A 576,716-nucleotide genomic window follows, 5' to 3' on the forward strand; every position below is an offset into this window, starting at 1 on the left:
CCCCGCACCCTTGTCCCACTCCAGCTTTGATTGTTTTGTGAAAGTTGGGAGTAACTATTAAGAAAATGCCAAAAGTCACTCATAACATTTTTGTGCAACTACAAGTTGTGCAAACATTGTGCGTGCCTTTGCAAAGCAATTTAAGCCAGAATTCAGGCGTAATGACTTTGATAAATTTGAGCCATTGTTTATCTGTTTAATGGATCGTTTTTATTATTTTTTTTATTTTATTAAAGAAGGATTTCACCTTGAGGTACAAAATACGTGATAACTTTATTCTATGGGTTGGTATGGTTGCATTGATACCACAGCCACTGCCCTCTGTCTAACTACTCAGATGAGGCAATCAATAATGACTGAGGTATCTAAGGTGGTGAAAAGGCTGGAAATGGAGTTATATCTGATCCAGTCAATTAGAGTGGGGTATCGGCTGCATCATACTGCAGCCATAAATAATTGTGCCTGTGCCATCTTAGCGAAGTACTAACATGCAAAATGTTTTTAATTCAAGGACTCCTATCAAAGTTTGTATCCTCTTATTATAATGCAGTCATCATACTGTATGGCACTATGTACTTACAATTGCTCTTTTTGCCTTTCTACATAGTTAATTCTTCTCTTTTCCATTAGGTCTATGACATTATGAGATTAAAAAACAGACTAGCTGAATCCTTATAAGCTCCATGTAGAAAAAGGAAGTCTCTTTTCCCTGCAAGACTCATCACTGCAAAAGTCTCTGGCAAGGGGGAGGGGAGAGCAGTAGGAGATAAAGAGAGGGTGATTCATGCACGAAAAAGAGACTTCCTGTTTCTACATAGAAAAGTGAAAAGAGAAAAATTAACTGAGCAGAAAGGTAAAATGAGCAATTGTAAGTACACAGTGCTATAGAATATGATGACTGCAATATATTAAGGGGATAAAAACTTAGATTACAGTGCTTCTTTAAGGGTTATCTTCCGTTCTCCAAACTTTCACCTCCATTCCTGTGATTGATCTACTGCATTATAGTGATAATTAAGTGAACATCTTAAATTACCGTGTGTATTCTAGTTATGTTGCTATTAGGAATTGGGCATATTTTTACATGAAAAAGTTGGTTCTATCAGTATCATTTCAGCATACAGTACATTAAATTTAAGAAAACCACATGAGAGAAGCAAAAGCAGGAAGCACAAATATATGTTGGCATATGAAGTGACGTTAGATATTTTGAAGCTGTGAACATTTACTTCTTCTCAGCAAGCTTCTGAAAATCCCAGCAGAATTCTTCTCCATTCCCACACAGTTCCTTTCCAACATAAATACAACAAATTGGCGGTTTCCCATCAACATAAAATCACAAATATGTGACTCTGAAAGGAAGTGAGTACATACCGCTGTAAATGTATAATCTACTCAATGGGGAATGCTACAACTTTAAGGAAGTGGAAGTTGACTCATGTCAACAGACAGAACATTCCTTCCTTAGACAATGCACTGCTGGATAGCTCCCAGGCAATTTTTCCTTTAGCTATGGATTATGGATGTAGAATCAACAGTATGCATTGATTTTTTTTTCACATATATTGGTTTTAATTATGCTTTAAAATGTTGTTTGTGGAACGTGCATAATCACAGGCATATCTAGTGGAGAGGTAACTCCTGCTGCAGCCATAGGGCCCATGAGAAGCTGTAGTATTCTATTAGTTTTTGAAACATGAGGCTGTTGCCCTCTTCTAAGAAGTGATTGTCAGCAAACCAGAGAAAAAAAGGCAAATTGATATAGTCACAACTTTCTTACTTAACCAAGAACAGGCCATTTTTCAGTTTTGTGCTTTCTTTTTTTCCTCTTCCTCCTTCAAGTGCCATAACTTTTCTGTTTTCTATACATATATATCCATAAGAGGGTTTATATTTTTGGTGAACACATTATAGTTTGGACTGATACTATTTATTGTACCATATAATGTACTGAAAAATGGGAAAAAATTACAAGTAAGGATGTAACGGTGAATAAAATGCAATGGCATTTTGGGTTTTGATTTTATGGTGTTTGAATATCATCAAAAAGTTTATTTATTTTAGTTCTGCAATACAAAAAGTGAATCTCATATGTTATATAGAGTCATTACAAACAGAGTGATCTATTTCAAGTGTTTATTTCTGTTAATGTTGATTATTATGGCTTGCAGCCAATGAAAACCCAAAAGTCATTATCTCAGTAAATTAAAATAATTAACAAAAAACACCTGCAAATGCTTCCTAAGTGTTTAGAAAGGTCCCTTAGTCTGTTTCAGTGGGCTCTCTGCAGACAAGCTTTTTGGAGATGAAAATGTAATTCTCCAGCAGGACTTGACACCTGTCCACACTGCAAAAAGTACCAATACCTGGTTTACAAACAGCAATATCACTGTGCTTGATTGGCCAGCAAACTCGCCTGACCTTAAACTATAGAGAATCTATGGGATATTGTCCAGAGGAAGATGAGAGACACCAGACCCTACAATGCAGATGAGCTGAAGGTTGCTATCGAAGCAACCTGGGCTTCCATAACACCTCAGCAGTGCCACAGGCTGATCACCTCCATGCCATGTCGCACTGATGCAGTAATTGATGCAAAAGGATCCCGACCAAGTATTGAGTGCATTTACTGAACATACATTTCAATAGGCCAACATTTCGGATTTTAAAATAATTTTCAAGCTGGTGTTATAAAGTATTCTAATTTACTGAGATAATGATTTTCGGGTTTTCAATGGCTGTAAGCCATAATCATCAACATTAACAGATTCAGAAATAAAAACTTGAAATCGATCACTCTGTTTGTAATGACTCTATATAATATATGAGTTTCACTTTTTTGTATTGAAGAACTGAAATAAATTAACTTTTTGATGATATTCTAACTTTATGAGAAGTAGCTGTATATACAGTCATGACCAAAAATGTTCGCACCCACCCTTGAAAGTGATCCAGAAAATGAAGTATTTCTCCTAGAAAATTGTTGCAATTACACGTTTTGTACGTTTATTTTCTTTGCATGAATTGGAACACCACAAAAAACTGAAAAAAGCAAATTTGGCATAATTTCATACAAAAACCCCAAAATGGGCTGGACAAAATTGTAGGCACCTTGCCAAAATTGTTGGTAAACATCTTTGTTTCAAACATGTGATGCTTATTTAAACTCACCTGTAGCAAGTAACAGGTGTGGGCAATATGAAAATCACACCTGAAACAAGATTAAAAGGGGAGAAGTTGACTCAATCTTTGCATTGTGTGCCTGTGTATGCAACACTAAGTATGGAGAACAGAAAGATGAGAAGACAACTGTCTGAGGAATTGAAAACCAAAATTGTTGAAAAATATCAATAAACTCAAGGTTAAAAGTCCATCTCCAGAAATCATGATAAGAGATGGGCAGACCCCTGGGTGTTCAGGTCCGGCGGGTTTGGCCGAACAGTTAGAAAAAGTTCAGATTCCAGAATAGTACCCATCTCGTGGCTGTGTGACAGTCACGACACATGCATGGAGAACCCAACAAACAGGCTCTCCATGCATGTGTCATGACTGTCACACAGCCGCGACACATGCAGCTCGCGGAGCTGAACAGCTGATCAGCCGGGGTGATCCAGAAAGCCATGTTCCCTCTGCAGCTTATTCGGTAAGTGCTATAGCTTGCCGAATAAGTCCTGACCCAATCAAATTCGCTCATCTCTATTTACCTGAAGTGCGTCGCTAAACCCCCCCATCGGTGACCCCGTCACATGATCGTTAGTCACCGATGGGTCAGCATGACAACCAGAGGTCTGAAGCTGACCTCTATGGTTGTTATTGTTGGATTGCTATGAGCACCACCCCATGGTTGGCGCTCATAGCAAGTGAGCATTTCTCCTACACACAGGTGATCTGATCAGCGCCTGTGTGTAGCAGAGGCGATCGAAGTACTGCAGTTTCTAGTCTCCCATGGAGACTATTCAAGCATGAAAAAAAGTAAAAAACAATGTTTTTAAAAATATATAAAAATTAAAAAAATAAAAGTTCAAGTCACCCTCCTTTCGCCCCATTCAAAATAAAACAATAAGCAAAAAAATCAATATACACATATTTGGTATCACCGATTTCAGAGTCGACCGATCTATCAATTTAAATGAAGAATTTACTCAATTGCTAAATCGCGTAAAAACGCCAACAATAATGGACGATTAAAAAATTGTATCTACACCAAAATGGTATCAGTAAAAATGACAGCTTGGTGTACAAAAAATAAGCCCTCACCCAGCCCCAGATCACAAAAAATGGAGATGCTACAGGTCTCCGAAAATGGCGCCATTTTTTTTCATTGGAACTTTTTTCACCACTTAAATAAGAAAGAACCTATACATGTTTAGTCTCTGTGAACTCATAATGACCCGGAGTATCATAATGACAAGTATGTTTTAATATTTAGTGAACATGATAAAAAATAAAAATAAAAATTAACTGTGGAATTGCATTTTTTTTTGCACTTTCACCACACTTGGAATTTTTTCCCCTTTGCAATACATGATATGTTAAAACCAATGGTACATTTCAATAGTACAATTTGTCCCGCAAAAATCAAGCCCTCACATGTCCATATTGACCAAAAAATAAAAAAGTTATGGCTCTAGGAAAAGGGGAGAAAACAACAGAAATTCAAAAACTGAAATTCCCCTGGGCGTTTAGGGGTTAAAGGATTTGTACAAAGTAGGGAATTTCATCTATTAGATTGAAAGTCCTTCTTGATCAATGGGTTTGAACTATTGTGACTACATTGATCTTGATCCACCTAATGAATAGTGTTGAGGCCAAGCATATGCACCTCTACTACATTCAGTCCCTATGAAATTGCCGCATCTTGGGGATTAGTTTCATACTTAGTACAAACCTTTTACAGACGTAAGTTACAAAATCACTAAGATCTTTTTGATTATCTACTATATAGTTGTCTAAGGGTCACTTCCGTCTGTCTGTCTGTCTGTCACGGATATTCATTGGTCGCGGCCTCTGTCCTGTCATAGAATTCAAGTCGCTGATTGGTCTCGCCAGCTGCCTGTCATGGCTGCCGCGACCAATCAGCGACAGCCACAGTCCGGCGGAAAAATGGCCGCTCCTTCCTCCCCGCAGTCAGTGCCCGCTCCGTACTCCCCTCCAGTCAGTCAGCGCTCACACAGGGTTAATGGCAGCGTTGACCGCGGTGTAACGCACTCGGTTAACGCTGCTATTAACCCTGTGTGAACAACTTTTTACTATTCATGCTGCCTATGCAGCATGAATAGTAAAAAGATCTAATGCTAAAAATAATAAAAAAATAAAAAATAGTTACATACTCACCCTCCGTTGGCCCCCGGATTGAAGCGGCCGGTTACCAATTCTCCTCGCGACGCCCCGCTCCATGCATTGCGGACTCGCGAGATGATGACGTGCGGTCTCACGAGACCGCTACGTCATCATCTCGCGAGACCGCAATGCACTCTTCAGACCGGAGCACGCGAGGAGCATCGGTAACCGGCCCCTTCGATCCGGGGGCTCCGGAAGGTGAGTATGTAACTATTTTTTATTTTAATTCTTTTTTTAGCAGGGATATGGTGCATACTACGTGACTGGCCAATATACTACATGACTGGCCAATATACTACGTGACTGGGCAGTATACTACGTGGCTCTGTGCTGCATACTACGTGACTGGGCAATATACTATGTGGCTGGGCAATATACTATGTGGCTGGGCAATATACTATGTGGCTGGGCAATATACTACGTGGCTGGGCAATTTACTACATGGTTGGGCAATATACTACGTGACTGGGCAGTATACTACGCAATATACTACGTGGCTGGGCAATATACTACGTGGTTGGGCAATATACTACGTCACTGGGCAATATACTGCGTGGCTGGGCAATATACTACGTGACTGGGCAATATACTACGTGGCTGGGCAATATTTTATGTGGCTGGGCAATTTACCACATGACTGGGCAATTTACTACGTGGTTGGGCAATATACTACGTGGGCTGTACAATATACTACGTGGACATGCATATTCTAGAATACCCGATGCATTAGAATCGGGCCACCATCTAGTGGTATATATGTTTTGTTGCACTTTATATGTGTTTTGTTTTTCTTGTCTGCCAGAAGAACCATGGTGCCCTGTATATTTGAAGTGATTGGATGAAGACATATGAGTTTTATGGTTGATGGAGGTATTGGCTAGGCTCAGGAAGAGTCTTGTGCTCACTAGTGGGCTGAGAGTAGTGATACTGACAGATGAGGAAGAGGTTTGACACCTTTCAATGACAGTGCCTATTTAACTCATGAGATGCTGGATTGGAGGCTTGTAGGTCTGAGCAGTGTTAGACTTGTACCTAGGTCATCTAGAGGAGGCAGCTTCTTACTTTGTGCTGAAGCAGCGGGAATGAAAGGAGGTGGCAGACATGAGATCAGGAAACCCTGTAAGAATGTTTTTGGAGCATGGCACACATGCCAATAGTCCAAATTTACATGGATTGTCATAATCTTTTGCAAAAAATCATACCCGATTTGGAACTGTCCCAGGAATTATAGATGCAAGTTATGTAGAAAATTGAGTGGCTCTATTTAATTTAGGAAAGTTACATTGGTATTGGGGAATGGGACTAAAATATCTGATAAACTCCTTATTACGTTTTTACAGATTCATTACTCTTATACCCAGCATAGTGGCTATTAGGTACCTGGACCCGTTAAAGCGCCATTCAGCCATGAAACGTCTGTTTTCCTGCAGGAACCCTGCTTCCCCCGACTCCATGTTTTAATGTGTGAACAGAATGAAGTCCAGTTAAGAACCTTTTGCGCATCGCAGTGCCACCTTCCTCGTCTTTGCCAGCAAACTACAGTCACGCTTCCTCTTGGTTGAGCACCTATTCGACATGAAGTGGGCCAGCTGCAAGCAAACTGTATGTTATCACAGCAAGAGGTATGGCGTTCGAATAGTGCCGGTCTTTATTTCTTTATGCACGTTACATTCAGTGGTTAGCGTTGTTGTCTTGCTTCATGTTTGTGTTTTTCTGCATGGTTCTCCAATTGCCTTCCATACTTCAAAAATGTCAAGGCGGTGTGATTTAGAATTTTCTGAAAAATACATCACACCATATGTAACTGGTAAAGATGAGAAAAAGGTTTGGGTTAAGTGGATATAGCATTTCAAATGGACACCTTTTGTTGGAATTCATTTCCATTGACAAATGCTCACAGATTACGGCAATTAATATGTTGCTATATCTGAAGGGTTTTTTTTATAGTGAGGCAACGTATGACAGTAAAATACAGTCTGGGAAAGTAGAGGTCAGCTAGGATTATTCTCATAAATTGTGTTCTTACATACTATATTATAGGTTACATTGCCTTGGTTATTTTCCAGAGAACATATCAAGAGATTGTAGATGACAACCGGTGATTATTGTCTAGTTGCTGTCTGTCTGAGAAGCTGATTTCTGTGCTTTCTATTTCTCTTTAGATTTGATTATCCGCTCAAAACGTGAGATCTCTTCGGAATAGAGAAACTGGTTTCTGTCACTGGGCACAGATAATGTGTCTCCAATTCTTGTCTTATTTTTTAGTTGATTTGTTAACTTTCTTAAACTACTGAAAGCATACACTGATGAGCCATAACTTTAAAACCACATGAATAACATTGATTTTCTTGTGACAATGGCATCTATCAGGGGGGTGGTATATAATAGGCAGAACATTTACTGATAGTGCTTGAACATGTTAGCCACCATTCATCAAGACCAGCCCTGCTCATGCCAGTCTAGACTGGGGGGATTTCTGGCGTCATCAGAATCTGATTCACTAAGAGGTGCATGCCTCTTATGCCTTGTTCACATTGTGTTAGTGCAGTCCGTTCAATGCATACGTTAAACGGACTGCACTAACGCAAGTGCTGACTTTGGCACAGCGTTAGCGCAGATGGAGCATCTGCTAGCTCCATCTGCGCTAGCAGTGACGGACCCGGAAACGCTGCAGCCTGCATCTCGGGTCCGTCACTCAATGACTGCACATCGCTAGCGCACACCCATTGTGGGCGTGCGCTAGCAATGCGTCTGACATTGCATTCAATGGCGGCGTTAACGGACTGCATTACACCGCGTTATGCCGTGGTGTAACGTAGTCCGTTTAATGGAGTCACTGAACGCAGTGTGAACCCAGCCTTAATGATTCAAGCGCATCTGAAAAACAAAGTGCCACTTCTCATAAACCTTACTCCAGTCAGAGACTTACAATGTTACCAATATTCGTAAACCAAAACCAAGAGTGGGTGAAAAACACAGAAATTGTGACGTGTTGCTATTATATTTTTCTTCTGATTGTTTGACTCTTGATTTTGGCTTATAAATACTGACGTAAATACTGAACAAAAAGCTACTGTGTTGTCTACGAGAAATCTTCTGTCAGACATCTCTGGTGACGGCTTATCTCAAAGAGAATAAGGCTACTTTCACACATCAGGCTTTTTGTGTCAGGCTAAATCCGGCTAATGTTGTAAAAAACGGATCCAACTTTTCTTGCAAAAAACTGACACGCTGGATCCGTTTTTTAGCTGGATCCGGTCTTCCTTAAAGCGCATGTATTTTTTGTCTTCCTGGTTGTGAGAGAGAGAGAGAGAGAGAGAGAGAGAGAGACAAGAACAGAAAATCTCCATGATTTGCATGGAAAATACTGTGAAAACCTTATCCGGATTCTTCTTTCACACCTCCGTTTCATCTGTTTTTGGCCGATTCCGTCACTATGCGGTTTTTCCGCCGGACAAAAATACGTTGCAGTAGACGTTTTGTCCGTCCGCCAGAAATGACTATTTGGAAGGATCCGGCAAAAAAACGGACGAAACGTGTGGCCATCAGGCACAATCTGGCGTTCATACAACTCTATGGGAAAAAAAACGGATACGGCATAAAAAAAACGGATCCATTTTTTTAAAAAATTGCCGGGTTGTGCCTGAAACAAAAAGCCTGATGTGTGAAAGTAGCCTAAAAAAATTGGCGGTATGAAATGTGACATGCTGCATCTTTATTTCCCAAGACATCATCTGTCCTGGGACAGCCATTCACATGTACATATTAGACATATTAGTCGTCCAAACCCCTTGATCTTGACTGGTTTGCCGAAATTATAGAAAAAATTATTTCTACCTCTGTCAAAAATAAATCTTAATAAAATTGTTGAAAATGTAATGTATGAATGTTTAAAGAGTTTACTGATCCCTAATAAATATATTTCATGGTTGTGACAATTTGTAAGATGAGTCAGAGACCCTATTAATTGGTATTTTCTAATTAAAAATTAAAATAATAAAAATAATGTATAGAAAGCACATACTTATCTTAAACAGTATAATAAATTATTTTCTGCACTTTTTTTTATTGCGCACTGTTATTTTACTGAAGATATTCTCCTCTAGTCTTCTGGCAAATAGCATTACAGGAAATCTGTTACAAGTAAAGTACAGTCCAATCTGCAGGCAGGATGCTATAGAGCAGGCAAAGCAGGGGAGATTTATATATCATCTTGTGTTTTTTTTCTGTCAATAAATGATTGACAGCAGGTCCCAGCACTCATGTGTTAAATAATTGCTTTTTTATTTCAATGCACAAATCCAATTAGACGTTTCAGCCTATCCCAGGCTTTTTCAATAGTCATAAAGAAAGGACCACCTGCTTCACTGAAAAGGGCATAAAGTTGATATATATATATATATATATATATATATATATATATATATATATATATATATTCATTTATCTCATTTAAAGATTTTTCTGTATTTTCATGACTAAGAAAATTGTACATTCACATTGAAGGCATCAGAACTATGAATTAACACATGTGGAATTATATACTTAACAAAAAAGTGTGAAACAGCTGAATATATGTCTTATATTCTAGGTTCTTCAAAGTAGCCACCTTTTGCTTTGATGACTGCTTTGCACACTCTTGGAATTCTCTTGATGAGCTTGAAAAGGTAGTCACCGGGAATGGTCTTCCAACAATCTTGAAGGAGTTCCCAGAGATGCTTAGCACCTGTTGGCCCTTTTGCCTTCACTCTGCGGTCCAGCTCACCCCAAACCATCTCGATTGGGTTCAGGTCTGGTGACTGTGGAGGCCAGGTCATCTGGCGTAGCACCCCATCACTCTCCTTCTTGTTCAAATAGCCCTTACACAGCCTGGAGGTGTGTTTGGGGTCATTGTCCTGTTGAAAAATAAATGATGGTCCAACTAAACGCAAACCGGATGGAATAGCATGCCGCTGCAAGATGCTGTGGTAGCCATGCTGGTTCATTATGCCTTCAATTTTGAATAAATCCCCAACAGTGTCACCAGCAAAGCACACCCACACCATCACACCTCCTCCTACATGCTTAACGGTGGAAACCAGGCATGTAGAGTCCATCCGTTCACCTTTTCTGCATCGCAGAAAGACACAGTGGTTGGAACCAAAGATCTCAAATTTGGACTCATCAGACGAAAGCACAGATTTCCACTGGTCTAATGTCCATTCCTTGTGTTCTTTAACCCAAACAAGTCTCTTCTGCTTGTTGCCTGTCCTCAGCAGTGGTTTTCTAGCAGCTATTTTACCATGAAGGCCTGCTGCACAAAGTCTGCTCTTAACCGTTGTTGTAGAGATGTGTCTGCTGCTAGAACTCTGTGTGGCATTGACCTGGTCGCTAACCTGAGCTGCTGTTAACCTGCGATTTCTGAGGCTGGTGACTCGGGTAAGCTTATCCTCAGAAGCAGAGGTGACTCTTGGTCTTCCTTTCCTGGGGCGGTCCTCATGTGAGCCAGTTTCTTTGTAGCGCTTGATGGTTTTTGCAACTGCACTTGGGGACACTTTCAAAGCTTTCCAAATTTTTCGGACTGACTGACCTTCATTAAAGTAATGATGGCCACTCTTTTTTCTTTACTTAGCTGCTCTTTTCTTGCCATAATACAAATTCTAAGAGTCTATTCAGTGTATCCACCAGACTTCTGCTCAACACAACTTATGGTCTCAACCCCATTTATAAGGCAAGAAATCCCACTTATTAACATGTGAAGTGAAGACCATTTCCGGTGACTACCTCATGAAGCTCATCAAGAGAATGCCAAGAGTGTGCAAAGCAGTCATCAAAGCAAAAGGTGGATAATTTGAAGAACCTAGACTATAAGACATATTTTCAGTTGTTTCACACTTTTTTGTAAGTATGTAATTCCACATGTGTTAATTCATAGTTTTGATGCCTTCAGTGTGAATTTACAATTTTCATAGTCATGAAAATACAGAAAAATCTTTAAATGAGAAGGTGTGTCCAAACTTTTGGTCTGTACTCTATCTATCTATCTATCTATCTATCTATCTATCTATCTATCTATCTATCTATCTATATACAGTGGGGCAAAAAAGTATTTAGTCAGTCAGCAATAGTGCAAGTTCCACCACTTAAAAAGATGAGAGGCGTCTGTAATTTACATCATAGGTAGACCTCAACTATGGGAGACAAACTGAGAAAAAAAAATCCAGAAAATCACATTGTCGGTTTTTTTAACAATTTATTTGCATATTATGGTGGAAAATAAGTATTTGGTCAGAAACAAACAATCAAGATTTCTGGCTCTCACAGACCTGTAACTTCTTCTTTAAGAGTCTCCTCTTTCCTCCACTCATTACCTGTAGTAATGGCACCTGTTTAAACTTGTTATCAGTATAAAAAGACACCTGTGCACACCCTCAAACAGTCTGACTCCAAACTCCACTATGGTGAAGACCAAAGAGCTGTCAAAGGACACCAGAAACAAAATTGTAGCCCTGCACCAGGCTGGGAAGACTGAATCTGCAATAGCCAACCAGCTTGGAGTGAAAAAATCAACAGTGGGAGCAATAATTAGAAAATGGAAGACATACAAGACCACTGATAATCTCCCTCGATCTGGGGCTCCACGCAAAATCCCACCCCGTGGGGTCAGAATGATCACAAGAACGGTGAGCAAAAATCCCATAACCACGCGGGGGGACCTAGTGAATGAACTGCAGAGAGCTGGGACCAATGTAACAAGGCCTACCATAAGTAACACACTACGCCACCATGGACTCAGATCCTGCAGTGCCAGACGTGTCCCACTGCTTAAGCCAGTACATGTCTGGGTCCGTCTGAAGTTTGCTAGAGAGTATTTGGATGATCCAAAGGAGTTTTGGGAGAATGTCCTATGGTCTGATGAAACCAAACTGGAACTGTTTGGTAGAAACACAACTTGTTGTGTTTGGAGGGAAAAGAATACTGAGTTGCATCCAACAAACACCATACCTACTGTAAAGCATGGTGGTGGAAACATCATGCTTTGGGGCTGTTTCTCTGCAAAGGGGCCAGGACGACTGATCCGGGTACATGAAAGAATGAATGGGGCCATGTATCGTGAGATTTTGAGTGCAAACCTCCTTCCATCAGCAAGGGCATTGAAGATGAAACGTGGCTGGGTCTTTCAACATGACAATGATCCAAAGCACACCGCCAGGGCAACGAAGGAGTGGCTTCGTAAGAAGCATTTCAAGGTCCTGGAGTGGCCTAGCCAGTCTCCAGATCTCAACCCTATAGAAAACCTTTGGAGGGAGTTGAAAGTCCGTGTTGCCAAGCGAAAAGCCAAAAACATCACTGCTCTAGAGGAGATCTGCATGGAGGAATGGGCCAACATACCAACAACAGTGTGTGGCAACCTTGTGAAGACTAACAGAAAACGTTTGACCTCTGTCATTGCCAACAAAGGATATATTACAAAGTATTGAGATGAAATTTTGTTTCTGACCAAATACTTATTTTCCACCATAATATGCAAATAAAATGTTAAAAAAAGAGACAATGTGATTTTCTGGATTTTTTTTTCTCAGTTTGTCTCCCATAGTTGAGGTCTACCTATGATGTAAATTACAGACGCCTCTCATCTTTTTAAGTGGTGGAACTTGCACTATTGCTGACTGACTAAATACTTTTTTGCCCCACTGTATATATATATATATATATATATATATATATACACCACATTCTAGATGTCACTGAATGAAATATTCCAGTTGGAATTCTTTATTCATTGCATAGTGTAATGCCTTGAGAATAATAAAACATAAAAAGGATCAATGTAAATCAATATTAATATCCCATGGAGGTCTGGATTTGTAATGATACTCAAAATCAAAGTGGAAAATCAAATTACAGACTGACCCAACTTCAGTAGAAATGCCTCAAGACAAGGAAATTATGCTCAGTAGTGTGTGTGTGGCCTCCACGTGCCTGTATAACCTCCCTACAACACCTGGGCATGCTCCTGAAGAGACGGCGGATGTCTCTTGAGGGATCTCCTTCAAGACCTGGTTTAAAACATCAGTGAACTCTTGGCCAGTCTGTGGTGCAACGTGCATTGGTGGATGGAATGTGATATGGTCTCCCAGATGTGCTTGATTGGATTCAGGTTTGGGGAACGGGCAGGCCAGTCCATAGCATCAATGCCTTCATCATACAGGAATTGCTGACATACTTCAGCCACATGAGGTCTAGCATTGTCATGCATCAGAAGGAACCCAGGGCCAACTGCAACAGTATATGGTCTCACAATTGGTCTGAGGATCTCATACCGGTACCTAATGGCAGTCAGGATACCTATGGTTAGCGCACGGATGGCTGTGTGGCCCTCCAAAGAAATGCCACCCCAATGCATTACTGACCCACTGCCAAACTAGTCATGCTGAAGAATGTTGCAGGCAGCAGATCACTCTCCATGGCGTCTCAAGACTGTCACGTCTGTGACATGTGCTCAGTGTGAACCTGCTTTCATTTGTGAAGAGCACAGGGCACCAGTGGTGAATTTGCCAATCCTGGTGTTCTGTGGCAAATGCAAAACGTCCTGCACAGTGTTGGGCTGTGAGCACAACCCCCATCTGTGGACATCGGGCACTCAGACCATCCTCATAGAGTTGGTTTTTAACCATTTGTGCAGACACATGCACATTTGTGACCTGCTGGAGGTCATTTTGCAGACCCTGGCAGTGCTCCTCCTGTTCCTCCTTGTACAAAGGCAGAGGTAGTGGTCCTGCTGCTAAGTTGTTGCCCTCCTACAGCCCCCTCCATGTCTCCTGGTGTACTGGCCTGTCTCCTGGTTGTTCCTACAGCCTCTGGACACTACGCAGACAGACACAGCAAACCTTCTTGCCACAGCTCGCATTGATGTGCCATCCTGGATAAGTAGCACTACCTGAGCTACTTGTGTGAGTTGTAGAGTCCGTCTCATGCTACCACAAGTGTGAAAGCACAACCAACATTCAAAAGTGACCAAAACATCAGCTAGGAAGCATTGGTACTGAGATGTGGTCTGTGGTCCCCACCTGCAGAACCACTCCTTTATTGAGTGAGTCTTGATAATTGCCAATAGTTTCCATCTGTTGTCTATTCCATTTGCACAACAGCATGTGAAATTGATTGTCAAACAGTGTTGCTTCCTAAGTGGACAGTTTGATTTCACAGAAGTTTGATTTACTTGTAGTTATATTCTGTTGTTTAAGTGTTCCCTTTATTTTTTTGAGCAGTGCATATATATATATATATATATATACAGTGGGGCAAAAAAGTTTTTAGTCAGTCAGCAATAGTGCAAGTTCCACCACTTAAAAAGATGAGAGGCGTCTGTAATTTACATCATAGGTAGACCTCAACTATGGGAGACAAACTGAGAAAAAAAAAATCCAGAAAATCACATTGTCTGTTTTTTTAACATTTTATTTGCATATTATGGTGGAAAATAAGTATTTGGTCAGAAACAAACAATCAAGATTTCTGGCTCTCACAGACCTGTAACTTCTTCTTTAAGAGTCTCCTCTTTCCTCCACTCATTACCTGTAGTAATGGCACCTGTTTAAAATTGTTATCAGTATAAAAAGACACCTGTGCACACCCTCAAACAGTCTGACTCCAAACTCCACTATGGTGAAGACCAAAGAGCTGTCAAAGGACACCAGAAACAAAATTGTAGCCCTGCACCAGGCTGGGAAGACTGAATCTGCAATAGCCAACCAGCTTGGAGTGAAGAAATCAACAGTGGGAGCAATAATTAGAAAATGGAAGACATACAAGACCACTGATAATCTCCCTCGATCTGGGGCTCCACGCAAAATCCCACCCCGTGGGGTCAGAATGATCACAAGAACGGTGAGCAAAAATCCCAGAACCAAGCGGGGGGACCTAGTGAATGAACTGCAGAGAGCTGGGACCAATGTAATAAGGCCTACCACCAGTAACACACTACGCCACCATGGACTCAGATCCTGCAGTGCCAGACGTGTCCCACTGCTTAAGCCAGTACATGTCCGGGCACGTCTGAAGTTTGCTAGAGAGCATTTGGATGATCCAGAGGAGTTTTGGGAGAATGTCCTATGGTCTGATGAAACCAAACTGGAACTGTTTGGTAGAAACACAACTTGTCGTGTTTGGAGGAAAAAGAATACTGAGTTGCATCCATCAAACACCATACCTACTGTAAAGCATGGTGGTGGAAACATCATGCTTTGGGGCTGTTTCTCTGCAAAGGGGCCAGGACGACTGATCCGGGTACATGAAAGAATGAATGGGGCCATGTATCGTGAGATTTTGAGTGCAAACCTCCTTCCATCAGCAAGGGCATTGAAGATGAAACGTGGCTGGGTCTTTCAACATGACAATGATCCAAAGCACACCGCCAGGGCAACGAAGGAGTGGCTTCGTAAGAAGCATTTCAAGGTCCTGGAGTGGCCTAGCCAGTCTCCAGATCTCAACCCTATAGAAAACCTTTGGAGGGAGTTGAAAGTCTGTGTTGCCAAGCAAAAAGCCAAAAACATCACTGCTCTAGAAGAGATCTGCATGGAGGAATGGGCCAACATACCAACAACAGTGTGTGGCAACCTTGTGAAGACTTACAGAAAATGTTTGACCTCTGTCATTGCCAACAAAGGATATATTACAAAGTATTGAGATGAAATTTTGTTTCTGACCAAATACTTATTTTCCACCATAATATGCAAATAAAATGTTAAAAAAAATAGACAATGTGATTTTCTGGATTTTTTTTTCTCAGTTTGTCTCCCATAGTTGAGGTCTACCTATGATCTAAATTACAGACGCCTCTCATCTTTTTAAGTGGTGGAACTTGCACTATTGCTGACTGACTAAATACTTTTTTGCCCCACTGTATATATATATATATATATATATATATATATATATATATCTAAATACAGTATATATATTTTAGTTGAAGTTACTGCCTCAGCATACCCTATCATTTTACATACCACATAAAATATTTACAGACATTGATATTTTTCCCATGTATTATATGCCTTTCAAATTTGTCTGCACATTAATTTCCCTTTTATTCCTCCGCTAATACTCTTATATATTGTGATGAGTGTTTTGTTTGCTGCTTTATAATTAAAAAAAACAATAATGTGATTAACAATACTTAGCAGCAAAGCACAGCGATTCAGGAATTATTCATAATTATAGAATATTTCCTGTGCCCATAATTGCATTCTTGCATTATTAAAACGTTCATGTTTTTCTGCTAATAAAGACACTTATTATTGTGAATATCAATACTATGCTGATTTGCAAAAAATTTACATGAGAAAAAGAATTGATTCCGACAAGCCTGCAGTGATCCTCAACCTACTGAACCTCCGCACAACCTGCTCTACCCTCTCCTAGTGTTTCATCACCCATCCCCTGCAGACGGTGAGCCCTCGCGGGCAGGGTCCTCCCTCCTTATGTACCTGTGTGCCTTGTTTTTTACTCTTGTTTAATGTATTTGTCTATATTTGCCCCGTATTCACATGTAAAGCGCCATGGAATAAATGGCGCTATAAAAATGTATAATAATAATAATAATTACACTAAACAGATAACCATGTCATCAAATGCATACAGTGATTTATGTATCTGGTGATGCCATACATCCCAATAAAAGAAAAACAGATTTCCAAACACATTTCAAGTTATTTAAAGTAAAACTCCAGATAATTATCATGCTATTTTACATTTAGCTTGCAAGACCTGGGGGGTAATTAATGGTACAAAGATTCTGTTTGGAGTTCTTTAAAATCACAGTGTATCAGCTAGAATGGGATATTATATTGATTTATGGTGAACCAATTTACAGGTTGTTGAATACTAACGTCCCCCAAATTCCAAAGATCAGCAGGATTGGCCAACAATCTAATCTGTAAGACTGGTTTTACACTTGCCGAGTTTTTTCGGCCCGTTTTTGCAGCCCCAATGCATTTCTATGGGGCTGCAAAAAATTTGTAGGAGCGCAGTGTGCCGTAAGGCCATGGAAAAATATCAAGCTTGCTCGATATATTTCACGGCTTATAGACACGGCCCCTATTGTAAAACAATGGGGCTGCAAAAACAACCGAAGGTTGTTTTTGTGGTGCGCCGTCACTTCTGGTTTTGCAGATTGCCGTTTTTTCTTTTTCTCAATACTTTTGCTCTAGTATTAGGACCCTGGAAAACGGCGATCTGCAAGTTTTTTGCAGTACGTTATTGCGGCAAACCTTCAAAATTGCGGCGATACGGCATGCAAAAAAGACCCGCAATAATGGGCCGCAAAAAACACGGTATGTGTAAAAGAAGCCTAAGGTGGCTTTCCAACTTTCCCGAAATAGATGATATTGGGGAAAGGAGTATTGGATTGGATATGTCCCCAGATGATCCCTTTGTTCTTCTTGAGATAAGCCACTGAGAGGGACTCTGGAGAGAGAGCTGACCGCGATCCACTGTGCAAGGGGGTTTTTGACATTGATGACCTACCTTTACAATCACTTCAATAGTCAATGAGCTGCAGCATGCAAGAACGGTCAATATAAAATGCATGGTGCTGTGGATCTCCAGAACCAAGCATGGTGTACTTTTGCTAACAGTCTTACCACAGTCTGGTAACAGCTGGTCGGAGGGGTTCCAGGTGTTGGCCAACTACTGATATAATATGAATAACATGTCCAAAGGATAGGTCATCATATCTTAGTCCTGGATAATCCCTTTAATCACATGCCATGATAGACTGAAGTTCAGGAACTTACCCTCATTTCACATCTTCAAGTTTTTTCACTGCCAGTAATAAGAATTAAAGATGTAGCCCACTACATTCTATAATTACCCCACCCAATTAAACCTTGTAAAGTAGTATTTTGCAAACACCTCTTGTTGACATCTGTGCTTTTGAGCGGCACTATCGCTAACAGCTCACTTGGCATCATGTGACTTCGGTGCAGCCGCCACTGACGTCCGCTCAAATCAAGCTCCAGATCTCCTGCATTCCAATGGACATGAGCCCTCCTGATTGACTGGGCTGTGGGCAGAGTTTAACTGCACATCACAGCCCAGTATCCAGCGTGCACTTTCCCTCTCTCATCTGCTTTCATTAGCCACAAGTGCGCTTTGGATACTGGGCTGTGATGTGCAGTATACTCTACCTAGAGGTCAGTCAGTCAGGAAGGGTGCGACTGGGTCACACCTGGGGGAATGCAGGAGATCCAGAACTTGACGGAACTTTACAAGAAACATACAATAATCTCTGGTAATGAATGTCTAACTGAGAGAGCAAGCATGTAAGTTGACAAAATCATTCAACCTTTTGTTCATACACTAAAAGATGCTAAAGATTCAGTGTGTAAATTAAAAATGTATCGGTTTCCAAAGATACACTTATAGCTTTAGATGTAGAGATGCTGTACGGTAGCATGAAACCCGATCTTGGCTTAGAGGCCATTTAATTTTTTCTTAAATCACAAGGTTCCCATCGCCGTGATTACAATTGTCCTTATAGTTTAGAGATTTGTATTAGAACACACATTATTTTTTGTTTAACCCCCTTCCCAACATGAGCCGTACTAGTACTGCTCTACGGGAACTGAGTTCCCGCAAACCGCAGTACTAATACGGCGGCACGATCGCGCGGTCTCACAGTGAGCACCGCGATGATCACGTGCTGGTGTCAGCTGTATGTGACAGCTGACACCCCGCAGCAATACCCACAATCGGCGCTAGCGCTGATCATGGGCATTTAACCCCTCTGATGTCCCACCCTGGGACAATGTTATAAAGTAAAAAATAAAAATAAAATGTATAAAAAAAAATAAAAAACCCCAAATAAAGAAAAAAATAAATAAATAAATATTTTCCAATAAATCCATTTATATATGTAAATTAAAAAAAAAACAATAAAAGTATACATATTTGGTAGCGCCATGTCCGTAACGACCCGCTCTATAAAACTATCCCACTAGTTAACCCCTTCAGTGAACACTGCAAAAAAAATAAATTAAAAATGAGGCAAAAAACAATGCTTTATCATCATACTGCTGAACAAAAAGTGCAATAAAATGTGATCAAAAAGACGGATATAAAAAACCATGGTACCGCTGAAAACGTCATCTTGTCCCGCAAAAAAAAAGCTGCCATACAGCATGATCAGCTGAAAAATAAAAAAGTTATAGTTCTCAGAATAAAGTGATGCAAAAACAATTATTTTTTCTATAAAATAGTTTTTATTGTGTAAAAGCACCAAAACATAAAAAAAAGAAATAACTGAGGTATCGCTGTAATCGTACTAACCCGAAGAATAAAGCTGCTTTATCAATTTTAAAAGAAATTCATGAATTGCTGGTTTTTGTTCATTCTGCCTTCCAAAAAACGGAATAAAAAACGATCAAAAAATGTCATGAGCCCGAAAATGGTAGCAATAAAACGTCAACTCGTCCCGCAAAAAAAAAGACCTCACATGACTCTGAGGGCCAAAATATGAATAAATTATAGCTCTCAAAATGTGATGATGCAAAAAACTATTTTTTACAATAAAAAGCGTCTCTTAGCATGTGACAGCTGCCAAACAAAAACCCGCTATAAAAGCCTGCTATAAATAGTAATTCAAACCCCCCTTTATCACCCCCTTAGTTAGGGAAGAATAATAAAATTAAAAAAAATTATTTATATCAATTTTCCCATTAGGGTTAGGGTTGGGGCTAAAGTTAGGGTTAGGGTTGGGGCTAAAATTAGGGTTAGGGTTGGGGCTAAAGTTAGGTTTGGTGCTAAAGTTAAGCTTAGGGTTGGGGCTAAAGTGAGGGTTAGGGTTGGGGCTAAAGTTAGGGTTTGGATTATGTTTACGGTTGGGATTAGGGTTGGGATAAGGGTTAGGTGTGTGTCAGGGTTAGGGGTGTGGTCAGGGTTAAGGTTAGGGTTGGGATTAGGGTTAGGGGTGTGTTTAAGTTAGGGGTGTGGTTAGGGTTATGGTTGGGATTAGGCTTAGGGGTGCGTTGGGGTTAGGGTTGGATTTAGAATTGGGGGGGTTTCCACTGTTTAGGCACATCAGGGACTCTTTAAACGCGACCTACAAGCGAACAGGAGTATACTCTCATATATAAGTGTACGTAAAAATGAAGCCCTGAGTCTAGAAGTAGTATCAAAAAAAGTGAAACATTTTTATTAGACAAGGCTCATTGTGGATACAGGGAATGGCTAAAAAGCCTGAATACACAAAAACATGACGAGAAAACAAGGAAAAACCACATAAAAACAAAAACAAAAAACAAAAAACAACAACTACCTGTGGAGGAACACCCCTAGAGATATTGGTGCTACGAGTGGGCATAGAGTGACTAGAAATGGCATCCCACCATTAAAGGACAAGTGTAAAGGGAGCCCATATAAGCCACTATTACAGCCCCTATGCTAGATATAATCACACTCGTGCAGCCAGCATCACCGTGACTTACCCATGTGGGAAGGGGGAACCTCAACAGGCAGCAGGAAGGGCCCCAACGCGCGTTTCGCGAAGTTGGCTTCCTCAGGGGACCATCCCCTGTATCCACAATGAGCCTTGTCTAATAAAAATGTTTCACATTTTTTGATACTACTTCTAGACTCAGGGCTTCATTTTTTACGTACACTTATATATGAGAGTATACTCCTGTTCGCTTGTAGGTTGTGCATATTTTGTGGAGTCGCGGCTGCGCTCTCATTTTGGTCCCGTCTCTATAGGACCATATACTCTCTATGTATATCCAGTATGTCAGTTCTTGTTAAACTCTTTAAACGCGACATGGCATCCGACCTCAATTCCAGACAATTCTCTGTTGAGAAAGTAAAACAGTGCTCCTTCCCTTCCGAGCTCTCCCGTGTGCCCAAACAGGGGTTTACCCCAACATATGGGGTATCAGCGTACTCAGGACAAATTGTACAACGACTTTTGGGGTCCAATTTCTCCTGTTACCCTTGAGAAAATACAAAACTGGGGGCTAAAAAATAATTTTTGTGGAAAAAAAAGGATTTTTTTATTTTCATGGCTCTGTGTTATAAACTGTAGTGAAACACTTGGGGGTTCAAGGTTCTCACAACACATCTAGATAAGTTCCTTGGGGGGTCTAGTTTCCAATATAGTGTCACTTGTGGGGGGTTTCTACTGTTTAAGTACATCAGGGGCTCTGCAATTGCAACGTGATGTCTACAGACCAATCCATCTAAGTCTGCATTCCAAACGGCGCTCCTTCCCTTCCGAGCTCTGCCGTGCACCTAAACAGTGGTTCCCCCCAACATATGGGGTATCAGCGTACTCAGGACAAATAGGACAACATCTCTTGGGGTCCAATTTCTCCTGTTACCCTTGGGAAAATAAAAATTTGGGGGCTAAAATATCATTTTCATGGAAAAAATATATTTTTTATTTTCACAGCTCTGCGTTATAAACTTTAGCGAGACACTTGGGGGTTCAAAGTTCTCACATTACATCTAGATAAGTTCCTTGGGGGGTATAGTTTCCAATATGGGGTCACTTGTGGGAGTCTCTACTGTTTAGGTATATCAGGGGCTCTGCAAGCGCAACATGGCACCCGCAGACCATTCCATCATAGTCTGCATTCCAAAACAGTGCTCCTTCCCTTCTGAGCTCTGCCATGCACCCAAACGGTGGTTCCCCCCCACATATGGGGTATCAGCGTACTCAGGACAAATTGTACAATGACTTTTGTGGTGCAATTTCTCCTGCTACTCTTGGTAAAATAAAACAAATTGGATCTGAAGTAAAAATTTGGTGAAAAAAAGTTAAATGTTCAATTTTTTTTAAACATTCCAAAAATTCCTGTAAATCACCTGAAGGGTTAATAAACTTTTTGAATGTGGTTTTGAGTACCTTGAGGGGTGCAGTTTTTAGAATGGTGTCACTTGTGGGCATTTTCTGTAATATAGGCCCCTCAAAGTCACTTCAAGTGTGAGGTGGTCCCTAAAAAAATGGTTTTGCAAATTTTTGTTGTAAAAATGAGAAATCGCTGGTCAAATTTTAACCCTTATAATTTCTAACAAAAAAAATATATTTCCAAAATTGTGCTAAAGCAGACATGTGGGTAATGTTATTTATTAACTATTTTGCATGGTATGACTCTCTAATTTAAGGGCATGAAAACTAAAAGTTTAAAAATTGCAAAATTTTCAAATTTTTTGCCAAATTTCCATTTTTTTCACAAATAAACGCAAGTCAAATTGAAGAAATTTTATCACTATCATAAAGTACAATATGTCACGAGAAAACATTCTCAGAATCACCAGTATCTGTTGAAGCATTTCAGAGTTATGACCTCATAAAGTGACAGTAGTCAGAATTGAAAAAAATGGCCTGGTCAGGAAGTTGAAAACAGGCTTCGGGGTAAAGGGGTTAATGTGGATATCTTCCACCAACTCAGGGTTACTGCTATAGGGACGGTTTGTGTCCCATCTTATGCTAATCTATTCCTGGGTTGATGGGAGGATAAGATTATGCTTAACGAGGATTTATCTTTTTACACCAGTTACGTATTACTTTGGGCACGTTATATAGATGACGTTTTAATTTTTTGTGAGGGACCAAAATCACTTTTTCTTGATTTTTTCCACATGTCCACATTCTAAACATCAATGAGCCTGGCCTCAAATTTACCTTTAAATTAACCTTAAATTTACGATATTAATGGTTGCTATATCAATTTTATGGATCTCACTATCTGGATCGATCCGAACAGAGATATCCAACAAAAATTTGAGGAAAATAAACTTCAACAGATAGTCTCCTCCACTGGGATAGCATTCACCCACTACCTCCAAAAAGAAGTATTCCAAGCGGGCAATATTTAAGAGCTAGAAGAAATTGCTCAAGGGAAGATAATTTTTTAGAGGAGTGCCCAGTAGAGTTGAGCGACTTACTTTTTTCGGATCGAGTCGGGTTTCGCGAAACCCAACTTTGTCAAAAGTCGGGTCGGGTGAAATAGGCCGATTATTGCGAAAAGTCGGGGGCCGACTGAAACGTGAAACCCAATGCAAGTCAATGGGGAATCAAAGTAGGCAGTGAGTGGAGGACAGGATAACACCTACAGTACCCATTTTAATGCCCAAAACATCAATTCTTATTACTTAAGCTTGTCAATCTTAATTTACTTTATAATAATAGTTAGACATTGGAAACTGGGGGTCATTTGGCTAAAGTTGTGGGGGGGTAGGGGTGGTTCAAGATTTTCGTGGGCCCAGGAAATGCGGAATACGTCACGACGGTGGAGCAGGGAGAGGTAATTATTTCAACTTTGCAAGTGCTGTGATCCTGAGCAAGCAGGGGGGCCCACTCGTTGGCACTGGCACAGGGCCCCTCATATTATTGCGGTGTGTTTGACGGCGGGTGGCGCCTCCCACTGGCAGAGACACTTTTGCGTACTATGAGTGGCCCTGTGCCAGTGACGTCGCCAACGAGTATGCCCCCCCACCTGATGAAGGAACCAGCACTTTCATCTGCACCTTCCTCTTTGTCCCCATGCAAGGTGGTATAGAATGCGGGAAGGGGAACCTGACTTTCAGCAGGGTCAGATTCTGGCTGTGTAGAGTGCAAGGGGAATGTAGTGGTCTGGGTCAATGTACCAGCAGACTCATCTAGCAGTGGCTGGGCAATGGACAGGATGAGGAGGAAACACAGATGTAGGCCCAAATAATAAGGTAGGCTGAATGCAGTTCAAAATTGGTAACAGGACTAAACAGGCGGCATTGCTTTGTTTAGTGGAGGACAACTGTAATGAGTGGCAGACACAGTTGATAGGCCCAAATAATAAAGTAGTCTAAATGCAGTTCAAAATTGGTAACAGGACTAAACAGGTGGCATTGCTTTGTTCAGTGGAGGACAACTGTAATGAGTGGCAGACACAGTTAGTAGGCCCAAATAATAAAGTAGGCTAAATGCAGTTCAAAATTGGTAACAGGACTAAACATGCGGCATTGCTTTGTTCAGTGGAGGACAACTGTAATGAGTGGCAGTCACAGTTAGTAGGCCCAAATAATAAAGTAGGCTAAATGCAGTTCAAAATTGGTAACAGGACTAAACATGCGGCATTGCTTTGTTCAGTGGAGGACAACTGTAATGAGTGGCACAGTTAGTAGGCCCAAATAATAAAGTAGGCTAAATGCAGTTCAAAATTTGTAACATGACTAAACAGGCGGCATTGCTTTGTTCAGTGGAGGACAACTGTAATGAGTGGCAGACACAGTTGATAGGCCCAAATAATAAAGTAGTCTAAATGCAGTTCAAAATTGGTAACAGGACTAAACAGGTGGCATTGCTTTGTTCAGTGGAGGACAACTGTAATGAGTGGCAGACACAGTTAGTAGGCCCAAATAATAAAGTAGGCTAAATGCAGTTCAAAATTGGTAACAGGACTAAACAGGCGGCATTGCTTTGTTCATTGGAGGACAACTGAAATGAGTGGCAGACACAGTTGATAGGCCCAAATAATAAAGTAGTCTAAATGCAGTTCAAAATTGGTAACAGGACTAAACAGGTGGCATTGCTTTGTTCAGTGGAGGACAACTGTAATGAGTGGCAGACACAGTTAGTAGGCCCAAATAATAAAGTAGGCTAAATGCTGTTCAAAATTGGTAACAGGATTAACAGGTGGCATAGCTAGGTACAGGGGTGGGCTCCTCTGCTGAGTAGCAGACAGTGGTAGTAGGCGCAAAGTATTAACTGGTCTAAATGGAGGCCAGGGCCCCAGTATATTTTAACTATCATGTATCATTTCAACAAATTTGTATAGGCAGTGCCATTGAAGGATTTAACAGCACAGACTACACAGTGGTGGAGCAGGGAGAGGTAAGTATTGCAAGTGGTAGAGCACTGTTCGAGCTGGGGGGGAACACTCTCTCATGGGCAGCGGTACTGGCACAGGGCCCCTCATATTACGACGGTGTGTCTGACGTTGGTTGTGCACCACCACGGTCAGAGACACTTCATTGTACTATTAGGGACCTTGTGCCTGTGCCGTTACCCAAAAGTGGGCACACCCACCTGTCCAGGCAAAAGGCACTCGCACGGGTGCTTGCGCCAAGTAGTGACCACGGCCCTGTGGGGGGAGTCAGCCCATTTAGGGAGGTATAAAAAGGGCCTATGGTGGACATTCACCAGCTGCAAATGGAGGAATTGGAGCAATCAGTAAGAGGAGGCCAAAAGCAAGACATTTTTCAGGCAAGCTACGTGTCAGCAGGGGAAGGTGGGGCAAAATAATTAGAAATCCATCATTGGTTCATTTTAATGAAGGTTAGATCATCAACATTTCGGGTAGCCAGACGAGTCCTTTTTTCAGTCAGTATTGAACCAGCAGCACTGAAGACTCTTTCTGGTAGCACACTAGCAGCAGGGCAAGCGAGCTCCTGTAATGCATATTCTGCCAATTCAGGCCAGGTGTCTATTTTAGATGCCCAGTAATCAAAGGGGAATGACCTATGAGGGAGAACATCGATAAGAGAGGAAAAGTAGTTCATAACCATACTGGACAAATGCTGTCTCCTGTCACTTTGAAGCGATGCAGTAGTACCTGTCGTGTCAGCGGTCATTGTGAAATCACTCCACAAACTGGTCATAAAACCCCTCTGTCCAATGCCATTTCGGATTTGTGCACCTCTAACACCTCTGCCATGTTGCCCCCTACGGCTCGTGTGAGAACCATCACCGCCGATGTGTGCTGGTAATGCCTGAACCAAACGATCTACAAGAATTGCTTGTTTGGTAGCCAATATTTGCTCAAGGTTCTCATGTGGCATGGTATTTTGTAATTTTCCTTTATATCGTGGATCCAGGAGGCAGGCCAACCAGTAATCATCATAGGTCATCATTTTGATAATGCGGGGGTCCCTTTTTAGGATACGCAAGGCATACTTGCGTATACTAAGCTTGAACCAGGGATTCAAGCTTCAGGAGGCTAATTTGCATATTCCAGGTGCCTTCTGGGAGAAGCGAAGTCTCCCTAAGCTAGAAGATCGTTGGGTACAGCCGGGACCAGCTGCTTCGAAAGCATCACCAAACCAGGGATTCAAGCTTCAGGAGGCTAATTTGCATATTCCAGGTGCCTTCTGGGAGAAGCAAAGTCTCCCTAAGCTAGAAGATCGTTGGGTACAGCCGGGACCAGCTGCTTCGAAAGCATCACCAAACCAGGGATTCAAGCTTCAGGAGGCTAATTTGCATATTCCAGGTGCCTTCTGGGAGAAGCGAAGTCTCCCTAAGCTAGAAGATCGTTGGGTACAGCCGGGACCAGCTGCTTCGAAAGCATCACCAAACCAGGGATTCAAGCTTCAGGAGGCTAATTTGCATATTCCAGGTGCCTTCTGGGAGAAGCGAAGTCTCCCTAAGCTAGAAGATCGTTGGGTACAGCCGGGACCAGCTGCTTCGAAAGCATCACCAAACCAGGGATTCAAGCTTCAGGAGGCTAATTTGCATATTCCAGGTGCCTTCTGGGAGAAGCGAAGTCTCCCTAAGCTAGAAGATCGTTGGGTACAGCCGGGACCAGCTGCTTCGAAAGCATCACCAAACCAGGGATTCAAGCTTCAGGAGGCTAATTTGCATATTCCAGGTGCCTTCTGGGAGAAGCGAGGTCTCCCTAAGCTAGAAGATCGTTGGGTACAGCCGGGACCAGCTGCTTCGAAAGCATCACCAAACCAGGGATTCAAGCTTCAGGAGGCTAATTTGCATATTCCAGGTGCCTTCTGGGAGAAGCGAAGTCTCCCTAAGCTAGAAGATCGTTGGGTACAGCCGGGACCAGCTGCTTCGAAAGCATCACCAAACCAGGGATTCAAGCTTCAGGAGGCTAATTTGCATATTCCAGGTGCCTTCTGGGAGAAGCGAAGTCTCCCTAAGCTAGAAGATCGTTGGGTACAGCCGGGACCAGCTGCTTCGAAAGCATCACCAAACCAGGGATTCAAGCTTCAGGAGGCTAATTTGCATATTCCAGGTGCCTTCTGGGAGAAGCGAAGTCTCCCTAAGCTAGAAGATCGTTGGGTACAGCCGGGACCAGCTGCTTCGAAAGCATCACCAAACCAGGGATTCAAGCTTCAGGAGGCTAATTTGCATATTCCAGGTGCCTTCTGGGAGAAGCGAAGTCTCCCTAAGCTAGAAGATCGTTGGGTACAGCCGGGACCAGCTGCTTCGAAAGCATCACCAAACCAGGGATTCAAGCTTCAGGAGGCTAATTTGCATATTCCAGGTGCCTTCTGGGAGAAGCGAAGTCTCCCTAAGCTAGAAGATCGTTGGGTACAGCCGGGACCAGCTGCTTCGAAAGCATCACCAAACCAGGGATTCAAGCTTCAGGAGGCTAATTTGCATATTCCAGGTGCCTTCTGGGAGAAGCGAAGTCTCCCTAAGCTAGAAGATCGTTGGGTACAGCCGGGACCAGCTGCTTCGAAAGCATCACCAAACCAGGGATTCAAGCTTCAGGAGGCTAATTTGCATATTCCAGGTGCCTTCTGAGAGAAGCGAAGTCTCCCTAAGCTAGAAGATCGTTGGGTACAGCCGGGACCAGCTGCTTCGAAAGCATCACCAAACCAGGGATTCAAGCTTCAGGAGGCTAATTTGCATATTCCAGGTGCCTTCTGGGAGAAGCGAAGTCTCCCTAAGCTAGAAGATCGTTGGGTACAGCCGGGACCAGCTGCTTCGAAAGCATCACCAAACCAGGGATTCAAGCTTCAGGAGGCTAATTTGCATATTCCAGGTGCCTTCTGGGAGAAGCGAAGTCTCCCTAAGCTAGAAGATCGTTGGGTACAGCCGGGACCAGCTGCTTCGAAAGCATCACCAAACCAGGGATTCAAGCTTCAGGAGGCTAATTTGCATATTCCAGGTGCCTTCTGGGAGAAGCGAAGTCTCCCTAAGCTAGAAGATCGTTGGGTACAGCCGGGACCAGCTGCTTCGAAAGCATCACCAAACCAGGGATTCAAGCTTCAGGAGGCTAATTTGCATATTCCAGGTGCCTTCTGGGAGAAGCGAAGTCTCCCTAAGCTAGAAGATCGTTGGGTACAGCCGGGACCAGCTGCTTCGAAAGCATCACCAAACCAGGGATTCAAGCTTCAGGAGGCTAATTTGCATATTCCAGGTGCCTTCTGGGAGAAGCGAAGTCTCCCTAAGCTAGAAGATCGTTGGGTACAGCCGGGACCAGCTGCTTCGAAAGCATCACCAAACCAGGGATTCAAGCTTCAGGAGGCTAATTTGCATATTCCAGGTGCCTTCTGGGAGAAGCGAAGTCTCCCTAAGCTAGAAGATCGTTGGGTACAGCCGGGACCAGCTGCTTCGAAAGCATCACCAAACCAGGGATTCAAGCTTCAGGAGGCTAATTTGCATATTCCAGGTGCCTTCTGGGAGAAGCGAAGTCTCCCTAAGCTAGAAGATCGTTGGGTACAGCCGGGACCAGCTGCTTCGAAAGCATCACCAAACCAGGGATTCAAGCTTCAGGAGGCTAATTTGCATATTCCAGGTGCCTTCTGGGAGAAGCGAAGTCTCCCTAAGCTAGAAGATCGTTGGGTACAGCCGGGACCAGCTGCTTCGAAAGCATCACCAAACCAGGGATTCAAGCTTCAGGAGGCTAATTTGCATATTCCAGGTGCCTTCTGGGAGAAGCGAAGTCTCCCTAAGCTAGAAGATCGTTGGGTACAGCCGGGACCAGCTGCTTCGAAAGCATCACCAAACCAGGGATTCAAGCTTCAGGAGGCTAATTTGCATATTCCAGGTGCCTTCTGGGAGAAGCGAAGTCTCCCTAAGCTAGAAGATCGTTGGGTACAGCCGGGACCAGCTGCTTCGAAAGCATCACCAAACCAGGGATTCAAGCTTCAGGAGGCTAATTTGCATATTCCAGGTGCCTTCTGGGAGAAGCGAAGTCTCCCTAAGCTAGAAGATCGTTGGGTACAGCCGGGACCAGCTGCTTCGAAAGCATCACCAAACCAGGGATTCAAGCTTCAGGAGGCTAATTTGCATATTCCAGGTGCCTTCTGGGAGAAGCGAAGTCTCCCTAAGCTAGAAGATCGTTGGGTACAGCCGGGACCAGCTGCTTCGAAAGCATCACCAAACCAGGGATTCAAGCTTCAGGAGGCTAATTTGCATATTCCAGGTGCCTTCTGGGAGAAGCGAAGTCTCCCTAAGCTAGAAGATCGTTGGGTACAGCCGGGACCAGCTGCTTCGAAAGCATCACCAAACCGCGCGCCTGTAGGACATTATTGCAAGAGAGCTTGGCTGAGTAGATTACACAAGAAGGAAAACACACAGCAAGTCAGCAGGATCTAGGAGCAACATGGCAGATGTGACAACCTACATGGTGAGCTGCAGCATGTGCTACATGTTCACAGATCGACCAGAAGAAGAATCCAATTTCACCTGTCAGAAGTGTAGACTAGTGGCCCTTTTAGAAGAAAAGGTGCGGGGTCTGGAAGAAAGAATAGCAACTTTGAAACTCATCAAAGAGAATGAAGACTTTCTAGACAGAACAGAAGCATCTCTACTGGTCACAGAAGGTGCAAAAAGTGTCAGTGAACCTCCAAAAGCAGATGAGTGGAAGCATGTGACCAAAAGAAGCAAGAAGACCATGGAGAAATCACCAACCACACAACTGAAGAACCGATATCAAATCTTTGTAGAGGATGAAGATGGCACACCTAAGAATGAAGCAATACCAGCAAGCAAAAAAGAAAAGGGCACACAGCAACAAGTGACAGCAAAAAGTACAGCCAAGAAGCAACGAAGAGTGGTGGTGGTGGGAGACTCACTACTGAGAGGCACCGAAGCAGCCATCTGCAGACCGGACATAACTGCAAGAGAAGTATGCTGCCTTCCAGGTGCGATGATCAAGGATGTGACCGATAGGATACCAAAGCTCTTCAGCTCCAAGGACGTCCACCCATTTCTTCTGATACATGTTGGCACCAATGACACGGCAAGGAAGGACCTACCGACAATCTGCAAGGACTTTGAAGAGTTGGGGAAGAAAGTAAAGGAACTGGATGCACAGGTAGTTTTTTCTTCTATCCTTCCAGTAGACGGGCATGGCACCAGGAGATGGAACAGGATCCTTGATGCAAACAACTGGCTAAGACGATGGTGCAGACAACAAGGATTTGGATTCCTGGACCACGGTGTGAATTACTGGTATGATGGACTCCTCGCCAGAGACGGACTACACCTCAACAAACCTGGGAAACACACATTCGCCAGAAGACTCGCTACACTCATCAGGAGGGCGTTAAACTAGAAGAAGAGGGGACGGGAAGAAAAACATTAGACTCGAACAAAGACGACCCAGGAAAACATACTCAGAAGGGAGGTAAGAACATTTCTAAAACAATCCACAGTGAGGAGATTGGAACAAAACAAAATCCTCTAAACTGCATGCTCGCAAACGCCAGAAGCCTGACAAACAAGATGGAAGAACTAGAAGCAGAAATATCTACAGGTAACTTTGACATAGTGGGAATAACCGAGACATGGTTAGATGAAAGCTATGACTGGGCAGTTAACTTACAGGGTTACAGTCTGTTTAGAAAGGATCGTAAAAATCGGAGAGGAGGAGGGGTTTGTCTCTATGTAAAGTCTTGTCTAAAGTCCACTTTAAGGGAGGATATTAGCGAAGGGAATGAGGATGTCGAGTCCATATGGGTTGAAATTCATGGAGGGAAAAATGGTAACAAAATTCTCATTGGGGTCTGTTACAAACCCCCAAATATAACAGAAAGCATGGAAAGTCTACTTCTAAAGCAGATAGATGAAGCTGCAACCCATAATGAGGTCCTGGTTATGGGGGACTTTAACTACCCGGATATTAACTGGGAAACAGAAACCTGTGAAACCCATAAAGGCAACAGGTTTCTGCTAATAACCAAGAAAAATTATCTTTCACAATTGGTGCAGAATCCAACCAGAGGAGCAGCACTTTTAGACCTAATACTATCTAATAGACCTGACAGAATAACAAATCTGCAGGTGGTTGGGCATTTAGGAAATAGCGACCACAATATTGTGCAGTTTCACCTGTCTTTCACTAGGGGGACTTGTCAGGGAGTCACAAAAACATTGAACTTTAGGAAGGCAAAGTTTGAACAGCTTAGAGATGCCCTTAATCTGGTAGACTGGGACAATATCCTCAGAAATGAGAATACAGATAATAAATGGGAAATGTTTAAGAACATCCTAAATAGGCAGTGTAAGCGGTTTATACCTTGTGGGAATAAAAGGACTAGAAATAGGAAAAACCCAATGTGGCTAAACAAAGAAGTAAGACAGGCAATTAACAGTAAAAAGAAAGCATTTGCACTACTAAAGCAGGATGGCACCATTGAAGCTCTAAAAAACTATAGGGAGAAAAATACTTTATCTAAAAAACTAATTAAAGCTGCCAAAAAGGAAACAGAGAAGCACATTGCTAAGGAGAGTAAAACTAATCCCAAACTGTTCTTCAACTATATCAATAGTAAAAGAATAAAAACTGAAAATGTAGGCCCCTTAAAAAATAGTGAGGAAAGAATGGTTGTAGATGACGAGGAAAAAGCTAACATATTAAACACCTTCTTCTCCACGGTATTCACGGTGGAAAATGAAATGCTAGGTGAAATCCCAAGAAACAATGAAAACCCTATATTAAGGGTCACCAATCTAACCCAAGAAGAGGTGCGAAACCGGCTAAATAAGATTAAAATAGATAAATCTCCAGGTCCGGATGGCATAGACCCACGAGTACTAAGAGAACTAAGTAATGTAATAGATAAACCATTATTTCTTATTTTTAGTGACTCTATAGCGACAGGGTCTGTTCCGCAGGACTGGCGCATAGCAAATGTGGTGCCAATATTCAAAAAGGGCTCTAAAAGTGAACCTGGAAATTATAGGCCAGTAAGTCTAACCTCTATTGTTGGTAAAATATTTGAAGGGTTTCTGAGGGATGTTATTCTGGATTATCTCAATGAGAATAACTGTTTAACTCCATATCAGCATGGGTTTATGAGAAATCGCTCCTGTCAAACCAATCTAATCAGTTTTTATGAAGAGGTAAGCTATAGACTGGACCACGGTGAGTCATTGGACGTGGTATATCTCGATTTTTCCAAAGCGTTTGATACCGTGCCGCACAAGAGGTTGGTACACAAAATGAGAATGCTTGGTCTGGGGGAAAATGTGTGTAAATGGGTTAGTAACTGGCTTAGTGATAGAAAGCAGAGGGTGGTTATAAATGGTATAGTCTCTAACTGGGTCGCTGTGACCAGTGGGGTACCGCAGGGGTCAGTATTGGGACCTGTTCTCTTCAACATATTCATTAATGATCTGGTAGAAGGTTTACACAGTAAAATATCGATATTTGCAGATGATACAAAACTATGTAAAGCAGTTAATACAAGAGAAGATAGTATTCTGCTACAGATGGATCTGGATAAGTTGGAAACTTGGGCTGAAAGGTGGCAGATGAGGTTTAACAATGATAAATGTAAGGTTATACACATGGGAAGAGGGAATCAATATCACCATTACACACTGAACGGGAAACCACTGGGTAAATCTGACAGGGAGAAGGACTTGGGGATCCTAGTTAATGATAAACTTACCTGGAGCAGCCAGTGCCAGGCAGCAGCTGCCAAGGCAAACAGGATCATGGGGTGCATTAAAAGAGGTCTGGATACACATGATGAGAGCATTATACTGCCTCTGTACAAATCCCTAGTTAGACCGCACATGGAGTACTGTGTCCAGTTTTGGGCACCGGTGCTTATGAAGGATATAATGGAACTAGAGAGAGTACAAAGGAGGGCAACAAAATTAATAAAGGGGATGGGAGAACTACAATACCCAGATAGATTAGCGAAATTAGGATTATTTAGTCTAGAAAAAAGACGACTGAGGGGCGATCTAATAACCATGTATAAGTATATAAGGGGACAATACAAATATCTCGCTGAGGATCTGTTTATACCAAGGAAGGTGACGGGCACAAGGGGGCATTCTTTGCGTCTGGAGGAGAGAAGGTTTTTCCACCAACATAGAAGAGGATTCTTTACTGTTAGGGCAGTGAGAATCTGGAATTGCTTGCCTGAGGAGGTGGTGATGGCGAACTCAGTCGAGGGGTTCAAGAGAGGCCTGGATGTCTTCCTGGAGCAGAACAATATTGTATCATACAATTATTAGGTTCTGTAGAAGGACGTAGATCTGGGTATTTATTATGATGGAATATAGGCTGAACTGGATGGACAAATGTCTTTTTTCGGCCTTACTAACTATGTTACTATGTTACTATGTATGTTACTTAGCCATGTGGGCCAATGTTCCAGGTGTCAATTCACTGCTTGTGCTTGGTTGAGGAGCACTTTCTTGCAAATCAACATCACTTTTGTCCCGCAAAAACCCTGTACCTGACCTTGCAATGCCACCAGTTTGTATTACCCCCTGAGAAGCATCCTCCTCCCATAAATATTCATCCCCATCATCCTCTTCCTCCTCCTCTTCATCCGCCACATCATCCAGGAGAGTTCCCTGAGCAGACAATGGCTGACTGTCATCAAGGCTTTCCTCCTCCTCGGCTGCAGACGCCAGCTCCTTAATGTGCGTCAAACTTTGCATCAGCAGACACATTATTGGGATGCTCATGCTTATGATGGCGTCGTCTGCACTTACCAGCCATGTGCATTCCTAAAATCACTGAAGGACTTGACAGAGGTCTTGTACCTTCGACCACTGCACACCAGACAACGCCATGTCTGCCATCCAAGTGCCTGCCCGTGTATGTGTATCCTCCCACAAATTAATGACAGCACGCCTCTGTTCGCATAGCCTCTGAACCATGTGCAACGTCGATTATTAGGCGGTGCTTGGGAAGATTCAGCGATCGCTGATGGTTCAGCATACGGCTGGAGTGTACGGGCGACCGGCGGATATGCGAGCGAAGTCTTCGCACCTTCAGGATCAGGGCTGGTAACTCCGGATAATTTTTGAAGAAGCACTGCACCACCAGGTTCAAGGTGTGAGCCAGGCAAGGTATGTGTTTAAGTTCTGAAAGGGCTATGGCAGCCATAAAATTCCTTCCGTTATCACTGACTACCTTGCCTGCCTCAAGATGTACGCTGCCCAGCCATGACTGAACTTGTTGCTGCAAGTACTCGGCCAGTACTTCCGCGGTGTATCTGTTGTCACCCAAACACTTCATTTGTAACACAGCCTGCTGACGCTTACCACTAGATGTTCAATAATGGGACACCTCGTGTGCAACACTGGCAGCTGCGGATGGAGTGGTCGTGCGACTGCGCTCTGTGATCGAGCTTTCGATTCAGGAGGAGGAGGAGGAGGGGTGGCGAACGCCTATAGCCAACTGTTTCCTAGACCGTGGGCTAGGCAGAACTGTCCCACTATGGCTGTACCATCTGGACCCTGCATCCACCACATTAACCCAGTGCGCCATGATGGACACGTAACGTCCCTGGCCATGCCTACTGGTCCATGCATCTGTTGTGAGGTGCACCTTTCCACTGACTGATTGCCTCAGTGCATGGACAATGCGGTCTTTGACATGCTGGTGGAGGGCTGGGATGGCTTTTCTCGCAAAGAAGTGCCGACTGGGTAGGTCATGGCGTGGTACTGCGTAGGCCATCAGGTCTTTGAAAGCTTTGCTTTCAACCAACCGGTAGGGCATCATCTCTAATGAGATTAGTCTAGCAATGTGGGCGTTCAAACCCTGTATATGCGGATGAGAGGATGAGTACTTTATTTTCCTAACGAGAGTCTCTTGTAGGGTGAGCTGGACTGGAGAGCTGCATATCTTGGAACTAGCGGTGGTGGTGGTGGACATGGCGGATTGAGATAGTGTTGGTGATGGTATTCTTGCAGTTGGCCTACATACAATCTTTCCTACCAATAACCTTGTGATTCCCTGACTGCTTTGGCCTTGCGATGATACCTCCACATTTGCTGCTGATGGTGTCCTAACCGTTGGACTTACAGTGAGGGAAGCAATGTAGCGTTGCTGACTACCTTCATTCTGAGCAGGTGCACCAATGGTACGGGATGTTTTGTAGTTAGTCCAGGCTTGCAAGTGCATGTTGGTTAAATGTCTAAGCATGCACTTTGTATTTAAATTTTGAAGATTCTTCCCTCTGCTAAAGGTCTTTGAGCATTTCTTACAGGTAAATTTTGACTGATCATTCGGATCTTGGTTAAAAAATTGCCACACTGCACTCTTCCTACTATGGAATACTTTTTCAGGCATTGCACGCTGTACTACTTTCACCGGATTGCCACGCTGTCCTAAAACTGTTTTTGTTTTTGACAAACGTTTTTGGCCTGATACGGGCCTGCCAGATGACAGCTGTTGTGATGTAGATGGCTGCTGCGGATCATCCTCCTCCGCTTCTGAGCTACTGGCAGTGGCACCCTCTTCCCCCAATGGCTGCCAATCTGGGTCAACAACTGGGTCATCTATCACCTCCTCTTCAGTGTCATGTGCACCTTCCTCTTTGTCACCGTGTAAGGTGCTATAGAGTTTGGGATGGGGTATAGTCACAGCAGGGTCAGATTCTGGCTCAGTACACTGTGAGGGCAATGTAGTGATCTTAGTCAACGGAACAGCATAATAATCTAGCTGTGGCTGTGCATCAGTGCACTCCATGTCCTATTCATCTTGTAATGGGTAGTTAACAATTTCCCTTTCTAACCCAGGCACGGTATGTGTAAAGAGCTCCATGGAGTAACCTGTAGTGTCGCCTGACGCATCCTTCACTTTTGGTTTGGGTGAAGGACACAAGGAAACGTCTTCTTCCTGATCGGGAGCATCCACTGACGACTCGCTGCTTTTATATTTGGAACTTTCTGAAGAGGAGGCGAAAGAGCTAGAGGCTGAGTCAGCAAGGAAAGCCAAAACTTTTTCCTGCTGCCCCGGCTTTAAAAGCTGTTTTCCTACTCCCAGATAAGGGAGCTTTCGAGGCCTTGTGTAGCCAGACGATGATGCTGGCTCAACACCTCCAGCCTTAGGTGCTATTGTGCTTTTGCTACTACCACCAGATGCACTACCACCACGACCACCACCATCAGTACCAGCTGGCAACCACTGCCCACGGGCTCCTCCACCAGACTTCCTAATTTTTTGGAAAATCTAACCAAAATAACAACCATTATATGGTACTGTAAAACAAGGTAGAAGGTGTATATAAACTTGTTGATAATTTAAATCTCCCTTTTTTGGGGGGGAGACTGAACCAAAACTCAGGCCCTGTGCATAAAACAACGCAATGTAAGTGGCAGAAAGTGGCTGGCTGATATACGACAAACTAACAAGACTGAAGTATATCCACTTTGTGAGAATTTGAATCTCCCTTTTTTGGGGGAGACTGAACCAAAACTCAGGCCCAGTGTATATAACAATGCAATCTAAGTGGCAGAAAGTGGCTGGCTGACATACGACAAACTAACAGGACTGAAGTATATCCACTTTGTGAGAATTTGAATCTCACTTTTTTGGGGGGAGCCTGAACCAAAACTCAGGCCCAGTGTATAAAACACATTGTAAGTGGCAGAAAGTGGCTGGAAGATATATGAAAAAATACAAGGACTGTAGTACAATTTCAATCTCCCTACAATGATCTCAGTAAAAGTATGGCAGCAATAAAAAGGACTGCTGCACACAAAAGTGTGGACAAATAAACAAGATAACTGTGCAGAAAGGAGCAACAGGATTTTTGCTTTTAAAAAAAGCAGTTGGTTTGCACAGCAGCGTGCAAACAGCAATACAGCTATTAGGGAGCCTTATAAAGCAGCCTAATAAGCTACAGAGATGATGCACAAAAATATAGCCTCCACTGTCCCTGCAAAAAAATGGTGGTGTTGGACAGTGGAAATCGCTACAGCACAAGCAGTTTGGGGGTTAATCTTCCCTCCCAATCTATATATCCCTTCTTCTGAGCAACCTCTCCCTATGCTAAGATCGGCAGAAGTAATATGGCGGCCGGCGTGCATGCCCCTTTATAGCCCCTGTGACGCCGCAGAAAGCAAGCCAATCACTGTCATGCCCTTCTCTAAGATGGAGGGGACCGAGATCTATGTCATCACGCTGCCCACACTCTGCGTCCTCCTTCATTGGCTGAAAAATGGCGCTGAAAGCGTCATACGAAATGCGACTTTTGCGCGCAGATCGACGACCTCATGGCCGATCCCACACTAGGATCAGGTCAGGTTTCATGAAACCCGACTTTGCCGAAAGTCGGTGATTTTTGAATTTGTCCGATCCGTTTCGCTCAAACCTAGTGCCCAGTTCAATAAAAATGTTTTAGGGATAGAGGTTATCCTATGAAACCTCTCAAAAAAGCTTTTCATTGGGCAGTGCATACTCCAAGAAATCAACTTCTCCAAAATAAAAAATTGGTTCCGTCTAATCAGAATGAAATGTTGATTCGCTGTATTGGTACATATGATCATGATGCTGTGGAGGTAAACAGAATACTCTCTAAGTATTGGGACCTCCTAAGAGAGGATAGAGATTTAAATTATAAGGTTTCACAATATGCTACCATCACACATCGAAGAGGCCTTAATTTAAAGAACCTAGCCACTTTCCATCAAGTAATGAATCTGATTGTGATTGCCTTAAAAATATGATAATGGGAAGTTACAAATGTGGCCATTGCAAGGTGTGCAAATTCATTCTAATAACAGTTTAATAGTCCAAAACAATCAGGGAAAATGTATGATATTAGGCTACGTTCACATTTGCGGCTTTGGACGCAGCGGCGTCGCCGCAAAACAACGCACGCGTCATGCTTCCCTATCTTTAACATTGGGGACGCATGTGCGTTCGTTTTCATGCGTTTCGGTGCGTTTTGCGACGCATGCGTCCTTTCGACGCACCAGGCAGTGCGTTGCAAATGCAACATGTTGCATTTTTTTTGCGTCCAAAATTTTTAAAAAACGCTTGCGTCGCACTTGCGTTGTATTTGCGACGTCGAAACTTTAAATCCTCCATTGAAGTGTATTGGCAACGCAGAAGACGCAAGTACTTGCGTTGTTGTGCGTTATAGGACGCATGCGTTCTGTGCTTTAAAAATAGAGAAACTGAAAAGACCCTATATATTAAAAAAGGGTTGAACGCATGCATCAAAAATGCATGCGTTCTACTTGCGTCTTTGGTGCGTCGTGCGTTGCGTCCACGACGCTGCGTCCAAAGCCGCAAATGTGAACGTAGCCTTAGAGACTTTTAAGCTGCATAACTTCAGGGATCGTTTATGCCACCAGATGCCCATGTTCTCTTCTCTTCTGTGGGCAAGAAAAGCCAGCAACTTAAAAGGCATGTATTACAACACATTGGTTCTATTAGAAATGGCTACAATATGCCAGTTTCACGCCATATGCGATTTCACCATAGCTCAGATCCTCTGACTATATGTTTTGGGGGCTAATAGCAGTTGCAGTGGTTAAAATATGTGATAATGGTGAAGATTTGCTAGTGGTGGGTGTAGCAGCTAAAGTAACTTAGTACTGGCTGAAATTCAATATCATTGGACAATTTCACATCCAAAATATCTATTATTTTGAGAAGGAACTAATAATAGATTATGTTAAATATCATAACTTGACTCCTTCTACTGCTTTTAACTTAAATTTAAGCAACTTTATATTGATGAAATGCTACTACTGTTCAATAGGGGTGAATTGCCGTATAAACCATCCTTAAATATATATTTTTTTGCTTGGTCCTTCTCTTGAAATTTATTAAAGATCTTTAAAAAATAGAATACTAATAAGTCTATGATCATTCAAAATATTGATAATTGGTACAGTAGATATCATCCTGTAATCCCATTAAGTTTTATACAACATTATTATTATTATTATTTATTTATATAGCATCCTTGATTCCATGGTGCTGTACATGAGATGGGGTTACATACAAGTTACAGATATCACTTACAGTAAACAAACTAACAATGACGGACTGATACAGAGGGGCGAGGACCCTGCCCTTGCGGGCTTACATTCTACAGGATTATGGGGAAGGAGACAGTAGGTTGAGGGTTGCAGGAGCTCCGGTGTTGGTGAGGCGGTAGCCTCGATAGTGATGAGGCGGCAGCGGTGTCAGTGCAGGCTGTAGGCTTTCCTGAAGAGATGAGTTTTCAGGTTCCGTCTGAAGGATCCGACTGTAGTTGATAGTCGGACGTGTTGGGGCAGAGAGTTCCAGAGGATGGGGGATATTCGGGAGAAGTCTTGGAGGCGATTGGATGAGGAGCGAATAAGTGTGGAGGAGAGAAGGAGGTCAACAACATGGACTATTATTGAACTTATGAACATTTAGTATATTGATAACATTTAGCTTAACCCCTTCATGACCCAGCCTATTTTGACCTTAAAGACCTTGCCGTTTTTTGCAATTCTGACCAGTGTCCCTTCATGAGGTAATAACTCAGGAACGCTTCAATGGATCCTAGCGGTTCTGAGATTGTTTTTTTGTGACATATTGGGCTTCATGTTAGTGGTAAATTTAGGTCAATAAATTCTGTGTTTATTTGTGATAAAAACGGAAATTTGGCGAAAATTTTGAAAATTTCGCAATTTTCACATTTTGAATTTTTATTCTGTTAAACCAGAGAGTTATGTGACACAAAATAGTTAATAAATAACATTTCCCACACGTCTACTTTACATCAGCACAATTTTGGAAACAAAATTTTTTTTTGCTAGGAAGTTATAAGGGTTAAAATTTGACCAGCGATTTCTCATTTTTACAACGAAATTTACAAAACCATTTTTTTTAGGGACCACCTCACATTTGAAGTCAGTTTGAGGGGTCTATATGGCTGAAAATACCCAAAAGTGACACCATTCTAAAAACTGCACCCCTCAAGGTGCACAAAACCACATTCAAGAAGTTTATTAACCCTTCAGGTGCTTCACAGCAGCAGAAGCAACATGGAAGGAAAAAATGAACATTTAACTTTTTAGTCACAAAAATGATTTTTCAGCAACAATTTTTTTATTTTCCCAATGGTAAAAGGAGAAACTGAACCACGTACGTTGTTGTCCAATTTGTCCTGAGTACACCGATACTTCACATGTGGGGGTAAACCACTGTTTGGGCACATGGTAAGGCTCGGAAGGGAAGGAGCGCCATTTGACTTTTTGAATGAAAAATTATCTCCATCGATAGCGGACACCATGTCGCGTTTGGAAAGACCCTGTGTGCTTAAACATTGGAGCTCCCCCACAAGTGACCCCATTTTGGAAACTGGACCCCCCAAGGAACTTATCTAGATGCCTAGTGAGCACTTTAAACCCTCAGGTGCTTCACAAATTGATCCGTAAAAATGAAAAAGTACTTTTTTTTCACAAAAAATTTATTTTCGCCTCAATTTTTTCATTTTCACATGGGCAATAGGATAAAATGGATCCTAAAATTTGTTGAGCAATTTCTCCCGAGTACGCCGATACCTCATATGTGGGGGTAAACCACTGTTTGGGCACACGGCAGGACTCGGAAGGGAAGGCGCGCCTTTTAACTTTTTGAATGGAAAATTAGCTCCAATTGTTAGCGGACACCATGTCGCATTTGGAGAGCCCCTGTGTGCCTATGCAATGGAGCTCCCCCACAAGTGACCCCATTTTGGAAACTAGACCCCCCAAGGAACTTATCTAGATGCATACTGAGCACTTTAAACCCCCAGGTGCTTCACAGAAGTTTATAATGCAGAGCCATGAAAATAAAAAATAATTTTTCTTTTCTCAAAAATGATTTTTTAGCCTGGAATTTCCTATTTTGCCAATGGTAATAGGAGAAATTGGACCACAAATGTTGTTGTCCAGTTTGTCCTGAGTATGCAGATACCCCATATGTGGGGGTAAACCACTGTTTGGGCGCACGGCAGGGCTCAGAAGGGAAGGCACGCCATTTGGCTTTTTAAATGGAAAATTATCTCCAATCATTAGCGGACACCATGTCGCGTTTGGAGAGCCCCTGTGTGCCTAAACATTGGAGATCCCCCACAAATTACCCCATTTTGGAAACTAGACCCCCAAAGGAACTAATCTAGATGTGTAGTGAGCACTTTGAACCCTCAAGTGCTTCACAGAAGTTTATAACGCAGAGCCATGAAAATAAAAAACAAAAATTATTTTCTCAAAAATGAATTTTAGCCCGCAATTTTTTATTTTCCCAAGGGTAACAGGAGAAATTTGACCCCAAAAGTTGTTGTCCAGTTTCTCCTGAGTACGCTGATACCCCATATGTGGGGGTAAACCACTGTTTAGGCACATGCTGGGGCTCGGAAGTGAAGTAGTGACGTTTTGAAATGCAGACTTTGATGGAATGCTCTGCGGGCGTCACGTTGCGTTTGCAGAGCCCCTGATGTGGCTAAACAGTAGAAACCCCCCACAAGTGACCCCATTTTGGAAACTAGACCCCGAAAGGAACTTATCTAGATGTGAGTTGAGCACTTTGAACCCCCAAGTGCTTCACAGAAGTTCATAACACAGAGCAGTGAAAATAATAAATACGTTTTCTTTCCTCAAAAATAATTTTTTAGCCCAGAATTTTTTATTTTCCCAAGGGTTACAGGAGAAATTGGACCACAAAAGTTGTTGTCCAGTTTCTCCTGAGTACGCTGATACCCCATGTGTGGGGGTAAACCACTGTTTGGGCACACGTGGGGGCTCAGAAGGGAAGTAGTGACGTTTGAAATGCAGACTTTGATGGAATGGTCTGCGGGCGTCACATTGCGTTTGCAGAGCCCCTGGTGTGCCTAAACAGTAGAAACCCCCCACAAGTGACCCCATTTTGGAAACTAGACCCCCAAAGGAACTTATCTAGATGTGTGGTGAGCACTTTCAACCCCCAAGTGCTTTACAGAAGTTTATAACGCAGAGCCGTGAAAATAATAAATACGTTTTCTTTCCTCAAAAATAATTTTTTAGCCCAGAATTTTTTATTTTCCCAAGGGTTACAGGAGAAATTGGACCGCAAAAGTTGTTGTCCAGTTTCTCCTGAGTACGCTGATGCCCCATGTGTGGGGGTAAACCACTGTTTGGGCACACGTGGGGGCTCAGAAGGGAAGTAGTGACTTTTGAAATGCAGACTTTGATGGAATGGTCTGCGGGCGTCACGTTGCGTTTGCAGAGCCCCTGGTGTGCCTAAACAGTAGAAACCCCCCACAAGTGACCCCATTTTGGAAACTAGACCCCCCAAGGAACTTATCTAGATATGTGGTGAGCACTTTGAACCCCCAAGTGCTTCACAGACGTTTACAACACAGAGCCGTGAAAATAAAAAATCATTTTTCTTTCCTCAAAAATGATGTTTTAGCAAGCAATTTTTTATTTTCTCAAGGGTAACAGGAGAAATTGGACCCCAGTAATTGTTGCGCAGTTTGTCCTGAGTATGCTGGTACCCCATATGTGGGGGTAAACCACTGTTTGGGCACACGTCGGGGTTCGGAAGTGAGGGAGCACCATTTGAATTTTTGAATACAAGATTGGCTGGAATCAATGGTGGCGCCATGTTGCGTTTGGAGACCCCCTGAAGTGCCTAAACAGTGGAAACCCCTCAATTCTACCTCCAACACACCCCTAACCCTTATCCCAACTGTAGCCGTAACCCTAATCACAACCCTAACCCCAACACACCCCTAACCACAACCCTAACCCCAACACACCCCTAACCCTAACCACAACCCTAATTCCAACCCAACTCTAAGGCTATGTGCCAACGTTGCGGATTCGTATGAGATTTTTCAGCATCATTTTTGAAAAATCCGCGGGTAAAAGGCACTGCGTTTTACCTGTGGATTTACCGTGGATTTCCAGTGTTTTTTGTGCGGATTTCACCTGCGGATTCCTATTGAGGAACAGGTGTAAAACGCTGCGGAATCCGCACAAAGAATTGGCATGCTGCGGAAAATACAACGCAGCGTTCCCGCGCGGTATTTTCTGCACCATGGGCACAGCGGATTTGGTTTTCCATATGTTTACATGGTACTGTAAACCCGATGGAACACTGCTGCGAATCCGCAGCGGCCAATCCGCACCGTGTGCACATAGCCTAATTCTAAAGGTATGTGCACACGCTGCGGAAAACGCTGCGGATCCGCAGCAGTTTCCCATGAGTGTACAGTTCAATGTGAACCTATGGGAACCAAAAATCGCTGTACACATGCTGCAGAAAAACTGCACGGAAACGCAGCGGTTTACATTCCGCAGCATGTCACTTCTTTCTGCGGATTCCGCAGCGGTTTTAGAACTGCTCCAATAGAAAATCGCAGTTGTAAAACCGCAGTGAAATGCGCAGAAAAACCGCGGTAAATCCACGATAAATCGGCAGCGGTTTAGCACTGTGGATTTTTCAAATCCGCTGCGGAAAAATCCGCATAGGACCAGAATACGTGTGCACATACCGAAACCCTAACCCTAGCCCTAACCCTACCCCTAACCCTAACCCTAGCCCTAACCCTACCCCTACCCCTAACCCTAGCCCTAGACCCTACCCCTACCCCTAACCCTACCCCTAACCCTACCCCTAACCCTACCCCTAACCCTAACCCTAGTTCTTACCCCAACCTTAGTGAAAAAAAAAAAAATTCTTTATTTTTTTTATTGTCCCTATCTATGGGGGTGACAAAGGGGGGGGTCATTTACTATTTTTTTTATTTTGATCACTGAGATAGGATATATCTCAGTGATCAAAATTCACTCTGGAACGAATCTGCCGGCCGGCAGATTCGGCGGGCGCACTGCACATGCGCCCGCCATTTTGGAAGATGGCGGCGCCCAGGAAAGAAGACGGACGGACCTCGGGCGGCCAGGTAAGTATAAGGGGGGGGAGATCAGGGCACGGGGGGGGCGTCGGAGCACGGGGGGGTGGATCGGATCATGGGGGGGGGTGGATCGGAACACGGGAGGGAGGATTGGAGCACGGGGAAGGATTGGAGCACGGGGAAGGATTGGAGCACGGGGTGAGGGATCGCTGTGCGGGGGGGGGTGGATCGGAGCACGGGGGGGGGTCGCTGTGTGCGGGGGGGGGGATCGGAGTGCGGGGGGGTTTGATTGCAGCACAGGGGGTGTGATTGGTGCACGGGGAAGCGGACAGGAGGACGGGGGAGCGGAGCACAGGACGGAGGGGAGCGGACCACAGATCGGGGGGCTGGGGGGGCGATCGGAGGGGTGGGGTGGGTGCACATAAGTGTTTCCAGCCATGGCCGATGATATTGCAGCATCGGCCATGGCTGGATTGTAATATTTCACCAGTTTTTTAGGTGAAATATTACAAATCGCTCTGATTGGCAGTTTCACTTTCAACAGCCAATCAGAGCGATCGTAGCCACGAGGGGGTGAAGCCACCCCCCCTGGGCTAAACTACCACTCCCCCTGTCCCTGCAGATCGGGTGAAATGGGAGTTAACCCTTTCACCCGGCCTGCAGGGACGCGATCTTTCCATGACGCATATGCTGCGTCATGGGTCGGAATGGCACCGACTTTCATGACGCAGCGTATGCGTCAAAGGTCGGGAAGGGGTTAAGGCCGGCGTCACACACAGCGTAAAACAATACGGTCCGTATATTACGGCCGTAATACGCTGAAAAGTCCCGAAAAAAGTGGTCCGTAGCTCCTCCGTAGGCAGGGTGTGTCAGCGTTTTTTGCGCATGGCATCCTCCGTATGTAATCCGTATGGCATCCGTACTGCGTGGTTTTCTCGCAGGCTAGCAAAACCAACATACCGCTATAGAAGTGATCCATGTGTCCCAAAAAGAAAAGAATATATATATATACTGTCTATATATATATATATATATATATATATATATGTGTGTGTGTCAGTAGACACATATATTAGAGAGAAAAGCCGGTAATTCAGTGCGGTGTACAGTAAAATCACACTGACAGCTTACAGTAGAATAGGTAGAATAAATGTGTACACGTAGAATAGGTATATATATATATATATATATATATATATATGTCAGTGAGACACATATATGTATATATATTAATATTTATTCCAGCGCTATACAGCTTGAAAGCCGGTAATTCAATTACCGGCTTTTTCTTTCTCCTTCCTAAAACCCGACATGATTTGAGACATGGTTTACATACAGTAAACCATGTCTTCTCTCCATTTTTTTTGCAGATTCCACACTACTAATGTCAGTAGTGTGTATCTGCAAAATTTGGCCGTTCTAGCTCTTAAAATAAAGGGTTAAATGGCGGAAAAAATTGGCGTGGGCTCCCGCGCAATTTTCTCCGCCAGAGTAGTAAAGCCAGTGACTGAGGGCAGATATTAATAGCCTGGAGAGGGTCCACGGTTATTGGCCCCCCCCTGGCTAAAAATATCTGCCCCCAGCCACCCCAGAAAAGGCACATCTGGAAGATGCGCCTATTCTGGCACTTGGCCACTCTCTTCCCATTCCCGTGTAGCGGTGGGATATGGGGTAATGAAGGGTTAATGCCACCTTGCTATTGTAAGGTGACATTAAGCCTAATTAATAATGGAGAGGCGTCAATTATGACACCTATCCATTATTAATCCAATTGTAGTGAAGGGTTAAATAAAACACAAACACATTATTTAAAATTATTTTAATGAAATAAAAACAATGGTTGTTGCAGTATTTTATTCAACGCCCAATCCAGTCACTGAAGACCCTCGTTCTGTGAGTAAAAAAACATAATAAACCAACAATATACTTACCCTCCGCAGATCTGTAACGTCCAACGATGTAAATCCTTCTGAAGGGGTTAAAACATTTTGCAGCAAGGAGCTGTGCTAATGCAGGCTGCTCCTCGCTGCAAAACCCCAGGGAATGAGGCTAAAAATAGATCAATGATCTATATTTAGCTTCATTTGCGGTGAGGCGCCCTCTGCTGGCTGTTCATAGATCGTGGGAAATTACCTAGAAAGCTCCCTGGCTTTCACACTACTAATGTCTGCTGGCTGTTCATAGATCGTGGGAAATTACCTAGAAAGCTCCCTGGCTTTCTAGGTAATTTCCCACGATCTATGAACAGCCAGCAGAGGGCGCCTCACCGCAAATAAAGCTAAATATAGATCATTGATCTATTTTTAGCCTCATTCCCTGGGGTTTTGCAGCGAGGAGCAGCCTGCATTAGCACAGCTCCTTGCTGCAAAATGTTTTAACCCCTTCAGAAGGATTTACATCGTTGGACGTTACAGATCTGCGGAGGGTAAGTATATTGTTGGTTTATTATGTTTTTTTACTCACAGAACGAGGGTCTTCAGTGACTGGATTGGGCGTTGAATAAAATACTGCAACAACCATTGTTTTTATTTCATTAAAATAATTTTAAATAATGTGTTTGTGTTTTATTTAACCCTTCACTACAATTGGATTAATAATGGATAGGTGTCATAATTGACGCCTCTCCATTATTAATTAGGCTTAATGTCACCTTACAATAGCAAGGTGGCATTAACCCTTCATTACCCCATATCCCACCGCTACACGGGAATGGGAAGAGAGTGGCCAAGTGCCAGAATAGGCGCATCTTCCAGATGTGCCTTTTCTGGGGTGGCTGGGGGCAGATATTTTTAGCCAGGGGGGGGCCAATAACCGTGGACCCTCTCCAGGCTATTAATATCTGCCCTCAGTCACTGGCTTTACTACTCTGGCGGAGAAAATTGCGCGGGAGCCCACGCCAATTTTTTCCGCCATTTAACCCTTTATTTTAAGAGCTAGAACGGCCAAATTTTGCAGATACACACTACTGACATTAGTAGTGTGGAATCTGCAAAAAAAATGGAGAGAAGACATGGTTTACTGTATGTAAACCATGTCTCAAATCATGTCGGGTTTTAGGAAGGAGAAAGAAAAAGCCGGTATTGGAATTACCGGCTTTCAAGCTGTATAGCGCTGGAATAAATATTAATATATATACATATATGTGTCTCACTGACATATATATATATATACCTATTCTATGTGTACACATTTATTCTACCTATTGGACTGTAAGCTGTCAGTGTGATTTTACTGTACACCGCACTGAATTGCCGGCTTTTCTCTCTAACAGCGCTGCGTATTTCTCGCAAGTCACACTGCTTGTCCGTGTGTAATCCGTATTTTTCACGCTTCCATAGACTTTCATTGGCGTATTTCTTGCGCAGTACGGTGACAAACGCAGCATGCTGCGATTTTGTACGGCCGTAGAAAGCCGTATAATACTGATCAGTAAAATACGGCAAATAGGAGCAGGGGCATAGAGAATAATTGTGCCGTATTTTTTGCGAGTTTTACGGACGTAGATTCTGCGCTCTTACGTCCGTAAAACTCGCAAGTGTGACGCCGGCCTAAGAGTGAGTTATAATAGTGATCATTAACTCTATAGACAAAATCATAAAAATATAATTCTTATCCCCTTCACGCCGCAGCGTCGCGACAAGATTGAGATTCCACCCGCTGCTGTTAGGGACAGATGTCAGCTGTTCAAAACAGCTGACATATGCCTGGAAATATGTGGGATGTGTCAGAGCCCACATCTAAGAGAGGGACAAGACATGCGCAGTACATGTACGGTATATGTCGTGAAGGGCTTAATATAAATGAAGCTAGAATTGGTTTGTAAATGAATCAATCTTGAAGTAGATCGCCTCGCTCACTTGATATTAAATGAATGGGGAAAATAGACATGAAAAAGAACCAATCATAAAGCAGAAAAGCAGATTGTTCTGCTCATGTGACATCAAGTGAGCCAATTAGAATCAGTTACTTCATTTGAATATATACAGTCACAAGCTCTAGCTTGATTGGACGAGCTGTGCGTTGACACGCCTGCTAGACACTCGCATCTGACTGGTAAGTTTAAGCGATGATGCGGTTACTCTTATGCCAAATGGTGAGGTGATACGTCAGCGATATGTGCTGGCAGAAAACACCACGCGCATTGGAGCACTAAGAGATGTGCTTTTTCCAACTGGCCAGAGTATCAATCGTAACCTATCAGTCTGAACCTTTTATAATGGTAAATAGTATACTATTGGCTGGTCACTTGTATTGGCTGTAACACAAATAACATTACTCCTTTACAATTTGCAAAATCTCATTGGTCCTCAAACTCTACAGAGGCTATATATGGGTGGCTTGAATGACCTACTGACTGTCAAGCCTATGTGCTATTCCCTGATGATGCCACTGACGGCGTGGGACAGAATGACTGAGAGGTGAGGAATATTGTTTTTTTAATTTTTGTTTTATTACAGGAGAATGAGGGCTTTGGTGGAATAGGCGTTACGTGAGTATAACTGTGTTTGTTATTTTTTTTTATAAAAATGGAAAACTGTGTTTTATTTTATTTCTAATAATAGACTTTATTCTGGCTGTGTCTTTATTTACCATACAACTATAGGATTAGCAATGGCAAGGTGTCTCATAGAAGCCTCTCCATTACTAAGCCGTAGGCTTGATGTCACCTGACAATACAAAGGTGACAACAACCTCACAAATATGAACTTCACTTGCCACCACTACATGGCAAGTAGTCAGAGCTGGGCAAAGTGCCATGATTGACGTATCTAATAGATGTGCATTTTCTGGGCGGCTGCGGGCTGCTATTTTTAGGCTAGGGGACCAATATCCAAGGCCCATTACCAGCCTGATAATACCAGCCCCTAGCTGTCTGCTTAAGCAAGGCTGGTTGTAAAAAATGGGAGAGACCCCACACCATTTTTTAAAATTATTTATTTAAATAATTTAAAAAAACAGCGTGTGGACCCTTCTACTCTTGATAGTCAGCCTTGTTGAAGCTGATAGCTGAAGGTTGCAGCACCCAGCTTTGAGTTTTGCCTGGCTGGTTATCAAAAATACAAGGGAACCCATGGCTTTTTTTATTATTTATTTACAGCGCAGGAGCCGGCTAATGAATACACCCATCAGCAGCTCCTAATCTCATTGTTACTAGCATAAGCAGGTGTTGGATGATATGTCCCATCAGCTGACACCAGTGACCGGAGGTAAACTTTATACTTCCGATCACAGCTTTGCGCTCACCCTGTGTTTTGACAGCTTGTGAACTGCGGCTCTCTGATTGGCGGTGAAATCCTCCCCGCCAATCAGAGAACTGCGGTTCCCATGCTGTCATGCACATGACAGCATGACAAACACCCGGTGTTCAGGCAGCCAGACCTCAACAGTAACACGGACTTCCTGGTGAAGTCTGTGTTCAGTGTCCATGCACAAACAGTAGGTGTTCGGTACGGACACAGAACTTTACTGTTTGGGTTCGCCCATCTCTAGCAATGACAGGCATGGGTGTAATCATCTGATCCTCGTTTGTCATGACAACCCATCGGTGACCCACAATGATGTCACAAGCATGTTGATGGATGGAGAAAATAATGCACATGTACATTAGTGCGTGTTAAATGCCGCTGTCAGAGAATGAGAGCAGCATTTATCAAATTAACAATTGCAGGCATAGCACTGCTCAATCTGCGATTGTTAGCTGCAGGTCCTGGCTGTAATACACTTCCATCACCTGCCAAGTATGGGGCGGGCTTACTGCGGTAGCCCGCTCCATACACCTGCTTCTGACATGCGTTGTACAATAAAGCAGATGTTGTGTAGGGGTTAATGTAAAGACTAAGCCCAACATAACATTTATTTCTTCTACTTTTGTGTCATTTTTTATCTATATCCTCCCCTCTGTGCATCTAACTTCAAATATCTAAATTAGTGTTCCTACTATTATCTCCTAAAACTACAGTTCCCATAAGCACTTTCTTCTCCTCAGGGCTGCACACCCCCTCCCTCTCTAAGTTATCAGTAAACTAATCTAAGTGTAGAATTCACTTTATTCCTCAGTGTAATCTCTATTCCTTTACAGGCCCTTGCCTCACTGATTTTATCTTCTGCCATCAACATCACTATAAGTGCCTGTGTGTTTTTACATCAATGTTAGGTGGTTCTTGGAAAACTACCGTATTTTTCAGATTATAAGAGGCTCCGGATTATAAGACGCACCCTAAATTTTGAGGAGAAAAATAGGGGAAAAAAAGTATTTTCAGTAAAATGGTGTCCGCTGCTTCAGCGGGGCTCTGCTGACATTTTGTGAAAGGCCAGAGCCCCCACAGTTTTGTGGTTTCCTCATATGTGGTGGACTCTGGGAAAATGGCCACTGGAAGGCGGCGCATGCGCTGATGGCGATCACGGCATCAAGATCTCAGGAGATGAGATCTCAGTGCCGAAATCTCATCTCCCAAGTTCTTGGTGCCAAGATCTCCATGTGCACATACGCCGCCCCATAGTGGCCATTTTCCCAGAGCCCACCGCACAGGAAGAAACCAAGGAACTGCGGGGGATCTGGCCTTTCATAAAATGTTGGCAGAGCCCCACTACGGCAGACACCCTGGGCAGCAGCGGGAACGGAGGACTCCCTGGGTAGCAGCAGCGGTGGACACCCCAGGGCAGCAGCAGTGGCTGGAACCCCCTCTTCCCAGCCTGCAGCAACAGTACTGGTAAGGTATGTACGCATTATAAGACGCACCCTCACTTCCCCCAAAATTTGGGGGGAAAAGTGCAACTTATAAAGCACAAAATACAATATTTAGTATTTGTATCCACATATGAAGTGTGAAGATTAATTTTGGAATTAAAACCAGATAGATGTATACAGACTGTGACCTGCTACTTGCCACATCGCACTCTAACAAGCATCTCTATCCCCTTCCCGACCCATGACGCCACGTAGGCGTCATGAAAGTCGGTGCCAATCCGACCCATGACGCCTATGTCGCGTCATGGAAAGATCGCGTCCCTGCAGATCTGGTGAAAGGGTTAACTCCCATTTCACCCGATCTGCAGGGACAGGGGGAGTGGTAGTTTAGCCCAGGGGGGGTGGCTTCACCCCCTCGTGGCTACGATCGCTCTGATTGGCTGTTGAAAGTGAAACTGCCAATCAGAGCGATTTGTAATATTTCACCTATTATAACGGGTGAAATATTACAATCCAGCCATGGCCGATGCTGAAATATCATCGGCCATGGCTGGAAATACTAATGTGCCCCCACCCCACCCCACCGATCACCCCCCCAGCCCTCCGATCTGTCCTTTACACTGCCCCGCTCCCCTCCGTCCTGTGCTCCGCTCCCCCCGTGCTCTTGTCCGCTCACCCCCGTGCTCCAATCACCCCCCCGTGCTCTAATCACCCCCCCTGCACTCCGATCCACCCACCGTGCTCCGTTCCACCCCCCCGTGCTCCGTTCCACCCCCCCGTGCTCCGTTCCACCCTCCCCGTACTCCGTTCCACCACTCCCGCGCTCCGATTCACCCCCCCATGCTCCGATCCCCTCCCCCCGTGCTCCCCCCCACCCCATCATACTTACCGATCCTGCCGGGGTCCGTCCGTCTTCTCCCCGGGCGCCGCCATCTTCCAAAATGGCGGGTGCATGCGCAGTGCGCCCGCCGAATCTGCCGGCCGGCAGATTCGTTCCAAAGTGCATTTTGATCACTGAGATATAATCTATCTGAGTGATCAAAATAAAAAAATAATAAATGACCCCCCCCCTTTGTCACCCCCATAGGTAGGGACAATAAAAAAATAAAGATTTTTTTTTCCACTAATGTTAGAATAGGGTTAGGGTTAGGGGTAGGGTTAGGGGTAGGGTTAGGGCTAGGGTTAGGGGTAGGGTTAGGGCTAGGGTTAGGGGTAGGGTTAGGGCTAGGGTTAGGGGTAGGGTTAGGGCTAGGGGTAGGGTTAGGGGTAGGGCTAGGGTTAGGGGTAGGGTTAGGGCTAGGGTTAGGGGTAGGGTTAGGGGCAGGGCTAGGGTTAGGGTTTCGGTATGTGCACACGTGTTCTGGTCCTCTGCGGATTTTTCCGCTGCGGATTTGATAAATCCACAGTGCTAAACCGCTGCGGATTTATGGCGGATTTTTTTCTGCGCATTTCACTGCAGTTTTACAACTGCGATTTTCTATTGGAGCAGTTGTAAAAACGCTGCGGAATCCGCACAAAGAAGTGACATGCTGCGGAATGTAAACCGCTGCGTTTCCGTGCAGTTTTTCCGCAGCATGTGTACAGCGATTTTTGTTTCCCATGGGTTTGCATTGAACTGTAAACTCATGGGAAACTGCTGCGGATCCGCAGTGTTTTCCGCAGCGTGTGCACATACCTTTAGAATTAGGCTATGTGCCCACACTGCGGATTGGCCGCTGCGGATTCGCAGCAGTGTTCCATCAGGTTTACAGTACCATGTAAACCTATGGAAAACCAAATCCGCTGTGCCCATGGTGCGGAAAATACCGCGCTGAAACGCTGTGTTGTATTTTCCGCAGCATGTCAATTCTTTGTGCGGATTCCGCAGCGTTTTACACCTGTTCCTCAATAGGAATCCGCAGGTGAAATCCGCACAAAAAACACTGGAAATCCGCGGAAAATCCGCAGGTAAAACGCAGTGCCTTTTACCCGCGGATTTTTCAAAAATGATGCTGAAAAATCTCACACGAATCCGCAACGTGGGCACAGCCTTAGGGTTAGGGTTGGAATTAGGGTTGTGATTAGGGGTGTGATTAGGGTTATGGCTACAGTTGGGATTAGGGTTAGGGGTGTGTTGGGGTTAGTGCTGGAGGTAGAATTGAGGGGTTTCCACTGTTTAGGCACATCAGGGGTCTCCAAACACAACATGGCGCCACCATTGATTCCAGCCAATCTCGTATTCAAAAAGTCAAATGGTGCTCCCTCAATTCTGAGCCCCGACGTGTGCCCAAACAGTGGTTTACCCCCACATATGGGGTACCAGCATACTCAGGATAAACTGTGCAACAATGACTAGGGTCCAATTTATCCTGTTACCCTTGTGAAAATAAAAAAATGCTTGCTAAAACATCATTTTTGAGGAAAGAAAAATGATTTTTTATTTTCACTGCTCCGCGTTGTAAACGTCTGTGAAGCACTTGGGGGTTCAAAGTGCTCCCCACATATCTAGATAAGTTCCTTGGGGGGTCTAGTTTCTAAAATGTGGTCACTTGTTGGGGGTTTCTACTGTTTAGGAACACCAGGGGCTCTGCAAACGCAACGTGACGCCCGCAGACCATTCCATCAAATTCTGCATTTCAAAAGTCACTACTTCCCTTCTGAGCCCCTACGTGTGCCCAAACAGTGGTTTACCTCCACACATGGGGTATCAGCGTACTCAGGAGAAACTGGGCAACAACTTTTGCGGTCCAATTTCTCCTGTAACCCTTGGGAAAATAAAAAAATCTGGGCTAAATAATTATTTTTGAGGAAAGAAAACGTATTTATTATTTTCACGGTTCTGCATTATAAACTTCTATGAAGCACTTGGGGGTTCAAAGTGCTCACCACACATCTAGATAAGTTCCTTTCGGGGTCTAGTTTCTAAAATGGGGTCACTTGTGGGGGGTTTCTACTGTTTAGCCACATCAGGGGCTCTGCAAACGCAACGTGACGCCCGCAGAGCATTCCATCAAAGTCTGCATTTCAAAACGTCACTACTTCAATTCCGAGCCCCGACATGTGCCCAAACAGTAGTTTACCACCACATATGGGGTATCACCGTACTCAGGAGAAACTGGAAAACAAATATTGGGGTCAAATTTCTCCTGTTACCCTTGGGAAAATTAAAAAATTCTGGGCTAAATAATTATTTTTGAGGAAAGAAAACGTATTTATTATTTTCACGGCTCTGCATTATAAACTTCTGTGAAGCACTTGGGGGTTCAAAGTGCTCACCACACATCTAGATAAGTTCCTTTCGGGGTCTAGTTTCCAAAATGGGGTCACTTGTGGGGGGTTTCTACTGTTAAGCCACATCAGGGGCTCTGCAAACGCAACGTGACGCCCACAGAGCATTCCATCAAAGTCTGCATTTCAAAACGTCACTACTTCACTTCCGAGCCCTGGCATGTGCCCAAAAAGTGGTTTACCCCCACATATGGGGTATCAGCATACTCAGGAGAAACTGGACAACAACTTTTGGGGTCAAATTTCTCCTGTTACCCTTGGGAAAATAAAAAATTGCAGGCTAAAAGATCATTTTTGAGGAAATAATTTTTTATTTTTATTTTCATGGCTCTGCGTTATAAACTTCTGTGAAGCACTTGGGGGTTCAAAGTCCTCACCACACATCTAGATTAGTTCCTTTGGGGGTCTAGTTTCCAAAATGGGGTCATTTCTGGGGGATCTCCAATGTTTAGGCATACAGGGGCTCTCCAAACGTGACATGGTGTCCGCTAATGATTGGAGCTAATTTTCCATTTAAAAAGCCAAATGGCGTGCCTTCCCTTCCGAGCCCTACCGTGCGCCTAAACAGTGGTTTACCCCCACATATGGGGTATCAGCGTACTCAGGACAAACTGGACAACAACATTTGGGGTCCAATTTCTCCTATTACCCTTGGCAAAATAGGAAATTCCAGGCTAAAAAAATAATTTTTGAGGAAAGAAAAATTATTTTTTATTTTCATGGCTCTGCGTTATAAACTTCTGTGAAGCACCTGGGGGTTTAAAGTGCTCAATATGCATCTAGATAAGTTCCTTGGGGGGTCTAGTTTCCAAAATGGGGTCACTTGTGGGGGATCTCCAATGTTTAGGCACACAGGGGCTCTCCAAACGCGACATGGTGTCCGCTAACAATTGGAGCTAATTTTCCATTCAAAAAGTCAAATGGCACGCCTTCCCTTCCGAGCCCTGCCGTGTGCCCAAACAGTGGTTTACCCCCACATATGAGGTATCGGCGTACTCGGAAGAAATTGCCCAACAAATTTTATGATCCATTTTATCCTATTGCCCATGTGAAAATGAAAAAATTGAGGCGAAAATAATTTTTTGTGTGAAAAAAAAGTACTTTTTCATTTTTACAGATCAATTTGTGAAGCACCTGAGGGTTTAAAGTGCTCACTAGGCATTTAGATAAGTTCCTTCGGGGGTCTAGTTTCCAAAATGGGGTCACTTGTGGGGGAGCTCCAATGTTTAGGCACACAGGGTCTCTCCAAACGCGACATGGTGTCCGCTAACGATGGAGATAATTTTTCATTCAAAAAGTCAAATGGCGCTACTTCCCTTCCGAGCCTTACCATGTGCCCAAACAGTGGTTTACCCCCACATGTGAGGTATTGGTGTACTCAGGAGAAATTGCCCAACAAATTTTAGGATCCATTTTATCCTTTTACCCATGTGAAAAAGAAAAAATTGAGGCTAAAAGAATTTTTTTGTGAAAAAAAAGTACTTTTTCATTTTTACGGATCAATTTGTGAAGCACCTGGGGGTTCAAAGTGCTCACTATGCATCTAGATAAGTTCCTTGGGGCATCTAATTTCCAAAATGGGGTCACTTGTGGGTGAGCTCAAATTTTTAGGCACACGGGGGCTCTCCAAACGTGACATGGTGTCCGCTAAAGAGTGGAGCCAATTTTTGATTCAAAAAGTCAAATGGCGCTCCTTCCCTTCCAAGCCCTGCCGTGCGCCCAAACAGTGGTTTACCCCCACATATGAGGTATCAGCGTACTCAGGACAAATTGGACAACAACTTTCGTGGTTCAGTTTCTCCTTTTACCATTGGGAAAATAAAAAAAATTGTTGCTAAAAGATAATTTTTGTGACTAAAAAGTTAAATGTTCATTTTTTCCTTCCATGTTGCTTCTGCTGCTGTGAAGCACCTGAAGGGTTAATAAACTTCTTGAATGTGGTTTTGAGTACCATGAGGGGTGCAGTTTTTAGAATGGTGTCACTTTTGGGTATTTTCAGCCATATAGACCCCTCAAACTGACTTCAAATGTGAGGTGGTCCCTAAAAAAATGGTTTTGTAAATTTCGTTGTAAAAATGAGAAATCGCTGGTCAAATTTTAACCCTTATAACTTCCTAGCAAAAAAAAATTTTGTTTCCAAAATTGTGCTGATGTAAAGTATACATGTGGGAAATGTTATTTATTAACTATTTTGTGTCACATAACTCTCTAGTTTAACAGAATAAAAATTCAAAATGTGAAAATTGCGAAATTTTCAAAATTTTCGCCAAATTTCCGTTTTTATCACAAATAAACGCAGAATTTATTGACCTAAATTTACCACTAACATGAAGCCCAATATGTCATTAAAAAACAATCTCAGAACCGCTAGGATCCGTTGAAGCGTTCCTGAGTTATTACCTCATAAAGGGACACTGGTCAGAATTGCAAAAAACGGCAAGGTCTTTAAGGTCAAAATAGGCTGGGTCATGAAGGGGCTATTCTTCCGACAGGTATGTTCATCCACCCAGCTGTCCTGCTGTCTATCTATGAAGTGCACATAGTACATCACCCAGCTTTGCACACAGACTTTCCTCTGCTCCTAGCATTCTCATGGTACGTCCATCCACCCAGCTCTCCTGCTCTCCTGCTGCCTGTCTATGAAGTGCACATAGTACATCACCCAGCTTTGCACACAGACTTTACTCTGCTCCTAGCATTCTCATGGTATGCCTTTCAGCTAACCCCAGCTCTACCCTAGTGTTATTTATGACCTTGTTTACTCAGTGCTTAATTGTATGCATCTGGTCCACTCTTAATTCTCTGACCAAGATGAACAGAGACCACTCCTCTCTGCTTCGCACCTGAACGCACTTAGTTTTACATATATTGCATAGCTCAAGTCTGCATAGACTTCAGTCTGCAGTGTGATTATTATAAGTGTGTCCTAGAAGTGTGAAGATTAATTTTAGAATTAAAACCAGAATTGAACCAGAAGGGAACTGAAGGTAACTGGCAAGTCACTGTAAACAATGCTTCTGCTTGTTTTCACTTTCACCCCTATAATCCTTCACTTTCTGCTAACTCCTCTGATCCCTACACCAAGTAAGGAACTGTTCATCTCCTCTTCAATCCTCCCCATCCACCTCACCTCCTCCTCAAAACTGTTCCTTATCATACAATCCTCTGTCTCCAACCACAGACAGCCCCCTCATGCCCTCTCCTGCTCCCACCAGCTAACACTTTCTCTGCTCCTTCTCACTGCTGGTGATATCTCTCCAAATCCTGGTCCTCCTCACCACATTCCCACAGTCATTTCTACCTCCCATCCATGCTCTATCACAACCTTCCGTAACCTCTCTAACCTTATACCCATTCACCCAGCCCCCGCTTCCCCATTCCCACTAACAGGAGCTCTGTGGAATACTCGCTCTGTCTGCAACAAGCTTCCCTACATCAATGATCTTTTTGTTACTACCAAACTTTCCTTCCTCGTCATCACCGAAACCTGGCTCACCCCTTCTGACACAGCCTCTCCTGCTGCACTTTCATATGGTGGCTTCCACCTTTCTCACACACCCCGCCCCAACAGCAAACATGGCAGAGGAGTTGGTTTTCTCCTGTCAGATGCCTGCTCCTTCACCCCAATCCCACTGCTACCCTTTGTTACCCTCCCTTCCTTTGAGGTGCACTCTATGCGCATCTACTTCCCCTCCAACCTCCAACTGGCTGTCATCTACCGCCCCCCAGGGCCAGTCACCACCTTCTTTGACCACTTGACCACCTGGCTACTTCATTTCCTTTCCGCGGACATCCCTACTATCATCATGGGTGACTTCAACATCCCCATTGACACTTCCCTCTCAGCTGCCACTAAACTTCTATCTCTCACTTCCTCCTTCGGCCTCACTCAATGGTCTTCTACAGCCACCCACAAAGATGGCCACACACTGGACCTCATCTTCACCTGCCTCTGCTCCCTATCTAACCTCTCTAACTCACCTCTTCCTCTCTCTAACCACAACCTTCTTACATTCTCTTCCCTCTCTACTCCATGTCTACAATCCCCACCCCACAAACTATCACACCCTCGCAGAAATCTTAAACACCTTGACCTACACTCATTCTCTGAATCCCTCCTCCCTCTCACAGATGTAAGTTCCTTACACAATGTGGATGACGCTGCCACTCTATATAACACCACAATAGCTGTAGCTTTGGAATCTGCTGCCCCACTTACACATACCAAAGCTCGCAAAATCAACAGACAGCCCTGGCACACCAGCCTGACCAAAGAACTGAGGCGAGCTTCCAGGGCTGCTGAGCGCAGATGGAAAAGATCCCACTCCAACGAGCACTTCATCGCATTCAAACAGTCCCTCACTACTTTCAAGACCACACTCACCACAGCTAAACAAACCTACTTCTCATTTCTCATATCCTCCCTGTCTCACAACCCTAAACAGTTATTCAACACCTTCAATTCTCTCCTCCGTCCCCCAGCACCTCCTCCCTCCCCACTCATCTCAGCTGAAGACTTTGCCTCATTTTCAAGCAGAAGATTGATAACATCAGAGACAGTTTTGGTCAACAATCCCCAGAGCCCTTCCTCCCGACTTCCCAGCCCTCCACCTCCAAAACCAACTTCTCCACCATTACAGAAGATCGACTCTCCACTCTACTCTCAAGATCACATCTCACCACCTGTGCACTTGACCCGATCCCAACCCATTTCATCCCAATCCTCACCACAGTCTTCATCCCAACCCTAACCCATCTCTTCAACCTATCACTAACAACTGGTGTTTTCCCTTCAAGCTTTAAACATGCCTCCATCACACCTATCCTCAAAAAGTCCTCTCTTGACCCATCCTCTGTATCTATCTAACGCCCTATATCACTTCTCCCCTATGCCTCCAAGCTACTGGAACAACACGTCTACCTTGAACTGTCCTCCCATCTCTCTTCTTGCTCCCTCTTAGACCACTTACAATCTGGCTTCCGGTCACACCACTCCACTGAAACTGCCCTAACTAAGGTCACCAATGACTTCTGAACTGCCAAGAGCAAGCGACTCTGTCCTCCTCCTCCTGGACCTGTCGGCTGCCTTTGACACAATGGACCATTCCCTATTATTACAGACCCTCTCATCCCTTGGCATCACAGACTTGGCCCTATCCTGGATCTCATCATACCTAACAGACCGGACATTCAGCGTCTCCCACTTACACACCACCTCCTCACCTCGCCCCCTATCTGTCGGAGTCCCACAAGGTTCAGTCTTATGGCCCCTGCTCTTCTCCATTTACACCTTCGGCCTGGGACAGCTCATAGAATCTCATGGCTTTCAGTATCTATGCTGATGACACACAGATCTACATCTCTGGACCAGATATCACCTCCCTACTAACCAGAATCCCTCAATGTCTGTCCACTATTTCATCCTTCTTCTCCGCTAGATTTCTGAAACTTAACATGGACAAAACAGAATTCATCTTCTTTCCCTCATCTCACGTGACCCCCCAATGAACCTATCCATTACAGTACATGGCTGCCCACTCTGTTGTGAATTCTGTGGTCAAGCTCACTCCTGTGGTCATGAGTGGTACTTCGGCTGGTTCTGTTCATGAGCTTCCTTTGGTGGATGTGAGTGGGGCTGCGGCTTCTGAGTTTCCTTCCTCAGGTGATGAGGTTAAGTCGTTAGGTGCTGCTCTATTTAATTCCACCTAGTTCTTTGTTCCTGGCCTCCAGTCAATGTTCCAGTTTTGGTCTTGCTCTCTCCTAGATCGTTCTTGTGGCCTGTCTGCCCTGCATAAGCTAAGTTCTGCTTGTGTTACTTTTGTTTGCTATTTTTTCTGTCCAGCTTGCTATATTGGTTTGTCTTGCTTGCTGGAAGCTCTGGGACGCAGAGGAAGCACCTCCGTACCGTTAGTCGGTGCGGAGGGTCTTTTTGCGCCCTCTGCGTGGTTGTTTGTAGGTTTTTGTGCTGACCGCAAAGCTATCTTTCCTATCCTCGGTCTATTTAGTAAGTCAGGCCTCACTTTGCTAAAATCTATTTCATCTCTGTGTTTGTGTTTTCATCTTTGCTCACAGTCATTATATGTGGGGGGCTGCCTTTTCCTTTGGGGAATTTCTCTGAGGCAAGGTAGGCTTATTTTTCTATCTTCAGGGCTAGCTAGTTTCTCAGGCTGTGCCCGAGGCGCCTAGGTCTGGTCAGGAGCGCTCCACGGCTACCTCTAGTGTGGTGTGATAGGATTAGGGATTGTGGTCAGCAGAGTTCCCGCGTCTCAGAGCACGTCCTATGTGATTAGCAACTATCAGGTCATTTTCTGTGCTCGTAACCACCAGGTCCATTGTGGTTCTGAATCACCTGTTCATAACACCACTCTCCCCTGTCGCACAAGCTCGCTGCCTCGGGGTAATCCTTGACGCTGATCTCTCCTTCAAACCACTTATCCAAGCACTTTCCACTCCCTGCCAACTTCAACTCAAAAATATTTCACGAATCCGTTCATTCCTAAACCAAGAATCTGCAAAAACCCTAGTCCATGCCCTCATCATCTCTCGCCTTGACTACTGCAACCTCTTGCTCTGTGGCCTCCCCTCGAACACTCTCGCACCCCTCCAATCTACTCTAAACTCTGCTGCCCGACTAATCCACCTGTCCCCCCGCTATTCCCCAGCTTCTCCCCTCTGTCAATCCCTTCACTGGCTCCCCATTGCCCAGAGACTCCAGTACAAAACCCTAACCATGATGTACAAAGCCATCCACAACCTGTCTCCTCCATAGATCTGTGACCTTGTACTTACCTACACGCAACCTCCAATCCTCACAAGACCTCCTTCTCTACTCCCCTCTTATCGCCTCTTCCCACAATCGTATACAAGATTTCTCTCGCGTATCACCCCTACTCTGGAACCCTCTACCACAACACATCAGACTCTCGCCTACCATCGAAACCTTCAAAAAGAGCCTGAAGACCTACCTCTTCCTACAAGCCTATAACCTGCAGTAACCACCGATCGACCAAACCACTGCGTGACCAGCTCTACCCTCGCCTACTGTATTCTCACCCATCCCTTGTAGATTGTGAGCCTTCGCGGGCAGGGTCCTCACTCGTCCTGTACCAGTTATGACTTGTATTGTTTAAGATTATTGTACTTGTTTTTATTATGTATACCCCTCCTTACATGTAAAGCGCCATGGAATAAATGGCGCTATAACAATAAATAATAATAACATATACATTTAGTCATTTTCTTGACTAACCATATTGTTATACCATACTCGCAGTGTCTTTATGTAAAATTACATTTGTACTTATTTGTTACTATTCGTATACTTTCAATACACTGTTGACAGCGTTATGCAGCACGTCTCCCTACCTAACCTTGACATACGTCACTTTTACTAAATACAGCTATGTTATGCGCACTTTTCCTTATATTTCTGTTTCTCCCACACATTTTATACTTGAAAAATGTAATATCATTTTTATTTTTTATACATTGTTCTATTTACTTTTTTTTTATCAGTTCTCTGTTGTTTTGCTCCCTTTAATGCTCAGATTCGTCTTTCTTCGGAATTCATATCCTAGACGTATACACACACATACTTCCTATATTTATACAAATACATAATTTATAACCTTGTGTACCTATGTGCATATATAGTCATCTAGTCTCCAGCGACTCCTCTTAATTTATGTAATTACATACTGTATGTACAAATCCTCTTATAAGTCGCGAGGGGTCACGTAAGAAGACATGTACTTTGGAGCTGAGCCCCTAATCTTTTAGGACCCTAGCAACACCTCTGGTCTCTAGTATAGTTTGTGTTATATATTCACCTACCACCGAGTTCTCTGGTATCATGCGCCGTACACTCCTTTTCTGAGTGATGTCACCGCTCTCCAGACTGGGCCACACTGCGCTCTATGTAACCTGGATGTGGCTTTCACAATGTAAGCATATGGAGCGTCAGAACAAAGCCCCATAGGTTTGCATTATAGAAGAGACTTCTGGCTCACACCGAGAGCGTAGAGTGAGCCGAAGAGTCTGAAGAGCGATGACAGGCGATTCCGACAGCTAAATAGGAAAGTGTTATTTACAGTTAGGGCAGTCAGACTGTGGAATGCCCAACCACAAGAACTAGTAATGGCAGAAACTACAACAGCTTTTGAAAAGGGCTGGATGATTTCCTCAATACACATAAAATTGTGGGTTAAATTTAATTTAGTGACAAAATGTACAATTGGTGGAGAACAGTTAAACTTGATGGACCTAGGTCTTTTTTTCAACCTGTCTATGTAACTATGTAGCTATGACATCACACAAAAGAGGAGCCGGACAGAGCTTGATCCCAGAGAAGACGGCAGTAGGGAAGTATATCACCCCACCACACTACAGTACATACACATTTAGTGAAAAAACAAAACTTCATGAGGGTGCTTCAAACATGTGCGACGTACGGTATTGGTATGCCAAATATTTCAGAAATATTCTATTACAAATGAACATTAATTAATTCAGAATTTGTATTTATTTTTTTAAATTAGGAACTGCATGGAAGAATGATGTCATGTGCTTGAGGGGCCTTCATCTTCTGCAGATGATTTTTGCTGGTCAGAAGGCCACAGGAAGATGTTAGAAATCTTTCCGCACAGGTATTATTTATTACGTGTATTTGCACGCCATCATATTCCACAGAAAATGCCCTATCAGTACGTCTTTGGAGTGTGGGAGCAAACCGGAGTACTCGGAGGAAACCCACGCAAACACGGGGAGAACATACAAACTCCTTGCAGTTGTTTTCCTTGGTGAACCCAGGATCCCAGTGCTGCAAAGCAACAGTGCTAACCACTGAGCCACCGTGCTGCCCAAGTACAGCTTTGATGATGGACTTGCTGTACTTTCTTCAGGGCACTAAATGTATGTGGTGCCCTAATGACAAATTGGAAAAATGCATCTTTTTCTGATGCTGCGAGCAGCCCTTGATAATCCACGCCGGCAGGATGATATAATCCGGCGGAAGATGGAACCTATGAGAAGAGGTATAAAACTAATGTAAGTAATGGGACTCTATATTACAAGATACTGATTTGGTGTCATTATGGCAGGATGGTAGAGAAATCTTATCTGTGCAGAGGAACAGGATCATTGTCAGTCATCATACATGTGAAAATCTCACTACTGACAGATAACATCTTCTCCCACATGAATTATTCTCACTGGCCAACATCAAACAACATAGACCTTGTTATCACACTTACGTCTTCTAGGTTCTCGCTCTTCTACTCTTTTGGCATTTTGCTCTTCTACCAGTTTTATTGCAGACTTATTTTTTTTCTCAACTAGAAATTCATATAAAAAGTTAAAAAAAAGTCAATGATCATTGTCAGTCATCATACATATGGAAATCGTACCACTGGGAGTTAACATCTCCTCCTCGTGAATTATTCTCAAATGCCGACATCAGACAACATAGGCCTTATTGTCACACTTACCTCTGCTAGGTTCTGTCTCTGCTACTATTTCTGGGTCTTGATCTTCTCCCAGTTTTAATGCAGATGCATTTTTTGTCTGAACTGTAAATTAATGTAAACATGTAAGAAAAACAAGTCAATAATAGGGTTGAGCGAAACGGGTCGGCCATTTTCAGAAGTTGCCGACTTTTGGCAAAGTCGGGTTTCATGAAACCCGACCCCTGAGTGGGGTCGGCCATGAGGTCGGCGATCTTCTGAATCTGGTATCGGAATTCCGATACCGAGTTCCGATATGTTTGCAATATCGGAAATCGGTATCGGAATCCATATTTAAGTGTAAAATAAAGAATTAAAATAAAAAATCTTGCTATACTTACTCTCTTACGCGCCCTGGTACTAACCGGCAGCCTTCCTTCCTTAGAATCAGCGCGTTAAGGACCTTAGATGACGTCGCGGCTTGTGATTGGTCGCGCGACCGCCCATGTGACCGCTCACGCGACCAATCACAAGCCGCGATGTCACCGAAGGTCCTTCAAGCGCTGATTCTTAGGAAGGAAGGCTGCCGGAAAGAAGCAGGGCGCGTCCGAGGGTGAGTATATACCTAATAGGAATATACTCACCCTCGGACGCGCCCTGCTTCTTTCCGGCAGCCTTCCTTCCTAAGAATCAGCGCTTGAAGGACCTTCGGTGACGTCACAGCTTGTGATTGGTCGCGTGAGCGGTCACATGGGCGGTCGCGCGACCAATCACAAGCCGCGACGTCATCTAAGGTCCTTCAGGCGCTGATTCTAAGGAAGGAAGGCTGCCGGTTAGTACCAGGGCGCATCAGAGGGTAAGTATAGCAATATTTTTTATTTTAATTCTTTATTTTACACTTAAATATGGATCCCAGGGCCTGAAGGAGAGTTTCCTTGGGAACCATAGTATCCTATTGCACTGCATTGGGTTTCGTGTTTCGGCCAACCCCGACTTTTCTATAGGATCGGCCAATTTTACTCGACCCGACTTTTGAGAAAGTCGGGTTTCGTGAAACCCGACCCGATCCTATAAAAGTAAAAGTCGCTCAACCCTAGTCAATAATCATTGTTAGTCATAGATTTGAAAATCCCACCATTGACATATAGTGATGAGCGAGTGTGCTAGTTACTTAAGTTTTCTAAGCATGCTCGGGTGTTCTCCCAGTATTTTGAGCATGCTCATGAATTAAGCTTTAGTCCCCACAGCTGCATGATTTCCTGCTGCTGGACAGCCTGAATACATGTGAGGATTGCCCGTTTTTTAGGAAATCCCACATGTATTCAGGCTGTCTAGCAGTCACAAATCATTCCGCTGCGGGGACTAAAACTTAATTTCCGAGCACGCCCAAACTACTCAGAGAACACCTGAGCATGCTCAGATAACTTGAGTAACGAGCACACTCTCTCATCACTATATATAATATATTATCCTTGTGAATTAATCTCAGTCACCGACATCAGACAACATAGACCCCTTACCTCTGCTAGGTTCTGTCTCTGGGACTATTTCTGGGTCTTGATCTTCTCCCAGTTTTAATGCAGATGTATTTTTTGTCTCAACTTTAAATTCATGTAAAAAAGTAAGAAAAACAAGTCAATAATCATTGTTAGTCATAAATGTGAAAATCCCACCATTGACATATACTATATCCTCCTCGTGAATTATTCTCTGTCGCCAACATCAGACAACATAGACCTTATTGTCACACTTACCTCTGCTAGGTTCAGTCTCTGGGACTATTTCTGGGTTATGCTCTTCTCCCAGTTTTACTGCAGATGTATTTGTCGTCTCAACTGGAAATTCATATAAAAAAGTAAGAAAAACAAGTCAATAATCATTGTTAGTCATAGATGTGAAAATCCCATCATTGACATATAATATATCCTCCTCGTGAATTATTCTCAGTCGCCGACATCAGACAACATAGACCTTATTGTCACACTTACCTCTGCTAGGTTCAGTCTCTGGGACTATTTCTGGGTTATGCTCTTCTCCCAGTTTTACTGCAGATGTATTTGTCGTCTCAACTGGAAATTCATATAAAAAAGTAAGAAAAACAAGTCAATAATCATTGTTAGTCATAGATGTGAAAATCCCATCATTGACATATAATATATCCTCCTCGTGAATTATTCTCAGTCGCTGACATCAGACAACATAGACCTTATTGTCACACTTACCTCTGCTAGGTTCAGTCTCTGGGACTATTTCTGGGTTATGCTCTTCTCCCAGTTTTACTGCAGATGTATTTGTCGTCTCAACTGGAAATTCATATAAAAAAGTAAGAAAAACAAGTCAATAATCATTGTTAGTCATAGATGTGAAAATCCCATCATTGACATATAATATATCCTCCTCGTGAATTATTCTCAGTCGTCGACATCAGACAACATAGACCTTATTGTCACACTTACCTCTGCTAGGTTCAGTCTCTGGGACTATTTCTGGGTTATGCTCTTCTCCCAGTTTTACTGCAGATGTATTTGTCATCTCAACTGGAAATTCATATAAAAAAGTAAGAAAAACAAGTCAATAATCATTGTTAGTCATAAATGTGAAAATCCCACCATTGACATATAATAGATCTTCCTCGTGAATTATTCTCAGTCGCCGACATCAGACAACAAGGACCTTATTGTCACACTTACCTCTGCTAGGTTCTGTCTCTGCAACTATTTCTGGGTCTTGATCTTCTCCCAGGTTTAATACAGATGTATTTTTTGTCTCAACTGGAAATTCATATAAAAAGTAAGAAAAACAAGTCAATAATCATTGTTAGTCATCGATGTGAAAATCCCACCATTGACATATAGTGATGAGCGAGTGTGCTCGTTACTCGAGTTTTCTAAGCATGCTCGGGTGTTCTCCCAGTATTTTGAGTGTGCTCATGAATTAAGCTTTAGTCCCCTCAGCTGCATGATTTGCAGCTGCTGGACAGCCTGAATACATGTGGGAATTGCCAGTTTTTTAGGAAATGCCACATGTATTCAGGCTGTCTAGCAGTCACAAATCATTCCGCTGTGGGGACTAAAACTTAATTTCCGAGCACGCCCAAACTACTCAGAGAACACCTGAGCATGCTCAGATAACTTGAGTAACGAGCACACTCTCTCATCACTATATATAATATATCCTCCTCATGAATTAATCTCAGTCGCCGATATCAGACAACATAGACCCCTTATTGTCACACTTACCTCTACTAAGTTCTGTCTCTGCTACTATTTCAAGGTTTTGCTCTTCTTCCAGTTTTACTGCAGATGTATTTGTCGTCTCAACTGGAAATTCATATAAAAAAGTAAGAAAAACAAGTCAATAATTATTGTTAGTCATCGATGTGAAAATTTCACCAGTGATAAGCGAGTGTGCTCATTACTCAAGTTTTCCGAGCATGCACAGGTGTTCTCTGAGTATTTTGGGCGTGCTTGGAAATTAAATTTAGGTCCCTGAAGCTGCATGATTTATGGCTGCTAGACAGCCTGAATACCTGTGGGGATTGCCCGTTTTTTCTGAAATCCCCACTTGTATTCAGGTTGTCTAGCAGTCTCAAATAATGCATCTGCGGGGACTAAAACTTAATTTCCGAGCATGACCAAACTACTCGGAGAACACCTAAGAACACTCGCACATCAATAATTATATGTCAATACTCGAGGAAGAGCCAAAGAACGCCGGCTCATGCACACTACAATATTTTGATCTGCATTCAACAGGGCAGAGGGAAGTGTGCCTGTGCAGGAACGTGATGGGGAAAACTGTGTGGATGACATGGGACGTATCATCCACGTGAAGCAGAGAAGGAAAACGACATCACAAGAAGAGAGGAGGCTCCGAATTAAGAACAGTGACGCCTATCAGCCTGGACTGCGCCATCGGTGAGTATAATAAAATATCTGTTTTGTTTTTTGCAGGGAGGCTTGGAGACTTATATACAGAAATTCCAGAATGCTGTAACACAGAGCTGAAAGGTGGTGGTCTTAGGTTTTATTGGAAAAATCTGGTGACAAGTTCCCTTCAAAATGACATTAGTTGCAGCACTGTTATCATATAGTCCATTACTTAAAACACCTGTGTCACAATAAGGGTACATATAGGGTTAGTTTGGGGCCTGATCGAGCCATGGGCACAGTATTCGTGATCAGTATCAGGCACCAGACTGTATGGCCCCTTATATGTTTTGCTGCGCAGCACAAAAGAGTGAGAATTTTATACATTAAAGTGTTGGATTTTTAATTATTTTAAAGGAACAAAAAAGCAGTGATTTTCTGAGCCCTCAGGTAACATTTACATTACACCTTTTGATCAGTGGCGACAACAAGATTTCCTATAGACCTGCACATACCTGACAATATGGGAGAGGGTGACTTGTTGTTTTCAGTAGTGAAACACTGATTATCACCATCATTTCTCGTAGGAGAAGATTCTTTCTGCCTGTTTGGTAGAAGAAAAATAAGTAAATTACAAGTAAAAGCAATTAAAAATAATCCTTTCTGTATGGGCAATTAGGACACTTGGACAAAATGGAGGGGATACCTTGCACAGGACTGCCTTCTGTCAGCAAGAAGGAAGAACAACTAGTAATAAAGGGCTTTAATGAAATGGAAATGAAAGGCTGGTCACAATAATCAGCTCTTATCACCAGCGTTATCACAAGCCAGACCCTACAGTGATGATCAATCGTGGGGTGGTGGGTTCTGGATTTAGTATTGTGTCATATGCATCTTGTATTTGGTATTCTGAAGATATGTCAGTACTATACCCCATAATAATAATCTACTCACACGTCTGAGTGTTTTGTGAAGGTCTCCAGAGAACAATCTGGAGATTGCTCATGATCTTCATTGCTCATCATCCTGGCATTGGTTGCATATAGCTAAAATACACAGAGTAAAATTAAATATGTATATATATAGTATTTTAATACTATTTTTAGTTATAATTTTGTGGATTTACTTATCACATTCTTACCTTAGAAAGTCTTTGAGAAGATGATACATAGTTTAGGCTTTCTGGCCATTTACGGACTTTACTTGTGTAGCCCTCATGTGAATCCCTATGTCTGGGTCTCCAAATGCCATCTACAAAGTACAAGTATTATCAGAGATTATAAATATAATGACAGACAGTCACCATATTATTACTAATAATGATGGGAACATATTGTCACATAAAATAAAAGACAAGACAAATGGCAGCTTTAACCAGATGACGTCTCATTCTACTTACTTTGAAAGTAGCGGGTGTCCTCCTCTGAACTAAGATCTGGCCTAAACCATGGCTTCGTATATTGAAGGTTCTCAAAATCTAACTTTCTCAGGAATGGATGACTCTTGACTTCATTTGCTCCTCCTGGAAACGGAAGACAAGAAAAAAGTGATCCAGACAATGTTAGGAAAACTGTACTTTTTATGTTAATCTAAACTGAAGACCTAGCAGAGCCAAAATATACTGTAAGTCATGGCATGAAGAATGGGGAATAGACAAGAAGGTAAAGCAGAGACCTCAGTGCTGATCCTCATGGAAATTATCTATTTGTCAGGTCACAGAGAAGTTATAAGTCATTATTAATACTACTATATACATTACCTGTCCCAAGTCTATGTGTTGGATCTTTTCTGAGCAGCTGAGTCATGAAGTCTTGAGCATCAGGATTATCAGTAGAAATTTTAATTTTCAAAGTGATGTCATCTGTTATATAAAAAGTAAATATTACAGAAAAGAAAGTCTCTACATTTACTATCATTTACATTTTTTTATCAAAAACAACAAGTAACTAAACCAAAGAATGAACCTAACAATTGAACCAAATTATTATGGCATTCAGATTATTTTACTTACCCCTGATGATACTGTTGAAAATATCTTTTTTGCATCTTCCATTAAATGGCACATGGCCGGTAAGAAATTCATATAATATGATCCCTATTGACCACCAGTCAATAGGCCTTCCATAGCCCTTCTGTAAGATGACTTCTGGGGCTACATAATGAAAGGTGCCAAACACCTGGAAACCAACAGAATAGTGAGAAGATGATCAAAGAAAATAACTGTGACAAATAATATCAGTGGAAAAGTTTTCTATGTGAGAAAATATCAGAGAAGCAGAAATAGATCAGATCTGTAAAGAATACATTTTTTATGGAAAGCTAACCTCATTATCACGGAACTCTCTGGTGATGTCTTTAGTTCGAACCTTGTAATTATCTGATGCTGGTCTCATGAGTCCGAGTTTTGAAAGCCCAAAATCGGTGACTTTGATATGTCCAGTTGATGATATCATGAGGCTGTGAAAGAAAAGATATTGTCAACCCTAAGTAATAACCGATAGACTGTATACCAAACTATAACTGTCTTTCCCTTTATTATACTGCTGTATTCACTTACTTTCCAGGCTTCAGGTCTCGGTGAACCACACCATAGCTGTGCAGATATTCCACGGCAAGAACCGTTTCTGCAATGTACATGCGGGCCAAGTCGAGGGGTAAAGGACCATAAAACCGTAGAAGACTGTAACAGTCTCCTCCTAAAGCAAAAAGCAAATATGACAGGTGAGGGTTTGTTAAAATTACACATGATGAGTGTGAATGAGAAATAAGTTGAGACATTGGGGCAGGGAGTCAATCATAGAGACACACTGTGTGATGTAGAGCGTATACTGTATACTGCAGAGTAGTCCTACACAAAAAGAGAGCTCAGATCTGCCCCCTGCTGGTAACCTCTTACATTGCACTTTAAATCTCTGACAGTGGCATTTACAGCAGGTGACCTGGAGGCGAGCTGCTCTATGCTCTCATCGCCCCCATTCCATGTGAGTGGTTTGCTATGGCTGCTGAGTGTCTGTGGAAGACTACTATCCTTGCCACTACAGTATTTCTCTGAAGGTCAGTGTGTAGCTTGGCTTCATAGGGGACCAATCTGTTCACCATATTCTGCAATACCCATATTGCAGTATATAGTAAATACGATTATATAATCGCAAGTTCAGGTCCCTTCTGGAGACTAAAAAAAAATTAATAATAAAAATATTTGGGAAAAGAAAATTAAATATAAAAATCACTGTTTCTCTAGTCAAAATAAATAATAAAAAAACAAATAAACTCAGATGGAATTGCAGTGTTTTTGTTGCCCCAACATCAGAAAAAATGGAATAGGAAGCAATGAAAACTATTATCTGTCAGAAAGATGTAATCCTCCTAAACTGTTCTTATGAGCATGTAGATTAATGAAATATAAATTCATTGGTAGCTTTATATATTTAAGCAGATATTGGCTGGATATAGATACAATGGATATGTCTTACCTGCTTCAAAGTCCATGACCATACACAGGTGTTGTTTAGTTGGGAAGGAACAAAACGTGGAGACAACAAAGGGACAATCGGAGAATATTGTGATATCTCTTTCCAGATAGGCCATTTTAAGATAGGATGGATCATCCATGTCACTCCTGCATTGTTTCTTCATGGCGAACACCTTGTTTGTGTCTTTATGACGCACTAGGTGGACGGCCCTGTAGAGGAGAAAAATCCATAATTTATACCAAATTCTTAGTAACAGTCTGTCTATTTGTCAAAAGATCTCCTGTACTAATAGTTAACAGTGATGAGTGAGTACGCTCGTTACTCGAGATTTCCGAGCATCCTCGGGTGTTCTCCGAGTAGTTTGGGTGTGCTTGGAGATTTAGTTTGTGTCACCGCAGCTGCATGATTTGTGGCTGCTGGACAGCCTGAATACATGTGGGGAATGCCTGTTTGTTAGGAAATCCCCACATGTATTCAGGCTGTCCAGCAGATGCAAATCATGCAGCTGAGGCAACACAAACTAAATCTCCGAGCACGCCCAAAATACTCGGAGAACACCCGAGCATGCTCGGAAAACTCAAATAAGGAGCATACTCGCTCATCACTAATAGTTTATACAAGATGTATGGCCGTCACTAGAAATCAATGTCTGGAAATACACAAAAGAATTCAGCACTAATGATCACTTATGGGAGGTTTTCATCCATATCACATCATAACTGAGCTGAATCGTGACAAAAAGAAGTGGACTAGTGACTAGATGTAGATTAGATCAAGTGCAAAGTGGTATCAATAACAACAGCTCGACTAACAAAAAACAAGTCCTTGCAAAGCTCTATCGGATGAAAAAATAAAACTGTTACAGATCTTGGACAACAGTAACATTTACACGTGGACTGGTATACAGGAATTTCCCCAAGGCAGGACATATAGTCAGAGTCATCATCACAAGGAGTTTGGGAAAAATGTAGATTATACATAAAGCTCACCCAAAAGATCCACTGCTGATCTCTTCGATCTGCGTATAGTCGCTCTTCCTTGGTTTTCTCATAGGGTTCAATGATCTGATAATGGCCTAGAAGAATAAGAAATGACAATGAGACATAAAAGTTGCAGGAAAATAAAAGCTGCAGATGCAGGAACTTCTCTTCATTATGTCCCTGCTGATTACACTGCAGCAGATGTAGAGGACATGATACAAGCAGGACACTCCTCAGACACTATTATATTATAGGGATATCCTCCATACACATATATCATTGTACTGGAGGGGATGGTAAAGGACATCACACAGAGGAGACATGAATATTAGGTCCGATCCTCATTAAGAATAGAGTTAACCCGCTGTCCTATGAGGTGTAACATGTGATGTGTAATTCATACCCCGTTATCGGATGATATACAGATGTTTTCTCTGATACTTACACTGGCAGATTCGGGGTTCTCTGGTGTCTCAGATATTCCACCATCAGCAGTTGCCGGCTCAGTTGTCTCTAATATAATGATAAAATAATGAGACATCAATATTAGATGATATCAGTACTTAATATATAACACATCGTTATAAGGAAGGAAAGACGAGTAAATGGGATAATACTAGTTATATGGATATTCTGCACATACTGTATATAATTATGGCACATCCATAGATAGATATATTGTACCATAAATGTGTGATTGTTCTGGATCTGACAATGACTTGAATGGGGACCCTGTGAGATTCTTTGTGCATTTTGGGGCTGAGAAGATTCCAGTAGAGAGAACCAGAGGGGTTTTCAAAATTGCTTGAGCCCTCTCCATTATAGTCAGAGCCATATTTGCCACTAGGCACTTGAAGGCACGTGCCTAGGGTGCCAGGATAAGGGGGGATGGCACCTAAGCAAGATTTTTTTTTTATTTTTTAGTCGGGGGTCGGTACCGCCCACCCAACCCAGTCTTCCGGTCATGTGTGCAGTGCAGTAGCATAGCTACCAGGGGGGGCACAGGGCACGGTGGCCCAAGGCCCCGTGCTCTGAGGGGGCCCACCCGGAGCTGCGCTACAGTAACTATGGGCATTCACAGCGCTCTCATACAGTTACATTCTGCAGCACAGCAGGGAGAATCAATCCCCGCTATGGAGCCCCTGAGCTGGTGGTGGGGTCCTGGTGCCAGCAGTGGGTCCAAGCCAATTATCGCAGAGTCAACTGTATCGGCATCCAGCCGATACAGCTGACTGCATTGATGAGAGAAGGAGTGTTGCGCTCCCTCTCCCATCATTTCCCTGTCAGCGTCTGACGCAGTCGCAGACACTGGCAGCGGGCGCGATGACGTCACTACCCAATGCCCGCTGTCAGGAGATGAGCGGGAGATCGGAGCAGTGCAGGAGCCAGTAGGAAGAAAGGTGAGTATTGCATTTATTTATTTATTTTGGGTTGCGTTACATTACAGTCTGCCTATGGGGGGTGCAGCCTTACATTACAGTCTGGCTATGGGGAGGTGCTGCCTTTCATTTCAGTCTGCCTATGGGGGTGCCTTCCATTACAGTCTGCTTATGGGGGGTGCTGCCTTTCATTACAGTCTGCCTATTGGGGTGCCTTCCATTACAGTCTGCCTATGTGGTGTGCTGCATTACATTGCAGTCTACCTATGGGAGGTGCTGCATTACATTACAGTATGCCTATGGGAATGCTGCCTTATATTACAGTCTGCCTATGGGAGGTGCTGCATTACATTACAGTCTGCCTATGGGAGGTGCTGCATTACATTACAGTCTGCCTATGGGGGTGCTGCATTACATTACAGTCTGCGTATGGGAGGTGCTGCATTACATTACAGCATGCCTATGGAGGGTTGTTGCCTTACATTGCAGCATGCCTATGGGGGGTGCATTGCATTACAGTCTGCGTATGGGGGTGCTGCCTTACATTACAGTCTGCCTATGGGCGTGCTGTCTTACATTACAGTCTGCCTATGGGGGGTGCTGCCTTGCATTACAGTCTGCATATGGGGGATGCTGCCTTACATTACAGTCTGCCTATGGAGGGTGCCTTACATTACAGTCTGCCTATGGGGGGTGCTGCTTTACATTACAATCTGTCTATGGGGGTGCCTTACATTACAGTCTGCCTATGGGGGTGCTGCCTTACATTACAGTCTGCCTATGGGGGTGCTGCCTTACATTACAATCTGCCTATGGAGAGTGCTGCCTTACATTACAGTCTGCCAATGGGGGTGCTGCCTTACATTACAGTCTGCCTATGGGGATGCTGTGTTACATTACCATCCACCTATGGGGGTGCTGCCTTACATTACAGTCTGCCTATGGGGGTGCTGCCTTAAATTACAGTCTGCCTATGGGGTTGCTACATTACATTACAGTCTGCCTATGGGGGGTGCCTTGCATTACAGTCTGCCTATGGGGGGTGCTGCCTTAAATTACAGTCTGCCTATGGGGTTGCTACATTACATTACAGTCTGCCTATAGGGGGTGCCTTGCATTACAGTCTGCCTATGGGGGGTGCTGCCTTACATTACAGTCTGCCTATGGGGGTTGTTGCCTTACATTACAGTCTGCATATGTAGGGTGCTGCCTTACATTACAGTCTGCATATGGGGTGCTGCCTTACATTACAGTCTGCCTATGGGGGGTGCTGCCTTACATTACAGTCTGCCTATGGGGGGTGCCTTGCATTACAGTCTGCCTATGGGGGGTGCTGCCTTACATTACAGTCCTATTTCCTATTCTAATGTATAATGTATAATGTTCTTCTGTCAACAAACTGTCATGTTAACTATGTAATTCCTTTATGTTTTTTATGATTTAAGTTGTGCTGCTGTGATACCATAATTTCCCACGGGATCAATAAAGTGTATCGTATCGTATCGTATCGTACAGTCTGCCTATAGAGGGTGATGCCTTACATTACAGTCTGCCTATGGGGGCTGTTGCCTTACATTACAGTCTGCATAATGGGGGTGCGGCCTTACATTACAGTCTGCCTATGGGGGTCCTGTCTTACATTACAGTCTGTCTATGGGGGGTGCTGCCTTACATTACAATCTGCCTATGGGGGCTGCTGCCTTACATTACAGTCTGTCTATAGGGGTGCCTTACATTCCAGTCTGCCTATGTCGGGTGCCTTGCATTACAGTCTGCCTATGGGGGGTGCCATACATTACAGTCTGCCTGGGGGTGCACTATATTACAGTCTGCCTATGGGGACTGCCTTATATTAGAGTCTGCCTGAGGGTGAATTATATTACAGTCTGCCTATAGGGGGCTGCATTATATTACAGTCTGCCCCTGGGGGGCGGCCTTATATTACAGTCAGCTTAGGGGGGCTGCATTATACTAAACACGCTGCCTATGGAGGTGCTGCATTATACTATAGAGTCTGCCTGTGGGGGGGCTGCATTATACTGCAGAGTCTGCCTATGGGGGAGTTGCATTATGCTGTAGAGTCTGCCTATAGCGGGGCTGCATTATACTGTAGAGTCTGTCTATGGGGGTGCTGCATTATACTATAGAGTCTGCCTATGGGGGGCTGCATTATACTGTATAGATTCTGCCTATGGGGGCTGCATTATACTATATTGGGGGCTATCTGGTGTATTATACTATATGGAGGCTATCTAAGGGGCCATCATACAGTGTGGGAGCCATCAAACAGTTTAGGGCAGGGGTGTCAAACTGCATTCCTCGAGGGCTGCAAACAGGTCATGTTTTCAGGATTTCCTTGTACTGCACAGGTGATAATTTAATCACCTACACAAATAGTGAGTTGGTGATTAAATTATCACCTGTGCAGTACAAGGAAATCCTGAAAACATGACCTGTTTGCAGCCCTCGAGGAATACAGTTTGACACCCCTGGTTTAGTGGATACTAAGGGGTCAGTATGTATACAGAGAGGGGGCATTATACTGTGTAGAAGAGAGCATCATACTGTGAATAGGGGAGCTGTACAGGGGGGAGACTCGGGACATTATTAAATGTAAAGTGGGCACTTACTGTTATAGGGGAACTCAGGTTACTGTGACTATCAAAGGGGCACACAGAGGGCAATATTACTTTATAAGGGACAAAATGTGGGCACTGTTTTCTAGGGGACTTGCACCCAGCATTACAATATTATAGAGGGTTGCTTTAGAATTTAGAAGGCACACAGAACCACACAATAGGTGCTGTAATAGGGACACATACGGCAGCAACGGCTCAGCATTGGGGTATCAGCAGGATGAGGCGTTTCTGTAAGTTGGGTATAGATGGTGATGGGGCTGAAATATGAACAGGCCGAGATTGACAATCTGCCCCACCAGGCATTTTCCCACTGGGCCGCAATGATAGCAGTCATATATATCTACTATATAATTGTCTAAGGGTCACTTCCGTCTTTCTGTCTGTCTGTCCTTCTTTCTGACACGGTTATTCATTCGCTGATTGGTCTTGCCACCTGCCTGTCATGGCTGCCGCGACCAATCAGCGATGGGCACAGATATTCATTGGTCGCGGCCTCTGTCTACCATGGAAATCCAAGTCGCTGATTGGTCACCGCAAAACAGCCACGACCAATCAGCGACGGGCACAGTCCGGAAGAAAATGGCCGCTCCTTACTCCCCGCAGTCAGTGCCTGTCGCCCGCATACTCCCCTCCGGTCATCGCTAACACAGGGTTAATGCCGGCGGTAACTGACAGCGTTATGCCGCGGGTAACGCACTCCGTTACCGCCGCTATTAACCCTGTGTGTCCCCAACTTTTTACTATTGATGCTGCCTATGCGGCATCAATAGTAAAAAATGTAATGTTAAAAATAATTTAAAAACCTGCTATATTCACCCTCCGTAGTCCGCTGAGCCGCTCCCGGCGGCCGCCATCTTCCGCTGCAGTTTCCGGTGGCAAAGATGGTGTGGCAGAAGGACCTGCCATGACGTCACGGTCATGTGACCGTGACGTCATCACAGGCCCTGCGCGCCCGCGCGACACGGACCTGCCATGATATCACGGTCATGTGACCGCGACGTCATCACAGGCCCTGCGCGCCTGCCCTAGAAAGACCTGCCATGACGTCATGGTCATGTGACCGCGACGTCATCACAGGTACTGCTCTCTGATACCAACTCTGGGACCGCAAGCTGCCGTGGACTGTAAGCGGCCTTCGGAAAGGTGAGTATATGTTTATTTTTTATTTTTTCACCTGCGACAAACCTGGCTGGGCAATATACTACGTAGCTGGGTAATATACTACGTGACTGGCCGATACACTACGTGGCTCTGTGCTGTATACTACTTCGCTGTGCAATATACTATGTGGCTCTGTGCTGTATACTACGTCACTGGGCAATATACTACATCACTGGGCAATATACTATGTAACTGGGCAATATACTATGTGGCTCTGTGCTGTATACTCTGTCACTCGGCAATATACTACGTCACTGGGCAATATACTACGTCGCTGGGCAATATACTACGTGGCTCTGTACTGTATACTACGTCGCCGTGCGATATACTAGGTCACTGGGCAATATACTACGTAACTGAGCAATATACTATGTGGCTGGGCAATATACTACGTGACTGGGCAATATACTACGTAACTGGCCAATATACTACGAGGCTGCACAATATACTACATCACTAGGCAATTTACTACGTGGTTGTGCAATATACTACGTGGCTGGGCAATATACTACGTGTTTGGGCAATATACTACGTGGTTGGGCAATATACTATGTGGTTGGGCAATATACTACGTGGCTGGGCAATATACTACGTTACTAGGCAATATACTACGTCACTGGGCAATATACTACGTGGCTGGGCAATATACTACGTGGCTGGGCAATATGCTATATAACTCCTTTTAGGAGAGTGAGGGGCACGACAAAGTAAAGCAAAATTCACTGATCGGGGTGAGGAGTGTTATAGTTTGTGGGCTGGTGGGGCTTGTGTGGCAGGGCTGCTTTTTTGTCCCAGTCCGGCCCTGAATATGAAAAGTGAAACATGTCTTTGTTGTATTCTCTGCAGATGAGTTCCGGCTGGAAGAAGCTGTCGCGTCGGTTTGGGCAAGATGGAAAATACGTGAAAAGTGAACGATTCCATCAGATAACGTCAGCTGTAAGTCACCAACTATAACTGTGCAGTAATCAATTATATGTTTTGTAGGACTGGTATTTACCACTGACCGTATGGCGGTAATATCCATGTTGGTCTTCATATAGAGATTATTTCAGTAACAGCGCGGTCATCTCCTACATTCACTATTAGGATGCGTCACCGAGTTGTAATCAGGTTTACCTGGTTAGGGGCCCACTCAGACGTTTCGCCCCCCCCGAACCAAAAACCTAGGTACACCTCCTAGGTGTACACCACCTAGGTGCAGTGTGTAGTGTGCGCACAGCCAGGGACAGAAATGACGTAACTGCAGGACTCCACACCTCACTGAGGAGCTTCCTATGGTGCGGCCAACAGGGGGCGATGTGACAACCGTTTCTCTGTGGCGCAAGTGACTGCCTCTCCTCCACCTCTCACTGCTGATCACTTCCGCTCTCCTTGCCCTCAGAGTCGGCGCCATATTGTCTGGCAGGAGAGCTCGGCCCCCACAGACGGATCAGATACTCTGCCATAGAAGAGGGCCGGTAAACACACGCGTGGGGTCTGATTAACCTCTGAGTTACCTTAGGTGTTTTGCATAGTTTGCATGTAAGTGAAAGGCGGGCGGGACGCAGCTATCAGGATTCTCGGCGGTGACGGGGCGTAGCACGCAGGCGCGCGAGGCTGGGCTGGTGCAGAGCATACATGGCCGCCTGGGTGTTCCACCTGCTGCTCTTGCTTCCCCTGTGTGCAGGGGGGTGAGAGGAGAAAAAATGGCTGCAGGCTGCTGTGGATGACAAGGCCATATGAGCAGCGCTGCCCTGACGGTGGGCTGCAGTAGGCATCATCTGCCCCTGGGGTGGGCTCACGGACGCCATGATCAGTATGTAGGTCCCAGTGGGAATCTGCTGCCATATCAGGATCCGATGTGTATGGGGTGGTATATGGGGAATAGTTTCCCATTGTGGGATATTGGCTGGAAATGGCCTGGATGTCTGAGTGGCTGGCTTCTGGGCATGAGTAAAGCACCACTTTAAATGGAACCTGTCGCCAGGTCCCGTGTGCCATTATATACTGCTCACTGGAATGCTGGTTCCCAATCCGTTCTGCAAGGCACAAAAAGATCTTTTATTATAGTCAGTGTGGTCTGATGGGCGTCTCTGGGCCTGATCTGACGCCTCCTTTCTTACGATCGCTGTAGCACTCATGCACTTCCTTTACCTATGAGTCATCAGCGCTCTTTGGCCTTTTGTTGCGCATGTGCACTACAGTGCGGAATGTGGGAAACACTGTGGATGACGTAGGACGCGTCATCCACATAAAGCAGGGAAGGAAGATGGTGGCAATCATGAAAGAGAGGGGTGCTGTGTATAGACCAGAGACGCCAATCGGACTGGACAGTGTTTACTGTGGGTATAATAAATACTTTTTTTGTGTGTCCTGCAGAACAGATTGGGGACATATATTAGACATATTAGAATGTTGTAAAAGAACGCTTAAAGATGCTTTCTGTACTCTATATGGGGAACATCTGGTGACAGGATCCCTTTAAAGGGAACCTGTCACATGATTCATGCTCTCCAAATCATTAGCCACATGAATCATTCTGGTTGCACAATTGTACCTAGGTATATTTTTCTCTGTAGGATTCCAGAGAGAACAATTTTAGGAGTTGGCCTGGGACCATAGGGAAACGCCTGACTAGTTCGGTGCGGCCCCCTGACCGGCTTCTTCCTGCAGCGCTCCATGTGATTGACAGGTCTCACGACATCTGTCAGATAGCTGGGGTGTAGAAAAGCCAACCGGAGAATGTGTGTGTGTGCGTGTGTGTGGCACACCGAACAGGACTCCTCCCTCGCTGGCATTCAAACTGTTTTCTTGCCGCACTGCTTAAGAGAGACATACCTGTCTGCAAATCACAGGCAGGCTCTCATTCATGCCTATGGTTGGGCAGAATGAATTTACTCACCGCGTCACTTTAACACATTGATGACCTATCCTAAGGATATGTCCTCAGTATTAAATCAGTATGGTGCAGCACCCCCACTGATAAGCCAATATCTGCTCTAATAGCGGGATGTAAACAGTGAGTGAAGCAGGAACACTGCATCTCATTCACTTTACAGGTTAACATAGTAACATAACATAGTTAGTAAGGCCAAAAAAAGACATTTGTCCATCCAGTTCAGCCTATATTCCATCATAATAAATCCCCAGATCTACGTCCTTCTACAGGTTACTTCACATTAGCTCCTATTCACTTCAATAGGAGTTAATTTCTAATATCTGCAAACGCCCCCTACATACAGAATGAAACTTGTGATGTGTTCATTTGGACCCAGCTGCCAACACATCATCACTGCTCAGTACGTAGTGAGCGGCAGCTGACACCACGCCCCGCAGTGACTGACAGCCAGCTCAGCAGTGCATCAGTGCAAAGCCAGCTGTCAGGGCAGGACATGGTTATAGCCACAGCTCGCTATGTTCTGAGCCGTGACTGAAAGCTTAAAGCAGCCAAGCTTTCAGTGTGGTGGCAGCATGGCTTCAGGACACCGTTAACCTGTAGATTAAACCCCTATTTGCAGGTTAATAGCATTTTTTCACATGACAGGTTCCCTTTAAGCTTTATTTATTAAAATCTATATTCTGGGAATTAAAACAAGTTCTGAAGTGGCTGTATCCCGAAGGCAAATCTTGGTCATATGCCTCTAATTAGGATCCCCCTGCATGAACAAGAATGGAGAGGCCTGAATTATGTTGGAGGTTTATCTGACTTACATCTATGGCACTACCTCTGTCAGACAGGGGCTGCCATTTAAAAAATGTCTGTAATCGGGCACTGTAGACTCAACATAGTTTTCTAATTAACCCCTTTATGTCCAATGATGGACATAGCATGTCATGAGCGGTTTCAGTTCCCACACCACGATGTGCCCGTCTCAACTTTGAACTGTCACTACGTGTAAGCACACAGCGCAGTGATAGTTCAGTGCAGACAGCTGAGGTGCAGAGACACACGCTGTCTGTCCCCTCACTCAGGGCGTGATCCCTCAGTCAATCTGCACTAATCTGCTCCTGCACTGATAACCAGGGGTGGTGCCCCTAGCTGTTAACCCCATAAATGAAGTCATCACAACCGATCACAACATTCAGGAGGGAGGCAGAGGGATGGGAGCTCCCTCTGCCTTCAGATCGGCACCCATGTGACATCATTGCTGGGGTCCGATCATTGCGGTGGTGACCCCAAGGTGACAAAGCTGCCGAAAACTATTTAGACCATGCTAAGAGCATGGTGTAAGAAGCTTTCTGCACAGGTATAATGCACTGCAATGCCGCACATGTCCGCAAGTCCCATAGGGAATGAATGAGTCCGAAAGCAGTGTTGCCGTAAGTGATCCGTTACGCGGCAGATGCGGAAAAACTGCCGGATCTGCCGCGAATGGTAAAAAGTAGCCTAAGTCACTGCTGACAATGTCTGCCTTAGTCATATTACTCACCAATGGGGAAGGCAGCACGAAATGTGCCTAGGGCAGCATAAACTCTAAATACGGCCCTGATTATAGTCTATAGGAGGTTGAGGAGCCGTCACCAGCTTCATACAGAGGATGAAGAGTAAATTTATATATTCTCTGGTGTCTCCATAATATTAATATGTAGGAATAGGAGATGATCAGCTTACCTTCAATCAGATCAGTTTTTAGCCCTGGCTCACTGGTATTGGGGTCAGCGATATTTCGTTGTTGCCCCTCTTTGGAGTCACCGTCTGGTGTTTCCTGATGGATATAATACGTACAATTAATATAGCTTTCACAAATACTTAATTACAGTACTCAAAAGACAGAATGGACTAAACCTGGATTTACATAAGTACGGTATTGTGTGGACTATTCAAGGCCGCTCCGTCCAGTAAATCCACATTAATATATAATCTACTATATAATTGTCTAAGGGTCACTTCCGTCTGTCCTTCTGTCTGTCACGGATATTCATTGGTCGCGACCTCTGTCTATCATGGAAATCCAAGTCGCTGATTTGTCGCCGCAAAACAGCCACGACCAATCAGCGACTGGCACAGTCCTGAAGAAAATGGCCGCTCCTTACTCCCCGCAGTCACTGCCCAGCGCCCGCATACTCCCCTTCGGTCACGGCTAACACAGGGTTAATGCCGGCGGTAACGGACCACGTTATGCCGCGGGAAACGCACTCCGTTACCGCCGCTATTAACCCTGTGTGTCCCCAACTTTTTACTATTGATGCTGCCTATGCGGCATCAATAGTAAAAAATGTAATGTTAAAAATAATAAAAAAACAAGAAAACCTGCTATACTCACCCTCCGTTGTCCACTGAGCCGCTCGCGCCAGTCGCCATCTTCCATTCCCGGCAATTCATTGCGAAATTACCCAGAAGACTTAGCGGCCTCGCGAGACCGCTAAGTCATCTGGGTAATTTCGCAATATATTCTGGGAACGGAAGATGGCGGCAGCTGTGCGCCTATCACCGGAGCTCCGCTGGACCCCAAGAGGTGAGTACATAACTCTTTTTTATTTTATTTTTTTTTAACAGGGATATGGTGCCCACACTGCTGTATACTACGTGGGCTGTGTTAGATAGATACTACGTGACTGGGCAGTATACTACATGACTGGGCAATATACTACGTGACTGTGCTGTATACTACGTGGCTCTGTGCTGTATACTATGTGGCTCTGTGCTGTATACTACGTGGCTCTGTGCTGTATACTACGTGGCTCTGTGCTGTATACTATGTGGCTCTGTGCTGTATACTACGTGGCTCTGTGCTGTATACTACGTGGCTCTGTGCTGTATACTATGTGGCTCTGTGCTGTATACTACGTCGCTGGACAATATACTACGTGACTGGGCAATATACTACGTGGCTGGGCAATATACTACGTCACTGGGCAATATACTACGTGGCTCGGCAATATACTACGTGTCTGTGCTGTATACTACGTGGGCTGTGCAATATACTACGTGGGCTGTGCAATGTACTACGTGGCTCTGTGCTGTATACTACATTGCTGTGCAATATACTACGTCGCTGGGCAATATACTATGTGGCTGCGCAATATACTATGTGGCTGGGCAATATACTACGTGACTGGGCAATATACTACGTGACTGGGCAATATACTACGTGGCTGGGCAATATACTACATGACTGGGCAATATACTACGTGGCTCTGTGCTGTATACTACGTCGTTGTGCAATATACTACATCGCTGGGCAATATACTACGTGGCTGGGCAATATGCTACGTGGCTGGGCAATATACTACGTGGGCTGTGCAATATACTACGTGGACATACATATTCTAGAATACCCGATGCGTTAGAATCGGGCCACCATCTATAATATAACGCTGGGAGCGTCACTCTGTCCGAAGCCTTTATAGACTGCGCAGGCGCAAGCGCCGGCGCAGTCTGGGCCTCACAGAGTGACGCTCCCGGGAGATCGCGGTGTGCGTTCACACTGAACGCACACTGCAATTTCCAACAGAGAAGCAGGGACCGCCAGGAGGGTGAGTATCGGCCATATTCACCTGTCCTGCGTTCCATCGCTGAGCGCCGCCATCTTCCCGGTCTTCGGCCTATAACCTTCAGTTCAGAGGGCGCGATGACGCGCCGCCCTCTGACTGAACAGTCACAGCCAGGAGACCGGGAAGATGGCGGTGCTCAGCGATGGAACGCAGGACAGGTGAATATAGTAAGTGCTGGGGGGCCTGAGCTGGCGGCGATACCGGCACCTGACCCCCACAGCGCGCCGGTGTCCCCGCCTGCTCAGGCCCCCGGATGGATGCAGCACATACCAGGATGGGGACACAGGATGGGGACGCAGGATGGGGACACAGGATGGGAACGCAGGATGGGGACGCAGCACATACCAGGATGGGGACGCAGGATGGGTGCAGCACATGACAGGATGGGGACGCAGGATGGGGACGCAGGATGGGAGCAGCGCATCACAGGATGGGGACGCAGGATGGGAGCAGCGCATCACAGGATGGGGACGCAGGATGGGAGCAGCGCATCACAGGATGGGGACGCAGGATGGGGACGCAGCACATACCAGGATGGGGACGCAGGATGGGTGCAGCACATGACAGGATGGGGACGCAGGATGGGGACGCAGGATGGGTGCAGCACATGACAGGATGGGGACGCAGGATGGGTGCAGCACATGACAGGATGGGGACGCAGGATGGGGACGCAGTATGGGTGCAGCACATACCAGGATGGGGACGCAGGATGGGTGCAGCACATGACAGAATGGGGGCGCAGGATGGAGCAGCACATGACAGAACGGGGGTGCAGGATGGGAGCAGCACATGACAGGATGGGGACGCAGGATGGGTGCAGCACATACCAGGATGGGGACGCAGGATGGGTGCAGCACATGACAGGATGGGTGCAGCACATACCAGGATGGGGACGCAGGATGGGTGCAGCACATGACAGGATGGGGACGCAGGATGGGGACGGAGGATGGAGCAGCACATGACAGGATGGGGACGCAGGATGGAGCAGCACATGACAGGATGGGGACGCAGGATGGAGCAGCACATACAAGGATGGAGACCATATACCAATATAAATGCTCGCCACCCGGGCGTAGAACGGGTTCAATAGCTAGTCTAGTATATATATAATATACTATATATATTTCTATATGTATATTAATATATATAACAGTTCTCCAATAACATCTATTACCAGAACTGCAGCATTTACAAGAAGGAAGATTGTGAAGATAAAGCGAGACAGATGTGATATGAAAGGTCCGCACCACTGAGTACAGCACAGACTGTGACCACAGAGGATGGAGCAGAGACCGGTGGCCATAAGATATCCTGCATCTGCCTGGAGCGGACAGGGAGGCTTCTAAAATGAGAAATGTGACAATCTGCTATATGACTAGTAATCTGGAGAAGATCAGACAAGATAGACATAAGATATAGAAGATGACGGATTCTTCACATGGAACCTGAAAACCCACCTCTTCAAAAAACTTACAACCTGTAATGACCACCCGGCCACCTCAACACCATCAACGCAGCCTCCCAACCTACTGTCTCCTCCCCCATAATCCTGTACAATGTAAGCCCTCAAGGGCAGGGTCCTATTCCCTCTGTACCAGTCTGTCATTATTAGTTTGTTTACTGTAAGTGATATTTGTATTTTGGTGTAACCTCGTCTAATATACAGCACCATGGAATTAATGGTGGTATATAAATAAATAAATAATAATATTAATAATAATGACGGATTCTTACCAGATGCTTCAGTGAGCGGGCCATATACTCTAGTACATACAGGAACTTTTGGGCCAATTGTTTAAAAAAGGCGAGATCTCCACTTTGGCATCTTTCTTCAGCCTATAAAAATGGAAATAAACAAAAAAGGAAAATCATGAGGGAAAGTAGAGAATATAGGACGCTATTTATGTCTCCATTTTACTCCTGAAATCTACAGCTACAATTAATACATATATGGACGACCTTTGACAGTCTTAGTGTAGGAATGAATGTGTCTCATGGATTTATGTCTTTTTACATCAACTAACGAACTTGCCCCTCAGACCATGTGGGGTCATCACAACGGAACCAGACCCCAATCAGAGAACAATAAAACATTCCTTATGTAAGAACTGATCCAATATTTATGGACATAACTGTTTATCACTCATGGTAATTCTGCTTCATGTCACCTGTCTTATCCATAGTTTTTTTTTTCTGTGCTATGTTGTGCATAAATATGTGATTCTTCAGAATTTATTTTAGCCTTTGCCTGATGAAGAGATCTGTGTAGTCTCAAAGCTTGCAATTTGTTACCATCTTTTCAATTAGCCATTAAAAGGTATCAACCACTGAGGACTCTCAATTCTAAATATTTTTCTATCTACTGGCTAACACGGTACCAAGATATATATCTTTCCTGTATCAGACATTTCTAACAAATCCAAGCGCAGTCAGTATATTACCAGCTTCGCAGCCAATCACTGACAACAATGACACCTGGGCAGTAATCACTTGGGTAAGTAGTGGCAGTGCATTATGATGTCATCATGGAATCTCATGGTGAATTGTTAACATTTCATCACCAGTGATGTCATCATGGAATCCGGGGATGGAATCTTAACTCATTTACAACTTTGAAACTATAGGTATGTCCAAGGTTGTGTCCCTGTCTTTTTTAGGCAGCACCAAAGCCCTCATCTCTACCCGCACATGACAGTTGATGTGATCAACTGTCATGTCCTGCAAATAGATGCAGATGGATTTCAGCTGTCAACCACTTAATGCCGCTGTCAATCACTGACAACGGCATGTAAAGGTACCATCACACTAGATGATATCGCTAGCGATCCGTGACGTTGCAGCGTCCTCGCTAGCGATATCGTCCAGTGTGACAGGCAGCAGCGATCAGGCCCCTGCTGTGATGTCGCTGGTCGGGGAAGAAAGTCCAGAACTTTATTTGGTCGCTGGACTCCCCGTAGACATCGCTGAATCGGCGTGTGTGACACCGATTCAGCGATGTCTTCACTGGTAACCAGGGTAAACATCGGGTAACTAAGCGCAGGGCCGTCTGTCCTCCAGCGCTGTGCTCTGCACTCCTCCTGTACTGGCTGTGAGCGTCGGTCAGCCGGAAAGCAGAGCGGTGACGTCACCGCTCTGCTTTCCGGCCGCTGTGCTCACACAGACAGTACAGGAGGAGTGCAGAGCACAGCGCTGCAGGACAGACGGCTGTAGGTAAGTATGTAGTGTTTGTTTTTTTTTACTTTTAGGATGGTAACCAGGGTAAACATCGGGTTACTAAGCGCGGCCCTGCGCTTAGTTACCCGATGTTTACCCTGGTTACCGGCATCGTTGGTCGCTGGAGAGCGGTCTGTGTGACAGCTCTCCAGCGACCAAACAGCGACGCTGCAGCGATCCGGATCGTTGTCGATATCGCTGCAGCGTCGCTAAGTGTGACGGTACCTTAACACGTGCTGACCGAAACCGTGTCACAAGTCTCGCCCATCAGCGCCCTTGTCACATGATTCTGGGGTTGCGATGGGTTGTCATGACAGGCGGGGATCCATTGATCATCTTTTGTGAATGCCGACTCATGGCCGGCATTCAGATTTTTTTTCTACCACTTAAGTAAAAAAATAACTTATACATGTTTGGTATCTGCATTCTCGTACTGACCTGTAGAATCATATTACCAGGTCAGTTTTACCATTTAGTGAACATGTTAAATAAATAAAATGTTGGAATTGCACTTTTATGCAATTTCACCGCAGTTGAAATATTTCCCGTTTTCAAGTACAATATGTGTAATCTATGGTGTCATTTAAAACTACAACTCGGCATGCAATAAACAAGCCCTCATAGGCTATATTGATGGTAAAAAATGTTATGGCTCCAAAATGAAGGATAGCAAAAAACTAAAGCAAAAAAAGGGAAATCGCAAGGTGGTGAAGGGGTTAAAGGAGCATCTCACCATAAAAGGAATTGCCTAGCAACATTCTAGTAACAATTAAGGTGGCAACATTATGGGCTGAGCATCAGAACCAGAATCAGGGAAAGATGTAAAACCATGGCTTTGCTCTTCTAATCAGGCTTTTATATCCGTCTTTACCCCCAAAATTATTTTAAACAGGTTTTGGATGCTAAATATTCTTTACATGTGTAAACATTTACTTTTTTTTTACATATTGTGACCAGGGTGGACTGGGAGTAAAATTCAGCCCTGGCATTTTAGAGCACACAGGCCCACGCTATCACCGCTCCCTTCCCCAGCTTCTATTTTATGAATATTATTCATTATTATTTTATGTGCTTTGCCCAGATTGTTACTTACCTGTTGTACTAATGTCCTGATGTTCATCTGTAAATGCTCAAGATATTCTGAGCTTATACGACCTCGTTGGTATTTGGTCAGGCAGTCGCTCACAAGCTTCATAACCAGCCGGTAAGTGAAGCTGAGGACGCCATCGGGTAGTGGTAGCACATTGTCAAGGGCATAGGTGGTAAGAATCTCCTTGAATAGTGCCAACACCTTACGTTTATCTGAAGAAATTCTAAACATTTCTAACAAATCCAAGCGCAGTCAGTATATCACCAGCTTCGCAGCCAATCACTGACAACAATGACACCTGGGCAGTAAGCACTTGGTTAAGTAGTGGCAGCGCATTATGATGTCATCATAACGGAATCTTGTGGGGTATTGTCATCAAGGAATCTGGTGATGCAATCTTAAAGGGACATCTCACCATAAAAGGAAGTTGCCTAGCAATAATTCACGTGGCAACACCATAGGCTGAGCATCAGTTTCAAACTCAGGCATGGAGGGAAGAACCATGGGTTTGGTCAGTGAGGCCGGCTTTTACATCTGTCTTTTCCCCCATAATATATGTTAAACAGAGTTTGACGCTAAATGTTCTTCACTTGTGTAATCATTTACTTTTTCTGGATATTGTGACTTTTGGATGGACTGGGACTAAAATGCAGTCCTGGTGTTCCAAGCCCATGCTGTCGCTCTTCCCCCCCTTTCCCTAGATTGAGGTCTCTAATACTAATTTTATCCAACCTGGAGGAAATCAATAATTTACTATTATCTATATTTCCAATATAAGATTTCATAATAATAATATTGCAATATATGATTAAGTTCTCACATTGAGTATTTTCACTGCATAAAAACGCATCTTCTTACAGTCCCAACAAAGTGGAGGGGATTTAGAGAAATCTCATGCCCACTGTGATTTTTTTATACTCTGTATAAAATGACCTGCTGTGCGTGGGTGTTTGAAATCCATAATATACAGGATCAATTTTTCTTGCAATTACGCTGAGATTTATATGCAGATTTTATCAATAGAATTGTATTAGATGAGGAAAATATGAGTCACACGCCTGGGCCGTGAGGTACCCGGTATCAGGTCCGGGGTTCACAGGGGAAAGTCACGGTGGCGGCCTGGTCCGTGGCCCTGGGTGCCCATGTAAAAGGGGAAATGAGATATAGTTTATGTTCATGACGCCACCTGTGGTATTCGGTCAGTGTGGACCGATGCTGCTTTAAGGGGTCCTCTGGGGTGATGTTATGGCAGCTAGATGGTATAACTTCCCACAGGTGAAGTATATCCCCAGGGCTCCCGGTGTGTAGATGGAAGATGGTGAATGGCGCAGTAAAGAACGAGGACACAGGTTTGTAGTCTCTTTACATGGTTTACTGAAGATTTCAGGCAGCCACAGTTCAGGGTTCCAGATCACAGGGCAGACAGGGTCCAGCCGGTTTGGAAGCGATTCCAGAGTCCCCTTTACCAGGAAGAGTTAAAAGCCTTCCTCTAGCACGGTGGTGTTGTAGTCTCTTACTGCCTATGGCTTCATATAAGGTCCTCATAGTTGTTCTCTCTGTCCCCCATACAGGATAGGACATAACCTGTATGACTGGTGACTTGAGCCTTTTTACAGAGACTCTAGCACGCTCAGGCTCTATAGGTGTCACCGTGCCTCCTGGTTATTAAGGCAGACAGGTAACTTGCAGTTCAGCTGTCCTGCCGGTCTCTGATGTAAGTCGTAGAGTCCTTACAACCTCGGTCCGGCTATTGGTTGTCTGCGCGTCAGAGGGAGTCAGCCTGCTCATAGCTGGTCTCCCTTGATGTTACTCTCCTGTGCTTCGCTCTCCTGCACGCTCACTGAACAATGTTCGGCTTTCTCTTTGTCTCTTTCCAGGAGCTGTGGTACTTCAGACCACACGGCCCCTTCAGACGTTCTGACCCTCTAGGTCCGTCTGCTCTCTTCTGTCTCTCTGACAATCTGAACTCCCTTTCCCTCCAAACCACAATGTATATAGGGGAGTCACCTAGTAAATAGGATCAAAAACTCCCCTTGTGGCCTGAGTGTGAACATGTTGCATGCATGGTGGTTACCTGATAAAAGATATCTTTCATCGCTTCCAAACGTAACATCACTCTCCACGTGAGGAAAGCAATGCTGCTGTGACGACCAGGACCCTGGGGCGCCACAAATTCATAGGTAAAAAACACAAAATGCATAAAATCCACACATGACTCTATCAATAAAGCTTTGTTAAAACTGAATACCAGGAAGTATAAAAAATAAAGCAGATTTATTTAACACATAACAGCAAATAAACAAAAAAACACAGAGTCAAAAACATACAAAAATGTTAAAGAAAAAACCAAAGTAGCTTATTAGGTGGAAAAATGCAGCAGAAAATCTGCAACATCAAAAACTCACCAACTTCTCATCATGGGAACTTAGCCTACCAAACAAATAGCACCAGAGCAGTTCAAAATATTACCAACATATACAGTAGTGATAATACCGCCATACAGATCATTACCTAAAACCAATGTACTAGTACTGATATCACCACCATAAAGTGTCCATATAATGGTACTATCAGTTTTACACAAGTGCACTTTATGTGTGTACTGTGCAGGGTCTCACCAGAGATATTCTTAATACTCGCAGTCGTTTATTTTTCTTTTCATTTTCCATTCGGCCAAAAAAAATGATCACTTTTTCAATCCATAACTCATCCCTACAAAATGTAACCCAGAGACTTCTTTGACTTACAGCTTTTACCCTCCATAGATTCCCCCATTCCTCTACACAGTGCCGATTTTAGGCAAAGTGGGGTCCTAGGCAAAAATTTAAAATGGGGCCTCAAATGCTAACATATTGCACATCACACAGAAGCATTTCTGTTGTATTTACATGTGCTGAGTTCAGGCCGCTAAACAAGTGTGACCGACAATATTGAAGTCGTTCGACGCTTGTGTCACGACCTCTTCACACCGTCTGAGAAAGAATGATGGGAACAGAACAATTACAATTATTATTAGATCAATCTGTCCTCATACAGTATCATGTTATCAGCAGCACATCTACAGTTTACATAGGGCGATGTGCTGGTGAGAACAATGATTTCTGTCCCGGCATAACCAATCCAATCATTCGATGAATATGCGGCAGGTGGGCCCCCCTGACCCATGGTCCCCATAGCAGCTGCGTGATGTGCCGCTATTAGCGTCACGCCACTGGTTGGGGGACCTTGAGGGAGTGGGGGCACTAGGCAACTGCCTGGTCTGCCTGCCGCTAATGCCAGCCCTGCCTGTACATACCATGTGGTGAAATATTAAGTAATCTAGACAGTAATAATGCCCCTCTGTGTCCTGTATGTTAATCCTAGCCTCTTTTTGTGTCCCCAACAATAAAAGTGCCTCCTCCATGCCCCTAAACAGTAATAATGTTCCCTCTGTACACACTTAATAAAGCAGATTTATTCAACACATGACATAGGAAATAAAAAACCACATAGCCAAAAAGATGCAAAAATGTAGTAAAAACGCAAGTAGCCTAATTGACCTAATAGGTGGAAAAATGCAGCAGAAAATCTGCAACATCAAAAACTTACCAACTACTCATCACGGGAACTTAGCCTACCAAACAAATAGCACCAGAACAGATCAAAATATTGCTAATAATAAATAATAATCTTTATTTTATATAGCGCTAACATATTCCGCAGCTCTTTACAGTTTTGCACACATTATCATCACTGTCCCCGATGGGGCTCACAATCTAGAATCCCTATCAGTATGTCTTTGGAATGTGGGAGGAAACCGGAGAGTCCGGAGGAAACCCACGCAAACACGGAGAGAACATACAAACTCTTTGCAGATGTTGTCCTGGGTGGGATTGGAACCCAGGACCCCAGCGGTGCAAGGCTGCAGTGCTAACCACTGCACCACCGTGCTGCCCCCCCACTAGCATATACAGTAGTGATAACACCGCCATATAGATCATTAGCTAATATCACCACCATACAGTGTCGATATAATGGTACTATCAGTTTTAGACAAGTGCACTGCAGACCATATATGTGTGTACTGTGCAGAGTCTCACCAAAGACGTTCTCAATAATCGCAGTCCTTCATTTTTCCTTTCATTTTCCATTCTGCCCAAAACAGCATGATCACTTCTTCAATCCATAACTCATCCCTGCAGAATGTAACACAGAGACTTCTTTGACTTACATCTTTTACCCTCCATAGATTCCCCCATTCCTGTACACAGGGACGGTTTTAGGCAAAGTGAGGTCATAGGCAAACATTTAAAATGGGGCCTCAAATGCTAACATATTGCACATCACACAGAAGCATTTCTGTTGTATTTATGTGCGCTGAGTTCAGGCCCCTAAACAAGTGTGATCAACAATATTGAAGTCGTTCGACGTTTGTTTCCCGACCTCTTCACACCGGCTGAGAAAGAATGATGGGAAAAGAACAATCACTATTAGATCAATCTGTCCCCATACAGTATCATGTTATCAGCAGCACATCTACAGTTTACACCGGCGATGTGCTGCTGATAACAGTGATTTCTGTCCCGGAGTAAAAAATCCAATCACTCAATGAATATGAAGCATTTTGCTTGTTTAGTATAATACACCCCATAGTCCTCCATTTATTAAAATACAATCCTCAGTACTCCATAAAGTATAATACACTCCTCAATCCTCTATATAGTATAATATACTCCTCATAGTGCTCCATATAGTATAATACACTCCTCAGTCCTCCACATAGAATAATACACTCCTCAGTCCTCCATATAGAATAATACACTCCTCAGTCCTACAAATAGTATAATACATGGCATATAGTCCTCCATATATTAAAATATGCGTGATGTGCCTCTATTAACGGCACGCCACTAGCTGGGGGCCCCTGGGGGAGGGGCGGCCCTAGGCAGTTGCCTGGTCTGCCTGCCGCTAATTCCATCCCTACCTGTATATACCATGTAGTGAAATAATAAGTAATCTAGACAGTAATAATGCCCCTCTGTGTCCTGTATGGTAATCCTAACCTCTATTTGTTCCCCCCACAGTAACAATGCCTCCTCCATGCCCCTACACAGTAATAATGCTCCCTCTGTACACACTTAGAGTGCTAATCTATTCTTGGGTTGGTGGGAGGATAAGATTATGCTTAACGAGGATTTATCTTTTTACACCAGTCACATATTACTTTGGGCACATTATATAGATGATGTTTTGATTTTTTTGTGAGGGACCAAAATCCTTTTTTCTTGATTTTGGCTACATGTCCACTTTCTAAACATAAATAAGCTGGGCCTCAAATTTACCTTTAAATTAACCTTAAATTTATGATATTAATGGTTGCTATATCAATTTGATGGATCTCATTATCTAGATCGATCGGAACGAAGATATCCAACAAAAAATTGCGGAAAATAAACTTCAACAGATTGTCTCCTCCACTGGGATAGCTTTCACCCACTACCTCCCAAAAGAAGTATTCCAAGCGGGCGATATTTAAGAGCTAGAAGAAATTGCTCAAGGGAAGAGGATTCTTTGGAGGAGTGTCCAGTTCTATAAAAATGTTTTAGGAATAAAGGTTATCCTATGAAACCTCTCAAAAAAGCTTTTCATTGGGCAGTGCATACTCCAAAGAATAGTAATGGGCGAGCACAAAAATGCTCGGGTGCTCGTTGCTCGGGTCGAGCAAATTAGAATACTTGGGTACTCGGCCAGAACAACAAGCACAATATAAGTCTATCGGAGACATGAGTACTTTTACCGTCTAAAAACGTCTGAAAATGATGGAAACACTGCTCAAATGACACAGGGACCTCATGGGGATCGCGCCTGGAAGTATTCCTGACTCCTAGTTCACAGCTTTAACCATTTTTTTCCTGAGATTCATGCCATTTTTCCCGTTGCCACAAAAGACACATTAAAATGAAACCTAAACTGGGTTTTGCTTGGAAATATGTCAAGGTACAACCTTTGCAGGATAATGACTTGTCTGTAAGGCCAAATATTTAACCCCAGACCGAAAATTTCCTCTCCCACTTACGCTTAGTTCAGACGCTGCGCTTTTGAAGCATTTTTCAACTGTAACATTTCTTTCAACCCCTACAAATGCTTTCACTTGGAAATATCATTGTAACATTTAACACCCCTCGCTGGCCATATGGTGTGTGACACATACACAGACCCATCTTGTTTCACGTACGAAGGAGGGACTCTTAAAGTCACAGAGCCTATTTTTACTGGTGCACCAGGCAGCATTAATCTTCTTAAAGGGCCATTATGAAACAGTGGGTCTCCTAAGCTGTTGTAGTCTATGCTGTGAGTGGATGTGCTGCCAAGAATTACGACGCACCACAATATCCCTTTCATAAGATGTCCAGTAGGGCCTCCTGAAAAAATGTTGCATTGAATGCATGGCCTGCCCTGTTACCAATTCATATGCCCCCCCCTTACGCCTTGGAACCCACATATTGTATGGGCCCATGAAAATCCACTTCACAATATGCATTTTGTGATCCATACTCCTTTGTTTTACACATTGGCGGCAAGGCCAGCCCTGCTTCATAGTCATATGCACCCCATTAGGCCTTGGAACCCATATACTGGATGGACCCAGGAAAATCCACTTCACAATATGCATTTTCTGATCCATACTCCTTTGTTTTATACATTGGCAGGAAGGCGAGCCCTGCTGCACAGTCAGTCATATGCACGCCATTAGGCCTTGGAACCCACATAGTGCATGTGCCCATGAAATTCCACTTCACAATAAGCATTTTGTACTCCCGTACTCCTTGGTTTTACACATTGGCAGGAAGTCGAGCCCTGCTGGATAGTCATATGCACGCCATTAGGCCTTGGAACCCACATAGTGGATGTGCCCATGAAATTCCACTTCACAATATGCATTTAGTGCTCCATACTCCTTTGTTTTATACATTGGCAGAAAGGCGAGCCCTGCTGCATAGTCAGTCATATGCACCCGATTAGGCTTTGGAACCCACATATTGGTGGGCCCATGAAAATCCACTTTACAATATGCATTTTGTACTCCCATACTCCTTCGTTTTATACATTGGCAGGAAGGTGAGCCCTGCTGCATAGTCAGTCATATGCACCCCATTAGGCCTTAGAACCCATATAGTGGATGTGCCCATGAAAATCCACTTCACAATATGCATTGTGTGGTCCATACTACTTTGTTTTATACATTGGCAGGAAATCGGGGCCTGTTGCATAGTCAGTCATATGCACCCATTGGGCCTTGGAACCCACATACTGGATGGGCCCAGGAAAATCCTCTTAACAATATGCATTTTGTGATCCATACTCCTTTGTTTAATACATTGGCAAAAAGGCGAGCCCTGCTGTTGTGAATTCTGTGGTCAAGCTCCCTCCTGTGGTCATGAGTGGTACTTTGGCTGGTTCTGTCTATGAGCTTCCTCTGGTGGATGTGAGTGGGGCTGCGGCTTCTGAGTTTCCTTCCTCAGGTGACGAGGTTAAGTCATAAGGTGCTGCTCTATTTAACTCCACCTAGTTCTTTGTTCCTGGCCTCCAGTCAATGTTCCAGTATTGGTCTTGCTCTCTCCTGGATCGTTCTTGTGGCCTGTCTGCCCTGCATAAGCTAAGTTTTGCTTGTGTTACTTTTGTTTGTTATATTTTCTGTCCAGCTTGCTTTATTGGTTTTTCTTGCTTGCTGGAAGCTCTGAGACGCAGAGGGAGCACCTCTGTACCGTTATTCGGTGCGGAGGGTCTTTTTGCCCCCTCTGCGTGGTTGTTTGTAGGTTTTTGTGCTGACCGCAAAGCTATCTTTCCTATCCTCGGTCTATTCAGTAAGTCGGGCCTCACTTTGCTAAAATCTATTTCATCTCTGTGTTTGCATTTTCATCTTTACTCACAGTCATTATATGTGGGGGGCTGCCTTTTCCTTTGGGGAATTTCTCTGAGGCAAGTAAGCTTATTTTTCTATCTTCAGGGCTAGCTAGTTTCTCAGGCTGTGCCCGAGGCGCCTGGGGTCTGGTCAGGAGCGCTCCACGGCTACTTCTAGTGTGGTATGATAGGTTTAGGGATTGCGGTCAGCAGAGTTCCCACGTCTCAGAGCTCGTCCTATGTTAGTAACTATCAGGTCACTTTGTGTGCTCTTAACCACTAGGTCCATTGTGGTTCTGAATCACCTGTTCATAACAGTACTGGAGGCCCAAAGTACTAATGCTTCTCAGTAGAGGGAAAAGAGAAGTTCTGAGACCATTTTTTTTCTCTGTACTGTGTTTTGTCTTTCTTTTCCCCTAGACATTTGGGTGGTTCAGGACACAGGTGTAGTGATGGACATTAAAGATCTGTCTTCTTGTGTGGATCATCTCACTGCAAGAGTACAAAATATTCAAGACTTTGTGGTTCAGAATTCTATGTTAGAACCAAGAATTCCTATTCCTGATTTGTTTTCTGGAGATAGAGCTAAGTTTCTAAGTTTTAAGAATAATTGTAAACTGTTTCTGGCTTTGAAACCCCGCTCCTCTGGTGATCCAGTTCAACAAGTTAAGATCATTATTTCTTTATTACGTGGCGACCCTCAGGACTGGGCATTTTCCTTTGCGCCAGGAGATCCTGCATTATATAATATTGATGCATTTTTTCTGGCGCTCGGATTGCTGTATGATGAACCTAATTCAGTGGATCAGGCAGAGAAAAATTTGCTGGCTCTGTGTCAGGGTCAGGATGAGGTAGAGATATATTGTCAGAAGTTTAGGAAGTGGTCTGTGCTCACTCAATGGAATGAATGTGCGCTGGCAGCAATTTTCAGAAAAGGTCTCTCTGAAGCCCTTAAGGATGTCATGGTGGGATTTCCTATGCCTGCTGGTCTGAATGAGTCTATGTCTTTGGCCATTCAGATCGGTCGACGCTTGCGTGAGCGTAAAACTGTGCACCATTTGGCGGTATTATCTGAGCATGGACCTGAGCCTATGCAGTGTGATAGGACTTTGACCAGAGCTGAACGGCAAGAACACAGACGTCAGAATGGGCTGTGTTTTTACTGTGGTGATTCCACTCATGCTATCTCCGATTGTCCTAAGCGCACTAAGCGGTTCGCTAGGTCTGCCACCATTGGTACTGTACAGTCGAAATTTCTTTTGTCCGTTACTTTGATCTGCTCTTTGTCATCCTATTCTGTCATGGCATTTGTGGATTCAGGCGCTGCCCTGAATTTGATGGACTTGGAGTATGCTAGGCGCTGTGGGTTTTTCTTGGAGCCCTTGCAGTGTCCTATTCCATTGAGAGGAATTGATACTACGCCTTTGGCCAAGAATAAGCCTCAGTACTGAACCCAGCTGACCATGTGCATGGCTCCTGCGCATCAGGAGGATATTCGCTTTTTGGTGTTGCATAATCTGCATGATGTGGTCGTGTTGGGGTTGCCATGGCTACAAGTCCATAACCCAGTATTGGATTGGAAATCAATGTCTGTGTCCAGCTGGGGTTGTCAGGGGGTACATGGTGATGTTCCATTTCTGTCTATTTCATCATCTACCCCTTCTGAGGTCCCAGAGTTCTTGTCGGATTACCGGGATGTATTTGATGAGCCCAAGTCCAGTGCCCTACCTCCTCATAGGGATTGTGATTGTGCTATCGATTTGATTCCTGGTAGTAAGTTTCCTAAAGGTCGACTGTTTAATTTGTCTGTGCCTGAGCACGCCGCTATGCGGAGTTATGTAAAAGAATCCTTGGAGAAGGGTCATATTCGCCCGTCGTCGTCGCCATTGGGAGCAGGGTTCTTTTTTGTGGCCAAGAAGGATGGTTCGCTGAGACCTTGTATTGATTACCGCCTTCTAAATAAAATCACGGTCAAATTTCAGTACCCCTTGCCGCTGCTGTCTGATTTGTTTGCTCGGATTAAGGGGGCTAGTTGGTTCACCAAGATAGATCTTCGTGGTGCGTATAATCTTGTGCGTATTAAACAGGGCGATGAATGGAAAACAGCATTTAATACGCCCGAGGGCCATTTTGAGTACCTGGTTATGCCATTCGGGCATTCTAATGCTCCATCAGTGTTTCAGTCCTTTATGCATGACATCTTCCGAGAGTACCTGGATAAATTCCTGATTGTATACTTGGATGATACTTTGGTCTTCTCGGATGATTGGGAGTCTCACGTGAAGCAGGTCAGAATGGTGTTCCAGGTCCTGCGTGCAAATTCTTTGTTTGTGAAGGGGTCAAAGTGTCTCTTTGGTGTTCAGAAGGTTTCATTTTTGGGTTTCATTTTTTCCCCTTCTACTATCGAGATGGACCCTGTTAAAGTTCAGGCCATTTATGATTGGACTCAGCCGACATCTCTGAAGAGTCTGCAAAAGTTCCTGGGCTTTGCTAATTTTTATCGTCGCTTCATCAATAATTTTTCTAGTATTGCTAAACCGTTGACTGATTTAACCAAGAAGGGTGCTGATGTGGTCAATTGGTCTCCTGCTGCTGTGGAAGCTTTTCAAGAGTTGAAGCGTCGTTTTTCTTCTGCCCCTGTGTTGTGCCAACCAGATGTTTCGCTCCCGTTCCAGGTCGAGGTTGATGCTTCTGAGATTGGAGCAGGGGCTGTTTTGTCGCAAAGAAGTTCTGATGGCTCGGTGATGAAACCATGCGCCTTCTTTTCCAGGAAGTTTTCACCTGCTGAGCATAATTATGATGTTGGCAATCGAGAGTTGCTGGCCATGAAGTGGGCATTCGAGGAGTGGCGTCATTGGCTTGAAGGAGCTAAGCATCGCGTGGTGGTCTTGACTGATCACAAGAACTTGACTTATCTCGAGTCTGCCAAACGGTTGAATCCTAGACAGGCTCGTTGGTCGCTGTTTTTCTCCCGTTTTGACTTTGTGGTTTCGTACCTTCCGGGCTCTAAAAATGTGAAGGCGGATGCCCTGTCTAGGAGTTTTGTGCCCGACTCTCCGGGTTTGTCTGAGCCGGCGGGTATTCTCAAAGAGGGGGTAATTTTGTCTGCCATCTCCCCTGATTTGCGGCGGGTGCTGCAAAAATTTCAGGCTAATAGACCTGACCGTTGCCCAGCGGAGAAACTGTTTGTCCCTGATAAATGGACGAGTAGAGTTATCTCTGAGGTTCATTGTTCGGTGTTGGCTGGTCATCCTGGAATCTTTGGTACCAGAGATTTGGTGGCTAGATCCTTTTGGTGGCCGTCTCTGTCGCGGGATGTGCGTTCTTTCGTGCAGTCCTGTGGGATTTGTGCTCGGGCTAAGCCCTGCTGTTCTCGTGCCAGTGGGTTGCTTTTGCCCTTGCCAGTCCCGAAGAGGCCCTGGACACATATCTCTATGGATTTTATTTCGGATCTCCCCGTCTCTCCGAAAATGTCGGTCATTTGGGTTGTTTGTGATCGCTTCTCTAAGATGGTCCATTTGGTACCCTTGTCTAAGTTGTCTTCCTCCTCTGATTTGGTGCCATTGTTCTTCCAACATGTGGTTCGTTTACATGGCATTCCGGAGAACATCATTTCTGACAGAGGTTCCCAGTTTGTTTCGAGGTTTTGGCGAGCCTTTTGTGCTAGGATGGGCATTGATTTGTCTTTTTCCTCGGCTTTCCATCCTCAGACAAATGGCCAGACTGAACGAACCAATCAGACCTTGGAAACATATCTGAGATGTTTTGTTTCTGCTGATCAGGATGATTGGGTGTCCTTTTTGCCTTTGGCTGAGTTCGCCCTTAATAATCGGGCCAGCTCGGCTACTTTGGTTTCGCTGTTTTTCTGCAATTCTGGTTTCCATCCTCGTTTCTCTTCAGGGCAGGTTGAGTCTTCTGACTGTCCTGGTGTGGATACTGTGGTGGATAGGTTGCAGCAGATTTGGACTCATGTGGTGGACAATTTGACATTGTCTCAGGAGAAGGCTCAACGTTTCGCTAACCGCAGGCGCTGTGTGGGTCCCCGACTTCGTGTTGGGGATTTGGTTTGGTTGTCATCTCGTTATATTCCTATGAAAGTTTCCTCTCCTAAGTTTAAGCCTCGTTTCATTGGTCCGTATAGGATTTCTGAGGTTCTTAATCCTGTGTCTTTTCGTTTGACCCTTCCAGCTTCTTTTTCCATCCATAACGTATTCCATAGGTCATTGTTGCGGAGATACGTGGCACCTGTGGTTCCATCCATTGATCCTCCTGCCCCGGTTTTGGTTGAGGGGGAGTTTGAGTATATAGTGGAGAAGATTTTGGATTCTCGTGTTTCGAGACGGAAACTCCAGTACCTGGTTAAGTGGAAGGGTTATGGTCAGGAAGATAATTCCTGGGTCTTTGCCTCTGATGTTCATGCTGCCGATCTGGTTCGTGCCTTTCATTTGGCTCATCCTGGTCGGCCTGGGGGCTCTGGTGAGGGTTCGGTGACCCCTCCTCAAGGGGGGGGGGGTACTGTTGTGAATTCTGTGGTCAAGCTCCCTCCTGTGGTCATGAGTGGTACTTCGGCTGGTTCTGTCTATGAGCTTCCTCTGGTGGATGTGAGTGGGGCTGCGGCTTCTGAGTTTCCTTCCTCAGGTGACGAGGTTAAGTCGTTAGGTGCTGCTCTATTTAACTCCACCTAGTTCTTTGTTCCTGGCCTCCAGTCAATGTTCCAGTATTGGTCTTGCTCTCTCCTGGATCGTTCTTGTGGCCTGTCTGCCCTGCATAAGCTAAGTTTTGCTTGTGTTACTTTTGTTTGTTATATTTTCTGTCCAGCTTGCTTTATTGGTTTTTCTTGCTTGCTGGAAGCTCTGAGACGCAGAGGGAGAACCTCCGTACCGTTAGTCGGTGCGGAGGGTCTTTTTGCCCCCTCTGCGTGGTTGTTTGTAGGTTTTTGTGCTGACCGCAAAGCTATCTTTCCTATCCTTGGTCTATTCAGTAAGTCGGGCCTCACTTTGCTAAAATCTATTTCATCTCTGTATTTGTATTTTCATCTTTACTCACAGTCATTATATGTGGGGGGCTGCCTTTTCCTTTGGGGAATTTCTCTGAGGCAAGGTAGGCTTATTTTTCTATCTTCAGGGCTAGCTAGTTTCTCAGGCTGTGCCCGAGGCGCCTAGGGTCTGGTCAGGAGCGCTCCACGGCTACTTCTAGTGTGGTATGATAGGATTAGGGATTGCGGTCAACAGAGTTCCCACGTCTCAGAGCTCGTCCTATGTTAGTAACTATCAGGTCACTTTGTGGGCTCTTAACCACTAGGTCCATTGTGGGTCTGAATCACCTGTTCATAACACCCTGCTGCATAGTCATAGTGGATGGGCCCATGAAAATCCACTTCACAATATGCATTTTGTACTCTATACTCCTTTGTTTTACACATTGGCAGGAAGGCAAGCCCTGCTGAATAGTCAGTCATATGCACGCCATTAGGCCTTGGAACCCACATACTGGATGGGCCCAGGAAAATCCACTTGACAATATGCATTTTGTGATCCATACTCCTTTGGTTTATACATTGGCATGAAGGCGAGCCCTACTGCATAGTCATATACAACCCATTAGGTCTTGGAACCCACACAGTGGATGTGCCCATGAAAATCCACTTCACAATATGCATTTTGTACTCCCGTACTCCTTGGTTTTACACATTGGCAGGAAGGCGAGCCCTGCTACATAGTCAGTCATATGCACCCAATTAGGCCTTGGAACCCACATAGTGGTTGTGCCCATGATAATCCGCTTCACAATATGCATTTAGTGCTCCATACTCTTATATAACAGAAACCGACACTAAGGACGTAACCAAGAGTAGGAAAATCCCTTCCATAGGACATGCCCATTGCACTCCAGCGGGGATTAACGGGGGCAAAACTCCACTATAAACCTATAAATTCCAGAGAGCATATTGCCCCATATCAAATGAATATTTGATCCTAATGCCTGTAGGATATTATTGCAAGAGAGCTTGGCTGAGTAGATTACACAAGAAGGAAAACACACAGCAAGTCAGCAGGATCTAGGAGCAACATGGCAGATGTGACAACCTACATGGTGAGCTGCAGCATGTGCTACATGTTCACAGACCGACCAGAAGAAGAATCAAATTTCACCTGTCAGAAGTGTAGACTAGTGGCCCTTTTAGAAGAAAAGGTGCGGGGTCTGGAAGAAAGAATAGCAACTTTGAAACTCATCAAAGAGAATGAAGACTTTCTAGACAGAACAGAAGCATCTCTACTGGTCACAGAAGGTGAAAAAAGTGTCAGAGAACCTCCAAAAGCAGATGAGTGGAAGCATGTGACCAAAAGAAGCAAGAAGACCATGGAGAAATCACCAACCACACAACTGAAGAACCGATATCAAATCTTTGTAGAGGATGAAGATGGCACACCTAAGGATGAAGCAATACCAGCAAGCAAAAAAGAAAAGGGCACACAGCAACAAGTGACAGCAAAAAGTACAGCCAAGAAGCAACGAAGAGTGGTGGTGGTGGGAGACTCACTACTGAGAGGCACAGAAGCAGCCATCTGCAGACCGGACATAACTGCAAGAGAAGTATGCTGCCTTCCAGGTGCGATGATCAAGGATGTGACCGATAGGATACCAAAGCTCTTCAGCTCCAAGGACGTCCACCCATTTCTTCTGATACATGTTGGCACCAATGACACGGCAAGGAAAGACCTACCGACAATCTGCAAAGACTTTGAAGAGTTGGGGAAGAAAGTAAAGGAACTGGATGCACAGGTAGTTTTTTCTTCTATCCTTCCAGTAGACGGGCATGGCACCAGGAGATGGAACAGGATCCTTGATGCAAACAACTGGCTAAGACGATGGTGCAGACAACAAGGATTCGGATTCCTGGACCACGGTGTGAATTACTGGTACGATGGACTCCTCGCCAGAGATGGACTACACCTCAACAAACCTGGGAAACACACATTCGCCAGAAGACTCGCTACACTCATCAGGAGGGCGTTAAACTAGAAGAAGAGGGGACGGGAAGAAAAACATTAGACTTGAACAAAGAAGACCCAGGAAAACATACTCAGATGGGAGGTAAGAACATTTCTAAAGCAATCCACAGCGAGGAGATTGGAACAAAACAAAATCCTCTAAACTGCATGCTCGCAAACGCCAGAAGCCTGACAAACAAGATGGAAGAACTAGAAGCAGAAATATCTACAGGTAACTTTGACATAGTGGGAATAACCGAGACATGGTTAGATGAAAGCTATGACTGGGCAGTTAACTTACAGGGTTACAGTCTGTTTAGAAAGGATCGTAAAAATCGGAGAGGAGGAGGGGTTTGTCTCTATGTAAAGTCTTGTCTAAAGTCCACTTTAAGGGAGGATATTAGCGAAGGAAATGAGGATGTCGAGTCCATATGGGTCGAAATTCATGGAGGGAAAAATGGTAACAAAATTCTCATTGGGGTCTGTTACAAACCCCCAAATATAACAGAAACCATGGAAAGTCTACTTCTAAAGCAGATAGATGAAGCTGCAACCCATAATGAGGTCCTGGTTATGGGGGACTTTAACTACCCGGATATTAACTGGGAAAGTGAAACCTGTGAAACCCATAAAGGCAACAGGTTTCTGCTAATAACCAAGAAAAATTATCTTTCACAATTGGTGCAGAATCCAACCAGAGGAGCAGCACTTTTAGACCTAATACTATCTAATAGACCTGACAGAATAACAAATCTGCAGGTGGTTGGGCATCTAGGAAATAGCGACCACAATATTGTACAGTTTCACCTGTCTTTCACTAGGGGGACTTGTCAGGGAGTCACAAAAACACTGAACTTTAGGAAGGCAAAGTTTGACCAGCTTAGAGATGCCCTTAATCTGGTAGACTGGGACAATATCCTCAGAAATAAGAATACAGATAATAAATGGGAAATGTTTAAGAACATCCTAAATAGGCACTGTAAGCAGTTTATACCTTGTGGGAATAAAAGGACTAGAAATAGGAAAAACCCAATGTGGCTAAACAAAGAAGTAAGACAGGCAATTAACAGTAAAAAGAAAGCATTTGCACTACTAAAGCAGGATGGCACCATTGAAGCTCTAAAAAACTATAGGGAGAAAAATACTTTATCTAAAAAACTAATTAAAGCTGCCAAAAAGGAAACAGAGAAGCACATTGCTAAGGAGAGTAAAACTAATCCCAAACTGTTCTTCAACTATATCAATAGTAAAAGAATAAAAACTGAAAATGTAGGCCCCTTAAAAAATAGTGAGGAAAGAATGGTTGTAGATGACGAGGAAAAAGCTAACATATTAAACACCTTCTTCTCCACGGTATTCACGGTGGAAAATGAAATGCTAGGTGAAATCCCAAGAAACAATGAAAACCCTATATTAAGGGTCACCAATCTAACCCAAGAAGAGGTGCGAAATCGGCTAAATAAGATTAAAATAGATAAATCTCCGGGTCCGGATGGCATACACCCACGAGTACTAAGGGAACTAAGTAATGTAATAGATAAACCATTATTTCTTATTTTTAGGGACTCTATAGCGACAGGATCTGTTCCGCAGGACTGGCGCATAGCAAATGTGGTGCCAATATTCAAAAAGGGCTCTAAAAGTGAACCTGGAAATTATAGGCCAGTAAGTCTAACCTCTATTGTTGGTAAAATATTTGAAGGGTTTCTGAGGGATGTTATTCTGGATTATCTCAATGAGAATAACTGTTTAACTCCATATCAGCATGGGTTTATGAGAAATCGCTCCTGTCAAACCAATCTAATCAGTTTTTATGAAGAGGTAAGCTATAGGCTGGACCACGGTGAGTCATTGGACGTGGTATATCTCGATTTTTCCAAAGCGTTTGATACCGTGCCGCACAAGAGGTTGGTACACAAAATGAGAATGCTTGGTCTGGGGGAAAATGTGTGTAAATGGGTTAGTAACTGGCTTAGTGATAGAAAGCAGAGGGTGGTTATAAATGGTATAGTCTCTAACTGGGTCGCTGTGACCAGTGGGGTACCGCAGGGGTCAGTATTGGGACCTGTTCTCTTCAACATATTCATTAATGATCTGGTAGAAGGTTTACACAGTAAAATATCGATATTTGCAGATGATACAAAACTATGTAAAGCAGTTAATACAAGAGAAGATAGTATTCTGCTACAGATGGATCTGGATAAGTTGGAAACTTGGGCTGAAAGGTGGCAGATGAGGTTTAACAATGATAAATGTAAGGTTATACACATGGGAAGAAGGAATCAATATCACCATTACACACTGAATGGGAAACCACTGGGTAAATCTGACAGGGAGAAGGACTTGGGGATCCTAGTTAATGATAAACTTACCTGGAGCAGCCAGTGCCAGGCAGCAGCTGCCAAGGCAAACAGGATCATGGGGTGCATTAAAAGAGGTCTGGATACACATGATGAGAGCATTATACTGCCTCTGTACAAATCCCTAGTTAGACCGCACATGGAGTACTGTGTCCAGTTTTGGGCACCGGTGCTCATGAAGGATATAATGGAACTAGAGAGAGTACGAAGGAGGGCAACAAAATTAATAAAGGGGATGGGAGAACTACAATACCCAGATAGATTAGCGAAATTAGGATTATTTAGTCTAGAAAAAAGACGACTGAGGGGCGATCTAATAACCATGTATAAGTATATAAGGGGACAATACAAATATCTCGCTGAGGATCTGTTTATACCAAGGAAGGTGACGGGCACAAGGGGGCATTCTTTGCGTCTGGAGGAGAGAAGGTTTTTCCACCAACATAGAAGAGGATTCTTTACTGTTAGGGCAGTGAGAATCTGGAATTGCTTGCCTGAGGAGGTGGTGATGGCGAACTCAGTCGAGGGGTTCAAGAGAGGCCTGGATGTCTTCCTGGGGCAGAACAATATTGTATCATACAATTATTAGGTTCTGTAGAAGGACGTAGATCTGGGGATTTATTATGATGGAATATAGGCTGAACTGGATGGACAAATGTCTTTTTTCGGCCTTACTAACTATGTTACTATGTTACTACTAATATGATATAATCAATAATAGATATAAAATCAATAAACTTTATTTGCACAAAAAATAATGAGTATGCAAAAAGGTAAAATGCATATATGAGGATAAGGTGTATGACATAAAAAGAACACGCACACTGGAATATGCACAAAAAGAAGTGCAGGCGCGACAATAGCACTGTGTAGGGTAACTACTAAGTACAAACCTGGGAAAAGGTGCACAAGAAAGTGTATGCACATGTACTAGACGGTAGTACCAGACAACAGGGTAACTAAAAACCTATGACCCTGTAATAGGGAGAAACCCTGTCCGTACCGGCATCCGCCCATAGTGCAAAGAGGTGTATATATGTGTGCTGGATAGGGACATCAGACAGCAGGGTTAATGCAACATATGTCCCTATAGTGAGGATAAACCCTAACCATACCGACCCCCGTCCATATTGCAACCTGCCCAGATACAATTCCACAATAAGGATATACCCCTAAGCCATGCCTAATGCTTACCCATATGTGCAGACTCCCAGTGTGAGATGTCCTACCGATGTCCGACCTATAGCCTTATTGATTATATCATATTCATTTGATATGGGGCAATATGCTCTCTGGAATTTATAGGTTTATAGTGGTCCATACTCCTATGTTTTATACATTTTCAGGAAGGTGAATCCTGCTGCATATTCAGTAATGTGGACCCCATTAGGCCGTGGAACCCATATACTGGACGGGCTCAGGAAAATTCACTTCACAATATGCATTGTGTGCTCCATACTCCTTTGTTTTATACATGGGCAGAAAAGCGAGCCCTGCTGCATAGTCATATGCACCCCATTAGGACTTGGAACCCACATACAGGATGTGCCCATGAAAATTAACTTCACAATATGCATTTTGTACTCCCGCACTCCTTGGTTTTACACATTGGCAGGAAGGCGAGCCCTGCTGCATAGTCAGTCATATGCACCCTATTATGCCTTGGAACCCACATAGTGGATGGGCACATGAAAATCCACTTTACAATATGCATTTTGTACTCCCGTATAGGGTTGAGCGAAACGGATCGGACAATTTAAAAAATCGCCGACTTTTGGCAAAGTCGGATTTCATGAAACCCAACCCGATCCCACTGTGGGATCGGCCATGAGGTCAGCGATCTTCACGCCAAAGTCACATTTTGTATGATGCATTCAGCGCCATTTCTCAGCCAATGAAGGAGCACGCAGAGTGTGGGCAGCGTGATGACATAGGTCTCGGTCCCCACCATCTTAGAGAAGGGCATGACAGTGATTGGCTTGCTTTCTGCGGCGTCACAGGGGTTATAAAGGGGCGTGCACGCCGACCGCCATCTTACTTCTGCCGATCTAAACATAGGGAGAGGTTGCTGCAGCTTCATCAGAAGAAGGGATATAGTTAGGGAGGGAAGATTAACCCTGAAACTGCTTCTGCTGTAGTGATTTCCACTGTCCAACACCACCTTTTCTTTGCAGGGACAGTGGAGTTTTTTTTTGGTGCATTGCTAGCTGCATTGCTGTTTGTACGCCGCTGTGCAAACCAACTGCTTTTTTAAAAGCAAAAATCCTGTTGCTCCTTTATGCACAGTTCTCTTGTTTCTTTGTCCACACTCTTTTGTGTGCAGCAGTCCTTTTTATTGCTGCCATACTTGTCCTTTGATCATTGTAGGGAGATTGAAATTGTACTACAGCCCTTGTATTTTTTTATATATCTGCCAGCCACGTTCTGCCACTGACATTGTGTAGTGTAATACACTGGGCCTGTTTTTTTCTGCATTCTCCCCCCCTAAAAAGGGAGTTTTAAATTGCCAACAAGTTTCTATACGTCAGTTCTGTTGGTCGTATATCTGCCAGCCACGTTCTGCCACTGACATTGTGTAGTGTTATACACTGGGCCTGTTTTTGGCTGCATTCTCCCCCCCAAAAAAGGGAGAGTTAAATTGCCAACAAGTTTCTATACGTCAGTTCTGTTGGTAACCACAGTCACATTAGAAGCTGCATTCAGCACAACAATCTACGATGTCATAGTGACAATAGTATGCAGGACTAGTGGTAAAATACAGTATCACCTATCGGACCATAGTATAACATAAACCTCCGCACAAATTCGTCAGGGACGAAGGTTGTGTTTTTTGAAACGCGCATTGGGGCGGACGCGCGCCCCCAGGAGTGACTATCTGCATTGTGGTGGGTAATTTGTGCGGCGGTTTATGTTATACTATGGTCTGATAGGTGATACTGTTTTTTACCACTAGCCCTGCATACTATTGTCACTATGACATCGTAGATTGTTGTGCTGAATGCAGCTTCTAATGTGACTGTGGTTTATGGCATTTAGATATTTTCCCCGGACCCCGCTTGCAGAGAAAATTCTTTACCACCAATTATTCTGTTTCCTATATCCTGTAGATACAGCTTATGGACAAATTAAGTATTAGTCATGATCATTAGTATTTTATAATAATTTTTTGTGGACTCATATCTCCTGAGCACGTGCCTCCTGCTATCTTTACAACACCCTCATTGATGCCGCTTGTTGTATATCACCTTTCTTACACTTGTTGTCTCTGTTTTTATTAATGATTAATAAAGTGATTACTTTTTGATACAGTATTCCTTGACCTAGTATCATCCTTTTCTGTGTTGCATAGTTCCACCATATGCAGCTCTCCAGTCCAGCTCAGCCTACAAGAGACTCTCGATAGGAAAAGAAAGTACTCTTCCTCTCATCCGCGTACACAGGGTTTGAGCAGCTACATTGCTCGACTAATCTCATTAGAGATGATGCCCTACTGGTTGGTTGAAAGCGAAGCTTTCAAAGCCCTGATGGCCTATGCAGTACCACGCTATAGGTGCTACATGTGTGCTACATGTTCACAGATCGACCAGAAGAAGAATCCAATTTCACCTGTCAGAAGTGTAGACTAGTGGCCCTTTTAGAAGAAAAGGTGCGGGGTCTGGAAGAAAGAATAGCAACTTTGAAACTCATCAAAGAGAATGAAGACTTTCTAGACAGAACAGAAGCATCTCTACTGGTCACAGAAGGTGCAAAAAGTGTCAGAGAACCTCCAAAAGCAGATGAGTGGAAGCACGTGACCAAAAGAAGCAAGAAGACCATGGAGAAATCACCAACCACACAACTGAAGAACCGATATCAAATCTTTGTAGAGGATGAAGATGGCACACCTAAGAATGAAGCAATACCAGCAAACAAAAAAGAAAAGGGCACACAGCAACAAGTGACAGCAAAAAGTACAGCCAAGAAGCAACGAAGAGTGGTGGTGGTGGGAGACTCACTACTGAGAGGCACCGAAGCAGCCATCTGCAGACCGGACATAACTGCAAGAGAAGTATGCTGCCTTCCAGGTGCGATGATCAAGGATGTGACCGATAGGATACCAAAGCTCTTCAGCTCCAAGGACGTCCACCCATTTCTTCTGATACATGTTGGCACCAATGACACGGCAAGGAAGGACCTACCGACAATCTGCAAGGACTTTGAAGAGTTGGGGAAGAAAGTAAAAGAACTGGATGCACAGGTAGTTTTTTCTTCTATCCTTCCAGTAGACGGGCATGGCACCAGGAGATGGAACAGGATCCTTGATGCAAACAACTGGCTAAGACGATGGTGCAGACAACAAGGATTTGGATTCCTGGACCACGGTGTGAATTACTGGTACGATGGACTCCTCGCCAGAGACGGACTACACCTCAACAAACCTGGGAAACACACATTCGCCAGAAGACTCGCTACACTCATCAGGAGGGCGTTAAACTAGAAGAAGAGGGGACGGGAAGAAAAACATTAGACTCGAACAAAGACGACCCAGGAAAACATACTCAGAAGGGAGGTAAGAACATTTCTAAAACAATCCACAGTGAAGAGATTGGAACAAAACAAAATCCTCTAAACTGCATGCTCGCAAACGCCAGAAGCCTGACAAACAAGATGGAAGAACTAGAAGCAGAAATATCTACAGGTAACTTTGACATAGTGGGAATAACCGAGACATGGTTAGATGAAAGCTATGACTGGGCAGTTAACTTACAGGGTTACAGTCTGTTTAGAAAGGATCGTAAAAATCGGAGAGGAGGAGGGGTTTGTCTCTATGTAAAGTCTTGTCTAAAGTCCACTTTAAGGGAGGATATTAGCGAAGGGAATGAGGATGTCGAGTCCATATGGGTTGAAATTCATGGAGGGAAAAATGGTAACAAAATTCTCATTGGGGTCTGTTACAAACCCCCAAATATAACAGAAACCATGGAAAGTCTACTTCTAAAGCAGATAGATGAAGCTGCAACCCATAATGAGGTCCTGGTTATGGGGGACTTTAACTACCCGGATATTAACTGGGAAACAGAAACCTGTGAAACCCATAAAGGCAACAGGTTTCTGCTAATAACCAAGAAAAATTATCTTTCACAATTGGTGCAGAATCCAACCAGAGGAGCAGCACTTTTAGACCTAATACTATCTAATAGACCTGACAGAATAACAAATCTGCAGGTGGTCGGGCATCTAGGAAACAGCGACCACAATATTGTACAGTTTCACCTGTCTTTCACTAGGGGGACTTGTCAGGGAGTCACAAAAACATTGAACTTTAGGAAGGCAAAGTTTGAACAGCTTAGAGATGCCCTTAATCTGGTAGACTGGGACAATATCCTCAGAAATGAGAATACAGATAATAAATGGGAAATGTTTAAGAACATCCTAAATAGGCAGTGTAAGCGGTTTATACCTTGTGGGAATAAAAGGACTAGAAATAGGAAAAACCCAATGTGGCTAAACAAAGAAGTAAGACAGGCAATTAACAGTAAAAAGAAAGCATTTGCACTACTAAAGCAGGATGGCACCATTGAAGCTCTAAAAAACTATAGGGAGAAAAATACTTTATCTAAAAAACTAATTAAAGCTGCCAAAAAGGAAACAGAGAAGCACATTGCTAAGGAGAGTAAAACTAATCCCAAACTGTTCTTCAACTATATCAATAGTAAAAGAATAAAAACTGAAAATGTAGGCCCCTTAAAAAATAGTGAGGAAAGAATGGTTGTAGATGACGAGGAAAAAGCTAACATATTAAACACCTTCTTCTCCACGGTATTCACGGTGGAAAATGAAATGCTAGGTGAAATCCCAAGAAACAATGAAAACCCTATATTAAGGGTCACCAATCTAACCCAAGAAGAGGTGCGAAACCGGCTAAATAAGATTAAAATAGATAAATCTCCGGGTCCGGATGGCATACACCCACGAGTACTAAGAGAACTAAGTAATGTAATAGATAAACCATTATTTCTTATTTTTAGGGACTCTATAGCGACAGGGTCTGTTCCGCAGGACTGGCGCATAGCAAATGTGGTGCCAATATTCAAAAAGGGCTCTAAAAGTGAACCTGGAAATTATAGGCCAGTAAGTCTAACCTCTATTGTTGGTAAAATATTTGAAGGGTTTCTGAGGGATGTTATTCTGGATTATCTCAATGAGAATAACTGTTTAACTCCATATCAGCATGGGTTTATGAGAAATCGCTCCTGTCAAACCAATCTAATCAGTTTTTATGAAGAGGTAAGCTATAGACTGGACCACGGTGAGTCATTGGACGTGGTATATCTCGATTTTTCCAAAGCGTTTGATACCGTGCCGCACAAGAGGTTGGTACACAAAATGAGAATGCTTGGTCTGGGGGAAAATGTGTGTAAATGGGTTAGTAACTGGCTTAGTGATAGAAAGCAGAGGGTGGTTATAAATGGTATAGTGTCTAACTGGGTCGCTGTGGCCAGTGGGGTACCGCAGGGGTCGGTATTGGGACCTGTTCTCTTCAACATATTCATTAATGATCTGGTAGAAGGTTTACACAGTAAAATATCGATATTTGCAGATGATACAAAACTATGTAAAGCAGTTAATACAAGAGAAGATAGTATTCTGCTACAGATGGATCTGGATAAGTTGGAAACTTGGGCTGAAAGGTGGCAGATGAGGTTTAACAATGATAAATGTAAGGTTATACACATGGGAAGAGGGAATCAATATCACCATTACACACTGAACGGGAAACCACTGGGTAAATCTGACAGGGAGAAGGACTTGGGGATCCTAGTTAATGATAAACTTACCTGGAGCAGCCAGTGCCAGGCAGCAGCTGCCAAGGCAAACAGGATCATGGGGTGCATTAAAAGAGGTCTGGATACACATGATGAGAGCATTATACTGCCTCTGTACAAATCCCTAGTTAGACCGCACATGGAGTACTGTGTCCAGTTTTGGGCACCGGTGCTCAGGAAGGATATAATGGAACTAGAGAGAGTACAAAGGAGGGCAACAAAATTAATAAAGGGGATGGGAGAACTACAATACCCAGATAGATTAGCGAAATTAGGATTATTTAGTCTAGAAAAAAGACGACTGAGGGGCGATCTAATAACCATGTATAAGTATATAAGGGGACAATACAAATATCTCGCTGAGGATCTGTTTATACCAAGGAAGGTGACGGGCACAAGGGGGCATTCTTTGCGTCTGGAGGAGAGAAGGTTTTTCCACCAACATAGAAGAGGATTCTTTACTGTTAGGGCAGTGAGAATCTGGAATTGCTTGCCTGAGGAGGTGGTGATGGCGAACTCAGTCGAGGGGTTCAAGAGAGGCCTGGATGTCTTCCTGGAGCAGAACAATATTGTATCATACAATTATTAGGTTCTGTAGAAGGACGTAGATCTGGGTATTTATTATGATGGAATATAGGCTGAACTGGATGGACAAATGTCTTTTTTCGGCCTTACTAACTATGTTACTATGCTATGACCTACCCAGTCGACACTTCTTTGTGAGAAAAGCCATCCCAGCCCTCCACCAGCATGTCAAAGACCGCATTGTCCATGCACTCAGGCAATCAGTCAGTAGAAAGGTGCACCTCACAACAGATGCATGGACCAGTAGGCATGGCCAGGGACACTACATGTCCATCATGGCACACTGGGTTAATGTAGTGGATGCAGGGTCCACAGGGGACAGCCATAGTGGGACAGTTCTGCCTAGCCCTTGGTCTAGGAAACAGTTGGCTGTAGGCCTTCGCCCCCCCTCCTCCTCCTCCTCCTCTAGAAGCAAAAGCTCGTCCACAAAGCGCAGTCACACGACCACTCCATCCGCTGCTGCCAGTGTTGCACCCGAGGTGTCCCATTATTGAACAGCTTGTGGTAAGTGTCAGCAGGCTGTGCTGCAAATGAAGTGTTTGGGCGACAACAGACACACCGCGGAAGTACTGGCTGAGTACTTGCAGCAAGAAACTGAGTCATGGCTGGGCAGTGTACATCTTGAGGCACGCAAGGTAGTCAGTGATAACGGAAGGAATTTTATGGCTGCCATAGCCCTTTCAGAACTGAAACACATACCTTGCCTGGCTCACACCTTGAACCTGGTGGTGCAGTGCTTCCTCAAAAATTACCCTGATTTACCAGCCCTGCTCCTGAAGGTGTGCAGACTTTGCTTGCACATCCGCCGGTCGCCCGTACACTCCAGCCGTATGCTGAACCATCAGTGATCACTGAATCTTCCCCAGCATCGCCTAATAATCGACGTTGCAACAAGGTGGAACTCCACACTGCACATGCTTCAGAGGTAGGGTTGAGTGAAACGGGTCGGTCATTTTCATAAGTCGCCGACTTTTGGCAAAGTCGGGTTTCATGAAACCCGACCCGATCCCTGTGTGGGGTCGGCCATGCGGTACGTGACTTTCGCGCCAAAGTCACGTTTCAATGATGCAAAAAGCACCATTTCTCAGCCAATGAAGGTGGACGCAGAGTGTGGGCAGCGTGATGACATAGGTCTCAGTCCCCACCATCTTAGAGAAGGGCATTACAGTGATTGGCTTGCTTTCTGCGGCGTCACAGGGGCAATAAAGGGGCGTTCCCGCCGACCGCCATCTTACTGCTGCTGATCTGAGCATAGGGAGAAGTTGCTGCCGCTTCGTTAGAAGCAGGGATAGCGTTAGGCAGGGTACATTAACCCTCAAACCGCTTGTGCTGTAGCGATTTCCACTGTCCAATACCACCTTTTGTTTGCAAGGATAGTGGAGGCTACATTTTTTTTCCTCAGCGCTGTAGCTCATTGGGCTGCCCTAGAAGGCTCCCTGATAGCTGCATTGCTGTTTGTACACCGCTGTGCAAACCAACTGCTTTTTTCAAAGCACAAATCCTATTGCTCCTTCCTTTCTGCACAGCTATCTTGTTTGTTTGTCCACACTTTTGACTTTTTTGTGCAGCAGTCCACTCCTTGTTATTGCTGCCTGCCATACTTTGCTGAGATTACTGCAGGGAGATAGTAATTGTAGGACAGTCCCTTTTTTTTTTGTTTCGTTATATCTCTTCAAGCCACTTTCTGCCACAGAAAACATACTCTAATACAGTGGCCCAGATTTATTCACAAGTCTCCCTGAAGAAAAAAAAAAAAAGGGTGCAGATTAAAATTGGCAAATCTGTATCAGTGGCAGTCCTGTGTGTGGCATCTGTGTCTCATTTTCTGGCACAGAAAACATACAGTCTAACAGTGGGCCTGATTTCTTGCCAATTCTCCCATAAATAAAAAAAAAATAGTGGGAGATTAAGATTGGCAATTTTGCCTCAGTGCCAGTGCTGTGTGTGGCATCTGTCTCTAATTTTGTGCCACATTAAACCTAGTGTGTAATACTGGGCCAGATTTCTTTTAAATTCTCCCTGAAAAAAAAAATAGTGGGAGATTAAGATTGGCATTTCTGCTTCAGTGCCACTCCTGTGTGTGCCACCTGTCTCAAATTTTGTACCACATTAAACCTAGTGTGTAATACTGGGCCAGATTTCTTTTAAATTCTCCCTGAAAAAAAAATAGTGGGAGATTAAGATTGGCATTTCTGCTTCAGTGCCAGTGCTGTGTGTGCCACCTGTCTCAAATTTTGTGCCACATTAAACCTAGTGTGTAATACTGGGCCAGATTTCTTTTAAATTCTCCCTGAAAAAAAAATAGTGGGAGATTAAGATTGGCATTTCTGCTTCAGTGCCAGTCCTGTGTGTGCCACCTGTCTCAAATTTTGTGCCACATTAAACCTAGTGTGTAATACTGGGCCAGATTTCTTTTCAATTCTCCCTGAAAAAATAAAAATAGTGGGAGATTAAGATTGGCAATTCTGCCTCATTGCCAGTGGTGTGTGTGCCACCTGTCTCAAATTTTGTGCCACAATAAACCTAGTGTGTAATACTGGGCCAGATTTCTTTTAAATTCTCTCTGAAAAAAAAAATTGTGGGAGATTAAGATTGGCATTTCTGCTTCAGTGCCAGTCCTGTGTGTGCCACCTGTCTCAAATTTTGTGCCACATTAAACCTAGTGTGTAATACTGGGCCAGAATTCTTTTAAATTCTCCCTGAAAAAATAAAAATAGTGGGAGATTAAGATTGGCATTTCTGCCTCATTGCCAGTGCTGTGTGTGCCACCTGTCTCAAATTTTGTGCCACATTAAACCTAGTGTGTAACACTGGGCCAGATTTTTTGACAATTCTCCCTGAAAAAACTAGTGTTGAGCGATACCTTCCGATATCGGAAAGTATCGGTATCGGATTGGATCGGCCGATATTCAAAAAATATCGGATATCGCCGATACCGATACCCGATCCCAATGCAAGTCAATGGGACCAAAATATCGGAATTAAAATAAACCCTTTCTTTCCTTGTAGGTTCATTCTACATGAAGGAAAACAACAAAGAATAATGCAGGATGTATTTGGGGAGGTGGCGGAGACATTAAAGTCATAGAGGTTTAGCCCAATCAAATAGAATAGCCTTATTTCTTTTTTTTTTTAAAGACGTTCGGAGTGACAAAGATATTGACTATGTAATTTTTTTTTTATTTTGTCAGATATTGATGTTTCACTATTCCACGCCCTTCCCCTTCTTTTTTTTTTTACTTTTCCCACACTTTCATCTTCATCATCATCAGCATCTTTGACATCAACTTCTTCTTCACCTTATTCATCTTCTTCTTCATATTCTACATTTTTTTTTATTACATTATTCATATTCATTGTCTTCAACTATTATTATTCTTCATATTCTACTTCTTCATCATATTCTCATTTGTGACAGGCATTCCCGTAGTTGTTATCTATAAAAGTTTGAAGACTACACCTTCCGTTCTGCCAGTTACAAAAGTTACATTTGTCCGCGTTCAGTTTGGCCTGCAGCATCAGGCTTTATCCAGGGGCACCACGAGGAGGAACGGACTCACCCCCATACACTGCTTAGTCTTCTTCTGCATATAATTTAGATAATATCTTTTGCTCTGATATTAAGTGTTATGCTTAATGTTCTTCTGCTCTTTGTTCTGCAGCCTCTTGTTCTTCTGCTTCTCGGTCTTCCATGTCGTCGTCTCCAGGGTCGTCGTCTCCAGGGTCGTCGTCTACGCCGTCGTCGTCTCCACCGTCGTCGTCGTCATCGGGGTGGTCTTCCGGGTCGTCGACTTTAGGGTCTTCAACTTGGAAATGTAGCAGAAGGTACAAGAAGGCTGAGAAAATGCCAAGAACCAGCTGATGGAACTGGAACTCGGATGGCTACCCGAAGGTTCAAGAGCCTATGGAACTACCGAGGACCAGCTGACGTTACTGGAACCCGGTTACTAAGCAGGAGGTACCCGTGCTAAAAAGTACTACCAAGGACCGCCTGACTTTGGCGGAACTCGGATACCCAGAAGGAGGCACCTAAGCCAAAGGCTCTGCCCGGAACCAGCTGACGTTACTGGAACCAGGATGGGGAGCAGAAGGTAAAAGAGCAAAAGACACTGCTGAGAACCAGCTGACGGTCCTGGAACCCGGATGGGTAGCCGAAGGTCCAAGAGCCAATGTAACTACCGAGGACTAGCTGACGTTACTGGAACCCGGTTACTAAGCAGGAGGTACCCGTGCCTGAAAGCACTACCAAGGACCACCTGACGGTGGAACTTGGATACCCAGAAGGAGGCACCTAAGCCAAAGGCTCTGCCCGGAACCAGCTGACGGTACTGAAACCAGGATGGGGAGCAGAAGGTACAAGAGCAAAAGACACTGCCGAGAACCAGCTGACGGTGCTGGAACCAGGATGTGGACCAGAAGGTCCACAGGAGAGGAGAGAACAGCTAGGCCGCGAGGCAGCCGCAGTTACCGAACCCCAACAGTCCTACAGGGGGAGCTTGGCCTACTGGCACTACAGAACCAGCCTTGACTACCAATTCACGCAGCCCACATAGGAAGCTCCTAAACTGGAGGCACCCTGGAGTTGGCTAACCCGACTACAACACGACGGGGCAAGCATAGGCATCTCAGTGAGCTTGACACTACCCGGAAACAGCTGACGGTGCTGGAACCAGGCTGGGCACAAGGGAGTACCCGTGACAAAAACACTGCCGAGAACCAGCTGGCGTTGCTGGAACCCGGATGCGTCGCCCCACTGTGCAAGAGCCAATGGCACGACCGAGGACCAGCTGACGGTGCTGGAACCTGGTTACTAAGCTATAGGTGCCCGCGCTTAAAAGCACTACCAAGGACCGCCTGACGTTGGCGGAACTCGGATACCCAGGAGGAGGCACCTAAGCCAAAGGCTCGGCCCGGAACCAGCTGACGGTGCTGGAACCAGGTGGTGGACCAGAAGGTCCACAGGAGAGGAGAGAACAGCTAGGCCGCGAGGCAGCCGCAGTTACCGAACCCCAACAGTCCTACAGGGGGAGCTTGGCCTACTGGCACTACAGAACCAGCCTTGACTACCAATTCACGCAGCCCACATAGGAAGCTCCTAAACTGGAAGCACCCTGGAGTTGGCTAACCCGACCACAACACGACGGGGCAAGCATAGGCGTCTCAGTGAGCTTGACACTACCCGGAAACAGCTGACGGTGCTGGAACCAGGCTGGGCACGAGGGAGTACCCGTGACAAAAACACTGCCGAGAACCAGCTGGCGGTGCTGGAACCCGGATGCGTCGCCCCACTGTGCAAGAGCCAATGGCACGACCGAGGACCAGCTGACGGTGCTGGAACCCGGTTACTAAGCTGTAGGTGCCCGCGCTTAAAAGCACTACCAAGGACCGCCTGACGTTGGCGGAACTCGGATACCCAGGAGGAGGCACCTAAGCCAAAGGCTCGGCCCAGAACCAGCTGACGGTTCTGGAACCAGGTGGTGGACCAGAAGGTCCACAGGAGAGGAGAGAACAGCTAGGCCGCGAGGCAGCTGCAGTTACCGAACCCCAACAGTCCTACAGGGGGAGCTTGGCCTACTGGCACTGCAGAACCAGCCTTGACTACCAATTCACGCAGCCCACATAGGAAGCTCCTAAACTGGAGGCACCCTGGAGTTGGCTAACCCGACCACAACACGACGGGGCAAGCATAGGCGTCTCAGTGAGCTTGACACTACCCGGAAACAGCTGACGGTGCTGGAACCAGGCTGGGCACGAGGGAGTACCCGTGACAAAAACACTGCCAAGAACCAGCTGGCGGTGCTGGAACCCGGCTGCGTTGCCCCAGTGTGCAAGAGCCAATGGCACGACCGAGGACCAGCTGACGGTGCTGGAACCCGGTTACTAAGCTGTAGGTGCCCGCACTTAAAAGCACTACCAAGGACCGCCTGACGTTGGCGGAACTCGGATACCCAGGAGGAGGCACCTAAGCCAAAGGCTCGGCCCGGAACCAGCTGACGGTGCTGGAACCAGGTGGTGGACCAGAAGGTCCACAGGAGAGGAGAGAACAGCTAGGCTGCGAGGCAGCCGCAGTTACCGAACCCCAACAGTCCTACAGGGGGAGCTTGGCCTACTGGCACTACAGAACCAGCCTTGACTACCAATTCACGCAGCCCACATAGGAAACTCCTAAACTGGAGGCACCCTGGAGTTGGCTAACCCGACCACAACACGACGGGGCAAGCATAGGCGTCTCAGTGAGCTTGACACTACCCGGAAACAGCTGACGGTGCTGGAACCAGGCTGGGCACAAGGGAGTACCGTGACAAAAACACTGCCGAGAACCAGCTGGCGGTGCTGGAACCCGGATGCGTCGCCCCAGTGTGCAAGAGCCAATGGCACGACCGAGGACCAGCTGACGGTGCTGGAACCCGGTTACTAAGCTGTAGGTGCCCGCGCTTAAAAGCACTACCAAGGACCGCCTGACGTTGGCGGAACTCGGATACCCAGGAGGAGGCACCTAAGCCAAAGGCTCGGCCCGGAACCAGCTGACGGTGCTGGAACCAGGTGGTGGACCAGAAGGTCCACAGGAGAGGAAAGAACAGCTAGGCCGCGAGGCAGCCGCAGTTACCGAACCCCAACAGTCCTACAGGGGGAGCTTGGCCTACTGGCACTACAGAACCAGCCTTGACAACCAATTCACGCAGCCCACATAGGAAGCTCCTAAACTGGAAGCACCCTGGAGTTGGCTAACCCGACCACAACACGACGGGGCAAGCATAGGCATCTCAGTGAGCTTGACACTACCCGGAAACAGCTGACGTTGCTGGAACAAGGATGCGTTGCCTATTAAAGATTGTCTTCCTACAGCCCCAACTAGCGGTGTTGGAGCAAAGGGTAAGCAGGGGGAGCAGAATGTAGGCCGAAGCCTGCACTGGAGGCAGCTTTGTGTCTGCGTTGCGTTTGCAGGACACTTTGCCGGCTACACAGTGGGGGAACAGCTGGCGTTGCTGAACCCCACTGACACAATGGCGGGTGTTTTTCTCTGTGCAGCTAGCACTTCCGGGCAAAAACTAGCGGTGTTAGAGCCCAGGGGCAGCAGGAGAAGGAGAGGAGCAGAGTGTAGGCCGAAGCCTAGTTGAACCAATTTCAAAGGTAACCTTTAACCCCCCCTCAGGTGTTACAAAGTACAAGAGCCACACCTTGTGCAGCATTAATGCTGCACAAGTCAAAGGTTACTCTATTAATTTGTCTACTTGCACATGCTGAATGAAAGACGTACACAATTTAGCCCATTCTACAGTCAAACTGTAGTGGAGGCGTGACTTGTATTTTTAAGGAGACGCAGCACAGGTGTCCCAAATAACGCTTTGGTGCTTGGCGCAGCTTCCTGAGTGTTGTTATTTGCTGTACAGGAGTCTGCGCTCTTGTGTTATCCCTTGGCAATACCCTGTTAGCGCTGCCCGTCTTATGACCTCATTTCATGTTGGCCGGTGCGGTTAACAATGGCCATAAATCCCAGACCCACAATGCCTTTTCATAAAGTCACACTTCGGTGCTGGGATTCGTGGCCTTGAGCAGTAAATATTTTCGCCGCTCACACACGTCCTTATACCTGCTTCAGACTGGGCGGCCTCTGCTGATCCCTTCTCGCATGCCGCGGCCATGAGGCCGCACAGTCTGAAGAAGGCGGAAGGAGATGATATGCTCGTGCCCATAAACCACACCCTCGCTATCAAAATAAATAAGACACCGAGGGGCGTTGTTTCGAGCAGGGCAGACGCACAGGCGCAGCCAGCTAACCATTGATGTCAAAAGACGGGCAGCGCTACAAAGGGTGGTGCTGCGTATCATTAGAAAGGAAAGTCACACCTCAGGGACAGTGGAATGGTCTCAATGAGACACATTTTGTACGTGTTGAGTTCCACGTGGGCAAGGAGAAAAAGTCAGCCACCTTGTACAAATGCAGCATTACTGCTGTACAAGGTGGCTGTTATACATAGAAACACCTTGGGATGGGTGGCAGGGTCCCTTTAATTTCAGTTCATGTGCCTGCGTGGTGTTTGCAGGTCACGTTGCCGGCTACACAGCAGGGGAACAGCTGGCGGTGCTGAACCCCACTGACACATTGGCTGGTGTTTTTCTCTGTGCAGCTAGCACTTCCGGGCCCAAAACTAGTGGTGTTAGAGCCCAGGGTCAGCAGGAGGAGGAGAGGAGCAGAGAGTAGGCTGAAGCCTGCACTGGTGGCAGCTTTTGTTCGGTTGTGCCAGCGTGGCTTGTGCTGGACACGGTGCCGACTACACAGCAGGGGAACAGCTGGCGGTGCTGAACCCCACTAACACATTGGCTGGTGTTTTTCTCTGTGCAGCTAGCACTTCCAGGCTACAACTGGCGGTGTTATAGCCCAGGGGCAGCAGGAGGAGGAGAGGAGCAGAGTGTAGGCCGAAGCCTAGTAGAACCAATTTCAAAGGTAACCTTTAACCCCCCCTCAGGTGTTGCAAGGTACAAGAGCCACACCTTGTGCAGCATTAATGCTGCACAAGTAAAAGGTTGCTCTATTAATTTTGCTCCTTGCACACGCTGAATAAAACACGTACACTATTTAGCCCATTATACTGTCAAACAGTAGTGGAGGCGTGACTTGTCTTTTTAAGGAGACGCAGCACAGGTGTCAAAATTTACACCTAGGTGCTGGGCGCAGATTCCTGAGCGTTGTTATTTGCTGTACAGGAGTCTGCGCTCTTGTTATCCCTTGGCCATGCGCTGTGAGCGCTGCCTGTCTTCTGACCTCATTTCATGTTGGCCGGTGCAGTTAGCGATGGCCATGAAACCCAGACCCGCAGTGTCTTTTCTTTAAGTCACACTACGGGGCTGGGATTCGTGACCTTGCGCAGTAAATTTTTCGCCTGTCACTCATGTCCTTACACCTGCATCAGACTGGGCGGCCTCAGCGGATCCCTTCTCGCATGCCGCGGCCATGAGGCCGCACAGTCTGAAGAAGGCGGAAGGAGATGAGTAAAGACAGGCGAAGATATGCACTGCTTGTGCCCATCAATCACACCCTCACAGTCAAAATAAGTAAGACAACGAGGAGCGTTGTTTCAGGCAGGGCGGACGCACAGGCGCAGCCAGCCAACCAATGATGTCAGAAGACGGTCAGCGCTACCAAGGGGGGTGCTGCGTGTCATTAAAAAGGAAAGTCACACCTCAGGGACATTGTAATGGTCTGTAATGAGACACATTTTGTACGTGTTTAATTCAACGTGGGCAAGGAGAAAAAAATCAGCCACCTTGTACAAATGCAGCAGTACTGCTATACAAGGTGGCTGTTATACATAGAAACACCTTGGGGTGGGTGGCAGGGTCCCTTTAATTTCAGTTCATGTGCCTGCGTGGCGTTTGCAGGTCACGTTGCCGGCTACACAGCAGGGGAACAGCTGGCGTTGCTGAACCCCACTGACACATTGGCGGGTGTTTTTCTCTGTGCAGCTAGCACTTCCGGGCCCAAAACTAGCGGTGTTAGAGCCCAGGGTCAGCAGGAGGAGGAGAGGAGCAGAGTGTAGGCCGAAGCCTGCACTGGTGGCAGCTTTTGTTCGGTTGTGCCAGCGTGGCTTGTGCTGGACACGTTGCCAACTACACAGCAGGGGAACAGCTGGCGGTGCTGAACCCCACTGACACATTGGTGGGTGTTTTTCTCTGTGCAGCTAGCAGTTCCGGGCAAAAACTGGCGGTGTTAGAGCCCAGGGTCAGCAGGAGGAGGAGAGGAGCGAGTGTAGGCCGAAGCCTAGTTGAACCAATTTCAAAGGTTACCTTAAACCCCCCTCAGGTGTTACAAAGTACAAGAGCCACACCTTGTGCAGCATTAATGCTGCACAAGTAAAAGGTTGCTCTATGAATTTTTCAACTTGCACACGCAGAATGAAACACGTAAACATTTCCGCCCATTCTACAGTCAAACTGTAGTGGAGGCGTGACTTGGCTTTTTAAGGAGACGCAGCACAGGTGTCCCAAATAACGCCTTGGTGCTTGGCGCAGCTTCCTGAGCGTTGTTATTTGCTGTACAGGAGTCTGCGCTCTTGCGTTATCCCTTGGCAATGCAAAGTAAGCGCTGCCCGTCTTATGACCTCATTTCATGTAGGCCGGTGCGGTTAGCGATGGCCATGAATCCCAGACACACAGTGTGTTTTCAAAAAATCACACTGCGGGGATGGGATTCATGGCCTTGTGCAGTAAATATGCTCGTCGCTCACACATGTCCTTACACCTGCTTCAGACTGGGCGGCCTCATCTGATCCCTTATCGCATGCCGCGGCCATGAGGCTGCCCAGTCTGAAGAAGGCGGAAGGAGATGAGTGAACACAGGCAAACATATGCACTGCACATGCCCATCAATCACACCCTCGCTGTCAAAAAAAATAAGACACCGAGGGGCGTTGTTTCGAGCAGGGCAGACGCACAGGCGCAGCCAGCTAACCAATGATGTCAAAAGACGGGCAGCGCTACCAAGGGTGGTGCTGCGTATCATTAGAAAGGAAAGTCACACCTCAGGGACAGTAGAATGGTCTCAATGAGACACATTTAGTACGTGTTTAATTCAACGTGGGCAAGGAGAAAAAGTCAGCCACCTTGTACAAGTGCAGCAGTACTGCTGTACAAGGTGGCTGTTATACATAGAAACACCTGGGGGGGTGGGGGCTGGTTCCCTTTAATTTCAGTTCAGGTGCCTGCATGGCGTTTGCAGGACACGTTGCCAGCTACACAGCAGGGGAACAGCTGGCGGTTCTGAACCCCACTGACACATTGACTGGTGTTTTTCTCTGTGCAGCTAGCACATCCGGGCAAAAACTGGCGGTGTTAGAGCCAAGGGTCAGCAGGAGGAGGAGAGGAGCAGAGTGTAGGCCGAAGCCTGCACTGGTGGCAGCTTTTGGTCTGTTGTGCCAGCGTGGCATGTGCTGGACACGATGCCGGCTACACAGCAGGGGAACAGCTGGCGGTGCTGAACCCCACTAACACATTGGCTGGTGTTTTTCTCTGTGCAGCTAGCAGTTCCGGGCAAAAACTGGCGGTGTTAGAGCCCAGCGTCAGCAGGAGGAGGAGAGGAGCAGAGTGTAGGCAGAAGCCTGCACTGGTGGCAGCTTTTGGTCTGTTGTGCCAGCGTGGCTTGTGCTGGACACGATGCTGGCTACACAGCAGGGGAACAGCTGGCGGTGCTGAACCCCACTGACACAATGGTGGGTGTTCTTCTCTGTGCAGCCAGCACTTCCGGGCCCCAACTGGCATAGTTAGAGCCCAGGGTCTGCAGGAGGAGCAGAATGTAGGCCGAAGCCTAATTGAACCAATTTCAAAGGTAACCTTTAACCCACCCTCAGGTGTTACAATGTTGAAGAGCCACACCTTGTGCAGCAGTAAAGCTCCACAAGTTAAAGGTTGCTCTTTAAGTTTTGCTCATTGCACATGCAGAATGAAAGACGTACACAATTTAGCCCATTGAACAGTAGAACTGTATTGGAGGCGTGACTTGTCTTTTTAAGGAGACGCAGCACAGGTGCACATAAATAACGCCTTGGTGCTGGGCGCAGCCTCCTGAGCATTGTTATTTGCTGTACAGGAGTCTGCGCTATTGTGATCCCTTGGCCATACGCTGTGAGCGCTGCCTGTCTTCTCACCTCATTTCATGTTGGCCGGTGCGGTTAGACATGGGCATGAATCCCAGACCCGCAGTGTCTTTTAATAAAGTCACACTGCAGAGCTGGGATTTGTGGCCTTGTGCAGTAAATATGTTCGCCGCTCACACATGTCCTTACACCTGCTTCAGACTGGGCGGCCTCAGCTGATCCCTTATTGCCTACCACGGCCATGAGGCCGCACAGTCTGAAGAAGGCGGAAGGAGATGAGTGAAGACAGGCGAACATATGCAGTGCACATGCCCATCAATCACACCCTTGCAGCCAAAATATATGAGACAACGAGGGGGGTTGTGTCGGGCAGGGCGGACGCACAGGCAGCCAACCAATGATGTCAGAAGACGGGCAGCACTACCAAGGGGGGTGCTGCGTGTCATTAAAAAGGAAAGTCACACCTCAGGGACATTGTAAGGTCTGTAATGAGACACATTTTGTACGTGTTTAATTCAAGTGGGCAAGGAGAAAAAATCAGCCACCTTGTACAAATGCAGCAGTACTGCTGTACAAGGTGGCTGTTATACATAGAAACACCTGGGGGGGGTGGGGGCAGGTTCCCTATAATTTCAGTTCAGGTGCCTGCATGGCGTTTGCAGGACACGTTGCCAGCTACACAGCAGGGGAACAGCTGGCGGTGCTGAACCCCACTGACACATTGACTGGTGTTTTTCTCTGTACAGCTAGCACGTCCGGGCAAAAACTGGCGGTGTTAGAGCCCAGGGTCAGCAGGAGGAGGAGAGGAGCAGAGTGTAGGCCGAAGCCTGCACTGGTGGCAGCTTTTGGTCTGTTGTGCCAGCGTGGCTTGTGCTGGACACGATGCCGGCTACACAGCAGGGGAACAGCTGGCGGTGCTGAACCCCACTAACACATTGGCTGGTGTTTTTCTCTGTGCAGCTAGCTCTTCCAGGCTACAACTGGCGGTGTTATAGCCCAGGGGCAGCAGGAGGAGGAGAGGAGCAGAGTGTAGGCAGAAGCCTGCACTGGTTACAGCTTTTGGTCTGTTGTGCCAGCGTGGCTTGTGCTGGACACGATGCCGGCTACACAGCAGGGGAACAGCTGGCGGTGCTGAACCCCACTGACACAATGGTGGGTGTTTTTCTCTGTGCAGCCAGCACTTCCGTGCCCCAACTGGCATAGTTAGAGCACAGGGTCTGCAGGAGGAGCAGAGTTTAGGCCGAAGCCTAATTGAACCAATTTCAAAGGTAACCTTTAACCCACCCTCAGGTGTTACAATGTTGAAGAGCCACACCTTGTGCAGCAGTAAAGCTCCACAAGTGAAAGGTTGCTCTTTAAGTTTTGCTCATTGCACACGCAGAATGAAAGACGTACACAATTTAGCCCATTGAACAGTAGAACTGTATTGGAGGCGTGACTTGTCTTTTTAAGGAGACGCAGCACAGGTGCACATACATAACGCCTTGGTGCTGGGCGCAGCCTCCTGAGCGTTGTTATTTGCTGTACAGGAGTCTGCGCTATTGTGATCCCTTGGCCATGCGCTGTGAGCGCTGCCTGTCTTCTCACCTCATTTCATGTTGGCCGGTGCGGTTAGCAATGGCCATGAATCCCAGACCCGCAGTGTGTTTTCAAAAATTCACACTGCGTGGCTGGGATTTGTGGCCTTGTGCAGTAAATATGTTTGCCGCTCACACATGTCCTTACACCTGCTTCAGACTGGGCGGCCTCAGCTGATCCCTTATCGCCTACCACAGCCATGAGGCCGCAGAGTCTGAAGAAGGCGGAAGGAGATGAGTTAAGACAGGCGAACATATGCACTGCACATGCCCATCAATCACACCCTCGCAGCGAAAATATATGAGACAACGAGGGGGGTTGTGTCGGGCAGGGCGGACGCACAGGCACAGGCAGCCAACCAATGATGTCAGAAGACGGGCAGCGCTACCAAGGGTGGTGCTGCGTACCATTAGAAAGGAAAGTCACACCTCAGGGACAGTGGAATGGTCTCAATGAGACACATTTTGTACGTGTTGAGTTCCACGTTGGCAAGGAGAAAAAGTCAGCCACCTTGTACAAATGCAGCATTACTGCTGTACAAGGTGGCTGTTATACATAGAAACACCTTGGGGTGGGTGGCAGGGTCCCTTTAATTTCAGTTCATGTGCCTGCGTGGCGTTTGCAGGTCACGTTGCTGGCTACACAGCAGGGGAACAGCTGGCGGTGCTGAACCCCACTAACACATTGGCTGGTGTTTTTCTCTGTGCAGCTAGCAGTTCCGGGCAAAAACTGGCGGTGTTAGAGCCCAGGGTCAGCAGGAGGCGGAGATTAGCTGAGTGTAGGCCGAAGCCTGCACTGGTGGCAGCTTTTGTTCTGTTGTGCCAGCGTGGCTTGTGCTGGACACGTTGCCGACTACACAGCAGGGGAACAGCTGGCGGTGCTGAACCCCACTGACACATCAGCTAGTGTTTTTTCTGTGTAGATAACACTTCCAGGTGGCAACTGACAGTGTTGAAACCCAGGGAATCAAAGAGGAGCAGAGTGTAGGCCGAAGCCTGCATTGGAGCAAGTTGAAAGGGAACCTTTAACCCCCCCCCCCCCCCCCCAGGCATTTGTTGCTGAAAGAGCCATCTTGTACAGCAGTAATACTGCACATGGAAAATGGTGGCTCCTAAAATTATGCTCCTTGCAAACGCTGAAGTACACACTCATATAATGTGTCCCTCACACCGTCAAACCGGCACGGAAGTGGGACTTTCCTTTGTAATGTGACACAGCACAGCCGTCATTCCAACCCCCTTGCTGCCGTGCGCCACCTCCTCAACGTTGTTTGGTTCTGTCACGGAGCCCGCGCTGTAATGTTATCCCTTGGCCATGCACAGTTAGCGGTGCCCGTCTTCTGACATCATTTAGGTGTCAGGCTGGCAGTGCCTGTGCGTCAAAGCTGCCCGAGATACAACCTCGCAGTGTCATCTAATGTAATCCCACTGCGGGCCAGGGATCCATGGGCATGCGCAGTGCATATCATCGCCTCTCACTCACCTCCTTCCTGCTTCTTCAGACTGTGCGGCGTCACGGCCGTGGCATGCTATTAGGGATCAGCTGACGCCGCCTAGTCTGAAGAAGCGTGAAGAAGGGGAGTGAGAGGCTAGTATATGCACTGCGCATGGCCATGGATACCAGGCCCACTGTGGGATCACATAAGACGACACTGCGAGGTGGCATTTCGGGCAGCGTGGACGCACAGGCGCAGCCAGGATGACAACAAATTATGTCAGAGGACGGGCAGCGCAAACTGTGCATGGCCAAGGGATAACATAACAGCGCAGGGTCCATGACGGAATCAAACAACGCTAAGGAGGCAGCGCACGGTGCCAAGGGGGTAGCAATGACGGCTGTGCTGCATCACATTACAAAGGAAAGTCCCACCTCCGGGACGGTTGGATGGTGTGAGGGGACACATTACATGAGTGTGTAGTTCAGCGTTTGCAAGGAGCATAATTTCAAGAGCGACCTTTTCCTTGTGCAGTATTAGTGCTGCACAAGGTGGCTCTTTCAGTAACAAACGCCTAGAGGGGGGACAGGTCCCCTTACATTTTAGTTGTGCCAGCGTGGCGGTCGCATGACACGTTGCCGGATACACAGCTGGGGATCAGCTGACGTTACTGAACCCCAATAACAGAGGAGCGACTGTTGACTGTGCAGACAGCACTTCCAGGCACCAACTGGCGGTGTTAGAGCCCAGGGACAGCAGGAGGAGCAGATTGGAGGTATTGCCACACACACAGCTGGGGATCAGCTGACGTTACTGAACCCCAATAACAGAGGAGCGACTGTTGACTGTGCAGACAGCACTTCCAGGCACCAACTGGCGGTGTTAGAGCCCAGGGACAGCAGGAGGAGCAGATTGGAGGTATTGCCGCACACACAGCTGGGGATCAGCTGACGTTACTGAACCCCAATAACAGAGGAGCGACTTTTGACTGTGCAGACAGCACTTCCAGGCACCAACTGGCGGTGTTAGAGCCCAGGGACAGCAGGAGGAGCAGATTGGAGGTATTGCCGCACGCACAGCTGGGGATCAGCTGACGTTACTGAACCCCAATAACAGAGGAGCGACTGTTGACTGTGCAGACAGCACTTCCAGGCACCAACTGGCGGTGTTAGAGCCCAGGGACAGCAGGAGGAGCAGAGGAACAGAGTGTAGGCCGAAGCCTGATTGGAGCAAGTTGAAAGGGAACCTTTAACCCCCCCCCAAGACGTTTGTAGCTGAAAGAGCCATCTTGTGCAGCACTAAGGATGCAAAAGGAAAAGGTTGCTCTTTTAATTATGCTCCTTGCAAGCACAGAAGTAAACACTAAAAATGTGTCACCTTATACCGTAAAACCGTCCCGGAGGTGGGAATTTCCTTCGTAATGGGACGCAGCACAGCTGTCATTCCTATCCCCTTGGTGCCGTGCGCTGCCTCCTCAGCGTTGTTTTAAGCTGTCACGGAGCCTGCGCTGTTCTGTTATCCCTTGGCCATGCCCAATTAGCGCTGCCTGTCTTCTGACATAATTTGGTGTCAGGCTGTCAGTGCCTGTGCGTCCACGCTGCTCCAGATCCCACCTCGCAGTGTCGTCTAATGTAATCCCACTGCGGGCCTTGGATCCATGGGCATGCACAGTGCATATCCTCGACTCTCACTCCCCTCCTTCCCTCTTCTTCAGACTGTGCGGCGTCACGGCCGTGGCATGCTATTAGGGATCAGCTGACGGCGCACAGTCTAAAGAAGGCGGAGGGAGATGGGCGAGAGCCCGAGGTGAAGATATGCACTGCGCATGCCCATGGATCCCAGGCTCGCAGTGTGATTCAATCAGAAGACACTGCGAGGCGGGTTCTCGGGCAGCGCGGGCGCACAGGCGCAGCCATCCTGACACCAAATTATGTCAGAAGACAGGCACCGCAAACTGGCCATGGCCAAGGGATAACAGAACAGCGCAGGCTCCGTGACAGCTTAAAACAACGCTGAGGAGGCAGCGCATGGCACCAAGGGGGTAGGAATGACGCCTGTGCTGCGTCACATTATGAAGGAAAGTCCCAGCTCCGGGACGGTATAACGGTATCAGTGAACACATTTTATAAGTGTTCAGTTCTGCGTGTGCAAGGAGCTAAAATAAAAGAGCTACCTTTTCCTTGTGCAACATTACTGCTGCACAAGATGGCTCTTTCAGTAACAAACGCCGAGGGGGGGGGGACAGGTTCCCTTACATTTAGGTTGTTGTGCCAGCGTGGCGGTCGCAGGACACATTGCCGGCTACACAGCTGGGGATCAGCTGACGTTACTGAAACCCAATAACACTGGGTCGTATGTTTTGACTGTGCAGCCTGCACTTTTGAGCCGCAACTGGCGGTGTTGGAGCCCAGGAATAGCAGTTCAGGTGGTAGAAAGATGAACACATCAGGAGACCTGGATGACACCCAATTACTTAATCAGGCAGAGGAGTGGCAAATTCCTGCGAGATCCAGGCCTGGTTCATTTTCAGGAAAGCCGGTCAACGTTATCGGAGGATAGTCGCATGCGACGGTCTGTTAGTACACCACCTGCGGCACTAAAGACACGTTCCGATAAGACACTAGCTGCAGGGCAAGCCAGCACCTCCAATGCATACTGGCTTAGCTCTGGCCATGTATCCAGCTTAGAGACCCAAAACTTGAACGGGGAAGAGCCGTCTGGGAGTACACTAAGAGGGCAAGCCATGTAGTCTGTCACCATCTGACGGAACCGTTGCCTCCTGCTGACTGGAGCCGCAGGTGATGGTGTAGACATTTGGGGCGGGCACACAAAAGTTTTCCACAGTTGTGCCATACTGGGCTTGCCTTGGGCAGAGGCACTGCTTCTGCTCCCTCTTTATGCAGAGCCTCCTCCTCCACTGCCTCGACGCACTGAGCTGCTTTGTAAAGCACTAGCAGCACTCCTCTCAGTTGGACTGGAGAAGATAATGGAATTCACCAGTGTGTCGTGGTACTCCCGCATTTTACGCTCCCGTGTCAACGCCGGGATGAGGTTTTGGACATTGTCACGGTAGCGAGGATCGAGGAGGGCGTACACCCAATAATCAGGCACGTTGAGAATGTGGTCGATGCGGCATTCGTCTCTCAGTCAATGCAACATGAAATCAACCATGTGCTGCAGACTGCCAACTGGCCCAGAAACGCTGTCCCCTGCTTGAGACATGATCTCTGCCCGCTGTTCATCACCCCACCCTCGCTGTACACACTGACCACTAGACAATGGTGTAACTCCCTCCTCTGGACGTAGCTCTTCCTCGTCCAATGACTCCTCCTCATCCTCCTCACAAAGGGTCCCCTGCCGACCCCTTTGTGAGGAACCACGTGGCGCTGACTGTCCAGAAGCTGATGGAAAAGGTGACTCCTCATCCTCCACCTCTTCCACATCGTCCCTTATCCCTTGCAGGGTTTCTTGAAGCAAGCAGATAAGGGGGACAGTCATGCTGACTAGTGCATCATCTGCACTTGCCATCCGCGTGGAATAATCGAAAGGACGCAAAACCTGGCAGACGTCCTTCATAGTGGCCCACTCTGTGGTTGTGAAGTCTGAGCGGCGCTGACTGCGACTTTTTTGCGCCTGATGCAGCTGGTACTCCATTACTGCTTGCTGCTGCTCACACAACCGCTCCAACATATGTAACGTGGAATTCCACCTGGTAGGTAGGTCACATATAATGCGATGTTCAGGAAGGCGAAACCGACGCTGCAGAGCAGCAATGCGGGATCTTGCCAAGCTGGAACGCCGCAAGTGAGCACACTCTAGGCGGGCCTTGTGCAGAAGTGCGGATAGTCCCTCAGAAACCTCTGCACAACCAAATTGAGCACATGTGCTAGACATGGGATGTGAGTGAGGTTGCCAAGGCCTAAAGCTGCCACCAGATTTCGGCCATTGTCACACACTACCATGCTTGGCTGGAGATTCGCTGGCACAAACCACACATCGCTCTCCTGCTTTAGGGCATTCCAGAGCTCCTGCGCTGTGTGGCTTCGATTCCCCAAAGAAACTAACTTCAAGACGGCCTGCTGACGTTTGGCCACGGCTGTGCTCATGTCAGTCGTAACAGGTAAACGTTCACGGGTCCATTTGGAGGTGGACTGTGACGGATCCTGCAGCGATGAATCTGAGGAACTGGTGTAAGAGGAGGAGTCAATGCGTACAGACTGGATTCCTGCAATCCTTGGAGTGGGCAGGACACGTCCTGCGCCACTCGCACGGTCTGTACCCGGCTCAACAACATTAACCCAATGGGCAGTGACGGAAAGGTATCGCCCCTGTCCATGTTGACTGGTCCACGCATCGGTGGTGAGGTGGACCTTGCTACTGACGGCGTTCAGTAGCGCGTGTTTTATTTGTCCCTCCACATGCTTGTGCAGGGCAGGGACAGCTTGCCTACTGAAGTAAAAGCGGCTGGGCACCTTGTACTGTGGGACTGCCAATGCCATCAAGTCACAGAAGCTGTCAGTCTCCACCAGCCTGAATGAGAGCATTTCCAGTGACAGAAGTTTGGCAATGCCTGCATTCAGAGCCTGTGCTCGGGGGTGGTTTGCCGAGAATGCCTGCCTTTTCTCCCATGCCTGTACTACCGATGGCTGTAGACTAGGCTGGGAGTGTGAGGATGACTGGGAATGTGGTACTGTGGGTGGAATTACACTAGGTCTCTGGACAACAGTGCCAGAGGTTCTTCCATGGCGATCCAAGGAGGAAGCCGAACCAGCTGTGCGTGAGCTGGAGGAAGAAGCAACACGAGCTGAAGAGGTGGTAGCTGCCGCTGTTGGTTGGCCTAGGTCTTCAGTGTGTTTTTGTAACTCCACCGCGTGCCTGGTCCGCACATGTTTCCACATATTTGTGGTATTGAGGTTGCTGAGACTTTTACCTCTTTTTACTTTCTGATGACACAGCTTGCATTTGACAAAACAAATGTCATCTGCGCTGTGGTCACCGCAGGCACTGACCCACCCGCCTCTTCAGAGTCAGAGAGACAAAGCTGTTGGGCATCACTGCACACTGCCTCTTCTTCCATTTCTCCAATACTGCTTGGCTGGCCCCCTGTTTCCAAGCCAAGAGATTCAGAGAACAGAAGTAGAGACGGCTCCTGTCCTGGGCTCTCTGACTGCCTGGCCAATTTGGCAGGTGGTGAAGAGACAGATGGCTGCTCTCCAGTGGTCTGTGCCTGAGAGGATGTGGCACTAATTGAAGTTGATGCGTTAGCTGCCATCCATCCGACAACGGCTTCAATTTGATCTTCACGCAGCAGCGGTGCACGGCGCTCTCCGACAAAGCTGCGGATGAAGGACTGTTCCCTGCTGAAACTGGGTGATGATGAGTCAACGGTGCCCGCAGCAGGCACAGAATCACCACGTCCTCTCCCTGCTCCTCTCCCTGCTCCACGCCCACGCCCACGACCCTTACTCCCTGCCCTCTTCATCTTGGTTGACAGATAAAGATAAGCAGAAAAGTACTAAGGCCTTAGTGTGCTTATTCCTGAAATGCTCCTCCTAACAGGTGTAAGAAACACTAATGTTGTAAAGTGTGGACTAGACTTTATTATTGATAAAATGTGGCCTACACAAGTGTTAAGTGGTGTTTGGTGAACTTTACTTTTTTTTTTTTGTGCAGATCGGGCTACAGAGCGAGTTTAACTCACACGGAGACCGTGCAGACAGCCGTAAACGGCGCTGCAAGGCCCAAAAACCCTCCTCTAGGTTATCCTATCTAGTGTTTTTCCACTATTTTGCTGGAGACGGGTGGAAAGACACTAATAGGAAATTGTTTACAAAATTTTCAACAGGCTGCACTAGTTGAAAAAAAAGGACAAGTTATTTAACAGTATGAGGCAGTGACAAACCATGAGCTGAATACAACGGGCTGTGGCTGCACACAGACTACAGGGCGAGCTGCGCTCACACGGAGACCGTGCAGACAGCCGTAAACAGCGCTGCAAGGCCCAAAAACCCTCCTCTAGGTTATCCTATCTAGTGTTTTTCCACTATTTAGCTGGAGACGGGTGGAAAGACACTAATAGGAATTTTTTAAATAATTTTTAAACAGGCTGCACTAGTTGAAAAAAAGGACAAGTTATTTAACAGTATGAGGCAGTGACAAACCATGAGCTGAATACAACGGGCTGTGGCTGCACACAGACTACAGGGTGAGCTGCGCTCACACGGAGTCCATGCAGACAGCCATAAACGGCGCTGCAAGGCCCAAAAACCCACCTCTAGGTTATCCTATCTAGTGTTTTTCCACTATTTAGCTGGAGACGGGTGGAAAGACACTAATAGGAATTTTTTAAATAATTTTTAAACAGGCTGCACTATTTGAAAAAAGGACAAGTTATTTTACAGTATGAGGCAGTGACAAACCCTGAGCTGAATACAACCAGCTATGGCTGCACACAGACTACAGGGCGAGCTGCGCTCACACGGAGACCGTGCAGACAGCCGTAAACGGCGCTGCAAGGCCCAAAAACCCCCCTCTAGGTTATCCAATCTAGTGTTTTTCCACTATTTTGCTGGAGACGGGTGGAAAGACACTAATAGGAAATTTTAGAAAAAATGTGCAGCAGGCTGCACTATGAGCAAAAAAGGACAATGGATAGAACTGTGTGAGGCAGTGTGAACCCCCCCTCAGCTGAATACAACCTGGTATATGGCTGCACACAGACTACAGAGTGAGCTGCACACACACACACACAGAGACCTTGCAGAACGCTGTTAAAACAGCGCTGCAAGGCAAGAGCAAGGTGAACTGAACAGTGAACACAGCGTTTGCTAAATTAGCCTTGGAAAAGCAAAATAAAGCAATTAGCTATCTCAACTGGCCCTCAGTTAGAACACAGCGTCCTGTCCCTAACTGAAATCACAGCAGAGTGAGCGCAAAATGGCGGCAGCGGTTTTTATAGTGCAGAGTGACATCATTTCAGCAGCCAATCACAGCCTTGCCAGTACTTACATGCCCACCATGCTAAACAGGATGTGCCCACACTTCCATTCATTCCTCATTGGCTGCTGCGTTCAGTTTGAATTCTGGGAACTTCCGATTCCGGTATCCGATACGCGGGAAGTATCAGAATTCGGTATCGGAATTCCGATACCGCAAGTATCGGCCGATACCCGATACTTGCGGTATCGGAATGCTAAACACTATAGATGACCCAGTTGTTGACCCCGATTGGCAGCCATTTGGGGAACAGGGTGCAGGCGGCAGTAGCTCTGAAGCGGAGGAGGAGGAGTCGAAGCAGGCATCAATATCGCAACAGGTTCCATCTGCCAGGCCCGTATCTGGCCAAAAACGCATGGCAAAACCAAAACCAGTTGTAGGATAGCGTGGCCATCCGGTTAAAGAAGCTCAGTCTGCAATGCCTGAAAAAGTATCCGATAGTAGAAAGAGTGCAGTCTGGCATTTTTTTTAAACAACATCCAAATGATCAGCGCAAAGTCATCTGTCAAAAATGTTCAACTACCTTAAGCAGAGGTCAGAATCTTAAAAGTCTAAATACAAGTTGCATGCATAGGCATTTAACCACCATGCATTTGCAAGCCTGGACTAACTACCAAACGTCCCTTAAGGTTGTAGCACCCTCGGCCAATGAAGCTAGTCAGCAACGCTGCATCCCTTCCCTCACTGTAAGCCCACCATTTCCCGCACCACCTGCAGTAAATGTGCAGGTTTCGTCGCCAGGCCAAAGCAGTCAGGGAATCACCAGTTTCATAGTAGGAAACACTGCATGTAGGGCACCAGCAAGAATACCATCTCCAACCCTCTCTCAGTCTGCCATGTCCACCGGCACCCCCGCTAGTTCCACGATCTGCAGCTCTCCAGTCCAGCTCACCCTACATGAGACTCTTGTTAGGAAAAGGAAGTACTCATCCTCGCATGCGCATACACATCATTAGAGATGATGCCCTACAGGTTAGTTGAAAGCGAAGCTTTCAAAGCCCTGATGGACTATGCTGTACCACGCTATGAGCTACCCAGTCGGCACTTCTTTTCGAGAAAAGCCATGCCAGCCCTCCACCAGCATGTAAAAGACCGCATCGTCCATGCACTCAGGCAATCTGTGAGTACAAAGGTGCACCTGACAACAGATGCATGGATCAGTAGGCATGGCCAGGGATGTTACGTGTCCATCACGGCACACTGGGTTAATGTGGTGGATGCAGGGTCCACAGGGGACAGCAATATTGGGACAGTTCTGCCTAGCCCACGGTCTAGGAAACAGTTGGCTGTAGGCGTTCGCCACCCCCCCCCTCCTCCTCCTCCTCGTCCTCCTGCAGAAGCGAGAGCTCGTCCACAGACCGCAGTCGCACAACCACTCCATCCGCAGCTGCCACTGTTGCACACGAGGTGTCCCATTATGGGACAGCTAGTGGCAAGTGTCAGCAGGCTGTATTGGCAATGAAGTGTTTGGGCGACAACAGACACACCGCGGAAGTTCTGTCCGAGTTCTTGCAGAAAGAAACTCAGTCATGGCTGGGCACTGTACATCTTGAGGCAGGCAAGGTAGTGAGTGATAACGAAAGGAATTTTATGGCTGCCATAGCCCTTTCCCAACTGAAACACATTCCTTGCCTGGCTCACACCTTAAACCTGGTGGTGCAGTGCTTCCTGAAAAGTTATCCGGGGTTACCCGACCTGCTCCTCAAAGTGCGCAGACTTTGCACGCATATCCGCCGTTCGCCCGTACACTCCAGCCATATGCAGAACCATCAGCGGTCTTTGAACCTTCCCCAGCATCGCCTAATCATCGACGTTGCAACAGGGTGGACCTCCACACTGCACATGCTTCAGAGACTGTGCGAACAGAGGCGTGCTGTTATGTATTTGTGGGAGGATACACATACATGGGCAGGCAGTTGGATGGCAGACATGGAGTTGTCAGGTGTGCAGTGGTCGAAGGTACAAGACCTGTGTCAAGTCCTTCAGTGTTTTGAGGAATGCACATGGCTAGTTAGTGCAGACAACGCCATAATAAGCATGAGCATCCCCCTAATGCGTCTGCTGATGCAAAGTTTGACGCACATAAAGGAACAGGCGTCTGCAGCTGAGGACGAGGGAAGCCTTGATGACAGTCAGCCATTGTCTGGTCAGGGCAATCTACAGGACGAGGTAGCGGGCGAAGAGGAGGAGGACGAGGCGGATGATGGGGATGAGTATTTTTTGAATGAGGAAGCTTCTCTGGGGCCAATAGAAACTGGTGGCGTTGCAAGGCCAGGTTCAGGTTTTTTGAGGAAGACAAGTGATGTAGATTTGCCTGAAACTGCCCCTCAACCCAGCACAACCGCAGATTTGACAACTGGAACTTTGGCTCACGTGGCGGATTATGCCTTACGTATCCTCAAAAGGGACCCACGCATTATTAAAATGATTACTGGTTGGCCTGCCTCCTTGATCCTCGCTATAAAGGCAAATTGCAAAATATCATGCCACATGAGAACTTCGAACAAATATTAGCAACCAAACAAGCAACTCTGGTAGACCGTTTGATTCAGGCATTCCCAGCACACAGCGCCGGTGATGGTTCTCACATGAGCTGCAGGGGGCAACAGGGCAGAGGTGTTAGAGGTGCACAAATCAGAAGTGGCATTGGACAGAGGGTTTTTTTGACCATGTTGTGGAGTGATTTCGCAATGACCGCAGACAGGACAGGTACTGCAGCATCAATTCAAAGTGACAGGAGACAACATTTGTCCAGTATGGTTACTAACTATTTTTCATCCCTTATTGATGTTCTCCCTCAACCGTCATTCCCATTTGATTACTGGGCATAAAAATAGACACCTGGCCTGAATTGGCAGAATATGCATTGCAGGAGCTTGCTTGCCCAGCAGCTAGTGTGCTATCAGAAAGAGTATTCAGTGCTGCTGGTTCAGTATTGACTGAAAAAAGGACTCGTCTGGCTACCCAAAATGTTGATGATCTAACCTTCATTAAAATGAACCACTCATGGATTTCGAATTATTTTGCCCCACTTTTCCCGGCTGACACCTAGCTTTCCTATAAAATGGTCTCGCTTGTGGACTGGTCTTACTGACTGTTCCAATATCTTAATTTGCAGCAGCTGTTTGTCCAGCATACGACATGTTTACACCTCCCTAAATGGGCTAACTCCCCCCACGGGGCCGTGGTCTCGCCACTTGGCGCAAGCACCCGTGAGAGTGCCGTTTGTCTGAAGAGGTGGGTGTGCCCGTTTTTGGTTGACGGCACTGCCACTGGGTCCCTCATAGTACAATAAAGTGTCTCTGGCGGTGGTGGCACGCAACCAACGTCAGACACACCGTTGTAACATGAGGGGCCCTGGGCCTGTACCGCCGGCCACAAGAGAGTCCCCCCCAGCTCAAACACTGTTCTACCACTTGCAAAATTATCTCTCACAGCTCCACCAATGTTTAGTCTATGCGCTGACATCCTTCAATGCCTGGCACTGACAATACCAATTTGTTGACATGTATGATGCTAGTAAAAATAGACAGGGTCAGTGTCCTATATTGACACCAGTAAATACTTAGCGCCAAAGTACTATGTCTGAAACACAGCAGAGGAGCCCACCCCTCTACCTAAGTATGCCACCCTTTTGTTTTTTGGTTTTGTTGTTTTGCGAGACATTAACATGTAATTATTTTTGGAAAGTACTAACTGTGTCAGACACTCCTTCCAATCATCCTCCGCTGACCACACCAATGCTGCCTGTGTACCCCTGCAAGATAATTCAAACTGCTTTGAGCCTATTTTTTAAAATTTTAGGCCTACTAAGTCTGTCTGCGGTCCCTCCTTCCATTTGTCCTCCGCTGAGCACACCAATGCCGACCGTGTACCCATGTAATTTTTTTCATCCTGCAGTGAGCCTACTTTGTGGTGTAAGGCCTACTAGCAGTGTCTGTCTGCGCCACTTAATACAGCTGTCCTCCTCCTTTAAAAAAAAAAAAGGCTGATTTTCAGCTTGTCAGAATTATAACACTGCATTGGGGCCACAAGTTTCGTCAAACTGAGTCTTCCGCTCCAAGGTGTTCTCCAGGGTGCCTCTCCCTAGCTTCTATCTTCAAGCTCTTGTTAAGTAGTTGTTGAAGCAACACTGCATTTGGCCCACAAGTTGGGTCTGGGTTGTAGGGACGGTGTCTGCCGCTCCAAGGTGTTCTCCAGGTTGCCTCTCCCTAGCTTCTATCTTGAAGCTCTTGTTAAGTAGTTGTTGAAACAACACTGCATTAGGCCTACAATTTGGGTCTGGGTTCTACAAACGGTGTCTTACGCTCCAAGGTGTTCTCCAGGTTGCCTTTTCCTAGCTTCTATCTTCAGGCTCTCGTTAAATTGTTTTTAATATAACACTGCATTTGACCTACTTGACCTACTGCATTTGACCTACTTGTTTTGTTGGCCCTACTAAAGGTGTCTGCCTCTCCTTGATGTTCTCCTACACTGAACAAACCAGTGCCGCCTGTTTACTTCTGTTACCAATTTTGAACTGCATTTAGCCTACTTACTGATTTGGGCCTACTCACTGTGTCAGCCTCTCATTATAGTTGTACTCCACTGAACAAAGCAATGCCCCCTGGTTAGTCCTGTTACCAATTTTGAACTGCATTTAGCCCACTTTATTCTTTGGGCCTTTATCTGTGTTTCCTCCTCATCCTGCCCATTGCCCAGCCAGTGATAGATGAGTCTGCTGGTACATTGACCCAGAACGCTACATTCCCCATGCACGCTACACAGCCAGAATGTGACCCTGCTGAAAGTCAGGTTCCCCTTCCCGCATACCATACCACCTTACACGGGGACAAAGAGGAAGGTGCAGATGAAAGTGCAGGTTCCTTCATCAGGTGGGGGGGAATACTCGTTGCCGACGTCACTTGCACAGGGCCCCTCATAGTACGCAAAAGTGTCGCTGCCGGTGGGAGGCGCCCCCGCGGTGCAAACACACCGCCGTACTTTGAGGGGCCCTGTGCCAGTGCCAATGCCAACGAGTGGGCCCCCCCTGCTTGCTCAGGATCACAGCACTTGCAAAGTTTAAATACTTACCTCTCCCTGCTCCACTGCCGTGACGTGGTCCAGATTTCCTGGGCCCACTAAATACTTGAACCAGCCCTACCCCCCACAACTTTAGCCAAATGACCCCCAATTTCAAATGCCTTACTATTATTATAAGGTAAATTAAGATTGACAAGCTTCAGTAACAAGAATGGATGTTTTTGCCATTAAAATGGGCACTGTAGGTGTTTTCCTGGCCTCCACTCACTGCCGACTATGCTCCCCCATTGACTTGCATTGGGTTTCGTGTTTCGGTCGATCCCCGACTTTTTGCGATAATCGGCCGATTCCACTCGACTCGACTTTTGAGATAGTCGGGTTTCGCGAAACCCGACTCGACCCTAAAAAACTAAAAGTCGCTCAACCCTATTCAGAGGCTGTGCGAACAGAGGCATGCTGTCATGTATTTGTGGCAGGATACACATACACGGGTAGGCAGTTGGATGGCAGACATGGAGTTGTATGGTGTGCAGTGGTTGAAGCTCCAAGACCTCTGTCAAGTCCTTCAGTGTTTTGAGGAATGCACACGGCTGGTCAGGGCAGATGACGCCATCATAAGCATGAGCATCCCACTAATGCGTCTGCTGATGCAAAGTTTGATGCACATCAAGGAGCAGGCGTCTGCGGCCGAGGAGGAGGGAAGCCTTGATGACAGTCAGCCATTGTCTGCTCAGGGAAGTCTCTGGGATGAGGTGGCGGATGAAGAGGAGGAGGAAGAGGAGGATGATGGGGATGAATATATATGGGACGAGGATGCTTCTCAGGGGGCAATAGAAACTGGTGGCATTGCAAGGTCAGGTACAGGGCTTTTGCGGGCCACAAGTGATGTAGATTTTCAAGAATGTGCTCCTCAACCCAGCACAAGCAGTGAATTGACACCTGGAACTTTGGCCCACATGGCAGAGTATGCCTTGCATATCCTAAAACGGGACCCCCGCATTATCAAAATGATGACCGATGACGATTACTGGTTGGCCTGCCTCCTAGATCCACGATACAAAGGCAAATTACAAAATATCATGCCACATGAGAACCTTGCGCAAATATTGGCTACCAAACAAGCAACTCTTGTAGACCGTTTGGTTCAGGCATTCCCAGCACACAGCGGCGGTGATGGTTCTCACACGAGCTGTTGGGGGCAACATGGCAGAGGTGTTAGAGGTGCACAAAGCCAAAGTGGCATTGGACAGAGGGGAATTATGACCAGGTTGTGGAGTGATTTCGCAATGACCGCAGACACGGCAGGTACTTGCTGCATCAATTCAAAGTGACAGGAGACAGCATTTGTCCAGTATGGTTACCAACAATTTTTCTGCCATTATCGATGTTCTCCCTCACAGGTCATTCCCCTTTGATTACTGGGCATCTAAACTAGACACCTGGCCTGAATTGGCAGAATATGCATTACAGGAGCTCGCTTGCCCAGGTGCTAGTGTGCTATCAGAAAGAATCTTCAGTGCTGCTGGTTCAATACTGACCGAAAAAAGGACACTTCTGGCTCCCCGAAATGTTGATGATCTATCCTTCATTAAAATGAACCAATCATGGATTTCAAATTATTTTGCACGACCTTCCCCTGCTGACACGTAGCTTGCCTGAAAAATGTCTTGCTTTTGGCCTCCTCTTACTGACTTCCCCAATTCCTCCATTTGCAGCTGCTGAATGTCTACCATAGGCCATTTTTATATCTCCCTAAATGGGCTGACTCCCCCCACAGGGCCGTGGTCACCATCTGGCGCAAACCCCAGTGCGAGTAACGTTTGCCTGGACAGGTGGGTGTGCCAAATCTTGGGCTACGGCACTGGCACAGGGTCCCACATAGTGCAATGAAGTATCTCTGACGGTGGTGGTGCACAACCAACGTCAGACACACCGTCGTAATATGATGGGCCATATGCCAGTACCGCCGCCCATGAGAGAGTGTTCCCCCCCAGCTCGAACTGTGCTCTACCACTTGCAAAACTTACCTCTCCCTGCCCCACCACTGTGTAGTCTGTGCTGTTAAATCCTTAAATGGCACTGCCATTACAAATTTGTTGCAATAATAGATGATAGTTAAATATACAGGGGCCCTGGCCTCCATTTAGACCCCTTAATGCTTTGCGCCAACTACCACTGTGTGCAAATCTGCAGAGGAGCCTACCCCTGTACCTCACTACGCCACCAGTTTATTTATGACCAATTCATTGGCTGACATTTAGCCAACTTTAGTATTTTGGCCTACTAACTGTCAGCCACTTATAACAGTTGTCCTCCACTGAACAAACCTATGCCACCTGTGTACTCCTGTTACCAATTTTGAACTGCATGTAGCCTACTTACTTATCTGTGCCTAGTAACTGTGTCAGCCTCTCATAACAGTTGTCCTCCCACACTGAACCAAGGTAGGCCGCCTGGTTAGTCCTGCTAGCAGTTTCAAACTGCAATTAGCCACCTTTTTTATGTTAGGCCTCTGTCTGTCTGTCTGTCTGCTCCACACATTACAACTGCCCCCCCTGAAACAAGCTGGGCCGCCTGGTTAGTCCTGCTAGCAGTTTCAAACTGCATTTAGCCACCTTTTTTTCTTAGGCCTCTGTCTGTCTGTCTGTCTGCTCCACACATTACAACTGCCCCCCCTGAAACAAGCTGGGCCGCCTGGTTAGTCCTGCTAGCAGTTTCAAACTGCATTTAGCCACCTTTTTTTCTTAGGCCTCTGTCTGTCTGTCTGTCTGATCCACACATTACAACTGTCCCCCCCTGAAACAAGCTAGGCCACCTGGTTAGTCCTGCTAGCAGCTTTGAACTGCATGAAGCCACCTTTTTTATGTTAGGCCTCTGTCTGTCTGTCTGCTCCACACATTACAACTGTCCCCCCCTGAAACAAGCTAGGCCGCCGGTATAGTCCTGCTAGCAGTTTTGAACTGCATGAAGCCACCATTTTTTATTTTAGGCCTCTGTCTGTCTGTCTGTCTGATCCACATATTACAACTGTCCCCCCCTGAAACAAGCTAGGCCACCTGGTTAGTCCTGCTAGCAGTTTCAAACTGCATTTAGTCACCTTTTTTTATGTTAGGCCTCTGTCTGTCTGCTCCACACATTACAACTGTCCCCTCCTGAAACAAGCTAGGCCGCCTGGTTAGTCCTGCTAGCAGTTTTGAACTGCATGAAGCCACCATTTTTTATTTTAGGCCTCTGTCTGTCTGTGTGTCTGATCCACACATTACAACTGTCCCCCCTGAAACAAGCTAGGCCGCCAAGTTAGTCCTGCTAGCAGTTTCAAACTGCATTTAGCCACCTTTTTTATGTAAGGCCTCTGTCTGTCTGTCTGATCCACATTTTACAACTGCCCCCCCTGAAACAAGCTAGGCCACCTGTTTAGTCCTGCTAGCAGTTTTGAACTGCATTTAGCCACCTTTTTATGGTAGGCCTCTGTCTGTCTGTCTGCTCCACACATTACAAAAGTCCCCCCCCTGAAACAAGCTAGGCCACCTGGATAGTCCTGCTAGCAGTTTTGAACTGCATGAAGCCACCATTTTTTATTTTAGGCCTCAGTCTGTCTGTCTGTCTGATCCACACATTACAACTGTCCCCCCCTGAAACAAGCTAGGCCACATGGTTAGTCCTGCTAGCAGTTTTGAGCTGCATGAAGCCACCTTTTTTTATTTTAGGCCTCTGTCTGTCTGTCTGATCCACACATTACAACTGTCCTCCCCTGAAACAAGTTAGGCCACCTGGTTAGTCCTTCTAGCAGTTTCGAACTGCATTTAGCCACCTTTTTCTATGTTAGGCCTCTGTCTGTCTGTCTGTCTGTCTGATCCACACATTACAACTGTCCCCCCCTGAAACAAGCTAGGCCACCTGGTTAGTCCTGTGTTATGATCTGGTGGGTTAGAAGCAACATGGAACGAGCTCTGAAGGAAGTGGTATCTGTACTGACCGCAGTCCCTACTCTCAACACAACACTAGAAGTAGCCGTGGAATGCTCCTAACTCTCCCTAGGCATCTCGTCACAGCCTAAGAACTAACTACCCCTAAAGAGAGAAGCAGGAAAACTATCTTGCCTCAGAGAAAATCCCCAAAGGATAGATTAGCCCCCCACAAATAATGACTGTGAGTGGAGACGGAAAAGACATACACAGAATGAAACCAGGATGAGCACAGGAGGCCAGTCTAGCTAGATAGATAGGACAGAATGGAATACTCTGCGGTCAGTATAAAACACTACAAAAATCCACGCAGAGATTACAAAAATCTCCACACCTGACTAAAGGTGTGGAGGGTAAATCTGCTTCCCAGAGCTTCCAGCAACACAGAGTTAAGGTACCTTCACACATAACGATATCGTTAACGATATCGTTGCTTTTTGTGAAGTAGCAACGATATCGTTAAAGAAATCGTTCTGTGTGACAGCGACCAACGATCAGGCCCCTGCTGGGAGATCGTTGGTCGCTGAGGAAAGTCCAGAACTTTATTTCGTCGCTGGATCTCCCGCTGACATCACTGGATCGGCGTGTGTGACACCGATCCAGCGATGTCTTCACTGGTAACCAGGGTAAACATCGGGTTACTAAGCGCAGGGCCGCGCTGTGAGCGTCGGTCAGCCGGAAAGCAGAGCGGTGACGTCACCGCTCTGCTTTCCGGCCGCTGTGCTCAGTCACTGCAGGAGGAGTGCAGAGAAGCAGAGCGCCGGGGACAGACAGCGGTAGGTAAGTATGTAGTGTTTGCTTTTTTTACTTTTACGCTGGTAACCAGGGTAAATATCGGGTTACTAAGCGTGGCCCTGCGCTTAGTAACCCGATGTTTACCCTGGTTACCGGCATCGTTGGTTGCTGGAGAACTGTCTGTGTGACAGCTCTCCAGCGACCAAACAGCGACGCTGCAGCGATCGACATCGTTGTCGGTATCGCTGCAGCGTCACTGAGTGTGAAGGTACCTTTAATTCATACTGATAAGCTGGACAAACATAGAAAGCACAGAATGGATAAGTCCACAATCTGTGGACAGAAAAGAGCAAGCAAGAACTTAGCTTTGCTGAACTGGTCAGGATAACAGGGAAATCCAAAGAGATGTGAATCCAACCAGGAACCATTTACAAGTGGCACTGGCTGAAGGAAAGAGCCAGGCATAAATAGCCGAGCAGAAAAGATAATCAGTAGAAGCAGCTGCTGACAGCTAAATCCAAGGAGCAGCCATACCACTTGAAACCACATTACAACTGTCCCCCCCTGAAACAAGCTAGGCCTGGTTAGTCCTGCTAGCAGTTTTAAACTGCATGAAGCCACCTTTTCTTTATTTTAGGCCTCTGCCTGTCTGTCTGTCTGTCTGCTCCACACATTACAACTGTCCCCCCCTGAAACAAGCTAGGCCGCCTGGTTAGTCCTGCTAGCAGTTTTGAACTGCATGAAGCCACCTTTTTTTATTTTAGGCCTCTGTCTGTCTGTCTGTCTGCTCCACACATTACAACTGCCCCCCCCTGAAACAAGCTAGGCCACCTGGTTAGTCGTGCTAAGCAGTTTTGAACTGCATGAAGCCACCTTTTTTTACTTTAGGCCTCTGTCAGTCTGTCTGTCTGTCTGCTCCACACATTACAACTGTCCCCCCCTGAAATAAGCTAGGCCGCCTGGTTAGTCCTGCTAGCAGTTTAGAACTGCATTTAGCCACCTTTTTTATGTTAGGCCTCTGTCTGTCTGTCTGTCTGTTCCACACATTAAAATTGTCCCCCCCTGAAACAAGCTAGGCCACCTGTTTAGTCCTGCTAGCAGTTTCGAACTGCATTTAGCCACCTTTTTTATTTTAGGCCTCTGTCCGTCTGTCTGTCAGACAGAGAACCCCTGGGAGATTACCTACACTGCATTGGCATCCCCAATTATGCAGGTATCAGCACACTGTACATGTACAGGTACCCCAGTTTTGGCATCTGTCTTAGTCATGTTACTCTGGTCTAATATAGTGATTTACACTCTGTAGTAAATCTAGTTTCACCCAGACCTTCTAGTGGCCACTTTTCAATGTTTGATGAAACTGAGATATCATGGACTCACCAGATGAGGGGCCATAATCCCCTAGAAAATAAAAGCCACAAGGATTTAGATCAAACCACCACAGGCAGTGTTTCAGTAAACCTTAATGATTTACAATGACAAACAGCAAACATATAGAGGCTTCGAACTGTTTGTGAAGTGAGTAAACAAACATTTATCAAGATTGTGTCACTATGAGCATTGTCTGTCACATCTGTAAATGTTTTACAAGACATGCAGCTATGCGATTTTTTGAATGCATTCGGTGTACAGTATTTCAATCTTATTTACAAATCGCCATTTGTATATTCGCCATTTGTACATTTGAGGCAGCCAAAGTTATGGCACTCAAGGAGAGAAACTAATATAGTGGACAAAGCTATATTTTTAATGAACTACTGAGCCAAACTAACAGCATTGCTTTATCAAATTTATATGAAGTGTTTTGTGTCCAATTTGAGCAACCAGGCATCACTAAAAGCAGCTTTTCAAGTGAGCTCTTTAAGGTACACAAAGGTGAAGTGTTTGCCATCAATGATGTGGTTTCTCCAATGTGGGGTACCTTTTTTAAAAATATACTATTACATCACAGCCCCCCTTGCCCAAACTTTACGGGCCTATAACAGTACAAAGCATGTTCACACAGGTCATGTCGTCGGAGATAAGAAAGAGACGTTGCAGGAGACAGAGTTAAGAATTAGGGCCAATGTAGGGGTGTGGGTCTCTGAGACTTGTAATACAGTGCATGATCTGCCAAACAATTCCCCAATGGGGGAACAGTTTTTAAAAATACACTAATGCCATCGCATGCCCCTAGCCCAAACTTCAACGGCCTATAACAGTACTGAGCATGTTCACCCTGGTGATCTAGTGGCAGGTACATTTTAGATTGCAGAAGACGAAGTTGAGCAGTAGGGCCATTGTAATGTCATGCCCAATTCCCCAATGTGGGATCCTTTTTTAAAAAAAATAAGAGTGCCATCACAGCCCCCTTGGCCAAAATGCACTGTACAGAGCACGTTCACCCTGGTGCTCTACTGGCAGGTACAGGACAGATTGCAGGCGACCGAGTTAAGAAGTAGGCCCAATGTAATGTCATGCCCAATTCCCCAATGTGTTGTCCTTTTTTAAAAAAAATAAGAGTGCCATCATAGCCCCCTTGGTCAAAATGCACAGTACAGACCACGTTCACCCTGGTGATATAGTGGTTCTGGATGAAGAGGATGAGGATAAGGAGGAGGATAAGAACAAACAGACCAAATCTGGAAGCGTATACCCACCAACACAACTGACGTATAGAAACTTTTTGGCAATTTAAAACTCCCTTTTTTGGGGGGGAGAATGCAGCAAAAAAACAGGCCCTGTGTATTACACTACACAAAGTAAGTAGCAGAACGTGGCTGGAAGATATACGACCAACAGAACTGACGTATAGAAACTTGTGGGCAATTTAAAACTCCCTTTTTTGGGGGGGACAATGCAGCAAAAAAACAGGCCCAATGCATTACACTACACAATGTAAGTGGCACAACGTGGCTGCCAGATATACGACAAACAGAACTGACGTATAGAAGCTTTTTGGCAATTTAAAACTCCCTTTTTTGGGGAGGAGAATGCAGCAAAAAACAGGCGTATTACACTACACAATGTAAGTGGCACAACGTGGCTGGCAGATATACGACAAACATAACTGATGTGTAGAAACATTTTGGCAATTTAAAACTCACTTTTTATGGGGGAGAATGCAGCAAAAAAACAGGCCCTGTGTATTACACTACACAATGTAAGTGTCAGAACGTGACTGGCAGATATACGACCAACAGAACTGATGTATAGAAACTTTTTGGCAATTTAAAACTCCCTTTTTAGAGGGGGGAGAATGCAGCAAAAAAAAACAGGCCCTGTGTATTACACTACACAATGTAAGTGGCACAACGTGGCTGGCAGATATATGACAAACAGAACTGACGTATAGAAACTTTTTGGCAATTTAAAACTCCCTTTTTTGAGGGGAGAATGAAGCAAAAAAGCAGGCCCTGTGTATTACACTACATAATGTCAGTGGCAGAACGTGGCGCTGGCAGATATATAAAAAAATACAAGGGCTGTAGTACAATTTCAATCTCCCTACAATGATCAAAGGACAAGTATGGCAGCCTAAAAAGGACTGCTGCACACAAAAGAGTGTGGACAAAGAAACAAGAGAACTGTGCATAAAGGAGCAACAGGATTTTTGCTTTAAAAAAAGCAGTTGGTTTGCACAGCGGCGTACAAACAGCAATGCAGCTATCAGGGAGCCTTATAGGGCAGCCTAATAAGCTACAGTGCTGATGCACAAAAAAAAATCCACTGTCCCTACAAAGAAAAGGTGGTGTTGGACAGTGGAAATTGCTACAGCACAAGCAGTTTCGGGGTTAATCTTCCCTCCCTAACTATATCCCTTCTTCTGATGAAGCTGCAGCAACCTCTCCCTATGCTAAGATCGGCAGAAGTAACATGGCGGTCAGCGTGCACGCCCCTTTATTTCCCCTGTGACGCCGCAGAAAGCAAGCCAATCACTGCCATGCCCTTCTCTAAGATGGTGGGGACCGAGACCTATGTCATCACGCTGCCCACACTCTGGGTGCTCCTTCATTGGCTGAGAAATGGCGCTTAAAGCGTCATACGAAATGCGACTTTGGCGAGCAGATCGCCGACCTCATGGTCGATCCCACAGTGGGATTGGGTCGGGTTTCACGAAACCCGACTTTGCCAAAAGTCGGCGATTTTTTAAATTGTCCGATCTGTTTCGCTCAACCCTAGTCCTACTATTATCTCCTAAAACTACAGTTCCCATAAGCACTTTCTTCTCCTCAGTGTTGCAGACCCCCTCCATCTCTGAGTTATCAGTAAACTAATCTAAGTGTAGAATTCGTCAGTGCAATCTCTGTTGCTGTACGGGCCCTTACTTACTGATTTTATCTTCTGCCATCAACATCACTGCCATCAAGTGCCTGTGTGTTTTTACATCAATGTTAGCTGGTTCTTGCAAAACTACCGTATTTTTTGGATTATAAGACGCACCCAAAATTTTGAGAAGAAAAATAGGGAAAAAAAAGTATTTTGAGTAAAATGGTGTCTGCTGCTGCAGCGGAGCTCTGCTGACATTTCGTGAAAGGCCAGAGCCCCCACAGTTCTGTGGTTTCCTCCTGTGCGGTGGACTCTGGGAAAATGGCCACTGGGAGGCGGCGCATGCGCAAATGGTGATCTTGGCATCAAGATCTCAGGAGATGAGATCTCAGTGCCGAAATCTCATCTCTGAAGATCTTGAGGACAAGATCTCCATCTGCGCATACGCCGCCCCCCTGGTGGCCATTTTCCGGGAGTCCACCACACAGGAGAAAACCACGGAACTGCCGGGGAATCTGTCCTTTCATGAAATGTCGGCAGAGCTTCCCCTGTGGCGGACATGCCGGGCAGCAGCAGCGGCGGCGGAGGACACCCCGGGGCATCAGCGGTGGCTGAACCCCCTCTTCCCAGCCTGCAGCAATGGTAGCAGTAAGGTATATACACATTATAAGATGCACCCCTATTTCCCCAAAAATTTTTTGGGAAAAAAGTGCATCTTATAATGTGTAAAACACAGTATTTAGTATTTGTATCCACATATACATTTAGTCACTTTCCTTACTAACCATATTGTTATACCATACTCGCAGTGTCTTTATATAAAATTACATTTGTACCTAATTGATACTATTCATATATTTTCAATATACTGTTGACAGCGTTATGCAGCACGTCTCCCTACCGAACCTTATTTAAAGAAAAACTGACCATCACATCCAAACATAGACTAAGTGTGAACAGGTGCTGAACCTAGAGTCACCAACTCATATACAGTCAAATAAATAAGGCAGCACAGTGCGGCGCTAAAACATGCAAACATGAAACATGAAAATTGAACTGCATTACTGCACTAGAAATATGAAAAAATGAGAGCGTTGAGCGCATAAATTGGCCAATTCATGTGTACCTGGTAGCCACATTAGGGCATCTCTCGTATACCAGGTCCTAATCTTTCCTTTCCTCGCTGAGAATAAACGTCTTCATCTGAATGGGTACCTGTGAAACCTCTTCTTAGACTAAATTTCTCTCTCTCTGTGGAGGGGTAATGGACCTGCTGCGATTAAAACACCTGTGGCTAAGAGGCGGAGTGCTCAGTCAGAAGGCTAGTGAATACAAATTTCAAAAAACTGACCGTCACATCCAAACATAGACTAAGTGTGAACAGGTGCTGAACCTCGAGTCACCAACTCATATACAGTCAAATAAATAAGGCAGCACACTGCGACGCCTGTTCACACTTAGTCTATGTTTGGATGTGACGGTCAGATTTTTGAAATTTGTATTCATTAGCTTTCTGACTGAGCACTCCGCCTCTTAGACACAGGTGTTTTAATCGCAGCAGGTCCATTACCCCTCCACAGAGAGAGAGAAATTTAGTCTAAGAAGAGGTTTCACAGGTACCCATTCAGATGAAGACGTTTATTCTCAGCGAGGAAAGGAAAGTTTAGGACCTGGTATACGAGAGATGCCCTAATGTGGCTACCAGGTACACATGAATTGGCCAATTTATGCCCTAAACGCTCTCATTTTGTCATATTTCTAGTGCAGTAATGCAGTTCAATTTTCATGTTTCATGTTTGCATGTTTTAGCGCTGCAGTGTGCTGCCTTATTTATCCCTACTTAACCTTGACATACGCCACTTTTACTAAATACAGCTATGTAATGCGCCCTTTTTCTTATATTTCTGTTTCTTCCTTACATTTTAAACTTGACAAATGTAATATAATTTTTATATTTTCCTACATTGTTCTATTGACTTTTTATCAATTCCCTGGTGTTTTGCTCCCTTTAATGCTCAGATTATTCTTTCTTCGGAATTCATATCCTAGACGTATGCGCACACATACTTCCTGTATTTATACATTTATATAATTTATAACCTTGTGTACCTATGTGCATATATATTCATCTAGTCTCCTGCGACTCCTCTTAATTTATGTAATTACAAACTGTATGTACAAATGATTACTACTATTATTATTATTATTTATTTATATAGCACCATTAATTCCATGGTGCTGTACATGAGAAAGGGGTTACATACAGGGTTTTAGATATTGTTTACAGTAAACAGGTTTACAGTGACAGACTGGTACAGAGGGGAGAGGACCCTGTCCGTGCTGACTTACATTCTATCCTCTTATAATCCTCTTATAAGTTGCGAGGGGTAACATAAGAAGACATGTATTTTGGAGCTGAGCCCCTAATCTTTTAGGACCCTAGCAACACCTCTGGTCTATAGTGTAGTGTGTGTTATATATTCACCTACCACCGAGTTCTCTGGTATCATGCGCCGTTCACTCCTCTTCTGAGTGATGTCACTGGGCCACACTGCGCTCTATGTAACCTTGATGTGGCTTTAACAATGTAAGCATATGGAGCGTCAGAACAAGGCCCCATAGGTTTGCATTATAGAAGAGACTTCTGGCTCACACCGAGAGCATAGAGTGAGCCAAAGAGTCTGAAGAGCGATGACAGGTGATTCCGACAGCTAAATAGGAAAGTGTTATTTACAGTTAGAGCAGTCAGACTGTGGAATGCCCAACCACAAGAACTAGTAATGACAGACATTACAACAGCTTTTGAAAAGGGCTGGATGATTTCCTCAATACACATAACATTGTGGGTTAAATTTAATTTAGTGACAAAATGTACAATTGGTGGAGAACAGTTAAACTTGATGGACCTAGGTCTTTTTTCAACCTGTGTATGTAACTATGTAGCTATGACATCACACAAAAGAGGAGCCGGACAGAGCTTGATCCCAGAGAAGAATGCAGTAGGGAAGTATATCACCCCACCACCACCACACTACAGTACATACACGTTTAGTGAAAAAACAAAACTTCATGAGGGTGCTTCAAACATGTGTGACGTACAGTATTGGTACGCCATATTCTATTACAAAGGAACATTAATTCATTCTGAATTTGTATTTATTTTTTTAAATTTGGAACTGCATGGAAGAATGATGTGATGTGCTTGAGGGGCCTTCATCTTCTGCAGATGATTATTGCTGGTCAGAAGGCCATAGGTAGATATTAGAAATCTTTCCGCACAGGTATTATTTATTACGTCTATTTGCACGCCATCATATTCCACAGAAAATTCCCTATCAGTATGTCTTTGGAGTGTGGGAGGAAACCGGAGTACCCGGAGGAAACCCACGCAAACACGCGGAGAACATACAAACTCCTTGCAGATGTTCTCCTTAGTGACATTTAAACCCAGGATCCCAGTGCTGCAAAGCAACAGTGCTAACCACTGAGCCACCGTGCTGCCCAAGTACAGCTTTGATGACGGACTTGCTGTACTTTCTTCAGGACACTAGATGGATATGGTGCCCTAAAGACAGATTGGAAAAATGCATTATCTTCTGAAGCTGCGAGCAGCCCTGGGTAATCCACGCCGGCAGGATGATATAATCTGGCGTAAGATAGAACCTATGAGAAGAGATTTTTATATAACTAATGTAAGTAATGGGAATCGTGAATTATTCTCAGTCGCCAACATCTCACAACATAGACCTTATTGTCACACTTACCTTTGCTAGGTTCTGTCTCTGCTACTATTTCAGGGTCTTGCTCTTCTCCCAGTTTTAATGCAGATGTATTTTTCATCTCAACTGGAAAAAAGTAAGAAAAACAAGTCAATAATCATTGTTAGTCATCGATGTGAAAATCCCACCATTGACATATAAGTGATGAGCGAGTGTGCTCCTTACTCAAGTTTTCCGAGCATGCTCGGGTGTTCTCTGAATATTTTGGGGGTGCTTGGAAATTAAATTTAGGTCCCTGAAGCTGCATTATTTGCGGCTGCTAGACAGCCTGAATACATGTCGGGATTGCCCATTTTTTCTGAAATCCCCATATGTATTCAGGCTGTCTAGCAGTTTCAAATCATGCAGCTGCAGGGACTAAAACTTAATTTCCGAGCACGCCCAAACTACTCGGAGAACACCCGAGAACACTCTCACATCAATAATTATATGTCAATACACGGGGAAGAGCCAAAGAATGCCGATTCATGCGCACTACAGTATTTTGATCTGCGTTTAGCAGAGCAGAGGGAAATGTGCCTGTGCAGGAACGTGATGGGGAACACTGGGTGGATGACATAGGACACATCATCCACATGAAGCAGAGAAGGAGAACGGCATTACAATAAGAGAGGAGGCTTCGGATTAAGAATCATAATGCCCATCAGTCCGGACTGTGACATCGGTGAGTATAATAAAATGTCTATTTTGTTTTCTGAAGGGTGGCTTGGAGACTTATATACAGAAATTCCAGAATGCTGTAACACAGAGCTGAAAGGTGGTGGTCTTAGATTGTATGGGAAAAATCTGGTGACAGGCTCCCTTCAATATGACATTAGTTGCAGCAGTGTTATCATATAGCCCATTACTTAAAACATCTGTGTCACATTAAGGGTAAATAGTAAATGTAGGGTTAGTTTGGGGCCTGATCGAGCCATGGGCACAGTATTCGTGATCAGTATCAGGCACCAGACTGTATGGCCCCTTATACCTTATAATGCGCAGCACAAAAGAGTGAGAATTTTATACATTAAAGTGTTGGATTGTTGATTATTTTAAAGGCACAAAAAAGCAGTGATTTTCTGAGCCCTCAGGTAACATTTACAGTACACCTTTTGATCAGTGGCGACAACAAGATTTCCTGTAGACCTGCACATACCTGACAATATGGGAGATGGTGACTTGTTGTTTTCAGTAGTGAAACACTGATTATCACCATCATTTCTCGTAGGAGAAGATTCTTTCTGCCTGTTTGGTAGAAGAAAAATGAGTAAATTACAAGCAAAAGCAATTAAAAATAATCTTTTCTGTATGGGCAATTAGGACACTTGTACCTTGCACAGGACTGCCTTCTGTCAGCAAGAATGAAGAATAACTAGTTATAAAGGGCTTTAATGAAATGGAAATGAAAGGCTGGTCACAATGATCAACTGTTATCACCAGAATTATCACAAGCCAGACCCTACAGTGATGATCAATCGTGGGGTGGTGGGTTCTGGATTACTATTGGGTTATATGCGTCTTGTATTTGGTATTCTGAAGATATGTCAGTACTAAACCCCATAATAATAATCTACTCACATGTCTAAGTGTTTTGTGCTGGTCTCTAGAGAACAACCTGGAGATGGCTTATGATCTTCATTTATAATCATCCTGGTATTGATTGCATACAGCTAAAATACACAGAGTAAAATTAAATATATATATATATATATATATATATATATATATATATATATATACTGTTTATATATATATATTATTTTAATTCTATTTTTAGTTATAATTTTGAGGATTTACTCATCACATACTTACCTTAGAAAGTCTTAGAGACGATGATACATAGTTTAGTCTTTCTGGCAAATCACTGATGTTACTTTTGTAACCCTCATCTGAATCCATATGTCTGGGTCTCCAAATGCCATCTACAAAGTATAAGTATTATGAGAGATTATTAATATAATCACAGACAGTCACCATATTATTACTAATAATGATGGGAACATACTGTCACATAAAATGAAAGACAAGACAAACGGCAGCTTTAACCAGATGACGTCTCATTCTACTTACTGTGAAAGTAGCGGGTGTCCTCCTCTGAACTAAGATTTGGCCTATACCATGTCTTCATATATTGAAGGTTCTCAAAATCTAACTTTCTCAGGAATGGATGACTCTTTACTTCATTTGCTCCTCCTGGAAATGGAAGACAAGAAAAAAGTGATCCAGACAATGTTAGGAAAACTGTACTTTTTATGTTAATCTAAACTGAACACATAGCAGAGCCAAAACATACTGTAAGTCATGGCATGAATAATGGGGAATAGCCAAGGAGGTAAAGCAGAGACCTCAGTGCTGATCCTCATTGAAATTATCTATTTGCCAGGTCACAGAGGAGTTATAAGTTATTATTAATACTACTATATACATTACCTGTCCCAAGTCTATGTTTTGGATTTTTTCTAAGCAGCTGAGTCATGAAGTCTTGAGCATCAGGATTATCAGTAGAATTTTGAATTTTCAAAGTGATGTCATCTGTTATATAAAAAGTAAATTTTCCAGAAAAGTCTCTACATTTACTATTATTTAAAAATTTTTTTTATCAAAAACAACAAGTAACTAAACCAGAATGAACCTCACAACTGAACCAAATTACTATGGCATCACACAGCATTCAGATTATTTTACTTACCCCTGATGATACTGTTGAAAATATCTTTTTTGCGTATTCCGTTAAATGGCACATGGCCAGTAAGAAATTCATATAAGATGATCCCTATTGACCACCAGTCAATAGGCCTTCCATAGCCCACCTTTAAGATGACTTCTGGGGCTAGATAACGAAAGGTGCCAGCCACCTGGAAACCAACCGAATAATGAGAAGATGATCAATGAAAATAACTGTGACAAATAATATCAGAGAAGCAGAAATAGATCAGATCTGTAAAGAATACGATTTTTATGTAAAACTAACCTCATTATCACGGAACTCTCTGGTGATGTCTTTAGTTCGAAACTTGTAATTATCTGATGCTGGTCTCATGAGTCCGAGTTTTGAAAGCCCAAAATCGGTGACTTTGATATGTCCAGTTGATGATATCATGAGGCTGTGAAAGAAAATATATTGTCAACCCTAAATAACCACCTATAGACTGTATACCAAACTATATCTGTCTCTCCTTTTATTATGCTGCTGTATTCACTTACTTTTTAGGCTTCAGGTCTCGGTGAACCACACCATAGCTGTGCAGATATTCCACAGCAAGAACCGTTTCTGCAATGTACATGCGGGCCAAGGCGAGGGGTAAAGGACCATAAAACTGTAGGAGACTGTTACAGTCTCCTCCTAGAGCAGAAAGCAAATATGACAGGTGAGGGTTTGTTACAATGTAAATTACACATGATGAGTGTGAATGAGAAATAAGCTGAGACATTGGGGCAGGGAGTCAATCATAGAGACACACTGTGTGATGTAGAGCGTATACTGTATACTGCAGAGTAGTCCTACACAAAAAGAGAGCTCAGATCTCAGTCTACCACCCTACCCGTGCCCTCCGCTCCGCTAATGACCTCAGGTTAGCATCCTCAATAATCAGAACCTCCCACTCCCGTCTCCAAGACTTTACACGTGCTGCGCCGATTCTTTGGAATGCACTACCTAGGTTAATACGATTAATCCCCAATCCCCACAGTTTCAAGCGTGCCCTAAAAACTCATTTGTTCAGACTGGCCTACCGCCTCAATGCATTAACCTAACGATCCCTGTGTGGCCTATTTATAATAAAAAAAAAAAAAAAAAGGTTCCTCGCATCATGTTCTCATACACTTTATGCAGTATTAGCCCTCTGTGTCTGTACTGCTACATACTTAGGCAGATAACTGGTTCATGCAGCTTTACTTGAACACCTGAGCCTTACACTATAGCTGGTCCGAATAACTAAAGCAATTGTTACCATCCACCTCTCGTGTCTCCCCTTTTCCCCATAGTTTGTAAGCTTGCGAGCAGGGCCCTCACTCCTCCTGGTATCTGTTTTGAACTGTATTTCTGTTATGCTGTAATGTTTATTGTCTGTACAAGTCCCCTCTATAATTTGTAAAGCGCTGCGGAATATGTTGGCGCTATATAAATAAAATTATTATTATTATTTATTATTATTATCTGCCCCCTGCTGGTAACCTCTTACATTGCCCTGTCAATCTCTGACAGTGGCATTTACAGCAGGTGACCTGGAGGCGAGCTACTCTATGCTCTCATCTCCCCCATTCCATGTGAGTGGTTTGCTATGGCTGCTGAGTGTCTGTGGAAGACTACTATCCTTGCCATTATGGTACTTCTGTGAAGGTCAGTGTGTAGCTTGGCTTCATAGGGGACCAATCTGTTCACCATATTCTGCAATACCCATATTGCAGTACATAGTAAATACAATTATATAATCACAAGTTCAGGTCCCTTATGGAGATTAAAAAATAATAATAAAAATATTTTGGGGAAAAAAAATTAAATATAAAAATCACTGTTTCTCCATTCAAAATAAATAATAAAAAAACAAATGAACTCAGATGCAATTGCAGTGTTTTTGTTGCCCCGACATCAGAACAAAATGTAATAAGAAGCAATGAAAACTATTATCTGTCAGAAAGATGTAATCTTCCTAAACTGTTCTTATGAGCATGTAGATTAATGAAATATAAATACATTGGTAGCTTTATGTATTTAAGCAATTATAGGCTGGATATTAGTGTTGAGTAGGGTTGAGCGACCTTCACTTTTATAGGATCGGGTCGGGTTTCACGAAACCCGACTTTTGGAAAAGTCGGGTCGAGTGAAATCGGCCGATCCTATAAAAAAGTCGGGGTCGGGGTCGGCCGAAACTCGAAACCCAATGCAGTGCATTGGGTTTCCATGGTTCCCAGGGTCTGAAGGAGCGGAAACTCTCCTTCAGGCCCTGGGATCCATATTTAAGTGTAAAATATAGAATTAAAATAAAAAATATTGCAATACTTACCCTCTGACGCGCCCTGGTACTAACCGGCAGCCTTCCTCCTTCGAATCCGCGCTTCTAGGACCTTGCCGTGACGTCGCGGTGACGTCGCGGCTTGTGATTGGCCGCGCGGCCGCCCATGTGACCGCTCGCGCGGCCAATCACAAGCCGCGACGTCACCCGCGACGTCACCGAAGGTCCTGGAAGGGCTGATTCTTAGGAAGGAAGGCTGTCGGAAGGAAGCAGGGCGCTTCCGAGGATGAGTATATACCTAATAGGAATATACTCACCCTCAGAAGCGCCCTGCTTCCTTCCGACAGCCTTCCTTCCTAAGAATCAGCCCTTCCAGGACCTTCGGTGACGTCGCGGGTGACGTCGCGGCTTGTGATTGGCCGCGCGAGCGGTCACATGGGCGGCCGCGCGGCCAATCACAAGCCGCGACGTCACCGCGACGTCACGGCAAGGTCCTAGAAGCGCGGATTCGAAGGAGGAAGGCTGCCGGTTAGTACCAGGGCGCGTCAGAGGGTAAGTATTGCAATATTTTTTATTTTAATTCTATATTTTACACTTTAATCTGAATTCCGATACCAATTCCCGATATCTTAAACATATCAGGAATCGGGATCGGAATTCCGATTCCAGATTCAAAAGATCGCCGACTTCATGGCCGACCCCCCACTGGGGTCGGGTCGGGTTTCATGAAACCCGACCTTGCCAAAAGTCGGCGACTTTTGAACAATTTCGACCCGTTTCGCTCAACCCTAGTGTTGAGCGATTCCGTCCGATACTTGAAAGTATCGGTATCGGATAGTATCGGCCAATACCCGAAAAGTCATGGAAGGCCCTAAACGCGCTCATTTTAAGCAAAGAAGGCTGCCGGTTACCAGCGGTGATGTCCAGGGGCCTCCGGAGAGGTAAGTATATCAATATTTTTTATTTTAATTCTTTATTTTACACATTAATATGGATCCGATACCGATTCCCGATACCACAAAAGTATCGGAACTCGGTATCGGAATTCCAATACCGCAAGTATCGGCCGATAGCCGATACTTGCAGTATCGGAATGCTCAACACTACTGGATTTAGATACAATTGATAGGTCTTACCTGCTTCAAAGTCCATGACCATACACAGGTGTTGTTTTGTTGGGAAGGAACAAAACGTGGAGACAACAAAGGGACAATCGGAGAATATTGCGATATCCCTTTCCAGATAGGCCCTTTTAAGATAGAATATATCATGCAGTTTACGCCTGGTTTGTTTCTTCATGGCGAATATCTTGTTTGTGTCTTTATGACGCACTAAGTGGATGGCCCTGTATAAGGAGAAAAATCCATAATTTATACAGAATTCTTACTAACAGTCTGTCTATATGTCAAAAGATCTTCTGTACTAATAGTTAACAGTGATGAGTGAGTATGCTCGTTACTCGAGATTTCCGAGCATGCTCGGGTGCTCTCCGAGTAGTTTGGGTGTGCTCGGAGATTTAGTTTGTGTCACCGCAGCTGCATGATTTGCGACTGCTGGACAGCCTGAATAAGTGTGGGGAATGCCTGTTTGTTAGGAAATCCCCACACGTATTCAGGCTGTCTAGCAGATGCAAATCATGCAGCTGCGATGACACAAACTAAATCTCCGAGCACGCCCCAAATATTTGGAGAACCTCCGAGCATGAGCATACTCGCTCATTACTAATAGTTAATACAAGATGTATGGCCGTCACTAAAAAATCAATGTCTGGAAATACACAAAATAACTCAGCATGAATGATCACTTATGGGAGGTTTTCATCCATATCACATCATAACTGAGCTAAATTGTGACAAACAGATGTGGACTAGTGACTAGATGTTGATTAGATCTAGTGCAAAGTGGTATCAATAACAACAGCTTGACTCACAAAAAACAAGTCCTTACAAAGCTCGATCGGATTAAAAACTAAAAATGTTACAGATCTTGGACAACAGTAACATTTAGACGTGGACTCATATACAGAGATTTCCCTAAGGCAGGACATATAGACAGAGGCATCATCATAAGGAGTTTGGGAAAAATGTAGATTATACATAAAGCTCACCCAAAAGATCCACTGCTGATCTCTTCGATCTGGGTATAGTCACTCTTACTTGGTTTTCTCATAGGGTTGAATGATCTGATAATGGCCTAGAAGAAGAAGAAATGACAATGAGAAATAAAAGTTGCAGGAAAAGAAAAGCTGCAGATGCAGGAACTTCTCTACATTATGTCCCCGCTGATTACACTGCAGCAGATGTAGAGGACATGATACAAGCAGGACGCTCCCCAGACACTATTATATTATAGGGATATCCTCCATACATGTACAGTACAGACCAAAAGTTTGGACACACCTCATTTAAAGATTTTTCTGTATTTTCATGACTATGAAAATTGTAAATTCACACTGAAGGCATCAAAACTATGAATTAACACATGTGGAATTATATACTTAACAAAAAAGTGTGAAACAACTGAACATATGTCTTATACTCTAGGTTCTTTAAAGTAGCCACCTTTTGCTTTGATGACTTCTTTGCACACTCTTGGCATTCTTTTGATGAGCTTCAAGAGGTAGTCACCGGGAATGGTTTTCACTTCACAGGTGTGCCCTGTCAGGTTTAATAAGTGGGATTTCTTGCATTATAAATGTGGTTGGGACCATCAATTAGGCCTGTCCCACACGTCCAGATAATTCCGGTACCGGAAAAATTGGTACCGGAGTTATCCGTGTCTGTGTGTCCGTGTGCTTACCTGGCACATCATTGTGGCACACGTGCGGCAGCTGTGTGCCGACTGGGTACCACACGCACTGTGCAGGAGATAACGCTAAAGTTAAGCGCTGTCCCCTGCTTTGGGTGCTGAATCCAGAATTCATTCCTTCTTCCCAGCAGCGTTCGCTGGAGAGACGGAATGAAAAAACAGGGTTTTTTTTGTTTTTTTTGTGTTTAAAATAAAGTTCCCGGTAATCTCCCCCTTCCCATCCCCTGTGCGCCCGCCCGCTGGCATTAAAATACTTACCCGGCTCCCTCAATGCTTCCATCCTCTCAGCGTCGCAGCTCTTCCTGTATGAGCGGTCACGTGGTGCCGCATATTACAGTGATGAATATGTGGCTCCACCCCTATGGAAGGTGGAGCCGCATATTCATCACTGTAATAAGCGACATCACGTGACTGCTCATACAGGAAGAGCTGCGACGCTGAGAGAATGGAAGCATCAAGGGAGCCGGGTAAGTATTTTAATGCCAGCGGGTGGGCGCACAGGGAGTGGGAGGGGGGAGATTACCGGGAACTTTATTTTAAACAAAAAAACAAAAAAAAAACATTGATTTTTCATTCCTTCTCTCCAGCGAACGCTGCTGGAGAGAAGAAATGAATGGGGCTTCAGCACCACAAGCTGGGGGACAGCGCTTACTGTAGCGCTGTCTCCTGCACGGCATACGGACTGCACATAGACAGCATCCGTGTGCGGTACGTGTTTTACACGGACCCATTGACTTTAATGGGTCCGTGTGATCCGTGCGCTCCCACGAACACTGACATGTCTCCGTGTTTTCCAAACGGACACACGGTCCGTGAAAACACGCTGACATGTGCAGAGACACATTGATTTTAATGTGTCTACGTGAGCCAGTGTCTCCGATACGTGAGGAAACTGTCACCTCACGTACCGGAGCCACTGACGTGTGAAACCGGCCTTATGTTGTGCAGAAGTCTGGTGGATACACAGCTGATAATCCTACTGAATAGACTGTTAGAATTTGTATTATGGCAAGAAAAAAGCAGCTAAGTAAAGGAAAACGAGTGGCCATCATTACTTTAAGAATTGAAGGTCAGTCAGTCTGAAAATTGGGAAAACTTTGAAAGTGTCCCCAAGTGCAGTGGCAAAAACCATCAAGCGCTACAAAGAAACTGGCTCACACGAGGACCGCCCCAGGAAAGGAAGACCAAGAGTCACCTCTGCTTCTGAGGATAAGTTTATCCGAGTCACCAGCCTCAGAAATCGCAGGTTAACAGCAGCTCAGATAAGAGACCAGGTCAATGCCACACAGAGTTCTAGCAGCAGACACATCTCTACAACAACTGTTAAGAGAAGACTTTGTGCAGCAGGCCTTCATGGTAAAATAGCTGCTAGGAAACCACTGCTAAGGACAGGAAACAAGCAGAAGAGACTTGTTTGGGCTAAAGAACACAAGTAATGGACATTAGACCAGTGGAAATCTGTGCTTTGATCTGATGAGTCCAAATTTGAGATCTTTGATTCCAACCACCGTGTCTTTGTGAGACGCAGAAAAAGTGAACGGATGGACTCTACATGCCTGTTTCCCACCATGAAGCATGGAGGAGGAGATGTGATGGTGTGGGGGTGCTTTGCTGGTGACACTGTTGGGGAGTTATTCAAAATTGAAGGCATACTGAACCAGCATGGCTACCACAGCATCTTGCAGCGGCATACTATTCCATCTGGTTTGTGTTTAGTTGGACAATTATTTATTTTTCAACAGGACAATGACCCCAAGCACACTTTCAGGCTGTGTAAGGGCTATTTGACCAAGAAGGAGAGTGATGGGGTGCTACGTCATTCCTGAACCCAATCGAGATGGTTTGGGGTGAGCTGGACCGCAGAGTGAAGGCAAAAGGGCCAAAAAGTGCTAAGATCTCTGGGAACTCCTTCAAGATTGTTGGAACACCATTTCCGGTGACTACCTCTTGAAGCTCATCAAGAGAATGCCAAGAGTGTGCAAAGCAGTCATCAAAGCAAAAGGTGGCTACTTTGAAGAACCTAGAATATAAGACAAATTTTCAGTTGTTTCACACTTTTTTGTTAAGTATATAATTCCACATGTGTTAATTCATAGTTTTGATGCCTTCAGTGTGAATTTACAATTTTTATAGTCATGAAAATACAGAAAAATCTTTAAATGAGAAGGTGAGTCCAAACTTTTGGTCTGTGCTGTATATCATTGTACTGGAGGGGATGGTACCGGACATCACACAGAGGAGACAGGAATAATAATAATAGGTCCAATCTACATTAAGAATAGAGTTAACCCGCTGTCCTATGGGGTGTGACATGGATATGTAATTCATACCCTGTGGTCTGATGATATACAGATGTTTTCTCTGATACTTACACTGGCAGATTCAGGGATCTCTGGTGTCTCAGATATTCCACCAGCAGCAGTTGCCGGCTCAGTTGTCCCTAATATAATGATAAAATAATGAGACATCATGTATTAGATGATATCAGAAGTTAATATATACAATAACACATCGCATCGTTATAAGGAAGGAAAGACAAGTAAATGGTATAATACTAGTTATATGGATATTCTGCACATACTGTATATAATTATGGCACATCCATAGATACATATACTCTACCATAAATGTGTGATTGTTCTGGATCTGACAATGACTTGCATGGGGGACCCTGTGAGATTCTTTGTGCATTTTGGGGCTGAGAAGATTCCAGAAAAGAGAACCAGAGGGGTTTTCAAAATTGCATGAGCCTTCTCCATTATAGTCAGGGCCGTATTTGGCACTAGGCACTTGAAGGCACATGCGTAGGGTGTCAGGATAATGGGGGATGGCACCTAAGCAAGATTTTTTTTTTATTTTTTAGTCGGGGGTCGGTACCGCCCACCCACCTCAGTCTTCCGGTCATGTGTGCAGTGCAGTAGCATAGCTACCGGGGGGCAGAGGGGGTGGTGGCCCCAGGCTCGCACTCTGAGGGGGCCCACCCAGAGCTACACTACAGTAACTGTATCGGCATGCACAGCTACAGTTACATTCTGCCGCAGAGCAGGGAGAATCGATCTCCCTATCCTGCCGCCTGGCCGATATTGGGCCCCTGAGCTGGTGGGAGGGTCCCAGTCCCAGCAGTGGGCCCCCGCCCATTATCGCCGAGTCAACTGTATCGGCATCCAGCCGATACAGCTGACCGCATTGATGAGAGAATGAGCGTTACGCTCCTCCCATTATCTCTCTGTCAGTGTCAGCGTTGATGCAGTCGCAGACACTGACAGTGGGCATGATGGCGTCACTACCCAGCGCCCGCTGTCAGGAGATGAGCGGGTGCTCAGAGCAGCGCAGGAGCCAGGAGGAAGAGAGGTGAGTATTGCATTTATTTATTCATATTTTTATGGGCTGCCTTACATTACAGTCTGCTTATGGGGGGTGCTGCCTTTCAATACAGTCTGCCTAAGGGGGGTACCTTCCATTACAGTCTGCCTATGGGGGGTGCTGCCTTATATTACAGTCTGCCTATGGGGATGCTGCCTTACATTAGAGTCTGCCTATGGGGAGTTGCTGCCTTACATTATAGTCTGCCTATGGAGGGGGGCTGCCTTACATTACAGTCTTCCTATGGGGTGTTGCCTTACATTTCAGTTTGCCTATGGGGATGCCTAGGGGGGGTTGCTGCCTTATATTACAGTCTGCCTATAGGGGTGCTGCTTTACATTTCAGTCTGCCTGTGGGGGTGCTGTCTTACATTACACTCTGCCTATGGGGGTTGTCTTGCATTACAGTTTGTGTATGGGGGTGCTGCCTTACATTACAGTCTGCCTATGGGGTGCTGTCTTACTTTACAGTCTGCCTATGGGGGTGCTGCCTTACATTACAGTCTGCCTATAAGGGGTGCTGCCTTACATTACAGTCTGCCTATGGGGGGGCTGCCTTATATTACAGTCTGCCTATGGGGGCGCCTTATATTACAGTCTGCCTATGGGGGGTGCTGCCTTACATTACAGTCTGCCTATGGGGGGTGCTGCCTTACATTACAGTCTACCTATGGGGGGTTGCTGCCTTATATTACAGTCTGCGAATGGGAAGGTGCTGCCTTTCATTACTGTCTGCCTATGAGGGGTGCCTTCCATTACAGTCTGCCTATGGGGGGTGCTGCCTTACATTACAGTCTGCCTATGGGGGGTTGCTGCCTTATATTCCAGTCTGCCTATGGGGGTGCCTTACATTCCAGTCTGCCTATGAGGGGGTGCCTTGCATTACAGTCTGCCTATGGGGGTGGCATATATTACACTCTGCCTGGGGGTGCACTATATTACAGTCTGCCAGTGAGGGACTGCCTTATATCAGAGTCTGCCCTTGGGGGGCGGCCTTATATTACAGTCAGCTTAGGGGGGCTGCATTATACTATAGAGTATGCCTGTGGAGGGGCTATATTACACTATAGAGTCTGCCTATGGGGGGGCTGCATTATACTGTAGAGTCTGCCTATGGGGTGCTACATTATACTATAGAGTCTGCCTATGGAGGGCTGCCTTATACTGTATAGAGTCTGCCTATGGGGGCTGCAGTATACTATATTGAGGACTATCTGGTGTATTATACTATATGGAGGCTATCTAGGGGGCCATCATACAGTGTTGGATACTAAGGGGTCAGTATGTATACAGAGAGGGGGCATTATACTGTGTAGAAGAGAGCATCATACTGTGTATAGGGGTGCTGTACAGAGGGAAGACTTGGGACATTATTAAATGTAAAGTAGGCACTTATTGTTATAGAGGAATTCAGGTTACGGTGACTGTCAAAGGGGCACACAGAGGGCTAAATTACTTTATATGGGACAAAATGTGGGCACTGTTTCCTAGGGCACTTGCACCCGGCATTACTATATTATAGAGGGTTGCTTTAGAATTTAGAAGGCACAGAGAACCACACAATAGGTGCTGTAATAGGGACACATACAGCAGCAGCGGCTCAGCATTAGGGTATCAGCAGGATGAGGCGTTTATGCAGGTTGGGTATAGATGGTGATGGGGCTGAAATATGAACAAACCTGGATTGATAATATGCAATGATAGCAGTCATAGTGGGCTGCAGACCGGCAGCATCCGCTGATCCAGCCTACGGCCACCGGCCCGTTTTTCCACTACTGGCCCTTTACATTTTTTCTGTTAAGGGCCGGCCCTGTGTGTGCACTATCTAGTTCATGTGTGCATGCGGCTGCCGACCTGGTCAGCGCTGGCAAGCAGGAGATGGTGCCCACAAGACCAAGTAAAAAATTTGAAATGGCCACCACCACCATCATCTCAAGTAAGTCGCGTACGTCATCATCTCGCGAGACCGCAATGCACTCTTCAGACCAGGAGCGTCGGTAACCGCTTCGATCCGGGGGAAGGTGAGTATATAACTATTTTTTATTTTAATTCTAATTGCGGGCTGTGCAATATACTACACGGGCTGTGCTATATACTACACGGGCTGTGCTATATACTACACGGGCTGTGCTATATACTACACGGGCTGTGCTATATACTACATGGGCTGTGCTATATACTACGTGGGCTGTGCAATATACTACGTGGGCTGTGCAATATACTACGCGGGCTGTGCAATATACTGCGTGGGCTGTGCTATATACTACGTGGGCTGTGCAATATACTATATGGGCTGTGCAATGTACTATGTGAGCTGTGCAATGTACTACGTGGGCTGTGCAATGTACTACGTGGGCTGTGCAATGTACTACGTGGGCTGTGAAATATACTGTGTGGGCTGTGCAATATACTGCATGCACTGTGCTATATACTGCGTGGGCTGTGCAATGTACTACATGGGCTGTGCAATGTACTACGTGGCCTATGTTATATACTATGTTGTGTTATATACTACGTTGTGTTATATACTACGTGGCCTGTGTTATACACTATGTGGCCAGTGTTATATACTGTATGCGTGGTACTGCGCGGGCTGTGCTATATACTACGTGGGCTGTGCAATATACTGCATGGGCTGTGCAATATACTGCGTGGGCTGTGCAATATACTGCATGGGCTGTGCTATATACTCCATGGGCTGTGATATATACTACGTGACTGTGCTATATACTACATGGATGTGCTATATACTACGTGGCTGTACAATATACTACGTGGCTGTGCTATTTACTATGTGGGCTGTTATATACTACGTGGCTGTGCTATATACTACGTGGCCGGCCGCGAACAATCAGCGACAGGCGCAGTGTATTCAATGTATTCTAAAATCTTCATAAATAAACTTAATACAGACATTGTATGTATACCACCAGTGGTGAAGTACTTAATGTGCACAATATACTAGAAGGCAGATAGCCCTAGAAGTAACAAAGTAATAGGCCTGAAACAAGAGGATACACCATATAAAATAAAGCCAAGGGAATTACCTGTGTTACCTCAGAGACACCCACCCCAACGCACGTTTTGACACCTATGTTACATTGGTGATACTGCGACTATACACACCAGTCACAGTATCACCTATATAATGTACATACAGCAAAATCAAAATTAGGGGTCTCGGCTAGTGTTGAGCATTCCGATGCCGCAAGTATCGGGTATCGGCCGATACTTGCGGTATCGGAATTCCGATACCGAGATCCGATACTTTTGTGGTATCGGGTATCGGTATCGGATACATAGAGATGTGTAAAATAAAGAATTAAAATAAAAAATATTGATATATTTACCTCTCCGGCGGCCCCTGGACTCAGCGCGGGTAACCGGCAGGCTTCGTTGTTCAAAATCAGCGCTTTTAGGACCTGAGAATCACGTCCCGGCTTCTGATTGGTCGCGGGCCGCCCATGTGACCGCCACGCGACCAATCACAAGCCGCTACGTCTTTGAAAGCCATTAACGCGCTCATTTTTAAAAATGAGCGCGTTAATAGCTTGCGGTGACGTCGCGGCTTGTGATTGGTCGCGGCCACGCGATGCTTAGCTCCTTCAAGCCAATGACGCCACTCCTGGAATGCCCACTTCATGGCCAGCAACTCTCGGTTGCCCACATCATAATTACGCTCAGCGGGCGAAAACTTCCTGGAAAAGAAAGCACATGGTTTCATCACTGAGCAATCAGAACCTCTCTGTGACAAAACCGCCGCCCATGTGACCGCCACGCGACCAATCACAAGCCGATACGTCTTTGAAAGCCATTAACGCGCTCATTTTTAAAAATGAGCGCGTTAATAGCTTGCGGTGACGTCGCGGCTTGTGATTGGTCGCGGCCACGCGATGCTTAGCTCCTTCAAGCCAATGACGCCACTCCTGGAATGCCCACTTCATGGCCAGCAACTCTCGGTTGCCCACATCATAATTACGCTCAGCGGGCGAAAACTTCCTGGAAAAGAAAGCACATGGTTTCATCACTGAGCAATCAGAACCTCTCTGTGACAAAACCGCCCCTGCTCCAATCTCAGAAGCATCAACCTCGACCTGGAACGGAAGAGAAACATCTGGCTGACACAACACAGGGGCAGAACAAAAACGACGCTTCAACTCCTGAAAAGCTTCCACAGCAGCAGAAGACCAATTGACCAAATCAGCACCCTTCTTGGTCAAATCGGTCAATGGTTTGGCAATGCTAGAAAAATTACAGATGAAGCGACGATAAAAATTAGCAAAGCCCAGGAATTTTTGCAGACTTTTCAGAGATGTCGGCTGAATCCAATCCTGGATGGCTTGGACCTTAACTGGATCCATCTCGATAGTAGAAGGGGAAAAGATGAATCCCAAAAATGAAACTTTCTGCACACCGAAGAGACACTTTGATCCCTTCACAAACAAAGAGTTAGCACGCAGGACCTGAAAAACCATTCTGACCTGCTTCACATGAGACTCCCAATCATCTGAGAAGATCAAAATGTCATCCAAGTAAACAATCAGGAATTTATCCAGGTACTCACGGAAGATGTCATGCATAAAGGATTGAAACACTGATGGAGCATTGGCAAGTCCGAACGGCATCACTAGGTACTCAAAATGACCCTCGGGCGTATTGAATGCAGTTTTCCATTCATCTCCTTGCCTGATTCTCACCAGATTATACGCACCACGAAGATCTATCTTAGTGAACCAACTAGCCCCCTTAATCCGAGCAAACAAGTCAGATAACAATGGCAAGGGATACTGAAATTTAACAGTGATCTTATTAAGAAGGCGGTAATCAATACACGGTCTCAGCGAACCATCCTTCTTAGCTACAAAGAAGAACCCTGCTCCCAGTGGTGATGACGATGGGCGAATATGTCCCTTCTCTAGGGATTCCTTCACATAACTGCGCATAGCGGCATGTTCGGCCACGGATAAATTAAATAATCGACCTTTAGGGAATTTACTACCAGGAATCAAATTGATAGCACAATCACAATCCCTATGCGGAGGTAGGGCATCGGACTTGGGCTCTTCAAATACATCCTGATAATCAGACAAGAACTCTGGGACCTCAGAAGGGGTGGATGACGAAATCGACAAAAATGGAACATCACCATGTACCCCCTGACAACCCCAGCTGGATACCGACATGGAATTCCAATCCAATACTGGATTATGGGTTTGTAGCCATGGCAACCCCAACACGACCACATCATGCAGATTATGCAACACCAGAAAGCGAATAACTTCCTGATGTGCAGGAGCCATGCACATGGTCAGCTGGGCCCAGTACTGAGGTTTATTCTTGGCCAAAGGTGTAGCATCAATTCCTCTCAATGGAATAGGACACCGCAAAGGCTCCAAGAAAAACCCACAACGTTTAGCATAATCCAAATCCATCAGATTTAGGGCAGCGCCTGAATCCACAAACGCCATGACAGAAAACGACGACAAAGAGCATATCAAGGTAATGGACAGAAGGAATTTGGACTGGGCAGTACCAATGACGGCAGACCTAGTGGACCGCTTAGTGCGCTTAGGACAATCAGAAATAGCATGAGTGGAATCACCACAGTAGAAACATAGCCCATTCAGACGTCTGTATTCCTGCCGTTCCACTCTGGTCATAGTCCTATCGCACTGCATAGGCTCAGGTTTAACCTCAGGCAATACCGCCAAATGGTGCACAGATTTACGCTCGCGCAAGCGTCTACCGATCTGAATGGCTAAAGACAAAGACTCATTCAAACCAGCAGGCATAGGAAATCCCACCATGATATCCTTAAGAGCCTCAGAGAGACCCTTTCTGAACAAAGCTGCCAGCGCAGATTCATTCCACTGAGTGAGTACTGACCATTTCCTAAATTTCTGACAATATACTTCTATATCATCCTGACCCTGGCACAAAGCCAGCAAATTTTTCTCAGCCTGATCCACTGAATTAGGCTCATCGTACAGTAATCCGAGTGCCAGGAAAAACGCATCGACACTACTCAATGCAGGGTCTCCTGGCGCAAGAGAAAATGCCCAGTCTTGAGGGTCGCCGCGCAAAAAAGAAATAATAATCAAAACCTGTTGAATAGGATTACCAGAAGAATGAGGTTTCAAGGCCAGAAATAGCTTACAATTATTTTTGAAACTTGGAAACTTAGTTCTATCTCCAAAAAACAAATCAGGAATAGGAATTCTTGGTTCTAACATAGATTTCTGATCAATAGTATCTTGAATCTTTTGTACATTTATAATGAGATTATCCATTGAAGAGCACAGACCCTGAAAATCCATGTCCACACCTGTGTCCAGAAACACCCAAATGTCTAGGGGAAAAAAAAAAAAGTGAACACAGAGCAGAGAAAAAAAAAAAAAATGATGTCAGAACTTTTTCTTTCCCTCTATTGAGAATCATTAGTTGGCTCCTAGTACTGTTATGTCTGCTAATGAAAGGTGTAATGAAGGCAATCCAGAGACACAGTGTGCCTAGTGATCAGAGCGCACACAGTGATCTGACAAATACCCAAAAACAAAAGAACGAGCTCTGAGACGTGGAAACTCTGTAGACTGCACACCTGATCCTATCCTAAACACAACTAAAAGTGGCTGTGGATTGCGCCTAACCACTACCTATGCAACTCGGCACAGCCTAAGAAACTAGCTAGCCTGAAGATAGAAAAATAGGCCTGACTTGCCCCCAGAGAAATACCCCAAAGGAAAAGGCAGCCCCCCACATATAATGACTGTGAGTAAGATGAAAAGACAAAACGTAGGGATGAAATAGATTCAGCAAAGTGGGGCCCGATATTCTTAGACAGAGCGAGGACAGTAAAGCGAACTTTGCAGTCTACAAAAAACCCTAAAGCAAAACCCACGCAAAGGGGGCAAAAAAGACCCACTGTGCCGGACTAACGGCACGGCGGTACACCCTTTGCGTCTCAGAGCTTCCAGCAAAACAAAAGACCAGCTGGACAGAAAAAAGGCAACAAAATAGCAAAAAAGCACTTAGCTATACAGAGCAGCAGGTCACAGGAACAATCAGGAGAAGCTCAGATCCAACACTGGAACATTGACTAGGAGCAAGGATAGCAGCATCAGGTGGAGTTAAGTAACGAAGCAGCTAATGAGCTCACCAGAACACCTGAGGAAGGAAGCTCAGAAGCTGCAGTACCACTTGTGACCACAGGAGTGAATTCAGCCACAGAATTCACAACAGGGGCCCATTATATATGGAGCATTATGTGGGGCCCATTCTGTTTGGAGCAATATATAGGGCCCATCATATGTATGGCGCATCATATGAAGCCCATTCTGTTTGAAGTTTGGAGCAATATACGCAGGGCCGTATTTAGAGTTTCTGCTGCCCTAGGCACTTTTAGTGCTGCCTCCCCCTTTGGTGAGTATGACACTATCGGCAGTGACTTTGGCAAAAATCGCTGATGTGAAAGTCGCCTTTTGCAGCAGATCCGACAGTTTTTCCGCATCTGCCGCGTAATGGATCACTTAGGGCAACACTGCGTTCGGCCTCATTCATTCCCTATGGGACTTACAGACATGTGCGGCTCTTGCGGTTTTGCCGCCATCCGGCAAATGCGGTACTTGCAGCAATGAGAAAAAACACTACTAGCAGTGTTTTATGTATCATCGTAAGTGCAAAACCGCAATTGCCGCACATGTTCGCAAGTAGCCATCATTACCTGTCCCTGCACCTTGCTAGCTCATCCCTATCCAACCCTCCCTGACCTAAAACTACACTATAAAGCTTCAGAAAAGCAATTTATTAACTGCCATATTCCTATGATAATGAGGGCTCTAGGCTACGGCGTAGACTGGGACGGGCAGTCTCCGGGTCTCCATCCTCTCTGTGCACACCCTCAGTCCCTGCCTCACTGCCTGTGCACAGACCACCCTCCACCGCACCCGGTAATCACCGCTCGCAGTAGCATACCAGCAGAGGTGTATCTAGGGTTTCTGGCACCCGGGAAAAGAATTCATTTTGGTGCCCCCCCTCCGCCAAGGACATATGTGATTTGCACACTCAGTCATGTGCCCACGAGCTCCTCTCCCTAATGCTCTCAATGTTCAGTGAAAAACTAAGAGAAGCAGAAGAGAAGCTCGATGTCGCAGGACCATAAGAGTATGTGTCCACGTTCAGGATTGCATCAGGATTTGGTCATGATTTTTCATCAGTATTTGTAGCCAAAACCAGGAGTGGAACAATTAGAGGAAAACTATAATAGAACCATATGCTCCACTTCTGTATTTATCACCCACTCCTGGTTTTGGCTACAAATACTGATGTAAAATACTGACCAAATCCTGATGCAATCCTGAACGTGGACACACACCCTAAGTCTGAAAAATCGCATATGAGTGACGTGTCCATGTGACGACTACTGGAACTTGCAGAGCTGAATCCTGACATCGCAGCTTCTGAATTCTCACAACGCATGCACTGCACTTTTAGGATTCTCCCTTGCCGGTGGACAGTCATGTCAGCACAAGTATGTGATTTGTAGACTTCTGACCACATTCTGACTAGATGTGCCCGGCCTCGCTCAGTTCATTTTCATTGACGGAGGTCACGCATGTCTAGTCAGCACGTGATCGCATTAATGTAAATCCCCAGCATGAGAGAATCCTGACAGCGTGCAGTGTGCACTGTGAGAATTCAGAAGTCTGCAGTCACAAAGAATGACTGCAGACTCATCACAAGCCTGGACATCCCCTTTAAAAGGGACTCTGTCACCTGAATTTGGAGGGAACAATTTTCAGCCATAGGGGTGGGGTTTTCGGGTGTTTGATTCACCCTTTCCTTACCCGCTGGCTGCATGCTGGCTGCAATATTGGATTGAAGCTCATTCTCTGTCCTCCATAGTACACGCCTGCGCAAGGCAAGATTGCAGATTGTGCAGGTACAGTATGTACTACGGAGGACAGAGAATGAGCTTCAATCCAATATTGCAGCCAGCATGCAGCCAGCGGGTATGGAAAGGGTGAATCAAACACCCGAAAACCCCACCCCTATGGCTGAAAATTGTTCCCTCCAAATTCAGGTGACAGTGTCCCTTTAAATCTCCTAACATATATAAAAACATGAGAGTCAGCATCACAAATAACATTTACATCCAGGTACCTGATAGATGACGTCGCCTCTGGAGCCGTTCTCCTTTTCTTCATCTTGTCCAGATCCCATGATGAGTTTTCTCATCCACAGCCGTCTCTGCAGACTTCCATCTTCGCCGCTCTTTTGCAGAAAGTCTCCACATGACGCCCTTAAAGATACAAGTGTCATTATAATGCTCCCAAATAAAAAATTGCCCCTCACTATATTGTCTGCACAAAGTATGACCCCCACACTGTCCCTCTTATGGTACATGCTCTTCACACTGTCCTCTCCTTTCTATACCAGTCCCCTCTTCACACTGTCCTCTCACACTGTGTCCCCCTTATAGGGCCCAGTATTTATACTCCATATTTATACTCCATCCTCCCACACTGCGTTCATGCCTCCCCCATCCTCCCACCCTGCGTTCATGGCTCCCCCATCCTTCTCCCCTGCAAGCATGGCTCCCCCATCCTCCCACTCTGCGTTCATGGCTCCCCATCCTTCTCCCCTGCGTTCATGGCTCCCCCATCCTTCTCCCCTGCGTTCATGGCTCCCCCATCCTCCCACTCTGCGTTCATGGCTCCCCCATCCTCCCACTCTGCGTTCATGGCTCCCCCATCCTCCCACTCTGCGTTCATGGCTCCCCCATCCTCCCACTCTGCGTTCATGGCTCCCCATCCTTCTCCCCTGCGTTCATGGCTCCCCATCCTTCTCCCCTGTATGCACGGCTCCCCATCCTTCTCCCCTGTATGCACGGCTCCCCATCCTTCTCCCCTGTGTGCACGGCTCCCCATCCTTCTCCCCTGTGTGCACGGCTCCCCATCCTTCTCCCCTGTGTACATGGCTCCCCATCCTTCTCCCCTGTGTGCACGGCTCCCCATCCTTCTCCCCTGTGTGCACGGCTCCCCATCCTTCTCCCCTGTGTGCACGGCTCCCCATCCTTCTCCCCTGTATGCATGGCTCCCCATCCTTCTCCCCTGTGTACATGGCTCCCCATCCTTCTCCCCTGTGTGCACGGCTCCCCATCCTTCTCCCCTGTGTGCACGGCTCCCCATCCTTCTCCCCTGTGTGCACGGCTCCCCATCCTTCTCCCCTGTGTGCACGGCTCCCCATCCTTCTCCCCTGTGTACATGGCTCCCCATCCTTCTCCCCTGTGTGCACGGCTCCCCATCCTTCTCCCCTGTATGCACGACTCCCCATCCTTCTCCCCTGTATGCACGGCTCCCCATCCTTCTCCCCTGTATGCACGGCTCCCCATCCTTCTCCCCTGTGTGCACGGCTCCCCATCCTTCTCCCCTGTATGCACGACTCCCCATCCTTCTCCCCTGTATGCACGGCTCCCCATCCTTCTCCCCTGTATGCATGGCTCCCCATCCTCCTCCCCTGTGTGCACGGCACCCCACTTTTTTCCCTGTCATACTTACCTCTCACCGGCGCGCAGCACAGAACTTCCTGGCATCTCAGCGTCTTCCTTCCTGTCTTCAGCGGTCACATGGTAGCGCTAATTAAGGGTGATGAATATGCGCATATTCATCACCCTTAATGATCGGTACCATGTGACCGCTGAAGACAGGACGGCGCTGAGACGCAGTTGCAGCCACCGCTGGAGGAAGGTGAGTATTACGTCTTCAGGGAGGGAGGGAAGGGGGCGGGAAGGAGGGAGGAGGGGGGGGGCGGGAAGGGGGGAGGGAGGAGGGGGGGCGGAAACTTGACCCCGGAGTTTTATAAAATAAAAAAAAAAAAAAAAAGGAAAAAACCTAGCTCAAGGGCGCCCCCCCGCATCCCGCCGCCCTAGGCACGTGCCCTCAAGTGCCTAGTGGCAAATACGGCCCTGAATATACGGGACCCACCATATACTGGAGCATTATATGGGGCCCATCATATTCTGTATGGAGGATTATATGGGACCTATTCTGTATGGAGCATTATATGGGGCTCGTTACAATGCATGGAGAAATATATAGGGATCAATAGGGTATGTGCACATGTATTCTTGAGGTCTGCGGATTTTTCCGCAGCGGATTTGTGAAAACCACAGGTAATAGGCACTGCGTTTTACCTGCGGATTTCCTGCGGAATTACCGCAGATTTACAGTGATTTTTGTGCGGATTCCACTGCAGTTTTACACCTGCGGTTTTCTATTATGGAGCAGGTGTAAAACCGCTGCGGATTCCGCACAAAGAATTGACATGCTGCGGAATGTAAACCGCTGCGTTTACACGCGTTTTTTTCCGCAGCATGTGCACTGCGGATAGCGTTTCCCATAGGTTTACATTGTACTGTAAACGCATGGGAAACTGCTGCGGACCCGCAGCTGCGGAAAAGCTGCGCATCTGCAGCAAAATCCGCAGCATGTGAACATAAAACATACTGATAAGCTGGGCAATTAATAAACTGCATGCTTAATCAAAGAGTGTTTAGATTCTTTTCAATATAAAACAACAACTTTTATTAACAAAAACAAATACAGACAAATACAAAAGTAAAAACAATGCCTCAGAACCAGAATGTATAATATTGCAGGTAGGCGTGAAACAAAATCTAATATAAGCTAGGAAGCAAATAGATAAGGTTTTTCAATAACAGAGCATGCTGAGAAAATACCTCCACCACATTCCAACTTATGAAAAATTTCAATGTTGAAATCAACAATTGATAATTGAAACAATGTCTACAAGATGAAAATTGGAGGCTCAAACCGCATGCCCTATTATAGAATTACCAAAATGTATACTAAACATAAGTGCTATCAAGTTAGTGCAGTAGACAAAAATATAGATTAAACAACCGTACATATGATGATAAGTGTGTTTAAACCAAACACATAATTTTATTGTACCGACATTGTTCAACAACAGAGCATGTTGAGAAAATACCTAACCTAATCGTCACTATACAGAGTTTTAATGTTGAAATCAACTATTGTTGATGTTACATCCACCCAAAAAATTGTAACAACTCCAATGAGACGAAGAGATAGAGGCTCCAAAGCCGCATGCTCAGTTGACTAACTGACACGAACAAGACTCGGTGCTACCAAAAACTGGTCTGCACTGAACCTGTATACTAATCTGATGTCACAGAATGTGACAGGTGCAGCAGAAAAAGTATACATGAACACAGCTGCCTAGCAATCTGGATGTCAACATGGTGTTAAATTACACCATAACTCTGCATGTATCTGTACATGTCAGTACACAGGATAACGATACATATCACCTATAAAGAGCGATGCTCCCCGCTGACCATCACACGTGGCACGCCGATTCCTGCCAAACCCCGACTCCAGGAGGAAGCTGTTGCGAAACGCGCGTCGGGGTTTGGCAGGAATCGGCGTGCCACGTGTGATGGTCAGCGGGGAGCATCGCTCTTTATAGGTGATATGTATCGTTAAGGTTTGTTATCCTGTGTACTGACATGTACAGATACATGCAGAGTTATGGTGTAATTTAACACCATGTTGACATCCAGATTGCTAGGCAGCTGTGTTCATGTATACTTTTTCTGCTGCACCTGTCACATTCTGTGACATCAGATTAGTATACAGGTTCAGTGCAGACCAGTTTTTGGTAGCACCGAGTCTTGTTCGTGTCAGTTAGTCAACTGAGCATGCGGCTTTGGAGCCTCTATCTCTTCGTCTCATTGGAGTTGTTACAATTTTTTGGGTGGATGTAACATCAACAATAGTTGATTTCAACATTAAAACTCTGTATAGTGACGATTAGGTTAGGTATTTTCTCAACATGCTCTGTTGTTGAACAATGTCGGTACAATAAAATTATGTGTTTGGTTTAAACACACTTATCATCATATGTACGGTTGTTTAATCTATATTTTTGTCTACTGCACTAACTTGATAGCACTTATGTTTAGTATACATTTTGGCAATTCTATAATAGGGCATGCGGTTTGAGCCTCCAATTTTCATCTTGTAGACATTGTTTCAATTATCAATTGTTGATTTCAACATTGAAATTTTTCATAAGTTGGAATGTGGTGGAGGTATTTTCTCAGCATGCTCTGTTATTGAAAAACCTTATCTATTTGCTTCCTAGCTTATATTAGATTTTGTTTCACGCCTACCTGCAATATTATACATTCTGGTTCTGAGGCATTGTTTTTACTTTTGTATTTGTCTGTATTTGTTTTTGTTAATAAAAGTTGTTTTATATTGAAAAGAATCTAAACAATCTTTGATTAAGCATGCAGTTTATTAATTGCCCAGCTTATCAGTATGTTTTATGATTGATTAGGGTGTTTCCCATCCCTTGGATAGGGAAATGGGACAGGGTTATATGTTGACAGCATGTGAACATAGCCTTATTCTGTATGGAGCAATATATGGGGCTCATTATTCTGTATGGAAAATTATATGGGGCTCATTATTTTGTATGGAGCAATATATGGGGCTCATTCTGTATGGAGCAATATATAGGGCTTATTATTCTGTATGGAGAAATAAGTGGGGCTCATTATTCTGTATGTAGCAATATATAGGTCTCATTATTCTGTATGGAGGATTGTATGGGGCTCATTATACTGTATGGAAAATTAAATGGGTCTCATACTGTATGGAGCAATATATGGGACTCATTATTCTGTATGGAGCATTATATGGGGCTCATTATTCTGTCTGGTTTCTGACCTATTGTGCAATAGATATCACTCATGTAATGTAAGAAGTGAAATCTTTGGCATTGTGCTATAGCTATATTTCTCTGTTGTATCTGTGCATCATGAATTGTGGTATGTGTTAAAGGGGCCCATTGAGACTCTTTCACCCAGAGCTCACATATCCTGGAGCCGACCCTGTATGCACTACACAGTACCACTTCTCCTGTCTTGATGTCGAAGAGGTGACATTGGACTTGGAAGGGTCAATATTGGTTTTAGTATTTTCAATATCACTATGTAAACAGTGAGTGAAGCAGGAACACCGCATCTCATTCACTTTATAGGTTACTTCACTTTAGCTCCTATTCACTTCAATAGGAGTTAATTTCTAATATCTGCAAACGCCCCCTACATACAGAATGAAACTTGTGATGTGTTCATTTGGACCCAGCTGCCAACACATCATCACTGCTCAGTACGTAGTGAGCGGCAGCTGACACCACGCCCCGCAGTGACTGACAGCCAGCTCAGCAGTGCATCAGTGCAAAGCCAGCTGTCAGGGCAGGACATGGTTATAGCCACAGCTCGATATGTTCTGAGCCGTGACTGAAAGCTTAAAGCTGCCAAGCTTTCAGTGTGGTGGCAGCATGGCTTCAGGACACCATTAACCTGTAGAATAACCCCCTATATGCAGGTTAATAGCATTTTTTTCACACAACAGGTTCCCTTTAAGCTTTATTTATTAAAATCTATATTCTGGGAAAGAAAATAAGTTCTGAAGGGGTTGTATCTGAAGGCAAATCTTGGTCATATGCCTCTAATTAGGATCCCCCTGCATGAACAAGAACGAAGAGGCCTGATTTACGTTGGAGGTTTATCTGACTTACATCTATGGCACTACCTCTGTCAGACAGGGGCTGCCATTTTAAAAATGTCTGTAATCGGGCACTGTAGACTCAACATAGTTTTCTAATTAACCCCTTTATGTCCAATGATGGACATAGCATGTCATGAGCGGTTTCAGTTCCCACACCACGATGTGCCCGTCTCAACTTTGAACTGTCACTACGTGTAAGCACACAGCGCAGTGATAGTTCAGTGCAGACAGCTGAGGTGCAGAGACACACGCTGTCTGTCCCCTCACTCAGGGCGTGATCCCTCAGTCAATCTGCACTAATCTGCTCCTGCACTGATAACCAGGGGTGGTGCCCCTAGCTGTTAACCCCATAAATGAAGTCATCACAACCGATCACAACATTCAGGAGGGAGGCAGAGGGATGGGAGCTCCCTCTGCCTTCAGATCGGCACCCATGTGACATCATTGCTGGGGTCCGATCATTGCGGTGGTGACCCCAAGGTGACAAAGCTGCCGAAAACTATTTAGACCATGCTAAGAGCATGGTGTAAGAAGCTTTCTGCACAGGTATAATGCACTGCAATGCCGCACATGTCCGCAAGTCCCATAGGAAATGAATGAGTCCGAAAGCAGTGTTGCCGTAAATGATCCGTTACGGTGCAGATGCAGAAAAACTGCCGGATCTGCCGCGAATGGTAAAAATCGCTGATGTGAAAGTAGCCTTAGTCACTGCTGATAGTGTCTGCCTTAGGGCTCATTTCCACTTGCGAGACATACAGTACGTCCGAGTCTCGCAGGTTAAAACCCTCTTCTGGCGCCGGCACTTGGGAGCGGAGCTCCATGTATTGCTGTGCGGCCGCACGCTCCGCTCTGGAGTGCCAGCGCCAGAAGAGGGTTTTAAGCTGCCAGACTCGGACGCATTGTATGTCTCGCAAGTGGAAATGAGCCCTTAGTCATACTCACCAATGGGGAAGGCAGCACGAAAAGTGCCTAGGGCAGCATAAACTCTAAATACGGCCCTGATTATAGTCTATAGGAGGTTGAGGAGCCGTCACCAGCTTCATACAGAGGATGAAGAGTAAATTTATATATTCTCTGGTGTCTCCATAATATTAATATGTGTGCAGGAATAGGAGATGATCAGCTTACCTTCGATCAGATCACTCTTTAGCCCTGGCTCACTGGTATTGGGGTCAGCGATATTTCGTTGTTGCCCCTTTTTGGAGTCACCGTCCGGTGTTTCCTGATGGATATAATATGTACAATTAATATAACTTTCACAAATACTTAATTACAGTACACAAAAGAGAATGGACTAAACCTGGATTTACATAAGGGCAGTATTGCGTGGACTATACAAGGCCGCTCCGTCCAGTAAATTCACATTAATGTATAATATATATATGATATACTGTATATATATATATTTATATATGTATATAAATATATATAACAGTTCTCCAATAACATCTATTACCAGAACAGCAGCATTTACAAGAAGGAAGATTGTGAAGATAAAGTGGGACAGATGTGATATGAAAGGTCCGCACCACTGAGTACAGCACAGACTGTGACCACAGAGGATGGAGCAGAGACCGGCGGCCATAACATATCCTGCATCTGCCTGGAGCGGATAGGGAGGCTTCTAAAATGAGAAATGTGACATTCTGCTATATGACTAGTAATCTGGAGAAGATCAGACAAGATAGAGATGAGATATAGAAGATTGGATCCTTCACACGGAACCTGAAAACCCATCTCTTCAAAAAACTTACAACCTGTAATGACCACCCGGCCAGGGCCGTATTTAGAGTTTCTGCTGCCCTAGGCACTCTTAGTGCTGCCTCCCCCATTGGTGAGTATGACACTATCCGCAGTGACTTTGGCAAGAATCGCTGTTGTGAAAGTCGCCTTTTGCAGCAGATCGGGCAGTTTTTCTGCATCTGCCACGTAATGGATCACTTACGGCAACATTGCGTTTGGTTTCATTCATTCCCTATGGGATTTGCGGCACTTGCTGTGATCTGGGAAATGCGGTACCATACCTCCCAACTTTTGAAGGGAAAAAGGTGTAAAGGTTGCGACGCACATAGTGCGCCACGGCAAATTTTAGGCCACGCCTCTGACCACACCCATTTCACAACTAATCACACCCATATCCAAGTCCCAACCACACCCATTTAGCAATGCTGATCACACTGTTTTATATACAATAATTAAAACCAAAAAAATATGGCCACGCAGTGCTCAATACTGTATAATGGCTACGCAGTGCTCCATATACTGTATAATGGCCCTACATGATGCTCCATACTGAATAATGGCCACACATGATGCTCCATACTGTATAATGGCCGCACATGATGCTCAATACTTTATAATGGCCCCACATGATGCTCCATACTGTATAATGACCACACATGATGCTCCATACTGTATAATGGCCCCACATGATGCTCCATACTGTATAATGACCGCACATGATGCTCAATACTTTATAATGGCCCCACATGATGCTCCATACTGTATAATGACCACACATGATGCTCCATACTGTATAATGGCCCCACATGATGCTCCATACTGTATAATGACCACACATGATGCTCCATACTGTATAATGGCCCCACATGATGCTCAATACTGTATAATGACAGCACATGATGCTCCATACTGTATAATGACTGCACATGATGCTCAATACTGTATAATGGCCACACATGATGCTCAATACTGTATAATGACCGCACATGATGCTCCATACTGTATAATGACCTCACATGATGCTCAATACTGTATAATGACCGCACATGATGCTCAATACTTTATAATGGCCCCACATGATGCTCAATACTGTATAATGACCGCACATGATGCTCCATACTGTATAATGACCTCACATGATGCCCAATACTGTATAATGACCGCACATGATGCTCCATACTGTATAATGACCGCACATGATGCTCAATACTGTATAATGGCCACAAATGATGCTCAATACTTTATAATGGCCCCACATGATGCTCAATACTGTATAATGACCGCACATGATGCTCCATACTGTATAATGGCCCCACATGATGCTCCATACTGTATAATGACCGCACATGATGCTCAATACTTTATAATGGCCCCACATGATGCTCCATACTGTATAATGACCACACATGATGCTCCATACTGTATAATGGCCCCACATGATGCTCCATACTGTATAATGACCACACATGATGCTCCATAGTGTATAATGGCCCCACATGATGCTCCATACTGTATAATGACTGCACATGATGCTCAATACTGTATAATGACAGCACATGATGCTCCATACTGTATAATGACTGCACATGATGCTCAATACTGTATAATGGCCACACATGATGCTCAATACTGTATAATGACCGCACATGATGCTCCATACTGTATAATGACCGCACATGATGCTCCATACTGTATAATGACCTCACATGATGCTCAATACTGTATAATGACCGCACATGATGCTCAATACTTTATAATGGCCCCACATGATGCTCAATACTGTATAATGACCGCACATGATGCTCCATACTGTATAATGACCTCACATGATGCTCAATACTGTATAATGACCGCACATGATGCTCCATACTGTATAATGACCGCACATGATGCTCAATACTGTATAATGGCCACAAATGATGCTCAAAACTTTATAATGGCCCCACATGATGCTCAATACTGTATAATGACCGCACATGATGCTCAATACTGTATAATGGCCATACATGATGCTCCATACTTTATAATGGCCCCACATGGTGCTCAATACTGTATAATGACCGCACAGGATGCTCCATACTGTATAATGACCTCACATGATGCCCCATACTGTATAATGACCTCACATGATGCTCCATACTGTATAATGACCGCACATGATGCTCAATACTGTATAATGACCTCACATGATGCTCCATATTGTATAATGGCCATGGCTCATATTCCCCCCCTCCTCCTGTGTGCATGGCTCATAATTCCCCCCCCCCTGTATGCATGGCTGATGGCTCATAATTCCCCCCCTCCCTCCCTATGCATGGCTGATGGCTCATAATTCCCCCCCTCCCTCCCTATGCATGGCTGGTGGCTCATAATTCCCCCCCCTCCCTCCCTATGCATGGCTGATGGCTCATTATTCCCCCCCTCCCTCCCTATGCATGGCTGATGGCTCATGGCTCATAATTCCCCCCTCCCTACCCCTCCCTCTGCATGGCTCATCTCTCCACCCCCTCCCCCGCTCCTTCTCCCGGGCCATCTTGCATGGCGCGGGTGGCTTACCATCCTCCCCCCGCCCCCCGTCCCCCATCCCCCGTCCCTCATACTCACCTGTCAGCTGCCTGTCCCACACGCCACACCGACATCCCTCCGGCTCTGTCCCGCCGCAGCGCCTTCTTCCTGAGTGAGCGGTCATGTGGTACCGCTAATTAAGGTCATGAATATGCGCATATTCATGACCTTAATTAGCGGTACCACGTGACCGCTCACTCAGGACGCGCTACAGACGCTGAGACCAGGCATCGCTGGAGCAGGTGAGTATCGTCTTCAAGGAGGGTGGGTGGGACTCAGAGGCGGGGGGACTCGGAGACTTGGAGGTGGGGGGACTCGGAGGTGGGGGGGACTCGGAGGTGGGGGGGCGGGGCCGTCGGTCGCATTTTTGACCCGGGACTTATTAAAAAAACAAACAACAAAAAACACCTTGCTCACGTGCCGCCCCCCGCAATGTCGCCGCCCTAGGCACGTGCCCTCGCGTGCCTAGTGGCAAATACGGCCCTGCACCCGGCCACCTCAACACCATCGGATCCACTGCAGCCTCCCAACCTACTTTCTCCTCCCCCATAATCCCCCTGATGAAGGAGTTAAATCCGAAACGCGCGTCGGGGTGCGCTACACAAGGACTCAGCTGACCCCATTAATTAGAGGTATTGTGTGTTTATCCCTGGCCTATTTTGCACATTTGTATGGTGGGCTTCTCTTTTGCTGGATTACTATCTGCAGCCACACTTGATATTTGTGTACTGATACCGGTGTGCAGGCTGTGGCCGGATTGATTATCTGTGTGCACACTATCATCAGGTGCATCCAGCTTACTTAGCAGGTTTACACACCTCGATTTATATAAGCACTTTGTAGAACCTTATGAGATGTGATCTCTATTATCTTAATGTGGGTTTTGCACATAGCACTTTTTTAATATATATATATATATATATATATATATATATATATATATATATATATATATATCACTCTTGTTCATTCAGTGATTTTTTTGCACACTTCCTCTTATATAAGCACCTTATGGAGTTTTATGAAAAGTGTTTTTTATTTTTTAGTTATTGATTTTGCACGTAGCACTTTTTATATATATATATATATATATATATATATATATATATATATATATATATATATATATATATATATATATATATATATCTCCATAACATTGTACTTATTTTTCTTATGGAGTGGCATTAACTGAGTAGTTTCACGTTATTTGGTCATACGCTCTTTTTGCGTTTTTTCAACTTTTATTCATTTTTTTAGCCACCTTTTATTTTGTATTTAAGAGGTCTTTATCATAAGCTGCTAGGGGTTACACCGACCTTATAATATAAGGATTCATTTGGGTCAGTCCTTTCCATCTTCCTTGTTTTTATCTTTTTATATATTTTTTTATATTAAATAATAAATATATATTTTTTTGTCCTGTTGTGCGCACATTGTCACTTTTATATAAACTGGATTATATGTATTTTGCCGTCTATATCAAATAAAGGTATTTTTTATCTACTTCCCCTCTGGTGTACTTTTCTGGTTCTCTTTATCTATATATCGGTTGTGGTTGCCCCTATTCCTCTGGTAGTGGTTCGGTTCACGTCTTCCACAGAACACTTGTCACTGATATGAATTAGTATTGGAGTTATTGCAAAATTGTGGCACGGATATTAGAAGCAGTGTCAGGTGTATCTGTGGCCTTTTCTAAACCATAATCCAGTACAATGTAAGCCCGCAAGGGCAGGGTCCTATTCCCTCTGTACCAGTCTGTCATTATTAGTTTGTTTACTGTAAGTGATATTTGTATTTTGATGTAACCCCGTCTAATATACAGCACCATGGAATTAATGGTGGTATATAAATAAATAAATAAATAAATAATAATATTAATACTAATGACGGATTCTTACCAGATGCTTCAGTGAGCGGGCCATATACTCTAGTACATACAGGAACTTTTGGGCCAATTGTTTAAAAAAGGCGAGATCTCCACTTTGGGATCTTTCTTCAGCCTATAAAAAAGGAAATAAACAAAAAAGGAAAATCATGAGGGAAAGTAGAGAATATAGGACGCTATTTAGGTCTCCATTTTACTCCTGCAATCTACAGCTACAATTAATACATATATGGATATTTCGTACAAGTGATAAATTATATTGCTCTTGGCCAAAATACACATTTCATGTAAATAAACTTGTATTTTATGAATATTATTCATTATTATTTTATACTAGATGGTGGCCCGATTCTAACGCATCGGGTATTCAAGAATATGCATGTCCACGTAGTATATTGCCCAGCCACGTAGTATATTGCCCAGTCACGTAGTATATTGCCCAGCTACGTAGTATATTGCCCAGTCACGTAGTATATTGCCCAGCCATGTAGTATATTGCCCAGTCACATAGTATATTGCCCAGTGACGTAGTATATTGCCCAGCTACGTAGTATATTGCCCAGCCACGTAGTATATTGCCCAGCCATGTAGTATATTGCCCAGTCACGTAGTATATTGCCCAGCCACGTAGTATATTGCCCAGTCACGTAGTATATTGCCCAGCCACGTAGTATATTGCCCAGCTACGTAGTATATTGCCCAGCCACGTAGTATATTACCCAGCCACGTAGTATATTGCCCAGTGACGTAGTATATTGCCCAGCCACGTAGTATATTGCCCAGCCATGTAGTATATTGACCAGCCACGTAGTATATTGCCCAGCTACGTAGTATATTGCCCAGCCACGTAGTATATTGCCCAGCCACGTAGTATACTGCCCAGCTACGTAGTATATTGCCCAGCCACGTAGTATATTGCCCAGCCACGTAGTATATTGCCCAGCCACGTAGTATATTGCCCAGTGATGTAGTATATTGCCCAGTGATGTAATATATTGCCCAGCCACGTAGTATATTGCCCAGTGACGTAGTATATTGCCCAGCCACGTAGTATATTGCCCAGCGACGTAGTATATTGCCCAGCCACGTAGTATATTGCCCAGCCACGTAGTATATTGCCCAGTGACATAGTATATTGCCCAGTGACGTAGTATACAGCACAGAGCCACGTTATATATTGCCCAGCCACGTAGTATATTGCCCAGCTACGTAGTATATTGCCCAGCCAGTTTTGTCACAGGTGAAAAAATAAAAAATAAACATATACTTACCTTTCTGAGGGAGCCCTTGTAGTCCATGGCAGCTTCCGGTCCCAGGGTTGGTGTTAGCGCAGGACGTGTGATGACATCATGGTCACATGACCGTAACATCATGGCAGGTCCTTGTCGCGCAGGCGCGCAGGGCCTGTGATGACGTTGCGGTCACATGATCGTGACGTCATGGCAGGTCCTTCTGCCACCAGAACCTGCAACGGAAGATGGCGGCAGGCACGAGCGGCTCAGCGGACTACGGAGGGTGAGTATAGCAGGTTTTTTTTATTATTATTTTTAACATTACATTTTTTACTATTGATGCCGCATAGGCAGCGTCAATAATAAAAAGTTAATAGTGGTGGTAACGGAGTGCGTTACCCGCAGCATAACGCGGTCCGTTACCGCCGGCATTAACCCTGTGTTAGCGGTGACCGGAGGGGTGTATGCGGGCGACAGGCACTGACTGCGGGGAGTAAGGAGCGGCCATTTTCTTCCGGACTGTGCCCGTCGCTGATTGGTCGCGGCAGCCATGACAGGCAACTGGCAAGACCAATCAGAGAATGAATATCCGTGACAGACAGACAGACAAAAGGACAGATGGAAGTCACCCTTAGACAATTATATAGTAGATGCTTTGCCCAGTTTGTCTGTTACTTACCTGTTGTACTAATGTCCTGATGTTCATCTGTAAATGCTCAAGATATTCTGAGCTTATACGACCTCGTTGGTATTTGGTCCGGCAGTCGCTCACTAAATTCATGACCAGCCGGTAAGTGAAGCTGAGGACGCCATCGGGTAGTGGTAGCACATTGTCAAGGGCATAGGTGGTAAGAATCTCCTTGAATAGTGCCAACACCTCACGTTTATCTGAAGAAATTCTAAACATTTCTAACAAATCCAAGCGCAGTCAGTATATCACCAGCTTCGCAGCCAATCACTGACAACAATGACACCTGGGCAGTAATCACTTGGTGAAGTAGTGGAGGTGCGTTATGATGTCATAATGGAATCACCATATAAGGGAGTTGCCTAGCATTAATTAACGTGGCAACACCATAGGCTGAGCATTAGTTTCAAACTCAGGCATGGAGGGAAGAACCATGGGTTTGATCAGTGAGGTCGACTTTTACATCTGTCTTTTCTCCCATAAAAAATGTTAAACAGAGATTGACGCTAAATGTTCTTCACTTGTGTAAACTTTCACTTTTTCTGGATATTGTGACTTGGGATGGACTGGGACTAAAATGCAGTCCTGGTGTTCCAAGCCCATGCTGTCGTACCCCCCCTCCCCCTTCCCTAGATTGAAGTCTCTAATACTAATTTTATCCTGCCTGGTGGAAATCAATAATTTACTATTATCTATATTTCCAATATAAGATTTCATAATAATAATATTGCAATATATGGTTACATTCTCACATAGAGTATTTTCACTTTATTAAAACGCATCTTGTTACAGTCCCAACAAAGTGGATGGGATTTAGAGAAATCTCATCCCCACTGTGATTTTTTATACTCTGTAGAAAATGACCTGCTGTGCGTGGGTGTTTGAAATCCACAATATACAGGGTCAATTTTTCTTGCGATTATGCTGAGATTTATATGCAGATTTTATCCACACATGACTCTATCAATAAAGCATTGTTAAGGCTGAGTACCAGGAAGTATAAAAAATAAAGCAGATTTATTTAACACAAAACAGCAGAAAGGCAACAAAAAAAACAAAACACACAGAGTCAAAAACATACAAAATTTAACCCCTTTACCCCCAAGGGTGGTTTGCACGTTAATGACCGGGCCAATTTTTACAATTCTGACCACTGTCCCTTTATGAGGTTATAACTCTGGAACGCTTCAACGGATCCCGGTGATTCTGACATTGTTTTCTCGTGACATATTGTGCTTCATGACTGTGGTAAAAATTCTTTGATAGTACCTGCGTTTATTTGTGAAAAAAACGGAAATTTGACGAAAATTATGAAAATTTCGCAATTTTCCAAATTTGAATTTTATGCAATTAAATCACAGAGATATGTCACACAAAATACTTAATAAGTAACATTTCCCACATGTCTACTTTACATCAGCACAATTTTGGAACCAAAACTTTTTTTTGTTAGGGAGTTATAAGGGTTAAAAGTTGACCAGCAATTTCTCATTTCTACAACACCATTTTTTTTAGGGACCACATCTCATTTGAAGTCATTTTGAGGGGTCTATATGATAGAAAATACCCAAGTGTGACACCATTCTAAAAACTACACCCCTCAAGATGATCAAAACCATATTCAAGAAGTTTATTAACCCTTCTGGTGCTTCACAGGAATTTTTGTTTAAATAAAAATGAACATTTAACTTTTTTTCACAAAAAATTTAATTCAGCTCCAATTTGTTTTATTTTACCAAGGGTAACAGGAGAAAATGGACCCCGAACATTGTTGTACAATTTGTCCTGAGTACGCCAATACCCCACATGTGGGGGTAAACCACTGTTTGGGCGCATGGCAGAGCTCGGAAGCGAAGGAGCGCCATTTGACTTTTCAATGCAAAATTGACTGGAATTGAGATGGGACGCCATGTTTCGTTTGGAGAGCCCCTGATGTGCCTAAACATTGAAACCCCCCACAAGTGACACCATTTTGGAAAGTAGACCCCCTAAGGAACTTATCTAGAGGTGTGGTGAGCACTTTGACCCACCAAGTGCTTCACAGAAGTTTATAATGTAGAACCGTAAAAATAAAAAATCATATTTTTTCACAAAAATTATCTTTTCGCCACCAATTTTTTATTTTCCCAAGGGTAAGAGAAGAAATTGGACCCCAAAAGTTGTTGTACAATTTGTCCTGAGTACGCTGATAGCCCATATGTGGGGGTAAACCACTGTTTGGGCGGATGGGAGAGCTCGGAAGGGAAGGAGCGCCGATTGACTTTTCAATGCAAAATTGACAGGAATTGAGATGGGACGCCATGTTGCGTTTGAAGAGCCACTGATGTGCCTAAACATTGAAACCCCCCACAAGTGACACCATTTTGGAAAGTAGACCCCCTAAGGAACTTATCTAGAGGTGTGGTGAGCACTTTGACCCACCAAGTGCTTCACAGAAGTTTATAATGCAGAGCCGTAAAAATAAAACAAAATTTTTTTCCCACAAAAATTATTTTTTTAGCCCCCAGTTTTGTATTTTCCCGAGGGTAACAGGAGAAATTGGACCCCAAAATTTGTTGCCCAATTTGTCCTGAGTGCGATGATACACCATATGTGGGGGGAACCACTGTTTGGGCACATGGGAGGGCTCGGAAGGGAAGGAGTGCCATTTGAATGCAGACTTAGATGGAATGGTCTGCAGGTGTCACATTGCGTTTGCAGAGCCCCTAATGTACCTAAACAGTAAAAACCCCCCACAAGTGACCATTTTGGAAAGTAGACCCCCTTAGGAACTTATCTAGATGTGTGCTGAGCCCTTTGACCCACCAAGGGCTTCACAGAAGTTTATAATGGAGAGCCGTAAAAATAAAACAAAAATTTTTTCCCACAAAAATTATTTTTTAGCCCCCAGTTTTGTATTTTCCCGAGGGTAACAGGAGAAATTGGACCCCACAATTTGTTGTCCAATTTGTCCTGAGTGCGCTGATACCCCATATGTGGGGGGGAACCACTGTTTGGGCGCATGGGAGGGCTCGGAAGGGAAGGAGCTCCATTTGGAATGAGGACTTAGATGGAATGGTCTGCAGGTGTCACATTGCATTTGCAGAGCCCCTAATGTACCTAAACAGTAGAAACCTCCCACAAGTGACACCTTTTTGGAAACTAGACTCCCTAAGGAACTCATCTAGATGTGTTGTGATAGCTTTGAACCCCCAAGTGCTTCACTACAGTTTGTAACGCAGAGCCGTGAAAATTAAAAAAAAAAATCTTTCCCCCCAAAATTATTTTTTAGCTCCCTGTTTTGTATTTTCCCGAGGGTAATTGGAGAAATTCGACCCCAAAAGTTGTTGTCCAATTTGTCCTGAGTACGCTGATACCCCGTATGTTGGGGGGAACCACCGTTTGAGCGCATGGCAGAGCTCGGAAGGGAAGGAGCGCCATTTGGAATGCAGACTTAGATGGAATGGTCTGCAGGCGTCACATTGCGTTTGCAGAACCCCTAATGTACCTAAACAGTAGAAACCCCCCATAAGTGACCCCATATTGGAAACTAGACCCCCCAGGGAACTAATCTAGATGTGTTGTGAGTAGGGTTGAGCGAAACGGGTCGAAAATATTCAAAAGTCGCCGACTTTTGGCAAGTTCGGGTCTCATGAAACCCGACCTGACCCCTGTGTGGGGTCGGCCATGAAGTCGGCGATCTTTTGAATCTAGAATCGGAATTCCGATACCGATTCCCGATATGTTAAAGATATCGGGAATTGGTATCGGAATTCAGATTTAAGTGTAAAATAAAGAATTAAAATAAAAAATATCGCAATACTTACCCTCTGACGCGCCCTGGTACTAACCGGGAACCTTCCTTCCTTAGAATCAGCCTTCCAGGACCTTGCGGTGACGTCGCGGTGATGTCGCGGCTTGTGATTGGCCGCGCGGCCGCCCATGTGACCGCTCGCGCGACCAATCACAAGCCGCGACGTCACCGCGACGTCACCGAAGGTCCTGGAAGGGCTGATTCTTAGGAAGGAAGGCTGCCGGAAAGAAGCAGGGCGCGTCCTAGGGTGAGTATATACCTAATAGGTATAACTCTGTCAGATCACCGATCTGATAGCAGTGCAGGCTGCTTCACAGTGCCTGCTCTGAGCGAGCAGGCTCTGTGAAGCCACCTCCCTCCCTGCAGGACCCGGATTCGCGGCCATCTTGGATCCAAGGCTCGAGCAGGGAGGGAGGTGAGGAGACCCTCGCAGCAACGTGATCGCATCGCGTTGCTGCGGGGGGCTCAGGGAAGCCCGCAGGGAGCCCCCTCCCTGCGCGATGCTTCCCTGCACCGCCGGCACATCGCGATCATCTTTTATCGCGGTGTGCCAGGGGTTAATGTGCCGGGGGCGGTCCGTGACCGCTCTTGGCACATAGTGCCGGATGTCAGCTGCGATAGGCAGCTGACACCCGGCCGCGATCGGCGGCGCTCCCCCCGTGAGCGCCGCCGATCGTGCTGGACGTACTATCCTGTCCATGGTCATAGGGGCCCACCCCACCTCGACGGGATAGTACGTCCCATGTCAGAAAGGGGTTAAAAAAAACCCGCAAGTAACCTAATTTACCTAATAAGTGGAAAAATGCAGCAGAAAATCTGCAACATCAAAAACTCACCAACTACTCATCACGGGAACTTAGCCTACCAAATAAATAGCACCAGAACAGATCAAAATATTACTAGCATATACAGTAGTGATAATACCGCCATATGGATCATTAGCTAAAACCAATGTACTAGTACTGATATCACCACCATACAGTGTCCATATAATGGTACTATCAGTTTTACACAAGTGCACTGCAGACCATATAAGTGTGTACTGTGCAGGGTCTCACCAGAGATGTTCTCAATACTCGCAGTCGTTTATTTTTCCTTTCATTTTCCATTCTGCCCAAAACAGCATGATCACTTCTTCAATCCATAACTCATCCCTGCAGAATGTGGCACAGAGACTTCTTTGACTTACAGCTTTTACCCTTCACAGATTCCCCTCATTCTTCTACACAGGGCCGGTTTTAGGCAAAGTGGGGCCCTAGGCAAAAGTTTAAAATGGGGCCCCAAATGCTAACATATTGCACATCACACAGAAGCATTTCTGTTGTATTTATGTGCGCTGAGTTCAGGCCCCTAAACAAGTGTGATCGACAATATTGAAGTCGTTCGACACTTGTGTCACGACCTCTTCACACCGGCTGAGAAAGAATGATAAGAACAGAACAATTACCGTATATACTCGAGTATAAGCCGACCCAAGTATAAGCCGACCCCCCTAATTTTGCCACAAAAAACTGGGAAAACTTATTGACTCGAGTATAAGCCTACGGTAGAAAATGCAGCATTTACCGGTGAATTTCAAAAATAAAAATAGATGCTCCATACCGTTCATTATTGCCCCATAGATGCTCCATATACAACTGTGCTATATAGAATGCTCTGCACCTTTGATTATGGCCCCATAGATGCTCCTTATAATGCTGTGCCCCATATATGCTCTGCACCTTTATGGCCCCATAGGTGCTCCTTATAATGCTGTGCCCCATATATGCTCTGCACCTTTATGGCCCCATAGGTGCTCCTTATAATGCTGTGCCCCATATATGCTCTGCACCTTTATGGCCCCATAGATGCTCCTTATAATGCTGTGCCCCTTATATGCTCTGCACCTTTATGGCCCCATAGGTGCTCCTTATAATGCTGTGCCCCATATATGCTCTGCACCTTTATGGCGCCATAGATGCTCCTTATAATGCTGTGCCCCATATATGCTCTGCACCTTTATGGCCCCATAGGTGCTCCTTATAATGCTGTGCCCCTTATATGCTCTGCACCTTTATGGCCCCATAGGTGCTCCTTATAATGCTGTGCCCCATATATGCTCTGCACCTTTATGGCCCCATAGATGCTCCTTATAATGCTGTGCCCCATATATGCTCTGCACCTTTATGGCCCCATAGGTGCTCCTTATAATGCTGTGCCCCTTATATGCTCTGCACCTTTATGGCCCCATAGGTGCTCCTTATAATGCTGTGCCCCTTATATGCTCTGCACCTTTATGGCCCCATAGATGCTCCTTATAATGCTGTGCCCCATATATGCTCTGCACCTTTATGGCCCCATAGGTGCTCCTTATAATGCTGTGCCCCTTATATGCTCTGCACCTTTATGGCCCCATAGGTGCTCCTTATAATGCTGTGCCCCTTATATGCTCTGCACCTTTATGGCCCCATAGATGCTCCTTATAATGCTGTGCCCCATATATGCTCTGCACCTTTATGGCCCCATAGGTGCTCCTTATAATGCTGTGCCCCTTATATGCTCTGCACCTTTATGGCCCCATAGGTGCTCCTTATAATGCTGTGCCCCATATATGCTCTGCACCTTTATGGCCCCATAGGTGCTCCTTAGAATGCTGCTGGTGCTGCCATAAAAAAAAAAAAAAATCACATACTCACCTCTCTTCTCAGGACGCCGGCGCTTTCAATAATTACCTGCTCCTCTGCGGCTCCGTCTCCAGCACTGACGCTCAGCAGAGGGCGCGCACTGACTACGTCACAGCGCCCTCTAACCTGAGCGTCATTGCTAGAGGACGCTGCAGACGGAGCCGGAGCGAGGAGCAGGTAATTATAGCGCTGCGCTCCCCTTACCTGCTGCGGCGCGGTCCCTGCAGTCCCTGGCTTCTCCGCCGCTGCAGCTTCTTCCTGTAATTGAGCGGTCACATGGCACCGATCATTACAGAAATGAATATGCGGCTCCTCCCCTATGGGAGGTGGAGCTGCCTATTCATTTCTGTAATGAGCGGTGCCATGTGACCGCTCAGTGCAGGAAGAATCTGCAGCGCCGGAGAAGCCAGGGACTGCAGGGACCGCGCTGGGAGCAGGTAAGTATAACTACACAGCCCCCGCTCCCCTTCGCCTGCTGACACCCGGGTATATGACTCGAGTATAAGCCGAGAGGGGGACTTTCAGCCCAAAAAAATGGGCTGAAAATCTCGGCTTATACTCGAGTATATACGGTACTATTAGATCTGTCCCCATACAGTATAATGTTATCAGCAGCACATCTACAGTTTACACAGGGCAATGTGCTGCTGAGAACAATTATTTTTGTTCCGGCATAACCAATCCAATCACTCGTTGAATATGTAGCATTTTGCTTGTTTAGTATAATACACCCCATAGTCCTCCATATAGTAAAATGGGCACCACAGCCCTCCATATTGTAAAATGCACACCCCATAGTCCTCTATATAATATAATGTGCCCCATAGTCCTCCATATAGTATAATACACTCCCCATAGTCCTCCATATACTAAAATACACTCCTCAGTCCTCTATATAGTATTATACACTTCCCATAGTCCTCCAAATAGTATAATACACGCCTCATAGTCCTCCATATAGTATAATGCACCACCATAGTTATCCACGTAGTACAATTCACTTCCCATAGTATAATGCACCCCATAGTTCTTCATATAGTATAATGTATTCCCTATAGTCCTCGATACAGTATAAAGCAGCCACCCCACAGAGTATAATGCAGCCCCTTGAGAGTATAATGCAGCCCCCTCAGAGTATAATGCAGTCACGCCATACAATATAACGTAACCCCCATGGCATATAATGTAGCCCCCTCATAGTATAATGCACCCCCGCTATAGAAAATATGGTAGCCCCCAGAGAATATAATGAATATAAAGAATATAATAGAATATAATGCAGCCCCCTTATATTGTATAATGTAGCTCCTCTACAGAATACAATGTAGCCCTCCACATGTAGTATAGTGCAGTCCTCCATAGAATATAATATAGCCCCCTCATAGAGTATAATGAAGCCCCCATACAATATAATCAAGCTCCCCCATAAAATATAATCAATGTAGCCCCCTCATATAGTATAATGTAGCCCCCTCATAGAGTATGATGCAATCACCCCTCATAGAATAAAATAAATATAATACATAGAATATAATGTAGCCCCCATAGAATATAATACAGCCCAGCTCCCCATAGAATATAATGTAGTCCCCCACAGAATATAATACAGCCCACCTCCCCATAGAATATAATGTAGCTCCCCACAGAATATAACACAGCCCCCTTCCCCCCTAGTGAATGACCCCGCAGTCCAGTACTCACTGATATATATTTAAAAAAACCAAACACAATCCTCACCTCTCCTCGTGCCCTGTGCTGCTCCAGGCTCTGCTCCGGTCTCAGATGCTGCACTGCCGGGGACAGGGACACAGCGGGTGCGCGATTAAGTGACATCATTGCGCACCCGCAGTGTCAGAGGCAGAGGGGAATGATGGGAGAGGGAGCGTCATCTGACACTCTCTCCTCCATCATTGCTTTGAACTTTTCCGGCGTCTATGACTGTACCGGCGGAGAAGAAGGATGAAATAGCAGACAGACATTGTGGGATTCTTGTTCGTAGAGTGGTGATATCTGGTCCAGAGAGGTAGATTTGTGTGTCATCAGCATAGAGGTGATACTGAAAGCCGTGAGATTCTATGAGCTGTCCCCGGCCGAAGGTGTAAATGCAGAAGAACAGGGGCTCTAGGACTGAACCTTGCGGGACTCTGACACATAGGGAGCGAGGTGAGGAGGTATTATTTTGAGATACAGCGTGTGAAATAAGTACTTTATTTTTCGTACTATAAGACTCACCGTACCATAAGATGCACCTAGGTTTCAGAGGAGGAAATGTGGAAAAAAAAACTGAAGCAAAAAATGTGGTCAATTCTGTACTTAAGATCACCTATCCTGGTAAATATGGTCCCCTCATCCCTATCCTGGTATGCATGGCCCTCATCCCCATCCTGGTATGCATGGCCCCATCCTTATTCTGGTATACATGGCCCGATCCTTATTCTTGCATGATTGGCCCCAACCCAGTCCTGGTATGCATGGTCCCATTCTTATTCTGATATGATTGATTGGCCCCATCCAGTTCCTGGTATGATTGATTGGCCCCATCCAGTTCCTGGTATGACTGATTGGCTCCATCAAGTTCCTTGTATGATTGATGAGCCCCATCCAGTTCCTGGTATGATTGATTGGCCCCATCCAGTTCCTGATATGATTGATTGCCACCATCCCACTCCTGGTATACATGGCCCCATTAGAAAAGATAAAAACAAAAACCATTACACATACCTTCCTCAGCTCCCTCGCAGTCGCAGCATCCTGCTCCGGTGCCATCAGCTGCTTAATGCTTGTAAGCAAGTGCATGGCAGGGACATCATGCGCTGCTCACAAGCAGAGCACAGCTGCTGGATTACTCAGTGGGAGCGTTCATAGCAGAGAGCGATGAGTATCCTTTCCTCTTCAGTAGCATGCAGTGTCAGCCAGCGGCTTCCTGTTGCTGCGATGGTCAAATGTGCCGATACTTAAGAGAAATTAATATTCATTCATTCAATCATACCAGGAAGAAATTAATATTCATTGCCCTCCACGCCCATGGGCGTGGAATGCAGTGCATATTTATTTCTCTTTAGCAGCGGGCACAGGAGCTAGACGGAGCCGCCGGCTCCTGCCTCTGTCACCCGCTGCAACTCCGATACCGCTCCGCCACCTCTCTACCACAGGCAGAGACAATAAATCCAGACTATAAAAAGTGCATCTTATAATCCAAAAAATAATGTAAATTCTCCTTTACTACTCCACAATGGCACTACAAAGCGGTGTTTAATGCCTGCCGCTGAGAGATCAGTGGTGAGAAACTCCAAATGCTGCTGTTGATACATATAACATAAGATAATCTTTTGCCATATGCATCAACAAAGTGACATTTGCAACTGAATGCTCTTCAACACTAGTGCAGTAGTACAACACAATCAAATTTTGGTCCTTTTCTGTTTGTGCAATAAGCCTTGCACTCTGCCCTCTATCTCGATGCTGCAAAAACATGAAATGATGATGATGCACAGCTGGATCTCCCTTTATGTGCTGATTTTAATAGTCCTCCTGGCTGTACTGGACCATGTGATATGCTTGCTGCAAGGCATTATGGGGATGCCTTTCTGTCTGTTTTTGCCATCATTAGACAGCTCTGTGACTTTTCAACAGTTTGCATATAGTACCAGGCTGTTTTTTCGGTACTATGAGTGTGACTCAAGTCACAAACTATTCGACTTTGTGGGAACCTACTAATTTTAGGAAATTTGACTCAAATTCGATTCAGTCAACTCATCGCTAATTTGAGTTCAAAAGAGCTTTTGCCTTTTTGATAAAATCTAATATTGTAATATAGTTATCTATTTAGGACAATAATCTTTTCTTAGGCAGCTCCCACAACATGTATCTGTTCACAAGGGTCCTGACTAGTGTTGAGCAATATCTTCCGATATCGGAAAGTATCGGTATCGGTTTGGATCGGCCGATATTCAAAAAATATCGGATATCGCCGATACCGATACCCGATCCCAATGCAAGTCAATGGGACCAAAATATCGGAATTAAAATAAACCCTTTCTTTCCTTGTAGGTTCATTCTACATGAAGGAAAACAACTAAAAATAATGTAGGATGTATGGGGGAGGTGGCGGAGACATTAAAGGCAATGAGGATTAGTCCAATCAAATAGAATAACATGATTTTTTTTTTTTTTAAAGACGTTCGGATTGAAAAAGATATTGACTATGTAAATTTTTTTTATTTTGTCAGATATTGATGTTTCACTATTCCACGACCTTCCCCTTCTTTTTTTTCCTTTTCCCACACTTTCATCTTCATCATCATCAGCATCTTTGACATCAACTTCTTCACCTTATTCATCTTCTTCTTCATCTTCTACCTATATTTTATTTTTTATTACATTCTTCATATTCATTTTCTTCAACTATTATTATTCTTCCTATTCTACATATTCTTTTTATTCCACTGTTATTATTCTTCCTATTCTACTTCTTCATCATATTCTCATTTGTGACAGGCATTCCCGTAGTTGTTATCTATAAAAGTTGGAAGATTACACCTTCCGTTCTGCCAGTCACAAAAGTTACATTTGTCCGCGTTCAGTTTGGCCTGCAGCATCAGGCTTTATCCAGGGGCACCACGAGGAGGAACGGACTCACCCCCATACACTGCTTAGTCTTCTTCTGCATATAATTTAGATAATATCTTTTGCTCTGATATTAAGTCTTATGCTTAATGTTCTTCTGCTCTTTGTTCTGCAGCCTCTTGTTCTTCTGCTTCTCGGTCTTCCATGTTGTCGTCTCCAGGGTCGTCGTCTCCAGTGTCGTCATCTCCGCCGTCGTCGTCTCAGCCGTCGTCGTCTCCGCCATCGTCGTCTCCGCCGTCGTCGTCGTCGTCATCGGGGTGGTCTTCCGGGTCGTCGTCATCGGGGTGGTCTTCCGGGTCGTCGACGTTAGGGTCTTCAACTTGGAAATGTAGCAGAAGGTACAAGAAGGCTGAGAAAATGCCAAGAACCAGCTGATGGAACTGGGACTCGGATGGCTACCCGAAGGTTCAAGAGCCTATGGAACTACCGAGGACCAGCTGACGTTACTGGAACCCGGTTACTAAGCAGGAGGTACCCGTGCTAAAAAGCACTACCAAGGACCGCCTGACGTTGGCGGAACTCGGATACCCAGAAGGAGGCACCTAAGCCAAAGGCTCTGCCCGGAACCAGCTGACGTTACTGGAACCAGGATGGGGAGCAGAAGGTACAAGAGCAAAAGACACTGCCGAGAACCAGCTGACGGTACTGGAACCCGGATGGGTAGCCGAAGGTCCAAGAGCCAATGGAACTACCGAGGACCAGCTGACGTTACTGGAACCCGGTTACTAAGCAGGAGGTACCCGTGCCTGAAAGCACTACCAAGGACCACCTGACGTTGGTGGAACTTGGATACCCAGAAGGAGGCACCTAAGCCAAAGGCTCTGCCCGGAACCAGCTGACGGTACTGGAACCAGGATGGGGAGCAGAAGGTACAAGAGCAAAAGACACTGCCGAGAACCAGCTGACGGTACTGGAACCCGGATGGGTAGCCGAAGGTCCAAGAGCCAATGGAACTACCGAGGACCAGCTGACGTTACTGGAACCCGGTTACTAAGCAGGAGGTACCCGTGCCTGAAAGCACTACCAAGGACCACCTGACGTTGGTGGAACTTGGATACCCAGAAGGAGGCACCTAAGCCAAAGGCTCTGCCCGGAACCAGCTGACGGTACTGGAACCAGGATGGGGAGCAGAAGGTACAAGAGCAAAAGACACTGCCGAGAACCAGCTGACGGTGCTGGAACCAGGTGGTGGACCCCAAGGCCCACAGGAGAGGAGAGAACAGCTAGGCCGCGAGGCAGCCACAGTTACCGAACCCCAACAGTCCTACAGGGGGAGCTGGGCCTACTGGCACTACAGAACCAGCCTTGACTACCAGTTCACGCAGCCCACATAGGAAGCTCCTAAACTGGAGGCACCCTGGAGTTGGCTAACCCGACCGCACCACGACGAGGCAAGCATAGGTGTCTCAGTGAGCTTGACACAACCCGGAAACAGCTGACGGTGCTGAAACCAGGCTTGGCACGAGGGAGTACCTGTGACAAGAACACTGCCGAGAACCAGCTGGCGGTGCTGGAACCCGGATGCGTTGCCCCAGTGTGCAAGAGCCAATGGCACGACCGAGGACCAGCTGACGGTGCTGGAACCCGGTTACTAAGCTGTAGGTGCCCGCGCTTAAAAGCACTACCAAGGACCGCCTGGCATTGGCGGAACTCGGATACCCAGGAGGAGGCACCTAAGCCAAAGGCTCGGCCCGGAACCAGCTGACGGTGCTGGAACCAGGTGGTGGACCCCAAGGCCCACAGGAGAGGAGAGAACAGCTAGGCCGCGAGGCAGCCGCAGTTACCGAACCCCAACAGTCCTACAGGGGGAGCTGGGCCTACTGGCACTACAGAACCAGCCTTGACTACCAGTTCACGCAGCCCACATAGGAAGCTCCTAAACTGGGGGCACCCTGGAGTTGGCTAACCCGACCGCACCACGACGAGGCAAGCATAGGTGTCTCAGTGAGCTTGACACAACCCGGAAACAGCTGACGGTGCTGAAACCAGGTTTGGCACGAGGGAGTACCTGTGACAAAAACACTGCCGAGAACCAGCTGGCGGTGCTGGAACCCGGACGCGTTGCCCCAGTGTGCAAGAGCCAATGGCACGACCGAGGACTAGCTGACGGTGCTGGAACCCGGTTACTAAGCTGTAGGTGCCCGCGCTTAAAAGCACTACCAAGGACCGCCTGGCGTTGGCGGAACTCGGATACCCAGGAGGAGGCACCTAAGCCAAAGGCTCGGCCCGGAACCAGCTGACGGTGCTGGAACCAGGTGGTGGACCCCAAGGCCCACAGGAGAGGAGAGAACAGCTAGGCCGCGAGGCAGCCGCAGTTACCGAACCCCAACAGTCCTACAGGGGGAGCTGGGCCTACTGGCACTACAGAACCAGCCTTGACTACCAGTTCACGCAGCCCACATAGGAAGCTCCTAAACTGGAGGCACCCTGGAGTTGGCTAACCCGACCGCACCACGACGAGGCAAGCATAGGTGTCTCAGTGAGCTTGACACAACCCGGAAACAGCTGACGGTGCTGAAACCAGGCTTGGCACGAGGGAGTACCTGTGACAAGAACACTGCCGAGAACCAGCTGGCGGTGCTGGAACCCGGATGCGTTGCCCCAGTGTGCAAGAGCCAATGGCACGACCGAGGACCAGCTGACGGTGCTGGAACCCGGTTACTAAGCTGTAGGTGCCCGCGCTTAAAAGCACTACCAAGGACCGCCTGGCGTTGGCGGAACTCGGATACCCAGGAGGAGGCACCTAAGCCAAAGGCTCGGCCCGGAACCAGCTGACGGTGCTGGAACCAGGTGGTGGACCCCAAGGCCCACAGGAGAGGAGAGAACAGCTAGGCCGCGAGGCAGCCGCAGTTACCGAACCCCAACAGTCCTACAGGGGGAGCTGGGCCTACTGGCACTACAGAACCAGCCTTGACTACCAGTTCACGCAGCCCACATTGGAAGCTCCTAAACTGGAGGCACCCTGGAGTTGGCTAACCCGACCGCACCACGACGAGGCAAGCATAGGTGTCTCAGTGAGCTTGACACAACCCGGAAACAGCTGACGGTGCTGAAACCAGGTTTGGCACGAGGGAGTACCTGTGACAAAAACACTGCCGAGAACCAGCTGGCGGTGCTGGAACCCGGATGCGTTGCCCCAGTGTGCAAGAGCCAATGGCACGACCGAGGACTAGCTGACGGTGCTGGAACCCGGTTACTAAGCTGTAGGTGCCCGCGCTTAAAAGCACTACCAAGGACCGCCTGGCGTTGGCGGAACTCGGATACCCAGGAGGAGGCACCTAAGCCAAAGGCTCGGCCCGGAACCAGCTGACGGTGCTGGAACCAGGTGGTGGACCCCAAGGCCCACAGGAGAGGAGAGAACAGCTAGGCCGCGAGGCAGCCGCAGTTACCGAACCCCAACAGTCCTACAGGGGGAGCTGGGCCTACTGGCACTACAGAACCAGCCTTGACTACCAGTTCACGCAGCCCACATAGGAAGCTCCTAAACTGGAGGCACCCTGGAGTTGGCTAACCCGACCGCACCACGACGAGGCAAGCATAGGTGTCTCAGTGAGCTTGACACAACCCGGAAACAGCTGACGGTGCTGAAACCAGGCTTGGCACGAGGGAGTACCTGTGACAAGAACACTGCCGAGAACCAGCTGGCGGTGCTGGAACCCGGATGCGTTGCCCCAGTGTGCAAGAGCCAATGGCACGACCGAGGACCAGCTGACGGTGCTGGAACCCGGTTACTAAGCTGTAGGTGCCCGCGCTTAAAAGCACTACCAAGGACCGCCTGGCGTTGGCGGAACTCGGATACCCAGGAGGAGGCACCTAAGCCAAAGGCTCGGCCCGGAACCAGCTGACGGTGCTGGAACCAGGTGGTGGACCCCAAGGCCCACAGGAGAGGAGAGAACAGCTAGGCCGCGAGGCAGCCGCAGTTACCGAACCCCAACAGTCCTACAGGGGGAGCTGGGCCTACTGGCACTACAGAACCAGCCTTGACTACCAGTTCACGCAGCCCACATTGGAAGCTCCTAAACTGGAGGCACCCTGGAGTTGGCTAACCCGACCGCACCACGACGAGGCAAGCATAGGTGTCTCAGTGAGCTTGACACAACCCGGAAACAGCTGACGGTGCTGAAACCAGGTTTGGCACGAGGGAGTACCTGTGACAAAAACACTGCCGAGAACCAGCTGGCGGTGCTGGAACCCGGATGCGTTGCCCCAGTGTGCAAGAGCCAATGGCACGACCGAGGACTAGCTGACGGTGCTGGAACCCGGTTACTAAGCTGTAGGTGCCCGCGCTTAAAAGCACTACCAAGGACCGCCTGGCGTTGGCGGAACTCGGATACCCAGGAGGAGGCACCTAAGCCAAAGGCTCGGCCCGGAACCAGCTGACGGTGCTGGAACCAGGTGGTGGACCCCAAGGCCCACAGGAGAGGAGAGAACAGCTAGGCCGCGAGGCAGCCGCAGTTACCGAACCCCAACAGTCCTACAGGGGGAGCTGGGCCTACTGGCACTACAGAACCAGCCTTGACTACCAGTTCACGCAGCCCACATAGGAAGCTCCTAAACTGGAGGCACCCTGGAGTTGGCTAACCCGACCGCACCACGACGAGGCAAGCATAGGTGTCTCAGTGAGCTTGACACAACCCGGAAACAGCTGACGGTGCTGAAACCAGGCTTGGCACGAGGGAGTACCTGTGACAAGAACACTGCCGAGAACCAGCTGGCGGTGCTGGAACCCGGATGCGTTGCCCCAGTGTGCAAGAGCCAATGGCACGACTGAGGACCAGCTGACGGTGCTGGAACCCGGTTACTAAGCTGTAGGTGCCAGCGCTTAAAAGCACTACCAAGGACCGCCTGGCGTTGGCGGAACTCGGATACCCAGGAGGAGGCACCTAAGCCAAAGGCTCGGCCCGGAACCAGCTGACGGTGCTGGAACCAGGTGGTGGACCCCAAGGCCCACAGGAGAGGAGAGAACAGCTAGGCCGCGAGGCAGCCGCAGTTACCGAACCCCAACAGTCCTACAGGGGGAGCTGGGCCTACTGGCACTACAGAACCAGCCTTGACTACCAGTTCACGCAGCCCACATAGGAAGCTCCTAAACTGGAGGCACCCTGGAGTTGGCTAACCCGACCGCACCACGACGAGGCAAGCATAGGTGTCTCAGTGAGCTTGACACAACCCGGAAACAGCTGACGGTGCTGAAACCAGGCTTGGCACGAGGGAGTACCTGTGACAAGAACACTGCCGAGAACCAGCTGGCGGTGCTGGAACCCAGATGCGTTGCCCCAGTGTGCAAGAGCCAATGGCACGACCGAGGACCAGCTGACGGTGCTGGAACCCGGTTACTAAGCTGTAGGTGCCCGCGCTTAAAAGCACTACCAAGGACCGCCTGGCGTTGGCGGAACTCGGATACCCAGGAGGAGGCACCTAAGCCAAAGGCTCGGCCCGGAACCAGCTGACGGTGCTGGAACCAGGTGGTGGACCCCAAGGCCCACAGGAGAGGAGAGAACAGCTAGGCCGCGAGGCAGCCGCAGTTACCGAACCCCAACAGTCCTACAGGGGGAGCTGGGCCTACTGGCACTACAGAACCAGCCTTGACTACCAGTTCACGCAGCCCACATAGGAAGCTCCTAAACTGGAGGCACCCTGGAGTTGGCTAACCCGACCGCACCACGACGAGGCAAGCATAGGTGTCTCAGTGAGCTTGACACAACCCGGAAACAGCTGACGGTGCTGAAACCAGGTTTGGCACGAGGGAGTACCTGTGACAAAAACACTGCCGAGAACCAGCTGGCGGTGCTGGAACCCGGATGCGTTGCCCCAGTGTGCAAGAGCCAATGGCACGACCGAGGACTAGCTGACGGTGCTGGAACCCGGTTACTAAGCTGTAGGTGCCCGCGCTTAAAAGCACTACCAAGGACCGCCTGGCGTTGGCGGAACTCGGATACCCAGGAGGAGGCACCTAAGCCAAAGGCTCGGCCCGGAACCAGCTGACGGTGCTGGAACCAGGTGGTGGACCCCAAGGCCCACAGGAGAGGAGAGAACAGCTAGGCCGCGAGGCAGCCGCAGTTACCGAACCCCAACAGTCCTACAGGGGGAGCTGGGCCTACTGGCACTACAGAACCAGCCTTGACTACCAGTTCACGCAGCCCACATAGGAAGCTCCTAAACTGGAGGCACCCTGGAGTTGGCTAACCCGACCGCACCACGACGAGGCAAGCATAGGTGTCTCAGTGAGCTTGACACAACCCGGAAACAGCTGACGGTGCTGAAACCAGGCTTGGCACGAGGGAGTACCTGTGACAAGAACACTGCCGAGAACCAGCTGGCGGTGCTGGAACCCGGATGCGTTGCCCCAGTGTGCAAGAGCCAATGGCACGACCGAGGACCAGCTGACGGTGCTGGAACCCGGTTACTAAGCTGTAGGTGCCCGCGCTTAAAAGCACTACCAAGGACCGCCTGGCGTTGGCGGAACTCGGATACCCAGGAGGAGGCACCTAAGCCAAAGGCTCGGCCCGGAACCAGCTGACGGTGCTGGAACCAGGTGGTGGACCCCAAGGCCCACAGGAGAGGAGAGAACAGCTAGGCCGCGAGGCAGCCGCAGTTACCGAACCCCAACAGTCCTACAGGGGGAGCTGGGCCTACTGGCACTACAGAACCAGCCTTGACTACCAGTTCACGCAGCCCACATAGGAAGCTCCTAAACTGGAGGCACCCTGGAGTTGGCTAACTCGACCGCACCACGACGGGGCAAGCATAGGCGTCTCAGTGAAGTTGACACAACCCGGAAACAGCTGACGGTGCTGAAACCAGGCTTGGCACGAGGGAGTACCTGTGACAAGAACACTGCCGAGAACCAGCTGGCGGTGCTGGAACCCGGATGCGTTGCCTTGCCTATTAAAGATTGTCTTCCTAGAGCCCCAACTAGCGGTGTTGGAGCAAAGGGTAAGCAGGGGGAGATGAGTGTAGGCCGAAGCCTGCACTGGAGGCAGCTTTGTGTCTGCGTTGCGTTTGCAGGACACTTTGCCGGCTACACACTGGGGGAACAGCTGGCGTTGCTGAACCCCACTAACACAATGGCGTGTGTTTTTCTCTGTGCAGCTAGCACTTGCGGGCAAAAACTAGCGATGTTAGAGCCCGTGTTGAAGCAGGAGGAGGAGGAGGAGAGGAGCAGAGTGTAGGCCGAAGCCTAGTTGAACCAATTTCAAAGGAAACCTTTAACCCCCCCCTCAGGTGTTACAAAGTACAAGAGACACACCTTGTGCAGTATTAATGCTGCACAAGTGAAAGGTTGCTCTATTAATTTGTCTACTTGCACACGCTGAATGAAAGACATACACAATTTACCCCATTCTACAGTCAAACTGTAGTGGATGCGTGACTTGGTTTTTTGATGAGACGCAGCACAGGTGTCCAAAATAACGCCTTGGTGCTTGGCGCAGCTTCCTGAGCGTTGTTATTTGCTGTACAGGAGTCTGCGCTCTTGTGTTATCCCTTGGCAATGCCCTGTTAGCGCTGCCCATCTTATGACATCATTTCATGTTGGCCGGTGCGGTTAACGATGGCCATAAATCCCAGACCCACAGTGTCTTTTCATAAAGCCACACTGCGGTGCTGGGATTCGTGGCCTTGAGCAGTAAATATTTTGGCCGTTCACACACGTCCTTACACCTGCTTCAGACTGGGCGGCCTCTGCTGATCCCTTCTCGCATGCCGCGGCCATGAGGCTGCACAGTCTGAAGAAGGCGGAAGGAGATGAGTTAAGACAGGCGAAGATATGCACTGCTCGTGCCCATCAATCACACCCTCGCAGTCAAACTAATTAAGACAACGAGGAGCATTTTATTCAGGCAGGGCGGACGAACAGGCGCAAGTAGCCAACCAATGATGTCAGAAGACGGGAAGCGCTACCAAGGGGGGTGCTGCGTATCATTAGAAAGGAAAGTCACACCTCAGGGACAGTGGAATGGTCTCAAAGAGACACATTTTGTACGTGTTGAGTTCCACGTGGGCAAGGAGAAAACATCAGCCACCTTGTACAAATGCAGCAGTACTGCTGTACAAGGTGGCTGTTATACATAGAAACACCTGTGGGTGGGGGGCAGGCTCCCTTCAATTTCAGTTCAAGTGCCTGCGTGGCGTTTGCAGGTCACGTTGCAAGCTACACAGCAGGGGAACAGCTGGCGTTGCTGAACCCCACTAACACATTGGCTGGTGTTTTTCTCTGTGCAGCTAGCATTTCCGGGCAAAAACTAGCGGTGTTTGAGCCCAGGGTCAGCAGGAGGAGGAGGAGAGGAGCAAAGTGTAGGCCGAAGCCTGCACTGGTGGCAGCTTTTGGTCGGTTGTGCCAGCGTGGCTTGTGCTGGACACGATGCCGGCTACACAGCGTGGGAATAGCTGGCGGTGCTGAACCCCACTAACACATTGGCTGGTGTTTTTCTCTGTGCAGCTAGCATTTCCGGGCAAAAACTAGCGGTGTTAGAGCCCAGGGTCAGCAGGAGGAGGAGGAGAGGAGCAAAGTGTAGGCCGAAGCCTGCACTGGTGGCAGCTTTTGGTCGGTTGTGCCAGCGTGGCTTGTGCTGGACACGATGCCGGCTACACAGCGGGGGAACAGCTGGCGTTGCTGAATCCCACTAACACATTGGCTGGTGTTTTTCTCTGTGCAGCTAGCATTTCCGGGCAAAAACTAGCGTTGTTAGAGCCCAGGGTCAACAGGAGGAGGAGAGGAGCAGAGTGTAGGCCGAAGCCTAGTTGAACCAATTTCAAAGGTTACCTTTAACCCCCCCTCAGGTGTTACAAAGTACAAGAGCCACTCCTTCTGCAGCATTAATGCTGCACAAGTAAAAGGTTGCTCTATTAATTTGTCTACTTGCACAAGCTGAATGCAACACGTAGACTATTTAGCCCATTATACTGTTAATCAGTAGTGGAGGCGTGACTTGTCTTTTTAAAGAAAAGCAGCACAGGTGTCGAAAACAACACCTTTTTGCATGGGCGCAGCTTCCTGAGTGTTGTTAGTTGCTGTACAGGAGTCTGCGCTCTTGTGATCCTTTGGCCATGCGCTGTGAGCGCTTCCTGTCTTATGACCTCATTTCATGTTGGCCGTTGCGGTTAGCGATGGACATGAATCCCAGACCCACAGTGTGTTTTTAAAAAATCACACTGCGGTGCTGGGATTCGTGCCCTGGTGCACTAAATATGTTTGCCGCTCACACATGTCCTTACACCTGCTTCAGACTGGGCGGCCTCATCTGATCCCTTATCGCCTGCCGCGGCCATGAGGACACCCAGTCTGAAGAAGGCGGAAGGAGATGAGTGAACACAGGCAAACATATGCACTGCACATGCCCATCAATCACACCCTCGCTGTCCAAAAAAATAAGACACCGAGGGGCGTTGTTTCCAGCAGGGGAGATGCACAGGCGCAGCCAGCTAACCAATGATGTCAAAAGACGGGCAGCGCTAACAAGGGTGGTGCTGCGTGTCATTACAAAGGAAAGTCACACCTCAGGGACATTGTAATGGTCTCTAATGAGACACATTTTGTACGTGTTGAGTTCCACGTGGGCAAGGAGAAAAAGTCAGCCACCTTGTACAAATGCAGCAGTACTGCTGTACAAGGTGGCTGTTATACATAGAAACACCTGGGGGGGTGGGGGGCAGGCTCCCTTCAATTTCAGTTCATGTGCCTGCGTGGCGTTTGCAGGTCACGTTGCAAGCTACACAGCAGGGGAACAGCTGGCGTTGCTGAACCCCACTGACACATTGACTGGTGTTTTTCTCTGTGCAGATTGCATGTCCGGGCAAAAACTAGCGGTGTTAGAGCCCAGGGTCAGCAGGAGGAGGAGGAGAGGAGCAAAGTGTAGGCCGAAGCCTGCACTGGTGGCAGCTTTTGGTCGGTTGTGCCAGCGTGGCTTGTGCTGGACACGATGCCGGCTACACAGCGGGGGAACAGCTGGCGGTGCTGAACCCCACTAACACATTGGCTGGTGTTTTTCTCTGTGCAGCTAGCATTTACGGGCAAAAACTAGCGGTGTTTGAGCCCAGGGTCAGCAGGAGGAGGAGGAGAGGAGCAAAGTGTAGGCCGAAGCCTGCACTGGTGGCAGCTTTTGGTCGGTTGTGCCAGCGTGGCTTGTGCTGGACACGATGCCGGCTACACAGCGGGGGAACAGCTGGCGGTGCTGAACCCCACTAACACATTGGCTGGTGTTTTTCTCTGTGCAGCTAGCATTTCCGGGCAAAAGCTAGCGGTGTTTGAGCCCAGGGTCAGCAGGAGGAGTAGAGGAGCAGAGTGTAGGCCGAAGCCTAGTTGAACCAATTTCAAAGGTTACCTTTAACCCCCCCTCAGGTGTTGCAAGGTACAAGAGCCACACCTTGAACAGCATTAATGATGCACAAGTCAAAGGTTGCTCTATTTAATTTTGCTCCTTGCACACGCTGAATTAAACACGTACACTATTTAGCCCATTATACTGTCAAACAGTAGTGGAGGCGTGACTACTAGTCTTTTTAAGGTGACGCAGCACAGGTGTACAAATTTACACCTAGGTGCTGTGCGCAGATTCCTTACCGTTGTTATTTGCAGTACAGGAAACTGCGCTCTTGTGTTATCCCTTGGCAATACCCTGTTAGTGCAGGCCGTCTCATGACCTCATTTCATGTTGGCCGGTGCGGTTAACGATGGCCATAAATCCCAGACCCACAGTGGCTTTTCCTAAAGTCACACTGCGGTGCTGGGATTCGTGGCCTTGTGCAGTAAATATGTTCGCCGCTCACACATGTCCTTACACCTGCTTCAGACTGGGCGGCCTCAGCTGATCCCTTATCGCATGCCGCGGCCATGAGGCCGCACAGTCAGAAGAAGGCGGAAGGAGGGGAGTGAAGACAGGGGAACATATGCACTGCTCGTGCCCATCAATCACACCCTCGCAGTCAAAATATATGAGACAACGGGGGGCGTTGTGTCGGGCAGGGGGGACGCACAGGCACAGCCAGCCAACCAATGATGTCAGGAGACGGGCAGCGCTAACAATGGGGTTGCTGCGTGTCATTAAAATGGAAAGTCACACCTCAGGGACATTGTAATGGTCTGTAATGAGACACATTTTGTACTTGTTGAGTTCCACGTGTGCAAGGAGAAAAAGTCAGCCACCTTGTACAAATGCAGCAGTACTGCTGTACAAGGTGGCTGTTATACATAGAAACACCTGGGGGGGTGGGGGGCAGGCTCCCTTCAATTTCAGTTCATGTGCCTACGTGGCGTTTGCAGGACACGTTGCCAGCTACACAGCAGGGGAACAGCTGGCGGTGCTGAACCCCACTAACACATTGGCTGGTGTTTTTCTCTGTGCAGCTAGCATGTCCGGGCAGAAACTGGCGTTGTTTGAGCCCAGGGTCAGCAGGAGGAGGAGAGGAGCAAAGTGTAGGCCGAAGCCTGCACTGGTGGCAGCTTTTGGTCAGTTGTGCCAGCGTGGCTTGTGCTGGACACGATGCCGACTACACAGCAGAGGAACAGCTGGCGGTGCTGAACCCCACTAACACATTGGCTGGTGTTTTTCTCTGTGCAGCTAGCATGTCCGGGCAGAAACTGGCGTTGTTTGAGCCCAGGGTCAGCAGGAGGAAGAGAGGAGCAAAGTGTAGGCCGAAGCCTGCACTGGTGGCAGCTTTTGTTCTGTTGTGCCAGCGTGGCTTGTGCTGGACACGTTGCCGACTACACAGCAGGGGAACAGCTGGCGTTGCTGAACCCCACTAACACATTGGCTGGTGTTTTTCTCTGTGCAGCTAGCATTTCCGGGCAAAAACTAGCGGTGTTTGAGCCCAGGGTCAGCAGGAGGAGTAGAGGAGCAGAGTGTAGGCCGAAGCCTAGTTGAACCAATTTCAAAGGTTACCTTTAACCCCCCCCTCAGGTGTTGCAAGGTACAAGAGCCACACCTTGAACAGCATTAATGATGCACAAGTCAAAGGTTGCTCTATTTAATTTTGCTCCTTGCACACGCTGAATTAAACACGTACACTATTTAGCCCATTATACTGTCAAACAGTAGTGGAGGCGTGACTACTAGTCTTTTTAAGGAGACGCAGCACAGGTGTACAAATTTACACCTAGGTGCTGTGCGCAGATTCCTTACCGTTGTTATTTGCAGTACAGGAAACTGCGCTCTTGTGTTATCCCTTGGCAATACCCTGTTAGTGCAGGCCGTCTCATGACCTCATTTCATGTTGGCCGGTGCGGTTAACGATGGCCATAAATCCCAGACCCACAGTGGCTTTTCCTAAAGTCACACTGCGGTGCTGGGATTCGTGGCCTTGTGCAGTAAATATGTTCGCCGCTCACACATGTCCTTACACCTGCTTCAGACTGGGCGGCCTCAGCTGATCCCTTATCGCATGCCGCGGCCATGAGGCCGCACAGTCAGAAGAAGGCGGAAGGAGGGGAGTGAAAACAGGGGAACATATGCACTGCTCGTGCCCATCAATCACACCCTCGCAGTCAAAATATATGAGACAACGGGGGGCGTTGTGTCGGGCAGGGGGGACGCACAGGCACAGCCAGCCAACCAATGATGTCAGGAGACGGGCAGCGCTAACAATGGGGGTGCTGCGTGTCATTAAAAAGGAAAGTCACACCTCAGGGACATTGTAATGGTCTGTAATGAGACACATTTTGTACTTGTTGAGTTCCACGTGTGCAAGGAGAAAAAGTCAGCCACCTTGTACAAATGCAGCAGTACTGCTGTACAAGGTGGCTGTTATCCATAGAAACACCTGGGGGGGTGGGGGGCAGGCTCCCTTCAATTTCAGTTCATGTTCCTGCGTGGCGTTTGCAGGAAACGTTGCCAGCTACACAGCAGGGGAACAGCTGGCAGTGCTGAACCCCACTAACACATTGGCTGGTGTTTTTCTCTGTGCAGCTAGCATGTCCGGGCAGAAACTGGCGTTGTTTGAGCCCAGGGTCAGCAGGAGGAGGAGAGGAGCAAAGTGTAGGCCGAAGCCTGCACTGGTGGCAGCTTTTGGTCAGTTGTGCCAGCGTGGCTTGTGCTGGACACGATGCCGACTACACAGCAGAGGAACAGCTGGCGGTGCTGAACCCCACTAACACATTGGCTGGTGTTTTTCTCTGTGCAGCTAGCATGTCCGGGCAGAAACTGGCGTTGTTTGAGCCCAGGGTCAGCAGGAGGAGGAGAGGAGCAAAGTGTAGGCCGAAGCCTGCACTGGTGGCAGCTTTTGTTCTGTTGTGCCAGCGTGGCTTGTGCTGGACACGTTGCCGACTACACAGCAGGGGAACAGCTGGCGTTGCTGAACCCCACTAACACATTGGCTGGTGTTTTTCTCTGTGCAGCTAGCATTTCCGGGCAAAAACTAGCGGTGTTTGAGCCCAGGGTCAGCAGGAGGAGTAGAGGAGCAGAGTGTAGGCCGAAGCTTAGTTGAACCAATTTCAAAGGTTACCTTTAACCCCCCTCAGGTGTTGCAAGGTACAAGAGCCACACCTTGTGCAGCATTAATGCTGCACAATTAAAAGGTTGCTCTATTTGTTTTGCTCCTTGCACACGCTGACTAAAACACGTACACTATTTAGCCCATTATACTGTCAAACAGTTGTGGAGGCGTGACTTGTCTTTTTAACGAGACGCAGCACAGGTGTCAAAATTTGCACCTAGGTACTGGGCGCAGATTCCTGAGCGTTGTTATTTGCTGTACAGGAGTCTGCGCTATTGTGATCCCTTGGCCATGCGCTGTGAGCGCTTCCTGTCTTCTGACCTCATTTCATGTCGGCCGTTGCGGTTAGCGATGGACATGAATCCCAGACCCACAGTGTGTTTTCAAAAAATCACACTGCGTGGCTGGGATTCGTGGCCTTGTGCAGTAAATAGGTTTGCCGCTTACACATGTCCTTACACCTGCTCCAGACTGGGCGGCCTCAGCTGATCCCTTATCGCCTACCACGGCCAGGAGGCCGCACAGTCTGAAGAAGGCGGAAGGAGATGAGTTAAGACAGGCGAACATATGCACTGCTCGTGCCCATAAACCACACCCTCGCTGACAAAATAAATATGACAATGAGGGGCGTTGTTTCTAGCAGGGCGGATGCACAGGCGCAGCCAGCTAACCATGATGACAAAAGACGGGAAACGCTACCAAGGGGGGTGCTGCGTATCATTACAAAGGAAAGTCACACCTCAGGGACAGTGGAATGGTCTCAATGAGACACATTTTGTACGTGTTGAGTTCCACGTGGGCAAGGAGAAAAAGTCAGCCACCTTGTACAAATGCAGCAGTACTGCTGTACTAGGTGGCTGTTATACATAGAAACACCTGGGGGGGTGGGGCCAGGTTCCCTTTAATTTCAGTTCCTGTGCCTGCATGGCGTTTGCAGGTCACGTTGCCGGCTACACAGCAGGGGAACAGCTGGCGTTGCTGAACCCCACTAACACATTGGCTGGTGTTTTTCTCTGTGCAGCTAGCACTTCCGGGCAAAAACTAGCGGTGTTTGAGCCCAGGGTCAGCAGGAGGAGGAGAGGAGCAGAGTGTAGGCCGAAGCCTGCACTGGTGGCAGCTTTTGTTCTGTTGTGCCAGCGTGGCTTGTGCTGGACACGTTGCCGACTACACAGCAGGGGAACAGCTGGCGGTGCTGAACCCCACTGACACATCACCTAGTGTTTTTTCTGTGTAGACAACACTTCCAGGTGGCAACTGACAGTGTTGAAACCCAGGGAATCAAAGAGGAGCAGAGTGTAGGCCGAAGCCTGCAGTGGAGCAAGTTGAAAGGGAACCTTTAACCCCCCCCCCCCAGGCATTTGTTGCTGAAAGAGCCATCTTGTACAGCAGTAATACTGCACATGGAAAATGGTGGCTCCGAAAATTATGCTCCTTGCAAACGCTGAAGTACACACTCATATAATGTGTCCCCTCACACCGTCAAACCATCCCGGAAGTGGGACTTTCCTTTGTAATGTGACACAGCACAGCCGTCATTCCAACCCCCTTGGTGCCGGGGGCCACCTCCTCAACGTTGTTTGGTTCTGTCACGGAGCCCGCGCTGTAATGTTATCCCTTGGCCATGCACAGTTAGCGGTGCCCGTCTTCTGACATCATGTAGGTGTCAGGCTGGCAGTGCCTGTGCGTCCAAGCTGCCCGAGATCCAACCTTGCAGTGTCATCTAATGTAGTCCCACTGCGGGCCAGGGATCCATGGGCATGCGCAGTGCATATCATTGCCTCTCACTCACCTCCTTCCTGCTTCTTCAGACTGTGCGGCGTCACGGCCGTGGCATGCTATTAGGGATCAGCTGACGCCGCCTAGTCTGAAGAAGCGTGAAGAAGGGGAGTGAGAGGCTAGTATATGCACTGCGCATGGCCATGGATACCAGGCCCACTGTGGGATCACATTAGACGACACTGCGAGGTGTGATTTCGGGCAGCGTGGACGCACAGGCGCAGCCAGGACGACAACAAATGATGTCAGAGGACGGGCAGCGCAAACTGTGCATGGCCAAGGGATAACATAACAGCGCAGGGTCCATGACGGAATCAAACAACGCTAAGGAGGCAGCGCACGGTGCCAAGGGGGTAGCAATGACGGCTGTGCTGCGTCACATTACAAAGGAAAGTCCCACCTCCGGGACGGTTGGACGGTGTGAGGGGACACATTACATGAGTGTGTAGTTCAGCGTTTGCAAGGAGCATAATTTCAAGAGCGACCTTTCCCTTGTGCAGTATTAGTGCTGCACATGGTGGCTCTTTCAGTAACAAACGCCTAGGGGGGGGGGACAGGTCCCCTTACATTTTAGTTGTGCCAGCGTGGCGGTCGCATGACACATTGCCGGATACACAGCTGGGGATCAGCTGACGTTACTGAACCCCAATAACAGAGGAGCGACTGTTGACTGTGCACACAGCACTTCCAGGCACCAACTGGCGGTGTTAGAGCCCAGGGACAGCAGGAGGAGCAGATTGGAGGTATTGCCGCACACACAGCTGGGGATCAGCTGACGTTACTGAACCCCAATAACAGAGGAGCGACTGTTGACTGTGCACACAGCACTTCCAGGCACCAACTGGCGGTGTTAGAGCCCAGGGACAGCAGGAGGAGCAGAGGAACAGAGTGTAGGCCGAAGCCTAATTGGAGCAAGTTGAAAGGAAACCTTTAACCCCCCCCCAAGACGTTTGTAGCTGAAAGAGCCATGTTGTGCAGCACTAAGGATGCAAAAGGAAAAGGTTGCTCTTTTAATTATGCTCCTTGCAAACACCGAAGTAAACACTAAAAATGTGTCCCTTTATACCGTTAAACCGTTCCGGAGGTGCGAATTTCCTTCGTAATGGGACACAGCACAGCTGTCATTCCTATCCCCTTGATGCCGTGCGCTGCCTCCTCAGCGTTGTTTTAAGCTGTCACGGAGCCTGCGCTGTTCTGTTAGCCCTTGGCCATGCCCAATTAGCGCTGCCTGTCTTCTGACATAATTTGGTGTCAGGCTGTCAGTGCCTGTGCGTCCACGCTGCTCCAGATCCCACCTCGCAGTCTCATCTAACGTAATCCCACTGCGGGCCTTGGAACCATGGGCATGCACAGTGCATAACCTCGACTCTCACTCCCCTCCTTCCCTCTTCTTCAGACTGTGCGGTGTCACGGCCGTGGCATGCTAGGGATCAGCTGACGGCGCACAGTCTAAAGAAGGCGGAGGGAAATGAGCGAGAGCCCGAGGGGAAGATATGCACTGCGCATGCCCATGGATCCCAGGCCCGCAGTGTGACTCAATCAGAAGACACTGCGAGGCGGGATCTCGGGCACCGCGGCCGCACAGGCGCAGCCAGCCTGACACCAAATTATGTCAGAAGACAGGCAGCGCAAATAGGGCATGCCCAAGGGATAACAGAACAGCGCAGGCTCCGTGACAGCTTAAAACAACGCTGAGGAGGCAGCGCTTGGCACCAAGGGGGTAGGAATGACGGCTGTGCTGCGTCACATTACGAAGGAAAGTCCCAGCTCCGGGACGGTATAACGGTATCAGTGAACACATTTTATAAGTGTTAAGTTCTGCGTGTGCAAAGAGCTAAAAAAAAAGAGCTACCTTTTCCTTGTGCAGCATTACTGCTGCACAAGATGGCTCTTTCAGTAACAAACGACGGGGGGGGGGACAGGTTCCCTTACATTTAGGTTGTTGTGCCAGCGTGGCGGTCGCAGGACACATTGCCGGCTACACAGCTGGGGATCAGCTGACGTTACTGAAACCCAATAACACTGGGTCGTATGTTTTTACTGTGCAGCCTGCACTTCTGAGCCGCAACTGGCGGTGTTGGAGCCCAGGAATAGCAGTTCAGGTGGTAGAAAGATGAACACACCAGGAGACCTGGATGATACCCAATTACTTAATCAGGCAGAGGAGTGGCAAATTCCTGCGAGATCCAGGCCTGGTTCATTTTCAGGAAAGTAAGCCGGTCAACGTTATCGGAGGATAGTCGCATGCGACGGTCTGTTAGTACACCACCTGCGGCACTAAAGACACGTTCCGATAAGACACTAGCCGCAGGGCAAGCCAGTACCTCCAATGCATACTGGCTTAGCTCTGGCCATGTATCCAGCTTAGAGACCCAAAACTTGAACGGGGAAGAGCCGTCTGGGAGTACAGTAAGAGGGCCATGTAGTCTGTCACCATCTGACGGAACCGTTGCCTCCTGCTGACTGGAGCCGCCGGTGATGGTGTAGACATTTGGGGCGGGCACACAAAAGTGTGCCAGAGTTGTGCCATACTGGGCTTGCCTTGGGCAGAGGCACTGCTTCTGCTCCCTCTTTGGGCAGAGCCTCCCCCACTGCCTCGACGCACTGAGCTGCTTTGTAAAGCACTAGCAGCACTCCTCTCAGTTGGACAGGAGAAGATGATGGAATTCACCAGTGTGTCGTGGTACTCCCGCAATTTACGCTCCCGGGTCAACGCAGGGATGAGGTTTTGGACGTTGTCCCGGTAGCGAGGATCGAGGAGGGTGAACACCCAATAATCAGGCATGTTGAGAATGTGGTCGATGCGGCGGTCGTTTCTCAGGCACTGCAGCATGAAATCCACCATGTGCTGCAGAGTGCCAACTGGCCCAGAAACGCTGTCCCCTGCTTGAGACATGATCTCTGCCCGCTCGTCATCACCCCACCCTCGCTGTACACACTGACCACTGGACAATTGTGTCGCTCCCTCCTCTGGACGGAGCTCTTCCTCGTCCATTGACTCCTCCTCATCCTCCTCACAAATTGGCCCCTGCGTACCCCTTTGTGAGGAACCACGTGGCGCTGACTCTCCAGAAGCTGATGGAAAAGGTGACTCCTCATCCTCCACCTCTTCCACCACATCATCCCTTAACCCTTGCAAAGTTTGCTGAAGCAGGCAGATAAGGGGGACAGTCATGCTGACTAGTGCATCATCTGCACTTGCCATCCGCGTGGAATAATCAAAAGGACGCAAAACCTGGCAGACGTCCTTCAGAGTGGCCCACTCTGTGGTTGTGAAGTCTGATCGGCGCTGACTGCGACTTCTTTGCGCCTGATGCAGCTGGTACTCCATAACTGCTTGCTGCTGCTCACACAACCGCTCCAACATATGTAACGTGGAATTCCACCGGGTAGGTAGGTCACATATGATGCGGTGTTCCGGAAGGCGGAATCTGCGCTGCAGAGCAGCAATGCGGGATCTGGCCAAGCTGGAACGCCGCAAGTGAGCACACTCTAGGCGGACCTTGTGCAGCAGGGCATCAAGATCCGGATAGTCCCTCAGAAAACTCTGCACAACCAAATTGAGCACATGTGCCAGACATGGGATGTGAGTGAGGTTGCCAAGGGCCAAAGCTGCCACCAGATTTCGGCCATTGTCACACACTACCATGCCTGGCTGGAGATTCGCTGGCAGTAACCACACATCGCTCTCCTGCTTGATGGCATTCCAGAGCTCCTGCGCTGTGTGGCTTCGATGCCCCAATGAAACTAGTTTCAAGACGGCCTGCTGACGTTTGGCCACGGCTGTGCTCATGTCGGTCATAGGTAAACGTTCACCGGTCCATGTGGGGGTGGACTGTGACGGATCCTGCAGAGAGGAATCAGAGGAACTGGTGTAAGAGGAGGAGTCGATGCGTACAGACTGGATTCCTGCAATCCTTGGAGTGGGCAGGACACGTCCTGCGCCACTCGCACGATCTGTACCTGGCTCAACAACATTAACCCAATGGGCAGTGAGGGAAACATATCGCCCCTGTCCATGCTGACTGGTCCACGCATCGGTGGTGAGGTGGACCTTGCTACTGACGGCGTTCAGTAGCGCATGTTTTATGTTTGCCTCAACATGCCTGTGCAGGGCAGGGACAGCCTGCCTGCTGAAGTAAAAGCGGCTGGGCACCTTGTACTGTGGGACTGCCAATGCCATCAAGTCACGGAAGCTGTCAGTCTCCACCAGCCTGAACGAGAGCATTTCCAGGGACAACAGTTTGGCAATGCCTGCATTCAGAGCCTGTGCTCGGGGGTGGTTGGCCGAGAATGCCCGCCTTTTCTCCCATGCCTGTACTACCGATGGCTGTAGAGTAGACTGGGAGTGTGAGGATGACTGGGAAGGTGGTGCTGTGGGTGGAATTACACAAGGTCTCTGGGAGGAAGCCAAACCAGCTGTGCGTGAGCTGGAGGAAGAGGCAACACGAGCTGAAGAGGTGGTAGCTGCCGCTGTTGGTTGGCCTACATCTTCAGTGTGTTTCTGTAACTCCACCGCGTGCCTGGTCCGCACATGTTTCCACATATTTGTGGTATTGAGGTTGCTGACATTTTTCCCTCTTTTTACTTTATGATGACACAGCTTGCATTTGACAAAACAAATGTCATCTGCAACTGTGTCAAAAAAGGACCAGGCACTGCAAGTCTTGGGAGCGCCCTTTTTGGCTTTGGAAAGAGACAGGCTCCTAACGGGTGCCAAAGTGGAGGCTACAGGCTCCGCAGTCTTCCCCCTCCCTCTCCCTCTTTGGCCCGTAAGAGGAAGCTCTTCCTCTGAGCTGCTCCCACCACCTTCCTGTTCCTCACGCCACGATGGGTCAAGGACCTCATCATCTCCACTACCCTCTGCCACCAACTGCTCCTCCTGGGTAGTCTCAGCAGCACAGTACGCACGAGAAAGCGGCACCTGAGTTTCATCATCAGATGCGTACTGTGCTGTGGTCACCGGAGGCACTGGCCCACCTGCCTCTTCAGAGTCAGAGAGAAAAAGGTGTTGGGCATCACTGCACACTGCCTCTTCTTCCATTTCTCCAATGCTGCTTGGCTGGCCCCCTGTTTCCAAGCCAAGAGATTCAGAGAACAGAAGTAGAGACGGCTCCTGTCCTGGGCTCTCTGACTGCCTGGCCAATTTGGCAGGTGGTGAAGAGACAGATGGCTGCTCTCCAGTGCTCTGTGCCTGAGAGGATGTGGCACTAACTGAAGTCGATGCCGAGGCGTTAGCTGCCATCCACCCGACAACGGCTTCAATTTGGTCTTCACGCAGCAGCGGTGCACGGCGCTCTCCGACAAAGCTGCGCATGAAGGACTGTTCCCTGCGAAACTGAGTGACGACGAGTCACCGGCGCCCGCAGCAGGCACAGAATCACCACGTCCTCTCCCTGCTCCTCTCCCTGCTCCGCGCCCACGCCCACGTGCCTTACTCCCTGCCCTCTTCATCTTGGTTGACAGATAAAGATAAGCAGAAAAGTACTAAGGCCTTAGTGTGCTTATTCCTGTAATGCTCCTCCTAACAGGTGTAAGAAACACTAATGTTGTAAATTGTGGACTAAACTTTATTATTTTTCAAATGTGGCCTACACAAGTGTTAAGTTGTGTTTGGTGAACTTAACTTTTTTTTTGGTGCAGATCGGGCTACAGAGCTAGTTTAAATCACACGGAGACCGTGCAGACAGCCGTAAACGGCGCTGCAAGGCCAAAAAACCCTCCTCTAGGTTATCCTATATAGTGTTTTTCCACTATTTAGCTGGATACAAGTGGAAAGACACTAATAGGAATTTTTTTTTTCAAATTTTAAACTGGCTGCACTATTTGAAAAAAAGGAAATTGTTTTTCAAGGTATGAGGCAGTAACGCACCCTGAGCTGAATCCAACCGGCTATGGCTGCACACAGACTACAGGGCGAGCTGCGCTCACACAGAGACCGTGCAGGCAGCAGTAAACGGCGCTGCAAGGCCCCAAAAAAACCCTCTAGGTTATCCTATGTAGTGTTTTTCCACAATTGAGCTGGAGACTGGTGGAAAGACACTAATAGGAATTTTTTTTTTTTTCAAATTTTAAACAGGCTGCACTATTTGAAAAAAAGGAAAATTTTTCTCAAGGTATGAGCCAGTAACGAACCCTGAGCTGAATCCAACCGGCTATGGCTGCACACAGACTACAGGGCGAGCTGGGCTCACACGGAGACCGTGCAGACAGCCGTAAACGGCGCTGCAAGGCCAAAAAACCCTCCTCTAGGTTATCCTATATAGTGTTTTTCCACTATTTAGCTGGATACGAGTGGAAAAACACTTATAGGATTTTTTTTGTCAAATTTTAAACAGGCTGCACTATTTGAAAAAAAAGGAAAATTTTTCGCAAGGTATGAGCCAGTAACGAACCCTGAGCTGAATCCAACCGGCTATAGCTGCACACAGACTACAGGGCGAGCTGGGCTCACACGGAGACCGTGCAGACAGCTGTAAACGGCGCTGCAAGGCCAAAAAACCCTCCTCTAGGTTATCCTATATAGTGTTTTTCCACTATTTAGCTGGATACGAGTGGAAAGACACTAATAGGAATTTTTTTTTTCCAAATTTTAAAAAGGCTGCACTATTTGAAAAAAAGGAAAATTTTTCTCAAGGTATGAGCCAGTAACGAACCCTGAGCTGAATCCAACCGGCTATGGCTGCACACAGACTACAGGGCGAGCTGGGCTCACACGGAGACCGTGCAGACAGCCGTAAACGGCGCTGCAAGGCCCAAAAACCCCCCTCTAGGTTATCCTATGTAGTGTTTTTCCACAATAGAGCTGGAGACTGGTGGAAAAACACTAATAGGAAATTTGAGAAAAAATGTGCAGCAGGCTGCACTAAGAGCAAAAAAGAACAACTGTGTGAGGCAGTGTGAACCCCCCTGAGCTGAATACAACCGGGTATATGGCTGCACACAGACTACAGAGTGAGCTGCACACACACACAGAGACCTTGCAGAACGCTGTTAAAACAGCGCTGCAAGGCAAGAGCAAGGTGAACAGTGAAGAACACACAGCGTTTTGCTAAATTAGCCTTTGGAAAGGAAAATAAAGCAATTAGCAAGCTCAACTGGCCCTCAGTTAGAACACAGCGTCCTGTCCCTAACTGAAATCACAGCAGAGTGAGCGCAAAATGGCGGCAGCGCTTTTTTATAGTGCAGAGTGACATCATTTCAGCAGCCAATCCCAGCCTTGCCAGTACTTACAGTGGGGCAAAAAAGTATTTAGTCAGTCAGCAATAGTGCAAGTTCCACCGCTTAAAAAGATGAGAGGCATCTGTAATTTACATCATAGGTAGACCTCAACTATGGGAGACAAACTGAGAAAAAAAATCCAGAAAATCACATTGTCTGTTTTTTTATCATTTTTTTTGCATATTATGGTGGAAAATAAGTATTTGGTCAGAAACAAACAATCAAGATTTCTGGCTCTCACAGACCTGTAACTTCTTCTTTAAGAGTCTCCTCTTTCCTCCACTCATTACCTGTAGTAATGGCACCTGTTTAAACTTGTTATCAGTATAAAAAGACACCTGTGCACACCCTCAAACAGTCTGACTCCAAACTCCACTATGGTGAAGACCAAAGAGCTGTCAAAGGATACCAGAAACAAAATTGTAGCCCTGCACCAGGCTGGGAAGACTGAATCTGCAATAGCCAACCAGCTTGGAGTGAAGAAATCAACAGTGGGAGCAATAATTAGAAAATGGAAGACATACAAGACCACTGATAATCTCCCTCGATCTGGGGCTCCACGCAAAATCCCACCCCGTGGGGTCAGAATGATCACAAGAACGGTGAGCAAAAATCCCAGAACCACTAGGGGGGACCTAGTGAATGAACTGCAGAGAGCTGGGACCAATGTAACAAGGCCTACCATAAGTAACACACTACGCCACCATGGACTCAGATCCTGCAGTGCCAGACGTGTCCCACTGCTTAAGCCAGTACATGTCCGGGCCCGTCTGAAGTTTGCTAGAGAGCATTTGGATGATCCAGAGGAGTTTTGGGAGAATGTCCTATGGTCTGATGAAACCAAACTGGAACTGTTTGGTAGAAACACAACTTGTCGTGTTTGGAGGAAAAAGAATACTGAGTTGCATCCATCAAACACCATACCTACTGTAAAGCATGGTGGTGGAAACATCATGCTTTGGGGCTGTTTCTCTGCAAAGGGGCCAGGACGACTGATCTGGGTACATGAAAGAATGAATGGGGCCATGTATCGTGAGATTTTGAGTGCAAACCTCCTTCCATCAGCAAGGGCATTGAAGATGAAACGTGGCTGGGTCTTTCAACATGACAATGATCCAAAGCACACCACCAGGGCAACGAAGGAGTGGCTTCGTAAGAAGCATTTCAAGGTCCTGGAGTGGCCTAGCCAGTCTCCAGATCTCAACCCTATAGAAAACCTTTGGAGGGAGTTGAAAGTCCGTGTTGCCAAGCGAAAAGCCAAAAACATCACTGCTCTAGAGGAGATCTCCATGGAGGAATGGGCCAACATACCAACAACAGTGTGTGGCAACCTTGTGAAGACTTACAGAAAACGTTTGACCTCTGTCATTGCCAACAAAGGATATATTACAAAGTATTGAGATGAAATTTTGTTTCTGACCAAATACTTATTTTCCACCATAATATGCAAATAAAATGTTAAAAAAACAGACAATGTGATTTTCTGGATTTTTTTTTCTCAGTTTGTCTCCCATAGTTGAGGTTTACCTATGATGTAAATTACAGACGCCTCTCATCTTTTTAAGTGGTGGAACTTGCACTATTGCTGACTGACTAAATACTTTTTTGCCCCACTGTACATGCCCACCATGCTAAACAGGATGTGCCCACACTTTCATTCATTCCTCATTGGCTGCTGCGTTCAATTTGAATTCTGGGAACTTCCGATTCCGGTATCCGATACGCGGGAAGTATCGGAATTCAGTATCGGAATTCCGATACCGCAAATATCGGCCGATACCCGATACTTGCGGTATCGGAATGCTCAACACTAGTCCTGACGCTTTAATCCCTAAGAGTGCATTCACATTTTCTGCAGAGAAATGTGTTATTACTTAGAAATAAGACATTGAAGTCAATAGGTGATGATGTAAAACAGAACAATGTATACTCTTTGCCATCACACACTAATCTGACTAAAAATTCTAACCTCTTATCTTTGACATCCATTTGCCTTGAGTAGACAGTTCCTTTAACTGAAAAAGATACTCATCTTACCACTGGTGCATCATGATGACATTGTATCCAACTTTTGTGAACATCCTTAGGATCAGGTGTGAGTTAGCCTTATTGTGGAAAAAAAAATTATGAAGATTTATTTATATACTGAAATACTTGATGTGAAAAACAGATTTCCTTTTATTAAGTGGAGGTTTCTTATGTTTGTGTGTGTATGATTCAGACTATTCAATCACTTTGCACAGGATTGTTTTTGAACTTTAACATAAAAGGGGTGGAAGCAACGTTAACAGCAAAGCGCTGAGGTCTGATTTTTGCAAATGCCAGTTATGACTCAAGGAATGTGAGCACTTCAATCATCAGACATCATTTAATAAAGTCTGTAACTTCTCCAGCAAATATACATTGTACTCACATCATATTATTATATTTACTAAGCAAACATTATGAAAATATGGCATTTTATGCCAAGATCATTAACCCCTTTCCAACCTTAGACGTATAGTTACGTCTAAGGAGGGCGCCTCCTGTTTGCCGCGGGATCCGGCGATGAGACCACTTTTCCAGCACATGTCAGCTGATTTAAACAGCTGACATGTGCCCCTAACAGCCAAGGGTGGAATCGCGATCTCTGTCAATCTCTGACAGCGGCATTTAACATGCTCGTTCCGGAAGCACATCAATAATCCCATCCAGCAGATCCCTGTAGTTGTCATTGCCAGATTGCTATGAAGCCCTTCTCTGTGTAGCACAATCAATCGGATGATCACAGCTTCTAGTCTCCCATGGAGATTATGGAAGCAAGTAAAAATTAAAACAAATGTTTTTAAAAATATTTAAAAAATAAAAAAATATAAAAGTTCAAATCACCCCTCATTCTAAATATAGCAATAAAAAATACACATATTTGGTAATTCATAATCAGCTGATCTAACAATATAACAAAACAAATTATTCCACTTGGTAAAGAGCATAACAAGAAAATAATCAAAACGCCAGAATAACATTTTTTTCTGTTGTTGCAACATTGCATTAAAATGCAATAACGGACGGTCAAAAGATTGTGTATACACCAAAATGGTTTAAATAAAAATGTCAGCTCTGCGCGCAAAAATTAAGCCCTCACCCAGCCCCAGATCACGAAAAATGGAGACGCTACAGGTCTGGGAAAATGGCACCACTTAAATAAAAAAGAACCTATACGTGTGTGGTATCTACGAACTTGTAATGACCTGGAGAATCATAATGGCAGGTCAGCTTTAGTATTTAGTGAACATTGTAAAATAGCAAAACTAAAAACAATTTTGGAATTGCACTTTTTTTTCAATTTCACAGCACTTTAATTTTTTCCTGTTTTCCAGTAAACTATATGGCAAAACGAATAGTGTCGTTCAAAAGTACAACTCGTCTCGCAAAAAGTAAGCCCTCAGATAGCCATATTGACTGAAAAATGAAAAGTTATGGCTCTGGGAAGAGACATGTATCTTTTAAATATTTTTTACAGATTACAAAATTAGAAATCATTATCATCAGAGGCAGGATTAAGGTACCGTCACACATAGCGACGCTGCAGCGATACCGACAACGATCCGGATCGCTGCAGCGTCGCTGTTTGGTCGCTGGAGAGCTGTCACACAGACCGCTCTCCAGCGACCAACGATCCCGAGGTCCCCGGTAACCAGGGTAAACATCGGGTAACTAAGCGCAGGGCCGCGCTTAGTAACCCGATGTTTACCCTGGTTACCATCCTAAAAAGTAAAAAAACAAACGCTACATACTTACCTTCTGCTGTCTGTCCTCGGCGCTCTGCTTCTCTGGTCTGGCTGTGAGCGCCGGGCAGCCAGAAAGCAGAGCGGTGACGTCACCGCTCTGCTTTCCGGCTGACCGACGCTCACAGCCAGAGCAGGAGGAGAGCAGAGCACAGCGCTGGAGGACAGACGGCTGTAGGTAAGTATGTAGTGTTTGTTTTTTTACTTTTAGGATGGTAACCAGGGTAAACATCGGGTTACTAAGCGCGGCCCTGCGCTTAGTTACCCGATGTTTACCCTGGTTACCAGCAAAGACATTGCTGAATCGGTGTCACACACGCCGATTCAGCGATGTCTACGGGGAGTCCAGCGACGAAATAAAGTTCTGGACTTTCTTCCCCGACCAGCGATCTCCCAGCAGGGGCCTGATCGCTGCTGCCTGTCACACTGGACGATATCGCTAGCGAGGACGCTGCAACGTCACGGATCGCTAGCGATATCGTCTAGTGTGACGGTACCTTTAGAATGAAAGGTAACACCTCTAAACACAGCTGATAACACAGGGTCACCATTGACAATAGGCGATGTCACAGCTGACCCTACTACACTTCCATTCATAACGACCTTTGCACATTCTTTTGATTTTCATTTTTCATAATGATTGTGATATTTATAAAAAAGAATTTTTAAACACCCCCCCAAATACATTTGACATAATAGTCTTATTTAAACAATAAGACAACATTTTCCAATGACACACTCCCTCTAGAGCACATTTACACAGACCGATATCGGCAAATGAGCATTCATAACAATTCTTTTTCCAATCAAGCGCTTATGTACACAAGCTGCCATCAGCCAACATATGAGAAAAACACTTGTTTGTTTTCTCTTTGGATAGTTTATCCGCTGATTGGCTAAATTTCATTGTTGGCCGCACGCCGCCCCATATGATGTGATGCTAGCAATGTGCATGCTTTATGGGGACCGAAAGATTATATTATGATCAATTTTTTCTCATACAGTTTGTTATCCCTAAATCTAAAACATCTTTACATGGTATAGCAGCTGCACGAGAGATTGTACCGCTGATAGAGAAGGGAGTCAGCTGTCAGATATAGACAGATTCCTCACAGAGAAAGCAGAGTGTTCATTACCACCTCTGCCTTCCCAATAGGATGCACAGTGCTAAACTAGCATTATGTATACAATATAGGAACTATCAATGTCTCTTCCTCCTCTGGACCAAGTGATCATATCATTGCTTAGTCTAGAGAAGTGTTTCCCAAACTCCAGTCCTCAGAGGCCCAAAACACGTTATGTTGTCAGGATCTCCTTATCATTGCACAGGTGATTGAATTATTATTAATTCTTCAGAAACTGCCACATGTTCTCTCATTTGTGCGATACTAAGGAAATCCTGACAATATGATGTGTTAGGGGACCGTGAGCAGGGGCGCACCTATAATGAGGCAAGTTGAGCACTTCGCCACAGGTGGCATCATCAAGATGGGGCAGCAGCGTGGCAACACCCCCTGCAGTCAGATGTGCTGGGTACTAGCCATGAGCATGAGGCTGTGTCACCAGCAGGAGGTGGTGGGGATGCCAGCCACTGTGCTGCCTCCTCACACACTCACTTGCCCGGTTATTAGACAAGTACTGGGGTGGGGAGGGGCCTTAGCAGCCTCACTCAGGGAAGACTAGCTACTTGTGATTGGAGCACAGCCTGTGGGCAGGGACTGTGCCTACTTGCCTACAACAGAGAGCTGCTTGGTTTCCTGGGTGTGCGGAGCTCAGGTGCTCAGTGTCTGCTCTGCTGTGGGGTGAGGCGGTGCTCAGGAAGTGATGGAGGCTCCAGGCAGCAGGTCTTCTCATACTATGGGCTCCACTGCCCTGCAGCTGCTCAGCAATGCCCTGCACATACCCCTGGAGTAGGTGAGAGGAGCTGCTGTCCCCTGTTCTCTGGTACCTCCCCCTGTTCTCTAGTGCCTCCCCCTGTTCTCTCATGCCCCCCTCTGTTCTCTCGTGCCCCCTCTGTTCTCTTGTGCCCCCCCTCTGTTCTCTCTTGCCGCCCTCTGGTCTCTCATGCCCCCCCCTCTGTTCTCCTGTGCCCTCGCTATTATGCTCTTGTCACTGTCACTAGAATATAGCAGGGTAAATCCCAAATCATAAATTGCTTCCTTAATATGCCAATGGTACCAGTCACCCCTGGCTGCCCACTGTGTGCCCTCTTTGGTGTACACCAGGTAAGCACAGGAGCCCCAGGGCACAGGCAGCAGGAGACTGTGACCATGAAGGTAAATAGAAGACGATGTGTTATATTTATATTGTATCCTGCCTGGCATTAAAGGGGTTGTCTGACATGGGGAAAATATATATACAGTACATACTAGTTTATTTAAAATAAATCCTATACAGAGAGATATTGCCCTCCTGTCTCCCCCAGGAATCCAGCCACAGACCGCTCTGGTGGTCGACAGCGGCACTGGAAGTGATGATTGCACCATCTGTAACAGAACAGATAAAACCTGTGATTGACTGCAGCGGGCAGGTGACAGTCAGACGCTTCTTTGATGGGGTGCCTGTGCCAGTCACCTCACAGCTGTGGGCTTTAATTTTCTCTTATTTTGCCAAAATTTCAGAAGAGTAAGGGATGTTCTTAAAAGATAAAATAAAAATAAAATAAAAACCCCTATTACTTAGTGATCCTCATTCATGCCCGTGTTCCCCCTTGGTACCAAAAGTTATGTTGACCTGTGCATTATTTCATGACCGCTGCAGCCAATCACTGGCCTCACAGTCATTTGCTGTACTTAATAGTACGACCACTGCAGCCTGTGATTAGTGGGGGTTCAATGGTGACGGCCCCTGCAATCATTATTATTTATAGTACATCTGAATACAGATCTACAGTACATAGCAATTAAAGGGGTGTTCAGGGCTGTAGACACATTTCTGCACTCTATGTAACTTCAGACTGCTGAATGCACACCCAGTGCAGGTGGGTAGTCACGTATCAACTAGATTCTCAACCTCCTCTCAATGTTCCATTGTTCATTGGTCAGACTTGCAGTCTATTGACCACCCACTCGGGCTCTGAATGCAGGGGGATTGACAAATCAAATCAGTCAATAGTGGTGCATGCTATATGTAGAATAGTAGTGCTCGAATGAAAAAAAAATACATATAAAGAGGTAACCTTCGGCACTACAATAAAGTCACAAGTATAATAAAGTTTCAAATAATTCGTAATTTAATGAACAGCCGACATGATAGGAAAACAGACATCAATCCATCTGAGGTTTCAGCAGCACCATTGCCTTTATCAAGGAAGTCTGTACGTGAGTTATGTCAGAAGATTTCCAGTGTTCAGGGTGACCTCACCGCATGCAATCACCGGAAGCATGCCGGCATCTTGATGGCACAGCATATTGGCAGTTCTTACCTATCGATAGTGGCATGATTCTTACCTTGAAAGTTGGAATTCTTCTGACTTTCCTGAGAACAGGAACTTTGAAGTGCCCCCTGCTGAATGGAGCAGAGGTTGATCGTGTGCAAGACTGGCCTGATGAGAGCGCCGGAGATAGCGGAGTACCGCACTCGGCTAATCTTTGACACTCCCATTAGAATGGATAGTGTGCATGATCAACCTCAGCTCCGTTCATCCAGGGGGTCTTCAGAGCTTCAGTTCTTGTGATTGCAGAGTCCCATAGTGGTCGGACCCCTAGCGATCAGAATCGTATCCCCTAGTTTGTGGATAATGAATGACTTGAGAGTAGGCCTTTAAAGGAGCTGGCCACTAATAGGATGAGCCCTTTCTCTTTCTGAATGTTTGCCTCCATTGAACTCTAAACACCTATACTCCCCTCCAGTGCTGGCGCAGTTCCAGTGGTGTTTGCACTCACTATCTTGGGGCTCACGTGAGGTTGTTACGTCACGTGAGCCCGGCACCCAATCGGTTTCACTATCCTCACCTTCAGATAAATCGAACATTGATAGGAAGTTAGAGCGGTTGCATCCCTGACTTCCTGTTGATGTCTGGAAGCAAGCACAATGACGCTAGCGCTGAATGGGTGCCGAGCTCATGTGACACAACAACCTCATGTGAGCCCCGGGAACGCAAGTACCGACACCGCTGGAACAGCGTGGACGCCGGAGGAGAGTATAAGTGTTTTTTAGTTTAGCATTGCAAACATTCAGATTGAGAAGGGGCTGTCCTGGTGGTAGTGAACAACCCCTTTAAGTTGTAACCTTAATACAAAATAGAAGACGACAGGCAGACAGACCTAGACCCACATGCATTCCAGAGTGGGTGTACTGGAAAGAATCCAGCAAAACAACTTCTCTACTCTTGCAGGCCTTGGCTAACAGAAAGGGACAAAAATCTCTAAATGGGTCTACCTAAAAATAACATTTATCACTATGATAAATATGTTTTCTGGAAAATCGCCTGTAATTTTCCATGAATGAAAACAATATCAGAGCTGACGTTTCTTTGTTGTAAAAGGAGCTGTCATGGCTCATGCCAAATCTAAATACACATATTTCTCAAAATTTTGCATTGTGTATTTCTCTGTAATTTCTTCTAGAAATTTATGATTACTGGACTTATAATATGCGGTATTGAACTAGGACAATATAATAGGCTTGTTCACACTCATAATCTGAGTACGAAGCATGATGAATAGACACGCAGCAGGTCTCCGGACCCAAATTCCGCAGTCTTCAAGATATACATCTATAATAAAACGCTGGGAGCGTCACTCTGTCCGAAGCCTTTATAGACTGCACAAGCGCAAGCACCGGCGCAGTCTGGGCCTCACAGAGTGACGCTCCCGGGAGATCGCAGTATGCGTTAACACTGGACGCACACCGCGATCTCCAACAGAGAAGCAGGGACCGCCAGGAGGGTGAGTATCGGCTATATTCACCTGTCCTCCGTTCCACCGCTGCGCGCCGCCATCTTCCCAGTCCTCGGCCTGTGACCTTCAGTTCAGAGGGCGCGATGACGCGCAGCGGTGGAACGGAGAACAGGTGAATATAGTAAGTGCTGGGGGGCCTGAGCTGGCGGCGATACCGGCACCTGACCCCCACAGCGCGCCGGTGTCCCCGCCTGCTCAGGCCCCCCAGGCACTCGGCGCCAAGCGACGATAGGTGAGTATATATTTTTTTTTTATATATATTGCAGCAGCATACGGGGGCATATAGAATGGAGCATGTTAAGGGGGCCATCAACCATAATGGAGCAGTGTACGGGTCATATAGAATGGAGCATGTTAAAGGGGCCATCAACCATAATGGAGCAGTGTATGGGGGCATAGAGTATGGAGCATCTTATGGGGCCATAAACCATAATTGAGCAGTGTACAGGGGCATATAGTATTGAGCATCTTATGGGGGCCATAAACCTTTATGGAACAGCGTACGGGGCATACACTATGGAGCATCTTATGGGGGCCATAAACCATAATGGAGCAGTGTACGGGGGCATATACCATGGAGCATCTTATGGGGGCCATAAACCTTTATGGAACAGCGTACGGGGCATACACTATGGAGCATCTTATGGGGGCCATAAACCATAATGGAGCAGTGTACGGGGGCATATACTATGGAGCATCTTATGGGGGCCATAAACCTTTATGGAATAGCGTACGGGGCATACACTATGGAGCATCTTATGGGGGCCATAAACCTTTATGGAGCAGTGTATGGGGGCATATACTATGGAGCATCTTATGGGGGCCATCAACCTTTATGGAGCAGTGTACGGGGCATATACTATGGAGCATTTTATGGGGGCCATAAACCTTTATGGAGCAGCGTATGGGGCATATGGATGGGAGCAGCAAATTAAAGAACGGTGGCACAGGATGGGAGCAGCACATGACAGAACGGGGGCGCAGGATGGGAGCAGCACATGACAGAATAGGGCAACACATGACAGAACGGGGGTGCAGGATGGGAGCAGCACATGACAGAACGGGGGCGCAGGATGGGAGCAGAACATGACAGAACGGGGGCGCAGGATGGGAGCAGAACATGACAGAACGGGGGCGCAGGATGGAAGCAGCACAAGACAGAACGGGGGCGCCGGATGGGAGCAACACATGACAGGATGGGGCGCAGGATGGGAGCAGCAAATGACAGGATGGGGACGCAGGATGGGTGCAGCACATGACAGGATGGGGATGCAGGATGGGTGCAGCACATGACAGGATGGGGACGCAGGATGGGTGCAGCACATGACAGGATGAGGACGCAGGATGGGTGCAGCACATGACAGGATGGGGACGCAGGATGGAGCAGCACATGACAGGATGGGGACGCAGGATGGAGCAGCACATACCAGGATGGAGACCATATACCAATATAAATGCTCGCCACCCGGGCGTAGAACGGGTTCAATAGCTAGTATATAATGTCGAGTTCAGGTCAGGATACCTGGCAGCAAGTTTTTAAGGCCCAGCTGTTGATTTCAGAAACCATGGAGTTAGTAGTATTCTTAAAATCCTTTATTTCTACTACAGAACTTTAACAAGTGTAAAGATCGATGTTTCAAATGTGTTCCTATTTAAAAGTGTAGGTATTTTACATATGCGTCAGGTTAGGCTAGTAAAGAGTAAGTCAGATTTATTTGTAGTGATTTCACTATGGAGTCGGGGGGCACCGTTTTGCAGTTCGCCTCAGGCAGCAGGGAGGCTAGGTTCACCCCTGGCTGTGAGGATGGGGTTTGGGAAATATTAGTCTAGTGAAAGATCAGGAGAAGCTTTGTCCAAGAAGCCCTAGTCAGCTATGTTATGAAGAGGCTGTATTTTCTCTGTAACTGGGGCTAATATGCAAGCCCTGGTTATAGGGAAAAACAGATTAAAAAAAGAAGTATTTAAAGGCTTTCATGACTGTATGAGTGGCACAGTGTGAAATGAATGAAAAATAAATTAAAGGAGGATAAATAAAATATATATGAAACGAAATCTGCTGCCAATCCAAATTACTGTTACTTGCTCCGCCCATCAGAAATAATATCTAATATATAAAAATAATTGATACAGAAAAGGAAGCACACAGCCAATACGTCTTTTAACTGACCTGAGATATAAGAGAATAGCCTCCCCATACAGGTGACAATCCAGCAGTTGTCGGCTGTACACTATAGCTGACAACTTGCTGTATCAGCCACGATCACTGTTTGCTCCATCCAATTCTGTTTAACCCCTTAGATGCTGCTGTCAATAGTAACTACATCATTATAAATGGTTAACAGAGTGTAGGGGCTTCTTTATCCAAACTGGTGCCCTCAGATCATGATTGCATGGTCGTGATGTTTGCCATGGCAATAGATGACCAAATATTGGCCTTACAGTCTGCCTGCTATAGTAATCTGTTCAGAAGTTAGAGGCATTTAGGTGGTAAAAATACACATTTTCATTTCTGTCATGCCACTTTGCATTAATTCCTGTAAAGCACCTGAAGTGTTAATAAACTATAAACAATAGTGGTGCATGCTATATGTAGAATAGTAGTGCTCGAATGAAAAAAAAATATATATAAAGAGGTAACCTTCGGCACTACAATAAAGTCACAAGTATAATAAAGTTTCAAATAATTCGTAATTTAATGAACAGCCGACATGATAGGAAAACAGACATCAATCCATCTGAGGTTTTAGCAGCACCATTGCCTTTATCAAGGAAGTCTGTACGTGAGTTATGTCAGAAGATTTCCAGTGTTCAGGGTGACCTCACCGCATGTAATCACCGGAAGCATGCCGGCATCTTGATGGCACAGCATATTGGCAGTTCTTACCTATCGATAGTGGCATGATTCTTACCTTGAAAGTTGGAATTCTTCTGACTTTCCTGAGAACAGGAACTTTGAAGTGCCCCCTGCTGAATGGAGCAGAGGTTGATCGTGTGCAAGACTGGCCTGATGAGAGCGCCGGAGATAGCGGAGTACCGCACTCGGCTAATCTTTGACACTCCCATTAGAATGGATAGTGTGCATGATCAACCTCAGCTCCGTTCATCCAGGGGGTCTTCAGAGCTTCAGTTCTTGTGATTGCAGAGTCCCATAGTGGTCGGACCCCTAGCGATCAGAATCGTATCCCCTAGTTTGTGGATAATGAATGACTTGAGAGTAGGCCTTTAAAGGAGCTGGCCACTAATAGGATGAGCCCTTTCTCTTTCTGAATGTTTGCCTCCATTGAACTCTAAACACCTATACTCCCCTCCAGTGCTGGCGCAGTTCCAGTGGTGTTTGCACTCACTATCTTGGGGCTCACGTGAGGTTGTTACGTCACGTGAGCCCGGCACCCAATCGGTTTCACTATCCTCACCTTCAGATAAATCGAACATTGATAGGAAGTTAGAGCGGTTGCATCCCTGACTTCCTGTTGATGTCTGGAAGCAAGCACAATGACGCCAGCGCTGAATGGGTGCCGAGCTCATGTGACACAACAACCTCATGTGAGCCCCGGGAACGCAAGTACCGACACCGCTGGAACAGCATGGACGCCGGAGGAGAGTATAAGTGTTTTTTAGTTTAGCATTGCAAACATTCAGATTGAGAAGGGGCTGTCCTGGTGGTAGTGAACAACCCCTTTAAGTTGTAACCTTAATACAAAAAAGAAGACAACAGGCAGACAGACCTAGACCCACATGCATTCCAGAGTGGGTGTACTGGAAAGAATCCAGCAAAACAACTTCTCTACTCTTGCAGGCCTTGGCTAACAGAAAGGGACAAAAATCTCTAAATGGGTCTACCTAAAAATAACATTTATCACTATGATAAATATGTTTTCTGGAAAATCGCCTGTAATTTTCCATGAATGAAAACAATATCAGAGCTGACGTTTCTTTGTTGTAAAAGGAGCTGTCATGGCTCATGACAAATCTAAATACACATATTTCTCAAAATTTTGCATTGTGTATTTCTCTGTAATTTCTTCTAGAAATTTATGATTACTGGACTTATAATATGCGGTATTGAACTAGGACAACATATTAGGCTTGTTCACACTCATAATCTGAGTACGAAGCATGATGAATAGACACGCAGCAGGTCTCCGGACCCAAATTCCGCAGTCTTCAAGCTATACATCTATAATAAAACGCTGGGAGCGTCACTCTGTCCGAAGCCTTTATAGACTGCACAAGCGCAAGCACCGGCGCAGTCTGGGCCTCACAGAGTGACGCTCCCGGGAGATCGCAGTATGCGTTAACACTGGACGCACACCGCGATCTCCAACAGAGAAGCAGGGACCGCCAGGAGGGTGAGTATCGGCTATATTCACCTGTCCTCCGTTCCACCGCTGCGCGCCGCCATCTTCCCAGTCCTCGGCCTGTGACCTTCAGTTCAGAGGGCGCGATGACGCGCAGCGGTGGAACGGAGAACAGGTGAATATAGTAAGTGCTGGGGGGCCTGAGCTGGCGGCGATACCGGCACCTGACCCCCACAGCGCGCCGGTGTCCCCACCTGCTCAGGCCCCCCAGGCACTCGGCGCCAAGCGACGATAGGTGAGTATGTTTTTTTTTTATATATATTGCAGCAGCATACGGGGGCATATAGAATGGAGCATGTTAAGGGGGCCATCAACCATAATGGAGCAGTGTACGGGTCATATAGAATGGAGCATGTTAAGGGGGCCATCAACCATAATGGAGCAGTGTACGGGGGCATAGAGTATGGAGCATCTTATGGGGCCATAAACCATAATGGAGCAGTGTACAGGGGCATATAGTATTGAGCATCTTATGGGGGCCATAAACCGTTATGGAACAGCGTACGGGGCATACACTATGGAGCATCTTATGGGGGCCATAAACCTTTATGGAACAGCGTACAGGGCATACACTATGGAGCATCTTATGGGGGCCATAAACCATAATGGAGCAGTGTACGGGGGCATATACCATGGAGCATCTTATGGGGGCCATAAACCTTTATGGAACAGCGTACGGGGCATACCCTATGGAGCATCTTATGGGGGCCATAAACCATAATGGAGCAGTGTACGGGGCATATACTATGGAGCATCTTATGGGGGCCATAAACCATAATGGAGCACTGTACGGGGGCATATACTATGGAGCATCTTATGGGGGCCATAAACCTTTATGGAATAGCGTACGGGGCATACACTATGGAGCATCTTATGGGGGCCATAAACCTTTATGGAGCAGTGTATGGGGGCATATACTATGGAGCATCTTATGGGGGCCATAAACCTTTATGGAGCAGCGTATGGGGCATATGGATGGGAGCAGCAAATTAAAGAACGGTGGCGCAGGATGGGAGCAGCACATGACAGAACGGGGGCGCAGGATGGGAGCAGCACATGACAGAATAGGGCAACACAGGACAGAACGGGGGTGCAGGATGGGAGCAGCACATGACAGAACGGGGGCGCAGGATGGGAGCAGCACATGACAGAACGGGGGCGCAGGATGGGAGCAGCACATGACAGAACGGGAGCGCAGGATGGCAGCAGCACATGACAGAACGGGGGCGCAGGATGGAAGCAGCACAAGACAGAACGGGGGCGCCGGATGGGAGCAACACATGACAGGATGGGGCGCAGGATGGGAGCAGCAAATGACAGGATGGGGACGCAGGATGGGTGCAGCACATGACAGGATGGGGACGCAGGATGGGTGCAGCACATGACAGGATGGGGACGCAGGATGGGTGCAGCACATGACAGGATGAGGACGCAGGATGGGTGCAGCACATGACAGGATGGGGACGCAGGATGGAGCAGCACATACCAGGATGGAGACCATATACCAATATAAATGCTCGCCACCCGGGCGTAGAACGGGTTCAATAGCTAGTATATAATGTCGAGTTCAGGTCAGGATACCTGGCAGCAAGTTTTTAAGGCCCAGCTGTTGATTTCAGAAACCATGGAGTGAGTAGTATTCTTAAAATTCTTTATTTCTACTACAGAACTTTAACAAGTGTAAAGATCGATGTTTCAAATGTGTTCCTATTTAAAAGTGTAGGCATTTTACATATGCGTCAGGTTAGGCTAGTAAAGAGTAAGTCTGATTTATTTGTAGTGATTTCACTATGGAGTCGGGGGGCACCGTTTTGCAGTTCGCCTCAGGCAGCAGGGAGGCTAGGTTCACCCCTGGCTGTGAGGATGGGGTTTGGGAAATATTAGTCTAGTGAAAGATCAGGAGAAGCTTTGTCCAAGAAGCCCTAGTCAGCTATGTTATGAAGAGGCTGTATTTTCTCTGTAACTGGGGCTAATATGCAAGCCCTGGTTATAGGGAAAAACAGATTAAAAAAAGAAGTATTTAAAGGCTTTCATGACTGTATGAGTGGCACAGTGTGAAATGAATGAAAAATAAATTAAAGGAGGATAAATAAAATATATATGAAACGAAATCTGCTGCCAATCCAAATTACTGTTACTTGCTCCGCCCATCAGAAATAATATCTAATATATAAAAATAATTGATACAGAAAAGGAAGCACACAGCCAATACGTCTTTTAACTGACCTGAGATATAAGAGAATAGCCTCCCCATACAGGTGACAATCCAGCAGCTGCCGGCTGTACACTATAGCTGACAACTTGCTGTATCAGCCACGATCACTGTTTGCTCCATCCAATTCTGTTTAACCCCTTAGATGCTGCTGTCAATAGTAACTACATCATTATAAATGGTTAACAGAGTGTAGGGGCTTCTTTATCCAAACTGGTGCTCTCAGATCATGATTTTGTGGTCGTGATGTTTGCCATGGCAATAGATGACCAAATATTGGCCTTACAGTCTGCCTGCTATAGTAATCTGTTCAGAAGTTAGAGACATTTAGGTGGTAAAAATACACATTTTCATTTCTGTCATGCCACTTTGCATTAATTCCTGTAAAGCACCTGAAGTGTTAATAAACTACCTGACAGCAGTTTTCAATATGTCAGGGGGTACAGTTTTTAAAATGGTATCACGTTTGGGGGTTTCCCAATATATGAGAGCCCTAAAGGCACTTGAAACATGGATAAGTCCCTAAAAAAATAAATTTTGTAAATTTCCTTGAAAAAAATGAAAAATTGCTGCTACATTTTTAAACCTCCTAAAATGCTAACAAAATAAATAACATTTTACAAATGGTGCTGATGTAAAGCCGACATGTTGGAAATGTTATTTATTAATGGCTTGCTGTGGTATGACTATCTGAATTAAAGGGATAATCATTCAAATTTAGAAAATTGCAAATTTTTTAACATTTTTCTCAAATTTTTTATATTTTTTATAAATAAACACAAAACATATTGACCTAAATTTACCATTATCATAAAGTATAATGTGTCACGAAAAAACAATCTCAAAATCACTGGGATTTGTTGAAGGGTTGCAGAGTTATTACCACATAAAATGACTCTGGTCAGATTTCAAAAATTTGGCTCCGTCACTAAGGGGTTAAAACTTATTTTAATGGTATTCTTGGTCATAAAAAGAATGTGAAAAGCAAACATATATTTCCTTTATTTTCCTCTCAACATTGGCCAATATTGACAAAAATGTGAAAAAAAAGAGTATAGAAATAACATAATAAATTAATCTCTGTTTATAAAAAAAGACCCAAAAATTATTTTAATATCCAAAAGAGTAAAACAAATTTCAGCTCTTTAAACCGCATGTATGAAAAAATCCAAGAATGTGCCTAGTCATGGAAAGGGGTAAATGGGGTAAATGGCCCAGTCTTGAAGTAGTTAACACTTATTCCAAATAGATCCTAAAGGTTGCCATACATATAAGATAGAATCAGGTTGATGGTTAAACAACTATTGAAGTAACAGATATTGGGCAATTTCAATTAATCCGAAGGCAAGATCAGTAATCTCGGCAGCTGGATGGGAGGCACCTCTTTTATTTGGCCAGCCTGGTGTGATGTCACATGTGCATCAGTCCACAAGGATGATGTTACTCCAAGGTAATCAAAAGAAGATTTGTGAATGTCGGCAGATACAAGGCTGTTCTCAGGGTTCCCATGTTCTTCTCAGGGCTCCCTGTTCTGCAAATTAATTTGAACTAACTGGACTGATCATTAATTGTTTTGCTAACACATCCATGCATATTTTAGTCCTTATTAGTTGTTAGTCATTCAGCCTCTCCAGACATTTTCAATGACACCTGGTGAATAGAATAGATAGATTAAATTGTAGAATAGATTATTTAATATATAGAATATATTATCTGTCTGAGAATGTTCTTTCAGGAAAAGATCATTTGAAAATTAAAGATTGTTTATCCAACTATTACATGAAACATCATTTATTCCAAATGATGACAATGTCTCATCAGTTAGCTAAGATAATGCACGAAGAACAGAGAAATCCTATTTATGCTTATACGTAAAATGAAAGTAAACTTGGGACTACAGAACACGAGAAGGACTTGCTTATTCTGGTTACAAGTAAGCTGAGCAGTAGTACTCGATGTCAGGCACCAACTGCAAAACCAAACAAGACTTTAGGATGTAGAAAAGCAGAGATAAAATCCTGTCACCCCAATGTATTATATTACTCCTCTAAATCACTTGTGAGGCCACATCTAGAATATGGGATCCAGTTCTGGACTTTCAATTTTTAAAAAGGATATTCAGAAGTTAGAGTCAGTTCAAAGGTGGACAACTAGACAAGGGATGGGGAAAGCCTCTCATATGATGAGAAGTTGGAAAAGTTGGGCTTGTTTAGCTTAGAGAAAAGACATCTCAAAGGACATCTCATTTACATGTATAAACACAGTGCTTTACGAAAGTATTTGGCTCCCTGGAACTTTTCAACCTTTTCCAACATATCATGCTTCAAACATAACGATACCAAATTTAATTTTTTGGTGAAGAATCAACAAGTGGAACACAATTCTGAAGTTGAACGAAATTTATTGTTTATTTTAAATTTTTGTGATAATTCAAAAACTGAAAAGTGGAGCAAACTCACTCCAGAAGTTCATTGTGGATCTCTGAATGATCTAATGTTGTCCTAAATGACTAATGATGATAAATATAATCCACCTGTGTGTAATCAAGTCTCCGTATAAATGCACCTGCTCTGTGATAGTCTCAGGGTTCTGTTTGAAGCACAGAGAACATCATGAAGACCAAGGAACACAACAGGCAGATTCGTGATACTGTTGTGGAGAAGTTTGAAGCCGGATTTGAATACAAAATTATTTCCAAAACTGTAAACATCCCAAGGAGCACTGTGCAAGCGATCATATTGAAATGGAAGGAGTATCATACCACTGCAAATCTACCAAGACCTGGCCGTCCCTCTAAACTTTCATCTCAAACAAGGAGAAGACTGATCAGTGATGCAGCCAAGAGGCCCATGATCACTCTGGATGAACTGCAGAGATCTACAGCTGAGGAGGGACAGACTGTCCATAGGGCAATAATCAGTCATACACTGCACAAATCTGGCCTTAATGGAAGAGTGGCAAGAAGAAAGCCATTTCTCAAAGATATCCATAAAATGTGTCGTTTAAAGTTTGCAATAAAAGCCACCTGGGAAGCACACCAAACATGTGGAAGAAGTTGCTTTGGTCAGATTAAACCAAAATCAAACTTTTTGGCAACAATGTCAAACAATATGTTTGGCGTAAAGGCATCACAGCTCATCATCCTGAACACACCATCCCCACTGTCAAACAAGGTGGTGGCAGAATCATGGTTTGGGCCTGCTTTTCTTTAGCAGGGACAGGGAAGATGGTTAAAATTGATGGGAAGATGGATGGAGCCAAATACAGGACCATTCTCGAAGAAAACCTGTTGGAGTCTGCAAAAGACCTGAGACTGGGACGGAGATTTGTCTTCCAACAAGACAATGATCCCAAACATAAAGCAAAATCTACAATGGAATGGTTCACAAATAAATGTATCCAGATGTTAGAATGGCCAAGTCAAAGTCCAGACCTCAATCCAATTGAGAATCTGTGGAAAGAGCTGAAAACTGCTGTTCACAAACAATCTCCATCAAACCTCACTGAGCTGGAGCTGTTTGCCAATGAAGAATGGGCAAGAATTTCAGTCTCTCGATGTACAAAACTGATTGAGACATACCCCAAGTGACTTGCAGCTGTAATCGCAGCAAAAGGTATTAAGTTAAAGGGGCCGAATAATATTGCACGCTAAACTTTACACTTTTTGATTTTCCACAAAAATTTAAAATAACCATTTCGTTCAACTTCACAATTGTGTTCCACTTGTTGTTGAGTCTTCACCAAAAATTTACATTTGATATCTTTATGTTTGAAGCATGATATGTGGGAAAAGGTTGAAAAGTTCCAGGGAGCCGAATACTTTCCCAATTCATTGCATGTGTGTGGTCAGTACAAAAGACTGGCACTTGAATTATTCATTCTGAAGACCATACTAAGGACCAGGAGACACTCATTATGGTTAGAAGAAAGGCGATTCCAGGAGCTAAATAGAAAAGGGTTCTTTACAGTTAAGGCAGCCAGACTGTGGAATACCCGATCACAAGGGCTAGGTGATTTTCTCAGCATACATAACATTGTAGATTATAGATAATTTAGGGGAAAAAAAATTATAATTGGTGGAGAAAGGATTGAACTTGATGGGTCTAGGTCATATTTCAACCTATGTAACTAGGTTTGTTAACCCTAAGAACATTCATTAAGGTTGAAGTTGTCTGTTTTCCTCAACTTTAGTCTAATGTGTAAGGGCAACTATAAAGTTATAAAAAAAATTATATCTATTTGCAACTACCACAAGGGTAAGCGTTACCTTTTAACTCAATACTGGCAATGTACATATGTATTAAAGGAATTCTGCTTAGTGCAGACTGCAGTTAAAAAGAATATTATTATTTTAATATATTATTGGCAGTGGCGCAGAAGGCTCTTTAATTGGGCAGAGTCCTAAGATCTTTACTATCTTTACTTGTCTGATAGGTGTCCTGCATTAACATCATTAATGTACATTAGGATTTGCTTGGATCCATTAGAAAACTAACCTGCCATTGCTTATTCCACTATAAACTGGGGCAATGATGCTAATGTAAACAAGTATGTACCCAAAAGAATAACATATGCTGGGTAATTTGTGTGTTTTTATTTCAGATGTCAAAATTATGATCAAAACACCAAAAGGTATTACATGACATGTAAATACCAATTAGTCAGCAAACTTTGAGAATTAAATATTATGTTAGCAGTGGGCAGAATCAAAAGGAAAACCGTTTAATCTAATCACAAAAGGAGAGCTGACATATCCCCTAATGTGATGGTGATGCCACCCTTGCCAACCAGGCTGCTGTTCAGCTACATATGATATTTCCACTCTTGGGTTAATGTGATAATAAAGTAAATAACTGATAAAATATCACGAGAAAACCAAAAAAAGACCTAAAAAATACCTTTTGTTAATATATTAAAAGTATCAAAGCCAAAACCAATATTAACTTTTATACCAAAAAAGGGGAAAAATTAAAAAATTGGAGGGTCTAGGTAAACACCTATCAGTTACACACAAAATAGTAATCTATATACAAATAGGGTGTCAAAGGTTTCGAAACCCACAAAATCAGCCCAAAAAAGGGGGAAAAGACTAGGGAGGATAGATGGTGCCTTACCCTTAAACAAGTCCCTTCCTTGCAGCGGAGGTTGGCACCCTGGGAAGCGATATGGAGCCCCCGCTCAACATCGACTGACCCTTAATGACCCTCCAAAGGTATCCCTATCAAAAGCCACCACCAAACACCTATGAATATAAACTGCTGTTAGTGCAAATAATTGATCCGTATGTGCTCTTTTTATGACCTATAGGGTCAAGATATGGTGAGGGGTCCACCTACAAAGATGTAGGGGAGTCACTCGGATGCTCTATCAACAGGATATCTGATAATCCTGTGCAAACAGAGGTATCAAAGAATTACGGATCAAAAAATTACTGATAAAAAAGTGCCATATTGCTTCTAAGAAAATACAGACGGTTTTCAAACATGCAGTGCTCTATCATTTATAGCTGCCTTCTGCTCATGGCAGGCAATCCCCTGACGAACCCCTTTGGACCCACAATAGGGGGGAAACGCGTCGGGTTGGGGTATTAACCCACCAAGATAAGTGCAACTTCATTATGGGTTTTTGTTTACTATACACCTATGCTGTTAGTTCATTATTTGGCCAGTTTATTTAGGAATGGGCCTATGGTTTTCTTTAAAAGTGAGCAGTCTATATTATTTGGGTTGCACTAAGCGTGTATTGGTCTTAAGCTATGGCATGTTGCTTCGCCGTGCTCTATGAACAAAGTACTGTGCTTTAATAAATGCTGCAGCACAATATTTAAACTATCTTTATATAGCTCTGCATGTTCGAAACTCACTATTTGTCTTGCATAAGGGGGTCATTCGTATCAGTGTTGTCCACATATGTGGTACCTAATACTGAATATAAATACCACGCTCTAAGTATACAGTGCATATAGGTATACTATTGCTATTTGATTACGGAATATACTACACATAATTGGACAGCAAAAGTCAATAGAAAAACTACACTTCTGTTTGAAAAATATCTGTATTTTCTTAGAAGCAATATGGCACTCTTTTTTGATCAGTAATTTTTTGATCCGTAATTCTTTGATACCTCTGTTTGCACAGCATTATCAGATATCCTGTTGATAGAGCGTCCAAGTGACTCCCCTACATCTTTGTAGGTGGACTTCTCTTGACCCTATAGGTCATAAAATGAGCGCATACAGATCAATTATTTGCACTAACAGCAGTTTATATTCATAAGTGTTTGGTGGTGGCTTTTGATAGGGATAGGGCTACCTTTGGAGGGTCATTAAGGGTCAGCCGACGTTGAGCGGGGGCGCCATATCGCTTCCCATGGTGCCAACCTCCACTGCAAGGAAGGGACTTGTTTAAGGGTAGGGCACCATCTGTCCTCCCTAGTCCTTTTCCCCTTTTTTGGGCTGAATTTGTGGGTTTCAAAACCTTTGACACCCTATTTATATATTGATTACTATTTTGTGTGTAACTGATAGGTATTTACCTAGACCCTCCAATTTTTCAATTTTTCCCCTTTTTAGTATAATAGTTAATATTGGTTTTGGCTTTGATATTTTTAATGTATTAATAAAAGGTATTTTTTAGGTCTTTTGTTGTTTTGGTTTTCTAGCTATTCAAGACTTTGTGCCATCATTTTGGTTTTCAGTTGATAAAATATCACACCTAATGTCTGTCTCCTTTTTAGCTCCTCTATCTTACTGTTCGTATTGACTAACCAGGTAATATTCTGAGTAGTTTGCCAGATTACTTTTTCAGTTCACGTTGTTACACACTGCAGTAGCTTTTAATGCATTCTATTATTTTAAACCTTACAGCCCAGTGGTATCTGTTAAAGAAATAAAGAGGCGAAAATGAAATATTGATGCAATAAAATTGCATAGTGCTTTTCCTGGTAAATAAAGCACACAGCTAGCTTTTCCATTTCTTGGGCAAGTGATAAAATGTGTACGTCTTAATAAAATGGTGCATTGTAGCAATAAATACATTAAAGGTATTGTCCAGGCTTTTGATTTTGATTACCATTTTTGTTTTATTTTATTCACTTATATAGATCCATTGATACCAGAGCGCATTGGGGCTCATAATCTGAATTCCTCACCAGTATGTCTTTGCAGTGTAGAAAGGAACTGGAGAACCAAGAAGAAACCCATGCAAACACATAGGGAACATACAAATCCCTTGCAGATGTTATCCTTTTTGGGGTTTAAAATTAGGATCCCAGTTCAGGAATGCTAACCACTGAGCCACCATGAAGAAATGTGGGAAAAAATGGCACTTTCAATGGTAAAATGCCAAGTCTTTATTTCGGATGCATTAAAAAAATGTCCCCATACGGTATGCATGGTATTGACCTAATGTATGGCAATACTTTTTTACCTCCTTTACCCTCAAGCCTGTTTTCCCCTTCATGACCAGGGTAAATTTTACAATTCTGACGAGTGGCAATTTTTGTGGTAATAACTTTCGAATGTTTTAAGAGTTCCCACTGATTCTGAGATTGTTTTTTTCATGACTTATTATAGTTCAAGACAATGGTAACATTTATTTGTTATGACTTGAGTTTATATGTGAAAGTATTGAAAATTTAACAAAAATTTCACAATTTTCAAACTTAATTGTTATGCCCTTAAACCAGAAAGTTATGTCACAAAAAAAGTTAGTAAATAACGCTTCCAAAATGTCTACTTTACATCAGCACAATTTTTGGAACATAGTTTTTTATGTTAGGAAATTAAAGGGTTAAAATTTGACCAATGGTATTTCATTTTTCATACAAAATTTGCAACGCCTATTTTTTTAAGGACAACATTCGATTTGAAGTGACTTTAAAGGGCATATATGACAGAAAATACCTAAAAGTTACACCATTTTAAAAGCTGCACCCCTCAATGTGCTCAAAACCACATTCAAGAAGTTTATTAACCCTTCAGGTGCTTCACCAAAACTGAAGCAATGAGAAAAAAAAATAACACTTTACTATTTTCACCAATTTAGAACCATTTTTTTTATTTCATAAGGGTAACAGGAGAAAATGGACTCGAAAAATAGTTTTGCAATTTCTACTGAGTATGCTGATATCCCATATGTGGGAAAAACTACTCTTTGGGTGCACGGCAAGGCTCAGAAGAGAAGGAGTACCGTTTGACTTTTTGAAAGCAAAATTGGCTTGAATGTTCTGTGTAAACTGAGGGTACTGTTCCATTTTTTGTTTTGTTTTGCCCACTCTGCAAATTCTGCAAAAGTTATGTTAAAACCAAGCACACCATTGTTTTTCTTGCGAAATTCTCAATAAGTTTGATGTGTCACATGACGCTCTTCCCATTGAAAAAATAAGGTTGGATCCAAAATGGCCAACTTCAAAATGGCTGCCATGGTCACCACCCATCTTGAAAAGTTTTCCCCCTCCCATATACTAATGTGCCACAAACAGGAAGTTGATATCACCAACCATTCCCATTTTATTTAGGTGTGTCCATATAAATGGCTCACCCTGTACATTGCCATCTGTACAAAGTGCACGGTCACCTACTTGCACCACACCTTTTCTTATGTCACTGTACGACTGAAGGACTTGATCAAAAAGATCAAATTTTTCCCTGGGGAGTCATTTCTGATTTTTTGCTGACAGTACTGCATGCTGCTTTAGCTCGTACAGAGAGGGACTTGAAAAGTGGGATACTGGTATTAAAGTTATCTATGTAGAGGTGATAATCTTGTTCCAGCAGTGGGTGCACCAAATCCCACACAATTTTCCCACTCACTCCCAGGACAGTGGGGAATTCAGGGGGTTGAATATTGATCCAAAAGTAAAAAATGTCCAGCTTCACCGAATTCATGAACAAAAAGTTTTCTTTATTCACAAACTTAAACATGGAGAATATAAACTTCAGCACAAACCATATGGGTACGAATCTCAATGTGTTTCTGGAGACTAAGCTCCCTTGGTCATGTTTAAGTTTGTGAATAAAGAAAACTTTTTTTCACAGATTCGGTGAAGCTGGACATTTTTTTTCTTTTGGATTCTACACGCTTGGACAAAGCGGGTCCGTGCTCCCGAAATTCAGCCTATGCATCACGGGTGAGCTGGTTTATATTCCTTCGCTTCAAAGTTGAATATGGATACAGTGCCTTGCGAAAGAACTTTTCAACCTTTTCCCACATATCATGCTTCAAACATAAAGATACCAAATGTAAATTTTTGGTGAAGAATCAACAACAAGCGGAACACAATTGTGAAGTTGAACAAAGTTTATTCGTTATTTAAAATTTTTGTGGAAATTCAAAAACTGAAAAGTGGGGCGTGCAACCTTATTCGGCCCCTTTACGTTAATACTTTGCTGTGCCACCTTTTACAGCTGCAAGTCACTTGGGGTATGTCTCTATCAGTTTTCTACATCGAGAGACTGAAATTCTTGCCCATTTTTCTTTGGCAAACAGCTCGAGCACAGTGAGGTTTGATGGAGATTGTTTGTGAACAGCAGTTTTCAGCTCTTTCCACAGATTCTCAATTAGATTGAGGTCTGGACTTTGACTTGGCCATTCTAACACCTGGATACTTTTATTTGTGAACCATTCCATTGTAGATTTTGCTTTATGTTTGGGATCATTGTCTTGTTGGAAGACAAATCTCCGTTCCAGTTTCAGGTTTTTTTGCAGACTCCAATAGGTTTTCTTCAAGAATGGTCCTGTATTTGGCTCCATCCATCTTCCCATCAATTTTAACCATCTTCCCTGTCACTGCTAAAGAAAAGCAGGCCCAAACCATGATGCTGCCACCACCATGTTTGACAGTGGGGATGGTGTGTTCAGGGTGAAGAGCTGTGTTGCCTTTTTGCCAAACATATCATTTGGCATTATTGTCAAAAAAGTTCGATTTTGGTTTCATCTGACCAGAGCAACTTCTTCCACATGTTTGGTGTGTCTCTCAGGTGGCTTTTATTGCAAACTTTAAATGACACTTTTTATGGATACCTTTGAGAAATGGCTTTCTTCTTGCCACTCTTCCATAAAGGCCAGATTTGTGCAGTGTATGACGGATTGTTGTCCTATGGACAGACTGTCCCACCTCAGCTGTAGATCTCTGCAGTTCATCCAGAGTGATCATGGGCCTCTTGGCTGCATCTCTGACAAGTCTTCTCCTTATTTGAGATGAAAGTTTAGAGGGACGGCCGGGTCTTGGTAGATTTGCAGTGGTATGATACTCCTTCCATTTCAATATGATCACTCGCACAGTGCTCCTTGGGATGTTTAAAGTTTTGGAAATCATTTTGCATCCAAATCCAGCTTTAAACTTCTCCACCACAGTATCATGGACCTGCCTGTTGTGTTCCTTGGTCTTCATGATGATCTCTGTGCTTCAAACAGAACCCTGAGACTATCACAGAGCAGGTGCATTTATATGGAGACTTGATTACACACAGGTGGATTATATTTATCATCATTAGGCATTTAGGACAACAATGGATCATTCAGAGATCCACAATGAACTTCTGGAGTGAGTTTGCTGCACTGAAAGTAAAGGGGCCAAATAATATTGCACGCCTCACTTTTCAGTTTATGAATTTCCACAAAAATTTAAAATAACCAATAAATTTTGTTCAACTTCACAATTGTGTTCTACTTGTTGTTGATTCTTCGCCAAAAATTTACATTTGGTATCTTTATGTTTGAAGCATGATATGTGGGAAAAGGTTGAAAAGTTCCAGGGGGCCAAATACTTTCGCAAGGCACTGTATCCTTCCCTTCACGAACTTTAAATCTGTGGCTATACCCTGAGGTACTCTTGCACAGTTTGTAGAGTTTAATTCCACACCTGGCCCTCTAACTGGGCAGGTGTTGTTGGAAATTGAGCATCCGCTTGAAATGTATTAGGTACTCATCTATGCAGATGTCCCTTTGGGGAATGTACACCTCAGCAAACCTGTTGTTGAAGTGATTAGTGACCAGCAGAACTTTGACAAGTTGGTGAAAGTTGGGGTAATCTAAGGGAGGTCACCATGACCGCTAATTGGCTACAGGGTCACCTGACTCCCAAAGCCAGAAGAGGATGTCAGGAGAATGATGGCAGACACTGTTTGTAGGATGGAAGAGAGAAGTGAATCAAGTAATTTTGGGAACTTTTCTAAGATAATTTACTTTACTGAACAACTCCTATGATAATGTGTTCCCATCCTGTGATGATTGGTCTATGAAGGCGAAAGCTCTCAAAATTGTTCTGAAATTGTAACGTCTTGTCCTCTGAGTGTCATCACATGGCCAGGGCAGAATTTTCATTGTTTCTGTTCATTGAATACAATCAGAGATATTAAAAATTAATGCACAAAGTATAATTAAACAATTACCTAATGTTTTATTATATAATGAATTAGTTTCATTATATAAAACTAGATGGCAGCCTGATTCTAAAGAATCGGGAGTCTAGAATCCATATATACTTTATTTATTCAAATGTAAGAATAATACAATTAATAAATAATAGTAAGAAAGAACAAAAATAATAGGCAGTATATGGAGAAAACACCAAACAAAAGTTCAAAATTGGTGTGAAAATGTCACTGAACCACTTCACAACTAAATATATATAGTTTTGGTAAATGGTATTATCATTTTTTTGACGAAATTCGGCAGGAGCTTGAAGAGCAACGTCACTGGGCCCGCCTCCACGCAGTAGAAACTTGCTGTGAGGTAAAAATTCAAAAATCACACCAAAATGGCGGGTGGAGTGTGTCACAGTACGGCACGTTTCTGATTGGTCGCTCGCAGCAGGCGGCAACCAATCAGACACTGGACACTGTTGACGTCACTTATCTCCGGACATTAGCTCCGGACATTAGCTCCGGACATTAGCTCCGGACATTAGCTCCGGACATTATCTCCGCACATTAGCTCCGGACATTAGCTCCGGACATTAGCTCCGGACAAAGCCACGGAAGTTGGCACAAATTGCAGGAAGTAGTATTCTAGGCAATTAATCTCCGGACATTAGCTCCGGACATCAGCTCCGGACATTAGCTCCGGACATTAGCTCCGGACAAAGCCACGGAAGTTGGCACAAATTGCAGGAAGTAGTATTCTAGGCAATTATATATTAGATGGAATACCCCTTTAGGTTATACTATACAGTACTGTAAGTCACTGTAGAAATTTAGAAACCCATTCGTACAAGACATTATCCTGCAATTAAATTCTTAATGTGTATATTATTCTAAGTTGCTGAATGCCAGGAAGCAGTAGAAAGCAGATGCATTCTCTGGATGTGCTGAACATTCACTACAAAGCATACAAAAGATAGGAGGCAGATGCTATCAAAGATCAGAGGAAGCAAGAAGTTCCCCAGGGTTTCAAAGAAAGTTATAGGAGTTAATCTATTCCAGAAATCCTGCTATATATGATTATAAGAAGGGGAAACACTTCAATTAACTAGCATATCAAAGTCAATAAATACATTTTAAACAAAAAAACAATTCAAAGATGCACAACTGTCATGTAATTGTCAAAGGCTTAAATGATCACTGGTGTTTCAGCAAACTTTGATTAAATCAATGATAGAAAAAAATATAAGAATATGTGCAATATATTTTATCTTTCTCCACTTATGAGCCAATTCTACTCCCCCAAACATCATGAACTCATCATTCATAATGAATAATTGCCCAGAACAAGACAGACTGCTAGTTCACCACGGAAACAGATGATAGCTACCTATTAAAGTCTTTAGAGAGGAGAGGCGTGAAAAGCAGAGTCAGGCACAGACACACACACTGTTGCTGTTTCCTATTGTTATTCCTCAGCGGAGCTGGACTCACAGTCACACTGCTCAGTATAGCTATATAATATTCCCTATGCTGCTGCTGTTTCTGAACATATGCAAGATTGAGAAAGTACTGTCAGATTCCCTCATGTTTATTTATGCCCTGTATGGAAGACATAGCCGTAAGTCTCCACCCTGGGATGGCTGACAACTTTTGGCTTGGAGAGCAAGGCCCAAGCAATGATCCCTGTGTGGAATGGCCCATCTTTATCCTTGGGTCTCGTGTTGTAATTGCAGTGCCCCATAGATCTGGTCGTTGCAGTATGACACTCTGCCACTAAGGTGAGTGATGGTACATCTGATGGCACTGAAGGAATTCTACTGACCAGGTATCACCAAGCACACATTACACTTCACACTCCGGCCACTAGGGGGAGAAAAAGGCTTTATTTATTGGGCCACTCCTCACACTGGTAAAACTAGGGGTTGGATAGGAAGTTAGTCAGAAGCTGACTGGGTTGGATTCAGGCAACATCCCGTGGCAGGGGGTGTTGCAGGGAGAAGACACAGGGGGGTCCCTGTCAGGTGTGGGAACCTGGCAGGTCCCTAGTGAACAGAGCAGAATGTAACGGAACCGCGCCTGCACACCCCGCGGCGGTATCCTAAGAGAGAGACACAAAGTGAAGGATATTGTGGAACAGTGAGAAACGAGATCAAGCACAAAGGAGAACCAGTAGGAGTCGTGCCGTAAGACCGAGGCAACATCCTACTGAGGCGCGTAGCCGGTGGCCGGAACACCGTGGGATTAACTGACTCTAGGCCTTAATTTGAACTCCGCCGGACAGTTAATTATAGGTTGACTGTCTACCTTAAATTTCCTACGAAGACATAGGGGGCAACGCGTGGAGAGGGGCATCTCTAGGGTCCCGGAAGAGCTCCGAGCCTTCCCGTCATACGGATGCGTCCTAGCCATAACATACTGGGGGACGAGAAACTAGTAACATCTGGAACAAGCGAGAGAGAATTAGAAAGAACGAATGAACAAGAACAGCAGTTGTGAGTAGGGTTGAGCGAAACGGGTCGGCCACTTTCAGAAGTCGCCGACTTTTGGCAAAGTCGGGTTTCATGAAACCCGACCCAACCCCTGTGTGGGGTCGGCCATGAGGTCGGCGATCTTCTGAATCTGGTATCGGAATTCCGATCCCGAGTTCCGATATATTTGCAATATCGGAAATCGGTATCGGAATCCATATTTAAATGTAAAATAAAGAATTAAAATAAAAAATATTGCTATACTCACTGTTATGGCTGGCAATCAGGCAACACAGCGTGCAGTAATCAGCGCACATACAGAGATCTGGCAATAACCAAAAACAATAGGACGAGCTCTGAGACGTGGAATCTCTGTAGACTGCAGTACCTGATCTATCCTCACACAACTATAAGCAGCAGTGGATTGCGCCTATAACTACCTATGCAACTCGGCACTGCCTGAGGAGCTGACTAGCCTGAAGATAGAAATACAAGCCTGACTTACCTCAGAGAAATACCCCAAAGGAATAGGCAGCCCCCCACATATAATGACTGTTAGCAAGATGAAAAGACAAACGTAGGAATGAAATAGATTCAGCAAAGTGAGGCCCGATATTCTAGACAGAGCGAGGATAGCAAAGAGAACTATGCAGTCTACAAAAAACCCTAAAACGAAAACCACGCAAAGGGGCAAAAAGACCCACCGTGCCGAACTAACAGCACGGCGGTGCACCCCTCTGCTTCTCAGAGCTTCCAGCAAAAGACAATAGCAAGCTGGACAGAAAAAAACAGAAAACAAACTAGAAGCACTTATCTAGCAGAGCAGCAGGCCCAAGGAAAGATGCAGTAGCTCAGATCCAACACTGGAACATTGACAAGGAGCAAGGAAGACAGACTCAGGTGGAGCTAAATAGCAAGGCAGCCAACGAGCTCACCAAAACACCTGAGGGAGGAAGCCCAGAGACTGCAATACCACTTGTGACCACAGAAGTGAACTCAGCCACAGAATTCACAACAGTACCCCCCCCTTGAGGAGGGGTCACCGAACCCTCACCAGAACCCCCAGGCCGACCAGGATGAGCCACATGAAAGGCACGAACAAGATCTGGGGCATGGACATCAGAGGCAAAAACCCAGGAATTATCTTCCTGAGCATAACCCTTCCATTTGACCAGATACTGGAGTTTCCGTCTAGAGACACGAGAATCCAAAATCTTCTCCACAATATACTCCAATTCCCCCTCCACCAAAACAGGGGCAGGAGGCTCCACAGATGGAACCATAGGTGCCACGTATCTCCTCAACAACGACCTATGGAATACATTATGTATGGAAAAGGAGTCTGGGAGGGTCAGACGAAAAGACACCGGATTGAGAATCTCAGAAATCCTATACGGACCAATAAAACGAGGTTTAAATTTAGGAGAGGAAACCTTCATAGGAATATGACGAGAAGATAACCAAACCAAATCCCCAACACGAAGTCGGGGTCCCACACGGCGTCTGCGATTAGCGAAAAGCTGAGCCTTCTCCTGGGACAAGGTCAAATTGTCCACTACCTGAGTCCAGATCTGCTGCAACCTGTCCACCACAGAATCCACACCAGGACAGTCCGAAGACTCAACCTGTCCTGAAGAGAAACGAGGATGGAACCCAGAATTGCAGAAAAATGGAGAGACCAAGGTAGCCGAGCTGGCCCGATTATTAAGGGTGAACTCAGCCAACGGCAAAAATGACACCCAATCATCCTGGTCAGCGGAAACAAAACATCTCAGATATGTTTCCAAGGTCTGATTGGTTCGTTCGGTCTGGCCATTAGTCTGAGGATGGAAGGCCGAGGAGAAAGATAGGTCAATGACCATCCTACCACAAAAGGCTCGCCAGAACCTCGAGACAAACTGGGAACCTCTGTCAGAAACAATATTCTCAGGAATGCCATGTAAACGAACCACATGCTGGAAGAACAAAGGCACCAAATCAGAGGAGGAAGGCAATTTAACCAAGGGCACCAGATGGACCATTTTAGAAAAGCGATCACAGACCACCCAAATGACCGACATTTTTTGAGAAACGGGAAGGTCAGAAATGAAATCCATCGAAATATGTGTCCAAGGCCTCTTCGGGACCGGCAAGGGCAAAAGCAACCCACTGGCACGTGAACAGCAGGGCTTAGCCCTAGCACAAATTCCACAGGACTGCACAAAAGCACGCACATCCCGTGACAGAGATGGCCACCAGAAGGATCTAGCAACCAACTCCCTGGTACCAAAGATTCCTGGATGACCGGCCAGCACCGAACAATGAAGTTCAGAGATAACTTTACTAGTCCACCTATCAGGGACGAACAGTTTCTCGGCCGGACAACGATCAGGTTTATTAGCCTGAAATTTCTGCAACACTCTCCGCAAATCAGGGGAGATGGCAGACACAATGACTCCTTCCTTGAGGATACTCGCCGGCTCAGATAACCCCGGAGAGTCGGGCACAAAACTCCTAGACAGAGCATCCGCCTTCACATTTTTAGAGCCCGGAAGGTATGAAATCACAAAATCAAAACGAGCAAAAAATAACGACCAACGGGCCTGTCTAGGATTCAAGCGCTTGGCAGACTCGAGATAAGTCAAGTTCTTATGATCAGTCAATACCACCACGCGATGCTTAGCACCCTCAAGCCAATGACGCCACTCCTCGAATGCCCACTTCATGGCCAGCAACTCTCGGTTGCCCACATCATAATTACGCTCAGCAGCAGAAAATTTCCTGGAAAAGAAAGCACATAGTTTGAACACTGAGCAACCAGAACCTCTCTGTGACAAAACCGCCCCTGCACCAATCTCAGAAGCATCAACCTCGACCTGGAACGGAAGAGAAACATCAGGTTGACACAACACAGGGGCACAGCAAAAACGACGCTTCAACTCCTGAAAAGCTTCCACGGCAGCAGAAGACCAATTAACCAAATCAGCACCCTTCTTGGTCAAATCGGTCAATGGTCTGGCAATGCTAGAAAAATTACAGATGAAGCGACGATAAAAATTAGCAAAGCCCAGGAATTTCTGCAGACTTTTTAGAGATGTCGGCTGAGTCCAATCCTGGATGGCCTGAACCTTAACCGGATCCATCTCGATAGTAGAAGGGGAAAAGATGAACCCCAAAAATGAAACTTTCTGCACACCGAAGAGACACTTTGATCCCTTCACGAACAAGGAATTAGCACGCAGTACCTGGAAAACCATTCTGACTTGCTTCACATGAGACTCCCAATCATCTGAGAAGATCAAAATGTCATCCAAGTAAACAATCAAGAATTTATCCAGATACTCACGGAAAATGTCATGCATAAAAGACTGAAAAACAGATGGAGCATTGGCAAGTCCGAACGGCATCACCAGATACTCAAAATGACCCTCGGGCGTATTAAATGCCGTTTTCCATTCATCTCCCTGCCTGATTCTCACCAGATTATACGCACCACGAAGATCAATCTTAGTAAACCAACTAGCCCCCTTAATCCGAGCAAACAAGTCAGAAATCAATGGCAAGGGATACTGAAACTTAACAGCGATCTTATTAAGAAGGCGGTAATCAATACACGGTCTTAGCGAACCATCCTTCTTGGCTACAAAAAAGAACCCTGCTCCCAATGGTGACGACGATGGGCGAATATGTCCCTTCTCCAGGGACTCCTTCACATAACTGCGCATAGCGGTGTGTTCAGGTACGGACAAATTAAATAAACGACCCTTAGGGAATTTACTACCAGGAATCAAATCGATAGCACAATCACAATTCCTATGCGGAGGTAGGGCATCAGACTTGGACTCTTCAAATACATCCTGAAAGTCCGACAAGAACTCTGGGATGTCAGAAGGAATGGATGACGAAATAGACAAAAATGGAACATCACCATGTACTCCCTGACAACCCCAGCTGGTTACCGACATAGAGTTCCAATCCAATACTGGATTATGGGTTTGTAGCCATGGCAACCCCAACACGACCACATCATGCAAATTATGCAGTACCAGAAAGCGAATAACTTCCTGATGTGCAGGAGCCATGCACATGGTCAGCTGGGCCCAGTACTGAGGCTTATTCTTGGCCAAAGGTGTAGCATCAATTCCTCTCAACGGAATAGGACACCGCAAAGGCTCCAAGAAAAATCCACAACGTTTAGCATAATCCAAATCCATCAGATTCAGGGCAGCGCCTGAATCCACAAACGCCATGACAGAATACGATGACAAAGAGCACATTAAGGTAATGGACAAAAGGAATTTGGACTGTACAGTACCAATAACGGCAGAGCTATCGAACCGCCTAGTGCGTTTAGGACAATTAGAAATAGCATGAGTAGAATCACCACAATAGAAACACAGTCTGTTCAGACGTCTGTGTTCTTGCCGTTCTACTTTAGTCATAGTCCTGTCGCACTGCATAGGCTCAGGTTTACTCTCAGGCAGTACCGCCAGATGGTGCACAGATTTACGCTCGCGCAAGCGACGACCGATCTGAATGGCCAAGGACATAGACTCATTCAAACCAGCAGGCATAGGAAATCCCACCATTACATCCTTAAGAGCTTCAGAGAGACCCTTTCTGAACAAAGCCGCTAGTGCAGATTCATTCCACAGAGTGAGTACTGACCATTTCCTAAATTTCTGACAATATACTTCTACATCATCCTGACCCTGGCATAAAGCCAGCAGATTTTTCTCAGCCTGATCCACTGAATTAGGCTCATCGTAAAGCAATCCGAGCGCCAGGAAAAATGCATCAACATTACTCAATGCAGAATCTCCTGGTGCAAGAGAAAACGCCCAGTCCTGTGAGTCGCCGCACAAAAAAAAAATAATAATCAAAACCTGTTGAATAGGATTACCAGAAGAATGAGGTTTCAAGGCCAAAAATAGCTTACAATTATTTCTGAAGCTCAGGAACTTAGTTCTGTCACCAAAAAACAAATCAGGAATCGGAATTCTTGGTTCTAGCATCGATTTCTGATCAATAGTATCTTGAATCTTTTGTACATTTACAACGAGATTATCCATTGAGGAGCACAGAGCCTGAATATCCATGTCCACAGCTGTGTCCTGAAGCACTCTAATGTCTAGGGGAAAAAAAAGACTGAAGACAGAGCTAAGAAAAAAAAATGTCAGGATTTCTTTTTTCCCTCTATTGGGAATCATTGGTGTGGCTCCTTGTACTGTTATGGCTGGCAATCAGGCAACACAGCGTGCAGTAATCAGCGCACATACAGAGATCTGGCAATAAACAAAAACAATAGGACGAGCTCTGAGACGTGGAATCTCTGTAGACTGCAGTACCTGATCTATCCTCACACAACTATAAGCAGCAGTGGATTGCGCCTATAACTACCTATGCAACTCGGCACTGCCTGAGGAGCTGACTAGCCTGAAGATAGAAATACAAGCCTGACTTACCTCAGAGAAATACCCCAAAGGAATAGGCAGCCCCCCACATATAATGACTGTTAGCAAGATGAAAAGACAAACGTAGGAATGAAATAGATTCAGCAAAGTGAGGCCCGATATTCTAGACAGAGCGAGGATAGCAAAGAGAACTATGCAGTCTACAAAAAACCCTAAAACGAAAACCACGCAAAGGGGCAAAAAGACCCACCGTGCCGAACTAACAGCACGGCGGTGCACCCCTCTGCTTCTCAGAGCTTCCAGCAAAAGACAATAGCAAGCTGGACAGAAAAAAACAGAAAACAAACTAGAAGCACTTATCTAGCAGAGCAGCAGGCCCAAGGAAAGATGCAGTAGCTCAGATCCAACACTGGAACATTGACAAGGAGCAAGGAAGACAGACTCAGGTGGAGCTAAATAGCAAGGCAGCCAACGAGCTCACCAAAACACCTGAGGGAGGAAGCCCAGAGACTGCAATACCACTTGTGACCACAGAAGTGAACTCAGCCACAGAATTCACAACAACTCACCCTCTGACACGCCCTGGTACTAACAGGCAGCCTTCCTTCCTTAGAATCACATATATCCAAAGGAGAAGGAAGTACCAACCAAATATAAAATATAAATATTTTATTGATAACAATTAAAAAAATGATACAGAAAATACGCTACACAGTAAAGAAATGGGAACAAGGCAGAGTAACCCTAGAGCAATCCAAATAAAGGTTAAATAACCAGGTATATATATATTAACATAGTAACATAGTAACATAGTAACATAGTTAGTAAGGCCAAAAAAAGACATTTGTCCATCCAGTTCAGCCTATATTCCATCATAATAAATCCCCAGATCTACGTCCTTCTACAGAACCTAATAATTGTATGATACAATATTGTTCTGCTCCAGGAAGACATCCAGGCCTCTCTTGAACCCCTCGACTGAGTTCGCCATCACCACCTCCTCAGGCAAGCAATTCCAGATTCTCACTGCCCTAACAGTAAAGAATCCTCTTCTATGTTGGTGGAAAAACCTTCTCTCCTCCAGACGCAAAGAATGCCCCCTTGTGCCCGTCACCTTCCTTGGTATAAACAGATCCTCAGCGAGATATTTGTATTGTCCCCTTATATACTTATACATGGTTATTAGATCGCCCCTCAGTCGTCTTTTTTCTAGACTAAATATTAAGCGAATCATGTCCAATGATTGATAAAGGTATATGCATCAGCAGGTACAAAGTTCATAATAATCAATGCAACACTCCAAAAAGGGTCCATATACCTATGTGTATGTGTTGGTATAGCTCATAAAGGTATGTAAATCAGTAGTCCCGTAGATAATAAGGGGCATGAAGGGTTGATAAAGTGTGCTGGAGGCAACACTACAAGAGCGAGGCTGCTAAAGTGTCAGTGCACTATAAGCTATAGTGGCAGTATCTTGTTAGATAAAAGTAAATATAAAGTGCCCATGCATGTGCAAATATGAGGCCTATGCAAAAGGATATGGGACAAAAAAAGCGAGCTATAGGTAAAGTCAGACACCTAGTATAGATACCTGCAGATGAAGGGATCGCTGAAGGGAGGAAAACCCCGACGCACGTTTCGCAATGTAGCTTCTTCCTGGGGGTCGTGGTAGTAAAGGGGACACAGTGCGGACCTTTTATATGCGGCGGTTGTCTAGGCGCTGGCGTCCATAGAGCACAGACCAGGAAGCGGCGGATCCGGCGTCCCACGTCACCAAGTCCCGCCCAACTCCAACGCGTCAGAGAGTTGGGGAGCAGGGTGACGCTGCGGGACACGTTACCACGGCAACCCGATACGGTCGACGGGCGCAAGCGCACTATGCTGCAGCAGGGAAGCACCGAAGGGAGGCTAAATGGAAGCGTAAGGGAAGACAATAGTACATATACGCTGAGCATGGAAAGTGTGATGTGTTGCTGGGGAGTGTAGAAGTGGCACTAGGAGGAAGTAAGTGTAAGAGAGCTGTGTCAGGCCAGTGTGGGCATGAATGGGGGGTGGGTGAAAAGGGGGATGCGTGTCTGGCCAATGGTAGACAAAAGCAAGTGATACAGAACACACCTAAGTCAATATATAAATACAAAAGAGACCCAAGTATGTACAGGGACGAAAGTTGTATACTAAAACATGACAATACATATACATAAAATGGGGTGGAGATACAAAGTAAGAATTAAAAATAGTATAATAATATAACAATAAACATATCAAAATTAGTGAGCTATGATGATGAAAAAAATTTGTTTTAAAATATTTTGTAGGTGACTAAATCCTTCTCGTCATACCTAATAGGAATATACTCACCCTCGGATGCGCCCTGCTTCTTTCCGGCAGCCTTCCTTCCTAAGAATCAGCGCTTGGAGGACCTTCGGTGACGTCGCGGCTTGTGATTGGTCGCGCGAGCGATCACATGGGCGGTCGCGCGACCAATCACAAGCCGCGACGTCAAATAAGGCCCTTCACGTGCTGATTCTAAGGAAGGAAGGCTGCCGGTTAGTTCCAGGGCGCGTCCGAGGGTGAGTATAGCAATATTTTTTATTTTAATTCTTTATTTTACACTTAAATATGGATCCCAGGGCCTGAAGGAGAGTTTCCTCTCCTTCAGACCCTGGGAACCATTGGAAACCCAATGCACTGCATTGGGTTTCGTGTTTCGGCCGACCCCGACCCTAACTTTTTTATAGGATCGGCCAATTTCACTTGACCCGACTTTTGAAAAAGTCGGGCTTCGTGAAACCCGACCCGATCCTATAAAAGTAAAAGTCGCTCAACCCTAGTTGTTAGGACTATTCCGAATGCTCAGCAGGGAAGAACTACAACACACAGGCACTAGTGGTAGGCACTGATTTCCACCTGCAAAGGGAACTCTGGAAGTGCCCATCGGACCAGCCGGTCTCAGATAGCCCTGTTAAACGTACTCTGGATTGCAGATCCTGAAGTCTTCAGTAAAGAGGTAAAGAGACTGCAACCTTGTGTCCTCGTTATTGACTGCACCTCACACCATCACCATCCACCTTACTGGGAAGCCCTGGGGACATACTTCACCTGTCGGAAGGTATACCATCCAGCTGCCATTCCATCACCTCAGGGGACCCCACAGCAGCGTCACCCTGACCGAACACCACAGGTGGCGTCACGAAACCTTGACAGACTCCTATCACCTTTTATTGGACGCCCCTTAGCAGGGTCACGGACCGGGTGTAGCTACCGTGACAGCCTCAGAACCGAACCAGAGAGGCCCGGGACCGAGAACTCGTGGCCCTGTGTCTGGGGGTGCTCTATAATCACTTAGAAATTAATCACAAATGATTTACCTATTATTAATGACTGCACAATTTCAACAGAATTATGCATTCACTAACAACAATTAATTTGTGCTTGATCACTTAATTTCTAGTTTGACATAAAAAGATGCTGCAGTTTTATTTTTGTGAATAACCATTTAATCACCCCCACCACATATTAAAATTACATTCAACACTGCGCACCCCTATTGAATAAATATATACCGTATATTACTGATGGATACCAGTGTGCAGCATTAAAGTTGTGATTTGTAAACAGTAGGGTTGAGCGAAACGGGTCGGTCATTTTCATATGTCGCCGACTTTTGGCAAAGTCGGGTTTCATGAAACCCGACCCGATCCCTGTGTGGGGTCGGCCATGCGGTACGCGACTTTCATGCCAAAGTCGCGTTTCAATGATGCGAAAAGCACCATTTCTCAGCCAATGAAGGCGGATGCAGAGTGTGGGCAGCGTGATGACATAGGTCCTGGTCCCCACCATCTTAGAGAAGGGCATTGCAGTGATTGGCTTGCTTTCAGCTGCGTCACAGGGGCTATAAAGAGGCGTTCCCGCCGACAGCCATGTTACTGCTGCTGATCTGAGCATAGGGAGAGGTTGCTGCCGCTTCATCAGAAGCAGGGATAGCGTTAGGCAGGGTACATTAACCCCCAAACCGCTTGTGCTGTAGCGATTTCCACTGTCCAACACCACCTTTTGTTTGCAGGGACAGTGGAGGCTACATTTTTTTTTCCTCAGCGCTGTAGCTCATTGGGCTGCCCTAGAAGGCTCCCTGATAGCTGCATTGCTGTTTGTACGCTGCTGTGCAAACCAACTGCTTTTTTCAAAGCACAAATCCTGTTGTTCCTTCCTTTCTGCACAGCTATCTTGTTTGTTTGTCCACACTTTTGACTTTTTTGTGCAGCAGTCCACTCCTTGTTATTGCTGCCTGCCATACTTTGCTGAGATTACTGCAGGGAGGTAATATTTGTAGGACAGTCCCTTTTTTTTTTTTGTTTCGTTATATCTCTTCAAGCCACTTTCTGCCACAGAAAATATACTCTAATACAGTGGCCCAGATTTATTCACTAGTCTCCCTGAAGAAAAAAAAAAAAGGTGCAGATTAAAATTGGCAAATCTGCATCAGTGGCAGTCCTGTGTGTGGCATCTGTGTCTCATTTTCTGGCACAGAAAACATACAGTCTAACAGTGGGCCTGATTTCTTGCCAATTCTCCCATAAATAAAAAAAAATAGTGGGAGATTTAGATTGGCAATTCTGCCTCATTGCCAGTGCTGTGTGTGTCACCTGTCTCAAATTTTGTGCCACATTAAACCTAGTGTGTAATAGTAACATAGTTAGTAAGTTAGTAAGGCCGAAAAAAGACATTTGTCCATCCAGTTCAGCCTATATTCCATCATAATAAATCCCCAGATCTATGTCCTTCTACAGAACCTAATTGTATGATACAATATTTGTCTGCTCCAGGAAGACATCCAGGCCTCTCTTGAACCCCTCGACTGAGTTCGCCATCACCACCTCCTCAGGCAAGCAATTCCAGATTCTCACTGCCCTAACAGTAAAGAATCCTCTTCTATGTTGGTGGAAAAACCTTCTCTCCTCCAGACGCAAAGAATGCCCCCTTGTGCCCGTCACCTTCCTTGGTATAAACAGATCCTCAGCGAGATATTTGTATTGTCCCCTTATATACTTATACATGGTTATTAGATCGCCCCTCAGTCGTCTTTTTTCTAGACTAAATAATCCTAATTTCGCTAATCTATCTGGGTATTGTAGTTCTCCCATCCCCTTTATTAATTTTGTTGCCCTCCTTAGTACTCTCTCTAGTTCCATTATATCCTTCCTGAGCACCGGTGCCCAAAACTGGACACAGTACTCCATGTGCGGTCTAACTAAGGATTTGTACAGAGGCAGTATAATGCTCTCATCACGTGTATCCAGACCTCTTTTAAAGGGAACCTGTCACCCCGTTTTTTGAGATTGAGCTATAAATACTGTTAAATAGGGCCTGCGCTGTGTGTTCCTATAGTGTATGTAGTGTACCCCGATTCCCCACCTATGCTGAGATATAACTTACCAAAGTCGCCGTTTTCGCCTGTCAATCAGGCTGGTCAGGTCGGGAGGGCGTGGTGACATCGCTGGTTCTTCCTCAGCTTTACGTTGGTGGCGTAGTGGCGTAGTGGTGAACAAGCAGCGCGCGATCTGCGCTGTAATCCCTTGCATCGGTGGGGGCGGCCATCTTCCTGGGGCCGCGCGTGCGCAGATCGAGTGCTCTGCTGCACGGGGCTTCAGGAAAATGGCCGCGGGATGCCGCGCGTGCGCATTAGAGATCGCGGCGGCCATTTTCCCAAAGCCGAGTTTGCATCTCGGCTTTGGGAAAATGGCCGCCGCGATCTCTAATGCGCACGCGCGGCATCCCGCGGCCATTTTCCTGAAGCCCCGTGCAGCAGAGCACTCGATCTGCGCACGCGCGGCCCCAGGAAGATGGCCGCCCCCACCGATGCAAGGGATTACAGCGCAGATCGCGTGCTGCTTGTTCACCACTACGCCACTACGCCACCAACGTAAAGCTGAGGAAGAACCAGCGATGTCACCACGCCCTCCCGACCTGACCAGCCTGATTGACAGGCGAAAACGGCGACTTTGGTAAGTTATATCTCAGCATAGGTGGGGAATCGGGGTACACTACATACACTATAGGAACACACAGCGCAGGCCCTATTTAACAGTATTTATAGCTCAATCTCAAAAAACGGGGTGACAGGTTCCCTTTAATGCACCCCATGATCCTGTTTGCCTTGGCAGCTGCTGCCTGGCACTGGCTGCTCCAGGTAAGTTTATCATTAACTAGGATCCCCAAGTCCTTCTCCCTGTCAGATTTACCCAGTGGTTTCCCATTCAGTGTGTAATGGTGACATTGATTCCTTCTTCCCATGTGTATAACCTTACATTTATCATTGTTAAACCTCATCTGCCACCTTTCAGCCCAAGTTTCCAACTTATCCAGATCCATCTGTAGCAGAATACTATCTTCTCTTGTATTAACTGCTTTACATAGTTTTGTATCATCTGCAAATATCGATATTTTACTGTGTAAACCTTCTACCAGATCATTAATGAATATGTTGAAGAGAACAGGTCCCAATACTGACCCCTGCGGTACCCCACTGGTCACAGCGACCCAGTTAGAGACTATACCATTTATAACCACCCTCTGCTTTCTATCACTAAGCCAGTTACTAACCCATTTACACACAATTTCCCCCAGACCAAGCATTCTCATTTTGTGTACCAACCTCTTGTGCGGCATGGTATCAAACGCTTTGGAAAAATCGAGATATATCACGTCCAATGACTCACCGTGGTCCAGCCTATAGCTTACCTCTTCATAAAAACTGATTAGATTGGTTTGACAGGAGCGATTTCTCATAAACCCATAAATACTGGGTCAGATTTCTTTTAAATTCTCCCTGAAAAAAAAAATAGTGGGAGATTAAGATTGGCATTTCTGCTTCAGTGCCACTCCTGTGTGTGCCACCTGTCTCAAATGTTGTGCCACATTAAACCTAATGTGTAATACTGGGCCAGATTTCTTTTAAATTCTCCCTGAAAAAAAAATAGTGGGAGATTAAGATTGGCATTTCTGCTTCAGTGCCAGTCCTGTGTGTGCCACCTGTCTCAAATGTTGTGCCACATTAAACCTAGTGTGTAATACTGGGTCAGATTTCTTTTAAATTCTCCCTGAAAAAAAAATAGTGGGAGATTAAGATTGACATTTCTGCTTCAGTGCCAGTCCTGTGTGTGCCACCTGTCTCAAATTTTGTGCCACATTAAACCTAGTGTGTAATACTGAGCCAGATTTCTTTAAAATTCTTCCTGAAAAAATAAAAATAGTGGGAGATTAAGATTGGCATTTCTGCTTCAGTGCCAGTCCTGTGTGTGCCACCTGTCTCAAATTTTTTGCCACATTAAACCTAGTGTGCAATACTGGGCCAGATTTCTTTTCAATTCTCCCTGAAAAAAAAATAGTGGTAGATTAAGATTGGCAATTCTGCCTCATTGCCAGTGCTGTGTGTGCCACCTGTCTCAAATTTTGTGCCACATTAAACCTAGTGTGTAATACTGGGCCAGATTTCTTTTAAATTCTCCCTGAAAAAAAAAAATAGTGGGAGATTAAGATTGGCATTTCTGCTTCAGTGCCAGTCCTGTGTGTGCCACCTGTCTCAAATTTTGTGCCACATTAAACCTGGTGTGTAATACTTGGCCAGATTTCTTTTAAATTCTCCCTGAAAAAAAAATAGTGGGAGATTAAGATTGGCATTTCTGCTTCAGTGCCAGTCCTGTGTGTGCCACCTGTCTCAAATTTTGTGCCACATTAAACCTGGTGTGTAATACTTGGCCAGATTTCTTTTAAATTCTCCCTGAAAAAAAAATAGTGGGAGATTAAGATTGGCATTTCTGCTTCAGTGCCAGTCCTGTGTGTGCCACCTGTCTCAAATTTTGTGCCACATTAAACATATTGTATAATAGTGGGCCAGATTTCTTTTCAATTCTCCCTGAAAAAAAAAATAGTGGGAGATTAAGATTGGCAATTCTGCCTCATTGCCATTGCTGTGTGTGGCATCTGTCTCTAATTTTGTGCCACAGAACATATACTGATAAGAGTGGGCCACATTTCTTCAATATTCTCCCAGAAAAAATAAAAAGGGGGAGATTTTTATTGGTAGTGTCTGCATCAGCGTCAGTCCTGTTAGTGGCGTATCTGTCTGCCACTGAAGCTGTGTACTGTTATACATTGGGCCTGATTTTTCCTGCAGTCTCACCCACCTATAAAGGGATATATAAATCCAACAGAAGTTTGAGTTCACCTTGTAACTGGTTTTACAGTAACAAATACCGTTAGTTTGGTTACTTTTTTCAAACAATGAGGAAGTCTGGTGGAAGAGGTCGTGGCCATGGGCGGTCATTGCCAGCTGGTAATGATGGTAGTGGTGGTGGAGCATCAGGTGGTCGTGGGAAAAGCAATATAGCACCTAAGTCTCGAGTTGTTGAGTCAGGTTCGTCGTCTGGTTACACAAGGTCTCGAACGCTCCCTTTTCTTTGAGTAGGAAAACCGCTTTTAAAGCCGGAGCAGCAAGAACAAGTTTTGGCTTTCCTTGCTGACTCAGCCTCTAGCTCTTTCGTCTCCTCTTCTGAAACTGCTAAATGTAAAAGCAGTGCATCGTTAGTGGATGTTCACGGTCAGGGACAAGTCGCTTCCTTGTCTTCTTCACCAAGAACAACAGAGAAGGATGCGTCAGGCGACACAACGGGTTACTCCATGGAGCTCTTTACACATACTGTTCCTGGGTTAGAAAGTAAAACAGTTAACAGGCCATGCCCATTACAAGTTGAATCGGACATGGAGTACACAGATGCACAGCCACAGCCAGATTACTATGCTGTTCCTTTGACTCAGACCACAACATTGCCCTCGCAGTGTACTGATCCAGAATCAGACCCTGATGAGACTATGGTGCCCCGTCACGAACGCTATAGCACCGGCTTACACGGTGACACAGACGAAGTTGCACACGAGATAGAAGAGGAGGTCATAGATGACCCAGTTGTTGACCCCGATTGGCAGCCATTGGGGGAACAGGGTGCAGGCAGCAGTAGCTCTGAAGCGGAGGAGGAGGAGCCGCAGCAGGCATCAACATCGCAAAAGGTTCCATCTGCCAGGCCCGTATCTGGCCAAAAACGCGTGGCAAAACCAAAACCAGTTGTAGGACAGCGTGGACATCCGGTTAAAGAAGCTCTGTCTGCAATGCCTGAAAAGGTATCCGATAGTAGAAAGAGTGCAGTCTGGCATTTTTTTAAACAATATCCAAATGATCAGCGCAAAGTCATCTGTCAAAAATGTTCAACTACCTTAAGCAGAGGTCAGAATCTTAAAAGTCTAAATACAAGTTGCATGCGTAGACATTTAACCACCATGCATTTGCAAGCCTGGACTAACTACCAAACGTCCCTTAAAGTTGTAGCACCCTCGGCCAATGAAGCTAGTGAGCAACGCTACATCCCTTCCCTCACTGTAAGCCCACCATTTCCCGCACCACCTGCAGTAAATGTGCAGGTTTCTTCGCCAGGCCAAAGCAGTCAGGGAATCACCAGTTTCGTAGTAGGAAACGCTGCATGTAGGGCACCAGCAAGAATACCATCTCCAACCCTCTCTCAGTCTGCCATGTCCACCGGCACCCCCGCTAGTTCCACAATCTGCAGCTCTCCAGTCCAGCTCACCCTACATGAGACTCTCGTTAGGAAAAGGAAGTACTCATCCTCGCATCCGCGTACACAGGGTTTGAACGCCCACATTGCTAGACTAATCTCATTAGAGATGATGCCCTACCGATTAGTTGAAAGCGAAGCTTTCAAAGCCCTGATGGACTACGCTGAACCCCGCTACGAGCTACCCAGTCGACACTTCTTTTTGAGAAAAGCCATCCCAGCCCTCCACCAGCATGTAAAAGACCGCATCGTCCATGCACTCAGGCAATGTGTGAGTACAAAGGTGCACCTGACAACAGATGCATGGACCAGTAGGCATGGCCAGGGACGTTACGTGTCCATCACGGCACACTGGGTTAATGTGGTGGATGCAGGGTCCACAGGGGACAGCAATATTGGGACAGTTCTGCCTAGCCCATGGTCTAGGAAACAGTTGGCTGTAGGCGTTCGCCCCCCCCTCCTCCTCCTCCTCATCCTCCTGCAGAAGCGAGAGCTCGTCCACAGACCGCAGTCGCACAACCACTCCATCCGCAGCTGCCACTGTTGCACATGAGGTGTCCCATTATGGGACAGCTAGTGGCAAGCATTAGCAGGCTGTGTTGGCAATGAAGTGTTTGGGCGACAACAGACACACCGCGGAAGTTCTGCCCGAGTTCTTGCAGAAAGAAACTCAGTCATGGCTGGGCACTGTACATCTTGAGGCAGGCAAGGTAGTGAGTGATAACGGAAGGAATTTTATGGCTGCCATAGCCCTTTACCAACTGAAACACATTCCTTGCCTGGCTCACACCTTAAACCTGGTGGTGCAGTGCTTCCTGAAAAGTTATCCGGGGTTACCCGACCTGCTCCTCAAAGTGCGCAGACTTTGCACGCATATCCGCCGTTCGTCCGTACACTCCAGCCGTTGCAGAACCATCAGCGGTCTTTGAACCTTCCCCAGCATTGCCTAATCATCGACGTTGCAACAAGGTGGAACTCCACACTGCACATGCTTCAGAGACTGTGCAAACAGAGGCGTGCTGTTATGTATTTGTGGGAGGATACACATACACGGGCAGGCAGTTGGATGGCAGACATGGAGTTGTCAGGTGTGCAGTGGTCAAAGGTACAAGACCTGTGTCAAGTCCTTCAGTGTTTTGAGGAATGCACACGGCTGGTTAGTGCAGACAACGCCATAATAAGCATGAGCATCCCCCTAATGTGTCTGCTGATGCAAAGTTTGAAGAACATAAAGGAGCAGGCGTCTGCAGCCGAGGAAGAAGATAGCCTTGATGACAGTCAGCCATTGTCTGGTCAGGGCAACCTACAGGACAAGGTAGCGGGCGAAGAGGAGGAGGATGATGGGGATGAGTATTTTTTGAATGAGGAAGCTTCTCCGGGGCCAATAGAAACTGGTGCCGTTGCAAGGCCGGGTTCAGGTTTTTTGAGGGAGACAAGTGACGTAGATTTGCATGAAACTGCCCCTCAACCCCGCACAACCGCAGATTTGACAACTGGAACTTTGGCCCACATGGCGGATTATGCCTTACGTATCCTTAAAAGGGACCCACGCATTATTAAAATGATGACCGATGATGATTACTGGTTGGCCTGCCTCCTTGATCTTTGCTATAAAGGCAAATTGCAAAATATCATGCCACATGAGAACCTCGAACAAATATTAGCAACCAAACAAGCAATTCTTGTAGACCGTTTGATTCAGGCATTCCCAGCACACAGCACCGGTGATGGTTCTCACACGAACTGCAGGGGGCAACAGGGCAGAGGTGTTAGAGGTGCACAAATCAGAAGTGGCGTTGGACAGAGGGGTTTTCTGACCAGGTTGTGGAGTGATTTTGCAATGACCGCAGACAGGACAGGTACTGCAGCATCAATTCAAAGTGACAGAAGACAACATTTGTCCAGTATGGTTACTAACTATTTTTCATCCCTTATCGATGTTCTCCCTTAACCGTCATTCCCATTTGATTACTGGGCATCCAAAATAGACACCTGGCCTGAATTGGCAGAATATGCATTGCAGGAGCTTGCTTGCCCAGCAGCTAGTGTGCTATCAGAAAGAGTATTCAGTGCTGCTGGTTCAATATTGACCGAAAAAAGGACTCGTCTGGCTACCCAAAATGTTGATGATCTAACCTTCATTAAAATAAACCACTCATGGATTTCGAATTATTTTGCCCCACCTTTCCCGACTGACACCTAGCTTTCCTATAAAAAGGTCTCGCTTGTGGACTGGTCTTACTGACTGTTCCAATCTCTTAATTTGCAGCAGCTGTTTGTCCAGCATACGACATGTTTACACCTCCCTAAATGGGCTAACTCCCCCCACGGGGCCGTGGTCTCGCCACTTGGCGCAAGCACCCGTGAGAGTTCCGTTTGTCTGAAGAGGTGGGTTTGCCCGTTTTTGGTCAACGGCACTGCCACTGGGTCCCTCATAGTACAATAAAGAGTCTCTGGCGGTGGTGGCGCGCAACCAACGTCAGACACACTGTTGTAACATGAGGGGCCCTGGCCTGTACCGCCGGCCACAAGAGAGTTTCCCCCCCAGCTCAAACACTGTTCTACCACTTGCAAAATTATCTCTCACAGCTCCACCAATGTTTAGTCTATGCGCTGACATCCTTCAATGCCTGGCACTGACAATACCAATTTGTTGACATGTATGATGCTAGTTAAAATAGTCAGGGTCAGTGTCCTATATTGACACCAGTAAACACTTAGCGCCAAATTACTATGTCTGAAACTCAGCAGAGGAACCCACCCCTGTACCTAAGTATGCCACCCTTTTGTTTTTTGGTTTTGTTGTTTTGCGAGACATTAACATCTATTTATTTTTTGGGAGTACTAACTGTGTCAGACACTCCTTCCAATCGTCCTCCGCTGACCACACCAATGCTGCCTGTGTACCCCTGCAAGATAATTCAAACTGCTTTGAGCCTATTTTTTTAAATTTTAGGCCTACTAAGTCTGTCTGCGGTCCCTCCTTCCATTTGTCCTCCGCTGAGCACACCAATGCCGACCGTGTACCCATGTAACTTTTTTTCATCCTGCAGTGAGCCTACTTTGTGGTGTAAGGTCTACTAGCAGTCTGTCTGCACCACTTAATACAGCTGTCCTCCTCTAAAAAAAAATAAAAAAGGCTGATTTTCAGCTTGTCAGAATTATAAAACTGCATTGGGGCCACAAGTTTCGTTGTGGTCTACAAACTGAGTCTTCCGCTCCAAGGTGTTCTCTCTGTTGCCTCTCCCTCGCTTCTATCTTGAAGCTCTTGTTAAGTAGTTGTTGAAACAACACTGCATTAGGCCTACAAGTTGGGTCTGGGTTGTAGAAACGGTGTCTGCCGCTCCAAGGTGTTCTCCTGGTTGCCTTTCTTGAGCTTCAATCTTCAGGCTCTTGTTAAATAGTTTTTTAATCAAACAACTGCAGTGGGGCTACTAGTTTTTTTGGGGCCTACTAACAGTGTCTGCCGCTCCAAGGTGTTCTCCTGGTTGCCTTTCTTGAGCTTCAATCTTCAGGCTCTTGTTAAATAGTTTTTTAATCAAACAACTGCAGTGGGGCTACTAGTTTGGTTGGGGCCTACTAACGGTGTATGCCGCTCCGTGCTGTTCTCCAGGTTTCCTGTCCTGAAATTCCATTTTCAGGCTCTCGTTAAGTAGTTGTTGAAACAACACTGCATTAGGCCTACAAGTTGGGTCTGGGTTGTAGAGACGGTGTCTGCCGCTCCAAGGTGTTCTCCAGGTTGCCTCTCCCTAGCTTCTATCTTGAAGCTCTCGTTAAGTAGTTGTTGAAACAACACTGCATTAGGCCTACAAGTTGGGTCTGCGTTCTAGAGACGGTGTCTGCCGCTCCAAGGTGTTCTCCAGGGTGCCTCTCCCTAGCTTCTATCTTCAAGCTCTTGTTAAGTAGTTGTTGAAACAACACTGCATTTGGCCTACAAGTTGGGTCTGGGTTGTATGGATGGTGTTTGCCGCTCCAAGGTGTTCTCCAGGTTGCCTCTCCCTAGCTTCTATCTTCAAGCTCTTGTTAAGTAGTTGTTGAAACAACACTGCATTTGGCCTACAAGTTGGGTCTGGGTTGTAGGGACGGTGTTTGCCGCTCCAAAGTGTTCTCCAGGTTGCCTCTCCCTAGTTTCTATCTTTGAAGCTCTCGTTAAGTAGTTGTTGAAACAACACTGCATTAGGCCTACAAGTTGGGTCTGGGTTCTACAAACGGTGTCTTCCGCTCCAAGGTGTTCTCCAGGTTGCCTTTCCCTAGCTTCTATCTTCAGGCTCTCATTAAATTGTTTTTAATATAACACTGCATTTGGCCTACTTGTTTTGTTGGCCCTACTAACGGTGTCTGCCGCTCCTTGATGTTCTCCTTCACTGAACAAACCAGTGCCGCCTGTTTACTTCTGTTACCAATTTTGAACTGCATTTAGCCTACTTACTGATTTGGGCCTACTCACTGTGTCAGCCTCTCATTACAGTTGTACTCCATTGAACAAAGCAATGCCCCCTGGTTAGTCATGTTACCAATCTTGAACTGCATTTAGCCCACTTTAGTATTTGGGCCTATATCTGTGTTTCCTCCTCATCCTGCCCATTGCCCAGCCAGTGATAGATGAGTCTGCTGGTACATTGACCCAGAATGCTACATTCCCCGTGCACGCTACACAGCCAGAATGTTACCCTGCTGAAAGTCAGGTTCCCCTTCCCGCATACCATACCACCTTACACGGGGACAAAGAGGAAGGTGCAGATGAAAGTACAGGTTCCTTCATCAGGTGGGGAGGAGTACTCGTTGGCGACATCACTGGCACAGGGCCCCTCATAGTACGCAAAAGTGTCGCTGCCGGTGGGAGGCGCCCCAGCCGTGCAAACACACCGCTGTACTTTGAGGGGCCCTGTGCCAGTGCCAATGCCAACGAGTGGGCCCCCCCTGCTTGCTCAGGATCACAGCACTTGCAAAGTTTAAATACTTACCTCTCCCTGCTCCACTGCCGTGACGTGGTCCAGATTTTCTGGGCCCACTAAATACTTGAACCAGCCCTACCCCCCACAATTTTAGCCAAATGACCCCCAATTTCCAATGCCTTACTATTATTATAAGGTAAATTAAGATTGACAAGTTTCAGTAACAAGAATGGATATTTTTTGCCATTAAAATGGGCACTGTAGGTGTTTTCCTGGCCTCCACTCACTGCCGACTATGTTCCCCCATTGACTTGCATTGGGTTTCGTGTTTCGGTCGATCCCCGAATTTTCGCGATAATCGGCCGATTCCACTCGACTCGACTTTTGAGATAGTCGGGTTTCGCGAAACCTGACTTGACCCTAAAAAACTAAAAGTCGCTCAACCCTAGTAAACAGTAATGCTTGATGCAGTTTACAGGATATTATACTGCTCTTGCTTCTTTCCATTCCTAGTCTATACCTTTCATTTATCACATCCACTGGACTTATTCCAGTAAAAATAACAAAGCAGTGGTACTAGCTGGAGCCTTTCAAACCAAGTGACTGGAATAAGCAGAACTGCAATTCTAGGCACAACTGCATGGATAAGGAGGTTCTTCTTAGTCTACTGCTAATTAGTTACATAGTTATATACATAGATTAAAAAAAGACCTAGGTCCATCAAGTTCAACCTTTCTCCACTAATTGTTTTTTTGTCACTAAATTAACTATAACCCGCAATGTTACGTGTTTCGAGGAAATCATCCAGCCCTTTTTTGAAAGCTGTTGTAGTGCCCTCTGGTCCTTAGTATGGTCCTTAGTATGGTCCTTGAAAGGAGTAAGTAATGTGCCAGCCCTTTGTACTGACCACACATATATTTATGCATGTAAATGAGATTCCCTCTGAGGCATTTTTTTTCTAAGCTAAACAAGCCGAACTTTTTCAACCTCTCATCATATGAGAGACCTTCCACCCCCTGTAATAATCTAGTTGCCACCTTTAAACTCATGCTAATTTCTGAATGTCCATTTTTAAATGTGGGGCCCAAAACTGGATCCCATATTCTAGATGTGGCCTCACTAGCGATTTATACAGTGGTAACAATACGTTGGGATCGCAGGATTTTATCTTTCTTTTTATACATCCTGCTTGACATTGAGCACTGCTGCTCAGCTTACTTGTAACCAGAACACCCAAGTCCTTCTCCTGTTCTGTAGTCCCAAGTACGGTTCCATTTAATGTATGTGAAACAATAGGACTACTCCGTCCCAGGTGCATTACTCTGCATTTATCTACATTAAACCTCATTTGCGAAGTGTTTGCCCATTCAGGCATCTTATCCAGATCGTTTAGCAAAATTGTAGTGTCATAGTCAGATTTTAGTGTCCTACATAGTTTGGTGTCATCAGCAAAGACTGAAACTTTATTTTCAATCCCATCCACAAGGTTATTAATAACGAGGTTAAAAAGAATCGGTCCCAGCACATATCTCTGTGGTCCCCACTGCTGACTATATCCCATTTAGAGAACATACAATTTATGACAACTTTTAGTTTCCTGTCATTTAGCCAATTCTTTACCCATTTGCATATAGATTCCTCCAGTCCCTGCTTATAGAATTTCAGTTTAAGGCTGTTATGTTGTACAGCATCAAATGCCTTTGCAAAGTCCAGATAAATCGCATCAGCTGCATTACCAACGTCCAGATTTGCATTTACCTCCTCATAGGAACCCAATTTGTTGTCAGTTATTACAATATTCTCTGCAATTTATCTCTGCCGGTCATCTCTTATAATGCCCTTTTGCACCCTACTGATGTCAGGCTTACCGGGCGGTTGTTGTTTGGCTCTACCTTCTTTCCTTTCTTACATATCGGTACCACATCAGCCACCCTCCAATCTTGTAGAACCACCGGCCCTTACCCCTTCTGGTAACATTTACCCAGCTACATAGTTCTCTGTCCTGATCTTCTCCATCTCCACCCTCCTTAATTTCACTGGCCCCAGCTCAGTGAGCTCTAAACTCCTCTCCAAGTTTACAATGCTCCTGAGTGCTGCAAACTGCACATTTAGATCCATTACCTGGGCTTCTAAACACGTAGCTTGCTGATATTGAGTGCAGACATATTCACCCTCAAACGGCTGTTAAAGGCATGCATACATCCCACAAGACACACACCGGGTAGCATTTTCCATGGGAGCACATATTCAATGGGGATAAACTGTAAAAATAAAAGCAGAAAAACACCAAAATCTGCTCTCGTGTTAACCTATGATATTGTGTTTAGTATGTACTTACTTGCAGCCCTGTACTTAAATGTAGCCCTCTCTCCGCTTAGCAGCCCTTGCTTGGAGTGCATGGTACTTATAGTCCTTCAAGCAGCAAGCACAGCTGCTGCCTGAAATATTTTTGATTGAGGGGCATTACTGTTTCCCTTGTAGAGCTAATTCAAAGATGTATTATTCAGACGTCCAGTACTGGCCAAGGACAAGAAACACAAAACATGTCTCTAAAGAAGTGTCTCATTTGGCTAATATGAGAGAGTTTTCTCATTTCTGGAGGAGATCGAATTTGCAGATAATTTCCACTAGAGCATTTGGCCGTAAGGGACTGCAATTATTATTCCACCAATGAACTATTACACTATAGATATTAATTGAACACAAATCTTTGGAGCCTTTGTTTCTCATTTAAAAAAATCCTTAAACAAATGTTCTTCTGCTATACCACATGTCCTATGTAGATAGGAGCCCTACCTGTTTTCTAAAGAGAAGAAAAGAGAAATCACTCAGTGAGTTTGTGGGAGGAGTTTTATGTTTTAACATGATTTTGGTTTTCAAACTTACCATAATAGGCCAGAATTTCTAAGATGAGAGAAAACCTGTTGTGTTACCTTAGCATAAGTAGCATTATTTCCCTCCGAAGATAGCACAAAATTAGTGCTAATTCCGTTTTTGGAGAAAATATCTAAACCTCCTTTTTAAAAATCCACTTTTACCTTTGTTTTCAACTTTCTGTTAGACATACAGTATAGGACATACATTACACAAACAGCGGCTTTACTGTCAATTCAGGTTATTGCCTCAATATACTTGTCCTTAAAGTTATGACTTTCAATTGACATTCAATATATTACGCCTTTGACGGATGAGGAATACAGCTCATCAAGCAAAGGCAATAAAATCTGATTGGGAACTACTGGAACAGCCTGTATTGTTTTTATCCAATTTTATTAAAGAAGAGCAAATGTTGACTTTGAATGAGGTCCAGGGCATGAGATAGAAGCATCCAGAAGAAAGACAATAGAAAATTACCTATGTCGTCTATAAAATAAGTTGTGACCTACCCAGCACACAAGACGCATGTTGATCTTCAAACGTTCAAATTAGGACAGCAGACTAATAAACATCTTATTTTACTGGCGGAGACAGATTGGTGAGAAAATATACACCCTTCCTCCATGACCTCCTGATTCTTTAAGCTGAAGTAATATACTCAAGGAGAAACAGTATGTAGAAGTCTCAGCCAACCCCTTGATTAACCAATTAATTACGTTATCGACATCCGTCTTCTTGGTTGAGTAGTGTGAGAATGGCACGGTTTGTTTGATTTACACTACCGTTTAAAAGTTTAGGGTCACCTAGGCAATTTTGTGTTTTCAATGAAAACTCAAACTTTTATTAATCAAATGAGATGCCAAATGAATTGAAAATCTAGTCCAGACATTGACAAGGTTCGAAAAAAAGATTTTTATTTGAAATAATAATTTTCGCCTTCAAGCTTAGCTTTCCTCAAAGAATGTCCCTTTGCAGCAATTACAGCATTGCAGACCTTTGCATTCTAGGAGTTAATTTGCTGAGATCATCTGGAGAAATGTCCCCCCATACTTCTAGAAGCCCCTCCCACAAGTTGGTTTGGTTTGATGGGCACTTTTTGCATACCATACGGTCAAGCTGCTCCCACAACAGCTCAATGGGGTTGAGATCTGGTGACTGCGCTGGCCACTCCATTACAGATAGAATGCCAGTTGCCTGCTTCTTTCCTAAATAGTTCTTGCATAATTTGGAGGTGTGCTTTGGGTCATTGTCCTGTTGTAGCATGAAATTGACTCCAATCAAGCACTGTCCACAGGGTATGGCATGGCGCTGCAAAATGGAGTGATAGCCTTCCTTATTCAAAATCCCTTTTACCTTGTACAAATCTCCCTCTTTACCAGCACCAAAGCAACCCCAGACCATCACATTACCTCCACCATGCTTGATAGATGGCGTCAGGCACTCTTCCAGCATCTTTTCAGTTGTTCTGCGTGTCACAAATGTTCTTCTGTGTGATCCAAACACCTCAAACTTGGATTCGTCTGTCCATAACACTTTTTTCCAATCTTCCTCTGTCCAATGTCTGTGTTCTTTTGCCCATAATAATCTCTTCTTTTTATTAGCCAGTTTCAGATATGGCTTTTTCTTGCTGCTCTGCCCTGAAGGCCAGCATCCCGGAGTCACCTCTTTATTGTAGACTTTGACACTGGCGTTTTGCATGTACTATTTAATGAAGCTGCCAGTTGAGGACCTGTGAGGCATCAATTTCTCAAACTACAGACTCTAATGTACTTGTCTTGTTGCTCAGTTGTGCTGTGGGGCCTGCCATTTCTCTTTGTACTCTAGTTAGAGCCTCTTTGTGCTCTCCTCTGAAGGGAGTAGTACACACTGTTGTAGGAAATCTTCAGCTTCTTGGCAATTTCTCACATGGAATAGCCTTCATTTCTAAGAACAAGAATAGCCAGTCAAGTTTCACATGAACGTTCTTTTTTTCTAGCCATTTTGAGAGTTTAATGGAACCAACAAATGTAATGCTCCAGATTCTCAACTAGCTCAAAGGAAGGTCGGGTTTATAGGTTTTCTAATCAGCCAAACTGTTTTCAGCTGTGCTAACATACTTGCACAAGGGTTTTCAAGGGTATTTTAACCATCCATTAACCTTCTTACACAGTTAGCAAACACAAAGTACCATAAGAACACTGGAGTGATGGTTGTTGGAAATGGGCCTCTATACACCTATGAAGATATTGCATTACAAAACAGATGTTTGCAGCTAGAATAGTCATTTACCACATTAACGATGTATAGAGTGTATTTCTGAACCATTTAATGTTAGCTTCATTGGAAAAAAACTGCTTTTCTTTCAAAAATAAGGACATTTCTAAGTGACTCTAAACTTTTGATTTGAACGGTAGTGTAAATACAATTGCCCTTAACTTTCTGTAAATTTCAAGAACGGGGTAGTCCACTACTGGACAACCTCAGCTTAATCAATTCAGGACCACAATTTAAATAAAAATGTGGATACTCACCTCCTGCAGTGATGCCATTCTACAGGGTGGACTATTTATATGGATACACCTAAATAAAATGGGAATGGTTGGTGAGATCAACTTCCTATTTCTGGCACATTGGTATAAGGGAGGGGGGAAACTTTTCAAGATGGCTGGTCACCATAGCGGCCATTTTGGGGAAGAGGGTCATGTGACACATCAAACTTATTGAAAATTTCACAAGAAAAACAATGGTGTGTTTGGTTTTAATGTAAGTTTATTCTTTCATGAGTTATTTATAAGTTTATGACCACTTATAAAGGCGCCCCCCGAGGAAGCAGCATATGCGAAACGCGCGTTGGGGCTCCCTTTCCCACACACGGCTGCAGGTTGGTACTCGTTATATGCACATGCTTAATAGTATCATGCAGGAAGACTCTGGGCTTCATTCTCTTTATTAAATGGGACTTTCCCTCTACTATTGATCTTTGCCTTCGGTCTTGGCAGCTTCTAGTGCCATATAGTATACTTTGCTACTTTTAGCTTACATTAAGCATATATACTTATATCATTTAGTATACATTTTTTTGCACTTGGCACTTTACTCCATATTTTCCTGCTCTTTGTGTATCTTCCTGCATTTGCACTTTATCTGTGAGCATTCATTACAATCTATCTCCTCTGGTATCTTGTGCTTTGTACTTTTTACTTAAAGACATCAGTATGATCTTGTAATCTGCAATATATATTAACCTAATTATTTGTCGTATGGTATTTTGCACCTTTGGCACCAGTGTATTTGACCGATTCTTTGCTCCATATATGTATAAATTGTCCTGTGTGTGGTACTAGTGTTGCCTTTTTTATCCTTTCATTGCATCTCATTATTTAGTTTCTACTAGTTTTTTCTGTATTTTCATACATTTTCTCAATAAAATTGTTATATTTTAGCTCCTTGTGTCCATTTTCTCTTTTGGTTTCTCTTCACTTATAAAATATGTTCAAAATGCTGCCCATTGTGTTGGATTGTCAATGCAACCATCTTCTCCCACGTTTGACACACTGATAGCAACATTGCAGAAGAAATGCTTGCACAGACGTCCAGTATTCGTGTTTCAGATACTGCACATCTTGTATCTTCACAGCATAGACAATTGCCGCAAGATATGAGATGTGCAGCATCTGAAACAACGGATACTGGAAGCCTGAGCTAGCATTTCTTCTGTGGTGTTGCTATCAGTGTGTCAAGAGTGGGAGAAGAGGGTTGCATTGACAATCCAACACAATGGGCAACACTTTGAACACTGTGTATAAGTGATCATAAACTTGTAAATAACTCATGAAAGAATAAAGTTATGTTAAAACCAAGCACACCATTGTTTTTCTTGTGAGATTCTCAATAAGTTTGATGTGTCACATGACCCTCTTCCCATTGAAAAAAATAAATTTGGATCCAAAATGGACGACTTCAAAATGGCCGCCATGGTCACCACCCATCTTGAAAAGTTTTCCCCTCCCATATAATAATGTACCACAAACAGGCAGTTGATATCACCAACCATTCCCATTTTATTTAGGTGTATCCAGCTAAATGGCCCGCCCTGTAGTGATGATGATGCCACTGTTCCCAGAGAGTAGTGAAGTAAATCGTGGCACAGCTGTGTTGGTGCACAAAATAGGTTCCCCAAACCAGTGTATAAATAATGTACAAAAATTGGCACTCAACTGGTATGTATTAGATGCTTTGAAAATGAGATTTATTATTGCAGTCCAAAAAAATAAACATTTCGGTCACAGCATGACCTTCTTCAGTAAAACGACTGCTCTTATGTTGTAGTAGGATAGTTGAACTGTGTCCCAATAGGGGAGAAGACAATTTTTTAGGCTCACACTGTATAGGATACAGGGAGAAAGACTCCCAGATGACTATATTGTGTTCAAAATGAACAACAGGTGTAGATATCTCGTATTTCCATTGAAGAGAATCTATAGTAGGAAGCTTTACGTGGATGGCCGTATAGAGAAAATGTCTTTAGACGTATCTCTAGTAAGTGGCTTGATTTGGATAGCCTTACAAAGGGAATGTCTTTATACGTATCCAGCAGCTGTTGCTTAATGATGAGGTAAGAGAAAGTACAGGAGCCCACCCAGGTGGTGTAATGTGATTTGCGTGTCTAACGCGGTGTCTGCCACTGGTTAGATGGTGATACACCATCTAACCAGCGGCCATCCACGTAAAGCTTCCTACTATAGATTCTCTTCTATGGAAATACGAGATAGCTACACCTGTTGTTCATTTTGAACACAATATATTCATCTGGGAGTCTTTCTCCCTGTATCCTATACAGTGTGAGCCCATAAAAGTGCCTTCTTCCCCTATTGGGACACAGTTCAACTATCCTACTTCAACATAAGTGCAGTCGGTTTACTGAAGAAGGTCATGCTGTGACCAAAACGTTTATTTTTTGGACTGCAATAATAAATCTCATTTTCAAAGCATCTAATACATACCAGTTGAGTGCCAATTTTTCTACATTATTTGTTCCCAGAGAGTGGCGTGACCTGTGTGTGTGATAGTGGCGTGACCACTGTTTGACTGCAGCTGATTAATATTCTATCATGGCGGACACCCTCTCTGATGAAATATTAAAGGCTGTAGCTAAACAGTGACCAATCACTTGCTGCAATCGGCACGTGACACAACAATGTCTTGTAAGGTTGGCAGCTTGAATATTTATTTTTTCTGGACAGCTTATAAAAAAAACACAAACAGACAATATTTGTTAAGGACACACTGAAAAACCATAAGAAATGATTATGATTATAAGTGATACATGTCCACAGTCCAGGTGTGTTTGACTTGGTCCACCGGGGACCAAGCTGCGCTGTAGACTACAGTAGTTGGAAAGGCAGTCCCTGGCGACTTGTTTCCACCTGCTGCCCTGGTTTGACAGGTCTCTGCCTATACATACGTTCCTTTGGTTTTTCTTAGAATTTACCTGTAGAGATACATAATCTTATATATTTCTAGGGTTTTATGATTCAAGTTGTCCTTTTTAAAATATACAGTGTAAAAAAACTAAATGCACCCTTCAAAAATAGCTTGTATTTCAACCCATAAAATTATATATTTCTATGCAAATACTATTTAGGATTCCTAATTTCCTCAATGCTGAACTAGGAAAACATTCTATTGGTTTGTTAATTACTTTTCCATGTCTAAACTCCACAAAGTAATCTGTTCTCCAGGCAGTGAATAATTATTTCCTGCTCATCAATAGAAATGTCCTGTTTCTAGTTAAATGTTGAAATGACTTTATTCCATTGTTGCAGATGATTTGAAATGGGTTTTGTAGAGGGATGTGTTGAACCAGTCAAGATACTGTTACACTTTCTATAGCATATCAAATTAAACTCATCCACAGTAGTAAAATCATGGAACTTCTTGTGGCCCTCTGGAGGGAAAGGGCCCAACCTGACTGATCACAGTTTTTTTCTGCTTAGTTTTGCAACTTTCACAAGAATGTCTTTTTCTATTCTTTATGATGTCGAGCACTGCATAGTTTGTAAAATATAAAAGCGTGTTTAGACAGTGTTCTGGCTGTGTGAAAAACAGATTGCAGTCAGACAGCACCTAGGCAAATTTTAAGTCAATCAAAATGCTAATTCAAATGAACGTCTTTCCACTCTGACGTTATGGAAAAATTGCATCTTGCACTAATCTCTTCTGTTTTACAGCTATTAAAATTAATGTTGAATAGGTGAGCTAAAAAATACAGATGCCATGCTCACACCATTTATAGGGCGTCCATTTTACTGGATCCATTCTAAAGATTACATAGGAAACTGAATTTATCCCTTTTATTATTATTATTAGCATTATTTATTTATTTATTTTTACTTTGAATGTCAAAAATGGACACACAAATCACATGTGAAAGAAAATTCAGATTTTTTTTCTGGATGAAAAATGGCTAATTTTTCATACACTCACCGATTCCTAGCCTAAAAAAGAAAAAAAAGGCATTTCTACTTTTGGGGATGTAAATACTTTTATTTTCAAAAATGACAAGAGTATTCAAGGAGTGATACCTTTAACATCTAAAAAGAAAAAATATATTTTAACATTTTCAGTGCACAGAGGCTCCTTCTTCAGGCAGGTTAACAAATCAGAAGGAGCCTCTGAGCTCTGATTGCTTGCAAATATCATTTTTATGGTTAGCCATTAAATGTATCACTCCTTGAATATTTTTTTCATTTTTGGGCATAAAAGTATTTACATCAATTTTTTCTGGCAAACACGGTACCCCAATATAATGTTTTATTGTATATCCTAGTTTTGGAGAAAAGCAATGATGAATTATTTATAGACTGACAGAATTGATCTTAGAGTCATCCGAGCATTTTTGCAGATCCTTAAAAAATAGTTTTTCTTTATCAGATATATTACTATGTCGGGTCTTGATCATTTTCCAATTTAATTTAGATTTTATGGATCTAGTGAAGTGACTGTTTTTATTTTTTTTCTCTGATTTATCAAGTGCAATTCACCGAAATACAATGTGTCGGTAAAGTCATGGTGCACTCTTGACAGGTCACTGGAAAGCAACAAAAAATGATAGAAATGTGAAATCTACTCCAAATAAAAGAAAAACCCTCACAGTTGCATACCTATTTAGTGCAGTTCGATGTGGGCTCCATTTGTTGCCCTACACGCATCCAAACAATAGCATAAGCTTGTGGTTGCATGATGTCACAGACCTGGCAGTGTATTAATCAGAGTTGAGTTTATCAGGGGTTAATCTGACTGGGGGCTCAGTAACAGCCTAATTGAGTTTGTGTTGTTAAATTGGTTCTTGTTATCTCTTCTCATGAATAGGTCTGATATGATTGGGCCAGGAAAAGGCGCCAAAATGTAAACTATAAAAGTGCACCATGACTTTGCGGACACACTGTATGTACCTAATTCATGCAAATTATTCAAATAAATCATAACCTTTAATGATATTATACTAAAAAGAAAAGCAATATTTTCATAAAAACATTAAACATTAATGACTCACAAACTACCTATGTTGTTTGCAGATACAATAAGGGAAAAGGAAGGAAAGGTTCACCCTATCATTAACACTGATGTCTCCCTACCTGACTGCGGAGGTTGGCTCGGCTTTAATATCAATACAAGCTTATTTGTTTGAGACACTGAAAAGAAACTGAAATTAGAATACGACGACCACTGGAATCATATAGGTAGCATTTTTAATGCTAATAACTCCACCCACACCCATTCCCTGAAAGGAAGAAAAACAAATTTGAGATTATTCACATTATTGTAATACAATTGTTGTAAGTTTTAATTAACTTTATCAGGTTGTGTTATTATTTCTTGTCCTGACATTTAAGGGAAGTACAATTGTGGATGTTAACCAGCTGAGCCAAAAATAATATTTTAAAACTAGAGGGGAGTGAATCTGCTGAAATTTGAGTTCAGAAATTCTCTGAAATTTATTAGACACAAATTAAATTAATCTTAGGCTCCCTTCACACATTCGTGTTTCCGGTATGTGTGGCGTCCGTTTTTACATGTACCGGAGAAACATGCACATGCACACCCATTGCAATCTCTGTGGCTGTGCTCAGGTCTGTGTGACCCACACTTAGACATGTCCATTTTTTTCTGTCAACACAAATGACAATATGTAGCGCACACATGCACATGGATGACTTACGTGTGTTATTTATATGCTGTACTGGCCAGCCCGCCTAATCGAAAAGTAGGGGCGTGACTAATAGGCTGTAAACCAGACACTATGCAGTACCATTGTGTGAACAATGCCGTATGTGGGCCTTTATTGTGCAATTGCATACTGGGCAGTCACCCCCTCCGGGAGTGGGTATGTGGAGAGTGGCTGTTGATCTGGTATTTTGCACCTGTGTTGCTAACATCTTGCTTTATGGGCTGGCTGCACCCTACAGTGCATTTCTTCCAAGATCTGGGCAGGTAAGTGTTGCCGCCTTTTTTTTCTGCTGTTGAAAATTATTTATATGCTGTCTGTGTGACACATGCTGGAATAGAGTGCAGAATGGAAATTATTAAATACTAGACTGTGGCCCGATTCTAACGCATCGGGTATTCTAGAATATGCATGTCCCCGTAGTATATGGACAATGATGATTCCAGAATTCGCGGCAGACTGTGCCCGTCGCTGATTGGTCGAGGCAACCTTTATGACATCATCGTCGCCATGGCAACCATTATGACATCTACGTCGATACTGTGCCCGTCACTGAATCAGAAACGTGAGATGTCTACGTCCTTTATGACATCATCGTCGTTGTGCCCGTTGCGGATTGGTCGAGGCCTGGCAGCCTCGACCAATCAGAGACGCGGGATGTCTACGTCCTTTATGACATCATCGTCGCTGTGCCCGTTGTTGATTGGTCGAGGCCTGGCGGCCTCGACCAATCAGAGACGCGGGATTTCTACGTCGATGCTGTGCCGGTCTCTGATTGGTCTGATTGGTCCCCGTAGTATATGGACAATGATGATTCCAGAATTCGCGGCAGACTGTGCCCGTCGCTGATTGGTCAAGGCAACCTTTATGACATCGTCGCCATGGCAACCATTATGACATCTACGTCGATACTGTGACCATCGCTGAATCAGAAACGTGGGATTTCTACGTCCTTTGTGACCTTTATGACATCATCGTCGCTGTGCCCGTTGCTGATTGGTCGAGGCCTGGAGGCCTCGACCAATCAGAGACGCGGGATATCTACGTCCTTTATGACATCATCGTCGCTGTGCTCGTCGCTGATTGGTCGAGGCCTGGCGGCCTCGACCAATCAGAGACGCGGGATTTCTACGTGGATGCTGTGCCCGTCGCTGATTGGTCGAGGCCTGGCGGCACAGGATTTCTACGTCCTTTATGACCTTTATGACATCATCGTCGCTGTGCCCGTTGCTGATTGGTCGAGGCCTGGAGGCCTCGACCAATCAGAGACGCGGGATATCTACGTCCTTTATGACATCATCGTCGCTGTGCTCGTCGCTGATTGGTCGAGGCCTGGCGGCCTCGACCAATCAGAGACGCGGGATTTCTACGTGGATGCTGTGCCCGTCGCTGATTGGTCGAGGCCTGGCGGCACAGGATTTCTACGTCCTTTATGACCTTTATGACATCATCGTCGCTGTGCCCGTTGCTGATTGGTCGAGGCCTGGAGGCCTCGACCAATCAGAGACGCGGGATATCTACGTCCTTTATGACATCATCGTCGCTGTGCTCGTCGCTGATTGGTCGAGGCCTGGCGGCCTCGACCAATCAGAGACGCGGGATTTCTACGTGGATGCTGTGCCCGTCGCTGATTGGTCGAGGCCTGGCGGCACAGGATTTCTACGTCCTTTATGACATCATCGTCGCTGTGCCCGTTGCTGATTGGTCGAGGCCTGGCGGCCTCGACCAATCAGACACGGGATGTCTACGTCATTTATGACATCATCGTCGCTGGCGGCCTCGACCAATCAGAGAGCCGGGATTTCCAGGACAGACAGACAGACAGACAGACAGAAAGACAGACAGACAGACAGACAGACAGACGGAAAAACCCTTAGACAATTATATATATAGATTTTTATGTGTTAAACATCTGCAAAGAGTCATATTTACTATTTTCTGTGACTTCCATGAGCTCTGCTTTACTAATGGAATATGCTGCATTTTCCCCCAAATGAATGTTCTGAAAAACTGAGCTTTGCTGTTTCAACATATATTTCTGTGCTCTTGACTTTGCTGTTTAAAGATGCTTATAAAGCCACTAGATTGTGGCCCGATTCTAACGCATCGGGTATTCTAGAATATGCATGTCCCCGTAGTATATGGACAATGATGATTCCAGAATTCGCGACACACTGTGCCCGTCGCTGATTGGTCGAGGCAACCTTTATGACATCATCGTCGCCATGGCAACCATTATGACATCTACGTCGATACTGTGCCCGTCGCTGAATCAGAAACGTGAGATTTCTACGTCCTGTATGACATCATCGTCGCTGTGTCCGTTGCTGATTGGTCGAGGCCTGGCGGCCTCGACCAATCAGAGAGCCGGGATTTCCAGGATTTCCAGGACAGACAGACAGACAGACGGAAAAACCCTTAGACAATTATATATATAGATTCTACAACCAAGGTGCCAACCAAAATTTTCAGCTATGCCATTCCAGCATACTCAGTTCAGCTTTACCATGCCTCAGGTGCCATCCAGCCTTTCCACCTCTGCTGTTTCCCATTTTAAGTCTCATCTAGCTCTTCCATTACACATGGCTTCAGGTGCCACCCAGCATATCCAGCTCCACTGCATTAACACTTCCTGTCCGTGCTGCTCATCATGAGAATTCACCTCACCACATGAACAATAACAGACTCCTTTATTTATTTTTTTAATCCAGTCTGAACATTTTATGTATATATTAGGGTTGAGCGACTTTTCTTTTTATAGGATCAGGTCGGGTTTCACGAAACCCGACTTTTTCAAAAGTCGGGTCGAGTGAAATCGGCCGATCCTATAGAAAAGTCGGGGTCGGGGTCGGCCGAAACACGAAACCCAATGCAGTGCATTGGGTTTCTAATGGTTCCCAGGGTCTGAAGGAGAGGAAACGCTTCTTCAGGCCCTGGGATCCATATTTAAGTGTAAAATAAAGAATCAAAATAAAAAATATTGATATACTTACCCTCGGACGCGCCCTGGTTCTCACCGGCAGCCTTCCTTCCTAAGAATGAGCGCCTGAAGGACCTTCGATGACGTCGTGACTTGTGATTGGTCGCGTGAGCGGTCACATGGGCATCACGCGACCAATCATAAGCCGCGACGTCATCTAAAGTCCTTCAGGCGCTCATTCTTAGGAAGGAAGGCTGCGGGTTAGAACCAGAGCGCGTCCGAGGGTGAGTATATACCTATTAGGAATATACTCACCCTCGGACGCGCCCTCTGACGCTTCCTTCCTAAGAATTAGCGCCTGAAGGACCTTAGATGACGTCGCGGCTTGTGATTGGTCGCGTGACCGCCCATGTGACCACTCACGTGACCAATCACAATTTTCCCTTTACAGGTCTCTATATTGTATGCTTCCATCCCAGTAATCACCCGGTTTAAGACGACTGATACTATACATCTTTGCTTATTTTCTTTACATATATTTTTATTTTTATTCATATTTCAGTCACTTGTGGCCCCTCTATCTGCGTCTATTGAACAGCGCTGTTCTTTCCAATATGTGCCGCGCTGAATACTTTTCGGCGCGTGCGCATCGTGCACCGTTGGCAGGGACGCCTGCTTGTTCTCCAGCTCCTCCCCCCTACATCATTTCCGGTTCCGGCCTCCGGATCTGATTACACGTTCACCCACACTCATTTTAAGGTATTTAAACTTGGATTGTTTGCTGTCGGTTTACCTTCCCCTGATGAAGCCGTCCTTGTAAAGGCGACACGCGTAGGGTTTTCCCGACGCTGATCCTTGCCACCTTCATTCTCCCTGGTGACCTCCTAAGATGCCTTTTTGGTCCCACGTTCGGCCCTGAAGATCGGTACCAGTGGCTATTCATCTCCTCATTGGGACCTCTGTGGTTACCGCCACTTTTAGGAGATTTAACCCTTTTTTTGCCATCTTGATTCTTTACGAGCCTATACCTAGTTTTATTCGTCTCCTGGTCCGCTCATCTTCAGCTGGCATACAGGTGTAGCCCTCTCTTAGACATAGGGTTTGTTATTAGGCTCTGACATATGGGCTTATGTCTATCCTTATTTATATCTTACCTCTGGGGTATGTTGTATGATTTAGGTCACCAAATCAGACTATGGTATATATGTTATTTTTGGTTGGGAGTTACGCTATGTTTACTGTTATCATACAGTCCTTGGCTTAATATATGTCTGGCAGGATCTTCGGGTTTTGTGGGGATGTTTTTAGATGTTTTTAACATTATGCATCAATAAAGTTTACCCTTTATATATTATTACTTATTGTGGTGTGCGGCTTTTTGTAGAGTGGCTCTTTTTCTTCTCTCCGGTTAGTATTAAAAATCCTTCCAAAAATATCCACAGCAGAAAATACAAAAACTCCACCATCTAACTAAAGATGTGGAGCGTATATCTGCAACTCCAGAGAATCCAACAAGACTGAGAAAACACTGACACAGTCTAAGCTGGACAAGAGAAAATAAATGAATAGCACAGAATATAAGCACACTGCATGTGTGCCACAGAAAAAGAAACAGACGCTTATCTTTGCTGAATTGGCAGCTAAGCAGGAGAAGCCAGAAAGTGATCCAACACTTCACAAGAAACATTGACAACTGGAAAGGACTGCAGTCAGAACTGCAGTCAGCAGAAACACCTGGCCAGGACTGCGACTCAGAGACAACTGCATTCCCACCTACAACCACTGGAGGGAACCCAAAAGCAGAATTCACAACAGTACCCCCCCCCCCTTGAGGAGGGGTCACCGAACCCTCACCAGGGCCCCCAGGACGATCAGGATGAGCCAGATGAGAGGCACAGACCAAATCAGCAGCATGGACATCAGAGGCAAAAACCCAAGAATTATCCTCCTGGCCATAACCCTTCCATTTGACAAGGTACTGAAGCCTCCGCCTCGAAAAACGAGAATCCAAAATCTTCTCAACCACATACTCCAACTCTCCATCAACCAACACAGGGGCCAGAGGATCAACAGAGGGAACAACGGGCACCACATATTTCCGCAATATAGATCTATGGAAGACATTATGGATAGCAAAAGAGGCCGGAAGCGCCAAACGAAAAGACACCAGATTAATAATCTCAGAAATCTTATAAGGACCAATAAACCGAGGCTTAAACTTAGGGGAAGAAACCTTCATAGGAACATGACGGGAAGACAACCAGACCAGATCCCCAACCCGAAGCCGGGAACCAACACACCGACGACGGTTAGCAAAACGTTGAGCCTCCTCCTGAGACAACACCAAATTGTCCACCACATGAGCCCAAATCTCCTGCAACCTGTCAACCACAGAATCCACACCAGGACAGTCAGAAGGCTCAACCTGCCCAGAAGAAAAACGAGGATGAAAACCAAAATTACAAAAGAAAGGCGAAACCAAAGTAGCCGAACTAGCCCAATTATTAAGGGCATACTCGGCCAATGGCAAGAAAGCCACCCAATCATCCTGATCAGCAGACACAAAGCATCTCAAATAAGTCTCCAAAGTCTGATTAGTTCCCTCGGTCTGGCCATTTGTCTGAGGATGAAATGCAGAAGAAAAAGACAAATCAATGCCCAGCCTAGCACAAAAGGCCCGCCAAAACCTAGAAACAAACTGGGAACCTCTGTCAGACACAATATTCTCCGGAATGCCATGCAAACGAACCACATGCTGAAAAAACAGCGGAACCAAATCTGAAGAGGAAGGCAATTTAGGCAAAGGCACCAAATGAACCATCTTAGAGAACCGGTCACAAACAACCCAGATAACAGACATCTTCTGGGAGACCGGAAGATCAGAAATAAAATCCATCGAAATATGCGTCCAGGGCCTCTCAGGGACTGGCAATGGCAAAAGCAACCCACTAGCACGGGAACAACAAGGCTTGGCCCGCGCACAAGTCCCACAGGACTGCACAAAAAAACGCACATCACGCGACAAAGAAGGCCACCAAAAGGACCTACCAACCAAGTCTCTGGTACCAAAAATGCCAGGATGACGAGCCAACACGGAACAGTGAACCTCAGAAATCACTCTATTAGTCCATCTGTCAGGAACAAACAGTTTCCCCACAGGACAGCGGTCAGGTTTGTCAGCCTGAAATTCCTGAAGAACCCGTCGTAAATCAGGGGAAATGGCAGAAAGGACCACCCCTTCTTTCGGAATACCGACTGGTTCTAAGACCTCAGGAGAATCAGGCAAAAAGCTCCTAGAGAGGACATCAGCCTTAATATTCTTAGAACCCGGAAGGTACGAGACCACAAAATCAAAACGGGAAAAAAACAAGGGCCATCGAGCCTGTCTAGGATTCAGCCGTTTGGCAGACTCGAGGTAAATCAGATTCTTATGATCGGTCAAGACCACAATACGGTGCTTAGCTCCCTCAAGCCAATGTCGCCACTCCTCAAACGCCCACTTCATAGCCAACAACTCCCGATTGCCGACATCATAATTGCGTTCAGCTGGCGAAAACTTACGGGAAAAGAAGGCACACGGTTTCATTAAGGAACCAACAGGATCCCTCTGAGACAAAACGGCCCCTGCCCCAATCTCAGAAGCATCAACCTCAACCTGAAACGGAAGAGAAACATCCGGTTGGCGCAACACCGGAGCAGAAGTAAATCGACGTTTAAGCTCCTGAAAGGCAGAGACAGCCGCAGGGGACCAATTCGCCACATCAGCGCCCTTCTTCGTCAAATCGATCAAGGGTTTAACCACGCTGGAAAAATTAGCAATGAAACGGCGATAAAAATTTGCAAAACCCAAAAATTTCTGAAGGCTCTTCACGGATGTGGGCTGAATCCAATCATGAATGGCCTGAACCTTAACCGGATCCATCTCTATAGACGAGGGAGAAAAAATAAAGCCCAAAAAAGAAACCTTCTGCACCCCAAAGAGACACTTAGACCCTTTCACAAACAAAGCATTGTCACGAAGGATCTGAAATACCTTCCTGACCTGTTGCACATGAAACTCCCAATCATCGGAAATAATCAAAATATCGTCCAAATATACAATCAAGAATTTATCAAGATAAGTCCGGAAGATATCATGCATGAAGGACTGAAAAACAGATGGAGCATTAGAGAGTCCGAATGGCATCACAAGGTATTTAAAATGGCCTTCGGGCGTGTTAAACACAGTTTTCCATTCATCACCCTGCTTAATACGAACAAGATTATATGCCCCCCGAAGGTCAATCTTCGTAAACCAACTATCTCCCTTAATCCTAGCAAACAAATCGGAAAGCATAAGTAAAGGGTATTGAAACTTGACCGTGATCTTATTCAAGAGGCGATAATCAATACAGGGTCTCAAGGAACCATCTTTTTTAGCAACAAAAAAGAACCCCGCTCCCAATGGTGAAGAACATGGTCGAATATGCCCTTTCTCCAAAGACTCCTTAATATAGCTCCGCATGGCGGTATGTTCAGGCACAGACAGGTTGAAAAGTCGACCCTTAGGAAACTTACAGCCTGGAATTAAGTCAATAGCACAATCGCAGTCCTTATGCGGTGGAAGAAAACTGGACTTGGGCTCATCGAATACATCCTGAAAATCAGACAAAAACTCTGGAATTTCAGAAGAGGAAGAAAAGGAGATTGACATCAAAGGAACATCATTATGAACCCCCTGACAACCCCAACTAGTCACAGACATGGACTTCCAATCCAACACAGGATTATGTACCTGCAACCAAGGAAAACCCAGCACGATAGCATCATGCAAATTATGCAACACCAGAAATCGACAATCTTCCTGATGGGCTGGCGCCATGCGCATGGTCACCTGTGTCCAAAACTGGGGCTTATTTTTAGCCAAGGGTGTAGCATCAATGCCCCTTAAAGGAATAGGGTTCTGCAAAGGCTGCAAGGGAAAACCACAACGCTTGGCAAACTCAAAGTCCATTCAGTTCAAGGCGGCGCCTGAATCCACAAACGCCATGACAGAAAATGATGACAATGAGCAGATCAAGGACACAGATAACAAAAATTTAGGTTGTACAGTACTGATGGTAATTGAACTGGCGATCCTCTTTGTCCGCTTAGGGCAGACAGAAATGACATGAGAAGCGTCGCCACAATAATAACACAACCTATTCTGACGTCTGAAACCTTGTCATTCCATTCTAGACAGAATCCTATCACACTGCATAGGCTCAGGAATTTGCTCTGAGGATAACGCCACAGCGCGCACAGTTCTGCGCTCCAGCAAGCGCCGGTCAATCTGAATGGCCAGAGACATAGAATCACTCAGACCGGAAGGCGTGGGAAACCCCACCATAACATCTTTAACGGATTCAGAAAGACCCTTTCTGAAAATTGCCGCCAAAGCATCATTATTCCATTTAGTCAACACCGACCATTTTCTGAATTTCTGACAATACAATTCTGCCGCCTCTTGACCCTGAGACAGGGCCAACAAGGTCTTCTCAGCTTGATCCACAGAATTAGGTTCATCATATAACAATCCCAAAGCCTGAAAAAAGGAGTCTACATCAAGCAAAGCCGGATTCCCAGATTCCAGGGAAAATGCCCAATCCTGCGGGCCGCCACGCAGCAGGGAGATGACAATTTTAACCTGCTGAATGGAGTCACCGGAGGATCGAGGTCTCAAAGCAAAAAACAGTTTACAGTTGTTTTTAAAACTCAAAAATTTGGCCCTGTCACCAAAAAACAAATCAGGAGTAGGAATCTTCGGTTCTAAAACAGGAGTCTGAACAATATAATCAGAAATACCCTGTAACCTAGCAGCAAGCTGGTTTACATGAGCTAATTCCTGAACATTCATGCTAGCACAAGGCTCTTCAGCCACCCAGAGATAAAGAGGGAGGAGAAGACAAAGTAGACTGAAGAAAAAAAAATGGCTCAAGACCTTTCTTCCCTTCTTCTGAGATGCATTTAACTCATTATGGGCCAGTTGTACTGTTATGATCAGGTGACCTTGGAGCAGCATGAAAACTTTCACTGGAGTAGGTGGTAACTATACTGACCGCAAACCCTGATCTTAACACCGCAACTAGAAGTAGCTGTGGGGTGTGCCTAACAAAACCTAGACACCTCGACACAGCCGAGGACTAAATACCCCTATAGATGGAAATAGGAATTCTACCTTGCCTCAGAGCAGACCCCCATAGGATATGCAGCCCCCACAAATATTGACTGTGAGTAGTAGAGGAAAAGACACGCAGGCAGGAAACAGGATTTAGCAAATGAGGCCACACTAGCTAAATAGGAAAGGATAGGACAGGATACTAAGCAGTCAGGATTAAAAATCCTTCCAAAAATATCCACAGCAGAAAATACAAAAACTCCACCATCTAACTAAAGATGTGGAGCGTATATCTGCAACTCCAGAGCCAGAGAATCCAACAAGACTGAGAAAACACTGACACAGTCTAAGCTGGACAAGAGAAAAACAAATGAATAGCACAGAATATAAGCACACTGCATGTGTGCCACAGAAAAAGAAACAGACACTTATCTTAGCTGAATTGGCAGCTAAGCAGGAGAAGCCAGAAAGTGATCCAACACTTCACAAGAAACATTGACAACTGGCAAGGACTAATGAATCCTGCACACCTAAATATCCCAGTCAGAACTGCAATCAGCAGATACACCTGGCCAGGACTGCGACTCAGAGACAACTGCATTCCCACCTACAACCACTGGAGGGAACCCAAAAGCAGAATTCACAACACAAACCATCTTGATTGGATTCAGGTCTGGTGACTGTGGAGGCCAGGTCATCTGGAGTAGCACCCCATCACTCTCTTTCTTGGTCAAATAGCCCTTACACAGCCTGGAGGTGTGTTTGGGGTCATTGTCCTGTTGAAAAATAAATGATGGTCCAACTAAACGCAAACTGGATGGAATAGCATGCCGCTGCAAGATGCTGTGGTAGCCATGCTGGTTCAGTATGCCTTCAATTTTGAATAAATCCCCAACAGTGTCACCAGCAAAGCACCTCCACACCTTCACACCTCCTCCTCCATGCTTCACGGTGGGAACCAGGCATGTAGAGTCCATCCGTTCACCTTTTCTGCGTCGCACAAAGACACGGTGGTTGGAACCAAAGATCTCTCATTTGGACTCATCAGACCAAAGCACAAATTTCCACTGGTCTAATGTCCATTCCTTGTGTTCTTTAGCCCAAAGAAGTCTCTTCTTGTTGTCTGTCCTTAGCAGTGGTTTCCTAGCAGCTATTTTACCATGAAGGCCTGCTGCACAAAGTCTCTTAACAGTTGTTGTAGAGATGTGTCTGCTGCTAGAGCTCTGTGTGTCATTGACCTGGTCTCTAATCTGAGCTGCTGTTAACCTGCGATTTCTGAGGCTGGTGACTTGGATAAACTTATCCTCAGAAGCAGAGGTGACTCTTGGTCTTCCTTTCCTGGGGAGGTCCTCATGTGAGCAAGTTTCTTTGTACCGCTTGATGGCTTTTGCAACTGCGCTTGGGGACACTTTGAAAGTTTTCCAAATTTTTCGGACCTACTGACCTTCATTTTTTAAAGTAATGATGGCCACTTGTTTTTCTTTACTTAGCTTCTTTTTTGTTGCCATAATACAAACTCTAACAGTCTGTTCAGTAGGACTATCAGCTGTGTATCCACCAGACTTCTGCACAACACAAATTATGGTCCCAGCCCCTTTATAAGGCAAGAAATCCCACTTATTAAACCTGACAGGGCACACCTGTGAAATGAAAACCATTCCCGGTGACTACCTCTTGAAGCTCATCAAGAGAATGCCAAGAGTGTGCAAAGCAGTCATCAAAGCAAAAGGTGGCTACTTTCAAGAACCTAGAATATAAGACATAATTTCAGTTATTTCACACTTTTTTTGTTAAGTATATAATTCTACATGTGTTAATTCATAGTTTTGATGCCTTCGGTGCGAATTTACAATTTTCATAGTCACGAAAATACAGAAAAATCTTTAAATGAGAAGGTGTGTCCAAACTTTTGGTCTGTACTATATATATATATATATATATATATATATATACACATATATATATATATATATATATATATATATATATATATATATATATATATATATATATATATACAACTTCCCAGGCAACACATTTCAGCTGGACATAGAAATATAAGATAATTTAGGGAGGGTGATATTTACTTTCCAGAATCAGATATTCTAGACTTTGCAAGCCTCAATAACCTCACTTATATATTGAATAGTTTAACATGCAGGACTTGAAAAAGAGCCTTATTTTAGTAAAAATAGAAGTAGTGATTTGCCTCAAGAATCATGGAGAAAGTGTGGAGCAAGAAACAAACACCTTCTGTCCTGGGTGTCGAAATCCGGCAACATATTAAGGACCCCATTTGAAACTTTGCTACAGGTTCCGTCTATGCAGTCTTCTGAATAAGACGATTTGCTGTGAGTGAAAACATACGATGTATAAGTGATATATTTATAATAATTATCTCTATAAATATAGGCATATTTTTGGAGAAACTTAAACCTTGGCTACAGATGCGAACCATTTATTGTTCATTATGTGTGGTCTGTCTTGTGTTTGGGAGTTAAATTAAGTCTAATCCTTTTGCAGCTTGAAGAAACCTGATGTGTTCTGACATTCCGACAGGTTTCCTTATAGGAGATAATAAGGGAAGAGCTCTCAGTCCAGATATACAGGTCCTTCTCAAAAAATTAGCATATAGTGTTAAATTTCATTATTTACCATTATGTAATGATTACAATTAAACTTTCATATATTATAGATTCATTATCCACCAACTGAAATTTGTCAGGTCTTTTATTGTTTAAATACTGATGATTTTGGCATACAACTCCTGATAACCCAAAAAACCTGTCTCAAAAAATTAGCATATTTCACCCATCCAATCAAAAAAAAGTGTTTTTTAATAACAAACAAAAAAACCATCAAATAATAATGTTCAGTTATGCACTCAATACTTGGTCGGGAATCCTTTGGCAGAAATGACTGCTTCAATGCGGCGTGGCATGGAGGCAATCAGCCTGTGACACTGCTGAGATGTTATGGAGGCCCAGGATGCTTCAATAGCGGCCTTAAGCTCATCCAGAGTGTTGGGTCTTGCGTCTCTCAACTTTCTCTTCACAATATCCCACAGATTCTCTATGGGGTTCAGGTCAGGAGAGTTGGCAGGCCAATTGAGCACAGTAATACCATGGTCAGTAAACCATTTACCAGTGGTTTTGGCACTGTGAGCAGGTGCCAGGTCGTGCTGAAAAATGAAATCTTCATCTCCATAAAGCATTTCAGCCAATGGAAGCATGAAGTGCTCCAAAATCTCCTGATAGCTAGCTGCATTGACCCTGCCCTTGATGAAACACAGTGGACCAACACCAGCAGCTGACATGGCACCCCACACCATCACTGACTGTGGGTACTTGACACTGGACTTCAGGCATTTTGGCATTTCCTTCTCCCCAGTCTTCCTCCAGACTCTGGCACCTTGATTTCCAAATGACATGCAAAATTTGCTTTCATCAGAAAAAAGTACTTGGGACCACTTAGCAACAGTCCAGTGCTGCTTCTCTGTAGCTCAAAAGTGGCTTTACCTGGGGAATGCGGCACCTGTAGCCCATTTCCTGCACACGCCTGTGCACGGTGGCTCTGGATGTTTCCACACCAGACTCAGTCCACTGCTTCCTCAGGTTCCCCAAGGTCTGGAATCGGTCCTTCTCCACAATCTTCCTCAGGGTCCGCTCTCCTCTTCTCGTTGTACAGCGTTTTCTGCCACATTGTTTCCTTCCAACAGACTTACCATTGAGGTGCCTTGATACAGCACTCTGGGAACAGCCTATTTGTTGAGAAATTTCTTTCTGGGTCTTACCCTCTTGCTTGAGGGTGTCAATGATGGCCTTCTTGACATCTGTCAGGTCGCTAGTCTTACCCATGATGGGGGTTTTGAGTAATGAACCAGGCAGGGAGTTTATAAAAGCCTCAGGTATCTTTTGCATGTGTTTAGAGTTAATTAGTTGATTCAGAAGATTAGGGTAATAGGTCGTTTAGAGAACCTTTTCTTGATATGCTAATTTATTGAGACAGGTTTTTTGGGTTATCAGGAGTTGTATGCCAAAATCATCAGTATTTAAACAATAAAAGACCTGACAAATTTCAGTTGGTGGATAATGAATCTATAATATATGAAAGTTTAATTGTAATCATTACATTATGGTAAATAATGAAATTTAACACTATATGCTAATTTTTTGAGAAGGACCTGTATTGGTACAATCTCAAGTATCAGGGTAAGAAGAGTGACTGTATATTTTGAATAGACATTTAGTGTTTACTAGTTTACCCAACTTCTGGGTGGTAAAACGGAAATGACCCTTTCTTTGGACATTTATTATTTCCACTATCGGTATACTGAGTTTTAATCTTTTTTAAAAATGCCAAGAGTGAAAAAGTCTAACAAGAAAAAGAGTTCACTATGTATAGGAATATAAACATGAGAGTGAGTGAAGTGTTTGGAAAGAGAAACTCTGGCCTTCATTAACGAATACTGGCATATCTTACGTTAGCCTGGGTAAGGCTAGGGTCACACAAGCGTATATATTTTCTCATCATAGCAAATTGGTCCGATTATGCTCAGAATAAGACCCAATTTTCTCAGACGTGGAGGATTTAAAAAAAAGTGTCTTCATTTTCTTCATTCAGACAGTCCGTGGAAATCTGACTGCACTCAGGTGTCATCCAAGTGTGGTCCGATTTTGTTCACAGACCCATTTACTCGAATAACCGAGTGCAATATGATTATTGAAGGCAAATCACGCAAATCACGCATACTTAGATTTTTTTCCTTGGATCAAGGAAATAAATCGGTCATTGAATATCATTGGTGCAAGTTCGATCCACTGATTTGCTAAATCACACTTGGACAGAAATTACGACCGTCTGTGCAAACCCTAAGGCTGTGTTCACACGTTCCGGTTTTTTCGCGTTTTTTTCGCGGTTTTTCCCGATAAAAACGCTATAAAACCGCAAAAAAAAACGCATACAATAAGCATCCCATCATTTAGAATGAATTCCACATGTTTTGTGCACATGATGGGTTTTTTTTCCGCAAAAAAAACGCATCAGGCACAAAATCCGGACATGCTGTATCTTTTTGCGGTTTTTCTGCAGATTTCCCACTCCAAAATGCATTGGGAAGTGTCCGGAAAAAAACGCGGCAAAAACGCGTCAAAACCGCGGCCAAAACCGCGGCAAAAAACGCATGCGGTTTTCTTGCGGATTTCATGCAGAAAATGTCCGGTTTTTCACAGGAATTTTCTGCATGAATTCCTGAACGTGTGCACATAGCCTTAGGCAGACATTTTAACCCCTTAATGACAGCCAATACATCTTTTAACTTACCTGAGATATAAGAGAATAGCCTCCCTATACAGCTGACAATCCAGCAGCTGCCGGCTGTCCACTATAGCTGACAACTTGCTGCATCAGCCACGATCAGTGTTTGCACCGTCCAACTCTGTTTAACCCCTTAGATGCTGCTGTCAATAGTGTCTACATCATAAAAATGGTTAATAGAGTGTGGGGGCTTCCTCTTTATCCAAACTGGTGACCTCAGATCATGATTGTGTGGTCCTGATGTTTGCCGTGGCAATTCATGAACCAATAGCGGCCTCAGTCTGACGGACATTTACGTGGTAAAAATACATATTTTCATTTCTGTCATGTCACTTTGCATTAATTCCTGAAAATCACCTGAAGGGTTAATAAACTACTTGATAACAGTTTTCAATATGTCTGGGGGGGCTGTTTTTAAAATGGTGTTTCATGGGGGTTTCACAATATATAGGACCCCTAAAGTCACTTCAAACATGGATAGGACCCTAAAAATATAAAGTTCGTAAATTTCCTTGAAAAAATTAAAAATTGCTGCTACATTTTTAATCCTCCTAAAATGCTATCAAAATAAAAGAACATTTCACAAATGGTGCTGATGTAAAGCCGACATGAGGGAAATGTTATTTATTAATGTTTTGCTGTGGTATGATTATCTGGATTAAAGGGATAATCATTCACAGTTTGAAAATTGCAAATTTTTTAACATTTTTCTCAAATTTCTGATATTTTTTTTTATAAATAAACACAACACATATCAACCTAAATTTACCATTATCATAAAGTATAATGCGCCGCAAAAAAAAAACAATCTCTTCCAAAGTTATTACCACATAAAGTCACACTGGTCAGATTTCAAAAATTTGGCTCCGTCAGTAAGGCTGGTTTCACACTTGCGTTTTTGTCTGCTGCGTTTTTTTCAAAAAAACGCATGCGTTTTTTTCCCTATATTTAACATTGAAAACGCATGCGTTTTTTTGTGTATGCGTTTGGTCGCGTTTTGCAACGCATGCGTTTTTTTACTGCATGCGTATTTTTTCTAAAATGCTACTTGTAGTATTTTTAGAAGCGTTTTTTGGACCCAAAAAAAACGCATGCGTTTTCATGCGTTTTTTTTGTGTCAAAAAATGCATTGGAGTCAATGGAGACGCATGCGTTTTTTGGTGCATGCGTTTTTTGCGTTAAAAAACGCATGCGTTTTTTTATTAAAAACACACTAATATGCCACCACCCAACGTAAAGGTGATAAAGGGATCCTAACCCTACCCCTAACCCTAACCCTAACCCTACCCCTAACCCTAACCCTAAGGGATCCTAACCCTACCCCTAACCCTAACCCTACCCCTACCCCTAAGGGATCCTAACCCTACCCCTAACCCTACCCCTAACCCTAACCCTAACCCCTTTATGGTTAGGGGTAGGGTTAGGGTTAGGGGTAGGGTTAGGATCCCTTAGGGTTAGGGTTAGGGGTAGGGGTAGGGTTAGGGGTAGGGTTAGGGTTAGGGGTAGGGTTAGGATCCCTTAGGGTTAGGGGTAGGGTTAGGGTTAGGGGTAGGGTTAGGGTTAGGATCCCTTTAGGTTTAGGGTTATGATCCCTACCCCTAACCCTACCCCTACCCCTAACCCTAACTATTTCTGTTTATAGTGGGTTTTTTACTTTTTTTTAATGATTGGCAGCTGTCACACATTTCTCAGCATGCGTTTATAAAACGCAAACGCATGAAAAATCGCATGTAAACGCGGTAAAACGCCGCGTTTTTTACACCACATGCAAAAACGCATGCGTCAAAAAAACGCAGCGTTTGCATGCGTTTACATGCGTTTTTTCACCATGCGTTTTTTTGCATTTTTTACCGCAAAAACGCACCCAAAAAAACGCAAATGTGAAACCAGCCTAAGGGATTAAACAATTTTTGACAAATTAAGAGAGGAATACATTTTATTGTAATTAACAGAAAACAAAAACTACAACTTCAACGAGCAGACACAGACCTGCACCAAAACACTCTGTTAGGACTGGCGGAACGCACCAAGAGAGATGATATAGATGCGTTCGCAGTCCGGGGTCCACCGTGCAGGTGAAACCTGCTGCTTGGAAAGGACAGACAATATGGCGGTATTCAAAAGTATACACGCGTGGGTTAAACCTCACCCAGCGTGAAGAAAGCGATCCTGTTGCGTCACAGGACCGCGGTACCGCACATAGAGCGCGAGCAAGTGGTCAGCGAACTAAACCCCAACAGGGATTGTAGTCCGATTAGACCCTTGCTGGCACTACACCGCTACTGGGTGTGAAAGGAATTATATAATTAAGGCACCGAAGTGCGAACTGTGCCGTGCTGGCAGGCACCACTAAGCAACCAGACGTGGGTCAGGAAGCGCACACTGGCACGTGGCACCGCATTGGCGGTCACAGCAGTAGACGCTGACACGTGTGTGACATGTTGAGTGATAAGTCGGGCGCTAGATAACAGCCATACTCCATACGCGAACAATCATACAATAGGGTAGGGGTATTTAAAGAACGACTTGCACTCACAACAAACACACGTATTAAATTGTACACTAGCGCATGGCCGTGCGGTCATGCGCAGTTTATATAGTTGCAGGACAGGAAGCGGCCACAGAAACTTTGCCCTTCCAAGACCTGCCAAGAGGACCAATAGAATGCGCTGCAGAGTCTGAGCACATGACCCTCGATCTCCAACGGGAGATCTTGCCCTGGGCATGCTCAGTGTGCGCAGACAAGGACTTAGTCCCAGAGAAGTCCACTCGCTGCTGACCAGTATAGGCTTTACAGGCAGAAGCTGGAGAAGCAGCAGTAACTCTTCTCACAGAGTCAGACTGAGCGAGACTCTGGGATCGACGTCCCTGCTGAGCAGGCTCCACTGCGACTGGAGGAGAATGGGAGACCGCAGCGGAGACGGATCGAGATTCCCCCTGTGCAGCAGAGGAAACTCGACTCCTAACATTACCCCCCCTCCTAGGGCCCCCCCTCCTTGGGCCTCGCTACGTTCGAAGGCAGCAATGAGCTGTGGGGCCCGAATGTTTTCAGCAGGCTCCCATGACCTGTTCTCTGGGCCATAACCCTTCCAATCCACCAGATAGAACTTTTTGCCGCGTACCACCTTGCACCCCAAAATAGCGTTCACCTCGTAATCGTCCGTAGACGAACCCGATGTCCCGGCAGATGACTCGGAAAACCGGGACATGTATACGGGTTTCAAGAGGGACACATGAAAGGTGTCGGTGATACCAAAGCGTGGAGGAAGAGCCAGGCGGTAGACCACAGGATTAACCTGTTCGAGAACCTTGAAGGGACCCAAGTAGCGAGGCGCAAACTTAGTGGACTCAAATCGCAGCCTGATGTTACGGGCGGAGAGCCACACCAAGTCGCCAGGAGCAAAGGTCGGAGCGGGTCGCCGATGAACATCGGTGGAGGACCTCATTCTCTCCTTGGAAGCCCGAATGGCATCCTGAGTGCGATCCCAAATGTCCCGTGCCTCCACAGCCCAGTCTGCCACCCTGGAATCGGCGGAAGACACGGGCATGGGCACAGGTACCCGCGGATGCTGACCATAGTTAAGGAGGAATGGGGTCTGTCCAGTGGAGTCAGCTACAGCATTGTTAAGAGCAAACTCCGCCCACGGTAGCAAAGATGCCCAGTCATCTTGTTTAGCAGAGACAAAATGTCGCAGATATGTGACCAAGGTCTGGTTGGCTCTCTCCACCAACCCATTCGTCTCGGGATGATATGCCGAAGAGAGATTCAACTCGATACTGAGAAGGCGACAAAGCTTTCTCCAGAACCGAGACGCAAACTGGGGACCCCGGTCACTGACAATTTTGTCTGGCATACCGTGAAGACGGAAGATGTGTTTAACAAACAATGCTGCCAAGGCCCGTGCAGAAGGTAGCCGGGGAAGCGGCACCAAATGCACCATTTTAGAAAAATGGTCGGTGATAACCCAAATGACAGTACAGCCACGTGACTTGGGCAAACCCACCACAAAGTCCATCCCGACCATCTCCCAGGGCCTGTCTGCCACCGGCAGAGGGTATAACAACCCAGCTGGCCGTTGACGGAGAGTCTTATTTTTGGCACAAGAGACACATGCCCGAACGTAGTCTCCAACATCACGAATCATATGTGGCCACCAATACATTCTCGCCAACAACTCAGATGTCCTCTTTGCCCCAAAGTGTCCACCCACTCTGGACGAATGAGCCCACGAGAGAACCTCCGGACGCAAATTGATGGGGACAAAAGTCTTGCCCAGAGGCACAGACTCAATCGAAACCGGAGCTACGGTTCTCAGACTCTCTGAAGGGACAATGAGCCGAGGCTCGTCCTCCTCCTCCACAGTTGACACCAGGGAGTGAGAGAGAGCGTCAGCACGAATGTTCTTCTCCCCGGCGAGATAATGTAGAGTGAAGTGGAACTGGGAGAAAAACAAGGACCATCTGGCCTGACGAGAATTCAGCCGCTGGGCTGTCTGTAAATAGACCAAATTCTTGTGGTCCGTGAAGACTTGGAATGGGAACCGAGCACCCTCCAAGAGATGTCTCCATTCCGAAAAGGCCAACTTCATTGCCAGCAACTCCCTATCCCCGATGGAGTAATTTCTCTCCGCTGGTGAGAAGGTTTTTGAGAAGAAGAAGCATGGATGCTTCCGACCTTGAGCATCCTTTTGATAGAGGACTGCTCCTGCACCAACGGAAGAGGCATCCACCTCCATTAGGAATGGCTTATCCACATCGGGACGATGTAAGATGGGAGTGCTAGCAAAGTGGGACTTAATAGAAGTGAAGGCCTTGGAGACCTCTTCGGACCACGATTTAGGATTCGCTCCCTTCTTGGTGAGGGATACCAAGGGAGCTACCAGGGTTGAGAAGTGGGGGATGAACTGACGATAGTAATTTATGAACCCCATAAAGCGCTGCACCGCTTTCAGAGAATGGGGTTCCTGCCAGTCCATCACTGCCTGTAGTTTGGCAGGATCCATAGCCAATCCCTGGGCCGAGATGATGTAGCCCAGGAAAGGTAAAGACTCCTGCTCAAACATACACTTCTCCAATTTGGCATAGAGGAAGTTTGCCCGTAGGAGGTCGAAGACTTTGCAAACATCTCTCCGGTGGGAGTCAATATCTGGAGAGTAGATAAGAATATCATCCAGATAGACTACGACCGAGGTGGAAAGCATATCCCTGAAGATATCGTTCACAAAGTCTTGGAAAACGGCTGGGGCATTACAGAGCCCGAAGGGCATCACCAGATATTCATAGTGCCCATCCCTGGTGTTAAAGGCCGTCTTCCATTGTCCCCCTCACGGATGCGAATCAGGTTGTAAGCACCCCGCAAATCTAATTTAGTAAATACCCTTGCTCCCCGAAGTCTATCGAATAACTCAGATATCAAGGGCAAAGGATACTTATTCTTAACGGTGATGGCGTTAAGACCCCTGTAGTCTATGCATGGGCGCAATTCCCCATTCTTCTTCTGCACGAAGAAGAACCCTGCCCCAGCAGGTGACACTGACTTCCTAATGAATCCTCTTGCCAGATTTTCCTGGATGTACTGTGACATTGCCTCCGTCTCCGGGAGAGATAGCGGATAAACTCGACCTCGGGGAGGCTCAGCACCAGGCAAGAGATCAATAGGACAGTCATAGGGGCGATGAGGCGGAAGGACCTCCGCCGCCTTTTTGGAGAACACGTCTGCATAAGGCCAATACTGCTTGGGGAGAGAGGATAGATCTGCGGGTACCTCAGTAGTAGCAACCTGAACGCACTCCCTCTGACACCTACCCCCACAAGATTCACCCCAACCCAGAATTCTGCCTGAGGACCACTAGATATGAGGAGAGTGGTACCGTAGCCAAGGTATTCCCAACAGGACCTCATCAATTCCTTCCGGAATGACGAGCAGAGAAATTATCTCCTGATGAGATGGCGACATGGACAGAGTAAAAGGGATGGTCTGGTGTGTTATCTGTGAGGGCAATGTCGACCCATTCACCACTCGCACCGTTACTGGTTGAGCAAGCATAACCAGGGGTATTGCGTGACGTTGGGCAAAGGCAGAAGACATAAAATTGCCCTCCGCCCCAGAATCCACGCAGAGCTCTACCGAGTGGGAGAATGAGCCAATAGTAATTGTCCCCTTAAAGGACAACTTAGAGGCAAACGTCGCCGTGTCTAGTGTACCTCCACCTACTACCACTAGACGCTGACGTTTCCTCGACCGCTGAGGACATCTGGTGGCTAGATGTCCTGACTGCTGGCAAACATGACAGACCCTGAGTGCACAAGCGGTCCGGGACTTAGATCCTGCTTGTGACACTTCCCTGGCCTCATGTGACTCAGGAACCAGGACCGGAAATTCCAGAGGTTTGGCGAAAGTAGGAGCCAGCCGAAACCTCTGCCTACACTGGGCTCGCTCTAACCTCCGCTCGTTAAAACGGAGGTCAATTCGAGTGGAGACAGTTATTAACTCCTCCAGTGTGGCAGGAATCTCCCTAGTGGCCAGAGCGTCCTTTACGTGATCAGCCAAGCCCCTCCAAAATATGGGGATAAGAGCTTTATCCGACCAATCCAGCTCAGATGCTAAGGTGCGGAATTGGACGGCAAAATGACTGACCAAGGACTCACCCTGAGTTAATGCCAGCAATTGGAGGGCTGTATCATGGGTGACTTGAGGTCCTAAAAAGACCTGTTTCAGAGCGCTCAGAAACAGCGGAGCACTCTGCACCACATGATCGCCACGCTCCCACAGCGGCGTAGCCCATTCCAACGCCCTGTCCGACAATAGAGACAGAATAAATCCCACCTTAGCCCGCTCTGTGGGAAAACGTGTAGCCAGGAGCTCGAGGTGAATAGAGCACTGACTCACAAATCCCCTACAAAACTTGCTATCACCAGAAAATTTTTCTGGCAGCGGGAGGCGAGATAATGTCGGAACAGGGGTGGCACTGGACATAGTAGCTGCAGCCACGCTGGCAGCCTGTACAGCTACTGCAGTAACATCCACAGCTGAGGTCGCGCTCTCGAGAGCCGCCAACCTACCCTCCAGCTGCTGGATATGCCGCAGAGATTGCTGTTTGTCTGTCATCACTAGCCAGACCCTGGCGCTAGTGTAATGTTAGGGCTAGCGGAACGCACCAAGAGAGATGATATAGATGCGTTTGCAGTCCGGGGTCCACTGTGCAGGTGAAACCTGCTGCTAGGAAAGGACAGACAATATGGCGGTATTCAAAAGTATACACGCGTGGGTTAAACCTCACCCAGCGTGAAGAAAGCGATCCTGTTGCGTCACAGGACCGCGGTACCGCACATAGAGCGCGAGCAAGTGGTCAGCGAACTAAACCCCAACAGGGATTGTAGTCCGATTAGACCCTTGCTGGCACTACACCGCTACTGGGTGTGAAAGGAATTATATAATTAAGGCACCGAAGTGCGAACTGTGCCGTGCTGGCAGGCACCACTAAGCACCCAGACGTGGGTCAGGAAGCGCACACTGGCGTGTGGCACCGCACTGGCGGTCACAGCAGTAGACGCTGACATGTGTGTGAGACGTTGAGTGATAAGTCGGGCGCTAGATAGCAGCCATACTCCATACGCGAACAATCATACAATAGGGTAGGGGTATTTAAAGAACGACTTGCACTCACAACAAACACACGTATTAAATTGTACACTAGCGCATGGCCGTGCGGTCATGCGCAGTTTATATAGTTGCAGGACAGGAAGCGGCCACAGAAACTTTGCCCTTCCAAGACCTGCCAAGAGGACCAATAGAATGCGCTGCAGAGTCTGAGCACATGACCCTCGATCTCCAACGGGAGATCTTGCCCTGGGCATGCTCAGTGTGCGCAGACAAGGACTTAGTCCCAGAGAAGTCCACTCGCTGCTGACCAGTATAGGCTTTACAGGCAGAAGCTGGAGAAGCAGCAGTAACTCTTCTCACAGAGTCAGACTGAGCGAGACGCTGGGATCGACGTCCCTGCTGAGCAGGCTCCACTGCGGCTGGAGGAGAATGGGAGACCGCAGCGGAGACGGATCGAGATTCCCCCTGTGCAGCAGAGGAAACTCGACTCCTAACACACTCAGGCTGTCTTTTAAATAAATTGACTAATATTATGATTTCTTCAAAATTACTTTTCTCGTTATGGATATGGTTCAATTTGAAGAAAAGTAGGAACATTTTTGTCACATTTGTTAAAACAACTGATCTTTTGTTATTTCTTTAGAGAAACGTCAGAACAAAAAATAGCAAATACTCTTTAGTTAATTTTAGTGGATAAGTCAATGCAAATCTTCCTCTCCTCATCCCCATTGATGTTAATATGTCCCCCCAGCAGATCTAGGTGTGCATATGTCCTTGATATTAGGTGAGACATTTATTCAGCTGCTATGTGTACAGACATCAGTAGAGACCTGTGGGCAAGTCTAGATGCAAAATGGAATCTGTCACCAGGTTTTTGCTACCCCACCTGAAAGCAATATGATGTATGGTCAGAGACCCTGATTCCAGCGATGTGTCACTTACTAGACTGCTTGCTGTAGTTTTGATACAATCACTGTTTTCTCTGCTGCAGATCTTCTAGCTCTCTGAATGCTGAGTCCTGTATAACTCTGCCCAAACCACTGATTCGTTGCTTTCTGCCTATGCGCAGTGTACACAGAAAGCAGTGAATCAATGTTGCTATCTGGTTGGACTACCTGACATCATTTTAACTAGTCCTGTAGTGATAATCTCCTGCTAATAAAACACCTACCTTGTCAAAACTAAATCAAGCAGCCCAGTAAGTGACACATCACTGGAATCAGGGTCTCTGCCCCTACAATATGGTGCTTTCAGATTAGGTGGCAAAAATCTTGTAACAGATTCCCTTTAATAAATTAGCTGATTTGAGGCGTGCAGAGAGAAAGTTACACTTGGTCAAGTGAATGTTCACCATGCACTACAACAGTTGGTGAAAATTGCTGTTTGCCAAGAGCTGAGCCTGCAGCGATCACCTCATTGCTCCAACCTTTAATGATAATGTAGGGTCCACTAAACCACATGGGATTATAGACGGCCAACTTAAGTATATGATAATCATCGTCCTTAATATCGAATGTTCCACATTTGTCTGTACTAATAAGATTAGGGCTCACATTGCTTCCAAATCTCAGAGTAACAATGTCATAATCATTCACATACTGTACATTATGGTTAATCTCACATTCATAGGACAAGACAGGTGACAGATTAAAAAAGTTAGAAAGGAAGTGCATAAAAGAGAAAAGAAAACATGTTCCAACATAATTTATTTTTAATTAAAAGGTTTAACGATTGGTTATTTCTTCTTAAAGCGAATCATTTTCATGGATCTTGAACTTTTTTTTAAACCATTTTTCTTCTCTGTTTTCTGGCTGTTATTTGTAGGGAATTTTTTTAAATGGCACACACCGCTCATGACTTTTGTGTCAAGTCAAATATGGCTTCTTTCTGTCTAGCATTTTTTTTTTTAATTTTTAATTTTTCTAAAAGTTGCATTTGTGCTAAAATATCTGGTGTACAAAAAAATCATAGTTTGGAGGGACAGGAATACATTTCTGAATCAGTAGACAACATCTGGAAATCCTAAACTAGTTCCAAGGTGGTGAACTAAAAAAACAAACAGGCAAACATATAAAATAGGATTTTAAAAAATGGACAAATTAGGTAGAATTAGAAAATTGAAAACTGGCAAAAAAAAAATACCCAAAAAACTAGACACAAAGCAGGCACAAATGAAATAATGAATTCGGCCCATAGTTTTAAAAACCATCTAGAAATGGAGAGAAAGATTTGGGCACAAAGAGGAGTTCTCTGGCTATCTTCCTTTCTCTTCGTTCTTCTCTCGGAATTGCCCAATAGCCATTTGTCCGGACTCAAATTCAGATATAATTGTAGTCAATCGTTTTTTTTTCTTTATTTTTATGCAAGTGTAGAGAAGAGTAAATTAATTCAAGTGGGATAAAATATTACCGGAGTTTTACAAACATTTGGCAAAATGTGGTTTTTTGGTAATTTGCTTCCCCGTAGATTCAGCAAAGTGGCAGCTACTGGTTGCCTATTTTTACAACCATAAAGGGCCATCAAAAGGTTAAAAAAATTAAGTCTTTACACCCTTCTTACCGTTCAGTTTTCCAACTCCTCCGCTCCTCGTTGTCACCCGTGTGGTTCTTGTTGCACGTCATGATCTTCACCACTCGCTCTGAAATCCCTGGGCCTCTAATGCTGAGCCAGGACTTCCAGCTCAGTTACTGGGACTAAAAATTCTCGCTCAGGGTTATGGTGCACGTTGTGACATGGTGACCTGGAAGTCCAAGTTTAGCATGAAAGGCCCAGAGATTTCAGCACAAGCGGCAGAGATCATAAGCTGCGACAGAGACAAGCGAGGTGGCAGTGAACAGTGAGATTAGCATTAGTAATTTTTATATTTTTTATATTTTTTGTCTATTAAGCTCTGGGGTCTGGAAAAAAACAAGAACATAATAAAGGGCATTGCATTAACGGAAAATAATTTCTCCGCAAATTGAATTTCCCAAGGAAATCAGAGCGAAAAGAATAATTTGAGTTTTGCCTAATCCACTGATTTCTAGACTAAAGGTACCGTCACACATAACGATATCGTTAACGATATCGTTGCTTTTTGTGACGTAGCAACGATATCGTTAACGAAATCGTTATGCGTGACAGCGACCAACGATCAGGCCCCTGCTGGGAGATCGTTGGTCGCTGGGGAATGATCAGGACTTTATTTCGTCGCTGGATCACCCGCTGACATCGCTGAATCGGCGTGTGTGACGCCGATTCAGCGATGTCGTCACTGGTAACCAGGGTAAACATCGGGTTACTAAGCGCAGGGCCGCGCTTAGTAACCCGATGTTTACCCTGGTTACCATTGTAAAAGTAAAAAAAAAACCACTACATACTTACATTCCTGTCACGTTCCTCAGCGTCAGCTTCCCTGCATCCCCCAGTGTCAGCGCCGGCCAGCCGTAAAGCAGAGCACAGCGGTGACGTCACCACTCTGCTTTCCGGCCAGCGCTTACACAGTGCAGGGAAGCTGACGCTAGGGGACGCGACAGGAATGTAAGTATGTAGTGTTTTTTTTTTTACTTTTACACTGGTAACCAGGTTAAACATCGTGTTACTAAACGCGGCCCTGCACTTAGTAACCCGATGTTTACCCTGGTTACCCAGGGACTTCGGCATCGTTGGTCGCTGGAGAGCTGTCTGTGTGACAGCTCTCCAGTGACCACACAACGACTTACCAACGATCACGGCCAGGTCGTATCGCTGGTCGTGATCGTTGGTAAATCGTTAAGTGTAACGGTACCTTAAAGGGACACTGTCACCTGAATTTGGAGGGAAGAATCTTCAGCCATGGAGGCGGTGTTTTGGGGTTTTTGATTCACCCTTTCCTTACCCGCTGGCTGCATGCTGGCTGCAATATTGGATTGAAGCTCATTCTCTGTCCTTCATAGTACCCGCCTGGGCAATGCAAGATTGCACCTTATGCAGGCATGTACTACGGAGGACAGAGAATGAACTGCAATCCAATATTGCAGCCAGCATGCAGCCAGCGGGTAAGGAAAGGGTGAATCAAAAACCCCCAAACCCCGCCTCCATGGCTGAAGATTGTTCCCTCCAAATTTAGGTGACAGTGTCCCTTTGAGGAATTCGGAATTTACAGCTTAGCAATAGACAGAGAACTGTAGCAAAGAAGCCACATATTATAAATCTCGTGTGTACAAGTATGTAATATAACAAACACAATGCCGCAGTAAAACTTAATGATCTTTTCTTTTAAATACTGCTGAGATATTTTATTTTCTGCGTTCCGCACAACGTGTAATTCGTGAAATAGCTCTTTACCAGAGGGCCTGTGCAACAGAAGGCAGTTTACAGTTTATGTACATGATGTGGTAGCTGAAGCCATGCCAGCGATCAAAGAAATCTGTGAGCCATCGCATAGCAGCTTACTCACATTAAATGAGACCCTAAATAGAACATTTTTATGGGAACGCTATGTTTTCAGCAGGGAAGGTACGCCATAGCTTAGCGGCAGGCATGTCAGACCCAAAAATAACCTAACACACAGGTTGTATTGGGAAAGACAAATCAAAATGATGTCCTGTAAAGGAAAATGGAAAGTTAGGAAATTATTCCTTTGATCCTACTGAATAACATTTCCAAACAATCTGTGCTGGATAAGCAGTTTCAGCCCGAGACACACAATGCTGCCATATGTGTAACCAAGGAAAAACTCACAAACAGTGTGAAGCTTCGTGATACAGCCTGACTTTTTATGACAGATGCATTTGCAAGACTGTACAAATAGTTTGTCTATGACACAAAGGGGTTTTCTGCCTGCAAAACTCATTCATTGTTTAACAAAAAGTTTTGCAAGTTTCTAATATACTTTACTTTTTTTTTTTTTACAGGGGAATTATTTGGGTAATTTATCATGGGTTTTGTACCAGTTTCTGGACATCAAAAAGTTGGAAATTTTGTGCAAAAAAAAATTTTGACTTTTTTTTTCTTCATTTTTGTGCTCTCGTTTTTTGCCCTACTCTTCTCCTAAGAGCAATAACTTTTTTTTTTTTGCATTAAAACAGCCATGTGAGGATTTTGTTTATTGCAGGATGAGTTGTAGCTGTGCACGGCACCATTTATTTTACCGATATAATCTAAAAAAAACAGCAAGCAATACTGCCATTGTTTTTGCATATTTTTTTTATAACGCTTTTTTTCAAACATGACATGTTAAATTTGTTCAAATAAGTCAATACATTTATGATGATACTAAATTTTTTGTTTTGGAGCTTGAAAAAAATAGCAACTCGCCCAAAAAATTTACTTCATTTCTACATTCTGAGAGCCATAACTTTTCTGTTTTTCAGTAGATAGTTATATCAATTCTAAGTTTTTAAAAGGGAGAGCTGCAGTTATTATTGTTAACATATTGCATTCCAAAAGAGTTTTTGATCTAGTTTCTATTCCATGTTTGGGAGAAGTAAAATGTTTAACAAACAGCAATTCTGACATTTTGATTTTTTTTTGTTTCAGACTTAACTGCATTGGATAAATATGTTTAGATTTTATTAGTTTGGATCATTCTCTCTGCTCTGATACCAAATTTTAATTTTAATTTTGTAGGTTTTGATATTTGCACTAAGGAAAAAGTGTTCAATTTAAATTTTATATTATATTTTTGTTGTTAAATATTTTCAATTTTCTTTCACATTTTTATCTTACCGTATTTTTCGGATTATAAGACGCACTTTTTTCCCCCAAAATTTGGGGGGAAAATGGGGGTGCATCTTATTGTGCGGATATACCTTACAGTACGCTGTGGAGCAGGGTCCCAGGGTCGCTGCTGGAGGAGGCAAGAGTGTAGCATTGCTGCAGGCTGCAGGCTGGGAGGGGGGGTTCAGATGGGCACCACTGCCGGTGTTTGGTGGTGCGGGGGCTTTGCCGGCATTTTGCGAAAGCCCAGAGCCCCGCACTTACATGGTTAACTCTGCGGTGGACTCCAGGAAAATGGCAGCGGCGCATATCCAAACCCCCCTCCTCCCAGCCTGCGGCCTGCAGCATCACCCCACTCCTGCCTCATCCAGCAGCAACTCTGGGACCCCCCTTCACCGCAGCCACCAACCCCGGTAAGCAATAAGACACATGGATTATAAGAAGTCCAAATGTAGAGAAATGAAAAGCACTCATCGTCCTAAAAAATCCAATCCTTTTGGATTATAAGAAGCACCGACACTTTATTAAAACATTTTTTTTTTCCTATTTTTCCTTAAAATTTGGAGTGCGTCTTATAATTCGCAAAATATGGCATTTTCCGTAGGGGACCTAAACCTGCAACCGCTTGATCCCCTGTACACTATACTATTGTATAATTACTGACATGTAAAGCGCCATGGAATAAATGGCGCTATAATAATAAATAATAATAATTACCCATCTGCCCAGTAGCTATCCATTGGCACCCATAGTTGTGTAGTGGGTGGCAGGGAGGAGACCGACCCCCTAAATCCTTCTGTATCAATTGCCAGTTGCCGCAAATAGGTTAAAGGGAACCTTTAAGGAACCTGTCATGTCAAAAAACACTATTAACCTTCTGTAGTAGGTTTAATCTGCACATTGATAATGTTCTAAAGTCATTCAGCCACCATACTTTAAGCCCAGCTACCAAGAGGAAATAAACTGTATTCCCCCTTGCAGCCTTGTACTTTAGTCATACAGGTGTGGGTGACGTGACTTCAGTAACTGCTTAGTACAAATTGATCAGTGACTGAAACAAAACCCCAGCACTGACTGACAACTAGTTCAGCAGTGCATCAGTGCTGAGATAGCTGTCATTAAATCCTGGAGTCATCATTTCAGCTGCTGCTCACTATATGCTGAACAAGAGAGGAAACCACACTGGTCAAACCTCTATGACTGAAAGCTGGAATCTGCCGATGTGATGCTGAGTTACTTCTCATTGCCAAGCCGGGAGTCAGATTTGTCAAGGATTCCAAGATCAGAAGCCAGGAGGGTACGTCATAAACAAAAGGAAGAGACAAAGCCATAGTCAGGTAATGTTCCTAGGTCAGAATACCAGGAGGATAGTGGATCAGAGCAGAAGGGGTTAAACAGATGGATTGTCAGAACAAGGTTCAAGATCAAGCAACAAAAGATATACACACAGAATGCAAAACAGAGAGAAACAAATCGCACAGTAGCTGAATGTACGTCTGGCAGAGGTCTGGGAAAAATAGCCCAGTAAACTAGCCTGGCAATCACCTGGGACAATGAACACCTGGAGACAGCCAGCCCCTCCCAGTCTTAGACAGCTTAGCATGCCCTATCGCCAGACTTTACGAGTAAACTGTCAATCAAAGTACAGACAGCTTCAGCCTGCCCTTTTACCAGATTGGACTGCTGAGCTGTCGGTAAGTGCATGCCAGACACACTGAGGGATGTACCCATGACAGCCGGGAGGAATAACGTTAATTTCTTCCCAGCAGCTGGGCTTTCAGTGTGGTGGCTGTGCTGCTTTAGAACACTATTAATCTGCAGATTAACCCCGCTTTTGCAGGTTAATAATATTTTGGGACTTGACAGGTTCCCTTTAAACTGTTGTTATAGGAGTTAAAGGAGTATTCCCATCTCCAAGGTCCTATCCCAATATGTAGTAATAATAGAAAACACCTTCAGTAAATGTAGTATAGTTCTTCTGATTTGCTGTCTCCTTCCTTATGATCAGGCATTGCTGGACCTTAGGTATCCATGGTTATGACCACTAGCAACTAGCTAACTGTCACTATATCAGTTTTCATAACCATGGATACCTAAGGTCCTGCACTGTCTATACATGAGGAAAGAGACCCAGCAAATCAGAAAAACCATACTACATTTCTAATTGAAGTTATTTGCTAATATTATTATCATTACACTTACCACATATTGTTATAGGATCTTGGAGATGGAGATACCCCTTTAATTCTGATCACAACAGTTACTCTCGGGTGCTGGCTGTACAACATTGATATCTTCACTGTATGGAGCAGGCTCAGTTACTGAGCCCAATCAATCAAAATAGTAATCACATCCTTTGAACATATGTGGCAAATGTTATCAAAGGGTTAAAAAGTGGGTGTAATCTAAGCATTATTAGTTATGCATGTAAGATTAAAGCCAGATATATCATTCTTATTCTCACTTCAGTAGAGAGTGGCATAACAAATCATCTCTAGACAGAAATGTTATACCTCAACATTTGCCAAATTTATCAAACATAGTGTGCCACTTTGATACATTTTAAACAGATAATGAGCAGAGCACTTTCTTTGTGGAAAGGGACACAATTTTTAAGTTTCTTCTGAGACTATTTTAAGACCCTCGCAAGTTAGCCTTTTTAGAAGTGTTTTTAGAAGCACTTTGCAGTACTTTTCCCGAAATCTAAAGACATCATCTCCCATTACATACTTTCTGTGCCAAGATAAATTATGACCATTTATAAATAACAGACAATCCCTCAAAGTCAAGTTTTTATATTTTTACCATATACCATAAGAACAGTGAGTAACTAAAGCAAAAGCTTTCAACTGACAGGTTTATGTTTGTTAAAAGTTTATAGTGTAATGTAGTTGAAATACATTATTATTTCAATCAAAGCAAATACAATTTTTTTTTTATGTTTATCTTTTCAGATGTCTTAAATAGGGATGGGCAGACCTGTGGATGTTCATGTCCTTTGGGTTCGGCTGAACTTTAAAAAAAACTTTGGTTCAGGTAGCAGAATGGTACCCGATCTTCATACTGAATCCAGACCCCATTAAAATGAATGGGTGCCCGAATACCCAGCGGCTCCCTTGCTTCATCTGTGTGACAGCATGGAAAACATCGGCTTTGGTCAGTGGTAATCTTACTGACATTACCGCTGGTCACAGCTCTGCGGTTCTCACGCTGTCACACAGAGGACAGCGTGTGAGCCAGCAGCTATGACAGGTGGTGAAAAGGTTACCATTGGCAGGTACCGGCTGATCACTGCTACTCTCATATGCCTGATCTTGTTGATAGCAGCGTGAGCAGGCGATGCTGATGAGAGTATTCACCTGCGGTTGCTTGTGCATAGTAAGAAATATGTCAGTGAGATAATTAGTGCAGTGCATTTGTAATTTACTGTACATGTATTTAGTTAATACATTTTTAAAAAAATAGTGCGGGTCCCCCTTACTTTTAATATCCAGCTGAGGGAAAGCAGACAGCTGGGGCTGGTGTTATTTTTTGGGAAGAGGTCAATATCCATCAAGCTTCCCATGCTATTAATATAAGCTCACAGCTGTCTGCATAGCCTTTGCTTGTTATTAAAAAGGGGGACTCAAAAAACTTGGGTTGTCCCCCCTATTTTTAATAACCAGCAAAGTTTTAGCAGACACCTGCAGAATGATATTAATAGGCTGGGAAGGAGCCATGAATATTGCCCGCCTCCCAGACTAATAACACCAGCCCTCTGCTGCCCAAGAAAAGGTACATCTATTAGATGCGCTAATTCTGAAACTTAGCCTCAGCTCTTCCCACTTGCATTGATGCGTTGGCAAGCACGGTAATAATTTGGGGGTTGATGTCAGCTGTGTAGTGTCTACTGACATCAAGCCCAGGGATTAATAATAGAGACGTGTCTATCAGACACCCCCCATTACCAACTCCATAGTCAAAAGTAATAAAGACACACAGAGTAAAGTCATTTATTTGTAAAACATCACTCCCCGACAATTCCCCTCATTTACCCATTTATTAACCGAAAAATGAAGATAAAAAATTAAAGTAATTCTCACCTGTCCACTGTTAATCCTTAATGATGAGGTCCCATGACTAGTGATCAGCAAGCTCCTGGATGTTCGGGTCTGGCAGGTTCAGCTAAACATTTAAAAAAAAGTTTGTGAACCAGAACAGTTCCCGAACCAGTACCCGAACCACATTCACATGAGTGGATCCAAACATCCATTGTTTGCCACGCTGTTATCTGCATGACAGCACAGCAAACACTGCCTCTGATTGACGGTAAGATCATTACCACTGGTCCGAGAGCTGCGGCTCCCACGCTGTCAGATGACAGCATGAGACCGCAGCTGTGACCTGAGGTAAAAAGTCCACCTCTGTTCACAAGCGTCAGCTGATGGGACTACTACTCCATCAGTCTATGCCTGCTGCCGCTAATAACAGTAAGAGCAGGTGCCAGCTGATGAGAGTATTCATCTGCTAGCACCTGCACTATAAATAAATAATAATAAAAACATTTCAGTTACCCTGTATTTTTGATAACCAGCCAGGCAAAACTGACAACTGCAGACTTCAACCCTCAGCTGTCAGCTGTATCACAGCTGGTTGCCAAGAATAAAGGTAAATAAATAATTTTAAAAAATGGTGTGGGGTTGATGTCACCTTTGTATTGTCTGTTGACATCAAACATATGGGTTCATAATTGAGATACTCTATTACTATTAGTATGGTCATATTTTAAATAAACCCACAGCAAGAATAAAGTCCTTTATTTGAAATAAACACACTTTTCCTTTATTTCAAGGTCCTTCCTAAGAATCAGCGCTTCCAGGACCTTCGGTGACGTCGCGGTGACGTCGCGGCTTGTTATTGGTCGCGCGGCCGCCCATGTGACCGCCGCGCGACCAATCAGAAGCCGCGACGTCACCGCAAGGTCTTGGAAGGCTGATTCTAAGGAAGAAAGGCTGCCGGTTAGTTCCAGGGCGCGTCAGAGGGTAAGTATTGCGATATTTTTTATTTTAATTCTTTATTTTACACTTAAATCTGAATTCCGATACCAATTCCCGATATCTTAAACATATCGGGAATCGGTATCAGAATTCCGATTCCAGATTCAAAAGATCGCCGACTTCATGGCCGACCCCACACAGGGGTCGGGTCAGGTTTCATGAAACCCGACCTTGCCAAAAGTCGGCGACTTTTGAAATATTTCGACCCGTTTCGCTCAACCCTGGTCTGCACTGTAATTCCTTTCAATATCTCTGCCATGGTGTGCAGTTTGTCTTCTAGAAAAATTAGCTTTAGCAGAGCCTGTTACTGTTTCGCTGAGGCAGTGTTACAAAGCTTCAAGCTGATGTGTACGATGTGCTCTGAGGTAGCACATCAAAGGTATAGAATGAGGAGGAGCAGGAGAGTGTGCAGCAACTCATGTAGGAGGTGGAGAAAACCCTGAGAGAAATAGGGCCAGCAATCCTTGGCATCAGTAGCTCATGTGCCATGCCAGAGTGGGACTCGGCCCCAGCGTCCACAATATTTACCCAAGGTGCCATCAGCCACAAGAACTATTCACTTCTCGGTCGTTAAGTAGACAATCCAAGTAAAAACATTGGTAAGGGCACAAGTGCTGTTCCTGGACACGTGCTGGTACAAGGCAGGGTCGCCACACCACAAGAAATAGTGGCAGCTGGGGACAGTGCTGAAGGTCCAAATTTGTACACCTGCAGCAGGGCAAATTTTGTTTTTTATTTTAAACCAGCAAAATTTCTCACAAAAGCAGTTCGGCAGTATATATACCAAAAGTCAATTTTTAAACAACCAAATTTGTACACATGTAGCAAGACAATTTTTTATTTTGATTTCAAACCAACAAAATTTCACACAAACCAAATTTAACAACAGTCGAGAATAATCAAAATTTGACCAAATTTCTACAACTGTAGCAAACCAATTTAGGTTTTTAATTCAAAATTAATTTATTTAAAACCTACTTGACTATTGACACATATACTCTAGAACTTGGATTGAGTGAAATTTTGTTGGTTTGAAATCAAAACTTTTTATTTCAAACCAACCAAGCTGTACCAAGCCAAGGGGTTTTTAAAAATTTTAACCCATCGTAATTTTACACAAAGCATGATAAATTGTATGGATGACTAATTCAGTCCAGAATCTGGGCTGTAAGTGACCCAGCTATGGGTAGTGCTCTTCTAATGACCCCCATCTCCGCTGCTGGTCATACTTAACGACCTCCACCAGGGATGCCAAATACTTTGGGTAGCGATCCTGATAGCATTTCTCCAGCCCTGGCTCACCTTCTTCTCTCTTCCGATCAGCCTACACCCCGCAGTCTGCTCACTACATACTGGATCCCATCTCTCCCATCTGCAGCCCACAAGAACCCCAGTGGTCAAGACAGCTGACTGTGTTTGGGCTTTGGTGGTTCTGGGAAAGCATCTGGTTCCAGACCACAGGCTACTGCCACCTTCGCTGTCGCACCAGCTTGGTCTTGCTCTGGTATTCCTTTGGTTGCTCCCTTGGGAGTCTCGTGGGATGCTGCCATCATTGTCATCTTGTCACTCACTAAGTCCATTACACTGTGTGAATTACTAATTAAATCCAGAAACATTTCTGAACACTTTTTTTGTACATTTTTATACCACAGAAATGCCACAGAGCACACCAAATACTATATGAATGACTAATTGAATACTGTGAAAATTTTCACAACTTTTTAGGAGTCTTATAAACCTCTGTAAAATAACAGAAAGCACACAATAGTCTATGGATCACTAATTGAATACAGCTTTCTGTACCAAATATTAGGGCCTCTTTTTCTATTGTATCAAATACTTATTTAATGCAATAAATTGCAATCGAATTATTTAAAAAAATCATACCATGTGATTTTCTGGATTTTTTTTTAGAATTCTGTCTCTCATAGTTGAAGTGTACCTATGATAAAAATTACAGACCTCTACAATCTTTGTAGGTGGAAAAACTAGCAAAATTGGCAGTGTATCAAATACGTATTTTCTTCTTTGTATATACCATAGAAATAAAGCCCAGAGAGCGTAATAGTATATAGATGAGTAAATGAATAATTACATTTTTTAACAGTTTTCTGGAGTATTATATATCATTAAAATTTAACAGAAAACAGACAAAATTTTTAATGTTTTTTTGGAGGGTTAAATACCTCCTAAATGTACCCCAGATCATCTAATGTATAGATGAGTAATTGAAAACTGTAACATTTTTCAACAATTTTTGAAGTCTTATATACCATCGAAATTTAACAGGAAGCACTTAATACTGTTTGGATGACTAATTGAATCTAGAAACACTTTTTTGGAGTCTTATATACCACCGAAATGTCACAGAAAGCACCAGATACTGTATGGATGATTAATTGAATCCAGACTAATTTTTCAATTTTCTTTTGAACTACTATTTACCACCAAAATGTCACATAAAGCACCAAATACTATATGGCTCACTAATTGAATAGTCACATTTTTCAATACTTTTTTGGTGTCTTATACAATACCGAAATATCACAGAAAGCACCTAATAATGTATGAATGACTAATTGAATCTGAACTAAATTTTCAATTTTTTGAGTCTAACATACCACCAAAAGTTAACAGAAAGCATCTAATAATGTATGGTTGACTAATAGAGTCCAGACAAATTTTCAGCACTATTTGGAAAAGTTATACACTATTGTAATGTAGCAGAAAGCACCTATTATTGTATGGATGACTAATTTAATCCAGGCCAATTATTCAACACTTTTTTAGACTCTTATATACCACCAAAATGTAACAGATCGCACCTAATAGTCTATGGTTCACTAATTGATTCCAGAAATATTTTTCAACACTTTTTCGGAGTGTTTTATGTTACCGAAATGTCACCAAAAGTAGCAAACATTATATGGATGACTGATGGAATATAGACAAAATTTTAAACTCGGTTTTGGAGTTTTAAATACCACTAAAATTTATCCCAGAGCACATAACATTTTATGGATTTGCAATATAATACCGAAAAAATGTTGAAGGCTTTTTTGGAGTGTTATATACCACATATATGTAACCCAGAGCACATATAACATCAAAATGTACCACAGACCTCATAATAGTACATGAATGAGTAAATGAATGCAGAAAAATGTATCAAGGCTTTTTGGAGTGTTATATAACGCAGAAATGTTCCACAAAGCACTTAATACTCTATGAATGGCAATATAGTATATTTTTTCACCCAAAAATAAAAATATGGTCAACTGCTGCAACTATATTTTTAGCAACAGACTGCAATGCCCTAATCCCTGCCTAGAGACTATTTTTCCCCACTTTCCCTGCTCTTGCAAATCTTTCTCGCCCTCCCTAGCTAAATGCAAGTTGTGTCTGATACAAACAGCAAAACAAAAACTTAGCCCTTACAAGGTCTGTTAGTATAATGGTTCAGCTTCAGCACCAATATCAATACTACAGGACAACGAATCATTAAACACACACACCTGGACTAGCACTTTCTCCATGCAAAAAGAACTGTCTAGTGATGGGTGAACCCGTGGATGTTTGGATCCGGTGTTAGGCCGATCATTTTAAAAATTTTGATTCCGGGCACCAGAACAGTACCCGAACTTGAACTAGAAGCCATACCCCATTCATCTGGATGGGGGGCCCGGACAACCGTGGTTTGTCATGCTGTCATCTGTGAACTCCAGTGAAATTTCTTATGTTACCGCTGGACACTGCAGAATTGCTCTCACGCTCCTGTCTCAGTGTGTTTCTGCTGGCGTGCATAGCAGTCTTATGGGATTGCTATCCAAATCATCTGAATCATTGTGTGACATGCCCATTAATGGATTATCATCTGAGAGGTGAGGAATCTGCTGTTTTTTTTTTTTTTCCTTTATAGGTGACATGCTCTTCATTGCATTATCTTCTCTTCTCAAAGGTGAGGAATATGGTGTTTTATTATTTTTTGTGTTTACATGGAACATGGGCTGCAATGGATTAGGCATAACGGTGAGTATAGCTTTGCTTTTTTTATTTTCCTTTCAAATAAAGGACTTTATTCTGGCTGGGTATTTTTTTACAATCTAACTATGGGGTTATAATGGCAGTGTCTTAGAGACGCTTCTCCATTATTAACCCCTGGGCTTGATGTCAGCTGACAATACAAAAGTTGACATCAACCCCACAACTATTACCTCACTTGCCACCGCAGCAGGTTAAGCAGGAAGAGCGAGAATACGTCCCAGATTTGGCGCATATTATTGGTCGCCGGGTAAGTAATGCTAACACATGCGCGCACCCAAGTATTTGAGTGATATCATTGAGCACGTTCGCTCACCCAAACATATAATGTAATTTCAGAGCATGATCTCTGTTATTCTAAAGTGTATTGGTTGTCAGGATTTGTTTTCTTATCTACATGTGGCAGACTACGTCTGGGCTTTTGATGACATTCTTTGCCTTCAGTGACTTCAATTCAGCCATTTTTTTTTAATATTTAGAAATTTTTCAATTATTTAGACTGTCAATTACCGCAACCTTCCACCCTTGCAATTAAATTTACATTTCTCATGTATAGTCATTCTGCATGGAGAATTCCATTTTCCTTCTACCACCTCCTCCTCTCAGATTTGTGTTCTGGTCCTCTTGCATCCATGGTGGCATAGGTGGCAGTGGCACAGAAAGTCTCCACTGCACAGAAAAGGCAAGGGAAGCATGGTTGAAACTTATTGCTGTACTCCCCATTACACTTCAGTAGCTGTCTTGGATACAGGAGAACAAGAGTCCCATCTCAGCAGAGGAGGAAGCGGGAAGCAAACGGAGGGCACCACAAAGGTTGAATGTATATGATAAATGTATACTCACTAGTGTTGAGCGATACCGTCCGATACTTGAAAGTATCGGTATCGGATAGTATCGGCCGATACCCGAAAAATATCGGATATCGCCGATACCGATATCCGATACCAATACAAGTCAATGGGACATCAAGTATCGGAATGTATCCTCATGGATCCCAGGGTCTGAAGGAGAGGAAACTCTCCTTCAGGCCCTGGGATCCATATTAAAGTGTAAAATAAAGAATTAAAATAAAAAATATTGTTATATTCACCTCTCCGGCGGCCCCTGGACATCAGCGGGAGGATCCGGCGTCCGACACGGCTTCTTTCTTCAAAATGCGCGCCTTCAGGACCTGTGGAATGACGTCCCGGCTTCTGATTGGTCGCGTGCCGCCCATGTGACCGCCACGCGACCAATCAGAAGCCGCGACGTCATTCCTCAGGTCCTAGAAGGCGCTCATTCTAGGACTTTAGCTGAGAAATGACGTCGCGGCTTCTGATTGGTCGCGTGGCGGTCACATGGGCGGCACGCGACCAATCAGAAGCCGGGACGTCATTCCACAGGTCCTGAAGGCGCGCATTTTGAAGAAAGAAGCCGTGCCGGACGCCGGATCCTCCCGCTGATGTCCAGGGGCCGCCGGAGAGGTGAATATAACAATATTTTTTATTTTAATTCTTTATTTTACACTTCCGATACCGATACCCGATATCACAAAAATATCGGATCTCGGTATCGGAATTCCGATACCGCAAGTATCGGCCGATACCCGATACTTGCGGTATCGGAATGCTCAACACTAATACTCACTATACGGTGCCAAGTAGAGGGGCGCTTTAACTACTTTGCATTTTATATTTTCACATTCTGTGCAACAGTCAGTTTTTGGTGTAAGCGGAATTTTATTTTATGCAAATCGCTGTGCTGTAGTGAATTATCTGTCTTTCAGCGTGTAAAAGTAATCATCCTGCTTTTATGAGATGAATGATTTAAGCTGCTCAGTAATTCACCATGTGGGAGCTAAACTAAACATAGATAACATACATTAATAAGAAGGTTTATGATAATGATTGATACAAGTTTTCTGTAATCCTATGGAGCTGAGACCCAATAAATCGACCAACAGTATAAATGTATAGAAAGCACTGAGGTAAGAATGTTATCTATTGTTTACATGCAGACAGGTTTTTGACATACTCTTCGATGCTTCTATACTTTACTGATAAAAAGGCACTTGTGATGTGACATACTTCCATATTGTAGCTATGTTTAATTTACTTACTGTCCATACACTTTACGTTCATGTACATGAAAATGTAGTTTTAAGGTCCAACATGGGTGTGAACATCTAGGATGATGTTCAATGAAAAATAGTAGAAATATGAGGCTCCCGCAGCCATGTTGATTCTGACAAGGAAGGAAGAAAAAAGGTATAATTTTTAATTTATTGGTTCAAATTCAAACGTTCCAAAATTATAACCTTGGTATCCATATCTAATAAACAGCTCGGACAGTAATTAAAAGACCACTGCAAAATGTTCAGTTTGTCTGATTGTTCTCTTTATAGGTATATTTTTGAGTAAAATGTAAATTGTTCTTTTAGTCTATAAACTTCTGACAACATCTCTGAAGTTCCAAGCAATAAATTTTGTATTTTATTTCTGACAAAGAAAAATGGTAAAAATTAAAAAAAACCCAGTGCTTTCAGACCTCAAATAATGCAAAGAAAACAATTTCGTAATCTTTTAGAAACAAGAATACTAATGTTTTTACTCAGGAAGAGTTCAGGAATCAATATTTTGTGGAATAACCATGATTTTTAATCACAGCTTTCATGCGTCTTGGCTGCTTTCCACCAGTCTTTCACACTGCTTCGGGCACAAAAATGTAAGCAGTTCTTCTTTTTTTGATGGTTTGTGACTATCCATCATCCTCTTTATTACATTCCAGAGGTTTCAATGGGGTTAGGGTCTGGACATTGGGCTGCCCATGACAGGGGTTTGATGAGGTGGTCTCTTAATTTTTGCCAGAGCTGTATTTATGAGTAAGAGCAAGTCTCGTCTCTGGTCTTTTTTCTCAGCCGGATCTTTAAATTACCATATATGCTCGAGTACAAGCCGACCCGAGTATAAGCCAAGACCCCTAATTTTGGCACAAAAAACTGGGAAAACTTAATGACTCGAGTATAAGCCTAGGGTGGGAAATGCAGCAGCTACCGGTAAATTTCAAAAATAAAAATAGATACCAATAAAAGTAAAATTAATTGAGACATCAGTAGGTTAAGTGTTTTTGAATATCCATATTGAATCAAGAGCCCCATATAATGCTCCATAAAGTTCATGATGGGCCCATATAATGCTCCATAAAGTTGATTATGGCCCAATAATATGCTCCATAGAAAATATGCCCCATATAATGCAGCATAAAGGTTGATTATGGCCCATAAGATGCTCCATAGAAAATTTGCCCCATATAATGCTCTATAAAAGTTGATTATGGCCCCATAAGATGCTCCATAGAAAATCTGCCCCATGTAATGCTGCATAAAAGATGATTATGGTCCCATAAGATGCTCCATAGAAAATCTGCCCCATGTAATGCTGCATAAAGGTTGATTATGGCCCCATAAGATGCTCCATAGAAAATTTGCCCCATATAATGTTCCATAAAAGTTGATTATGGCCCCATAAGATGCTCCGTAGAAAATCTGCCCCATGTAATGCTGCATAAAAGTTGATTATGGCCCCATAAGATGCTCCATAGAATAATATGCCACATGTAATGCTGCATAAAGGTTGTTTATGGCCCCAAAAGGTGCTCCATAGAAAATTTGCCCCATATAATGCTGCATAAAAGTTGATTATGGCCCCATAAGATGCTCCATAGAATAATATGCCACATGTAATGCTGCATAAAGGTTGATTATGGCCCCATAAGATGCTCCATAGAATAATATGCCACATGTAATGCTGCATAAAAGTTGCTTATGGCTCCATAAGATGCTCTATAGAATAATATGCCACATGTAATGCTGCATAAAAGTTGATTATGGCCCCATAAGATGCGGTTTATACTGATATGATTAACCGTACTGTATATCTGCTGTTGCTGCAATAAAAAAATTAAAAAATGACGTACTCACCTCTCGTTGCTGCCCGCTGCTCAGAGGCGTAGCTAGAGCTTTTGCCGCCCGGGGCTGTTCCCGAGTTTGGCGCCCCCCCGGCTCAATACACACAAAGGTTACCAAAAACGGTTTTCCTGTTTTGTAGAACTTAAACTGGGCCTAATGGTGTCACCCCCACATGCCACACCTGTGACTTAATACCACCACACCATGACCAGGCCACATAGTGACCGAATAATACTACATGCAAGGGACAAATACCACAACACCATTTCCAGACCACATATTACCACCACATAGTGACTGAATACTACAATACTGATCAGTAATAAAAAAAAAACCACAATACTATCACCATAAGTGCCAGTATTCACAGGAGATCTGTACTTAGTATGCAGTGTCTGTGTAGAGGTAATACAGAGATCACTGGTGACATTATACACAGGACCTCTATATAGTATACAGTGTATAGTGTCAGTGTATAGGTAACACTGACTCACCAGTGACGTCTCTAGGTGAAGTCCTTCATCTTTCATCCAGCACAGACCGCCATCATTCCTTCCAGCCAGGACTCGTTTCTGCAGGAAATAACACAGTTATCTCGAGCTCCGCTTGCAGAACACATTACTTAATTTTTCACAACTTCTACATTACATCACATGAAGAAAAAAAGGTGATATAGTGTCACTCTGCACAGTAACAGGACCGCCCCCCCATTTAAAACAGTATACTCAAAAAATAAAATAAATACATCACTGCAGTAATAATATCCCTTAATTAGCCCCTATGGTAATAATATTCCCCACCCTGGCCCCGTTTCTCATTCCTGGCTCCAGCCATATGTTCTCGCATCCTGCCCTCATGAGTATCCATTCTACCCCATATGATCTCCACATCCTGCCCCACCAGCCTCCATCGTATCCGTCCTGCCCCATGATCCAATCCTGCCCCGTGTCTCCAATCATGCCCCGTATCTACATTCTGCCCATGCCTCAAGTCCTGCCCCCAGTGTGTCCAGCATATTACCCCCATGTTGTCCAGCAATCTGCCCCAGTGTGTCCAGCATATTACCCCCATGTTGTCCAGCAATCTGCCCCAGTGTGTCCAGCATATTACCCCCAGTGTGTCCAGCAATCTGCCCCAGTATGTCCAGCACTGCCCCCAGTGTGTCCAGCAATCTGCCCCAGTGTCCAGCCTTTCCCCAGTGTGTCCAGCAGTCTGCCCCAGTGTGTCCAGCATATTACCCCCAGTGTCCAGCATTGCCCCAGTGTGTCCAGCATATTAGCCCCAGTGTGTCCAGCAATCTGCCCCAGTGTCCAGCATTGCCCCAGTGTGTCCAGAAGTCTGCCCCAGGGTCTCCAGCATTGCCTCAATGTGTCCAGAAATCTGCCCCAGGGTCTCCAGTATTGCCCCAGTGTGTCCAGCATTCTGCCCCATGGTCTCCTGTATTGCCCCAGTGTGTCCAGCATTCTGCCCCATGGTCTCCAGTATTGCCCCGGTGTGTCCAGCAATCTGCCCCATGGTCTCCAGTATTGCCCCAGTATGTCCAGAAGTCTGCCCAGGGTCTCCAGCATTGCCTCAATGTGTCCTGAAATCTGCCCCATGGTCTCCAGTATTCAGTGTGTCCAGCAATCTGCCCCATAGTCTCCTGTATTGCCCCAGTGTGTACAGCATTCTGCCCCATGGTCTCCAGTATTTCCCCAGTGTGTCCAGCATTCTGCCCCATGGTCTCCAGTATTTCCCCAGTGTGTCCAGCATTCTGCCCCATGGTCTCCAGTATTGCCCCAGTGTGTCCAGCAATCTGCCCCATGGTCTCCTGTATTGCCCCAGTGTGTCCAGCATTCTGCCACATGGTCTCCTGTATTGCCCCAGTGTGTCCAGCATTCTGCCCCATGGTCTCCAGTATTGCCCCAGTGTGTCCAGCAATCTGCCCCATGGTCTCATGTATTGCCCCAGTGTGTCCAGCAATCTGCCCCATGGTCTCCTGTATTGCCCCAGTGTGTCCAGCATTCTGCCCCATGGTCTCCTGTATTGCCCCAGTGTGTCCAGCAATCTGCCCCATGGTCTCCTGTATTGCCCCAGTGTGTCCAGCATTCTGCCACATGGTCTCCTGTATTGCCCCAGTGTGTCCAGCAATCTGCCCCATGGTCTCCAGTATTGCCCCAGTGTGTCCAGCAATCTGCCCCATAGTCTCCTGTATTGCCCCAGTGTGTCCAGCAATCTGCCCCATGGTCTCATGTATTGCCCCAGTGTGTCCAGCAATCTGCCCCATGGTCTCATGTATTGCCCCAGTGTGTCCAGCAATCTGCCCCATGGTCTCCAGTATTGCCCCAGTGTGTCCAGCATTGCCCCAGCCCCAGACAGTCAGACATAAAGAAAAAAAAAAAAAGTAAAATCCTCACCTCTCCCGTTCCTAGCGCAGGTCCGGTGCAGTCAGCGTCTCTCCGGCTCTGCGACGCTCAGGACAGAGAGGCAGAGCGGCGCGCACAGTAGTGACGTCATCGCGCCCTCTGCTCTGAGACGTCGCAGAGTCAGAGGACGCTGCAGCTGCCGGCGCCGCAGGAACCAGGAGAGGTGAGTATAGAGCGGGGGGCGGGGTCCGGTGGTGGGGGGAGCTGGCCCTGGTCATGGCGGCGGACGGCGCCGCCCGAAGATTTAAAGGGGCGTCTTTTTTTTTTTTTTTCTTCTCCTGCAGCGCCGGCCGCCCCCCGCATTGTGCCGCCCGGGGCGGACCGCCCCCCCCGCACCCCCGTTTCCTACGCCACTGCCGCTGCTTCTCAGCGTCCCGTCTCTCCACAGTGACTGTTCCAGCAGAGGGTGCACACTAACACGTCATCGTGCCCTCTGACCTGAATGTCACAGCCAAAGGACACGGAGGACGGAGCTCGGCGGTTGAACGGGGAGAGGTAAATATTGGAATGTTCACCATTCCCATTATAATCACCAGCTCCCGACGCGGTCCCTGCTTCTCACTGACAGATGGTCTCCAGGTGCCAGCAGCATTTTGCAGTGTTGAGCGGTCACATGGTAATGCTCATTAAAGTAAGGAATATGTGCTCCACGCCTATGGGAGTGGAGTCGGGTCCATATTCATTATTTTAATGAGCGGTACCACGTGACCGCTCAACACTGGAAAAAGCTGCCGGTATCCGGAGACCATCTGTCAGTGAGAAGCAGGGACCATGGCAGGAGCAGGTGAATATGATGTGACAGCTGCCACTCCCCCTCCCCGCGGACCCCCTGGGACAATGACTCGAGTATAAGCCAAGAGGGGCACTTTCAGCCTAATAAAATGGGCTGAAAATCTCAGCTTATACTCAAGTATGTATGGTATATCACCTCTGAAACACCAGAGAAATTGTGCAGCCAGGATCTTATTCATGCTGCCATTGGTTTGGGTAGCAAGAATCAGCTGATTGGCTCTCTTTAAAGGGAATTTATCAGCAGATTTTTACTATGTAGTCTGAGGGCAGCAAGAGGTTGGGGCCAAGACACTGATTTCAGCTATGTGTCACTTCTTAGGCTGTATGCTGGAGTTTCAATACAATAAGTGTTTTATCAGAAAGACCTTATCACTGCTAAGATTAGCTGCCCATACACATCCTGGTTCATCCTTTCTGAGCTCTGATACTTGTAAAAATTTTTATTGTATTACAACTGTTGCACCTAGTAAGCTAAGTGATACATCACTGGAATCAAGGTATCCTTCCCTACCTGGGTCTGCTTTCAGATGGGGTAGCAAAAACCTGGTGACAGATTCCCTTTAAAGACTTTAAAGCAAACCTATCAGCAGGATTTTGCTCGGTAAACTACAGACACTGTCAGGTTGGTGCTGTTATCAGATTAAAATGATACCTTGGTAGAAGAAATCTATCTTGTGGTTGCTGTTTATCTGTATTTGTAGTTTTCAGTTAATGAGATTCTCGTGCTTCAGGGCGATCTGTGGGTGGGGCTTTATGTGGTGCTCCGCCTACATATGCATCCTTATGGTCTTATCACAGGTCGCTGATCCTTCACTGACCTGCCTCGTATTTTACATAATGCATACAATATTATAGGGTTAGGAAAAAAAATACACTCAGAAAAATAGCGCTGGCGGTGCTGCCTGTGCAGTATCAGGTATCGCAAAGTGCATATAACATGGGCGGCACGGTGGCGCAGTGGTTAGCACAGCAGCCTTGCAGCGCTGGAGTCCTGGGTTCGAACCCCACCAAGGACAACATCTGCAAAGAGTTTGTATGTTCTCTCCGTGTTTGTGTGGGTTTCCTCCGGGCACTCCGGTTTCCTCCCACACTCTAAAGACATGCTGATAGGGAATTTAGATTGTGAGCCCCATCGGGGACAGTGATGATAATGTGTGCAAAAATGTAAAGCGCTGCGGAATATGTTAGCGCTATATAAAAATAAAGATTATTATTATTGTGTAAAGAAAAAAATTGAACTTTGGTGCCATTTTGCTGCAGCCACATTTTATTCCTCCAGCAAAATGGCAGTGGCGCATGCGGAGTACCACCTATCGACAAGCCACATGCCCCCCTGGAGCACGAGAGTCTCATTAACTGAAAGCCACAAATACAGATTAAACAACAACCACAAGATGTATTTCATCAACCAAGGTATCGTTTTAATCAGTATAACCGCGCCGACCTGACAGTGTTTGTAGGTTACTCCGCACAATCCTGCTGGCAGGTTCCCTTTACCATCAACAACCTAATCACAATTATCATTAACTTACCATAACGAATTGTCTAACTAATAAATATACAATCCGCACTGTGAAGCTGGTGTTTCTTTTCAAGTCTATTGTCTTCAGTTTAAAGAGGACGTCACTAGGTCAAAAGTAGCCAGTGTTTGCTCTTATCTTATTCCCGCTGCTCCACTGATTACTCAATTTTTCTTTTGTTTCTTTGTTTATTGTTCCTTAATCCACTATACCTTTCCTGATATATGATACTTTTTATTTATTGATTTTTATGGTCCTTTTCAAATAAGAATGGTCCATAGGATCCTATGGGGGGCTTATCTTTAGACTTTTCTGCATTATTATCCCGTGAGTAACACTCATATGGTTAAGGCTTCTTTTACACTTGCCATGTTTTTGCGGCCCCAATACATTTCTATGGGGCCGCAAAACGGGTTGCAAAAATTTATCGGAGCGCCGCATGCCGTATGACCTGCTCAATATTTTTCACGGCTTACAGATACTGCCCCCATTGAAAATCAACGGGACCGCAAAAACAACGGACGCTTGTTTTTGCGGTGCACCATGAATAACATTTTTGCGGAACACCGTTTTTTTTTTGTTTCAATACTTTTTCCCTAGTATTCGAAACGAGAAAAACGGCAATCCGCAAGATTTTTGCAGCCCGTTTTTGCAGGCGACCGTGAAAATTGTGGCAATACGGCCCGCAAAAAAGCACGCAAAGACAGGCTGCAAAAATCACGCCAAGTGTAAAAGAAGCCTTATACCATAAAAATTTGTACTAAATAAAAAGATGCATAATTGTGGAACCGCATGACGAATTAAAAAAAAAAAAACAAACAAAAAAAATCAAAATGGGAAACTCAAGAGAGCAATGAGATAAATTAAAAGAAAAAATTGTCCGAGCTGGTGTTAGTAACAGATGACAATCGAAATTCAATACCTGATGTACAGATGACATCTATGAAGGATTGTCAAATAAGCTGGGGTCAGGGCAAGCAGAGTTCATTTAATATAGTAGTCAAACAGAAAGTCAGGACATGCAATATACAAGCCAAGCTGGTAACAAGTATCAAACTTTACAAGATAAGAATATGCAAATTGCCTCTTCTGGGAAAAAGAGGACTTAAACTCTATAGCGCCACCTGTTGGAAGCAGCGATCCTACAATTCACAATCAACTCTTTAACAAGTCATGCAATATGACTTAGGATAAAAGCCAAATTAGTATCTCAATTCGCAGACACGGTGTTTCGGGCCAAATTAGTTCTAATGCTTCGCACTGATGAGGGCCAACAGCCCGAAACACCGTGTCTGTGAATTGAGATACTAATTTGGCTTTTATCCTAAGTCATATTGCACGACTCGTTAAAGAGTTGACTGTGACTTGTAGGATCGCTACTTCCAACACGTGGCGCTATAGAGTTTAAGTCCTCTTTTTCCCAGAAGAGGCAATTTGCATATTATATTTCCCAGAGGAGCATTGCACGGCGAATAAGCCTCCTTACCTTGACAAGCCAGAGATGGTATGTCACTCTCCATAAGGAGAAACGATACCCCTTAGACCCAAGATAAGAATAGCACTTAACAGAAACTGTTGAACCATGCGCTTAGATGAGGGATGGACCATTAAGTAGAACTTTGACTGGGGAACAATTTACGCCCTAGAGAGACACAGCAGTTTTAGTAAAAGGAAGAACTGGAGGCCAAAAGGCCACATCAGGAGATAAGTGGAGGCTGGGTGGAGGACAAAATGTCAGCGGCTGCCAATAGACCATGGAACTTGTCTGCAAAGTGGCTTGTGAGTGTGACATGCTTACTCAATTAAATTAAACAACACTTATCTTGTCTATTTTTACCCAAAACAATATTTTGGGGCTGATTCACCAAAGCATTTACACTAGGAAAGTGTCATAAAACCCTTGAAAAAATCATACAAATTTTGTGCAACAGGGAGTTGTGCAACATTTTTGCAATTTTTGGCATTTTTATACTGTTTGAAACATCTCAGATAAAATGGACGGAGCTGGGGATGAGCTAAGGCAAGACTGTGGTGTGGTGAAATCTGTCCATGAAATTCATCAAATGTGTAAGTGTTTTGAACTAACTGCAATAGCATTTCTGGTGTGGCACACAGAGGTGCATGCAGGGTCGGACTGGCCATCTGGCAATTCTGGCAAATGTCAGAAGGGCCTTTCTAGTCTTGGGCCACCTTGTCTGCTACGTTGTTAACAGAATCAGTGTATTCTCAAGACACCCATACTGTTAAGAGTTGTGACAGAGGTATGATTAGAAATATTGGTCTTGTAGTAAATCTTGCTTTCCTCCACTCAGGGTAATATTAGTAATATATTCCCATCTGGTGCTCGAGGCGGGACACCATAGGCCTGTGTGATTTTAAATGCCACGGCTGAATTTCAGCCCCAGTCTGTACCTGAGTGCATGCCAATCAGAAGAGGTGCTGAATTCATCAATTCTCTGTCTTCTACTGTATTTCAGCAAGACCAGCTTAGCCCAGTCTTGATGATTTGGTCTTTGTTTAAAGAAACTGTCAAAGGAATACAAAGTCTCAGCTGTGGGCTGCAGAATGGATTGGGCAGGCCTACATTGGAAGAGAAACACAACCAGATGTGCCAATACACACAATACACACTATAACCCTGTATGTAACTCGTTTCTCATGTACAGCACCATGGAATTAATGGTGCTATATAAATAAATAATAATAATAATAATAATACACACCATTCATGCACACTCACTGATTTATAATTTGTAGATTTTTCTAAGTCACTTCCCATTTTTGTGCTGTCGTAATAATTACAGTTTTTGTGCCGGATTCATCAAAAACTTGGTTCATGAATTTGGTGCAAAGTTGAAATAGGGTTATTTTTTTTTGTCTTAAACTGCATTTGGAGAAAAAAAAAATGCACTAAATTTTGGATCTATTAAACAAGAATACACCAAGGGAAAACTGAAGTAAAATTGCACCTAATTTTGCAACTGTGAAGAACATTGGAGATATAATTCCATGTCAATCATGTATATCCTAATGGGCATGGAATTGTAAAAACCTCTTCAGGACCTGCAGTGTTAAGGTACCTTCACACATAACGATATCGTTAACGATATCGTTGCTTTTTGTGACGTAGCAACGATATCGTTAAGGATATCGTTATGTGTGACAGCGACCAACGATCAGGCCCCTGCTGGGAGATCGTTGGTCGCTGAACAAAGTCCAGAACTTTCTTTCGTCGCTGGATCTCCCGTGGACATCGCTGGATCGGCGTGTGTGACACCGATCCAGCGATGTCTTCACTGGTAACCAGGGTAAACATCGGGTTACTAAGCGCAGGGCCGCGCTTAGTAACCCGATGTTTACCCTGGTTACCAGCGTAAAAGTAAAAAAAACAACCACTACATACTTACCTACCGCTGTCTGTCCCCGGCGCTGTGCTCTGCACTCCTCCTGTACTGGCTGTGAGCGTCGGTCAGCCAGAAAGCAGAGCGGTGATGTCACCGCTCTGCTTTCCGGCCGCTGTGCTCACAGCCAGTACAGGAGGAGTGCAGAGAAGCTGAGCGCCGGGGACAGACAGCGGTAGGTAAGTATGTAGTGTTTGTTTTTTTTTACTTTTACTAAGCGGCCCTGCGCTTAGTAGCCCGATGTTTACCCTGGTTACCCGGGGACTTCGGGATCGTTGGTCGCTGGAGAGCTGTCTGTGTGACAGCTCTCCAGCGACCAAACAGCGACACTGCAGCGATCCGGATCGTTGTCGGTATCGCTGCAGCGTCGCTTAATGTGAAGGGGCCTTTAGTATGACATCTGTACGTCTTATTGTGGTCAAATAAAGGGATTCACACCCCCACTAGCTATCTGGTATGCAACCTTTTACAACCTTCTCCTGAATCAGCCCTCCAACTATTCTCTTCCCCCCACCGAGGGAAGATAGGCGCTACTGTGCACCGCAGTGCACCCACCTAACGAACAAGGCAGCACAACCAAGGGTAAACTGAAAATACCAAGCATACAAATATTCACTCACATATAACAGAGGAATACACCGGGGAATGGAGGACGAGGGAATAAACAAAGTAAGAGGAGGGAAGGGAATTATCACTCTTACAAACCACACAACAGTCACAGATAACTCCTCCAAAACTCCTCGTCATATAAACGCCTCTCCTCCAAGCCATGCAGCAAAAGCTAGCTCTGACATGGGTTTGAATCAGAACCCAGATTATAAAGGGGATGGGAGTGGCTATCTGAGCTCAACTGAGATCTCATACTCTCAGAGTTTCCAACATGGTTGATTAATCCTGTTCTGCCAAAATAAATAAACACCATTTAAAAAGAGGAAGTGCTTCTTTTCAGCACAGGAGTAGGAGCAATCAGACTCTGTGGTCTTCTGGCTCCTCTCTGTTATGGTAACCCCATGACATTAGGCAAAGGGGTTATCCTAAACCAAAACATCCTTTTTAAGAGCTTATTGTGCATGTGAAGAACATACTGTCTATTGTGCACTGTGGGACTTCTTGGGTTATTTTTTTTTTATGGAACCAGATCCATGAGCCATTCATTTCAATTACTGATTTCTGCATGTGATAAAACTCATGAGCCTAACTGGTCCCATGGGCATGTATTGGTTATATACTAAGTAATTTTTCTTGTGATTAATCATATACAATTACAATTAGGCATTTAAAGCGCTAAGCAATTAATTGCATAACTATAAATGCTCCTTTTTAGCTAATTTATGGAAATGTATTACACTATGCAAACGATTTGTATCACTGTGCAGTGAGATAATCTCATTCCCTTGCTCGGTACTGCTGTTTATTCACCTCACTTGAGATTTATTCTGCACATACAGTTTAACGGGACTGGAGCTTAATCCCTAAAGGCAGTATATTGTAGACAATTTGGGAAAATAAATGTTCTTTTGGGATAATATGGAGCACATAAAAAGTGTAAATATTTGATCAGTTTGGATAAATAATTTCTTAAAGTTACCATTAATCTCACTTTGCAAGCCTCAGAAAAAATGTTGGTCAAGCACAAAAGTGCCCAGATCAATGTTATGTCTTCTTGCTCTGTTTTTCTTCCGTACGACTTAGGGAGGATGCATAGTAGTAGAAATTTATATTGTTAAACTTCATAGACATTTGAATGGTTGCCAAAACTAGAAATTCTTTTCTACCAAACACTCCCTGTACTTAACCCTCCTGTCTTCAACATTCTTGTTCTTAACCCTATCATAGTTTCTTCATCTACTCGATGAGTGAAATGCTCCATGGAATGTAGGAGCAGGAAAATTCACTATTCTGTATGTTTGTTCTTTTAATTTATAATTCTTGATGTTATTTTAATAGCATCCATAATCCAAAAACTGGAACATCTTTCTTTAAACGGGTTATCACATCTTATGAAGTGATGGCATATCACTAGACTGCAGTGGCTTGTGAAAGTATTCACCCCTTGGGGTATTTTTGGCGTTTTGCTACCTCGTAACCTGGAATTTCAGGGTTTAATTCTTGGGTTGCATCAGTGTTTGTAAAGAACATGCCTACAACTGAGAACAGTTGGTTTTCTTTTTATTGTGAAGCAAACAACAATTAGGACAAAATAACTGAAAACTTCAGTGTGAATAACTATTCATCCACCTAAAGTCAGTACTCTGTAGATAGTGTAGAGCCTCCTATTGCTGCAATTACTGCTTCAAGTTGCTTTGGATAAGTCTCCGTGAACTTTCCACAACTGGCCACTGGTATTTATGCCAATTCGTCAAGGTCACAGTTACTTTATGTTAGATGGTTTCCTCTGGTAAATAGTAATCTTCAAGTCTGACCACAGATTCTCAAATGGATTCAGATCTGGGTTTTGACTAGGCCACTTCAAAACATTTACACATTTCCCCTTAAACCAATGGAGTGTTTCTTTAGCAGCAGTATTGGGTCTTTATCTTGTTGGAAAGTGAACTTCTGTTCCAGTCTCAAGTCACTGACAGACTGAAACAGGTTTTGCTCAAGAACATCCTAGTATTTTGTACCATTCATCTTACCTGTTACGGCTACGAACGCAGACGCGGCCGAGCCGACGCATCCACGTCGCCTGACCAGGATGGCGTGGGCGAGCGTCCCAAAAAAGAACGCAATGTGGACCCACTGGACCACAGAGTAACCTGGAACTACCCAGACTAGGGAAGGGCAGTGAGCAGGGTCTGTGACAGCTGAACATATGAACAAGATGTCGATATGCAGAACTAGATTACACCGCACAACTTCAGGTATGAAGAAACAATGTTTACTTATATGAAAGCACAGTACATAACAAAGCATAATGATGTCAGGATCCCGATTCCACACGTCTAGGAAGGGTACACGTCTCAGACGTCAGACAATGGCAGGAGTCAGGGCTGCCACTAGAAATTTCGGGGCCCCATACTGGCAAAATTTTCGGGGCCCCCTTGAAACTCCGCCCAGGCTCCACCCCAGCCCCGCCTCCAGGCTCCACCCCACGAACTGTCCACAGTCCCACCGCTCTCTCTTGGAAAATCTCCACTTCTCACCTATCACACATTGACAGTTCCCATCACCAGATCACACATATAGCAGGCAGCTTTTGTTTTGGCCAAAAGATTTTTTAAGCCGCCACCACAACAAGGTAGACACTTTTGGCCGGGCCCTACTCTACTGTAACCTACTAAATATTTGTTAAAATATGCAATACAATTTAGGTATATTTTTATTTATTTTTCAATTTTTAAAATGACCTATAATACTACATACAAGGAACAAATACCACAACACTATGACCAGATGACATATTACCACCACAGTGATCGAATAATATAAAATACAAGGAACAAATACCGCTACACCATGACCAGACCACATATAACCTCCACATCATGACCAGACCACATATTACCAACAATGACTGAATACTACAATACTGATCAGTAATACAAAAAAAACCCACAATACTATCACCATCAGTGCCATTATGCACAGGAGATCTGTAATTAGTAAGCAGTGTCTGTGTACAGGTAATACAGTGATCACCGGTGACATTACACACAGGAGCTCAGTATATAATGTATAGATAATACAGTGATCACTGGTGACATTGTACACAGGACCTCTGTATATAGTATACAGTGTATAGTGTAAGTGTATAGGTAACACTGACTCACCAGTGACGTCTCTAGGTGAAGTCCTTCATCTTTCATCCAGCACAGACCGCCATCACTTTATCCAGCCAGGACTCGTCTCTGCAGGAAATAAAACAGTTATCTCGAGTTCCGCTTGTAGAACACATTACTTAATTTTCCCAACTTCTACATTACACCACATGAAGAAGGCAACATAGTATCACTCTACACAGTAACAGGACCGCCCCCCCCATTTAAAACAGTATACTCAAAAAATAAAATAAATACATCACTGCAATAATAATATCCCTTAATTAGCCCCTATGGTAATATTCGCCATCCTGGCCACCGTGTGTCTCATTTCAGGCTCCAGCCATATGTTCTCTCATCCTGCCCTCATGAGTATCCATTCTACCCCATATGATCTCCCCATCCTGCCCCATCTGTCTCCATCGTATCCATCCTGCCCCATCTGTTTCCAATCCTGCACCATCTCTGTCCAGCACTCTGCCCCATCTCTGTCCAGCACTCTGCCCCATCTCTGTCCAGCACTCTGCCCCATCTCTGTCCAGCACTCTGCCCCATCTCTGTCCAGCACTCTGCCCCATCTCTGCCCAGCACTCTGCCCCATCTCTGTCCAGCACTCTGCCCCATCTCTGTCCAGCACTCTGCCCCATCTCTGTCCAGCACTCTGCCCCGTGTCCAGCTTTCTGCCCCCCATGTGTCCAGCTTTCTGCCCCCCATGTGTCCAGCTTTCTGCCCCCCATGTGTCCAGCTTTCTGCCCCCCATGTGTCCAGCTTTCTGCCCCCCCCCGTGTCCAGCTTTACTGCCCCCTCTGTGTCCAGATTTACTGCCCCGTGTCCAGATTTACTGCCCCCTCTGTGTCCAGATTTACTGCCCCCTGTGTCCAGATTTACTGCCTCCTGTGTCCAGATTTACTGCCCCCTCTGTGTCCAGATTTACTGCCCCGTGTCCAGATTTACTGCCCCCTCTGTGTCCAGATTTACTGCCCCCTCTGTGTCCAGATTTACTGCCCCCTCTGTGTCCAGATTTACTGCCCCCTCTGTGTCCAGCTTTACTGCCCCCTCTGTGTCCAGCCTTCTGCCCCCCCTGTGTCCAGCTTTACTGCCCCCCTGTGTCCAGCCTTCTGCCCCCCGTGTCCAGCCTTCTGCCCCCCGTGTCCAGCGGCCTTCTGCCCCCTCTGTGTCCAGCTGCCTTCTGCCCCCTCTGTGTCCAGCTGCCTTCTGCCCCCTCTGTGTCCAGCTGCCTTCTGCCCCCTCTGTGTCCAGCTGCCTTCTGCCCCCTCTGTGTCCAGCTGCCTTCTGCCCCCTCTGTGTCCAGCTGCCTTCTGCCCCGTGTCCAGCTGCCTTCTGCCCCCCTGTGTCCAGCTGCCTTCTGCCCCCCTGTGTCCAGCTGCCTTCTGCCCCCCTGTGTCCAGCTGCCTTCTGCCCCCTCTGTGTCCAGCTGCCTTCTGCCCCATCTGTGTCCAGCTGCCTTCTGCCCCCCTGTGTCCAGCTGCCTTCTGCCCCCTCTGTGTCCAGCTGCCTTCTGCCCCCTCTGTGTCCAGCTGCCTTCTGCCCCCTCTGTGTCCAGCTGCCTTCTGCCCGCTGTGTCCAGCTGCCTTCTGCCCCCTCTGTGTCCAGCTGCCTTCTGCCCCCTCTGTGTCCAGCTGCCTTCTGCCCCGTGTCCAGCTGCCTTCTGCCCCCTCTGTGTCCAGCTGCCTTCTGCCCCCCTGTGTCCAGCTGCCTTCTGCCCCCTCTGTGTCCAGCTGCCTTCTGCCCCCCTGTGTCCAGCTTTACTGCCCCCCTGTGTCCAGCTGCCTTCTGCCCCCCTGTGTCCAGCGGCCTTCTGCCCCCCTGTGTCCAGCTGCCTTCTGCCCCCTCTGTGTCCAGCTGCCTTCTGCCCCCTCTGTGTCCAGCTGCCTTCTGCCCGCTCTGTGTCCAGCTGCCTTCTGCCCCCTCTGTGTCCAGCTGCCTTCTGCCCCCTCTGTGTCCAGCTGCCTTCTGCCCCGTGTCCAGCTGCCTTCTGCCCCCCTGTGTACAGCTGCCTTCTGCCCCCTCTGTGTCCAGCTGCCTTCTGCCCCGTGTCCAGCTGCCTTCTGCCCCCGTGTCCAGCTGCCTTCTGCCCCCTCTGTGTCCAGCTGCCTTCTGCCCCCCTGTGTCCAGCTGCCTTCTGCCCCCTCTGTGTCCAGCTGCCTTCTGCCCCCCTGTGTCCAGCTTTACTGCCCCCCTGTGTCCAGCTGCCTTCTGCCCCCTCTGTGTCCAGCTGCCTTCTGCCCCCCTGTGTCCAGCTGCCTTCTGCCCCCCTGTGTCCAGCTTTACTGCCCCCCTGTGTCCAGCTGCCTTCTGCCCCCTCTGTGTCCAGCTGCCTTCTGCCCCCCTGTGTCCAGCTGCCTTCTGCCCCCCTGTGTCCAGCGGCCTTCTGCCCCCCTGTGTCCAGCGGCCTTCTGCCCCCTCTGTGTCCAGCGGCCTTCTGCCCCCTCTGTGTCCAGCGGCCTTCTGCCCCCCTGTGTCCAGCGGCCTTCTGCCCCCTCTGTGTCCAGCGGCCTTCTGCCCCCTCTGTGTCCAGCGGCCTTCTGCCCCCTCTGTGTCCAGCTGCCTTCTGCCCCCCTGTGTCCAGCTGCCTTCTGCCCCCCTGTGTCCAGCGGCCTTCTGCCCCCCTGTGTCCAGCGGCCTTCTGCCCCCTCTGTGTCCAGCGGCCTTCTGCCCCCTCTGTGTCCAGCGGCCTTCTGCCCCCCTGTGTCCAGCGGCCTTCTGCCCCCTCTGTGTCCAGCGGCCTTCTGCCCCCTCTGTGTCCAGCGGCCTTCTGCCCCCTCTGTGTCCAGCTGCCTTCTGCCCCCCTGTGTCCAGCTGCCTTCTGCCCCCTCTGTGTCCAGCTGCCTTCTGCCCCCCTGTGTCCAGCTGCCTTCTGCCCCCTCTGTGTCCAGCTGCCTTCTGCCCCCTCTGTGTCCAGCTGCCTTCTGCCCCCCTGTGTCCAGCTGCCTTCTGCCCCCTCTGTGTCCAGCGGCCTTCTGCCCCCCTGTGTCCAGCTGCCTTCTGCCCCCCTGTGTCCAGCGGCCTTCTGCCCCCCTGTGTCCAGCTGCCTTCTGCCCCCTCTGTGTCCAGCCTTCTGCCCAAACCCCCCCCCCCCCGATCGCCGCTCTCCGCTCTCCGCTCTTAATAGAAAAAAAAAAAAGTTCTACTTACCTGCCGCGCTCCACTCTCCACGCAGCTGCACTGTGCACTCGCCGGCGACTGACAATGACGTCAGACGCCGGCGACCTGCACGCTGCGGCTGGCGGCTGTTAACTATTGACGTGCGGGCGCGGGCCCGCATGTCAATAGCGTACAGCTGCAGCGCCGGCCGCCGCTAAGGGCCCGGTTCAGCCTGCGGCTGCCGGTAGGGGCCCGGTGAGCAGGTAAGAGGGGGCCCGATGCGGGCCCCCTCTGCTCACCGGGCCCCTTACGCCAGTCACGGCTGTAATGCCCTGATGGCGGCCCTGGCAGGAGTCATCACGGGTTGATGCAGTCCAGGATCATCTGGCATGGGCATACTAGGACAACCTCTCCCTCAGGCCACAGGTGTAGCACCGGCTCAGCAGGAGAACATCAGACACTGATCCCAGAAGGACGTCATCACAGGGTGGACCTCAGGACATCAGGACACAGGCAGAACATCAGGACACAGGCAGGACATCAGGACACAGGCAGGACACCTTGGAAAGACATCTGGAACACTGGCGTGGCAGCCCAGGGCATCAGGACATCGGACACAGGCTGGGACTCAGATGGCACAGGACCAGGTAGTGGTGATCTTCAGATTCCAAGCTACGGCCATCAGGCTCCGGGCATCGGACCTAGGAAGGAACTCAAGCGTGATGGTGCAGGACCTGGACCAGACGGGGTTAGCACCGCATAGCAGGCTGAGCACAGAATAGTAAGAGCTCAGTAGGAACTCCTGACTCCATCTTTAAAAGATGAGCCCCAGGAGTACAGTCACTGGGTACGGGATGTCAGACCCAAAAGGGCTTCAGTAACATAACACAAAGGACACAGTTCAGACAGGATCAGGTACTGGATATGCGGCCCCCAGGATAGGTGGATCTGGGTACTCTGCCCCCAGAACAGGCAGAACAAACAAGATACAAACGGATCTGGGTATTCTGCCCCCAGAGTAGGCGGGATCTGGGTACTCTGCCTCCAGAATAGGCGGTAGACAGGTATCAGCTCTTCCAGAACAGACTGCAGACAGAATGGGAGCTGCATACTTAACTCTCTAGGTAAGAAACAGAAACACAATGCAATGCTCTGGCAACACCCAGCAGAAAATGGAAGTGTATATAGGAGCTTCCCCTTAGCAATAGGCTGAGGAAGCAACACAGGTGCACACTCAAACCCTAATAAAATCAGGGTGGGTGTGGCCGCACGCACCCTAAGCACAAACAGAAACCATTACAGCACAGTCAGCACAGGAACTGTGGCTTAGGGCACCTGGCAGTGATTGCTAGCCTGAATACACGTGGAAAGTCGTGCGCCAGCTGCAGAGGACCTTGCAAGCTGCGGATAGCTTCCACAGAGGCAGCCAGGGACCGCACATGCGGGTGGTCATGCAGCAGGGCCAAGACATCACAGCACATGTACAGCTGCGCAGCAGTGCAAGCAACTAAGCCGCAGGTAACAGATTACAGTATCCCTGCAAGTTAGGGGGAGAGGAGCAAGGGTTAAAGCAGAGACATGCAAAAGTAACGCCGAATAAACATGGTATAAACCCAGCGGCATTACATTACCCTCGACTTTGACTATTTTCTCTGTCCTTGCTGCCAAAAAACATCCCCACAGGATCATGGGGAAGGAGACAGTAGGTTGTGAGGTTGCAGCAGCTTTGGTGTTGGTGAGGCGGTAGCTTCGTTATTGATGAGGCGGCAGTGGGGTCAGTGCAGGCTGTAGGCTTTCTTGAAGAGGTGGGTTTTCAGGTTCCGTCTGAAGGATCCAAATGTGGTTGATAGTTGGATGAGTGATGAGCTGCGTTGGTTTGGCCCCAGACATAGAATTTAATTTGGCGGCCAAAAAGTTAAATTTTGGTCTCATTTGACCACAGCACCTTCCTCCATACATTTGGATAGTCTCCCACAAGTCTTTTGGCAAATTCAAAATGAACCTTACAATTTTTGTGTGTAAGTAAAGGCTTTTTCCTGCCAACTCTGCCATAAAGGCCACCTCTATGGAGTTTACAGCTTATTGTGGTCATATGGACAGATACTGCAGTCTTTGCTTGGGAACTCTGAAGCTCCATGGAGTTTCTTTACATCTGGATAAGAGAGGAAGGAAGGAATACCAATGTCAGAATCTTCAGTTAAAATTTATTCAATAATATTAAACAGTTTTAATGCCAAAACTGAGAAAATCTAGCAAAAGTGTTTCAGATAACTGTCTTTAGTCATTGCAATTATTTACTTTTCGTCACTGCAAGTTTCAGTGACTTGGATCTTCTGATGGGTGACATTACTTTTTTTCAATTTCTTTTTATCAATATTATATTGTTAGTGGTCTGACACTCAGCACTCCACCAAACAGCTGTTATCAACTCTGCCGACAGTGGTGTTTGGAGCTGGAACAACAAAGCTCTCTACACTTAGTGGCTCCTGCAGGGTACTGCTAATTAGTTCTTATTCTCTTCAGTTAAGGTACCTTCACACATAACGATATTGTTAACGATATCGTTGCTATTTGTGACGTAGCAACGATATCGTTAATGAAATCGTTATGTGTGACAGCGACCAACGATCAGGCCCCTGCTGGGAGATCGTTGGTCGCTGAATAAAGTCCAGAACTTTATTTCGTCGCTGGACTCCCTGGAGACATCGCTGGATCGGCGTGTGTGACACCGATCCAGCGATGTCTTCACTGGTAACCAGGGTAAACATCGGGTAACTAAGCGCAGGGCCGCGCTTAGTAACCCGATGTTTACCCTGGTTACCATGCTAAAAGTAAAAAAAAACAAACAGTACATACTTACCTACCGCTGTCTGTCCTCCAGCGCTGCGCTCTGCACTCCTCCTGTACTGGCTGTGAGCCGGAAAGCAGAGCGGTGACGTCACCGCTCTGCTTTCCGGCTCCCAGACAGTACAGGAGGAGAGCAGAGAAGCAGAGCGCAGCGCTGGAGGACAGACAGCGGTAGGTAAGTATGTACTGTTTGTTTTTTTTTACTTTTAGCATGGTAACCAGGGTAAACATCGGGTTACTAAGCGCGGCCCTGCGCTTAGTTACCCGATGTTTACCCTGGTTACCGGCATCGTTGGTCACTGGAGAGCGGTCTGTGTGACAGCTCTCCAGCGACCAAAGAGCGACGCTGCAGCGATTCGGATCGTTGTCGGTATCGCTGCAGCGTCGCTAAATGTGAAGGGGCCTTTAGAGCTGGCCTGCCATCCTCATAGGTCGGCCAATAACCAGAGTACAGAGTTGCCGTGCTTTTTCCACTCCACACAATCTTTACATCTGGCATTTGCTGGAGTTAACAACAGCTGATTAGTTGGGGTGTCAGGTGTTGGACCCCCACTGTTCTTTTGTTGATGACCTATCCAGTGGAGAGGTCATCAATATGCATTCAATATACATATAATGGACTACCCTTTTATCTGATTGCCTCTTCTCTACTACCAGTTATACAGTCATACAGTAAATGGAAATACAACCCTGTTGAAGTGAACAAGGCCGGGTGCAACTTTCTGTACAGTCGGATTGCTAAAAACCATAAAAGAGGACCCTGCTCAAAGCTAGCACTGTTATGTCTTCATTTTCAGAAACAGTACAACTCTCAGAAGTTGGACGTACTCCATTCATGAAGTGGCATACCCCAGTGTGCAATCATTTTTTAATATGAGGATGCCCCTATAGTTAGGTTATCTATTTTGATGTATCAATTTTGGTAAAAAATAAAAAGAATATGTAAAATATGTGGTTTTATCACAGCAAGGAATCAGGGTGCAATTGGTGGGAACATATATTGCGGTCAGGAAAAATATAGGGAGCCCTACCACTGACACCTACTGCTTGTAAAGTATCGCAAAACATGCAAAGTATTTTTTATGTTTTATTTGGTAAAACTATTTAATTTTATGTTCTGTCCATTGATTTGAAATATTATTGTGGGAAAACCCATATAGGGGTCGTTCAATATTGGACAACCATTTATTAATAACCCAAGGGTCCTACTGATAAATTTATACTTCCCTCCAGGACTGACTCTGCTGCTTTGCTCTCAGCCCTTTGTCCACCACCGGACTCCTGACATAAACAGTATTTCTTCCACTGGTGCAGCCAGTCAGAAGCTGCTGATTGTATGCAGAAGTCATGTGACATTCTGTCAGGAATCCATTTGGGGACACAGGGCGGAGAGAGGAGCAGTGGCATCAAAACGAGAGGCAAATATAATTTATTTTTACTTTACGCAACAACTTGAGGCCATTGATAAGAAATTGTTCAGTTGTGAACAGCTCCTTTAGAAGTTGAATTGCTTAGTGGATTCCTGCAAGATTTGCCGGCTTAAATATGTTTTCTAGTTTTTGGTAGTCTACCATATGTATATTAACAAGAAACAGATAACAAATGAGAGAGATTATTGCTGGATTGTGAAGATCAGACTACACAAGAATTGCTTGTAGTCTGTAACCATGGAGACACATAGGAACTTCAGAGACAAAACAGTATGATGTCTTAAATCAAGATTATTTTCTAAGTTGCTTCATTTTTCTATTTTAGATGCAATCGAGCAATTAAAAATAAATAATTACAATGATGCTTGTAGGCTTTAAGCCTTCAGTATTTCTTATTTTTAGGGACTCTATAGCGACGGGGTCTGTTCCGCAGGACTGGCGCATAGCAAATGTGGTGCCAATATTCAAAAAGGGCTCTAAAAGTGAACCTGGAAATTATAGGCCAGTAAGTCTAACCTCTATTGTTGGTAAAATATTTGAAGGGTTTCTGAGGGATGTTATTCTGGATTATCTCAATGAGAATAACTGTTTAACTCCATATCAGCATGGGTTTCTGAGAAATCGCTCCTGTCAAACCAATCTAATCAGTTTTTATGAAGAGGTAAGCTATAGGCTGGACCACGGTGAGTCATTGGACGTGGTATATCTCGATTTTTCCAAAGCGTTTGATACCGTGCCGCACAAGAGGTTGGTACACAAAATGAGAATGCTTGGTCTGGGGGAAAATGTGTGTAAATGGGTTAGTAACTGGCTTAGTGATAGAAAGCAGAGGGTGGTTATAAATGGTATAGTCTCTAACTGGGTCGCTGTGACCAGTGGGGTACCGCAGGGGTCAGTATTGGGACCTGTTCTCTTCAACATATTCATTAATGATCTGGTAGAAGGTTTACACAGTAAAATATCGATATTTGCAGATGATACAAAACTATGTAAAGCAGTTAAAACAAGAGAAGATAGTATTCTGCTACAGATGGATCTGGATAAGTTGGAAACTTGGGCTGAAAGGTGGCAGATGAGGTTTAACAATGATAAATGTAAGGTTATACACATGGGAAGAAGGAATCAATATCACCATTACACACTGAACGGGAAACCACTGGGTAAATCTGACAGGGAGAAGGACTTGGGGATCCTAGTTAATGATAAACTTACCTGGAGCAGCCAGTGCCAGGCAGCAGCTGCCAAGGCAAACAAGATCATGGGGTGCATTAAAAGAGGTCTGGATACACATGATGAGAACATTATACTGCCTCTGTACAAATCCCTAGTTAGACCGCACATGGAGTACTGTGTCCAGTTTTGGGCACCGGTGCTCAGGAAGGATATAATGGAACTAGAGAGAGTACAAAGGAGGGCAACAAAATTAATAAAGGGGATGGGAGAACTACAATACCCAGATAGATTAGCGAAATTAGGATTATTTAGTCTAGAAAAAAGACGACTGAGGGGCGATCTAATAACCATGTATAAGTATATAAGGGGACAATACAAATATCTCGTTGAGGATCTGTTTATACCAAGGAAGGTGACGGGCACAAGGGGGCATTCTTTGCGTCTGGAGGAGAGAAGGTTTTTCCACCAACATAGAAGAGGATTCTTTACTGTTAGGGCAGTGAGAATCTGGAATTGCTTGCATGAGGAGGTGGTGATGGCGAACTCAGTCGAGGGGTTCAAGAGAGGCCTGGATGTCTTCCTGGAGCAGAACAATATTGTATCATACAATTAGGCTGAACTGGATGGACAAATGTCTTTTTTCGGCCTTACTAACTATGTTACTATGTTACTATGTTACTATAGAGCATGAAGTGGCTATTTGTTATCACGTGCATTGCAAAATGCTGCAAATGTCGATGTTTTTGGTTCTTTGCCGTTTTTTACAATGATTTTTGTTGGTACTACATTGTGCATCTTAGTGTCCTAAAAATATTGGGCAGCAGCGGGGAAACCTATAATTTATTTCAAACAGTGCTGTAAATCTCTTAGTTTTTCTTTCAGCTTTCACAACGACTTTTCCTTTTATTGACATAGACAAGATTTCCAAATTAGCGGCATGGTATTAAGAAATACCTGTATTGATTGGGTAACTGCATAATGCATTTTCCATTCTTGTATGATCAGCTCTTTGCAGCCATCACTTAGGAGTCATCATATTGTCATTTAGGAATGTATTCGGAAAATTGATGCTGGAAGGATGATCTCTAAATAGACAGTTAATGGTGTTTTAATAAAGTCTGCTCTATGTCAATGTTCAACAACCAGCAATAGGAATCTATTAAAAGGTTTCTGTATAGTATAAACCTTTGGGAGTTTTGGCTTAATGAATGAAATCAAGGCTCTGTGCCTCATTCCTGACTCCACAGATAAATAGGAAGATTATCTGCTTCTGGTCATTACCGCAAGACTTTGTAGTTTGTATTTAAGCAAAGATTTATCTGGAGCAAATGAGTGTAAGAATAAGGGCAGGTTCACATGAGCGCATAGAAAATCTAGTCATCCATATACAATCTATTTTTTTACACAGCAGCTATTAATTATTTACATGACCATTTACAGTTTCCTGTTACAGAATTGCAATGAATCTGTAAAGATCAGATACTCTACTATGACTCCTCCGTATGGCATGCAATTTTTTTTCTCGCATCCATAGACTTGAATGGAAGAGTCTCATCCGATTTCAGGAAAAAATCATACATGCTGCTATTTTTTTCACACACAGATTTGTTCAGTGAAAATAATTGTTCATCTGCACTGTCTCATAACATTGGTCAGGGTACAATCCATTTTTTTACAGATAACACTTGGATCGAAAGTACAGTCATGTGCACAAGCCTTTACCAGGAGCATAAGTTACTTTTTTTATCCCTTCACGACATATGACGTATATATACGTCATATGTCATGTCTCCCCATTTGATGCGGGCTCAGGCGCTGAGCCCGTATCTTTTCTGGCACATGACAGCTGATTTGATCGCGATCCACCCACTGCTGTTAACAGAAAGTGACAGCAGCATTTAACATGATCGCTCTAGAAGCACGTCACTTATGGCATCCATGTGACATGATCGGTGGGCGCCAATGGGCGCCAATTAACAGTCAGCTATGAGCACTGCCTCGTGACCGTCTGTGGTTGTCATTGCCGATCAGCTATGAGCACTGCCCCATGGACGGCGTTCATAGTTGATGAGTGATCAGACAATTGCAGCTTCAAACTTTCTAAGGAGAATATTGAAGCAAGTAAAAAGTGTAAAAAAAAAGTTTTGAACAATATTAAAAAAGTATAAAAGCTTAAATCACTCCCATTCAAAATAAAACAATATATGTATGTATATATATATATATATATATATATATATATATACATATTTGGTATCACTGCGTTCAGAAACAGCCGATCTATCAGAATATAAAATAATGAATTTGACCAGTAAATGGAGTGATGAAAAAAAAATTAAAAATGCCAGAATTATTTTTTTGGGTCGACACAACTTTGCAACAAAAAAGCAATAACAGGCGATCAAAAGATCGAATCTATGCCAAAATTTTATCTATAAAAGCATCAGCTCAGCGGGTGAAAAATAAGCTCTCACCCAGCACCAGATCCCAAAAAAATAGAGATGCCATGAGTCTTGGAAAATGGCACCTTTTTTTTTTTTTTAACAAACTTTTTGATTTTTTTCACCACTTAAATAAATAAGAACCTATACATGGTTAGTATCTGCAAACTCGTTTTGACCTGGAAAATAATAATAACAGGTTAGTTTTATCATTTAGTGAACATGCAAAAGAAAAAACAATTGTGGAATTGCACTTTTTTCAATTTCACTTGGAATTTTTCTCCCATTTTCCAGTACATTATATGTGAAAATCAATGCTGCTGTTCAATAGTACAACTCATTCCACAAAAAACAAGCCCTCACATGGCCATATTAATGGAAAAAAAATATTGCTTTGGAAAGAAGGGGAGTGAAAAGCGAAAACAAAAAATACCTGGAAAATGGCCCGGATGTGAAGAGGCTAAAGGGAACTTTTCCTTTGAAAAAATGCTATTAACCTGCAAATATAGGGTTAGTTTGCAGGTTAATAGCATTCTGAAGCCTTGCAGCCACCTGACTGATAGCCCGGCTGCTGGGAAGAATTGAACTTTATTCCTCCCAGTTGCCTCGGGCTTTCAGTCACAGAGGCGGGGCTTTAGTCAGCACTCAGTGCATAATGAGTGGTGGCAGTAACTATGCCCTGGCCCTGACTGACAGCCGACTTAGCAGTGCACCAGTACAGTGCCAATGTTACAGCTGCTCCTCACTATGTACAGAGTAGTGACTGAAGCCATACCGGCTGCAACTCAATGACTGAAAGCCTCGAGGCTGCCTGGAGCAATAAAGTTAATTTCAGCCCAACAGCCAGGCTTTCAGTACATCAGCAGCATGGCTTTAGAATACCATTAAACCGTATCTGCAGAATAATAAAGTTTTTCAAATGACAGGTTCCCTTTGAGCAGAATAATGAATATTTTATAACAAAACATATTATAGTTAGTTTATGAAGTATTCCTTGGACTGTAGAGCAATCTAACAAACTTGTAATGACTACGGTAGTTCAGTATTCTTCCTTTTTTTTAATTGATATCATATAAAACCATAAAAATAGAACCGTGTGCCTCTGCAATAAAGAGCCTATAGTCGGTATAAGTTTGCAGGTCCGTTCCCTGCCCCCATAATTTGGTTATTGTAAGCCATGCCTATTTCTGCATCCATTCATGCTTTTAAATGTGCTTTTCACCTGCCATACTTTTTTCCATGCCCTGTTCCTTTTTCTTGAATGTGTATGGATGCAGAGGGTGTGTTTGATAATGCAAAATGCAATGCAATAGATCTTAGAATACGAATAAGTTCCACAATAGGATGTGTTAATAAAATGTTCCTGTACTGAGATAATCTTATTAATGTGTCCCTGCTATGTACTGTGCAATGGCTGTGTTTGACCGTGCATGAACATGGTCGGTACAAACTAAAGATCTTGGCCAAATGAGCAAGAATAAGTGATTATACAGATGACATAGCAGTGGCTTGAAGCTGCTGCTTTCTTTGACAAAATTTTTTTTTCTCTGCCTGTTTTATCACAGGAGTGAGTGTTTCTGCCGCATCTCCGGTCCCCTGAACATCAGAACATCATAAATCAGGCCAGTCAGCTAGGAGCTCTGGCTGCTGCTGAGCTCATATGTCACTGACCAGATTTAAGATGAGCTCAGAGTACTGTAGAAGTGGCAGAAACACTCCTGTGGTAGTACAAGCAGGGAAAACTTTTAACTCACAGAAACTATCGACTGCAATCCCCTGTTGTCCTTTCTCTATACTCTTTTATTCCCACCCCTGGCCAGTAGATATATGTGCAGACTATGTTCCTGCAGACGCAGTCATTACATCGAAAAGGCAAATTTATTAAATTATCTCTGCGCAGGAGCATTTTATTTAACACATCATTTTGTGCAACTTTTTTTAAAATTTTGATTTCAAGGTCTATTGAATAAAATGTACTTTCCTAGTGGGTCAAACTCCTAATGGAGTCATACTTTCTGAAGCTTATCTTGTAGAAAACCAAAATATTGGGCTTTTCAATTGAAACTGCCCTATCCTTCTAGCATCTAAAATCATGCAAATCATACAAATTAGATTTTTGGCCTGTACTTCCGAAATTCTAAGTAGTTTCAGCTTTAAGGTGCATGGGAATATATTGAATTACTGTACATCTCTATTTGCCCATCAAGGAGCTGTTGTGCAATAGGTTGAGAACCACCGTTTTAGGCAATCATCACATATGTATACAGTATGTATGCAAACTGCTGATTGTACGGAGAGTAGACTACCTACCCTGGTGCGTACGTTGTGTTTCATCAGTCATGGCACCAGGGTCTGTAAGTTCGTCTGTTTTGTGATATTCTGGCAATCGCTTCACACAAGTAAATTGTTAGTTTTCTATTAACAAAGATGTAGGATTTTGGCAGGACCGCTCTATGGACTCTGAGCCAAATATAACAAGCAGTGATAATGAGCAGGGGAAAGTAAATTTGGTAGTCTTCCATAACTAGTAAGGAAACTCGTAGGTAAATAAACTGGATCAATATCAGTGCACATTTAATTAAAATTCCTGCCCAGGTTCCGTTTGTGCAATACATGTAATTATCTCAGGTAAGCAAAAATTTAAAGAAAAACCTCATCAAAGTAGAACAGGATCAAAGGGCAGAAAAGGACAGGATGACATCACCCACTACGGATACACAACACCTACATAATAGAAAAGAAGGCAGAACAATGTAGTCTGGCGAGACACTACAGATATAAAGTGCACGTGATGTGGATGGAAGGATACACCTGGAGACAGGACAACAAAAGACAGAACAAAAACAACGGCTCATGATGGACAATAATAAATATTGTTTGTACTATTCCATAAAATCGATAAAACAAGACAACATTTCTTAAAGGTTTTAAATTCAGCGTTTTAACCCATACCTTATGCTGTCCTCGGATTACACAGCGAAAATCTGTTGACAAATTTGTGACGGAGCCATTTTTTTAAAACCTGACCAGTGTCACTTCATGTGGTAATAACTCTGGAACGCTTCAACATATGCCAGTGATTTTGAGGTTGTTTTGTCGTGACACATTATACTTTATGATAATGGTAAATTTAGGTCGATATCTTTTGTGTTTATTCATAAAAAAATATCAAAAATTTGAGAAAAATGTAAAAAAATTAGCAATTTTCAAAATTTGAATGATTATCCCTTTAATCTAGATGGTCATAACACAGAAAAACGTTAATAAATAACATTTCCTCATGTCTGCTTTACATCAGCACCATTTGTAAAATGTCCTTTTATTTTGTTAGCATTTTAGGAGGTCTATAAATGTAGCAGTAATATTTCATTTTTTCGAGGCAATTTACAAAATTTATTTTTTTAAGGAACCTAACCAGGTTTGAAGTGCCTTTACAGGTCCCATAAGTGATACCATTTTAAAAACATCACCCCCTGACATATTGAAAACTGCTGTCAGGTAGTTTATTAACACTTCAGGTGCTTTTCAGGAATTAATAAAAAGTGGCATGACAGAAATGAAAATGTGTATTTTTACCACCTAAATGCCTCTATCTTCTGAACAGGTTACAACAGCCGTCAGATTAAGGCCACTATTTGGTGGTGAGTTGCCATGGCAAACATCAGGACCACAAAATAATGATCTGAGGGCACCAATTGGGATAAACAGGAAGCGCCCACACTGATAACCATTTATAATAACGTAGTCGCTATTGACAGCAGCATCTAAGGGGTTAAACAGATATGGATGGTGCCAACGCTGATCGCGGCTGATGCAGCAAGTTGTCAGCTATGTTCTGCAGCCGACAGCTGCTTGATTGTCACCTGTATGGGGAGGCTATTCTCTTATATCTCAGGTCAGTTAAAAGACGTATTGGCGGTCATTAAGGGGTTAACCCCTTTACCCCCAAGGGTGGTTTGCACGTTAATGACCGGGCCAATTTTTACAATTCTGACCACTGTCCCTTTATGAGGTTATAACTCTGGAACGCTTCAATGGATCCTGGTGATTCTGACAATGTTTTCTCGTGACATATTGTACTTCATGACAATGGTAAAAATTCTTTGATAGTACCTGCGTTTATTTGTGAAAAAAACGGAAATTTGGCGAAAATTATGAAAATTTCGCAATTTTCCAACTTTGAATTTTTATGCAATTAAATCACAGAGATATGTCACACAAAATACTTAATAAATAACATTTCCCACATGTCTACTTTACATCAGCACAATTTTGGAACCAAAATTTTTTTTTGTTAGGGAGTTATAAGGGTTAAAAGTTGACCAGCAATTTCTCATTTCTACAACACCATTTTATTTTAGGGACCACATCTCATTTGAAGTCATTTTGAGGGGTCTATATGATAGAAAATACCCAAATGTGACACCATTCTAAAAACTACACCCCTCAAGGTGCTCAAAACCATATTCAAGAAGTTTATTAACCCTTCTGGTGCTTCACAGGAATTTTTTGAATGTTTAAATAAAAATGAACATTTAACTTTTTTTCACAAAAAATTTAATTCAGCTCCAATTTGTTTCATTTTACCAAGGGTAACAGGAGAAAATGGACCCCAAACATTGTTGTACAATTTGTCCTGAGTATGCCAATACCCCACATGTGGGGGTAAACCACTGTTTGGGCGCATGGCAGAGCTCGGAAGCGAAGGAGTGCCATTTGACTTTTCAATGCCAAATTGACTGGAATTGAGATGGGATGCCATGTTTCGTTTGGAGAGCCCCTGATGTGGCTAAACATTGAAACCCCCCACAATTGACACCATTTTGGAAAGTAGACCCCCTAAGGAACTTATCTAGAGGTGTGGTGAGCACTTTGACCCACCAAGTGCTTCACAGAAGTTTATAATGTAGAACCGTAAAAATAAAAAATCATATTTTTTCACAAAAATTATCTTTTCGCCCCCAATTTTTTATTTTCCCAAGGGTAAGAGAAGAAATTGGACCCCAAAAGTTGTTGTACAATTTGTCCTGAGTACGCTGATAGCCCATATGTGGGGGTAAACCACTGTTTGGGCGGATGGGAGCGCTCGGAAGGGAAGGAGCGCCGTTTGACTTTTCAAAGCAAAATTGACAGGAATTGAGATAGAACGCCATGTTGCGTTTGAAGAGCCCCTGATGTGCCTAAACATTGAAACCCCCCACAAATGACACCATTTTGGAAAGTAGACCCCCTAAGGAACTTATCTAGAGGTGTGGTGAGCACTTTGACCCACCAAGTGCTTCACAGAAGTTTATAATGCAGAGCCGTAAAAATAAAACAAAATTTTTTTCCCACAAAAATTACTTTTTTAGCCCCCAGTTTTGTATTTTCCTGAGGGTAACAGGAGAAATTGGACCCCAAAATTTGTTGCCCAATTTGTCCTGAGTGCGCTGATACCCCATATGTGGGGGGGAACCACTGTTTGGGCGCATGGGAGGGCTCGGAAGGGAAGGAGCTCCATTTGGAATGAGGATTTAGATGGAATGGTCTGCAGGTGTCACATTGCATTTGCAGAGCCCCTAATGTACCTAAACAGTAGAAACCTCCCACAAGTGACACCATTTTGGAAACTAGACCCCCTAAGGAACTCATCTAAATGTGTTTTGATAGCTTTGAACCCCCAAGTGTTTCACTACAGTTTGTAACGCAGAGCCGTGAAAATTAAAAAAAAAATCTTTCCCCCCAAAATTATTTTTTAGCCCCCAGTTTTGTATTTTCCCGAGGGTAAGAGGAGAAATTCGACCCCAAAAGTTGTTGTCCAATTTGTCCTGAGTACGCTGATACCCCGTATGTTGGGGGAAACCACCGTTTGAGTGCATGGCAGAGCTCGGAAGGGAAGGAGCGCCATTTGGAATGCAGACTTAGATGGAATGGTCTGCAGACGTCACATTGCGTTTGCAGAACCCCTAATGTACCTAAACAGTAGAAACCCCCCACAAGTGACCCCATATTGAAAACTAGACCCCCCAGGGAACTAATCTAGATGTGTTGTGAGAACTTTGAACCCCCAAGTGTTTCACTACAGTTTATAACGCAGAGCCGTGAAAATAAAAAATCTTTTTTTTTCCCACAAAAAATATGTTTTAGCCCCGAGTTTTGTAGTTTCCCAAGGGTAACAGGAGAAATTGGACCCCAAAAGTTGTTGTCCTATTTGTCCTGAGTACGCTGATACCCCATATGTTGGGGTAAACCCCTGTTTGGGCACACGGGAGAGCTCGGAAGGGAAGAAGCACTGTTTTACTTTTTCAACGCAGAATTGGCTGGAATTGAGATCGGACGCCATGTCGCGTTTGGAGAGCCCCTGATGTGCCTAAACAGTGGAAACCCCACAATTATAACTGAAACCCTAATCCAAACACATCCCTAACCCTAATCCCAACAGTAACCCTAACCACACCTCTAAACCAGACACACCCCTAACCCTAATCCCAACCCTATTCCCAACCGTAAATGTAATCTAAACCCTAACTGTAACTTTAGCCACAACCCAAACTGTAGCCCTAGCCCTAACCCTAGCCCTAACCCTAATCCTAACCCTAGCCCTAACCCTAGCCCTAACCCTAGCCCTAACCCTAGCCCTAACCCTAGCCCTAACCCTAGCCCTAACCCTAACCCTAGCCCTAACCCTAGCCCTAACCCTAACCCTAGCCCTAGCCCTAACCCTAACCCTAACCCTAGCCCTAACCCTAGCCCTAACCCTAACCCTAGCCCTAACCCTAGCCCTAACCCTAGCCCTAACCCTAGCCCTAACTCTAACCCTAGACCTAATGGGAAAATGGAAATAAATACATTTTTTTAATTTTTCCCTAACTAAGGGGGTGATGAAGGGGGGTTTGATTTACTTTTATAGCGGGTTTTTTAGCGGATTTTTATGATTGGCAGCCGTCACACACTGAAAGACGCTTTTTATTGCAAAAAATATTTTTTGCGTTACCACATTTTGAGAGCTATAATTTTTCTATATTTTGGTCCACAGAGGCATGTGAGGTCTTGTTTTTTGCGGGACGAGTTGACGATTTTATTAGTAACATTTTCGGGCACGTGACATTTTTTGATCGCTTTTTATTCCGATTTTTGTGAGGCAGAATGACCAAAAACCAGCTATTCATGAATTTCTTTTGGGGGAGGCGTTTATACCGTTCCGCGTTTGGTAAAATTGATAAAGCAGTTTTATTCTTCGGGTCAGTACGATTACAGCGACACCTCATTTATATCATTTTTTATGTTTTGGCGCTTTTATACGATAAAAACTATTTTATAGAAAAAATAATTATTTTGGCATCGCTTTATTCTCAGGACTATAACTTTTTTATTTTTTTGCTGATGATGCTGTATGGCGGCTCGTTTTTTGCGGGACAAGATGACGTTTTCAGCAGTACCATGGTTATTTATATCTGTCTTTTTGATCGCGTGTTATTCTACTTTATGTTCGGCGGTATGATAATAAAGCGTTGTTTTTTGCCTCTTTTTTTTTTTTTCTTACGGTGTTTACTGAAGGGGTTAACTAGTGGGCCAGTTTTATAGGTCGGGCCGTTATGGACGCGGCGATACTAAATATGTGTACTTTTATTGTTTTTTTTTTTTTATTTAGATAAAGAAATGTATTTATGGGAATAATATATTTTTTTTTTTTCATTATTTTGGAATATTTTTTTTTATTTTTTTTTACACATTTGAAAATTTTTTTTTAACTTTTTTACTTTGTCCCAGGGGGGGACATCACAGATCAGTGATCTGACAGTGTGCACAGCACTCTGTCAGATCACTGATTTGACATGCAGCGCTGCAGCCTTCACAGTGCCTGCTCTGAGCAGGCTCTGTGAAGGCACCTCCCTCCCTGCAGGACCCGGATCCGTGGCCATCTTGGATCCGGGGCTCGAGCAGGGAGGGAGGGAGGTAAGACCCTCGCAGCAACGCGATCACATCGCGTTGCTGCGGGGGGCTCAGGGAAGCCCGCAGGGAGCCCCCTCCCTGCGCGGTGCTTCCCTGCACCACCGGCACATCGCGATCATCTTTGTTCGCGGTGTGCCAGGGGTTAAAATCTGCCGGGGGCGGTCCGTGACCGCTCCTGGCACATATTGCCGGATGTCAGCTGCGATAGGCAGCTGACGTCCGGCCGCGATCGGCGGCGCTCCCCCCATGAGCGCCGCCGATCGCGCTGGACGTACTATCCCGTCCATGGCTATAGGGGCCCACCCCACATGGACGGGATAGTACGTCCGATGTCAGAAAGGGGTTAAAGAAAGTTGAATAAATACATATGCAGTCAGTAGCTTTGAGTGATGACTTTTAGAGATGAACAAATATGGTAAAACTTGAATTTGACAAATTGCGTGGATTTTTTCAGGACAATCTATACACACCAAAGTTGTTCTCCACAAATTGAAAGTCCTATATAATGGTTTGAGGTCTTTCATTAACTCAGAGCATACTGAACATGATTTGGTATAACCAAATGATAAAATTTCACACTCCCCTCACCGACCACTCGCTTAGCCCCTCTGCTGCCTGCTGTTCACCATTCACCATCTGGTCCTCAAAGAGTCCTCTCTCTTCTATCCCCTGTTGAGAGATACCTCTCACAGACTGTTTACTCTAGGCCCGGACTTCCTGGTGTAACCAGGCCTCGCTGGTCACTTTGCATTGCACTTCTAAGGACCGAACGCTGGGCAGCTGTGGGGGCTGGACAGGTGAACGGTGAGGTGAATATAAGTTTTTCTTCAGAAAACTGTGTTCTTAAAAATGATAAATGTTTTATTTTCGAGTAGGATTCAATTCCACTCAATTAGATTCATGCATTTCCAGTGATTGCAGAAGTAATCTCATGAACCCATATTGAACCGAGGTTTTTTGGCTGAATAATGTCTTCATATATTTTTCAGGGAGGAGTATTGGTTCTCATGAAAGAGATCCAATTATGTTTGAAGACATATTTTCAGGGCAATGCTCCATGGGAAAAAAAAATGCAATGTACCTCATACCGACCAAAAAAGAGACCAATCTGTAGACACCACTATTTGGAGGGTTTTACTCCTTTTTTCCTCATTGAGACTTACCTTAAGGCTGGGATCACACATGCGAGAAATACGTCTGTGTCTCGCATGTGAAATCCAAGCTCTGGCTCCTGCACTCCAGAGCGGAGCGTGCGGCCGCATAGCAACACATGGAGCCGCACGCTCCGCTCCCAAGTGCCAGAGCCAGAGCTTGGATTTCACATGCGAGACATGGACATGTTTCTCACATGTGTGATCCCGGCCTTAAAATAAGTCTTGATACATAGTTGGGTCTCTTAATTGAGAGCTAATATCTCCTCCTAGCGGCATCTGTTGCATCTCACTGAGGCAACTAACAGCTTCCTCTGCCCTGATGAGGGGCAGTAATCCTTAAACAATGATGACTACAGATTGGCCTATACTTTTGATAGTATGAGCGACTTAGCATATTGCACATTTTTAGAAGAGTTGCATATATTATTATTCAGATACAGAACTTAAAATCCTCTTCTTCCGGTTAAATAATACAAATTGTCCTCAGTCACCATAAGCATAAGGTTTGCAATGTAATTTTAAAAAACTCTCCTCCGGTCAAAGTTTTTTTCCTCTTAGTTTATTGCAAACATCACATTATATAGCACGGTGCACTTACTATTACTCATTTTGTCCTTCTATGCATTATTTCTGACATTAATTTATTAAAAACAGACTATACGAATCATTCTAGGCTCTATGTAGAAACAGGAAGTCTCTTTTCCTTGCATGAGTCATCAATAGAACTACAATTCTACATCACTGCAATTAGCAATTGTAAGTACACAGTGCTGTTAAATATGATGGCTGCAATATATTAAGAGGATAAAAACTTTGATGGAGAAGTACTTCTAAGTAATGTTTACAAGTGATCTAAAGTGGGTATCTAAAATAAGGGCATGATACGAAGAGCTATAAAAACATTAGTGGTGAACTAAAGGGGAAAAATCACATTGACAATTTTACTTTAAGAATAAAACTGAGCATTGTAATGCCATTCTTGTTCTTCTTTGCTGCACCCTTCTACAGTTATCCATATTTTCATTACCACCCAACCAGATATATTATCCTCCCTAATCATAACCAGACATCCCCACATTGAGGAGCTCTTCGGTGCTGAGCCCATACTGTGGAAAGCATAGGTTTGGACAATGTTACTAACCTCCAACCTTCAGAGATGTAGGTGTGCCATGAACACACATCTCTGGGGGGGAAGATGATTTAACCTTCATTGTTTTATATAATAGTATTTAATGTTCTCCTCCGTGTCCTCCTGGCCCTCCTGTGATAAACATCAATCTTTATCTTCTCCATTCATCCTGTTTGTATTAATCGTGAAATGTCACATATTACATTGCTATAAATTAAAACTAAAAAATATATATTTATGTATTTTAAATGCTGGGTAATTATAATCCATGTGGTCTTGTGTGTTATTCTGCAATGACTACAAGAGAGTTAATAAGGTTGAGCACCAAGCGATCGCAGATTGTTCCTGACTTTGGATTTATGTTCTTCACGCTTTGTTAACGGACGTTGTCAACACCACTATACGTATATTGTACATATACAACACTTCTTCATAAATGTAACATGGATACAGCTGTTTTCCACCGTTTATAGACCCATGTATATACACATCTGCACTGTGAGTATTGGTCTGTTTAGGTAAATGTCCATACAAATACTGTATTTTCCCTTCAGTCACAATAAACGTATTTACTAAAGCACAATATGAAGCAGGGATGAGTGTATAATTTGCCACAGACCATACTTACATTTCCCTGGAAAATCAACAATAACATGCTATTACATAAGTCATTTAAAAAATGTACAGTATGTTCTGTGTGATGGAATATGTATACGTGACATCTACAGAAGAACATGTAGTATTTCCTATCATGATGGAATGAAGTCAGGAAGGAATTTTGTTGACTCGGGAAGGAATTTTTTTCCCCAATGTGGAGCTTAGTGTTTGCCGCATTCTATTTTTGCCTTCCTCTGGCTCAACATGTTAGGCTATGGGTTGAACTAGATGGACTTAAAGTCTTCCTTCAACCTTAAATGCTATGTTACTATGGACACACCATATTGCAGCAAGATATTCTGATGCCAAAAAATTGCAACTTGACATGCTTAACCCCTCAGCCCATCATGGAGCATGTTAAGAATCTTGGAGCAGGCTCAGAAGCAGAACTTACTCCACATAGGGAAGATGCTGGCTGTATTATATAGCTGGCACCTACCTATAATAGCAGCGATCGGCATTACCATTGATCGCTTCTGTTAACATCTTAATTGCTGCTGTTAATCGCCGATATTTAAGATTATTTGCTGTTATCCTGAGGTTAGTGGCTCTTGTCCTATCCATAAAGGTAGATGCCCATAGCTATCTCTTCTCCCCTGATTAGTTCTAATGGTGAAGATGCCAGAGCCATATGCATTGCTTTGCTCCTAATTCAGCCCTTATCTGTCCCCTCTCCCACCCAGGGAAGTGGGGAGTTGTAGTATATAAAAATGCACAAATCAGACTAACAAGGGAAGACTTACAGGGATTAATGAAAATACCAATCATAGAAATATACACTTACAAACAACAGAGTGGAACACCAGGAAGTAAAGGATGGAAAAATCAAATACAAGAAGATTAGAATATACACACAGACAAATCACCCAGCAACAGTCTTCTGAACAACAATCCAAATGCTTCCTCAAACAACCAACACCTCCAACTCCTGAACCAGGCAGTATGAAACTAACACTGGCAATCCCTGATTGCCAGAGGTGAGTATATGTAGCATAGGTAAGTTGCCAACACTGAACAGCTGAGACCGTCAAAGCAAGAAAGCTTCAGTAGCTGTAAACTGAGCAGATTAAGTCCTGCACTGCTAGCATAAACCTGCACTGTTTAATATGATGGTGAAGGACTTCTAATTAGACCATAGGTACATAAAATCAGACACTGCAGCCTCCTGGCCCCTTTCTATCATGGTAAACCTGTGACATTATCACTATACAAGGTACGATAATTTGTAAGGTGTCAAAACTGCATGACATTATGGGGAGGTTTAACAGCCATAAAAAATAACATTACCTCACTCTTTGATTCTTCATCAATGTGAAACTGGTGCAAGGCAAGTATTTTTTATTTCTATGTGAATCGCAAATAGAATTCTAAAGTGTTCAAATTTGCATGAAACTGTGAATTTCAGGAAATTATACTCAAACTTGAACCTTCACAAATCGATCTGCTCTTCTTTAACACCTTCACGACTTTTGATGTACATTTACGGTTTAAAGGTCGTGTCCTTGACTTTGATATAAGCTCGCACACAAAGCCTATATCTTTACCTGCACATGATGACTGATTTAATCAGCCATCATGGGCTTTTAACAGCCACAGGTGGAGTGGTACTTTGTCCATTGCTGATAACCAGCTAAATCCCACTGTCAATGATTGACAGTGGGATTTAACATGCACTCGCCGGAATCACGTAATTCATCCCACCCATCGGTGCACTGTCACATTATCGCGGAGTGCCGATGGATTCTCATGATACTCTTGTGAATGGCAGCCAGTGGCCAGCTTTCATAGATCTTGATTTCTGCCATCCTTAGCAGTGCTGAAGCATTGCTATGTATAGCAAAGGCAAGCAGATGATAGCTTGAATTGAAGTCAGTAGAAAAGTAAGAAAAATCGTTTCTATAAATATAAAAAAAAAAAAGTTCTAATCATCCCCTTTTTGCCCCATTAAAAAAATAAACAATAAAAAGTTCACATATTTGTTATATCTGCATTCAGAAATGTCCAATCTATCAAAATACAAAATAAATTAATCTGATTGGTAAATAGCTTCACAAGAAAGAAAATCAAAGTGCCAGAATTATGTTTTTTTTGGCAGCTGCAACATTGCAATAAACTGCAATTAGAGGCGATTGAAACATCATATCTACCCCAAAATGGTATCAGTAAAAACATTAGCTCAGGGTGCAAAAAATAAGCCTGCAAATATATTCCCAAAAAGTGAAAACGCTACTGGTCTTGCAAAATGGCGACATGAGCAGAACAATTTTTCTTACAAATTTCTGAATTTCTTTACACCACTTAAATAAAGTAAAAACTCTATACATATTTGGTATCTGCATATTTGCGCTGACCTGGAGAATAATATTGCCAGGTGTGATGCCGTGACCCCTGTCACAATTAGAGGGCGCTGCATGTTCTCCTCAGAATATGCATGGAGGCGTATTGAGGCCATTGGAATGCACGGCAGTTGCAGGCATAACTATGATGGTGAGACAGTGTCCAGCATGATTGTAAATGGCCAGGATGTGTCGCAGAGGGAGCCTTCACTGTAAGCCAGTATTGTTGTCCTGGGACTTGTAGTTCTATAAGACTCGTGTTTGTGTAGCTTTGAAGGGAGGCTTACAAGGTTAGTCAGAGAGTTGGGCGGGTCTGACTAACCACACATACCTCCCTCCTATGGGAGTGCTTACAGGTACATAATGTGACCATGGTGTGGTCACATGTGTTCAGAGTGTATGAACCTGGATGGTCTGTGTTCTAAGGTCCTGGATGGCCTGTGCTGGAATGGCCTGGGAGTATGACCGGATTCCTTGAAGCACATGGTAAGGCCATGGACCTGGAGACCTATGTGTTGGAAGGTCCAAGGAGTGGACTTCCTGAACAGCACATGGAACGGCCGTATGTGCAGAGTCTGTGACAACACTCTGTCGGGGAAGCTACTGTTACTTCTGTGGGTCTGGACTGACGTGAGTGCCCTGGTCACAAGGACGGTGATCCCAGTAAGACAGCTTCCCTGGGAATAAGGACTGACAAGGAGTCAGCATGTGGAGCAGGAGCTCCAAAAAGGTAACCCAGAGTTGGGGGACTGTGTGTACTGACGAGGGTTAGTTAATGAACTGTGTGGTCACCCATGGTAACTGGACAGGGTTAGGTCCAGCACGTTTAGAGACTGCCACCTAATGTCGTGTGTTGGTGCCTGTTGTGTTCCATGGACATTAATGTACTGTTCAGCGTGCGGTCGCCCACGGTAACTCGACAAAGATGTCTGGCGTGTTTAGTGACTGTATTACAAAACCGTATACTATGAAGTGCTAAGGACTATGTTAAGCCTGTGATATATAACATGGCCTCAAGTGGTTTATGATGCTTGAATAAACCAAAATAGACTGTTTATGTGAAAAACCATGCCTGTCTATGTTTATCCTATTGCCAAGCGAGTATTCTCTAACCCGTTAGTGATCACTGCATCACACAAGTCAGTTTTACCATATAGTGGACTTGGTAAATATAAAACCCAAAAAGCCATTGTGGAATTGCACTTTTTTTTGCAATTTCAACGCACATAGAATTTTTCCCTGATTTCCAGTGCATCACAAGATCCAATAAATGCGGTCCTTCAAAAAAACAACTCATCCTGCAAAAAACAAGCTCTCATACTGCTTTCGAACCAGAAAACTAAGAAAGTTATGGCTCTTGGAATATGGAGAGGAAAAACAGAAAGTGCACAAGCAGAAAATTGCAAGGTCATGAATGGGTTAATACTAATATTCATTCTTCACTACCTATTTGTAGATGAGACATTTGTACAATACATCAGAATTTGAAGATTATACAGAAGTTTATGTCATTACATGTCTGTAACAGATTGCATTTTCAGGAGACTTTCTTCTTTGTGCCCCACACTGCGCCAGAGACACTGTTTATCTTTGCGGAGATTATCAGCTGATATAAGGAGTCATGTGCCTGGCAATGCTCTCTGGGGAAAAGAAATGCAAATTATTAGTGATGAGCAAGTGCGCTCATTACTCGAGTTTTCTGAGCATGCTCGGGTGTTCTCTGAGTATCTTGGGAGTGCTCGTAGATTATGTTTTTGTCTCTGCAGCTGCATGATTTGCAGCTGCTAGACAGCCTGAATACACAAATACAATCATAATCTACGAGCACGCCCAAGATACTTGGAGATCAACCGAGCATGCTCGGAAAACCCGAGTAACGAGTACACACGCTCATCACTAGTGCCTATCTCTAAAACAATGATGCCTTATGTGGGCCAATATTTTTTTAAATTTTTTTTACTTTTTTTTATATCTTTAATAGGTGTCACTATAGAGCCAGATTTCATGATTTTGGGGAGAGCTAAATTCTTTGGAAACCCTTATTTGAGAATCACATACTATAATACTCTATATTTTAAAAAAAAAGCTTCTCCTTCAGCTACTATAACTGTACCAATTGGATGACACGGTGACTATTCAGTTAAGTTCTTGTTTATGAAGATCTTTCTACAGAACAAAGAGGCCCATTGCTCTTAGCTGTGCTGAAAATCACGTGGCCCAAAACCAGCTCTGGTTTTGTGAGAACAAGAACACATGATGTAGGAAACGGTCTAATGTAACTAACATCATTTCACAGGGATTTTATAGCCTTCTGTGACTTGCATTGCAGTTGATCTTCTGTATATCTGGATTGAACTAGGACTTTGTCATACAGTCTATGCTGGCTAAAGGTCTATTCTGATAAGCCAATAATTGGGAAATGAGCATTCATAGAAACACTCATTCCTAACTTTAAGCCCATCTGAACAGGTCAGCCATGCTTTTATGGCTGCAATGCTTATTAAGTAGAATTAGAAATAATTGCTGTTGGCAGCACATTGCCTTTTTTAAACAGAAGTGCTGGTGAAAACATGATATTTTATGAGCATAAAATAATCATGGAAATGATTCCTGGTTGGCCAGACTAACTGTGGACCATTGTTTATGGCCGGAGTCACACTAGCGTATAGCATCCGATGTGAGAGCATAACCCCGAATGCCCAGCACCAAAGCAATCGGGAAGAGCTGAGGCAAGGCGCCAGAGTTTGGGCATCAAATATGATGCGCCACTTCTGGGGCGGTTGCAGCCTGATATTTCTAGGTTGGGGATGGACCAATAGCCATGGGTATTCCAAGACTATTAACATAAGCCCCTTTCCATTACATTGGCATGTAAACGTTTGGGCACCTGTGGTGAAAATTACTGATATTGTGAAGAGTTAAGCAAGTTGAAGATGAAATGATCTCCAAAACGCCTAAAATTAAAGATAAAACTTTTACTCTGTGTTTTAGGTGAAAAAAAAATTTGGGCACCCTTAGAGATTTGTGTGCTTAGAAAACTTTGTCCACGGTTTCATACCTTAAGTAGCCTGTTAGGGTTATGGCTTTTTCATTATCATTATTAGGAAAGGTCAAGTGAAGCACATTTCCAGCTTTATAATAACTCAGCCTCCTCCAACCTTGTGCCAAAAAAGCAGCCGTGGGTTCTTCTAGACAACTGCCTAGCACTCTGAAAATGAAAATGGTGAAGGCCCATAAAGCAGAAGCTTATAAGAAGACAGCAAATAGCTGACACCATCCCCATAATCCCATTACCCAGATTGCAACTGCACAAGGGCAAGCGGGAAGAGTCGAGGCTAAGCACAAGAATTGGTGCATCTAATGGATGTGTCATTTCTGGGGCAGCTGAGGGTTGGTATTATTAGGCTGGGAAGGGGACAATATCCATGGCCTTTTCACACCTATTAATATCAGCACCAAGCTGTCTGCTTTGCCTTAGTTGGTTATTAAAAAAAGGGTGGAACCCACATCATTTGTTTAGGGTCCAGTCCTCACATTTTTAATAACTAACAAAGGTAAAGCAGACAGCTGGGGGCTGAAATTAATAAGATTGAAAGGTTCATGGACATTGGCACATTCCCAACATAATAAGACCAGCTCACAGATGTCTGCTTTCCCTTTGCTGGTTATACAAAAATATGGGGACCCCACGTTGTTTTTTTTCATTTATTTGTTTATTAGTATTTTTAATTTATTAATAACAAATAAACAAATGAAAAAAATAGCTTGGGGTTACTCCTATTTTATTACTCCTATTTTCAAATAACTAGCTAAAAAATGCAGACAGCTGTGAGGTTATATTAATAGGCTGGGAATGCCCAAGCTTATTTGGTGAATCCCAAACTTCAAATATCCGCCTACAGCCACCCCAGAAATGAAGCATTATATTTAATTCGACAATTCTGGCTCTAAGCCTCATATCATCCTAATTGCCCTGATGTGGTGACAATTGGGGTAATTGTTTGGGGGTTATCTGTCAGACACCCCCATTACTAAAGGTACCGTCACATTATGCGATGCTGCAGCGATATAGACAACGATGCCGATCGCTGCAGTGTCGCTGTTTGGTCGCTGGAGAGCTGTCACACAGACAGCTCTCCAGCGACCAACTATGCCGAAGTCCCTGGGTAACCAGGGCAAACATCGGGTTACTAAGCGCAGGGCCGCGCTTAGTAACCCGATGTTTACCCTGGTTACCATTGTATATGTAAAAAAAAAAAAAAAACACTACATACTTACATTCCGGTGTCTGTCACATCCCCCGGCCTCAGCTTCCCTGCACTGTGTAAGCGGTGGCCGTAAAGCAGAGCGGTGATGTCACTGCTGTGCTTTGCTTTACGGCCGGCCGGCGCTGACAGTGCAGGGAAGCTGAGGCCGGGGGACGCGACAGACACCGGAATGTAAGTATGTATTTTTTTTTTTTTTTACATTTACAATGGTAGCCAGGGTAAACATCGGGTTACTAAGCGCGGCCCTGCGCTTAGTAACCCGATTTTTACCCTGGTTACAAGTGAACACATCGCTGGATCGGCGTCACACACGCCGATTCAGCGATGTCAGCGGGTGATCCAGCGACGAAATAAAGTTCCACACTTTCAGCTCCGACCAGCGATGTCACAGCAGGATCCTGATCGCTGCTGTGTGTCAAACACAACGATATCGCTATCCAGGACGCTGCAATGTCACGGATCGCTATCGTTATCGTTCTAAAGTTGCTCAGTGTGACGGTACCTTTACTTAGTAGTAAAAATAAATAAACACACACATGGAAAAGTCCTTTATTTGTTAAAAACTCTCCCCAATAATTACCCTCTTTCAGCAAATTAGAAAAGGTAAAACTCCCACGCTGGGTCGCTATATATTTCACATCGAGGTCCCATGATCCCTGTCCAAAATTTCAGCACAAGGTGACCTGTTCAGAGAACATAGCTTCATAGGCACTCACTGCAGCAGACATTGCCACAATACCCGACAGTGTCTGTGACCGGTGGTGACATCAGTAAGGTTACCTCTTACTGCCTGCTAGAGCCACTGTGTGATAACGGGGGAAACACTGGCTTTGACTGGCGGTAACCTTACTAACGTCACCTGCCTTTTGTGTGAGAGTGTGTGAACCAGCAGCGCGGTGTCCTGCAGTGTCTTCAGTAAGGCCACCACCAGTCAGCGCTGATGTTTTCCACCTTGTCACACAGCAGCTTTATCAAATGGTGACATCAATAAGGCTGAGGGAAGTGTCCAGCCTGCACTGCACTTCAGCCCTTCAACAAGCTAATGTATATTCAGATGACGAACTCAAACAATAACACAGACTTCTATTTAGAAGTCCATGGTCAGGGTTTGGTACCGGCTACTAGGTGTCTGGTGCGAACTCTGAACTTTACCATTTGGTTTTACCTATCCATACCCATATGCATGCATTGGCAACATTTTCAGGGTTCAATTTGCATGATCAAAGTAAAATTTCAGCTATCCATTTTGAGCTAAAAACACATATTATGTTATACTCGCCTATCTTAGTATCTTAGGCCCGCGCCTAATTCCTTATGCCACCTAAGCCACAGCTGTAGCTCCCTTGTCCTCCATGTGAGTCTTTAGCTCTTCCAGCACTGAGGCCCATGTAGAAGGTGATGTACAACATTAAAGAAAATACAATTTTTAAGGCTTTGCAGGGAAGCCACAATGAATCCACAATCATGTAGTATGTACTGTACGTGATGTGCATATAGCCTAAGAAACACAGCTCAGCTACAGGTATAGCAAACACAGATCTGCTATAGGCACAACACATAGCTCTGCTGCAGGCATAGCAAACAAAGCTTTCCTACAGGCATAACACATACAGCTTGTGACAGGAAAATTTAATGCACCTCATTGACAATAGATCCACACAGCGCTGTATGTCTTCCAGAGGTTCGTGAACTACATTCACTAGTTCTTATTGGGGAGGAGTCCTGTTTGTCTTAAACAATGTGTGATCACATTGTTACGACATCATTGGGTCCTCTAATTTACTAAGATCTAGGCCCTGATTAATCAATACCAACATTGTTCAAGCCAGTCATGAAGAGGTGGGTGTTACAACCATGACTGTAAAGTGTTGAGCATCTAATCTTACTCCAGTCAAGGGAGTAAGCTCGAGATGAATTAAACAAGGGGCAGACTAAATACATTTCTTTACAGTCCATGCGCACTTCCCTTTGGTATAATGATAAAATCTCTTCTGATTGATTTGTCTTATAATTCTAGCCTATGATAGTCTCCATATGGGTTCATACACGGAATGGAATGGGACGTTTGCACCTCCAACTGCCTCATAGCAGCTGTATAGTTTGCTACCACTGGTGGTGCACCATTATTTGGATTGGATTGGATCAGATCTATGATTGAATGGAGTGAATGTGTCAGAGACAAATTTCTTGTGTGATGTTATAGACGGATGTGGGCGATGTGGGTGAAACATTTCTGTAGTTGCGGTGGTCCTGCCGGGAGACCATCGGTTGGCATAATGATTTGTATTGTATTGCACTTAGGAAAAAGCGCTTTGTGTGACTAATTAACCCTGCTGTTGTCTTCGGTCTGCGGAGACCTATTTTGAACGTTGGTATTTTTTGGGGTGTTCAATATGCGGTTCTGAAACTTGTGGTTGATTGACTTAAATGAGGATGGGTCGGTCGGCCACGAGTTTCAGAGCCGCTTCTTGAATATTTTAAAGAATACTGAAGTTCAAGTTTGGTCGTTTTTGACCGAAGACAACAGCAGGGTTAAGTAATAAAGCTGTGACCGACCTTTACCTATCAAAGAAATAATGCGTTGTTCCATTTATTATATACATGGTGGATACTAGGTAATTATTTCAGGGTCTCCTTGGATGTATTTGCCTTGGCCATCTATGCTTTTGTAAAATTAATAGACAACCAACACATGCTAGTCCTGGGAGAAAATGGAGTGCCAAATGCAGAAAGAGGGGGTGAAGTGAGGTGTCAAGGATGGTTCCTTTTCTGAGCACATTACATACTTCAGCATGTTCAGATTACTGCAATGTATTGGATTATTGCCCTGCACCGCACTACTTGTTCACTAATGGAAATGTGTATCCTTTTTGGCAGGGCAATATATCATTGCCCAGGTTTCCCTACATTGCATAAAAGTTCATGCTAAGAATAGATGCATTTATACAATAGAAGAAAATAAGACAAAGTAACAGGAAAGTTACACAATTGAAAAATAAACAAATTCAATACTTTCTTCTCCCTGTTTACTAATTGGACAATGATTGTGAAAGCATGACTTACAAGAATCGGGACAACCACAATTACTGCTGGAGAAATCAAATAATTAGTGACATAATTAGTTTGGGAGAGAGCCAAAGCATTCTCAACCGGGGGGCAAGTTTTCAATAATAGTGAATATATAACAGCTTATAAAGACAACATTTATAACTTGGATTGCAAAGTTTATTTTCCCTGCATTATGTTTTACTTAGAGAGCAGGCCATCTGCATGATTATGCCGACAATGTTAGCGGAAAGTTCCTTTGGCTGCAATCCACAAGGCAACGGAGGCAGAGATCAGTTACTCATTGCTGTGTTCTTGCAAGGTCTAATTTTCCAATTATACAGTACAGTTCACTATATTGGAAACTGCCATATTTGCAAACAAGCAAAACTAACTGCTCAACCACAGAAAAAAAACTGGGTCATGATCCTAAAATGACTATCACCTTCTTAAATAAATGGCAGTAATGTACCCTAAGACTTGCTCTATTGCTGCAGAGGTATTTCTAACTACCTGGATAACTGCATAGTAAATGCCATTGGATACAATACATTTATAAGACAAATCATATATATCAGACCACACGAACACCTCAAATAAATTGTCAAGGGTGCTAGGATGTATTTCACCAGTTCAGTGCACAGAAGATAGAAGAAATCCTATAAGAAAGCAGCACTACGAGAACCAAATATAAAACGATTTACTTTATTTAATCACAAGTAAGATCACAGATTATAAAAAACATATTAGGGATAGCATAGAATGACAAAGATTCAGCAAAAAAGGTGACCACGCAGTTCCCAACAGGTATTCAATGTCCAAATAGTGTAAACAGATATATTCCTCACAATCAGCTCCAAAAGTGCAAGTGCATTGTGCAAATATACATTACAATAATAATACATATCCACCGCATAGTGAGTAGGTTTTAGTAATGTACATGCACTAAGTACTATTTATCCTGACTTAGCTGTCATAATATAGATTCAAAGTGAACACAGAGCAAGATCAGTAAGAGAAGGTAATATGGACTGTCAATTGAATTACCTGGGGGACTGCGCTGCCACCCACCCCAATGCGCGTTTCGGTGTAGTGCCTTCTTCTGGGGGTATGGCATCATGGGAAAAGGTGAACTATTTATGAAGATAAGAAGCCAATCTAGGCGCTCGTATTAGAATCCTGCATTGTAGCGGCGCATGCGCAGTCAGTCTGCATCCCGAACCTGGCAACAATGAGGGCGTCATAGAAGGAGGAGGCTCGCGTCACTCGGACACGCCCACATGTGCTACATGAGCAGGAACAAGGACACGAGCTCACTCAACCTCGGAATGACGCCGTCAGTGATGCCCAGCAACGGAGCGCTGACGCGCATGCGCACTGAGCAGGTATATTAACAGAAGATCAACAGTGGAACTAGAGACTAGGGGACTGAGATGTGAAGTAAATATTTAGGAAAACGAGAGCGTACTCTGCATGTTGCATATGATGCATACATAAATAATTTAAAATCTAAAAAACACAGGTGAAAAAACGAAATAAGGGGGGATTATATCAAAGTGAGATTAATATGTGATACAATATATAAAATATATACAAATTGCACCATAATGAAAAATAAGTAAAGGCTGTGAAAACCACTTATACATAACCTTATTGGAGCCACGATCAAACATGGCAAAAAGAATATAGAGACTTATGTAAACATAAAATACTACAAAAATTAAACTAACCGTATGTAATAATATGAAAAATGTACAACAATACTACAGTGACATGCAGTCTTCTTTAGGAGAGGAACAGTGATGATTCAGTGGAGTGCAGTCCTCTTCAAGATTGAAATAAAGCGTAGTCCCACCACAAAAAGAGACATCTGAACAAGCAAAATGGACACAGAATCCATCAAGAACTTAAAGGGCCACTGTCACCCCCCTCCAGCCGTTATAAACTAAAAGAGCCACCTTGTGCAGCAGTAATGCTGCATTCTAACAAGGTGGCTCTTTTAGTTTTAGGTTCAAGCATACCCCAAATAAAGCGTTTTTATACTTAGCCACAATTCCTGTCTCTAGCCAGGGAGGCGGGTCCTCACTCCCCAGCTCTAACCGCTCCTCTGCCGTCACTCAAGTCTTCCTGCGCTTTTGGCGCCGCCCCCTCAGCGCTGTGTATGTTTCAAAACCGGCGCCTGCGCAGTGTACTGCTGTGCTGCGCAGACGCAGTAAGCTCTGGCCGTCTGACGTCTCAGCCAGGCTTGCAGACTGCGCCTGCGCGGGCATTGCGGCCAGCCACCTTTGGAATCCCCGCCCTGCACTGTGCATAATGCATAACACAGTGCGGGGAGGGGATTCCAAAGGTGGCTGGCCGCAATGCCCGCGCAGGCGCAGTCTGCAAGCCTGGCTGGGATGTCAGACGGCCAGAGCTTACTGCGTCTGCGCAGCACAGCAGTACACTGCGCAGGTGCCGGTTTTGAAACATACACAGCGCTGAGGGGGCGGCGCTGAAAGCGCAGGAAGAGTTGAGTGATGGCAGAGGAGCGGTTAGAGCTGGGGAGTGAGGACGCGCCTCCCTGGCTAGAGACAGGAATTGTGGCTAAGTATAAAAACGCTTTATTCGGGGTATATTTGAACCTAAAACTAAAAGAGCCACCTTGTTAGAATGCAGCATTACTGCTGCACAAGGTGGCTCTTTTAGTTTATAATGGCTGGAGGGGGGTGACAGTGGCCCTTTAAGGTTTCATTAAGACCATGGGGTTGCAGTGTCCGGCGCCTCCAAATCCACCGTGTCTCTCTCTGTGCCAAATGACAACCAAGATAACCTCCCCGCAGGTTAACAATGAGCTGGTCTATCCCTTTAATTCTGAAACCTGATGGATCGCACACATGGTTGTTATGATACGGTGGTCTAGGAGCAACATGGAACGAGCTCTGAAGGAAGTGGTAACTGTACTGACCGCAGTCCCTAAGCTAAACACAACACTAGAAGTAGCCGTGGGATGCTCCTGTCACTCCCTAGGCATCTCGTCACAGCCTAAGAGCTAACTACCCCTAAAGATAGAAGCAGGAAAACTATCTTGCCTCAGAGAAAATCCCCAAAGGATAGATTAGCCCCCCACAAATAATGACTGTGAGTGGAGAGGGAAAAGACATACACAGAATGAAATCAGGATGAGCACAGGAGGCCAGTCTAACTAAATAGATAGGACAGGATGGAATACTGTGCGGTCAGTATAAAACACTACAAAAATCCACGCAGAGTTTACAAAAAATCTCCACACCTGACTAAAGGTGTGGAGGGCAAATCTGCCTCCCAGAGCTTCCAGCAAGACAGAATTAATTCACACTGATAAGCTGGGTAAACATAGAAAGCACAGAATGGATAAGTCCACAATCTATGGACAGAAAAGGGCAAGCAAAAACTTAGCTTAGCTGAACTGGTCAGGATAACAGGGAACTCCAAAGAGATGTGAATCCAACCAGGAACCATTTACAAGTGGCACTGGCTGAAGATAGAGCCAGACTTAAATAGCCGAGCAGAAGAGACGATAAGTGGAGGCAGCTGATGACAGCTAACTCCAAGGAGAAGCCATACCACTAGAAACCACAAGAGGGAGCCCAAGAGCAGAACTCACAAAAGTGCCACTTACAACCACCGGAGGGAGCCAAAGAGCGGAATTCACAACAGTACCCCCCCCTTGTGGAGGGGTCACCGAACCCTCACCAGAGCCCCCAGGCCGATCAGGACGAGCCAAGTGAAAAGCATGAACCAAATCGGTGGCATGGACATCGGAGGCAACAACCCAAGAATTATCCTCCTGGCCATAACCCTTCCACTTGACAAGATACTGAAGCCTCCGCCTCGAAAAACGAGAATCCAAAATCTTCTCAACCTCATATTCCAACTCTCCCTCAACCAACACCGGGGCAGGAGGGTCAACCAAGGGAACAACGGGCACCACATATCTCCGCAACAAAGATCTATGGAAAACATTATGAATGGCAAAAGAGGCTGGAAGAGCCAAACGAAAAGACACCGGATTAATAATTTCAGAAATTTTATAAGGACCAATAAAGCGAGGCTTAAACTTAGGAGAAGAAACCTTCATAGGAACATGACGAGAAGACAACCAAACCAAATCCCCCACACGAAGCCGGGGACCAACACACCAACGGCGGTTGGCAAAACGTTGAGCCCTTTCCTGAGACAACGTCAAATTGTCCACCACATGAGTCCAAATCTGCTGCAGCCTGTCCACCACAGAATCAACACCAGGACAATCAGAAGGCTCAACCTGCCCAGAAAAAAAACGAGGATGAAAACCAAAATTAAAAAAGAAAGGTGAAACCAAAGTAGCCGAACTAGCCCGATTATTAAGGGCAAACTTGGCCAACGGCAAGAAAGACACCCAATCATCCTGATCAGCAGACACAAAGCATCTCAAATAGGTCTCCAAGGTCTGATTAGTTCGCTCAGTTTGGCCATTAGTCTGAGGATGAAACGCCGAAGAAAAAGACAAATCAATGCCCATCCTAGCACAAAAGGCCCGCCAAAATCTAGAGACAAACTGAGAACCTCTGTCAGACACAATATTCTCCGGAATGCCATGCAAACGAACCACATGCTGAAAAAATAATAGAACCAGATCTGAGGAGGAAGGCAACTTAGGCAAAGGTACCAGATGGACCATTTTAGAGAACTGGTCACAAACAACCCATATAACAGACATCTTCTGGGAAACAGGAAGCTCCGAAATAAAATCCATGGAAATATGCGTCCAGGGCCTCTCAGGGACCGGCAAAGGCAAAAGCAATCCACTAGCGTGGGAACAGCAAGGCTTGGCCCGGGCGCAAGTCCCACAGGACTGCACAAAAGCACGCACATCGCGCGACAAGGAAGGCCACCAAAAGGACCTAGCAACCAAATCTCTGGTACCAAAAATCCCATAATGCCCAGCCAACACTGAACAATGAACCTCAGAAATTACCTTACTTGTCCATCTATCAGGAACAAACAGCTTCCCCACTGGACAGCGGTCAGGCCTATCAGCCTGAAATTCCTGAAGCACCCGCCGCAAATCAGGGGAGATAGCAGAAAGAATCACCCCCTCCTTAAGAATGCCAACCGGCTCAAGGACTCCAGGAGAATCAGGCGAAAAACTCCTAGAGAGGGCATCAGCCTTAACATTCTTAGATCCCGGAAGATACGAGACCACAAAATAAAAACGGGAGAAAAACAGGGACCATCGAGCCTGCTCGGATTCAGCCGCTTGGCTGACTCGAGGTAAATCAGATTCTTATGATCGGTCAGGACCACAACACAGTGTTTAGCTTCCTCAAGCCAATGTTGCCACTCCTCAAACGCCCACTTCATAGCCAACAACTCCCGATTGCCGACATCATAATTGCGTTCTGCAGGCGAAAACTTTCTGGAAAAAAAAGCACACAGTTTCATCAAAGAACCATCAGACTCCCTCTGAGACAAAACGGCCCCTGCCCCTATCTCAGAAGCGTCGACCTCAACCTGAAAAGGGAGAGAAACATCCGGTTGACGCAACACAGGGGCAGAAGTAAATCGGCGTTTAAGCTCCTGAAAGGCCTCAACAGCCTCAGAGGACCAATTCGTCACATCACATCAGCGCCTTTCTTCGTCAAATCAGTAAGGGGCTTAACCACACTGGAAAAGTTGGCAATGAAACGGCGATAGAAATTAGCAAAACCCAAAAATTTTTGAAGACCCTTCACAGATGTGGGTTGGATCCAGTCATGAATAGCTTGGACCTTATCAGGATCCATTTCTATAGACGAGGGAGAAAAAATAAAACCCAAAAAAGAGACCTTCTGAACTCCGAATAGGCACTTAGACCCCTTCACAAATAAAGCATTATCACGAAGGATCTGGAACACCATCCTGACCTGCTTCATATGAGACTCCCAATCATCGGAAAAAATCAAAATATCATCCAAATATACGACCATGAATTTATCAAGATAATTGCGGAAAATATCATGCATGAAAGACTGGAACACAGATGGAGCATTAGAGAGCCCAAATGGCATCACAAGGTATTCAAAATGGCCTTTGGGTGTATTAAATGCAGTTTTCCATTCGTCACCCTGTTTAATACGAACAAGATTATATGCCCCTCGGAGGTCAATCTTAGTAAACCAACTAGCCCCCTTAATCTGAGCAAACAAATCAGTTAGCAAAGGCAAGGGGTATTGGAATTTCACCGTGATCTTATTAAGAAGACGATAATCAATACAGGGTCTCAAGGAGCCATCCTTCTTAGCAACAAAAAAGAAACCCGCTCCCAATGGTGACGAAGAGGGACGAATATGCCCTTTCTCCAAAGATTCCTTAACATAGCTCCGCATGGCGGCATGCTCTGGCACAGACAGATTGAAAAGTCGGCCCTTAGGGAACTTACAACCAGGAATCAAGTTAATAGCACAATCACAGTCCCTGTGTGGAGGAAGGGAACTGGACATGGGCTCATCAAATACATCCTGGAAATCCGACAAAAACTCAGGGACCTCAGAAGAGGGGGAAGAGGAAATTGACATCAAAGGAACGTCATTATGTACTCCTCGACAACCCCAACGAGTCACCGACATAGTTTTCCAATCCAGCACTGGATTATGTTCCTGTAACCATGGAAATCCCAGTACAACAACATCATGCAGGTTATGCAACACCAGAAAACGGCAAACTTCCTGATGTGCAGGAGCCATGTACATAGTCATCTGTGTCCAGTACTGAGGTTCATCCTTGGCCAAGGGTGTAGCATCAATGCCCCTCAAAGGAATAGGGCTCTGCAAAGGCTGCAAGGAAAAACCACAGCACCTGGCGAATTCTAAGTACATTAAGTTCAGGGCAGCGCCTGAATCCACAAATGCCATGACAGAAAAGGACGACAATGAGCAAATCAGGGTCACAGATAAGAGAAATTTAGGCTGTATAGTACTAATGGTAACAGACCTAGCGACTCTCTTAGTACGCTTAAGGCAGTCAGAGATAACATGAGCCGAATCACCACAGTAAAAACATAGCCTATTCTGACGTCTGAATTCCTGCCGTTCTATTCTAGTCAAAATCCTATCACATTGCATAGGTTCAGGACTTTGCTCAGAGGATACTGCCATATAGTGCACAGCTTTGTGCTCGCGCAGACGCCGATCAATCTGAATGGCTAGAGACATAGATTTGCTCAAACCGGCAGGCGCAGGAAAGCCCACCATAACATCTTTAAGGGTTTCAGAAAGCCCTTTTCTGAAAATAGCAGCCAGAGCCTCTTCATTCCATTTAGTGAGCACAGACCATTTTCTAAATTTCTGGCAGTATAACTCTGCCGCTTCCTGACCTTGACACAAGGCCAACAGGGTTTTTTCCGCATGATCCACAGAATTAGGTTCGTCATACAATAATCCGAGCGCTTGAAAAAATGCATCTACATTCAATAATGCCGGATCCCCTGTTTCAAGAGAAAAAGCCCAGTCTTGAGGGTCACCACGCAGCAAGGATATGATAATTTTTACTTGCTGAATGGGATCACCAGAAGAACGGGGTTTCAAAACAAAAAACTATTTGCAGTTATTTTTAAAGTTCAAAAACTTGGATCTGTCCCCAAAAAACAAATCAGGAGTAGGAATTCTGGGCTCTAAAGCCGGAGTCTGGACAACATAGTCCTGGATACTCTGTACTCTTGCAGCAAGTTGATCCACACGAGAAAACAAACCCTGAACATTGATTCCAAAGCATATATCCTGAACCACCCAGATATCAAGAGGAAAAGAAAAAAAAAAGACAAACTAGAGCACAGAAAAAAAAATGGTTCAGAACTTTCTTTTCCTTCTTTTGAGATGCATTTAATTCATTTTTGGCCACTTGTACTGTTATGATCCGGTGGTCTAGGAGCAACATGGAACGAGCTCTGAAGGAAGTGGTAACTGTACTGACCGCAGTCCCTAAGCTAAACACAACACTAGAAGTAGCCATGGGATGCTCCTGTCACTCCCTAGGCATCTCATCACAGCCTAAGAGCTAACTACCCCTAAAGATAGAAGCAGGAAAACTATCTTGCCTCAGAGAAAATTTCCAAAGGATAGATTAGCCCCCCACAAATAATGACTGTGAGTGGAGAGGGAAAAGACATACACAGAATGAAACCAGGATGAGCACAGGAGGCCAGTCTAATAAATAGATAGGACAGGATGGAATACTGTGCGGTCAGTATAAAACACTACAAAAATCCACGCAGAGTTTACAAAAAATCTCCACACTTAACTAAAGGTGTGGAGGGCAAATCTGCCTCCCAGAGCTTCCAGCAAGACAGAATTAATTCACACTGATAAGCTGGACAAACATAGAAAGCACAGAATGGATAAGTCCACAATCTATGGACAGAAAAGGGCAAGCAAAAACTTAGCTTAGCTGAACTGGTCAGGATAACAGGGAACTCCAAAGAGATGTGAATCCAACCAGGAACCTGTTGTGAATTCTGTGGCTGAATTCACTCCTGTGGTCACAAGTGGTACTGCAGCTTCTGGGCTTCCTCCCTCAGGTGTTCTGGTGAGCTCGTTGGCTGCCTTGTTATTTAACTCCACCTGATTCTGTCTTCCTTGCTCCTTGTCAATGTTCCAGTGTTGGATCTGAGCTTCTGGATCTTTCCTGTGGCCTGCTGCTCTGCTTAGATAAGTGCTTCTTTGCTTTTGTTGCTGTTTTTTCTGTCCAGCTTGTCTATTCGTTTTGCTGGAAGCTCTGAGACGCAAAGGGTGTACCGCCGTGCCGTTAGTTCGGCACGGTCGGTCTTTTTGCCCCCTTTGCGTGGTTTTTTGCTTTAGGGTTTTTTGCAGACTGCAAAGTTCTCTTTGCTATCCTCGCTCTATCTAGAATATCGGGCCTCACTTTGCTGAATCTATTTCATCCCTACGTTTTGTCTTTTCATCTTGCTAACAGTCATTATATGTGGGGGGCTGCCTTTTCCTTTGGGGTATTTCTCTGAGGCAAGTCAGGCTTGTATTTCTATCTTCAGGCTAGTCAGTTCCTCAGGCTGTGCCGAGTTGCATAGGTAGTGTCAGGCGCAATCCACAGCTGCCTTTAGTTGTGTTTAGGATAGGTTCAGGTATTGCGGTCTACAGAGATTCCACGTCTCAGAGCTCGTTCTATTGTTTTTGGGTTATTGTCAGATCACTGTATGTGCTCTGATTACTGCACACTGTGTTACTGGATTGCCTTCATAACAGTACAAGGAGCCCCGCTAATGATTCTCAATAGAGGGAAAAAAGAAGTTCTGACATCATTTTTTTTTCTCAGCTCTGTGTTCAGTCTTTTTTTTCCCCTAGACATTAGGGTGCTTCTGGACACAGCTGTGGACATGGATATTCAGGCTCTGTGCTCTTCAATGGATAATCTCGTTATAAATGTACAAAAGATTCAAGATACAATTGATCAGAAATCTATGCTAGAACCAAGAATTCCTATTCCTGATTTGTTTTTTGGTGATAGAACTAAGTTTCTGAGCTTCAAAAATAATTGTAAGCTATTTCTGGCCTTGAAACCTCATTCTTCTGGTAATTCAGTTCAACAGGTTTTGATTATTATTTCTTTTTTGCGCGGCGACCCTCAGGACTGGGCATTTTCTCTTGCGCCAGGAGACCCTGCATTGAGTGGTGTCGATGCGTTTTTCCTGGCGCTCGGATTGCTGTACGATGAGCCTAATTCAGTGGATCAGGCTGAGAAAAATTTGCTGGCTTTGTGCCAGGGTCAGGATGATATAGAAGTATATTGTCAGAAATTTAGAAAGTGGTCAGTACTCACTCTGTGGAATGAATCTGCGCTGGCAGCTTTGTTCAGAAAGGGTCTCTCTGAGGCTCTTAAGGATGTCATGGTGGGTTTTCCTATGACTGCTGGTTTGAATGAGTCTATGTCTTTGGCCATTCAGATCGGTCGTCGCTTGCGCGAGCGTAAATCTGTGCACCATCTGGCGGTATTGTCTGAGATTAAACCTGAGCCTATGCAGTGCGATAGGACTATGACCAGAGTTGAACGGCAAGAACACAGACGTCTGAATGGGCTGTGTTTCTACTGTGGTGATTCCATTCATGCTATTTCTGATTGTCCTAAGCGCACTAAGCGGTTCGATAGGTCTGCCGTCATTGGTACTGTACAGTCCAAATTCCTTCTGTCCATTACCTTGATATGCTCTTTGTCATCGTATTCTGTCATGGCGTTTGGGGATTCAGGCGCTGCCCTGAATCTGATGGATTTGGATTATGCTAAACGTTGTGGGTTTTTCTTGGAGCCTTTGCGGTGTCCTATTCCGTTGAGAGGAATTGATGCTACACCTTTGGCCAAGAATAAACCTCAGTACTGGGCCCAGCTGACCATGTGCATGGCTCCTGCACATCATGAAGTTATTCGCTTTCTGGTGCTACATAATCTGCATGATGTGGTCGTGTTGGGGTTGCCATGGCTACAAACCCATAATCCAGTATTGGATTGGAACTCTATGTCGGTGGCCAGCTGGGGTTGTCAGGGGGTACATGGTGATGTTCCATTTTTGTCTATTTCGTCATCCACTCCTTCTGAGGTCCCAGAGTTCTTGTCTGATTATCAGGATGTATTTGAAGAGCCCAAGTCCGATGCCCTACCTCCGCATAGGGATTGTGATTGTGCTATCAATTTGATTCCTGGTAGTAAATTCCCTAAAGGTCGTTTATTTAATTTATCCGTGCCTGAACACACCGCTATGCGCAGTTATGTGAAGGAATCCCTGGAGAAGGGACATATTCGCCCATCGTCATCACCACTGGGAGCAGGGTTCTTTTTTGTAGCCAAGAAGGATGGTTCGCTGAAACCGTGTATTGATTACCGCCTTCTTAATAAGATCACTGTTAAGTTTCAGTATCCCTTGCCATTGTTATCTGACTTGTTTGCTCGGATTAAGGGGGCTAGCTGGTTCACTAAGATAGATCTTCGTGGTGCGTATAATCTGGTGAGAATCAGGCAAGGAGATGAATGGAAAACGGCATTTAATACGCCCGAGGGTCATTTTGAGTATCTAGTGATGCCGTTCGGACTTGCCAATGCTCCATCTGTTTTTCAGTCTTTTATGCATGACATCTTCCGTGAGTATCTGGATAAATTCCTGATTGTTTACTTGGATGACATTTTGATTTTCTCAGATGATTGGGAGTCTCATGTGAAGCAGGTCAGAATGGTTTTCCAGGTCCTGCGTGCTAATTCTTTGTTCGTGAAGGGATCAAAGTGTCTCTTCGGTGTGCAGAAAGTTTCATTTTTGGGGTTCATCTTTTCCCCTTCTACTATCGAGATGGATCCGGTTAAGGTCCAAGCCATCCAGGATTGGACTCAGCCGACATCTCTGAAAAGTCTGCAAAAGTTCCTGGGCTTTGCTAATTTTTATCGTCGCTTCATCTGTAATTTTTCTACCATTGCCAAACCATTGACCGATTTGACCAAGAAGGGTGCTGATTTGGTTAATTGGTCTTCTGCTGCCGTGGAAGCTTTTCAGGAGTTTGTTCTGCCCCTGTGTTGTGTCAACCAGATGTTTCTCTTCCGTTCCAGGTCGAGGTTGATGCTTCTGAGATTGGAGCAGGGGCGGTTTTGTCACAGAGAGGTTCTGGTTGCTCAGTGTTGAAACCATGTGCTTTCTTTTCCAGGAAGTTTTCTGCTGCTGAGCGTAATTATGATGTGGGCAACCGAGAGTTGCTGGCCATGAAGTGGGCATTCGAGGAGTGGCGTCATTGGCTTGAAGGAGCTAAGCATCGCGTGTTGGTATTGACTGATCATAAGAACCTTACTTATCTCGAGTCTGCCAAGCGCTTGAATCCTAGACAGGCCCGTTGGTCGTTATTTTTTGCTCGCTTCGATTTTGTGATTTCGTACCTTCCGGGCTCTAAAAATGTGAAGGCGGATGCTCTGTCTAGGAGTTTTGTGCCCGACTCTCCGGGTTTATCTGAGCCGGCGAGTATCCTCAAGAAAGGAGTCATTGTGTCTGCCATCTCCCCTGATTTGCGGCGAGTGTTGCAAAAATTTCAGGCTAATAAACCTGATCGTTGTCCGGCCGAGAAACTGTTCGTCCCTGATAGGTGGACTAGTAAAGTTATCTCTGAACTTCATTGTTCGGTGTTGGCTGGTCATCCAGGAATCTTTGGTACCAGAGAGTTAGTGGCTAGATCCTTCTGGTGGCCATCTCTGTCACGGGATGTACGTACTTTTGTGCAGTCCTGTGGGATTTGTGCTAGGGCTAAGCCCTGCTGTTCACGTGCCAGTGGGTTGCTTTTGCCCTTGCCGGTCCCGAAGAGGCCTTGGACACATATTTCGATGGATTTCATTTCTGACCTTCCCGTTTCTCAAAAGATGTCAGTCATTTGGGTGGTCTGTGATCGCTTTTCTAAAATGGTCCATCTGGTGCCCTTGGTTAAATTGCCTTCCTCCTCTGATTTGGTGCCTTTGTTCTTCCAGCATGTGGTTCGTTTGCATGGCATTCCTGAGAATATCGTTTCTGACAGAGGTTCCCAGTTTGTTTCAAGGTTCTGGCGAGCCTTTTGTGGTAGGATGGGCATTGACCTATCTTTTTCCTCGGCTTTCCATCCTCAGACTAATGGCCAGACCGAACAAACCAATCAGACCTTGGAAACATATCTGAGATGTTTTGTTTCTGCAGACCAGGATGATTGGGTGTCCTTTTTGCCGTTGGCTGAGTTCGCCCTTAATAATCGGGCCAGCTCGGCTACCTTGGTCTCTCCATTTTTCTGCAATTCTGGGTTCCATCCTCGTTTTTCTTCAGGACAGGTTGAGTCTTCGGACTGTCCTGGTGTGGATTCTGTGGTGGACAGGTTGCAGCAGATCTGGACTCAGGTAGTGGACAATTTGACCTTGTCCCAGGAGAAGGCTCAACTTTTCGCTAATCGCAGACGCCGTGTGGGTCCCCGACTTCGTGTTGGGGATCTGGTTTGGTTATCTTCTCGTCATATTCCTATGAAGGTTTCCTCTCCTAAATTTAAACCTCGTTTTATTGGTCCGTATAGGATTTCTGAGATTCTCAATCCTGTGTCCTTTCGTCTGACCCTCCCGGACTCCTTTTCCATACATAATGTATTCCATAGGTCGTTGTTGCGGAGATACGTGGCACCTATGGTTCCATCTGTTGAGCCTCCTGCCCCTGTTTTGGTGGAGGGGGAATTGGAGTATATTGTGGAGAAAATTTTGGATTCTCGTGTCTCTAGACGGAAACTCCAGTATCTGGTTAAATGGAAGGGTTATGCTCAGGAAGATAATTCCTGGGTTTTTGCCTCTGATGTCCATGCTCCAGATCTTGTTCGTGCCTTTCATGTGGCTCATCCTGGTCGGCCTGGGGGCTCTGGTGAGGGTTCGGTGACCCCTCCTCAAGGGGGGGGTACTGTTGTGAATTCTGTGGCTGAATTCACTCCTGTGGTCACAAGTGGTACTGCAGCTTCTGGGCTTCCTCCCTCAGGTGTTCTGGTGAGCTCGTTGGCTGCCTTGTTATTTAACTCCACCTGATTCTGTCTTCCTTGCTCCTTGTCAATGTTCCAGTGTTGGATCTGAGCTTCTGGATCTTTCCTGTGGCCTGCTGCTCTGCTTAGATAAGTGCTTCTTTGCTTTTGTTGCTGTTTTTTCTGTCCAGCTTGTCTATTCGTTTTGCTGGAAGCTCTGAGACGCAAAGGGTGTACCGCCGTGCCATTAGTTCGGCACGGTGGGTCTTTTTGCCCCCTTTGCGTGGTTTTTTGCTTTAGGGTTTTTTGTAGACTGCAAAGTTCTCTTTGCTATCCTCGCTCTATCTAGAATATCGGGCCTCACTTTGCTGAATCTATTTCATCCCTACGTTTTGTCTTTTCATCTTGCTAACAGTCATTATATGTGGGGGGCTGCCTTTTCCTTTGGGGTATTTCTCTGAGGCAAGTCAGGCTTGTATTTCTATCTTCAGGCTAGTCAGTTCCTCAGGCTGTGCCGAGTTGCATAGGTAGTGTCAGGCGCAATCCACAGCTGCCTTTAGTTGTGTTTAGGATAGGTTCAGGTATTGCGGTCTACAGAGATTCCACGTCTCAGAGCTCGTTCTATTGTTTTTGGGTTATTGTCAGATCACTGTATGTGCTCTGATTACTGCACACTGTGTTACTGGATTGCCTTCATAACAGGAACCATTTACAAGTGGCACTGGCTGAAGATAGAGCCAGACTTAAATAGCCGAGCAGAAGAGACGATAAGTGGAGGCAGCTGATGACAGCTAACTCCAAGGAGCAGCCATACCACTAGAAACCACAAGAGGGAGCCCAAGAGCAGAACTCACAAAAGTGCCACTTACAACCACCGGAGGGAGCCCAAGAGCGGAATTCACAACACATGGTATAGCTTAAAATGTCGCTGAACCATTTTAAGGCACTCGACATTAACCTCTTTAGTGGCCGCCAGAATATGACGGACATGTTCACGTGCTTGTACCTTAAGGGCACGTGTCGTAAATCCTATGTAGATCTTGTTGCAAGGACATGTCCCGTAGTATACTGTTATGACTGGTAATTCAGTACCACAATGGTTATAGAAGTCAGAGCACATACAGTGATGTGACAATAACCAAAAACACAGAACGAGCTCTGAGACGTGGGAACTCTGCTGACCGCAATCCCTACTCCTCTCCAACCACACTAAAGGCAGCCGTGGATTGCGCCTAACGCTCCCTATGCAACTCGGCACAGCCTGAGAAACTAGCTAGCCTGAAGATAGAAAATAAGCCTACCTTGCCTCAGAGAAATACCCCAAAGGAAAAGGCAGCCCCCCACATATAATGACTGTGAGTTAAGATGAAAAGACAAACGTAGAGATGAAATAGATTTAGCAAAGCGAGGCCCGACTTTCTGAACAGAGCGAGGATAGGAAAGGTAACTTTGCGGTCAACACAAAACCCTACAAACAACCACGCAAAGGGGGCAAAAAGACCCTCCGTACCGACTAACGGCACGTAGGTACACCCTCTGCGTCCCAGAGCTTCCAGCAAGCAAGAAAAACAAGTAAACAAGCTGGACAGAAAAAACAGCAAACAAAAATAACACAAGAGCAACTTAGCTATGCAGAGCAGCAGGCCACAGGAACGATCCAGGAGGAAGCAAGTCCAATACTAGAACATTGACTGGAGGCCAGGATCAAAGCACTAGGTGGAGTTAAATAGAGCAGCACCTAACGACTTCACCACATCACCTGAGGAAGGAAACTCAGAAGCCGCAGTACCACTCTCCTCCACTAACGGAAGCTCATAGAGAGAATCAGCCGAAGTACCACTTGTGACCACAGGAGGGAGCTCTGCCACAGAATTCACAACAGTACCCCCCCTTGAGGAGGGGTCACCGAACCCTCACCAGAGCCCCCAGGATGACCAGGATGAGCCATATGAAAGACACGAACAAGATCGGGAGCATGGACATCAGAGGCAAAGACCCAGGAATTATCTTCCTGAGCATAACCCTTCCATTTAACCAGATACTGGAGTTTCCGTCTTGAAACACGAGAATCCAAAATCTTCTCCACAATATACTCCAACTCCCCCTCCACCAAAACCGGGGCAGGAGGATCAACAGAAGGAACCATAGGTGCCACGTATCTCCGCAACAATGACCTATGGAATACGTTATGGATGGAAAAAGAATCTGGAAGGGTCAAACGAAAAGACACAGGATTAAGAACCTCAGAAATCCTATACGGACCAATGAAACGAGGTTTAAACTTAGGAGAGGAAACCTTCATAGGAATATGACGAGAAGACAACCAAACCAAATCCCCAACACGAAGTCGGGGACCCACACAGCGTCTGCGATTAGCGAAACGTTGAGCCTTCTCCTGGGACAAGGTCAAATTGTCCATTACATGAGTCCAAATCTGCTGCAACCTGTCCACCACCGTATCCACACAGGACAGTCCGAAGACTCAACCTGCCCTGAAGAGAAACGAGGATGGAACCCAGAGTTGCAGAAAAACGGCGAAACCAAGGTAGCCGAGCTGGCCCGATTATTAAGGGCGAACTCAGCCAAAGGCAAAAAGGACACCCAGTCATCCTGATTAGCAGAAACAAAGCATCTCAGATATGTTTCCAAGGTCTGATTGGTTCGTTCGGTCTGGCCATTAGTCTGAGGATGGAAAGCCGAGGAAAAAGACAAGTCAATGCCCATCCTTGCACAAAAGGCTCGCCAAAACCTCGAAACAAACTGGGAACCTCTGTCAGAAACGATATTCTCTGGAATGACATGTAAACGAACCACATGCTGGAAAAACAATGGCACTAAATCAGAGGAGGAAGGTAATTTGGACAAGGGTACCAAATGGACCATCTTAGAGAAGCGATCACAAACCACCCAAATGACTGACATTTTTTGAAAGACGGGAAGATCTGAAATAAAATCCATAGAGATATGTGTCCAAGGCCTCTTCGGGACCGGCAAGGGCAAAAGCAACCCACTGGCACGAGAACAGCAGGGCTTAGCCCGAGCACAAATCCCACAGGACTGCACAAAAGAACGCACATCCCGCGAAAGAGATGGCCACCAAAAGGATCTAGCCACTAACTCTCTGGTACCAAAGATTCCAGGATGACCAGCCAACACCGAACAATGAACCTCAGAGATAACTTTATTCGTCCACCTATCAGGGACAAACAGTTTCTCCGCTGGGCAACGATCAGGTTTATTAGCCTGAAATTTTTGCAGCACCCGCCGCAAATCAGGGGAGATGGCAGACACAATTACTCCCTCTTTGAGAATACCCGCCGGCTCAGATAAACCCGGAGAGTCGGGCACAAAACTCCTAGACAGGGCATCCGCCTTCACATTTTTAGAGCCCGGAAACCACAAAGTCAAAACGGGCAAAAAACAGCGACCAACAAGCCTGTCTAGGATTCAACCGCTTGGCAGACTCGAGATAAGTCAAGTTCTTATGATCAGTCAAGACCACCACGTGATGCTTAGCTCCTTCAAGCCAATGACGCCACTCCTCGAATGCCCACTTCATGGCCAGCAACTCTCGATTGCCAACATCATAATTTCGCTCAGCAGGCGAAAACTTCCTGGAAAAGAAGGCGCATGGTTTCATCACCGAGCAATCAGAACTTCACTGCGACAAAACAGCCCCTGCTCCAATCTCAGAAGCATCAACCTCGACCTGGAATGGAAGCGAAACATCTAGTTGACACAACACAGGGGCAGAAGAAAAACGACGCTTCAACTCTTGAAAAGCTTCCACAGCAGCAGAAGACCAATTGACCAAATCAGCACCTTTCTTGGTCAAATCGGTCAATGGTTTAGCAATGCTAGAAAAATTGCAGATGAAGCGACGATAAAAATTAGCAAAGCCCAGGAACTTTTGCAGACTTTTCAGAGATGTCGGCTGAGTCCAATTATGGATGGCTTGGACCTTAACAAGGTCCATCTCGATAGTAGAAGGGGAAAAGATGAACCCCAAAAATGAAACCTTCTGAACACCAAAGAGACACTTTGATCCCTTCACAAACAAAGAATTAGCACGCAGGGCCTGAAACACCGTTCTGACCTGCTTCACATGAGACTCCCAATCATCCGAGAAGATCAAAATGTCATCTAAGTACACAATCAGGAATTTATCCAGGTACTCTCGGAAGATGTCATGCATAAAGGACTGAAACACTGATGGAGCATTGGCAAGTCCGAATGGCATTACTAGATACTCAAAATGGCCCTCGGGCGTATTAAATGCAGTTTTCCACTCATCGCCTCGCTTAATACCCACAAGATTATACGCACCACGAAGATCTATCTTGGTGAACCAACTAGCCCCCTTAATCCGAGCAAACAAATCAGATAACAATGGCAAGGGGTACTGAAATTTAACCGTGATCTTATTTAGAAGGCGGTAATCTATACAAGGTCTCAGTGAACCATCCTTCTTGGCTACAAAAAAGAACCCTGCTCCTAATGGCGACGATGACGGGCGAATATGCCCCTTCTCCAAAGACTCCTTCACATAACTCCACATAGCGGCGTGCTCAGGCACAGATAAATTAAACAGTCGACCTTTTGGGAATTTACTACCAGGAATCAAATCGATAGCACAATCACAATCCCTATGCGGAGGTAGGGTATCGGACTTGGGCTCATCAAATAAATCCCGGTAATCAGACAAGAATTCAGGAACCTCAGAAGGGGTGGATGACGAAATAGTCAGAAATGGGACATCACCATGTACCCCCTGACAACCCCAGCTGGACACAGACATGGATTTCCAATCTAATACTGGATTATGGACTTGTAGCCATGGCAACCCCAACACGACCACATCATGCAGATTATGCAACACCAGAAAGCGAATAACCTCCTGATGTGCAGGAGCCATGCACATGGTCAGCTGGGTCCAGTACTAAGGCTTATTCTTGGCCAAAGGCGTAGCATCAATTCCTCTCAATGGAATAGGACACTGCAAGGGCTCCAAGAAAAACCCACAACGCCTAGCATACTCCAAGTCCATCAAATTCAGAGCAGCGCCTGAGTCCACAAATGCCATGACAGAATTCGATGACAAAGAGCAGATCAAGGTAACAGACAGAAGAAATTTTGACTGTACCGTACCAATGGTGGCAGACCTAGCGAACCGCTTAGTGCGCTTAGGACAATCAGAGATAGCATAAGTGGAATCACCACAGTAGAAACACAGCCCATCCAGACGTCTGTGTTCTTGCCGTTCAACTCTGGTCTAAGTCCTATCGCACTGCATAGGCTCAGGTTTAAGCTCAGGTAATACCGCCAAATGGTGCACAGATTTACGCTCGCGCAAGCGTCGACCGATCTGAATGGCCAAAGACATAGACTCATTCAGACCAGCAGGCATAGGAAATCCCACCATGACATCCTTAAGGGCTTCAGAGAGACCTTTTCAGAAAATAGCTGCGAGCGCACCTTCATTCCACTGAGTGAGTACGGACCACTTTCTAAATTTCTGACAATATACCTCTATTTCATCCTGACCCAGACACAGAGCCAGCAAATTCTTCTCTGCCTGATCCACAGAATTAGGCTCATCGTACAGCAATCCGAGCGCCAGGAAAAATGCATCGATATTACTTAATGCAGGATCTCCTGACGCAAGAGAAAATGCCCAGTCCTGAGGGTCGCCACGCAAAAAAGAAATAACGATCCTAACTTGTTGAACTGGGTCACCAGAGGAGCAAGGTTTCAAAGCCAGAAATAGTTTACAATTATTTTTGAAACTCAGAAATTTAGTTCTATCTCCAAAAAACAAATCAGGAATAGGAATTCTCGGTTCTAACATAGAATTATGAACCACAAAGTCTTGAATACTTTGTACTCTTGCCGTGAGCTGATCCACACATGAAGACAGACCTTTAATGTCCATTGCTACACCTGTGTCCTGAACCACCCAAATGTCTAGGGGGAAAAAAAGGCAAAACACAGTGCAAAGAAAAAAAAATGGTCTCAGAACTTCTTTTTTCCCTCTATTGGGAATCATTAGTACTTTTGGCCTCCAGTACTGTTATAAAAGGTAATTCAGTACCACAATGGACATAGAGGTCAGCGCACATACAGTGACCTGGCAATAATCCAAAAAACAAGAACGAGCTCTGAGACGTGGGAACTCTGTTGACCGCAATCCCTAATCCTCTCCAACCACACTAAAGGCAGCCGTGGATTGCGCCTAACGCTCCCTATGCAACTCGGCACAGCCTGAGAAACTAGCTAGCCTGAAGATAGAAAATAAGCCTACCTTGCCTCAGAGAAATACCCCAAAGGAAAAGGCAGCCCCCACATATAATGACTGTGAGTTAAGATGAAAAGACAAACTTAGAGATGAAATAGATTTAGCAAATTGAGGCCCAACTTTCTGAACAGAGCGAGGATAGGAAAGGTAACTTTGCGGTCAACACAAAACCCTACAAAAACCATGCAAAGGGGGCAAAAAGACCCTCCGTACTGAACTAACGGCACGGAGGTACACCCTCTGCGTCCCAGAGCTTCCAGCAAGCAGAAAAAAACAAATTGACAAGCTGGACAGAAAAAAACAGCAAACAAATAGCAAAGAGGAACTTAGCTATGCAGAGCAGCAGGCCACAGGAACGATCCAGGAGGAAACAGGTCCAATACTAGAACATTGACTGGAGGCCAGGATCAAAGCACTAGGTGGAGTTAAATAGAGCAGCACCTAACGACTTCACCACATCACCTGAGGAAGGAAACTCAGAAGCCGCAGTACCACTTTCCTCCACCAACGGAAGCTCACAGAGAGAACCAGTCGAAGTACCACTTGTAACCACAGGAGGGAGCTCTGCCACAGAATTCACAACAGACTAAGAGAAGTCACCAATGAATTCTCCCTGGAAATGATCCCCTATACCTGAGGAGGAGAGCTGCCGGCATCTGCCCGAGCCGGAACACCATCTTTGGGAGCTGCAACCTCTTTGCCCGGAGCCAGTGCTTCCACACCATCGGGGACTGGAAATAGCGACAGCCATGGTGGATCCCGTGCTGGAAATGAATTCCGAGCTGGAACTTCAGCATCGGGAGCCGGAGGCGCAGCTGCATCTGCGGAGGGATCATGCAATCGTGAGATGGGCATGGCCAAGCTGCTGGAATCGGAGATGGTGAATGCACCTCGGCCCTTGACCCCAGAAAGCTGGCCCATGCCCCAACCCCTCATCCTAGAAGGCCAGTATGTCGCTCGGCCTCCGTTCCAGGGAGCAAGCCCCTGCGCAATGGTCCTGCACCTCTTGGCCTGTCTCACGCTCATCAAACACTGGAGGTCAGACCCCCATCCAGTGGTGACTCGTCTCTTGGCTCGTCACGATTTCATCAGGCGGCAGAGGGCCCGTTTCCATCTCCCGGACAGGCCGCCTGGATTGCGGGAGTTATCAAACACAAGAAACAGCGTGAGAGGGAGGTGTGGGCAGAGCTACACTGACCAGGAGGGGGCGCTATGGCTGGGCGTCGCACCTGCAGTCAGCTAGTCCATGCGAGCATTGACCATGGATACGGTTTCATACGGGAGTTAGGCACTAATGATAAAGTTTATGTAAATGCAGCTTCCATAAGATATTGCAGACCCCTGGATGTAGGGGTGGATTATTCTTATGTACATAATAAAAACGTTTTATTTCCTAAAGGAGGGGGAGTGTAAGGGGTGTTCTGGGACCGTTTGATGCTCCACTCCCTTTCCTCATGTTGGTATTGCATATAATTATATATATTTAATGTTCCTGATGCTGCTATGTACATATATTTATATGTTGTGTAGATAGGGAAAGTACAGTACCTCAAGTTGGACACTGGATGGGGGTACAAAAGTGTATATAGTTTACATAGGAGGAGCCAACAATGGATAAGATACAGGGTTTTCCTGTTCCTAGTCAGTAGAGGCCATAGAACCCAGTCAGGGCGGTCAGATCCGTAACGTTACAAGCAAAGAGCACAGCCATCCAGAGCCAGTGGGCCAGAAGTGCAGCAGAATAAGTACGCAGGTCGCTCCAAGATGTGGCAGCTTTCTACATGAGCAGATGCCCTCACGTCTGGCGTGAAAGGACAAGGGAACACCTGAACGTAGTGAAGCTGAACAGGGAGGACGCTGCAGTACCAGTCGAGATGAGACGAATTGGGTACAAACTAAAGGACATAGGGAAGAGCACAGGGAAAGCGAAGGATGTGAACGGTGCAGCATTGGACTCTGCCTCTTTATGTGCCAGATCAAAGGAAGGAGTGTCTCTGCGTCTAAGGGAGGCCTCGGAGAACCAGACAAGTGAGCCTGTATATATGTGATGCAGGTGGTCAGAGCACGCTAAAGCAGACACCTATGCGGGCCATGACTACAGCCCTGTCACTCCCTCACATGTGTGTGGGGGGTGGGGGTTCATCAAACTGAATTCTTGCTCCATGTGCCAGGAAACCTAGATACACCTCTGCCTAGAGTACATGAGCAGGAAATGTGTTAATGTAATATTTCCAAATCTTGACTTTATACATAGAACATAAAACAGGAACACATGGGCTACTTGCACAGTGAACAAGTCTGTATGATCATGTTCACACACCACCAAGAAACCTGAAGACACAAAAGAGAATAGTAAAACCAAAAACACTCAGTTTGAAAAAATGTTGCAGTAATCCGCAAGTGCTAGTAAAAGATGTAAAAAACAGGGTATTTGGTTGATACGTTTTTTGCAAAAAATGTATACTAAGCTGCTCTACCAATCTTCACGGTATACCCTTATCAGAGCAGTCCTAACTAATGTATGCAATCCCTATCTGATGTATTTAAAAACCTGATCATCTGTATATAACCTGTGTGAACAGGGTTCAGAGAGGAAAAATCCATGTGTGCATACAGGGTAGAACAATTATGTTCTCTTGTGTCTACAAGACTGGGGAGTTCCACCACTCCTCTTGGGCTATCTGCACAAAAGCTGTTCTACCCTGTATGCACACATGGATTTTTCCTCTCTGAACCCTGTTCACACAGGTTATATACAGATGATCAGGTTTTTAAATACATCAGATAGGGATTGCATACATTAGTTAGGACTGCTCTGATAAGGGTATACCGTGAAGATTGGTAGAGCAGCTTAGTATACATTTTTTGCAAAAAACGTATCAACCAAATACCCTGTTTTTTACATCTTTTACTAGCACTTGCGGATTACTGCAACATTTTTTCAAACTGAGTGTTTTTGGTTTTACTATTCTCTTTTGTGTCTTCAGGTTTCTTGGTGGTGTGTGAACATGATCATACAGACTTGTTCACTGTGCAAGTAGCCCATGTGTTCCTGTTTCCATAATTGTTCTCTTGTGTCTACAAGACTGGGGAGTTCCACCACTCCTCTTGGGCTATCTGCACAAAAGCTGTTCTACCCTGTATGCACACATGGATTTTTCCTCTCTGAACCCTGTTCACACAGGTTATATACAGATGATCAGGTTTTTAAATACATCAGATAGGGATTGCATACATTAGTTAGGACTGCTCTGATAAGGGTATACTGTGAAGATTGGTAGAGCAGCTTAGTATACATTTTTTGCAAAAAACGTATCAACCAAATACCCTGTTTTTTACATCTTTTACTAGCACTTGCGGATTACTGCAACATTTTTTCAAACTGAGTGTTTTTGGTTTTACTATTCTCTTTTGTGTCTTCAGGTTTCTTGGTGGTGTGTGAACATGATCATACAGACTTGTTCACTGTGCAAGTAGCCCATGTGTTCCTGTTTCCATAATTGTTCTCTTGTGTCTACAAGACTGGGGAGTTCCACCACTCCTCTTGGGCTATCTGCACAAAAGCTGTTCTACCCTGTATGCACACATGGATTTTTCCTCTCTGAACCCTGTTCACACAGGTTATATACAGATGATCAGGTTTTTAAATACATCAGATAGGGATTGCATACATTAGTTAGGACTGCTCTGATAAGGGTATACCGTGAAGATTGGTAGAGCAGCTTAGTATACATTTTTTGCAAAAAACGTATCAACCAAATACCCTGTTTTTTTACATCTTTTACTAGCACTTGCGGATTACTGCAACATTTTTTCAAACTGAGTGTTTTTGGTTTTACTATTCTCTTTTGTGTCTTCACGTTTCTTGGTGGTGTGTGAACATGATCATACAGACTTGTTCACTGTGCAAGTAGCCCATGTGTTCCTGTTTCCATAATTGTTCTCTTGTGTCTACAAGACTGGGGAGTTCCACCACTCCTCTTGGGCTATCTGCACAAAAGCTGTTCTACCCTGTATGCACACATGGATTTTTCCTCTCTGAACCCTGTTCACACAGGTTATATACAGATGATCAGGTTTTTAAATACATCAGATAGGGATTGCATACATTAGTTAGGACTGCTCTGATAAGGGTATACTGTGAAGATTGGTAGAGCAGCTTAGTATACATTTTTTGCAAAAAACGTATCAACCAAATACCCTGTTTTTTACATCTTTTACTAGCACTTGCGGATTACTGCAACATTTGTTCAAACTGAGTGTTTTTGGTTTTACTATTCTCTTTTGTGTCTTCATAGAACATAAAACGACAAATTCTTTAAACCAGAATTAGTTCTGTGCCACAAAGAAAAATGTGATTATGAGTCATGTTTTCCACCTCCAACATGCATCTTTATCGCACCACACCATCACATATATCATATAAATGGCAGACATATCAGCAGAAGCATGTGGTTTAGTTACAAGAAGCAATTTTTATAATGCGCATATCACACACATCAGTCAACAAAATTATTTACTACTAAGTTATTTTTACTAAATAGCACAGGCAGCAAGGGTTCTTAGAAGTCCTATTCAATTCAGTGGAAATATAAACAGCTTTCTATTAAAACAGTAAAAAGTATTAAAACCAATTCTAATACAAAATAAATAATATTTTTCCCTTTCTTATGCTTTTAATTAGACTCATAGGTAGATTCATGTATTGTGCATCAAAATATAACATTTTATTAAAAAAAATGCGTAAGAATCCATGGGCATAAATCTTTACAAAATAATCAAAATTGGAGAGACCCAAATGTCCTATCATAAACCATGGAGACAGGAGGTGGTGTGTTTTGGTGTACAGGTTGGTTGGGTCAATAATTGCTTATTTTCTCAACTCTTTAGTAGAATGAGAAATCCCACTTAAATTTCACACAGGCCAAATACAATATAATTTTTAAATGGCAAGGTGCATGAAAACATGGAAGAAGGTTCCTGAATGGGGATGCTCTTGTCACCGAAGACTGTGCAAGAGAAGAGTGCATGAGTTAGCTGTGATCTTACCTTTTGCTCACAATTTAAAATCCTAATCTCTCTCACATGAACACAAAACCAAAAAGTTAAAGGGAACCTGTCACCAGGTTTGGCCGACATAAGATACGGCCACCGCCTTTCAGGGCTTATCTACAGCATTCTATAATGCTGTAGATAAGCCCCCGATCTGACCTGAAAGATAAGAAAAATAAGTTTTACTATACTCACCCGGGGGGGCGGTCTGGTCCGATGGGTGTCGCAGTTCCGGGTCTGGCACTTCCCATCTTATTATGATCGCCGCTCTTACTGCTTGCTTAATGGCTCCCCAGCATCATGCTCCTGCGCAGGCGTACTTATCTGCCCTGTTGAAAAAAGAGGAAAGTGCTGCAGTGCGCAGGCGGGAAAGGTCAGAGAGGCCCGGCGCCTGCGCACTGCAGTACTTTGCTCTGCCCTCAACAGGGCAGATAAGTACAACTGCGCATGAGAGTGATGCCGGGGAGCCATAAAGCAAGTAGGAGGGTGGCATCGCAAGAAGATTGGAGGCGCTGGACCCACACCTGCGACACCCATTGGACCGGACTGTTCTCCGGGTGAGTATAATATAACTTACTTTTCTTATCTTACAGGTCGCACCGGGGGCTTATCTACAGCATTATAGAATGCTGTATATCAGCCCTGAAAGGTGGGACCGTATCTTATATTGGCCAAACCTAGTGACTGGTTCGCTTTAAAGTTTTCATCCAGTTCCCTGAATTGATATTGCACCTAAGGATTTTACATAAGCTCCAGTAATCTTTTTTGAGGCTATAAGTAATGATGTCCTGTTCACCTGACCGTTGAAACCACTGATTGACTTCACCCCAGAGGAAACCACAGTTTAGTTGAGAAACACGTAAGGTTCTCATTTCCTAATTATCGCATGCTTCTAAGATTCTTTGTTTTTTATACTTTGTTATTTATTTTTAAAAACCTCTATGGTCATTTAAACTGGAATTTAGGTTGTGCTGTTATTATATCACTTTCTATTATTCTTTTTTTTTCCTGTGGAACATTTATTGATGTATTTTTATTGCTGATTATTAGACTTCGATATTGTCATATTCATTTTGGGTTAACCATCACTTAGAGCTATAACATTTCTATTAACATGGATGTGATAATGTAGTTTTCAGAATATCCTGATTATTGCTGTTACTTTGGATGATGAGGATAAGTGTTTGCACTATTGCAGGCAAACGTAGTTTTGTGAATATAGCCTACTGGCATTTTTAATTGTATATATAATTATACACCCATAAAAATAAGATTGGTAACATATTTTTTAGCATACTTCTTATCTTGAATGTTTTGTACTGATTGACTGCAGCAATCATGTAAACTGGAAAAGGATGTCACAAGATCAAAAGACATAATGTACTTAAGAACAGAATGTCATCACTTCCGGTCCTGCGGCAGACTACTTGTGCAATAGCGGTAGAGTTAAGGAGGATTTAGACTTTTTTAGCATTCCCTGTTTATTGCCATTTTTTTCTGAAGTCGGACAACCCTTTCAATTAGTTTGCTGCTCATTTCCGTTTTGAGTAGAGTTTTTGAGCAAATTATAGGAGAGAACTGACACACACAAACCAGAGCGATCTTACAATACAGTATTAACAATCTCTAACGATTAGTATAATATAAGCCTGCAGCTGTTGTGCACGCCAACATAATTTACAGCCAACGTTGTAAACTTTCCATATCACAATGAAACTGATTAAAAATAATACGTCTTATGTATTGCCATTTAATATTACACATTATTCAGCCTTATATTTTGGCAAAAACAAGCTTCCAGTCATAAAATACATATGCCTGTAGACATCCTATGGAAGTAATGACATAATGTACTCTTCGCAGTTGTGAGTCCTGCCAATGAAGCCTAAATCACTAGTTGGACAATATGCTGAAAGACATTGTCCATAAACAATGTACATTTCCATAAAGCTGTCTCGCACAATAGGAAAGACACCTTTTAAGCCCTTCGACAAAAATGTGAGGTCAGTTCAGTGGAGCAACACATTGTGAATTCTTTCAGTCCCACATGTCATCGCAGATATTACTCTCTAACCTACTCAGGTGGGTGCCGCTGTACAACCGAAGATAAATATGGAGGTCATAAGAAGTTTATGTGGTGCTGTAGGAATTATGAGAGAGGTTTACAGCTAAGTAATTACTATTATTAGACGTGATTATGTGTCGTATAAATGTAATACAGTACTACACTGTTATATATACAGGAAAGGCTGATATATTAGCGAGCAAAACTAAATGTATCATGGAATGTATTTTTTTTAAATGTTTGGAATTTGTATTAAAAAGTTTAATTATTAGTGTATAAAGTTAAAGGTGTTATCTGGGACTATTTCAATTTTTTTCACATGGGGCTAATAACTGACAGGCCGGTAGTTGCTTACTACCTGCCTGTTGCTCTGGGCAGCGATCACAGAACGCTCCTGCTGGTGATTCCGTTGCTTCACATCAACAGAGCAGCTCTTCTTCTTCTGCTCTGCTCTTTTGCTCTTCAACTAGGCGTGACATTTGATGTCATGCTGAGTGACAACTGAGTGGCAATTAGGCAGCAGGGAGCCAGCTGTCAATCAGCATGAAATCAGCAGTTGCCCCCCCATCAACAGAGCGGAGTGGAAGAGAATCAGCTGCTCTGTCGAAGTGACATCACCTAAAGCCACATAATTTTGGATTGAAATATGTTAAAAGAACAAAAACTTTGACGGGAGTGCTTTGTTAGACGACTTGTTAGCTCTGCTTTAGGACATACTTGTAGCAAAGGTAGCAATGAATGCTTTAGTGAAAGGACGACAACTGGAAAAGTAAAGCAGTAGACTAAAAATAGAAGGGAAGGGAGACTGATGAAGCAGAGTCAGGAAAATGAAACAGAGTCGTTTCTTGTATCAGAGCTGATAGAGTAAGAACACTAAAGGTACCGTCACACATAGCGACGCTGCAGCGATACCGACAACGATCCGGATCGCTGCAGCGTCGCTGTTTGGTCGCTGGAGAGCTGTCACACAGACAGCTCTCCAGCGACCAACGATCCCGAGGTCCCCGGTAACCAGGGTAAACATCGGGTAACTAAGCGCAGGGCCGCGCTTAGTAACCCGATGTTTACCCTGGTTACCATCCTAAAAAGTAAAAAAACAAACGCTACATACTTACCTACCGCTGTCTGTCCTCGGCGCTCTGCTTCTCTGGTCTGGCTGTGAGCGCCGGGCAGCCAGAAAGCAGAGCGGTGACGTCACCGCTCTGCTTTCCGGCTGACCGACGCTCACAGCCAGAGCAGGAGGAGTGCAGAGCACAGCGCTGGAGGACAGACGGCTGTAGGTAAGTATGTACTGTTTGTTTTTTTACTTTTAGGATGGTAACCAGGGTAAACATCGGGTTACTAAGCGCGGCCCTGCGCTTAGTTACCCGATGTTTACCCTGGTTACCAGCAAAGACATCGCTGAATCGGTGTCACACACGCCGATTCAGCGATGTCTACGGGGAGTCCAGCGACGAAATAAAGTTCTGGACTTTCTTCCCCGACCAGCGATCTCCCAGCAGGGGCCTGATCGCTGCTGCCTGTCACACTGGACGATATCGCTAGCGAGGACGCTGCAACGTCACGGATCGCTAGCGATATCGTCTAGTGTGACAGTACCTTAATGGTAGTGATGTAGGAGAGCCAAGCAGTACAGCGGGCCTGGTATGGCAGCAGACTCACTTGTGGTGATGTATCAGAGCTCAGTGGCACAGCAGAACTGGACATGTCAGTAGACTCAATGGTAGTGATGTAGAAGTGCCGAGTGGCCCAGCAAAGCTGAATATGACAGGAGGCACACTAGCAAAAAGGATTAGGGATTTCAATCCTGCGCCAATATCGCTGATTGGTCGCGCCGGCTGGGTGCGACCAATCAGCGAAGTGGGATTTAAATCCTGCGCCAATAAATAAACTATATACATATTCTAGAATACCCGATGCATTAGAATCGGGCCACCATCTAGTTAAAAAATAATGATGAAACATTCTTTTTCTTAGCCCCATGTATTGTGATGTTACTCGGTTATTTGTTTAGGAAATGTAGTACAACTAGGTATTACCCTTCCCTTTACAAAAGACGCAGGTCCCCCCTGCACCCCGCCATTGTCAGAGTGTGTGGAAAACCTCCCTATTGATACAGGGGAATGGTTATGCTGTAATTTTACTCATTCATTTCCAGGAGGAATAAGTGAAGGAAGGCATAATTTAGAGTTTTATTATACAATACCTTAGTGAAACAATCTTGTGAGTAGAGCAGATAAATCCTTTTAAAAAGGAACTGCTAGATTACCGTATATATAAAAAATCTGTAAAGTTGTATTGATATGCATTAGATCTTGCAGACATTATTAGATTCAGAACACCCGCAGCCATGTGTAAATAATACAGCTTGTTCACGACATATCATAGTCTTGATATGATCATGCAGCAGCTTCATCCATTATTTTGGCTCTGTGCTAAATATTCTAAACTTTGCATGTATGTATTTGTGTGGAGAACCTAGAGCAATAGATGAAGCAGTGAATCACGGATTCAGAGTTAAATACTTTTATAATAATGTGTGCGTCACTGATAAGATTTACTCAGTAAAATTCCATAAATTTGGCTCCAGATGGTGCATAAATCCCAGGAATTTTGTATGAGATTATACAAAATGCCTCCATAAAATGCAACACAGTTTTATGATGATTGTCCGGCTCATTTGACCCACTGGTCAGGCTGTTGATACAGCCAATGTAATTATTAATGTTATTTATGATGACCCCCATGCTATGCATGTTGAATTTTGACCTCAACATGTTGCCACTGATGCCCTGAAGGTAATTTTCCCCATTTCTATACTAAAATAAAAAATACTCTCTGAAGCACAAGGGTCTCAAGAAGGCTTGGACTGGCCCTCAGGAGAACAGGGAATCCTGCGGTGGGCCCCTGTGCAATAGTGGGCCATCACCCTCTTATATGAGCAGTACCTGGCACAATTTATTTGAATCACTATATGTAGACAAGAAATGGCATCTTATTCATTTAGCAATCTACACACAGATAATTGTTATATACATTTTTCATTGTTATATAAATTTGTGAGTGAGGATAATGTCACATTTGCATGTAGCTAAAAAGTGGGACACTGTGGTTTGGCTATTGCAGGGCCCTTGGCACAACAGTCTGACACTGGTCCTACGTTTCAATGGGTTGGAAATAAAGCATTTGCACTGTTGTCCCCATTCAAAGGCCTTCTCCACAAGTCCCATAGACTTTAAGCAAAGCAGAAGTGCAAATGCTTCATTACAGCCCCATCCCATCTTAGGACCTCCATTCTCATGATCCGTGGGGAGTTTCAGCAGGAACCTACAGTGATCAGACATATCACCAATTATGTGTGTTATGTCTTACCTGGTGACATGAATCCTCATGGATTTGTTATGCAGCATGAACAGATGATGTTGGTGCAGCAGGGAGATCTAGATGGAATGATAGTTGCTGTTGAGACAGTATGGCAACAGAATGAACAAACGGGATACATGGGAACTAATAAAGCAGAGATGTAATCCATAAGGAAACAGAGGAACTCAGTAGTGAGGAACCGGTGGAGCAGAGGTGGGTTAAACAACAATATGGTAGAGTTGACTCAGTGATATAGCAGAGATAAACTTGTCATAGAGTCCAAACTAGAGCTGACCAGTGGTATAGCAGAGTTATCCAGCGATGCAGCTGTGCTCAGTTTGTCAAAGAGTTCACGACAGAGCTAACCATCAGTGTAGGAGGGTGACCCAGTTATGTAGCAGTGCAGGATTTGTCAAAAGTTCTATGAATCCAGAAACAATGAAGCAGTGTATAGCAACTTTGCAGTTGTCAACTGCATTAATACTCTGGTGTTGTCCAACTGCCTGAGCTAGACTACAAGTCTTGGAGTGTGATGTCAGAGATGTGGGTGGGGTTGCCACAGGAGAAGATAGAGCTGGCAGATGCAGAGCTCAGCTTTGCATACAGGAAAGTGAGTAAGACTGTGGAAAGGTGTAGGAGATAGACTAGGAGAGAATCGGTAGGCACATTTACATCCAGTGGAGAACAGCATATATGACCCCATTTAAAATACAAGTGATCGACATAAAAGTCTATAACATTTTGAAACACATTTGCATTAAACAAGTAGTTCCCGAATGATATCAAATGTATACATCACACCTCATAAAATACACTTTTATCCTTAAAGATTTACCTGAAGAATAATAGTTGACAAGGTAAGTGAAAACAAGCCAAAAACTGAAAATAACAGAAAGGTCAGCTATCAATAAAAACGTACAGACGAAACATGAATTACTGATACATGTCACGCAATTTATAAAAACAACATACAACTTGTTTATGCCCATGGCATCTGTCATTACCGAGAACTCACAGAAAAAGAAAATACCGTATTCTGTATTAAAATTAAAAATGTGGACTTCAGTGTATTTAGTGATAAGTTCTCTGTGCATGTCAATAAGACAGCATTGGATGTAAAAGTAACAAGAAATGGCGGAATAAAACAATACAAACAAGTTTGAGACTGATCTGTGATGATCACTGTGTATGTGATGGGTTTGCATGCAAAGAGATGTAGTTCATTGCCGTGTGCCACATTGCATGCATCTTCTGTTGTTTGTAATGTAAAAATACTTTGTTGTGACATTTTGGACTCTGCTCACACTATGTCATGCACATTTATTGTAAACTGTGAGAAAATTACACGATATTCAGTATGCAACTTTACGCCATACAGTTTTATATATCCTCAATTGCCTATAGTGGGATCCCTATTTATTGAGAAGCATACTGTAGATGACTATTACTTTGAATAGAGTATAAAAAACTATTATGGTAATCACAATTTATTACCTTTAACTCTTTTTGGGTAACATACATATGTATTTTCTGCATAAGCATATAAAGATATTTAATCACTGTAGTCGGGGGTGCAGGTAAAGGGGCAGTTTGGGTTTCGCCCTGGTTGCTAGATCGTTGTTAGCCTTCTAAAAACCGTCCACTCTCCTTCCATCCACTCTCCCAGTACCTTCTGTTCCATCTAGGTGTTGATTGGAGACAGTTGGTGAGTCAGGGCGGTGGAGTCAGAGCGCTGTCCTGGCAGGTGACAGATGCTCTGTGCTGCTCTATCAGTACTACGCAGGCATGTAAGCACTGCAAATCCAATCTTCCTAACATCGGTGTTCGTGTAGAAGCAGGACCTTTGTGATGTTGCCAGTTGCAACTCACAAACTGTCTCCAATCAAAACCTGGATGTAACGGAAGGTACTAGGTGTTACAGCTGGCGGAACACACCGAGTGTATATATATATATATGAGTTGTTATAGGTGCGTTCGCAGCCCGGGGTCCACCGTTCAGGAGAAAAACCTGTTGGCGGCACTATATGGTGGTGGGTTCGAGATTCCCCCTGTGCAGCGGTGGGAACTCGAGACCTAACGTTACCCCTCTCCTAGGGCCCCCCTCCTTGGACCTCGCTACGCTCGAAGGCAGCAATGAGCTGAGGAGCTCGAATGTGCTCAGCAGGTTCCCAGGACCTGTCCTCTGGGCCATAACCCCTCCAGTCCACCAAATAAAATGTTTTTGCCTTGTACGACCTTACACCCCAAGATAGCGTTCACCTCGTAATTGTCCATAGACGAACCCGATGGTCCTGCAGATGACTCAGAAAACCGGGACATGTGTACGGGCTTTAAGTGGGACACATGAAAGGTGTCGGTCATACCTAGGCGTGAAGGAAGAGCCAGACAGTAGACCACAGGGTTACCCTGTTCGAGGACCTTGAAGGGACCCAAGTAGCAAACTTAGTGGACTCGCAGCCTGATGTTACGGGCGGAGAGCCACACTAAATCGCCAGGAGCAAAGGTCGGTGCAGGGCGCCAATGTGTATCGGCAGAGGACCTCATTCTCTCCTTGGAGGACCAGATGGCATCCTGAGTGCGGTCCCAAATGTCCCGTGCCTCCACAGCCCAGTCTGCCACCCTGGAGTCGGCAGAAGACATGTGCATAGGCACAGGAACCCGCGGATGCTGACCGTAGTTAAGGAGGAATGGGGTCTGCCCAGTGGAGTCAGCTACGGCGTTGTTCAGCGCAAACTCCGCCCACGGTAGCAAGGATGCCCAGTCATCCTGCCTGGCTGAAACAAAATGTTGCAGATATGTGGCCAAGGTCTGGTTGGCACTCTCTAGCAACCCATTCGTCTCGGGATGGTATGCTGAAGAGAGATTCAACTCGATGCTGAGTAGACGACAAAGCTCTCTCCAGAACCGAGACGCAAACTGGGGACCCTGGTCACTGACAATTTTAGTTGGCATACCGTGTAGGCAGAAAATATGTTTTAGAAACAACACTGCCAAGGCCCGTGCAGAAGGTAGCCGTGGAAGCAGCACCAAGTGCACCATTTTAGAAAAATGGTCGATGATTACCCAAATGATGGTGCAGACATGAGACTTGGGTAAGCCCACCACAAAGTCCATCCTGACCATCTCCCAGGGCCTGCCTGCCACCGACAGGGGATAAAGTAACCCAGCTGGCCGTTATCAAGGAGACTTTTTTTTGGCCCAGGAGACACACGCCCGAATATAGTCTCCGACGTCACAGGCCATATGCGGCCACCAGTACGTCCTCACCAAAAAAGCTAAGATGTCCTTTTGGTCCCAAAGTTTCCACCCACCCTGGACGAGTGAGCCCAAGAGAGAACCTCAGGTCGCAAATTTGATAGCATGAAAGTCTTGCCCGGGGGCACAGATTCTAGCGAAACTGGAGCCACGGACCTCAGGCTCTCAGAAGGGACAATAAGCCGAGGTTCCTCCTCCTCCTCCGCTGATGACACTACAGAGCATCAGCACGAATGTTCTTCTCCCCGGAGAGAAAATGGAGGGTGAAATGGAACTGGGAGAAGAACAGGGACCATCTGGCCTGACGAGAATTTAGCCGCTGGGCAGTCTGAATATAGACCAAGTTCTTGTGGTCGGTGTAAACTTGGAAGGGAAAGTGAGCCCCCTCCAGGAGGTGTCTCCACTCTGAGAAGGCTAACTTTATAGCTAGCAACTCCCTGTCCCTAATGAAATAATTCCTCTCTGCCGGTGTGAAGGTCTTAGAGAAAAAGAAGCAAGGATGCTTCCGACCTTGAGCATCCTTTTTGAATAGGACTGCTCCAGCACCGACAGATGAGGCATCCAACTCTATTATGAAAGTTTTATCTACATCGGGGCAATGTAGAATGGGAGCGCTAGCAAAGTGGGACTTAATAGAGAGGAAGGCCTTGGAGACCTCCTCCAACCACAATTTGGGATTTGCTCCCTTTTTGGTGAGGGCAACCAAAGGAGCTACCAAAGTTGAGAAGTGGGGAATGAACTGGCAATAGTAATTAATGAACCCCATAAAGCGCTGCACCGCTTTGAGAGAATGGGGTTCCTGCCAGTCCATCAAAGCCTGTAGCTTGGCGGGATCCATAGCCAATCCTTGAGCCGAGATGATATAGCCCAGGAAAGGCAAAGACTCCCGCTCAAACACACACTTCTCCAACTTGGCATAGAGGGAATTTGCTCGTAGGAGGTCGAAGACTTTGCAAACATCTCTCCGGTGGGAGTCTATATCTGTAGAGTAGATGAGAATATCATCCAGGTAGACTACAATCAAGGTGGAGAGCATATCCCAGAAGATATTGTTTACAAAGTCTTGGAAAACAGAGGAGGCATTACAGAGCCCGAAGGGCATCACCGGATATTCATAATGCCCATCCCTGGTGTTAAAAGCCATCTTCCATTCGTCCCCCTCACGGATGCAAATCAGGTTGTAAGCACCCCGCCGATCTAGTTTAGTAAACACCCTTGCTCCCCGAAGCTTATCAAAAAGCCCAGATATCAGGGGCAAAGGGTACTTGTTCTTAATGGTGATGGCGTTAAGACCCCTGTAATCTATGCATGGACTTAATTCTCCATTCTTCTTCTGTACGAAGAAGAACCCAGCCCCTTGCGGTGACACTGACTTCCTAATAAATCCCCTTGCCAGATTCTCCTGGATGTACTGAGACATTGCCTTCATCTCTGGGAGAGACAATGGCTAGACTTGACCCCGGGGAGGCTCAGCACCAGGCAAGAGGTCAATAGGACAGTCATAGGAGCGGTGAGGCGGAAGGGTCTCTGCAGCCCTTTTGGAGAACACGTCCGCATAGGGCCAATATTGCTTGGGGAGAGAGGAAAGATCTGCAGGTACCTCAGTAGTAGCAACCTGAACGCATTCCCTCTGACATCTACCCCCACAAAATTCACTCCATCCCAAAATCCTGCCTGTGGACCACTCAATATGAGGAGAGTGGTACCTTAGCCAAGGTATCCCTAACAGGACCTCATCAATTCACTCAGGAATGATGAGCAGAGATATAATCAATTGATGAGATGGCAACATGGATAGAGTAAATGGGATTGCCTGGTGTGTTATCTGTGAGGGTAGTGTCGACCCATTAACCACTTGTACGGTCACTGGTTGGACGAGCATCACCAGAGGTATTGTGTGACGTTGGGCGAAGGCAGAAGACATAAAATTGCCCACGCAAAGCTCTACCAAATGAGAGGATGAGCCAATGGTAATTGTCCCCTTAAAGGACAATTTGGATGCTAACATCGCCTCCACCTACTACCACTAGATGCTGATGTTTCCCCAACCGCTGGGGACATCTGGTGGAAAGATGTCCTGATTGCCGGCAGACATGACAGACCTTGAATGCACAAGTGGTCCGGGACTTAGATCCCTCTCGCGACACCTCCATGGCCTCATGTGACTTGGGCGCCTGGTCCAGAGATTCCAAAGGTTTGGCGAAGGTGGGAGCCAATCAAAACCTCTGCCCACACTGGGCTCGCTCTAACCTCCACTCATGAAAATGGAGGTCAATATGAGTGGATACAGCTATAAGCTCCTCCAGAGTAGCGGGAATCTCCCTAGTAGCCAAAGCGTCCGTCACATGGTCAGACAGCCCCCTCCAAATTACAGGAATGAGGGCTTTATCCGACCATTCCAGCTCAGATGCTAAAGTGCGGAAGTGGACGGCAAAATGGCTGACCAAGGATGAGTGGACCTACGAACCACCTTAGAGTCAACACTGCTTCTGTGGATTTCTCTGTGGACTTTTCTAGTTTCTGCTGACATATGTTTATATCCTTTTTGTCTTACTCTGGAAGTGCACTATAGCGCAAACAACTATATATAAATGTATAATTTAACCTCGGGCTGCTCTATTATCTCGATCCCTGAATCCACACGTCCATGTTCTCGGCTGGTTTCTGGCCCCATATAAACCCGTTAACAGACCATGCTTATATCAAACGAGGAACTGGTGGCAGTCTTACCAGGCTGACCAGGCACTGTTTCACAATGAATACATTGTGGTCCTGTAGAACTGGAAGACAATGAAAGGATTAGCAGAGGGGAAAAGTGGAGCAAGGACAGAAGAGGATTAGTAGGGCAGCAGATTTAAGGACAGACTGGAGAGGTGTGATGATGCGATGAAGGATGGTGAGGTCCTACATGGACCCCACATGGAGTCAGGGCCCTCCCAGTGATATGGGCAGCTCGAAGGAAGAGGTGGTGGTCACGCTGCTCCAACCGCATAGCAAAAGAGGGAGCAGAGTGCAAAAGCAAAAGAGCGAGCAGGGTGCAGAAGCGCCGAGCCAGGCCCCCATCCATTAAGCTGGCCGCTACTCTACAGCATGATCGGTTGATAGCTATTATGTCAGCTGCTACAAAGTGCCGAGGACACCCCCTAGCCATTATGTTGGCTGCTACTGTGCATCGTGGCCGGCCCCTAGTTATTATGTCAGTTGCTACAAAGTGCCGAGGCCTACCTCTAGTCATTAAGTCAGCTGTTTCTGTCAATGTTGTCTCATCCCACTACTCCTCTTCCTCCACTGTCTCCTCGTCCAGTCAGAAAGTGTTGGCCGTCTATGTGTGCTTTTGGCATTCTCACGCTCCTGCTGCTCGCCTGTCTGCAGTGTAGCATTACTTCTGGCTAACTGCTCCCCGCTTCATATGTGACATACCCGCAAGGTGGAACTCCACCTTGCATATGTTGGAGAGACTGTGGGAATAGTGGCAAGCAATAGTAGAAATTCAGCTTTCGCATGACTGGGTGAGTGGGCCTCCATGTGGGATGTGTGCCATCTTGTGCTGCTTTAAGTACTCCATGAACATGGACAGCAGTGATGATGGCATCATCATCAGCATTACTGACATCCCACTTCTATGCCTAATAGAAAAACAAAGCTTTAAGCCAAGTGTCCACACACATATTTTCTAATAATTACTGCTATAGTGTTTTAGTGCACCTTTATATTTGTCCTTGGGATATGCCTGCATGATTGTCCCAATCTATTTCACAACACTGTATCATCAATTATACCTTGTCACAAGGAAGGCATTTACAGTGCATATTACTGAAATCTGTGTATATAAACCCCACCCGCATTTAATTAAAGTGGAATCTTATGCTGGACACTATATGTGTGTACTGTATTGATTCTCCAAGCTCGTTCATCACAACACCTTTAATCCGGCCTTGCACATCAACTCTGTTGGGCCTGTTGCGCCCACAAAAAGTGTACACACAGGTTTATCTGGCACAGTATTCCCACAGACACAGTTGCATACTAGAAAAATTAGTTTTATGCAAATTACTACCACAATCACAGGTGCAGAGTATAACTATTTTTTAGTCACATAACTTGTACAGACAAAGTGGCAGAGTATAATTATTTTTTAGGCACAGTACTCTCACATACAGAGCTGCAGAGTACACAGAGAAACTTTTTAGCACAGTACATGCATAGCTTTTTGCCACAGCACTCGCAGAGTCTTTTTCGCACAGTACACACACAGAGGTATTTTGGCATAGTACTTCCAGAGGCAGGGTTGCGGAGGCTTAAAGCATACCTTTTGAAGAAGGCAAAGAGGAACAGAGGTAGCGAAGAGCGCAGCGTCAAATTTTAGACCACGCCCCTGACCACACCCATTTCACAACTAATCACACCCATATCCACATCCCAACCACACCCATTTAGCACTGCTTATCACACTGTTACATAAACAATAATTATAAACAGAAAAAATTATGGCCACACAGTGCACCATACTGTATAATGGCCCCACTGTGCTCCATCCTGTATAATGGCCACACATGATGCTCAAAACTGTATAATGTCCACGCAGTGCTCCATACTGTATAATGGCCACACATGATGCTCCATACTGTATAATGCCCACACAGTGCTCCATACTGTATAACGGCCACACAGTGCTCCATAATGTATAATGGCTCCACATGATGCTCCCTACTGGATAATGGTCACACAGTGCTCCATACTGTATAACGGCCACACAGTGCTCCATACTGTATAATGGCCCCACATGATGCTCAATACTGTATAATGGTCACACAGTGCTCCATACTGTATAATGGCCACACATGATGCTGTGTACAGTATAATGGCCTTTGACACATGATGATACACATGATACTGTATAATGGCCACACAGTGCTCCATACTGTATAATGGCCCCACATGATGCTCCATACAGTATAATGGCCACACAGTGCTCCATACTGTATAATGGCCACACAGTGCTCCATACTGTATAATGGCCACACATGTTGCTCAATACTGTTTAATACCCATACAGTGCTCCATACTGTGTAATGGCCCCACATAATGATGCATACAGTATAATGGCCACACATGATTCTCAATACTGTATAATGGCCACACAGTGCTCCATACTGTATAATGGCCACACATGTTGCTCAATACTGTATAAAGGCCACACAGTGCTCCATACTGTATAATGGCCCCACTTGATGCTCCATACTGTATAATGGCCACACAGTGCTCCATACTGTATAATGGCCACACATGATGCTCAATACTGTATAATGCCCACTCAGGGCTCCATACTGTATAATGGCCACACATGATGTTTCATACTGTATAATGGCCACACAGTAAGCCATACTGTACAATGGCCACACATGATGCTGCATACAGTATAATGGCCCCACATGATGATGCCAGTATACAGTCAGGGCTGTAGATGTGTCCTAGCAGCTTTGCTTACAATGCAGGCAAAGATTTCACCACCTGTCGCTGTCCACACTGCTGCCTCACAGATCCTGCACATTGCTGCCCACTCTCCCCAGTCCCACAAGCCCGCTCTCTTGGGGTAATCCTTGACACTGATCTCTTCTTCATACCACATATCCAAACCCTTTCCATTTCCTGCCGCCTCCAACTCAAAAATATTTCACGGATCCGTACGTTCCTAAACCAAGAATCTGCAAAAACCCTAGTCCATGCCCTCATCATCTCCCGCCTCGACTACTGTAACCTCCTGCTTTGTGGCCTCCCCTCTAACACTCTTGCACCCCTCCAATCTATTCTAAACTCTGCTGCCTGACTAATCCACCTGTCCCCCCGCTATTCCCCGGCCTCTCCCCTCTGTCAGTCCCTGCACTGGCTCCCCATCACCCAGAGACTCCAGTACAAAAGCCTAACCATGACATACAAAGCCATCCACAACCTGTCTCCTCCATACATCTGTGACCTCGTCTCCCGGTACTCTCCTGCACGCAACCTCCGATCCTCACAAGATCTCCTTCTCTACTCCCCTCTTATCTCCTCTTCCCACAATCGCATACAAGATTTCTCTCGCGCATCCCCCCTACTATGGAACTCTCTACCACAACATATCAGACTCTCGCCTACCATTGAAACCTTCAAAAAGAACCTGAAGACCTACCTCTTCCGACAAGCCTACAACCTGCAGTAACCACCAATTGACCAAACCGCTGCATGACCAGCTCTACCCTCACCTATTGTATCCTCACCCATCCCTTGTAGATTGTGAGCCCTCGCGGGCAGGGTCCTCTCTCCTCCTGTACCAGTTGTGACTTGTATTGTTCAAGATTATTGTACTTGTTTTATTATGTATACCCCTCCTCACATGTAAAGCGCCATGGAATAAATGGCGCTATAATAATAATAAATAATAATAATAAATTGCAATGTAGCCCAGCTCTGCAAACTCTGCATGTACTCAGACAACACCACTATCTACTGGCTCAACTCCATAACTGCTGTAGTATATAAAGGATATATATATATATATATATATATACTGTGACTATGACTAACAGGCTGCACTGGATTGCTCTAACTGCTGCCACTACTCCTGGTTACCTTGTACTGTAAGCACAGCAGAGTAGGGCCACCCTCATGTATGTGTGCAACACACACACGTACACGTACCTCAGAATGTCCTCTCTCCTTCTCTGAACCACCGCCCCGGAAAAAGAAGATATGGAGGGGGCACGGCCTAATACAAGGGGTGTGTCGGCTGCTTCTCCTGCTGGCTGTGCGGGAGAAGTAGAGTCCCGTGCAGGACTGCTGGGCACAGCCTCAAACTCGGGACAGTCCCGCAGTATGAGGGATGGTTGGGAGCTATGTTAAAACCATTTTTTTTTCAGGCACAGCTAGAGCTCATACAGATACAGCGGTAGAGTTCAATTTGTTTTAGACACACTTCTCGTAAAAAGACGGCTGCTGAGTAGAGTACATTTTTTGAATCACTACTCGTTAAGACACAGCGATAGAATACAATTATTTTTTTGACCCACAAATGGGACAGATGTCTGCAAAGTAAATTTTTTTTTTAGACACACTACTCGCAAAAAAAAATACACATAGTTTTTATGCACACTAATCATATAGACACAGCGGTACAGTAAAATTATTGGTTTGACCTACAAATAGCAAAAGAGATGGATGGTCCCAATTGTATATTTCCCAGACTTCTAAAAGACACACACTGGTCCAGAAAAAATATTTATTTGGCCTATAAATGGCAACGAGATGCATGATGGCAATTATTTTATCCCATACTACTACAAAACACACAGCGGCTCAAAGTATCAATAAGTAATCCCACAGGCAGAGAGGTACAGAGTGCAAACAGCATAAAGGACAGTACTCCCAAAGATATGAGTGCAGAGTACACACAGCAGCTTAAAGGACAGTACTCCCACAGGCAGAGGGGTGCAGAGAACACCAAGCGGCTTGAAGGACAGTACTCCCACAGGCAGGAGTTGCAGAATATGCACAGCAGCTTAAAGGACAGTATTTCCACATATATGGGTGCAGAGTACACACAGCGGCTTATATGACAGTGCTTCTACAGGCAAGTGGGTGCAGAGTACACACTGTGGCTAAAAGGTCAATACTGTCACAGTTATTTGTGCTGAGTACACACAGCAGCTTAAGGTACCTTCACACTGAACAACTTTCCAACGAGAACGACAGTGATCCGTGATGTTGCAGCGTCCTGGATAGCGATCTTGTTGTGTTTGACACACAGCAGCGATCAGGATCCTGCTGTGACATCGCTGGTCGGAGCTAGAAGTCCGGAACTTTATTTGGTCATCAGGTCGGCGTGATTCGTCATGTTTGACAGCAAAAGCAACGATGCCTGCAATGTTTTTTCATGGAGCGAACAACCAGCGAGAACAATAAGTACGTCACTGGATCGCTCCTGCATCGTTCTGCTGTTGCCGTGTTTGACGTCTCTACAGCGACCTAAACAGCGACGCTGCAGCGATCGGCATCGTTGGCTATATTGCTGCAGCGTCGCTTAATGTGACGGTACCTTTAAAGGTTAGTAATCCCCTTAGGCCTTTGGGCAGGCAGACCAGGCTCCAGTGATGCGCCACGAATAGCGGCAGACCCCGCAGAGTGTCACTCTCCGCCTTCAATCATCCCCATCTGTCTCTAACGCAGCAGGTTCGATGATGTCATCGCACACCATACTATGTCAGTCAGTGGAGCTGCTGAAGTGATGAGAAACGCTGCAGCGGGGAACGAGGATAGGTAAGTATTGTATTAATTTATGGAGGGGGTCCATTACATTGTATGGGGGCTCGCTGCATTATTCTATGGGGGCTGTATTACATTATATGGGGGCTGGCTGCATTATATTTTATGGGGCTTCATTACATTTTATGGGGATGCATTACATTCTATGGTGCTGCATTACATTCTATATGGGTTGGCTGTATTACATTCTATGGAGTTGCATTACATTCTATGGGGGCTGGCTACATTGCATTCTATGGTGCTGCATTACATTTTATACGGGCTGTGTGCATTACATCCTATGGGGACTGCATTACATTTTATGGGGACTGGCTGCATGACATTCTATGGGGGCTGGCTGCATTACATTCTATGGGGGCTGGCTGCATTACGTTCTATGGGGCTAGTTGCAATACATTCAATAGAGCTGCCTGCATTACATTCTATGAGGGCTGACAACATTATATTCTATGGGGGCTGGCTGCATTACATTTTGTGGGGCTGCAATGTGCTCCTATGTGGGGCTGCATTGTATTATATGGAGGACTATGGTGTGTGCATTATACTGTATGGAGCACTATGGGCTGTGTATTATACTGCATGGAGGACTATGGGGTGCGTATTATACTATGTGGTGCAGTATGGGGTGTGTTTTATACTGTATGGAGCACTATGGGGCGCAAAATGCACACAGCGGCTTAAAGGACAGTACTCCAACAGGCAGAGGGTGCAGAGTGCACACAGGGGCTTAAAGGACATTACTTCCACAGATATGGGTATAGAGTACACACAGCGACTTTTAGCACAGTACTAGAACAGTACTGTCACAGAAATGATTTGCAGAGTACACACAGCTGTTTAAAGGACAGTACTTCCACAGGTGGGGGGGAGGGGGAAGAGTAAACACAGTGGCTTCAGCACAGTACTCTCACAGATGGGTTTTCACATAGTGTTTTTTCAGCACAGTACTACTACAATTTGTGTTTATTTTGTTGTTAAGTCATTTGCTGAAAATAAGTGGGGGCCCCTTTCCCTCCTTCCACTTCCATCATCACATCCACCTCCACCCCCCTTCTTCCACTTGGACCTCTGCCTCATGTTTTTTTTTTTTTTTTTTTCATTTTTATTTATCTTTCATTTGTCTCTGTTATTTTAAGCAATTTCCTTATCCACATTTTTTTACAGGGCAATTATCCTGCTCTTACTCCCATTTTTCTTTCTTTTGCAAACCCCTACCCATTATTATCTCCATTTACAGACATTTTATAGCATGGACATTCTGGTCTGTAATCCTTTTTTTATTATCAATTATTTAAAAAAATCATAAAAAACATGTGGGATCCCTCCTATTTTTAATAATCAGTCAAGGGAACTAAGAGAAAGTAGACAGCTGGTGCCTACAGCCCTCAGCTTTCTACTTTCCCTTGGCTGATTATTAAAAATAGGGGGGAATTCATGCCATTTTTTCATTAGCATTAAATAAACAAATAAACTAAAAAAAAACGACAACCAGCCAAGGGAAAGAAGATAGCTGGGGTCTACAGCTTTAAACTGTCTGCTTTCCCTTAACTGGTTATTAACCCCTTCCCGACCCATGACGCCACGTAGGCGTCATGAAAGTCGGTGCCAATCCGACCCATGACGCCTATGTGGCGTCATGGAAAGATCGCGTCCCTGCAGATCCGGTGAAAGGGTTAACTCCCATTTCACCCGATCTGCAGGGACAGGGGGAGCGGTAGTTTAGCCCAGGGGGGGTGGCTTCACCCCCCCGTGGCTACGATCGCTCTGATTGGCTGTTGAAAGTGAAACTGCCAATCAGAGCGATTTGTAATATTTCACCTATTAAAACTGGTGAAATATTACAATCCAGCCATGGCCGATGCTGCAATATCATCGGCCATGGCTGTAAACACTAATGTGCCCCCACCCCACCGATCGCCCCCCCCAGTCCTCCGATCAGTGCTATGCACCGCTCCGTCCTGTGCTCCGCTCCCCCCGTGCTCTTGTCTGCCCCACCGTGCTCCAATCACCCCCCCGTGCTCCGATCCAACCCCCCTGCACTCCGATCCACCCCCCATGCTCCGATCCACCCCCCGTGCTCCGATCCACCCCCCCGTGCTCCGTTCCACCCCCCCATGCTCCGATCCACCCCCCGTGCTCCGTTCCACCACCCCGTGCTCCGTTCCACCCCCGTGCTCCGATCCACCCCCCATGCTCCGATCCACCCCCCATGCTCCGATCCACCCCCCGTGCTCCGATCCACCCCCCGTTCTCCTTCCACCCCCCGTGCTCCGATCCATCCCCCTGTGCTCCGTTCCACCCCCCCCATGCTCCGTTCCACCCCCCGCGCTCCGATCCACCCCCCATGCTCCCCCCCCACCCCATCATACTTACCGATCCTGCCGGGGTCCGTCCGTCTTCTCCCTGGGCGCAGTCATCTTCCAAAATGGCGGGCGCATGCGCACTGCGCCCGCCGAATCTGCCGGCCGGCAGATTCGTTCCAAAGTGCATTTTGATCACTGAGATAGATTATATCACAGTGATCAAAATAAAAAAAATTATAAATTACCTTTGTCACCCCCATAGGTAGGGACAATAAAAAAATAAAGAATTTTTTTTTTTCCACTAAGGTTAGAATTCGGTTAGGGTTAGAATTAGGGTATGTGCACACGTATTCTGTTCCTCTGCAGATTTAAACCGCTGCGGATCTATGGCGGATTTACTGCGGTTTTTCTGCGCATTTCACTGCGGTTTTACAACTGCGATTTTCTATTGGAGCAGTTGTAAAACCGCTGCGGAATCCGCAGAAAGAAGTGAGTGTACAGCGATTTTTGTTTCCCATAGTTTACATTGAACTGTAAACTCATGGGAAACTGCTGCGGATTCGCAGCATTTTCCGCAGCGTGTGCACATACCTTTAGAATTAGGCTGTGTGCACACGGTGCGGATTTGGCTGCGGATCCGCAGCGGATTGGCCGCTGCGGATTCGCAGCGGATTGGCCGCTGCGGATTCACAGCAGAGTTCCATCAGGTTTACAGTACCAAGTATACCTACGGAAAACCAAATTCGCTGTGCCCATGGTGTGGAAAATACAGTGCGGAAAGGCTGCGTTGTATTTTCCGCAGCATGTCAATTCTTTGTGCGTATACCGCAGCGTTTTACACCTGTTCCTCAATAGGAATCCACAGGTGAAATCTGCACAAAAAACACTGGAAATCCGCGGTAAATCCGCAGGTAAAACGCAGTGCCCTTTACCCGCGGATTTTTCAAAAATGATGCTGAAAAATCTCACACGAATCCGCAACGTGGGCACATAGCCTTAGGGTTAGGGTTGGAATTAGGGTTGTGGTTAGGGTTGTGATTAGGGTTATGGCTACAGTTGGGATTAGGGTTAGGGGTGTGTTGGGGTTAGTCTTGGAGGTAGAATTGAGGGGTTAACACTGTTTAGGCACATCAGGGGTCTCCAAACGCAACATGGCGCCACCATTGATTCCAGCCAATCTTGTATTCAAAAAGTCAAATGGTGCTCCCTCACTTCCGAGCCCCGACGTGCGCCCAAACAGTGGTTTACCCCCACATATGGGGTATCAGTGTACTCAGGACAAACTGCGCAACAATTACTGGGGTCCAATTTCTCCTGTTACCCTTGTGAAAATAAAAAAATGCTTGCTAAAACATGGGGGCTGGCTGCATTACATTCTATGGGGGCTGGCTGCATTACGTTCTATGGGGCTAGTTGCAATACATTCAATAGAGCTGCCTGCATTACATTCTATGAGGGCTGACAACATTATATTCTATGGGGGCTGGCTGCATTACATTTTGTGGGGCTGCATTGTGCTCCTATGTGGGGTTGCATTGTATTATATGGAGGACTATGGTGTGTGCATTATACTGTATGGAGCACTATGGGCTGTGTATTATACTGCATGGAGGACTATGGGGTGCGTATTATACTATGTGGTGCAGTATGGGGTGTGTTTTATACTGTATGGAGCACTATGGGGCGCAAAATGCACACAGCGGCTTAAAGGACAGTACTCCAACAGGCAGAGGGTGCAGAGTGCACACAGGGGCTTAAAGGACATTACTTCCACAGATATGGGTATAGAGTACACACAGCGACTTTTAGCACAGTACTAGAACAGTACTGTCACAGAAATGATTTGCAGAGTACACACAGCTGTTTAAAGGACAGTACTTCCACAGGTGGGGGGGAGGGGGAAGAGTAAACACAGTGGCTTCAGCACAGTACTCTCACAGATGGGTTTTCACATAGTGTTTTTTCAGCACAGTACTACTACAATTTTTGTTTATATTGTTGTTAAGTCATTTGCTGAAAATAAGTGGGGGCCCCTTTCCCTCCTTCCACTTCCATCATCACATCCACCTCCACCCCCCTTCTTCCACTTGGACCTCTGCCTCATGTTTTTTTTTTTTTTCATTTTTATTTATCTTTCATTTGTCTCTGTTATTTTAAGCAATTTCCTTATCCACATTTTTTTACAGGGCAATTATCCTGCTCTTACTCCCATTTTTCTTTCTTTTGCAAACCCCTACCCATTATTATCTCCATTTACAGACATTTTATAGCATGGACATTCTGGTCTGTAATCCTTTTTTTATTATCAATTATTTAAAAAAATCATAAAAAACATGTGGGATCCCTCCTATTTTTAATAATCAGTCAAGGGAACTAAGAGAAAGTAGACAGCTGGTGCCTACAGCCCTCAGCTTTCTACTTTCCCTTGGCTGATTATTAAAAATAGGGGGGAATTCATGCCATTTTTTCATTAGCATTAAATAAACAAATAAACTAAAAAAAAACGACAACCAGCCAAGGGAAAGAAGATAGCTGGGGTCTACAGCTTTAAACTGTCTGCTTTCCCTTAACTGGTTATTAACCCCTTCCCGACCCATGACGCCACGTAGGCATCATGAAAGTCGGTGCCAATCCGACCCATGACACCTATGTGGCGTCATGGAAAGATCGCGTCCCTGCAGATCCGGTGAAAGGGTTAACTCCCATTTCACCCGATCTGCAGGGACAGGGGGAGCGGTAGTTTAGCCCAGGGGGGGTGGCTTCACCCCCCCGTGGCTACGATCGCTCTGATTGGCTGTTGAAATTGAAACTGCCAATCAGAGCGATTTGTAATATTTCACCTATTAAAACTGGTGAAATATTACAATCCAGCCATGGCCGATGCAGCAATATCATCGGCCATGGCTGTAAACACTAATGTGCCCCCACCCCACCGATCGCCCCCCCCAGTCCTCCGATCAGTGCTATGCACCGCTCCGTCCTGTGATCCGCTCCCCCCGTGCTCTTGTCTGCCCCACCGTGCTCCAATCACCCCCCCGTGCTCCGATCCAACCCCCCTGCACTCCGATCCACCCCCCCATGCTCCGATACACCCCTGTGCTCCGATCCACCCCCCCGTGCTCCGTTCCACCCCCCCGTGCTCCGATCCACCCCCGTGCTCCGTTCCACCACCCCGTGCTCCGTTCCACCCCCCGCACTCCGATCCACCCCCCATGCTCCGATCCACCCCCCCATGCTCCGATCCACCCCCCGTGCTCCGATCCACCCCCCGTTCTCCTTCCACCCCCCCGTGCTCCGATCCATCCCCCCGTGCTCCGTTCCACCCCCCCGTGCTCCGTTCCACCCCCCGCGCTCCGATCCACCCCCCATGCTCCCCCCCCACCCCATCATACTTACCGATCCTGCCGGGGTCCGTCCGTCTTCTCCCCGGGCGCAGCCATCTTCCAAAATGGCGGGCGCATGCGCACTGCGCCCGCCGAATCTGCCGGCCGGCAGATTCGTTCCAAAGTGCATTTTGATCACTGAGATAGATTATATCACAGTGATCAAAATAAAAAAAATTATAAATGACCTTTGTCACCCCCATAGGTAGGGACAATAAAAAAATAAAGAATTTTTTTTTTTTCCACTAAGGTTAGAATACGGTTAGGGTTAGAATTAGGGTATGTGCACACGTATTCTGTTCCTCTGCGGATTTAAACCGCTGCGGATTTATGGCGGATTTACTGCGGTTTTTCTGCGCATTTCACTGCGGTTTTACAACTGCGATTTTCTATTGGAGCAGTTGTAAAACCGCTGCGGAATCCGCAGAAAGAAGTGAGTGTACAGCGATTTTTGTTTCCCATAGTTTACATTGAACTGTAAACTCATGGGAAACTGCTGCGGATTCGCAGCATTTTCCGCAGCGTGTGCACATACCTTTAGAATTAGGCTGTGTGCACACGGTGCGGATTTGGCTGCGGATCCGCAGCGGATTGGCCGCTGCGGATTCGCAGCGGATTGGCCGCTGCGGATTCACAGCAGAGTTCCATCAGGTTTACAGTACCAAGTAAACCTACGGAAAACCAAATTCGCTGTGCCCATGGTGTGGAAAATACAGTGCAGAAACGCTGCGTTGTATTTTCCGGCGGCATGTCAATTCTTTGTGCGTATACCGCAGCGTTTTACACCTGTTCCTCAATAGGAATCCACAGGTGAAATCTGCACAAAAAACACTGGAAATCCGCGGTAAATCCGCAGGTAAAACGCAGTGCCCTTTACCCGCGGATTTTTCAAAAATGATGCTGAAAAATCTCACACGAATCCGCAACGTGGGCACATAGCCTTAGGGTTAGGGTTGGAATTAGGGTTGTGGTTAGGGTTGTGATTAGGGTTATGGCTACAGTTGGGATTAGGGTTAGGGGTGTGTTGGGGTTAGTGTTGGAGGTAGAATTGAGGGGTTAACACTGTTTAGGCACATCAGGGGTCTCCAAACGCAACATGGCGCCACCATTGATTCCAGCCAATCTTGTATTCAAAAAGTCAAATGGTGCTCCCTCACTTCCGAGCCCCGACGTGCGCCCAAACAGTGGTTTACCCCCACATATGGGGTATCAGTGTACTCAGGACAAACTGCGCAACAATTACTGGGGTCCAATTTCTCCTGTTACCCTTGTGAAAATAAAAAAATGCTTGCTAAAACATCATTTTTGAGGAAAGAAAAATGATTTTTATTTTCACGGCTCTGCGTTGTAAACGTCTGTGAAGCACTTGGGGATTCAAAGTGCTCAACACATATCTAGATAAGTTCCTTGGGGGGTCTAGTTTCTAAAATGGGGTCACTTGTGGGGGGTTTCTACTGTTTAGGCACACCAGGGGCTCTGCAAATGCAACGTGACGCCCGCAGACCATTCCATCAAAGTCTGCATTTCAAACGTCACTACTTCCCTTTTGAGCCCCGACGTGTGCCCAAACAGTGGTTTACCCCCACACATGGGGTATCAGTGTACTCAGGAGAAACTGGACAACAACTTTTGGGATCCAATTTCTCTTGTAACCCTTGGGAAAATAAAAAATTCTGGGCTAAATAATTATTTTTGAGGAAAGAAAACGTATTTATTATTTTCACGGCTCTGCATTATAAACTTCTGTGAAGCACTTGGGGGTTCAAAGTGCTCACCACACATCTAGATAAGTTCCTTTCAGGGTCTAGTTTCTAAAATAGGGTCACTTGTGGGGGGTTTCTACTGTTTAGCCACATCAGGGGCTCTGCAAACGCAACGTGACGCCCGCAGAGCATTCTATCAAAGTCTGCATTTCAAAACGTCACTACTTCAATTCCGAGCCCCGGCATGTGCCCAAACAGTAGTTTACCCCCACATATCGGGTATCACCGTACTCAGGAGAAACTGGACATCAAATATTTGGGTCAAATTTCTCCTGTTACCCTTGGGAAAATTAAAAAATTCTGGGCTAAATAATTATTTTTGAGGAAAGAAAACGTATTTATTATTTTCACGGCTCTGCATTATAAACTTCTGTGAAGCACTTGGGGGTTCAAAATGCTCACCACACATCTAGATAAGTTCCTTTCGGGGTCTAGTTTCCAAAATGGGGTCACTTGTGGGGGGTTTCTACTGTTTAGCCACATCAGGGGCTCTGCAAACGCAACGTGACGCCCGCAGAGCATTCCATCAAAGTCTGCATTTCAAAACGTCACTACTTCACTTCCGAGCCCCGGCATGTGCCCAAACAGTGGTTTACCCCCACATATGGGGTATCAGCGTACTCAGGAGAAACTGGACAACAACATTTGGGGTCCAATTTCTCCTATTACCCTTGGCAAAATAGGAAATTCCAGGCTAAAAAATCATTTTTGTGAAAATAATTTTTATTTTTATTTCCATGGCTCTGCGTTATAAACTTCTGTGAAGCACTTGGGGGTTCAAAGTCCTCACCACACATCTAGATTAGTTCCTTTGGGGGTCTAGTTTCCAAAATGGGGTCATTTGTGGGGGATCTCCAATGTTTAGGCACACAGGGGCTCTCCAAACGTGACATGGTGTCCGCTAATGATTGGAGCTAATTTTCCATTTAAAAAGCCAAATGGCATGCCTTCCCTTCCGAGCCCTGCCGTGCGCCCAAACAGTGGTTTACCCCCACATATGGGGTATCTGCGTACTCAGGACAAACTGGACAACAACATTTGGGGTCCAATTTCTCCTATTACCCTTGGCAAAATAGGAAATTCCAGGCTAAAAAATCATTTTTGAGGAAAGAAAAATTATTTTTTATTTTCATGGCTCTGCGTTATAAACTTCTGTGAAGCACTTGGGGGTTTAAAGTGCTCAGTATGCATCTAGATAAGTTCCCTGGGGGGTCTAGTTTCCAAAATGGGGTCACTTGTGGGTGAGCTCCAATGTTTAGGCACACAGGGGCTCTCCAAACGCGACATGGTGTCCGCTAACAATTGGAGCTAATTTTCCTTTCAAAAAGTCAAATGGCGCGCCTATCCTTCCGAGCCCTGCTGTGTGCCCAAACAGTGGTTTACCCCAACATATCAGGTATCGGCGTACTCGGGAGAAATTGCCCAACAAATTTTAGGATCCATTTTATCCTATTGCCCATGTGAAAATGAAAAAATTGAGGCGAAAATAATTTTTTTGTGAAAAAAAAGTACTTTTTAATTTTTACAGATCAATTTGTGAAGCACCTGAGGGTTTAAATTGCTCACTAGGCATTTAGATAAGTTCCTTGGGGGGTCTAGTTTCCAAAATGGGGTCACTTGTGGGGGAGCTCCAATGTTTAGGCACACAGGGGCTCTCCAAACGCGACATGGTGTCCGCTAACGATGGAGATAATTTTTCATTCAAAAAGTCAAATGGCGCTCCTTCCCTTCCGAGCCTTACCATGTGCCCAAACAGTGGTTTACCCCCACATGTGAGGTATCAGTGTACTCAGGAGAAATTGCCCAACAGATTTTAGGATCCATTTTATCCTGTTGCCCATGTGAAAATGAAAAAATTGAGGCTAAAAAATTTTTGTGGGAAATAAAAGTACTTTTTCATTTTTACGGATCAATTTGTGAAGCACCTGGGGGTTCAAAGTGCTCACTATGCATCTAGATAAGTTCCTTGGGGCGTCTAGTTTCCAAAATGGGGTCACTTGTGGGGGAGCTCCAATTTTTAGGCACACGGAGACTCTCCAAACGTGACATGGTGTCCGCTAAAGAGTGGAGCCAATTTTTCATTCAAAAAGTCAAATGGCACTCCTTCCCTTCCAAGCCCTGCCATGCGCCCAAAGAGTGGTTTACCCCCACATATGAGGTATCATCGTACTCAGGACAAATTGGACAACAACATTTGTGGTTCAGTTTCTCCTTTTACCATTGGGAAAATAAAAAAATTGTTGCTAAAAGATAATTTTTGTGACTAAAAAGTGAAATGTTCATTTTTTCCTTCCATGTTGCTTCTGCTGCTGTGAAGTACCTGAAGGGTTAATAAACTTCTTGAATGTGGTTTTGAGTACCTTGAGGGGTGCAGTTTTTAGAATGGTGTCACTTTTGGGTATTTTCAGCCATATAGACCCCTCAAACTGACTTCAAATGTGAGGTGGTCCCTAAAAAAATGGTTTTATAAATTTCGTTGTAAAAATGAGAAATCGCTGGTCAAATTTTAACCCTTATAACTTCCTAGCAAAAAAAAATTTTGTTTCCAAAATTGTGCTGATGTAAAGTATACATGTGGGAAATGTTATTTATTAACTATTTTGTGTCACATAACTCTCTGGTTTAACAGAATAAAAATTCAAAATGTGAAAATTGCGAAATTTTCAAAATTTTCGCCAAATTTCCGTTTTTATCACAAATAAACGCAGAATTTATTGACCTAAATTTACCACTAACATGAAGCCCAATATGTCACGAAAAAACATTCTCAGAACCGCTAGGATCCGTTGAAGTGTTCCTGAGTTATTACCTCATAAAGGGACACTGGTCAGAATTGCAATAAACGGCAAGGTCTTTAAGGTCAAAATAGGCTGGGTCATGAAGGGGTTAAAAAAGAGGGAACAAGCCATTTTTGTTCATTTATATATGAGTAATAAATAATTTAAAAAAACGATGTGGGGTCTCTCCCATTTTTCGGTAACCAGACAAGGGAAATGTATCTACAATATCCATAGCTACAGAATTGACTTTTTAGTCATTTTTAAATGTTATACTGAATTTAGGATAAAAATATATATAAATTGGCCACAATCTCCATTTTGTCATATATTTCAATCACTGTTGCACCCCAGAACAACACAATATTTTTGTTGTGAAGTCCTCAAAAGCTTGAGGAGCCTTACCATAGTTTAAAGGGCTAATAGAAATTGTCTTATTTGTGAGAACATTCTAAGTGCCTAATAATAAACATTTGAATATTGAATTAGCCATGAATATAGATGAAACTTTGATGATTCATCAATTGCCTAGAAGGCTGTCAGTGTGCACCGACAATGGATTCACCATAAAGATCAATGATCTCTAGTTTTAATGGTGAACGGTCAATTACACATTTAAATAATAAAGCGTCATATAGTATAATAGTATTCATATGAATGGCATAAAAATGCTGAAAAACAATTTTATTTTACTGTACTAATAATAATAGCACATTTTTTTATAATATAGAGAAAGCAATTATAACAAGGTTTTACAGTCTGTAACTAAAACTATTCGAACTCTCCAACCAGATGAAGAGATCAGACCCTCCTTTGACACTTGCCACCTGAATTTTTATCTATGCGTTTGCTGTATAATGAGTGACTTAGTACATTTGTTGGAAAATGTCACTTATGGTGTTTTTATAAAGAGTGAGTATGTCACATGATATATATTAATTTCTCTCAATGACTACAACATTCAGAGTCATGCAAATTTAGATAATCCATCATGGATAGATCAATTCTTCAAGTTTGAGATATACAGTAAATAAGATGAATTTGCATTTCTGCGGAATCTCTGTAGAAGAGAATTTTTAAAGATTAGCTCACCTACATAAATCTGAAGAAATAGGCTTCAATACAACAGGAAATTATGAAATTTTGACTTGGGAGATAGAAATTTTTTAAATATCCCCAATGCTAATCCTGATGAGATTTTTAAATATCCCCAATGCTAATCCTGATGAGATTTCATTCAAAAGCTTCTGAAATTAAATGCGCTTTTCTACCCTCCTTTCAATGATGTGATTGATTTCTTATCTCATTAGTGATGTCACGGGTTTGTATTGATTGTTGCATGCTAAAGAATATTGATCAAGAACACACATTAGTTGCCCTTTACAAATAGTGGCAGGTGCATTCTCTCATAGTCTAAGTATTAGTTTTACATAATCCAACAGCAATTATTGCTTATTAGAGAGGAGTGAATCGCTTTGAGGCAAATTGAATTCTCCTGGAATTTCATTAAAAATTAGGTTTTTCCAGAACCCGATTTTTTTATTTCATTTGTGCACAGCCAGTGAAATGGCATCTACTGTAGCTCAAAAGGACTGTGAATGTGTTAACTTAAAAAAAACACTCATCTGGCCCTCATACAATGGGGAAAAAAGTATTTATTTAGTCACCAATTGTGCAAGTTCTCCCACTTAAAAAGATGAGAGAGACCTGACATCATAGGTAGGCCACAACTATAAGAGTCAAAATGAGAAAACAAATTGAAAAAATCACCTTGTCTGATTTGGCAAAATGTATTTTGCAAATTATGGTGCAAAATAAGTATTTAGCCATTAACAAAAGTTTATCTCAATATTTTGTTATATATCCTTTGTTGGCAATGACAGAGGTCAAACGTTTTCTGTAAGTCTTCACAAGGTTGGCACACACTGTTGGTGGTATGTTGGACCATTCCTCCATGCAGATCTCCTCTAGAGCAGTGATGTTTTGGGCCTGTCGCTGGGAAACACAGATGTTCAACTCCCTCCAAAAGTTTTCTATGGAGGGAGGTGTCTTATAGACACCTCTCCATTACTAAGCTGTGGGCTTGATGTCACCTGACAATACAAAGGTGACATCAACACCACAAATATGAACCCCACTTGCTACCGCACCAGGGCAACTGGTAACAGTCAGGCAAAGTGCCAGAATTGGAGCATCAAATAGATTGGCCTTTTCTGGGCTGCTTTGGGCAGATATTTTAAGACTGGGGGGTCAATTCCCATTGCCCCTTACCAGACTGAGAATACCAGCTCACAGCTGTCTGCTTTAGCTTGGCTGGTTTTCAAGAATGGGGAGACCCCACGGCATTTTTTTGAAATGTATTTAAATAATTTAAAAAATCGGAGTGGGGACCCCTCTATTCTTGAGAACCATCCTTGCTAACGCATACAGCTGAGGATTGTAGCCCCCAGCTGTCACTTTTGCCTTGCTGGTTTTAAAATATACAGGGGAAACCACAGCACTTTTTCCTCATTATTTATTTACAGTGCACATGTCGGCAGATGAGTAATTCCATCAGCCGCTCCTGAACTCACTGTTATTAGCAGCAGCAGGCGTCGGCTGATGGGAGCAGTAGTTCCATCAGCTGACACTAATGACCGGAGGTAAACTTTATACCTCTGATGACAGCTGTGGGGTCACGCTGTCATTTGATAGCTTGGGAACCGCGTCTCTCTGACTGGCGGTGATGATTCACCGCTGGTCAGAAGTGGTGTTTGCCGCTCTGTCATACAACCAGTGTTCAGGGGGCTAAATACAAACAGTAACACGGACTTCCTGGTGAAGTAGGTGATCAGTGTCCATGCCTGAACAGTAGGTGTTTGGTACGGATGCTGAACTTTACTGTTCTGGTTCACCCATCTCTAAAGCCCTACTATATTCTTTTTGAATGCTGTGACAATGTCACTGGAACCACATATGAGGGGAGATATGTGTCGCAAAGGTTATTTTCCTGCATGATAAGAAAGCCATAAGTTTTCCTCCAGCATGATAGGTGCTGAGAGTAGTCAGTCGTTCCTAGGAAAAGGAGTTCCTGCTTCTGGTAATATATCACAAGTTGTCTTCTTTATTCCATCAAAATTTAAAAAATCAAAGACATGATGGTCAGCAAGCAACTTGTTTCGGACACGGTTGTTCTTTGTCAAGCTTAGTTAGAAATCACCAAACAGCAGTCTTAAATACACAGGTGAAATGAAATCAGCACACATGAAAAATAACTAAACAATTAAGACCGACATATAATGTGAGAAAGAAACCAAAAAAAGGAAAATGGAAATGAAAAGGGGTTAAATCATGAGAAACACGTTAAATTAGCAAAAACATAAAATTGGGTAAAAAAAATAATAAATGACTGAAGTAAGTGGAGGAAAAAGGAGAGGGAGGAAGGAGGTAAATAACAAGATATACCAATAGCTGATATTTCAATAATGGTAAGCTATTTTGTTTCTTAAATTTAGTCCTAGAGGGAATCGGGTACCTAGATTAAAAATCCAGAAAGCTTCTCTTACTAATAGGCACATCTGCATATCACCACCTCGAGCAGGTTTATTAATTTTTTCAAAGCCAAACATTTTGAAAGATGAAAGATTGCCACAATGTGTATCAATGAAATGTTTGGATGCAGAAGACATGTGTGAGTTATAATGGTTGTTATCAATAATGATATTAATATGTTCATTAATACGTATTTTTAGTTTGCGAGATGTGCATCCAATATATAGTTTATTGAAAGGTGTGCATTCAATGGCATAGATAACATGGTCAGTGTTACAATTAATAAATTGTTTGATATTGAAATTTTGACTGTTAGTCGAATTAGAAAAGGATGAACACTGGTGAGCAAATTTGCAGGTTCTACATCATCGAGCTCAACAGCAAAAAGCCTTTGAAGTTTAGCCAGGTACAATCTGCAGATTTGGCTCTAGAGAAAAGGCTGGGAGAAAGTTGATTTGTTAGCGAAGGTGTTTTTTTTTTAGCAATTATTGAGCATCCAGATTTGAGAAAATAAGAGAGGATATCATCTACTAAAAGTAAAGGTAAATGTCTTAGTACAATTTTTTTTTAATATGAAAACATTGTGGACTCTATTGTGTTGGCACATCGGTCAAACATTTCTCAAACTCGGCCTGGAGAGCTGTCTGCAATTTTTCAGCTGTATGACTGCAATCTCCATGGTATATCAAGTTTTAACACCACCTGATTGCGGTGAACCCTGACTGCACAGTGTGGAGGTGGTGGGGATTCGCTCTGCACTGTTGGAATGTGTGTCTCATTAAGGCAGAGGTTTAGGGTGCAGGTGGAGACCCTAGAGGAGGTAGATGAGGAGGCAGGATCAGTGGAGGAAGAGTGAAATGCTAAGTGGGTTCTGCAACCTCATCACCATCCTCTGTGTTATCACATTCCTTGCCCTGAGAGTCACCCTCCTCCTCTTCCTGCTCTGACAGCACAGTACAGTCTGCGTGAGCCTCAGATATCTGAGTCTCATCAGGATCACCTCCCCCGGGGGTTAACATCTGGTAATGGGGTCAGGATTCTGCTTGGACCCTACTTTGTCCTGCCCCTCAAGCAAGCTAAAAAGAATGTTGGGCATTGGTGCAGAAGTCCTCCTCTTGACTCTGTGAAGCTTTTGAGTACCCATCTGATGCCCATGGCATAGAATTTGTGAATAGTTTTGCAGACTCACCCATCTATGGCTCCCTTTAGTCAGTTGGGTGGTTGGAGAGTTGTGACGCCAGGGGAAGCAAGGCTAATTGGGGTGCCACCTTTGTGGACTGTACTGAGTGTGATGTTGAGGTGGAGGAAGAGGAGAAGAGGCCACTTGAAGCTGCGCTTGCCATCCACTCGAGCACATGCTCTTTCTGGCCATCAGCAACAAGGCATACTGCTGTGCGGCTGCTAAAGAAAGCGAGTCGGGTAGGCCGGTCATAAAGAGCTGCTGTCAGTGGTCTTTAGATAGGATGAGACAGTGTTTGTTCAGTTGAGCTTTCATTCACATTAACACCTAACCCATGTACACTTCGAATACCAATTCTACTACCCCTTCCAACACAACCTCGCTTTTTCCCACTCATTTTTAAGTAGCCTTCCCCTCTTGTACCCTGCTGTTTCACAACCACTGCTGTCAGTCACCTGTCACTAAATGAACAATCGCTATTTATTTTCTTAGATAGTGTGCCTGAACAACACTGTTATGCCTAATGAATTTTAAGTGGAAATACAGTTTTCTGATTTGCCACTGAAACATAGTTTTAGTGCAAACAATTTGGAGTAGCTAATTGGGCCTCTTGGCTGCACCACTGTAATAGGCTTAATGATTTCTGTGTGGAAATCTGGCCTTTTGATTTGCCACTTTAACACAGTTTTAGCACAAACGATTAGAAGTAGCTAATTGGCCCTCCAGGCTGCAACACTATATTAGCAATGATGTGACATGACACTACTGGTATGATGCTTAAGTAAGGTCCCAAACCAAATATTATGATGAACAAACTTAGTAACATACATAGTAACATAGTTAGTAAGGCCGAAAAAAGACATTTGTCCATCCAGTTCAGCCTATATTCCATCATAATAAATACCCAGATCTACGTCCTTCTACAGAACCTAATAATTGTATGATACAATATTGTTCTGCTCCAGGAAGACATCCAGGCCTCTCTTGAACCCCTCGACTGAGTTCGCCATCACCACCTCCTCAGGCAAGCAATTCCAGATTCTCACTGCCCTAACAGTAAAGAATCCTCTTCTATGTTGGTGGAAAAACCTTCTCTCCTCCACACGCAAAGAATGCCCCCTTGTGCCCGTCACCTTCCTTGGTATAAACAGATCCTCAGCGAGATATTTGTATTATCCCCTTATATACTTATACATGGTTATTAGATCGCCCCTCAGTCATCTTTTTTCTAGACTAAATAATCCTAATTTCGCTAATCTATCTGGGTATTGTAGTTCTCCCATCCCCTTTATTAATTTTGTTGCCCTCCTTTGTACTCTCTCTAGTTCCATTATATCCTTCCTGAGCACCGGTGCCCAAAACTGGACACAGTACTCCATGTGCGGTCTAACTAGGGATTTGTACAGAGGCAGTATAATGCTCTCATCATGTGTATCCAGACCTCTTTTAATGCACCCCATGATCCTGTTTGCCTTGGCAGCTGCTGCCTGGCACTGGCTGCTCCAGGTAAGTTTATCATTAACTAGGATCCCCAAGTCCTTCTCCCTGTCAGATTTACCCAGTGGTTTCCCATTCAATGTGTAATGGTGATATTGATTCCCTCTTCCCATGTGTATAACCTTACATTTATCATTGTTAAACCTCATCTGCCACCTTTCAGCCCAAGTTTCCAACTTATCCAGATCCATCTGTAGCAGAATACTATCTTCTCTTGTATTAACTGCTTTACATAGTTTTGTATCATCTGCAAATATCGATATTTTACTGTGTAAACCTTCTACCAGATCATTAATGAATATGTTGAAGAGAACAGGTCCCAATACTGACCCCTGCGGTACCCCACTGGTCACAGCGACCCAGTTAGAGACTATACCATTTATAACCACCCTCTGCTTTCTATCACTAAGCCAGTTACTAACCCATTTACACACATTTTCCCCCAGACCAAGCATTCTCATTTTGTGTACCAACCTCTTGTGCGGCACGGTATCAAACGCTTTGGAAAAATCGAGATATACCACGTCCAATGACTCACCGTGGTCCAGCCTATAGCTTACCTCTTCATAAAAACTGATTAGATTGGTTTGACAGGAGCGATTTCTCATAAACCCATGCTGATATGGAGTTAAACAGTTATTCTCATTGAGATAATCCAGAATAACATCCCTCAGAAACCCTTCAAATATTTTACCAACAATAGAGGTTAGACTTACTGGCCTATAATTTCCAGGTTCACTTTTAGAGCCCTTTTTGAATATTGGCACCACATTTGCTATGCGCCAGTCCTGCGGAACAGACCCTGTCGCTATAGAGTCACTAAAAATAAGAAATAAAGGTTTATCTATTACATTACTTAGTTCTCTTAGTACTCGTGGGTGTATGCCATCCGGACCCGGAGATTTATCTATTTTGATCTTATTTAGCCGGTTTCGCACCTCTTCTTGGGTTAGATTGGTGACCCTTAATATAGGGTTTTCATTGTTTCTTGGGATTTCACCTAGCATTTCATTTTCCACCGTGAATACCGTGGAGAAGAAGGTGTTTAATATGTTAGCTTTTTCCTCGTCATCTACAACCATTCTTTCCTCACTATTTTTTAAGGGGCCTACATTTTCAGTTTTTATTCTTTTACTATTGATATAGTTGAAGAACAGTTTGGGATTAGTTTTACTCTCCTTAGCAATGTGCTTCTCTGTTTCCTTTTTGGCAGCTTTAATTAGCTTTTTAGATAAAGTATTTTTCTCCCTATAGTTTTTTAGAGCTTCAATGGTGCCATCCTGCTTTAGTAGTGCAAATGCTTTCTTTTTACTGTTAATTGCCTGTCTTACTTCTTTGTTTAGCCACATTGGGTTTTTCCTATTTCTAGTCCTTTTATTCCCACAAGGTATAAACCGCTTACACTGCCTATTTAAGATGTTCTTAAACATTTCCCATTTATTATCTGTATTCTCATTTCTGAGGATATTGTCCCAGTCTACCAGATTAAGGGCATCTCTAAGCTGGTCAAACTTTGCCTTCCTAAAGTTCAATGTTTTTGTGACTCCCTGACAAGTCCCGCTAGTGAAAGACAGGTGAAACTGCACAATATTGTGGTCGCTATTTCCTAAATGCCCAACCACCTGCAGATTTGTTATTCTGTCAGGTCTATTAGATAGTATTAGGTCTAAAAGTGCTGCTCCTCTGGTTGGATTCTGCACCAATTGTGAAAGATAATTTTTCTTGGTTATTAGCAGAAACCTGTTGCCTTTATGGGTTTCACAGGTTTCTGTTTCCCAGTTAATATCCGGGTAGTTAAAGTCCCCCATAACCAGGACCTCATTATGGGTTGCAGCTTCATCTATCTGCTTTAGAAGTAGACTTTCCATGCTTTCTGTTATATTTGGGGGTTTGTAACAGACCCCAATGAGAATTTTGTTACCATTTTTCCCTCCATGAATTTCAACCCATATGGACTCGACATCCTCATTCCCTTCGCTAATATCCTCCCTTAAAGTGGACTTTAGACAAGACTTTACATAGAGACAAACCCCTCCTCCTCTCCGGTTTTTACGATCCTTTCTAAACAGACTGTAACCCTGTAAGTTAACTGCCCAGTCATAGCTTTCATCTAACCATGTCTCGGTTATTCCCACTATGTCAAAGTTACCTGTAGATATTTCTGCTTCTAGTTCTTCCATCTTGTTTGTCAGGCTTCTGGCGTTTGCGAGCATGCAGTTTAGAGGATTTTGTTTTGTTCCTATCTCCTCACTGTGGATTGTTTTAGAAATGTTCTTACCTCCCTTCTGAGTATGTTTTCCTGGGTCGTCTTTGTTCGAGTCTAATGTTTTTCTTCCCGTCCCCTCTTCTTCTAGTTTAACTTGGCACTCAACTTTTGAAGATGTGAATTAAATTTAGTCAAATGTGTAGTACAAAATCAAGACGTTTCGGTCAAACAATGACCTTCATCAGTGTTCTGGCAGTGAAAACAAAGAATAAAAACAAAATCAATGATGGAATCAACAAAATAAAATAAAACATACCAATAATGAACATTAGAAAAAATGTGTGAACTTATAAGTCACACGGAGAATGATAATCCCTTAAAAATTTAAACATATCGATAATAGAGTGATAAACATAGGACTCCTTATTTACAACTCTGTATTTGTGATATCATCCTTCCTATGGTTAATAATTTTTAAAGGGTCATCAGAGGTAGCAGGGTGGTAAGAGGGAGAAAACAGCCAACTGTGGAGAGGATCATCTGATAGCCCAGCTCGACTACCCTTCTCTACCGAAGACCCTTTCAGCTTTTTCTGAGTTGGATACAATAATTTCTGAATATATGGTCACACAGCTACACCCCAACAGTTTGAGCAGCACGTTTAGAAGAGTCAATACCCTGAGATCATAGATCATAGGGGGACATGTGGCCCCTCTCTTTGTCACTGAAATTGATTTAATTAATCCAGGGATTACTACAGAGTGGTTCTTGTGGTGGGATACAGGTCTAGACAGTTGTCGTCATCCTATTTGATAGGTAAGAATTAATGTATGTTTCCATATGCTTTATTAAAGGGAAAGTGTCACCAAATATAATGCTGTTAACCTGCAGATATGAAGAAAAATTCCAAGTGTCGGCTACTGGATAAAATCTTTAAAAGTATATTTCAAAATATAGAATTAAAATTTATGGTGGTAGATTAAACAACACTCAGATGCGTTTTAGGCATTTACTGCCCTTGGTCATTGAGTATAGCAAACAAACCCATAACAAAATATTTTAAACAAGTGCTGACCAATCATGAAATGGCAGAAACTATAAAGAGATGCGCAATAATTAGAGAATTAAGAGTATAACAGACACAACTGAATTTACAACATGTCATATTTGTACTTTCATAATACAAAATTGCAGCAATAACATTAAGCAACAGAGCATAGACACTTTTATATGAACATAGTGTCAATTCTAAAAATAACAGCTCAAAAAACAATATCGCACAGAAGAGGATTAGATACACGGCTCAACAAAGAGTAACACACACAAAAAGATTAGATATAAGGTTCAGCAGGCAGTACCATACAAGAGGGGTTGATGTCCAAATTCCTTTCAGTGAGAATCTATTATGGTATGGAAGGTATGTGGACGACATATTGATTTTTTGGAGGGGAGATATGTCCATTATCCCTGCTTTCATACAATGTATTAATGCCAATGAGATTAATTTTTCTTTCACTATTTTCTATACCAAATAAAACAATAGACTTTTTGGACCTCACATTAGAAGGTAATCCAGATTTGGGAAACATAACCTGTAGAATGCAACACAAAGCAGTCAGCGGCCACACAACGCTATGTGCTGACAGCTGCCATCCCATCCATCCAATAAATTGCATCCCCCATGGAGAATTTATTAGGGCTAAAAAATATGCTGCAAAATTGAAGTATTCCAAAGGGAAAACACTGTGAACAAAGGAAAGTTGATGAAAAGGGGCTATAAAGACCATAACATCCTCAGCTCATTGAATAAAGTGAAAATCTTATCCAACAGGATTTATTGCACGATAAAAATGTTTCTAAAAAGAAGCATAGATTCCGCAGTAATAACATGATGGTTTTCGGTACCCCATACAATCTGCAGTATAATGAAATAAAAAAGATCATTACTAAATATGTACAAGTTATTTTCCAGGGCCCAGTCTTGAATGAAATTTTGTCAAAAGGATTTAACTATGTTGCCAGAAGTGGTAAATCTTTAGGCAACATCATTTCCCACAATTTGTATCTCAAGCCACAAACTAATAAGGCATGGCTTACAAAATCTAATATGTGTCCATATACGCACAAGACAAGTGAGTTTAATGACACACAAAATATCAATTTTTTAATTGCAACACCAGGAACGTGGTGTACTGGAATTTTTCTTCATATTTTACAGAGGGTCAATGGCTCTCCTTGGAGCAGCAATGCTATATTGTGAACGGTCCTGAAATTGAACAACATGGTGAAGCTTTACACTTTTTGTTCCCATTATACGAATTTTAACCTGCAGATATGCGGTTAGTCTGTAGGTTAATACCGTTATTAGGCTGATTGGTCCTGCATATAGCCAAATGCAGTAGGGAGAAAATGATGTTTATTCTCCCCGGCAGCATTCGGTTTCAATAATGGGGGGCAGCGCCAGCGCTAGTTCAGTTACCAGTCTGAGAACACAAAGCAGCGTTTCAAAAGCAAAAGAAAAAAAGTGGTTAGCACTCACCAAACCCGATGCTGTAAAAAGTCTTTATTTTCACATGGACATGGACAGGGAGAACATGATGTCCGAAGGATCATCCTTCGGACATCATGTTCTCCCTGTCCATGTCCATGTCAAAATAAAGACTTTTTACAGCATCGGGTTTGGTGAGTGCTAACCACTTTTTTTCTTTTGCTTTTGAATTATATATCTTTTTGGTTGAGCACCCCTTATGCCCATGCATTGAGTAGGAGGTATAGGGGCTGGTACAGCATATTGTAGCACGCCGATAGGTGATCGCGAATGACAGCAGTGCGGGTATACTTTGTTTCTTCTTTTTTCGACAAAGCAGCATTTGTAACCGCTCCCCCAGCCCTGACTGACAGTTGGCTGGGTGCACAGGTTAATAGTGTTATTTCTGGTGACCGGTTCCCTTTAAAGATGGAATGAATGCTAAGCCTAAGGGGTGGAGAAGGTGGGGTTTTTCACTCTTTTATTTTGTATTTTATACAAAAAGTTTACCGTAATTTTATTGTATGAATTCATTAAGAACATGTATCGTATATGCAAAATAATTAAAACAAACACCAAAAGACACACCGAGACACCTTAAAAAGATTATATGATACATACTGTACATGCATGTGCATACTCATAACCATATGTGTGTATGTGGTAGGTGAGCTAATAATTTAACTTTTGAAATGATTCTTGTGATATATTTCATCCACAGCACAATATTTTTGTTTCCTTGGTTATTTAATTATTTTTGTGCCACATGGGGAAGTGCTATACCTTTAGGTTAATTGAGAAATAATTATATACATTATAGAGGAAAGGATATTTCTTAATATTTTTTTCCTGTAAAATCCATTTTATTTAAAGGTTTTACATGTTTTATAGCCACTTCATTAAAGTGGCGTAATACTCTGACAATATTGTTCCCAGAAGCGACCTGTGAGTCAGAAATACATCCAGGTATCTTCCACCTACTGTTCCCATTTTTTTCCAGCACTGTTTCAATCTATTTCAGTGATTTTCCTGCCCCCCCAGACCTCCTAGGAAGATCCACTGGAAAAATGCTCAAGTTTCTCATTTACTTACATTATCCTCTTTACTCAAGGCAAGCACTCGAGCAGTATGGAAAGCTTGTTACGAGTAACGAGCATTCAAACATTATAGTGCTTGCCCATCAATAGTGCTTAGTTAACACTATTTTTTTTCATCAAAAAAGCTTAAAAATTATCCCACCACAACAAGATGTTCCCAATCAGAATGGTCTGATAATTAGTATTAAAACCTCACCTTGTGTCAGCCAACATCAACATAGATGGGGCAGAGCAGGGCTTAGGCCAGACTGTGCAGACACCTACCCATGGGAAGCTATATAGATGAAATGCCTAGCCCAAAAAGAGGGGTTGACACCCCTATCTGTACAGACTACAAGATACTACAGCAAAACCAAAGTAATGAACCAGTGACAAGATTCCTCCACTCAGTGAGTGATTGCTATGCTGTCCGATTGAAACTGTGTCTTGCTGATGTATCAGTGTTTTGATTGACAGCTTGGCTGTCCAAACCTGTGATGGATTTGCTGAGCTGTCGGTGCTTTGATTGACAGCTCAGCTGTCCAATTTGGGATTAGGCGATGTGGGACTTTCTCCAGGTGTTTGGTGTTCTGGAGATTGCCCAAGTTATTTAACTGAGCTGTCTGCCCCAGTCCCTGCCAGATGTAGTTTGTGCTTCCTGGTTAGCATGATTCTGTTGTTCTGAGTTCTGATCTTCTGTTGCCTGACCCTTTGAACCATGTTCAGACTATACCTTTATTTGTTCTTTGGCTCTGATCCATTATCTCTTGTTATTCTTATTATTGACCATGGACTGTGGCCAGATCTGCATCTTTGTCTTTTCCCTTGGTTACCTACGTGCTCTCTTGGTATTGACCCCAGAATGTTTGACTTTTCTGCCTCATGATCTGTCCGTGAAGTAGTGACTAGCGTCACAACCAGAGCAGAGGTTTTATAAGCGCAATATGTAAGAGCATATTCACACTGTGAACATTTGACAGACAAAACCAATTCATTCAGAATTTTTTTTTAAATGAACAATGCAGAGCTCTAAAAAAAGATACTCTAGTGTTTTCAAAAGTTGTCAAAAGGTCATAGGTCCACACTAATTTACATTTGCATTGTACCAGTTTCAGGAAAAAGGGGAATATCTTGCAATAAAAAGGCAACTTATAATATTTTCTCCATTCCTAATTTTCTTCTGTAGATTTATATTATACCCTACACGAGTCACAATATTAACAGAAAATACCTAGTGACATTTCTACTTTTACAATGATATTTAAAACAGATAATCTTTCTTTCCTATAAGACTGTACCTTCAACAAATATGATAGATTTAAAGGGTAAATGCTACACTTAAGACATTGGGTTTAATTCGGCCTTTCTTTAATTGAATCTAATGCGTGGTGACTGACAGTAACATATTTCTTGACATTTAGTATAGCGTTGTGAAGTATGGTGTATGATCAGCCCCACAAAGTTTAGAAAATAGCCTCTGTGCTTCCCATGTGTGCTTCTCTTTGAGCGCCCAGGGAAAGTTCAGCTTTGTTGAATTATACAGAGAAAGTTGTCAGCTATCCAGCATTGTTCCTATCAAGATGAAATACTGGAGTGCTGCCAGTTGTTTCTTGTGATCTTCTGAGCTGAAGCTTTTGCTACATTTGCAGATGATACGCCTAGCAAATTGCCGAACAAAACCATACCCTTCAACAATTAATGTGATAAAAGTGGGAGATAATGATGGCTGTCTGTACTGAAAGCTGGAAATTAATTAATTATGAAAGGTTTACTTTGCAATAACAAGACAGTAAATACTAATAATCTAAATCATCTATCCAGAAGCAAACACTGACAGCTTGGGGCCCCTGTGCAAGGAATATGTATGGGCCCCCTCCTTTTATAGCAACCAAGTTATAAATATATATACAGCTCTGGCAACAATTATGAGACCACTGCACAGTTTTATAAAAATCAGCTTCTCTACATGTCTGACAGCCATTCCATTCCAGTGTCAGTTGAATTCCAACCAGGGTACACCTCATTCTACTTAATATGCTTCTGATTAGGTGATCGCCTGAACCAAATCTTATTTAATGAAGGAAAGTATAAAAAATAAAAAAAAACACTGAGGTGGTGTTCACAATCCTCTTGCAATAGGACAAGCTGGATTGCAAAACAAGTGCTAGTAATATCCAAAAAAGTAATAGGAATGAAAAAATAACTTTTAGCCATGCCAAAGGAGTTGAAAAGAAAAATCTTGAGTGAGGAAAAAAGGGTTCAATTCTGGTTTTACTAGCAGAGTCACACAGTGGGTATCATGTTGCCTCCAGCCTAAAAATTTTTAAGATGACAGTACATTACAACAAGGTCAAGCAGCAGACATTGGGGACAACAAAGCTACAGACCGGCCGAGGGCAAAAACGACTCTCCACTGACCGGGATGACCGTCATTTTATTCGAATGTCACTCAGCAACCACAGGATGACATCAAGTGACCTACAAAAGGAATGGCAAATTGGAGCTGGGGTGAAGTGCACGGCAAGAATAGTTTGTAACAGGGTTCTAGAGGCAGGACTCAAGTTATGTAAAGCTAGAAAAAAGCCTTTCATCAGTGAGAAGCAAATGTAAGCCAGGCTGAAGTTTGCCAAAGACCATAAGGATTGGACCATAGAGGACAGGAATAAGGTAATCTTCTCTGATGAGTCTAATTTTCAGCTTTGACCAACACCTGGTCATCTAATGGTTACATGGAGACCTGGAGAGGCGTACAAGCCACAGTGTCTTCCACCCACTGTGAAATTTGTTGGAGGATTGGTGATGATCTGGGGATGCTTCAGTAAGGCTGGAATTGGGCAGATTGTTCTTTGCGAAGGCTGTATGAATCAAGCCGCATACAAGTTTATCCTGGAAAAACAGTTGATTCCTTCTGCTCAGGCAATGTTCCACAACTCAGAGGACTGTTTTTCCAGCAGGACAATGTGCCATGCCACACAGCTAGGTCAATCAAGGTGTGGATGAGGGACCACCACAACAAATCCCTGTCATGGCTAGCCCAATCTCCAGACATGAACCCTATTGAAAACTTCTGGAATGTAATCAAGAGGAAGATGGATAGTCACAAGCCATCAAACAAAGAACTGCTTAAATTTTTGCGCCAGAAGCAGTGTGAAAGACTGGTAGAAAGCATGCCAAGACGCTTGAAAGCTGTGAAAAATCATGGTTATTCCACAAAATATTGATTTCTGAACTCTTCCTGAGTTAAAACATTAGTATTGTTGTTTCTAAATGATTATGAACTTTTTCTAGTATTATTTGAGGTCTGCAAGCAATGCACATTTTTTGTTATTTTGACCATTTCTCATTTTCAGAAAATAAATATAAAATTTATTGCTTGGAACTTCAGAGACATTTTGTCAGTAGTTTATAGATTGTATTCAAAAATATACCTATAAAGAGAAAAATTAAACAAACTGAAAATTTTACAGTGGTCTCTAAATTTTTGCCAGAGCTGTATATATACCACTCATTAAAGTAATGAATACTGCACCCAAAGTTCAGCTCAGTGTGTTCTGGATTCATGACTGAGCAGTCTCATCATACCACTGCTCAGCCATGTAATCCAGATGTAGCAGTGCTGGACTTCTTCGTGGGACAAATGGATTGTCATCGAACAGGTAAGGAATATGTTTTTTATTATTTTCCTTTTTACAGTAATAAATGGGAAAACGAGGGTGGGATGTATTTATTTCAATTAAAGGATTTTACTCTGGCTGTGTATTTTTTACATATGACTATGGGATTAGTAATGGGCGTGTCTTATAAACGCCTCTCCATTACTAACACCTGGGCTTGATGTCAGCTGACAATACAAAGCCGACATGAACCCCAACACTATTACCCCACTTGCCACCACACCAGAGCAAGTGGGAAGAGCAAGGATAAGCATCAGATTTGGTTATCTTATGGATGTGCTATTTCTGGGGGGGCTGAGGGCTGATGTTAGGGAGGGGGACAATATCCCTGGCCCCTTTCCAGGCTATTATCCACAGCTGTCTGTTTTGCCTTTGCTTGTGAGAATTTATAGGGGGTTCCTACGTACTTTTTTTCTGAGGTCCCCCATAAACTAAGCAGTAAAAGCTAAGCAAACAGCTGTTATTAATAGCCTGGGAACCTTTTGGGATATTGTCCCCTTTCCCAGATTAGCCACCAGCTATGGGCTTTCCCTCAGAAGATAAAGAAAAGGATCTTATAATAAACCTGTAGAGACAATGAAGGAGCATATGATCCACGATATTTCAATATAGAATGATTTTATTAAAAATGCAAAATACAAATATTGATAAAAAGACAATCTGTTGTCACTGAGTTGTCGATAAAATCAATACATACAGAATACAGATGTTGCATCACCGAGAGGCCAGCGTTCACTTCGAATGTTACGTAAGCACAAGACCGAGTCAGTTGACCTTGCCTGGTGCCCGGGTGACGCGTCACATATTCTGAGAACAACACCATGGCACATGAGGCGTGCATGTGTGGCATGCACTAACAGATGGCAGTCAGTAATTAAAGTCATATTTGTATTACATTTAATTATATTTAATGTGAGTTGCAATGTTCTAATAGATTCAATAAAATGTCACTTTACAGTAGACGTACATATTACTGGGAAACAGAATATACTAATATTCAAACAATATTTTAGTGTACCTCTATTGGCTGCCAGTGATATAAACTATACATTAACAAAGTACAATTTGCATATTTATATCTGAAGAGATAATTTGCACATTTCCCAGAGGAGCATTGCAGTTTAAAAGTCTTCTCACCTCAGCATGTCTAGCTTGCCTTGTCACTTTCCACAAGGAGGAATGCTACCCCTTGGATCCCCGTCTGATGCCTCTCACCCAGTCAAGCCAGATCTCACACTTTGCACTGATGAGGGGCAGTACCCCGAAACACAGTGTCTGCAAATTGAGATTTTGGGTTTGGCTTTTATCCTAAAGGTACCTTCACACTCAGCAACTTTGCAACGAGAACGACAACGATCCGTGACGTTGCAGTGTCCTGGATAGCGATCTCGTTGTGTTTGACACGCAGCAGCGATCTGGATCCCGCTGTGACATCGCTGGTCGGATCTAGAAGTCCAGAACTTTATTTCGTCATCAGGTCGGCGTGTATTGTCATGTTTGACATCAAAAGCAACGATGCCAGCAATGTTTTACATCGAGCTAACAACCAGCGAGAACGGTAAGTGAGTCGCCGTTACGTCACTGGATCACTCCTGCATCGTTCTGGAGTTGCTGTGTTTGACGTCTCTACAGCGACCTAAACAGCGACGCTCCAGCGATCGGCTTGTTGTCTATATCGCTGCAGCGTCGCTGAGTGTGACGGTACCTTAAGTCATGTGCCAAGGCTCGTTAGGGCGTCAATATTGACTTTTAGGATTTCTACGCCCTACAGGTGGCATTGGATTTCTAGTCCTCTTCCTCTCTCAAGAGACACATGCACGGCACTAATGATATATCTTAAGGATACAATGCCTACAAGTAGTATTCAACCCCCTGCAGATTTAGCAGGTTTAATAAGATGCAAATAAGTTAGAGCCTTCAAACTTCAAACAAGAGCAGGATTTATTAACAGATGCATAAATCTTACAAACCAAAAAGTTTTGTTGCTCAGTTAAATTTTTATAAATTTTAAACATAAAAGTGTGGGTCAATTATTATTCAACCCCTAGGTTTAATATTTTGTGGAATAACCTTTGTTTGCAATTACAGCTAATAATCGTCTTTTATAAGACCTGATCAGGCCGGCACAGGTCTCTGGAGTTATCTTGGCCCACTCCTCCATGCAGATCTTCTCCAAGTTATCTAGGTTCTTTGGGTGTCTCATGTGGACTTTAATCTTGAGCTCCTTCCACAAGTTTTCAATTGGGTTAAGGTCAGGAGACTGACTAGGCCACTGCAACACCTTGATTTCTTGCCTCTTGAACCAGGCCTTGGCTTTCTTGGCTGTGTGCTTTGGGTCGTTGTCTTGTTGGAAGATGAAATGATGACCCATCTTAAGATCCTTGATGGAGGAGAGGAGGTTCTTGGCCAAAATCTCCAGGTAGGCCGTGCTATCCATCTTCCCATGGATGCGGACCAGATGGCCAGGCCCCTTGGCTGAGAAACAGCCCCACAGCATGATGCTGCCACCACCATGCTTGACTGTAGGGAAGGTATTCTTGGGGTCATATGCAGTGCCATCCAGTCTCCAAACGTCACGTGTGTTGTTGGCACCAAAGATCTCAATCTTGGTCTCATCAAACCAGAGAACCATGAACCAGTCAGTCTCAGAGTCCTCCAAGTGATCATGAGCAAACTGTAGACTAGCCTTGACATGACGCTTTGAAAGTAAAGGTACCTTACGGGCTCGTCTGGAACGGAGACCATTGCGGTGGAGTACGTTACTTATGGTATTGACTGAAACCAATGTCCCCACTGCCATGAGATCTTCCCGGAGCTCCTTCCTTGTTGTCCTTGGGTTAGCCTTGACTCTTCGGACAAGCTTGGCCTCGGCACGGGAGGAAACTTTCAAAGGCTGTCCAGGCCGTGGAAGGCTAACAGTTGTTCCATAAGCCTTCCACTTCCGGATGATGCTCCCAACAGTGGAGACAGGTAGGCCCAACTCCTTGGAAAGGGTTTTGTACCCCTTGCCAGCCTTGTGACCCTCCATGATCTTGTCTCTGATGGCCTTGGAATGCTCCTTTGTCTTTCCCATGTTGACCATGTATGAGTGCTGTTCACAAGTTTGGGGAGGGTCTTAAATAGTCAGAAAAGGCTGGAAAAAGAGATAATTAATCCAAACATGTGAAGCTCATTGTTCTTTGTGCCTTAACTACTTCTTAATACTTTAGGGGAACCAAACAGAATTCTGGTGGGTTGAGGGGTTGAATAATAAATGACCCTCTGAAAAGACTTTTCACAATTTAAAAAACAAACAAACAAAGAAATAACATTCTTTTTTGCTGCAGTGCATTTCACACTTCCAGGCTGATCTACAGTCCAAATGTCACAATGCCAAGTTAATTCCAAATGTGTAAACCTGCTAAATCTGCAGGGGGTTGAATACTACTTGTAGGCACTGTATCTATCTATCTATTATCTATCTATCTCTTTGCACATCCAACACTGAAACACCTGTCATTTCTATTCTGCATTCTATTCCAGTATGTAGCACACATATGACACACTTTATGTCATCTATGTGCACGGGTGCGGGCCATATTGATGTCTGTGTTGCCAAAAAAACCAACATGTCCACTTGTGGTACACAAGGATATATGGTCATTGTGAACACACGGACATGTGCGCAGCCCCATAGATTTAAATAAAATCTACATGCATAAATGTCACGAGTACATGTGAAAACTGTCACCACACACTGGAGACACTGATGTCTCCATCATTGAGGGAAAAATGTATGTATTTTTATTTGATATTCCTTTATAATAAGAAGATCCACATTCTGATTCTTTCACCTACTCTGTTATCATACATAGTTGCTGTGCTTTTTTATTTGCAGTGAAGGATTAATTTGTCTTGTAGGTGATCAACTGGTGTTGTGTCCAAATATATACAAATGACGTATAGAAAAAAAGCACACAAGTTACCCCCACTAAAAACAACATTATAAATAGCTATGAGCAAAAAATATATATTTTTGAAGAAACTCACATCAAAACACATTTTTTTTTCCGTAAACCATGTGATTGCTCCTCTCGCCTCTAGCTGCCATTAGAAAGGCATTGATACACAAGTGTTGTGTAAACTCTTCAGGAGAACAGTAAGCGATAATGGCTGATATGTAGAGAGGTTTGCAAAGTGCTTTCGTTAAAGCTACTGTTTAAAGACTGAATGAATAGCACAGCCGGAGAGTGGTTCCAGGAGTGGAGAGTAAGCAATTGAGAAGAGGAAGATTTCACAATAGATTGCATGGCAAGTTATAAATTATACATCGCATAACAAGCACGTTTCTTCTACAGAGATGGAGACTTGATCCATAATACAAGGTCAATTTTGTATGAAAATCCTGCTAATTAAGGTAATGTTAGTATTGGTAGCAACGTGAAAGGTTTGATTCATATAAACAGTGTTTAAAGAGGATCTATCACCTCTCCCGACATGTCTGGTCTGGTACATAATTGTATTTCCCATGAAAAAGCTATTATGGATTTTTTTTTATAGCTCTGCGCTGTGCCATTTATCTTTAATTCCTTCTGAAATTCTATTAATAAATTGACAGCTGAGTATTAACATTCACCTTGACAAATAGGTGAATCCCTGCATAGTACGACACTTTAGGCAGCTATTGAACAGTGTTATACCCAACTAACCCAGATCTCAATTTATTCATAAATTTCTAGGAGTAATAATAGAAAAATGGCACAACATAACGTTCAATGCTAGAAATCCCAGCACTAGGACCACCAGCAAACAAACATTTATCACCTATGCGGATAGATAGTAATGCCTGGTAAGGAAACCCCTTGAGGTTTAAGGTACCATCACACTAGACGATATCGCTAGCGATCTGTGACGTTGCAGCATCCTGGCTAGCGATATCGTCCAGTGTGACAGGCAGCAGCGATCAGGATCCTGCTGTGATATCGCTGGTCGGGGCAGAAAGTCCAGAACTTTGTTGCGTCGCTGGATCTCCCGCTGACATCGCTGAATCGGCGTGTGTGATGCCGATTCAGCGATGTCTTCACTGGTAACCAGGGTAAAAATCGGGTTACTAAGCGCAGGGCCGCGCTTAGTAACCCGATGTTTACCCTGGTTACCATCGTTAAAGTAAAAAAAACAACCACTACATACTTACCTACCGCTGTCTGTCCCCGGCGCTGTGCTTCTCTGCTCTGGCTGTGAGCGCCAGGCAGCCGGAAAGCACAGCGGTGACGTCACCGCTCTGCTTTCCGGCCGCTGTGCTCACAGCCAGAGCAGAGAAGCACAGCGCCGGGGACAGACAGCGGTAGGTAAGTATGTAGTGGTTGTTTTTTTTACTTTAACGATGGTAACACTTAGTGTGACGGTACCTTTAAAGCTGGTAATACACATTAGATGACTGTTGGCCCAATGATCGTTCAGCTGACAGCCATCTCAGCCGACTCTCCCATACACAGAAGCGGTCATTCAGCTGACTGCTCCTGTGTTTTCTATGAAAAAGCCGCCAACCAATACGTCAGCTGGCGGCTTATCTCCAGGAGAACAATGTGATCGGCAGTCCAAAATCAAATATGCGTGATTGACTTCTCCCCCCACCATCAGCCGGCCAGCCTCCCCATACCCATCAGACCATTGGCCAAACCATCAATATTAGCGAGGTCAGCCAACATTAGTCTATCATGTATAGGGGCCTAAAGGGTTTGATGTGGTGTTCCAAAGTTAGGCAGATCTCCTTATTCCATTGGTTAATTCATTGTATTTTATCCAGGCCCTGTTACTCCTAATTCTGTCCTTTTTTAGACAAGCAGTGCTATAAGTTCTCGCCTTTACCATGGTGTACTGTGGCTGGCTTTGCCATGACACCACTTTAGCACTTGTAAATGAATCTACTGCATGCCCAAAAAAATTCTCAATTTTCTCCTCATCTAGTCATGATGTGTCTAACAAGTGTCAAATAAGAAGACAGTCCCTAACCAGATGAAGAGCATGATTAGGTGAGATGACCATTCTTTTCCCCAAAAATTGACTGATGGCTATTTAGCTTGTACTTGGTTGGAAGTAATTTGACATTACATGGTACTTGCCACATAAAAGTTGAGAAACGCTGTAGTATCTGGTATCCTGTGCCAAGAAAAAGTGGAAAAACATGTCTTTATTGCTCTTAATAAAACTTTATCAGCTGATTCCAGAACAGGGAATGCTTGGAACTGTAAAATAATGTTGAGCACTGTTCCTGAACACGTGCTTTCTGGCCATCACATCATATGAGAGGAATACTCCTGCTTGTACTTAAATTAGCAGGGAAAACAAAATTTGACCTAAAACATCTTCTGACAAGTTGTTTTTTTCACAACAGGAAAATCTGTGAAAGAAAGAAGATACACAGAAAACCTCTTCTAGTGACATATAGACCTGTTACAAAACTTTTCAAGTGGCATTCTATTACTTTTCTTGGCCATGTGATAATGAACCTGTGACCGAACAGAGATGTGTCCATGCAAACTGTAACAGTTTTGTCTAAACCAGACTACAATATTGAGGACTGTGGATTTGGTGCAGATATACGATATTTGTGCGTTCTACACTGTAAATCTACAGCAAATCCAATTTATAGCTCAAAACTTGTGGATAAGATTTTTGAAAATGCCATCCACACGTTTCGAAAAAAAAAACGAACATGAGTTAAATTGATGAAATGGGTAAATTGATGGAATTCAGTTATGCATGAATATGGCAATTACACTGCCTAAATGCAGAGAGCAATCACTGGGGAAGGACACCATGGCTGGAAGAATAGGAAGAATAAGGCGAAGAAGACCAGCAAGCCAATGGCTTGATACAATTATGATATCGGCTGTGAAGATCCTGGTGGACCTATCTAGGCTTGTACTACATCGATCTTCCTTCAGAGCTTTCATCCATCAAGTCTCCATTGCTTGAGATTGAGCTAAAGGCCATGAAATGAATAATAAAATACAATCGCTTTTCATTGTGGATTTCACCTACATTTAACACATGGATTTTGTTATGGAATCACCGAAGGTTTATGGCAGGATCCATAGTGGAGCTCAGCCGAGAGTTAGTTTCAGACTATTGTATTATTCATATAAGGACTCATGCAGATGTCTGTGCAAATCGGTCTGAGCACAGAGTTCTAATACAGAGGCCGATTGTGGGTCTCCTTACCTAGGAGCAACATCTTCATGTATTTCAATGAAGCTGTCATGCTCAGGTCAGGAGAGGCACGGCCAGTCTAAGCTTTGAGGTCCGATCTAAAACTGATTTGCACGAACACCTACATGAGCCCTTAAGGATGCAAGTCTTGACCTAACTGCTCGTCTACGAACCTTAACAGAAGTAGTCAGTCAAGATCTTAGACCCCAGATCTATAATATGAATGCACTGATGGACCTGTAAGGCTAGGTTCACATGCAGCATTTTTGCCGCATTTTTTTTTTCAGCATTTCTTATGCAAATAAAAAGCTGTTTTACAGTACAAACAAAAGGTATGAGATTTCAGAAATCTCGTGCACATGTTTCTTTTTCTTTTCGTGACTGAATTTGAGCACTGTGGTGCTTTTGAAATCTGCAGTTTGACAATTCTTTAAGCATTTTTGCAGCATTTTTTCACCAATAGAAAGCAATGAGAAAGTGAAAAAATGATGCAAAAAGTGTTTTTGGTGAATAAAATGAACTTTATTAAACATGTACTGTAGACAAAGCACAGATGTAATCTGCCCCAAAAAGGGGCAAAAAAGCTACAAAATGAGCATTTGGAACACATAGTTTTTACTGCCAAGAGAACAGGTTTTGGCTGCAGAAAAAAATGCTTTGTGTGAATATAGCCTAAAGGTACCGTCACATTAAGCAACTTACCAACGAGAACGACAACGATCCGTGACGTTGCAGCGTCCTGGATAGCGATCTCATTGTGTTTGACACGCAGCAGCAATCAGGATCCTGCTGTGACATCGCTGGTCGTCGCTGAAAGTCTGGAACTTTATTTGGTCGTCAGGTCGGCGTGATTCGTCATGTTTGACAGCAAAAGCAACGATGCCTGCAATGTTTTTCCATGGAGCGAACAACCAGCGAGAACGATAAGTACGTCACTGGATCGCTCCTGCATCGTTCTGCTGTTACAGTGTTTGACGTCTCCTAGCGACCTAAACAGCGACGCTGCAGCGATCGGCATCGTTGTCTATATCGCTGCAGCATCGCTTAATGTGACGGTACCTTTATATGCTCATCTAAAACCTGCCAAGTTGCTCCCCAGATTATAACTATGGTAATTTCTGGAAAAGCATCCATGGGACTGCCAGGGATTATTTTATCGGCCATGGGTGGCTCCTTCCTATAAAAAAAAAGACAATTCCTTTAAATTCTGAGGTTTATATGTCACCTTTTGGCTACTACCTGGGTTTTTGCACCTTATGCAAGATTTTTATTAGCACTTTATATGGAGATCATCCCCAATATCTTTCATGAGCCAATGTCTTTATTTGTACCCATAGTATTGAGTCCTCATAATAACATGCGCTGTCCATTCCAGGACCCCCTCCTAGTACATTAGCGGTGGTGATAGACACTACATAATGGATTTCTTGTTTTCCTCATCTAAAAGTCTAATTACAAAGATAATTACAGCACTCAGCATTAAGAAAATAAATATTTGATTGTTAATATATTTTCATCATTAGCCTGCTATTGACTCAATTACTACATTGGAGCAGAAGAGGAAATGTTTTTTTGTTTCTTTTTTTTTTGCTATAATTTTAATGATGCTCAACGATATGCACCAAAGCGCATCGCACCTGAAGCGAATGCACAAAACAAAAGTAGCATATGTTCTCTCAGCATCTATGTCAGTTGTATCCGAACCTCCTCACAGCAGGGTGTTCTCCTGAAATAGAAGCTGAGCACGTATTTGCTGTAGTATATTATAGTATATCTTTTCTGAAAGGTGTATGCCTTGCAGCACCATTGATTCTTCTCAAGAAAGAACAAAGACAACAGATGCAAGAAGTGTAAAGACGGCAGAGAATTCTGCTGCCGAATTATGGCAAGGCTTAGTCTCAGGGCAACTCGGAAAACTGCACACTAAAATGTTATCTTGAAAGAAAATACACTCAAAATTAAGTCAGGTCCTGGTAAATAGTTTCTCAAAGAATTCGGGAAGTTTTAGAAAGTTTAAAACATATAGGCTTAAACTGACCTACAGGATAATAGATGACTCCTTTGGTGGATACCTGTGCAGGAGTGGGCACCAAGATCTCCCCCCATACATGCATAGTGCTTGGCACAGTACACGGGATGCACTATCTGCAAATTATCTATTTTATTATATATAGTGCCTTGAATAAGTCTTCATATCCCATGAACTTTTCCAATTTTTTTCACTTTACATTCACAAACTTTATTGGGATTTTGTGCGATATACCAAAGAAGAAAGTAGTTGTGAAGTGTAGAGGAAATGATACCTGTTTTTTTTTTTTTTAAATATTTGAAAAATAGAAATCTGAAAATTTGTGATGTGCATTTGTATTCAACTACCTGCAGTATGGTACCCCTAAATGAAATCCTGAGTAACAATTGGCCTTCAGAAGTCACATAATAAGTAAATGGAGTGTAATTTATTCTCAGTATAGCTACAGCTGTTCCATGAAGGCCCCAGAGGTTTGTATGAGAACATTAGGGATTAAACGGCATCATGAAAGGCAAGGAACACACCAGACAGGTCAGGGATAAAGTTGTGGAAAAGAGAAAGGCAGATTTAGGTTAAAAAATAGCCCAAGCTCTGAAAACCTCAAGGAGCATTGTGCAATCTATACATCCACCTTAACTGATATCCCAAACAAGGAGAACCGTAACTAGAGAAGAAGTCAAGAGGTCACTATGGAGGAGATGCAGAATACTTTTTCAACCTAGGTTGACTGAAATGAAATATAGAAATGACAGCAAATAATGCAGTATCCTTATTACCTGGGCCATGACGCCATGACATCTCTACATAGTTGAAGGGACCCCATCTTCACCCATCATCATGTAGCTCAAATAATCAGGGGGTGTCAAACTGCTGGAATCCGCATCGATCACTAGTACAGGGCACTTTTATCCTTGTGGGAATGGAGCAGCCAGTTATCTATGGGCTTCTGGAGAAAGCCATCTAGAGTGCTTTGGCAGTCCATTGGAGGAGTGGAACGGTGATTGATCGTGTGCACTGCTGTTCCATTCTAACAGAATAAAAGTGTCAAGTACTAGCAATCGGTGGAGGTCCAAGCTATCAATACCCCACTGATCTGAACGTTACTCTAACAGAAATACACCCTTCAGACATGCTGCTATCTGTGGCCTGCTGTTGTGTGAGCATGTATTCCTGGCTCATGGAGAATCTAAAGAGTCAGGATCAGACTACTGAGAGGGCTCACAGGACAATAGTAATCAGAGGCAAAGACCTGGCATTGCATTAAATCTGAAATAATCATTCTGTGTTCTTCTAGGTTGTTAAAATAATTTTCAAATTTCTGTCATTACTTCCTCCCCATGGTGGACTGTAGCTTTCAGCGCGCATCGAAATATGTTGACACTGAGCTTCAGGACCTGCTAGAAGTAGCAGTTTCTCCACAAATATCCAAATAGAAAATTATTTAAGGGCAGGTTTACATATTGTATTGTGATCAAAACCCAACCGCCATTTGTGTCAAAATGCACTACCTTGCACTTATACAAAAAATGCAACAGATTGCATATTGATTCTTAGATAGCATGTAAGTCTGTGTTTACTTGGGAATCAAGCAGCCATTAACTATTAAATTCAAATCTGCACAATGACGAAGAGTTTTAGGAAAGTGTAACTGCTACTTGTGCACTTGCCCTTTACTGGATAAATGCTATCTTGAGGATCCCTCAATAAATGGGATTCATGAATTCCTGCTCCTTAAACTTCAGTGAGATGCGGCTGCTCATTGACACAGTTGCCTTGCCTTGCCCAAATGTGCCTTGCTGTAGCTGCAAATAGCTGTAAGTGGGTTCACAATATTAATTTTCGTGATGGGTTCCTGATGCTCCAGTCTGATGTTGAGCAGGGACATAACAGGGGGTTGAGCAGAATAGTGAAATTTGTGTCCTTTGTGCCGGGCAAGACACAAGTAAGTCAGTTTTGCCTTGCCCAGAGCAAAAGTGAATGTTTTCACTGGGTTTCCTGCATGCAAACTGTAAAGCGCTGCGGAATATGTTAGCGCTATATAAAAATAAAGATAAAATAAAGATAAAATAAAAAAAAATAGACCCCGGTTTAAGCTCTGGTATGGAGCCTCTTTCGATATATAACTATGAAATTGTGCTATTATAAACAATTTCCTGGTATAATACTATCTACTGTACTTAGATTCAGCAGACACAATTCCAATAAGCGAGGATAAGAGAGGATGTGATTTGATTTGCAGGACCTAGTCCAACTGCAAAGTCAGTAATCTGGGACCTTCGGATGGGATCCATGCTAACCCCCTGTTACCCAACAGCATCAATGACTCTGGCACCATCTCTGTTCATCTATAGTTATGACCAACACTTTTTCTAACTAAATAGCAGACATTTTTACATTGATTCCTATCCATTGGCCTTCTCTGACTACACACAAAGGCACCATTAAGGACCATTCAGATAGGCAGGCCAACAACCTATGAATGGACGTTACACAGGCTTAAAAATCATTGTTCTCTGCAGCACATTATCCTGTGTAAACAGGTGATGTGCTGCTAAAAACAGTATATTCTAGACCATTTTGAGCACCCAGAAATGTGTTTGACTATTAAATGACAGCAGATCCGCTTGCACAAAGACAATTGTTTAGCTGCCCCATTTTGCCATATAGACCCAGCATAATTCGTGGTGCAAAATTAGAATCCCTGGTTTTAGTGCCTGGGGACGGGGGAACAAATGCCCCTCTGCCACATCAAAAAACATACATGTTTGGTAGAGAACCTGGTATAGATTTTTGATCAAAGCTAAAGAGTTTCTAGCTATCCTTCTGGCTACAGATGCAGCACATTTCATTGTAGTTTCTTGATAAAGAACCTTTAGACTGCAGAATATGACGTTGGTAATAGACAACATGGAGTAAGCACCTGAAAGAATTGTGAAAACGTATATTTGCTGGAATCAAGCATGCCAAAATATAGGAAAGTCATAGTCACTGTAGGTATTTTACCAGTTTCACAAAACACGCATATTGCACATATGACTGATGAACAGATCCAGTAACCAACAGCTCCTTGAAGTTTTGGAATTTTCAGGTGGAAGCCACATGGGGATTAGACATAAGTTAAGTATGTTACCTACTATATTACTCAGTTGGCTGACAACTATCTGTCTTTTGGTATTTACTTAGAGAATAAATGGAGTTGTGGAATGCAATAATTGGCCATTGCTTAGTTCCAATGAGGCATTTCAGAGCTCTTTTCCCCTTCGTACCTTGACTGCCCGCCTGGTTCTGACCCGGCTACCTGATCATTCTTGCCAGCCTGCACTATTGGCCCGCAGTTGACTCTGTGACCCTGACCCAGGAGTCCCTGTATAAGTCCAGATTCCTGTACAGATGTTAAAGGTAAATCCCTGGGCAATCCCTTGGATCAAGTAAACAGAGTGGCTTGCACAAAGCATGTCTGTGGTAGCCATTATAGAGCTACCAGAAGACAAATGACAGATGCATGCAACAATTTGTTTTTGTCTGTTTCAATAAAGATACATAGGTCTGTAATGGAGCCGTAAACACTAAATAATGGGATTTTTTTAACCCTTTCACAACATGCGCCATACTATTACTGTGCATGCCGTGAATCTCCCTTTGATGTGGGCTCCGGCGGTGAGCCCACATCAAAGTCACGACATGTCAGCTGTTTTGTACAGCTGACATGTGCGCGCAATAGCGTCGGGTGAAATCGCTATTCACCCGCCGCTATTAACCTGTTAAATGCCGCTGTTAAACGCAGACAGCGGCATTTAACCGGCGCTTCCGGCCGGGCGGCCGGAAATGATGTCATTGCCGACCCCCGTCACATAATCGGGGATCGGCGATGCATCAGGATGGTAACCATAGAGGTCCTTGAGACCTCTATGGTTACTGATGCTGGCCTGCTGTGAGCGCCCCCCTGTGGTCGGTGCTCACAGCACACCTGCATTTCAGCTACATAGCAGCGATCTGATGATCGCTGCTATGTAGCAGAGCCGATCAGGCTATGCCAGCTTCTAGCCTCCCATGGAGGCTATTGAAGCATGACACAAGTAAAAATAAAATGTTTTTAAAAATATGAAAAAAATATAAAAAATATAAAAGTTTAAATCACCCCCCTTTCGCCCCATCCTAAACAAAACAATTAAAAAAAAACAAAACCTACCCGTATTTGGTATCGCCGCGTTCAGAATCACCCGATCTATCAATAAAAAAAAGCATTAACCTGATCGCTAAACAGCGTAGCGAGAAAAAAATCCAAACGCCAGAATTACGTTTTTTTGGTCGCCATGACATTGCATTAAAATGCAATAACGGGTGATCAAAAGAACGTATCTGCACCGAAATGGTATCATTAAAAACGTCAGCTCGGCACGCAAAAAATAAGCCCTCACCCGACCCCAGATCACGAAAAATAGAGACGCTTCGGGTATCGGAAAATGGCACTTTTTTTTTTTTTAAGCAAAGTTTTGAATTTTTTTTCACCACTTGGATTAAAAATAACCTAGATATGTTAGATGTCTATGAACTCGTAATGACCTAGAGAATCACAATGGTTAGTTTTAGCATTTAATTAACCTAGCTAAAAAGCCAAACAAAAAACAAGTGTGGGATTGCACTTTTTTTGCAATTTCACCGCACTTGGAATTTTTTTCCCATTTTCTAGTAAAAGACATGGTAAAACCAATGGTGGAGTTCAAAAGTACAACTCGTCCTGCAAAAAATAAGCCCTCACTTGACCATTATGACGGAAAAATAAAAAAGTTAAGGCTCTGGGAAGGAGGGAAGTGAAAAATGAAAACCCAAAAACGAAAAAGGGCCGCGACTTGAAGGGGTAAACCAAGACTATTTACAAAGTTACTTCATTTTTCACTTTAGACATACGTGACATGTATGTATCAGGACAATTAAGAAAGATAATGGTTACCTTGGTGGACCTAAGTTCTGAAAGAGGAAAAGGGGACATTTTTGTGTTGTCTTTGTATTGTATCTTTGTATTATGTTTTTTTTTATTATGACATAATCCAGGATTTGATTCCAATGCTTGTGTACTAATGTAAATGGCTCACTTGTGTGTAATACCTCTCAATGTATTTCAATAATTCACAAATGACAGTCACAATACTAGAAAACTACAGATACATTTGTTTCACAGAGAAAACATATTGTCCATTAGTGTAAATGACTCAAAAATACAACTAAATTATTTATTGTCAGACCACAACACATTCTTATTAGCTCCTGGAGCTTTTAAGGAGCATTATGAATTCAGATGAAACCTTAATCAACAGCACAATTTTAAAAGGTTGCATTGATCTGCATGTCATGCGGTGAAAGAAGCAACTCAGTAAATATATCCCCAGGGACAACATGAAAGTTCTAACACATCCATTAGGTATCTGTCATCGGCACATGATCACTGGATCTCAGCTGACTGCGCCTTCTCTGTGCACTAACAAGAAACACCTTGGCTGGTTAAATTGTTGGTCAAGAAAGGTGCTAAGTATGAAGACAGAAAGCAAGCAGTGATATATTATAATGAATCTGTCTTCTAATACTTGAGAATTCAGCACAGGGGCTCCAACCTTATGAGGCTCTACAGTTTTTCACTGTTAACCCTTTAAGGAAGATGTTTAATGCTCAATTTTTTTAACGGCCTTCGTCTCGATCTTAATCCATGGTGACTTGATGGATGATTGATCTGTAGGAAGATCGATATTGTGCAATCCTAGGTAAATCTACCAGGGTCTTCTCCACTGTGATCAAGTCATCGGGTTGCTGGTCTTCCTCGTCGCCTTATTCCTTCTATTCTTCCAACCTTGATGTACTTCTCCAGTGATTGATCTCTTTGTATGATGTGTCCAAAGTAGGCAAGTCATAGCTTGGTGGTCCTTGCTTTGAGTGACTTGATTCATTCCAAAATTGATTTGTTTGTCCTTCTTGCATCAATGCTATTGAAAAACTCCTTCTCCAGCACTGCATTTTAAAGGCTTTAATTTTTCTTCTGTCTTGTTCCTTTATTGTCCGGGCTTTACATCCGCATGTTACAATATGATTAGCTATAAACACAAAAGTAAGATGTCAATGTGGAACTGGATACCTTAAAAAAACCTGAAAGTGAAAACTAGGGTTCATAATAAATGTAACCAAAAATGTGTTGATTGTGTAAAAGAATTGCAAAGAATTATGGTACTGATAATTGCGGTAAAGAAGTAAAACTCCAAGATGTGATCAAACCATGTGTTTGCAAGGTGCGTGCTGTCCAAATCCATCTGGATTCCTTCTGGGCAAGAAGATGACTGAAGGTACCGTTACGCTAAACGACTTACCAACGATCACGACCAGCGATACGACCTGGCCGTGATCGTTGGTAAGTCATTGTGTGGTCGCTGGAGAGCTGTCACACAGACAGCTCTCTCCAGTGACCAACGATCCGGGGAACAACTTCGGCATCGTTGAAACTGTCTTCAACAATGCCAAAGTCCCCCTGCAGCACCCAGGTAACCAGGGTAAACATCGGGTTACTAAGTGCAGGGCCGCGCTTAGTAACCCGATCTTTACCCCGGTTACCATTGTAAAAGTAAAATGCCGTGTCAGTGATGTCACCGCTGTGCTCTGCTTTATGGCTGGCGCTGACAGACATCGGAATGTGAGTATGTACTGTTTTTGTTTTTTACTTTTACAATGGTAACCAGGGTAAATATCAGGTTACTATGCGTGGCCCTGCGCTTAGTAACCCGATATTTACCCTGGTTACAAGTGAACACATCGCTGGATCGGCGTCACACACGCCGATCCAGCGATGACAGCGGGTGATCAGCGACCAAAAAAAGGTCCTGATCATTCCCCAGCGACCAACGATCTCCCAGCAGGGGCCTGATCGTTGGTCGCTGTCACACCTAACGAGATCGTTAGCGGGATCGTTGCTACATCACAAAAAGCGTGACGTTGCAACTATATCGTTAACTAAATCGTTATGTGTGAAGGTACCTTTAGATTTCCACCTCAAAGGTCTGAGTGAATGTGATCAAGGCCTGATAGATTACAAGAGTAATACAATTTGTGTTTAGGGATGGTCTTAAGTTGGTCAACATTGTCTTCTGTTGCAGCGGCAAGGATATCCCATCCAGGCCAGATTTGTCTCCTTTAGTGATTTTGAGGTGGCGCAGTACTTCCTGCTGGATTAACCAGGGGACATTTAGTGGAGAATTTCTAGTATCCCTGATCATGTTGTATGTCCTGGGATTTTCTTGTACAAATACTGTAGAAAAAAAAGCAGTTTGGCAAATTGGCCTTTCCAACATCCACTTCCACCATTTCACCTGGACTATTTTTGAGGGGGCCAACACTATCATATTTCAGTTTCTTACTGTTTATATAGCAGAAGAATATTTTTGGATTATTTTTACTTTCTTTCGCAATTAGTCTCTCCGTCTCAATCTTTGATGTCTTGATTTGATTTTTGCACAATTTATTTTTTCTATAATTATTTAATGCGTCGTCACTACTCTCTTTCTTTAATTCTCAAAATGCTTTCATTCTTTCATTTATTGCTCCTCCTACAGATCAATTTAGCCATAGAGGTTTCCTCCTAATTCTAGCTTCTTTATTCCAATAGGTAAATGTTGTGCACAGGTCCTATTCAGGATGCTTATAAAAGTATCCCATTTGCTTTGTGTACTTTTATTACAGGACATTGTCCCAGTTTATGGCACTAAGATCATCTCTGATCTTTCTGAAGTTTATTGTCCTAGTGGCCCCTCCACTATATATCTTATTAAAGGATACATGAAAACATATTATTTTGTGATCCCTATTACTAACGTGACCCCCAACCCGCATATTTGTTATGCGGTCTGGCCTATTAGTCAATATTAGGTCTAGAAGTGCCCCTCTTCTTGTTGGGTCCTCCGACCAGTTGTGAAAGGTATTGTCTTGCGTTGTTGTAAAAAACTTGTTACCTTTGCTGGACCTGCAGGTTTCTGGTACCTAATTTATGTCAGAGTAGTTGAACCCTCTATAATAATTACTTCTCCCTGATTCGCTGCATCATCTATTTGCTTTGTGAGGATATTTTCTGTTCCATTCATTATATTTGGAGACTTACAGCCAACCCCTATCAGTATTTTATTATTCTTTTTCACTCATCTTATGTACACCCACACACAGACTTTTCACTATCCCCACTCATCACATACGATGGGTTTTAGGGACAATTTTACATGTAAACGAACCCCTCCCCCTCGCTTTTTTGTATGGCCATTCCTGAACAGACTGTAGCCCTGTAAACTTACAGCCCAGCCATAGCTGTCATCTAGCCATGTCTCCGTTATCCCCGCCATATCATAATTTTCTTTCAACAACATTATTTTTAATTCCTCTATCTTGTTGGTGAGGTTTCTGGCATTAGTGTACATGCACTTTATGTATTTGTGTGTACTTCTGCTCCTGCTTAGTGTATTGACTGTCCTAACCCCTCCCCCCATGCCACCCCAAATTTTATTCCTTATGCCCAGGTCACTATCTACATTTTCTTGCCTAGCTGTACAATAATTGCCCACCCCCCGATCCCTAGTTTAAACACTTCTCCAACCTTCTCACCATTTTTTTCCACCAGCACAGCTGCACCATTCAGATACAGCCCATCTCTAGCGTAGGGCCAATAGCCAACAGAGAAGTCTGCCCAGTTCTCCAGAAGCCCCAAACCTTTCTTCCTACACCATTTCCTGAGCCATTTATTCCCCTCTCTATTTTCCCGCTGAATCTCTGGCGTGGCACGTGGTACAGCCAGTATTTCAGAAACGTTCAAGGGTTCGTAATTTAAGTTTACAGACTAATTCCCTGAAAACATCTTTAAGGACTTTCCATCTACCTCTAACTTCGTCATTGGTGTCTATGTGCACCATGGCCACTGGGTCCTCACCAGTCCCTCCCAGTAATCTGTCAACGCGATCAGCGATATGCCGAACTCGAACGCCAGGAAGACATCACACCATTCGGCGATCGCAGTCTTTGTGACAGATTGCCCTATCTGTACCCCTATAATGGAGTCCTCCACTAACAACATCTGTCTGGCCTGCCCTGCGCTCCTATTTCTCTCCTTTCTGGAGCAGACACTCCCCAATCTTTCAGAGGACATGTCTTGCTGCAGCAGTGCTAGTCCTGTACTGATACCCCCCTCATCTGCCAACTTAGAAAACTTGTTGAGGCTTGCTAGATCTGGATTAGCTTCTTGGCACTCTTCCCTCTACCCTGACTTCTAACTGTCACCCAGCTAGCTGCCTCACTGTCCTGCAGCTCCATGCTACCATCCTCCGCAGTGAGCACCTGTTTAGTGAGCAGCAAACTCTTTTCCATATTGTCAATGGATCTCAGGTGTTGCCAGTTTTTTTTTTTGCTTAGATCCAGTATCTGGGATTATCTATGCACAACATTGACACATCTCGCACAACAGGATGAACCCTCACACGGCTGGCCAAGTATTGCATACACGCGACAAGATGCACACTGCTTGTTATTGTCAATCATGGCGCATATATTACTAATGAGAATTTTACAAGTCAGAACAATAAGCAAGTAAATGCAAACACTCAATTAATACGTTACTCCCTTCTAAGCTCCTTGAGACCAAAGTCACTGAATCACAAATCACACTTAAAAACAAATCACACTAGCAAGCTCTCATTTTCGCTGTAAGAGATGATTTAAATATACAGTTGTTTTTCCATAAGCTGCAATACAACCTGCAACTCACTGCAATGTCGGCAAAGGAAATTAAAAAATTACAAGGAACATTCCATATAAAGTATTCTTTAACCTTTTTAAAGAAGGTATTTGAAAAAACTACAGCAATTTTGCCATATTTTTCTTGGTTTTGTTTGCAAAGCCCGAAATAAACATCAGCATTTTTTTTTTAGATTTTTTTGTGTAATGATATTATGGCAGCATACTATTTACATACAAGCAGTGTTGATAATGTCATAGGTAGAAGGAGGTCGCAGTGCTCTGATCTGGCAGCTTCAGACTACTGACGTGGCCGCTGTACCCCGGTACTGAGAATCGTTTTGCTCAACTCTAATAGGAATTATTCTCAATTCCAGATTTTAGAGCAGGGTGGCAGCTGTACAATACAGCCAGCACTCGCAAGTGATGTCGCGTACAAAGCTCCTTCACCCCTACCATCATTACACTATTGGCTGATTGGAGTTGTATTATTCCTGCAACGTTTTTTTTTACAGTACAGGATGGGAACACATTATATGGATTATCCACTACATTTTTGGTATTAAAAATAGTCCCAATAAAGATTACTCACCTACTGGATCCAGCCACTCCACCGCCCCACTGCCTGTTTTCCCTGCTGCAGTCAATCAGTGGCAACTGATCATCTTTATCTCTTTGAGCTGGAAAAAAAAGCAATGATGGGGCAGGTCCAGTAGGTGAGCATCTGTTTTCATATTATTATAGGATTGGTTCCTATGAAGAGCATTTGGTGAGTTTTTGATTATTTTTGCACCCATTAAAGTAAATAGGTTACTTGCATGTTTTCAAGAATCTGCATAATCAAAAACTTACCAAATGTAGCCTTAATGCCTCCCATCGGCGTATTTTAAATATAATAAATGCAATGGACATTACCTTGGCCAAACACTTAAATCAATGATTGACATGACAGGTTGGATGGACATTCTAGTGTATATCGGGTTATACTGACCATCCCCATAACCGTGGCCAGGAAGGATTTTCACCATTCTAAATTAACTACAGAATCAGGTGCTTTGGTATTTTATGTGTGAATATTAGCACTCCAACTCCCATAATGGTATGATAAGAAATTATGGTGGACATTCACTTTCATAACAAGAATAGTACATTTGTCAGACATCTCATAGCTAGACAAGGCCCATTTGATATTTATTATAGGTCATACAAATGTGTAAAGAGGTCATGGTTTTACAAAGGTCCACATATGAGGTGCACTTGATACATATTTTCATTAAACTATAAGACCCCATTCATCATTTGCACTTTTTTTATTTTTTTTTCTTGTCTTGAGATATTTCTTGCTTTTTTTTGCACTGAAATCTTCACTTGAATTTTACGCAAAGTCAAAAATAGTCTTTAATTAAACTTTTTTGGTTTTTTTAGACCAAAAAGTCGCATGCTCTGCATAATGTTGCAAAAAAAAATCTGGCATATATGAAATTACTCCAGGGGAGAATTAGATCTGCACAAAAAAAATGTGACCTTTTTGAATATCTCATTTAATTATTAAGTATTTGGCCATGTTTAAACATTCAGTATTTGTTCAGAATTTTACATCAGTATTTGCAAGCAAAAACCAGGTGTGGGTGACACTTTCATTCCCTCCTCAATCCAAGAGTGCAGGCCCCAACCACTTATCTCAGTGCTGACAATCTGGCCAATTATTTGAAAGAATAAATTGACCATATCCAAAAGGAAATTTTCTCTGAATCCCCTCATACCATGCACTGTCCTCCGTCCCCCACTAAATCTAGCTCACTCTCTGTCTTTGAACAGTCATGGAAGAAGTGATGAGGCTCCTTCCATCTTCTCGTACTACCACTTGCCCCAGTGACCCAATTCCCTCACATCTCCTGCAATCCATTTCCCCAGCTTTCACCACTCACCTAACAAAAATATTCAACCTTTCTTTCTCTTCTGGTATCTTTCCCTCCTTATTTAAACACGCCAGCATACATCCTTTACTTAAAAAGCCATCCCTCGACCAAAACTGTGCTGCAAACTATAGACCTGTCTCTAATCTTCACTTCATCTCTAAACTCCTGGATCGCTTGGTCCATTCCCGTCTGATAAGCTATCTATTAGATCACTCTCTTCTTGACCCTCTACAATTCGGATTCAGCTCTTTACACTCTAATAAAACAGCCCTCACTAAAGTCTCTAATGTTATACTAACAGCTAAATCTAATGGTCACTACTCCATTCTGGTTCTCCTGGATCTTTTTGCAGCACTCGACACTGTGGATCATCAGCTCCTCCTCACCATGCTAAACTCCATCTGCCTCAAGGACACCATTCTCTCCTGTTCTCCTCCTATCTCTCTGACTGCTCCTTCACTGAATCTTTTGCTGGCACCTCCTGTTCTCCTCTTCCCCTTTTTTTATACTGACCTACGGGACGGTCCTCTCCGATGGGCGTTGCTGGTCTTGATCCTGTGCTTCCTCTCTTCTTGTGATTGCCATCCCCCTTCTCTGCCTCGTGTGGATGACATATTTTATGTCATCCACACAATGTTCAGCTTTGTGTTTCTGCACAGGCATACTTCTTTATGCCCTGTTGATGGCAGAGTAAAGTACTGAAGTGCAGATCAGTCCTAGGCTCCCTTCTCTTCTCCTTGTATACTGCCCCTACTGGACAAACAATCAGTAGATTTGGTTTCTAGTACCATATCTATTCTGATGAAACCTAATTATACACCTCTACTCCTAACCTCATGCCTGCATTAATACAAAACACCAGTCATTGTTTTACAGCTGTCTCCAACATCATGTCCTCCCTCTATCTGAAACTAAACTTGCCAAGAACTGAACTCCTTGTGTTTCTTCATTCCACTAACCTACCTATGCCCAACATTGCCATTTCCATGTGTGGTTCTACATTACTCCCCAGCAACATGCCCTCTGTTTTGGGGTCATACTTGATTCAGATCTTTCATTCACTCCCCACATCCGATCACTGGCTTGCTCTTGTTATCTACACCTCAAAAATATTTCTAGAATTTGACCTTCATTTACTTTAGACTCTGTAAAAACTGTTACTGTAGTGCTCATTCCTTATCGTCTGAACTGTTGTAACTCTCTGATAATCAGTCTCCCTCTTATTAATCTCTCCCCTCTCCAATCTGTCCTGAGTGCTGCAGTCAGAATCATATTCCTCACCAATAGGGTTGAGCGACCTTTACTTTTATAGGATCGGGTCGGGTTTCACGAAACCCGACTTTTTCAAAAGTCGGGTCGAGTGAAATCGTCCGATCCTATAAAAAAGTCGGGGTCGGGGTCGGCCGAAACCTGAAACCCAATGCAGTGCATTGGGTTTCCATGGTTCCCAGGGTCTGAAGGAGCGGAAACTCTCCTTCAGGTCCTGCAATCCATATTTTAGTGTAAAATAAAGAATTAAAATAAAAAATATCGCAATACTTACCCTCTGACGCGCCCTGGTACTAACCGGGAACCTTCCTTCCTTAGAATCAGCCTTCCAGGACCTTGCGGTGACGTCGCGGTGACGTCGCGGCTTGTGATTGGCCGCGCGGCCGCCCATGTGACCGCTCGCGCGACCAATCACAAGCCGCGACGTCACCGTGACGTCACCGAAGGTCCTGGAAGGGCTGATTCTTAGGAAGGAAGGCTGCCGGAAAGAAGCAGGGCGCGTCCGAGGGTGAGTATATTCCTATTAGGTATATACTCACCCTCGGACGCGCCCTGCTTCATTCCGGCAGCCTTCCTTCCTAAGAATCAGCCCTTCCAGGACCTTCGGTGATGTCGCGGTGATGTCGCGGCTTGTGATTGGTCGCGCGAGCGGTCACATGGGCGGCCGCGCGGCCAATCACAAACCGCGACGTCACCGCGGCGTCACCGCAAGGTCCTGGAAGGCTGATTCTAAGGAAGGAAGGTTCCCGGTTAGTACCAGGGCGCGTCAGAGGGTAAGTATTGCGATATTTTTTATTTTAATTCTTTATTTTACACTTAAATCTGAATTCCAATACCAATTCCCGATATAAACATATCGGGAATCGGTATCGGAATTCCGATTCTAGATTCAAAAGATCGCCGACTTCATGGCCGAACCCACACAGGGGTCGGGTCGGGTTTCATGAAACCCGACCTTGCCAAAAGTCGGCGACTTTTGAAAATTTTCGACCCGTTTCGCTCAACCCTACTCACCAACCATTACACTGATGCTTCGACCCTGTGCCAGTCATTTCACTGGTTACCCATCCACTCAAGAGTTCAATATAAACTTATCACTCTCACCCACAAAATACTCCATAGTTCAGCACAACCCTACATCTCCTCCCTTGTCTCATTCTACCACCCTACTTGTGCCCTCCATTCTGCTATTGACCTAAGATGAACATCCTCAATCATCTGAACCTCTCACTCTCCAAGCCTTCTCGCATGCTGCACCAATTCTTTAGGAATGCAATACCCACAGTTTTAAGCATGCCGTAAAAATGCTTTTCTTCAGACTGGCCAACCACCTCAACATATTTATCTAACTATACTTGTTTTGCCCATTCAAAATTTTCTTTAAAACCAGGACCCTTGTATCATGTTCTGACACGCATTATGCATTTAATAAAATGTAATGTGCTGCGGAATATGTTGGCACTATAGAAATAAAATAATAATAATTGTTATTATTGTTATTATTAAAAATGCAGATGTGACTCTATAGCGACAGGGTCTGTTCCGCAGGACTGGCGCATAGCAAATGTGGTGCCAATATTCAAAAAGGGCTCTAAAAGTGAACCTGGAAATTATAGGCCAGTAAGTCTAACCTCTATTGTTGGTAAAATATTTGAAGGGTTTCTGAGGGATGTTATTCTGGATTATCTCAATGAGAATAACTGTTTAACTCCATATCAGCATGGGTTTATGAGAAATCGCTCCTGTCAAACCAATCTAATCAGTTTTTATGAAGAGGTAAGCTATAGACTGGACCACGGTGAGTCATTGGACGTGGTATATCTCGATTTTTCCAAAGCGTTTGATACCGTGCCGCACAAGAGGTTGGTACACAAAATGAGAATGCTTGGTCTGGGGGAAAATGTTTGTAAATGGGTTAGTAACTGGCTTAGTGATAGAAAGCAGAGGGTGGTTATAAATGGTATAGTCTCTAACTGGGTCGCTGTGACCAGTGGGGTACCGCAGGGGTCAGTATTGGGACCTGTTCTCTTCAACATATTCATTAATGATCTGGTAGAAGGTTTACACAGTAAAATATCGATATTTGCAGATGATACAAAACTATGTAAAGCAGTTAATACAAGAGAAGATAGTATTCTGCTACAGATGGATCTGGATAAGTTGGAAACTTGGGCTGAAAGGTGGCAGATGAGGTTTAACAATGATAAATGTAAGGTTATACACATGGGAAGAAGGAATCAATATCACCATTACACACTGAATGGGAAACCACTGGGTAAATCTGACAGGGAGAAGGACTTGGGGATCCTAGTTAATGATAAACTTACCTGGAGCAGCCAGTGCCAGGCAGCAGCTGCCAAGGCAAACAGGATCATGGGGTGCATTAAAAGAGGTCTGGATACACATGATGAGAGCATTATACTGCCTCTGTACAAATCCCTAGATAGACCGCACATGGAGTACTGTGTCCAGTTTTGGGCACCGGTGCTCAGGAAGGATATAATGGAACTAGAGAGAGTACAAAGGAGGGCAATAAAATTAATAAAGGGGATGGGAGAACTACAATACCCAGATAGATTAGCGAAATTAGGATTATTTAGTCTAGAAAAAAGACGACTGAAGGGCGATCTAATAACCATGTATAAGTATATCAGGGGACAATACAAATATCTCGCTGAGGATCTGTTTATACCAAGGAAGGTGACGGGCACAAGGGGGCATTCTTTGCGTCTGGAGGAGAGAAGGTTTTTCCACCAACATAGAAGAGGATTCTTTACTGTTAGGACAGTGAGAATCTGGAATTGCTTGCCTGAGGAGGTGGTGATGGCGAACTCAGTCGAGGGGTTCAAGAGAGGCCTGGATGTCTTCCTGGAGCAGAACAATATTGTATCATACAATTATTAGGTTCTGTAGAAGGACGTAGATCTGGGGATTTATTATGATGGAATATAGGCTGAACTGGATGGACAAATGTCTTTTTTCGGCCTTACTAACTATGTTACTATGTTACTATGTTGATGTGTTTCTATTATACATTTCCTCTGATTGTTCAATTCCTTATTTTGACTTACAAACACTGCTGTAAAATACTGACCAAATACTGAGTGTGTGAACGTGGCTTAAAACATCTAGAAAAGCCACATTGACATAAAAATCATAAAAGTAGCTAAACAACAATATATATAGGTCCCAAACGTTTTGATTAATTTGTTGAAATAATCAAAAAGGTCACCAATTGAGAACTATTCACTCCAAAAAATTGCAAAAATGCCATGATAAGTCAGGCCCTTGAATTTTTTTTTATTTTGCACCTAGTAGCATATAATAAAATAGCATGATACGCTACAAACAATGCTTGCAATAACTGACCCAGAACTAGCTGAACAACAGATAAAAATAATTAGTCCTTATCTTCAATTAAAATTTAAAGATCAGCATTTCAAAGAGTTTGTTTGCTGTTCCTCTTATCACCTGTCAGGATACTCGGAGGTAGATCAATATAATTAACGATACATACTCCTTTAATTAAAAGCAGAAAAATGATCTTTTAATGATAATCCCTGAATTATCTCTGTTTGTAATATATATAAGAGGGATAATTGGTTGAGCTTTGTGGTGCTTTGCAGTTTCTTATTCCTCGTCAAACAGGGGAATTTTATGTAACGCAATGCAATGAAAATATAGAAGACTTAAGAAAGGAATCACTTGTTATAGAACATACAATTACAAGGAAAGTCATAGCGAAGGAAAGACACCACTATTACACTGTCACTTGTCAGAGCGATGCACAGAAAAGTATAACGAGGGCTGTTTAATACAGGGTTTGACTATTGTATGGATGAGTTGCACGCTGCAAACCTCACTATACTATCAGTCATCATGCCAACATTTCGCCAATCACGCACAAAAAATCCTTTGTTTTTCATTGTTAGAGAGTTGATACTAGATACTAGAGTTGAGAGAATTTCTTCGGGTCCCCGCTTATTCGGCAAGTTATAGCGCTTACCGAATAAGCTGCAGAGGGAACCCGAATACATGGAGCGTGCCGGCCGATAAGCTGATCGGTGCCGCAGCAGAATGTGTCACGGCTGTGTCACTGTCACAGCACATGCATGGAAAGCTCAACACACAGGCTCTCCGTGCATGTACTGTGACAGTGACACAGCCGCAACACATGCAGCTGCAGAGCTGAACAGCTGATCGGCCGGAACGATCCAGTAAGCCGGGTTCCCTCTGCAGCTTATTCGGTAAGTGCTTTAACTTGGGGAGCCATGTCATCTGCCGGTGTAGGTCCACTGTGTTTCATCAAGACCAAAGTCAGTGCAGCCGTCTACCAGGAAATTTTAGAGCACTTCATGCTTCCCTCTGCCAACAAGCTTTATGGAGAAGGAAATTTCATTCTCCAGCAGGACTTGGAACCTGTCTACACTGTCAAAAAGCACTGATACCTCGTTTAACCATTTAAAGACGGGGTGAATTTTTGGTTTTGCATTTTCATTTTTTGCTCGCCTTCTTCCCAGAACCATAACACTTTTTATTTTTTCGTCAAAATGGTCATATGAGGGCTTGTTTTTTCACGAGATGAGTTGTACTTTTGAACAACACCACTGATTTTACCATGTCGTGTAATAGAATATGGGAAAAAAAATTCCAAGTGCTGTGAAATTGCAAAAAAGTTCACTTGTTTTTTGTTTGGCTTTCTTACTAGGTTCACTAAATGCTAAACCTGACCTGCCATTATGATTCTTCACTTGCAACAGGAACAGAATAGCCGGTCTCAGGAGCGCAGAAGGAGAACACAAACACTAGTTAGGGTAAAACCACAACGCGTTTCAAAGTTGTGCGCCATCTTCTTCAGGTAGATATTTATTAATAATATGCAAGGAAGCAGTATTTAACCTTACAAGGACAAATCACAGAACAGTGACAATTACATATGCAAATGTAACATACAAAAAGTGGGCATGTATCATTTATTACAACATTTTAGCAGCAAAGCAGCAAATATAACATGCAGATAGTGGGCATGTGTCATTTGTTACAAGATTTTAGCAGCAACAAATTAATAAAAACAATGAAAAGAAAAATAAGAATACAAAATAAAAATAATCACCAAAATAATAATCAGCATAAAAAATTATCATAAAAAATAAAGAAAAAAAAATTACATATACGGTAAACGTCTAGTTAGTAACTTTCTCAATCATGAGGTTTAGACCCTCAGGGGCCAGTGTACCAAGCTTAAAAATCCAGAAGCTTTCTTTTCTTATTAAACTACTCAAATGGTCTGTTACATACATACTCAGGTATATGATCAATAATTGTTAGTTGCATCGCTTTCCAATTTTTTTGGTGCATCAATAAAAAATGCTTCGATAAGCTGTGTAACATGAAGCCATTTTTTATGTTCTGTCTATGTTTATTTAGTCTCGCATGCATCGTTTGTATGGTGCGGCCTACATATTGTAGACCGCAACCACATTCAATCAGATAGACTACATGAGTAGTTTGACAGTTAACAGATGAATTGATTAGAAACATATTGCCCGTCATGTTGGATTTGAATTTACGTGCACCTTTTTTTTTGGTAGATTCTATGTCTCTCTGTAAGTCTAATAATTTAGACTCCTCATATTTGGTAATAAGACCCATGAGCTTCAGAGAAAAATTGGACAATATTTGGTTCCATTGATTCAATAATTTATCATCATAGACAGTGGTGGTTACTTCCTTTATTCTCAAACCTTGAGGAATCATATCCATAGAATTGTATTTTTGTAGGGTTGTAAGGTCCTACTAAATTTTTGTCTCATTGCTCAATTGTTTTTTCCTAACCACGCATATTGTTCATTAGAGGTGTGTGAGATATTGTAGGATCATTCACATCATCAAACATATGAGCAATTCTTTCTTACCTGGTTTTTGGGATTGCAGATGTCATTGCTTCAATATATTTAGATTTTCTACTAATATATCAAAAAAGTGTGCACGGCAAAGTCGGAGTATGCAATAGGAAAAATAAAAAGGGGAATTGCCAGCTTGCCAATAATAGTAGTCCTTGTAGTCTATTAGATTAGACCATTTGAGTGGCAAGTGGGGAAAACAGGAAGTGAACAATGCCAGCTCCTGGTAAAATTGAGAAATTTGGTAATTCTTCACAAAGGAGACCTCTCTCTTGGCAGCTTAGTGGCACAACATATCAGCATTATACTCTCCCACTGTCAGCACCAGACTCTTTCTGAACCTATATAATAATATATATATGATATTATAAATAAATCAATAAACCTATAAAGAGGGCACCGGAGATAAATGCTCCGCCATAATAAATATAATAGAAAACCAAAAGACAAATGGACACTAGAGCTAAAAGTGAACAATTTTATTGAAAAAACTATATTAAAAAATACATAAATAATGCAAATAGGAACCAGAGTAAAAGGATACAATGAAAAAACGGAAAGGCGACACTAGTACCACACACGGACGTTATACTCAACTAAAGAGCAAGAGAATCAAATTGTACTTATACCACGGGTATATATATATATACACATATGAATAGCATACATCAATAAATAGGGCAGTGCATTATGCATATAAGCAATAAAAAATGATGTCATATAAGTAGCCGGGCAAAAGGTAACAATAGTCAAAAGACAGATGCTCTCAGATAATGTACTGATGCGTTTCGCAAATGCTGCTTCCTCTGGGGGCGCTCCCCAAGGAAGCAGCATTTGCGAAACGCGCGTCGGGGCCAATCTTTCCACGCACGGCCGCAGGTTGGTACATCTCTTACGTGCCTTTTATTACCGCTATGTAGGCATAAATCAGGTTTAACCCACTCATGTATATGGGATTCTCCCTAAATATTTGTGACTATGTACTAATGGTAGCATAGCTATATGGGGTACCTTGCCATATTAAGTCTGCACTAGGCACTTTATTTGTACTCTTACTATACTTAGTATCTCCCTGCATCAGTCCATTATCTGAGAGCATCTGTCTTTTGACTATTGTTACCTTTTGCCCGGCTACTTATATGACATCATTTTTTATTGCTTATATGCATAATGCACTGCCCTATTTATTGCTGCATGCTATTCATATGTGTATATATATACCCATGGTATAAGTACAATTTGATTCTCTTGCTCTTTAGTTGAGTATAACGTCAGTGCGTGGCACTAGTGTCGCCTTTCCGTTTTCTCATTGTATCCTTTTACTCTGGTTCCTATTTGCATTATTTATGTATTTTTTAATATAGTTTTTTCAATATATGATATTATGATGCAATGTAAAAAAAAACATATATCACAGTATACATGACATATCTATAAGAAGGCTGAAACATCATAGTCCTTATTGAGCCCTTTTGGCTCAAGGGTCTGAAGTGTACTAAATATCCAAAATGCCTCCCTTTTCTTGAGAGTTTTTATTCTGTTTTGGTGTCTCCTGTTGGAATCAACACCCCCAAGTGTACACCCTTATGTTGGTATCACAGCAACTGCTTTCCCTTAACGACTAAGAATAGTATGGATCGCACCTCCACTGGAATCACCCACAGCTCATGGAGCACCACTGGATAGCATTTCTCCTGTCATGCTGGTGACCTTCACCCTCAGCTATTTGGAACAAGATCATCACCGATGTTGTATGACAATTTGTAACTGTGCTATTATGCATCATGTGACATTTCCTATGTTCTAAATTTTGTTTATTTTGTGTATACTTTTACTTCATGTTAAAGAAAGTTCTGATGAAGGTCCTGTGACGGACCGAAAACGTTCATAACCATTTTTGTCTGGATGCAAAAGTAAAAGAAAGCTCATTTTTGTTCAAATACTGAGTACCAAGTTTATCATTATATTTTGACGGGTTGGATACCTGACTTGAGCACCAACAACACTTTTACTATAGAGTGCCGTGTTAGTCTATACTATTCGATCTTTATGAGCCTAGGCAGTCCTACAACCCTTACTCAGAATAATTACATTCCCTAACCCAAACACACCAGTAGACATATTAGGACACCACAGAAATTTGTATTGTGGCTAGTCTTCCTGTAGACTACAAAACAAGACAGTGTAAAAGAAAGTAGCAGCACCACCATAATTTGAGTTGTCCCTCAATAAACTTGCAGTCAACAAAGGAACATGTAACCTCCACGGGCAGCAGTCCTCAGGCAGGTCCTTAGCAGATCACAGTTTATCTTCATCCTCTTAGGTATCAATAAATCAATATATTTATTCATAATTACAAATACCAACTCAAAAATATGTAAATGGAAGGTCAAGATAAAATTGAAGAGGAACTTGCCCATATTACCTATCAGTAGTGTTGAGCGATACCGTCCGATACTTGAAAGTATCGGTATCGGATAGTATCGGCCGATATCCGAAAAATATTGGATATCGCCGATACCGATATCCGATACCAATACAAGTTAATGGGACATCAAGTATCGGAAGGTATTCTCATGGTTCCCAGGGTCTGAAGGAGAGGAAACTCTCCTTCAGGCCCTGGGATCCATAGGGAGGTGTAAAATAAAGAATAAAAATAAAAAATATTGATATATTTACCTCTCCGGCGGCCCCTGAACTCAGCGCGGGTAACCGGCAGGCTTCCTTGTTCAAAATCAGCGCTTTTAGGACCTGAGAATCACGTCCCGGCTTCTGATTGGTCGCTGGCCGCCCATGTGACCGCCACGCGACCAATCACAAGCCGCGACGTCACCGCAAGCTATTAGCGCGCTCATTTTTGAAAAATGAGCGCGTTAATGGCTTTGAAAGACATAGCGGCTTGTGATTGGTCGCGTGGCCGCGACCAATCACAAGCCGCGACGTCACCGCAAGCTATTAACGCGCTCATTTTTAAAAATGAGCGCGTTAATGGCTTTGAAAGATGTAGCGGGTTGTGATTGGTCGCGGCCACGCGACCAATCACAAGCCGCTATGTCTTTCAAAGCCATTAACGCGCTCATTTTTAAAAATGAGCGCGTCAATAGCTTGCGGTGACGTCGCGGCTTGTGATTGGTCGCGGCCGCGACCAATCACAACCCGCTACGTCTTTGAAAGCCATTAACGCGCTCATTTTTCAAAAATGAGCGCGCTAATAGCTTGCGGTGACGTCGTGGCTAGTGATTGGTCGCGGCCACGCGACCAATCACAACCCGCTACGTCTTTGAAAGTCATTAACGCGCTCATTTTTCAAAAATGAGCGCGCAAATAGCTTGCGGTGACGTCGCGGCTTGTGATTGGTCGCGTGGCGGTCACATGGGCGGCCCGCGACCAATCAGAAGCCGGGACGTGATTCTCAGGTCCTAAAAGCGCTGATTTTGAACAACGAAGCCTGCCGGTTACCCGCGGACTCACCAGGGGACGCCGGAGAGGTAAATATATCAATATTTTTTATTTTAATTCTTTATTTTACACATCTCTATGTATCCGATACCGATACCCGATACCACAAAAGTATCGGATCTCGGTATCGGAATTCCGATACCGCAAGTATCGGCCGATACCCGATACTTGCGGTATCGGAATGCTCAACACTACCTATCAGTCTAGATGAAAAATTCAAAATCTAGATCCTAAAATGTTGTAATACTACAATGGTCAAATCACTGTCCATATTCGTCTTTCTATCTGCCTGTCGCATAGACCGCTCTACTACATAGGAAGACACAAGTGTTACAAATGGCACATTTTAATTAGGTGGGGGGGCTGTTTCATTACTTTCATTAAGACTCAGGAGCCACAGGTAAGGCCTGTTTCACACTTGCGTTTGGGTAGAGTGCGTAGGGCTACGTACTTCCTCCGTTAAGCTCCGTCTACTTCCGCATGAGTCCTGCGTACCTATCTTTAACATTGGGTACGCAGGGACATGCGTTGTATGTGGATGCATCCACAAGCGGCATTTTGACGCGCCCGCCGGCTGCAAGACAACATCTTGCATTCGGCGGGCACGTCAAATAGCCGCATGCGGACATATCCGCATACAACGCATGTCACTGCTTACCCAATGTTAAAGATTGGTACGCAGGACACATGCGGAAGTGGGCGGAGCTTAAGGGAGGAAGTTCCCAGCCATACGCAGACCAGCCAAGCGCAAGTGTGAACCCGGCCTTACAACTCTACAGGCTGGGATCCAAGAAGTAACAGTTCTCCTTGCAGAGAGTAGCATGTTAAGCATGCCGAGATGCATGCTCCTCTGGGAAATATGCAAATTGTCTCTTCAGGGAGGAAGAGGACTAGAACTCTAGTGCTACCTGTAGGAAGCAGCAATCCTAGAAGTCAATGTTGATCCTTTATTGAGTCTTGCTACATGATTTAAGATAAAAGCCAAAACCCGAGAATAACTCTATGGACTGTAAGGCAAAATCTGTAGTAGGGAGTCTAACTTGCCTTGTGAAATTTATAATACTGTCTATTTAATAATATGGATTGATGACCCCTTTATGCATTAGTGTTTGGTAGTGTTGAGCGATACCTTCCGATATCGGAAAGTATCGGTATCGGTTTGGATCGGCCGATATTCAAAAAATATCGGATATCGCCGATACCGATACCCGATCCCAATGCAAGTCAATGGGACCAAAATATCGGAATTAAAATAAACCCTTTCTTTCCTTGTAGGTTCATTCTACCTGAAGGAAAACAACTAAGAATAATGTAGGATGTATGGGGGAGGTGGCGGAGACATTAAAGGCAATGAGGATTAGTCCAATCAAATAGAATAGCATGTTTTTTTTTTTTTTTTAAAGAAGTTCGGATTGAAAAAGATATTGAGTATGTAAATTTTTTTTATTTTGTCAGATATTGATGTTTCACTATTCCACGCCCTTCCCCTTCTTTTTTTTCTTTTTTTTTTTTTTCTTTTCCCACACTTTCATCTTCATCATCATCAGCATCCTTGACATCAACTTCTTCACCTTATTCATCTTCTTCTTCATCTTCTACCTATTTTTTTTTTTATTACATTCTTCATATTCATTTTCTTCAACTATTATTATTCTTCCTATTCTACATATTCTTTTTATTCCACTGTTATTATTCTTCCTATTCTACTTCTTCATCATATTCTCATTTGTGACAGGCATTCCCGTAGTTGTTATCTATAAAAGTTGGAAGATTACACCTTCCGTTCTGCCAGTCACAAAAGTTACATTTGTCCGCGTTCAGTTTGGCCTGCAGCATCAGGCTTTATCCAGGGGCACCACGAGGAGGAACGGACTCACCCCCATACACTGCTTAGTCTTCTTCTGCATATAATTTAGATAATATCTTTTGCTCTGATATTAAGTCTTATGCTTAATGTTCTTCTGCTCTTTGTTCTGCAGCCTCTTGTTCTTCTGCTTCTCGGTCTTCCATGTTGTCGTCTCCAGGGTCTTCGTCTCCAGTGTCGTCATCTCCGCCGTCGTCGTCTCAGCCGTCGTCGTCTCCGCCGTCGTCGTCGTCGTCGTCATCGGGGTGGTCTTCCGGGTCGTCGTCATCGGGGTGGTCTTCCGGGTTGTCGACGTTAGGGTCTTCAACTTGGAAATGTAGCAGAAGGTACAAGAAGGCTGAGAAAATGCCAAGAACCAGCTGATGGAACTGGAACTCGGATGGCTACCCGAAGGTTCAAGAGCCTATGGAACTACCGAGGACCAGCTGACGTTACTGGAACCCGGTTACTAAGCAGGAGGTACCCGTGCTAAAAAGCACTACCAAGGACCGCCTGACGTTGGCGGAACTCGGATACCCAGAAGGAGGCACCTAAGCCAAAGGCTCTGCCCGGAACCAGATGACGTTACTGGAACCAGGATGGGGAGCAGAAGGTACAAGAGCAAAAGACACTGCCGAGAACCAGCTGACGGTACTGGAACCCGGATGGGTAGCCGAATGTCCAAGAGCCAATGGAACTACCAAGGACCAGCTGACGTTACTGGAACCCGGTTACTAAGCAGGAGGTACCCGTGCCTGAAAGCACTACCAAGGACCACCTGACATTGGTGGAACTTGGATACCCAGAAGGAGGCACCTAAGCCAAAGGCTCTGCCCGGAACCAGCTGACGGTACTGGAACCAGGATGGGGAGCAGAAGGTACAAGAGCAAAAGACACTGCCGAGAACCAGCTGACGGTGCTGGAACCAGGTGGTGGACCCGAAGGCCCACAGGAGAGGAGAGAACAGCTAGGCCGCGAGGCAGCCGCAGTTACCGAACCCCAACAGTCCTACAGGGGGAGCTGGGCCTACTGGCACTACAGAACCAGCCTTGACTACCAGTTCACGCAGCCCACATAGGAAGCTCCTAAACTGGAGGCACCCTGGAGTTGGCTAACTCGACCGCCCCACGACGGGGCAAGCATAGGCGTCTCAGTGAAGTTGACACAACCCGGAAACAGCTGACGGTGCTGAAACCAGGCTTGGCACGAGGGAGTACCTGTGACAAGAACACTGCCGAGAACCAGCTGGCGGTGCTGGAACCCGGATGCGTTGCCCCAGTGTGCAAGAGCCAATGGCACGACCGAGGACCAGCTGACGGTGCTGGAACCCGGTTACTAAGCTGTAGGTGCCCGCGCTTAAAAGCACTACCAAGGACCGCCTGGCGTTGGCGGAACTCGGATACCCAGGAGGAGGCACCTAAGCCAAAGGCTCGGCCCGGAACCAGCTGACGGTGCTGGAACCAGGTGGTGGACCCCAAGGCCCACAGGAGAGGAGAGAACAGCTAGGCCGCGAGGCAGCCGCAGTTACCGAACCCCAACAGTCCTACAGGGGGAGCTGGGCCTACTGGCACTACAGAACCAGCCTTGACTACCAGTTCACGCAGCCCACATAGAAAGCTCCTAAACTGGAGGCACCCTGGAGTTGGCTAACTCGACCGCCCCACGACGGGGCAAGCATAGGCGTCTCAGTGAAGTTGACACAACCCGGAAACAGCTGACGGTGCTGAAACCAGGCTTGGCACGAGGGAGTACCTGTGACAAGAACACTGCCGAGAACCAGCTGGCGGTGCTGGAACCCGGATGCGTTGCCCCAGTGTGCAAGAGCCAATGGCACGACCGAGGACCAGCTGACGGTGCTGGAACCCGGTTACTAAGCTGTAGGTGCCCGCGCTTAAAAGCACTACCAAGGACCGCCTGGCGTTGGCGGAACTCGGATACCCAGGAGGAGGCACCTAAGCCAAAGGCTCGGCCCGGAACCAGCTGACGGTGCTGGAACCAGGTGGTGGACCCCAAGGCCCACAGGAGAGGAGAGAACAGCTAGGCCGCGAGGCAGCCGCAGTTACCGAACCCCAACAGTCCTACAGGGGGAGCTGGGCCTACTGGCACTACAGAACCAGCCTTGACTACCAGTTCACGCAGCCCACATAGGAAGCTCCTAAACTGGAGGCACCCTGGAGTTGGCTAACTCGACCGCCCCACGACGGGGCAAGCATAGGCGTCTCAGTGAAGTTGACACAACCCGGAAACAGCTGACGGTGCTGAAACCAGGCTTGGCACGAGGGAGTACCTGTGACAAGAACACTGCCGAGAACCAGCTGGCGGTGCTGGAACCCGGATGCGTTGCCCCAGTGTGCAAGAGCCAATGGCACGACCGAGGACCAGCTGACGGTGCTGGAACCCGGTTACTAAGCTGTAGGTGCCCGCGCTTAAAAGCACTACCAAGGACCGCCTGGCGTTGGCGGAACTCGGATACCCAGGAGGAGGCACCTAAGCCAAAGGCTCGGCCCGGAACCAGCTGACGGTGCTGGAACCAGGTGGTGGACCCCAAGGCCCACAGGAGAGGAGAGAACAGCTAGGCCGCGAGGCAGCCGCAGTTACCGAACCCCAACAGTCCTACAGGGGGAGCTGGGCCTACTGGCACTACAGAACCAGCCTTGACTACCAGTTCACGCAGCCCACATAGAAAGCTCCTAAACTGGAGGCACCCTGGAGTTGGCTAACTCGACCGCCCCACGACGGGGCAAGCATAGGCGTCTCAGTGAAGTTGACACAACCCGGAAACAGCTGACGGTGCTGAAACCAGGCTTGGCACGAGGGAGTACCTGTGACAAGAACACTGCCGAGAACCAGCTGGCGGTGCTGGAACCCGGATGCGTTGCCCCAGTGTGCAAGAGCCAATGGCACGACCGAGGACCAGCTGACGGTGCTGGAACCCAGTTACTAAGCTGTAGGTGCCCGCGCTTAAAAGCACTACCAAGGACCGCCTGGCGTTGGCGGAACTCGGATACCCAGGAGGAGGCACCTAAGCCAAAGGCTCGGCCCGGAACCAGCTGACGGTGCTGGAACCAGGTGGTGGACCCCAAGGCCCACAGGAGAGGAGAGAACAGCTAGGCCGCGAGGCAGCCGCAGTTACCGAACCCCAACAGTCCTACAGGGGGAGCTGGGCCTACTGGCACTACAGAACCAGCCTTGACTACCAGTTCACGCAGCCCACATAGGAAGCTCCTAAACTGGAGGCACCCTGGAGTTGGCTAACTCGACCGCCCCACGACGGGGCAAGCATAGGCGTCTCAGTGAAGTTGACACAACCCGGAAACAGCTGACGGTGCTGAAACCAGGCTTGGCACGAGGGAGTACCTGTGACAAGAACACTGCCGAGAACCAGCTGGCGGTGCTGGAACCCGGATGCGTTGCCCCAGTGTGCAAGAGCCAATGGCACGACCGAGGACCAGCTGACGGTGCTGGAACCCGGTTACTAAGCTGTAGGTGCCCGCGCTTAAAAGCACTACCAAGGACCGCCTGGCGTTGGCGGAACTCGGATACCCAGGAGGAGGCACCTAAGCCAAAGGCTCGGCCCGGAACCAGCTGACGGTGCTGGAACCAGGTGGTGGACCCCAAGGCCCACAGGAGAGGAGAGAACAGCTAGGCCGCGAGGCAGCCGCAGTTACCGAACCCCAACAGTCCTACAGGGGGAGCTGGGCCTACTGGCACTACAGAACCAGCCTTGACTACCAGTTCACGCAGCCCACATAGGAAGCTCCTAAACTGGAGGCACCCTGGAGTTGGCTAACTCGACCGCCCCACGACGGGGCAAGCATAGGCGTCTCAGTGAAGTTGACACAACCCGGAAACAGCTGACGGTGCTGAAACCAGGCTTGGCACGAGGGAGTACCTGTGACAAGAACACTGCCGAGAACCAGCTGGCGGTGCTGGAACCCGGATGCGTTGCCTTGCCTATTAAAGATTGTCTTCCTAGAGCCCCAACTAGCGGTGTTGGAGCAAAGGGTAAGCAGGGGGAGATGAGTGTAGGCCGAAGCCTGCACTGGAGGCAGCTTTGTGTCTGCGTTGCGTTTGCAGGACACTTTGCCGGCTACACACTGGGGGAACAGCTGGCGTTGCTGAACCCCACTAACACAATGGCGTGTGTTTTTATCTGTGCAGCTAGCACTTGCGGGCAAAAACTTGCGATGTTAGAGCCCGTGTTGAAGCAGGAGGAGGAGGAGAGGAGCAGAGTGTAGGCCGAAGCCTAGTTGAACCAATTTCAAAGGAAACCTTTAACCCCCCCCTCAGGTGTTACAAAGTACAAGAGACACACCTTGTGCAGTATTAATGCTGCACAAGTGAAAGGTTGCTCTATTAATTTGTCTACTTGCACACGCTGAATGAAAGACATACACAATTTACCCCATTCTACAGTCAAACTGTAGTGGATGCGTGACTTGGTTTTTTGATGAGACGCAGCACAGGTGTCCAAAATAACGCCTTGGTGCTTGGCGCAGCTTCCTGAGCGTTGTTATTTGCTGTACAGGAGTCTGCGCTCTTGTGTTATCCCTTGGCAATGCCCTGTTAGCGCTGCCCATCTTATGACCTCATTTCATGTTGGCCGGTGCGGTTAACGATGGCCATAAATCCCAGACCCACAGTGTCTTTTCATAAAGCCACACTGCGGTGCTGGGATTCGTGGCCTTGAGCAGTAAATATTTTGGCCGCTCACACACGTCCTTACACCTGCTTCAGACTGGGCGGCCTCTGCTGATCCCTTCTCGCATGCCGCGGCCATGAGGCTGCACAGTCTGAAGAAGGCGGAAGGAGATGAGTTAAGACAGGCGAAGATATGCACTGCTCGTGCCCATCAATCACACCCTCGCAGTCAAAATAATTAAGACAACGAGGAGCATTTTATTCAGGCAGGGCGGACGAACAGGCGCAAGTAGCCAACCAATGATGTCAGAAGACGGGAAGCGCTACCAAGGGGGGTGCTGCGTATCATTAGAAAGGAAAGTCACACCTCAGGGACAGTGGAATGGTCTCAAAGAGACACATTTTGTACGTGTTGAGTTCCACGTGGGCAAGGAGAAAACGTCAGCCACCTTGTACAAATGCAGCAGTACTGCTGTACAAGGTGGCTGTTATACATAGAAACACCTGGGGGTGGTGGCCAGGCTCCCTTCAATTTCAGTTCATGTGCCTGCGTGGCGTTTGCAGGTCACGTTGCAAGCTGCACAGCAGGGGAACAGCTGGCGGTGCTGAACCCCACTAACACATTGGCTGGTGTTTTTCTCTGTGCAGCTAGCATGTCCGGGCAGAAACTGGCGTTGTTTGAGCCCAGGGTCAGCAGGAGGAGGAGAGGAGCAAAGTGTAGGCCGAAGCCTGCACTGGTGGCAGCTTTTGTTCTGTTGTGCCAGCGTGGCTTGTGCTGGACACGTTGCCGACTACACAGCAGGGGAACAGCTGGCGGTGCTGAACCCCACTAACACATTGGCTGGTGTTTTTCTCTGTGCAGCTAGCATTTCCGGGCAAAAACTAGCGGTGTTTGAGCCCAGGGTCAGCAGGAGGAGTAGAGGAGCAGAGTGTTGGCCAAAGCCTAGTTGAACCAATTTCAAAGGTTACCTTTAACCCCCCCCTCAGGTGTTGCAAGGTACAAGAGCCACACCTTGAACAGCATTATTGATGCACAAGTCAAAGGTTGCTCTATTTAATTTTGCTCCTTGCACACGCTGAATTAAACACGTACACTATTTAGCCCATTATACTGTCAAACAGTAGTGGAGGCGTGACTACTAGTCTTTTTAAGGAGACGCAGCACAGGTGTACAAATTTACACCTAGGTGCTGTGCGCAGATTCCTTACCGTTGTTATTTGCAGTACAGGAAACTGCGCTCTTGTGTTATCCCTTGGCAATACCCTGTTAGTGCAGGCCGTCTCATGACCTCATTTCATGTTGGCCGGTGCGGTTAACGATGGCCATAAATCCCAGACCCACAGTGGCTTTTCCTAAAGTCACACTGCGGTGCTGGGATTCGTGGCCTTGTGCAGTAAATATGTTCGCCGCTCACACATGTCCTTACACCTGCTTCAGACTGGGCGGCCTCAGCTGATCCCTTATCGCATGCCGCGGCCATGAGGCCGCACAGTCAGAAGAAGGCGGAAGGAGGGGAGTGAAAACAGGGGAACATATGCACTGCTCGTGCCCATCAATCACACCCTCGCAGTCAAAATATATGAGACAACGGGGGGCGTTGTGTCGGGCAGGGGGGACGCACAGGCACAGCCAGCCAACCAATGATGTCAGGAGACGGGCAGCGCTAACAATGGGGGTGCTGCGTGTCATTAAAAAGGAAAGTCACACCTCAGGGACATTGTAATGGTCTGTAATGAGACACATTTTGTACTTGTTGAGTTCCACGTGTGCAAGGAGAAAAAGTCAGCCACCTTGTACAAATGCAGCAGTACTGCTGTACAAGGTGGCTGTTATACATAGAAACACCTGGGGGGGTGGGGGGCAGGCTCCCTTCAATTTCAGTTCATGTGCCTGCGTGGCGTTTGCAGGTCACGTTGCAAGCTACACAGCAGGGGAACAGCTGGCGTTGCTGAACCCCACTGACACATTGACTGGTGTTTTTCTCTGTGCAGATTGCATGTCCGGGCAAAAACTAGCGGTGTTAGAGCCCAGGGTCAGCAGGAGGAGGAGGAGAGGAGCAAAGTGTAGGCCGAAGCCTGCACTGGTGGCAGCTTTTGGTCGGTTGTGCCAGCGTGGCTTGTGCTGGACACGATGCCGGCTACACAGCGGGGGAACAGCTGGCGGTGCTGAACCCCACTAACACATTGGCTGGTGTTTTTCTCTGTGCAGCTAGCATGTCCGGGCAGAAACTGGCGTTGTTTGAGCCCAGGGTCAGCAGGAGGAGGAGAGGAGCAAAGTGTAGGCCGAAGCCTGCACTGGTGGCAGCTTTTGTTCTGTTGTGCCAGCGTGGCTTGTGCTGGACACGTTGCCGACTACACAGCAGGGGAACAGCTGGCGGTGCTGAACCCCACTAACACATTGGCTGGTGTTTTTCTCTGTGCAGCTAGCATTTCCGGGCAAAAAATAGCGGTGTTTGAGCCCAGGGTCAGCAGGAGGAGTAGAGGAGCAGAGTGTAGGCCGAAGCCTAGTTGAACCAATTTCAAAGGTTACCTTTAACCCCCCCCTCAGGTGTTGCAAGGTACAAGAGCCACACCTTGAACAGCATTAATGATGCACAAGTCAAAGGTTGCTCTATTTAATTTTGCTCCTTGCACACGCTGAATTAAACACGTACACTATTTAGCCCATTATACTGTCAAACAGTTGTGGAGGCGTGACTTGTCTTTTTAACGAGATGCAGCACAGGTGTCAAAATTTGCACCTAGGTACTGGGCGCAGATTCCTGAGCGTTGTTATTTGCTGTACAGGAGTCTGCGCTCTTGTGTTATCCCTTGGCAATACCCTGTTAGTGCAGGCCGTCTCATGACCTCATTTCATGTTGGCCGGTGCGGTTAACGATGGCCATAAATCCCAGACCCACAGTGGCTTTTCCTAAAGTCACACTGCGGTGCTGGGATTCGTGGCCTTGTGCAGTAAATATGTTCGCCGCTCACACATGTCCTTACACCTGCTTCAGACTGGGCGGCCTCAGCTGATCCCTTATCGCATGCCGCGGCCATGAGGCCGCACAGTCAGAAGAAGGCGGAAGGAGGGGAGTGAAAACAGGGGAACATATGCACTGCTCGTGCCCATCAATCACACCCTCGCAGTCAAAATATATGAGACAACGGGGGGCGTTGTGTCGGGCAGGGGGGACGCACAGGCACAGCCAGCCAACCAATGATGTCAGGAGACGGGCAGCGCTAACAATGGGGGTGCTGCGTGTCATTAAAAAGGAAAGTCACACCTCAGGGACATTGTAATGGTCTGTAATGAGACACATTTTGTACTTGTTGAGTTCCACGTGTGCAAGGAGAAAAAGTCAGCCACCTTGTACAAATGCAGCAGTACTGCTGTACAAGGTGGCTGTTATACATAGAAACACCTGGGGGGGTGGGGGGCAGGCTCCCTTCAATTTCAGTTCATGTGCCTGCGTGGCGTTTGCAGGTCACGTTGCAAGCTACACAGCAGGGGAACAGCTGGCGTTGCTGAACCCCACTGACACATTGACTGGTGTTTTTCTCTGTGCAGATTGCATGTCCGGGCAAAAACTAGCGGTGTTAGAGCCCAGGGTCAGCAGGAGGAGGAGGAGAGGAGCAAAGTGTAGGCCGAAGCCTGCACTGGTGGCAGCTTTTGGTCGGTTGTGCCAGCGTGGCTTGTGCTGGACACGATGCCGGCTACACAGCGGGGGAACAGCTGGCGGTGCTGAACCCCACTAACACATTGGCTGGTGTTTTTCTCTGTGCAGCTGGCATGTCCGGGCAGAAACTGGCGTTGTTTGAGCCCAGGGTCAGCAGGAGGAGGAGAGGAGCAAAGTGTAGGCCGAAGCCTGCACTGGTGGCAGCTTTTGTTCTGTTGTGCCAGCGTGGCTTGTGCTGGACACGTTGCCGACTACACAGCAGGGGAACAGCTGGCGGTGCTGAACCCCACTAACACATTGGCTGGTGTTTTTCTCTGTGCAGCTAGCATTTCCGGGCAAAAAATAGCGGTGTTTGAGCCCAGGGTCAGCAGGAGGAGTAGAGGAGCAGAGTGTAGGCCGAAGCCTAGTTGAACCAATTTCAAAGGTTACCTTTAACCCCCCCCTCAGGTGTTGCAAGGTACAAGAGCCACACCTTGAACAGCATTAATGATGCACAAGTCAAAGGTTGCTCTATTTAATTTTGCTCCTTGCACACGCTGAATTAAACACGTACACTATTTAGCCCATTATACTGTCAAACAGTTGTGGAGGCGTGACTTGTCTTTTTAACGAGACGCAGCACAGGTGTCAAAATTTGCACCTAGGTACTGGGCGCAGATTCCTGAGCGTTGTTATTTGCTGTACAGGAGTCTGCGCTATTGTGATCCCTTGGCCATGCGCTGTGAGCGCTTCCTGTCTTCTGACCTCATTTCATGTCGGCCGTTGCGGTTAGCGATGGACATGAATCCCAGACCCACAGTGTGTTTTTAAAAAATCACACTGCGGTGCTGGGATTTGTGCCCTGGTGCACTAAATATGTTTGCCGCTCACACATGTCCTTACACCTGCTTCAGACTGGGCGGCCTCATCTGATCCCTTATCGCCTGCCGCGGCCATGAGGACACCCAGTCTGAAGAAGGCGGAAGGAGATGAGTGAACACAGGCAAACATATGCACTGCACATGCCCATCAATCACACCCTCGCTGTCCAAAAAAATAAGACACCGAGGGCCGTTGTTTCGAGCAGGGGAGATGCACAGGCGCAGCCAGCTAACCAATGATGTCAAAAGACGGGCAGCGCTAACAAGGGTGGTGCTGCGTGTCATTACAAAGGAAAGTCACACCTCAGGGACATTGTAATGGTCTCTAATGAGACACATTTTGTACGTGTTGAGTTCCACGTGGGCAAGGAGAAAAAGTCAGCCACCTCGTACAAATGCAGCAGTACTGCTGTACAAGGTGGCTGATATACATAGAAACACCTGTGGGTGGGGGGCAGGCTCCCTTCAATTTCAGTTCATGTGCCTGCGTGGCGTTTGCAGGTCACGTTGCAAGCTACACAGCAGGGGAACAGCTGGCGTTGCTGAACCCCACTGACACATTGACTGGTGTTTTTCTCTGTGCAGATTGCATGTCCGGGCAAAAACTAGCGGTGTTAGAGCCCAGGGTCAGCAGGAGGAGGAGGAGAGGAGCAAAGTGTAGGCCGAAGCCTGCACTGGTGGCAGCTTTTGGTCGGTTGTGCCAGCGTGGCTTGTGCTGGACACGATGCCGGCTACACAGCGGGGGAACAGCAGGCGGTGCTGAACCCCACTAACACATTGGCTGGTGTTTTTCTCTGTGCAGCTAGCATGTCCGGGCAGAAACTGGCGTTGTTTGAGCCCAGGGTCAGCAGGAGGAGGAGAGGAGCAAAGTGTAGGCCGAAGCCTGCACTGGTGGCAGCTTTTGTTCTGTTGTGCCAGCGTGGCTTGTGCTGGACACGTTGCCGACTACACAGCAGGGGAACAGCTGGCGGTGCTGAACCCCACTAACACATTGGCTGGTGTTTTTCTCTGTGCAGCTAGCATTTCCGGGCAAAAACTAGCGGTGTTTGAGCCCAGGGTCAGCAGGAGGAGTAGAGGAGCAGAGTGTAGGCCGAAGCCTAGTTGAACCAATTTCAAAGGTTACCTTTAACCCCCCCCTCAGGTGTTGCAAGGTACAAGAGCCACACCTTGTGCAGCATTAATGCTGCACAAGTAAAAGGTTGCTCTATTTGTTTTGCTCCTTGCACACGCTGACTAAAACACGTACACTATTTAGCCCATTATACTGTCAAACAGTTGTGGAGGCGTGACTTGTCTTTTTAACGAGACGCAGCACAGGTGTCAAAATTTGCACCTAGGTACTGGGCGCAGATTCCTGAGCGTTGTTATTTGCTGTACAGGAGTCTGCGCTATTGTGATCCCTTGGCCATGCGCTGTGAGCGCTTCCTGTCTTCTGACCTCATTTCATGTCGGCCGTTGCGGTTAGCGATGGACATGAATCCCAGACCCACAGTGTGTTTTTAAAAAATCACACTGCGGTGCTGGGATTCGTGCCCTGGTGCACTAAATATGTTTGCCGCTCACACATGTCCTTACACCTGCTTCAGACTGGGCGGCCTCATCTGATCCCTTATCGCCTGCCGCGGCCATGAGGACACCCAGTCTGAAGAAGGCGGAAGGAGATGAGTGAACACAGGCAAACATATGCACTGCACATGCCCATCAATCACACCCTCGCTGTCCAAAAAAATAAGACACCGAGGGCCGTTGTTTCGAGCAGGGGAGATGCACAGGCGCAGCCAGCTAACCAATGATGTCAAAAGACGGGCAGCGCTAACAAGGGTGGTGCTGCGTGTCATTACAAAGGAAAGTCACACCTCAGGGACATTGTAATGGTCTCTAATGAGACACATTTTGTACGTGTTGAGTTCCACGTGGGCAAGGAGAAAAAGTCAGCCACCTCGTACAAATGCAGCAGTACTGCTGTACAAGGTGGCTGATATACATAGAAACACCTGTGGGTGGGGGGCAGGCTCCCTTCAATTTCAGTTCATGTGCCTGCGTGGCGTTTGCAGGTCACGTTGCAAGCTACACAGCAGGGGAACAGCTGGCGTTGCTGAACCCCACTGACACATTGACTGGTGTTTTTCTCTGTGCAGATTGCATGTCCGGGCAAAAACTAGCGGTGTTAGAGCCCAGGGTCAGCAGGAGGAGGAGGAGAGGAGCAAAGTGTAGGCCGAAGCCTGCACTGGTGGCAGCTTTTGGTCGGTTGTGCCAGCGTGGCTTGTGCTGGACACGATGCCGGCTACACAGCGGGGGAACAGCAGGCGGTGCTGAACCCCACTAACACATTGGCTGGTGTTTTTCTCTGTGCAGCTAGCATGTCCGGGCAGAAACTGGCGTTGTTTGAGCCCAGGGTCAGCAGGAGGAGGAGAGGAGCAAAGTGTAGGCCGAAGCCTGCACTGGTGGCAGCTTTTGTTCTGTTGTGCCAGCGTGGCTTGTGCTGGACACGTTGCCGACTACACAGCAGGGGAACAGCTGGCGGTGCTGAACCCCACTAACACATTGGCTGGTGTTTTTCTCTGTGCAGCTAGCATTTCCGGGCAAAAACTAGCGGTGTTTGAGCCCAGGGTCAGCAGGAGGAGTAGAGGAGCAGAGTGTAGGCCGAAGCCTAGTTGAACCAATTTCAAAGGTTACCTTTAACCCCCCCCTCAGGTGTTGCAAGGTACAAGAGCCACACCTTGTGCAGCATTAATGCTGCACAAGTAAAAGGTTGCTCTATTTGTTTTGCTCCTTGCACACGCTGACTAAAACACGTACACTATTTAGCCCATTATACTGTCAAACAGTTGTGGAGGCGTGACTTGTCTTTTTAACGAGACGCAGCACAGGTGTCAAAATTTGCACCTAGGTACTGGGCGCAGATTCCTGAGCGTTGTTATTTGCTGTACAGGAGTCTGCGCTATTGTGATCCCTTGGCCATGCGCTGTGAGCGCTTCCTGTCTTCTGACCTCATTTCATGTCGGCCGTTGCGGTTAGCGATGGACATGAATCCCAGACCCACAGTGTGTTTTCAAAAAATCACACTGCGTGGCTGGGATTCATGGCCTTGTGCAGTAAATAGGTTTGCCGCTTACACATGTCCTTACACCTGCTCCAGACTGGGCGGCCTCAGCTGATCCCTTATCGCCTACCACGGCCAGGAGGCCGCACAGTCTGAAGAAGGCGGAAGGAGATGAGTTAAGACAGGCGAACATATGCACTGCTCGTGCCCATAAACCACACCCTCGCTGACAAAATAAATATGACAACGAGGGGCGTTGTTTCTAGCAGGGCGGATGCACAGGCGCAGCCAGCTAACCATGATGACAAAAGACGGGAAACGCTACCAAGGGGGGTGCTGCGTATCATTACAAAGGAAAGTCACACCTCAGGGACAGTGGAATGGTCTCAATGAGACACATTTTGTACGTGTTGAGTTCCACGTGGGCAAGGAGAAAAAGTCAGCCACCTTGTACAAATGCAGCAGTACTGCTGTACTAGGTGGCTGTTATACATAGAAACACCTGGGGGGGTGGGGCCAGGTTCCCTTTTAATTTCAGTTCCTGTGCCTGCATGGCGTTTGCAGGTCACGTTGCCGGCTACACAGCAGGGGAACAGCTGGCGTTGCTGAACCCCACTAACACATTGGCTGGTGTTTTTCTCTGTGCAGCTAGCACTTCCGGGCAAAAACTAGCGGTGTTTGAGCCCAGGGTCAGCAGGAGGAGGAGAGGAGCAGAGTGTAGGCCGAAGCCTGCACTGGTGGCAGCTTTTGTTCTGTTGTGCCAGCGTGGCTTGTGCTGGACACGTTGCCGACTACACAGCAGGGGAACAGCTGGCGGTGCTGAACCCCACTGACACATCACCTAGTGTTTTTTTCTGTGTAGACAACACTTCCAGGTGGCAACTGACAGTGTTGAAACCCAGGGAATCAAAGAGGAGCAGAGTGTAGGCCGAAGCCTGCAGTGGAGCAAGTTGAAAGGGAACCTTTAACCCCCCCCCCCCAGGCATTTGTTGCTGAAAGAGCCATCTTGTACAGCAGTAATACTGCACATGGAAAATGGTGGCTCCGAAAATTATGCTCCTTGCAAACGCTGAAGTACACACTCATATAATGTGTCCCCTCACACCGTCAAACCATCCCGGAAGTGGGACTTTCCTTTGTAATGTGACACAGCACAGCCGTCATTCCAACCCCCTTGGTGCCGGGCACCACCTCCTCAACGTTGTTTGGTTCTGTCACGGAGCCCGCACTGTAATGTTATCCCTTGGCCATGCACAGTTAGCGGTGCCCGTCTTCTGACATCATGTAGGTGTCAGGCTGGCAGTGCCTGTGCGTCCAAGCTGCCCGAGATCCAACCTTGCAGTGTCATCTAATGTAGTCCCACTGCGGGCCAGGGATCCATGGGCATGCGCAGTGCATATCATCGCCTCTCACTCACCTCCTTCCTGCTTCTTCAGACTGTGCGGCGTCACGGCCGTGGCATGCTATTAGGGATCAGCTGACGCCGCCTAGTCTGAAGAAGCGTGAAGAAGGGGAGTGAGAGGCTAGTATATGCACTGCGCATGGCCATGGATACCAGGCCCACTGTGGGATCACATTAGACGACACTGCGAGGTGTGATTTCGGGCAGCGTGGACGCACAGGCGCAGCCAGGACGACAACAAATGATGTCAGAGGACGGGCAGCGCAAACTGTGCATGGCCAAGGGATAACATAACAGCGCAGGGTCCATGACGGAATCAAACAACGCTAAGGAGGCAGCGCACGGTGCCAAGGGGGTAGCAATGACGGCTGTGCTGCGTCACATTACAAAGGAAAGTCCCACCTCCGGGACGGTTGGACGGTGTGAGGGGACACATTACATGAGTGTGTAGTTCAGCGTTTGCAAGGAGCATAATTTCAAGAGCGACCTTTCCCTTGTGCAGTATTAGTGCTGCACATGGTGGCTCTTTCAGTAACAAACGCCTAGGGGGGGGGGGGGACAGGTCCCCTTACATTTTAGTTGTGCCAGCGTGGCGGTCGCATGACACGTTGCCGGATACACAGCTGGGGATCAGCTGACGTTACTGAACCCCAATAACAGAGGAGCGACTGTTGACTGTGCACACAGCACTTCCAGGCACCAACTGGCGGTGTTAGAGCCCAGGGACAGCAGGAGGAGCAGATTGGAGGTATTGCCGCACACACAGCTGGGGATCAGCTGACGTTACTGAACCCCAATAACAGAGGAGCGACTGTTGACTGTGCACACAGCACTTCCAGGCACCAACTGGCGGTGTTAGAGCCCAGGGACAGCAGGAGGAGCAGATTGGAGGTATTGCCGCACACACAGCTGGGGATCAGCTGACGTTACTGAACCCCAATAACAGAGGAGCGACTGTTGACTGTGCACACAGCACTTCCAGGCACCAACTGGCGGTGTTAGAGCCCAGGGACAGCAGGAGGAGCAGATTGGAGGTATTGCCGCACACACAGCTGGGGATCAGCTGACGTTACTGAACCCCAATAACAGAGGAGCGACTGTTGACTGTGCACACAGCACTTCCAGGCACCAACTGGCGGTGTTAGAGCCCAGGGACAGCAGGAGGAGCAGAGGAACAGAGTGTAGGCCGAAGCCTGATTGGAGCAAGTTGAAAGGAAACCTTTAACCCCCCCCCCCAAGACGTTTGTAGCTGAAAGAGCCATGTTGTGCAGCACTAAGGATGCAAAAGGAAAAGGTTGCTCTTTTAATTATGCTCCTTGCAAACACCGAAGTAAACACTAAAAATGTGTCCCTTTATACCGTTAAACCGTTCCGGAGGTGCGAATTTCCTTCGTAATGGGACACAGCACAGCTGTCATTCCTATCCCCTTGATGCCGTGCGCTGCCTCCTCAGCGTTGTTTTAAGCTGCCACGGAGCCTCCGCTGTTCTGTTAGCCCTTGGCCATGCCCAATTAGCGCTGCCTGTCTTCTGACATAATTTGGTGTCAGGCTGTCAGTGCCTGTGCGTCCACGCTGCTCCAGATCCCACCTCGCAGTCTCATCTAACGTAATCCCACTGCGGGCCTTGGAACCATGGGCATGCACAGTGCATAACCTCGACTCTCACTCCCCTCCTTCCCTCTTCTTCAGACTGTGCGGTGTCACGGCCGTGGCATGCTAGGGATCAGCTGACGGCGCACAGTCTAAAGAAGGCGGAGGGAAATGAGCGAGAGCCCGAGGGGAAGATATGCACTGCGCATGCCCATGGATCCCAGGCCCGCAGTGTGACTCAATCAGAAGACACTGCGAGGCGGGATCTCGGGCACCGCGGCCGCACAGGCGCAGCCAGCCTGACACCAAATTATGTCAGAAGACAGGCAGCGCAAATAGGGCATGCCCAAGGGATAACAGAACAGCGCAGGCTCCGTGACAGCTTAAAACAACGCTGAGGAGGCAGCGCATGGCACCAAGGGGGTAGGAATGACGGCTGTGCTGCGTCACAATACGAAGGAAAGTCCCAGCTCCGGGACGGTATAACGGTATCAGTGAACACATTTTATAAGTGTTAAGTTCTGCGTGTGCAAAGAGCTAAAAAAAAAGAGCTACCTTTTCCTTGCGCAGCATTACTGCTGCACAAGATGGCTCTTTCAGTAACAAACGACGGGGGGGGGGGGGGGGAGAGGTTCCCTTACATTTAGGTTGTTGTGCCAGCGTGGCGGTCGCAGGACACATTGCCGGCTACACAGCTGGGGATCAGCTGACGTTACTGAAACCCAATAACACTGGGTCGTATGTTTTTACTGTGCAGCCTGCACTTCTGAGCCGCAACTGGCGGTGTTGGAGCCCAGGAATAGCAGTTCAGGTGGTAGAAAGATGAACACAGCAGGAGACCTGGATGACACCCAATTACTTAATCAGGCAGAGGAGTGGCAAATTCCTGCGAGATCCAGGCCTGGTTCATTTTCAGGAAAGTAAGCCGGTCAACGTTATCGGAGGATAGTCGCATGCGACGGTCTGTTAGTACACCACCTGCGGCACTAAAGACACGTTCCGATAAGACACTAGCCGCAGGGCAAGCCAGCACCTCCAATGCATACTGGCTTAGCTCTGGCCATGTATCCAGCTTAGAGACCCAAAACTTGAACGGGGAAGAGCCGTCTGGGAGTACAGTAAGAGGGCAAGCCATGTAGTCTGTCACCATCTGACGGAACCGTTGCCTCCTGCTGACTGGAGCCGCCGGTGATGGTGTAGACATTTGGGGCGGGCACACAAAAGTGTGCCAGAGTTGTGCCATACTGGGCTTGCCTTGGGCAGAGGCACTGCTTCTGCTCCCTCTTTGGGCAGAGCCTCCCCCACTGCCTCGACGCACTGAGCTGCTTTGTAAAGCACTAGCAGCACTCCTCTCAGTTGGACAGGAGAAGATGATGGAATTCACCAGTGTGTCGTGGTACTCCCGCAATTTACGCTCCCGGGTCAACGCAGGGATGAGGTTTTGGACGTTGTCCCGGTAGCGAGGATCGAGGAGGGTGAACACCCAATAATCAGGCATGTTGAGAATGTGGTCGATGCGGCGGTCGTTTCTCAGGCACTGCAGCATGAAATCCACCATGTGCTGCAGAGTGCCAACCGGCCCAGAAACGCTGTCCCCTGCTTGAGACATGATCTCTGCCCGCTCGTCATCACCCCACCCTCGCTGTACACACTGACCACTGGACAATTGTGTCGCTCCCTCCTCTGGACGGAGCTCTTCCTCCTCCATTGACTCCTCCTCATCCTCCTCACAAATTGGCCCCTGCGTACCCCTTTGTGAGGAACCACGTGGCGCTGACTCTCCAGAAGCTGATGGAAAAGGTGACTCCTCATCCTCCACCTCTTCCACCACATCATCCCTTAACCCTTGCAAAGTTTGCTGAAGCAGGCAGATAAGGGGGACAGTCATGCTGACTAGTGCATCATCTGCACTTGCCATCCGCGTGGAATAATCAAAAGGACGCAAAACCTGGCAGACGTCCTTCATAGTGGCCCACTCTGTGGTTGTGAAGTCTGATCGGCGCTGACTGCGACTTCTTTGCGCCTGATGCAGCTGGTACTCCATAACTGCTTGCTGCTGCTCACACAACCGCTCCAACATATGTAACGTGGAATTCCACCGGGTAGGTAGGTCACATATGATGCGGTGTTCCGGAAGGCGGAATCGGCGCTGCAGAGCAGCAATGCGGGATCTGGCCAAGCTGGAACGCTGCAAGTGAGCACACTCTAGGCGGACCTTGTGCAGCAGGGCATCAAGATCCGGATAGTCCCTCAGAAAACTCTGCACAACCAAATTGAGCACATGTGCCAGACATGGGATGTGAGTGAGGTTGCCAAGGGCCAAAGCTGCCACCAGATTTCGGCCATTGTCACACACTACCATGCCTGGCTGGAGATTCGCTGGCAGTAACCACACATCGCTCTCCTGCTTTATGGCATTCCAGAGCTCCTGCGCTGTGTGGCTTCGATGCCCCAATGAAACTAGTTTCAAGACGGCCTGCTGACGTTTGGCCACGGCTGTGCTCATGTCGGTCATAGGTAAACGTTCACGGGTCCATGTGGGGGTGGACTGTGACGGATCCTGCAGAGAGGAATCAGAGGAACTGGTGTAAGAGGAGGAGTCGATGCGTACAGACTGGATTCCTGCAATCCTTGGAGTGGGCAGGACACGTCCTGCGCCACTCGCACGATCTGTACCTGGCTCAACAACATTAACCCAATGGGCAGTGAGGGAAACATATCGCCCCTGTCCATGCTGACTGGTCCACGCATCGGTGGTGAGGTGGACCTTGCTACTGACGGCGTTCAGTAGCGCATGTTTTATGTTTGCCTCAACATGCCTGTGCAGGGCAGGGACAGCCTGCCTGCTGAAGTAAAAGCGGCTGGGCACCTTGTACTGTGGGACTGCCAATGCCATCAAGTCACGGAAGCTGTCAGTCTCCACCAGCCTGAACGAGAGCATTTCCAGGGACAACAGTTTGGCAATGCCTGCATTCAGAGCCTGTGCTCGGGGGTGGTTGGCCGAGAATGCCCGCCTTTTCTCCCATGCCTGTACTACCGATGGCTGTAGAGTAGACTGGGAGTGTGAGGATGACTGGGAAGGTGGTGCTGTGGGTGGAATTACACAAGGTCTCTGGGAGGAAGCCAAACCAGCTGTGCGTGAGCTGGAGGAAGAGGCAACACGAGCTGAAGAGGTGGTAGCTGCCGCTGTTGGTTGGCCTACATCTTCAGTGTGTTTCTGTAACTCCACCGCGTGCCTGGTCCGCACATGTTTCCACATATTTGTGGTATTGAGGTTGCTGACATTTTTCCCTCTTTTTACTTTATGATGACACAGCTTGCATTTGACAAAACAAATGTCATCTGCAACTGTGTCAAAAAAGGACCAGGCACTGCAAGTCTTGGGAGCGCCCTTTTTGGCTTTGGAAAGAGACAGGCTCCTAACGGGTGCCAAAGTGGAGGCTACAGGCTCCGCAGTCTTCCCCCTCCCTCTCCCTCTTTGGCCCGTAAGAGGAAGCTCTTCCTCTGAGCTGCTCCCACCACCTTCCTGTTCCTCACGCCACGATGGGTCAAGGACCTCATCATCTCCACTACCCTCTGCCACCAACTGCTCCTCCTGGGTAGTCTCAGCAGCACAGTACGCACGAGAAAGCGGCACCTGAGTTTCATCATCAGATGCGTACTGCGCTGTGGTCACCGGAGGCACTGGCCCACCTGCCTCTTCAGAGTCAGAGAGAAAAAGGTGTTGGGCATCACTGCACACTGCCTCTTCTTCCATTTCTCCAATGCTGCTTGGCTGGCCCCCTGTTTCCAAGCCAAGAGATTCAGAGAACAGAAGTAGAGACGGCTCCTGTCCTGGGCTCTCTGACTGCCTGGCCAATTTGGCAGGTGGTGAAGAGACAGATGGCTGCTCTCCAGTGCTCTGTGCCTGAGAGGATGTGGCACTAACTGAAGTCGATGCCGAGGCGTTAGCTGCCATCCACCCGACAACGGCTTCAATTTGGTCTTCACGCAGCAGCGGTGCACGGCGCTCTCCGACAAAGCTGCGCATGAAGGACTGTTCCCTGCTGAAACTGAGTGACGACGAGTCACCGGCGCCCGCAGCAGGCACAGAATCACCACGTCCTCTCCCTGCTCCTCTCCCTGCTCCGCGCCCACGCCCATGCCTTACTCCCTGCCCTCTTCATCTTGGTTGACAGATAAAGATAAGCAGAAAAGTACTAAGGCCTTAGTGTGCTTATTCCTGTAATGCTCCTCCTAACAGGTGTAAGAAACACTAATGTTGTAAATTGTGGACTAAACTTTATTATTTTTCAAATGTGGCCTACACAAGTGTAAGTTGTGTTTGGTGAACTTAACCTTTTTTTTGGTGCAGATCGGGCTACAGAGCTAGTTTAAATCACACGGAGACCGTGCAGACAGCCGTAAACGGCGCTGCAAGGCCAAGAAACCCTCCTCTAGGTTATCCTATATAGTGTTTTTCCACTATTTAGCTGGATACAAGTGGAAAGACACTAATAGGAATTTTTTTTTTCAAATTTTAAACTGGCTGCACTATTTGAAAAAAAGGAAATTGTTTTTCAAGGTATGAGGCAGTAACGCACCCTGAGCTGAATCCAACCGGCTATGGCTGCACACAGACTACAGGGCGAGCTGCGCTCACACAGAGACCGTGCAGACAGCCGTAAACGGCGCTGCAAGGCGCCCAAAAAAACCTCTAGGTTATCCTATGTAGTGTTTTTCCACAATTGAGCTGGAGACTGGTGGAAAGACACTAATAGGAATTTTTTTTTTTTTCAAATTTTAAACAGGCTGCACTATTTGAAAAAAAGGAAAATTTTTCTCAAGGTATGAGCCAGTAACGAACCCTGAGCTGAATCCAACCGGCTATGGCTGCACACAGACTACAGGGCGAGCTGGGCTCACACGGAGACCGTGCAGACAGCCGTAAACGGCGCTGCAAGGCCAAAAAACCCTCCTCTAGGTTATCCTATATAGTGTTTTTCCACTATTTAGCTGGATACGAGTGGAAAGACACTAATAGGAATTTTTTTTTTCAAATTTTAAACAGGCTGCACTATTTGAAAAAAAGGAAAATTTTTCTCAAGGTATGAGCCAATAACGAACCCTGAGCTGAATCCAACCGGCTATGGCTGCACACAGACTACAGGGCGAGCTGGGCTCACACGGAGACCGTGCAGACAGCCGTAAACGGCGCTGCAAGGCCCAAAAACCCCCCTCTAGGTTATCCTATGTAGTGTTTTTCCACAATAGAGCTGGAGACTGGTGGAAAAACACTAATAGGAAATTTGAGAAAAAATGTGCAGCAGGCTGCACTAAGAGCAAAAAAGAACAACTGTGTGAGGCAGTGTGAACCCCCCCTGAGCTGAATACAACCGGGTATATGGCTGCACACAGACTACAGAGTGAGCTGCACACACACACACACACAGAGACCTTGCAGAACGCTGTTAAAACAGCGCTGCAAGGCAAGAGCAAGGTGAACAGTGAAGAACACACAGCGTTTTGCTAAATTAGCCTTTGGAAAGGAAAATAAAGCAATTAGCTAGCTCGACTGGCCCTCAGTTAGAACACAGCGTCCTGTCCCTAACTGAAATCACAGCAGAGTGAGCGCAAAATGGCGGCAGCGCTTTTTTATAGTGCAGAGTGACATCATTTCAGCAGCCAATCCCAGCCTTGCCAGTACTTACATGCCCACCATGCTAAACAGGATGTGCCCACACTTTCATTCATTCCTCATTGGCTGCTGCGTTCAATTTGAATTCTGGGAACTTCCGATTCCGGTATCCGATACGCGGGAAGTATCGGAATTCAGTATCGGAATTCCGATACCGCAAATATCGGCCGATACCCGATACTTGCGGTATCGGAATGCTCAACACTAGTGTTTGGTTGCAAATAAAACCTTCACACTCCCTACAGTTATATCCCTACTATTAGCCCATACTGTACCTTCATGTGCTTGTATACGCAGACATATTTACACTTTGTATTTGTTTTAGGACTCTGTGCTAAAAGGATATTCTTCCTAGTATTGCTTCTAGAGAAACATATCGTGTCCCATAAAGGCCCCATATGATAGCAAACAAAGAACTACTGTAATTAAAAACCCTTAGGAACACTATGTCCTGCTTCACAGGGTCTGCACATTTAGAGAGTAGATATTCATGTATTTTGTGCTGATTATTTGTAGCACTGTTTACACTTCTTATTCCTCTTCCAAAGGGAAAGAGCAATAGAGGAAAAACTCCGATCTGATCAAACTATCATAGTCTTTTTCTCATGAAATCATCCAATATAAAATTACACTGAATATACAGACGCATAGTGGGAACAAATCTTTATCTCCTGAGAGTTATATTTATAATGATGATTTATGTAATCGTATTTGAAAGCAGCAAACTCCTAGTGTTCAGCAAACTTTGTCATCTCTCTTCACCACACCCAGCAGTTGACAAAGACAACAGAAGATGCAACTGAATTATTATATAGAATTACCATAATGACCCACTTACAATGCGCGTTAATTAATAGGAACCATGAATTATATTACTTCACTAATTGTCATGTGGAATGATTTCAGCACAGGGAGGGAAATGAATGACTTGCCAAAACCACTCTCCCATAATACAAATAATTATATCTAGGGGATAGATAGCAAGTTCTCGCTTCATATGTTTCTACAAAATTGTTCTTTGGTTCTCAGAATGCCAACAATTCAACGACAGCATTAAAATTAGAAGGCATGTCAATCAATTTAGAAACACTTAAATAAGACCAGGAACTGTGACTAAAAGCACAGGATTGTTCAAGGAAGCAAGAATAAAAATGTCACATTCAACTCCATCACTTATATTATGCTTTCACTATCAAAAGTTAATTTCAATGTAATATATTTCCTTTTCTCCATGTTTTCAATGGGTAAAATTAAAAACCAACATAGTGCAGTGCAATTCAGTAAGAGGTACATTCATGGAGATTTATTAGGGTTCCCCCATTATCTGCTGATTAAACCTATCCGTCATTGATCTACTGGCCAACCTTAGCAATTGGCCTTCCAGCAGGAACATTCTTAAAGGGAACCTTTCACCTGAATTTGGTGGGACCAGTTTTTGGTCATACGGGCGGAGTTTTCTGGTGTTTGATTCACCCTTTCCTTACCCGCTGGCTGCATGCTGGCCGCAATATTGGATTGAAGTTCATTCTCTGTCCTCCGTAGTACACACCTGCGCAAGGCAATCTTCGGATTTTAAAATCATTTTTTCAAGCTGATGTTATGAAGTATTCTAATTTTCTGAGATAATGACTTTTGGGTTTTCATTGGCTTTAAGCCATAATCATTAACATTAAGAGAAACAAACACTTGACATAGATCACTCGGTTTGTAATGACTGTATCTAATATATGAGTTTCACTTTATGTACTGAAGATCTGAAATAAAATGACTTTTTGATGATATTCTAATTTTCTGAGATACACCTGTAAGTTTGTGGGTGTAGCATGAAAAAATGTGGAAAAGTTCACGAGGTATGAATACTTTTTAAAGGCACTGTGTGCATATACTGTACATGATTAAAAAAAAGACCTGTTATTGGAGTACAGTCCATAAATTTGCAAATAGTTGGCGACACAAGTTAACCTTCTTTAACCCTTTTCCAAGATCTGGCATAATAGAACGCCTTTCCAGGCACATGACAGCTGATCTATACAGCTGACATGTGCCTGCAACAGCCGTGGGTGGAATCGTTATCCCCCCGCTGCTGTTAACTTGTGCTTACATGAAGCACGTCACTAATCCCACTCATCGGTGACCCCATGACAACCAGAGGTCTGCAGTAGAACTCTATGGTTGTCACGCCAGATTGTTATTAGCCCGGTGGTCGGCAAGTGAGCATTTCTGCTACACACAGGTGATCTGATCATCGCCTGTGTGTAAAAGAGGCGATCAAAGTACTGCAACTTCTAGTCTCCAGTAGAGACTATCGAAACATGCAAAAGTAAAAAAAAAAATTTTCAAAATATTTAAAAAAAATATATAAACGTTCAAATCACCCCCCTTCCGCTCCATTCAAAATAAAATGATAAAAATAATCAAATATACACACACTTGGTATCGCCATGTTCAAAATCGCCCGATCTATCAATGTTAAAAAAATAATTAACCCGATTGCTAAACGGCGTAATGAGAAAAAAAGTTTTCTATCCTGATCTTATTCCTTATCTGCTTTTTGCCATGACTTTTCTTCATGGTTCTACGTCTTGTACTATATATTGGAATCCATCATGTTTCAGCTGTTGCCAATACCTGGGGATTGCCTGTAGTGAAGTCCAGATCCATGGAATCCCTTGCACTTATGTTACAACTATTGATGAGCGAGTATACTCGTTGCTCGGGTGGTCACAAATACTCGGAGACCACCCGAGCATGCTCGTGAAAACTCGAGCAACGAGTATACTCGCTCATCACTAGTTACAACCCTTCGGATGGCCAGCATCTAAGCCAGGCATTATGTGAAACATTTTAAGATTTGTTTTTGTACAGGAAAAATTAGGCTTATACAAAAAAAACATTTGAGCGATGTTTTGCATAAAAACTTTATTTAAACAGTGATTATTTTTCCTTTCTTGAAACATTTACATAGATGGCCAATCTGGAAGCAGTAAAGGCCCCTTCCCATTAAGCGATGCTGCAGCGATACCGACAACGATCCGGATCGCTGCAGCGTCGCTGTTTGGTCGCTGGAGAGCTGTCACACAGACCGCTCTCCAGCGACCAACGATGCCGGTAACCAGGGTAAACATCGGGTAACTAAGCGCAGGGCCGCGCTTAGTAACCCGATGTTTACCCTGGTTACCATGCTAAAAGTAAAAAAAAACAAACACTAGATACTTACCTACCGCTGTCTGTCCTCCAGCGCTGCGCTCTGCTTCTCTGCTTTCCTCCTGTACTGGCTGTGAGCCGGAAAGCAGAGCGGTGACGTCACCGCTCTGCTTTCCAGCTCACAGCCAGTGCAGGAGGAGTGCAGAGCACAGCGCTGGAGGACAGACGGCTGTAGGTAAGTATCTAGTGTTTGTTTTTTTTTACTTTTAGCATGGTAACCAGGGTAAACATCGGGTTACTAAGCGCGGCCCTGCGCTTAGTTACCTGATGTTTACCCTGGTTACCAGTGAAGACATCGCTGGATCGGTGTCACACACGCCGATCCAGCGATGTCAGCAGGAGTCCAGAGACGAAATAAAGTTCTGGACTTTATTCAGCGACCAACGATCTCCCTGCAGGGGCCTGATCGTTGGTCGCTGTCACACATAACGATTTCATTAACGATACAAATAGCAACGATATCGTTAACAATATCGTTATGTGTGAAGGTACCTTTATTGGTGCATATTGTTTCTTCTTTGGCCAATTCTGGTCGTTCGCCCAGCATTACGATCTCAGCACGATCCCTGTCTAAAAATTCAGTCCAGAAAAATGTTGTTATTATGCTTTTCGCTAAACCCAATCCATCTCTTCCCAAATCCCCATTTGTAAAATTGCAATTGAATAACAAAATCCTATTTGGATTCTTCAGTCAGTGTAAAGTAGTTGGGAAGCATATGCTAGGAATTTAGATTAGAATCTGCTAATTTGTGAAGGGTATGCAGAACAGTCCTGTGTACAGCAGAAAACATGACGAGTAATTTATGGTGGTCGTCTTTAATTAGAGATGAATGGTGGCCCAGTTATTTCCTGGGGAAATCAATGATTTTCTGCTTTCAATTTGCAAAACTGCACAAGACGTAACAAAACTTTGGACACATTTCTGAAACGTTCATGTCAGTCTCCAAGAAAGATATTGAATGAAACCTTTAATTACTTACTGTAAAATCTTTTTTTTATTTTTTTTTTCCTGGCAAATTCTTTCGAAAGACTTCTCAGTCAAACATTCTCTTTACAATACTCTCATTTTGCAATTCAATAACGTGCATAATGTCCTCTTCTGAATGTGTTAAATAAATGTCTCTGCCTAAATGCTCCAGGGCAAGTTTAACTTATTATGTTAATGACTATTTGCCCTACTGAGCAAGCTTGTTCCATCATGATTCTGTAGTCACATTCAGAACGCTGAATAATGCCAATCTGCATGTACAAGCAAGCTGAGAATCAGCTGCACAAATTGCAGGGGACGACTGGGAGACTTGAGTGATAGTCAGCAGCGAGTACAAAGAGTGCCAGAGGGAGATGTTTTTATGGACTGTACCAGACAATTCTGGTTTTGTTGCGCTTGTAGAGCAAGAATTATATAAGAAATAAATGTGATCAATAAATAGTCCTTTGATTTAGGTCATAATGGACTGATTATGTATAAGAATCTACAAGAATCACGTTCCTCTTCGTTATGTGAACTGCTTTAGCTTTTGTGGATATATGTGTATATATATATATAATGTGTGTGTATATATTTATGTATATATATATATATATATATATATATACAGAGACAGATATCTATATGTATAAATATACACACGAATATAATATTACACTATATATTACGGTATATATGCATACATATTTATATATATGAAGATCTGACTTTGTGGGGCATATTAATCACCAAGACAGGATAACTATGCAATCAGTTTTATTTATTGTCATACATTCACACCAGGAAGCTGGCCACAATGAAATGCCTCCAGTCCACAGGATCTCAACCCAGTTTCCGCTGCCCCAGTACCAAGTGATACTCACTGTCTTCCATCTTTTGGTTGGCTAACAGCTTTGATATCTCCAGCTGGTATAGTCTGCAGTCATAGCCTATGCTCCTCCAGACTATGGATATGGATTCCATGACCATAGCATGTGTATCCAGCTCCAGCCAGCACCAACCCCCCCTTCCCATTCCCTCATCAGTGTTCTAAATACCCCAAGCTGTCCCCCCTCTCTCTCCTCCAGAATTGAGACCAGCCCTTGGGAAAGCTAGCTGTGCATTGGTGGATGTATTTTCCTTATGTCGAGCAGGGTCTACTGCCCTCATCCACATAATGGGTATAGTGGCTGGGAAAACAATGACTTGAGGCCCCTGAGACACTAACTAGAGTAATCGAATGATTGCTTTACCTGATTACCAAACTTGTGTCTGGCCTTATGTATGCATAAGATCCAGCCCGTATGTCTTCATCTGCTTACGGTCACTGAATGGAAACATTGATTCACACTTAAACTGACGAGCAAGCAAAGCTCTAATAAAACACAACCATATGCTTGACGTAACCGGTGCTTTGTGCTGGAAGAAGTCTGCATCCCTTACTTAGAGCCGCGGACTCTTTAGTCTGTCGGCAGATCTTCACTGTATATATATATATATATATATATATAATATGATTTTATGAGTGAGTCTGCTCCAAAAACACCTGAGCCACTGGCAGCAGTGTAGCTCTGTGTAGTTTGGTTTCCAGCACCATAATACCAGGTTCAGATTCCACCAAGAAGTATTTGATGTTGCATAATTTCTGCACCTATTATGTTGCTTGTGGCTTTGAGTGCATTTCTTTTTACATGCATTTCATTTTTTTCATGTCATGTTTTAAATAAAGAAGAAATCTGCACGTGGGGAGTAGAGTGCACAATAGGGTGATACCCTCCGGAGAAAGAGTGGGTAAGTGCTGGTGACAGGCACAACTCCTATGTATTCATGAACAAAAACCAGCTGCTGCTGCCCCGTGACCGGTGGATAAATCCTACAGGATTGGATCCACTTGTATGAAACATGTTAGGTGGCATGCGCTGCAGGATTAAATCAATTATTCAACAATAATATTTCTAAGGTCTTTTATTTACAACACATTTGAACACCGTACCGGCGTCTTTATGGGAAAAAAATGTTTTAAATAAAGCTACTTTATTTTTGATACTTTCTGTTATTTGACTTTGACAAAAATGTATTTATACGGTCATATGTGGATTACATTTTTTCTTAGTGTGTTCCCAGGGTGTAAAAGTACCAAAAACTCATTTGCATTTTTTTTAACTGTGGGTTTTCCGCATCTAATGCAAGTTTAATGCAAATCCCATCCACTTTTCTGAAACTGTAAGATGCTGAGTTTCTAACAAAGCAAAATATGCAGTGTCAAAAACTTGCAAAAACTCATTGTGGGAACTTAGCTTTAGAGTACTTATGTGCAGGGTATACAGCCACTGACAAAACACTATGGTCGTCTATGGGGATAGTGGGTTGATGGTAATTTTCCTGATGGGTTAGTATAGCGAAGAGGTTGCATAGTTACATACTGTAGTTGTTTAGGTTGAACAAAGAAACAGGTTCATCCAGTGCAGCCTTCCTCCACCAGTTAGACATTCTCCCACTGATGAAGGCAGTACCGAAACGTACGTTGGGGTGACCGCAAACACACCACTCTGGACCCCTTCCAGTAGCTGCACATTCTGCACTTTTTTCAAAGGTAATTTTTGACTGGGCACCATTGTTTTGCTGGGGTTGCATTATGTGATTCACCATTAGCTTTATACTTATCATATGGGTCCAATACTGAGTAGTGGTATACCTGTAGCGCAGACCACAATATGTGATTTATTATGGAGAGATATACATGTTTATTATTCTGTGCAATTTGCTCTTATTGCTCTAGGTGGGTGTTCGTGGGGGTTTGTATGCCCTTTCTATTAATGGCATATTTGCATAATTTTGGTCTAAATGTAGTATTATTTCCCATTTTCATAGTTTACTGGTGTCAATTTTTTAATTTTTGAAATAATAAAGTATATTATTTTTATATATTGGACTTGTACATCATTGCTCCCTCTGGCAGCTAATTCTCTGGGTAAAAAAAAGACACAGTGGGCATAAGAGTTCTATAAATCCCATCCACTTTGATGAAACTGTAAGATGCTGAGTTTTTGACAAAGCAAAATAAGCAGTGTCAAAAACTTGCAAAAACTCATTGGGGGAACTTAGCTTTAGAGTACTTATGTGCAGGGTATACAGCCACTGACAAAACACTATGGTCGTCTATGGGGATAGTGGGGTGATGGAAATTTTCCTGATGGGCTAGTATAGCTAAGAGGTTACATAGTTACATACTGTAGTCGAGCAAAGAAACAGGTTCATCCAATGCAACCTTTCTCCACCAGTTAGGCCTTCTCTAACACTAGATTATTTATAACCCACAATTCCATTTGTTGTGAGAAAAGCATCCGGACCTTTTTTAAATGCTTTTATCTGCCATTACTACCTTGTGTGGTCTGACTGCTCTAACTGTAAAGAACCCTTTCCTATTTAGATGCCTAAATCACCATTCCTTCACCCATTATGTGTGTCCCCTGGACCTGTATAAGGTCTTTGTTAGGAATAAGTCATGAGACATTCCTTTGTATTGATCACACATGTACTTATACATATAAATGAGATATCCTCTGAGATGTCTTTTTCTGAGCTAAGCAAGCTCAACCTTTCCAACCGCTCATAATATGACAGGCCTCCATCCATAATAACCTTGTTTCCAGACATTGAACTGACTAACTGTGCAATATTATTTTTAAAACGAGGGGTCAAAAACTGGATCCCAAATTCTAGATGTAGCCTTACAAGTGGGGTAATAAATTATTACATTGGGGGTGTGATGGTGTGATATGTTATGTGGGTATCATTTTGTGTATATTTATATTTTACTGATTATCATGGTGTTCTCTTGTAGGATGAGTTATTTGCCAATTGATGAATTGCTGTTATTTGCCATCTGATATCAGCCCCCACAGTCCTGTACTGTTATCTCTCCACAGGGTCAGTGAATAATGTTGTTTGCTAATATGCTAATGACATATTGAACTAGCTTGTTGAAACAATGAGCTCCTGTGACCCACCCCCCTAACCTGTGAATGAGGAGAAGGACTTGTAAATATTAGGGAGGTGAGACACAGTCAGTCCTGTGTGGAATGATGATGTGGACACAGCATATCAGAGAGAAAGAAAAGTATATGGACTATGCTATCCTCTGTCTGCTGAATTGTTGGACTTTTATCCTGTTACTGAACTGCATTCGTGTTCTGGACTATTTTATCTTTGTGTGGTGGATCGCATATTGACCTTTCGTATTTTTGCCTAAATAAAGGTCTTAGAATTGTTTACTATACTCTAGCTCTGTTGATTGTGTGATATCGGAGAAGGACCCTGTGACAACTGGTGGCAGCAGTGGGATCAACAGAGCGTGACCAAATGGAGAACCACCCACAGAGTGAGTACAGAAATTGGACGGTATCCAGTTTACAGGAGAGAGCCAGAGACCAGGGCTTTAACTACCAGGGACTGACTAAAGAAGCCTTAATTGATCTACTGGTGAGTGCTAGCCCGGCCACCTCCTCCCAGATGTCGGAAGGACGAGCACTGGAGACAAGGATCCCCAGCCCAAAAAACCAGTGGGTGGTGTGGTACAAAGAAGAGATGGCAGTTCTGGGCCCAGGCGTCTCTCAGGAGTACAAGGAGGAGGCTGCTCACTGAGCACAGCAGAGACAAGAAGCAATGGAGTTTGAAAGAGGGAGTAATGCAATGTGGAGTGTAAACCCAAGGATCCGATAGCCTGTACGGATCACCTGTACGGATCACCTGGAGTTTAAGCCATTTAATGAGGCTTCCGGAGATGTGGAGGTGTTCTTCAATGACTTTGAGCAGCAGTGTGCTGTGATGGAGGTGCTCCACTCTGGCTGGATGCGTTTGGTAGTGGGACTCCTGAACGGTAGCCTGGCGGAGGCTTACCGAACCATTGACTCCCAGCGGAATTGGGATTATAACATTGTAAAGCGGACTATCCTCGAGTACCATGCTATCACCCCAGACTCATATAGGGCCAAGTTCTGAGACCTCCCAAGCACCATGGGGGGATCGTTTAGGATGTATGCACATAAGATGTCCCAGGAATGTTGGAGATGACTGGAAGTAGAAAACGCATTTACTGTGGAAGATGTTATACAGGCGTTCCTTATAGAATAATTTCTTGCCAAGTGCCCCGCAGAGGTACCGGAATGGGTTCGGGAGCGCACACCGCACACCGCGGATAGAGCTGCAGCCCTGGCCGATGAAGCCCTTACTATCTGACCGCAATGGAGGAGGCTTCTGGACAATGAACCACGGCCTTCTCCCACGCCCCGTCCCACTTCGATTATATCTGCCCTTCCACCTAGTCGCAAGCCAATGACTATCACACCTCACAATCCTGGGCCCCAACAGTTCCGACCATGACCTGGGGGTATCACAGAGAGGAGATGTTATGGGTGTGGGCAACCTGGACATTTGCAGTCTGGCTGTCACTCAAGGATTCGGAGGAAGCCCCACGCAGCCCCACCTCATCCAGTGCATCCTGTACACTCCATCCCACCTGAGGAAGAGCTACCATCACCCCCACCAGAGTGGACCACTGACCACAGCACCATAGATACCCCTCCGGGAATGTATGGACTCCGGCCTTTGTCCTTTAGCTACCCAGAGCAACGGCAACGCCACCTGCAAGACGCCTTAATTGATGGATACAAAGTGTCAGGATTTAGAGACACGGGGGCATTCCTGACTATCGCTGACCCCCGTGTAGCTCGACCCGAGGCAATTTACCAGGGTCCGGGAATTCCTATTGTCTTGGCGGGGGGTGCCGGCAAATATATACAGCGAGCTTCTGTGCGATTGGATTATGGTTGTGGAGAAAAACTGTGTTGAATTGGTGTTATGGGAGGACTTCCTGCGGATATCCTCCTTGGAAATGACATTGGGGAGTTACAGTGCCAATTTGTGGTAGCAGTGATCTGACTACAGGCCCTTCAAGCACTACGTCATCCGGACCTCACCGGGGAGCAACCATCACAGGGGGTCACAAGATTTTATCTCTCTTTTTAAACACTCTAAAATGCTGTTTGCTTTTGCTGCTTCTTCCATTGAGTATTGCAGCTCAGCTTACTTGTAACCAGAATACCCAAGTCCTTCTTCTGTTCTGTAGTCCTTAGTATATTTCCTTTAATGCATATACAGAAATACAATTACTCCGTCTGCAGTGTCCTATTCTACAATTATTAACATTAAACTTCATCTGCCATGCAGACATCTTATTTAGATCCTATTATAATATTATAGAAGACTTTCGACACGCCTGCAACCTGCAGTAACCACTAAACTGCTACAAGACCAGCTCTCCCCTCACCTACTGTATTCTCACCCATCCCTTGTAGATTGTGAGTCCTCGCGGGCAGGGTCCTGTACCAGTCATGACTTGTACTGTTTAAGATTACTGTACTGGTCTTTTATTATGTATACCCCTCCTCACATACAAAACCCCATGGAATAAATGGCGCTACAATAATAAATAATAATAATGACAAGCTCAGTTTTTGTTATCCTGCATAGACTTTACTCTTAATTAGTGTTGAGCGATACCGTCCGATACTTGAAAGTATCGGTATCGGATAGTATCGGCCGATACCCGAAAAATATCGGATATCGCCGATACCGATATCCGATACCAATACAAGTCAATGGGACATCAAGTATCGGAAGGTATTCTCATGGTTCCCAGGGTCTGAAGGAGAGGAAACTCTCCTTCAGGCCCTGGGATCCATAGGGATGTGTAAAATAAAGAATTAAAATAAAAAATATTGATATGCTCACCTCTCCGGCGGCCCCTGGACTTCACACTGCTAACCGGGAGGCTTCTTTGTTTAAAAAGCGCGCCTTTCGGACCTGTGAATGACGTCCCGGCTTCTGATTGGTCGCGTGCCGCCCATGTGACCGGCACGCGACCAATCAGAGGCCGCGACGTCATTCGCAGGTCCTCAATTCCTAGAATTAGCAGTTTTGTGAATGAGAATGACGTCGCGGCTTCTGATTGGCCGCGTGCCGGTCACATGGGCGGCACGCGGCCAATCAGAAGCCGCGACGTCATTCTCATTCACAAAACTGCTAATTCTAGGAATTGAGGACCTGCGAATGACGTCGCGGCCTCTGATTGGTCGCGTGCCGGTCACATGGGCGGCACGCGACCAATCAGAAGCCGGGACGTCATTCACAGGTCCGAAAGGCGCGCTTTTTAAACAAAGAAGCCTCCCGGATAGCAGCGTGAAGTACAGGGGCCGCCGGAGAGGTGAGCATATCAATATTTTTTATTTTAATTCTTTATTTTACACATCCCTATTGATTCGATACCGATACCCGATATCACAAAAATATCGGATCTCGGTATCGGAATTCCGATACCGCAAATATCGGCCGATACCCGATACTTGCGGTATCGGAATGCTCAACACTACTCTTAATGCAATCCACATGGTCATCAGCAAAGAGAATAAAAATAATTGAGACTAAAACTGATCCTTATGGTCTCCACTGCCCCCATTAATGATCTTTGTGGTCCCCACTGCTGATTTTATCTCTTTTAGAGAACTTACAATTTACAACACTTTGTTAGGAGTCCCTTAACCAGTTTTTACCCATCTGCATTTGGTGTCTCCTAGTCCCTGTTTCTGATTACAAGGCAGCTGTGTAGTACAGTATCAAAAGCCTTTGCATGACCAACATCAGCTGCATGACCAAGATCCAGATGTGCACCCACCTCCTCAAAGAATTCCCAGCATATTACTTAGGCACAGTCTTTTCTTTTATGGATCCATGCTGGTTGTCAGTTATTATATTATTCTTTGCAATATATTTTTTGCATGTCTTCTATTATACCTACAAGACGGTAGTTGTCTGGATCCACCGTCTTACCTCTCTTGAATATCGGTACCACGTCAGACATCCTCTAATCTTGTAGTACTGACCCTGTTACAGGAGAGTCTAAAAAATGAGATACATCGGTCTGTCAATTACTGAGAACAACTCCCTCAATATTTGTGGATGAATGCCATCTGGCCAGGAGGCTTTGTCAATATCTAATTTGCTCAAATTCAGTCCCCTTAGGGGTTATTATATTTGGGCCTTTAGGACCAAGCAATTTACCATAACTTTTTCTATTGACATATCTGTATAAGGAGTGTATTTTTCAATGGCTCAGTTTGAAAATAATGAAATGTACTGGTTAGAAGTCAATGCTTTTTTTGTTGCAGTGAAAGAAAAAAACAGCAATTCTGCCATTTTTATTTACATTTCTTTCAACTTATTACCATTCAACTGTGCCAGAAAAAAGCATAATAATACCAAATATATAGAGGGGTTTTTTAATATATGTTGGTACTTTTTGCAAAGTAAAAATAATTTTTGTATTGCAACTTTTTTTCCCTTGAGCAAGTCAAATTAGTATTTTATTTTTTTATGTATTATTTACTTTTTTGCAGAATGACTCATGTTTATTGGTGACATTATGTAGTACATCTATCTTATTGACTATTCTTGTGATGTGTGCTATGAACATAGATGTGTCCACTTTTACTTTTCACCATTTTTTTAAAGAACTTCAGTGTCTCATGTTGTGCTAACTTAATGCATTATTGCAGCATGCTAACAAAACCTTAGAGAGGATGCAACCTACAACAAAACCATTGGGCTGGTTGCAATAACTTCCAAAAGAATACCACTAAATTATTGTCTGAGTTTTTCGAAGCTGGCCATCTTCTTCTACCACTCATCTCAAAATATGTTGGGCCAAGAGGAAAGGTAAGGTTTTTGTAGTATATAAACTTTATTCTACAGGACTTTACAATTGAATAGTAGGAAGGAAGGTGATGTAAAAGCCTTTCTATCATATTTCCCATTACTCTTGCACCCACCTCTGAAAATGTTTGCATGTTTGAATCAAGCCTCATACTTACAAGCAACCATAAGTGTTCCATCTGATCACTTATTGGGAGAGCTCAGGTAATCAGCATGAACACAGATGTTCTCTGAGAAGATGGAGTCTTACACATGCATGGCCTTGTTTCCACATAGTTGTAACTGTCAACATTTTATATAAACATTGTTGTGCAAAAGTTTTAGGAAGGTGTGGAAAAAGTACTGCAAAGTAGGAATGCTTTAAAAATTGAAATGTTTCAAGTTCATTTTTTATCAATTACCAAAATGTAAAGTCAATGACCAAAAGAGAAATCAAATCAATATTTGGTGTGATCACTAGTGTTGAGCGATACCGTCCGATACTTGAAAGTATCGGTATCGGATAGTATCGGCCGATACCCGAAAAATATCGGATATCGCCGATACCGATATCCGATACCAATACAAGTCAATGGGACATCAAGTATCGGAAGGTATTCTCATGGTTCCCAGGGTCTGAAGGAGAGGAAACTCTCCTTCAGGCCCTGGGATCCATAGGGATGTGTAAAATAAAGAATTAAAATAAAAAATATTGATATGCTCACCTCTCCGGCGGCCCCTGGACATCACGCTGGTAACCGTCCGGCTTCTTTGATTAAAATGAGCGCCTTCAGGACCTGCGAATGACGTCACGGCTTCTGATTGGTCGCGTGCCGCCCATGTGACCGGCACGCGACCAATCAGAAGCCGCGACGTCATTCGCAGGTCCTTAATTCCTAGAATTAGGAGTTTTGTGAATGAGAATGACGTCGCGGCTTCTGATTGGTCGCGTGCCGGTCACATGGGCGGCACGCGACCAATCAGAAGCCGCGACGTCATTCGTAGGTCCTGAAGGCGCTCATTTTAAACAAAGAAGCCGGCCGGTTACCAGCGTGATGTCCAGGGGCCGCCGGAGAGGTGAGCATATCAATATTTTTTATTTTAATTCTTTATTTTACACATCCCTATTGATCCGATACCGATACCCGATACCACAAAAGTATCGGATCTCGGTATCGGAATTCCAATACCGCAAGTATCGGCCGATACCCGATACTTGCGGTATCGGAATGCTCAACACTAGTGATCACACATTGTCATCAAAACAGCATCTGTTCTTCGAGCTACACTTGCACACCATTTTTGAAGGAACTCGGTAATTAGATTGTTTCAAAAGTCTTGGAAAACTAATCACAAATCTTCTGTGGATGAAGTCTTGTGCAAATCTCTTTGTCTCCTTATGAAATCCCAAACAGACTCAACAATGTTGTTGAGATCAAGACTCTATTGGGGCCATATTCTCTCTTCCAGGACTTCTTGTTCGTCTTCAAACTGAATATAGTTCTTAATGACATTGACTGTATGTTTGGGATCCTTTTCCTACTGCAAAAAATTGGACCCAATCAGATGCCTCTTTGATGGTATTTCATAATGGATAATTATCTGACCTTATTTTTCTGCATTCACAATACCATTAATCCTTATCAAGTTCCCAATTCCACTTGATGACATGCAGACCCAAACTAGAAAGGACCCTGCAACAAGATTCACCGTTGCTTCAAGACACTCATTAGTGTACTGCTCTTGAGTACTTTGGTGAACAAACTGCATTCTGTTACAGCCAAATATTTCAAATTTTGATTAATCAGTCCAGAGCCCCCGATGCAAATTTGTTTTGAACACTAGTTCTTATGTTTTCATGTATAATTAAGTGATTTGGATTTGTTTCCAAGCCAAAGAAATGGCTTTTGGCCACAAATGTTTCTTGAAAAACACCTCTAGACAGATTCATCTGAACAGTAGTTGGGTGTAGCTAGGTCCCACAGGTTGTTGCTGTTTCTGAGTTGATGGCATTGCTAGACATCTGCCAGTTTCAAAGGGAAGTAAGCATGATGTGTCTTTTATCTGCTGCACTAAGTTTCCTTGATTGACCACTCCATCTATAGTCTTCAGCATTGACATTTATTGGTGCTTCTTCAAAACAACTTGAGAATACCTACCTACAAGAATTGATCACGTAGACTGTAAGCCCACAAGGACAGGGAGCTCTAACCTCTGTACCAGTCTGTTATTCTTAGCTTGTTCTCTGTAATTTATAATTGTATTTAGTATGTAACCCTTTCTCATGTACAGCACAATGGAAGCAATGGTGCTCTGAAGAAAAATAATAATAATAATGTTTTGTAGGCAAAGGATGATTCATACCAAATATTAATTTGATTTAAATTTCTCTTTTTTTCATTTTGCATTTTGTTATTTGATAAAAATGAACTATTGACACAATCGTTCAAATCATTCTTACTTTGCAGCAATTTTTCTATACCTTCCTAAAACTTTTGCGCAGTACCGAATATATTCTCACTAGATCGTGGCCGGATTCTAACGCATCGGATATTTAAGAATATGTATTTATGTATGTACATAGCAGCCACATAGTATGTAGCACATTCCATGTAATATATATGACCATGTAGTATATAGCAGACAAATACTACGTGGCCTGTGCTATATACTATGTGGCTGCTATAAACATACATATTGTAGAATACCCAATGCTTTAATACAGGCCACGCAATATATAACAGTGGCCACGCAGTATATAACACAGCCACGTATTATATAACACAGCCCATGCAGTATATAGCAGCCACACAGTATATAACACAGGCGACATAGTATATAACACAGGCCACGCAGTATATAACACTGGCCACGTAATATATAGCACAGCCCACGCAGTATATAGCAGCCACGTAGTATATAACACTGCCCACGCACTATATAGCAGCCACGTAATATATAGCACAGCCCACGCAGTATATAACAGTGGCCACGTAATATATAGCACAGCCTGTTGTGAATTCTGTGGCTGAGTTCACTTCTGTGGTCACAAGTGGTATTGCAGTCTCTGGGCTTCCTCCCTCAGGTGTTTTGGTGAGCTCGTTGGCTGCCTTGCTATTTAGCTCCACCTGAGTCTGTCTTCCTTGCTCCTTGTCAATGTTCCAGTGTTGGATCTGAGCTACTGCATCTTTCCTTGGGCCTGCTGCTCTGCTAGATAAGTGCTTCTAGTTTGTTTTCTGTTTTTTTCTGTCCAGCTTGCTATTAACTTTTGCTGGAAGCTCTGAGAAGCAAAGGGGTGCACCGCCGTGCTGTTAGTTCGGCACGGTGGGTCTTTTTGCCCCTTTGCGTGGTTTTCGTTTTAGGGTTTTTTGTAGACTGCATAGTTCTCTTTGCTATCCTCGCTCTGTCTAGAATATCGGGCCTCACTTTGCTGAATCTATTTCATTCCTACGTTTGTCTTTTCATCTTGCTAACAGTCATTATATGTGGGGGGCTGCCTATTCCTTTGGGGTATTTCTCTGAGGTAAGTCAGGCTTGTATTTCTATCTTCAGGCTAGTCAGCTCCTCAGGCAGTGCCGAGTTGCATAGGTAGTGATAGGCGCAATCCACTGCTGCTTATAGTTGTGTGAGGATAGATCAGGTACTGCAGTCTACAGAGATTCCACCTCTCAGAGCTCGTCCTATTGTTTTTGGTTATTGCCAGATCTCTGTATGTGCGCTGATTACTGCACGCTGTGTTGCCTGATTGCCAGCCATAACAGTACAAGGAGCCACACCAATGATTCCCAATAGAGGGAAAAAAGAAATCCTGACATCATTTTTTTTTCTTAGCTCTGTCTTCAGTCTTTTTTTTTCCCCTAGACATTAGAGTGCTTCAGGACACAGCTGTGGACATGGATATTCAGGCTCTGTGCTCCTCAATGGATAATCTCGTTGTAAATGTACAAAAGATTCAAGATACTATTGATCAGAAATCGATGCTAGAACCAAGAATTCCGATTCCTGATTTGTTTTTTGGTGACAGAACTAAGTTCCTGAGCTTCAGAAATAATTGTAAGCTATTTTTGGCCTTGAAACCTCATTCTTCTGGTAATCCTATTCAACAGGTTTTGATTATTATTTCTTTTTTGCGTGGCGACCCACAGGACTGGGCGTTTTCTCTTGCACCAGGAGATTCTGCATTGAGTAATGTTGATGCATTTTTCCAGGCGCTGGGATTGCTTTACGATGAGCCTAATTCAGTGGATCAGGCTGAGAAAAATCTGCTGGCTTTATGCCAGGGTCAGGATGATGTAGAAGTATATTGTCAGAAATTTAGGAAGTGGTCAGTACTCACTCTGTGGAATGAATCTGCACTAGCGGCTTTGTTCAGAAAGGGTCTCTCTGAAGCTCTTAAGGATGTAATGGTGGGATTTCCTATGCCTGCTGGTTTGAATGAGTCTATGTCCTTTGCCATTCAGATCGGTCGTCGCTTGCGCGAGCGTAAATCTGTGCACCATCTGGCGGTATTGTCTGAGAGTAAACCTGAGACTATGCAGTGCGACAGGACTATGACTAAAGTAGAACGGCAAGAACACAGACGTCTGAACAGACTGTGTTTCTATTGTGGTGATTCTACTCATGCTATTTCTAATTGTCCTAAACGCACTAGGCGGTTCGATAGCTCTGCCGTTATTGGTACTGTACAGTCCAAATTCCTTTTGTCCATTACCTTAATGTGCTCTTTGTCATCGTATTCTGTCATGGCGTTTGTGGATTCAGGCGCTGCCCTGAATCTGATGGATTTGGATTATGCTAAACGTTGTGCATTTTTCTTGGAGCCTTTGCGGTGTCCTATTCCGTTGAGAGGAATTGATGCTACACCTTTGGCCAAGAATAAGCCTCAGTACTGGGCCCAGCTGACCATGTGCATGGCTCCTGCACATCAGGAAGTTATTCGCTTTCTGGTACTGCATAATTTGCATGATGTGGTCGTGTTGGGGTTGCCATGGCTACAAACCCATAATCCAGTATTGGATTGGAACTCTATGTCGGTAACCAGCTGGGGTTGTCAGGGAGTACATGGTGATGTTCCATTTTTGTCTATTTCGTCATCCATTCCTTCTGACATCCTAGAGTTCTTGTCGGACTTTCAGGATGTATTCGAAGAGTCCAAGTCTGATGCCCTACCTCCGCATAGGAATTGTGATTGTGCTATCGATTTGATTCCTGGTAGTAAATTCCCTAAGGGTCGTTTATTTAATTTGTCCGTACCTGAACACACCGCTATGCGCAGTTATGTGAAGGAGTCCCTGGAGAAGGGACATATTCGCCCATCGTCGTCACCATTGGGAGCAGGGTTCTTTTTTGTAGCCAAGAAGGATGGTTCGCTAAGACCGTGTATTGATTACCGCCTTCTTAATAAGATCACTGTTAAGTTTCAGTATCCCTTGCCATTGATTTCTGACTTGTTTGCTCGGATTAAGGGGGCTAGTTGGTTTACTAAGATTGATCTTCGTGGTGCGTATAATCTGGTGAGAATCAGGCAGGGAGATGAATGGAAAACGGCATTTAATACGCCCGAGGGTCATTTTGAGTATCTGGTGATGCCGTTCGGACTTGCCAATGCTCCATCTGTTTTTCAGTCTTTTATGCATGACATTTTCCGTGAGTATCTGGATAAATTCTTGATTGTTTACTTGGATGACATTTTGATCTTCTCAGATGATTGGGAGTCTCATGTGAAGCAAGTCAGAATGGTTTTCCAGGTACTGCGTGCTAATTCCTTGTTCGTGAAGGGATCAAAGTGTCTCTTCGGTGTGCAGAAAGTTTCATTTTTGGGGTTCATCTTTTCCCCTTCTACTATCGAGATGGATCCGGTTAAGGTTCAGGCCATCCAGGATTGGACTCAGCCGACATCTCTAAAAAGTCTGCAGAAATTCCTGGGCTTTGCTAATTTTTATCGTCGCTTCATCTGTAATTTTTCTAGCATTGCCAGACCATTGACCGATTTGACCAAGAAGGGTGCTGATTTGGTTAATTGGTCTTCTGCTGCCGTGGAAGCTTTTCAGGAGTTGAAGCGTCGTTTTTGCTGTGCCCCTGTGTTGTGTCAACCTGATGTTTCTCTTCCGTTCCAGGTCGAGGTTGATGCTTCTGAGATTGGTGCAGGGGCGGTTTTGTCACAGAGAGGTTCTGGTTGCTCAGTGTTCAAACCATGTGCTTTCTTTTCCAGGAAATTTTCTGCTGCTGAGCGTAATTATGATGTGGGCAACCGAGAGTTGCTGGCCATGAAGTGGGCATTCGAGGAGTGGCGTCATTGGCTTGAGGGTGCTAAGCATCGCGTGGTGGTTTTGACTGATCATAAGAACCTTACTTATCTTGAGTCTGCCAAGCGCTTGAATCCTAGACAGGCCCGTTGGTCATTATTTTTTGCTCGTTTTGATTTTGTGATTTCATACCTTCCGGGCTCTAAAAATGTGAAGGCGGATGCTCTGTCTAGGAGTTTTGTGCCCGACTCTCCGGGGTTATCTGAGCCGGCGAGTATCCTCAAGGAAGGAGTCATTGTGTCTGCCATCTCCTCTGATTTGCGGAGAGTGTTGCAGAAATTTCAGGCTAATAAACCTGATCGTTGTCCGGCCGAGAAACTGTTCGTCCCTGATAGGTGGACTAGTAAAGTTATCTCTGAACTTCATTGTTCGGTGCTGGCCGGTCATCCAGGAATCTTTGGTACCAGGGAGTTGGTTGCTAGATCCTTCTGGTGGCCATCTCTGTCACGGGATGTGCGTGCTTTTGTGCAGTCCTGTGGAATTTGTGCTAGGGCTAAGCCCTGCTGTTCACGTGCCAGTGGGTTGCTTTTGCCCTTGCCGGTCCCGAAGAGGCCTTGGACACATATTTCGATGGATTTCATTTCTGACCTTCCCGTTTCTCAAAAAATGTCGGTCATTTGGGTGGTCTGTGATCGCTTTTCTAAAATGGTCCATCTGGTGCCCTTGGTTAAATTGCCTTCCTCCTCTGATTTGGTGCCTTTGTTCTTCCAGCATGTGGTTCGTTTACATGGCATTCCTGAGAATATTGTTTCTGACAGAGGTTCCCAGTTTGTCTCGAGGTTCTGGCGAGCCTTTTGTGGTAGGATGGGCATTGACCTATCTTTCTCCTCGGCCTTCCATCCTCAGACTAATGGCCAGACCGAACGAACCAATCAGACCTTGGAAACATATCTGAGATGTTTTGTTTCCGCTGACCAGGATGATTGGGTGTCATTTTTGCCGTTGGCTGAGTTCGCCCTTAATAATCGGGCCAGCTCGGCTACCTTGGTCTCTCCATTTTTCTGCAATTCTGGGTTCCATCCTCGTTTCTCTTCAGGACAGGTTGAGTCTTCGGACTGTCCTGGTGTGGATTCTGTGGTGGACAGGTTGCAGCAGATCTGGACTCAGGTAGTGGACAATTTGACCTTGTCCCAGGAGAAGGCTCAGCTTTTCGCTAATCGCAGATGCCGTGTGGGACCCCGACTTCGTGTTGGGGATCTGGTTTGGTTATCTTCTCGTCATATTCCTATGAAGGTTTCCTCTCCTAAATTTAAACCTCGTTTTATTGGTCCGTATAGGATTTCTGAGATTCTCAATCCGGTGTCTTTTCGTCTGACCCTCCCAGACTCCTTTTCCATACATAATGTATTCCATAGGTCGTTGTTGAGGAGATACGTGGCACCTATGGTTCCATCTGTGGAGCCTCCTGCCCCTGTTTTGGTGGAGGGGGAATTGGAGTATATTGTGGAGAAGATTTTGGATTCTCGTGTCTCTAGACGGAAACTCCAGTATCTGGTCAAATGGAAGGGTTATGCTCAGGAAGATAATTCCTGGGTTTTTGCCTCTGATGTCCATGCCCCAGATCTTGTTCGTGCCTTTCATGTGGCTCATCCTGGTCGGCCTGGGGGTTCTGGTGAAGGTTCGGTGACCCCTCCTCAAGGGGGGGGTACTGTTGTGAATTCTGTGGCTGAGTTCACTTCTGTGGTCACAAGTGGTATTGCAGTCTCTGGGCTTCCTCCCTCAGGTGTTTTGGTGAGCTCGTTGGCTGCCTTGCTATTTAGCTCCACCTGAGTCTGTCTTCCTTGCTCCTTGTCAATGTTCCAGTGTTGGATCTGAGCTACTGCATCTTTCCTTGGGCCTGCTGCTCTGCTAGATAAGTGCTTCTAGTTTGTTTTCTGTTTTTTCTGTCCAGCTTGCTATTAACTTTTGCTGGAAGCTCTGAGAAGCAAAGGGGTGCACCGCCGTGCTGTTAGTTCGGCACGGTGGGTCTTTTTGCCCCTTTGCGTGGTTTTCGTTTTAGGGTTTTTTGTAGACTGCATAGTTCTCTTTGCTATCCTCGCTCTGTCTAGAATATCGGGCCTCACTTTGCTGAATCTATTTCATTCCTACGTTTGTCTTTTCATCTTGCTAACAGTCATTATATGTGGGTGGCTGCCTATTCCTTTGGGGTATTTCTCTGAGGTAAGTCAGGCTTGTATTTCTATCTTCAGGCTAGTCAGCTCCTCAGGCAGTGCCGAGTTGCATAGGTAGTGATAGGCGCAATCCACTGCTGCTTATAGTTGTGTGAGGATAGATCAGGTACTGCAGTCTACAGAGATTCCACCTCTCAGAGCTCGTCCTATTGTTTTTGGTTATTGCCAGATCTCTGTATGTGCGCTGATTACTGCACGCTGTGTTGCCTGATTGCCAGCCATAACAACAGCCCACACAGTATATAACACAGCCCACATAGTATATAACACTGCCTATGTAGTATATAGCAGCCACGCGGTATCTAACACAGCCCAAGTAGTAAACAGCAGTGTGGGCACCATATCCCTGTTAAAAAATAATTAAAATAAAAAATAGTTATATACTCACCCCTGGGGTCTAAGGGGTATCATTTCTCCTTATGGAGAGTGACATACCATCTCTGGCTTGTCAAGGTAAGGAGGCTTATTCGCCGTGCAATGCTCCTCTGGGAAATATAATATGCAAATTGCCTCTTCTGAGAAAAAGAGAACTTAAACTCTATAGTGCCACCTGTTGGAAGTAGCGATCCTACAAGTCACAATCAACCCTCTAACGAGTCGTGCAATATGACTTAGGACAAAAGCCAAATTAGTATCTCAATTCGCAGACACGGTGTTTCGGGCTGTTGGCCCTCGTCAGTGCAAAGCATGAGAACTAATTTGGCTAGGTGAGAGGCTCTGGACTGGGGTCTAAGGGGTATCATTTCTCCTTATGGAGAGTGACATACCATCTCTGGCTTGTCAAGGTAAGGAGGCTTATTCGCCGTGCAATGCTCCTCTGGGAAATATAATATGCAAATTGCCTCTTCTGAGAAAAAGAGAACTTAAACTCTATAGTGCCACCTGTTGGAAGTAGCGATCCTACAAGTCACAATCAACCCTCTAACGAGTCGTGCAATATGACTTAGGACAAAATCCAAATTAGTATCTCAATTCGCAGACACGGTGTTTCGGGCTGTTGGCCCTCGTCAGTGCAAAGCATGAGAACTAATTTGGCTAGGTGAGAGGCTCTGGACTGGGGTCTAAGGGGTATCATTTCTCCTTATGGAGAGTGACATACCATCTCTGGCTTGTCAAAGTAAGGAGGCTTATTCGCCGTGCAATGCTCCTCTGGGAAATATAATATGCAAATTGCCTCTTCTGAGAAAAAGAGGACTTAAACTCTATAGCGCCACCTGTTGGAAGTAGCGATCCTACAAGTCACAATCAACCCTGTAAACGAGTCGTGCAATATGCCGCATAGGCAGCATCAATAGTAAAAAGTTGGGGACACCCAGGGTTAATAGCAGCGGTTATGGAGTGCGCTACCCGCGGCATAACGCGGTCAGTTACCGCCGGCATTAACCCTGTGTGAGCGGTGACTGGAGGGGAGTATGCGGCATCGGGCACTGACTGCGGGGAGTAAGGAGCGGCCATTTTCTTCTGGACTGTGCCCGTTGCTGATTGGTCGTGGCTGTTTTGCCGCGACCAATCAGCGACTTGGATTTCCATGACAGACCGAGGCCGCGACCAATGAATATCCGCAACAGAAAGAAGGACAGACAGAAAGACAGAAAGAAGGAAGTGACCCTTAGACAATTATATAGTAGATTCATTCATGCAAGTCTTTCCATCAATTTTTTCTATTAAAAAAAACTTCCATTGAAAATAGAAATGTTCAGTAATATATTTCATATCTTTCTTTACAGAGTCATTAGTCGGTTAATTACATGGAAACGTTGTAAAAGAACATTACATAATTCTGCAATGAGCATTGTGCCATTGATTTGAAGGCACTGAATTGACTTTAAGAACCTGTTCTAGTAATGTGAAGAATTAAGAATGAAGTCCACACACATTCCCACACATAGATAGCAGCTACACCCAGCTAAAGATCGAGTCTGATGAGACAACATTACAAATTCACTGTTGTAACTCGTAGTTCACAGGACAAGAGAAATTAGACACCCATGTGAATATTATCTGGGGTAACCTGTTTTCTGTCTTGTAACACACCATGATGTCATTTATAGTATTAATTATATGGTTTAGGTTGCAGGGCTATTGAGGCAAATATGGGACAGCGCAGAACAACAATGGTGCAGACAAACATACGTGAAGGAATTTGGGAGATTATTATGGTCTGTCACTAGGTATCAAGACGTACAAATGGTTGAAGCTAAGCAATAATATTAATAGTATTAATGAAATCAAGGTTACATCAAACTAGGTATATTGTGGGAAGCAAAGGCAAAGCTGTGGGCTCCAATAGTGGCGGACATATCATTGATGCAATGTGTGCGGCCGCACATGGGCCCAATAGGTGAGGGGGCCAATTTCTACCTTCAAAGCTCATGGGCTGCAAATGGCCCATATATTGGTCTTGCACAGGGGCCCTTTCTGTCTATGTCTACCAGTGGGCTCCAATGAAAGTTTGTTACAAGAAGCCTCCTTCCATGTGCCTTTGAAATACTGGTGTCTTCTATGCCATGTTGCATAGATTCATTAGGGTGTCCTGAAGCAATAAACAATGGATGCAACTATTACTTCTGCCCCTACTATAACTACACCCAACTTTCCTCACAATCTATGCAGCTACACCCTGAGGCAAGATTTATCAGTAGTACAATAGGATGCATAAACTTACAGAACATTAAGAAAATTGCTCCAAAGTTTAAAATAAATAAATCTGCACAATATATTTATCTTATAATTTATAATATACTTGCTGTGCATGTTAGAATATTTTGTCTGTTACAAATGTGTCCATCCTTCCTTTTTAGTAAAATGCAATACTGTGCCACACTAGAAAAACCCTTAACACGTTCTAATGTGTTCAACTTCACAATCACTGGGTTGTCACACATAGAGCAAGACCATCTCATGAGAGAGTACCACACAATCATGTTATTATTATTATTATACATTTTTATAGCGCCATTTATTCCATGGTGCTTTACATGTGAATACGGGGCAAATATAGACAAATACATTAAACATGAGCAAAAAACAAGGCACACAGGTACATAAGGAGGGAGGACCCTGCCCGCGAGGGCTCACAGTCTGCAGGGGATGGGTGAGGATACACTAGGAGAGGGTAGAGCTGGTTGTGAGGCGGTGCAGTAGGTTGAGGATCACTACAGGCAGTTGGCTTGTTGGAAGAGGTGAGTCTTCAGGTTCTTTTTGAAGGTTTCTATGGTAGGCGAAGAGTCTGATGTGTTGGGGTAGAGAGTTCCAGGGTATGGGGGAAGCACGGGAGAAGTCTTGGATGCAGTTGTGGGAAGAAGAGATGAGAGGGGAGTAGAGAAGGAGGTCTTGAGAGAATCGGAGGTTGCGTTTAGGTAGGTACCTGGAGATCATGTCACAGATGTATGGTGGAGATAGGTTGTGGATGGCTTTGTATGTCATTGTGAGGGTATTGAACTGGAGTCTCTGGGTGATAGGAAGCCAGTGAAGGGCTTGGCATAGGGGAGAGGCAGGGAAATAGCGTTGAGACAGGTAGATCAGTTGGGCAGCAGAGTGTAGGATGGATTGGAGCGGTGCCAGAGTGCTAGAGGGGAGGCCAGAGAGTAGGAGGTTGCAGTAGTCAAGGCAGGAGATGACAAGGGCATGCACTAGTGTTTTTGTGGTGTCGCGGTCAAGGAATGCGTGGATCCAGGAAAAATTTTGAGTTTGAGATGACAGGAGGAGGCAAGGGCTTAGATATGTGGCTTGAAAGAGAGGGCAGAGTCGAGGATCACCCTGAGGCACTAGGCATGTGGCACTGGGGAAAGTGAGCAGCCATTGACATTGATGGACAGGTCTGGTGGAGGGGTAGAGGGAGATGGGGGAAAGATGATGAATTCTGTTTATTATTTTAATGCTAGGAATTTTGACTCCACATCTCGGAATAAGTCAAGACAAAACAGAAGGCCATCCTCTTACAAATATCACAGACTGTGGCTACAGTATGTGAACTCCCTTTACTACATATTGAACTGTCTGGAACTGTGCTATGCCATGTTAACATTATACTCCATGCTGTAAGTAATGCAATGTTTTATACTGTACACTTTGTTTATATACAGTCATGGCCAAAAGTGTTGTCAGCCTTAAAATTGTTCCAGAAGAGAATTTCTCAAAAAAAAATTATTGAAATTATACATGTTTATTTCCTTTGGGTGTACTGGAAAAAAAAAAAACAGAGAAAAAAGGGAAATTAGACATCATTTCACACAAAACCCCCAAAATGCGCCGGACAAAATTGTTGACACATTTCCAAAATTGTGGGTAAACAACTTAGTTTCAAGCATGTGATGCTCGTTCAAACTCACCTGTGGCAAGTAACAGGTGTGGGCAATATGAAATTCAAACCTGAAACACCTGAAACAATACATCTTACTCCTGCGGTGGCTTAATTACCTCTAGTGAGCATTTGTACAGGGGAAGGTCAAAAGAAATAGCTGTTAGCTCAACGTTCACTTAAAGGGAACCTGTCATATGAAAAACTGCTATTAACCTGCATATATGGTTTAATCTGAAGTTTAATAGTGTTCTCAGCCTGCCCAGTGCCTGAACTTAGACGTCCAATGCTGGGAACAAATGAACTTTATTACTCCAATTAGCATTCGTGTTTCAGTCACAGGGATAGCGCCAGTGTGGGTCCAGTTACTGCTCTGTGTATATATGTGGTTCAGCAGTGGCTGTAACCACATTCCCTACACAAACTGACAGCCAGCCCTAATGCTGAGCTGCTATCAGTCAGTGATTGACTGCAAAATTGTTAATGAAAGTAATTTTGAAAAACAAAAGGGCTTGATTCAATAAAACTGTAGATTTGCACACAAGTCTTTTAGAAGCTGATCTTACTATGCTCCTGTTAAACACTAATCTGTCCCCTCCCTCACCACATGAGGCATTGGACAGAAATATAAGGTAAACCAAACCCAAAGACAAAACAGGGAAAAAGGGACCATGAGATAAACACACATGTACAACAGCAAATTACAGAACACTACAGCACAGGAAGACAAATCTTTCACTAGCAACAACTAAAGGGCCAGAACCTGTATATGAATAGAGGATAAAGGATAAGCAGTTGCAGCTGAAGACAACCAGGTCACCATGGAAATACTCCTTAACCCCCTCAGCACTAAAGGAAAGGGAAATCCATTTAAACTAGGACATGAATCACACCATCTCTAAAGAGGATTGCGATTCATTACCCGATGTGACCGTCTAACTCCAAGTCTTCCAGGTGGACATGACAACCTCGCAACACCAGCAGTAACTTCTCCCAATGCTAAACTCTTTTTATAACATTTTTTTCTGAAATGTCACAGTGTTTCAGAGTGAAACTCAATCATACAATGTAAGTGTCTGTCAGTGTGTCATGTTTCCAATGGTTAAGGCAGAATGAATTTGCTGACCGGCTTCTTTTAAGAACTTTGTATAAGTACACCCTTGTAAAAATACTTTATTAAACTGTTCAGCACAGAGTTGCAGCAAATTTCAAGCATCTTACAATATTTCGCATAATATCTATTCATTCTCTAACACTGCTACCACTGGTATCAGATTTAATTAAAAAAAAATCAACTACAGAAATAAATGTACATTACTCAGAGTCAGTCTGTTAAATGTCTGAGTAGAAGAGAAGATTGTTTCTTTTAATCTGTATGCCAATTATATTGATATGTGACAGTCACATGTTCTATAGTCAGCAAACGTATCGACACTGCGGCCTCCAGAAGTAAATAACCCAAAAGTCTCACCGTCATAGATATTGTGATGTAATTTATATCTCTCTGGCAACAGGATTACCACATAAGAATAGCAGAAGCGAAGGCTTTAGAGAAGGGATATTTTTGTAGACTTGTCCTTTTTCAGCAATAATTTATCACTGCTGTTGTCGTCTGTCTGTGGTGTTGTCCTCTAGGGAATGTTAAAAGATATATTAAATTATACTGCTGTCTATGACACCTGGAACTGCCAGATTCATAAATTACATCAAAGATATGGAAATATGGAGACTTTAAGCTATTTTCTTAAAGTGTATACTTTATAGATATTGCAGGGAAGACAAATGATACTTGTGGGAAAACTGCAGGTTATATCAGATTTTTTATTGTATTTAATAATTATTGTATGGCATTATCTAGAGATGATCAAATCTTTTTAAATTTATAAGTTCACCAGCTTCGGCAAATTGTTCCCAAAAAATTCTATTTGCTATACATGTATTCACCGCGATTCGCAAGTACTTTAATTTCTCTGGAAAAAACATGTATAAAACTCTGACATCTCCTAGGACTGTATCCAGCTCCTTTCAAGCTCCTTAATGCAAACACAGTCTTAAAGGGAACCTGTCAGCAGATTTTACCACTATAAGATGCGGCCACTGCCTTTCAGGGCTTATCTACAGCATTATATAATGCTGTAGCTAAGCCCCCAGTCCGACCTGCAAGTGAAGAAAAATAAGTTATATTATACTCACCCGGAGGCGGTCCGGTCCGATGGGTGTCGCAGGTCCAGGTCCGGAGCCTCCCATCTTCTTGCGACACCGCCCTCCTGTTTCTTCCTCATTCCCCGCATCGGCGCTCCTGCGCAGGCGTACTTCTCAGCCCTGTTGAGGGCAAAGGAAAGTACAGCAGTGCGCAAGTGCTGGGAAAGGTCAGAGAGAACCAGCACCTGCGCACTGCAATACTTTACGCTGCCCTCAACAGGGCAGAGAAGTACGCCTGCGCAGGAGCACTGATGCCGGGGAGCAAGAAAGAAGCATATGGGCAGCATCGCAAGAAGATGGGAGGTGCCGGACCTGGACCTGTGACACCCATCGGACCAGACCGCCCCCCCCAGGTGAGTATAATATAACTTATTTTTCTTCACTTGCAGGTCAGATTGGGAGCTTATCTACAGCTTTATAGGATTAAATTATGAATTATAGACGCATCGTCCGAGGTACAGGCTCATAAAAAATATCCTCATAGCCCTGAAGAAATTGCACATCTGACAGTGCAACTCCCCGGTCAGTGAGTGTTCTGGAACCTGAGATTTAGAGATCAGCCTTCCACAGCGATCAAATGGGTCCAGATTTGATCCCTGTACGACCGGCAGAACAAACCACATGTGCTGGTGCCGTCCGTGTACTGATCCGATCATCCTGAGAGAAGTTATTCCATTTATTAGGTATTGGGACTAGATTCCAGGTACAGGGGGGATGGACACAGAAGGATTAAGAGCTGAGGACAGATGGAGAGTCAGACATAACAGACGAAGATGATGATGATGAAATAAGGAATGGGGCATATGCCAGCCAGAGGGGAGTAAGCACATGCTTTTTGGGGGTTGTCTGGCAACTAGAAGTCTTGTACCTGTGGAACACAGAGCTCCCCGACCTCCACAAGCGACTTTCAACCTGGTAAATTGGTCTCCAGCTTTATACCTCTAAGCCTTGTACTATTATTGTTATATTTTACTCTGACTGTAACTCTTGGTATATTTTTATTGTATACTTCTTGTAATTATCTAGTGCGCCCTTAAGGCAATTGAACCATAAATTAATTTTGGGCTGATCCTTTTATTCTGATTGGGACTCTTAGAATACCCAGCGTGGGTAACAGGGCAGTCTCCCCAGCGACCATTTGCTTTAGGTGCAGTTCCCTTATTGACCTGATAGACCAAGGGGGCGCCGGAGAGCTGTGCCTATGTAGTTACATCACGGATTGGTGACATGGGAGGAACCAGTTTTCTTCACATTTCATCATCAACACAACAGTTCCGCTTCTGTGCCTATTTAAACAGTCATTGCTGGCATTTAAACATATAACTTTGCATGCAGATCAGATGGAGATAAGCCTCATCTCAACTGCTCAGTGCAAATTGGGTAAAAATAAGGAGGCGGAGGATGAAAAAGAGGTGGAGGTACAGGAACTGACTGTGCAAAAGAGGCTAGTACCCACACAAGCTTCGTCCCATCTCTTCTATGTGGATGGGCTGAGGAGAATGAGCAGGAAAACATGGAGATGGAGAAGGCTTTAGAGCGTAGTCATCATGGTGGAGATAGGGAAGTGTAGGCTGTAGGGACCTTGGCAAAAATTGCAGACTTTATGTGCTGCTCTCTTTGCCATGGCAATCGTGTTACATTCAGCTTGGCAAATAAAACACTGGTTGTTAGCCCTGCTAGACCCATGCTACAAGCAGAACTTTGCATCTCTTCTACCTTAGGCAGAGAGGTCTTGTAAAATGGTGCTATATATGAATACCATTGTGGAAAATATGTTCAAAAAATTCCCATCAAACAACGTTAGCGGAAGGGGGCAAGCTTCCTTGTCCAACCAATGAGGAGAGGCAAAGAAGACACACAACAGAGGCAAGGGTACACTGTGAAAGGCTTAGGCCAATTTCATGACACCGTCCCAGCATCCAGTGCCTGATGACTGGGTATTTTTGACAAGGAGGGAAAGGTTTTTAAAGATGGTCAAGCATACTGTATATGGGAGGCTATGTGCGGGCTTATACTGCATATAATGCACTATATAGGGGCTCATAATGTAGTTAGGAGGCTGTGTGTGGGCTCATACTGTATAACTGTATATAGGAGGCTATGTGCAGGCTCATACAGTATGTAGGAGGCTATATGGAGGCTCATACTGTACATAAGGAGCTATGTGCGGACTCATACTGTATATAAGAGGCTATGTGTGTGCTCATGCTTCATATAGTAAGCTATATAGAGGACTCATAATATATATGGGAGGCTATGTGGGGGCTCATACTGCATATAGGAAGCTATGTGGGGCTTATACTGTATATAGAGAGTTATGTCAGTGCTCATACTGTATCTAGGTAGCTATATGGGAGCTACAGTATATGTGGGGCTTATACTGTATGTAGGTAGCTATGCGGGGGCTTATACTGTGTGTAGGGGCTATGTGGGGGCATATTGGCTGGGCCTGTGAGCTGTTATCCTCATTGCAGTGTGGCTCATGGTCTCCTTTTCTTGTCCTGATTGAAGGAATTCTCTGATAAAACCCTGAAAGAGCAAAAGAGGGGGGAAATGCGTCAGAAGAAAATTCCATTCAGCTGCACCTGCCTCTATATCTGTCATTTTCCGTGTATGGATGTGACTCAGAGCACCTGTGTGTTACTCTCATGATCTATCAGGGGGCATCATGTGACATGTCACGTGATACATCTGGTACCTGGGGGGGGATGTCTTCTAAACTGCCCGGGGCCCTGGCTACTCTTAATCTGTCCCTGAGTGCAGGGTATATATAATGAGATAAATGACAAGAGAATTTGGACAATAGTATATATATAGACACATGAATATTTAATTCTGTTATTAATCTTTTCCTACATGTTCTTTCTCGGTGATGGACTAATTATCCAGCTCTGTACCCTTGAAGTAAGTCATTTAATAAATGTAAAGCAAGCATAGTGCTCTTTCATTACTGCCTTTGCATGCAAAGAGTTACATTGTGTTAATTAGTAACTTCTGCTCTTTCATTATATGCAAGGTGACATTAGTTGTGCATAATATGTGAAATCTGCAGCTGAACCGAGAACTAAGTTGTTCACTGAGAATTCAGGAATTACTAACATGTATCATATGCATGCAGAGAAGGGAGAAAATGTACACAAGATTTTAGTTATATTTTTTTTTACTTGAGAATAAAGGTACTGATGAGGATCTTGAAGATGGTGACTCAACAGTAGAGATGAGCGGATCAGGCAAAATAAGAATTTACCTGTTCTCTGGGATTTTTTCCAGGAAATTCCAGGAATTGAATGTCCCTTATTATTTACTGAGTCTCTCATTCCTGCCCCGTTTCTCCATTCCTGCCCTCTGTGTCTCCATTCCTGCCCCCTGTTTCTTCATTCCTGCCCCCTGCATCTCCATTCTTGCCCCCTGTGTCTCGATTCCTGCCCCCTGTGTCTCAATTCATGCCCCGTGTTTGCAATCCTGCCCCCTGTGTCACCATTCCTGTTTCCTGTGTTTCCATTCCTGCCCCCTGTGTCTCCATTCCTGCCCCCTGTGTTTCCATTCCTGCTCCCTGTGTTTCCATTCCTTCCCCCGGGACCTACTCTATTCTAAGCTATTAATTGCCCTCTGTGTTTCCATTTCTGCCCCCTGTGTTTCCATTTCTGCCTCCGTGTTTCCATTCCTGCCCCACTGTGTTTCCATTCCTTCCCCCTGTGTTTCCATTCCTGCCCCCCTGTGTCTTCATTCCTGCCCCCCTGTGTCTCCATTCCTGCCCCCTGTGTCTCCATTCCTGCCCCCTTTGTCTCCTTTCCTGACCGGTTTCTCCATTCCTGCCCCCTATGTCTCTATTCCTGCCCCGTTTCCATTCCTGCCACATGTTTCCATTCCTGCCCTGTGTGTCTCCATTCCTGCCCTCTGTGTCTCTATCCTGCCCCCTGTGTCTCCATTCCTGCCCTGCATCTCCATTCCTGCCCCCTGTTTCTCCATTCTTGCCCCCTGTTTCTTCATTCCTGCCCCCTATTTCTTCATTCCTGCCCCCTGCATCTCGATTCCTGCCCCTGTGTCTCGATTCCTGCCCCCTGTGTCTCAATTCCTGCCCCGTGTCTCAATTCCTGCCCCCTGTGTCTTCATTCCTGCCCCCCTGTGTCTCCATTCCTGCCCCCTGTGTCTCCATTCCTGCCCTGCATCTCCATTCCTGCCCCCTGTTTCTCCATTCCTGCCCCCTGTTTCTTCATTCCTGCCCCCTATTTCTTCATTCCTGCCCCCTGCATCTCCATTCCTGCCCCCTGTGTCTCGATTCCTGCCCCCTGTGTCTCAATTCCTGCCCCCTGTGTCTCAATTCCTGCCCCGTGTCTCAATTCCTGCCCCCTGTGTCTTGATTTCTGCCCTCTGTGTTTGCAATCCTGCCCCCTGTGTCTCCATTCCTGTTCCCTGTGTTTCCATTCCTGCCCCCTGTGTCTCCATTTCTGCCCCCTGTGTTTTCATTCCTGCTCCCTGTGTTTCCATTCCTGCTTCCTGTGTTTTCATTCCTGCCCCCGGGACCTACTCTACTCTAAGATATTAATTGCCCTCTGTGTTTCCATTTCTGCCTCTGTGTTTCCATTCCTGCCCCCCTGTGTTTCCATTCCTTCCCCCTGTGTTTCCATTCCTGCCCTCCGTGTCTTCATTCCTGCCCCCCTGTGTCTCCATTCCTGCCCCCTGTGTCTCCATTCCTGCCCACTTTATCTCCATTACTGCCCCCTTTGTCTCCATTCCTGACCGGTTTCTCCATTCCTGCCCTCTGTGTCTCCATTCCTGCCCTCTGTGTCTCTATCCTGCCCTCTGTCTAAATTCCTGCCCCCCTGTGTCTCCATTCCTGATCTCTGTGTTTCCATTCCTGCCCCCTGTGTCTCCATTCCTGCCCCCTGTGTTTCCATTTCTGCCCCCTGTGTTTCCATTCCTGCTCCCTGTGTTTCCATTCCTGCCCCCAGGACCTACTCTACTCTAAGCTATTAATTGCCCTCTATGTTTCCATTTCTGCCCCCCTGTGTTTCCATTTCTGCCTCTGTGTTTCCATTCCTGCCCCACTGTGTTTCCATTCCTTCCCCCTGTGTTTCCATTCCTGCCCCCTGTGTCTTCATTCCTGCCCCCTGTGTCTCCATTCCTGCCCCGTGTCTCAATTCCTGCCCCCTGTGTCTTGATTTCTGCCCTCTGTGTTTGCAATCCTGCCCCCTGTGTCTCCATTCCTGTTCCCTGTGTTTCCATTCCTGCCCCCTGTGTCTCCATTCCTGCCCCCTGTGTTTTCATTCCTGCTCCCTGTGTCTCCATTCCTGCTCCCTGTGTTTTCATTCCTGCCCCCGGGACCTACTCTACTCTAAGATATTAATTGCCCTCTGTGTTTCCATTTCTGCCCCCCTGTGTTTCCATTTCTGCCTCTGTGTTTCCATTCCTGCCCCCCTGTGTTTCCATTCCTTCCCCCTGTGTTTCCATTCCTGCCCACCTGTGTCTTCATTCCTGCCCCCCTGTGTCTCTATTCCTGCCCCCTGTGTCTCCATTCCTGCCCCCTTTGTCTCCATTACTGCCCCCTTTGTCTCCATTCCTGACCGGTTTCTCCATTCCTGCCCTCTGTGTCCCCATTCCTGCCCTCTGTGTCTCTATCCTGCCCTCTGTCTAAATTCCTGCCCCCCTGTGTCTCCATTCCTACCCCCTGTGTCTCCATTCTTGCCCTGCATCTCCATTCCTGCCCCCTGTTTCTTCATTCCTGCCCCCTGTTTCTTCATTCCTGTCCCCTGCATCTCCATTCCTGCCCCCTGTGTCTCGATTCCTGCCCCCTGTGTCTCAATTCCTGCCCCGTGTCTCAATTCCTGCCCCCTGTGTCTTGATTTCTGCCCTGTGATTGCAAACCTGCCCCCTGTGTCTCCATTCCTGTTCCCTGTGTCTCCATTCCTGCCCCCTGTGTTTCCATTCCTGCCCCCTGTGTTTCCATATCTGCCCCCGGGACCTACTCTACTCTAAGCTATTAATTGCCCTCTGTGTTTCCATTTCTGCCCCCCTGTGTTTCCATTTCTGCCTCTATGTTTCCATTCCTGTCCCACTGTGTTTCCATTTCTTCCCCCTGTGTTTCCATTCCTGCCCCCCTGTGTCTTCATTCCTGCCCCCCTGTGTCTCCATTCCTGCCCCCTGCGTCTCCATTCCTGCCACCTTTGTCCCCATTCCTGACCAGTGTCTCCATTACTGCCCCCTATGTCTCCATTCCTGCCACATGTTTCCATTCCTACCCTCTGTGTCTCCATTCCTGCCCTCTGTGTCTCTATCCTGCCCTCTGTCTAAATTCCTGCCCCCTGTTTCTCCATTCCTGCCCCCTGTTTCTTCATTCCTGCCCCCAGTTTCTCCATTCCTACTCCCTGTGTCTCCATTCCTGCCCTCTGTGTCTCGATTCCTCCAATCGGCTGGCATCTTTTAACTATTGCTGTGCGGGCCCGCGTGGCAATAGTTTAACTGAACCTGCATCTAGGACCTAAGTTCAGTTACTGCACCTGCGGCTCTGGCCTGATGAGCAGAAGAGACGGGGCCTGATGCAGGCCCCCTCTGTTCATCGGGCCCATATGCCAGTCAGAGCAATAATGCCCTGATGGTGGCCCTATTTACATGCCCCTCCCGCCCCAATTCATTGTCATGTCTTCTCTCTCTCCCACCCTCTATTCATTATTAGCTGCTCTACACCATTTACTCCCCCACGCTCAAAATTCAGTATTTGTTTTCCTCCTAGATCATCATTTGCTCTCCCCACCCCCCACCTTCAATTCATCATTTGCTCTCCCCACCCCCAATTCATCATTTGCTCTCCCCACCCCCAATTAAATTGCTGTCCCTCACACTGAATTCATCATTTGCAGTCCCGTCCCCTCCCCCACTTCAAATTAAAGTGGGGGGACTGCAAATGATGAAGGGGCACTGCAGATGAAGTGAGGGGTGATAGGGGACTGCAATGGATGAAGTAAGGTGACTTCAAATTAAAGTGGGGGACTGCAGATGACGTGAGGGGGGGATAGGGGACTGCAATGGATGAAGTAAGGTGACTTCAAATTTAAGTGGGGGGACTGCAAATGATGAAGTCACCTTACTTCATCCATTGCAGTCCCCTATCACCCCCTCACTTCATCTGCAGTGCCCCTTTATCATTTGCAGCCCCCTATCCCCCTTTCATTTCATATGTGCAGTCTCCCCTCAGACACACTTCATCATGTGCAGTCCCATACAACGCTGCACTTCCAAAACAGAGGAGCCGCAGTCACATGGAGCAGGAGCCTCCACAGGAAGAGCTCTGATCTCACCCCACACTCTCCTCGCACAGAACCCTCACCAAACCCTCCTGTAATCTCACCGGAATGGCAGGAACCGGAAATCTGCTGCTGGCTGATACCAGAGAACACAAGCTGCACACAACCACGACAGAGCTGAAGGACCTTCAGCTTTTCCTTTCTAACAGTTCAGGCCCAGCAGAGCAGCAGACACTTCGTGTCGCTCTCTGGTGTCAGCCGCTGTGGCGGCTGTGCTGATGTGTGCTCCGCAGCATGCAGCCCTTGGGGCCCGATGAGTAGAAGCACAGGAGCCGGGCCCCGGACCTGCAGGCCCCCTTCTGTACTGCTGCTCACCGGGCCCCATACAGCAGTAAGAGCAGTAATGCCCTGATGGTGGCCCTGGGTGGTGGTAAGGAATGAAGCAGCTGGTGAGGTAAGCGGTGAGATGTGAAAAATGATTTTTAGTATTATCTATTGTTTTAACAGTTTGATGGTCCATTATGGGTTAGAAAAATAGTGGCCAGCTGGCGCCATTTTGCTGAATCTGCGTTAAATCGAATTACAAAACAAATGTGCATTTTCGCAAATACAAATTTTTGTAAATTTTAAAATAATTTCCACTTGAATATATTCATTCCTCTCCAATATAGACTCATATAACAAAAGTGATGATAGTTCAAAGTTTCACATCTGTGAGAACTGATATTACTGATGTCAACTCAATGGTCCATCCGCACTGATAATACTCAAAATGGTTCAGTAGTCCACAGCTATAGGAATAATAATATAATGATAATAGGGATATTGTGTCAATATTCCACTGAACTAATAAAACCAACCGTGGTTTTCATATTAACTCTCTTTACTTATGGCCCAGAAATGTGAAGGGTACAGATGCTTCTCACAAAATTAGAAAATCATCAAAAAAGTAAATTTTTTTCAATTCTTCAATACAAAAAGTGAAACTCATATATTATATAGAGTCATTACAAACAGAGTGATCTTTTTCAAGTGTTTATTTCTGTTAATGTTGATGATTGTGGCTTACAGTCAATGAAAACCCAAAAGTCATTATCTCAGTAAATTAGAATAATTAACAAAAAACACCTGCAAAGGCTTCCTAAGCGTTTAAAAAGTCCCTTACTCTGATTCAGTAGACTCCACAATCATGAAGAAGACTGCTGACTTGACAAATGTCCAGAAGGCAGTCATTGACACACTCCACAAGGAGGGTAAGTGTTACGGAACTGCAACACAGAACGAGAGTAGAAGGGGGAAAATTGACCCTGCACTATGACTAGGCTGATACCCTATGATGGAGTGGGCGACCCATTCCTTGCGAATAGACCCACCGACAATCCTAGGTTAATCTCAAACCAAGACCTATAGATAGGGGGAAGGGGGTCCCTAAAAGATCTAAGGACTGTGTACAAAAATTGGTCACCTCCTAATAGAAAACACAGAGAAGGCTGCAGGAACCAACTGAAAACAGAAACTAAGAAGGGGAAAACCAGAGGTCCCAGTACTGCACAAATATCACACACAGCAGACAAAGCAAAGCACCAAGCCAGAACTCAAGCTGATTAACACTGTTGTCCAGCAAGGACTGAGAGGCAGGTGATGGTTAATAAAGAGTGAAACAATCAGCTGACCCAAGACAAACCCAGCACCAGAGGGAAAAGACCAGCAGCCAGAACACCACAAGAAAATGGCGGATAGTCACAAACTAAACAGATTTTAACAGTAAGCTACATAAGGTCGATGACTGCCAATAGACATTGATCTGGAGCACCACGCTAAATCTCATCTCATGGGGTATCCTTGATCATGAGGAAGGTGAGAGATCAGCCTCAGGGTATGTGCACACGTAAGAATTTCTTGCAGAAAATTCCTGAAGAAAACCGCATGCGTTTTTTTTTTTCACGTTTTTTGCACGTTTTTTTTTCAGAGCTTTCCCAATGCATTATATAGCGGGTAAAATGCAAAAAAAAATGTAAAATTAATGAACATGCTGCGTTTGTTTACCGTGATGCGCTTTTTTCAACAAGCATACAAATACTCACCAAAGGTAGAGGGGTATATACGGAAGAAAAGGAATGTACCAACCAAATGGGAATAGGACAATGAGGAAAGCATTCACCCGAAAACAGCATGCAACAATCTCCAGTAGCAACAATGATCTCCAATTCAGCACAACATCTCCAAGAAGCTAGGAAGCAAAGCTTTCACTGCAAGACAGGGAAGGCCTGGCCAGGTTTTATAGGAAGAGGCAATGACTAGATCAGAAGCAGCTGAAAATGGAGCTGCAAGTTTCTAACCAGCATAGAAAAGGTCGTTAACCTCTTTTGCACCAAAGGGAACAAAATCCATTTAAAATGGGACACAAACACACAAGCTAAATGAAATATCTGCGATTCACAATATGTAGTGATCTTCTAATACCAGATCACCCAGGAGGACGTTACACATTTGTGACAAGTAGTCTGTGACTAATAGGTTTAATTGGTAAGGGGAGAGACAGGGTAGGTGCCTGCTAAAGTAGCAGACTCAATGCAATCTGATCAGTGATATGTTGTAGCTGGCATCTGACCTACTGCATTTGAATTACAATTATACTTTTTTTCCTTAACTTATTCATATGTGCTTTTACACAATTGAAGTCAGAGACTTTGTGCTTACTAGTTATAAGTGATTATACGGTGTTTTTGCCTCTCTTGTGCAATCCTTTTTGTGAAGGTGGGAATAATTGTTTTTACAAAGACAAAACAAAATTCCCCAAAATCCAGATATTTAACCTCAATAGTCTACCTCAAAAAGTGTGGGTAAAACAATCATTTTTTTCTTTTTTGCACCTTTGCTAGCCATATTTTACATCCATATATGTACACCAAAATAGTGACATTTTGCAGATGCTGACTTTTTGAATGTGTATCTATAGTATTTTTCATTTTGCCTTTTTTGGTAACGGAGGTTGAATTTAGTTAAAACAATAGAAAAAAATGTAAACATTTATTGCACGTGTGTTTCTGCATACTTCTTATACTAGTCCCATTTCACAACAGTACAAGTCATATCTGTAGTGCAGATGTACTGTACTGTGGCAGTAATGTACTGTGTACCTAGCTACCTAAAGGTACCGTCACACTGAACGATATTGTTAACAATATCGTTGCTTTTTGTGACGCAGCAACGATATCGTTAACTAAATCGTTCTGTGTGACAGCGACCAACGATCAGGCCCCTGCTGGGAGATCGTTGGTCGCTGGGGAAAGTCCAGCACTTTATTTTGTCGCTGGATCTCCCGCTGACATCGCCGAATCGGCGTGTGTGACGCCGATTCAGCGATGTCGTCACTGGTAACCAGGGTAAACATCGGGTTACTAAGCGCAGGGCCACGCTTAGTAACCTGATGTTTACCCTGGATACCGTTGTAAATGTAAAAAAACAAACACTACATACTTACATTCCTGGTGTCTGGTCATGTCCCTCGCCTTCAGCTTCTCGCACTGACTGGTGAGCGCCGGTCAGCCGTAAAGCAGAGCACAGCGGTGACGTCACCGCTGTACTTTACGGCCGGCGTCAGTCATTGCTGGAAGCTGAAGGCAAGGGACATGACCAGACACCGGGAATGTAAGTATGTAGTGTTTGTTTTTTTACATTTACAACGGTAACCAGGGTAAACATCGGGTTACTAAGCGCGGCCCTGCGCTTAGTAACCCGATGTTTACCCTGGTTACCCAGGGACTTCAGGATCATTGGTCGCTGGAGAGCTGTCTGTGTGACAGCTCTCCAGCGACCAAACATCGATGCTGCAGAGATCGACATCGTTGTCGGTAGCGCTGCAGCGTCGCTTAGTGTGACGGTACCTTTACACTTCGTGTTACATCCTTTTTGGCAAGGGCTGAATAACAGTGGTTGTTAAAAGTTAACTGTGGTGTTGTACAAAATATATGGTAAAAGAAAAGGTGGAAATGGCAATGAACAAGGTAGTATTAAAGAAGAAAAAATATAACATGCCATGACTAAGAATTTAGAAGCCGTTAGCAGCAGCAGAAACGCTACTAAAAATAGCACCAACCATATGGGCAAATAGTACTACCAAACATAGGTCACAATTGGCCCCTTTGCCACCAGCAAGCATAAAAAGGGTATTAATGATTATATGGCACATCACTCATCTGCGTCACAGCAGGATGATGCTACAATTAACAGCGACGCCTTCAATTTGAACCGGTATTCTGCCCAGAGTAGTCTGCCTGTTCACAAAGGGCTAAGAGGGATAATTTTTAGACCATTTTTTTAATTTAAAAAAATGTAAAATGTCAATGCATTGTGTTATTAAATGGGCTTTTGTTTACTACCGGATTAAAATGTGTTTCTATGGTAATATCATTTTATCATTACTAAGGCCGTTTTTGTGTTAAAGAGCTTGAAAGGGGAACATTTGGGGGAAAAGCTTGCAAAACATGGTAAATTTGAACATTACAATATTTTATAATCTTTAAGAACCACCCATTTAAAAGGAGCGGATAACAAGTTCTTCATTTTATTAGACTGGTATGTGCAACAAAAGCAGTTATAATTTGGAGGGATGAAGGCAGCTGGACTATACTTCTATTTCAGTTTTGGGTAATGCGACAGGTACGTGTAAAGTATTGCTTTACTTATAATAAACTGAGATGAAAATAGAAAAGACTAAGGTGAAGAGATAATGAGTAGATGCCAGACACTGCTGGTGTCACTTTTCTCAGGGCAAAAGAAAGGGCAATCAAATGCTTATAGAAAGAGAAAGGTATTTCAAAATGCATTTGTGGAATTAAAGATCCTGTAAATAGCCATAGAAAGAGAAAGTGTGTTTCAAATAGGAAGAAGCCAGAAGAAAGTTCAAGAATGCTGGTACTTTATAATACAATATCCTTTGTCTTGTCAAATAAAAGTTCCATTTGTACCCATAAAGGTTACATAACTTCATGTATCGTGACACAGCTCAAAACTAAATTTAATTTTCTGTCTGACCTTGTGAAAACTGAAATTGTTCTCAGAAAAATCACATAAAGATAAGGAAAATTCTACTAACAATTGTTTTAGAGTATTCTGGGCATCACGTACGTTTTTATAGAAAATGGCTTTGTTTTCTTAACAGACAACAATGTCCACTGTTGGCTTCTAGAAGTAAACATGTCGCATGATGTTATTATGTGATGCAAAAATACTCTAGATTATGAAAATATGTTATATTGTGTGATTCAGTTATCTTAAATTGATCTTCCACCTTGGTGCTAAAAAGTGACAATATATTTGTCATATAAAGTCACCCTACATAGTTGCATTTGTTTGGCTCCCACTGCCTCTTTCTACATCTAAAATGGTCAATACATCAACGAGGGAAGGGAAGTAGTAGGTTTCAACCTCTTCTACCCTGTCTCTACTCGACTGTGGAGGCGTAAAGAGCAAAAGAGCACAGACAGGACGACTGGCTATAGACTTTATGTACATGAATATTAATTATTAAATAATGTAAGGCTATAGAATTTGCATCCAGACCTTGAACCAAAAAGGGATTTTTAGGCTCTTTTCCAAGTAAGGAGATTATTATTATTATTATTATTATACATTTTTATAGCGCCATTTATTCCATGGCACTTTACATGTGATGTGAATACGGGGCAAATATAGACAAATACATTAAAAATGAGCAAATAACAAGGCACATGGATACATAAAGAGGGAGGACCCTGCCCGCGAGGGCTCACAGTCTGCAGGGGATGGGTGAGGATACACTAGGAGAGGGTAGAGCTGGTTGTGCAGCGGTTCAGTAGGTTGAGGATCACTGCAGGTTGTAGGCTTGTCGGAAGAGGTGAGTCTTCAGGTTCTTTTTTGTAGGTTTCTATAGTAGGCGAAGAGTCTGATGTGTTGGGGTAGAGAGTTCCAGGGTATGGGGGAAGCACGGGAGAAGTCTTGGATGCGGTTGTGGGAAGAAGAGATGAGAGGGGAGTAGAGAAGGAGATCTTGAGAGGATCGGAGGTTGCATGTAGGTAGGTACCGGGAGACCATGTCACAGATGTATGGAGGAGACAGGTTGTGGATGGCTTTGTATGTCATTGTGAGGGTTTTGAACTGGAGTCTCTGGGCGATAGGAAGCCAGTGAAGGGCTTGACATAGGGGAGAGGCTGGGGAATAGATAGCGGGGAGACAGGTAGATTAGTCAGGCAGCAGAGTGTAGGATGGATTGGAGTGGTGCCAAAGTGCTAGAGGGGAGTCCAGAGAGTAGGAGGTTGCAGTAGTCGAGGCGGGAGATGATAAGGGCATGCACTAGCGTTTTTGCGGTGTCGCGGTCAAGGAAAGCACGAGATGCTATTATTCTCAATAGTTGTAAAATAAGTCAGGAAATATAGGTGTGCTGAAATTTTTTTCAACACTCTCTATGCAGCTGCTGTATACTGTAGATCATGATGTAGTGGTATACTAATTTTTTTTTGCCAGCGATTTAGACATTAATGGCTGTGTGTTGAGTTATTTAGAGGGCACCCTAATTTACATTGTTATGTAAGCTGTACACTGACTACTTTATATCATATCAAAGTGTCATATCTTCAGTATTGTCCCATGAAAAGATATAATAAAATATTTACAAAAATTTGAGGGGTGTACTTACTTTTGTGATATATTGTATTTTGAAAAAAGTCATTAATATGTGACTGAAGTGTACAAGTTAGTTCGGGTTTATGGTCTCATTCATACATCCGATTTCCTCATGCGAGTGCTATCCGTGGTTCTCACGAATGGCATTCATATCTGTAATAGTCTATAGAGCCATCCACATGTCCGTGATTTTTCACACCCCATGTTGATCGCAGAAAATCACAGAAACATACCCGATTTTGATCTTAGGGTTAGAACAAAATTGATAATGCAAGTCTATGGGTCAGTAAAAAAAAAATGCACCACACTCAGATGCCATCCATATGCAGTCTGATTTTCATGGACTGTCAAAACGGAGAGGGTCAAGAAACTTTTCTTTTTCTCGACGAATGAGAAAAACCGATGATACTGATTACATTCTGGTGAAAGTGTGTTTCAAAAAAATCAGTTAGTTTTTCTCATACATGGAAAAATCGAATGTCTGAATGAGCCCTAATTCAAGTGATTTTGAAAAAAATGTTTTTTTTACATGGTCTCTCTATTTTCACAAGCTCAAAAGTAATTGAACAGTTAAAAGATAAGCCATTCACGGTCTGGTGTGGCCTGTGTTCCCAATATATTACAAAGGTTCTGGAGATGATTCCAATTATTCCAATTGAATGTGGTCATTGTATATGGGAAATTTTAATATATAGCCCCCAAAAAGTGTCAATGCCAGTGAATCGAGGCCTTCAATGTGCTAGAAAAAAAAAAACACAAAAGAGCAGCAGAAACTTTAAAAGTGACCAAATCATAAATTCGGTATATTCTTTACAAAAAAATATATATAAGGTGGCAAGTTCAGAAACACTAATAGACCTGGAAGAGTGGCCTTCATAAATATTAGAGGGTTTATATTAAGATTAAAACCACTGGTAAAGGCCTGGGCCTGCATACACATTACACACATATTGGCCAATATGCATGGGATCTTCTTAATTCTCCTCCAAGCAACTATGACTGGGGAGAGAATAATCCGCCACACTGGATTTCCAAAAGCAAATCCTTTTGTTCTCCATGAGAAAAGCCACTGCTAGAGGAGTCTGGCATTGACTCTTTCATAGAGAATACAAGAGCGCTTCCCTGAGCCGAAAGTTCATGTGTATAACAGAGTCAGTAGAGATAAGTGTCCACCAAGTGATGAGGCTGGGAGGAAAAAAAATAGGAGGATTAACTCTCAAGAACAAAAAAGCCAGATTAAACTTTGCTGGATAATGCAAGATTTGACCAACTTTAGTGTAATAATCATGGCGACATTTACTGAGGGCAAAACTAGATACAGGATGACCCACAAATAAACAGCAGCCGAAGGTACTGCCGTAAAGGTCTGCCAAAGCCCCTCAAAGGAAGAAACTGCAATGGCAACAGACACTGCAACTATTAAAAATGAATTCCTTTGTTTAGTTATCTTAGTTAGAGGAACTACAGTATGCAAAACATGGTGTAATACTTAAATGGTTAATGCAATATTTTTTATACAGCTCGTTGAATTCAACCTAAGAGTCCGCACTTAGCAACTTGATGGCTTAGTTTCAAATCCATAGAACTGGTGCATGGAAGCTAAATAACGAAAATTCAGCCTCTATTTATGGATCCATTTGTGCATAAATTGGTATGTTTTTCTGTATATAGAGGTAATATGTGTCCATGGATGGGTAACTATTGACCTGTACGGTGCTTCTGTTTCACGTATTTCGACTCTGGATGCTGCTGTGACATGGATATGTTCTGAGCTGAGTTTGAAGCTATGCAGAGTGCTTGACATTGAGTATAACAAGCTCTGGCAGGTTATATGCTGTTTTCTTGTTGAACGTTATATGAAGTGGCAGCAAGACAAACTTAACTTGCAGTTGATCATTTTAAAGGAATACATTAATGTCTCACATTGAGTTGTAGGTAGACTTCCAATCCATCCAATTTCTAATATATTCTTCAGCTTGAAAAAAAAACCAAGAATGTGCTCACCTGAAATAAACCCTGATGTGTGAAACAAAAGACAGAAATGATTTCTTTCAAAATTTTTATAAAATGATATACTTTACACTGGACAATAATATTTAAGATTCACTTGTTGCAATGATTATATATAGTACGGTATGTATATACATATGCATATATACATACAGTGGGGAAAATAAGTATTTGATACACTGCCTACTTTGCAAGTTTTCCCACCTACAAAGAATGGAGAGGTCTGTAATTTTTATTGTAGGTACACTTCAACTATGAGAGACAGAATCTAGAAATGAAAAAAACTGAAAATTACATTGTATGATTTTTAAATAATTAAATTGCACTTTATTGCATGAAATAATTATTTGATCAACCAACCAACACGAATTCTGGCTCTCACAGACCTGATAGTTTTTCTTCAACAAGCCCTCCTGCTCTGCACTCATTACATATATTAATTGCACCTGTTTGAACTTGTTACCTGTATAAAAAAACACCTGTCCCCATACTCAATCAATCACATTCCTACCTCTCCACCATGGCCAAGACCATAGAGATGTCTACGGACACCAGAAACAAAATTGTAGACATGCACAAGGCTGGGATGGACTACAGGATAATAGGCAAGCAGCTTGGTGAGATGGCAACAACTGTCGACACAATTATTAGAAAATGGAAGAAACACAAGATGACGGTCGATCTTCCTTGGTCTGGGGCTCCATATAAAAGCTTACCCAGTGGGGTAAGGATGATTCTGAGAAAGGTCAGGAATCACCCCAGAACTACACAGGAGGACCGGGTCAGTGACTTGAAGAGAGCTGAGACCACATTCTCAAACATTACCATTAGTAGCACACTACACCGTCATGGATAAAAATCCTGCAGGGTGTGCAAGGTTCCCCTGCTCATGCCAGCTCATGTCCAGGCCCATTTGAAGCTTGCTAATAACCATCTGGTTTAACCAGAGGTGGCATTTGAGAAGGTCATGTGGCCAGATGAGATTAAAATATAACTTTTTGGTATCAACTCCACTTGCCGTGTTTGGAGGAAGAGGAAGGATGAGTACTATCCCAAGAACACCATCCCAACCATGCAGCATGGTGGGGGAAACATCATACTTTGGGGGTGCTTTTCTGAAAAGGGGAAATGGTGACTGCACCGTATTGAAAGGAGGATGGATGGGGTCACGTATCGCAAGATTTTGGCTAACAAACTCCTCCTCTCAGTAAGAGCATTGATGATGGGTTATGACTGGGTCTTCTAGCATGACAATGATGCAAAACAAACAGCCAAGGCAACTAAGGAGTGGTAAGAAGCATTGCAAGGTCCTGGGGTGGCCGAGCCAGTCTCTAAACCTGAATCCTATAGAAAATCTTTGGAGGCAGATGAAACCCAATGTTGCCAGGTGACAGCCCTGAAACCTGAAATATCTGGAGACGATCTGTATATCCCTGCTGCAGTATGTGCAAACTTGGTCAAGGAAACGTCTGACCTCTGTAATTGCAAGCAAAGGTTTCTGTACCAAATATTAAGTTCTATTTTCTATTGTATCAAATTCTTATTTTATGCAATAAAATGCAAATTAATTATGTAAAAATTATAGTGTGATTTTCTATTTCTCTTTTTTAGTTTTTAGCTCTCACAGTTGAAGTGTAGCCAAGATAAAACTTACTTTGTAGGTGGGAAAACTTGCAAAATCAGCAGTATATCAAATTCTTATTTTTCCGACTGTACGTGTGTGTATACATACTAAATTACAAAAGTATAGTTAAGCTCTTTAACTCTAACCGATAAACCAATAAAAACACCATTTTATGAGGACTGGAATCCTATGTAGCAAGCAAGTAGCATAAGTATTGATAAAGTCACTGAGTATCAGAGTGGTAGTGATTGTTTAGAAAGTTGCAGTTATTTGCAAATGTTTTAGGCAGGTGTGGAGAAAATGCTTCAAAGTAAAAATGTATTTAATAATAGAAGTGTTTATAGTTTATTCTTATCAATTTACAAAATGCAAAGTGAATGAACAAAAGAGGAATCTAAACCAAATAAATATTTGGTGTGACCAGCCATTTCCTGCTAAACAGCACCAATTCTTCTAGGTACACTTACTCACAGTTTTTGAAGAAACTAGGAAGGATGTCCAAACATTTTGGAGAGGTAACCACAGATTTTCTGTGGATGTAGGCTTCCTCAAAGAATTCTATCTCTTCAAATCTACACAGACTGGATGATGTTGAGATCAGGGCTCTATTGTGGCCAAATCATCACTTCGTGGACTCCAGGTTCTTCTCTGCCCTAAAGGTAATTCTTAATGTCATTGGCTGCATATTTAGGGTTGTTGCCCTCCTGCAGAAAAAATTTGGAGCCAGTCAGACCCCTCCCTGATGATATTGCAGAATGGATAAGTATCTGATTGAATTTAACCGCATTGAGGACACCATTCATTCTGACAAAATACCCAACTATATTAGCTGAAATGCAGCTACAACCTTGTAAGGACCTTCCAACATGCTTCACTTTTGCCTGCAGACACTCATTATTGTTCTGTTTTCCAGCCCTGGACAAACTGCCTTCTGTTACAGGCAAATATTTCAAATTTTGACTCATCGGTCCAGAGCACCCGTTGCCATTTATTTCCCTCCAGTTCCCATATTTTTGTGCATAGATTAGTCACTTCATCTTGTTTCCATGTCAAAGGTATGGCTTTCTGGCTGCATTTTTTCCATAAAAAAATGGGTGTAGAATGGGTCCCACTGGTTTCTGTCATTTCTGAGTCAAGGACACTACTAAACTTCTTACCATTTTCAAGGGCAGTAAGCATAATTTATCTTTTATCTGCTGTCCTAAGTTTCTTTGATCGACAGTGTCATCTGGGGTCCTCAATGTTGTCATTTCTTGTTGCTTCTTCAAAAAATCTTGAACAGCACATATTGAAACCCCAGTCTGATTTGAAATCTGTGCCTGGGGAGATCTTTTCCGGTTGCAATATATCTGCCTTTTTTTTATTTATTATTTTTCTATACTCTGTTTTGCCATGGTGTATATTCTGAGACATGAAACTGTTTTCCAAAATCTCACCTCCAGCTAAGCATGGCTGTTTTAAAAATCCTAGACAGCTGTTTCTGTTTCAGTTAATTACTGTGTTTCAACCTACGTATGAAAATGATGATCATTATTACCTGCTTGATAAAATTGGCTACTGACACACCTGACTATAATCATACAAATTCCTTAACTTTGTGCAAGAATATAGAAAAGATTTTAAACTGTTTTGAAGGCAAAGAACGGTCACACCAAATATTGCTTTCATTTAGATTTCTCTTTTTTCATTCTGCATTTTATTTGGCAAAAACAAAAAATTATTAAGACTTCTATTTTTTTGAAAGCATTCTGACTTTGCAGCATATTTTTCACACCCACCTAAAACTTCTGCACAGAGCGAAATATATATATATATATATATATATATATATATATATATGCCGTGATGTCACCACATGAACACTGCCAGAAAAAGCTAAAGACTACCGAGTGCAGTGAATACCGGCAGAAGGTAATGGGAAGCAGATGTGGCCGGGAGACAGCGGAACAGGAGGATGCATCGCTGGACAGGTAAGTATAATTCTAATGTTTATTATTAATTTTCTGCTTTCTTTACAGCTCCCCCTCCCCATTCCATATATTGAAAGTCCGAGTTCGGGGTTCGGATGCAAGTTCGTGTCCCCGAACTCGAACTTTACAAAAAACTTGGGAAAACCTACCGGTTGCGAACATTGGGGGTTCGTCCATCACTACTTGGAGGATTCAAATTCCTGCAAAGGAGCTTTAAGCTATTATTTTGAATAGATCACTAGATGCCCTTTCATTACACATACAGTATGTTAGGACTGGCGGAACGCACCAAGTATAAGATGAAATATTAATAGGTGCGTTCGCAGTCCGGGGTCCACCGTGCAGGTGAAAACCTGCTGCTAGTAAATGGCAGCGCTATATGGCGGTGGAAGCGAACCCTGTTAAGTCACAGGACCGCAATACCGCACTAAAGAGCGTGAGCTAAGAGTCACCGAACTCAGTCCCAAGACTCGGGGTAGAAGTCCGTTTAGACTAATAGCGCTCAACACCGCAACTGGGTGTATTAAGTAGCAATAGGAATATTTTTAGAGCACCGAAGTGCGAACTGTGCCGTGCTGGCAGACACCACCAAGCACCCAGACGTGGGTTAGGAAGCACACTACTGGCGCGTTGCGCCGCACTGGCGGTTACAGCAATAGACGCTGATTCGTGTGTAACACGTTGAGTGGTTAGTCGAGCGCTAGGTAGCAGCCATACACCGTAAGCGAAAGAACCTGGCACTCAACTTAATGCTCGTGAGATTTTAATGGTAGTAGCCAAAAAAACGTTTCGGTCCTATATCTGGACCTTCATCAGTTACGTACTATGATGAAAAAGTTGCACAGCACCTATCAGCGTTAATAAGTCCAGTCTGTGTGCCTAAACCTATCTGCGCAAATACCAGACGCAGACCATGCTGTGCCTTATATGACACTACAGTCATTCACTTTTTCATCATAGTACGTAACTGATGAAGGTCCAGATATAGGACCGAAACGTTTTTTTGGCTACTACCATTAAAATCTCACGAGCATTAAGTTGAGTGCCAGGTTCTTTCTTTTAGTATCACATGGTGTGGGAACCTACCTGGGCACCACTAGTAGTAGTGCACACGGCTTTATCTTTGAAAATACACCGTAAGCGAACAGTAATACAATAGGGTAGGGGTATTTAGTGAACAACTTGCACTCACAACAAACACACGTATACAAATGTACACTAGCGCATGGCCGTGCGGTCATGCAAAGCTTATATAGCTGCAGCACATTGAGGACCTTCCAATAAAGGACCAATGGGAACCGCTGCAGCATCTGAGCATGTGACCCTCGATCTCCAACAGGAGATCTCACCCTGGGCAGGCTCAGAAGGGAAAAAGCAGGACTTAGTCCCAAAAGCGTCCGCTCGCTGCTGCCCAACACTGGCTTTAAAGGCAGAAGCTGGAATAGCAACAGCAAGCCTAAGCACAGAGTGAGACTGAGCCAGACACAAGGACCGACGTCTCCGCTGAGCAGGTTCCACTGTGACAGGAGAAGAATGGGAGACCGCAGCAGAAACGGCCCGAGATTCCCCCTGTGCAGAAGCGGGAACTCGACCCCTAACACAGTACACAGTTTGTGGTCTGTATCCTTGCTGCCAGGTGATGAAGAAACAACAAATGTAGGAGAAAATGTAAAAAAGTTATTTTTATTTTAAAAAAAACAAGAAAATCTTTTTTTACATTATCTCCAGCATTTGATGTTTCTTCATCACCTGGCAGCGAGGATACAGACCACATACTTTACATTTTTCACAGACGTTTAGAACATTGAGCCATGAAAATAAAAAAATAAAAATTTTTCCCACAAAAATCTTCTTTTAGCCCCAAATTTCGGAGTTTCACAAAGAAAAGAGGATAAAATTGCACCACAGAATTTGTAATGCAATTTCTCCTAAATGACTTGAGACCCCATATGTGGGAGAAAACCATTGTTTTGGGCACACGGCAGGGCTCAAAAAGGAAGGAGTGCCAATTGACTTTTTGAATGCAAAATTTGCTGGAACAACTAGTGGACATCATATCATGTTTGGAGAGCCCTTGTTATGTCTAAATGGTGGAAACCCCCACACAAGTGACGCAGTTTTGGAAACTAGACCCCTTAGGGAACTTATCTAGATGTGCGGTGAGCACCTTGAACCCTTAGGTGCTTTACAGAAGTTTATAACATTAAGCTGTAAAAATAAAAAAATATTTTTTCCCACAAAAATGTTCTTCAAACCCCACATTTTGCATTTTCACAAGGGTAGCAGGAAAAATGGAACCTAAAATGTGTTGTGCAATTTCTCCTGAGTATGCTAATACTCATATGTGTTCAAAAACTATTTGTGAGGCACAGTGCCAAGCTCAGAAGGAAAGAAATGCCATATTGGAGTTCACACTTTGCTGGAATGATTTGAGGGTGCCATGTCACATTGGCAAAGCTCCTGAGGTGCCAACACAGCAGACAACCCATAAGTGACCCCATTTAATAAATTACACCTCTTAATCAACTAATCTTTGGGGTGTAGTGATCTTATGGACAGCACAGGTGTGTCACAGAATTTTATACCATTGGGCAGTGAAGAAAAAATAGTTACATTTTTACCACCAATTTTTTGTTTTAGCCCCAGATTTTATATTTTTTACACAGGAAAATTGGTAAAAATGGCACAGAATTTTGTCCCACAATTTCTGCTGAATGTAGAAATACCCCATATGTGGCTGTACAGCACTGCTTAGACATACGGCGAGATTCAGGAGAGCTTCTAAGAGCTAGAAGAGCAGAACTGCCCCTTAAGTGACCCCATTTTGGAAATTATACCCCTCTGGGAATTTATTTACAGGTGTAGTGACTATTTTTAGTCCATGGATGTTTTCCAGAAACATGCAGCATTGGATTGAAAATTTCAAACTGCCATTGTAGTGATATATAGTGTTATTTATATGAATTTTGATTTATTCCCCTCAGTATATTATATTCTCTATACGGTATTCCTTATGTCAGATGTAGAATCAGTATTTATAGCTGGGGCTATTTAATTTCCTGTATTTATTGGTTTATGGGTTTAACTGTTCGGTGTCCATTAACAGTATTTTTGCTTTTTTATTTTTGTTTCATGTCATTTTGTAATAAAAGTTAAATTTTAATCCTTACATTGTTTGTGGGATTGTTTCATATTTCCGTCTTGTATGGAACAGTATGGGAAGTTGGTTTATATAGGATGCTAAATGTGGTATAGGCACATTATGGCTCAGAAAGGATTTGAGAGTGCAGAAATTCAGGAAATGGTTTTTTTTTTTCGTATGCCGTTCTATGTGTGGTAAGATTGACAAGGCAGCTTTATTTTTAGAGTCAGTAAGATTGCAGCGATACTACATTTATATAGTTTTTTTGTGTATTGGCGCTTTTACTCAATAAAAACCTTTTTAAAGAAAAAATTATTTTTGCATCGCTGTATTGAGAGCTATAACTATTTATATTTTTCTACTGATGGAGCTTTATGGCAGATTGTTTTTTGCGGGACGAGATGATGTTTTCAGTGATACCATTTTTATTTGCATTCATCTTTTTAATCGCATTTTGCTCGGCAGTATGATGAAAAAGTATCATTTGGCTCCTTTTCTTTTCTTTTGTTCTACGGTGTTCACTGAAGGGGTTAACTGGTGGGACAGTCTAACAGGTTGAGCAATGAAAAAGAAAAAATAATCTCCAGCATGGATCTTCTAAAAAGTCAATTTATTGGAAACACTTTAAAATGCAAACATTTGCAAAAAAGAGATGGGGGTCCCAGGTGGTCAACGCGTTTCGACCATCAGGTCTTAGTCATGGCAAATCTAACAGGTTGGGTCATTCCGGACACGCTATACCAAATATGTGCACTTTTAAAAAATATATATATATTTATTTATGGTTACAATATATTTTTAATAGTTGCATTATTATTTTGGTATTAAAAAAAAATGTTTACAATTTCGTCTAGAAGATAGCCTCCGATCATACACAGTGTGTGCTTCTATAGCCAGGAGTCGTGTACCTGGCTTCAGAGACAGAGTGATGCTGCCAGAATGAGCATCGCGCATTCGGTAGATTTGCATGAGAGATGATGACGTTGCTTGTTCAAATCATTTCTTCACACCCACAGGGGCGTGATAACACGAAAAGAGGGCTGACTAATTTGGGGCAACTAGTGCTCCATCAACTAGTCAAAGCCCTCATTAGCATAGAAAATGAGGACAACGTAAATGCTTTTTTATACCTTGTTTTCACTCAAAGTTATACAGGGCTAGTTAGGCAGGGAATTTACTCATACATAGGTGAATGCTGCTGGGTTGGAGGGCCTGACAGGTTAACTTTAATAACAATAATAATCTTTATTTTTATACAGAGCTAACATATTCCACAGCGCTTTACAGTTTTTGCACACATTATCATCGTTGTCCACAATGGGGCTCACAATCTAGAATCCCTATCAGTATGTCTTTGGAATGTGGGAGGAAACCGGAGTACCCGGAGGAAACCCACGCAAAACACGGAGAGAACTGTTGTGAATTCTGTGGCTGAGTTCACTTCTGTGGTCACAAGTGGTATTGCAGTCTCTGGGCTTCCTCCCTCAGGTGTTTTGGTGAGCTCGTTGGCTGCCTTGCTATTTAGCTCCACCTGAGTCTGTCTTCCTTGCTCCTTGTCAATGTTCCAGTGTTGGATCTGAGCTACTGCATCTTTCCTTGGGCCTGCTGCTCTGCTAGATAAGTGCTTCTAGTTTGTTTTCTGTTTTTTCTGTCCAGCTTGTTATTATCTTTTGCTGGAAGCTCTGAGAAGCAAAGGGGTGCACCGCCGTGCTGTTAGTTCGGCACGGTGGGTCTTTTTGCCCCTTTGCGTGGTTTTCGTTTTAGGGTTTTTTGTAGACTGCATAGTTCTCTTTGCTATCCTCGCTCTGTCTAGAATATCGGGCCTCACTTTGCTGAATCTATTTCATTCCTACGTTTGTCTTTTCATCTTGCTAACAGTCATTATATGTGGGGGCTGCCTATTCCTTTGGGGTATTTCTCTGAGGTAAGTCAGGCTTGTATTTCTATCTTCAGGCTAGTCAGCTCCTCAGGCAGTGTCGAGTTGCATAGGTAGTTGATAGGCGCAATCCACTGCTGCTTCCAGTTGTGTGAGGATAGATCAGGTACTGCAGTCTACAGAGATTCCACGTCTCAGAGCTCGTCCTATTGTTTTGGGTTATTGCCAGATCTCTGTATGTGCGCTGATTACTGCACGCTGTGTTGCCTGATTGCCAGCCATAACAGTACAAGGAGCCATTCAATGATTTCCAATAGAGGGAAAAAAGAAATCCTGACATCATTTTTTTTTCTTAGCTCTGTCTTCAGTCTTTTTTTTCCCCTAGACATTAGAGTGCTTCAGGACACAGCTGTGGACATGGATATTCAGGCTCTGTGCTCCTCAATGGATAATCTCGTTGTAAATGTACAAAAGATTCAAGATACTATTGATCAGAAATCGATGCTAGAACCAAGAATTCCGATTCCTGATTTGTTTTTTGGTGACAGAACTAAGTTCCTGAGCTTCAGAAATAATTGTAAGCTATTTTTGGCCTTGAAACCTCATTCTTCTGGTAATCCTATTCAACAGGTTTTGATTATTATTTCTTTTTTGCGCGGCGACCCACAGGACTGGGCGTTTTCTCTTGCACCAGGAGATTCTGCATTGAGTAATGTTGATGCATTTTTCCAGGCGCTGGGATTGCTTTACGATGAGCCTAATTCAGTGGATCAAGCTGAGAAAAATCTGCTGGCTTTATGCCAGGGTCAGGATGATGTAGAAGTATATTGTCAGAAATTTAGAAAATGGTCAGTACTCACTCTGTGGAATGAATCTGCACTAGCGGCTTTGTTCAGAAAGGGTCTCTCTGAAGCTCTTAAGGATGTAATGGTGGGATTTCCTATGCCTGCTGGTTTGAATGAGTCTATGTCCTTGGCCATTCAGATCGGTCGTCGCTTGCGCGAGCGTAAATCTGTGCACCATCTGGCGGTATTGTCTGAGAGTAAACCTGAGCCTATGCAGTGCGACAGGACTATGACTAAAGTAGAACGGCACGAACACAGACGTCTGAACAGACTGTGTTTCTATTGTGGTGATTCTACTCATGCTATTTCTAATTGTCCTAAACGCACTAGGCGGTTCGATAGCTCTGCCGTTATTGGTACTGTACAGTCCAAATTCCTTTTGTCCATTACCTTAATGTGCTCTTTGTCATCATATTCTGTCATGGCGTTTGTGGATTCAGGCGCTGCCCTGAATCTGATGGATTTGGATTATGCTAAACGTTGTGGATTTTTCTTGGAGCCTTTGCGGTGTCCTATTCCGTTGAGAGGAATTGATGCTACACCTCTGGCCAAGAATAAGCCTCAGTACTGGGCCCAGCTGACCATGTGCATGGCTCCTGCACATCAGGAAGTTATTCGCTTTTTGGTACTGCATAATTTGCATGATGTGGTCGTGTTGGGGTTGCCATGGCTACAAACCCATAATCCAGTATTGGATTGGAACTCTATGTCGGTAACCAGCTGGGGTTGTCAGGGAGTACATGGTGATGTTCCATTTTTGTCTATTTCGTCATCCATTCCTTCTGACATCCCAGAGTTCTTGTCGGACTTTCAGGATGTATTTGAAGAGTCCAAGTCTGATGCCCTTCCTCCGCATAGGAATTGTGATTGTGCTATCGATTTGATTCCTGGTAGTAAATTCCCTAAGGGTCGTTTATTTAATTTGTCCGTACCTGAACACACCGCTATGCGCAGTTATGTGAAGGAGTCCCTGGAGAAGGGACATATTCGCCCATCGTCGTCACCATTGGGAGCAGGGTTCTTTTTTGTAGCCAAGAAGGATGGTTCGCTAAGACCGTGTATTGATTACCGCCTTCTTAATAAGATCACTGTTAAGTTTCAGTATCCCTTGCCATTGATTTCTGACTTGTTTGCTCAGATTAAGGGGGCTAGTTGGTTTACTAAGATTGATCTTCGTGGTGCGTATAATCTGGTGAGAATCAGGCAGGGAGATGAATGGAAAACGGCATTTAATACGCCCGAGGGTCATTTTGAGTATCTGGTGATGCCGTTCGGACTTGCCAATGCTCCATCTGTTTTCCAGTCTTTTATGCATGACATTTTCCGTGAGTATCTGGATATATTCTTGATTGTTTACTTGGATGACATTTTGATCTTCTCAGATGATTGGGAGTCTCATGTGAAGCAAGTCAGAATGGTTTTCCAGGTACTGCGTGCTAATTCCTTGTTCGTGAAGGGATCAAAGTGTCTCTTCGGTGTGCAGAAAGTTTCATTTTTGGGGTTCATCTTTTCCCCTTCTACTATCGAGATGGATCCGGTTAAGGTTCAGGCCATCCAGGATTGGACTCAGCCGACATCTCTAAGGAATTTGCAGAAATTCCTGGGCTTTGCTAATTTTTATCGTCGCTTCATCTGTAATTTTTCTAGCATTGCCAGACCATTGACCGATTTGACCAAGAAGGGTGCTGATTTGGTTAATTGGTCTTCTGCTGCCGTGGAAGCTTTTCAGGAGTTGAAGCGTCGTTTTTGCTGTGCCCCTGTGTTGTGTCAACCTGATGTTTCTCTTCCGTTCCAGGTCGAGGTTGATGCTTCTGAGATTGGTGCAGGGGCGGTTTTGTCACAGAGAGGTTCTGGTTGCTCAGTGTTCAAACCATGTGCTTTCTTTTCCAGGAAATTTTCTGCTGCTGAGCGTAATTATGATGTGGGCAACCGAGAGTTGCTGGCCATGAAGTGGGCATTCGAGGAGTGGCGTCATTGGCTTGAGGGTGCTAAGCATCGCGTGGTGGTTTTGACTGATCATAAGAACCTTACTTATCTTGAGTCTGCCAAGCGCTTGAATCCTAGACAGGCCCGTTGGTCGTTGTTTTTTGCTCGTTTTGATTTTGTGATTTCATACCTTCCGGGCTCTAAAAATGTGAAGGCGGATGCTCTGTCTAGGAGTTTTGTGCCCGACTCTCCGGGGTTATCTGAGCCGGCGAGTATCCTCAAGGAAGGAGTCATTGTGTCTGCCATCTCCCCTGATTTGCGGAGAGTGTTGCAGAAATTTCAGGCTAATAAACCTGATCGTTGTCCGGCCGAGAAACTGTTCGTCCCTGATAGGTGGACTAGTAAAGTTATCTCTGAACTTCATTGTTCGGTGCTGGCCGGTCATCCAGGAATCTTTGGTACCAGGGAGTTGGTTGCTAGATCCTTCTGGTGGCCATCTCTGTCACGGGATGTGCGTGCTTTTGTGCAGTCCTGTGGAATTTGTGCTAGGGCTAAGCCCTGCTGTTCACGTGCCAGTGGGTTGCTTTTGCCCTTGCCGGTCCCGAAGAGGCCTTGGACACATATTTCGATGGATTTCATTTCTGACCTTCCCGTTTCTCAAAAGATGTCTGTCATTTGGGTGGTCTGTGATCGCTTTTCTAAAATGGTCCATCTGGTGCCCTTGGTTAAATTGCCTTCCTCCTCTGATTTGGTGCCTTTGTTCTTCCAGCATGTGGTTCGTTTACATGGCATTCCTGAGAATATTGTTTCTGACAGAGGTTCCCAGTTTGTCTCGAGGTTCTGGCGAGCCTTTTGTGGTAGGATGGGCATTGACCTATCTTTTTCCTCGGCCTTCCATCCTCAGACTAATGGCCAGACTGAACGAACCAATCAGACCTTGGAAACATATCTGAGATGTTTTGTTTCCGCTGACCAGGATGATTGGGTGTCATTTTTGCCGTTGGCTGAGTTCGCCCTTAATAATCGGGCCAGCTCGGCTACCTTGGTCTCTCCATTTTTCTGCAATTCTGGGTTCCATCCTCGTTTCTCTTCAGGACAGGTTGAGTCTTCGGACTGTCCTGGTGTGGATAATGTGGTGGACAGGTTGCAGCAGATCTGGACTCAGGTAGTGGACAATTTGACCTTGTCCCAGGAGAAGGCTCAGCTTTTCGCTAATCGCAGACGCCGTGTGGGACCCCGACTTCGTGTTGGGGATCTGGTTTGGTTATCTTCTCGTCATATACCTATGAAGGTTTCCTCTCCTAAATTTAAACCTCGTTTTATTGGTCCGTATAGGATTTCTGAGATTCTCAATCCGGTGTCTTTTCGTCTGACCCTCCCAGACTCCTTTTCCATACATAATGTATTCCATAGGTCGTTGTTGAGGAGATACGTGGCACCTATGGTTCCATCTGTGGAGCCTCCTGCCCCTGTTTTGGTGGAGGGGGAATTGGAGTATATTGTGGAGAAGATTTTGGATTCTCGTGTCTCTAGACGGAAACTCCAGTATCTGGTCAAATGGAAGGGTTATGCTCAGGAAGATAATTCCTGGGTTTTTGCCTCTGATGTCCATGCCCCAGATCTTGTTCGTGCCTTTCATGTGGCTCATCCTGGTCGGCCTGGGGGTTCTGGTGAGGGTTCGGTGACCCCTCCTCAAGGGGGGGGTACTGTTGTGAATTCTGTGGCTGAGTTCACTTCTGTGGTCACAAGTGGTATTGCAGTCTCTGGGCTTCCTTCCTCAGGTGTTTTGGTGAGCTCGTTGGCTGCCTTGCTATTTAGCTCCACCTGAGTCTGTCTTCCTTGCTCCTTGTCAATGTTCCAGTGTTGGATCTGAGCTACTGCATCTTTCCTTGGGCCTGCTGCTCTGCTAGATAAGTGCTTCTAGTTTGTTTTCTGTTTTTTCTGTCCAGCTTGTTATTATCTTTTGCTGGAAGCTCTGAGAAGCAAAGGGGTGCACCGCCATGCTGTTAGTTCGGCACGGTGGGTCTTTTTGCCCCTTTGCGTGGTTTTCGTTTTAGGGTTTTTTGTAGACTGCATAGTTCTCTTTGCTATCCTCGCTCTGTCTAGAATATCGGGCCTCACTTTGCTGAATCTATTTCATTCCTACGTTTGTCTTTTCATCTTGCTAACAGTCATTATATGTGGGGGCTGCCTATTCCTTTGGGGTATTTCTCTGAGGTAAGTCAGGCTTGTATTTCTATCTTCAGGCTAGTCAGCTCCTCAGGCAGTGTCGAGTTGCATAGGTAGTTGATAGGCGCAATCCACTGCTGCTTCCAGTTGTGTGAGGATAGATCAGGTACTGCAGTCTACAGAGATTCCACGTCTCAGAGCTCGTCCTATTGTTTTGGGTTATTGCCAGATCTCTGTATGTGCGCTGATTACTGCACGCTGTGTTGCCTGATTGCCAGCCATAACAGAGAACATACAAACTCCTTGCAGATGTTGTCCTTGGTGAACCCAGGACCCCAGCGCTGCAAGGCTGCAGTGCTATCCTTTAAACTTTCTAAACTATGAAATAGTGGCAATCTATTGATATTGATAGGTACCATTCAATAAGTCAAAAGCTTGTTTTTACAATGTTACATTTCTTGAAAAAAACTAAAAGATTGAAATTAAATATTAGGTACTGAATATTGCCTATATTTACATAAAGGATAAGAGATGAATGATTAATTATATTCAGAGTCTGACTCTTTTTTTTCCTTCTTTTTTCATACTTTAATTTTAATTATCAGTGCTTAACCTTAATTATTTGTCACAGAAGAGACTAAAAAGGATTAAAATATTCTTCAGTTACATACATTGAGTAAAGGAATTATCATTTCAGCGCAATTAGTGTTTTTTTTGTTACATGCACTGAGTCATTTTGTAGCTTGTAAGTTAAGAAGATAATTGAATTCAAACTTTCATGAAAATTTTTTAAGGATATAATTAGTTAACCCTTTCTTATCCCAAAGCCCCAATCACTCCTTTATATTCTGCTCACTTGCTATTCCAATATTATAGCTGAAACTGCTTTGTTTTAAAAATCCTGGGAAAAATAGGTGAAAATATTCTGTAAAGCGAGACGCAACTCTGTACAATTCTCAAGCAATCAAGATCCAGCAATTAGGTATTTTTGAGCTATTTTTCACACACTCAAGAGTCCCCCATTTACAGTAAAATAGGCAGTAGCACAATCAATTTACTTGAAATGGATTTGTACATAAAGTGCAAATAAATACAGCAAGGGGGGTATTCATTTTAACAAGTGTTCCTCTTTTAATACCTTCATGAAAGAGTATAAAATGGAGAAATGTGTGGCAGGAGTGGAGGGAGGAACTGCCTGACAGCGGATAGGCCCGGGAAGGTAATCTCTGCAGGACACAGCAGAGTTAAATTTCTTAAGAGACTGACTGCGCCTCCATATAGCCAGGCGGAGACAGCAGAAAGATGCAGCAGTGCTGGGGAGCGCTGCAAGAGGCAAGCTCAGCAAGACAGCCTGACACGAGTATAAGCAAAGCGGTGACCATTGTGAGTAGGATGGAGCTGAGATGGCATGCAAGTTATTGGTGTGAAACTGATGCTGCAAGATCAACCACTAAGTTGCCATGGTCTAACAGTGTCTGTGGCATGTAAGTGGTTAGATGGGGAGGCTACACTATCTTGGGATTGTCATGGCAAGTGGAGACCCCATTATTTGCCACATTTGCATTCTTACATAAGAAGTTCCGAAATGTACAAAACAAAAGTACTGGCGTGATTAAGTGATTGCAGGAATACAGTACATCACCAAGGGAGATTTTTAAAAAATAATAAATAAATGAATAAATAAATTAAATTTTAATTTAAATTTAAAAAAATTGAAAACTGTAAAAAATGATTTACAAAATAAAATACTAAAAAAATGATAAATTTTGAAATAACTCTCGACTTTTCCCATTCTGTAAACAAAACATCAACAAAAAATATTTAGAGCACAACTTTATAAATGTGAATATGTGGTACTTCAATAAACCTTCAGAAGTAAAATAATTCATTGGTTCTTTCCAGGTTTCCAAACAATCATTTATAGAACACATATATATTCTAAGGACAGATATTCAGAGAATAAAAATGAAGGGTATGGCTGGGAAGACAATTTTCTAAAGGTTGATTTTCATTTAAGTGATACTTTTAGTTATCATTCCTTTCATGTTACGTAGATATTGAAGTCTGCACTGTAATTTGTCAGGGACAGTTTTGCAATACAAAGTTGTTGCTACATCAAGTTAAATGTATCCACATGATTGAGATTGCGCAAATGTTTTTCTGAAAATGGAACTTGGCGTAGCAGAGGCTTGGGAAAACTGCAGCTCTTGCACAATGTGCATACTTTCCATCTCACAATACATAAATGACAGCTCCTCATGGCAAATATATAGCCAATATTTGTTTGTAGATAGATAGACACATTAGATAGATATATAGATAAATAGAGGTTGATTGCTTCAAAACCACAAGGTTTAGAGCTAAGATAATAAAATTGACCATTTCTCTCTCTCTCTTTTGCCCCTCACTTCCAATGTGGAGTTGTGAAAAAATTATGCTTTCAGTGTTTTTAAGCTAGATTTTGTCAGCTTCTCCAAAATGGCCAGAAGCTAGGGAGGAGTTGCAGCGGGAAGGGGCATGGCTATGCCCATCCATCAAGTTCATTAAAACTGACATCATTTCTTGCACCAGAAATGCTTCTCCAGGCCCAGAAAGAAGTAGAATTTCTGGCAAGATGCACATCACAGTGAAGATTCACTAAATTCATTAAGTACTATGTGCTTCTTAATAAATTCAACTACATCATATTCCAGCGAGTCCTTCATTTGGATTGACATTTACAAACCCTATTAAAATTCCAGGTTTCTGTCGTGTAGAAAAATCATGCCAAGATAAATCATTTCAGAACTTTTCACCTTTAAATAGGACCTTTCACCATTTTTTTTTATTTTGAACTGGACACAGAATGAAATAGTGGCTGCAGATTGGAATAAAACATGCTTTTTTCTTATTTGTTGAGGATATATCAGCAATCAAAGAATTTAGCACTTAACGAGTCAACTTTTTTTTTAAGTCCAAGTGTGTATTACCAAAGTTTTCACTGGGGGCGTGGACTATTTCTCTGTATCATACTGACCAATCAGCAATACTCAAAGGAAAGATAAATACGCCCCCACTATAGCTTAGAGCAAGTTTCTCAATGTGTAAAATGATTGACAGATAGCTGTGATCTTCTGGTATAACCTCCTGCATATGTCAGTGCGGGGCAGGGTAGCGCAGCTGAGTTTAGCAGTGCTACATTAGAAACTCTTCTATCAGCTGTCCTCATCGCTTAGCACTATCAACTCTGTTGTACTCTCCCACACTGCCTGTCTGGAGATGTGATGTCTGTTGTGTTCAACTGCATATTAAAGCAGGGTGTCATTACATCTCACTCAGGAGTAGTCCAGAAAAAGCATGCTACTTATGTGTGAGATATAATAAAAGGCTTGTCTGATATGAATGCAAGCAGAGTACAAATTGCTTGATCACAGCAAACATAAATGTGATAGCAGCACACTCAGATCTGCAGATATGATTTATTCTGCTCATTACATCCTGTGTCCTTTTCAATATGAAAAAAATGGTAAAAGGCTCTCCTTAATTTCACACATAGTCTGTACAAATCCATTGATAAATAAACTGAAATCAATTTGAGTGGAAATAAAAATAACAAAACTAAAATCATATGTTTTTTTTATAATTGGGGAATTGGTTTGATTCAGAATTAGCCAATCATGATTAATCTCATGTAACATAGCAGTGAATACACAGCTGCCAATTCTGATTAACCCCATATAACATTTAGCAGTTTTTGTAGGATTTTCCTGTAATTTTCTTTGTTGAATTTAACAGCAAAAGCCATGATCCGAAACAGCTTACCACACAGCAAAGGGATCTCATTGTTAAAATTATCAGTCAGGAGAAGGGTACAACATTTTTTCAAAGGTATTAGATATACCATGGAAAACTGTGAAACCAGTCTTCAAGAACTGGCTTAAATTTGGTACAACAGCGACATTAGGTAGAACTGGATGTCCTTCAAAAATTGATAAATAGACAAGCAGAAAATGAGTCCGAGAGTTTGCCAGCAGGCCTACAACAACATTAGAGGAGCTGCAGGAATTTCTGGCTAGTACTGGTTGTGTACTGCATGTGACAAGTCTGCCATATTCTTCCTATGGGAGAGTGGAAATACAAAATACTTTTCTTACAAATAAAAACTTTGAAGCCCAGCTATGTTTTGTATAAACCTATGTCAAGCCTACCAAAGCATGGCAGACTTGATGTTAAGGTCTGATGAGACCAAAGTTGAACATATTGGCCATGATTCCAGAAGGTATGTGTGGCATAAATCCAAGATGTTAGAGGCCACATTATGCTTTGAGGCTGTTTTTGGGCAGCTAAAGTTGGGACTACAGTCAAGGTAGAAAAAATTATGAAAAGTTCAAAATATCAGCAACAGCAACCTTAAACCTACTTCCAACTTAACCAAACAAATGGCGTCACTGAAGAAAATTAGCGTTTTGAAATGGCACAGCCAGAACTAAAACCTAAATCCTATTGAAAATCTCTGGGTTGACGTGCAAAGGGTGCTGTACAGAGAAGATGCCCTCGCAATCTAACAGATGTGGAGCACTACTCTTGGGAAGTGTGAGCAAAGATTGCCAATTCTAGATGTGCCATGCTGATAGATTTCTGCCTGAAAAGACACAATACTGTCATAAATTCAAAGTGCACTTTAACAAAATATTAGTTTAATATTATGCATATTAAAGCAAACACAATACTTTATTTTGTTTACATCCAAAAAGATTTTGGTGTATTTTAAAATGGATGTGTACAGATATTGTGTGATATTACAGGTAGAAAAGTTCTGAAATTCTTCTTCTTTTTAACTTGAAAAAAATTGAAATTTTAACATTTTAATTTTATATTTACTGTAGGTTTTATTTTAACACATTAAGACCAATGAGCCACTATGTCATACTACTATATTTATCTTTTGATGAAGAATGAAATCCCAAATAAATGATGCTTAGAAGATGCCAGCATTCACCGTTATTTTAACAGAGTAAATAATCTTAATAATTAATTTAATCAAACATTTAACATTTTTTAAATCCACAGAGAATGTTGCCCCAATTCATAAAATAATCTTTGCCAGTTTTCTAGTGTAAATCTACTTGACACGTTCCAAACATTTTGTGCAACTCAATTTTTTGCAAAAATGTTGCTACTTTTGATGATTTATGCCAGTAACAGCAAGTTCGACACCTTATATACACTGTGGTTAGAGTTGAGCGACCTTGACCTTTTTAGAGTCGAGCCGGGTTTCGCGAAACCCGACTATCTCAAAAGTCGGGTCGAGTGAAATCGGCCGATTATGACGTAAAGTCGGGATCGACCGAAACAAGAAACCCAATGCAAGTCAATGGGGCAGCATAGTCGGCAGTGAGTGGGGGCCAGGAAAACACCTAGAGTGCCCATTTTAATGTCAAAACCATCCATTCTTCTTAATGAAGCTTGTCAAGCGTAATTTACCTTATAATAATTGGAAGGCATTTGAAATTGGGGGTCATTTGGCTAAAGTTGTGGTGGGTAGGGCTGGTTCAAGTAATTAGTGGGCCCAGGAAATCTGGACCACGTCACGGCAGTGGAGCAGGGAGAGGTAAGTATTTCAACTTTGCAAGTGCTGTGAACCTGAGCAAGCAGGGGGGGCCCACTCGTTGGCATTGGCACTGGCACAGGGCCCCTCAAAGTACAGCGGTGTGTTTGCACGGCGGGGGCGCCTCCCACCGGCAGCAACACTTTTGCATACTATGAGAGGCCCTGTGCCAGTGACGTCGCCAACTAGTATTCCTCCCCCCACCTGATGAAGGAACCTGCACTTTCATCTGCACCTTCCTCTTTGTCCCCGTGTAAGGTGGTATGGTATGCGGGAAGAGCAACCTGACTTTCAGCAGGGTCACAATGTTGTTGTGTAGCGTGCATGGGGAATGTTGCGTTATGGGTCAATGTACCAGCAGACTCATCTATCACTGGCTGGGCAATGGGCAGGATGAGGAGGAAACACAGATATAGGCCCAAAGAATAAAGTTGGCTAAATGCAGTTCAAAATTGGTAACACAGGAATAACCAGGGGGCATTGCAGTGGAGGACAACTGGAATGAGAGGCTGACACAGAGAGTAGGCCCAAATCAGTAAGTAGTCGAAATGCAGTTCAAAATTGGCAACCGTAGTAAACAGGCGGCACAGCTTTGTTCAGTGGAGGAGAACAGCAAGGAGTGGCAGACACCGATAGTAGGCCCCAACCCAACTAGTAGGCCAAATGCAGTCTAACATTAACAACTACTTAACGAGCGCCTGAAAACGGAATTTCAGGACAGGAAACCAGGAGAACAGCAAGGAGCGGCAGACACTGTTAGTAGGCCCCAAACCAACTAGTACGCCAAATGCAGTTGTTCCATTTAACCACAATTTAACGAGAGCCTGAAGATAGAAGCTCAGGAAAGGCAACCTGGAGAACACCTTGGAGTGGAACACACCATCTCTCTCCACCCCATACCCATTTTGTAGGCCTAATGCAGTGTAGTTTTCTACAACTACTAAACGAGAGTCTGAAGACCAAAGCAATGGCAAGGAAACCTGGGGAACACCTTGGAGTGTAACACACCATCTCTCTCCACCCGATACCCATTTTGTAGGCCTAATGCAGTGTAGTTTTCTACAACTACTAAACGAGAGTCGGAAGACCGAAGCAATGGCAAGGAAACCTGGGGAACACCTTGGAGTGTAACACACCATCTCTCTCCACCCGATACCCATTTTGTAGGCCTAATGCAGTGTAGTTTTCTACAACTACTAAACGAGAGTCGGAAGACCGAAGCAATGGCAAGGAAACCTGGGGAACACCTTAGAGTGTAACACACCATCTCTCTCCACCCGATACCCATTTTGTAGGCCTAATGCAGTGTAGTTTTCTACAACTACTAAACGAGAGTCGGAAGACCGAAGCAATGACAAGGAAACCTGGGGAACACCTTGGAGTGTAACACACCATCTCTCTCCACCTCATACCCAATTTGTAGGCCTAATGCAGCCTACTTTCCGACAACTACTAAACGAGAGCATGAAGATCGAAGCTCAGGAAAGGCAACCTGGGGAACACCTTGGAGTGTAACAAACCCTCTCTCTACACCACGGAAGGGCTGATTCTTAGGAAGGAAGGCTGTCGGAAAGAAGCAGGGCGCGTCCGAGGGTGATTATATTCTTATTAGGTATATACTCACCCTCGGACGCGCCCTGCTTCTTTATTTGTAATGAATGTTTATTAGCAATGTGGTTTTGACTTACTCTATTTTTTTGGTAAATAATGATTTTATTATTTTCATTGTTTTGCATCTTCTTGGCAATAATATAAAGAAGACGCGACAGGACAACACTCGGTGGATGCCATATCTGTGTTTTAAATTGAAAAAAACTTTCAGTTAACTACTTACAGGAGAAAGTTATTGTAGCTGGTGGCCATTTTTTGTACTGTACCAGATTTTTGTTGTATGTGTTTGTTTTTAATGTTAAAATGTCTGCATTTGATATCTCTCCAGTATTTTCTTTTTTATAAGCAAAATACTTATTTTTATATTTTCTGATGTTGGTTCAAGGGGTACACGGGCAGCAGTAGACAGGTCAGTGGAGGCCTAGTGGAAGGAGGGACCGCAAACAGGCTTCGAAGCCCTAACATAATAAATTGGGCTGGCTGTAGGCAATTTAAAATTGGTTCCAGGGGAACACGGGCAGCAGTAGACAGGTCAGTGGAGGCCTAGTGGAAGGAGGGACCGCAGACAGGCTTCGAAGCCCTAACATAATAAATTGGGCTGGCTGTAGGCAATTTAAAATTGGTTCCAGGGGAACACGGGCAGCAGTAAACAGGTCAGTGGAGGCCTAGTGGAAGGAGGGACCGCAGACAGGCTTCGAAGCCCTAACATAATAAATTGGGCTGGCTGTAGGCAATTTAAAATTGGTTCCAGGGGAACACGGGCGGCAGTAGACAGGTCAGTGGAGGCCTAGTGGAAGGAGGGACCGCAGACAGGCTTCGAAGCCCTAACATAATAAATTGGGCTGGCTGTAGGCAATTTAAAATTGGTTCCAGGGGAACACGGGCGGCAGTAGCCAGATCAGTGTAATAGTAGTGGAAAGAACGGGCCGCAGACAGGCTTCGAAGGCCTAACATAACAAAAATTGGGCTGTAGGCAATTTAAAATTGGTTCCAGGGGAACACGGGCGGCAGTAGACAGGTCAGTGGAGGCCTAGTGGAAGGAGGGACCGCAGACAGGCTTCGAAGCCCTAACATAATAAATTGGGCTGGCTGTAGGCAATTTAAAATTGGTTCCAGGGGAACACGGGCGGCAGTAGACAGGTCAGTGGAGGCCTAGTGGAAGGAGGGACCGCAGACAGGCTTCGAAGCCCTAACATAATAAATTCGGCTGGCTGTAGGCAATTTAAAATTGGTTCCAGGGGAACACGGGCAGCAGTAGACAGGTCAGTGGAGGCCTAGTGGAAGGAGTGACCGCAGACAGGCTTCGAAGGCCTAACATAAGAAAAATGTCAATACAATGGTATTGACAGTGCCAGGCATTGAAGGATGTCAACGCATAGACTAAACATTGGTGGAGCTGTGAGAGAACATTTTGCAAGTCGTAGAGCACTGTTTGACCTGGGGGGGGACTGTCTTGTGGCCGGCGGTACAGGCCCAGGGCCCCTCATATTACAACGGTGTGTCTGACGTTGGGTCTGCACCACCACCGCCAGACACTTTATTGTACTATGAGGGACCTAGTGGCAGTGCCGTCGACCAAAAGCGGGCACACCCACCTCTTCAGACAAACAGTACTCTCACGGGTGCTGGCGCCAAGTGGCGATACCACGGCCCCGTGTGGGGACTTTGGCCATTTAGGGAGGCGTTAACATGTCGGATGCTGGACAATCAGGTGCTGCAAATTACGAGATTGGAAAAGTCGTTCAGAATAGTCCACAGGCAAGACCTTTACATAGGAAACCTAGGTGTCAGCCGGGCAAGGTGGGGCAAAAGATTTCGAAATCCAGTTGTGGTTCATTTTAATGAAGGTTAGATCATCTACATTTTGGGTAGCCAGACGAGTCCTTTTTTCTGTTAGTATTGAACCTGCAGCACTGAATACTCTTTCTGATAGGACACTAGCTGCCGGGCAAGCAAACTCCTGCAATGCATATTCTGCCAATTCTGGCCAGGTGTCTAATTTTGATGCCCAGTAATCAAATGGGAATGACGGTTGAGGGAGAACGTCGATAAGGGATGAAAAATAGTTAGTAACCATACTGGACAAATGTTGTCTCCTGTCACTTTGAATTGATGCTGCAGTACCTGTCCTGTCTGCGGTCATAGCAAAATCACTCCACAACCTGGTCAGAAAACCCCTCTGGCCAACGCCACTTCTGATTTCTGCCCCTCTAACACCTCTGGTCTGCTGGCCCCTGCAGCTCGTGTTAGAACGATCACGGGCGCTGTGTGCAGGGAATGCCAGAAGCAAACGGTCAATAAGAGTTGATTGTTTGGTTGCTAATATTAGTTCCAAGTTCTCATGTGGCATTATATTTTGCAATTTGCCTTTATAGCGAGGATCAAGGAGGCAGGCCAACCAGTAATCGTCATCGTTCATCATTTTTGTTATGCGTGTGTCCCTTTTGAGGATACGTAAGGCATAATCCGCCATGTGGCCCAAAGTTCCAGTTCTCAAATCTGTGGTTGTGCTTGGTTGAGGGGCAGTTTCAGGCAAATCCACGTCACTTGTGTCCCTCCAAAAACCAGAACCCGGCCTTGCCGCGCCAACAATTTCCACTGGCCCCGGAAAAGCTTCCTCATTAAAAATATAATCATCCCCATCATCCTCCTCGTCCTCCTCCTCCTGTTCGCCCGCTACCTCGTCCTGTACACTGCCCTGGCCAGACAATGGCTGACTGTCATCAAGGCTTTCCTCTTCCTCAGCTGCAGACGCCTGATCCTTTATGTGCGTCAAACTTTGCATCAGCAGACGCATTAGGGGGATGCTCATGCTTATTATGGCATTGTCTGCACTAACCAGCCGTGTGCATTCCTCAAAACACTGAAGGACTTGACACATGTCTTGAATCTTCGACCACTGCACACCTGACAACTCCATGTCTGCCATCCTACTGCCTGCCCGTGTATGTGTATCCTCCCACAAAAACATAACAGCCCGCCTCTGTTCACACAGTCTCTGAAGCATGTGCAGTGTTGAGTTCCACCTTGTTGCAACGTCTATGATTAGGCGATGCTGGGGAAGGTTCAAAGAACGCTGATAGGTCTGCATACGGCTGGAGTGTACGGGCGAACGGCGGATATGTGAGCAAAGTCCACGCACTTTGAGGAGCAGGTCGGATAACCCCGGATAACTTTTCAGGAAGCACTGCACCACCAGGTTTAAGGTGTGAGCCAGGCAAGGAATGTGTTTCAGTTGGGAAAGGGAGATGGCAGCCATGAAATTCCTTCCGTTATCACTCACTACCTTGCCTGCCTCAAGATCTACAGTGCCCAGCCACGACTGCGTTTCTTTCTGCAAGAACTCGGACAGAACTTCAGCGGTGTGTCTGTTGTCGCCCAAACACTTCATAGCCAATACAGCCTGTTGACGTTTGCCAGTAGCTGCCCCATAATGGGAGACCTGGTGTGCAACAGTGGCAGCTGCGGATGGAGTGGTTGTGCGACTGCGGTCTGTGGACGAGGTCTCGCTTCTGCAGGAGGACGAGGAGGAGGAGGAGGGGGTGCGAACGGCTACAGCCAACTGTTTCCTAGACCGTGGGCTAGGCAGAACTGTCCCAAACTTGCTGTCCCCTGTGGACCCTGCATCCACCACATTTACCCAGTGTGCCGTGATGGACACGTAACGTCCCTGGCCATGCCTACTGGTCCATGCATCTGTTGTCAGGTGCACCTTTGTTCTCACAGATTGCCTGAGTGCATGGACGATGCGCTCTTTAACATGCTGGTGGAGGGCTGGGATGGCTTTTCTGGAAAAAAAGTGTCGACTGGGTAGCTCGTAGCGTGGTACAGCGTAGTCCATCAGGGCTTTGAAAGCTTCGCTTTCAACTAACCGGTAGGGCATCATCTCTAACGAGATTAGTCTAGCTATGTGGGCGTTCAAACCCTGTGTACGCGGATGTGAGGCTAAGTACTTCCTTTTTCTAACCATAGTCTCATGTAGGGTGAGCTGGACTGGAGAGCTGGAGATCGTGGAACTAGCGAGGGTGCCGGTGGACATGGCAGACTGAGAGACGGTGGGAGATGGTATTGTTGCCGCCGGTGCCCTAGATGCAGTGTTTCCTACTACGAAACTGGTGATTCCCTGACCCTGACTGCTTTGGCCTGGCAAAGAAACCTGCACAGATACTGCAGGTGGTGCAGAAAATGGTGGCCCTACACTGCCGGAAGGGATGTTGCGTTGCTGACTAGCTTCATTGGCCGAGGGTGCTACAACCTTAAGGGACGTTTGGTAGTTAGTCCAAGCTTGCAAATGCATGGTGGTTAAATGTCTATGCATGCAACTTGTATTGAGACTTTTCAGATTCTGCCCTCTGCTTAAGGTAGTTGAACATTTTTGACAGATGACTTTGCGCTGATCAATTGGATGTTGTTTAAAAAAATGCCAGACTGCACTCTTTCTAGCATCGGATACCTTTTCAGGCATTGCAGACTGAGCTTTAACCGGATGGCCACGCTGTCCTCCAACAGGTTTTGACTTTGCCACGCATTTTGGGCAAGATACGGGCCCGGCAGATGGAACCTGTTGCGATGTTGATGCCTGCTGCGGCCCCTCCTCCTCCGCTTCAGAACTGCTGCCGCCTGCACCCTGTTCCCCCAATGGCTGCCAATCGGGGTCAAGAACTGGGTCATCTATTACCTCTTCTTGTAGCTCGTGTGCAACTTCGTCTGTGTCACCGTGTCGGTCGGTGGTATAGCGTTCGTGATGGGGCAACATAGTCTCATCAGGGTCTGATTCTTGATCAGCACCCTGCGAGGGCAATGTTGTGGTCTGAGTCAAAGGACCAGCATAGTAGTCTGGCTGTGGCTGTGCATCAGTGCACTCCATGTCAGATTCAACTTGTAATGGGCATGGACTGTTAACTGCTTCACTTTCTAAGCCAGGGACGGTATGTGTAAAGAGCTCCATGGAGTAACCCGTTGTGTCGCCTGCTGCATTCTTCTCTGTTGTTGTTTTTGCTGAAGAGGACAAGGAAGCGACTTGTCCCTGACCGTGAACATCCACTAACAACGCGCTGCTTTTACTTTTACCAGTTTCACGAGAGGAGGCAAAAGAGCTAGAGGCTGAGTCAGCAAGATAAGCCAAAACTTGCTCTTGCTGCTCCGGTTTTAAAAGCGGTTTTCCTACTCCCAGAAAAGGGAGCGTTCGAGGCCTTGTGTAGCCAGACGACGAACCTGGCTCCACAGCTCCAGACTTAGGTGCAATATTTTTTTTCCCACGACCACCTGATGCTCCACCACTACCACTACCCTCATTACCAGCTGACAATGAACGCCCCCGGCCACGACCTCTTCCACCAGACTTCCTCATTGTTTTAAAAACGTTACCAAACTAATGGTATTTGTTGCTGTCACACAACTTACACGGTGAGCTATAACTTCAGTATGATTTAGCTACCCCTTTACAGGTGGGTGAGACCACAACGAAAATCAGGCACAATGTTACACACTCTGTTGTTGATAATAATAATAAATAATAATAATAATTTTATTTATATAGCGCCAACATATTCCGCAGCGCTTTACAAATTATAGAGGGGACTTGTACAGACAATAGACATTACAGCATAACAGAAATATAGTTCAAAACAGATACCAGGAGGAGTGAGGGCCCTGCTCGCAAGCTTACAAACTATGGGGAAAAGGGGAGACACGAGAGGTGGATGGTAACAATTGCTTTAGTTATTCGGACCAGCTATAGTGTAAGGCTCAGGTGTTCATGTAAAGCTGCATGAACCAGTTACCTGCCTAAGTATGTAGCAGTACAGACACAGAGGGCTAATACTGCATAAAGTGTATGAGAACATGATGCGAGGAACCTTTTTTTTTTTTTTTATTATAAATAGGCCACACAGGGATCGTTAGGTTAATGCATTGAGGCGGTAGGCCAGTCTGAACAAATGAGTTTTTAGGGCACGCTTAAAACTGTGGGGATTGGGGATTAATCGTATTAACCTAGGTAGTGCATTCCAGTTGTGTTGATGGCAACAAATGAGAGAGATGCCACACACGCAGGACTGTCACTGAAGCGCAAATGTAAATATTAATCTCCCACTGATTTTTTTTTTTTTTTTAAAGGGAGACTTTAGAAAAAAAAAATAATAAAAAAAAATGATTTTTTAAGGAAGAATTTATAAACCAAATAAAATGAAATGATTGTTTCAGGGAGAATTTAGAAAACAAATTAAAAAAAATAGGCTTTCTATGGCCCACTGAGTGAGAGAGGACGCACACAGGAGTCAGGAGTGGCACACAAGCCCAGAGGCCAATATTTATCTCCCACTGATTGATTTAGTGATTTTTTCAGGTAGATTTTGGAACCCAAATCAAGCAAAATAATTAATAGGCTTTCTATGGCCCACAATTGGAGAGAGAGAGATGGCACACCCAGGAGTCAAGACTGGCACACAAGCAGAAAGGGCAATATTAATCTCCCACTGATTTGATTTTTTTTTTTTTCAGGGAGACTTTAGAAAAAAAAAATACAAAAAAATGAATTTTTCAGGAAGAATTTAGAAACAAAATAAAATAAAATGATTGTTTCAGGGGGAATTTAGAAAACAAATAAAAAAAAAATAGGCTTTGTAGGGCCCACTGAGTGAGAGAGGACGCACACAGGAGTCAGGAGTGGCACACAAGCCCAGAGGCCAATATTTATCTCCCACTGATTGATTTAGTGATTTTTTCAGGTAGATTTTGGAACCCAAATCAAGCAAAAAAATTAATAGGCTTTCTATGGCCCACAATTGGAGAGAGAGAGAGATGGCACACCCAGGAGTCAAGACTGGCACACAAGTAGAAAGGGCAATATTAATCTCCCACTGATTTGATTTTTTTTTTTTTTCAGGGAGACTTTAGAAAAAAAAAATACAAAAAAATGAATTTTTCAGGAAGAATTTAGAAACAAAATAAAATAAAATGATTGTTTCAGGGAGAATTTAGAAAACAAATAAAAAAAAAAATAGGCTTTGTAGGGCCCACTGAGTGAGAGATGACGCACACAGGAGTCAGGAGTGGCACACAAGCCCAGAGGCCAATATTTATCTCCCACTGATTGATTTATTGATTTTTTTAGGTAGAATTTAGAACCCAAATCAACCCAAAAAATAAATAGGCTTTCTATGGCCCACTATTTGTGAGAGAGATGGCACGCTCAGGACTGGCACACAAGCCCAGAGGCCAATATTAATCTCCCACTTTTTTTTTTTTCCAGGGAAAATTTATAAACCCAATAAAAAAAATAATAAATAGGCTTTCTATGGCCCACTATCTGAGAGAGAGAGATGGCAGAAAAAGAAAGTCGAGCGGGCACCACCTAAATATTTCTCACCATATATGCCCGGTGCTACCAATGCGCTTATAAATACAGTACTATAAAGAAAGAAGAAAAGAGAAGCGCAAAGAGGTGCACACTGAGCCAATGTAATCAATATAAACAAATCTTTATTGAGACCAAAACTTCAGTGCTAAACTTTAAAAACATACATTAAAAACAGCATAAAACATATGCCTATACACACTACTTTCAATGTCCTCTGTATGGGGACATGATAGAAACCAGACCCCCTAGGAAAAATAATCCTGTGGCGTAGCTCCGTGAGTTGCAAAATAGTATAAAGTCAGAGCAATGCAGATAAGTGTCCTGTGGTGCCGTCCTGACGTGGTTTAATAATGTCCAAAATAGATATCCGGCTCTTGTTATATGTAATAATACTATGATATCCCAAGGTTTAGATGACTAATTAAGAACATGCAGATATCCATTTAATATGTCCACTAAGTACTAAACAATGAGCCCTTCATATATTGTGGGCATGGAAATGCACATAAACAATATTATGATACATTTAGAAAAAAAAAAAAAATTGATTTTTTCAGGTAGAATTTAGAACCCAAATCAACCCAAAAAATAAATAGGCTTTCTATGGCCCACTATTTGTGAGAGAGATGGCACACTCAGGACTGGCACACAAGCCCAGAGGCCAATATTAATCTCCCACTTTTTTTTTTTTTCCAGGGAAAATTTATAAACCCAATAAAAAAAATAATAAATAGGCTTTCTATGGCCCACTATCTGAGAGAGAGAGATGGCACGCTTAGGACTGGCACACAAGCCCAAAGGCCAATATTAATCTCCCACTGATTGATTTATTGATTTTTTCAGGTAGATTTTGGAACCCAAATCAAGCAAAAAAATAAATAGGCTTTCTATGGCCCACTGAGTGAGAGATGGCACACACAGGAGTAAGGAGTGGCACACAAGCCCTGAGGCCAATATTTTTCTCCCACTGATTGATGTAGTGATTTTTTCAGGTAGATTTTAGAGCCCAAATCAAGCAAAAAAATAAATAGGCTTTCTATGGCCCACTGAGTGAGAGATGACACAGACAGGGATGGCACTCTAGCAGAAATGCCAATCTTAATCTCCCACAAAAAAAAAAAAAAAGAAACTGTCCTTCAATTACTATCTCCCTGCAGTAATCTCAGCCAGGTATGGCAGGCAGCAATAAGGAGTGGACTGATGCACAAATTAAATAAAAAGTGTGGACAAACAAACAAGATAGCTGTGCAGAAAGGAAGGAACAAGAGGATTTGTGCTTTGAAAAAAGCAGTTGGTTTGCACAGCGGCGTACACACAGCAATGCAGCTATCAGGGAGCCTTCTAGGGCAGCCCAATGAGCTACAGCGCTGAGGAAAAAAAAAAATGTAGCTTCCACTGTCCCTGCACACCGAAGGTGGTGTTGGGCTGTGGAAATCGCTACAGCACAAGCGGTTTGGTGGTTAATGGACCCTGCCTAACGCTATCCCTGCTTCTGACGAAGCGGCAGCAACCTCTCCCTAAGCTCAGATCAGCAGCAGTAACATGGCGGTCGGCGGGAACGCCCCTTTATAGCCCCTGTGACGCCGCGGACAGCAAGCCAATCACTGCAATGCCCTTCTCTAAGATGGTGGGGACCAGGACCTATGTCATCACGCTGCCCACACTCTGCGTTTACCTTCATTGGCTGAGAAATGGCGCTTTTCGCGTCATTGAAACGCGACTTTGGCGCGAAAGTCGCGTACCGCATGGCCGACCCCGCACAGGGGTCGGATCGGGTTTCATGAAACCCGACTTTGCCAAAAGTCGGCAACTTTTGAAAATGAACGACCCGTTTCGCTCAACCCTAACTGTGGTGCTTTCAATTCCACCTATATTATGCATTCAATAATTCATATCTTGAGTGCGGCTGTTTTTTCAAGTATATGATTCTACTGGTTCCATCCAGGTTCAGCCTGCACCTGCCATAATTCCAAGAGTGCATGCCTTTTTTCTACAAGTAACAGCAAGTTCCACAAGATTGGGCATAGTTGAGAATGCTCAGGGCATGACCAAGCCCGCCCAAAGAACTCAGCATAATTTATGCCACAAAAGTTTTGTATGGCACTCGAAAGATGCTCCAAAATCATTAAAGAGACCCATACATCTTAATGAATTTAGGGCTTTGAACTTTAATACTTCTTTCATTAAAACTAGCATGCAAAATGCCAGTTTTAATGAATCCAGCACCATTTTCTGTATATTCTTCCTTTCTTCGTTATGTTATTTATTTGGGGTTATCATGAAATAAAGTCACCATCGCTGACCTGGATTAACTTCACTGTGTAATCAGGTAGAGAAAAGAGCATTTGCGATGTCAAAAGCTAAGTATTTATCTTCATATACTGCGACTAATAATTATAATAGTTGCACAACATTACCCTCAGGCTAACTAAGTGAGGTGGATCCACCAAGCCCAAAGTCCAGGTGGGCACACTGGCCACGGGCATTGGTGCAACAGCTAGGTGGGCCAAGTGGGACACAGACTGTCAAGAGACAGGAGACTGCAGGCAAGTACAGAATGTAGGAAACCGTAGACAGGTGGATGTCAGTAAACCTCAGTCAGGCCGACATTAGGAATCTGCAGGCAAGCAAGTGGAGGATGTCAAGAAACTGCAGGCATGCAGACATCAGGAGACCAAAGGCAAGAAGATGGAGTGCAGGAAACTGCAGGCAGGCGGAGGACGTTAGTAAACTGTAGGCAAGGAGGTGGAGTGCAGGAAACCGCAAGCAGGTGGAGGACATCAGGAATCTGCAGACAATTAGGTGTAGTGCAGGAAACCACAGGTGATTGAAGGACATCTGGAAACAAGCACGAAGGCTGACATCAGGAAACCATAGGCAGTCGAATGTCAGGAAATCAGAGACAGACAGACAAATGTAAGGAAACTACAGGCAGGCAGACATCAGGAAACTGCAGGCTGGCGGACTACAGGAGAAGGTGTGTAGCAAAGCAATATCTAAGGCCTCTTTCACACTTCAGTTATTTGGCGTCAGTCTAAAACTGCCATTTTCCTCAAATAACGGATCCGTCAATTTTTTTTGACGGATCCGTTATTTTCCCATAGACTTGCATTAGTGACGGATGGTCGTCCGTTCCATCCGCCATGCGACGGATCCGTCGAAATTTGGCGGACGTTTTCTGAAAATAGACGGACATTGAAACGTTTTTTGTCAACGCCAAAATGGCGGATCGCGACGGATCCGTCGTGTCCGCCATTCCATAGAATGGGCGCCTATGGGCAACGGATCCGCCGCAACCATTTTTTCGGCGGATCCGTCGTGCCAATCCGTTTTTTCAATTGCGCATGCTCCAAAAAGAAGATACTTTTCCCAGACAACCCCCAAGTAACGGATCCGTCAAAAAACGGATCCGTTAGAACCATTTTTACAACAATTGTGACGGATCCGTCAATCCGTCACTATGTCGGTAGTGACTGACGCCAAATAACTGAAGTGTGAAAGAGGCCTAACTACACAACGCAATACCAAGACACAAAGGTGTGTCTTATTGAGCCTTATATAGGCCTGAACTGTTGCTCATATGGGAGCATGCCGGGCCATCAGCAAAGCCTGATGTGGAGCACCAAAGAGTTTGGCTGACCGGGAAGAGGGAAGCAATGGATGATTCCGGGACAGGAGCATAATAATTACTATATCCACTAAGCCAGTTGTTCAGAATGAATAAAGTTTGCTGCAATTACATGTGCATGTCTCCCATTTATTGCCAGGTGCACTAGGCAATTTCTCTTGCGAGTAGTCTCAGTGAGGCATCCACCACACTTTGGTCCACACCACCCCCAGTTTGGTCACGCTGTATCCACCTTATAATACTAAACCACCAAAACTTTAGTAAAATGATAAACGATGCTTGTGCTAATATGGTATAGATTACAATGACTTAGTTGCCATAAATTATTTGCAATATTTCATTGATAGTTAATATAATTCAGTGCCTCTACTATAGTGAATAATACATTTGCAAAATAAGGAGGGCAAAAAGGTGATCAGATTGCTCATCATTCTAGAGACATTATCCAGAGAAGCAGCTGTTTCACATTAGCGTGGATAAACTCTTGGAAAACTGAAGTCTTTGCTTGATATTTAGCAGGTTTCTGATAATTGAATCATGCTAGTGAGGAAAGATGATTACAACAGCATCAGTACACTTCACCTCGCAGGTCACACTTTCTACACGTTGGTGAGAAGTTAATCTACTGGTCTGAAATAATGTTTGTCAAGCAAAAACGAAACTGAGACACAACATTTGTCTCTTATTTACTTTCACTTAGTTTTAAATGAGATTCATTGCTTCATTCATTTAATTTAAAAAAAAAATGAAGAGCTTAGAAGATTTGTTATAATTTCATGTATATAATAGGCAATTACATCTTATACATGAGTAGTTGGTGTGCTCATTGATGTTGATTAAAGAAGGAAGTAAAACAGAAGCAGAAGTTACTTTTTTCTGTTTTTTCTCAAGTTTCAATACAATATTATAATATTCATTCGTTTTTTGGATTTTTTTGAAACTTGGTTTTACTTAATGGTTGGATTTCATTCTTTTCATCTTTTTAATATCAGTTCAATCAATTTTACAGATTCATCAAATTTATATTAACAATAATGCTCATATCTATATTTAAAATGTTTGCAGTTAAAGAAAACTGGATCCAATTGTAAAATTATGTTGAACCTATTTAAACATAGCTTGGATAGTTAACCACTAGCAAACAAAAATGATTCTATATAGCCAGGTATTGTAAGCATATGAAATATCATTAGTTTTCCACTTATGCCTTTGTATGTCATCCATAAGTCGATTTTCGACATCCGTATGGCATCAAGCTTTTTTCATCCAGCAATTAAATATTATACAGTGAGAAATATGGTTTCCTATGTTAATAGTCACAGTGGATCATTAAAAGCATATGCCATATGGATGGTGTCTGTGCGACATCCATTTTTTATGTACCCAGTGAATTTAATCAGTGAGTCTCATCCAAAAAATGGAACAGCAGAAACAGTAAAATTAAAAACATGCAGGATATAAATATGTTCCTACCAATAGAGATGAGCTGATGTGGTTAGATCTAATTTGCCAAATTGCTTGGATTTTTTATTTGAATCAAACGTATTATCAACAAATTGAATTTTTCTTATACTTTGAGTTCTGGAGAGATCTCCAAGGCATAATAACCGTAAGATGTAAAAAAAAAAAACAAGACAGCTAATACTCACTCTCATACTTACCTCCACTACTCTCTGTTCCCTGTAAGGTCCTTACACTGGCATGTGAGGAAACCATTTTCACTCTAGGCTGGGAATTTCTAGCCGCAATTAGGCCCTGGATGTCCCTCTACCTACTTAGATATTCACTCTAAGCATGTACAGTAGAAGGACATCCGGGGCCTAGTGGGCATCGTAAGATCACAGTGCATATTGTAAGATCACTATGTCACTGTAACATAACAGTGCACATGCAGAGAGACATCCTAGGCATAGGCAAGGTCGGAAGTCCATGAGTATGGCGTGATTTGTATGTTTATAGCTAGGAGTTCATGTCATAAGGTTGTGGCACCAGTTCTGTTGTCATGACATACACTGTGACTTTAGGAAATACACTCTTGGCTGGGACTTCCAGCTACAACTAGACCCGGGACATCTCTGTACGTGCACATCAAGATGCCCAGGATTTCAGAATGTGGTGGTCATAAGAAGAGGCATCAGCACAGGCTGACCTGGGTATATCACCTAAAGTTAGAAGCATCAGGCAATTGGAATTTCAATGGTTGATCCTTTTAGCTTCAAAGCCTGGATATCAATATATGGTAGCCTTTCAGGTGATGGTTTTGAGTACTTTAATTATTCAAAGAACAAAAAGGATGTAAGAAGTTCAGGATATTTTACCAATGGTAGACCTTCTAGAAGAAACCGTTTGTATGATGTGTGACCTCACGTGTGTAATTTTTCAATAACTTTATAGGACATATTCAATATACAACATACTCTATTTTTAGCTAATTTAGAAACATGAGTTGTAATGTTGGGGGATTATTGCTTAAAAGGAGTGATGCAGGACATTTAGAGAAAGAAATACCTCTTTAGGGAAAGATACATCCTATTACTATATTGCAATCATCATATTAATATAGCAATGTGTACTTACAATTGCTCATTTTGCACTTCTACCCAGATAATTCTTCAGTTTTATCTGCTATATGTAGAAACAGGAAGTCTCTTGTTCCTGCTTTTATCATCCCCTCTCCAACTCTGGACCCAGCTGCTCCCTCCTAACCACTGCCATAGACTTTTGCAGTGACTCATGACATGTGCAGAGAAAATTAACCTCCTGTTTGTACAAAGAGCTTAGAAGGATTCATCTAGTCAATTTTTAATCATATGATGTCAAAGATCTAATGGAAAAGAGAAGAATTAGCTGGGTAGAAAAGGAAAAATGAGCGAAGTGTTATATAATATGTAGTGATGAGCGAATAGTGAAATATTCGGATTCGGGAAAATCGGCACAAATAATTTCTAATATCCATGTATTTGTACCGAATAACTAATCCAATGCAAGTCAATGGGAAAGCTGAATATTTTTCTGCTGGACCCAAGAAGCAGGTCTGGGGTCCAGCAGAACCAAAACAAAAAAACAAAATTGTTTTTAAAGGGATAAATGCTAAGCAATATTTTTCCCTTCATAGTTACATGTATATAATGCTAAATAAAAGTAAAATAAAAAAATTATACCTTCCTTTTAGCATAAGTTCACACTGAGCATTTTGGCTTTAGTTTTTCCTTTAACATTTTCCAATATTTGGGAGGTCCCTCCCTCATGCCAAATAGTTAGGAAGATAGTGGAATACATAGTCCCCATCCCTTTGCAATGCCATTTCAACCATTCCCATTTGAATTTTGGGCTTCGCCCACCACCACTACCACATTCACCGCCATCTCATTATCTAGCCCTCGCTTCACATTTTCAGAGGGCCAGCAGGTGCTGTGAAACCTGCGTTTTGTAAGCTCAACAGTTAGTTTTTGCCACCGCATCCCAATGGAACAATTATCATGGCTAGTGAAGCCGCTGTAAGGTGAATATAATACAGGAGATGGGAGAGCTGTATTATCAATGTCAGGAAATTGGAATCTACCAGATGCCAAAAGTATTAGAATTAAATCCTGAATACAGTGTATGCAAGCGAGGGCCTGTATTGTCAGTCTGTCAGGCCTGAAACCCATGTCAAGAACATGTACAAGCCTCATTTTGCTTGGAAGCAGCCTCCTCAAGGGATAGAGACAGGAGTTCCATTGACCAATCTGCACAAGCCTATGCACTTTTTCTGGAAACTACCCAACCAGGCTAACTAAAAAAAACCTTTAAAATTTAACTTTTATTGATGGGTAAATTACCCTACCACCAGTGAAAGTGCATTTGTGCATATAAAAGATCCAGGCTCTCCGCACAGTGTTAAAAAAAGAGGTCAACAAAGTGGAAAAGTCGAAGAAGTCTGTGGCCGGAACTGACGAAGTCTATGTGCCCAAGTTGTGGTATTACGACCTGATGGCATTCACTAGAGACCAGGAAATCCCTCGCCCGTGCCAGACTGTGACAAGCTTTTGTGAGCCATCGGCCAAAGAGATCCTGCCCGAGTCTCTTGACGAGCAAGTAAGTACCCCCAAGCTTCCCTTCTTGTAGCATGCCGTGTGTCTTGTATGTTTATGAGATTGCATGGTTTCCAGTAGTAATGAGTCACGTTTTTCATGTTTATTCCCCCTGATAATAACAGTTGCCACTTCCTGTTTGGAATTTACATATTGTGTCTTCCGCACATTCGTACAGTATTGCCGGCCAATGTAGTTCAGCACAGCTCTGACAGCTCTTTAACCCCTTTGGTTTGCAACCCAGGTAACTGTTCCTCATAGGTTCCCATGGACGGGCATAGAGGTGTTTGGGGAGGTGGGGGCTCTCTAGGGCTGTGTGGCAGAATCGCTTGTATGTTATTTATTTTAAATTTTTCTTTTTCCTGTAATCACAGGTGCCTCTGCAACAGCGGGAAACAACGGAAGCTAACAATGTCTAGTCCCCTCAGTCCTCCAGTAGCCCGACTGTTGAGGAGCAGACATGTCCACTGCGCCCATCTCGAAAAAGAAAGTCAACAATGGCCACACCTGTGGATCTCCTGGCAGTGGCCAACAGCATCTTGTCCAAGCACGTCACAACTAAACTCTCCCCATTCACATCCTTGGTTGAGAAACGTTTAAACAGATTGGACGATACCCAACGATCTCACGCGGAGAGAATAATGTTTGACGTTATGAACGCGGCAGCCGCAGGAAAACTATGCGACACATCAACGTTGAGCATTGGCGACCGTCAGCCCAGTGCCCATTTTTATTGGGGACACCAACAGGAGCCCATGCACAGCACTCCTGTCCGCAGACCTGGCCCACATAATTCTCAGTTCCGGACACCACCTGCACCCCCTTCTTTGGTGACTTATCACAAGGACCTCCTACGGCCACGCACCACTACAGTGAGATGGACACGTACTACCAAAATTTGTAGGGATCTTGTCGTTGAAATAAATGAGACTTGTGTTTTATATGCTCCAAAAGTAATCCCCTATGCCTACTTCCCTGCAGCCCTAAACAACGCCGCTGGGCAATATCCTACGTTGCTGGGCAATATGCTACGTGGACATGCAAATGATAGAATACCCGATGCATTAAGGTACCGTCACACATAACTATATCGTTAACGATATCGTTGCTTTTTGTGACGATATCGTTAACTAAATCGTTGTGTGACAGTGACCAACGATCAGGCCCCTGCTGGGAGATCATTCCAGCACTGACTGAGCGCTGGCCGTAAAGTACAGCGGTGACGTCACCGCTGTGATTTACGGCTGGCCGGCACTCACCAGTCAGTGCGGGAAGCAGAAGGCGAGGGACGTGACGGGACACCGGGAATGTAAGTATGTACTATTTGTTTTTTTACATTTACAACAGTAACCATGGTAACATCGGGTTACTAAGCGTGGCCCTGCACTTAGTAACCCGATGTTTACCCTGGTTACCCAGGAACTTCAGGATCGTTGGTCGCTGGAGAGCTGTCTGTGTGACAGCTGTTATGATCAGGCAATTCAGCACCACAATGGACATAGAAGTCAGAGCACATACAGTGACCTGACAATAACCCAAAAACATAGAACGAGCTCTGAGACGTGGGAACTCTGCTGACCGCAATCCCTAATCCTCTCCAACCACACTAGAAGCAGCCGTGGATTGCGCCTAACGCTCCCTATGCAACTCGGCACAGCCTGAGAAACTAGCTAGCCTGAAGATAGAAAATCAGCCTACCTTGCCTCAGAGAAATACCCCAAAGGAAAAGGCAGCCCCCCACATATAATGACTGTGAGATAAGATGAAAAGACAAACGTAGAGATGAAATAGATTTAGCAAAGTGAGGCCCGACTTTCTGAACAGAGCGAGGATAGGAAAGGTAACTTTGCGGTCAACACAAAACCCTACAAATAACCACGCAAAGGGGGCAAAAAGACCCTCCGTACCGACTAACGGCACGGAGGTACACCCTCTGCGTCCCAGAGCTTCCAGCAAGCAAGAAAAATCAAACAAGCAAGCTGGACAGAAAAAAACAGCAAACAAAAATAACAAAAGCGGAACTTAGCTATGCAGAGCAGCAGGCCACAGGAACGATCCAGGAGGAAGCAAGTCCTATACTAGAACATTGACTGGAGGCCAGGATCAAAGCACTAGGTGGAGTTAAATAGAGCAGCACCTAACGACTTCACCACATCACCTGCGGAAGGAAACTCAGAAGCCGCAGTACCACTCTCCTCCACCAACGGAAGCTCATAGAGAGAATCAGCCGAAGTACCACTTGTGACCACAGGAGGGAGCTCTGCCACAGAATTCACAACAGTACCCCCCGTTGAGGAGGGGTCACCGAACCCTCACCAGAGCCCCCAGGACGACCAGGATGAGCCATATGAAAGGCACGAACAAGATCGGGAGCATGGACATCAGAGGCAAAGACCCAGGAATTATCTTCCTGAGCATAACCCTTCCACTTAACCAGATACTGGAGTTTCCGTCTTGAAACACGAGAATCCAAAATCTTCTCCACAATATACTCCAACTCCCCCTCCACCAAAACCGGGGCAGGAGGATCAACAGATGGAACCATAGGTGCCACGTATCTCCGCAACAATAACCTATGGAATACGTTATGGATGGAGAAAGAATCATGAAGGGTCAAATGAAAAGACACAGGATTAAGAACCTCAGAAATCCTATACGGACCAATGAAACGAGGTTTAAACTTAGGAGAGGAAACCTTCATAGGAATATGACGAGAAGATAACCAAACCAAATCCCCAACACGAAGTCGGGGACCCACACAGCGTCTGCGATTAGCGAAACGTTGAGCCTTCTCCTGGGACAAGGTCAAATTGTCCACTACATGAGTCCAAATCTGCTGCAACCTGTCCACCACAGTATCCACACCAGGACAGTCCGAAGACTCAACCTGCCCTGAAGAGAAACGAGGATGGAACCCAGAGTTGCAGAAAAACGGCGAAACCAAGGTAGCCGAACTGGCCCGATTATTAAGAGCGAACTCAGCCAAAGGCAAAAAGGACACCCAGTCATCCTGATCAGCAGAAACAAAGCATCTCAGATATGTTTCCAAGGTCTGATTGGTTCGTTCGGTCTGGCCATTAGTCTGAGGATGGAAAGCCGAGGAAAAAGACAGGTCAATGCCCATCCTTGCACAAAAGGCTCGCCAAAACCTCGAAACAAACTGGGAACCTCTGTCAGAAACGATATTCTCTGGAATGCCATGTAAACGAACCACATGCTGGAAGAACAATGGCACCAAATCAGAGGAGGAAGGCAATTTAGACAAGGGTACCAAATGGACCATCTTAGAGAAGCGATCACAAACCACCCAAATGACTGACATTTTTTGAGAGACGGGAAGATCTGAAATAAAATCCATAGAGATATGTGTCCAAGGCCTCTTCGGGACCGGCAAGGGCAAAAGCAACCCACTGGCACGAGAACAGCAGGGCTTAGCCCGAGCACAAATCCCACAGGACTGCACAAAAGAACGCACATCCCGCGACAGAGATGGCCACCAAAAGGATCTAGCCACTAACTCTCTGGTACCAAAGATTCCAGGATGACCAGCCAACACCGAACAATGAACCTCAGAGATAACTTTATTCGCCCACCTATCAGGGACAAACAGTTTCTCCGCTGGGCAACGATCAGGTTTATTAGCCTGAAATTTTTGCAGCACCCGCCGTAAATCAGGGGAGATGGCAGACACAATTACTCCCTCTTTGAGAATACCCGCCGGCTCAGATAAACCCGGAGAGTCGGGCACAAAACTCCTAGACAGGGCATCCGCCTTCACATTTTTAGAGCCCGGAAGGTACGAAACCACAAAGTCAAAACGGGCAAAAAACAGCGACCAACGAGCCTGTCTAGGATTCAACCGCTTGGCAGACTCGAGATAAGTCAAGTTCTTATGATCAGTCAAGACCACCACGTGATGCTTAGCTCCTTCAAGCCAATGACGCCACTCCTCGAATGCCCACTTCATGGCCAGCAACTCTCGATTGCCAACATCATAATTTCGCTCAGCAGGCGAAAACTTCCTGGAAAAGAAGGCGCATGGTTTCATCACCGAGCAATCAGAACTTCACTGCGACAAAACAGCCCCTGCTCCAATCTCAGAAGCATCAACCTCGACCTGGAACGGAAGCGAAACATCTGGTTGACACAACACAGGGGCAGAAGAAAAACGACGCTTCAACTCTTGAAAAGCTTCCACCGCAGCAGAAGACCAATTGACCAAATCAGCACCTTTCTTGGTCAAATCGGTCAATGGTTTAGAATGCTAGAAAAATTGCAGATGAAGCGACGATAAAAATTAGCAAAGCCCAGGAACTTTTGCAGACTTTTCAGAGATGTCGGCTGAGTCCAATTATGGATGGCTCGGACCTTAACAAGGTCCATCTCGATAGTAGAAGGGGAAAAAATGAACCCCAAAAAAGAAACCTTCTGTACACCAAAGAGACACTTTGATCCCTTCACAAACAAAGAATTAGCACGCAGGACCTGAAACACCGTTCTGACCTGCTTCACATGCGACTCCCAATCATCCGAGAAGACCAAAATGTCATCCAAGTATACAATCAGGAATTTATCCAGGTACTCTCGGAAGATGTCATGCATAAAGGACTGAAACACTGATGGAGCATTGGCAAGTCCGAATGGCATTACTAGGTACTCAAAATGGCCCTCGGGCGTATTAAATGCAGTTTTCCATTCATCGCCTCGCTTAATACGCACTAGATTATACGCACCACGAAGATCTATCTTGGTGAACCAACTAGCCCCCTTAATCCGAGCAAACAAATCAGATAACAGCGGCAAGGGGTACTGAAATTTAACCGTGATCTTATTTAGAAGGCGGTAATCTATACAAGGTCTCAGCGAACCATCCTTCTTGGCCACAAAAAAGAACCCCGCTCCTAATGGCGACGATGACGGGCGAATATGCCCCTTCTCCAAGGACTCCTTCACGTAACTCCGCATAGCGGCGTGCTCAGGCACAGATAAATTAAACAGTCGACCTTTTGGGAATTTACTACCAGGAATCAAATCGATAGCACAATCACAATCCCTATGCGGAGGTAGGGTATCGGACTTGGGCTCATCAAATACATCCCGGTAATCAGACAAGAACTCTGGGACCTCAGAAGGGGTGGATGACGAAATAGACAGAAATGGGACATCACCATGTACCCCCTGACAACCCCAGCTGGACACAGACATGGATTTCCAATCTAATACTGGATTATGGACTTGTAGCCATGGCAACCCCAACACGACCACATCATGCAGATTATGCAACACCAGAAAGCGAATAACCTCCTGATGTGCTGGAGCCATGCACATGGTCAGCTGGGTCCAGTACTGAGGCTTATTCTTGGCCAAAGGCGTAGCATCAATTCCTCTCAATGGAATAGGACACTGCAAGGGCTCCAAGAAAAACCCACAACGCCTAGCATACTCCAAGTCCATCAAATTCAGGGCAGCGCCTGAATCCACAAATGCCATGACAGAATAAGATGACAAAGAGCAGATCAAGGTTACGGACAAAAGAAATTTTGACTGTACCGTACCAATGGTGGCAGACCTAGGGAACCGTTTAGTGTGCTTAGGACAATCAGAGATAGCATGAGTGGAATCACCACAGTAGAAACACAGCCCATTCTGACGTCTGTGTTCTTGCCGTTCAACTCTGGTCAAAGTCCTATCGCACTGCATAGGCTCAGGTTTATGCTCAGATAATACCGCCAAATGGTGCACAGATTTACGCTCACGCAAGCGTCGACCGATCTGAATGGCCAAAGACATAGACTCATTCAGACCAGCAGGCTTAGGAAATCCCACCATGACATCCTTAAGGGCTTCAGAGAGACCCTTTCTGAAAATAGCTGCGAGCGCACCTTCATTCCATTGAGTGAGTACGGACCACTTTCTAAATTTCTGACAATATACCTCTATCTCATCCTGACCCTGACACAGAGCCAGCAAATTTTTCTCTGCCTGATCCACTGAATTAGGTTCATCGTACAGCAATCCGAGCGCCAGGAAAAACGCATCAATATTACTTAATGCAGGATCTCCTGGCGCAAGAGAAAATGCCCAGTCCTGAGCGTCGCCACGTAAAAAAGAAATAACGATCCTAACTTGTTGAACTGGGTCACCAGAGGAGCGAAGTTTCAAAGCCAGAAATAGTTTACAATTATTTTTGAAACTCAGAAATTTAGTCCTATCTCCAAAAAACAAATCAGGAATAGGAATTCTTGGTTCTAGCATAGAATTCTGAACCACAAAGTCTTGAATATTTTGTACTCTTGTCGTGAGCTGATCCACACATGAAGACAGACCTTTAATGTCCATCGCTACACCTGTGTCCTGAACCACCCAAATGTCTAGGGGAAAAAAAAGGCAAAACACAGTGCAGAGAAAAAAAAATGGTCTCAGAACTTCTTTTTTCCCTCTATTGAGAATCATTAGTACTTTGGGCCTCCAGTACTGTTATGATCAGGCAATTCAGCACCACAATGGACATAGAAGTCAGAGCACATACAGTGACCTGACAATAACCCAAAAACATAGAACGAGCTCTGAGACGTGGGAACTCTGCTGACCGCAATCCCTAATCCTCTCCAACCACACTAGAAGCAGCCGTGGATTGCGCCTAACGCTCCCTATGCAACTCGGCACAGCCTGAGAAACTAGCTAGCCTGAAGATAGAAAATAAGCCTACCTTGCCTCAGAGAAATACCCCAAAGGAAAAGGCAGCCCCCCACATATAATGACTGTGAGATAAGATGAAAAGACAAACGTAGAGATGAAATAGATTTAGCAAAGTGAGGCCCGACTTTCTGAACAGAGCGAGGATAGGAAAGGTAACTTTGCGGTCAACACAAAACCCTACAAATAACCACGCAAAGGGGGCAAAAAGACCCTCCGTACCGACTAACGGCACGGAGGTACACCCTCTGCGTCCCAGAGCTTCCAGCAAGCAAGAAAAATCAAACAAGCAAGCTGGACAGAAAAAAACAGCAAACAAAAATAACAAAAGCGGAACTTAGCTATGCAGAGCAGCAGGCCACAGGAACGATCCAGGAGGAAGCAAGTCCTATACTAGAACATTGACTGGAGGCCAGGATCAAAGCACTAGGTGGAGTTAAATAGAGCAGCACCTAACGACTTCACCACATCACCTGCGGAAGGAAACTCAGAAGCCGCAGTACCACTCTCCTCCACCAACGGAAGCTCATAGAGAGAATCAGCCGAAGTACCACTTGTGACCACAGGAGGGAGCTCTGCCACAGAATTCACAACAGACAGCTCTCCAGCGACCAAACAGGATCGACATCATAGTCGGTATCGCTGCAGCGTCGCTGAGTGTGAAGGTACCTTTAGAATATCATGACCATCTACTATATATATATATATATATATATAGGAACATCAGGAAATCGCTAGTGCAGAGGATGCTGCAGACTCACAGGTTTCATATGTTTGATACTGAAGTAGAGTATGTTCATAGATAGATATTTTTATTGGTATGTATGTAAAATAATAAGAGAAAGTACATAAATAGATATATTGTTATGTACACATTTGTTACAGAAAAGGGAATAGCATGGGTCATCCAAAAAATGTTATACATGAGCACTTTTACACAAGAGCACTTGAACCCCCCAAAAATGTCATCCATAATACATGGTAAAAGTTATGCCAACAGTTACGTTACAGCTGTTGATACTGCCATGGGACAGCCCCTGGCCCATTGAAAAAGTCACAGTACTTGTCCCTGCTATTCGTTGCATCATCATAGTTCCTTCCAGAACCAAGACTTTCCAAGCCAGAAACCCTGTGCGCGTCTAGATGCCATTCGCCCTGTGTTACTTCTCCGTTAGCCTGGTCCACAGAGTCAACATACTGTGGAGGGCTGTATGCAGTGGCATCACGGCGACGTAGAAAGTTGTGGAGGACGCAACAAGCAAGCACCACAGAGTCAATAGACGTTAGTTTCATGTTTAGTGCAGTGTGGAAAACCCGAAATCGGTTTGCCATAATTCCAAAAGCATTCTCCACAACGCGTCTAGCTCTGGAAAGTCTGTAATTAAAGATTCGTCGTTCCGGTGTCAAAGTCTTCTGGGAGAAGGGCTTCAAAAGCTTGGGATGCAGTGGGAAAGCCTCATCTCCGACAAACACAAAGTTCATGTTTTCTGTTGTGTCGCTGTTGGGCGGCAAGGCAAGTTTATTTTTTTTCAAGCGTACCCCAAAATCTGTGTGCTCTAAAACTCCTCCATCAGATACTCTACCGTTCACCCCTACAGCCACACTTATAAAATCATAGTTAGCATTTACGAGGGCCATGACAATAATGCTGAAATATCCCTTATAGTTGTAATAAAAGGAGCCGGAGTGTGGTGGTTGGGTGATGCGGACATGTTTCCCATCCAAGGCCCCACCGCAATTAGGGAACTGCCATTGCTCCTCAAATCCCCTTGCAATCTCTTTCCAGTCATCCGGGGTCTGCGGGAAAGGCATGTAAGTGCGGTGTAAAACAGAGACAATTGCTTTACATGTCTCTGGGATGATGACGCTGAGTAGGGATCGGGAAATAGCTGCGCTGTAATGCAAGTCTTGCATAGACCTGCCAGTCGCCAGGAAACGCAGCATGACAGCCAGTCTCTCATCCACAGGGACAGAAGCTCGCATCCGGGTATTTTGCCGCCTGATATAAGGTTCTACAGCTGCAAGTAGGACATTAAATGAATCCTCCGACATTCGCAGGTAGTTCCGGAAATCATGCGGGTTGTTCACCTGCAGTTCCCTTATAAGGCCCATATGGGACAATTGATTCCTCTTCTGCAGCCACTGTCTGGTCCACATGCGGCGCTGTCGCTTTGCATGATTGTTTCGCATTTGAACCTCCAGCTGGTTGTGAGCTTCTACCAACAACGCGGCCGCAACAATCACAGTTACATCCGAATGAGACCTGGCAACCTGAGAAAGGAAAAAAAAAAATAGTACATATAATTTGCTAAACTGACACAAGACATCCAATACTGTAATGTAGCGTTCACACATCGTTTTTTTGTCGCTGATAAGGCAAAGTTCACACTAGAGTTGCGTTTGGCAATGCATGTGTCATGCGCCCCTATATTTAAGAAAAAGTAAAAGCATGTGTCACAAAACGCTGCGTTGGGCATGCGCTTACATTTGCATTCTGCATTGCGTCACCGATGCTGCACCGCTTGACAAAAATGTTAACATAGGATGTAAGGTACAATATATATATATATATATATAGCAAATAGATCAATGGCTGCACTCAAAATTTACTGTGCTAAGGAAGGAAATGTGCGATACATGAAATGGGAATAGCATAATGGCTTGTGAAATATATGAAAAAACACATGAGATTCTTAGCACAAGATTTGGCCAAAAGTTGTGAGCCCATCCACCAAACGTCAAGGTACTCTCAGAACGGATGGGTACCTGAGCTGACTGCCTAGTGTGAACACTTACCTATGGCTAATAACATGGTAAAGCCTGCCTTTATAGGAAGCTCAGAACCAACTGTGTTTGGATGTAATTAAAATCACAGCATGGTGAAGGTTGGGGTGTTCAAGTCAGAAAAAAATAGTACATAGTAAATATAGGAAAACTGACTGACCAGCAATCTAGTCTGAACTGGTGCATAACCCAAAAAGTCATATAGCAAACAGATCAATGGCTGCACTCAAAATTTACTGTGCTAAGGCAAGGAAATGTGCGATACATGAAATGGGAATATACAGTGGGGCAAAAAAGTATTTAGTCAGTCAGCAATAGTGCAAGTTCCACCACTTAAAAAGATGAGAGGCGTCTGTAATTTACATCATAGGTAGACCTCAACTATGGGAGACAAACTGAGAAAAAAAAATCCAGAAAATCACATTGTCTGTTTTTTTAACATTTTATTTGCATATTATGGTGGAAAATAAGTATTTGGTCAGAAACAAAATTTCATCTCAATACTTTGTAATATATCCTTTGTTGGCAATGACAGAGGTCAAACGTTTTCTGTAAGTCTTCACAAGGTTGCCACACACTGTTGTTGGCATGTTGGCCCATTCCTCCATGCAGATCTCCTCTAGAGCAGTGATGTTTTTGGCTTTTCGCTTGGCAACACGGACGTTCAACTCCCTCCAAAGGTTTTCTATAGGGTTGAGATCTGGAGACTGGCTAGGCCACTCCAGGACCTTGAAATGCTTCTTACGAAGCCACTCCTTCGTTGCCCTGGCGGTGTGCTTTGGATCATTGTCATGTTGAAAGACCCAGCCACGTTTCATCTTCAATGCCCTTGCTGATGGAAGGAGGTTTGCACTCAAAATCTCACGATACATGGCCCCATTCATTCTTTCATGTACCCGGATCAGTCGTCCTGGCCCCTTTGCAGAGAAACAGCCTCAAAGCATGATGTTTCCACCACCATGCTTTACAGTAGGTATGGTGTTTGATGGATGCAACTCAGTATTCTTTTTCCTCCAAACACGACAAGTTGTGTTTCTACCAAACAGTTCCAGTTTGGTTTCATCAGACCATAGGACATTCTCCCAAAACTCCTCTGGATCATCCAAATGCTCTCTAGCAAACTTCAGACGGGCCCGGACATGTACTGGCTTAAGCAGTGGGACACGTCTGGCACTGCAGGATCTGAGTCCATGGTGGCGTAGTGTGTTACTTATGGTAGGCCTTGTTACATTGGTCCCAGCTCTCTGCAGTTCATTCACTAGGTCCCCCCGCGTGGTTCTGGGATTTTTGCTCACCGTTCTTGTGATCATTCTGACCCCACGGGGTGGGATTTTGCGTGGAGCCCCAGATCGAGGGAGATTATCAGTGGTCTTGTATGTCTTCCATTTTCTAATTATTGCTCCCACTGTTGATTTCTTCACTCCAAGCTGGTTGGCTATTGCAGATTCAGTCTTCCCAGCCTGGTGCAGGGCTACAATTTTGTTTCTGGTGTCCTTTGACAGCTCTTTGGTCTTCACCATAGTGGAGTTTGGAGTCAGACTGTTTGAGAGTGTGCACAGGTGTCATTTTATACTGATAACAAGTTTAAACAGGTGCCATTACTACAGGTAATGAGTGGAGGAAAGAGGAGACTCTTAAAGAAGAAGTTACAGGTCTGTGAGAGCCAGAAATCTTGATTGTTTGTTTCTGACCAAATACTTATTTTCCACCATAATATGCAAATAAAATGTTAAGAAAACAGACAATGTGATTTTCTGGATTTTTTTTTCTCAGTTTGTCTCCCATAGTTGAGGTCTACCTATGATGTAAATTACAGACGCCTCTCATCTTTTTAAGTGGTGGAACTTGGACTATTGCTGACTGACTAAATACTTTTTTGCCCCACTGTATATATATATATATATATATATATATATATATACATGGCTAGTAGGCAACGTTGACACAACAGCCATACCCCATAGATACCCTCCATTAACTGTACCATCCACTGAAACACTGAAAACAGGACGATGAGCGCTGCTGATTTATAACGGGAACGCCAAATAGTGACTTCTGGAGCCGGCGTCACAGCCGCGACGCTGTGCATAAATGGAGATGCTATAGCGTTGCGAATTGCGCACCAGCATGGCAGAGTCAGGCACCTCCTCTAGGCGTGGCTAGGCAGTGCCGTACAGCGTCTCTCTTCCTAAAATGGTGGCGAGACAACGATGTCCTCCTCTGGGGCTGACAGAGGTCCGTTTTTTTGTGAATAAAATGGATGCCATGGACTATGAGGGCCGGGAGACTCGCCCTGCACACCCAAATCTGCATAAGAATGAGGTGTTGCGCCACATTGCCCAGAAGATGGAGCGGAGGTTCGGCATCCGCCGCAGTGCGCTGCAGCTGCACAAAAAGTGGGCCGACCTCCGCTACAAACAGCCACTTCATCTGGCA

The sequence above is a fragment of the Ranitomeya imitator genome, chromosome 6 (assembly GCF_032444005.1).
Source record: "Ranitomeya imitator isolate aRanImi1 chromosome 6, aRanImi1.pri, whole genome shotgun sequence".
Classification (NCBI taxonomy): Eukaryota; Metazoa; Chordata; class Amphibia; order Anura; family Dendrobatidae; genus Ranitomeya; species Ranitomeya imitator.